The sequence below is a fragment of the Blennius ocellaris genome (assembly GCF_963422515.1).
Source record: "Blennius ocellaris genome assembly, chromosome: 12".
Lineage (NCBI taxonomy): Eukaryota > Metazoa > Chordata > Actinopteri > Blenniiformes > Blenniidae > Blennius > Blennius ocellaris.
The window spans coordinates 19,247,672-19,816,169 of NC_137661.1; the positions used below are offsets into that span (position 1 = coordinate 19,247,672).

At 41.3% G+C, this 568,498-nt stretch overlaps 33 protein-coding genes and 1 pseudogene across 50 annotated transcripts; 21 read left to right on the plus strand and 13 right to left on the minus strand.

The window, feature by feature from the left end:
• Positions 1–61: 61 nt before the first annotated feature.
• On the minus strand, positions 62–8,363 carry hapln4 (hyaluronan and proteoglycan link protein 4; the record flags this gene model as incomplete). Its single annotated transcript, XM_080506283.1, has 7 exons — positions 62–459; positions 2,868–3,054; positions 3,969–4,084; positions 4,210–4,382; positions 4,891–5,080; positions 6,805–6,925; positions 8,265–8,363. The coding sequence occupies 7 exons, from the start codon at positions 8,361–8,363 to the stop codon at positions 62–64; spliced, it is 1,284 nt and encodes a 427-aa protein (XP_080362409.1).
• A 7,834-nt stretch (positions 8,364–16,197) lies between these two features.
• tm6sf2b (transmembrane 6 superfamily member 2b) lies at positions 16,198–29,698 on the minus strand (the record flags this gene model as incomplete). Its single annotated transcript, XM_080506741.1, has 10 exons — positions 16,198–16,434; positions 17,115–17,234; positions 19,025–19,117; positions 19,790–19,891; positions 21,624–21,748; positions 22,244–22,326; positions 22,885–22,988; positions 23,240–23,337; positions 27,623–27,726; positions 29,619–29,698. 10 exons carry the CDS (start codon positions 29,696–29,698, stop codon positions 16,198–16,200), a joined length of 1,146 nt encoding a protein of 381 aa, XP_080362867.1.
• Positions 29,699–53,905: 24,207 nt separating this feature from the next.
• sbno2b (strawberry notch homolog 2b) lies at positions 53,906–99,734 on the plus strand. The gene is made up of 31 exons (XM_080506854.1): positions 53,906–54,040; positions 55,849–55,937; positions 61,817–61,940; positions 80,858–81,034; positions 82,089–82,172; positions 82,837–82,942; positions 83,077–83,237; positions 83,346–83,479; positions 83,694–83,784; positions 83,927–84,070; positions 84,864–84,981; positions 85,066–85,171; positions 85,362–85,515; positions 85,621–85,797; positions 86,125–86,222; positions 86,867–86,949; positions 87,183–87,365; positions 87,572–87,693; positions 87,796–87,927; positions 88,047–88,182; positions 89,762–89,874; positions 91,390–91,461; positions 91,604–91,712; positions 91,824–91,895; positions 92,016–92,159; positions 92,403–92,497; positions 94,086–94,178; positions 94,309–94,440; positions 95,016–95,092; positions 95,315–95,505; positions 96,679–99,734. The coding sequence occupies exons 1-31, from the start codon at positions 53,933–53,935 to the stop codon at positions 97,881–97,883; spliced, it is 4,830 nt and encodes a 1,609-aa protein (XP_080362980.1). The 5' UTR covers positions 53,906–53,932; the 3' UTR covers positions 97,884–99,734.
• Positions 99,735–102,984: 3,250 nt separating this feature from the next.
• On the plus strand, positions 102,985–125,965 carry tjp3 (tight junction protein 3). The gene is made up of 30 exons (XM_080506783.1): positions 102,985–103,117; positions 111,056–111,112; positions 111,670–111,794; positions 111,942–112,044; positions 112,133–112,424; positions 112,546–112,649; positions 112,733–112,922; positions 113,032–113,107; positions 113,216–113,316; positions 113,436–113,526; positions 113,883–114,062; positions 114,285–114,388; positions 114,995–115,079; positions 115,788–115,864; positions 116,754–116,850; positions 117,445–117,530; positions 117,645–117,717; positions 117,850–117,923; positions 118,185–118,248; positions 118,356–118,512; positions 119,725–119,833; positions 119,934–120,153; positions 120,233–120,438; positions 120,524–120,619; positions 120,741–120,817; positions 120,921–121,131; positions 121,290–121,390; positions 122,207–122,731; positions 123,444–123,502; positions 123,860–125,965. The coding sequence occupies exons 2-30, from the start codon at positions 111,065–111,067 to the stop codon at positions 123,987–123,989; spliced, it is 3,861 nt and encodes a 1,286-aa protein (XP_080362909.1). The 5' UTR covers positions 102,985–103,117; positions 111,056–111,064; the 3' UTR covers positions 123,990–125,965.
• Positions 125,966–126,592: 627 nt separating this feature from the next.
• On the plus strand, positions 126,593–144,481 carry arhgap45b (Rho GTPase activating protein 45b). 2 transcript variants are annotated; one of them, XM_080506935.1, is made up of 24 exons: positions 126,593–126,739; positions 127,705–127,948; positions 129,200–129,382; positions 131,658–131,798; positions 131,975–132,059; positions 133,299–133,371; positions 134,161–134,236; positions 135,036–135,167; positions 135,270–135,331; positions 135,427–135,537; positions 135,641–135,721; positions 136,287–136,454; positions 137,760–137,897; positions 137,993–138,189; positions 138,276–138,397; positions 138,542–138,628; positions 139,665–139,766; positions 139,853–140,013; positions 141,086–141,274; positions 141,391–141,528; positions 142,058–142,329; positions 142,414–142,651; positions 143,080–143,164; positions 143,762–144,481. In XM_080506935.1, the coding sequence occupies exons 1-24, from the start codon at positions 126,620–126,622 to the stop codon at positions 144,181–144,183; spliced, it is 3,627 nt and encodes a 1,208-aa protein (XP_080363061.1). In that variant the 5' UTR covers positions 126,593–126,619; the 3' UTR covers positions 144,184–144,481. The 2 variants fall into 2 exon arrangements, with proteins under 2 accessions (XP_080363061.1, XP_080363060.1); XM_080506934.1 differs by lacking the exon at positions 126,593–126,739 and adding an exon at positions 127,132–127,265.
• A 1,188-nt stretch (positions 144,482–145,669) lies between these two features.
• Positions 145,670–149,429, minus strand: polr2eb (RNA polymerase II, I and III subunit E, b). The gene is made up of 8 exons (XM_080506690.1): positions 149,278–149,429; positions 148,443–148,617; positions 148,186–148,301; positions 147,990–148,070; positions 147,824–147,882; positions 147,646–147,724; positions 146,586–146,658; positions 145,670–145,783 (listed from the first exon to the last, which is right to left on the minus strand). The coding sequence occupies exons 1-7, from the start codon at positions 149,332–149,334 to the stop codon at positions 146,593–146,595; spliced, it is 633 nt and encodes a 210-aa protein (XP_080362816.1). The 5' UTR covers positions 149,335–149,429; the 3' UTR covers positions 145,670–145,783; positions 146,586–146,592.
• A 258-nt stretch (positions 149,430–149,687) lies between these two features.
• Positions 149,688–153,905, plus strand: gpx4a (glutathione peroxidase 4a; the record flags this gene model as incomplete). Of its 2 annotated transcripts, none has more annotated exons than XM_080506681.1 (7): positions 149,688–149,816; positions 151,491–151,585; positions 151,679–151,823; positions 152,046–152,197; positions 152,703–152,727; positions 152,897–152,956; positions 153,297–153,905. In XM_080506681.1, 7 exons carry the CDS (start codon positions 149,688–149,690, stop codon positions 153,327–153,329), a joined length of 639 nt encoding a protein of 212 aa, XP_080362807.1. In that variant the 3' UTR covers positions 153,330–153,905. The 2 variants fall into 2 exon arrangements, with proteins under 2 accessions (XP_080362807.1, XP_080362808.1); XM_080506682.1 differs by lacking the exon at positions 149,688–149,816 and adding an exon at positions 150,994–151,129 and having other exon boundaries at positions 153,297–153,904.
• Positions 153,906–155,345: 1,440 nt separating this feature from the next.
• Positions 155,346–202,711, plus strand: pip5k1ca (phosphatidylinositol-4-phosphate 5-kinase, type I, gamma a). Its single transcript, XM_080506139.1, has 17 exons — positions 155,346–155,631; positions 171,516–171,547; positions 172,743–172,829; positions 173,042–173,172; positions 173,299–173,416; positions 177,378–177,530; positions 180,205–180,504; positions 181,259–181,467; positions 183,250–183,333; positions 184,255–184,303; positions 186,230–186,314; positions 187,302–187,463; positions 187,761–187,902; positions 188,289–188,321; positions 188,588–188,707; positions 192,365–192,647; positions 199,332–202,711. The coding sequence occupies exons 1-17, from the start codon at positions 155,499–155,501 to the stop codon at positions 199,332–199,334; spliced, it is 2,124 nt and encodes a 707-aa protein (XP_080362265.1). The 5' UTR covers positions 155,346–155,498; the 3' UTR covers positions 199,335–202,711.
• Positions 202,712–204,994: 2,283 nt separating this feature from the next.
• LOC308137496 (ras-related protein Rab-11B-like) lies at positions 204,995–209,273 on the plus strand. Its single transcript, XM_080506234.1, has 5 exons — positions 204,995–205,135; positions 206,562–206,757; positions 207,036–207,229; positions 207,491–207,571; positions 207,658–209,273. Exons 1-5 carry the CDS (start codon positions 205,096–205,098, stop codon positions 207,801–207,803), a joined length of 657 nt encoding a protein of 218 aa, XP_080362360.1. The 5' UTR covers positions 204,995–205,095; the 3' UTR covers positions 207,804–209,273.
• Positions 209,274–210,939: 1,666 nt separating this feature from the next.
• Positions 210,940–217,841, plus strand: marchf2 (membrane-associated ring finger (C3HC4) 2). Of its 2 annotated transcripts, none has more exons than XM_080506394.1 (5): positions 210,940–211,033; positions 215,258–215,551; positions 215,853–216,048; positions 216,220–216,429; positions 216,515–217,841. In XM_080506394.1, exons 2-5 carry the CDS (start codon positions 215,361–215,363, stop codon positions 216,671–216,673), a joined length of 756 nt encoding a protein of 251 aa, XP_080362520.1. In that variant the 5' UTR covers positions 210,940–211,033; positions 215,258–215,360; the 3' UTR covers positions 216,674–217,841. The 2 variants fall into 2 exon arrangements, with proteins under 2 accessions (XP_080362520.1, XP_080362521.1); XM_080506395.1 differs by having other exon boundaries at positions 216,253–216,429.
• A 3,563-nt stretch (positions 217,842–221,404) lies between these two features.
• On the minus strand, positions 221,405–225,469 carry LOC308137924 (ras-related protein Rab-11B-like). 3 transcript variants are annotated; one of them, XM_080506826.1, is made up of 5 exons: positions 225,329–225,469; positions 223,884–224,079; positions 223,425–223,618; positions 223,262–223,342; positions 221,405–222,121 (listed from the first exon to the last, which is right to left on the minus strand). In XM_080506826.1, the coding sequence occupies exons 1-5, from the start codon at positions 225,366–225,368 to the stop codon at positions 221,976–221,978; spliced, it is 657 nt and encodes a 218-aa protein (XP_080362952.1). In that variant the 5' UTR covers positions 225,369–225,469; the 3' UTR covers positions 221,405–221,975. The 3 variants fall into 3 exon arrangements, 2 of the variants coding, with proteins under 2 accessions (XP_080362952.1, XP_080362953.1); XR_013936867.1 differs by having other exon boundaries at positions 221,985–222,121; positions 223,262–223,337; XM_080506827.1 differs by lacking the exon at positions 223,262–223,342.
• Positions 225,470–229,141: 3,672 nt separating this feature from the next.
• On the plus strand, positions 229,142–239,030 carry LOC308137230 (signal-transducing adaptor protein 1-like). The gene is made up of 13 exons (XM_080505836.1): positions 229,142–229,253; positions 231,101–231,172; positions 231,474–231,593; positions 231,693–231,749; positions 232,022–232,173; positions 232,582–232,710; positions 233,508–233,577; positions 235,538–235,640; positions 235,764–235,853; positions 237,294–237,362; positions 237,475–237,525; positions 237,641–237,763; positions 237,859–239,030. Exons 1-13 carry the CDS (start codon positions 229,167–229,169, stop codon positions 237,921–237,923), a joined length of 1,188 nt encoding a protein of 395 aa, XP_080361962.1. The 5' UTR covers positions 229,142–229,166; the 3' UTR covers positions 237,924–239,030.
• Positions 239,031–240,212: 1,182 nt separating this feature from the next.
• Positions 240,213–250,068, minus strand: fsd1 (fibronectin type III and SPRY domain containing 1; the record flags this gene model as incomplete). The annotated part of the gene is made up of 13 exons (XM_080505849.1): positions 240,213–240,323; positions 240,423–240,511; positions 241,166–241,417; positions 242,146–242,228; positions 242,389–242,536; positions 242,645–242,743; positions 242,845–243,054; positions 245,368–245,489; positions 245,921–245,943; positions 246,691–246,792; positions 247,976–248,107; positions 248,206–248,301; positions 250,054–250,068. The coding sequence occupies 13 exons, from the start codon at positions 250,066–250,068 to the stop codon at positions 240,213–240,215; spliced, it is 1,482 nt and encodes a 493-aa protein (XP_080361975.1).
• Positions 250,069–258,038: 7,970 nt separating this feature from the next.
• On the plus strand, positions 258,039–275,444 carry LOC308137638 (semaphorin-4E). Of its 2 annotated transcripts, XM_080506391.1 has the most exons (14): positions 258,039–258,112; positions 266,889–267,393; positions 267,650–267,792; positions 268,665–268,727; positions 269,120–269,218; positions 270,419–270,518; positions 270,793–270,903; positions 271,062–271,213; positions 271,355–271,527; positions 271,869–272,025; positions 272,361–272,583; positions 272,929–273,044; positions 273,743–273,962; positions 274,076–275,444. In XM_080506391.1, exons 2-14 carry the CDS (start codon positions 267,285–267,287, stop codon positions 274,825–274,827), a joined length of 2,418 nt encoding a protein of 805 aa, XP_080362517.1. In that variant the 5' UTR covers positions 258,039–258,112; positions 266,889–267,284; the 3' UTR covers positions 274,828–275,444. The 2 variants fall into 2 exon arrangements, with proteins under 2 accessions (XP_080362517.1, XP_080362518.1); XM_080506392.1 differs by lacking the exon at positions 258,039–258,112 and having other exon boundaries at positions 266,841–267,393.
• A 1,602-nt stretch (positions 275,445–277,046) lies between these two features.
• scamp4 (secretory carrier membrane protein 4) lies at positions 277,047–284,262 on the minus strand. 2 transcript variants are annotated; one of them, XM_080505772.1, is made up of 7 exons: positions 284,144–284,262; positions 281,556–281,582; positions 281,322–281,450; positions 281,013–281,169; positions 279,685–279,786; positions 278,875–278,992; positions 277,047–278,719 (listed from the first exon to the last, which is right to left on the minus strand). In XM_080505772.1, exons 2-7 carry the CDS (start codon positions 281,560–281,562, stop codon positions 278,531–278,533), a joined length of 702 nt encoding a protein of 233 aa, XP_080361898.1. In that variant the 5' UTR covers positions 281,563–281,582; positions 284,144–284,262; the 3' UTR covers positions 277,047–278,530. The 2 variants fall into 2 exon arrangements, with proteins under 2 accessions (XP_080361898.1, XP_080361897.1); XM_080505771.1 differs by lacking the exon at positions 284,144–284,262 and adding an exon at positions 281,973–282,084.
• Positions 283,506–294,055, plus strand: chaf1a (chromatin assembly factor 1, subunit A (p150)). Of its 2 annotated transcripts, none has more exons than XM_080505769.1 (17): positions 283,506–283,703; positions 284,880–284,927; positions 285,027–285,640; positions 285,909–286,043; positions 287,015–287,074; positions 287,203–287,435; positions 287,529–287,610; positions 287,726–287,794; positions 287,955–288,172; positions 289,454–289,622; positions 289,821–289,901; positions 290,788–290,886; positions 290,969–291,218; positions 292,191–292,347; positions 292,430–292,751; positions 292,826–292,910; positions 293,645–294,055. In XM_080505769.1, the coding sequence occupies exons 1-17, from the start codon at positions 283,640–283,642 to the stop codon at positions 293,740–293,742; spliced, it is 2,784 nt and encodes a 927-aa protein (XP_080361895.1). In that variant the 5' UTR covers positions 283,506–283,639; the 3' UTR covers positions 293,743–294,055. The 2 variants fall into 2 exon arrangements, with proteins under 2 accessions (XP_080361895.1, XP_080361896.1); XM_080505770.1 differs by having other exon boundaries at positions 292,829–292,910.
• A 1,014-nt stretch (positions 294,056–295,069) lies between these two features.
• Positions 295,070–301,006, minus strand: ubxn6 (UBX domain protein 6). Of its 2 annotated transcripts, none has more exons than XM_080505641.1 (11): positions 300,875–301,006; positions 300,286–300,440; positions 299,860–299,924; positions 299,744–299,758; positions 299,405–299,502; positions 299,204–299,279; positions 299,033–299,117; positions 298,694–298,916; positions 297,264–297,394; positions 297,033–297,181; positions 295,070–296,683 (listed from the first exon to the last, which is right to left on the minus strand). In XM_080505641.1, the coding sequence occupies exons 1-11, from the start codon at positions 300,955–300,957 to the stop codon at positions 296,558–296,560; spliced, it is 1,206 nt and encodes a 401-aa protein (XP_080361767.1). In that variant the 5' UTR covers positions 300,958–301,006; the 3' UTR covers positions 295,070–296,557. The 2 variants fall into 2 exon arrangements, with proteins under 2 accessions (XP_080361767.1, XP_080361766.1); XM_080505640.1 differs by having other exon boundaries at positions 299,630–299,758.
• A 902-nt stretch (positions 301,007–301,908) lies between these two features.
• uap1 (UDP-N-acetylglucosamine pyrophosphorylase 1) lies at positions 301,909–316,355 on the plus strand. Of its 2 annotated transcripts, XM_080506034.1 has the most exons (11): positions 301,909–302,006; positions 303,106–303,401; positions 305,112–305,316; positions 305,953–306,128; positions 306,228–306,400; positions 310,907–311,100; positions 311,190–311,330; positions 313,303–313,491; positions 313,728–313,769; positions 315,616–315,682; positions 315,821–316,355. In XM_080506034.1, the coding sequence occupies exons 2-11, from the start codon at positions 303,119–303,121 to the stop codon at positions 315,911–315,913; spliced, it is 1,563 nt and encodes a 520-aa protein (XP_080362160.1). In that variant the 5' UTR covers positions 301,909–302,006; positions 303,106–303,118; the 3' UTR covers positions 315,914–316,355. The 2 variants fall into 2 exon arrangements, with proteins under 2 accessions (XP_080362160.1, XP_080362161.1); XM_080506035.1 differs by lacking the exon at positions 313,728–313,769.
• A 2,247-nt stretch (positions 316,356–318,602) lies between these two features.
• Positions 318,603–354,489, plus strand: ddr2a (discoidin domain receptor tyrosine kinase 2a). Of its 3 annotated transcripts, none has more exons than XM_080506697.1 (17): positions 318,603–318,741; positions 335,780–335,893; positions 344,304–344,406; positions 344,920–345,151; positions 345,756–345,903; positions 347,090–347,192; positions 348,525–348,708; positions 348,796–349,036; positions 349,146–349,211; positions 349,639–349,775; positions 349,876–350,092; positions 350,209–350,444; positions 350,533–350,660; positions 350,747–350,944; positions 351,240–351,474; positions 352,320–352,469; positions 352,555–354,489. In XM_080506697.1, exons 2-17 carry the CDS (start codon positions 335,791–335,793, stop codon positions 352,684–352,686), a joined length of 2,613 nt encoding a protein of 870 aa, XP_080362823.1. In that variant the 5' UTR covers positions 318,603–318,741; positions 335,780–335,790; the 3' UTR covers positions 352,687–354,489. The 3 variants fall into 3 exon arrangements, with proteins under 3 accessions (XP_080362823.1, XP_080362824.1, XP_080362825.1); XM_080506698.1 differs by having other exon boundaries at positions 349,927–350,092; XM_080506699.1 differs by lacking the exon at positions 335,780–335,893 and having other exon boundaries at positions 318,609–318,741.
• Positions 354,490–354,730: 241 nt separating this feature from the next.
• On the plus strand, positions 354,731–357,521 carry hsd17b7 (hydroxysteroid (17-beta) dehydrogenase 7; the record flags this gene model as incomplete). The annotated part of the gene is made up of 8 exons (XM_080506404.1): positions 354,731–354,765; positions 354,989–355,195; positions 355,329–355,421; positions 355,564–355,678; positions 356,573–356,767; positions 356,861–357,028; positions 357,100–357,198; positions 357,280–357,521. 8 exons carry the CDS (start codon positions 354,731–354,733, stop codon positions 357,394–357,396), a joined length of 1,029 nt encoding a protein of 342 aa, XP_080362530.1. The 3' UTR covers positions 357,397–357,521.
• Positions 357,522–362,053: 4,532 nt separating this feature from the next.
• serbp1a (SERPINE1 mRNA binding protein 1a) lies at positions 362,054–370,441 on the plus strand. Of its 4 annotated transcripts, none has more exons than XM_080506910.1 (9): positions 362,054–362,418; positions 363,762–363,936; positions 364,676–364,816; positions 364,984–365,055; positions 366,488–366,562; positions 366,740–366,911; positions 367,689–367,733; positions 367,845–368,078; positions 369,065–370,441. In XM_080506910.1, the coding sequence occupies exons 1-9, from the start codon at positions 362,163–362,165 to the stop codon at positions 369,119–369,121; spliced, it is 1,227 nt and encodes a 408-aa protein (XP_080363036.1). In that variant the 5' UTR covers positions 362,054–362,162; the 3' UTR covers positions 369,122–370,441. The 4 variants fall into 4 exon arrangements, with proteins under 4 accessions (XP_080363036.1, XP_080363038.1, XP_080363037.1 ...); XM_080506912.1 differs by having other exon boundaries at positions 364,987–365,055; XM_080506911.1 differs by having other exon boundaries at positions 362,055–362,418; positions 366,743–366,911.
• Positions 370,442–371,613: 1,172 nt separating this feature from the next.
• Positions 371,614–381,699, minus strand: il12rb2 (interleukin 12 receptor, beta 2a; the record flags this gene model as incomplete). Its single annotated transcript, XM_080506285.1, has 13 exons — positions 371,614–372,385; positions 373,032–373,119; positions 373,270–373,366; positions 374,377–374,511; positions 374,835–374,975; positions 375,109–375,210; positions 375,355–375,537; positions 376,508–376,706; positions 377,491–377,564; positions 379,496–379,640; positions 380,353–380,498; positions 380,810–381,003; positions 381,686–381,699. The coding sequence occupies 13 exons, from the start codon at positions 381,697–381,699 to the stop codon at positions 371,921–371,923; spliced, it is 1,983 nt and encodes a 660-aa protein (XP_080362411.1). The 3' UTR covers positions 371,614–371,920.
• Positions 381,700–384,425: 2,726 nt separating this feature from the next.
• On the minus strand, positions 384,426–397,666 carry il23r (interleukin 23 receptor; the record flags this gene model as incomplete). Its single annotated transcript, XM_080506286.1, has 14 exons — positions 384,426–384,538; positions 384,817–385,093; positions 385,369–385,459; positions 385,976–386,063; positions 386,192–386,332; positions 390,170–390,325; positions 390,434–390,532; positions 392,274–392,477; positions 392,808–393,009; positions 394,898–394,980; positions 395,084–395,320; positions 396,471–396,637; positions 396,738–396,861; positions 397,504–397,666. 14 exons carry the CDS (start codon positions 397,664–397,666, stop codon positions 384,426–384,428), a joined length of 2,145 nt encoding a protein of 714 aa, XP_080362412.1.
• Positions 397,667–403,740: 6,074 nt separating this feature from the next.
• Positions 403,741–418,502, minus strand: LOC308137534 (uncharacterized protein; the record flags this gene model as incomplete). Its single annotated transcript, XM_080506287.1, has 18 exons — positions 403,741–403,916; positions 404,208–404,349; positions 405,878–406,065; positions 406,747–406,885; positions 406,988–407,164; positions 407,589–407,749; positions 408,002–408,151; positions 408,616–408,778; positions 409,799–410,043; positions 413,083–413,241; positions 413,735–413,876; positions 414,555–414,742; positions 414,832–414,970; positions 415,056–415,232; positions 416,124–416,284; positions 416,424–416,573; positions 416,696–416,852; positions 418,302–418,502. 18 exons carry the CDS (start codon positions 418,500–418,502, stop codon positions 403,741–403,743), a joined length of 3,015 nt encoding a protein of 1,004 aa, XP_080362413.1.
• A 1,391-nt stretch (positions 418,503–419,893) lies between these two features.
• LOC308137491 (cytochrome P450 2J2-like) lies at positions 419,894–425,578 on the plus strand (the record flags this gene model as incomplete). Its single annotated transcript, XM_080506228.1, has 9 exons — positions 419,894–420,076; positions 421,909–422,071; positions 422,372–422,525; positions 422,560–422,758; positions 422,847–423,023; positions 423,490–423,631; positions 423,741–423,928; positions 424,193–424,334; positions 424,424–425,578. 9 exons carry the CDS (start codon positions 419,894–419,896, stop codon positions 424,597–424,599), a joined length of 1,524 nt encoding a protein of 507 aa, XP_080362354.1. The 3' UTR covers positions 424,600–425,578.
• A 396-nt stretch (positions 425,579–425,974) lies between these two features.
• Positions 425,975–440,716, plus strand: LOC308137490 (cytochrome P450 2J6-like; the record flags this gene model as incomplete). 2 transcript variants are annotated; one of them, XM_080506226.1, is made up of 9 exons in its annotated part: positions 425,975–426,166; positions 427,075–427,240; positions 427,327–427,479; positions 427,564–427,724; positions 427,798–427,974; positions 428,074–428,212; positions 439,108–439,295; positions 439,380–439,521; positions 440,410–440,716. In XM_080506226.1, the coding sequence occupies 9 exons, from the start codon at positions 425,975–425,977 to the stop codon at positions 440,583–440,585; spliced, it is 1,494 nt and encodes a 497-aa protein (XP_080362352.1). In that variant the 3' UTR covers positions 440,586–440,716. The 2 variants fall into 2 exon arrangements, with proteins under 2 accessions (XP_080362352.1, XP_080362353.1); XM_080506227.1 differs by lacking the exon at positions 425,975–426,166 and having other exon boundaries at positions 427,129–427,240; positions 439,380–439,783; positions 440,410–440,628.
• Positions 440,717–450,858: 10,142 nt separating this feature from the next.
• LOC308137535 (uncharacterized protein) lies at positions 450,859–465,891 on the plus strand (the record flags this gene model as incomplete). The annotated part of the gene is made up of 18 exons (XM_080506288.1): positions 450,859–451,050; positions 453,800–453,965; positions 454,051–454,203; positions 454,288–454,448; positions 454,522–454,698; positions 454,798–454,936; positions 455,704–455,891; positions 455,980–456,121; positions 457,169–457,339; positions 459,468–459,694; positions 460,764–460,929; positions 461,015–461,167; positions 461,252–461,412; positions 461,486–461,662; positions 461,762–461,900; positions 463,688–463,875; positions 463,979–464,120; positions 465,184–465,891. 18 exons carry the CDS (start codon positions 450,859–450,861, stop codon positions 465,357–465,359), a joined length of 3,018 nt encoding a protein of 1,005 aa, XP_080362414.1. The 3' UTR covers positions 465,360–465,891.
• A 1,079-nt stretch (positions 465,892–466,970) lies between these two features.
• On the plus strand, positions 466,971–477,237 carry LOC308137536 (uncharacterized protein; the record flags this gene model as incomplete). The annotated part of the gene is made up of 19 exons (XM_080506289.1): positions 466,971–467,162; positions 468,261–468,426; positions 468,512–468,664; positions 468,749–468,909; positions 468,983–469,159; positions 469,259–469,397; positions 469,905–470,092; positions 470,187–470,328; positions 470,979–471,149; positions 471,742–471,829; positions 472,978–473,239; positions 474,301–474,466; positions 474,552–474,704; positions 474,789–474,949; positions 475,023–475,199; positions 475,299–475,437; positions 476,006–476,193; positions 476,285–476,426; positions 477,062–477,237. The coding sequence occupies 19 exons, from the start codon at positions 466,971–466,973 to the stop codon at positions 477,235–477,237; spliced, it is 3,141 nt and encodes a 1,046-aa protein (XP_080362415.1).
• A 2,663-nt stretch (positions 477,238–479,900) lies between these two features.
• LOC308137537 (uncharacterized protein) lies at positions 479,901–490,343 on the plus strand (the record flags this gene model as incomplete). Its single annotated transcript, XM_080506290.1, has 18 exons — positions 479,901–480,092; positions 481,156–481,321; positions 481,407–481,559; positions 481,644–481,804; positions 481,878–482,054; positions 482,154–482,292; positions 482,861–483,048; positions 483,140–483,281; positions 483,917–484,089; positions 484,329–484,336; positions 485,948–486,209; positions 487,271–487,436; positions 487,522–487,674; positions 487,759–487,919; positions 487,993–488,169; positions 488,269–488,407; positions 488,976–489,398; positions 490,037–490,343. The coding sequence occupies 18 exons, from the start codon at positions 479,901–479,903 to the stop codon at positions 490,210–490,212; spliced, it is 3,156 nt and encodes a 1,051-aa protein (XP_080362416.1). The 3' UTR covers positions 490,213–490,343.
• Positions 490,344–491,647: 1,304 nt separating this feature from the next.
• LOC308137538 lies at positions 491,648–501,287 on the plus strand (annotated as a pseudogene). The gene is made up of 18 exons (XR_013937236.1): positions 491,648–491,923; positions 492,954–493,119; positions 493,205–493,357; positions 493,434–493,594; positions 493,668–493,844; positions 493,944–494,082; positions 494,973–495,395; positions 496,032–496,204; positions 496,660–496,709; positions 497,359–497,458; positions 497,739–497,904; positions 498,002–498,154; positions 498,246–498,406; positions 499,840–500,013; positions 500,098–500,239; positions 500,303–500,490; positions 500,833–500,974; positions 501,112–501,287. The product of XR_013937236.1 is annotated as an uncharacterized misc_RNA (transcript).
• A 1,880-nt stretch (positions 501,288–503,167) lies between these two features.
• hook1 (hook microtubule-tethering protein 1) lies at positions 503,168–518,368 on the minus strand. The gene is made up of 22 exons (XM_080506587.1): positions 518,243–518,368; positions 515,979–516,064; positions 515,091–515,163; positions 514,589–514,639; positions 513,338–513,470; positions 512,194–512,261; positions 511,918–511,980; positions 510,999–511,082; positions 508,853–509,016; positions 507,779–507,919; positions 507,414–507,615; positions 507,177–507,287; positions 506,992–507,079; positions 506,831–506,897; positions 506,611–506,751; positions 506,417–506,504; positions 506,178–506,209; positions 506,003–506,085; positions 505,495–505,595; positions 505,117–505,218; positions 504,950–505,018; positions 503,168–504,268 (listed from the first exon to the last, which is right to left on the minus strand). The coding sequence occupies exons 1-22, from the start codon at positions 518,285–518,287 to the stop codon at positions 504,110–504,112; spliced, it is 2,151 nt and encodes a 716-aa protein (XP_080362713.1). The 5' UTR covers positions 518,288–518,368; the 3' UTR covers positions 503,168–504,109.
• A 2,853-nt stretch (positions 518,369–521,221) lies between these two features.
• Positions 521,222–525,081, plus strand: LOC308137539 (E3 ubiquitin-protein ligase RNF170; the record flags this gene model as incomplete). Its single annotated transcript, XM_080506291.1, has 5 exons — positions 521,222–521,236; positions 522,569–522,677; positions 523,304–523,377; positions 523,452–523,562; positions 524,725–525,081. 5 exons carry the CDS (start codon positions 521,222–521,224, stop codon positions 525,079–525,081), a joined length of 666 nt encoding a protein of 221 aa, XP_080362417.1.
• An 825-nt stretch (positions 525,082–525,906) lies between these two features.
• Positions 525,907–537,289, minus strand: pfas (phosphoribosylformylglycinamidine synthase). The gene is made up of 28 exons (XM_080505890.1): positions 537,186–537,289; positions 535,884–536,006; positions 535,607–535,742; positions 535,046–535,151; positions 534,732–534,930; positions 533,206–533,311; positions 532,956–533,096; positions 532,754–532,878; positions 532,530–532,658; positions 532,277–532,414; positions 531,935–532,063; positions 531,751–531,824; positions 531,512–531,668; positions 531,368–531,429; positions 530,834–530,995; positions 530,435–530,668; positions 530,097–530,327; positions 529,798–529,978; positions 529,227–529,310; positions 528,919–529,074; positions 528,630–528,749; positions 528,398–528,543; positions 528,100–528,307; positions 527,376–527,467; positions 527,171–527,285; positions 526,944–527,087; positions 526,661–526,801; positions 525,907–526,333 (listed from the first exon to the last, which is right to left on the minus strand). The coding sequence occupies exons 2-28, from the start codon at positions 536,002–536,004 to the stop codon at positions 526,020–526,022; spliced, it is 3,951 nt and encodes a 1,316-aa protein (XP_080362016.1). The 5' UTR covers positions 536,005–536,006; positions 537,186–537,289; the 3' UTR covers positions 525,907–526,019.
• A 3,126-nt stretch (positions 537,290–540,415) lies between these two features.
• LOC308137996 (importin-13-like) lies at positions 540,416–565,398 on the minus strand. The gene is made up of 23 exons (XM_080506920.1): positions 565,323–565,398; positions 564,804–564,890; positions 559,052–559,177; positions 558,616–558,972; positions 557,471–557,724; positions 554,320–554,460; positions 553,130–553,271; positions 552,707–552,873; positions 552,274–552,394; positions 551,774–551,921; positions 551,472–551,653; positions 551,270–551,296; positions 550,920–551,054; positions 549,466–549,618; positions 548,971–549,051; positions 548,736–548,873; positions 548,026–548,122; positions 545,822–545,874; positions 544,182–544,248; positions 543,959–544,017; positions 543,770–543,859; positions 543,456–543,637; positions 540,416–542,855 (listed from the first exon to the last, which is right to left on the minus strand). The coding sequence occupies exons 2-23, from the start codon at positions 564,870–564,872 to the stop codon at positions 542,759–542,761; spliced, it is 2,886 nt and encodes a 961-aa protein (XP_080363046.1). The 5' UTR covers positions 564,873–564,890; positions 565,323–565,398; the 3' UTR covers positions 540,416–542,758.
• Positions 565,399–568,498: the final 3,100 nt, after the last annotated feature.

A 568,498-nucleotide genomic window follows, 5' to 3' on the forward strand; every position in this document is an offset into this window, starting at 1 on the left:
TAGGCGACAGTTGCAGTCAAATCTAAAATTGCATCCGCCTCCTGCTCTCAGTAATTCCAGTTTAAATCACCCTGGTGGCATTCATGGGGGTGCTGCTGCTGCTGCTGCTCTTTCTGCTTTTCAAACTATCTGCAGGGCCTTTTGCCATCATAGGACCAGCTGCTATTTCGTCCTTGTTCTTGCGAAAGCAGTAGACCCCATAAAGGCGAAATTTTTTATCAGGAAAGCCCAGGTGTCGAACTCCTGGCTGGGATCCTCCACATCGAGAACGGGGGTTGACTATTGGGTAGCGGATGCTGCCGTCCTCCAGCCAGCCGGCCTCACAGCGGTCCAGCAGCTGAAATTTCCACGCTGCGTACAGCTGACCCACTTTGGCCACCACTGAGCCATCTCGAATGCAGGCCTTCGTCGCCTCTGCGTAGTTCACCTTCTTGAAGCGTTTCAGAAAGTATACTTTGCCTGCGGTGATATACAGAGGGGAGAGGGCAGAGGTTTTAGTTGTTGGTGAAGGAAAAATATAGCGGCTGCATTGCTCAAGAGGGCAAAAGAGAATGAGAGATGAAGCCCCAGAGACCAGCTGATCCCCCAAGGGTAGACTCCAAGTTTCATGGCCTCTGTGTCTAATTGTCTTTAAAATATCTGAACAGCATCACAACATCAAAAGGCAATACTGTGTCAGCTGACATAACCACAAGTCACAATTATTCATAATTGTAACACATCAACATTTGCCTTTATTGGCTCCTGGAGGGATTTTTCGACAGGCGACAGTGAAGAGAATGCCATCCTGATTGGTGAAAGTGTTTGACTGAAGCTGAATCCCAAGCTCGCTTCTCTTAAATATAGAACTATGTAACTACAAGTAAAGAGCTGCTGGTTCTTCTCAACAACTGATTATGAAAATTATGTCAGCAACCTCGGTTTTGCTCCTGCCTCACCTATTGATTTTTTTGCTTGTTTATGTGACCAGTGGCTATTAGAGAAGCAGAATATTGTCTCATATTCCCTCAGGGATCTTTCAGTAAATACCTTCCAGCTGGACGGAGACACAGTACTGGTCATGAACACTGCTGGAACCTCCTGGCCACAACAGACTGTCCATAGTAATTAACACACAAGGGAAGCCGTGAGCAGTCCTTTAACATTTCTATCGTACCACCTTTTTCTCATTGTTGAAAGGCACTGGTTTTTTTCGCCAAGTTCAGTCTATCCCAAAACAGCTTATGATTTAAATGAGGGACCATGTTTATCTAAGAAATAGAAGGTTTTTTTTTAATGCATGACATAATTCCAACTCAATTTCTAAATTTCTGAAAAAGCAAATGTGCTTAAAGCTGTGTTTTCACCAAACTTTGAAAATACAGCATTAAAACAACTGACATTCAATCCCAATCATTACATTATAGAAGTACTTACATAATAATATAATGCTTAATTTAAATCATTTGATAATGAAACATAAATACAGCAAAATGTGTTTTAAGACTCACAATGCAGCGAGATCATGTATTTCAGTGTTTCCCTATCCCTTTGTTTGGGGTGGCAGAGATCACAGGAGTGCAAGCTGAGGTGCTCTACAATCTTGTTCCCAAGGGAAACTACTGTCGCAGCATTCCGCTTCAACTGTGGTAGGATGACTGGCTTCAGTAGAGCGACCTAGATCTTGCTCATGAGAGGTGTTGAGTGTCTTCCAACAACAGTTCGTTCAAATTACCATAACAACACTTACTTGCCTTAGCAGTTAATAGAAATGTGCCAAAGCATGCAAGTTTGAGAACTGCATTGTAGCCACAAGCCAGTTGTGCCATTTCTTTGCAAGGATGTCCACGAGGCCTCTTAACTCTTGTAGAATCTTCTTTGCAGAAACAATGATGACTGCCAGTAATCTTATAGGCTCACAACCTCTTTTGGTTACTGATGTAACTTGGACTTCCTTCTTTTTAGGAATGCTTTTTTCATAGCATGTACTATACCAAAATCTAGAGAGCCTTTCTTAGGGTTAATCTGGAGGTCTCTTACATAAAAGGTTGCAATTTATTGGTCAGTACTCCATTGTTTATCTTTGACTCCAAAAGTTTGGCGATATGCCACCGATTAGCTGCCGTGAGATTGATCCATCCATCAATCTTCTACCACCTCAGCCTGCATGTTTTTGGACTGTATTAAGAAACCAGACTGCATGGAGAAAACTCATTCATTCATTCATTGGAATAAGTTAGATTTTTTTATTTTCTCCAAATAGCAATGTGTTCCCATGATGATCATTTGATAAGACACTTCAATTGTATCTTTCTACAATGACTGAGTGCGTTATGAATTCGAGCCTTGTATCATATCTTTTTCTGGTCGAGTTTTGTAACGTCACGTTTCAACTGCCTTAGGACTGCCAATGACTTCCGTGATGTAAAAACTAAACCAGCCTCCAACTTCCCCAAGTTTGTTTGGGCTTTTGAACCTGAAGGTGTCGTGTACAGACTCTCTGAGGGAATGTGATGTAAATCAAAGAGCAGGGAGATGAAAGGCAATGCTGAGCACCCAGAGGACACTGTGGCCCGAGCAGGGCTGAATCAACATTGCCTGATTTAAATCCAATGGCCTGAGGCCTGTAAGATCACAGGCAGAGATCAGAGACATGGGCTTCATTTCCCCTTGGTCTAACACTCATGATACATCCTCTTTCTATAGCGTAACACAACAATTCAGCTCTGCCAGTGTTTTGTTCTCTAATCATGAACCACAGATGCTGAATACTAGCGTGGATGTTTGTAATCATGTTGATGGACTACAAAGTGCTCCTGATCATCTGATACACACATGCAGGTGCACATATATAAAGCTGCCAGCTTCAATATTGCTTTATTTCTCACCGTTGAGCTTGGAAGTGAAGCAGAAGGCATCGTAATGTTCATCCTCCTTGTGCCGGTAGCCATAGTTACGCACACCAGCAGGATTGTCCTTACGACCACACTGGTCTCTGGGATGAGAGATAGGGTACTGGACTGAGCCGTCCTCAAGCCATCCTGCATTACACCAGTCTAGCCCCTCCAGCCAGGCCTGGGGGTGAAGACAGTGAAGGTTAGTGGGCCATAGTGAAGGAATAAAGATGTTATTTAGAGGAGAAATAATTCAGTTTGTCTTCTCTGACACAACTTCAATAATCTTCACATTAATGTGGTGCATCTCTTGCAATTTAAGGAAATATATCTATATATTTAATTTCATAACTTATCAAAGTGTAAGAATGTAAAAGAAAACATCAACTTAAATTTAAAACCTCTTGCTTCTGATTCGTTCAGTAGCATACATAAACTAACATTGTCACCTGAAACCTGTGCTGAGATATCACTGATGCAGAAGTGATTTATAGCTCCCTTATTGCAAGCACAGTAGCATTAGCGTCAAATCCATATTGTGAAGGAAAATTTGTAAAAACATTCATGTTGAAAGCCGCAGAAAATGTGTTCCCTGAGAGAGACAGACTTTAGCTGATATTAACACTATATATAAAAAAACACTGTGGTAGAGGGGATACCAGATCTGAACTAAAATGAATTTGACATCTACGCTACAAATAATCTAGATCAGATTATTTGATCATCTTTACTACCAAAGAGCTGAATTATGACCCTGTGCTTTCACCACAAATAGGAATATAAATATGTGAGGATAATAGGTTTAATGAAAATAACCATCATCTTAAAATGCTGTAATAACTGTAATTACAGAGCAATTACAAATGATTTCTCCCTCAGATGTGATGATATTGACCTACTTTCTCCAATTTCATACAGGGTCACCAGTATTTTATACATTTTAGGAATTTGACTCAGAGACCACAGACAATGGGGAAGTGGTCTTTTGCTCATCAATGTCCCCTGTCTGTGGCACATAGATCCAATATAATAATACAAGACCCTCTATTAAATACAGGAGACTACAAAAAAAAACAAACTGGAATGTAAATTCACCTTGTGCAGTTGAGAATGGGAGGCCAGGATGGCATCCTGGTGTTTGCAAGTATCTTCCGCTTGGTGGTAGTTGAGTTTATAGCGGCCCTCCCGGGGGTAGTAAGGAAAGACCACTCCTGCAGGAGACAAAAACACATTTTTGAGTTGGAGATTTCAAGTCTTACATTGCCCAATCTTTAAGTGCAACATACTATCTTTGCTTTATCAAAGTTCAGCTCAAGTATGTCTCATATTTCCCCACCTTCCAAATCAAGGTTGACAAATCCTGTATCGTCCTCCATGTCATTGGTCACTTCACACTCATATCGTCCGTAGTCCTCCAATGTGACATTTTGGATGATGACAGAGGCATCCCCTGGTCCTGCCTGCTCCAAAAACACACGTCCTCTGTATGATCCGAACACACGTTGCTGCCTGGAGGGGTTTGATACACAATTGTTATCATTCATCAGTTAGTATTCATTCATGTTTCAAATTAAAAGGCTAATTCTGCACAGCACTCTGTATTTAAGTGTGAAGGACAAATCAAATTCACACACACACACACACACACACACACACACACACACACACACACACACACACACACACACACACACACACACACACACACACACACACACACACACACACACACACACACTAATTTTGAGTGTCAGTGTGTTCAAATGGCAAATATGTGACTTTATGTCAGATTGTTGTGTCTCAAGGCCCCCTCAGAGAACCGTGTTCAGTGCATTTATAAAGTGCCACTATGAATTGCAAATTCTGTGCAAAGCAGAAAAGGTGTTTAGAGATTTGGAGACTTGAGAAGAGACTTTGCTCCCTGTGTGTCATTTTAAATAATTGTGCTTTGCGTGTCATTTTAATGTGTTGACAATTGGAGAAAAAAAACTGTAAAGGATGAAGTAGCAGATTTTACCTCCCAAGAGCCACAAAGACGTCCTCAAACTGCAGAGCATCTGTCACTTTGGTCCATTTAATACGAATGCGAGCAGGATCAGTGTTCTCTGGTTCATGATGGAATCTGCAGGGCAGAGTGATGGCGCCACCACGGTGTGTCACCACTTTACCAGGAGCCGTCTGTACAATCACTGCCCCAGTGTCATCCTCTGAGGGAATAAAGATAGGAGACTGTGGCTTTTCAACTTTCTACTGTTATTCAAAACTTTTATTGTTTAACTACCGAACTGGTGGCCGTGGCTTCGTTGGTAGAGTGGACTCTCTCAATCGGGAGGTTGCAAGTTCACATGTCAAAGTGTCCTTGAGCAAGGCACGAGACACTGAACCTCAAACTGCTAACATGATGGATTAAGTGCCTTCCAGCTGCTTCCAGTGTGTGAGTGTGTGTGTGTGTGTGTGTGTGTGTGTGTGTGTGTTTACCAGTGTAAAGCACTTTGTGGGCTGCTCAAGTGGTGAAAAAGCACTATATAAGTAAAATCCATTTACCTTTTCCATTTTACCACAAGCAAGGAATTTTCTATGACTAAATTGTGCAGTTAAGTGGTTGCACTTGGCAGCATTTGTATCATAATCTTTAATATTCATTTTTCTTTGTAAACATATGACATTGAGAGCGCTGTAAAACTGAATTCCAACAAATTGACTCATATTGAGTTGTTTACTTCTCTTCAACATGTCACAAGGCACCCTTTGTTTTTCCCATCAGCACATCAAGTGTGTAGTATACTCACCCCTCCTCAGGCATCATCATTAAATTAACTGGTGAAAAAAGTTTTACCGCAAACCTCTGTAGAGATAAATTCACGAAAATGCCCAAAAGACGAATGTGAAATCATCTTCGCCCAAATGTGTAATATCAAGGTCCACTTTCCTTTTTTAGGCAGAATTTTTCTCACTCACTGTTTCTATTGTATGCCTCAAAAATCCCTTGGTGTGTTGTAAACATTTAAAACATTTAATAAGCAGCCACAAGAGGTTTTCTGAAATGTTGTGACCAGATAAACGCACCTACAATTATCCATGCCAGGCAGCAATTAGCCCTGTCACTGCTTGTTGCTCTCTGCAAAGTTGTTTATCACTATCAGCCATAAAAGCATCAAGTGGGGTTTATTCCAAACTTCAAACACATTATTTTCCAACACAGAGCATGGCACTGTACGATAATGATATTCGGGCAAATAATGTCATTGAATTTCTTTTTTTTTTTTTTCATTTAGGTGTAGAAACATGCCTGCCAACAAAACCAAATTTAACAAATAGTTGTAAAAGGCAAATTCTTGTGAAGAACGGGAACTAGAGCACAAATCTATGATCCAGATGAGCAATACTTTGAAGCTGGTTAACAACTCCGTAACATACCCGGGCTTTTACAATATGTCTGCATGGATCCATATAAATTGGCAGATTTCGCTTCATATAGAACTGCATATTTTCCTAAAAAGCAGGAATTATTAACAATATTAAAGATTGTTAATATCACAAGGATATTGGCCACAGTCCACAAGTTTAGATAATGTGGTCAAGATAGTTTTGTCTAATAAGATGAATTCATGACTCAAATCCTTGAAATGCTTTTTAAAAAGATCACAAATTGCAGAAAATACAACCCTGAACTTTTCTTACCTTTATGTGGAAATCTGAGAATAGTGAAGCCCATGAAAATGTTACATTTTTATGGTGATAATGCTTATTACATACCAATATGGTACCCTGAAGATGCTATTGAAATGATTCAGCCTTGTCGCAAACGTCATTTTATTCAGGAAAACACAAATAATTCTTTGCGTATTGCAGCTCAGATCAATGAAATTCGAGGCCTTTTATATGTGCATGTGTGATATTGTTAAGACAAGAGAGTAAAAACAATCCTTACCAAGGACGTGCACCACTTTTCTATTTCCTTTCTCTAAGTTGTCAGCCAACAAAGACGTGTAGAGGCCAGAGGTCAGGATGAACACCACAAAGGTGTTGTGAGGCCAAAGCTGTGTGAAGAACTGCAAGGAAAGAAAAATCCCAAGGGGAAGCGTACTCAGGTTTACATGGTGGAGAGGCATGAACAAATGCTAAAGTTATGTTCCAGAGGCACAAAGGCTTGGACCTGGCTTGGTTTTTATCACAAGAACTACCTGTTGGAAATTAAAAGGGGAAAAAAAAAACATTTTGAAAGACAAACCATTCATAAAAGAAATTCCATTGACTGTGGGCAACGTCATGCTAAAACTCCTGCAGAAAACCCATATTTTAGGTGTTTAGGAAACCTGGATAGGAGGCTCAGTGAACTGATTATTTTGGCTTACTCAAAAAAATGTTTGGGAATCATGCTTCAAAACAACTGAGCAGCATAGTCTGCTACACTTTGACGTCTATGCAAACTATTTGCAACAAAACAGTGATAGCCCTCACATGACAGTCCAGACTTCAAGCTGGATTGGAATTTTTTGTTGTTGTTGCTGCTGTGTCTGTAGAGACGAACTAGATACGTTTTTGGGGAAACAGAATTGTTGGGACCAATTTGTCAGCAAAATCTTATTTGACGACATGAGCAGCAACAATATCATCACACTTCCAAAAGAGGTCATGGTGTTTCATCTTCATTTTAGACATAATATGAAGACGGCAAATGTGTAAATACCATGTTTTCTGGCAACAGAAAGAAAAGTTAAGTTTACTTGAATGTTACAGCTACTTTTTTTGGCAAAATGTTCGTATGTGTGCACACAGCCCCACGGGAGTGTTTTGACCCGGCATGTGACACCATTTGTACTACATGCTGAGTAAATAATGGATCATATGAATTCATGATAGGTTACAGAAGAAAGGTCTGTGAAAATCATAACTAAGCTTCCTAGTTTTTGATTTTTTTTTTTTTTTTACTTCCATGCAAATATAATCACATCTTCATCCTAACAAAAGGATGGAGTCATCTGCGTATACTGCTCCTGGATCCCCTGTGCGAGGTATGCACTGTCAACTGTGAATAATCACTTCCCATGAAACAGAGCTGTGGTACATAAAGTCTGAACATGAATCTAGGCCTCATTGAAGCAGAGTCACTAAAGCAGCTATTTTACATGCACATTGCACACTATAAACAGCCCCGCTGCATCATTTCTCTCAAGGTTAGTCCAATAATCATCCCTGCGGTTCTCATGCAGCACATGGAGCTGCAAAGCTGAGACACGCTAAACAAGCACAGAAGTGATTTAAACTTACCATTGCAAATCACAACAGGACTAGTGCCTGGTTGAAGCAGATGTGCCGCTGTGAAGCGTTTGACTTCTCAGCCCAGGCTAAATGCTGTTCTGCAGCAGCAGCAGCACTCGCCTCTCTCACCCCCTCTCTCTCTGTCTCCAGACCCATCGCTGTTCTCTCGCACTGCAGGGGAACCACTGGTGTTTGTGGGACCCGCAGTCCTCCGATGACGCAGCACATATTAGATTGTGCAGTGTGTGGAAAAGTTAATGTCGTGCTCTGCATCGATGAAGCCCATTAGAGTATCACTTACGACATACTGATGCATAGTTTGTTCTACGCAAATCTACGAAACATCAGTCTAAAAATAAAGCTGTTATTAAAAAGGTGGCAAAGCAATTAGCTTTATTACATAATACCAGAGGGAATGGAAAACGATGCATCCGTTTTGACGCAGTCATTATTATCTGCATGTTCTGTTTGTTCTGTTTGGACATAAATAATAATCAGACATGGAGGAGAATATTAAGGGTCTCATTGCCTTCTTGGGTTTGTAAGTAAAGACTGAACTCAAACAGAGATTGTTTGACAATCCCTATTTAGAGATAGTATCTAATAACTGAGGACAGTCACAATATATAATATTTATAATGTTTCTAGGAATGGCCACAAAACTCCTGTGTGAGCAAAAAGATTTTTATGCAGTCCAATGATTGAATATTTAGTCGAGAGTTATTGTATCTCCAACTCCTTTAAATTATTTTTGCTTTTTACCTACCGGTATTCAGAAGTGGAGCAGAAACTTTTAAAACAGCAAACAGTGATGATCCAAAAGTCACTCTTCAGCAACATAATGGCATGTGGTGCACATGCGAGTTTTTCGTGAGCCAGACAGTAGAGAGAGAGGGACCTTTGACATTATTGCAGTGGACAATGAGAAGGCAGGACACTCAGCAAGACGGGGCTGCGCTTTGTGTGGCTTTTAAACGAACAATGAAGCCGCTCTGTTGGGTTTCGTGGTTTCATGCCGTGTTGCCGAGATCCAGGTTGATTATCAGTGTCCTGCAGAGCACCGAACACGACCTGTCAGCTGCTGTGCTACTCCTTGAGTTTCTTCCATCTTGTGCGGTTTCGCTGCAGGACCAGTGACCAGTGTGTACGACATGTGCCCAGACCCTCCCTGCAGTATTTCCTATGAGGCAAAAAGAAAAAAAGAAAAAAACCCAGACAGACAAGGAAGTGATGCTTTGTGGGACTGAGAAATCCGGGGTTGGCGCGGCAGTATTAGAACTGACAGCTTGCTCTCGGAGCTGAGCCAGCAGCTGGCTCCTTCCAATTAATTGGCAATTTAGTGTGCTATTTAACATTATCTTCAATGTGTGTTGGTTACACTCTATAACAAAATAATCCCTGCCTTGCATCTGCAGGATTTAGACAAGGCTTCTTCATGAGTTGCTGAAGTTTTTGGCCCTCAGAGCTGGAAAAAAAAAGAGATCATCCCACAAATCTATTGCAAGTTGAGAAATGGACTTTAGGCAACTGTTTTTCAATACCGTTGAAACACTGAGGATTTCTGTAAGATTACCTGTTACCTGGGAGGGAGGTAATTTTCTCAAAGAAAATGCAAAGAAAATGTACAAAGGATAACCATGAGCCCTCAGAATATGATCAATGGTCCTCCAATTCTACTCCTCTGTTTCAGACTCAATGCTGGTTTGCTCAGTTTTCATCTGCCTCGTATTTCTAGTTTCAGGAGGCCACTTTTGCTTCTAAATCAAACAAGACTTAGCCCATGTTGGACATGTCTGGTGCCGTCTTTACCATAGGATCATACTTAAGAGAGGAATTATTTAAAGATGTTGTACTTGCATTTTAGCATTCCAACAACAGGATCCAAAAGTCCAGCTCTTTTAAAGCATCCTATGCAGGGAAAATGATGAGTGCCAGAACTCCCAGAGGGTCCGATATTGATCTGACAATAGAAAAAAAAAATAACTCTCTCCTTAAGTAGGCTGTCCTGGATGTCCCTGAGAGTCACATTCCACATATTGCTATAATCCAAAAGCTTCTTCAACTGGCAGCATATCTCCATCCAAGTTGAGCTCCTGTAGTTCCGTAGCCCTTTTATCCTCTGGAAATGATAAGACAATGACAACTGAACTGTGGCTTACTAATTTGTCTCTTTTACCACACAAGGCATAAGTTTCATGGCTTTATTCTCATTGACCACAGACTTTAAACAGTCAACAGCAAAGAAAATCCTAAGAACTGCTTTAAAGAGTGGTAAACCATTGATACTTTCAATAGGATAATCACATGCTTGGTGTGATGGTGGAACATCCTAATATCCCCTATAATTTAATTCATTCATTTAATCATGATATTCCAGAGGGGTGCATTTACTTGGAAATTGTGTAACACAATATACAATGTGAAAGTCTGTTGGTGAACTTCACGAGAACAAGGCCTCCAGCCTGTCCACATTCAACGACAGGCTGCAGAGATAATACACACTCAAAAACTCGTGGTTCTGGTCCTGTGAGATAAACCGGTCTGCAGACACTGACACTATTTTTAAGAATTGGCAGAGCCACCTCTTCTATCTCAGCAGGCTCAGATCGTTTAATATCAGCAGTGAGCTGGACTGCTTGTACTTGTGCTCTATTCTACACTGCAGTCTGTTCGGGCGGCATGAACAATAAGCGCCTGGGGAAGCTCGTCAAAAAGGTTGGTTCACTGGTCGGAAACAGGCTGGACAAGGGTCAGGTTAAAAGCTATTAAGGACAATGATAACCATCCCCTGCACAGTACCCTGATTGGACAAAGGAGCAGCTGCAGTGAGAAGCTCATCACAATGTGCTATAGGTCTGAGAGGTTCCAGAGATTCTCTGTCTCCCGTGCTACCTGTGTACATTTAACCAACAAGCAATTTAAAACCAAAGATTAAACTATGTGATCAATACATTTCAGGACCAATTCCTGCCGCCCTTTATAATTGTGTTCATATATCATTAATTCAATTAATAGTCATCTTGTGTTTCAAATGGCCTATATTGACTGATTGAGTTTACAATCAGTGAGTTCATGCTATTTACTGCCACCACCTCAGTGGCAATTCTTCCATCCCTGTCCGGTTTGGTTGTATTTGTCACGGCAGCAGCTCCCAGCTCTCCTGGGTCGTCTACGCAAGGCTGAGCAGACATCCACAGCCACGGTCCTCTGTGTTTCCTATCATGGGATTGCAGAGCTGTTTGGAGCAGCCACATTTGATTTAAAGCTCCCGTCACACATACAGGATACATCAGTAGGACGCACACTGCAGCGTGGATAAAGCTGCTATGGGAAGGTGAATTAAATGAATATAGCTTTCTTCCTATCTGTTGGACAAGCAAAGACGAGGGATAGTTACTTATGACTGGGTTACTATTATTGATGAAGTGGTGTACAGGGAGATGTATATGTCTGTTTTCAAATCTGTTTTCTTGCCGTGTAAATAAGCCCTTTAATCCTAGTCAGGAATACACTCTATCCATTTTGAATGACTAAACTGCAAGAAAGCTATCTTACTACTCCAAATGTTTTTCAGATAGATTGCCACTTGTAATGGAGTTGACAAACACTGAGACACCTGTGGTTCTGATAGTAGAGCTTTTATGGCATTGATGTTTTATATTTTGTCTTGTTTCTTTGATTATTTCTTTATCTCTTTTCCTTCTGATTCCCTGTTTTAATGTGATGTTCAAATTTATGTTCCTTATCTGTCCTGTCACACCCATCTGTTGTTTTCCTCTCATTCCTTGGTGCACATATGTGGTCTCTTGCTCGTCCCTCATGTTGATATGTTCCGGCTCAGATTTGTTCATTTTTCCATTTTTTTCTCTGCTCCAAACTTGGTAAAAAAAATTATTTTATCATCACCAGTAAATAATCAGTTTTCTTGCCTGTTCAGCCACTGTTGGAGTCCTGCCTTGTTTCTTGTCTCTTTCCTATCTTGATTTTCCAAGTCTTTCTTTGGGTTAGTTTGGACTTTGGTTTTGTTTCCTCTTTTTGATAGTTTTTGTTGTTGTTGTTGTTTTTTTTATTATTACCTGCAAAAATTATCTGCATTTTGGATTCTGTGTCTGCACCTTGGGTCCTTTATCCACAATCCAACCAAAAGCAGGTTCTCTTCCAATTCCAAGGTTGGCAGCTAAAGCCCCCATATCACACTAACCATGGGTTGAAGTTCCATTTTAGGCAAGACACTGAACCCTAATGGTGTCCGTGCACCTCACACCGTGGCCTCGGACCTTGAAATGTGAGTGGTAAAATAAGTCTGGAGCATATCGGTGAATGCCACGGATCATGTGAAGTGTACATTAAGACTGCTGCAAACAGTAAAATGTGCTATATACTGGTTAGTGCACTTTATTTACTTTGAGAAGTCATCATTTCTTTCTCATTTTTTGTATTTTATACATATGTAAAAATCTACATCCTTATCTTACGGTGGACTTAACAGAGGCCTTTTTTCTTAGTAAAAGAGAGCCATACCTTTCTCACTGAGCATGGGGCTCACTTAAAATCTAATAATTGTTCACTTGGTATCTTTGTAAACTATACTGAAAACAGTAGTAATCAATTTATATCACCCAAACCAAGCGTGGACAAAGCATCATCAATCATGAGCAACAACAGAATATCACAAAATATAGGCAAAGTAAGGCTGACAAATTTTGCACCCGAAATCATGTCGTTTTTCTTCAGTTTAAGTGGGAAAAACCAGACATGCATTTGCCATTCTGCATTCTGTCTTTGTAAAAATGAGCTGGTGGCAAGGAGCAGCCATGTATGTTCACTGGAATGACTGAGTGACAAGAGCTGCTGTTGCAGTATACATTATTCGCTGCAGCACATCTTTGCCACTCAGCCCCTGAGTAATGATCTGCGGGGGCTTCTGCAACATTGGGTGAACAAAATGGGCATATTGTGGAGTTCCCCTCAAAATCCTCCTCAAAACTCCACAATGTCACTTTCGCATGTGTTTGTTGACAGTTTCCAGACACTGCAGCGATGCAGCTGACACGAAGATGTGAATGGAACGAGTATGGATCAACCCTGCTCTGTGGATTGAAGGTTCCCAACAAGAAGGCCCATTTTTGACCATTTCGACTCAAGTCCAGACTGGATTTTTAGTAGTACTCTAGAGAGGGGAAAAAAGGGCTTCATTTAACGTTACCTGCACTCGGAAGGAATTTTAGCGCAATTGAGAACATGTATGTGGGTATATGTCCCAAGACATGACAGACTTTTTTTTTTTTAATGATAACTGGTTTCTCATATTTTCCAAAACAACTAACCAAGAAAGCAGAGCCAGTTTTTGCTTCCCTAATAAATGGAAAAATACTTAAAACCACTCAAACCAGTGCTATTGTCAAATATCTGTTGAAATTTTACCAAAGGGGTGTTACTAAAAGTTAGAAATTTTGAACTGCCTGTGTGAGTGGCCCCAGAAGACAGGATATTTTTCGGGAGATGTTCCTCTTTGTACATACATTTTGGACTTAACGTAAATTAGAATAAAACTATTAAATAAGCTACAGCCATGATTCTCAAACTGTGATACTCGCATACCACCACTGGTATGTGAGCTCCTTCAAGTTGCAGGTGGGGACAAATCTGAACTATGTGTTTAAAATAAAAATTTGTTGAAAATATATGAAATTATCAAAACAGTACAAAGCTTCGAATGACAAACTATTTCACATCCAATTTATATTTAAACAATGAGTCCAGAGCTAACTATCCACTGAATCTCCACTACTGTATGCTCAGATAACACATGTGTATACTGTTCCATACAGTATTCTGTATGTGATTTAATAATTGATATTTTAATTTTAAAACATTAATAAAACTATTTGAAAAAAATGGATTTGTCAATTATGCCAGTTTGACTCTCAGTGCATGACTCCAGTTCAGCCTCAGAGTTCAACCGAACTTCAAAATGTATGTGTTTATTCTGTCTTCTGGCAACGAAGCTTTACTCACTATAAGAGCGAATAAAGATTTATACCACCTTTTATAAAGAAAAAAAATCATCTGAGGTGTAGACACATAGACATATGGGAGGAAATAGCTCATTATTCACCCACAGAAAATTTTCATCCATTTGATTGAACCAGTGTGATCTTTCACCCACACAAACTGCTAGAATATATTTCAGAGACAGGAGCAGATACAGTAAACACCAACAACACATTATACATCTTCTTCTATAACCTGACTGATGCACAAGCAATATTCTGATTTGCCCGTTGCAAACAGGACTACCAGTAAGGCGCCTACTAAAACATATAATAAATATCTGCAAATAATTATCTATTAATTATCCTTTTGATCTGGAAAAAAAACTATCCCAGATAAAGAATTTAATGATGAATATTAGTAATTAGTAAAACATTGATCTTAATAAAAGTTCATTCTTCTTTTATAGGCATGTTTTTGGTCTTTTACTCAAAATGTTTTCTGAAGCTTATGATCAACAACATTAAAGAGTGTCTCATGCTCCTGTGTCAGCAGACTGAGCTATGACTTCAAGAGGGTACAGAGTATTTATTTTTACAACTCAAGTTCAGCCCCTCGAATAAAAGTGCCTTCAAATGTCATCTGGAACGGTCAGTTAATTCCCGGAGAAGCACGGTGAATATTTAACTCCCCACCTCCTCTGGCACCTTAAATCCCATCCAAGAGGGGCTTAAGATGGAGCTGTGCTGGGAATTCCATGACATGTACCGAACTCCATGAAGGCCACTTTGGCAGCAGAGCAAGAGAGATGATGATCATCGTGTTTGAACATACCCACTCGGTCCTGAGCGGACGCTGAATCAGCCAGGCACATGAAATCCCCTGTGTGGTCCGTGATATGTCTGGCTTTTCCATGAAACTTCATCAGTAAACAAACTGACTGAAGAGGCTGCATATTGTCAAAGTCAATATTTTATAACTATATCAGAGGAAAATGCAACCCACTCTTCCACTCAGCCAGCAGCCAATAAAGGCTGGAGCAATAAAGGAGCTTGGCTGATGTAAATGGAGTGCAGGATGCAGCATTATTGTTGGCCAATCTTTTTTTTTTTTTTTTTTTTAATGAAATGTAAACTGTCATGTTTACTGTTTAATTAACTAGACAACTACATATTTTATAGACAGGACATGATGCCTATAATCTGTAGCTTTGGGCAGACTTATACAGCTTTATTGTTAAACTATCCAATAATTCCTTCTTATTTCTGCCTCAACACACACACACACACACACACACACACACACACACACACACACACACACACACACACACACACACACACACACACACACACACACACACACACACACACACACAGCCACATTACAATTTGTAAATTTGTTGTGCCACTGACCGGGTGGCACTGAGGTAGTTTTAGTGCCGATACAAAGTTTTATGTCCAATTTCTAATTTCATTTCATGCTCCATGTATTTGTTTACTTCACCAAAGAAAAAGGTGCTACTCCACTTTCACAGTTTCAACAAGGTCAGTCTAATGACATTGAGCCGTTGGATTTGTCTGATTTAATCATGGATGTGAGTCCTCAGTCACTGTCACAGGACAAAGTCCAAACTGAGTCACGCTCATTTTGCTTTTGTTTGAACACAAGGGCGCAGCAAAGTCATATAAAAGGTGAAGAGAACCCGGTCTTCACTAATGATCTATTATAAAATACCTATGATGATGGTTTGAGTGTCAGTTTGAAGTTTTTTGACTTTGTCCACTATAATAAATGAATTGCTTGCAAAAGAGGAAAAAGCCGTGCTTGTCTCGAAGTTCTCAGGTATAAAGGGACTACATCTAAACTTGTTCTTATGATTCTGCTTGTATAGCCAAAAACACAATCACACATGTGTATGACACACAACTTTAAGAAACCAAACAAATGATTACTCCAAAGAGGTTGAGCAAAGCAATGTTGTATTTTGGCATTTTGAAATAAAACAGCTCCTCATGAATCATCAAATAATTAATTATCTCCAACAGCCAGAGAAGATTAAGAAACATCATTTGTCTTTATAAAGGGTATCTTTCTCTTCACTGTTTGGCAATCCTGTCTGCCCAGGAAAGTAGGAGACTTTCAAGAAGAAATAGGGGTTGCTGCGAACCCGCATGGCCACCAGGATGGGAGTGGCTGCATAGAGCAAGTTTGCTGCCAACACCGACCAGAAAACGTCTGTTGGGATACGAAACGGAGCCGTGGTGCGAGAGTGGAGAGACCCTCCGAGATGGGTCCACTGGCACTGCGGAGAGACAAAGAGCAAAAATTATTTTTGACTTCATTACTGTGAATAAATGCTGCATAGATCATTTGCACTTCCACTAATGGCAGGTCATTTTACACCCCAGTGTTTCCATCCACAAACTTTCTAGAAGAATAACTTGTGAGGTTACTCTGAGCCTTTTTTTTTGTCATAGTTATTAGGCTGCTAAGATATAAAGAAAAAAATGGTCTTAACAGGGATGATAAATTACTTCACAGGAGATGTACACACTTAAAGAGGTGGCTATTTAGGAGACGGAGAGGGGGTGTGGTCTGCAACCTCTCATATGCTGTACAACGAGACTTTAATCAAGGAGTTCCTCTCCTTGCCGTTCCAATCGCTCTGCTAGATCAATAGAGAAAGCACCACCAGCTTGTTTATTACAGAGAATATGCTTCAAAGGATAAATGTGGTGCAGGTCATTATTAACCGGATGAAAGCTCACTGCAACGAGTTAATTGCAGTGACACAAGTCGGAGATCTTTTTACTTAAAACGCTGATGAAAACTTTAATCAATCAGAGGCAGTAATTATTGCAGTACCTCAATGCGGCGCTACAAATCTTCAGAGCGACTCACTTCTGTATGCCACAGCTGTAGTCCGAACTATGTATTCAGAGCCAGTTTCACTTTATTGACTGTTTGTATTTGAGGTGTTACCTGGATCATGGCTCCTGCAAAGAACATCGTCCAATCTGACATCCACGTGCACCCAGGCCTGAGCAGACCATAAACAAACGCACCCAGCAAGGGAAGTCCATAAAATAAAAAGTGCAGCATCTGAAAATAAATGAAGACATATTATTAGTTCACATTAATATTACTAATTTTGCGTCATGTTAAACTGAAAATGTTATTTTTCCATGTTTTTCTCTTTCCCCACATAAAAAGAAAAAAAAAAACTTTCTATCCTGGACTTTTGGCCCTAATCCATTCTGTGTTGAGTGTGTAATGGGCGGATCTACCATTCACATCAAATAGGTTAGTTGCGGGTCGATAATTCAGATTATATTCCAGTGTGTGTTTTTTGGATCTAAAGCAGTCATGAAGTGCCAAAGAGGGCTGAAAGACCTCTCCATCACTGTCAGTCGATGTTGTTGTTGAGCCCTGAACAACACTCTAGAAGACAATTAATACACTACATGCTCTCTCTCTCTCTCTCTCCTCTGGCACACACTAAGCTTCACCTACTCAAGCTGAATACTGAAGAGGGCTGCTTTAATCCTCAAATTACAAACACACAGATGCCTTTTTAACATGCTTCATTAAAGAAGCACCACTGGAATGGGAGAAATACCTGAAAATGACCTTATCGGTTCAAATATAACCATAATTAGCTGATGTAAACTCTTTAATTTTATACTGAATTGAACAATTTGACTTTGTCTATTTGACTGATGTAAGAGTAAGAATTTCCCCCTTTAGGGAAATATCACAAAATCGAATGTAAAATGAGGAATGGCAAATGGAAACACCTTTTGCACCTCAGTATTCTGCCGCTTTCCAGCTCTGCAGTTTCTAAAACACAAATTTGCACTCTCAGCACAAATTGCAACTTTCACACAAGGGTCATTACGAAGACTGTCTTGACCTTCAACTTAAAATATTTGGAGCATGAAAGCCATATTCGCACTTTATAAAAGCCTCAAATTATACAAGCGAGCCGTTTCTTTTTATTCTCAGTCTGAGGGCCACAGGAATCTTAATGAGTTGTGGTCAGGGCTTGAAAGTCAATCATATATGTCCTTCAGTCTTTATTTGAAATGTTGTTTTAGTGCTGCCATGGCAATCTGGTACATATCAGTCCTTATCAACACACGCAAATGCAAAAAATAAATATTGCACATGTTTGCACGCACACACACACACACACACACACACACACACACACGCACACACACACACACACACACACACACACACACACACACACACACACACACACACACACACACACACCAATATGCAAACATTACCCAACTAAGACATACTTGTACATGCTGCACACAGCCTCCTCTCACCCAGTGGGATCCTGATGTGGGGGCTTTGGGCGACGGATTAGCTTATCAAGTTCTCAGCATGTGGTTTTTTTTCTGTCTGATCAATGACTCACAATTGTGGCTGGACCACAGCCCCGACAAGGTCTTTGGATAACCTATTGACAAAATCGTCTACACTGAACAAAAAAGGACAAACGCCACTGCAGTGCGGGGTCAGAGGAAGAGCATAAAAAGAACCCACTCCCATTCACACTAATAATCTGTTATCAATTTTAAACAAATGAAAGAGAGAGAGAGACTAAGATGCTCTGGCCTCCGGGCCCCCTCATTGTAGCTGTAATGATGAAAATAGCTCTGAAATTGGCCGTAAGCTCAAAGCGTGGAGGAGATAAGGGCAAGCTTCCAGCATACTCAAAGTGATATCCATGAAAGCCAAAGTCCATCGGGTGGCTTGTTATTTAAAATAGGATGGAGAGGAGCTTTCAGGTGCTTCAACAGCATCAGCCGCAAAGGCTGAGTATTAGGAATGAATGAGGGGAAAGGGGGGGGGGGGGGGGAGAACACACTCACCATGACTCTAGGGAAGCCCACAGGATCCTTCAGGTAGGGTTCATAGTGTTTCAGATATATGGCGCAAGCTTCTAGTGGAGAGTCCAGAGCCACCTACAGAGAGTGTGCAAACATAACGAGTATGACGAGCAAAATAGTGAAAGTACACATAACAGCGCATCAAAATACCTCTGCAAATTGACATGTAACTGAACATCTCTCTGCTCTTGACCTTGCGGTAAAACAAAAAAAAGAGATGCACCTGATTTTAAATATTATATATAGTGATTACAGCAAATCCCTGACATTTTTTACAGGCATTATTTAACCTGTTTGGGAAATATATTTATTTTTCTTTGTTGGTGAGTATTGCATTATAAAACACACTGTCTCTGCATTACTAATAAAGCTGACTTGAATCTATTTGCTTTCTTGTCTTTTACCGTAAAGACATAATCATATTGAGCTTGCAGCAATATGATATTCCTTATCAATTAATGATTTTTTTAGTTATTTCAAGTTGACATCTATGGTATAGTATAGTAATTACATTGGCATTCATATGCATATTCTGTGGCCCTCTACATTAATGAGAGATGAAGGAAAACACATCTACCATTCCCGCATGGCTTGATTAGCTATTGCTCCACCAATTAATGTAACATGACATGTGAATTCTTTTCCAAAGACGACAATGCATAACCCCAACTGGGAGGCTTTTGGAATTACCATTGTAGACCTAATGGAACTTGGTCTTTTACATACTCTTGAATATGGTGTACTTACCAACCCTCTGAGGATGGTGAAGGCCATGGCAGCTAACAGGAGCAGCACCAAGACCAAATCCATGGGGCGCCAGATCAGCTTCATACTCTGAGCCTGCTGTGCCTGTGGAGCGGAATTACCATAATATACACATATTCATACTCCATAGTGTTCTCCCACAAGCATGAGGTTTCATTACACACTCAGGCTCAGAGTGGTACAAGGGAATATGTAAGTACAGCTCCAAATTGCTCAGTCCTTTACAACTGCATAAAACTATATTTAAGGCAATTTGGTTAAACTGGAAACACAATTATATATTTGTAATATTGCCTGACAACTTCAGATAATATGCTCAGATCCTTTTTTCTGTCTGACCTTCAGTTCCTGAGGGACATCTCTGTTTTATTAGGAGCTGAATAATCTGTTATGTTCACACACTAGTTTCTAACTCTTTCTGCTGATAAAACTTATTTTGCTGAGAAAGGGGAAATTGCATCCAAAACTACAGAGCTGGTTTAACCCTGACCTTTACAAGTTCAGGTGAGAAAACCCAAACAGTGAACACAAGAGTGATTCTTTGGGTGGAAATGTCTATTTAAGACCACTAATTCATTAGCCATGGTTGAGAAAAGGGTTTGTGCCAAGGAGCTAGTGCAGGGGTCGGCAACCCGCGGCTCCAGAGCCACATGCGGCTCTTTCGTCACCTCCACTGCGGCTCCTTGAGCCTCTGTCCCACTGCAGTTCATCCCGGAGCGGGACGTAAGGAGGCCAAGCGCACCCAGAGCGCAGTCCCGCTACAAAGAGTGGAGTAAAATGTGGGCGGGTCGTGAACGACGCAGCAATGCAACGTCATTACGCAACAATAATGGCATGAAGAATGTAGAATTGCGGCTGCAGGTCATGACAGCGGCTCAACTGGTATCTGAAGCTGGGAGCTTCCTGTACCTTTCACAGAAAAACTGCTGTGCTGCAGAGCGCCGACGATTCCAGGAGGGTTCATTGCGGACTTGTTGAGAGTGACGACAAATTATAGTGAATTACACAACAACTAAAGGACATTGAAAGCCACACCACTCACTCATGGTTCTAAAAATCCCAGATCTCCCACATATATCTTCCATTTCAATAATGTGTCGTAATAAAGGAGCCGATAGCTGCAATGCGTTACGGGAGTTACTGTTTGTCGTGTTTTAAATGTAATTATTGGGGGTTTTGTTAGGTTTGTAGTGTTGGTAATAATTGTGTTGTGTTGTGTTTTTGTTGTTTAGTTCATGTAGTTTAGTTTATTAGTTGTAAGTTGGCAACCAGCAGTGAAGAAGGTTTTGTGTATAGGCTCCTCCTGGCATGGTCCGCCTGTCAGAGTGTCAAAATAAAATGTGTGCAGCTCTCTGGGTGTTGTGTTCAGTGGGAAACAGGACTAAATGGCTCTTTGAGCATTAAAGGTTGCTGAACCCTGAGCTAGTGCAACAACCAAGTTACACCATCAGCTCCATTGCTGGCTTCATCTCCGACATAAGTAATGTGTATCAAGTTCACCAAAATGTCACAAATTGGAACTGTATTATCAACTTCATAAAATGAGTTATGCAATTCCATAAAATGAGTGGCTTTACATCTACAGTCCTGCAAATACCCAAGTTGGAGAGCTGATAATGTATAGTTTGAATGAACACCACAACCAAATCTAACACTATAACCATGATATTGTGGCTGATTGTTTGATTGTGTGACTATTAGTTATTTGTATTTAATAAAAACACTATATTCTGAACAAAATAACCGAGCAAGTGCTGCCATCCATGAAAGTTTCCATATTTATATCAAGGTCCTCTGATTTATGTGCTGCACTCACATTGTATCCACCGATAAGTGGTCTGTCCTTGGGCCGAGTGAATAGTGAGATGGCTCCCCATACCGGCATGAGAAGAAAGAGAAAATTGAGCCAGAAGGCAGGACGTATCTCCGATCCATATTTACCTGCCGCAACAAAAGACATTTTCAACAGCCTGTACTCCACCATTCAAAGACGCTCTATAAACATGTAACTCAGTTGTTAAACTTCCTATTGACACTGCGAGGTAACAGCTGACACACACACACACACACACACACACACACACACACACACACACACACACACACACACACACACACACACACACACACACACACACACACACACACACACACACACACACACACACACACACCACATCAGAGAGATAACACATTGCCTGGAGATGAGTTTGATCCTGTGACACTTATGTATGCAGTTTGAAATGCCAAGAAAACAGATGCTTTAAGTCTGTTCCCTGCTTTGTTCCCTGGGTTGTGAAAAGCAGACGTGGCGTGCCTTGTGTTTTGTTGGCAGGCCGAACTGTGACACTGATGGTACACGGCGGGGCAGATGTTCACTTGATTAAAGCCTGTCATCGTGGGACCCATGGAAATGGGATTGAAGATGAGTCTCACCTGCCACTATCCCACAAATAAACACACTCATGTTGGCACACAGAGAGCCAGCCCAGACCAGGCCCAGCGAGCGGTAGGCTTTCCTTAAGAGAGAAATCAAGAAAAGATCATGTCATGCACGGACTGTAAAGTATATTCGGGAGACTTGAAAGCCATTTTGGTTCATAAATTAAATATTATTCCAAAAATGTTTTCCAAATATATACATTATACAAAATCCTGTACAGTATCTCTAGTAGTAAAAGGCAGCTATTGTTTAAAAGAGGATTTAATTTCCATAAATAGCTCTGGTCCCAACTCTTGAACTCACTGACTGCTTTGTCAGTCATTCTAGAGGAGGCTCTCTTTCATACACACAACTTAATTTAAGCCATTGTGTGGTTTTAATGTGACTATTGCAAAGATCTCAAGGGTGCAACTTTACATTTGTTTAACTATTTTTCCTTCAAGAAACATTCAAAAACAAAGTTATAAGGCTTGTGAAGCTGTTTACCCACCGGTCACAGTTTTTCATGCTGCTACATTCAGACTGAATACATACAACTTTCACATTGTCCTTCACTGCTGATCAGTGAGCTTGGAAGTGAGGTAATAAGAGAAATTAGTATAATGTGACTTGAACTAACTTCACTCCCACCAACCTGTCTGTGATTTTGCTGATCATCATCAGATACATGACAAAGTGCACTATTCCATCCCAGTAACACATCATTATGGCATATGCTGTACCCAAGTAGGGCTCCCCCTACAAACACAGAAAATATATGAGTATACATTATACATATGACAGATTATTTGCTTAATCTGGATACTTCTGATTTTGTTTTTGTTCGTCCAGTGAGTTTATCCATAGCAATATTTTACAAAATGTTGGATGAGCTAGAACCTACTTTTCTCCCCCCAAATTGAGTCAATATTCAACATTTGAATAGGTAGGTCTACTAATTCATAGTTCACTCATCAGAGGTTCAGATGCAAGAATAAAAAAAAACCTACTGTCTTCTGGTAGAACTCCATATAGCCAGAAATGAGGCCATCGTACTCCAAGGCACTTGTCAGGTCAATGACACAAGTGAAGCAAAATTCTGCAAAAACTTTAAGAAAGAAAGAAAGAAAAAAAGGAAGGAAGGAAGAAAGAAAGAAAGAAAGAAAGAATGAACAATCAGAATACACGTGGTCTTCTCACTTTTGACACATCAGTCCTGTCAAAAGTTGTTTTCTTTCACATCAGAAGACAAAAAACAAACGTATGTCACAGTTTTGTCATCTTTAAACAAACATCATTCAGAAAACACAAAATGTTTGAAAGTTTTCCATCTGTTGTGGTAATAATCTGCCTTTGAAAGCTGAACACAAGCTTCAACGTCAGTCAAATTGGACTGACTGTTGATGTGTCTGATGCAATTTCATCAATTTCAATATAGACAGATATATGCTCACACCTTCGTGAAAATTTGCACATGCATAAGAAATAATGAACCTTTTAAAATGTTATGGTCATTGCTCAAGTGTCCAGCAAAATGGCTCCATAGAGCCCTCTACATTGTGTTCGCATTTGTAACGTTGACTATGAGCAACTCATCTAGCACGTTCCACCTATGTCCGAGAAATTTGGTAGATATATACAGCACGTTGAGCCGCACAAACATGTCTTTGACAACCATACTCTAAACCCAACAGGAAGTCCGCCATGCCTGAGATGTGTGAAACACAATAGGGGTAAGTCCTAGAAGAGCCTGGTAAATATTGAGGATAGTGACCTGTAAACCTGTGTTGGGACACTTATATAAATGAAGTGATGTGTTCTGTTACTCAATTGCATTTCTCCAATTGTCTGTTGATATGGCTTGGATGTTGGTCACATGGTCTGATTTTTAAACATTGTTCCACAATTAAATGTAAAAATGCTTTGGGCCTATGTGGGTCAGTGTGTCACAATGTGCATTGGTAAACATTTACAATATACAATGTATGATTTCTTCAGTATCTTGTTGTAACTATTTCATTTGTTACCCTGATTACTCATATTGTCCACCGCCTTATTTGTCCTCGGTTTTATGAACTGGCCCCACTTCTAAATTAATTGAATAGCCCTGCGCCACAGCATGAAAGCAAAACAAAAAGGCCTTTCAACCTATCAGCCTTTTCCACAACCTTTTTATTCACTATTTTAAGTTGAATTTTTTTTCCCCTTAGCTGGCAAGTCATTGATTTATGGGACAGCGTGGGGAGAAAATTAAGTCTCAAGCAGAGCGATAGACTGGAGGCATACTTAAATCAAGCCCATGGTGAATAGCCCTCTCCTGTCTCCAGGTTAAGAGCCTAGCAAAGCAGAAAGGATGAGTCCACAAGGCAGAATTTAGATGAGGAGCTACACAAACACATAAAACCTGATCAAAATGGTTACGGCGCTGTTACATACTCTTTTAACTATGGTCCACTGCCCGCAAGCTCTTTGGGGGAGGGGGGGGGGGGGTAAAAATGCAAAGGCAGAAAAGTGAGACCTACATTTTAAAAATATCAGATGCAGTGTGTCTCATTTTAATTTGAATACAGACTGTGCAACCACGTAACAGACGTGTACACGTAGCTTGACTTCCAGAGGTCCATATTTCTCTAGGTACCTGAATAGCAACAAAAATTGACTGTATTTTTGATGTTTATTACATGCTGTGTGATTGTGGATGCCACTGACTGCCCAACATAACACAGAAATGGCCCGTCCACTTCACCTAACAAGCATTGCTGTGCAGTAACAACCAACTTCAGTTGAGCTAAGCTGCTTTTGGTGCCGATGGTGATTTGCAAAGTTTATAATTCTGGACTCAATATATTGGTCTATAGTGATTAATTCAACTATCAAGTATACATAACTAATTCATAATGGCAGCCTCTTTAGGTGTGTAAACAACATGGGGTAGTTGACATTTTATAAATAGCTACAACTGAACCAACCAAACATGCAAAAAGCTGTATAATGGCTTGTGTGTCTTTGGGTTTTGAACTAAAAAAAAAAAAAAAAAAAAGTCTAAATCTCAGCAGCTATCGTTAATAATAGCATTTGCATCATATACATAATGCAAATTCTAGTAAAGGAATATTTCATTTAAGCAAATATTTGAATGTATTCACTACATTTTTAATAAATGTTTCAATTCAGGAATTTCATTTCAAATCAATGTGGGTAAGGTTACTGAACATAAGCCCTTTAGCTTTTCTTTTTTGTCTTTTAGTTTGGCAAATAAAAAGTAACAAGTTACTTGATAATGTAACTGACTTTTAATTGCAAATTAGAACAGTTAGTAGGGTTAGAATGTGCTCCATATTCTGGATGTCGGATGATGTCTTGAATGAAATTGATTTATGAATGATCATATAGTGCCATATATGACATACTGTGTTGAGGTTTGGAGAGATGCATACAGAACACATATAGACCCCATCAATACACTCCAGAAAGGAGTTACAAATAGTAACATTACAAATAGTAATTCAGGTGAAAAAAGTCTTCCCACCAGTATTACATTCTTTTTTAATTAAGAGAAAATAATTATAATTTAAGGGGATTGGGTATCTTTGAAAGAGGTGGTGTGAGAACTGATATTAAATATAGATGTGTTTCATTTCTGGGAGTCATATGGAATGGACGTAGTGACAACTTACAATTTTTGTAAATCTCGGTTGTGCTTCAATAAAACATTGCAATGTGAAATAATTAATGGTTACAATGAAAAAGGACTGAAATTTTAAATAATTAAGAACAATAACAGAATACGTTTTAGTTTTTCTCTTCTTTTGTATTACTACTGCTATGTTTTTTTTTTCTGTTTCTTTTTTCACTGGTGTCCTGGTCAACCTTTTGGATTTTTAAGGTATATGCAAAAGGCTTCAGCCTATACCCATTTGAGCTACAAAAATTCTTAACAAAAACATGTTTTTGTTTTTCTTTAAAGTGCGTGTGGACTTTTAAGATGTATAAACTGAATGCCCAACTGTATAACAAATGTATAACCATGAAAAGGACCAAATATAATCAACATCAGTTTGTGATTCTGATATTTTTCTTAAGCCTCCAGAAAAGGCCTTGCAGGCCCTGACTGCCCAATGCTGATAAATACACAAACGTCACACGTGCAGACGGGGCTGTGGTTGGAGACTTTGGTGTCCTGAGTCACTGTTAAATGACACTCTGTGTCTGTGCACCCATATGGAAGCACTATACTGCTGCCGTAACCTGCTTGTCCATGACAATTCATTGATTCAAGCCCTCATGTCGCATCAACGCTTTCCTCTTGAAATCAGTTTTAAAAGGGAATGGCTGTTTGAGATTGTGAGATGATTTAAAGCCTTGTCAATGTAGGATGTTATTACAAAGATCCTTGTCTTGTGACACAGGTGTCCTCATGAAGATATCAAGGCTCAAACAGATGGAGCGCGCCCTCGCTATTTGCCCTTAACACCGTTTTTCACACAGATTCACATTTTGCATGGACGTACGTTGGACACACACACACACACATGCATAGGGTTTGTCTGTCTTGTGCATCTCTGTAATCCTCGGAACCACCACTTTTATCTCTTGACATCTAACAGGTGAGATAGTGCGGGGATTACTGCTCTGTATCATTGAGAGGAGCCTGCTGCAACCTTGCCCCTCATTGTTGTGGTTCTCGTACACAACACTAGCATCGCCCTGAGCGCTAACTGTCGCTATATCACCTCGTTTCTGTCCTACTGGCATCAGCTACTGACATCTGTTTGCAGGGGAAACCCTTGGCCAGAAACAGAGCAAAGTTTGACCGATGGCTACACACAACCCCAGGCCGAAGTAACTCATTCCAGAAAAGCTTAATTATAATTGTATGAAAGTCGCACAAGCTGCAGCAGGCCATATCTCCTATGTAAAAACAGAAGTCTTTAACTTGTTTGGTCTCAATTAGTTGTCAAATCTATAAAAAAAAAAAAAATAAGAGAGAAAGAAAACACTATATTGGAGCAATGAGTGATGCAAAGTTCTGTATTTGCATTTTTTAATGGCTTTGCCAATTAGAGAGTCAGCCTCAAAAGAGTAACGAAAGGTTAAGTAAGTGCAAATACCTTGTAGGTCCTCGGGCTGCTGAAGTCTGGGTCAGTCATGCCTTAGAAAAATCTAGTTAAGCTTTGCTCTAAGCCTGATCAGTCTAAGCAGCTTTAAGCATATCAGTGGAAATCACATTGAATACAATTTATGTTTTCCCTCTGACGCTGCAGTGTAAGGTCTGGAAATCCTGATGCGGGGAGTTAAATTCAGCTCGAGAACAAAACATAGTGGGCATTAACCTCTTATAGTCTTTGTATTTGCAAGTGAATTGGGAAATACAACATAGTTGCGTTGATTACCAAAGAACAAGAGGTCTTTAGGAGGGTTGCCACGAGTGATGAGGAAGTAGAACAGAAACACCACCACCAGCACGGCAACGCCAATTTCCAGAATCACATAAGGCCTGTGAGGACAGAGAAATATAGTTGTTATTCAAGAAAATAACATTTTTGATGTTTTCAAAAAGACTGCCGACAATCTGCACTCTTGCTTCTCAGTCTCTCGCAGATTTTCCGCTCCGTTCCCTTTACTAATTACTGCCCCCCATGGAAGCTGTGCCATTCATGTTCACACTGCTAAATTACTAAATGATGATGAATGGGAGGACAGAGAGAATGAGAATCACACAACACCCATGCTTGGCACCCGGAGAAATAGTACAGAGGTGTGAAGAAAATAATCTGTTGAATGGACGTGTTACATCCTGAAGGAGCGATGGGTATTCTGGTGCGGTCGAGTGTGTGCCTGAAGACTTGTGGTTTGAGGCTGTAATGTCACACTGAACTTGATCTCCTAACTACAATAAAGTACAAGTTTGGCTGCATGTCCCCCCCCCCCCCCAAAAAAAAACCCCTCTCATTAATATTTCGACGAAAGAACTGTTTACTCATGGCATTTGGAAAAATAAATCATGGACTTTGTGGCGAGTAAAACTGGCACAGAGCTGAATTTATGACTCAAAATGTAATGATTTTATTGTTGAGGCGTTGGATCGAATACAGTGCTTTCTTAGCAATATGCAACAGTTAATTTAGGTTTTTTTTGTAATGTCAGATACAGTTTCTGAATGATGAAAACACACTGTATTGTTTATATTCAGAGTATTCCACCACAAATGTTTACATTTCCAACTAAAGAAGAGTGATAACACACTTTTGTAGTATAGTATGTGTAAAGATATAACAGGATAAAGGCACAGATTTGCAAAGCTTTAATCAATCAAAGGCAGAAGAGTGGGAGGCAGCAGGCTAAGGCCGTGTTGGTTCAGCATTGCCCTCCATGTTTACTGGTCAAAGGTACCAATGCCTCACACTCGGAGAGATTAATGTGTCCAAGGTATCTCCTCGTAAACAACATTACATCCTCGGAAAACTCACAATGCGCTTTCACACAAGGAAAACAAATGCTGTGAGAGCAAAGGCAAGCTCCCTTGCTACCTCTCCAATTCAACAGCGCGGGAAGATTTATGCACACAATACTGTTTGTTTGCAGAGTGGAAGAGCACAAGGCATATTGTATGTCAAGAGCAATTCATCAAACTCTACTGTGCAGTCTGTATTGATTGTCAATGTCCACACACTTAGAAGAAAAAAAAGAGAGAGAGAGAAATATTCGCAGAGGAGGCGTATAAAAGTCTGCTGGAAATGAGAAATAACTCATGTGAGGGACAATGGAAACAGGTCCTTGTTGTTTTGTTTTGTTTTGTTTTGTTTTGTTTTGTTTTGTTTTGTTTTGTTTTGTTTTGTTTTTAGCCTAATGTGAGAATCGGTTTACATGCACCCTGGCACCTGTTTGTAATACCTAGAAGTCAGTATACTCAGACGAAAAAAAATCCATATTATAATCATATCCAATATAAAAATCAGATTATACAAATATAAATCCTCCTCAAATTGATGATGGCTCTTTTTCTAATCGTCCATCCAAAAGAGGGAAAACATGGAGGAAAGAAATTGATTTAATTCTTGTAACATCAGCTCTGTTCAACACTGTGCAGGTTTTTATAAGATATGATACTCTTCGTTTTAAGCTTAGAGAGTCCTCTAGTGGTAATAAACGTACGCTGTTTGCTATCTTTCAACAGGGGCACGAGATTTCAAACGACTGATTGTATTTTGTCAAGACTTTGTCAAGATAATGACATATATTCCGAGTTTACAACATAATTGTTTCAAATCTATAACGATGAGTTCACATTCATATGTGACAGCTTTTTCAAAAGCAGACATTCAAAGGATTAAAAGGGTGGACATTTTTTTGACTAAACGCCCTGACTCAATAAGAAATCATACTTACTCTTGAAACTCGGGGATGGTGTTCATGGCATAAAGCACCCCAAGCGCCGAAAATGAAAATAGAAAGACGATCGTCTCCATTTCTTCAAAAACTGCTGTCGTCCCTTCTCTGCAGAATCTGAAAATCAGAAACCAGTTATATTAGAGAGGGGGGGAAGAACCAAGTCGAATCAAACCATAAGCACAATTGACACAAACATAAAAGGTAAGCAATATAATGATCATTAAACTATATGCCAATGGAAATAAAGTGGAAAAAGAGTCAGAGCAGGCTCCTACCGTCTGGCTACCCTTTCTGAGGATTAATCAAATTACAGCTAGCCTTGAGCAGACACGGCCTTTACTGGGAGAATAATGAAGTGGTAACAAAGGAGCTTTTGGGAAAAACAGTTACGCAATTAGGGTTTGTCAGAGATTTACATAAGTCGCATTAGAGAATAGGCCATAATTCCATTTCGATTCGCACCGCACTTTCAAGATATACTGATTGCATGTCGCAATTAATGCTGCATTTTATGAAATAAGTGCATTGTGTGCTGGGGCAGGGGGTAAACAAAGGGCAACATTTGTCAGTGCTGTGGGCTGAATGATGTATTCGTCATATACACAGACTTTGCTTTCCTTTGCAGCCTGGGGATATGAACCCTTTGTGATAAAATTTGTGAAAATTTCCCCATGTAACAAAATAAATTTGCAAGTCTGTTAACCCTAAACAGTATTTCTATTTAGGAGGGTTACCTCCAGACCCTGAAACTTCAACATTTGAGAATTTTGAAACGTCATATAACTGCATATTATACACGCTTGATTCAAGCTTCTTTGATGTACGGAGGCTCAATAAATCTCAATTAATCGCAGCAAAAAATGAGAAAATTGCATAAGATTTGTCTCAGAATGTGAATCTCCCAGAATCCAGAAATGAATGTGTGACCTACAGAGAGAATGGGATTTATTTCAGACCTGCTTTCTCCGCTAATGATCGGACTTGCGCAAGTGAGGAAAATCCTCATTGTGCCCCTGTTTGCACATGTGGGAACTCATGGCCCTGGATTTAAGGAAAATAGATTGACTCACACTTTACCTGACATTTGCAGGGAAATTCCAGTAGGGTTCGCTAGACACCCAAAAATACAGCATCAACATGGGGCCATAGCAGACAGTTGTATATGACAAAAAGATTATTTTATCAAAAATGTATGCATTATTGGCATCACTGCACACAGTTAATAATTAATACTTCACACGATTCTGATGCTTTGCGTGTGAACGAGGTGTGTGTGAATGTGCTGACACTAATGTATTGCTGAGCACTATTGCCTCATTGCAAAAAAAATGTAGCGATCAAAACCTGTCTATATTTTTACTCTGATGTTTAATTTGCAAATTCTATGTGAGCCTGTGTGGGTTTCTTGATACGCTCGAGCTTCCCTCGACAGTTTAACCGAGGGAAGCATATTAGGTGAACTGCCAGTTCTAAATTGGCCTTGAGGTGATTTTGGGTCTCGGCCTGAACATCCTGTTCATGGTTCACCAAGCCTTGAATGAATGAATGAATGAATGAATGAATGAATGAATGAGCTGACCAAACTGAAAAATCATATTTATCATGAGCTATTGTGCATAAAAGTAAAAAATGTGCCAAGACACATTCATCCTGCTCTTTAATACTGTATTATCAACTGCCACCTTCAGATATGGGATAATACCACAATATTATACTATTGGGACAAAGCATCATTCTACCAATATCTTTCACAAATACACACACAGGCGCATGCACGCACACGTACGCACACGTCTTACTGCCTTCCTTTGTTGGGAAAAGGAGGGGGACTGTAATACCAGGAAAGCAGTGGCAGTTTGCGTTTGCTGGAAACAACTGGAGCTCTTCCAGCTCTGTCGCTCAATATTGTTGAATGAATAGACTGATACCAAAATGAGACAGTGACCTGCATGAAGAGAGAAAGCATTATGTTCTCTAAATAACATCTAAAATGAAATATGCTTTAATGTAATGATTGCGGCTAAGTAATCCAATACATTTCCTACAATGAAAAAACAAACAACTAAAACAATAAATAACTGTGTTACATAACCAAGACTACACAAAGTCTGAGTGTAGAATATAGAATATATTCTTTTCAACAAAGACTGAACGAGTTCAAATTAATAAGTAAAATGTCATCATTGTGAGATTTCTTTTAATATTGTTATGTTGCAAAATACAGTCAGATGTCAAAAAAATAGTTTCCTCCATTCACAACTTATATTTTCTTTTTCGATATTGCTGCATTCGAATTTGTAACAATTGGCTTTGAGCTATTTTTCAGGCTAATGTCAGCAAAAGTCTTTTTTTTATTCACGGCGCACAGTTTCTGCAGCCTTCAGAATGCATGTTTCCACCAAACTGATACTTATAATATGCGATGATGATCCTTTTCTACTAGTGATGTAGTTACAGTTTACACTGCTGCATCTTTGGTCTCTTGGCTCCATAAATGAGAGCTTCTTTCATTGAAACACGATTGTTTTCTTGTTAATTATTACACTTTGTTTGGTCGTCCTGCTGGATATAATGAACTGAAAGGTGATTTTGTTTTTTTTTTACAAATGCCATATATTTAATACACATGACTTTAAACATTATCAAAAATGCTATACTATACAATTATCAGTATGTCTCAGAAAAGGACTTTGGTAAATTGTCTTATACAAGGCAGCCTCCCAAGAAAGCAGTCTCAACACGCTTTCAATGATCTTTCACATTGATCTATTCACACAAATATAGACCAAGGGTTACGCTTTCCATGAAAGGTGCTCACAAAGCTTTGGAAGAAATGTGTTTAGTGATTCACTCAACACATGGAATGTATGGCAAGATTTGATCAATTGAACCTCTAAATTTAGATTACAAGATAGGCTCCTTTAATGACTGTACCACTGCTGCTCCTGTGTCATAATGTTACTTCTTGTAGTTAATACTCAAACAGAGTAGCACAAGATTAGAAATAAATTGTTAAGTATTGATAATGATTTTATTCCAACCAAAACAATTCTCATTGTGTTCAGTACACAGGATTTTGGTTTTTCATGTATCTGCTGAATATCTCTCTTTGCTTTATATATGTCAGGTCACAGGACACCGGAGTCTATCCCAGCTGATATTTGACTAAATGTTTCCAGTCCACACAAAGAGACTGTCATGGACAGATATTGACAAGCTAAACGCAGAGACAGATGAGATTTTGTCAGCTTATTGTTGATCGCGGCCATCAGGGCTCTGTCCTCTGAACAGTCAAACAGCAGGCAGAGAGAACACAACTTGGCACAAACATTACAGACAAACTGACTGAGAAAATGCATATATCATCTGGGAGACACGAGTACAGCTGCAGGGACTCGAGTATGATCAGGGAGACAGGGCACATAGGTGCAGGGCATGATGTAATGTCTATATTTAACCCATGTCACACATTGTTAAACTATTAAACCGGAGTTGCAAAACCCAGTAAAAACAAATGATGGATGCGCAAACAACGCCCACAGAAAGATCCTATCCTTGATCACACTCAAATCATCCCACAGTGGACAATAGTAAATATCTCACATTTCTAAATACCACAATATGACTAATTGTTTGTATCATCAAAGAGCTTTACTTTACAGTTAGCAGGGGCCAACATAATGAATTACAAATAGTCACATTAATGTAATTAAGCAGAAGACATGGATATTTTAATGACATTTTTTTTTGTGCCTTAAAGTACCCTGTTATTCTAGTCATATTTGAGTACAATTTAGAGCATGTTGTCTATTTAGCTGCTTTAAAAAATAAGTTTCACCAATATGTGCACCATTTAAATCATTTTTCATTTATTTTGGGGGTAAGCATTGTAGTTGTATAACGGCTTCTTCTTCTTCTTTTTTTTTTTTTTAACTCGAACAAAGGTATTTTCAACCTGTCTATTTGCCCTGACCTTAAAGGCCAGGGCAGACTTAAGAAACAACTTTACTCCAGGGTCATAATCAAACGAAACAGCCCATTACAACTAACTTCTGCTCCTGGTAATGCAATTACATGCAGTTTGATTACACCGTAACTACTTCTTTGAGTATTTTTAGAAGAATGCCTGTATCTCCACTTCAAAAAAATTGATTTTAATGTAACTATAGTACTCGCTCCACCTCTAGCATTATTATATTATCACAAACAAAACACAATACTAATAATAGTACAATATTAGTACTATTCTTTATGTTTGGCTATCTTAACAGATAAGGTTGTCTTATAATAATTACAATCGCATGTGTGCACGTTGTTTATTGTCATTTTACATATACAAACATATGTGGTTTGCTGATGCATTCTTTAAATAATAACTGCTGTGCAATAACGACGAACCCAACCAGTCCTGTTATGTTATAAATGTGACTCGTGAATAGTTCGGAGCGTGTGAGTTAAGTCGACTCTTTTTAATTGTGGACGCACAATCTTGTATGTATGTAATATGTGTAGATATTGAGCGGAGGTGCCGTGATGATGTGTTTCCGCATTGTGGCCGAACTTATTAAACCAGCATGTGTTTGGAGCGGTTGTTATTATCAGGCTGATACTTCTTAATGCGTTGTGGGACAGTCGGATGGGAGCAGGGGGTCTGCTGTCTTATCAAACAGAGTGATTGTGCGCCGAGGTGACGGCTCAGGTGAGCCAAACACTGGCGTTATGAACTATTTATGGTCCGGGAGCTCCTCTCGATCAACAAGCTGCAGGCGCTGCGCGTGACGACAGCGGCGGAAACATTTTTTCGCTTTTCAAGATGGCACCGTCTCAATCAGGAAGTGGAGAAAACAACTACGAAGAATAAGTTGGATAAAAATCCCCATTCCGGCTCGTCGGGCCAGACTCTTCGTTCACAACCGCTCGGTGCGCTCGGGGTTCGGATTGAGGAAAAAGTGACGCCCGGAAGGTGAGTGTTTAGACGGGAGTATTGCGAGAAGGCGAGCGGACACATCGGCAGCTGCTTTCGGAACGAGATGCGTTCACGGCAGCCTCTCCTAGGCGCGCACGTTTCGCACGACGAGCTACGCCGGTCTGCGGCTGGTCGGAGTGAAAACGCCATCAAAAGCGGCGTTATCGGTGTATTTTGAATGACTTAAAACCGGGGGAAGCCCGATTAGATTCAACTAACACGAAAATCGATCGAACGTTTTGTTACCATCAATGAAGGCCAGCCACCACCTAAAGTAGCAGAGTATTTCGCTGCGCATCTGGTATTGCAGATTAACAAAGATAAGCACGATAAAGCTCGTTTTTAAAGGGCGGCCGGCTCCACATTCAACTCGCCACAGACATTAAACTTGTATCACAACGCAGAAAACCGTCCAAGGCTTCGTTTAGATAAGTAGGTCGCGGCGTTATTTTGTCAACATATGCAGGCGATACACAAAACGAACATACCCGAGAGGGCAACGCTAACGCAGCTAGCACAGTTAGCCCAGCTCATGAATACATGGTAGTAAGCGGCTAATACGCTGTTAGTATTGTTGTTTTGGTTGATCTATCACGACGTACACGAGCCGGGAATTGTTTTAAAGTCGAGTTCGCTTGACTTGTGAGACCTTGTTGGGTGTATGGACAGTCGCCGGGGAAAGCTAAGTGTCGGGGCTGTAACACTGTACGAGTCCCTGGCTGCTTTCCTTTGTGCTGCCGAGCAGCGGCCAGTCCGTCTGTGGACTTTTCTGCTGTGAAGGAAACATTTGCTCTCACTTCGATACATTCCTCCAAGTTCTCCGCAACGTCTGTAAAAGATTACGGCGGAAACACACGACGATTTATGAGCTATCGCCTATTGAATTGCAGGACGGGGGATAATAACCCTTTTTTATCACAATCACAGGGCTTCTTGAAATGCAAATTGCTCTGCTCCACGAAGACCGAGAATTGTAAATACAGCTATGTATGCTGAGATCAGACAAATAAAAGCTCCGGAAATGTGGTGTATCTTTATTTTGAAGATTCCTGCTCTGTAGGATAAAATATGCTAAATACTACACTGTGTGTTTGAGCTTCAGTGAATACAGCTGCTGCATTCGTCTTCTATTTCCTTCGTTTTTGCACCGGGCCAGATGTGAATAAACTAACCTACCTAATCTACTTCTACATTTACCAGCTCGTATATGAGCATGAAATACCAGTACCGTTTAATTAGTGCTGCCACCTTTGTCAATTCACCAAGACTGAATGCTGCTAATGTGCAGCACTTTGAGGCCCTCCTTTTAAATACATAGCATTCTTTCAGTACTCATTACAGGTCATTTGCTTTAGGAGTTGTTAATGATTTTTTTTCTTCTTCTTTTATGCTTCAGCGGTCTTAAAGCACCTCACAGTGTTTGTACATTCACCCATTCATATACAATTGGTGACAGCTGCCAGGGAAAGAAGTGCTCAACTTCCACAGGGAGGAATTCAGGGGTATTCAGTCTCTTTTACAGTTTGATACCGAGACGTGTAAAAGTAACCGTGAACACATAATATCATTGAAATGCAAATCACGAAATATTTGGTGTTGCACGGTCATTGTGGCTTTGGAAGGCAGTGGTACCCTTGAGGTTAGAGCGGTGGACTTAGTACTGGAAGTTCGCAGGTTTGATTCTCAAAGCTGACGGGTCACTGCTTTCCTTGACAAGTCCCCCACCAGGTCCTGGGACTGTTGTTATCACAAATGAACCAGATAGAGAGAACTGTTATCAACTTCAAACTTTATACTGAAAACAGTATGCTGTACAACATCTCACAAAGTTATTTTGTATTTCTAAGAATAAAATTGTATGCGTTTGTTGTAAAACAGGTTTCTATATTGTGTGTATTCTGTATCCTGTACACTAATTGGCACTCTACCAACATTGTGTGCCTAAATTGTAGAATTAGTCGCATGTGTATAAAAAAAAATGTTATGGTCATATTTAAAAGTAAGTAAACATACTGGGACATATGGGGCTGACTCGGAATGCTGAAAGAGTGACCAAAGGGAAATCAAAATAGTGCTCACAAAGCTGTCCTCTTCAGTTCTTTTTCTTTCCTGTAATTTTCACTCTTTAGTTTCCACTGTGACTGTTGCCTGCAGCAAAGGCTAGTCAAAGCCTTATGCAGGCCTTGACACAGTAGGTTGCCATGGTTGCTGTCTCTTTTTCTAATTATGTCATTCCCGTCATGCTGATGGATAGTATTTGGTGGATATGAAATGAAAAACACTTCAGGTCCTTGTCTCAGTTGTAGTCGAGTGTTGCCACCCCCTGTTACGTAGCCAATGGCCTTGGTGTCATTTGTTGTCAAATCCCTCTTGCAGCCAGATCTATGTCACCACCCCGGATTTTAATAGCAGCAGTCTGGGTGTTTTTCGTGGCTCATCTAATGTCTGCACAACAACATCTGCATGATCTTCCAGATAACCATACAGACAGGACAATGGCTTTGTTGCATTGTCCTCTTCTTGATGGTCTGTTAGATCTGAAATGCCAGTAATTCACAGCTCCTTTTGGTGAAATGAAGCATGCAATATCTTATGCGTGTGAGCAAATTCCACGTTTGCATGAAAACTAATAGTGAAGGTGAACTGTGAACAGAGCTCCTGTGTGTCCATGTGTGTGCCTATGCTGCACAGCCCCCTTTTTCTAATCTCCCACTGTGTCAGACAATTGATGGCTTGCTCGCCCTGCAGGGTCTCTGAGGGTCACAACACACTAGTCTGTTGGTACTGTGTTCTGAGCCTGGAGGAACTGTAAAGATGATACAAAGAGAACATGGGGATCATTTGCAAACCAGGATTAGCTAGCTACTCGGATAACATTTCAAAAGTTTTCAGGCGCCTGTTAACATTTATTTTGGTATCGATATAAAAGTTTCACACTTTGTGTGATGGAATAAAGTGAATACAGCCATAACCATGAAATAAAAATACTACTGTTCAATTCTACACTGAATGTCCTCTTGGTATGATTAGCTCAAACAGCTGTGATCCATACTCAAGCATGTCTCATGCCCCCTGCTGTTTGTGACTTGGCCCCCATTCTCCCTCTCCCCTTGTCTTCGCTCATTTTCTCCCCTCTCCAATTGGTGCCCGTGATAAATCTCATTTATGGCCTGTGGGTTGATTAGAGTGAGAGTGAAAAATGTGGAGTGGAGGAGGGGAGTCAGGCCTAGGTAATGTGTTTGATTCAGTTCCTGCTTTCCCGGAATTCCTTACTTCACGTGATCATATTTGGTGTATTAAACAAACATGGAGGTTTGGTTCATGAGGACTTGAAGAAGAAAGGACTGGCTGAGAATATGGAGCCATGTTCCTCAATTTTGAACTGTGACAGAAGACAACCAGGTTCTTTATAACGGGCTGTTTTGAGTACCCTGTGTCCCAGCTCATATCCCTGGACCTGGAGGCGATGTGGGCCTCTCCCAAGCCACATAAGAGCTCAGTAAGCGATGAGTGAAATGCAGGGGAACTGGCATGCTTCACTGCTTTGCCTTATGGTTTTCTGTGGAAAAAGTGTGTCAAAATCTTTCTGCAAAAATCAAACACTGGTTTCGAATGGGGACTCATCCAGGAAGGCAATAGGACTGTGTTCAGCATTTGTTAATACAATCACTTTAGATTAATACCTCCTTAAAAGTTTGTGTCTTTATTTATTCTTTATTTTATTATTTAAATATGGGAAATCGCAGTTACATTTTAATGTTTTTGAGCCATCATAGTCTTAGACCTCTGTGTAAAACACTGATTACACATCTATACAGTTCTTTGCATGCTTGTGTGGAATAAATCTTTATCAAGACCATTTTGAATACGGAGTGATGTTTAAGGGAAATTTATACGATAGGAACTATAACGGCTGCACACCTCACAAACAGCAGACTCAACCCGTACCAGTTGCCGTCCATCTCACCACAGCCACCCCAGCTTCTCTCCCACTATGAATATAGGCAAAGTGGCTAACAGTGTTTTGTTTGCAAGTTGTTGCTGGCCAAAGCAACTTATTTGACAGTGCATGAACATGCGGAACACAAAAACACAACAAAGATCTTTCTATAATGGAAGCTTTCCTTGTTAGCCCAACTCACTCTCTGGGGTGTGACAGCATCCTGGAGAACATGAAGCAAAGGTGGGTGAACAGGTTCATGGCAGGTGCATTTTCAGCAAACTCATGTGTCACCCGGCTCTTGGTCCACTTTAAAGTAACTGAGAAACTCCCACACAGGCTGGTTCGTTCATATAGTAAACCTGGAGTTTACTGCTGACTAGAGTGCTGACTACTATTGTGCCTTTCATCCAGCCACTGCTGTTCGATGCACAAACTTAGATTTAATGTTTGTGCGTGTGCAAATGGAAGGGTTAAAGTCAGGTGCATGAGAGGAGGGAGACAATGCAGTGCAGAGGAAATGGAGGGAGGAATATTAGTTCATGAAGGGCTTGGCACACAATGTATTGAAGTTGCCGTGGGGTATTTACTTAATATTTTCATAAGCATATTTCTAAATACAGTCAATTTGTTATATATATATATATATATATCACTCTCTCTCATGACAGCTCTAATATGAAGTGTATACCAAGGACTTGTATGCTTCTCTCTGGCCTTTCTCATCTATTTGTATCTTTGTTCTGATTGAACCCAGCTTCCCTTGTGTGTTTTCCTCATCGTTGACCTGTACTCAGTAGTTATTGAGGTAGTGTTGGAGGGAGGATTTGCGAGGAGATTAAATAGACTTGAGCTAAAGGGGAATGGACTGCAGCAGTCATTGCCACTTACTAGAGTAGGATAATTCAACACGACACACGAATGGTAATGAAGTTAGATTATTACATGCATAACCAAAGTGATAAAGGTTTTTTGGGGGGGAAATGAATAGATAAGAACTTTTTTTTTTAATCTGGTCATGGTTTGTCAGCAGATGCTGTTCTTTCAATAATAGTACTAGGGATGTACTGATAACACTTTTTTAAAGGACGAGTACAAGTACAAGTAGGAGTACTAACCTTTAGCTACTCGATGATATCAAGAACCCATAAGAGCACTTGATAAATGCTTTTAAGCCCAATTCAGGCTCCATATGCAGACAATATGAGAAGGCCATGCGTTGCCGCGAACCACTTCTGCACAGCCTCTGCTTCGACGCTACGTGCACCCCTTACAGTCGACAGTAGACAGAGAGCAACGTGAGGTGTCTCTGCGCACTGTCCTACGCTTACTGTAGACTCTAAGCTGAGGCAACGAGCTTACTGTGTACCACTACACACTTCGGCTCGCTGTAAATGAGCATATCAGCCATCCTTTAACCATGTGTAGCACGTAGCATCACTATTTTACGAGCCCCGAAAGTCTTACTCATGTAGCATCTAGCACAGCTTGAAGTGAATCCCTCCTGCACCACGGAGCAGTTCATCTAATGACCGACTTCAGGCTAACTCCGGCTAACTCTGCAGGGTTGTGTAGAGTTTACCAGGATCTGAGTGAAGTGCCACAAACGTGTTCACCTATAGCAGTGCTTCTCAAATGGTGGGGCGCGCCCCCCTGGGGGGGCGTGGTGGGGTGTCAGGGGGGGCGTGAGGCGGGGGCGACTTTCAGTATTAGTGTCTTTATTCATGCTTGAAGGATTAAAAAAGGGCCTCCAGCCACTAGGTGGCAGCAGTGCTCAAACTAATCAACAGGCTGCCTGCTTAACCCAGTAGAGTAGAAGAAGTACTACACATGAACACCGGTGTACAGAGCTGGTGGAGGAGGAGGGGAGGTGGAGAAGTTTCTGACAGGAGTGAAAAGAAAAAAGGATGAGGCGTCAGAGGAAAAGAAAACAGGTGACAGTAAACATAAAGCTAGTAAGAGCAGAAGGTATGACGATGCTACATCGCCCTTGGGTTTACCGTGAACACGGTCGGAAACGAGGAAACACCCGTTTGTGTTTTATGCCTAAAAACTCTGGCAGCGGAGCATGAAACCAAATAAATGAAGACGGCACCTGGAGACCAGACACTATACACCTGGAGACCATACACCATACACCTGGAGACCATACACCATACACCTGGAGACCATACACCATACACCTGGAGACCATACACCATGCACCTGGAGACCATACACCATACACCTGGAGACCATACACCATACACCTGGAGACCATACACCCGTTATGTCAGTAAGCCACTGGAGTTTTTTCATGGTAAACTCCATGAGTATGGCCAACAAGCCGGTCATTTTGTCAGCGCGGCATCAGTAAACAAAAAAGCCTGTTAGCCTCTTACAAAGTTGCTCACCACATCGCAAGGTGCATAAAACCCTCACACCATAGCAGATTTATTTTGATAATCAGGCGATTGTATGCAGAATGCTGGTGCCAGCAACTCATACAGTGGTTTATACAGATAAATAAATACATATTATCAAGTTCTCAATGGTAGTACAATTCGGGGGGGGGGCTGAAAAAAATTCTGTCCTCTAGGGGGGGGCGTGACAGAAAATAATTGAGAACCACTGACCTATAGCAACCTGAGCAGAGAAAGTTGGTTCCATAAACGGAGACGGTTAGCGCTCGTTCACACCAGCACTGTTGGATCCGGACCAGAGGTTGTTTCAGGGAAACTCCACTTTGTTTCGGCGGGTGTGAAAGCTCCCCCAGACGTTGATCTGGATCAAAGAAGTGAACTCTGGTGCACTTGAAAATGTGGGTCTTGGTTCACTTGCAAGTGAACTGAGGTCCAGTTCAGGGACAGTGAACACGTCAGGGATTATCAGTGGACTTCCTGTGGACAGAGTGAGTGGATGTGACATAGAGCGCAGTGCATTTTGGGTAGTAAACAAACAAAGTCAACAGTGCAAATCCGAAGAAGCAGACACAGAATTTTATTTTTTATTTTTTTAATATCTCAGGGAAAGACATAGAGTAGTGAGGAAGAAGTAGTGAGAAATGCGCTGATTGATATCAGGTCTGAAAACTTTAGAACACAGTTACTTTTGGCTACCCATTAGCCACCAGCTAATTCGCCCTTTTTGCCATCACTGGCTAAAGCGGCGAGATTTCTACTTTTGGTCCGGTCCAATCAATGAGCCAGGTTTCTACTTTGTCATGCTTTTGTTCCTCTCTGGTCAGTGTTTGTTTATGGCCATAGTGCTCCAAAGGCACAGTTGTTGTAATTATATGACATTGTCCTGCAGTTTGTCTGTTCTCAAACATGCAGTGTGACAGCAAACTCAACCAAATTAAGGTGTGAACATTTTTGCTTGACTATCCTGGTGTGAATACGACCCTGGTTATAGTCGGATTTGTTTCTTCAAAGTCAAGTACACACTCACGTACTGCAAGTTGTAAAGTAACACCGTTAGCTACTTGGCACATACCTATGTTTGTTAATATTATGAGTGTCATTTTGTGCCATTTGGCTTCCCATTATTAAACCAGCCCAAGCACAAAATTTTAAATAGGAATATTTAAAACATGACATATTTAAAATATGCATTATCTTTCTTTAAGATTTGATGAAAAACGTCTGTTATTCTGCTGTATTTATGAGAGCTAAAGAGGTGACGCACCTTCGGATGAGTTGACGTGCACATGATAATGCTGTTGCTGTTTTGTACCGGTTTGGCTGTGGCTAGCAACAGTTATAAACAAATAAGGCTCATATTTGGAATAAAGGTGTGTCCTTTTTGCTCTGTCCATAGATAATTTGGTAAGATGCAACTTCTTTGCCCATACCGGTAGTGTTTCGTGAATTTGGTATTCTCTCAGGTGGTACCTTGTGTAAATTGTCCGAGATAAAAGTACTGACAAACCAAAGTTTGTACATAAATAAAACACAAACCGGCTCATATTTCAGCTGCTGCATATCAAGGGGGTTCTCGTTTAGTCAATGAGTTGCTCGCATCTTTAATCGTGATGCATTTGTTGATTTGGGTGGATCGACAGCTATTTAGTTTTTGCATCTCATTTGCTCAGCAAAGATCTCAAGGTGATTTGTTTAATTAAATATGAGTGGCATATAAGTGCACTGCTGCATTTTCAAGTAACTTCATTGAGGTACACTCTGTACTTGTGGTTGCACATACCTGCATACTTATGCGGGTATGTGCAGCCCCGTTCCCGTGTCAGTGCTTGGTGGTGATTTGTTTTTTTTAATTATTTAAACAAAATATCTAACCTTTGTTTAAACACTTTAATGCTACTTTGTACCACAAACAATCTATCGCATGATAAAGACGTCACTGATAAGAGCTTTACCCAAAATCTTCACATTTTCACTGCAAACCCTTTATTCTGTCATTCAGCCATCAAGTGGAAAACTATTATTTCTATTTTTGATTTACACAATGTTAGTCCTCATTACCTTTTGATAAAAAAAATGTTCAGGATGAATTGTACCAATATAGCTGCTTTACTGAGATGTCAATTTTCAGGAGTACAAAACCAGCCACGACTCAGTCAGCCAACCATTAGCTGAGGTCAAACGATGAACTGAACTGAACTTCACGGCAGACAGGCTTCCTGATGCTCTGCATGTGGCGCAATATTCTCACGGCTGCCAGAGACGTGTTGTAAGATAGTTTGGAGTTTGTGGAGTGGAGCACCGTGTGGATTTCAACAATGTGAAAACAACATTTCACAGAGTTCCACAGGTCAGCAGGCAAGACGATTTTCCTTTCCTGTGCCATGCCATTAGCTTGTGAAAAGGGCGTCTTAAAGCTTTTGGTTGATATGACTGACTTGCCGAATAATCACAGTTGAGGTTCACAGATTTTGAGACGTACTGCCTCCTGAAGCTGAATCCCCCTGGGGTTCACACTGGATGTACACCACCAGCTTCCTGTCACAGTAGGGAGAGAAAAGGAATAGATTTATGGAAAATGGGAACTTGGAATGCATTGCCACAAGACCATTACTAGTAAAAAAAAACAAAAAACAAACACAGGATGAAAATGCCAGTGAACCGAGTATGGGATAGGTTCTATAAAGGCTAAAATAGAAAGTGAGGTGGTGAGAAATATTTAATGGTCGTTTTAGTTGCTGGAAGTAGATGATGACTTAAATTCAAATTTAAATAGCTGGCAGCGATTGAAGGCTTATATCCTAATATTAGAAGTAGCACTGTATTTATTATAAATATCTTTCTATTGTAGTATTTCAGTTCCAATACAGATTTAACCAACTCGCATTCAATGGTTGTGAAGAAGAAAGTAGAGAATTTTAGTAGAGCCTCGTCTTTTTACAGCAGCACTGTTTGATCCTCGACAAGTAGATCAGAGTTCACTTCCTTGGATAGACCACCATTTGTGCCGCCCATCTGCACTCGGGTATGGACCAAACAAGTGAAATGTGGTCCTCCGCTTGAGAGCGTGTCTCTTGTAACGCTTGCAAGTGAACCCTGGTGTGGTTTTATACGGTGCAGAAATACTGGTGATCTGTCCAGCGGAACAAATACAGGAAGTGAACTGTGCAACCATGGCAGCATGATGTCCCAGTCCCTCATTCTCCTCCACCATCTTTTTTGATACTAGACAGCTCACTACCTTGCCTGCTGCTTATACCATGCAGCTTCCTGCGAAAAAGCAAATAAGTTTAAATACAAAAGTAAAAACAGAAACCCCAGAATTGCAGAATTTGCCTTTTTTTGGGGGGGGGGGTTGGCGTGTGTGAAGAAACAAGCTAAAGCTGACAGATTTCTGTGTTCGTTCCCATCCAATCAATGAGCCAGGTTTTCTTCCTCCTCAAATCTTTTTTTTTTTTTCTTCCAATGTTTGCCAGTGTGTGTTTGGAGAAAGAACACCCCAAACTAGCAGCTGTGTGAATGTGAACCAAACCAAATGATGGTTTAAATGGTTTAGTTTTTTTGTCTAATTGAGCCAAGAGCCTGTTGTGAAAATACCCTTTGACTTACTTACACAGGACAATGCCAGTTTGCAGAGTTTTGAAAGGAAAAATTCAAATAAAAGGAATGCTGAGACTGATAATTCAGTGACAAAAAAACACACGTTTTCTCTGTGTGATTAAAAAAAACACAAACCACTTCTTAAAACATTGCCTTGTCCACCTTTTATCCTTAGGCACTTTTCCCCCAAAATTTGCTGAGGTAAGACGAGGCGTAGTCTTTTCTCCTGACTTGTTGAACTAGAGTAATAAAAGCTGCATGCTGCGAGTGTGTCATCATGCCTCTCTTCTGAGGAAATTAGATGACAGAGGAAAACGGGGCAAAGAAGCAGCTAAGTGGATCGTCCTCTCTTTGATCAAGTTAACTTTGATCTATTTCTGGTGGGTGCTGGTAGAAATTGGGATTTGCTCCTAAATAATGTCATCAAGCCAATGCTCATCATTGTATTTCAATGTTTTCCCTCCCCACTTTGTGCTCTTCATTGTGAAACGTCTGCCCTGCTCTCACCTGTCTGTCCTCTCCATCTGCCTGTTTATTATTTACCACAACAAAGCCACACTCTGAACCACAAGAGCTCGATTAAGTTCTCACTTTGTGGATAAATTATGTTAATGTGTCATTCAGTTGGTGTCCGTGGTCACAGAGATATTCATCACCACAGCAAAACGGCGCTAAACAGCCACTTGGAGCGGGCTGATGAAGATGCGATTAGGTTTAATCGTTATTCACTTTTAAACGGCAAAATCTGAACTTTGCCTTGGTTTGACCAACAAATCACTGCCCCATTGTTCAACAGTGTCCCATTTCCAAACTACTTTTTGTGAATTACTTGAGCAGTGCAAGTGCACTGACAACAGACAATAAAAACCAAATTTGTTTCCATTTTCCAGCTTTGATAAGAGCGGATTGGGTTACACAGTCTTTGGATCATTATTCTCTGCGCTGTGTCCCACTCTTATTACTGAGCTTTCCACAGCCCCCTTTATGGCAATGGCTGTAGTACTGGATGGAAATTCTGCTCCAGCAAGGAGGGCTGCGAGCAATCTGTAGCAACGTCTGTGTCCCTCCTTGTATGTGCTTAAGGATATGCGTCATGCGCGTGTGTATTTGTGCATGTGCACATATTGGCCAGCATAGGCCCATTGTGTTGATAAAGGTGCTGATTAATAATGTAGGCTGTTTTGAATGATGGGGCTCTGTGTTTCCCTGAGAAGTAACTTGTTCCTTTTATGAATATTTCATCACAGTAGCTAATGAATCCAGCCAGTGGAGGCAATCATAACCAGCTAACAGCCCCCTTGCCGCTCTGGTGTAAAGCAGCCGGGCAACCGATCAGTTCTAACCTGATTACTGCTGATGCTGATGGACTCAGATTGCTGACGAGTGAGTGTCGTGCGTTGGACTGAATGGTTGTTGTCAGGCGGCTCATTAGCTGTACAGGCAGATGCAGAGTGTGACGGGAGGGAGAGTGGCAGATGCCATCAGATGGCTGTCACGTGAAAATAATGGTGCGCTTACACGATCCAAGTGCATCTGTGTTACTGTGATGAGCATTCATGTCATAGTGCACATAAGAAACAGTCATCTCACGTAACTCTACATGAAATAATGATTGAGAATATTCAATTCAATTTGTATAGCGCCAAATGCAACACAGTCATTTCAAGGCACTTTTACAGCGAAAAACCCAACAATTCCACATGAGCAAGCATAAGCAATTGTGGAAAGAACTGTATTTTAACAGGAAAAAAAAAAAACCTTTACAGAACCAAGCTCAGAGGTGGTGGCTTTCTGTTGGTTTTAGGGAATAGGAGGAGAGAAAATGGTAGGACAGACCGACAGATGGTGGCTAGGGATTCAAATCCTGGCGCGGATGGGGGGTGGGGATTCAAACCCTGGTGCGAGTAGGGGTATGAGTGATTCTTGTAGTTTACAACTGCAACAAAACATTTCATTTGGTTTTTGTCTTTGAACCAGGACCTTCTCACTGAGGCGAGAGCACTCACCACTGTGCTTCCGTGAAGCCCAAAGGTCAGTGCGAGCAGCTGCCCTGGGGATAACTGCCAGCACTTTGTGTTAGTTTAATCCTACTTTGTTATGTGTAAGTTGTCAATCCAGTTACTCTTGTTGCTTTGGAGGTCCGTAAAATGATCATCTGTCGTCTTTGCCGAGTTTTATCATTTCAAGTTTCTTTCTTTGATAGTTCACCATGAATGTTCAGCCCTCTCCGTGATAGTACTGGTTCTCTGACCAGGTTTGTGGTATCTTCTTTTTACATTTGTGAAAGAGGCAATTATAAGAAAGACACTTGGTATTTATAAAATTTGTCACACTATAATATCCTGTCTTTTACCCAAACCGCCCTTCAGGAGGGTCTTTAAATTAGTTTTTTTTTTTCTAAATCTATATTCTATATTCTAGATTTTGAAATGAATTATTTACTCAAAAATTGTTTTTGTTAGTTGTGTTTTATTTGTGATTTTAAATTTTTTTATTTGGGAGGGGGTCTTGCGAAATGTCAAACTTTGACAAACAAGATTTACGAATGATTATCATTTCACATATTCCAGTATGTATATTAGTGTGTCATGCTTGTGAAGCGCTTCCTGACAATGTTTAGAAAGTTGACTAATAGGATAGGCAGATGTAGTCATGCTTTTTATAATATAGGTCAATAATCCTACCCAATACATGGCCTTCAGCAATGTTTTGACACTTTTACTGTAAACAAATAACAGTTAAGCTGAATCTTCTAGAGACATACATATACATTATTTGTTATTTGTCACTGTAGCTGTAGAAATGAACTCAGGAAACTTTCCCCAAAAAATGTAATCTTGTACTTTTGTCCATCCACAATGTTTCACACAGTACAACTAAATCCAACTTATTTTTGTTTAGCTTTTTTTGTTGCGAGGTCTGAGAAATCTCCTGCACTGTAATGCTAATGCTAAGTGATGATGCTACATGTACAACTTAATTTGAATAATTGTACTTTAAATACAACAGGTTTTGCCATTTTGGAGATATAGTTTATGCCCCCCTTTTTGTGCAGACTCCATAAAAACTATAAGTTTTATTATATCATCTTTTTCACCTACTTGATTGTTTTGGGATAGTGTTATATAATTTTTTTTTTTATTTAATAGAATCACTACTTTGCTTTATAGATGATCACTGCTAAATTGACCATCCTCACCTGTGTGTTCTGTCTCAGGCAGGCAACAACCTGCAGCATGATGTAGATTTGAGCAACTTCTCAGTTTACTAAACAAAGTCACGTTATTGTCTATGACCTCAGCTTTTTGTAGAACCAAAACCAACGTAAAAGAGGAAAAAAAAAACATGATGGACTGGTTTAACGTCTTGTGGACAACTAAGCACTAAAAGAGACAAACACTGACAGTTTTCCTGAGGGCGGTTACCTAACTACCTTGTCTAACCTTTGAGTTGCGTTTACAATACATATATCATCTGTGTCAAGGCCTTCAACTTCAAATACCTTTGTCAGAAATATTTGGTTATGAAAATCCGTTAGTGTTAAAAGTATAGTTAACCTTCTCTCCTCTTGTGGTTATTTTGTTTTGTGCTCCGTATCAGATGTGTATACGAATTTATTTATTTGTGTTTTGAGACAGGTTCATATACTAATAGATCTGCCATGCGATTTAACCAGGGATGGGGCCGATCCGATCCAGTATCGGCATCGGGGTCGGGTATGAACGTAATTCACGAATCGGAAATTTCCGATACGTGAAGCCTCGTCTGTGCTTCTGCTGAAATACGTCCACGTGTGTTTCCCTGCCGGCTGCTCTGCTCGCTGGCTACACAACGTGGAATGGATGGTTAAGGGACACAAACCAAAGCTAACACCAAAAATATGCATCACTTGCATTATTTGTAGTCGTGTAGGGTCTTGTTCTATCTGGGTGCTATGGGTCGGAGGCAGGTTTTAGGTGTCACTGCCAAGTGATTGGTTGTGTTACTTTGTCAGCATTGGCGCTTCTGCTGTCTACACTCAACTGTCATTGTAGTATTTGATACTCAAATATTTAGCCACAAAGGAAAATGATATGAACTTGATGAGCTCAGAATCTCCCAGAAAGCAGAACGAAAATGTAAGTGGAGAACGTTGCTAAAATGTGTCCGCGATGGAAACCCTCTGAGGCTCGGTTTACATGACAACGGTGCTCGGCTCCACTGCAACTGTCACTTTTTGAAACCGACTCCCACGGTGGAACAATCAAAATGGCGGCTTCCGGAGTTGCATGAGTCCCTGTCCGGATTATGTTTTTCAAGATAATATTGGCAGTTTTTTGTTTGAGATTCACCCCTAATAGCATTCAGTTTTGTCACCTGTCCACAAAATTGTTGGGTAGTCTCGGTTGTGTTGATAGTTGCGTTTAGAGTGTATTGTTGTTGGCACGCATATACATGCTATGTGTGGTTTCGTTACAAAAAATAACCCCCCAAAAAAACCAGTACCTCTCTGTGGCCTGGCATGTTAACTACATTGTTTTCTGTGTATCTGCAATTGGCATGTAAACACATGTGTTTTCTGAAACGAATGAGGCATCGGAACGTCATTGTGTAAACGGCTGATGCACCCAGGCGAGGTCATGGCAGGTTGCATATTCTCCTCTGTACCTTAAGGATTTTCCACTGCTCTACTGAAAGTGCCTTAGAAAAAGGAATACAAATGAGAGGTAATGAAAACCTGGTTTTATGGCCCTGGATTTTTAGGATGAAGTGAAACAATAATCCAAATGATGCAGACTGAAATGAATGATAACTAATGTCTAATGTTTGTTGTTTCATATCTATAAAGGTTTTTGATCATGTGGTGAGTTATGATTGTATACACACCCCCCCCACCCAACATACACACACACGCGCGAGGCAGGGTGGTGGTTCTCCTCGTGAGAGTTAATCGTGACTTAGCAGCTTAAGGAAGTCACACTTCCCAGGATGATCGCCATGTGTTCGGGCAGTTACTGACAACAAAAGCTCTCAACCAAGTATCGTAGTATTCGTCCACGCCACTCGCTGTCTTCTACCTCTCACCTGCTTTAAATGCATGCTTGTGTGCTCTGATAAACAGTGCATGGCTTGTATTTTTTTTTCAAATTGACAGACGCAAAGTGGCATCAAATCTGTCTGTCTGTCTGGCAGGAGGACACTGTGACTCACACTGCTGAAGGGAGTCTGTTGGCCTATAATGTGTTCACAACACTTGCAATAGTGGTTCAAAAATATGAAATAGCTTGACATATATTTGTTACTGACATGATTGCGGAACAGTTTCTGGGTTTTTGACATTTTTTTTTAATAGATTTTACAAACACCATTTATGGATTGACCTAATCTCCCAGTACTGAGCTCTTGCATCAGGCCACCCAGAGAGAGGGAGAGATGGAGACGGAGACAGACTTGGCAGGGGGTTGTACAAAAACCAGCAGTAACCTTTGACGTAATTACCAGATTTAAGAGATTATACTGCAGAGACTCTATTTTTCTTTCTCTTCCTCTCTATAGGGTATTCATGTTTTTGTTTAGTAGCCTTCACACGGACCACAAACCCAAATTTTCAGTCACATTTGCACACAGCTTTTCTTGTTTTTAATCTACAGATGAATTAATTAACTCCTTTGGCTTTAGTATGCCATTATGTTTTGTTTTGTTTTTCCTCACTTTTTGCCAGCTTTTTTCTTCCCCCAGAAAGATTTCCTCATCACCTCTGTCTTCCTCTCTGCGGGAGTAAGAAGTAGTAGGGGGGCTTTGCCGTTTTTCCGGTAATGAGAGGCCTTACAGGAAGGGGATATCTGGGACCACACTCACAATGATCAGTATCGATTATCCTCAGAGGCTCGCTGTTGGGGTGGGGGTTGGGGAAGAGGGGACAGTAAACGATATTTTTCTGTTGCTAAGAGACCGAATCTGGCGTGATAATGGTGGGGTGAGGTGGTTGTGGGTGGTTTGGAATCAGTGGGATAGGGCATAATGAGATGACGTGTTTCTTATTAATCACCACACTTAACAAGAGACCATTGCTTCTTTTGAAACAACAACAAGATGTGATGTTGGAAGCTGAGGTTTGAGAGAGACAAAGGTGTTGAGGTGATAATGCATCCGCCTGTTAAGGCTAATCTGGGGGGGGGGGTGTTTTACACTGTTACACTTCTTGGATAAAATCTTTTTCATCAGCTGAGGAATAACAATATTCCAAATACTCAACTGCAATCCTGGTTATTACATTCTCTAGCATGTCCCAAATAGTCATTTTGTATCAGAAACTTCAGAGAGAAAATGGTCAAATGTAAAATGTAGCCCAGTTACATTGCAAAGCAACATAGTCCATTAGCATTAGTTCCAGTATGTTTGCTTTTGTGTAGGTTCATTTTTTCCCCTTGTTTTTGCATAATGGTTTGTCCATTATGTAAATGCCATTGGGTACCTCAGTCTCAGGTTGTTTGACAAATGTTCCAACCAAGCCGATCTGCTGGAGTTCACCCTCAAGACGATTCAGACAACCTGACAATGCAAGAGAGTTTCCTTCTTGAATGAATAAAGTATTTCTATTCTATTCTAGTCCATTCTATTCTATTCTATTCTATTCTATTCTATTCTATTCTATTCTATTCTATTCTACTAAAGGAAAGCACAGCTAATGTGGCCATGAATTCTGATGTGCCAATGGTTTTCTGGTTGTTTCGAGTCTGTTTGATATCTGTAGATGCAGATCTGTCTGTTCAGCAGCCCAGTTATACCTGCATACACAGAACTGCCCTTTTATTATAACACACTTCCACCCTGCCTGAGCCCAACTTGGGAGGTCGGTCAAAAGGTCAATTCGGACAATAGAAGCTGACCCTTTTCAGACTCGAAACTAGCACACATCTAACCCTGTTTACACTTTGATTTGAAAGAAGTTAAGTAGTAAGCGAAAGCCGTGTTGGGGTCAAGTAGTTAGAACGTAATGAACTATGGGTGAATACCACAAAGTAACTCATTTTAGGCTTCTAGAAAACTTGTAAGTATACTCAAAGGCCACCATAAACTAGCACAAGGTCTTGCAGTGCTTCAAAGTCAGCGGTGCACTGCAAAAAAAACCAAAAGTTTCTCTTCTGACTCTCCCTGTCTTGCTTCACTGTCCCTGCCTTCATGTGGACATTGTGGACTTGAGATCAGCCATGCATATTTTAAATAAATTATGTCTTTTTTTTTTTTTTTTGTTATTCATACCTACTGAAGAGCAAATCTGCAAGTTGGTTCTTTGCAGTAGGCTTCCCTACATTTGTTTCTGTCTCATCCAGACAGTATCACACTGGCAGCCTGAGGGGGAAATGGGCTTCCCTTGTGTGTATTGGCTTTGCAAGTTAGTTTCTCTCTCTCTCTCTCGCTCTCTCTCTCTCTCTCTCTCTCTCTCCCTCTCTCCCTCACACTCACACTCATACTCAAATGAACACATCCAGACATACAAAGGCCCTCTTATTTAGACCCTCATGAACTCTATTGGGATTTATGGCTGCAGCTTTGTCCCCACTGAACATGTCTGGCCTGTGCTTAGATTGGGGGCTAACTGAAGGAATGAATGAAGGGCAAGAGGACGGAGGGTAAGTTTGATTAGTTTGCAGAAAGGGAGTGTTCGTGATGTTACACAGATGTCGTAAAGCACTGAAACAGTGGATTGCTTCAGTGTTCAGATTATTTGGACATTTTGTGGACATTTATTTCGACATTTCTGTGGAAGTGCTTTTGGATCATTTACTCTGGAACCAGTTTTCCAAGTTGTATTAAAAAACATCAAAGTGAGAAATATATTTTCTCCACAGAAAATAAGCTAAAGCAGGATTCATACTCCACTTTTCACTTTGATTGAACCTAATTTTTAGCGAGTCGAAATATAGGCCGTTAGCTTCAGACTGAGTTATTTGGTCTATACAAGCCTTCGAGTCTATGGCACATTCATCTATAGAATGGTCTGATGCTTATTTCTTTATGAACATCCACACATATTGATGAATATTGCTCCAAAAGCAAAAGCCATGTGAAATATGTGAACATGAAATATTCGCGATGCCATGTTAAGGCGGAGGCTATTAAATAAGCATAGACCCAAAACAGATGTATTATATGTGTCTGTGCTCAAGTGAGATTGAGTGAGGAAGAGTGGGTACTTCCATGTCATTGCTGAATGTCCTCTGGCGGTGTCCTCATGCTGATCCTGCTAATCAGATGTGATATGATGACACAAACTGGAAAAGATGTACAGCGGTTTGAGACAGAAAGGACCTTGTGAATGTACGCGATGGTAGCTGTCTAAAGTGTCTTTTATTTACAAGCAAATTAAGTGGATCCATGTGGTATACATTTCCAGCATATATTTGTCCCCCGTGGTTCACACTGCTGTTGACGTCCCATCATGATTTTGATCGGTTCTCTAATGAATGTGGTACCGTCAATGATGCCAGATGACAGCCTGCTAATGAAGCCTGTCAGTCAATAACCGTAAACTGAAGCTCTGCATTATGAATAACGTCTGTTTTCACTTCAAGTGGTGGTAAATGCAGCGAGAGCCAGTTCGTCAGCCTGTTGATTTGATATGGACTTGATTACTTTTTATTATAATTGAATATATTAACTGTGAATCAGATTTATGGATGTGTGTTGCATACATGTTGTACCATTTTCTGCTTCTTCACAACATTGTTTTATTTGTGCGAGTATGTTTGTGTATGTGGATGTGTGTGTGTGTGTGTGTGTGTGTGTGTGTGTGTTGAATTAAGTATCCTCTTGGATGAGCATTAATTTGCAAGAAAGGTACCTTCCATTGTGAGAGTTATTGCTTTGTGTTCACATATCAGGTTATTCATTCAACTTCAATTCAACTTTATTTATATAGCACCAAATACAACACACTCATTTCTAGGTGCTTTTTGACAGAGGAAAAACCCAACGAATCATCCATACCATTTGTCAAAAACTCTCAACAGTCTCTATTACAAAATAAGCGAGAATAACTACATTTTGAAATTAATTCAAATGTTTCAATAGCAGTTTCATTTTTGGTCATTCATTAAAATAGGTAACTGATATGTGGTTTTTTTTGTTTTTTTTTTACTCTTTTCACGTGGTTCCTTAATGTTTTTTTTGTGTTATTAATGGACATTTTTTTTTGCCATAAGACATTCTCAGTATTCTTTTTATTAATGTTTGTTTTTTTCCTCTTTTCTATTCCCCCTTTGTCCCGTGCACCTCTGCTTTTTTTTTTTTTTCTTTCCTTTAGGTCATGGAGATTAATTGCCCCTATTGAAAGTGCCATCTCATACTCAGCCAGCACGTGAGTGGTAGTCGGAGGGCGAACAGTTTTCAGTCAGCTGGTGGTCATGTGTGAAGTTGTGGTCTGATGCCCACCCTCCACTCAGCGCTGGCCATGGACGGGGAGAACTACCTGCATCCAGAAGGCCCTCAGCTGGACAGCAGCTTGTTCTCTGTGGCCCCCACAAACATGGAGGTGTGTTGCGACAGTTTTCCTTTTGTTATAATACATTTGCATCCACCCGTTGCACATTTACCGTGTACCGTTTCCAAAAAGTGTTTTGATATTACTTTTGTTTCAAAAATAGTGTAAAGTGTATGTTTTGTAAACTATTAAAAATAAAGGCACAGTTCCTTTAAAGCATCATCATGATATTATAACTTGCACACTTCTCTTAGCAGTCCTTCCTCATTTTTTTTAACTTTATGAATCATTGTATGCATAGTTCAGTTTCTTTTACAACAAAATGTAATAATTACTATAATTCATAAATAATATTTTTTTTCCTTTTCTTTTATTTCCCCTCATGTCATCCAGGGAGTTTGATTCTGTAGGTCTAGGTTTTAAGATCCTTGCTTTTTGAAAGTTGATTCCTTTATTAAACCCCATAAGAACAATAGTTAAGAGCTTTATTTTTAAAAGTTACATTTGTACGAAGTCAGTTTCAGTTTTTAGTGATTTTACCCTTGGTGTCATGAGTGAATGATCAAAATTCCTCAGAATTTGTTCCTCAGAAACTCAAAAGTTCAACATGTTGAACTGAAACTGTGCAGTATTTTTTTGTACTTTGGCTGCTGTGACTATATGCAGGTTGAGTAACTTACACAGGTCGGGCATCAACAGCTGCTCATCGTTCAGTATGTGTAATGGCACCATTGCAATTATTTTCTTTCGCACTATTTTTGTTGTTGATTTGCCCAAAATCTTCTAAATTAGTTTAAATATAGTCTTATATTGACACCAGAAAGATTGAAGGAAGGGTTACAAATCCTGTTGTTACTAGTCTCTGATGTCTCAGGGATAGATACTTAAAAGTTTATATTACACTTCCTCAAACTGTCATCAAATCAGTCACATTATCCCTTGGACTTTGCTATCAACCTCAGCACATACACAGCATTGAGACATAGGATACATGTCATTTCTGTCCTTGTAGATATACCCAAAATAGCATTAATAGTTAATTTTGTGGAAATGTCAATATCTTACTGGTTTGAATATAAAACAGGTTTTATCCTTGGAGTTATTTCTGCAAAAAATCTAATTTCTGCATCTTGGTCACACCAAGATGATAAGTCACTTGTTAACAAGCTGTTCGAAGTTATCAAAACGCTACTTCTCTTAATGCTTTGGATACCAGAGCGGACGGCGTGTTGCAGGAAGGAGCAGGTGAAATGTGAGCATGAAAGTGGCGGTCGATCAATCAACCAAACTTTATTCATATAGCACTTTTAGTGTGGTAAAATCCAGCACAAATTACTCTACAGAGCAAAAACAAAGCGATACTCTTCCACCCTCTGCCAGTTTGTGTGTGTGTGTCTAAAAGATAAGATAAATAAATGAATAAATAAGATTCCTAAAATCCGACAAGTAAAAAGAGGACGTTAGTTAAGAGCCTTATTAAGATTAAAGGTCTCGAGGCTGCCGTTAAAAACATGAACATTATCTCCAACCCTCAGGTTCCTGGGCGCGCTGTTCCGTAAACATGGTGTGTCATGATGGAAAGCAGCATCAATGTAGATTCTAGTATTAACAGTGGGAATGACAAAACCCAGCGAGATAGGAGCGCTGCTTGAGGAATATTCTGAGGACACTGGATGTGCACACTTAAGCTCATGTGTGCATCTGCGCGTGTGGCCGCTCCCATCAAAGATATTTGAAAATGTTAACAGGTTTTTAATTCCATATACCTTTATCATGTTTTCTGGTAAAAGTGGCTTTCAATGCCATTTATATGCATTTTGTTTGAGAATGAAATGTTTTTTTCTCTTTGTGTGTTTTAGAGCCCATTATATGCCTCCTCTGGTTCCTGGGGATCCTTCGCTCAGCAGGCTGGATGCAGCGTACACTGCCCTATGCAATCTGGAAACCAGTAAGTTTATACAAACACAGTTTATAAAAGCGTGTCCTGGGGTGAAACTCGATTCTGCAGCAGCAGGAAAAAATTCAAAAGTTGAGAAGACACAGGAAAAGAAACTATGCACACGACAAATCGACAGATAGTACACTTATTTTGCTGTTTAGTTATTTGAATTGCTTAATTCATGTGTGATCTGAACTGACGTAATATATGATATAATGACGTTTTTGGATGAAGTAGCATTCAGAAATCCTCAACAATGAATAATAATTCCAGCAAAAAGTTTCACTTGAAACACTGTGGATGCTGCTTTACTGTGAAGTGATTACATTTAGTAAAAAAAACTTAAAGATAAATGTAGGCACACTGGTCCATTATGATTCAACTGACATGCCTGCTTCAACCGATAAAGCAAAACTTTGCTATGAAGCCCTGAATCTAACACTTACACCTGTGTACGTCTGCAGTGATCATTTGAAACCAGGCTGATTCGCCGTCTCTTATCAGAGACTACAGAACGGTTCGTGGATCGAATCTCCCTTCACAGACACCATGCTCTTGTTCCAGCAACATCTGGCACCAGTATGGGCAGGTTGCTCCCAATTACCAACAGTTACTGTATGTGCCCATGTTATATAGGCCTTAACTCGATTTGCTGGATCCATTTTATTAGCGGGTGGGCATTGATATTTGAGAAGCTCGAGTTTCACTTCCTGTTTTATCGTCATGCCCAGTTATGCTCCCACTGTTTTCAGAAAGTTTATGGATTTCAAACTTTTTTTTTTTTTTTTTTTTTTCCTTAATTGGTGGTATTTTTAACACATTTACAGATTTTGGTTTGTTGTTGTTGTTTTTTTTTATATTTTCCACAGACTTGAACTCATTGTGTGATTGAAGTGCATCAAACTTAAAGCTGGCACAAAGGAAGCTCTCCTTTTTGAAATCTAAGGTTCATTGGATTTGTACAGCTGATTCCATTAATGCCTCACTGACCTCTGAAGTGACCTAATCAAATTAAGACAATACATCACTTCTTCTTCTTGACACCAAACCACCTCCTTACATGTATAGGGATGGGTTTCTTTTTTTCAGACTGCTTTCATTTCCTGTAGTGGGTGGCCTGGCGTCAGCTTTATTTGAGTGGGGGGGGGGGGTTAAACTTAACATCTTGAAACCTGCCTCTAATTTTATGACCTCATGGGTGAATGGGAAGTGTTTGTCTCTTCAAACACGAGGAGGATGTGATTCAAAGTCTGTGAAAACATCTTGTTTACGTTAGCTTTAGCAGCATTTCAGGAGGGCAGAAGCAAGTACAGTTTTTGACATTGTCTACATCACGCTCATATTAAAATACCTTCTGACAGCATTCACAGCCGAGTACATATTCATTAGAGTAGAAAATACAGAGGGGCCCACCTAACATCTCGCTGACACGCTTTTCTATCCAGCATCATTGAGTGCAACGCTTCCGAGACAAACTTTAGTTCGGGTTTGGTGAGGAGGCATTTCTATCAGGAGTGGAAGTTTAATTCAATGTCACTGATTGTTAAATGCTCAATCTGATTGGTAATTCAGGGGCTCCATGAGATAAGAGTAAAAGTGGTGGTTCATGCTCCTGGCACATAAATAATCTGAAAGTTGTGTCATTATAAAAAATAATAACACTGTGTACTTTGTACATGTAGTGATCTTTCACACCGTGATTGGTCCCCGAGCAGCGTCTTTGGAAAGTTCACGTTTCAGATGACGTGAAAGCAATCTGTGGTTTTAAAGTTCACGCAAAGTGAAATTCTCTGACGTCTTTTTTTGTCTGTAATTTCTCTCTCTCTCTCTCTCTCTCTCTCTCTCTCTCTCTCTCTCTCTCTCTCTCTCTCTCGCTCTCGCTCTCGCTCTCGCTCTCGCTCTCTCTCTCTCTCACACACATTGTAAAAACACGATCAAAATCATGACCTGTCATGCCGGTTTACTGCAAGATTATTATCTGGTACCCTGATTTTCTTTACTGTTGTTGAGATGAAGGTTTTGTTTGGTTTGAGGATTGGGATATTTTCACATGTAAGAAAACTCTCTACTGTACCATCAGGACAGTGGGAGGGATCTCTCCGCCGAGTCATGTCTGATATTAAGTCTGGATCTTCACATGACCCTGTTCGGTTTTTTTTTTGTTGTCTTTTTTTTTCTGGATTTCTATGCTGCCGAGGAGACTGCTGCTTCAGATGACTGCCTTGCACTGTACAGTCAGCATGTAATTGATTGGACTTGAAAGCCCTCAGTTGTCTGCTCCCATGACTGTTAACAACAAGCAGAGAGGAGTATACAGATCACATGATAGTAGTGAGGAAATATGCCAATGGGCAAGGGCTGTGCTTATACAATTTATGTTTTGTTCACCGACACTGGTCAACTTTAACTTTCCCTGCATGCAGAGATTAAAACATCTCCGATACTATGACTTTGCAGCGTTTGATCACATTTGCGTCTGTTGTATATTATAACACTAGGGGTCATGAGAGTGTAGATCTCATAACTACCACATGAATAAAAACTGTTGTGAATTTAAAACTATCAAAGCTGTGTCAGACACTTAGTCTATATTTGTATACATTGATTTACTTTGTCTTTTCCTGTTTATTTTTGTATTTATTGATTCTTTTAATTCAACTTCAAAAAACATGTGTTTTACCTCGGACATTATTTCTCAGGCTGAGTGTACTGCAGCTAAACATGATGCATGTTGCAATCAGAGATCGAGATGCCTCGGGGTGTGTGCTGTTTGATACAGCTTGAATGCTCAGCTGTAGTTCATTCAAATAAAACTGCACTCTGTAGAAACGCTTAATTACAAGCAGAAGGGACCAGGCAGGACCGGCACACTACGACAGAGCGTCTGTGTCACAAGCCAACTTCTACTCCTTACTGTTAGCCCTCTCCTCCACTAGACAAACCACACACACACACACACTCACACACAAACACACACACATGGTACAGCAACGATACAGCAACAAAAAGTAGTACACTTTTTGCTCTCATCTTTGACTAAATATAGAATTGAACCACTTTAATAACTCCAACTGAGAGTGTTGTCCAGTGTTTCTGACCATCGTGTTCATAATTTCATTTTCTGCTCGTGTATTGGCCTTGAGTTCATCTTAGAGCGGTCTTGTCGCACTAAGACGTGACTCATTGAGCATCCATTGTCCAGAAGTGGTGTTCTAAAACCTCCACCTTGAGAGCAGGTATTTTGTTCTTTCCTCTCTCTTTGCAAAAAAAAACACAAGCACCCAAGAGACGTAAACACACATACTGCATCTAAACATGTGATTAAATGTTGTATGTTACAACAGTTCTCCAACCACAGATTACACCCTTTATAACAAAACATTTGACATAATTCCATCTTTAAAGTGGTACTTAAACTTCTCTGTGTCAATGTGCTTCTGCTCATTCTGCATTCCTCAACAACACAGTCCCCTCGCAAGAGTATTTTCACTGTGATTGTCACATACCTGCTCTCGAAGAGTACACCTTGTGTGATATGGACTAATGGTCATCCATCCAATTACAGCCAATAGTCTAGAATCTCCTTTACTTCAGAGTTTTGTATTTCCAGCCATCAACTTGCAACAGATATTTGTAACTTCAAAGTGATCAGAAGTGGTACACGTTTGGGTGTCGACGGCCGGTCCCATCAGTCTAGCAAAAAATACAACTGAACTGGACGAAGTTACGGGTCGTGTTGAATGGGACGTCAGGATGCAGACAAACGGGAGTCTGTCAGCTGCTTTGGCCAGCAGCCGTAATCAGCTTTGTGTTGTTGGAAAGCAGCTGATGTAGTCCTGCCAAGACTTCTGCTGTAATATTATCACTGTCATATCGCTGATGGCCAACGGGCCAGTAGGGGGATTTCCAGGATGAATGGCTGTAACCAGTCGCTATTCCTCAGTAGTACTTTCTGAGAATTACACAGAAGCTCTCTCTCCCCCGCCCTGTTTACATTCATCACTCATGATTAATTTTAACCTTTCTTTTATCCTTTTTTTTCTTTCACTTCTTGTTTCGATTTAGAGAAGAACCAGAACCACAATAATCATAATTAAAAGGGTTGTGATGTTAAAGGATCGCCTTCCAACCTTTCAGTGATTGCTGTTGTTGAGAGTAAATCCACAGTGAGAATATAAAATCCCTATTGTGCTGCATATACATGAATGAATGTTGAACTTTGCTGCTCAATGAAAATCATAGGGTCCATAATCTGATGCCTATACACCAGGGCACGGTTGTTTCATCCCCCCGGTGTGTTTTGAACTTAAATCAATCAATTGCACTGAGCTCTGGCTCACGGTTTAGGTTGCAGAGCCAAATCCTTTGAATAGATTTGGCCAAGCTCATTCCCTCTGAGCCTGAACCTCGGCACATGATTGGATATGCACTACATGGGAGGGAGTGACTTAAGTTCCACCTTTTCAAAAGGTTTAGTTTTGCTTTCATTTTGAGTCCGTGTCCAACGCGTGTCAGTATAGCAGGCAGTTGTGTTGTGACGACTTGTAGTCAGCAAGAAACTGAAAATAGCTCATGTTGACAGGGCGAGGTCTGTCGACCTGTGCCAGATACGAACACCAGTCAGCAGGAGATGGGTGGTGTTCAGGAGAGGTGGACATTCAGATCAGGTCGGTGTGCTCCAGTGCTTGTGTTGTTGTTGTTGTTGCCTGGCTTTCATTCTTATATTCTCCCTTTCATTCGGTTTGAACTGAGACGCGTTCTTTCTTTCTTTTGTCTGTTTTTGTACAGTTATTCAGTCACTTACAGTTTGAGTCCAGTGGCTTTATGAGACTGTAGCTTCACCTGGGCGATATGCTACTCCTTAACTAAACCGTTATCAAGTCATGAAACTGAAAGAGTCTCATGAGTATAAATTGTATTTAGACCATAAGTAATGTTATATTGTTTAATTAATTATCAGAGGACATTCGCTGCCCTTCCTGTGATGTTGGACGTTTGACCTGACAAACCACGTTTTCTGCATTTAATGGCAGTGAAACTGTTTTGGTCCTTGGTTTTTTTTCGGTTTTAGTTTTCTAAAAAACAATTGGTAATCCGGTTACATTATGTGTTTTACATGAGAATTGAAGGTCACTGACTAACAATATAACAATGTATTTTTACAATTTCTTAAATTGGTTTTGAACCATCCGACTCCTATTTTGGTTGGATATATACATAATTCCACTTTTTGTAGTATTGTTCTCCCTTCAATTTTTTGCAATCTGAGGACAAAAGTAATTGGTCTCATACTATATACATTTTTAACAAGTGTGGTCCGGTCACTGTGAAGATTTCCTTCTTACATGTCACCAATAAGGTCTGCCTTGGTTTGGCCACTGACCACATCATTGTTTCTGGTTGCCAGTCAGTGTTTGAAGTGATGATAAAATTGCTTTCAGCCAAAGTTGTTGCTGTGTTGTGAATTTGTAGTTGTTATTCAAGCATGAACCAAAAAGAGTCAAGTGAGATTTTAATTTCAACTCTGTCTCCCACCTGTTTCAGGAAGTCTGTTGAATTCCATTAAACCATTAAAAGTAGCTGTTGGTTTAACCTCTCGTTTTTTTTTGTTTTATTTTATTTTTTGCAATAAACATTTGAATCAAACCAGCAAGTTGTTAAACCTTCTGGTCTTTTTAACACATTTTTCATAAATGTGTCAGATTTGCAAATGTCTCCAAATATCACATTTGACTTAATAGTATTTCTATGTACTGCTTTTTGTTGGTGAAAGATAGTTGATCTTCACTTGATCACAACAATGGATACCTTTTTGTATCCATCTTCCCAATTCTTTAATCACGAGCGCTGACGTGTTGACTTTTTTTCTTTCTTCTTCTTCCATTTAGGCAATACCACTTGAACAGCAGCACCTCAGCCACCACTCCAGATGTGCACATGGACATGTACACAGGATTCCCTGACATGGACTTTTCCAGCCTCGCCCTCCCTCGGAATGGTGATTTCTCCCAGGTGAGTCCCTTGTTGCCGTACGCGTCGACGTGTGTGACTTTGTAGCAACACGGGTTGCCGTGTGTTCCAGAGTCGGGAGCGAAGTACGCTCAAAGGCAGCTTGTGCTCACCTCGGTCGCTGTTTTTTTTTCCTGTCTCGAACTTGGTCTCGTTCACTTTGTCTAATGGCGGGAAGAGCCATCCCTCCCACCCACCTCTTTCATCCCGCCTTTCATGTGTATTCAGCTCGGGCTTAATTTACCATGGAGCAACCTTATTAAAGCCTAGTGTTGTCTAGACAACCGCAGGAGCACCTGCCCCGTTCCTGTCAAGGCATGTCATTAATGAGACACTGTAATTTAGCACCTTTCTACACCTCCTCACTGCGCCTGCAAAAACCACAGGCAGGTAAACCCAGTTTCCTTTTGATTTATAATCTTGCCTCAAAAATGTATCCACAAGGCGGGCGACATTTCTGCAATGTTCTCGGTGTAAAAGAGAGTTCTTGACAGGGTTGTGAGTTTTGGTGGATCGTTTGTCTGTTACTGTTGTTTATCTTTAATTTGGAGGCACACAGGACTGTTTAGCCAGGGGCAGTGAACATACAGCCGCCTCACTCACCGATCTACCCCTTTGTTCCACGTGGTTTCTATACATCATTTGCATGTTCTGTTTCTGTGTGCTTTTGTGTTCATCCATCCAAATCCTTATTGTTAGCATCGCATTAACAGGAGCCGGCATAATGACATAGACCAGTGATTTTCTAATACGCAGCCATTTTTGCCCGACTTGATGAGGGTCATTATTTGACCGCATTAAAACACAACGTGCCATGATGGTGAAAGGGGAGTCATGAGTTATTAGGTCAACAGGCAGCATCTCCTTGATTATTAGCCTGTCTGACACGAGATGAGGAATACCGTTTCTATTGTTTTTTTTTTTTTGTTTGTTTTTTGGGGGGGGGTGCATCTCATAATAAGCTGAAAGCAGTATGTTAAAAACATTGGATTTAATGTGAAGCATTTTTGAAATGTGTTTTACCAATGTGCATATTGATTGTAAGCACACTTGGAAGCTGACCCACTCACTGGATTGCATCTGATGGATGAATGAAATAACCCATAATTCGTTGCATTTGCCTTAATGAATATGCAATACTGAGCCTTTCCGCCAGAATATGCAAAATACATGGAGGGTTTTATGCTAATGGTATATTTTAACACAAGCACTGTGATTTACAACATCTGAAAGCAATTGCATTGTTTATGACCGTGCCTGCATTTCTCACAGAAGGTGCTCACCCTTGGCGTGGAGATGCTCGCGGTTGTTTTTGCTGTATTTTTGTTTATTGAGATGAGAGGCATTTTACAGAATACTTTATCTTAGTTCTAATCTTAGTTCTTCTTCTTAGTTAATTGTTCTTCTTAGGATTTGGAATCCTTGCTTAATTTGTTTCTCTTATTGTTAACACATTGTCAACAAATCACAAACGGGCCCTATGTGTGTGTGTGTGTGTGTGTGTGTGTGTGACTGGAAAGGCTGTCCAAGTGGTGTTTGCTGGAATAGGTTTGAATTGTCTGTGACCCTGACTTGAACGAAGTGTGTATATGAGATGAATAGACCATTGTACGATTGTGTAATTTTCCCTCTATCATAATGAGTTGATAGAGGGACTACATAAAATGTTATTAAAAGTGCTAGAATGCATGCAAAGAACAGGTACAAATTTTGAAGAGACACAGCCTTGAAATTATCATGAAAAAGAAGGGGGGGTTCATACATTTTTAATGTTTTCGGTCAATGGGAAGGACTCCACATGAGTGTTGTCATATGCACGAAAGTGATGCGTCATTGCATGAATTGTCACGCTGACATGGCAGGCGTGATTCATGTGGGATTTCTCTTGTTTTCCATCCATGTGGATTAAAGCTTGTTTTCCTTCATGCGAATGTGAGAATTCTTCAATATGTGATACATATCAAGACTCGATCTAACGAGTTGTATGTTCATAATTACAAAACGGTTTGCTGTGTGATTTACTTCACTTTTTTTTTTAATCGGCACTCTCACAATGAATTCATTGAAGAGCAGCAGACTTGGTGTGTGTGTCAGACTGAGAGAGATGTTTTTATTCTTGTGTTGTGCTTTCTCAGCTGTTCTCTGGTTTGGGACACACCCTGCCATGTGAGGCATGGAGTGAAATTGTAAGTCACGGGGTCATAGTGACTAATGCACCACCTCAGACTCAACCCCCCTCCTTCATCCCTAATTTAGTCTTCTCCTCTCATCCTGGCCTTTTTTGTTTTCTTCCTGCATATATTTTGAAGATTTCTGTCGGGTGTTTTGTGCTTTGTTTTTTTCCGCTCCCTGTTGAACCTCGACAGCTTTTATTCTGTGTTTACCTCACGAGTTACGCTGGTTCAATTACAGCTGTAGACTTACGCGGGAGATTCTTTTAGTTCGTTCTGGTTTTTGCAGGTTTTATGTTCGTTTATACAATTCATCTGTACTACAGTCATTGTAAGGCAAACACTGTGGTGCAACATGCGAACAGGAAGTATATCTCCAGGATGCCAGTAAACAGGAGCTGAATATTTGCTTTTATTAGAGTTAATAGACTCCCCTTTGAGATTTGCTATCCCTCGCTCATTATCTGTCATCTGCAGTCCATCACTAACCAACAAACAAAATAAGAAAACGTGACCGCTGCTCCATGATGTGGCTAAGATTTATGATCTTTGTCAAATTTGATTGAATTGTGCTGCACTGGCATCACAAATTGACCAGTTCAGTCATGATGTATGAAATATGAAAAATATTCTATTTTTGCAAATTTTTTGTGCAATACACATCATAATTAGGATTTTAGAGAATAGTCCTCCCGAGTGGGCTTCTGGTGTGAAATGTGACTATAGAACAATTTTCAATGACTTTTTGGGTAAACCCAGTTAAACACTGCCTCACATCATTTTTTTGTGAATTTAATAGTACTGTGGTTCATTCTCTCTTGCTCGCTCTCTCTCTCTCTCTCTCTCTCTCTCTCTCTCTCTCTCTCTCTCTCTCTCTCTCTCGCTCTCTCTCTTTTAAACCAGTTCCCAAGAAGACTGTTTACATTCTTGGTTCATTTGATATCTCTTGACCAAATTGCGAAAATTCAAGTGGGAAATTAACTCTTTCTTTGACGTTACAGAGCAGCTGCTGTACCTCTAAGATGAAGCATACCTCTTCAATAAAACTGATAAACAGTAGAAACCTTGACAAACTAATATTGAAGTTGAATTTTATTTTCATTCATTTGAAGGAGTGTGAGTATCAGTAAGATGACAAGCGATACCCACCAGTAGAATATTAATAGAATTAAAGTAAATAGTATTATTCTACGGATAGAATAATAAGATGGAGTTTTAACTCTGCTGATTGTGCAGACCAGTCTGTGGTTTGAAGTCAAAGTGCTGCCACAGTAAAACAAATATGCCAGGGTTTGCAAACTTTGAATACCGATATCTTTATGCATGAAAACAGAATAACAACAAAGTTTACCGTAAGAACAAAAAACACTCTGGCTAACCTCAAGGAAAAAGAAAAAAAAGCTTGACGTAAGCACACGCACACGCACACGCACACGCGCACGCACCCACACTACACCCGTCATAATGTCCACACATGGCACGTGCTGTGTACACATTAAATCATGCTTAGGTTTATATGTTTATATGTTAGTTTTATCTGTGTGGTTCCTCTCACTGTTCCACAGATTCTCGTGCACATGTTTGCGTTACGTTTGCTTGTGCAACTTTTTCAGTTTTGCTTTTTCTTTTTTTTTAAGAATTGAAAGCTCGAGTGTGAACGTGGGTTTACCCTTTAACCTAATTCGAGAGTGAAGAGCAAAGGCCCCCACAGATGAAGCCATACTGTGGTACTCGAGGTGTTCTTGTTGCTTAACCAGCAAACATGCTGCCCATTTATTTAAAATAAACTTAGGGCAGTTGCACAGATAGTCATATTTCAGTGACCTCCATGTTCTAAAAAGAAACTGAATAAGAAAAAGATTTTTTTAAAATTCATAAATAAAATTGACTTTCACACCACATGAAACAAAAAGTAGCTTGATTTAACCAGAGATCATCTTTTTTACTTGCTTGTTTCATAAAAAAAAAAAGCCTGTCATTATGTAAATAATGTTGCAATCACTTCCCCGTGAGAAGTTCAAACAAGCTCATTCAAAGGAGGAAATGAAATGTGTATTTAAAAGTGTATTAGGTGGATTGTTCCCTTGGAAGGTATGTTCTCCAACCTGTTATGGTTACGTTTATGACTTTTCCCGGTAACTTAATTTCTCCATTGACTACACAAGGTGAGCCTAAAAAAAAGAAAGACACTCCGAAAACACTCAGAACTTTCAAATAGGTATTTTTCACATTGTCCATAAGAAGTTAGCAAAGCTTTCAGAGACCATTGAGCGGCACCTTTATCCTCAAACTTTTAACAACCACGTTGGATTATAAACTTTGTGTCCCGCCATGGTGCATTAAAGTGGAAGCATACCTTGTGAGGTCATTGTCACGATGCGCTCCGGGATCACAGCGTCTCCTGTGTCGTGCAGGATAACTGCCTTGCATGACACTGGGTAAACATGTGGTTGAGCACTGCTCCAGTGGATCGATTACACACCAGTTTTCCCCCCCTCGACACAGTCTACACGCTATTTTTTTTTTTTTTTTTTTCATATTCTAAATGAACATACTGGCCATATACTTGGGCACTGCTGTGCAAAGTAAAGCTGCTCTCAAAGTGCTGTCGCTCTGACTGGTGCTTGTGTTTAAGAAGCCTTGGACATGAATGAAACACTAATTGACTAACATTTCTGGTTTTTCCAACTCGCGCTCAGTCATTTTAGCCCACTCGTCGTGCACATGGCTAACTCTGTATTTTATAGATACAACTCGCAGTTCCTAATGCAAAATCAATTATTAAACCTGCCGGGCACACCAGACACCTGCAATATTTGAGGTAATGGCGTGCTAAAGTGTGAGTACTCCAGCAGCCGTCTTTGTCTTTATTTCTTCTTCTAGAGGCTGTGATGCAATAAGGTGAGCTTATTTGGATGTTGGCGTTTTCTAGATAAACTCATAAATGATTCATCCCTCCTGATGGCCCTTCATCCCTCATGGTTTGACACACCGATACACAGACACACACACACACACGGTCACAAATACACAAATTATTCAGAGGATTCCCACTCATCAGACGATGACATCGTGGACAGGCGCCACTCCGTCTCTGGGAGTCTGACTCCACTTCGGTCCAGCAGAGATGGACATTACAGTACCTCGCCATGCTAGCTTGATATCATGTATTCCTGTAAGCTGACGTGGTGGGGGTGGGGGCGTAGAAATAGCCCTCCGTTCCACATGCAAAGGAGACAAATCGTATTATGTACGTTTTTAAATGTCACAATCTTCATGTATTAGTAGCCTTAAAATGGTTAAATGGTGGTACTACGCTGTCTTTGGGTCAGATTGTTTTTAAAAGATGCATTTCTAATCATATTCCCAGAATCTTCTTTTTCTTTTCTTTTTTGTGCAGTGGCACACTAGTTCCAGGAAGCAGGACTGACTTTTTACGGAGAGGTTTTTGCCTGTAATTGTACTAAAAAGAAACCCTAACCCTGACACAAGCTGCCTCACTGTCATCGTTCAGATGACCATGCAAACGTTCAGGGCAAGTTTATAGGACTATAAATGTATTTATTAGATATATTTTCTGTTCATCAGAACAACATACCCAGGCTGAGCCGATGAGATGAGGAGCTGTCTGCTTTTAATTTGGTTATAAATACATATAAATAAGCCCCTGATTCAGGAAGCTGTGTAATTGAGCTTTCTTAGATAAATGTAGGGACAAAAAAAAAAAAAAAAAAAAAATTTGGTACGAAGTAAGACAGGCAGCCAGGCAGGGATTCAGTCTCTAAATATAATAATCATTAAATAGTGGCCCAGGCCCATTAAACATAGCGGTAAGCAGCGGGGTGTGAGGAGCGGCCAGGTCCAGAGCGCAATACTGTTTACACTACAAATGCGGTTGAGTTACACCATGTACAGTAAAATGGGCCTGACTGCCAGTAACTCTAGTCACTTACCAACAAAAGCATCATTTCCTGAAAGCTCCTCCCCTCCTCCCTCCCTCTTCTCCCCACCTCTCCCCTCCCTTCTGCGCTCTCACTCGCTCTCCAACCACCTTTCTGCGCTCAGAGGAACTAGTCCACAATCACTATGACTAAGCCCTCTATGCAAATACCTGGCTGTATTGGTGAAGCTGGAAGCATGTTTTAGACCTGCCCGTGTCCTGGCAGAGTTTGTGTGTGTGTGTGCGTGTCAGCTCAGTGTCCAGATCGTACCTGTGGCTGAGACCCATGTGTGTGTTGAGCCAGGGAGGGACTGTGAAAGGGCCGGCCGGAATCCAGTGGCTGGAAGCGCAGCAGTTGTAAGGTGACCAACCCATGGAAGAAACGGTGGAATTCAGGGACTCGAGGTGAAGCAGTGGCACATGTGTGTGTGTATTTAGCCCCCACCTCCCCTCCCCCTCACACACACACACTCACTTGCAGCGGTTGGACCCATGTCGCTCATGCAATTTTGGACTAAACTGTATTCTCAGCTGGGACGACCTCTTCCCAAGGTATTGGAACTGTTTGCTTCTTTTTACCGTGTTTGAAGATGTGTATTGCAATCTTGATGTTATTCCTTTTAATGGTAGGAAACAACATGTGTGTGGCCGTCAGCAACTGTTGTGAAAAGTGTCTATTGCTTTCATCACAAACTTTCTGATGCGATTAGCCAGCAGCCTCTGGCTAATAATTGACATGTTTTCATTTTGGTTTCCTGGAAGGAATCTTTTTTCAAACGTCCTTGTGATCACAATGCTGAAACCAGCACTTCTGGATCTCAGTCGGTCCGTGAGTTACTCGGCTTTCAACCATAATGCCACGGGTGTCACGTTATCCTAAACCTCGTCAAAACATCTTTTTACAACACAATTGAACTAGTTACTCACAATGTCATCTATGTGTCAGTTAGTCATTATTATAAAAAGCAGACCAGTCGGTCGTCTACGCAAGTCTCCTTTGTCAGCCAGGAACTGAGGGTTGTGAGTTCACACTGTCTTCCCGTAAGTGCTTGAACCTGATATCTTGTCAGCTTAAACAGCACTCTTATCGGTTCTGTGGAGAACTATTACACATGTCCATTGTGGTGCTTCTCATTGTTGTTGAATGGTTGTACATGACACTGCAGCGTGAGGATTTTAATGGAGGACAGCTCGCTGAGCCCTTTTCCTTACAATTTCTGATAAAGTTGATAAGCTAATCTCCCCATATCTGTAGTTTTTCCCTTCACATACTTTTCAGACTTTGTGTCATTGGTTTCACCTTGACACCTTTTGCTCTGAATTCAAAAAGGAGCCCGATTTTGAACGTACTTCATTTACATTTTTCAACTGTTCTTAATATTGCTTTCAGTTGTCAACTGTAAAATTCATGTCTTTAGTTTTGTCTAAGATTAGTTTCAGAATTGAATCAAACGCTTCTTGGAGGTTTCAGCCGACAAACCGGGTTGAATTAAGTTGGTTTCTACCACAGTGTAAAGAATGAACCTATCCTCTCAGGGCAAGACAGCCTGTATTAGAGATATCATCCAGTTCCTGGCATTACACTAAACATCAAGCATGACCCTCGGCGTGCAGCTTACAGGAAGTGAAAGAAGTAGCGGTAAGGACGAGTGAGAGCTTTGACGGGAGTGATAATAGAAGATCGGGGACGAGGTGCCACGCATGCATGTTTAGTATTGCACATGCTGTCTTTACCAAAATTTAGCAGTGTCTCTTTGAAGACCAGTACATTAAACACATCCCGACAGAGGGTTATTTTAACCCAAGATATAATACTGCGTGATGCCAGGTGATAAGCCAACATGGAGGCATATGCCAACCTGCTAGTCAAAAGCTCTTCATGTCAACAAAATAACCGGTTACGCTCAATCGTAAATATTTGACTGTAGACACAAATAGATAGGCGCTGCAATAATATACTGTCAAGACTCTCGATCCACTGTTTGTTTTGTTTCTGTGTATTCTAATCCCTTAATTGTTGTCCCCCTGTTAGATAAGTGTTGTTCCCAAAACACTTTGTAATTTTTCACGTTCAAGTAATTGAGCACACTCGATTAAAGGGCTTTGGGATGAACCTGCTCTTCCCCGGTACACAAGAAGAAAAGAAAAGAAAACTAAAATCAGACCAAAAAATAAAAGCCTGTTAAATCTTCTCACGCTGAATGTTTTGTTATGCTTATTATTAACTTTAAAGCTGTCAACCGCATCCAGACTTTTCTTGATTATTGCTGCACAGTAAATGTCTGCAATGATCTAAGGTCTGTGCTACTTACAAGTTTGATGGCGAGATTAAAAATAAGGGAGTTGAATTGGATTGGGTTCTTTGAAGTGCTCTAGTAGAAAACACAGCAATATTGTGAATTCTTATCGGCCGGACTGATGTGGAGTTGGGTTTTTTTCAAATGTCCACATGTTGTTGCTCCATCCAGCTGTTATTTTTTTTTTTTTTAAACGGGTTCAAATACGTCCATTAATCTGGCTTTCACACTCATATTCTGCTGTTAAATGCCTTCGTTCTGTGGAGGGAGCCATGCAAAGGATCAGGCACATTTAAATAAGCCGTTTACCCCGGCGTGACAATAAATTAAAATTTAGCCAAGGTCTTTTGGTCCTTGTCGTCCCCTATCTCTGCCCGCACCCATCTCTGTGTATTGTTATGAGTCATTGCAGTGTTATAGTGTGTATTGTTGGTGAATGAAGATACACGCAAATATGCAAACAAATGATAAAAATTCAAAACATGACTATCAAAAAGCTCCTTTTGTTTGATCGTAGTTAAAAGGAAGAGTATTTAAAGTAGTCTTAAACCGTCATAGCCTTCGATGGAGTTTGAGCAATACAGACAAGCAGTCTCCCATTTCTCTGACGTCGACATTTCTGAAGAAACAAACTTGCGGCTTCAGATTGGAACACGACTTTCTTTGCTTGCGTTGGTTGCATGATAAGAATATCATGCACGTATCCTACACATGTATGAGATTGGATGAATGTGGAAGCGCCCGAGTGTTTCAAGAGTGTAAAACATTCAGTACATACTGTTTGTGGTTTTAGACACTCCGTTCTCCTCAAGACACTTTCTGAAATAAGCCTCAGCAAAATGTTGTGAGTTTGTCTGTCAGCCAGCAGGAAATGGGTTATAAAAGTGCAGCAGGAGGATCCTTGGCTTATAGCCAAATCAGCAACTTACGGGCAATGAGCCCACCATTCTGAGTCACTGTGTGATAGTAGTTCATTGGCCACAAGTGTGTGTGTGTGTGTGTGTGTGTGTGTGTGTGTGTGTGTGTGTGTGTGTGTGTGTGTGTGTGTGTGTGTGTGTGTGCGCGTCAGTCATGCATAGATTTCTCTGTGGCAAAATAGAAAGCTTTCAGGAATAGTTTTCTCGTGTTTGTCCAAGAAGTACAAGGCTCATTCATTATTTAGCACGGCTTTCCTTGATAGATGAAAGAAGAAGAAAAAAGTTGAATATCATAAAAGCACCCCTGATCGTTCAGATTGTTCTGTTTGAGAACAAAACACCTTGTCTGTGCTAACAATGGAGTTCAAAATTCACTGACGTTTACATTTTTATAGTGATAGATAAAACAGTTTCAGTCCCGCGCATGTTGTATGCGACTGCTACGATCTACAGGGTTTGCCCGTATTGCGAGTGATGTGTGATGCACTGTGTTGAAATTTCTGTTGAACTGAGACGTCATCGTGCGCCACAAGTCCCTCATTACCCATTTTTTTTCTCACGGTGTCAGCTGACACGCATGCTTGGTCTTTTCCTTTTAACTGATTTACTTGTATTTTCCGAAGTTGACTGCTTTACATTTTCAGGACGGTGGAGTGAAACTGTCAGAGGCATTTTAACAGCTTTTATTGTCATCTATCACAGTACTGTGTAATAGGGAATCTCATTAATGGCTCATTCACTGTGGAGCATGACGGTAACACCAAACATACGAAAGCCTTGTTGAGCTGTTCTCAGTTGCATCAAGTATAGAAAAGTTCAACAACAAATGTTATTTGTAAAGATAATAATAATAATACATTTTATTTATCAATGCCCGTCAAAACACGCAAGGACAATGTACAAAACACATTTAAAAAATGCAGTTAAAAACATATTTGTACCAGTGAGTCTGGTGTTTCTGGGTCACGATAGAGTGAGTGTAAAATAACTCAAACTCACACTGGTTACTGAAATAGGCCACATATGCAGAAGCCATCTTATAAAGATGCACCTAAAGCAACTTTATTGTTTAGTGGTGCTACTTCACTTATATACACGTATAAATGATGAGGTTTGATTTGTTTTATTTCCTTTTCTTTCCTCCCAGATACACAGTAATACTGTGTTTACTCAAATAAATAAAATGATTCCTTGGGGTAAGCTCAGTGTTGTATATCCGTCATTTACTTTTTTAAGACTTGTCCTTTCTAGTGTCTGTCAGTATTCTAGTCTCCTTTCTTCTCCTCAGTCGAAGACGAGGTTCAAACTGTTTCCATGTCTCAGAGAATAGCAATGTACTGTCATGTTATCCTTCTGTTTGTAACATATTATTACAGCCCCAAAATTCATCACATGACATAAATCGTGTTTTTATTCCCTCTGTTCCTAACTACCGCTACTCATAAATCATAAAAGTTTGTATGAGCCCTAGTATTGATTGGCAGTAACATGAGATTGTGGAGCTTTGTCTCCCTGGTTTGACTCTAGCAGACAGTTTGGTGAAAGCTTTATGATCCCCTTCACACACACAGCCTGAAAAAATGTTCTTTGAAGCAGTTCCATCATTGGGCTGCGAGCTGGGACACTGACATGGCATCCCTTTATTTTCCCGAACATATGAAAACATTGGAAAATTCCAGGAGCCTTGTAAGCAGCAAGCTGTCCTTGGCTTGCTTTAGTCAGACTTGGCACAACATGTCGGCCCGCCTGTCGGGAGGCTGTTGGACTGGATAGACCACTTTGATTGGCCCAGGGTAGTTTTCTGGGAATGGATAGACTGGACCGACTGTGAGCTAGACAAGGACCACGTACTTACAACCTTCAATTTTATTTATTTACAATGCAAACCAATAAACATCGGTGATTACATTTTGAAAATGGATACATGTAAATATAAGTCTAGTGGTGTCATTGAGATTCTGTGAGGATCTTCCCTGAAATGTAATTACGTTGACTTTTTATTCAATTGAATTGAGTGAGGAAAGGTCTGAAATGGATCTTCTTGTGATCCTGGAGGCTGATCGTTCGTAGCTGAAATGCAAATGTTTTGCTGTAAAATTTTCACCCTAGACACCCAAAAATATATAAAGCTTACCTTATGTACAAAGGCATTGTTTGTTTTTTTAATTTACTTTGTTTAAACAAATACAAATCTTAGCCAATATCTGGATAAGCTCATTTCTGTCTGTATGTCAAAGACAAATGCTCTTAAGTCTAGAACTGTTGGGCTTAACGATTGCACACTACATCTTAATAAATACTAAAGCGACATCACAAGATTTAGTGTCAACTTAGCCTAAGTGAGCATATGCACACACAAAAAAGTGAATATTTGCTTCAAGCCTGTGGGAAGGTCAAGGAAAAGGAAAAGCTATGTAGTGTTGTGCTATTAAAGTCGTAGGCCAAAAGATATTTCAGAGACGTGGGACATGCAGACAGCATGGCACAACATAATCCAGACAGAAGGAGAGACACCAGCAGTAGTGGCTTCTCAGTTCCTGGACTGAGAGCCGCCTTGCGCACGCACACACACACACACACACACACACACCATCTGTTAACTACGTGGACGAGGTCAACAGCTGACCCCAGAGGAGAGAGCCTGAGGTGAGGGGTTGTTTCGGTCAGATGGATAATTTAATAACCCGGCACCCCCGACTAAACACAGATTCCGCAAGACTGACAGATACGCTTTCAATGTTCCTACTTGGCCTATTGACAGGACCACTCCAGGTTACACTGTTAAACTTTGACATTTGATCACCATTTACAACACGTCGGGCTGGCGATTTGCCCGTGATTCACACGCCCATGACCCAGTTACTGAAGTCAAGCAGGATTTATCAATAACTGTGATACAGCAGGACTTTCAGAGAAGTGAAAACAGCTCAGTGGTCACACACTGCTACACACTGGTTGTGTGAAGTGTTGTTGTTGATATTATATCTAAATATATATTTGTCTTGTGGTGATATTCCGTGGTCTGATAACAAAACGAGGCGAAACACTCAAAGGGATCTTGAATGTACAAACAGACACAAAGTGCCAGTTATGGGAACAAACAGTGGGATGGAGCCCAACAGGATCGAGAGAATAAGCAAGAAGTGACAGCAACACACTGTTAAGATGGTGAGGTCATTTGAGGTGTGTGCTTGTGCGTGTATGTGGGGTGAGTGGGAGGCCAGCGTGACTTGCTTCCTGGTCTTAGACAAGCAGCCAAGCTGGCAGTGTGTGGGAGGGGAAAGCCCTGGGCCGGGCCCGGCTGAGGCTTTAGGTCGTGCACAGAGCCAGGTTATTGAGTTTAACAGGATGTGGCCTGAGATTGTGTACTCAATTCCTCACCCAACGTTTTTTTTTCCTGACGGCCAGTGAAAGTTCTGCATAATTTTTTAGGTTTAATATAAAGCAGTTCTGAAAGAAATGGTGTGAGGAGTGCTGATTTGAAGGGAGAGGATGGTCACTGCATATATTCTTTCAAGTTAATATTTTTCTCACAGTCACTTACTTTGAAGTTTGGGTTTTTTTTATTATTATTGATAAAACAGAGATATCACGTCTGCTCCATTTTCCATACCTGTGGAATCCGTTTCGCAGTACTTTAAAAATATAGACAAAAGTTTAAAAAAAAGGTCTTAATCCCAGCAGTCCACAAGCAAAATAGATTTGATTTGATTTATTAACCTGGAGCCAAAATGCTTTGAAAATATTGAATTGATTATCCAGATTGTTATTTATTCATATATTACACAAAGAATACACCCGTAATTTGTAACTTTATGTAATTTATCTCTTCAAAAAATGTTCTGATTAAAAAAGAAATGGCACCAAGCATACGAAAGCCTGTTTCAAGTGTTTTCCAGCCTCAAAAATGACTCCGACTTCGAGGTGCAGGCATTTGTTGGCACAATGCTGGCAGTGTAATTCCACGTTACGCTTCAGTTCAGTGCATTCTGATAGGGAGTTGAAAAAGAAAGACAATAAACCTTTTACTGATAGTGGCACAGGTTGGTTGCTCTGGTAAGCAGGTCAGCTGTATAATTCATTGGAATAGTGACCCTCCTGTCCACCGTGACTGATCAAATTCACTGGCATGGAAACGGGTAAAATAGGCAATGTTGCTCATTTCTCACCGTGGAGCGGGACTGCTGTCTGATGGCACCATAGCCCTAACTAGTGGCAGTTGGTTGCATCACAATTAAACAACAACACATACGAAAAAAAGACTTAAAATTATATTCGGCTCACGAAATCGATACTGACAACAGAGTGCATGTCATTGCAGGCAGGTAGCAGTCAGCATATGACCGGGAATTACCTCAAAGTCAGCACTGACAATAGCCATTGATTTAATCTTATAAACTGAAAACCAAACCGGGGTTTACGTGCTGGTGTCAATAGAGAAGAGACAAGAGTCTTTAAAAATAGATTCAGTCAATCACAATTACATTTTTACTGCATCTTTCATGCAGGTGTGTTCTGCTCTGATGTCAGTGTTTCACTTATAATTTAAAAGTTAATAAGGCAAAACAAGTTCGGACAAGAAAATAGTCAAATCACAGGGTTTTGAGAGGGGGGGAAAAATGTATTTTATGAAGACTAATTTTTTCAAATTGAGTGAAAAAAGAACTGGCAGGCAAACGATGGTGACCAGATCAGGCTGAATTTCAAGCACAAATATCAGACACCACAGCATGGAGGTTATGTGGAACAACTGCTGTCACACACCCCTTAACTTTACTGTAATAAAGAAAAAACAGCATTTAAAACCAAGGCGGGCCATGAAAATCATTGTTGATAAAGACAACACAAAGAAAAGACTGCTGGACTCCCTGCACATGGAGTCGGCATCATCACCAGTAACACTGTAGTCATTATTTGAAACGGCTGTTCTTCAGTTCTCCATGGCAACGACGGTGAGGCTGCATGGAGTGGTCAGGTCTGTTTACAGTTTGCTAATATTTATTTTAGCCTGTCATGATCGTGGAATCACTCGGGGTTTTTATGTTGAATTGGGGTTTTTTGTGTTGCAATGAGAGCTGTTTTTGTGTCTGTATTTAAGATTACTCATCACACACATGCACCAATCTGTTGAATACACCAACAGGCTATGCTGATGATGAAGTTGAGCTGTTTGTGAGTTGTCTTTATTTTTTTTGTGGTTAGTCGGTACATTTTTCAATTTTTGATCGTATGAACTGATAACCACCAGCTTCAACTAAAACCACTGAGCGTCCCCCGGCGTTCTGCAGGCATCTCGTGAACTGGAGGGGGCTTGTGGGAGCCATTTTTCAACCGTGTGCCTGCATTAATCATCAGCAGTCAGACAGCGGTCATTATCTACACACTCAAACACAATTTCCCGCTTCTGTGGATGCTTGATGTTCATTATGTGTGAATGCATTTGGTTTATGTTTCAAAGACTTGCATGCCATGGGCTGGGGACCAAAAGGATGCAAGCATTTGCACATCTTACATGTGAAAGAGGAACACGTGAAAAGCAGTAAAAGAAAAAAACCATGAGGTTGGATAAATGACAGGAGAAACCTAAGCATAGGCTTCACATGCTCATCTGTATACAGCACAGTCAAATTTTATTATTTAAAACGGGTTCCAAGGAAATACTATAAAGATTCCAATCTGATTTATTTCCCTCAAAGCAATAGAGAATGATCCATTTGCACCGACAGAAAGGCACGTACACATTGAGATATTTTATTTATTGCACGGCAGAGAAATGGAGCACGAGGGGAGGAGACAGAGAAAGAGACAGGGGCAGGATTAGTAGTTATATGGTTGTGAGGCTGTGTGCTGTGGAAGGAGCCAGATTACCATCAGACCAGTTGGAATTCAAGCCTTATCTCTGCTTGGCAGGGCCGTGTGCTCTCAGGAGCCGCAGAAGAAGAAGTAGCCCTGGGTACAGGCCTGCCGGGGGACAAAACACTGCTGCCTCTGTTACGCTCTGCTTAACAACTCGATTAGCATGGTACTGAGGTTGGACACATCTTGGTTTGCGCCAACCAAGCTGCAGCACTTTTTCTGCATTTTTTTTTTTTCCCCCTCCTCCCTTTTCTGTGTCAGGTTGATTAGTTTTGTAACACTGCATGTGTAGCACTGTTGTTGGCACAGTACGTTCTATTACATGTGTTTACATGAGGTGGAAAATCTAGACGTCACGTCATAATGTAACTTAGAGGAATGACTGGCAGGTCTAAATACAACTCCCTTATTTATAGGATAAAGTAGTGGAGGGGTGTTTTCATATTTGGTTTGAATGGATCCATTGTGATGCAGCACTTTAAAATAATCAAGATTTTTTTTGGGGGGGGTATAAAGGAAGCTATGGTGTGAGGTTTTTTTGTGAGTTTGAGCTGTACTTCAATATTAAATCACAGCGGCTTTCTAGCTAAATTAAATTAAGTTGGTACACTGTGTTTGAGGTTAACTGGTGAGAGAACAAGCGGTTCTTTTTTTGGTACGTGGTAAAATACATTTGTCTGTGTGTGTTTGTGAGCACATTGCTTGATGGAAGGATGCCTTTGTGCCCTTTTTTAAGCTTCATTGTTTACCTATTTACTTTCTGTGAAAAGTGCCAAGAAAGGAAGGAGCAACAACAAAGAAGCGGGACAGTATAAAGTAGGGGGGGGAAAAGGTGTTTTATTTAGTAGCAGATTATGTGTTTGCAGAAGTTTGCTGGTATTTAATAAGGACCCATTCTGAGCCTTCTCTGTCACCACTCAAAACCCGGGTTGTTCCTCTTAACTGTTTGTAGGCTCGAACAACTTTACAGTGCCTTCTTGCAGAGCTCGCACGCGTTCGTGTCCCCAGGAAGTGAGCACATGTACATACAAACAGAAGGAGAAAGAGAAAGGTAGGCAGGTTAAAAAGCAAGCCACAATCATCGACCGAGCAGCAAACGAAAATGACTGCATTGCAAAGCGCTCTTCCCAGTACACAAACAGCGACCTGCTTTGTTACTCTTAACGTCACACGTATGTGTAAGCAAACACTGGGCTGAGCCGGTTTTTTTTTTTTTTTTTTTTTATCTGTTGGCCATTTCCCATCCTCGCAGCGCTCCATTACCACATGATGTAGTCGTGTTTACACTTGGAGCTCCACATCTCGTCCTCGCATGCCTGTGAAACATTTTCAGCTGAACTGTGAGTAAAGGCTAACAGGCAGCCATGACAGAGGTCAGCTCAGCTTCTCAGAATTAATTAGCAGCGGCATATTGTTGGATTGGCATCGTCTTCACAGCCAATCTTTTCTGCTTCTGGCCTGTTTCGTCTTGTTATTGTGTGAATACCACAAGGCATTCACATAAAAAGCATCTTTATTATTATTATTCTGACTATAACGCCTGCAATCTTCAACTGATCTAAACCGTTCAAATATCAAAACATGTGGCTCGCTCATGCGATATGTGCTACGTTTGGTGTTTTGTTTTAAATATATATATATATATATATCGTTAACCGTTTTTGAATAAATCACAAAAACTGTAAAAGATGAAAGTGACAAAATGTCCCATTCAAAACGGATGGGAACCTCCTGGAGATCATTGCTTTTGTCTTCTTTTGCTCTTTTTTATCCAATTTGGATCTTTTCCAGTTCTTTTGTGACCAGTTATGACATTACAAAACAAAGTTGGCAGACAGAACCCAGATGGGCCTTTCACTTTCCATGACAACCACAGAGACTCGGCTTGAACCAAACCCATCCAATCTGCAAATGAAGGCGTTATAATTCAAAAGGATTGCAACTGGTCATTGTAAGTTGTAGTATAAGTTGCACATGTTTGTCCCGGCGGCTAAGAAACGCCGGCTGTGAGCCCCTGCGGCCCGGGAGCATTACAGTCTACAGCATTACAGTTCCGCTTCATTCAGCTGCGGCATTCACATATGGCATATGCATTTTCTTCCGGAAATGCAAACCTGTAGTTTCGTTTTATTTTGTTTTCCCCTGCATAAGTCATCTGAAGTCTCAACTGCATGTTGCCCTTCATTTTAAAGAATAAAATCATGATGAAAAGAAATATGTCAAACATAAGTCTGTTAAATATTTTATCAGAAGAAACATTTCTACATCAATTACGATTTGTGTAATCAGTTGTGCTGTGAATGAATAAATGTTGATTTAGTCAATAAATGCAGAGCTTGATAATTAGTTAATGTACACAGTTAATGTATGGATGTACCAATATCCCTGCAGCTCTAGTGAATGTAGACCCACTCATGCCACTCTTCCACATAAATGGTAATCAAGTCAGAAAAGCGGTAGAAAGGAGCAAAGCTTATTTAATCCCACCACTTCTATATTCTAATTTGATATATTTTTCTGCAGCATGTCTCCTTCACTCCTTACAGTATTGGTTCAGCAGTTACATATTCCAAACTTCAGTTTGTTGTTTACCTATTATGCATGCATACATACAAACAAGACGTACACATTCATATTTCATATGCATGTACAACTCACCGTATTCATACATACACATTGTGTATGTATATATTGAACAATTCCATATTTTTTGCTTCCTCGCTGTGACCTGGAGGAGATGGTGGAAAAGATGTGTGTGACGCCATCCATTCACTAAATATACATCTTTTGAATAAATACGTCAATCCCTAGCCTAAAAAGGTACACAGCTGAGTAATAAATATTCCGTCTGCAACATCATGCGAAGGAGAGGGATTACGTGCATAACGGTCGGGGGTGGGGGGGGGGGTGTTCAGAGGTCAGTTAGTCATGAACTGAATATAGATGCTTATATACAATGTAGGGTACAGTAGGTGAGAATGATGGTCTTTGAATTGAAGTCTAGTTTCTGAGATGGGTGGCTATTTTTTTGGAAAGTGGAACAAACTGTGATGTTGCTGAAAGAACAGGTCACATTGTTTGTATTGTAATCAGGGTTGTTTCCGCGGTCCTCTGGAGGTTGTAGCTGGAACATGGGGCTGTGGGAATCTCTGCACATGGCCCGGAGTGGATAAATATATGTGCGTGGTGTCACATTGATGACACACACACACACACACACACACAAACATGGCACGCAAATGGCTTGGAAAGGAAATAAAGGGGCGGCTGGAAGGCAGCCATAGCTGAAATGACATACATACACTAGCAGTTTCATTATGCCTTTTCCTTGCATGGCGCTCACCCTTCACACATCTGCGTGTGATTAGGTTTTGTTCAGGCTACTCCTGCTAATTCCCAAAAGAGCACAGTACTGGCTGAAATCTAGAACGAATATGGCACCTTTATTCTCCGAGGTTCACCACCATCCATACTCATTTCACACCTTTTTTTCCTGCGTGCCATATGCTGTGTCTGATAAAGGATGTGTAATTAGGATTTATAGTCCCAGTTCATTATTTCCATAAAGTAGATTGCTTTTCTTCTGAGGATGTGAGTGTGTACGTCTTTCTTGGAATCTCTCTGTCAATTTTATTATGTTGAAATCGGAAGGAAAAAAAAAAATCCTCTGTGCCCAAGCTTGTTTTTTTTTTATTTTCAAAAATCACACTTAAAGAACTTCTCTCTGTCTCGCCTACAGGACCTGTCCTGCATTGATGACCTCTCTACGAACTCTCTGTTCTCCTCTCCGGCCGACTCGCTGTCGGAGTATGCTGACGCCCAGTCCTTCATCACCACAGATAACCTGGACACAGTGCCCACTCTTTGGGATGTCAACACTAGTACCACCACCACACCAGCACAGAGCCAGTTACAGGTCAGTGGAAGGCACTCGATCGCCTGCCGTCTTCAGAGACACTATTTACCGTATCACTAAAAACTGTTGCAGGTGTTATGTGTTGCGGACTTGTTTGAATCCGGTATGTCCATAGTGTGGGTTAAACACCCAACAGAATAAACACTGACCCCCGAAAAGCGCAACATCTCACCTGGCACTCATACGGCCAATCAGAACATGTGGTGATTCATCTGCGACCATCGTCTTCCAGGTTTTTGTGCAATCTACTCCTTAAACATTTATTTTTCTTTATTATCCGACAACGCTGAAGGAGCAGGAGTCCTTAACCAAGAAAGTTTTCTCCTTGTTAACATGTGAATTGTTCATGACCCCCCCAAGGATGAGTTAGGTTGGTCTTTATCGATTTGGGAAGCATTTATTAGTTGTCATATTGTTCACGTGTTTAGCTATTTGCCATGAAAAATGATCGAAGAAGAAAACAATTGTCTCCAAGATAGTAAGACTTCATAGGCTTTACAGATGTGATTGTATTTGAATTAATTCCCTGTCTTTCCATAATTTGATTTAGTTGACATGAGTCTCACTTCAAAACAAATAAAGAATATTGTCTGCATTTTTTTATTTTATTTTTTTTGGTCGATGAATGGTAAATTCTTCCGTGTTGATCCTCGGCCTCCGCTGTCAGCGTTGTTTTCATGACATAAGTCAGGGGATATACTTTCGATAAGATCGCAATACATTAATTTCTCTCCTGCTTTCTGAAAGCTCTTTTATGTTTTCCATTTCATTCTGTACCCATTTTATCCATTACGTTTCTCAGACAGGCAGGTTTATCTGATTTTATGTTATTGATGTTTTTACTGGGTTTTCACAGACATCAAATGACACTTTGTGGCGTTCTGTGAGACATTCATGCTGCACCCACATGTTATCATGCTCACACACACACACACACAAAAAAGAAGAGTCACACAGAAAACACTCTGGTCTTTTTTATGTTTCTTCCTTCATTTGCATTTCACCATGCTTGTTTGAGTTTGTTTTTCTTCATGTTATGTTTTGTTGACAGCAGAATGGCACCAGCAGGTTTCAAGGCTTGGCCAGTTTGGATGATATAACTGCTATTATCAGCACCCCACCTTTAGGAGGATTCCAGGTAGCGACACCAACCTTTCCAATCTGAAGCTAAAACTAAACCAAAGCTCTTTAACTATTCGCACCTACTCATCTGCAAGTCTCAGTAAGACATAGATTACGATTTATGTCTCCGACGAAGCTGCTAATGAATTTTGGGTTTGCAATATAGAATAATGCTGGGAATGCCACTAATCTGGAGATTGCCTTCAAGAGCAGCAAATAAACCAGTCGATAACTGAAATTGTGGAGCTTTTGTCCTTTTGGGCAACTCCGTTATCACAGATGATGAAACCATTGCTGCACATGTACGTTCTCCGGGGAATACATGATACCACACACAGTGGCTGTGTTTTTAAATTTCCTCTATGACAATAGGAGAAGTAGTGTAGCTGCTACTTGTCGGTCAAAAAGAGACCTTCTGCATCTTTGTTTTCTCGGATGTAATCGAGCTGACATTGCCTGAATACGTAAAAGACCGTTTCATGCTTCACATATTTCAATGCTCTCATTCATTCTGCTTTGACTGGTTGGTTAACATTTCCCTGTAACGTCTTCATACTAACTGGGTCATCTGCCGCTAATCTTGGGCTGGCTTTTCTTTAACCAGTCTGTTATCACCTCAGTTGAAACAACTTTTATTACTTTATTTTAGGTACATTATTGAATCATTGTTGTATTTTCAGGCTCAGAGAACCCAATCACCCCCAGAGGAGGAAGAGGAGGCTGAGGAAGAGGAGACAGAGGAACTGGGACATGTAGACACATATGCCGAGTACAGACCTTCTAAATGTAGGTCACCAGACTGAATGTCGACATGCATTTATTGGCTAATTCATCCACATCTATAATAAATTTGACATGACATCCAGTTTACAGGATTGACTTTTTCTTATTCTTATTTTTGTTTTTTCTCTGTTTTTCAGCCACTATAGGAATTTCTCATCCTGACATAGTGGTGGAAACGAACACGCTCTCCAGTGTTCCTCCTCCTGACATCACATACACTCTTTCCATCCCTGAGCCAACCATTAACAGTGGACTGCTGTCTGCTCTGCAGCTAGAGGCCATCATCTACGCCTGCCAGGTACGTGCACAATACATAAAGGACTTACAAGTTTTCAAAGTGTGACAGATTAGTGCCGCAATCGTGCCGGTCATTTGGTCCACGCGTGTGTTCTCTGTGCTCCCTCAGCAACATGAAGTAATCCTTCAAAACAACCAGCGGGCAGGCTTCCTGATCGGAGATGGAGCCGGCGTCGGAAAGGGGCGCACCGTGGCAGGAATCATCCTGGAGAACTACCTTAAGGGAAGAAAGAAATCTCTATGGTGAGCGAGATTTACTACTCACAGACATGCCATAAAACAAAGTTTGAAGCCCGAATAGCAACTGTAATAAACTGCCACGTTTATATAATTGAAAATAATTGATTTTCATGATTATGATTCGTCACCAGTTGGATGCCAGGCTACACCTAGCATGCAGAAACTGGTTTGTGCAAGAGCTGAATTAGTGACTGATGATTCCCGTTTGTGCCCCCAGGTTCAGCATATCCAATGACCTGAAATTTGATGCAGAGAGAGATCTCAAAGACATAGATGCTCCCATTATTCCTGTGCATGCCTTAAACAAGGTGAGTCCTTGTGGAAACCAGTGGGGCGGTCTGAGAAAATGACTCCGTGAACCTCCGCTCCTGTGGTGAAATCCTATGTGCACCAGAGCAGAAGATGAAACTGAACAAGATGTCTTTTTGAATTGTTGATGTTTTGTGGCAGATAAAGTATGGAGACACAGCTACCTCAGAAGGAGTCCTGTTTGCAACTTACTCTGCGCTGATCGGTGAGAGCCAGGCGGGAGGGCAGCACCGGACGAGAATTAAGCAGATCCTGGACTGGTGCAAGCCAGATTTCGATGGAGTTGTATCCTTTAATTTTGTGTCGCGTGTACTACAAAGAGGCTTAAAAGATGTGATGATGTCCGAGTGTTGTTTGATTTCTGTATTTTCACTTATTTCTAAAGTAGCGCAGTGTTGTGGTTAGTAGTTTCAAGTCACAGTGAAAATTTCCCCTGTTGAAATCTGGGCTTGCCACTATTTCTATTTACTCCGGTTTCTGCCCATACCCCCCCCAAAAAACATGTTTGAGGTTATTTGGTGATTCTAGATTGCTTAACGGTCTGAATACGAGTGTTTGTCTGCCTCTCTGTGTTTCCTCTGTACAAGGTGTATTCTGCAGGCTCCAGGCACCTAAACCTTTAAATTAGTTAAAGTGGAGTCGAAGATGGATGGATGGATTCCTGTGTTGAATAAAAGCACTTCAAAGTTGAGGGTTGTCATCCAAAATAGATTGACATTTTCAATAACCAATCGCTCTGAACATTTGTTCCATATCCTTGTCATTCTGAAGCTGACATTGAAGTCTGCAGGGCGCAGAGGAGACTGAATAAAGCTCCATATACGTTTATATTGAACGCAGAGTTACGTCCAGATTTTCTGGTTGAGGATGTCAAACTGTTTTTTAACAAAGACTAACGGAAGTTTAAATGAATAACCCATTGCCATACCATTAAAATGGTTTGAATATGATGTAGTTTTTAGTCTTTAATGTAATGACTCAAGTTTGTTGTTTTTTTGAAGAATTGTCACTCCAACCGTTACATCTGTGCATGATGTGCATGCTTCTGTTGTTTTCCCTTGACCATTCACCACTAAAGATTATTTTTGATGAATGCCACAAAGCCAAGAATGCCACATCTACAAAGATGGGCAAGGCAGTGCTTGACCTGCAAAACAAGCTGCCACGGGCGAGAGTGGTATACGCCAGTGCCACAGGTAGACTAACGCATAAACACAGCACACCCTCAGATGATCTGCATCTCGGCATTTCCTTAGATTCCAGTGTCATTTGTTTTACAGGTGCCTCTGAGCCAAAGAACATGATCTATATGAGCCGCCTGGGAATCTGGGGTGAGGGCACACCCTTCAGAGCCTTTGATGACTTCCTGCACGCCATTGAGAAAAGGTTTGTTGTCTCAAATCCATGCCGAGGAATTTCGGTTTTTGTTTTCAGAGCTTTTTTTTTTTTTGTGATGTGGAATTGCATCTTCAAATCACTGAGCTCGCGTTGAAATTCTCGACAATCAGCACGCCGTTATGGATGGCTGATTTATGATTAAATTATGTCAAATGATAAATGTTCTATTTGTATGCAGAGGTGTCGGGGCCATGGAGATTGTTGCCATGGACATGAAAGTGAGCGGGATGTACATCGCCAGGCAGCTCAGCTTCTCAGGGGTGTCTTTCCGCATTGAAGAGATTGGACTGGACAGTGACTTCAAACTGGTCTACAACAAAGCTGCCAAACTGGTAATTTGTCTGCATGATATTATGTACCTTTTATGCAAGTTTATAAGAAGAACAAACATTTTAACATATGGCTATTAACAAATGGCATCTGGAATCCGTTTCCAGTGGGCGGAGGCGTTGCAAGTGTTCATGCGTGCAGCGGACGAGTTGGGTCTGGTCAGCAGGAAGTCTCTGTGGGGGCAGTTCTGGTCGTCTCACCAGCGCTTCTTCAAATATCTCTGTATCGCTGCCAAGGTCCGCTGCCTGGTGGAGCTGGCCCAAAAAGAGCTGCAGGCTGGAAAGGTCAGCACGACACCGAGTCGCACACTGTGTCCAATTGAGAAATTATTCAACAAAAGAACCGGAATGCTAATATGTGATGCATAAACAGAGAGTCTGGGGAATGCCTAGTAGATTCACTATAGTTTTCTCATTTCTTAAATGTAGTTGCAGGAGAAATGAAGTTGTATATAAATAAGAGTTCTGTTTTGTTCAACAGCATTAATGATATTTTCAAATGGGCTTGTGTTCGTTTTGTAAATAAACATCTCAAGAATTTTCAGAAATTTACTTTGCAATATGTGCCATTCTGAGTCGTTAATGTGTTTTTGGTGTTTGTTTACGTCGCAGTGCATTGTTATCGGGCTGCAGTCTACTGGAGAATCTCGCACCAGAGAGGTGTTGGATGAGAATGACGGGCATCTGGACAGATTTGTCTCTGCAGCAGAGTGAGTGAAAAGAGCTGCTTTATTTGTTGTATCGGTGTCTTCATAGCAATAGTTGCAATTGAACGTACTATTATATAAACTATTTCTCAGTATGGTCAAAAACACACATCAGTGTTATACATCAAATTAAATATTAAAGAAACGTAAACAAGATTAGCAAAATGCAATTGTTTTTGAAAGAAAACTTTTTTTTTTTTTTTGGTTGCCACTTTGCTGGTAATTCAATTACACCTACTTTTGGGACTTTGCCTTTTTTTTGAGCAGCGCATGCCTTATCCTCCTCTTTTGTGCATTGTTAGAAATATATACATGGTGTGGTCCAATCTCATGCCATTCATCTAGAATCCAAACTTTTTCAGTTATTTATTAGTGTCAGTTTATTTGACCAGTGAATCCTCCGTGAGAACAAAAGAAAGTTGCTGTGAGCTTTAAACTTGGCTGCCTTTAAGCACAGCCTTCACAGCAATGTCTGAAAGCCTACACTTAATAGATCACACTATACATGTTGAGATTGCCTGTCAACACCTGAAAGAGATATCGAGGCCAGGGATCAGGAATGCACAGCGTCTACTGCACCCAGATATGATTGCTTTTCTGTCAGAATCGGTCTTTCGTTCTCATTCTTTGCTCTTCTTTTGCTCCAGGGGAGTTTTCCAGTCTCTCGTAGCGAAGCATTTCCCGTCAGAAAAACAGCGGAGAGAGAAGGCACCAGGAATTAAGAGAAAACGTAAGACGACGAGATGTCTTCAGAGCCATCAAAGCTGTGAAGCAGATTTGATTTATTGTTTTTCATAAAGATTGCAGCTGACATTTCTGGCATTTTTGCTGCGGTCTGACCAGGCTCTAAAAGTATTGTTTATCTTTATTCAAAGTGTGCTCTACTGAATGCAAAATTAAACTCATACTGTTATTGTTGTTATTTTTTTTTTTTTTTTACATGAATTTATTAATTGCATATAGGGAAGCCTCGAGGTCGTCAGGCCAAGATACCCAAGCACACAGTAGATAGCAGCGGCGCAATCACCATCACCGATGACAGTAGCAGTGACTCCGATGGTATGGACACCGACTCCAACTCGTCACCGGACTCCCTGCTGGACAATGACGACGTCATCTTCGTGAACCACACGAGCTGTCAGACAGGTGGGCCGGGCTTTTTTACCGCTTTAGTTCATGTTGTGAGAAGGTAACGCGTGAGAGAGCTGCTCTGAGGAGATCTTTCAGGAGGCATGTCTAGACAATGGAATGGCTTTTCATTCTGCTGGTTCTTAAGCCTTGCATGTTCTGTTACATAACAAACTGATGTGTGAAGGTAAAGTTTTTTTTTTCTCCCTTTGTTGTGTTCACAGCCCGAATAGAAGAGATGAAGCAGGGCCTCCTCAATAAAATATCAGTACTGGGAAAAGAACTACCTCTTAATACATTGGATGAGCTGATTGATAAGTTCGGAGGACCAGATAAAGTCTCTGAGGTACGAGTCTCAAACCCTCTGCTTGTTGTGCTTTGTCTGGCTTTGTTTTTCTTCAGAACATGTTTTCAGTATCTTTTTTTTCTTTTTTTTTCGTGTGAGCAGATGACTGGTCGCAAAGGTCGCGTGGTGCGCCGTCCTGATGGCAGCGTGCGTTACGAGTCTCGGGCTGAGCAGGGTCTTACAATCGATCACATCAACATCAAGGAGAAAGACCGCTTCATGAGTGGAGAGAAGGTCAGAAATCAAAATTGTTGCTGTCCTTCTCATAAAACACGGTTAAGCTTCACACAATGTTTTGAAGAGAAAAAAAAATAAAAATCTCCGTCAATAATCCAAACCCTGTTTCTTGCCAGTTGGTGGCCATTATCTCTGAGGCAGCCAGTTCTGGGATTTCCCTGCAGGCCGACAAGCGAGTGAAAAACCAGAGGCGAAGGGTCCACATGACCCTGGAGCTGCCGTGGAGTGCAGACAGAGCTATTCAGCAGTTTGGTGAGTCATAAAATGTCACCTCACAATCAGCCTTTTCAATGTGAAAGTTAATGATTGCTTAAAAATCAAATTATCACAAAGCATCAACCTTTGCGAAAGAAAAGGCAACTTTTCACAATAAACGGGGGAATTCTTTGTGGATTCAAACGTTGGCTAATAAATCGTTGTTCGTGTTCATAGGAGGCTTCATGTCAGTCAGTGTTGTTTTCTTTATTAATATCTGTTTTACTGCTGCAGAAATGGTTAACAAGCCTCATATTTTGTTATTTAATGTATTGCCTGTTACAATTTCAGCTCGGGAGAGGTTAATCAGTTAGTTTTTTCTTTTGCGCTTGACGTTGTTGAGAAATACATTTTAAAAAAAGGGATAAATTCGATAGTTCTGTTGCTGATCATGGTCATGTTGCATTCCTACTCTTTAATCAATCCTTTACATATTAATATTCAAGATCATGTGCAATCAAGAGTGCAGAAGATGCTTTAGACTGGATAGTTGTGAGCAGCGCCTGTATAGATTTATATTTTACTTCCATGTAATGATGTGATATTAAATTATTTAATCAAATGCTTATTTGAAATACTTTAGTCATTAAAAGTTGTGGTTTCTTCTGTGGTGTGGCCTAAATATTTGACCTTCTCTTTGTAACCTTTACGCAGTTGTTTGAGGTCTTATGAATAGTGAGAATTAACATCACATTTTGAGAAGTAAAATAGTTTGTTCTCTTCCATCTTGTCAATTTGTGTGCCAGAAGCATACATCATAGTGTTTCATAGCATTAAAATGCACATGATCAAGATCAAACTATATATATCCCATTAGAGACTTTCCACAAAGGTTTTCTGTGTACGACTGAGTGTGAAGTTGTTTTTATTGGTGAATAACAACCTGCTCAAGCTGGATGACCTCAAGAGGTTTATTTATCACATGCATGTACAGCCTGAGCAAAATGTGGTTGCAGCTGTTCCAACAGCTGTGCGAGTACAATAAAAACTGAAAATATTATATAGTAACTTACTCTGTACTTTACTAACAGTTTTATACAGGGAGGGAGAGTTGTAAACATGAAATATAGCGAAATGAAAAGGATAACCACACAAACCTCTATAAATGAGAAGTCATGGCATATTTACAGTCGTCCCGTTACTTTTATTGTACTTTTCTTTTCCTGATTATGCAGTTGTTTCTCTCCGGCTCCAGCTTCCGTCAAACTCAAATCAATAACTTATTTGTGTCATATTTATTTTAAGTTTCACTATTTGTGAAGTGAGGTCTGTTGAAAAAACAGCTACCACAGAGTCGATGTGGAACAGTTGTCATCAGTAAATCTGCTCTGGTTTCTTCCACTGGTTGACTGATTTCACATCTTAGGAAATTGTTGTTTTTGCTTGCCAAGCATTATTTTTGTCACTTTGATTCATCGGACTCAATCCTCAAATGGTGCCGCGTCCCCTCCGCATGTCGGTCACTGTTTACACAGTATTGTGAAGTTAGTGTAATGAGCGTAGTACATTGTTTTATCTCTCTGAATATTTCAGCGGTACAGATTGTCTTACCACTATCCTTTCCTTGTTGTTCCAGGTCGAACCCATCGGTCCAATCAGGTCACAGCCCCGGAGTACATCTTCCTTATCTCAGAGCTCGCTGGAGAGAGACGTTTTGCCTCGATTGTGGCTAAAAGACTAGAGAGTCTGGTAAATGTCAAAACTCCTACATACACATTTGTGTGGATGTTAATTTCTATCAGTTCTTCTAAACTGTCTTGTGGACCAACAGTGAGGACTTGTGTTTTGTGTGGATTGGTTTTTTTTTTGTGGTTTTTGTTGTCATAGACTGCCTTGTGTTCCTCTCACCCTCTGTCCTTCCTGTTCCCCGGGATAGTCCCTCGTTTTCAGGCACGCCATAGACTTTCTTTTTACTGTTAGTACCCTTGAAGTTGCATCAAATTTTCTCCATAAACCTCAGTTCTGCCCCCTCCTCCCCAATCTCCAGCTCAAAAATGGAAACCCGAATAAGCAGAAAGCGTGAAAGTGCTTATGGGGATAATTTAGAACTGTCCTGTTATTTTCCATCATTATCGATGCATTTCTGCACCAGCAGTCATTTATTTCCATAGTGACACAGCATGACAGTTCTTTTGGGAAGTGGGTGAGGGGGGGGTGGCAGTTCCAGGAAGTAATTTTTTGCATTTGCCAGCTGCATGTGGTAAATCTAGATCAAGAATAGGTCATATCTTGTCTGCCTGGCTGCTTGAACCTGATACAACATGAGCGCGCACAGACAGTCCCTCCAAATAAGCGGCTCAATAATTTTGCAACCAGCTGACTGCGGATTAGCAGTGAAGTCATATTTGGCTGAGACGTCCCATTGTTTTTGTGGTATCTCGAGGCATTTTTCCTCTGTGGGCAGAGCCAGCGACTGGCCACAAGGCTGGTCCCCGAGTCATCGGCATTTGTTTAAAACCCCTTTCAGTTTGCCCTCCAGTTTTGTTTTGAAAATTCACTTTTGTCATTCACAAAATGTTGCTTCGAGTGCTACTGAGGAGCAAAACGGTGTTTGCAGGTTGTTGGGAGAATAGAGGCTTCTTTTCACACCTGAACCGCAGAGGATTTCCTCTGAAAATTGCAGGGGCAACAATCAGGCTGCATCTTCACACATGCATGTGTGTTTTCAACTGTGCTGAAATCACTAACACAAACACTAGTAGATATTACATAATTGCTGCTATATCACACGTCTTAAACAGTTCATCTAAATGGATGAAGTACCTCCTAAATTCATCTGCACGTTTTATAGAGTGTTGTAAGAATAGACCTGCTTTGTAAAGATGTCTGAGTGTGTTGCATGTAAGTCTATGTATGTTTCTGTGGGAGTGATTTGTGGGGTTCCTGGAGGTTTGGACTCCCTCGATGTGGCTCATGGCTTTTGGCCTATTTTAGCCAGAAATCAGAAAGGGGGTCGGCAGCCTTTCTGAGAAACGGTCTGGAAAGAGACAAGTGGAATCACTGAGTCAGGGGTCTTGAAATGTACAACAGTCTCTTCTGTGCCCTAAGTACCACTCTGAGCTGGGGAAGCCTTGTTGGAAACTATGCTATGAAAGTTTCAGATAAAAGAACGCAATTTTGTCAGATTGTATTACTGTCTCTGCTGCCGTGACGATGGAGTACCCACTGTGCCAACAATGATACATTTGTGTTTCCACTGTGTAGGGAGCGTTAACCCATGGTGACAGAAGAGCCACTGAATCCAGAGACCTGAGCAAGTACAATTTTGAGAACAAGGTATGGAGATGAAAGCAGCTCTTCAAGTCAGAATTTCCACATGTAACTGTTAAAATCAACATTACCATTGTTGATCTAACTGAGTAGGGCTTTTCAAATATACATCTGTACCAATCACAACTGCTCTTTTTTTTTTTCACAGTATGGCACCAAGGCGCTTGATAAAATCACCAAAGCGATTCTTGGCCACATAGAGAACAAAGTGCCGCCTCCTAAAAGCTACCCTGGTGGTGAGGCCATGTTCTTCAGAGGTATGTGGCAAGATTATCATACTATCAGCTTTTGGGCACCCGAAACATCTTCGTCAACCAGAAGTTAATTTTTCCAGATTAACAGAATAATGTTTTCTCCTTCCATTCCAGATATGAAGATGGGAATGATGGACGTCGGCATCTTTTGTAGAGAGTCTCGCTTTGGGATCAGTACTGAGAAAGGTGAGCGCCACAAGCCTAGCAGACGAATGCGTGCACGTCATGATGTCACTGATCAATATTCAGTGATTCATGTTCATCACTCAGCTGCTTCACGTGCTACGTGTTGTGATTCTGTCTCAGACTGCAGCATCACCAAGTTCCTGAATCGCATCCTTGGCCTGGAGGTCCACAAGCAGAATCATCTCTTCCAGTACTTCACTGACAACTTTGACTACCTAATCGAGAAAGACAAGAAGGAGGGCAAATATGACATGGGAATCCTCGGTAAAAACTTCAATCGCAATTCAGAGATACAAGCACGGCTCAATGTTTAAATATAAAACTAAATTTAAAGTTTCTCCTTCCAACAAAAGTACAAAAATAGACAATCTGATAGATTTTAATATGCTCCAAACACCTGGTGTTATTAGCCAGGTCTGTCAGCTCCTGTGGTCGTATGCAGTTTGATTGAAACTGGCCTTGATTATAAAAAATGGAGGTGATCATCTTGTTTATTGTCTCCATCAGATCTCGCACCAGGTAACGATGAGATTTATGAGGAGAAGCAGGAAACTTTCCTGACAGTTGGAAATCCTCAGGACGGGCAAGTTGTTCTTTATAAGGTAGGCAACACTCAATTTCACTGTGTATCAATATATATATAGTCATATACTTTATATATCGTATTACATTTCCTGACAGTATTGCTTTATTAACCCAGAATCTTCACAGTGTCAGAAAAATATGATTTACAACCAAGTTTTGTTTTATGCATTTGTGTTCATGTTTTTTTATTTTACCAGTGGGAGAAGTATTTCGTGTGGCAAGTGTAGTTAGAAAATGAGTGTGTTTCTCCACACTGTTATAACATCCCGTGTGTTGTGAAGAATGATGTTGATTGTATAAAACAGACCTCAAAACTAAAAGCCCACTTTTATTTAACAATTCCAAATGGTGGAGCACAAGCTAGGGAAAAAAAGTCAGTGAGGAGACATAACAGGACTAAACCTCTGGAGTAAAGCAATAAATGTATATAAATGTTTATATATGCACACTAACCAGAGTGTAGATTGAAAACACACTTTACCAGACATTAGACACAAGGCATCGGGACCATCATGAAAACCATATAAACACCAAACAAGACAAAATAATAACACATTGGAACAATCTGAATAATGTTTAATGGAGCCAGAATACAATTTTTGCTATTCTCAGAATATCTAAAACTATTAGAGCCACTTTCATTAATTACTGCATCTAAAAGGATGCCATTTTTTTTAAAGGGCTCATGATAGAGCAGATTTATATAATATTAGCCTTTAAGTTTGAAAAGACAGACTGAATCGTACTGAGGAGAACAAACATCAGGATAACTTTATAGGCAGACCACTGAGAATATTTTAACAGGAACAGCATCCATTTATTCACTAATAGTGCTAAATACTTATGACATCATACTTTTATTCTCAAAATAAAAAAAAGTGCATCATATTGTTTTTCTGGGCGAGAATTGAGTGCAACCAGATGGAGCATAGAATAGAAAATAAAAGGTATTTATATTGTCCAGCGGCTTGCCAGTGCAAAATGAAAGATTGTATCTACAACAGATGCTCAGCTTGTTTTCTGCTTTGTGTGAAATCAAGGAGGATGTTCAAGTCCCCGATTAACACTGTCTTCAATTACAGCTAAGCCATCTTGATGGATAACTTAATAGATCGCGCGTGCCTATCAATTCATTACAATTCTTTTGAAGAAACATTCTGTTTTTGTCACAGATATGTACATAACCTGAACTCCTGTAAGGTTTTTCAGGCAGCAACATCTGCTCCAATACGGACTTGTGATTGATGTCACTTTTATCGACTATGATCATACACGCTTGGCCCGGGGCCGTGTGGCCTATGTAGATGCCAGTGGGAGGTGTTAGGAGGATAATTACGGGTATTTTCTGTTTTTAGCTGTAGTTTGCATGCTAACAGGCACTCAACGTTTCAGCGTTGGAAGGCTCACTATGTTGTACTGTAGAACCAGTCCAGGCAGTATAGAGCGCATGACTGAATAAAGCCTCTTTATATTTTTGTTGTATGTCTGACAGGGCTTGGGTTTCTACAAAGCAGCCATGTGACTTAATGCGAGCCATGTGTCGGGATACTCTGCTTTGTTTCTTTTACTTACATCTCTGATCTCCTTCCCTGTTTGCCCCTGCAGATCAGTGTGGACAGAGGAATGCCCTGGGATGAGGCCTATAACAGGTCACTGAAGCTCAGTGGGCCTGAGGAAGGATTCTACTTGTCCCAAAAGGTGAGTCTTTAAGTTAGACGGAGCCGTATGATCTCAGACTGTGCAATAACAGTCCTTCTTTGTGAAGATGATGTTCATTTTCTGTAAGATTGCACTAAAAACCACTGCTCTGTTTGTGGCATCTGCACAGCTGCGAGGCAACCACCCCTGCGTGCTGCTCGCCGAACAAGGACGAGGGAAGAACTTCATCGTCTACAAGCCCAACATTGGCAAGCAAACGCACCCGGAGAGCCTCGACAACCTGCAGCAACGATACCGGAAGGTAATGTCGAACTCTTATTGCCTTCCTTTCCTGTTTTGTTTTTCCAAAGCGGCAATAAAACAAATATTTTAAAAATCTTGACTATGAGAGGGTTTGACCTAATGCAGACCGACTTGTTCCTCTGGCATTGCTGATTGAAGTACTTTATTGTGGAGTATGCTGCCCCCTTGTGGATATTTAGGTGTGCTGAAGGTTCAAGTCACACCAGAGTCGAAAAATATCACGAACTCTATGATTGACATTATAGATTCACCACATTGGTATTAATTGTGTAGCTTCAGTGGGATGCTTTTGTTTGCATTCATGTTGTTTATTTAAACCCTAAACAATGGGCTGATGAGAAATACTTGATAATGATTGTACTTTATGTGGCCTTTTACCACTTCGGCTCCACGTCTCCAAACATCTCAGAGTTCCGAAGATCAGAACACACTGAAAGTTACCGTTCACTGTAAAACAGTTTTATTTTGGTCACATAAACAGTGATCATGAATAGCTTTTGGTCACAAATTGAAAAATAATCACGTTCGTTTGTTTCCAAGTAAAACGTTTATGTGTGTGAATGCATTTTCCAGGTGACCCCTGAGGAAGCCAGAGACTGCTGGGAGATGCAGTTCACCTTCTCCTTCAAGAAGTGCAGCCACGCCAACTGGTAACCGCAGCGTCTTTTCGGTTTTTCCCAATTATTTGTAGATCACCTGCGAAGTAGCTATGTAGAGACCACTTGGTTAGAACTTGCCACCAGATGACCAGTAAACTGTTTAGAATTCAAAACTTTGTTAAAGAGAACCCAGCAAATAAGTTGGGGGGGGGGGGGGGGGGCGTTCACTGTGTGCATAAATGATTGATTGGTTCTCCTCCGTTTCGTCCGTAGGAATGGGAAGTGTAAGAAAATCGAGGAGGGTCAGGAATGTCTTGCGGGCATGCGTCTCCGTCAGTACCACATGCTGTGCGGCGCCTTGTTGCGGGTGTGGAAGCGCGTCTCCGACGTCGTGTCCGACATCACCAACACCAGCATCCTGCAGATCGTGCGCCTTAAAACCAAGCAGCATAACAAGCAAGTCGGTCAGTACATCAGATCTCAAACCCATCGGAATATTTGCATTTAATTCCATTGGTGTCGGCGGGTTGTGTTGACGGTATCAAAACGTATCATAAGGGAAGGTTATAAGGAAACATCTGTAGCTTGTTTTCCTCCAGATCTATACAATTTGCAAAGGAAACAGCTAATGGCCATGTTCTTTGAGCTGTAGTGACATACCTGCAAGGTTTCTGTGCCCAATTTTGTGAACTCTCAACGCACTAGCGCTTGCAGAAATTCAGAGACGTGTGAGAAAATGTGACTTAATGCCATTCTCACATGAGGTCACATTTTCCATACTCACTGTAATAAACCGGAGCATTTACCAATTGTTAATAGCACATGTAAGGGGTATGTCACGATAAAAGAACTCAATGGAGCTTAAATCACAATGTTGACTCTTCTGTTTTGACAGTGAATCATTGGCGTTGTGGTTTTATTCTCGTAGCCACAGTTCTTGAGTTCTTCTTGGAAAAAAATCAATAAGATAATAATATATCTGGAAACTGAGTCTAAATACTTGGAAAACATAAAAAAATAAAATGTGTAAAGACGTGTCAAAACACGTCCCCTTAGTGGCCAAAAGGAGAACTACGTGAAGTTTTCTGGAACTGAAGCGGCTTATGAAAATGTTTAACGTTTGAGTTAAACATTTATACACTCATTAAACATTAATGAGTGTCTCAAAATGAGATTGTGTTCAATCGTATCACCTTGATTCCACTGGTGTGATCCATTTCCATTTTAACACACAGATCATATTTAAGGGTCCCTTAACTCATCCTGCTCTTAAAGACGACACGTTTTACTGCTCTTTTTGTTCATTTCACTCTGAACATTCATATCCTTGCTATCAAGCATCTGCTCTTGTGAAATATTTGGCAATATCGTGTACTTAATTTGAATGATGTCTAAGCAACAGTGATAAAGAACAACACAAAATATTCTTGAAATATGTTCATTAAATCGAAACAATTTTAGAAGTTTCATTGTTTTAATTCAATTACTGGTTGAATTGTGTTTTTTTTTTATTGTGTTCATTTAGTGAGAACCTGACTTGGTTTCGTAACATCACGTGTTTGGACGGCGCTCCTGGCCTATTTGATTAAAGGCTTAGCCTCACATGGTGTGACTGTGCGTCCGTCTCTCTCTCTCAGGTATCAAGATCCCAGAGAACTGCGTGGCCCGTGTGCGCGAGGAGCTGCTGCTGATGGACGAGGAGGTGAAGAGGAGGCGGAAGGAGAAGGAGCAGCAGGCCGCCGAGCAGCGGCTGGTCGAGGAGCGCATGCGCAAGATGGAGCAGGATAACAAGCACCTCCTGGCCAATCTGTTCAGCCAGAAGCCGATGCTGAACCAGTCGCTGGTTCAGAATCACATCCTCAAGCAGAAACTGAACCAAAGCGCTCTGCCCAGGACTCAGGCGGGGAGCCTCTCTCAGCTGCAGAGACTGCAGGCCCAGAGCCCGTCCGCTCTACCGCGCCCGCGCCACAACATGGCCCTGCTGTCCTTGCAGAGGAACCCCAACCAGGCCCACCAAAGGACCCACAACAACTGGCCCAACAGCTCCACCTCGTCATCCGCCGCCACCCAGGGCCCGCTGGCCAACTCGGTCAGCCTGAACTTCCCTCAGTTTTACCCCCAGCCCTTCCTCTCGCCGTTTCAGCAGCCCAAGACGCCGGCGCTCCACCAGGCCACGCCGTCTCCCGGCATGTCTTCCAAGGATCCCCTGGATGAGATTCTCGACCTGACCGTCGGCTCGCCGTCCCCGTCCCCCGACAGCACGGAGGCCGGTCTGAGCCTGGACAATCTGACGGCCAACTCCGCGGCGTTCGCTGACGACTTTAACCTGGAGTCCCTGATTTCTCAGAGTGCGACGAATGCTCAGCGCGTCGCGCAAATCCAGCAGCCGCTTTTGCTCCCGCAGCAGCAGCAGCAGCAGCAGCAGCAGCAGCAGCAGCAGCATCTACAGGCGTCCCAGCAGCAGCCGAGCCACAGCCTGCTGGCCACCAACCACCACCACCATGACTTACTAGATTTGTTTGACCTGCCCCAGTCGCCCCAGGTGCAGACACAGAAAGCCAGCCCCTCATCCTCTACCTCCTCAGGCTCTTCCTCCACGTCCTCCGCCTCATCTCTGTCAAACAACATGGTTTCTATTTTCTCCGGCCCGTCCTCGTCCTCTCTGTTCCCCAACCCTTCCTCTTGCTTCCCCTCCACCTTCCTCATGCCCCAGTCGGACTCGGTCTCGTTGCCCAACGGCCACTGCAGTTCGGGCGCCCTCGACGTGCGCGAGGCCCTGAACAGCATGCTCCAGGCCGGCCCGGACCGCAAGTCCGTCATTCAATACCGGCAACAAGACTGAGAGCCGCGGCGGAGGCGGCTCGTCTGGACTCCCTTTCATCTTTCGAGTATTTCTATTGTCTTTTCGAAGCAGATCATGTCTTGTTTTGCTGCTGTCTACGATGGCGCCCTTTGGACCTACTCCCTCCCTCCTCAGGGCCTTTAGTCAAAGTCACTGCCTGTCCTGCGCTGGGATCCCCCCCCCCCTCCCCCCTTCTCTCTCTCTTTTAACCTGTAGCGCTCAATTGCTTGAAGCTGTCGAGAATGGCGGGCTCGATCAATATCAGATTTCTGCACCAAAGTGTGTCCTCCATGAAAAAAGGCAGCTGTAAAAAAACTAAAAAACAAAACAAAAACAAACAAACAAAAAAACTTAAAATAAAAAAAGAAGTGAAAAACAAACTGTATTTTATGGAACCGATGAGCTGTGGAAACACAGGCTCTTTCAGTGAGGTGTGGAAATCTTTACTGGACCTCCCGCTGCTGATTTTTTAACGAGGTAAGATTGGTGAAGTTGCTGGAAGCTCTAAAATGCCATTCGCCAGTTGGAACGCCACGTGGTTAAGACTTTGCTTTTACTGTTACTTCGCTTCATGGCCATTTTGTCTTGATACAAAGAAGGAGGGAGAAAAAAGGAAAGAAAGGAAAGAAGACTGTATGAAGACGTAATTTGAGAGAAACATGCGTGGAACTGGAAAGACGAGAGAAAAGATGTGAAATCTTTGAGCTGATTCGCCATGAAATGCCTCAGTTTTTTTGTTTTCCCTCTCCGCGCTCCCTCGTGTTTCTCTCCATGCGCATACGAACACTAGCGTGAGTCGAAGGGGGGGGTGGGGGGGGAGGGAAGAGCGGTCTGCTGTTGCAAACAGTGCCTTTGGAGAAAACCTATAAATGCAGTCTTTAAAAATCCATGTAGCCTAATGTATAGATTTGTACTCTTGAGCATTGGTTTTAACTTAATGGTATATTTGTATTTAACTTTTAGCGCCCCCCGCCTCCCCCCCCCCAGCCCCCTCTCCCTCCTGTCACTTGTTGTTTGTGCTACACTATGCTGGTGTTGGGTTTCAGGAAAGCGCCTCCCGTTCGGCCCGATAAAGGTCGCTCGCGCGATTCTCCGTGCCGCCGCTCCGAGGTGACGGAGCGGCGGACTCGTCCTTTTATCCGTCGTCTTTGCGTCCCGGGTGAAACGGAAGCGGGATCACGTGACGAATCAGTGAGCAGCATGGACGGTAATGGCGTTCAAATATGTTATGTACACACACACACACACACCTTTTTTAATCTGACAACAAAAGGAAGAAAAAAAAAGATTTGGTGACGTGACGCTTATTTTTGGAATTCCTCAGGAAATCTTGAGTATTTTTTTCTTGTTTTTTGTTTGTTTTTTTTCTTTAATGTACGTGTGACCAACACAGATATTACAATTTGTTCTATAGTTTTCGACTCGAAATGACAATTAATTTCAATATCGACTCAAAAGTTTAGGCCCCGTCATTCATAGGAAAGCGTCGCTTTGTTAGTAGCGGTGATTTTTTTTTTTTTTATATTATTTTATTTTTCTCTGTCTTTTCAGTAGATTTCTGACTACATGTGCGTCCGTTTGAGGCGTTCAGGCTGTAAAAGAATAAACCCTTTGAAAGACTTGTGATGCTCACTGTGTATGATAGTGCATATTTAAAAAAAACCTGTGAGACGTGGCCTCCTTCGTGTGAAACAAAACAAAACAAACAAAACAAAAAAAAAAACGTGCACTGTAGTTGGTTTGTGACAAAAAAACAAAACAAAAAAACGCCGGGAGAAGTTCAACTGATCAAAAAGCAATAAACCATAATCGTGTGTTTGTTATCAAACAGAGATGCCGAAAGTGCTGCGTTTGCTCGACAGGCTTTGTGGTTACCTTTGCATGGTATGATTATTTTTATATATATATATATATATATATATATATATATATATATATATATATATTTCTGTTGTGCTTCGTACTTTTTTCTTTTGTTTTAGTTGAACACGTTCAAAAATGCATACAACCTTTGTAAAGTACGTTTCCACAGGAAGAGCGCAACGCGCTCCGGATGTTTTAGTCATTATGGTAAAAGTTGTTATTTATATTTAAGGGATATTTAGATTTTAGAAAACGTTTATCTTGCTTATTATAATAGTCAACGACATGTTTGGTCAGGGAAGTTACGAGTTTTCAAAAATGGCTATAAAGACAAATTCTATTATCACCTGCCACCAAATAAGATTGCACTGTCCTGTACTGCTGTACAGCATCTGGATTTATTTCTGCTCTGTTCATTTCTTCGCGTTTTGTTCTTTTTGGGGTTTTTGTTTTTTTTGTTTGTTGGCTTTTTCGTCGAGGCGATTTCATTTCTCCAGCTTGTAGACCTTTCAGTCGGGCCTTCAGTTTGCAGAGAGAGATACCAAAGTATTCCACACACACCCCTAAAGTTACTGGCTCTCAGATATCAGACCTTTTATCAATCTCAGGAAGAAAACCTACCAGAGGTGTAACAGCGGGGCGTCGGCAGAAATATATCATTTCCCATTATAACTGCGGTGAAACTAATGAATACATGTGCTTTTTTTTTTTCCTTTTTATTTTTTTTTTTTCTTTCTTAACTGTGCTGTGACTCTTTGCTGTATTTATGTTTTGGACTCAATGTGATGGGTTTGTCGTTTGTCTGTGTGAAAATGTCAGTGATTTTACATGTTTATGCCTTCTTAGGGCAAAGATAAAAGGCTGTTTCTCTTTGGAAAACTTTTTTTTTTCTCTTCTTTTTCTGCGGACAGATTTTCTTTGCGTTGTCGCTGTTGGACATTTAATTCACATTCACGTTGACGTTTTTGTTTTTAAAAAGTCGCACCTGAGTTACACCGTAATGTGCAATTGATCAAGTCCAGGCCTTCATCCTTCTCTCATCTTAAACAGATTCTCATTAATACTCTTTTTTTTTTTTTTTTATTTAGTGCAGATTTTCCACCACTGCTTGTTTTGCTTCATATATTCCTCATCAGGCACATTCCAGGACGTTCAGTCTGCAAAGGGTTCACCTTTCGTTTTGTGTTTTTCCGTCACAATTAAAAGCTTTATGCAACTGAGGAATATGGACAGCATTGCTTCTTTTTTTTTTCCCCACTCTTTCTTTATGTTGTCAGGCCTTTAATCATTTTATTATTTTGCACTAAGAATGGCATAATCGAGTTACTGTTCTCTTGTTGGTTATGATTGAGCGTCACGAGCTTGTTGTGTTTCTGTTCTTTGATGGATTTTGATGGCTCTATGTATACTGTAACCATCTCTCTCGTTTCTCCACCATTTGCATATTATATAAATGTTATCACTCTCAAATAATTTATTGCTAACAAAAAAAAAATATTGAAACAAAAAACATGCTACTGATTGTATGTATTTTTAAACAAAGCCTATTTTTTCTGTAAAAAGATGTGTTCAGCACTTTTATTCTGGGTTATGCTTTTGTTTTCTATATATTTATAATTTAGATCCAAATGTATATATTGTAAAATTTGTGCCTTTCAACTAATTCTTTAAAAAGGTTTTCTACTCATTAAAGGAAGGACTATATGAAAATGCAATCTTAACTTTGTAAACAAATAAAAACTTGAAGATTGCAGAAACTGAGACTCATTTTTTTTTTTTTTTTTTTTTTTTTTGCTTGTTTGTTTGTGGTAAAGGACATCAACTAGAAGAACTCACTCGTCTGTCTTCTTTACTTCAATATCAAACTCAGAGTTGTGGGCGGCGATCGTCGATGCCAGCTGACCATTGATGAAGGCAGAGAACATTTTGAGACCCTCGAGAAGGAGTCACATAAACTGAAGTCGATCCTTCATATTGATTCTAAACCACTTTTAGACTTTGGTCACAGGAGAGATAATAAAGCACAGACACATGGTCACACCTATGATTTTAAAGTCACCTACTATTTAGTCTTTTGACAGGAAACTCCAAACTCAAGCAAATATTGCCAGTACAAACACTTTTTTTCCCCAATACTATTAAGATGAAGGCTTTTTAAAAGGTACAAGGATTTTACTTACATATAACATCAGAACATTTATGACATTGTTAATTAGAGGTTGTTTATGACCAGACCAGTTAATGTAATCGTATTTCCTTAAGTAAGAGTACAAAGTTCTTTTGTTTTACTGTATCTCACAAGCATTTAATTCTATTTATCTTTATAAAATATAGATAATCTATACAATAATCTGCATATAATGCACAATGACATTTGTTAAAAGAAGTGTAGACATTTCATAAAAATACTGATTTTCATGTTTAGAGTTTCACATGTGGGTGTACTCCGTAGTGAGATATTGTACTTCCAGTATATGTGAACAAATACTAAAGTTGCCATACGGGTTTGGATGTAGGTCACATACATGTACACACCTCAAAACTAGTGTCATTGTAATGTTTGTCACTTTCATTTTCCTGAACAACGGCACAAATAATCACTGAATTGTCATACAGTTTCTTGTTAGAGACTAAATCTTGATATGGTCAAACATCGCATGTTGATGAAGACCAAAAGTAGAATTATTTGGACTATTGTAATAGAATAAACGTATCGGTAATCATTTGTCATGTTTTGAATAATATCCTTCCATAATCATATATTGTACATAATTCTATTTATTCTCATTAATTATTAAAAATATGTATGCTGTATGTAATTTATAAGATAATTTATCTCAATATAATAGTTCTAACATGTTGAAATTGATTGATTATTTCATAAATTAAGCTAAAATAAATTACAGATTATTTATAGTGACATTGTGGGATTTTAAAACTTGATTATATACATACTTACAACGTAAATAAATAAAAAGAAAAGAAAAGTAATGTGATCAGAGGTCGTGAGTAAAAGCCTTCTGGGAAATAAAGAATCAGAAAAGTGAGAAATCAAATGTCCACGTGAGAGTTTGATTTCTTCTGTTAAAACTGGGAGAAGCATGGAGAGAAGGACGTCTTTAATAGAAGGAGCGCAGGTCCGTGACGTCACCACGTCACGCTGGCGTGCCGACGTCACGAAACTCACCTGTACGGCAGCCGCCGCGCCTTGCCACCTGCTTTCCTCAGGAAGATTCGGGAGAAACTTCTCAAAGTAAAGAAACAGTCGCGAGGAGCGAGTGAATTTCCGCGGAACAGGAGAGAAGCGCGTGTCTGGAAGAGCCGGGGAGAAAAGCGCGAGCTGTTCGGCCGCAGGGGGAAACGTCACACAGGTATGTTTGTTTGTTTCTGCCACAGCTTCCTGGTCACAGGTAGAATCCACCTCATCAGGCTGTGGAGACGAACTGAAGCCGGACGCAGGGACAAAATTAATCATTCACTGGGGTAAACACGAGAAAGTGTGGTTATTTGTAAAAACCCACGTAACCTCTTTTTTTTAATGACTTAAAAGGTGTTTAGCCAGGACGCATTCATGTTCAGCATTTTGAAATCGGCGAGGTTCAGACGTTGACAAGTCAGAAAGCTTATCGGGGAATAACAGAGCTGCTGTTTGTGGCTGTTTTCATGCTGTGCAGGATGATAAAGGAATTATTCCTCTGAAGTTGACTTAATTAACTGTGTGTGTGTGTGTGTGTGTGTGTGTGTGTGTGTGTGTGTGTGTGTGTGTGTGTGTGTGTGTGTGTGTGTGTGTGTGTGTGTCAGCTGCGAGAGCCTCACTTTCTCTCTCCTGGCTTTACTGGTTCTGCCACACATGCAGGTTTCTACCTGCCTGCCACCTGAGTTTCACAGTAGTTTCGACTACATTCCCCAACCGCCTCCTCATCTTCTCCTTTGACCCCCCCCAGTCGCTGTATTTACTGATAAGCCGCTTGATTAAAGACTTTATCAGGTATTTTGTCTCATCGGACTGGAGCCTTGTTGATCTGGAGGATTCCAGCGTCTCATGAAGTCTTGGATTAAGTTGAAATGTCTCGACTATCGTTTTCTTTTTATCAACATCCAGCTGAGCCCTTCAGCTGCAGGCCAGTGGATGGAGTTCATCATGTGGTTGTACATTTACACATCCTCAAACAAATGCATTAACCAGACTGGTGCAGAGAAGCAATGAAACGTACTGCTTTTCAATAAGAGATGTTTTCATGTAGAGTTCTTCATTGTAGTTTTTCATGTGGACGTCCTTGCAGAGCTGCATGAAGCTGTTCTCGGCGTAAAACGTTTTGTACAGTTTTATACTATACTGGATTTAATGAGTCATTTCACATCACTAACCAGTTGTTCTGTCGTAAATGTATTTTATAATCTTTGACCATTTGTGCAATGCCAAGCGCATTGTTAGGTAATGACATATGTCAACTGGGATTATTAGGATCAAGTGAAGTAACTATTGAATTAAAAAATTACATTTAGGAAATACTGAAAAGGATGATTGAAGTCTAACATGACAGAGAAGATGAAACTGGTACCTTGATTTCAGAACAGAGTTTTAAAACTGAAAAATCGTCCTCTTTCTCCGGTACAAGTCCAGTTTTCACGGCCAGTTTTATGAACGTCAAAAATATCCAGTTGTGATTGTTTTTCATGGGACTATTGAGCTTGTTTTTAAATTGACTGGTGCTTTTCTACGGTTCCTCGTTGCGTGTGACTTGATCCCAGGAGTGTTTCCTGAGCAGATGAAGGGGCAGCACTGCTTTTAATCTTTTAAGCAGTTTGTTCTGTGAGGCTCGAGAAGAACACTTTTATGTTTCATTCTCGATACAGAACAGACTTTATATGTCATTTTAGAGATTTTTCGGTTAATATGGATGGAGCGATTGTGGAAGAGGGATTATTTTCAGACATCATAAAGGTCGTTGAGCAGCTCTGAGATATTTGTTTTTGTATAGAGGAGACTTGACCTTTGATTAAATGTTCAGAAATCGGTAAAAAGAAGCAAAGCGCTGACCCCGGCCTTGTCGTTTATATGCTTGCTGATTGGCTGCTGAGATGTGGCGGCTCTGTCCGGGCCGCTATACATCCAGATGACGGGACAACGCCTCGCAGTACAGGAACCAGAGAACTGTGACACACTGAGGTGGTTCAGGTGACAGTTTCTTCTATGAATCCATTAATTATTTGAATAATTCTCAACTTCCTCTTTTTGATGTTTTTTTTTTGTTTTTTTACACTTCTAACAATCATATAAACCGATATAATGAAATAAAACGTTGTTGAAAGTGTTCAAGGTGTTGAATATTATACTTGGGATTGTTGCACTATTACATTTCACTGTTAAAATGTATTTATCTCGAGCACCAGCCTCTTTTATGGCGTCAGTTAATCCGTGTTTGTGTCCCCGGCCCGCCACCCAAACTACATAAATTAGTAGGTGAACTGAACAGCTGTTGACGTCCATTGTTTTTTTACAAAGCTGTGGCTTCTGGTGCTCGTTGGATGCTTTTAGTTTCAAATCTCAATAAAAAGTCTTCAGGTAACATATTATCACAGTTTGTTTTGTGATTTCCATTGGTTTCTATTACACCTATAATACATTCAGATGGAAAAATAGGTGTTTTAATACTAAGACAAAAAAAAAAGGCCGACCCCTTAGCCCCAGATTTTATTTTATTGTGAAATTCTTAAGCGTCCCAGCCGTCGGAAGCCCGACTCGCACTGGTTTCATTCAGAAAAACGTCCAAACAAGAAAACTTGAATTGTGTAACCGCAGACAAGGAATGTGTAGAGAAATCCTCCAGGTCACCATCCAGCCTCTATGTGTGTGTGTGTGGTTGTGCGTGTGTGCGTGCTACATAAACACTGCTGACAAGTTGCCGTGAGCGGAAGCTACAAACCTCTGATCTTTGTAATTACAGCCTCTGGAGTATTTGTCCTGCAGAGCTCCCGTGTTTACGCTCAGAAGCTTCGCTATTCCTCATTACCCCCTAAATGCTGCGTTTTGAAATCCGTCCAAGGCTCCTCCAGTCATTAATATTTATTAGAGCTGCTTATTTAAATGATGTACTGTTGAAACAAGGAGCTCTGGAGGGGAGAGCCGGGAGTTTGCATGGGAGGCAGCCAATAGGAGGAACTGAGCGAGGTGGGGGGGGGGGGGGTCTTCCTCATCTTCCAGGAATGAGTGACTATTTACCTACACAGAAGGGACACACCTCAGCTGAGTGCTTGAACCTTGTAAGTGTAGTAGTCGGTGGCCATGTTTTCTCCGGAACAATGAATAATGCACTGCCTGGCTGTTGCCCGCGGCTGAACCGAGGCCAGGACCTGATGTGTACGTTTATATATTTAGTAATTAAAATGGATCTTGTTTATGTCATGTCTTTTGTTTCGTCGTGACATTTGACACGGCTTGGAGGCTTTTCTTTGTGGCATTTTCACATTTAGTTTTTTCTTCTGCGTTTTTTTTTACTCCCCGTCTGCTTCTACGTCGTCGTCGTACTCCTGTGGCACGGTCACAGCGCCACCTAAAGGCCTGGCATATGTACGACATCGTTTTGAACCTCGTTCATAGCGACGTGTGGACAGAATTGTTTTTAAGCAGGACGGGAAGAAAAAAAAAAGATTATTTTGGCTCATTTGGATGAAGCGAGATCGATGGTTTCACACCTCAAACTCCAGAACTCTGCCTTTTTGAAAGATTTTTTTTTTTGCTTGAATCTGTTCATTGTTGATGTAATTTAGTGGCGGGGATGGAGTCAGACTGGGCTCCAGTCGGTGTTTGCAGACCCCCCGGTGTTGGCTCGTAAACAGTCGTAGGTCCTGCGGTACAGGGAGAGAACAGTTCAGCTCCTGTCCACTCTCTCGGTACACAAACTGCCCCTCCCAGTGAATCGTCTGGCTTCCAGGTCACCGTGACTGCTGTCTTGAGGAAGCAGGGCACCAACGGTCAGACCGGCTCGCCCACACTCCGGGGGCGAGTCTCGGGGATGACCGCGAAGCGGCGGTGGCACGGAACCTCCTGGGTTTTGCTGATCCTCGGACTCGGCGGGGCCTCGGCTGGAGCCCGGGGAACTTTACTCAGGGCGAGAGGAGCTGTAGTGTAGCAAACACCCCATCAATTATTAACAGCCCGGCGCTCTCATTCCTCCGTCGTAACCATAGCACCCAGCAGACTGAAACTCAGCCAGCGGCCCGCCGCTGCCTTGTGGGAAAGTTAACCACGCATACCACTGACAGTGGCAGCAAGTGGATCTGCTGGACTCCCTCTATAACTGAAGATACAGACCAGAGTGGCAGACGCACGGCTTATCTGCTCGAGGCGAAGGAGTGACCTTTAGCTTTTCTGGACTTTCATCCAATACTCTTTTTTTTTTTTTTTTTTTTTTTTAGGTTGTTTTTGTTGTGGCAGCTTTATTTTTTTTCTTCTTTGGGAATTTGCAGGTGTGCTCTAGTGCTGATGACTGTCTGAGACACAAACAAAAGGTCCAGCAGGACTTTTTACTTTTGGAGACGGAGGCCGCAGAACCGTTACCGTCATGAACCTGACGCAGCGGATTAAACTGCTGAAGCATTTTGGCTCGATGCCCCCCGAGCCTCCTCCACCTCTGCTCGTGGTGCCTGTAAGTGGAAGGCTTCCTGCATAGCGAGACGTTATCATTGTATTTTATTTGGTTTGCACACGATCATCTTGTAGTTCCTGTTTTCCCCACTCACAGAAAACAAGCGGTTATCTTAATGTGTTTTTTGTTTTATAAATGGTTACGTATAAAAGTCAATGGTTTCTGTTGATGCACTCTGGTGACCATGAATGAGTCATTTGGGTGAGACACAAATGAAGTAATCGCTAAACCTTAGTGCTTTATGAAAGGTAAATATCAGACTGCTGCAATATTCAGATATTGTTGCTTGTGTCGGCAGTGTGCTAATGAAGTGTATTGGTGTGTAGTCAACCAGTAGAGGGTTGCACGTTGTATTTCACTGATTTATAGATTTTCACACCACTTTTTCTCAGCCACAAGGATTCTGAACCGCAACAAGACAACATACTTAAATCCTGTGGCTCTTTTTCTCGTGTGTTTAATGTTTTTAAATGCAACAGTCCATTATTGTTGTTCTGGGAAAAGCTCACTAATGTCTGTCACCGTCTTGTATGGACAGTATCGTTCATACGATTTAATTATTTGCTATTATAATGACTAATGTCAGTGTTTTATTTCATTAGGTGGGGAAACATAACACATAAACACACCAATTGTGGCCTGTTAGGAAGCTTATGCATGTGTTTAACATCCAGTTTTAATATGCTGGTGTAGAATACTTATAGAATGTTTCTAATTTTCAACTTTTGTCAGTGAGCAACACCTGATGACTCTTTTCTGACTTTACATACACAATGCAATGAGTAATGTATTCAGTCTGCAGCTGGATGATATTTACATGTACATTGAAACATGTGAATACATTTGAATTGAAATAGTTGAAACTTCAATGTATTCTAGATGTACTAAACAAAACTTATTTCAAACATTGTTTAATTGTTTTTCATTGGGAATTCCCGACAATAAAAACACAGCAGCTGAAAATTTTAAAGTATCTCATAAGACCAAAAAGTGAGGAGTCCATTATCATAAAACATCAACTAAAAGGATTTTTTTGACTTTGAGTGTCGAAATAACCTGATAAAACAACCCACTTTCCACTAATATTCAGTTTTTGGGGATGTATTGCTGACTACTACATGTCTGCATCCCGTCTCGTTTAAGGCACTTTGCTGGTCTCAGATCAGTGGCTTTTCAAAACAAGAGAGCAGCTCCACCTTAAATCCACCTTCCGTTAGGGGCACTGGAGACTGACTGAGTGGGCAAAGGTTGATGGGGGAGGAGTAATCTCCAGGTGAGGTGCTTTTCCTCCCCTCGTCTTCCTGCTGAGAGAGAAACACCCCAGATGGTCAAATTACAAATAATTTCAGCAGCGAGATCGAGTTTCTGCTGGACAGCAGCCGCCGTCCACACAGCCGGCCGGAGCAGGGAGTAACTTGAGTCCGATAACTGCGGGTCTGTGATTGTTCGCTGCTGCTGCTGCCGGTGTCGTATGGAATATAAAGAGCTGACTGTTCACTTGGCGCTGTAGTCCACAGGTGTTTGGTTCAGGGTAGAAATCCCAGTGGGGAAAATGGAAGTGAGATTCAAAGACCAAATGGTGAGTGGAGAGGCAGAAACACAACAGAGTCCCAGCTATGGGATCTGAGCAGCATATCTGTAAATACAGCTGTATGAAGTGAACAAAGGATGTGAAGCAAACTGCTGTTTTGGGGGTGTTGAAGCTGCAGGAGGGTCAGAAGGACCTGCAGACTTCTGGATTTTTATTTCTTGTAATATTTGATTATCATTTTAACTGTTGCTGTGCCGCTGCAGTGTGGCTTCACTGGATTTGTTACTGAGATAAAGAAAACATTTCAGGCTTTAAGAGAACATGAGGCGCTTTTGCAAATAGTCTTGATGCATTGTTGATGTGAGAAACAATTTGACGCTTACTTTTTGCTCATCCTGGCTTGTTCTCCACGTCGAACTCGTATCAAAAGATTGTTTAAATAAGCCTCTGCATGATCACGTTCATCCTTTCAGCAAACCGTTTGTAAACGGATGCATCTAAACCAGTCAGTCGTGCTCCTACTCTTTTCACAGTGGCCTGCAGCAGCTCAGACTAAACATTCGGAAGCGACATTACAGAACACTGAACAGCCTGAGGTGTCGGTGTCGGGTCAGATCAGAGCTTTCGGTTCAAATCGGTGCTTTTGCACAAAGAGCGAAAAACCCCCAGCAAGCTGTTATTTGAACACCCAGGTCAGCGTCTTTGGGTTTATGATTAACTTAGTCAAACGCACTCGTTACAGGCTTCCTACTGTACACCTCCACTCTGAGCTACCGTCACCTGTAAGAGTTTTTTTTCCCGTCTTGTGTGTACATTGCTGGCTGATGTTGGTCGATGTGGCTGCAGGGGAGACCTGGGGGCAGCTGCTCCAGTGCACAGGGTCACCGGGGGTCACTGGGGGTCTGAGTTCAGCAATCCCACACATGATGAGTGGCATAACTGATATTGTTTATTAGACCTAAATGTGTTGTTCTCGCCATTTTCAGACTTGACTTGCAATATGAAATAGAAAATTTAAAAAAAAATAAAGGTTGACACACCTCATTATTTGTAGTGTGTTCATATGAAATGGGTTTTACACTTATGCCGTTTGAACTGGCCGCCACAGGAGGACCACGTAGAATGAATTTGGAGACATTTGTGCTGTTTGAACAGGTTTTGCGAGGGAGTGACATAATTGCCGTCAGTGGGTAAAATATGATCCTGTGTGTTTCACTGACATCGTTGTGTGGCCTTCACGGGCTTCGGTAGGTTTCAAACAAGTGACCTGTTTGTGACGCTGATGTAAGCTCCGATGCCTCCCTGTCACAAGACTATCTGGCTTTACTTGTTCCTTCTGTACTTCGCCAAGTGTCCTCTCTCTGGAGGACGCTGTCCGCACTCTTGTTTTGGATCCTGTTGAGAGCGAGTATGTGGAAAATGGAAATCACGAGAGGCATGCGGCCTCGTAGGTGCAGCGAGTAGCGATGGGGCGTGTCCTTGACTCGTCTATGTAAATCTTTTCACAACAGAAAGAGCTGGATTGGAATGTAGAACTGTGCTGAATAAAACCAGACGTAAAAAAAATGGAACGATTTCTGAGAAGCTGACAGTCAATAAATGCTTTATGATTTCAACAACTTCCCCCATCGGTCAACTGACTTCACTGTGGCTGTTTCCATTTTCCCGTCAACAAATGATGAAGTATGCTGTGTTACCGGACACGCTGCTGTCATTAAAATATCTTGGTTAAGTCAAACTGGACTGTATACAGTGTAGTTTTTTTGTTGTTGTTGGGGTTTTTTGGTTTGTTTTTTTTAAACAATCCCACATCTCACAGACCTATATACTGTTGTTCTGTGTGTACGCTCAGCGAACCATCTCCAGATGTGCTGTGTTGTCAGCAGCTTGAAGCTATAGGAGCGTGTAGCCACAGAACAGGTGGCCCCTCCTCCATACCGGTCCAGCAGGCTCCAGTACGCTGACATCACGTCCAACACTACACACATACACTTTACCTGCTGGGCGCCGGCTCAGCTGTTGTCCTTGTAAGGACCGAGAGGATATGACTGGACTGATTATAATTACTTTTTTTTTACCTAAATCTTTAATTTCTAAATAATTCAATTATTATTATTTTTTCCTTCCAGAAACCAGGTATGGAGGAGCTAATGATATGGGAGCAACACACAATTACTCTATCCAAAGTAAGTGATCACTGTCTTTGTTTGCCCCCCCCCCCCCCCCCCCCGCCTTTTTTTTTTTCCATTGAAAGGAAATTTAAAAACAAACTAAGATGCAGTCAATTTTCCGAACTGGGTGTCTTTGGTGGGTTTCTCTGGCGGTTGCATGAGTGCAGGCTGAGCCTCGGGTTTATGGTTTATGGGGAGTTTCACCGTAGCGTCTGGAGGAGTTGTGAAGACCTCTCCAGCGCCGAGCTGGACCATGCTTTAGGCCTTTTAGTTTCACGGCCCAGACGGTGACAGGAATTCGGAGTGACACACCCTGCTGCACCCCTCAGCTCCAGCCGGCACTTCGTCTCCAGCCTCGTAGTGAATACCAGTGGAATGTGCTCCGTCTTCCTCTATCTGTCCTCCGTATCTCCCCGCGTATGCTCATACCTTCCTCTGCCCACCTTCTTTCCTGCATTCTTTCCCTCCCAGTAGCACACAGCTTATCATTTTCTCTGTCTGATCTCTCTCCCTCCCTCCCCCTCTCCCTCTCTCTCTCTCCCTCTTCTTTTTTTTTAATCTCAACCTCTCAGGATCCCAAATATGGGTTTGGTTTTGCCTTATCTGGAGGTAAGGACAAGCCGAACCCGGACAATGGGGACACGGCCGTGGTGGTGTTGGACGTTCTGCCAAGTGGACCAGCCATGGGACGCCTGTTGTAAGCTCAATACCTGTGGTAGACGTGCACATAGGGACTTTTTTCTACTGTTTAAATAAAAAGACACATGAGCACCTGTCTGTTTATTTACCCTGAAGGTGTATTAGTCCACTTATTGAGTTACATGTTTACCTATTTGCCTTGCAGCACCAAAGACCAAATTGTCATGGTCAATGGAGTGACTATGGACAATGTCCACTCCAATTACACCATTCAGACCCTCAAGACATGTGGCAAGACTGCAAACATAGTAAGTGGAACGCTGCAGCTAAAATTGTCTCCGTTTCTGTTTGCGAGCTGTTCTCTTTGAATCTCATGGCCTGTTTTGCCTCCTGCAGACAGTAAAACGCCCTCGAAAGATCCAGATCCCAGCCACAACCAACAGGCCATCCCGGGCAGCGTCTCACTCCAACTTGCTGGATCACGACCCTCCCAGACGAACACGACGCTACTCTGATGGCAGCGACAACCGAGACCGGTACCGGTACCGCGCCCGCAGCGTCTCGCCTGACCGCAACGGCCACGGAAACACACTGCCGCTGTTGTCATCGGGTTACAAGCGGCTACCACACAACAACTTTGCAGACAAACCTTTGAAGACTACTCTGGTTAAAAAGAAAATCAACGACGGTAAGACTTCTGACACTAGAAAAAGTGCTTTTCTAGGACTTTTTCAAAGGACTAAAGATCAGAGTTTAGCAGCTTTTATACAAAAAGGAATATGAAGCTACTATTGTCTTTCTCTTTCTAGAGTATGGATTGAAGCTCGGCAGTCAGATCTTCATCAAACACATGACAGAAACGGGCCTCGCCGCTAAAGAGAGCACGCTGCAAGAGGGAGACCTCATCCTCAAGGTGACGGCTTCCACCTCTTCAGTTACGGAGGCACGAAAGGAAACCGGAGTTCGTGTGTTGAACGATTTCTTCCCTGTGAACAGATCAACGGCATGACGACGGAGAACCTGTCCCTGCTGGAGACCAAGCACCTGGTGGAGAAAAGCAGGGGCAAGCTGACAATGACCGTCCTGAGAGACGAACGCAAGTTCCTGGTCAGCATCCCAGAGGTGGAGGACAGTCCTCGCCAGAGTGAGGACGACCGCCGCCGGGACAGCAGCTCGGCGCTGGAGGGTGAGGGCTTCACCTTCACTGAGGGGGGGGGGTGAATATAGAGACACGAAGGAAAGAAAATCACCCATGTTGAAGGGTTATCGAATCAATACTTTCTTTGTCTCGACAGACATTTCGGACATTGATGATGACATTCCCACTCACAGGACATCGCGTCAGCCCACCAGAGAAAAACGTACTCGCAGGTACAGGCCTGCTGAAACTCATACGATATAATACAATACGCCTCTCTCAATTTGATTTTTTGTTTTTTTTCTTAATACAAAACACCAAAAAAATGTCTTCTCACCTAGAACGAGAGCTGATCCTCCACCACCCAAGTCTCGGGATCCTTCACCTGTGCGCTCCACTTTGCCTCGGCCGCTCACCACCAGAACCTATGCGTCCCGCAGGGGTCAGTATGAAGTCTAAGACATACACCACAACTCCATTAATATATATATATATATATATATATATATAACTATAACTATATAAGCTTCTGTTTGTGACTCTTGCTTCTTGTTTCTTCAGCTCCATCTGATTCAGAGTCTGACCGCAGTGCCTCGCCTGTCCGCAGAGAGAGAGTCAGTTCAGACTCCAGAGATCATTCCAGCAAATACAAGTGAGCTCTGCTGGATGCTTCTGAAGCCTTCTTGAATATTTCTGATAACAAATCAGAAATATAGAAGTATGAGTGAAAACTGTATTAAGCTTTGATATATAATTAAAACAGTCACATTTAAAAAACTTTTTTTACGTAGTAATAACTGGATAATTCACAAATGTTTTGCCATATAGGATGAAATTGTAATTCATTTCTAATACATGTCGCCCCATTATTGGTACTTTAATATCCCTGCCTTCTTTGTTAATGTGCTCTTTCTCATAAAATCCTCCCCAAAAAAGTCTAACGACATAAAATCAAAAAATATCGTATAAGAAAGCATTAATTTCAAAAAAAAAAATTTTTCAATGCAGACCTCTGCCAGGCTTGTCCGCCCTGCCCAACCCCAGGTCCTCTCCAGTCCACCAGAACTGGACGGCGCCTCGCTCCTCCTCCTCCGCCTCACGGCCCCGCAAGCCCGTGTCGGAATCGGACTCGGACCGTAGCGCCTCCCCGCCTCCGCGCAGAGAAAGCCCCCGGCCCGACCGATACCGGTACGCACATCGCCTCACTGACCGTGGAGATTAAATTCTTTATCACAGAGGATGTCATTTAGATTTTATACAATAAAAATGTTCTGATTGTCAGCTTCTATGTGGAGATACTGGGAAAAAAAAAAAAAAAGCTCAATCTTTTCAGGATTTTCACCAATGTCCGTGACCTTTGACCCCATCACATTGTTTCTGACTGACGTGTGACGATGTTTCTCTCTGCAGAGTTCTTCCTGATCTTTCCCACTCGGGGCTGAGATCCTCCCCCATCCCTGTTCGCCAGGACTTACCCAGGAGGGTGAACTCGCCTGTCAGAGTCGTACGCCAAGGTCCGTCCACACACACGCACGCACGCACGCACGCACGCTTCACTTTGTATTTGGCCTCTTTGACAATATTTACTTGATCTTCAAATGTTTGCTGACGAGCCAGTGTCAAAACTCAAATAAGACAGCGGCGACAAGAAAACATGTTTGACCATTCTTAAAAGGATCATCTAAGGAACACTTGTACAAGAAAAACCTATTACTGTTTATTCACAAGGGACTTTGTGTGTCTGTGACTATGCTTTTCATTCTTACTACATTTAAAGTTTGCCTTGACTTTAAAGAATGTTTTTAAGTTTCCGACTCACTGACGAGTAGTTTCACAATCGTGCGCGAGACAGAAAAACCTCTCGTGTAAATAAATGTGATTTAACTTCAGGAAAAAGATTAAAGCTTTTTTAATTCAGCATTTTATAGTTTTATATTCAGACATAAGTTACCTTAACAATGGAAACCCTTGTGGACTGGAGACCTTCAGGTGTCCTTTAGCTTTTGTGTTTTGAAATGTGGAGTAACAATAATAAAGATTTTAAAAAAAACCAAACAACTATATTTCTGTATTTTTAAAGCCAAAGTGTGTAACATTAGAAACTTTGTGTAACTCCTCAGATTCTGATTCGGAGTCGGACAGCGTCACTTCGCCTCCCCCGAGGCAAAGCACCACGTACAGTCAGGACTCCCTCAGCAGATACAGGTACAGATGAAGGTCCACCCCCATCTCTACACCCCCACCCCCCCTACCTGAAACTCGACGAGATCTCATGGACGGGACTGTGAGCTGACCACACGCCGCTCTTTCTTAACCATAGCTAATCATGTGGTGTTTTTTTTGCCTGCTTTTAAAACAGAAACTTAGCCCTTAATGATTTGTGGCTTTTTGTTGATTTTACTCTTCTTTTGTGCCTTAAGTATGCATTTTTATTAAGTCTTTTGTTTTCGCTTGATTTGTGTTGACTGTACATCGAGTGTGCTGACATTGTTGACCGATGAAATAAAAGCGACTTTCATTGAACACGTCCCTGTAAGTGTTGATTAAACCGATGCTACTTCTCGACAAAGCAGCGGCAGAATTGTTCATCAGTCATTTTAAAATATGCATGTTTAATAGAGCAAATATATATAAACTCTGGAACATGACGAAGTAACCGCAAACTCGCCTATTAAAATAGGTAGTTTGAGTCGATCACAATGCAGTTTATTCATCAGAGAGAGAGAGAGAGAGAGAGAGAGAGAGAGAGAGAGAGCGCGTCCCTCAGATAATAAGGTGAATATTGAATATTTCAATTTCATCCTCTCATTAATCATCATCATATCAGCCACTGGTCCCCCCCCTCGCCAAACGTAACTGAAGATTTGTTGTCTTCCTCCTCCCTCACTCCCGCCTCCCTCTCGTCTCTTCCAGAGTCCTGCCAGCTGTTTCCCTCCAGCCACAGCTGGACCCGCCACGGCGGAGCGCCACCAGCAACCCCCCTCCGAAAGGTGTGTGTTTGTGTGTGTGCGTACACGCAATAAATCTGTTAGAATCCAATCTTATTGCTCAATAGACTATTTGGTAACATCTGTATTTCTTCCCATTTCCTCTTAAATATGGATTGTGAATCATTCTGTCACATAAAACATGATTAAGTAGTTGATAAACATTGATTTAAGTGTTTGCCCATGTAAGAATTGTCATATTTGTAAAGCAATTATTCACACTTCACACTTGTAAAAACACCATTAAACCCTCATCTCACACTTTTAATCTCTCCACGCAGAGTACATACTGCATAAAACAAGTCCATCAGACAATAATTCTACTGTCAAACATACTTCTAATTGTTATTTTCAATGTATTTTTTTCTACAAAAGGTATATAATATTACATTTGATGTAGCAACAGGATTATATAATCTTGTCATGTTTGTGATTCTATAAATCATTAAATATGTTTGATTTTAGCATTTTTAACTTTCCAACGTATTTGCTATTTATAAATTGCAAACATTTGTGTTTATTTGTCGTGATTACTAAAAAATAAATCACAAAAGTGAGAAACTGAGGGTTTTAAAAATTCCCAACACCTTCAGGAGATAAGGAAGACGATAACTGAAAGCTCATATTGAAGAAAAAAGTTCTGGAGAATACCTTTAATATCATTTTATACATACTATCAACATTTAAAGGATTTTCTTTAAAGCAGTGTACCAAGTCAAAACTCTTAATCGAGACACAAAAAACTGAGTTATGTTTAAAAAAAATTCCATTCATTCATCGTATTTGAATAACAAAAGGAGTGTAGTATTAATATAAACTGTAATTTGTGTGTAGTTGTACTATTGTATGAGGTTGATTTAAAATGACAGCTTCTATTCACTGGCTTCCACAGCTCGATCTGGATCTGAGTCGGAGGACAGTTATGCTTCTGTCCCCCGCAGAAAGTCCACTGACAGCTTACCGTCCAACACCTCCAGAACCAGATACAGGTGAGACACATAAAGTTTACTCACTTTACTGCAAGTAATATAACAATTGACATTAATGCGCATTATGAGACAAGGTTAATCTCTCATCAAAATAATAGAAACATGAAACATAAATAACTCCGCAGTTTTCTTATAGATGTGACCCGTGAGGCAGAGAGGGCTAAAAAGTGAAAGTGACATGTGTGAATGTGCACCGAAGTTACAACTGCACTCTGGAGGTTCGACTGGTTTGTCTGCTTGACAAACACGTTGTGCGCTCTGGTGCACATGATTGGACTTCCTGTAACAGTTGCTTCACATCACATTTGAACTGCTGACAGACACATTTCATAGTAACCCATTGAGACTTTATGGCAAATTGTGAACCGACGTATCAAGTGCAGACAAAAGCAGCAGGTTAATGTTTTAGAATATGTTGCATATTCTCAAATAATTCATCACATTTAAAATGTGAAAGCATATTTTTTTTACATATATTTACGGATTAGTTGGCAGTGTTTTTAAAAATGTTTATTATTATTATTAATAGGTCTTATAAGGCTCTCTTTAAATGTATTGTATATGTATATATATATAATTCTGTGCTCCCTGCAGAGTCCTGCCTGAGAAACTTCCTTCAGTCGGCGTGAAGCAGGAGGCTCCTCACCGCGCACCGCCTCCCATCAAGCCGCCTCCTGAAGGTCAGTTTGTTTCTCTGTCGCTCACACACTCATCCTCATTCTGCAGTTGTCGGTGATTAAAAAGACGACAGTAGGTTCTAACCTCAGTCTCCGTCGTGTCGTTATTTCACTCAGACTCCTCCGAGTCGGACGAGCTTTCACATCTCAGGAGATCCGGGAGCTCAGAGCGCGGGGACACTCGTCGCAGGTACAGCAGGAGGAAATTATTTACCTTATTTTATATATATATATTTGGTTTTGTTATTTTTAATTCAGGCAAATTATTCAACTGGTCCTGACATGTTCTGCAAAGGATAATCTTGATCTCTCGCCTTTACAGAGTTCCCCGTCCTGTGAATGGAACCGGCACCGGCAGGTCGGGCATTTCAGTGGTCAACAACCCACCCGTCCACAGTAAGACCCCCCCCCAAGGAGCCCCCAGGGGCAGAATATAAGTGTTGACTTACAGCAATGTTTGTGTCTTTTGTGGTTCCCAATTGGATTGATGGAGCAGAAATGACAAACCTTTCTTTTAGACTTTCTCACACTTCAAAGTAGAAAAAAATGACGGATTCAATTTCTTTTGCTTTTCTTACCGTTTTGATGCTCGTCTTTTCAAACCGTTAATTATAGTCACGCCAAGTCTTCCTCTCACTGTTCCTCTGTGTCCCTCAGCCAAGCCCAAAGAAGAGCCCATCTATTCCCTCCCTCCGGACTCTTATCCATCACCAAATCCAGGGTGAGTAGCGTCCTCTTTATTTAGGTGGAATGTTTCCGAGCTGGTTAACGCCCTGCAGAGCTGATTTTCAACCACTTTGACACTTGTCCTTTTTCGGTGGTTCACAGGTACAGCTCTGATCTGCGCACGGTGTCATTTATAAAAGAGCGTAACCTGGGACTGAGGCTGGTGGGAGGCAACGATGTCGGTATCTTTGTGGGTGGAGTTCAGCCCAACAGCCCCGCGTACGAACAGAGAATGAAAGAGGGAGACCAGATCATGCAGGTGACCTGATGTTGCATGTATTTTTAACGATTGAGATTAGAGGTAGTGAAAAGGTCCTGCAGATGTTGAGCTCCGTATATAGAAGCAGGTCATAGTGCACCAATGAAAGCTCTTTTTTTTTTGTTCCGGAAAAAGTGCGAGAAGTCATTTTTTTCCGTATTTTGGTTCTGTTTACCACCACAATGGGTTTTTAGATGAAACGAGTGCAGATGCTCGGCTTCATTTTGAGTGTTTACATGCGAATCAGATGAACAGTGTCAGAATTACAGCACGTTTATTTGTGCCCACCACTTCCTTTAAACAACTGAATAAAGTAATGTGTTTATTATAAACAAAGTGTCTCTTGTAATGGTTCCAAAATCCTCCACACTAAACTAATAAAACATTGTCTCTGTTTTAGACACACATGAACACAGTGTCCAGAACTGCTTTATCAAAAAAAACACACAACAAAAACTAACCCCTCACTCTTTAAATCTGATCAGAATTTAAAATTTTATCAGGTAAGTAATAATAGTTGGTAACTTTGTCATTTTTTTTTCTTCCTTTTTATTCCAAACTAACAATTTGTTTGCCAGCAGCACGTCATTAATGCACCAGATCACCCAAAGAAACTAAAAGTGATGGTATATAATCACACTGCTGATAAAATAAGTGATATTAGCCTGATATTTTCAATCATTGTTGCAAACAATACATTATATCGTAGGATTGAATAAGACATGTCGAGAGCAGGGGTGTTAAACCGCCCAAAAAGAGATTCCAATCCAGCCAAACCACCAAGCAAAATGTAAAAACTTCAAAGAAATTAAGAGTAGAGCTGAAAGCCAAGCTGAGATATCAAACTAGAATTACCCTCAAAGCCATGCTGTCAGGGCGATTTTGTAAGAACATCCATAAGGAAACGGTTATTGGACAAGTTTTTTTTGGGACATTTCACTATATTTTGCAACATAAAGTTTTATTAAAACTGGCTTTATATTGACATCGTTTTCTGTCAGTTTTGCATAAATATAGAAATTTCCATCATGCATGCTCTGCGCCACCATGCAATTTACAAATGCATGGAAGGTAATTGTGTTAAACAAATTACATTATTGGGTAATATCTGACCCTGTAAATTCTCCACTTTCATTTGGCGCTTTAGTGAGAGCCCTGTAAAGGGTTAATATCTACATCCAAGTGTGGCAAACTTGCTTCTGTTCTGTTTAGGTCAATAATGTTGATTTTGGCCACATCACACGAGAAGAAGCCGCCGAATTCCTCCTCCAGGTGAGGACAGGAGATCCGGTCGAAATCAGCACACAGAACAAGATGGACCGTAAGTGTGTTTTTTTTGGGGGGGTGTGAAGACCGATCGCATGACCGACTGATGCATCTTAACTCGATGATTTAACAAACCTGACTTCACCTCTGTTTAGTTTATAAGAAGATCATCAAGTCCAACCTTGGAGACAACTTCTACATCCGCACCCACTACGACCGCGAGCCGGAGGGCCCCATCGACCTGGGCTTCACGAGAGGGGAGGTGTTCAGGGTGGTGGACACGATGCACCGGGGGAAGATCGGCAACTGGCTGGCCATCCGCATGGCCAATGACCTGCGCGAAAAGGACAAGGGCACCATCCCCAACCAAACCAAGTGAGGGCGGAGGAGGCAGAAGTCGCGTTCAGCCAGCAGCCGCAAGTTCACTTAACCAGTCGGTATCTTTCTCCTGCAGGGCTGAGAAACTGGCCCGCCTGGAGCAGGCGCAGCGGCCCAGCGGAGACAGGCAGGTTTCAGGGCCCAGAGCCGAATTCTGGAAACTCCGGGGGCTCAGAGGGAATAAAAAGACTGAGAAGAATGACCGAAGGTCCCGCGACGACCTGCTGCAGCTCACCATTCAGGGCAAATTCCCGGCCTATGAGAGAGTGCTGCTCAGGGAAGGTAGGAGAGTTTTGTTCACACTTACACGCACATAGTTGTTTATGTGTAACCTGTTTTTAACGCGGTGGGTCGTTTGTTCGTCCAGCTAATTTTAAGCGGCCCATCGTCATCCTGGGGCCTCTCAATGATATCGCCATGGAGAAGCTGGTCAGAGAGATGCCTATGGATTATGAGGTGGCAGGTTGGTTTCCCGTTTTTGATATTTTCTGACCTCCTAATGGGGGAAATTGAACTTTTTTGCATTTCTTACGATCTCCTATACACTCATGCAACCGTATTTTTCCCCTGTTGCATCATCACAGAGATGGTGCCTCGCCGTGGAGGAGACAGTAGCTCCACGGTTATTAAACTGGACACTGTGAGGAAAATAGCAGAGAAGGTGAGCGGTGCAAGAAAAATCCCATTCTCTGCATTCTTGTTTTTTTTATTTATTTATTTATTTTGAAGTCTCACTCTCTCTCTTCCTCCCACCCACCCCTCAGGACAAGCACCCTCTGCTGGACATCACGCCCACTGCAGTGGAGAGGCTCAACTACATCCAGTACCACCCCATGGTGATATTCTTAGATCCGCACAGCCGGAAGGACGTGAAGGCCATGAGACAGGAGTACGACCCCAAATCCACCAAGAGCTCCAGGCGCCTCTACTCGCAGGCCCTCAAGATGAGGAAAGACTGCAGCCACCTGTTCTCAGGTAACACCCGCTTCAGCAAAGTCTGCAGCATCACTGTACACCTCAACACACAATCAACATTTTGCAGTACAGAAAGTCGCCAAGCTGTTTTTGTGTATTTATGTCGTCACGCACTGTAGATTGTATTACAGCACTGTTGATTTTATTGCTGCCTCCAGCTCGTGTCGACCTGCAGCCCGGCTCCAGTGCCTGGTATCAGTCTCTCAAGGATAAGATCCGTCACCAGCAGTCCAAACCGGTCTGGGTGTCTGAAGTCACGGTACGACACAAATAACACACACACACATTTCTATAGAGAAAAAAAACAATTATTTCATTTGGGCAAGCATAGGAGACAATAAGCAGACTCAGAGATTCAGACTAATGGAGACGAGAAAAGAGAATGAAAGACCTTAATCTATGAAAGCTGCTGTCTATAAATAAAAACTGAAACCCTCACAGAACTATAAATAACAGTAATAAACCATTTTATTCCTATACCTCACAGGATTTGATGTTACTGTGTTACTTGTTATGACATAACTCTAGCTGTATGATCTCGGGGGGGAAATTTGAGTTTTGTGATCACTTACTCCTCATTGTGGTCAATCACCGACGAGGTTTATCAGTTAGTACCACACAGACATTTACATACTGTGATTTTGAAGAACTGCCAGAAATAAAATTGTGAGTACAATAAATATTTACAGTACAAACATGTTAAGAGGTGCACGGGCAGGTCCGACCTCCATGCTGTCTATGCTTGAATTCTTCTAGTGAGAACAAATTCTGCCCAGAGTTCAGAGGAAAACTGGAAAACACAGACTTTACCCAGAATGAAATGAAACAACAACAATGCTGCTAAGATGTGAATTACAGAAGATGTTTGCATAAAAGTGCCCGACTTGGCATTACATTTAGAACCAGATTTATTGGGATGAGGGTGGCCGGGCCACATTCCAGGTGTGTTTTATGTGACAGAATTGAAACAACTTACTACTTCTGGTTAGACGTTTAGTTTTAAGTTTGAAAAAGTTCTGAGGATTGTGCGACATCCCTCCAACTAATAAGCCATTTAATTTGTCTCCCGATCCAGTTGGAGAGTGGTGGCGAGCAGGATCTAGATGCCCTGGATCAAACCCAGACGGACTACCTCAGTGCCGCCAGCGACCTGGAGGACACTGACGGAGAGGCCTTCACGGACGGAGAAGCTTACACCGACAACGAGGAGCTGGAGGAGTCCTACCCCGGTCAGCAGTTAGCCCGGCGCTCCGACGAGTCGCGGAGGATGGGAGCCGCTTTGGCCCGATCTTCCGAGCCGGCCATGGAGCCGGACGACCGCGATGAAAGAGAAATCCCACCGCTGATGCACGTACCCGAGCTCAGGTCGGCCCGGCGGGGATCCGACAGCGCCGCAGAGGAGGAAGATCCCAACCAGCGCAGCTTCACAGACTCGGACTTCAGTGCCGGCGATGTCGTCGCGCCCACCACGCCGTCAGACGGACCGCCGGACTTTTGCCCTCCCGATCCCTCCGGCCGGTACGCCGTGAACGAGCCCTCAGACGACGAGGGCAGTTTTCATCCCGCCAGCCTGTCGGTCATCGAGGAGAAGCTACAGCAGGTTAGTGCTCCGGGTTATTTCCGCACATAACTTTTATAATGCTAAGCTAATTTGTAAGCCCATCTGAAACTGTAATGGCCTCTGTTAAAATAGAAACTGTCTGAGCTAGTGTTTGGAGAGCCTGTATTTCATTTTATTATTTCAGCCACCATGAGAAACAGTTATAACGGTAGAACAAAGAAGGCTCAAAATATTACAGTTTGTGTGTAATAAATGTAAAAATATATTGAAGTTTCACTATTTTGACATACAAGAAATATCAAAAAGAACTTTAATTTTGATTTTATTCCAACTTGTTTTGACTTGTGCCCTGCATGTAAGAAAAAGCAAAAGAATTATCTATTCGGTGATCATTCATTTGTTTATTTGCGTTTCCTAAGTAGAAAACATCCAAGAAGGTTTTAAAATTAAATGAAAACTATTGCATCCCTTGCCATGTAATTTATAATGGAAGTATTTTGCATCAAAATTATCAGCATGTTTCATAGAATTTGATCTTGTTTGAGTAAAACGGTAAGCGCATTACCAATATGACGACATTTAATGTATTGATTCATGTTCCGGTCTCCTCAACAAACACTATTTAATCTGTTTTAAGGGGCATTTTTCTAGTTTAGAAAGTTCTGTTTTTTGATATTTTGAACTGAAATCAATGGTGTCTGATGAAGACGGAAGATAATTGATTCCATCGTGTTTTTCTCCTCTGCCCCAGGCTCAGGCAGCAGAGCCTCAGGCCCAGAAGGAGGAAAAGAAAGGCCCTCAGTTCATCGTGTAAGTCTTCTATTGCTCTCTGCAGCTAGACATAATCCAAACTCTTTTTTTTTTCTTAATTTTATTTTCTCGCATATTTGAACAATGTAACAGTTAACATAACAACAGCAATATACTGCATATTCAATGTAAACAATCCAGCAGGCAGACCAGCGTAGAACAAATACTGTCAAAGTCTTGACAAAAGTAGTAACAAACAAAATGAACACACACAGATGAGTAACCTGCATATTAGTCACATCGGTTCATTTTCCACATTTTGACCTCATGTATTCAGCAGTGGGACGAGTGCAGGTTTCATTCCTGCCATCCTTTTCTCAAACCGCCGATTTTAACCCGTCTCTCCTCCTCTCCCAGGCTGGCACATCACCACCAGGCCGTCCAGTTCCGACGCACACAGATTCGAGGTAGCGACAGCTCTGACGATGACGAGGATGAGGAGGAGGACGCTGAGGACTTTGAATGGGGCCCTGCGACTGAACTGTAGACACACGGAGGACTAAAGCTGCTGCCAGCTGATCTAACCAGGACAGATGTATTGTTTGCGGCTCATTCGGTGGTTTTTGTTTCGACGCGTTGGAAGATGTGCGGTGGCCTCCGCTCCGCCGACGGAGCACAACAGCCGAGAGGACGGCGTTCACGATCGTTTTGACTTTCAACGACAAATTGTAACATCACAAACGAGAGGTTGTCAGATGAATGTTATGATCAAAGTGCCTTAAGTTTTTTTTTTTTTTTATTTAAAAACCCTCTGCGGAACAAATCAGTTTGCTTGTTTATATTGTTGCCGTGAAGTACAAGTTGTCATTTCATTGGAGATCATATTTACGGCATTTTCATGGAAGGGTGTGAGATGTTTAGATGCTTTTTTAATGTTGGTTTTTTCTGATCTCAAAATTAGTTTGTTTTGTAAATGTATCTATACCACGTTTTAGCTTTCCTAATCTACACTTTCAATTTACAAACGTTCTCACTGGATAACCACGTCATCACACATTATTGAATCTGATATTTACATCATTATTGCTGCTATAATCATTCAAATATGAACCAAGTACACAAGGAAAGATATTAAAATGAGTAGAAACACTGAGCATCAGTGTAACATGTATGAATTACCTTTTTTTTTTTTAATGCATCCTAATTGTTAGAGGCACTTTGTTGTTGTTTGCTTTGGCCATTTTCTTTACTTTGTTTATTTTTTTAAACATGTTTGGAAAAATGAACTGCAAAAAGGCTTTCTCAACAAAAATGTATTTTGTTGTCACTGTTTTAACAATTATGTACATTTTAATGCATTTTTAATAAATGTAATGAATTAAGGTGTTTACCAGAGGCCTACAACTTACTGCTTGATAAGCTGTTATAAGATAAGCTGTTATCCACATTATACATTATACAATAATACATTTATTCACTGAAATCAGTTTAATAGTGGTGGAAGAGAAAATCAAAAATGCATGGCGGTGGAATAAAACTCAAAAATAGATATATATACATACAGTATAGGGGGGAATTTTTTGTTAATAAAAAATCCACAGATGTTTGATGATGGCCCTCTTGCCTCACAGTGGAAATTTCCCCACTTCAACTCCAGGGTTGGGTCAGGCTTTTGCTTGTTTCCCCTGTGGAACTGTGGCTTTTTTTTTCTTTTTCCTGGATAATCCAATTACATCCCTCAGTCCAAAAACATGCATTCATCAATTGTATTTCTTGTTTGTGGTTTGCATAAAGGATAAACACTTCATGGTCAGATTATTGTACGATTGACCATAGAAAAGCCATAATTTGAAAGATCATTATTCATTTTTCACCAGTCTGCCCAAGAGCTTCTGACTGGATGTAGGCCTATACAGGTAAAAAAAAACTAATTAGTCACGAGGTGACGAGGATATTTTTCTCTTGCAAGTTTTGCATGATGTTGTGTATGGTTGTCTCTGGATACTCAATTTTTGTAACACGGAAGAAAATCCCAATAATTATAAATGAGGGTAAATTATCTACAATGTAAAAATCTGTACGAACTGATTTGCACTTTTGGAAATGGGTCATACATTTCTACAAACAAAGATAATAGTTTCACTTTTCCACTCTTTGTCCCAGAGCGTCATGTTTTGCTTTGTTCTGTTTTGTTTTGTTTTTCTTAACCCTACTTCAATTCAAAGTCTGCATCAGACTAACTCACATTTATGAATCCTGCACTCAGTGGTCTGTGTCAAACTTGCTTCCTGTTTCCAGAGTCAGAACCAAACATACGGAATCTGCATTTAGGAGTTATATAATGGAAAACTTGAAGGCTGAATCCAAGGCGGATGTTTTTTCCCCGTTTGCTTGAGCCCTTTTTCAGTTTTATTATTTTATATTAGTTTCAGTATGTCTGTGTTTTAATATTGTTTTTATTATTTTTATTTTCTCTCATTTCTTTTTGTATTTCTTGTTCTTTTTTTAATATAAATAACTGTGAACTGCCTTGTTAAGCTGTTCTGTACAAATAAAGTAATCTTACTTAACCGAGTTAGATTTCTGTACACCGGAAAGTGAGAAAACGGTTATGTGGTTATGACTTTGGGTGTTTGTTTATTTGTTGTTTATTTGTTTGTTTTCGGTTGGTAGAGGCCGCGTTATAGAAAACACCGACGCCAAGAGGCGTCTCTTAAGTAAGCAACAGGTGCGCACGGTTCACGCGCTTGATTGGAAACACACGTGCGTCAAGGCGCACAGGTATCCCGATTCTTCCACCTGTCGCTTCCACTCAGGCGGGTCTCGGGTCGTAAGTTTCTCGAGGACAAGTTCAGTCGGAGGAATAGCGTTGTATAAACATCGTTTCTCACTGTCCTCGAGCTCCTCCTGAGAAAAAAGCGAACGCTCGGGCACGCAGCGGATGCCGGGTGCGCACGAGCGGTTTGCGGTGATCTTTCTTCGTACGCGTCTTCGTCAGTGAGCCTGCGCGCCTCAATGAGCAACAGGAGGAAGAGACTGAAGGCAAACAGTCCGCAGCAGTGGCTCCAAGTGGGCCCGGATGGCGCAGAGCTCCAGCTGAACGACTGCGTCAAATCTCCCGGGTGGCACATCGGGGGGTGGGTGGGGGGCTTTTACGTGAAACTCAAAGAATGCAGGATGGACGGCAAATCCACGCTGAAGATGTTCACCAGGAAGAAACGGGAGCTCATCAAGACGCCGTCCATCTCGAAGAAGAGCCGAGCAGGAAGCCCCGGGCCACAGAGCAGCGCGCCGTCTGTGAGTGGCGCATCACTTCTGGTTTCTATGAGCGTGTGTGACAGAGTGAGTGAGTGAGTGTGTGTGTGTGTGTGTGTGTGGTGATGACCTTCAGCTGCAGGCAGCAGGCTACAGACCAGAGAGGTCTGTGTGTGTGTGTCTGTGTGTGTGTGGATGCCACTTGAACCAGGATCACATTTTATTTGAGCGTTCCTCACCTCCTGGTTCTCTCCCTGGGATGCAGTGATGGACACCTGATCACACACACTGACTCCTGTGGTGAAGCAGTTTATAGGAAGTATCAACCTCTCTGGGGTTTGTTTTTTTTAGGTCTTGTCATGAAAGCAGCAGTGTTCTGCAGTGTGCATGAGCTTCAGCTTTTATTTGTAATGGAGGTGAAGTGGTAGGGTGAAGGAGCATGCTGAAGCGGGTTGGAAAGGGCAGCTACAACCCTTACGCAACAAGTGAGAGAGTCAGGAGAGCTCGGCCAAAAGGCAAGGACAAACTGGACATACTGCCCAACAAGCACAACATATGGCTGAAACAGGTATGTTTGGAGAAAAGCTTACCGTGCAGGAATGTTCATTCTCTAAAAATATTTGCTCTCTCCGAGTAAATATGCTTTGCTGACCATGCGGCCATCAGTCAAGCAGTGACAAAGTGCAGAGATGTACTAAAAAGAACAACTTTTTCGTTTCTATGGAGAATGTGAGTAGTTGATTGTAACACATTACATTTTCTTAACCATTTTTTGGATTTGCCACACCCGACGTGAGTTCAGAGTCAGGAAGTATTGCACAAGCCGGCACAGGATCTTGTGAAAGTCTTTATATGCGTGTTTACTAAACAATGCCGCAGCCACTGGTGTTTTTCCAAGTCGTGTCGATTCCCTCTCACGAAATTAAAAAAAAAAAAAAAAAAAAAAAAAAAAAGCATAAATCACGGTACACTCTTGACCTCCTCTCTGCCTGGCTGTCCTCCTCCAGCTGTCCATTCTCCAGGAGCAGCCCCGAAGAGATGCGGCTGACGTCGCCTTCTTCTCCTCGCCGTTACTTGCGTCCACCTCGACGCTCGCGCCCACCGCCGCGCTCCTGGATCCCTCCCTGTCCTGCCCGAGCACCCCGAGCGCTCAGCACAGCAAGCTGGCGGCCGTACACGGGATGGGCAGCCAGTCTCCCGTCGCCACCCTGAAGAGGCCCACTGCGCTGAGCAGACACGCCAGCGCCGCAGGTCTGCCTTCCAAACATGCGCAACAAAGTTCATGAAATGTGTTTTGCTTCTGTCAGATGCATGTCCAGGCTTAACACATGGGTGAACTGTCTCTCTATTTTACTGAAATTAAACACTGATGGATTTATATATAAAAATGTTTTTGCATTTTAAAGGTCACTTCAGTGTATGTGGAAAGATGAGGTGTAGATTATTAAATCCTGATTTTAGAAGGGAAAAAAAGTCCTGCTGCTGTGGGAACTTTGTCATTATCAGACTAACAAAAAAATTTTTTTTTTTAAATCGAGTAACTAAATATTGTAGTGTTTTGTTTTTAGTCTGTAGTAACACAATGGCTCTGTGACCCCACCACACCACTGGAAGGTGATTCGCCTTGTTTTGTTGTTACATTGTATAATCTCTGAGCTCTATTACCTTGATCATGATAAATGTTCTGTCTCACAAGAAATATTTTTTTTCTCTTTAGTTTTATTCCCTAAACACCTTTAACCAAGCAGCACGTCCGTACATCTAAAAGCAGGTGTATTTATGTGCATCTGTGCAGCAGGTTGGCAGCTCTAAAGAAGTTCAAATGTACAGTAAAAACATTGCACAGGTACTGGCAAGAAATACTGCTATGTGGGAACTTGTGCATATTTAGCGCCATTGGGTGAATATCTGGATCATGACCTTCTCAAGGGTTCAAAAATGTGTCCAATTGTATCAAGACTCACTGCTGGTTCAAACTGACCCCAGCAATCGAGATGTATAAATAAGCTGAGGGAAGTTATTTACAACCATGTTTGTTTTTGCTCTTAATTATCCAATTAACATAACATGTTGTTTTTTTTTAACATGAATGAATAAATTATTTTAAATCATTAAAGGAAAAAGCAAAGTACGAGTGAAACTTTCACTTTTCTTCCAAGGATGAAATCTTAAATATTTGTATGAAAAGCAAACTTTCTATGTGTGGAATTAATCCTTCCGGTAGAGTTTATAGTGCACTAGTGAGGGAGTACCGAAGGCATTTAGTATCCCATTTATACATGTTCACCAGGGTTTTAAGTATTTCAGCAAAAGACCTGGATTAAAAAAAAAGTGGATTGCAACGTTTGGTATTTGCAACTTTTCTTTTTGACTGTGTGATAAATGTTCAGCCTGTTTTGTTTTAAAAAGGACTCGTGTTCAACGCAGGCTTCGGCAGCTTGGATCGGTCGTGTCGGACTGTATGACGGCTAAATGTCGAGCGATGTCTTGGTCTCCCGTCAGGCCTCCCGCTGCAGTCCTGGGTGTTCACCAGAGGACAGGGGAAGGGGGCCCTGACCCCAACCGCCCCGTGTGACGGTCCCGAGAGCACAGCCATCGAGGTGGAGGACATCCCGGCCCTGCTGAGGGACGTGGCGCGCTTCGGCGAAGCGGTGGAGAAACTGAAGGACGTCGTCCTCGTTGAAGGTAAGAACTGTCGTCGCCTCCACACCATGCGGTGGCGTTCACTAGATCAACATCGGCCTCCTGTCTGCCTCATTAGCCGTTTCATTTTTGCCATTTCTGACTCGCAGAAGCATTTTTAAAGGTCTTTTGTAAGTTATTAGCTTTGTAAATCCTCTTCCTGTGGAACCAAACAGTGATTTGAGCTTGTTTTCGCCAGTTTGGAGACAGAATGGGATTCTGTTTGTGTGAGGTTAGGCATGGTTTCCCCACTTGTCTGCCGACAATTTTTTACACTGTTGTTGTTGTCGTCACTGTTTTACGGCATCGATCAGTTGTGAGTCGTGCAGACTGTCCCATATAGTGAGACTCTTTTTTTTTTCCTCTATGGGCGAACAAAGCGGATCAAGGGGTGTCTTTCATTCAGTCAGACTTGCATCAGCTCCTCTTCGATACACACGTGTGCGCTACATGGGGAAAGGGGCGGAGCCAGTACGGGGGCGGAGCCACAGTGCACAAGCACGCTAACGTGCAGCTCTGAGCCGCCTCTCTCCAAATGAAGGGTTGTGTTTCCGCTACACCCGCCAAGTCAACCGCACACTTTGTTTCCAGCAGGAAACCAGCTTTTTGTTTACAGCTGCAGCGTACGCACACTCTTCTCCTGCATGATGGTGGGGAATGTACAACAGGTGTAACACCTTGGCCGTCTTTTCTGAGTGAAACGACTGGCTTAAGTTAGATCCAACCGCCACAGTCGTTGACCTCTGGAGGTCGGAGGCTGGTTATTTTCAGCAGTACCTTGTGGGTCACATGATAGTTTTTCTTCGTGTGACTTTCTGTTGGCTGCTATCAAGCGAAGTTCTCCACCCACAACGAGCTTTCTAAACAGGAAGCCATGATGGATAGCCTTTGACAGAAAGGCCTCGTTCGTACTTCCTCCTTTGTCAGACCTGCTGCATCACAGTGATGCGTCACCTCCTCCTGTCTGCGTTGGTCTGCTTTGACCAAGACCTCCTCTTTTATCCCTCGTCTCAAAATAGTGAGATGCTTCGTTGTGAACCACCACAGAAAGGAGATGTATCGCAACAATTTCTTCCTAATTGTGCATAACAATGAAAAGGACCACATCCATTCTGGTGCCGTGATCGGGTCACTTTGCTCTCGCTGCTCTCTGCTACACTTTGACACACTTCTTTTTTTGGTTTTGTTTAGGCAGACAGAGGATGGAGGATTGTCTGCCCTCTGGCCTCCTCAGAATGTAGGAGTGTGCTGTTGCTACATCAAGATAAAAAAAAGTTGATGAAACCATTTTTTCTTTTTGTAAGAAAGGAATTATCTCCAGCAGCAATACCGTAAAAAGTGACTCAACCTCATCCATCTGACAGTAAATCTTCTCATCTGTGCCACTATTGCTAAACAGTGAGGACACTAGCCTGCAGAGCCATCACTGGTATATTTTTGGACGTTATACTGCTAATTTATGCAGTTAAATGTTATTCAGCAAGAACAAGTACAGTTTCCATTACCTCTAAATTTCACAAACTCTCATAGTATCTTTGTTCAATCGGTCTAAAAAGTGTTTAAATGTCAGGTCTTGGTAAGAAGCCACAGCTTTAGAGAGGTTTGGCAAAGTTGCTCAATATTGAGACCTCAGTTTGCAGTGATTACTTTTCCTTTGATACAAGCATGTGCACTATATATATATATATATATATATATATATATATATATTCATATTCGACACACACACCTGTCCTGACTGATTGTGACCAGTGGTAACACAACTAACCAGATTAAAAACCTACTCTGAAGCATGACATTTAGAACCAATTATTGCATATCTGGACCAGAGTACAATCTTGTTGTTTTAGAACTTAATACTATTTATATTACTTGTATCAAGAAAAGAGAGCAAGAAAAGTGAGAAAGCAAAGAATGTCTATTACTTTAACCAGCCGAGTTAACTGAATCCACGTTGCGGTGTATTTAGGTGCATCAAAAAAATGAATATGTTGAAATACTATAATTCTTCCTGGAGTCTATTTCAAATGGCAAAACTTTATGTATGTGTATATATTTTACGTTTTGATTTTTTTGGTTAAATTATCTCAAATATTTAAACAAATCCTAATTTAGAATCTCAAAATATATTTTAGAAGTTTTTTGTTTGTACTCAAAGGATTAAATTATAAAAATTTTATTATAGCGTTTTCACACGGCTGATCTAAAACCTTCTGCTTGGTCCTACTGAAACCTGTTCTGATCCTGATTCCTCTCATCGCACGTCTCCACCTCACAGATACAGAGAGCCAGCGTCCCGTGGCCCACGAGTGTTTGGGAGAGGTGCTGCGGGTCCTGCGTCAGGTCATCAACACGTACCCACTGCTCAATACTGTGGAGATCCTCACTGCTGCTGGCAAGCTCATATCCAAGGTCAAAGGTCAGTCAGTAGTAGAACAAATGTAGGTTCTGTCTGTACTAATCAAATATTTTGTATATTACGCACTCCTGTGAGCCTTTATGCAGCATGCAGGGTTACTCCTTGATGGTGATGTGTAGTCGCCGCACATTTTGTTCTAATCATGCTCTAATCTTTACACATTTTGTTTTTTTTAGGCTTCCATTATGAAGCCTGCAATGAAGCAGATAAAATGGACTTTGAGAAGGCAATTGAAACCATTGCAGTTGCTTTTAGTAGCAAGTAAGTGTTTGTTGCCTCTTCATAATGTTTTCCCCTGTCAAAGCAAAGCATTTGTTATTGGTTGTTACTCCAAATATTGAGGTATATTGGCACTCAAAGCAATGGCCGTGGTTGTTGTTACAAATGAGAGTTTTTGGGATTGAGACAAAAGTGCAGTGATGGTGACACATTTGCATGAGGCAAAGCTGAAAACAGGAAGTGGTTTTTCTTCTGCTCTGTGACACAAAACCAGAACTTGAAAATGCTGTTGACTACCTGACATTTACATGAACAGATTGCACAGACTCAGGACACGCTACATGATTTGAAATTAGACGAATAAATATTTAGTGTGATGACCGAAAAGTCATCAAATCCAACTTTTTTGACCAGACTTTAAAGCCTCAAATTAATAATATTTGTTTGGGGTTTTCTTTTAACTATATATATATAAAAAAAACAAAAATGCTGATTTTTTTTCCTGTGTAATTGGAGTAAATTACACAAACAGTGCATCACATGTCTGTCTGGGCATTTCAGGGTTTAGAAAACCATCAGTGGGCTTCAGGAGGAAGTGAGCTGGCAGAAACAGTTGAAATCTGCTTGAAGAGTCTGTTTCCTCATTCTCTCCTCCTCACTTCCTCTGCTTGACTTGTGGCCAACAAAACATATTCAGTGTATTCCTTTGGCTGTATTTCAGCGAAATATCCTCTTGCATAAGAATTGTCGAGGTTTTCAGTGGCTTTTTTCATCAAAAGATGAAAATGGTTGAGCACATATCTTCTATAAGAATGAAGATCTGTCAAACAAAAGTGACTTACTTTATCATTTCATGTCAAATGTACCGTATTGTGGAAACCTGAGTGCCTCAAATTGGTCCGTCCCTTCATGCAATACCAAATGGACTGTTTGCTGTCAATATCAGGAAGCTGTGAAGTGGCCATGATTTCTCTTCTGAGCTTCTAAATTCTTCTTCGTTGCGATACATTAAAACGTACAGAAGGTTCAAGAATAGTGTGCTGTGACTTTTGGTAACTATTCAGCTGACCATTTCTGAATAAGTCGCAAAAAACATGCCGATGGGAGAGGCTGTTGCCATGGTGACACCGATTTCAAAGGAGAGAGGAATGCACACAGAATTTTCAAATTTATCTTCATACCCAAAAGTACTTTTTGTTTTAATATTGTGTTAATATAATCTGCTGCAGAATGAATCTTTGATCGTTGTGATCTAAAAGAGTATTTGTCGTTTCTCTTCAGTGTTTCTGAACTTCTGATGGGTGAGGTGGACAGCAGCACGCTTCTCTCCATGCTGCCCACTGAAAGGAGCAGGGTGAGTTTATCATGGATGTCGGTGAAAGTTTCCAATGTGGAATTAAGTCAGGATGAGTCCGAACCAGTACCGGGTTCCGATATCGACGTAATTCACGGATCAGAAATTTCCGATCCAACCGGCCGAGATTTCCAATCCATGAGCTTCCTCTGGCACCAGGCGTCACCACTTTAAAACGCCAGCTCGCTGAGGAGAACCCGCCTTTGGGGGTGATTCACACCTCCTGCGTCCTCCTCCACGAAAAACTCCCTGAAAATTGTACTAGTCATTTGTGCTGCGTTCGTGCTGGAAAAACTGCTGTTTGTGCTGCGTTTCTAAATAATTTCCCTGTGGATTGATAAAGTGATTCTGAGGTTTTCAAGATGTAACAAGTTTATTATGAGATGATGTCACGCAGACCCCCCCCACATTGTCCAAACTGAACAAAAATAGTTTGTACTGTTTCCTTTTCTGAACTTATACTAACCTCAAGTGGCCTTTTGGGAGAATACATGCATAAATTTGTAGATTTCATACTTTACTGCAGAGAGGAGTTTATTACAGCCTCGTTTAAAATCAACAATAATGATGCTATTAAAGCAAACGGAGCTCTTGTACCGGAATAGTATTTGTATCGGCAGATATCCAAATTCGGGGATCGGTGCATCGCTAGAATTAACCGAGGCAATTATTTGAACAAACATGACTTTGAGTTAAATGATAAATCATGATGCACAAATTAATTTCTAATGCCTGAGCTGCCGAGGGTTGTGGGTGTGTTTTGAAAGAGCAGGTGTTTGTGTTGTGCAGTCGATGGAGAACTTGTACGCTGCGACTGGTCACGGAGCAGAAGGTGGACAGTTTCGGAGTGACCTGCAGGACACAGGTAGGAAAAAAAGCTGTATTCTTTCCCTCGCTCTCTTTCCTTGATGCTTTGTCTGTTTGCTTTCTCTCACAATCTACCTTTTTGTGACATTTGTGTGTTCAGTCGTCTTGCTATTGAACAATAGTCATGTGTGCTTTACTGAGGCCATAGGAGCTTTTCCATATTATTCCACAACGCTATCTTTCCCTGGTGACGTCATCAAGTCACAGTTGTTGTTGAAGTATCAATGAGAAGAAAATAACGATCGTTTCTTTTTATTGCTTTATGACATAACCAACATTTTGAGATTGTAGCTTTCTGCAGAGTAATCGTAAAAACTACAGTTTAAAGTACAGCATCGTAATAATCAATAAATCAGCTGGACAAAAAAAAGTTGACAATGAACTGATTACTCTGGGGCTATTTTTTTTTTCATGGTAGTGGAATTGACAAAAAATGTGCAAAGATTGAGTGCCTCCACCCACTGTTTCATCCTTAAAATCTTGTGTAATGAATGTCTAACTTGCCTCACGCTTTTATTTTACTGGATTGTCACATTGCAGCAGCCTTGGGGGTTGGGGGGGGGGTGATAAATGTAATGACTAGTATATGGATGTAAAGTTTCGTTTCTAAGCTTTCGGGTAGATTTTGAATTCTCTCGGCATCATAAATGGTTGTAGGGGTTTATGAGAAATAAAAATGCCAAATTCTGTCAACTGTGTCAGGATTAGAAAATGAGGGTTAACACTTAAAGCACATTATTACAGTGCAACCCCTGAACAAACAAACAAACGGTCTGTGTATGTGTGTCAACGTGCAGGCAGAGTTGAGGAAGTGGATGTGATCCTCCAGCGCAGTGAGGGAGGAGTGGACTCCGCTCTGCTCTACGCCAAAACCATTTCCAAGTACATGAAGGACCTCATAAACTATGTGGAAAAGAGAACTTCACTAGGTAAGGGGGTGCACCTGAAGTTCACTTTTAGAAGTCTGACAAAAACTTTATTTTTTAATTGTCTGTGATTGTTTGTTGAAATTGTCTTTTCTGTGATAATAGAGACTGAATTCTCCAAAAGCCTTCAGAGATTATACCAGTCCTGCAAACACAGCATATTACATGTGAGCATAATTCATCTCTCCAAAGATTAAGAGCAATAACATTTTATTTATTCTAATATGTATGTTTTTTCTTTTTTTATGTCTTGCTACTCCAGCCCCACATGCCCCTCTTCTCCATCTACTCCCTGGCTCTGGAGCAGGACCAGGAGTACAGTGTGGGGCTGCAGCAAGCAAACACCACCCTCCACAACCAGACCTTCATCCAGGTGCAGATATGTCCACCATCAACGCCCAATCTTGACAAAATGTTGGCATTTGTATGGTTGTTTGGAAGTCCCTTCCAACCTTCTGTCTCTTATGTGTGTGAAGCCTCTCATGCAACGACGACAGGAGCACGAGAAGAGGCGGAAGGAGATCAAGGAACACTGGATTCGAGCTAAGAGGAAGCTGGTACGTTCCTCGTCTTCAACCAAATTATGTGGAATTAAGTTTCTGAATGAGTAGGGCAATGAATTCAATTTTTTCACCATTTTGGGAATTCAAGCATCAGATTTGATGATGCGCAGCTCAAAAGATTCTTCGAAAGCTGTCAGAAACAAAGTGGAGGGGGGGCGGGGGGCGATCTGGAAACCTGGTCAATAAAGTGCAGAGAAATTCAAAAGCCAGTCCAAGAAGAGTGCCAACAATCAAAAAATGTGTCAATCCAAGTCACATTAATCAACTTAGGGGTAAATGTGAATTGCGGTAAAATAAATGAGCATTTCAGTTTATCATGTGTTTTGTGGTCATTGTAGTTAGTTACAATTTATTTTGGTGTGTAATGGACATGAAATGGCTCCAAAAGAGAAATTTACCAGGATTTTATCATTTCAAGTCCTTCTGATCTTGTACGTAAACTTCAGCATTAATGTTAACGTGGTGTGAGAGCTCATCAAATATGATCTTTTAAATATATATATTTTTAAATAACATTGAGTTGTTCATCAGTAAACACTGATAAGCACTCTCTCATCAGATGGAGTGCGAGTCGAACCTGCGGAAGGCCAAACAGGCCTACATGGTCCGCTTTGAGGACTATGAGAAGGCCAAAACGGCAGCCTACCGAGCTGAGGAGGAGAGCGGGGGGTCGACTGCAAAATCTCTGGAGAAGAAGAAACGATTAGAGGAAGAGACTCGCAACAAGGTTTGTGTCAACGGCTTGAATTTAGATGTTGGTATTTGTTTCAGGGCTTAATCTCTGTGGAAGGAAGGACAAATGCTTCAATACGTTTGTTTGTTGTTTGTCCAGCAGGAATGCAATTTGCTGAATTAAGAGTTTAAAATCAGGGTAACACCTGGGTTGTTTTTGATGAGTCCTTATCATTAAATTCATATATAAATATTAGTGGCTCTGTATACTTCCATCTATGAAAGATTAATACTGCATTCCTTGTCCATAACCACATCAGATCCTTCGGATAGAGCTGAATAGGATTTGATAAAGCATTTAACAGATTCCAATGATCCAATAGTGTCTCCCATCATTATAGCCAAGCAAGGCTATTAAACTGTTTGTTAGCACAAAATCTATTGGGCATAAAAGGAAAAGTACAGCTTTGGTATGTATGTTTTTATTTTTTGGACTATGTACAGATATTTGGAGGGAGTTTTGATGGACACTGACTCATTTCTTTATTGTAGCTAAACCCAAATGTTGGTGACGGAAATGTGAGCCTTAATAAGCCAACTGCATTCATGTGAGTTTGCCCTGTACTAAAACTAATTTGGTCAACAAAGTACAGCAAAATTGTAATTGTGACATCACTTTTGTTACGCCCCAGTCTAGGGGGCCGAGGACATAACATGACGGAGCCCCGTCTTCCCCATCTCCCAAGTAGCCACAAACAAAGTTTGGCTCAAAAACCAAGGAAAGATTTATTTACAAAGATAACACAAATTTAACAAAGGTAATTTAGAAGGCTTCAGGATGGACTAAGGCCAAAATAACAAACAAGTTCTACGTTAAAAAAAATAAGAAAGCTTACTAAAGAAAACAAAATGACAACAAAGCTTTCCTCCCTGACTAATCAAAACGGGAGAAAATGACTTAACAAAAATGGCAGTCCAACCTTACCAAATAAACTCTACACATCTCCAAAAATACAGTTTAATGAATACAATTTGTGATGTTGGGAGACGAGGAGAACGAGGAGAAAGCCTGCTGTCTCCTCTCCTCTGGCGGCTGCCATCTTGACTGTTTTTATAACTGGGTGGCCTCAGCTGCAGCTGAATGTAACAGTTGACTGTAAGATGGTTTATTTTTGACTGGACTAACTGTGTTGGATATCTGGACATTTAACTTTATGAAAACTGCATAGTTGAATTTTTGTATTGGTGTCCAGCATCAGTGTTGTCATTTATCAGTGCTGTCACTGTTGCTTGTAGCATATAGAATATTAAAAGGTAAACTTGGAGTGTGTTTGTTTGTGTTGTTTGTGTGTGTGCGCAGTCAGACGAGGCGGAGGCCACCTACAGGACGTGTATAGCAGATGCCACCACTCAGCAGCTGGAGCTGGAGCACACAAAGGTCACGGTGCTGAGGCAGCTGCAGGACATCATCAAGCAGAGCGACCAGACCATCCGCTCGGTCAAAACAACCGCCCGTGCTCAAAATACCCAGACTCCTATAGTGTTGCAGCGCAGTAGTAACCCCTTCCCTCTGAAATTCTCTCTCTCCTGCAGGCGACCATCTCCTACTACCAGCTCATGCACATGCAGACGGTAGCTCTGCCCGTCCACTACCAGACTCTCTGTGAAAGCAGCAAATTGTACGACCCCGGACAGCAGTATGCCGCCCACGTCCACGATCTCCAACTGCCAGAGCAACCGAATGTCCACTACACGTTTGAGTCCTACTCCCCCAGCAGCACATCGTCACAGTAAGCCTCAATCGGTCGTTCAGACATTTTTCCCTTGCGCCTCACTGTCCGTGGGGTTAATCATTGTGTAATTTTTAATGTTGCAGCCATGGACACAGACCTCGGAACGACAGCTTTAACACGGAGGCCCATACCAGTCAGACAGACGGCGCCACCGCTGTGGACGCAACAGCTGGAGACAGCAGAGACGTGGAGTTGAACCGTAAAAGTGAGTGAGGCCTGCATAAGGTTTAATTTTAGATCATTTGTTTTTCAAATGTAGAACATTTATTACAAGTGTAAATCTCATTTGTTTTGTTTTTTGTTTTTTAAATGCGACTTCACGCATTATTTTCCTATTTCTAATCTTCAGAACAAGGCCATAAGTCGTGGGGCTCCACGGTGAGCGACGACAGCGTGGGAGGAGAGGGAGGCCTGGAATCGCCCACCGCCAGCACCAGTCAGTTTTGTTAAAATCAACTCGCTTTCATTGACATTGGTGACTTAACAAGCGACCACTATAATTGGTGTCGTCCAGGGAAGGGTTGAGCAGGAGGCTGTAGTGAAAATACTCCGAAAAGTAAATCCCGTCTTGAATCATGACAGTCCCCGACTCCATATATTAGCTTTTCAGGAAGTGCAGTCGTAACAGCAGACAAGTTTAAGACAAGTTTAAGCAACAAAGTAATTGAAAGTACATCTTTAAACCTGACTGGCAGCAAAGGCAAAATTATGAAATAATGATGAAGTTGAACACATAAAAGCCAAATTAAAAGAAATGTTTTATTAGAATGTAAATAGATTCAAGATGCGATGCATTGCAGCATAAAAGTCAACGGTTTCAGGAAACAATTTTCTGTTGAGGGTTTTTTGGAGCTGCGTAGAAAATAAAAGCAGCTTCTGCATGTTTGATTCTGGAAACGGATGATATGGTTTGATCCTGATGAGCTGAGATGTCTGGATCTTTCATAACCTGACAGGAGATCAGAAATATGAACTGAGCCAGAACCATTCAGACATTTGTAGATAATGCCGTCTACTAAAAACGGATGCATTGACTCTGTAAACTATTCCTGTTGAGGCACCAGCTCTTAATTTTTATGGTTTCTATATTTTTATAGTTTCAGATTGAAGGCCAGCCGTGGCTTTCTATCTTTCCTCTTGGTCTCCAAAAAAAATAATAGTTGTTGTGCCTGCCTAAGTGGCAAGGCGCAAAGATTACTATCCCGATTAAACTATCCTGTTTAATTATTTCTCCTGCAATCTTTTACTGATTCAAACCATTCAAATATCAAAAAGTGCAACTTGTTCATGAGATGAGTACTGTGCTGTCTGCTTTCTATATCTTTAAACATTTCTGACTAAATCGCAAAAAAAAAGCAGATAAAGCAGGTCAGCGTCTGTTGCCATGGAGACGCAGGAGACACACTCTAAACTTGCATCTTCTCAAACATGTCATTTGTGAGAAACTTGACCCAAACTGCAATCCCCTTTAGGTGACATCAATAAAATGGCTCGAACGTCATCAACTGGAACGATGTCGTCTAATGAAGATGCCGACGAGAAAGATGGGACCGTCACCTCATTTGAAACTCAAAGTAAGACTTGCATCTCGCCCGCTTTTAAAGTGGCAGTTAAATCAGTGTTGGCTGTGCGCGTGTGACATCGGGGTCATTCTCTGCAGACATCAATGGCATGGATGCAGACGTGGTGTCCACCAGACCTTTCCGTAACATCGGCCTGTCCAAGGCTGCCCTGACCCACCGACTGAGAAAGCTACGGACTCCTGCCAAGTGCCGCGAATGTGACAGTTACGTTTACTTCCAGGGCGCCGAGTGCGAGGAGGTGAGCTCTTCTTTTCCCCGAACACAAAACGTCTCGTCTGGCAAGAGTATGCGGATTAAATGGCCCTGAAACATCTTTCCTATTTTGATAAGTGCTTTGTGTAACTGTTTGAAAACTAAAGACGACGATTGCAACATGAAAAAAGGGAAAATGAACATTATGCACATTTACAGATATATGATCCCACCCTCTCTCCCTCTAAATTAATTTATTTACTGAGAAAATACCTGCTTTACTTTCCCGAATTTCCAGTTTGCATCTATTGTGCCATTTTCCCACAATTAGCACTATTTGGAGAATTAACATCTATTACTTTTGTATAATCCGGGTCAGAGGAGATGTTAAATTGTTGCCACGTGTTTCTCTTTTTCCACAATTGATCTAAAATGGGGCTTTTTCAAAGTATGAAAGAATGAATGATGCTCTCCCTGAGATGAAACAAACCACCTCTCACACCACTTGCGCTTTGTGTCATAAGTAGTAAATGTGTGGTTGATTGCCAGCTTCAACATTTTTCAGACTGTACAATATTGATTATGGCTGCTGAGACTTATAGACGATAAGTTAAATCTGCAACTATATTGCTTTTATTAAAGGCTTATTCTATAATTCAAATTCATCTCAATGCACTTCTAAAAATATTTCTTGAACTGTATTTTAATGACATTTTCATAACTTTATCCTCTACCTATTTCCTTAAATCAAGATTTTTCTTAAACGTTATAAGGAAAAAGATTCCAGCTGAGTCTTCCCAGAACCCCCAGATTCTTTTTTCATGCTGCTGTCCACCTCTCCTCTGTATCTGAAAACCACTTTTAAAATCACTCTCATAAAAAAACCCACTCTTTTATAGTATTTCTTTGCAATTTTTTTTTTTTTTTTATGTAACCTTGACTGTATGAACGTCAACATTTTTCTTTATGCTTGCGAGAAGTTACACTTTATGGGAGTAATAATCCATGTTTTGACCATCAAAGTGCTGAGAGCTCCCTGCAAGGTTTGTTTTTGCCTATTGATGCCCTGTAATGCAATAAGTAAGCAGTCGATCAATTGGGCTCCATTTCCCGTCCAGTGTTTCCTGGCGTGTCACAAGCGCTGTCTGGAGACCCTGGCCATCCTGTGTGGTCACAAGAAGTTGCGGGGCCGTCTGCAGCTGTTTGGCAGGGAGTTTACTCAGGTGGCCAGCTGTGCCAGCGATGGCATCCCCTTCATCATCACCAAATGCATCTCCGAGATAGAGAGACGTGCACTCAAAGTGAAGGTGAGGAAGCACATTGGCACCGTGTTGCACCATCCACTTTTATTGGCCGACTTACACGGGTATGATTAAACTGTGTGATATGAGCTGCTGCTCCCACCTCCTCCCGTTCCTCACAGGGCATCTACAGGGTGAACGGGGCAAAGACTCGTGTGGAGAAACTGTGTCAGGCCTTTGAAAATGGCAAGGAGCTGGTGGAGTTGTCTCAGTGCTCGCCGCATGACATCAGCAACGTCCTCAAGCTCTATCTCAGACAGGTACACACACACACACACACACACACACACACACACACACACACACACACACACACACACACACGTCAGCTTCAAGTTCTGTTGCTAAAGCATTATCAAAGATCTGTGCCTCATCTTTTTTGGGGGCACCCAAAATTTAATGAACATAAAATATCTTTCTATGATTTAATGCAAAGGAAATATCCATTCATTTTAGATTTATCGCACAAACTGAATAATTTTTTATTTCTCTTTAGTCATTTGACTCATTCAAATTCTGAAATCTCTTTGAGTATATTTCCTGCTCTTTTATCCACAGGTTAAATTATCACAGTTAAAATGTGGAAAAATTGCTTCAAAAATGTCATTTGTGTGCTGAGTTTTGAACTAAATGATTAAACAACTCTCATTTCATTAAAATTATATATTTGTAAAATGCCTCCTATTTATCTTGACGGTTACTTTCCTTGGTAGCACATTTTCTACCTTTAATTTTTGTTAGTTTTTTTTTTTTTTATTCAATTTCTCCATTCTGTCATTTTTCTCGCAGCTCCCAGAGCCCATCATGCCCTTCCATCTGTACAACAGACTCATGGGTTTGGCCAAAGAGAGCCTGCACAGTGACGCAGACGCCACCGAGGGGGACGAGGCCGAGTCGAGCGGCATGAACGCCGCTCTGGTCCGCCCCTCAGAGCTGGTGGATCTGGGCCCAGACACGGACCCAGAGGTGCTGGTCCTGGTGGACAGTCTGAAGGAGCTTGTCAAAGAACTGCCCAAACCAAACATCGCTACCCTCCGCTACATCATCCGCCACCTTCGAAGGTCAGAAATGGTGCCGCTCACACCGAGACGACGGTCCAGGGTGCAGACGTTTGATGAGTTGACCCTTCGTTTTCTCCGTTAAAGGATCGCCGAGCTGCAGGAGGACAACAAGATGAGCCCAAGTAACCTGGGGATTGTGTTGGGGCCCACCCTGATGCGTCCCCGCCCAACGGGGGCCACGACATCTCTGTCCTCTCTGGTTGATTACCCCCATCAGGCTCGCGTCGTGGAGGCCCTCATAGTCTTCTACTCTTCCATCTTTCAGTCTAAAACGTCTCATTCCAACAGAGGCAGCCGCTCCGCTTCCACCTGCACTCAGCAGGTAAGATTCTACCTGCAACGTCGGCAGTTTGATTTCGCAGATAGTGTTTAGAGACTAAAGCATAAATTTGGCATTTCAACATACAGGGTTACATGTACTTTGAGTGACTTCTTGTAAAATGTTATAGTAACACATGTGACTAACCGTTTTGTTTTAATGAGGTGGAGGTTTATGATCATTTCGAGATCTACTTTTCAACGGTCATGTGTAAGGTTTAAGGAACTGCTGTTTCTAAAAAGCTTTCATAGAAATGAGCAGTAACTAAACCAGTGACGCCACCTCCACAAGCCAGAAAAAAGATTAACGGGATTAACTTCACCTTTGTTTTGCATGTTTGGTGTTCTGTTCAGTTTTCTGCAGAACAAAGAGCTTGTTGTCCCAATGCGATGTTTTCTCAAATAACATTTACTTCCTCCTCTGTGGTTCAGGATAGTGTCACAGATGACAAAATGGGGAGTTCAGCTGATTTAGACGAGGAGGGCAGCAGAGAGGAGCAGAGCAAGACTGAGTGTGGTGAGTTTAAAAGAAAAATGTGGTTTGCATTCTACACAGAGAAGAACTTTGGTTCACAACACAAACAAGTTAGGATTTTGATAATTTGATACGATATCTTTTCTGAAAAGGGTCTTTATTAAAGAATTAACAAAGTTTATAGCATCCATTAATCACAGCACATGACAACTGACGCTCATAATACTGCTCGCTTTCCCTTGTATATTGTGCATTTGTCTCATGACCATCTTGGATTTTCTTTGCACAAGATGCATTACTTTTTATCATCCCCGTCCAGGGATTTTAAAGAGAAAATATTTTAGACGATTGTGGATGGGAAACCCAAAAAAGGCCAAATTTTATTAAAAATGTATTTTCAATCCATGGAGCAGAGGAATACTTTTAATATATTAAATTCATAAGGCATCATTGACACAATGACATTGAGACAATTTGATTATAAAGTCCAGTTGTTTTCCTGTTTGAAGACAAAAGTAGGTTCATGTTGCGCTCCCACTATAAAGGTGCTTAATACTTCAATAGAGACAATCCATCTTAAACCTACTCACACATATTTATGCAACCGTGTAAACACATTGAGCACTTTTCTTTATTCAGGGAGTTCTTTGGGATCAAGCGAGCAGCTCCCCGACTCCGACTCTGAGGCGGATGAAGGCAGTCAGAGGAGTTTGCGCTGCCGCAGCAGCCTGATGAAGCAGGAAAGCATTTGTGAAGACGAGCTGAGCAACAGGGACAGCCTGGAGCTGTCCGGTCAGTCTGTGCCTCACATCGACCCCCAACAAGATGAGGATCAGGACACCTCGGAAGACAGGGAGGCCCCGGCGCCGCCAAACAGCGAACCCCCAGACGACGACACGGGAGCGGAGCGGGACCTGAACGTCTCTCTGGCCGAACTCAACATGAATCAGTCCAACAACAACAGCCACCCAGTCACCCTGTCGAGGAATCCGCTGTCTTACCTGAGCGGGAGCAAACTTTGTCTGACGAAGAAGCGGTACAGTCAGCCCGAGTTTGTCTGATGTCATATACGAAAGTTATTAAGTTTTAAGTCGGTGTGGATGCAATGCTGTGTTGTTCTTCCACAGCAGCAACCTGCTATGCTTTATGCTCTGATTCAAATAAATGTTTTTACATCTGTATTTTAAAGTCAGGGTTTACAGATTGGAATCGGTAAGCTCTTTAAGAATATTTCCTTTTTAAGTGCAGCTGGTTTTATTTCATCCCTGAATTAAAAAAAAAAAAAAATTAACTTACTATTTTGAGTGTTGTCTGTATTGCATATTATGGATGTATTTTGTGATCTCAAATAAAAATGCTTTTTACTACGAAATCTTTTTTTTTTTTACTATTTGTTCAGTGTAAATTTAGACAAGTAAATGGTTACGGATGTGTCTACAGCAGTGGTTCTCAATTATGTTCTGTCAGGCCCCCCCTAGAGGACAAAAAGTTTTTCAGCCCCCCCCCCCAAAGTGTACTACCATTGAGAACCTGATAATATTTATTTATTTATCTGTATAAACCACTGTATGATTTGCTGGCACCAGCATTCTGCATACAATCGCCTGATTATCAAAATAAATTAATAAAATGAGCTGGAGGCCCTTTTTTTATCGTTCAAGCATAAATAAAGACACTAATACTGAAAGTTGCACCTGCCTCACGCCCCCCCTGACACCCCACCACGCCCCCCCAGGGGGGCTCGCCCCACCATTTGAAAAGCACTGGTCTACAGGAAGCTATGCCCATGTTTGGAACACATTTTACTTCCTAGTACTGCGGAATGGATGTACGGGAACGTCTGAGTGGCAACATGAAGCACAACGATCAGACCAGTCAAACCCTATAGCTGCAGCAGGATGCCTTTCAAGAAGAAAAAGAAGGTACGGAGAAAGAAAAAAAAAAACCTTTTACATTTCATTCAAACAGGCAAATGTCAATTACTGATAACCTAAAACCTTTATTACTGTAATTCTAGTCATATTTTCTTTCGGCGCAGATGGTGAGTATCACAATTATAATTTTTTTTGGGTGTATTTGGGGGCAAGTTTTCATTGAATGTTGAAGTATACAATTATGTCATTTTCTAAAGTGTACCCTGTATTTATCTGCAGGAGACTCATCAGTTACCTTTATTGGCGGTGTATTTAATATTTATTTGTATAGCACTTTTTAATCATTGTTACAAAGTGCTTTTACATTATTTCCCTTCCTATTATTTTGAAGGTCAAATTCATATTTGTCAGATTTATACCCAATATCTGAAGTTTTAAATAATTATGTGCATCTCTTAAAGGACGTATAGCAAAAGCTTTTTTTAAAAAGGTTTTTCAAAAATAATTTATCCTCTGGAATTTTATGAGAAGAAACATTGAATATTATTAGTCTCTAAAATTTTAAACTGTAAAGCACCTGGCAACAAAAATAAGGTAGCATCTTTAAGAACAGCATTTATAGCAAACTTACAAAATGGGAGTCATGCTGTAAATAACTTCAGGAAGAGATTAATATATTTGAAATCATTTATTTAACAAATCAGTAATATTCAAATGTTAAGCACATGGAGGTGAAAGCGGTGATGAATTTCCTTCACTGGTCTGGAATGCCGATTCAAAACAACTGCTGGAAAAAAAAATACACGATCACTGAGTACGCATGTTATACACCATGACATCAGAATTGGGTAAACATGTAGACAGTGGTAGCAAATGTGTACTTGTTAATCAAGTGAAGTGATAAACTGCACAAGACATTCATGATCGGACAGAACAAAGCATATAAATGAGTTCGTCTCAGGTTTCTAAAGGAGTCTTCATCTGGTATTCTCACACATCCAGTCTCTAAATCATCTTTAAATGAATTCTTAAATCTCAAGACAACATTTTTTTATGTTGAGCTCATTCTGGCCCTTTCTCATAATGCAACTTTGTCTTGTGAGAGTATATGCAAGATTTTGACTGGTATGAATGTTAGACTGGCTGCAGAACTGTCAATCGTGGTGATGGAATAGCATCCCTTTGCTCACATGAAAAATAAAAAACTGTGGAGCCGTCTACAAATATCTGGGTCGTTTGTAAATCACGTGGGGTTCCAGACTTATACAAGTCCTATTAGCCGCTAAATTTACCAGAGGTGGGTTTATATTAGCCTCCCGTGTTGACAGTAATTCAAAATGTCTCGTTTTAAAGAGCCCAAACAAAAAGAAAATCAGCCACTTTTAAACTCGCTTTGAAAGTACATCCTCGTATGTCTTTGCGTTGAGTAAAGACATGAGGATGTAGAGCGAGGACTTTCAGAGAAGTTTCAACTGAGGTCCAACACCAAATTATTAAAAAAAAATTTTAATAAACAAGGAAAAATGTGATTTCTGGCTGATGACTCCTATTTCAAAGAAAACTGCTAACTTGTTCTGAAGAAGGCTTACCCGTCTGTCACTGGACCAGCCTGTATGTGATGTACCTCCCAGCTGTTTCACTGGGTCTGATGATTTTCACTACCTGGAACAGTTGAGGAACAAAATCACTAAACTTTCAGTCTGACCGTCGTAGAGAAGACACGGTTGATGTAATGTTGAAAATCTCATATGGTGAACTAACATTTGTATTGTGGTCTGATCAGTTAATTGGTATGTGATTTTATATCCTTGTTTCCCAAAATCAGAGCAGAAATTAATCCATTGGGCTAAACCTTCAAATTAACTGAAAATACATTATATAGGAATTCCGGCAGGAACATGCTTCACAGTAGTTCTGTGGGAATATGTTATTAATAGATCTTTACCATCTCAGTAAGTCTGTCCCCTGCTTGTCACAGCTGCATGTTTTGGGGATTTTAAGGATTCTTTTTGAAGAACTTTGTCTCAAAGTGGATTGATTTCTTTTTCCAAGTTACTTAGACACCAAAGGTCCGTGCATTCAGTCTACGGGAAACAATGGAAGATTTCAAAAGGGAGGAGATTATTTCTTTTACTCAAATTATTACAATGACATTACTCATTGATTCAGTTCCACACTGTATTTATTTTAGCTCTTCAAAGCATGAATTACTCTACCTCATGGGTTTAGTTTAGTGCTGTCAGAATTAACGCATCTGTTTTGCAGATCAATTCAAAACGTTCAACTCGTTAAAAACATTAATGCAGTTTGGTTTATTTCCTGTTTTTTAACTCCCTATCCTTTGGTAATGTGTGCCACGCCGAGCCGCCCCGGCTCCAGAGCAGCAGAATACTGAAAAAGCGAAAGTCATTTACACACCAAATTTAAATGTCAAAGAAGCAATTCTGCGTAGCTCAACAGCAGGTTGTCATGTTGACTGACCAGCATCTTCCCAAACTGCAAAAGCTAGAGGAAATACTTGAACATTGCAGGTAAATTATTTCTTTCTCCTCCCTCTCGCTCGTTCCCGCTCTCTTTTTTTTAAATTGATTATCAGCCCTAGTTTAAATAAAATGTTCACATATCATGCCAGTCTTCACACTACTTTACCTGTCCTCTTTTCAAGCCGAAGTATCTTGCCACAGGGTCACCAGCCTGGATCCTCGGCAACTGACTCTCCTTCAGTTTACTGAGGTGATGATATTAAGGGTAACAACTGGACAACAATTTCACAAATGCGTCAATGATTTTAAAGCTCACTGCTGGACTGCATTGTCCGTAAAGATACTATCTTGCGAGAAGTTCAGTCACTTCCTCTTTTGTCATAACAATGTGCTCTGGTACAAGCTGGAAGTCAAGGGAATAAATGGTATAAAAAAAGAGAACAAAGTCACATTTGAACATATTTTCCAAAAGAGAAATCATAGTACAGCGTGCTGACAGTATGCTGTTACCTCATGCTCTGTGATGTTTATAAGCAGCTCCTGTTGTAGAAACTGTTCCAGTATGTACTTGGGTGCCATGTCGACCAGAGACTGTGATAAATTTACATAAACTTGTTTACGAGGATCACAGACAGTGTGGCATTATAGTAAGGACAAGATAGTAGTTTTTTCCAGGATATGTTGGAGTAAACATTTAAATACCGACCTGTTTTGCTGAAGGTGTCATGCCCATCTGAACTACAATGATGGCTCGGGTGATGTTCTCCTCTTGCATTCTCTGACAGTACATCTTAATCGTCTTGATCCCTACCTTGGGCTCCTCTGTTAGGGAAACAAGTATCCACACGTTAATATAGCATTACTGCTGTTCCCCATTACTTACAGATGGGCAATATTTGTTTCTATGATGAAATGAAGGTTGTTCAAGTTCATCATACTTGATTGATATTATTCTAAACTCACCAGGAAAGAAAACAAACATTTGGTCAGTGGGGTCATCGTTGTGCGCCACAAGGACAGTAAGGTCTGTGCGTCTCGGACGTCCCTCACTGGGTTTGTCCCCAAACTGACTCTTGAACTCGTCGAGTGTCTGGTCCAACTCATCCTGTGTCACAAGGTAGCCTCGATCATGGCAAAGCTGTGGGTGCAGCAGAGGAGCAATCAAGTGGAAGTGTGTAAAGCTGATTGTAGCATCAAACAGCGTTAGGAATGCAGTGAGCTAAGGCACAGGGATGAACACAGGGCCAACTACACTGAATGGTTACTTTTTATAAATCAGGTAAAATAAGATGAAAATTTTAAGAAGAATAAAGTTCCAATAACATATGTGTGGCTTTGATAGAAAATCGTCCTTTTAAGACAGATCCAGGTGAGCAAAAACACACAAAAAGATAATACGAATGCTGAACGAGGGAGAGAGAAGAGCAGTTCTGAGGAGGTTTGGTACTAGAGATGGTACAGATTTGAGTCACATTTCGGCTTTCTACCATGAAGGAAAGGTCTTTTTCATTCAGTGTGCTCGAACCTGAATCGCAGGTAGATGGGCTCAAACTGCAATCAACATAATTATAGCTAGAGCGCAACAAAACTTCTTTACTATCCACTAAATGTTCTTTTTTTGCGGAAGCGAGAACAGCTCTACCGAAACCGGAATGATAAACCCACAATCGACGACATGCAGATGAAATAAAACATAATACTCCCATCGTAGCCATTACTGGCGAGAGGAAATGCTGTTTTCGCTAAGCTGCATGCTAAGCTAATGAGCTAAAAACATAAACATTTAGAGTTGACTCACCTGCATAATAGTTTTGCGGATTTTCCAGAGCCTGTATGTTTCTTCTTCGTCATCCATGTCGTCTTGATTTTATATACACGCTAAATGTAATAATACAAAGAAGATAATTGTTTTCGTTCAGGCGTCAACTAAACACGCGACACACGTTTCAGCTCTCCGACACAGATTGATGACGTCAGCGAGGGGGCTGGATTGCGTTTGACAAAAATAAATAAATACAATACAATACAATACAAATAATAATAATGATAATAATAATAATATTCATAATAATAATAATAATATTAATAATAATAATAATAATATTCATAATAATAATGATGATGATGTAGTGCGTGTAACTCCGCCCACCTTGTCATTCAGTTTCACAACACGTTGCAGGGCGGAGTCTGGTGCCAAAATGGGCCGTGATGAGTGTTTACAAATGTGGCCTCTTCTATAACAAAATGAGGCCGTTATATGTTATTTTTGCCATAGGCTCTGTTTTGAGTTGTGCAGTATTACTGGCGACCATTTTGTACTTTGTTTTTTCCACAATGGTAATGTAAATCTTTATCATTTTGTGTGCGTGTGTTCTTCAAAGCTTCTTTTAAGCTATCTAACGACTGCCTGCAGCAAACCATTTTCGACTGATGTGTGATGTATTTCTTTTATTTTCAGTGTTACACATTTTCGGTGTTATGTAGTATATCTCTTCACGGCTTTAAATGGCATGTCCGTCCATAAAGCCGCTTTACCTTTGCGATTATACATATTGCATACACAGGCAGTGGGATACTTAGTTGTCCCAATGTGTGCCTGCACGATGTGAGGGAGTGGAAATATGAGTAAAAGGTACAAAAGTCCATTGCGTTTGAGCTTGTGGCAGCGGATGTTTACGACAGAGCTGCAACACAGAAACCGCCTCCAGCTGCTGGCATCAGCTGATAGTCTTATCATCCTGGGACACAGTCTGGTACAGAGTTTTCTGTCATAAGTCATACATATTTATTTTGTGGGAATTAACCTGTCTTAAACACCGGCTTCACATAGCACCGGCATGTGTCTGTGCTGGCAATATCTAAACGTATTAACTTACTAATTTACTGCTCACCTGTACTGTAATGATCCAGCCTTTAAGCTCTCATCAAGTTATAGAGCACATATTTGTTGCAGTCATGCCATAAAGGGTTAACTAATCTGTTGCATATGAGATCACCAAGTTGCCCCAATTACTCATTTTGTTTTACAATGCCTTGCCTAGCATATCCACCCTGGTTCACCACGTCCAGGAAATATGATTTCCAGTTTCCTAATGGGTTGAAACACTAACTCTGTTGTTTGCATGGATTATGATTATTTGAAATAGCTTTTTCTTCTTAAAACTGGTATAGGATTTGTGTTATTCATGCTGGTTTCTGTTTTGTTTTGTTTTATTGGGTTCAAAAATTAATCTCATTACAGAATGAGTTTAAGTGTTGCCTCAGACTGTTGCTCTTTGCCCTGGACACACAGAGCTTACCCTGCCATGGCCCCATTTTTTAAGCGATTATGACAACGTTTTGAACTGTGGACTGTGAATGAGTTTTCTGATCTGGGATCTGCATTCTTTTGTAGTCAGCAGCAAAGAGGGACCTATTGCAGAATCTCAGCCAATCAGTTGTGTTAATGATTACCTGTTCCCTTTACATGACCACTCTGAGGGCAGAGTGCTCTCAGTAGTGGGACTGAGGCCGAGCGGTGAGGGTGTACCTGAAGAGACTGAGGAGTTCAGGGATCTGATCGCTCTCTGTCTTCAGAGGAAGCTGACCAGAGAGCAGTCATGCGCCTGTTAGGGTGCGCAGTGTTTGTCTCTGTATTGCTGCAGGCTATGGTAAGAGGCACTCTGATCAGGATTGATACATTTATTCATTTCGTAGTTTTGGATTTTTCTTCTGGAAATTTCACTCAACAAGTTGTTTTTGTTTTTTTTGCTTTAAATTTACTTTTTTCTGTTTCAAATATGTCAATTATATATTTTTTGTTTATTTTTTTTACACTGAGCACAGGTCAATGCTTACATAAGCTAGGCTGGTATGCTCGGAATAATTAATTTAAATGTATGCTGTTTTGGGTTGTATTCTTACATAACATTTTTGCTTCAAAATGAAAGTGTACATAAAGGCCCATGTCTCATATTGCATTTTACATTGCAATCTCCAGTTACTCATCACTTTTTTCTTCTTCTTTTACAGTCTGTGCCGACAGAGGACTGGCAGAGGGCAACATCCATTTACAACTTCTCTGCGGTGGATATTGATGGCAACTTAATTTCCCTCGAAAAATATAGGTACAATTTCTTTGACGTCGTAACTGTCTTGATTTTACAATCGAATCCTCTCATAAGCCCATTAATTTTTTTATTCTGCTCATGTCGCTTCAGGGGAAATGTTGTCATCATCACCAACGTTGCCTCTAAATGAGGCAAAACCCCAGTAAACTACTCTCAGTTTGCAGTGATGCACGCCAACTACTCTGAGAGAGGTTTACGCATTCTTGCCTTCCCTTCAAACCAGTTTGGGAACCAGGTATATAAAATTTAAAGTCACTGTTAATATGAAATAACAAGAGAGAACTTTTTTCAGAAAATATATTTCTTTGTCTTTGGTTTTTAATCATAATACTTTTTTCTGCTGTTTTTGAATCAAGCTTTCTGTATGTACACATAATTTGTTGTTTGTATCCACAGACCATTCATGGCCACTAATGCTCAATCATTTCTATTATCTCTGACTTGTTTCACTTTGTAGGAGCCAGGCAATGAAACTCAGATCAAACAGTTTGCCCAGTCCTACAATGCTCACTTCGACATGTTCAGTAAGATTGACGTGAACGGTGACAACGCTCTCCCCCTCTGGAAGTGGCTGAAAGACCAGCCCAACGGGAGAGGCTATTTTGGAAAGTGAGTTGGGAGATACATGACACAACAACTGTGTTGGTTTATTGACCCAAGTGAAATTTACATTTGTTTACACAGTCTGGAATGTGTTTGTGATTGAATCACAAGTCCATCTCAAAAGATTTCAATACAAGTGAAAAGTGCATTTTCTCAAGTTATTTTACACATGCACTGAAATCTTTAAAGTAAACCACTATAATTTCAGCTTATAAGTCATAAAAAGCTATTTTATGGGCTCTCAAATTATTATATCATAAGATTGTATGTCTTTCTTTTTTCTTTTTTATCCAGGGTCCATAAGCATCACAGTGAAGAGAAATGAGTGCTTGACATATTTAAGTTGTTCTATTGTGAATGAAGAACTAACCTGCAAAACAACTCCAAAACAATTAACTTTTCAATGATATACTTATTTCTTTATGGTGTACTTGCATATCTAGTATTTAAACAACACATGATAAAATGTCAAATTTTTCTAACACATTTTTTTTATATTTTATTCCTGCAGTAGTATCAAGTGGAACTTCACGAAGGTAAAACATTTTTTTATTTTTTTATGAGCCTTTAGTATATATTCCAAGTTTCAATGCAAATACATGTAATTTAAATATTGGTATGAACAGATCAAACATTTTATTTCTTAATTGAATTGATACAAAGTTTTTGTGTCTTATAGTTTTTCTTGTGTCTTTATCTTTGCAGTTTTTGATCAACAAAGAGGGGCAGGTGGTGAAAAGATATGGACCCCTAGATGATCCGAGTGTAAGTACAGAACATGTCTGTGTGATACAGTGACTGCCGTGAATGGACAATTGTAGAACAATTGCAGGTGTGTAATTATCCCTGTGAATACAACTGATGTATTTATTAGCAAAAGTGGCTTTTGTACACTGTTCTACATTTACAGCAGAAATGTTACCCGATATTACTTTGACATTTCTGAAATCAAATGGTATTAATGCCTTGCTATTCATTAAAATAGACAGAGCAAGATATGCACACTCTCAACGTCTGTGTGCTACAGTGGGTATTATAACAGTTCTTCTACATTTTGATTGGGATCTTGAACTGATGCACTTTCTGTCTCTTGTTTTGTTTTTAGGTGGTGGAGAAAGATCTTCCCAAATATCTTTAAACCCATAACAAAGACCTGATGCCTTACTCATGCTTCCTCTACTTTGTCTCCATCGTCATTCCCCTTCCTCTCTCTGCTGCTCCAAGCACCATTGGATATAGCTTGAGTCCATCCCAGACTAGTGACGGTCTGTCCGTAAACCCGCAAAACGGATAGGACAGACCTGATGAAAATAGCGTGCAAGCCCGCTGGGAAGGATTGTCAAACTTGTATTCAGTTGGTTCTCTGGGGTCAATGAGAGAGGAGTCCTGAACACATCTATAAGTATTGCATCAACCTAAAATGCTACATTGCTCTCACAATAAAATTCACAATATATTTTTTCTGTGGTTATTATTTTCTCACCAAAGTGTGTGTAAATAGCAGGAATGTTTTGTCTCGTGTTCTTTAAACCCTCAACAGTCCAGCCAACAATCAACAAAGTTTCATTCATTATGGTCCAGTTGCTACTAAAGAGTATGTTTACAAGGAAGATTGGTAGTTGAGAAGTATTACAGGTCCTTCATTGATAAAAACATGTTGCAGAGTGCAGAGCTCTGAGAAGAAGAGAACTGTCTGTGAATTTTGAATAAGCTTTCTTTGTGGGAGTTTTTCTGGAAAAAATGTACTTAATAAAAAAATCCGGACTTTGACAATTTGAAAATTATGTAATATTGTAGGTATTTGGTTCGGGATTGTGACTGAGTGACAAACGGTCTGCATGTGCATCACACAGGTGTTTTTAGAGGGTAGCCAGTGCTGGCCAATGCTCTCACATGAAATGTCAGATCCATCTCCGCTTCAGTTGTTTTGGGTGTAAATGCCCCCAGATATTCTTTAACAAATCTGCTTTTTATAGACGGCGGTGTTTACAGTTACACAGTACAAATGCCTTGAAATGAATAGTAAACTGCTTTGAAATAACAACATTTAAAACATGTACAATGATAACATAGTATTGCATATTTCACTGCATGCCTTAAAAAATGGACTTCCATCATAAAACACATTGTATTCAGGCAAAATTAGCAGTTCTTGTGCAAACTTGTCAAAATAGTCAGGTTTTTCTGACATTTCAGACCGAGTGAAGAACTATTTAGAAAATCAGATTTTGAAAAATATAGTAAATCTGCCTATCACCTGATGTGATATGGCTTATATGTATTTATACATTATAAATTAGTGTACTAAATTTGCTAATGAAGGCATTTAAAGTCAATTTGTATAACCCATGCCTTCTTTAATTCATTGGGGGTTTTTTTAAACAGGAGTTGATAAATGTGTCAGAAGGTATTTTTATTCTGTGGCAAATGAGCGATGCAAATGCATTTTAGGTTACCTAATTCAATGTATTGTAGCTATATTTGTCTGGCGTTGGTTTTGTGCTTTGTATTCTCTTCACATTTACATCTAGTGTTGGTCTCTATTAATAAATAGCAAACACCTTATTATCCACAATGTGGAAATTTCCCTAAAACATGCCATTACAAGGCACATTTACAAGAATGGATGAAGGCGCAGTTATATGGTGCTGTCCTCGCTTCAGGACGCTTGGTGTCGCTATTCTTCCATCTTTTTATACTTTTATTCAGCTCAGGTTGTCAACTGTGGTAAACTGGGTACAGAGACAAAAAACACTCATATCCATACCAATTGGAATTTTTTAAAGTCAGTTTGTTTTTTAATACACCGTGAGAAAATAGGAGGATCCAAAGAAAACCTACACACTCCCTGAACCAAGCCGGATTCGAACCGGCGTCGGAAAAGCGGACCACGACCACACAGCCAGGTAAGGGACGGACCTGTTGGTCCGTGAGGAGTCGATGTGAGATGGAGCACCGGACTGCGGTTCCCTTTGCATCCTGCAGGGGGCGCCGCAGCGGTCGCGTCGGCTCAAAAGCCAACCAAGCAAACGGCTCAGCGGCAGCAGCAGCAAGTGCAGCGCGGTGGAGCTGAGAGGAGGAGCGGAGACTCCGAGCCGCCCGTCGCTGAGGACACACCGCACAGATGAAGGCGCCGTCGCGGATAACCATCACCCATTCCTCCGTCTGATTTTTGTACATTTTTTTTTTGTTGCACACCCTGTGACCTCCTCAGTCCCTCCTGCCGAGGTCGCGCCGCCGCCGCGGGTCTTTCACTCGGACGGCTTTTGCCTGTTTGTTTTTTGTTTTTTCCCCTCCGGGAGGCTGAATGGAGCCAGCAGCCGAGGGAGCGGTCGGGCTGTCGGAGGCCAGGGAAGGGAGCCCGCTGTCCGTGGCCGCAGCATCCGATGATGGGGACACGGTGGTGGGAGTCAGCTACGGGATGGACGCGGGGGACATGGGTACTTTGACATTTTACTCACATTAGTCAGCGTTTATTGTCCATTTTTTTTTTGTCATTGCCAACCACAATCGTCCATCTCCGGCAGCGTTTCCGCGGCTGCCGTGACCAGAAAGTCCCGACTCATCCCGGCTAGCAGGGGACCGATCAGCTAAGCTAGTGGCTCAATAAGGCGATACAATGTGAGAAATAATTTCAAGTGGGATTTAAACACATCCTGCATGGGTTTGTAGGTATTTACTGTTTGTGTGCGTTCACGTAAATGCAGCCCAAGCCAAGGAAAAGGGCGATGTGACACATTGCACTATATAACTGGTAATGTCTCAAATTATTTATCAGGATTACTGAAATAATTGTTTTGAATCAAAGAAAAAAAAATCAATGTATTTGACAAATCTTCAGCTTTAAACACCCAGCTATGACCACCTGTCTTCCACAGTCAGTAGTAAAATATGAAAATTTGAGCATAGCCCATCATTTTCATGTTCATACTCTATGATAATATGATAGTATGCTGCCAAATTCACATTTCAGCAATGACAAGGCGAGTTAAATAATCTGCAGCTACTGTGGCCGAAGCACCTGATAGTTAAACGCCACACAATAACATGTTTTATTTATTTATCTTAAATTTGGATGCTGTTTATTTTATAAATGATAGGTAGATGACTGGTCATTGCAGCAATAGCAACGCTGGTTATAGTCACAGTGTCTGCATTCGATTCAATTCAATGTAACTCAGCCTCCACAGCATGAAGATATACTTCCTTGATCCTGCTGTGTCATTTTAACAAGGCACTTGTCTAAAGATTCAAAATGTTGCATGGATTGATTAAATCTGCTGTTTACTTGACATAATTTAATAGCTGTGTTGAAATTGTCTGCTGTAATTTGATGTTTTTAAAATTTCACCACTACATTTAAATGTTTAATATCCATACCTTCATTAGTTCATCCTGTCATGCATCTCCAGTACCTGCTGCATGCTTCATAGGGTTGCGGGAGCTGGAGGCTGTCATCGCTGACATCGGTGGGGGGGGGGGGGCAGGCTGCACCAGTCCATCACTTTCTACCGATTTCAAGTCATAAAGTAGCCGTCGTGTGTTTGACCACTCAGCAAAAACCCAGTGAAAACCCACCCAGGCGGAAATAGATTGTGCAAACCGCAGACAGAAAGGCAGCGGGAAGAAATCAAATCCAGGTCTTGTTGCTGAGAGGCAACAGCGCTAACCCCTGTTAACCAACTGGGCCATGCCTCATCTATTTGTTTATCATCCGATTTTTTTTTTCAAGAGGTTTCGGTCCCGTGTCAGCAATACCCAGAAGCCGTATTGTATTTGAAACTTCACAGGTTGTTTCGTAGCGTTCCGAGTGACCTCGGTGTAGATTTATCATGTCAAATGTAGCTGCAGGGGCCGTCTCACATGGCTGGTGGCGTCTTGTGCTTTCTGGTTGGAGTGGGTCACTCGCTGGAATCGATCAATGCCTATATATAAATGATGGGAGCGGTTTACTGGCTGGGATTTCATGTCGGCTTCAAAGAGTGAGATGTTGATCGTGGCAACCATTTATTTATTTATTTCAAATTGGTCTAATTGAAGAGCGGTAAACGTGAGCCACTGGCATCTGAAAGAATCATGACTGTGTAACAGTTGGAGCATTAACAGTTAAGATATTGAGTCGCCTGTTGAATTTCTGCATTGTGGTTCATTTTAAGAGACTCCATTTGCTTTGTGAGTGTGTGTAAGTGATAAGAGATGAAGGAGTTATACTGAGTGGTTGCCCAAGGGATGGGGCAGTAAATGCAAGCTTTCCCAGATGTCTGTTTAATCTATGTTACTGAAATCACTTGGCAAAACAAGTTAATGGTTCTTCAGATCTCCTGTTTAAAATCAGGCCTCGATAAACTGTTTTCTGTATGAATGAACAAGAAGTCTTGATGCTTTTGTCTTGTGTTGGTGGCTCGTTCTGATCAAATGTCAACATTTACGCCACAGTGAACCGGACATGGAGATATTATAGAAACACAAACACACACTGTGATAAACTCAGGGCAGATTGCCTGCATTAGTTTAAATCTGTGGGATTTATTAAATCGGCCTCTTTTTTCCCATATGAGAATATCAGGCTCACTATATAATCTGTTCTTAACCTGTTAGTCAGCACTGATGTTGTCTTTGAATATGAGTTTGTCACACCCATGTGTTGTAAGCTACTTGCGTTCATTTGTTCATAAAAGATGTCGTTTTATTATAGGAAAAGTAAAGGCCGTTTTTGTTTTGCATGTTTGTTGCACCATTAAAAAATACATACTGTATGTGGACTGGTTTGATATCCAAGCTTAGCAAGCGGTGTAATCCAAATTATTTGACAGTAATCCAAACCGATTAGTATTTCATGGGCTGGAGGTAGAACTATAAATCTCCCAAAAATGGGTGGAAAAAAAGATTAACATTATTGATTTATTCTTTCTTCTCGTCTATTCGCACATGTACTGTACAAGTCACATCTGAATCAGAGCTTTCTCACACATCCTGCTGCACCACTTCTTTTTAGTCTTTCATAATCAATAGATTTGCGTGTGTTTGGATGTATAAAACATGTTAGACAGGTGCCTTCCCGGACCTGGTTTAGCTCCATTGATCTAAATAATAGGACGGCATCATCAGCATAGAGTTGACTGCTTCTTATTATCAACAGTATGTCATTGAGCCAAAAGTTGATAGACCGGTGACCTTGAGTGTTTTGAGAGGTGCTAATAAATACAAATTGTTATTATTATTATTATTATTATTATCTGAATAAAAGATATGAGTGCCTGTAGCTGAGTGGACAGACTCAAAACAACTGTCAGTTATTTTGCATTGACTGCATATCTGCACTGCACATCAGTTTGTGGGATTTTCACTGTCCGTGGTTTACCATGTTTACCAGTCAAGCTTCACTGTATCAAAAGAGGGAAAATGGCAGCCAGTTGCTTTTGGTTGCAGAGGGTTTTTACCTTCATTTTTTTTCCCCTCAAGCTGGCCGTATCTCGTTCACCCCATCGTGTCATTTCACAGGATTGCGCCTGCTCAGTCAGTAGTCGCCTCACATGCAATGAAAAACACGGCCTTTACACGGGCCTCATGCAGCTGACTGGTTTCAAACAAATACATTGCTGAGTGAAGCTCTGCTGTGCCAGATACAGTTTATTCTGGTTAAAATCTTTCGGGCTGTTGCTGATATCCTGACTGATTCACCATAAGCTGAGAAGGTAGTGAGATATGATGCTCTCTAATACGTTGGAGTTGGCTTTAAATGTTACCGAAGCAGGAAAAGCTTGACATCCATGGTTGTGTACCTGTATTTCAATCCAGGTTGACATGGTTATTATTGCATTGCATATCATTGAAGTTGTCATTGCAGTCAGACGTATATGTTGTCCAAAAGGTTTATGAAATTCATGTGACACACAAGCTGATAAACTGATAAGACTGCTGAAAATGTGTTTTAGGAGACTTTAAAAAAAAAAGTGTGTTCTGCTGCTCCCATTTGCTGAGGTCACCAAGGCAAGTAATTGAATCTTGCACTGCCGACTTGGCTTGGTTTAACACCAGATGCCATTTTTGTTACAGCTGAGATTTTGCCCTGGGTCTCCCACACTCAATGTCAAGACATACAACCAAACATATACTGAAAAAAGCTGATATTTCCTTGAAAACCCTGACAGTTAATCAAACATCACTGGGTTGCGTTTTTGTAGATATTTACACCCAGAAATAATAGACAATGGTCGAATTGAACTCGTGTGTCATCTGCATAGGTTTGACTTTCTCCTCCGAAAGAGTGTTCATGTAACATGTCAAAGAAGCCGGTGTGAGAGCGTTGTTAACACTGGATCCTGCCGGTGTGTAATTGCAGGTCTTGCTGTATGGCTGCTCTGAATGTGTGGGTGTCACAGCTGGCTGTTAAATAGCTGTCTGAGCATTTAGTCCCATTCAAAGCCGTCCTCGGGCAGTTGTAATTTGTCCCCTTCGACTTCTGTCAGCACGATGGCAATAATCTCATTTACTTACTCCCCAAACTCCAACTCCACCACTGGCTCCTTTCCTTTCCTTTCCTTTCCTTTCCTTTCCTTTCCTTTCCTTTCCTTCACTTCACTTCCATCCACTTATTATTCTTTAGCTTTTTGCCTTCATGTTCTTATTATTTATTAATTTCTTCTTTTTTTTTTGTCTTTACTCCTCAGAAAGCCACAGCTCATTGTCTTTCCTCCTCTGTGAATGATTCTCTGTGTCAAGTCACTCATTTGTCACAATCCATCAGTCCCCCTCCTCCTCCTCCTCCTCCTCCTCCTGTTTTTCTCTGCACTCTCCTTCAGGCATGGCCCTTCAGAATCGCTGACGAAGGCACAAAGTGTAGTTTGCCTCCGCCTGTGAAATTTACATCCATCTGCCTCCTCCTTATTCTTTCATCAAGGTCTCCCTCCGTCCTTGTGTCTGTCTCTCTTTGTAACCTTGAAATCCGTCTCAATGCTGATGGTTGGTTCAAAGAGCTCCGGTAAGGGTTTGGACCCTCTGCCAGGTGATTTGATGTCATATTTTACACAGTGGGTGACGCAGTTCCGCCGCCTCTTGCGTGCTGCTGATTTCTCAGTGCGAGCGGGGGGGATGTATGCTCCAGTAGCTCTCCTGAAAAGACAGTGAGTAATATCCATTTTGTAGAAGCAAATAGGAAGACAGAAAGGAAAAGGAAGACATGAAAAATTCAGATCGTAGTATTTTCTTTTTTTGTTTGTTGTGGTGGCGAGTGTGCGGTTGTAAAAGCGGATGGATGGAGCTCGGGCTCCGTTTCACAATCACGCGGCTGCAGTGTACTACTGCTGCGGTTTCCCTCTGCGGGGGAATAAGGCAGGGGCCTGCTGTTTTCAATTAGGAGAGTTACTGTGCCCAGTGTGCAGGCTATTATTATTTCATAAGCGGCACCTGGAGCATGTGCATAGAACGAGTGGATCAGGAAGTTGCCGAACCCTATCTGAGTCGCCCACATTGGATTAGTGATGATTATAGAAAAAAAGCACAACCAGTGCTTTTTTTTTTTTGTATCTGTTTATGTGTTCACCCTTTGATAACTGGTCACTTTGTTCAGTTTCTTCTCTACATTTCACCCAGCAGATGCTGAGCTGAATGCCCAAATGAAATTAGCAGTAGCGTTCCCCCCAAAAAAAATATTGTCAAACATATGAAAGAAATGTTTTATTTTCAAATTGTTAGTTATGCAATGCATTTATGAAATAATGAAATGTCAGAGCTGCAGGGAGGTGTAGTGTTCCACACTTAAGCTTCACAGTTAAAGTAGCCCTGGTTTGATTTTTTTTTCTTTTCTTTTTCTTGAGGGCCACCCTGTATAGAGATTGCACATTGTCAATGTGTGTGTGTGGGTTATGTGATGGTACTCTGGTTCTAGTCCTCTTGTGCTGAGGTTGCCAAAGTTATTTACACATGTCAAACTAACCCATAATAAAAGACACCTTTTCGAGAACCTACTGCCGACTTCGGAAACTGCCTAATGGTTTGAATGTTGTTGATAATCGTAGCGGACCTTCGGGGAAATAAAACTGCGAAAGACTTGACCAAAAAGCTATGAAGAAGCACTGTAATGTTAAATTTGTATTCCTGTAAATAGATGGTTTTGTTTAGTTTTTTTTTTTTTTTTATTCTTTACTCACTGTCTTTACAGCACAGGTCATTTGTAATCACCCCGTTTCATTCACGGTAACCTAATTGGGTTGTGTTCTCTCTGTTCTGACCAAATGTGGGAAAATGCGGGCCTTCAATGTGTCAGCTGTGTTATGTAGTCCTCTAAAAGTGAATGGCATGCAGAGCTTTCCTTGTCAAGGAAAAAGACGCTCCGGGGTAAATGCAAGTTTAATAGAGTCTTAGCAGTGAGAAAATGTATTCATTCATTAAACAGCATGAGCCCAGTTGGCAGTTATGGCCTTCGCCTTGCGTGATCAATTGTCTCGCGATGGTAATTTCACCGGGGAAGCCGAGAATGGAAATGACATGAACTCCACTTCTCCTGCGTCGGTTCATGGCTCAGGGTGTCCTGCCACTCGGATTCAACTGAATCTTCGATGTTGAAAAGGCTTCCTCAGATTCATTAACTTTGTCTCGTGGGGGGAACTTGACATAGATTTTTTTCTTCTTCTTCTTTTTTTTTTGTCCCTCGTCCCGGAGGGAATCTGTCCCCCTCTGTAATGATGAGCAGGTAAAAGATCAAACCTCAAGAGGTTTGAAGACTTTTTTTTTTTTTTTTTTTTTTTTTTTAAACCTTTTACAACCAACACATATCTGCCTCAGACCAACCCGGTGATAATCAGGCTATATTGTAGTACAGAAATAGTTCAGTCAGGTTTACTGTGACAGACGTTTCTATAAATCGGCATAAAATTGGCAAGTGTCCGTATAGAGTTTTGATGTCAGGCTGGAGACTGATGGGCTAAGCCATGACCAGCTATGTCCTTTCTTCAGTGAGAGCAGATTACTTCCTACTGAGTCACCACCACCGCCGGTGAAGATGCAGCTCTCAGCAATAATAGTGCAGCTGAGGGAGTCCGTCCGGCCCATTGTTACCTTGTTTATTTGGGTTATTTCTGTACTTGGGGCTGGAATTGATAAGATTTGGTTCAATCCAGTTCTATTGGATTCTGCTTATGTTTGCCTCTGTATTGTGTTTCTGGTTGGCTCAAGATCAGGTTTTTCAGTGTGAAGGGAGAAACTGGTAGGGTTATGAATATTTTTGTTTTCCTGGAGTTTATACATATATAGACTCGTGTAGATGTGAGGCTGCTGCACTCAGAGAAACCTGGACTCCCCGCACATATATTGCAAGTATGCAATCTAGACAAATTAACTAAAAATAATTAACGACTGAACTTACCTTAACGTCAAAAATGAGAATTTTTCTTCACTGCATCCAACATGTGATGAGTAGCAGCATTCGATGCCTCACGAGTGTTTACCAGTCCACTCCTGCACTGTTTTAAGGTACACTTTGTAAATATGTCTTATTTAAAACTTATTTATAAAAAAAAAGGCCTGTAAAATAAATCTGCCTTTTTGTTACAATTCCTTTGATGATTTATGTGTGCTGTTCTCTGAGGAATTCACCTTGATAACTTGGACCCAACAGCTTGAGAGCCCTCAAAGAAAGTTCACAATTCAAAATTAGGTCAAATCCACAGTTTGTATTGTGAACAATGCTCCTGAACAAGTGTGACGACGGCTCAACAGTCAAATAACAGTGTTCACTTGTGCTTTACGCAAATAGAAATGGACAGTTTAAAATTGTTGACTTGTATTTCATTTGGAGGACAAAACTTGCAGCAGGTTCCTGGCTGGGTGTGTTTCTTTTATTTCACAAAGGGTATTTATACTCAAGAGACTACTATTATGAATGGGTGTTTTATTTTGAGCCTCAGAGCAGTGGGAATTGAGAATCCACCTCAGAAACTCAGTTACTCTTAGGGATGTGATTGATGTCGCTCAGGATTAGTTCGTCATTCTTTGAACAAAAAAGGAAATAGCTATTTATTCATTAATCTCCTTTATCTTCACACACAGGATTTTGTGTTTACCGGGGGCGGGGCATTTTCTGACCGTGTTTGTTTGCACTTTATTTCTAAATCTTTATCACTGTTTAAAAAATAAATTGAATTATAAAAGGTTTAGTTGAAGATCAAAAGGTCTCTTCTACTCTCCACTCATCTCCACAAAAGGACCACTTTCCCCGTGCTGACCATTTCCACTATTTTGGGGATCAGCAAGGATCACGAAACTCAGTTCTGATTTGTGAGCTCAGTAATGAAAAACATACTGAAATTGCATAAGAGTGTGTGTGTGTGTGTGTGTGTGTGTATCATTTTGCCGGCAGGACTGAGCTGTTTTTAGCCTTGCCCTGAGAACACGGTGCTACAACTCAACCCTGTCTGCTTCTGTAGGAGCAGCAAGAACTCCCTGCACGAGCACAGTGCACAGAATCTCCTGATCTATCACTGAGATATGCGCCATGTTATTAAAACCCCACAAACGGTTAACACTCGTGAATTTTCCCTCCAAAAATAATTGGATAAATAAAAAAAAAAATACCCATCGAAATTTTACTATAACTTTTGCTTCGCCTTTGTGCTGACTCTGCATGTTGACTCATGCTGTGTGCCGGCATCACACTCCTACAAACAGGCAGGCTGACGTCTACGTAGCTGACTGTGAACATAGCTTGTTGTATTGACTTTGGCTGATGTATGCATGTGTTCGCGTGCGTTTTATACCTGTGATATGTTTAGGAGCGTGCTTCTGTCACTAGACTCAGCCAAGCAGCCCCCGCCAGCTTTCAGTGCTCTCACGAGGAACAAAAATATATTTTAACCAATCCACCTGTTCTATTAGTCAAATTCACAGTATAATTAAGCTGCCGGCTCCTCTGAGTTCGACTGGAGTCAATAGCTGCTGTCAGAAGCAGCTGAGCTCTTTTCATCGTCAGTTTGAGCGTTGAATCAGTCGGTACGGACACGAGCGGTGGGAGGGAATGCTGAATATTTGCTTGTGAATTGTTTTAATGATGTTTGCTTCGTCAACATGTCAGCAGGAGGAAAAAAAACGTGAGAAAAATGTGTGTTTGTGTAATTGCAGCCCACCCGGCAGTAATCACTGATTGATTCAGCAGAGCTTGAATTTCATAGTCCGCGATGTCGAAGGCAGGGCGTATACAGGTCGAGTAACCCAGAAAAAACAGACGGTCTCTTGACTTCCACCTGTCCTTGCATTAGGGCCATTTTATCCTGATAATCCAGACAGTTAGTCCCGTAACCCGGAGGGACTGGGATTAGCAATAGTAAAGTAATAGTGGCCGAGATTTGGCCGGCTGTGCTGCCAGACTGCTGTCTGTCTGCGTGTTGCAAAACCCCACAATAGTACGTGTCACATTAGAATCTAAACACAACGACACTCAGAGGTGTCGGAGTTTATTTTAGCTTCTAAAATTTCTCTCGTTTCCAGATCAGTTTTATTTTAATCACTAAGTGGATTTTTTGTTTCAGTATAATTGACCAACACAACAATGCAAAACAGAGAAATTAAATATTTAAAATGTATCTTGTCAAAATAAAAATCAAATCTGCATTATTGAGCACGGTTGTTCTATACATGTTCTATATTTGACCTTATTAATTGTACTACCTGTGTCTTGCTCTGTCTTGCATTGTTTTTTTTGTGGTTTTTAACTTTTGTAAGGTGACCTTGAGTGTCTATAAGTGTCTATAAATAAAATGCATTATTATTATTTATTATGATTAATTTTGGGACTTTTATGGGTTTCATGGTCCGGTGGACTTGAATCACATGGATGCAAAAAAAAAACAACCCAACAAATCAACTTTAAAAATGCTTTTCATTTACTTTGCCATTGATTAACTGATGAAAATGATTTGATCAAACAATTTTTTTCCCCCAAGCTTTTTTTTCCCCATGGATGCTCTGTATTTAAATTAAATGTATATATTTATATGTGCCTGCATGCAGACTATGTTACACATCGCTCATCATATAGCTTCAAGCCAAGTGTCTCAAAGGGAGTGGTATTTTCTTTTCTCCTCTAAATATCTAGCGGCAGTATGGAGCTTTTTATCAAGCGTGCTGCTGCTGATCATAATGGATGACTTGGTATAGTAAAAAGCCGGTGTCTCCAGCTGCGCGCGCTCTCCGTGCATTCACTGTGCGACACAAAGTGTATGATGAGTTCTGACAACAGAGGACACTGCAGCTTTCCCTTCACTCGACAACACACCACGCCGTTCGTTGAATCAGAGGGATGCTGAGAGGAATATAATGTAAAGGGATGCTTGTGGGTATGTGCTGCCACCATCGTCGCCTGATAATGTATTTAGAGATGAATGCAACTAAATTTCCTCTTCAAGTATGAAAAGTATCCACACGTCTGTGTGTACCCACGAATGTGCGTGTGTGTGTGTGCGTGTTTACATGCAGAAGCAATGGGGATAAGCTCTAAGCATATTATTCAGTCAGAGTGCCGTATTCACGAAGAACGTTTAAAGCCTCTTTGAAAAGCTTAACATGAGCAAGTTAATGACTCCTTTGTCTTCAGGGTCACCCTACAAGTGCCTGATCATGAAGAAACTTAAGATGATTTATCGACATGATTGACATGACGCCAAGCTTAGAGTATTGTGATGAGGTGCATGGTTACACTACAACTTGGATAGAGAATACTTTTCCTGGACGGGGGCATCACAACTGTATTTCATCATCTTCTCTGATATGTCTTTCGCTAAAAAGACATCACGAAGCGAATCAATCTTTGTCACCTCAGATAATTAAGGTTTTGATCATCCAGCCAAATCTTGACGATTTAAACAGTTGGTACATATCGAAACAATAGTGCCCAAAACCGTCAACCAAACTTTGTGATTTTTGTCATTAAAGTCGATGAAAAACGAAGTGAGAGTGCAGCAATGCGAACATAAACAAATGTGCTGGAAATGGATTCACGACTATAAATATAACTTAAACGGTGAGGTGTGATAATTGGTGGGAACAGTCTTGGGAAAGCAAGATGAAGGCTGAGAAGTAAGATCGTTGTTTCAGGCTGATTTACAAAGTATATACACAAATCTCTTTGCTCTGCTTCAGATGGCAGTTTGTTAAACGTCCTCGTTTAAAGTGAAAAGGCAATATAATCTACTTTTTAATTTCTCTTGCGTGGGAAGACTTGTTCACAGGAAAATCAAACCATGAGTTCAAGTTTAGACGAAGAAGATGGAGCGTGTATGTTAACCTTTATTTTCATCTCCTGCTACAGTTAATATGTGTTTGCATGTGTAGTTAAAATAACCGTGACCCCCAAGACAAATTTAGGATGTCAGAAAGCAGAGGAATGGAGTTTTGTGTAAGTCTTCCACAGTAGAACCGTCCATCAGAGTTTGACAGATGTGTTACATTACAAGACATTAAAACACACAGTAATACTGAATAACTCCCTCTTATTCAAAATTGAAGGTATTTCGGAAGAAAATCCGCAGAAACTTACTCATCAGAGATTTTTGACATTCAAAATACATCCAGGTGGCCAGAATATGTTTACAATAATAAAAGAGTTAACTCGCCACGAGATCCATCGTTGTTAACGCCAGCCGCCTTTTTATCAAGAAGACGCTGCATGTGGATTAATCGAGTCACGATTATTTAATTTGAGCGTTCATTTTCTCACAGACTCGGTGATTTCAAAATACAAATATTCAAATTTGCACCACACAAAAAAGTTCAATCGGTCTGCAAAGTTGAGGGAATATTGCAGAGAGAAAGAAAAAAACAGCTGATGATTTAACACCTGAAGTAAATTGAAGAATATTTAATATTTAGGCTGATGCATACTTGCTTCAGTCACCTGCCAAAACAAAACAAATAAAAACAAATAAGAATGTTATTGTTGAATTAGGCACACACTTGATTCTAAACGATGAGCCATGAAGGAGGGTTTGCCTTCGCTTTGACTACAGAGCAACCATCATGGTTGCATAATGGCCCCGTGTTGAGTGAGGATGAAGTTAACTTCACAGGTGCTCCGGAGAGAGAACAAATGGGCGCCGCCTTTGGAAACGACCCTCATGCTTGTTGTGAAAGATAATATTTCAACGCCACAGCTTCGGAGCGCCGACTGTGTTTCACACCCTCTGCAGAGACGCGGAGGCTCCGCTGTTGATCTACCTCCTCCAGAATTGAGCTGATTGACGCATTTCTGATTTCTGGATTTGAAGTCAAGATGCCACTTTGACACAAGTGATCAAACGCTACTTTGTTGTGGCATGAAAAATTAAAGGCCAATCAATAGCTGGACCAGCATCGCTTCGCGTCTGCCAAGATAACAAACGGTCATTTCATAGACTGCCTCTTACTTAAGTTCGTCCTCTGGGAGACCCGGTATTGATCCCATCTGGGTCCTATGGTGAGCTGTCAGTAAGACACATCAATGCTGCCGGCTGTATGTGGTGTGAACAGTCATGATTCTTTTTGTTCGCGGGTTACTGGATAATCTCCGCCCGTATGTGTTCTTATATCTGAACGGGCTTCTTTCATTTACCTTTCACCGAAGGATGTCAAGCTTGTTGTGGTTCAATGTCCAGTGACATTCCAATTTGCACGTTTTCTGACACGAACCCTTGAGATATGGCTTTAATGTTAATACTGTTTCAACAGCAATACGGTAAATAAGCTTACTGTCTATGTGCACGTGTTTTTATAATTGTGTTATAAAAGCAAGAAAGTGAACGGTGATCTCCTTCTGGGCTAATGCCCTATTTAACCACAGCATGAGAGGACATGTGAAAAGCGGCGTCTGTCTGTTGATTCCAGGAACATGTGCGGTTGTCATAAAAATGCTGGCTGACCTCAATATGGGGCGCCATGGAAACAAGAGTTTGAGCGTGCATGCGCGCGTGTGTGTGTACCCTTTTTTCTTTCTTGGCCGGGGTCCGAAAGCCACACACTCTCATCAAGCGACAACACTTTACATGTATTTAAAAGATTAGGTGGTTCAGAGATAAAGAAACTGACAATTTGGTCACGGCTTTAGTACACCTTGCTTGTACTACGACTAAGCTGATGTTGAATGTAAGGGACTCGGGTTCAAATCCCGGTGTGGCAGGAAGAGCACCTGGTGCCAGAAGTACAGTGTAAGTTGTCGTGGTTTGAAAAAACTTGATTTTACAAGGGAGCAGCTGAATAGACTGATCAGTACTATATCATAGTGAGGCGTAACCCTGTACACACCACATCTTAATTCATGTCTACCTGTATTGTCAAGATAATTGGTTTTATTCTATGTTATTAGACTGTGTATTATTTGAGGTGAGCTGTTTGGTAACATGCTTCATGCAAAGTGAACTCAGGGTCTCATACAAGATGAAGCATTTTGACTATTTGATTTAAGTCGTTCCTCGTGTATACAATGTTAGGTCTTTTATTTAAAGGAAGGGGTTTTTTTTTAAATCAAGACTTTGCATACGAGCATGGTCACCTTGTAGTCGTTTTCAACAGGCCGAGAAGAAACTCAACCCAACTGTTAATGGGTGAGTCTCCTAAGTGCTGTGAGTATCCCATAAAACCAACACATTCCACTCCAACCAGGCAACAGACTTCACAAGAAACCATTTATTTGGAAAGAGTCTATTTGTTGTTCCATCTCCTGAAGAGCTCTACAGCTCTCTCGTGCAGCGTCGCGCTGGAGTGGATCCCATTACCTTGCATCCTCACTCTTCCAGCCTTTAGATACCGACTCACAACGGCGCTTTTTTTAAAGATAAATGTAAGGAGGTGACACAGATGGCACATTATCACTGAGGCATTTTTCTGGTTTGTCCAACCTCGATTTCCTTTCTGTGAGTAGTTTTCATATTCCAGCTGGGCATGCGTGGGTTTTCTCTGCATTGTCTGAATTCCTCCCACAGTCTGAAGGTATTCATATTATGTTCACCTCTGGCTCTTAAATTATCCATGGGAGTGAGTGTGTTCCTCTGTGGTGGAAAGTCTTCTCTCGATTACCCTTATGATGAACTGGTGAAATATTCAGGGTGAATGTTGCCTCCGGCAAGATAGATTCCCTTCAAGGCGGCGGCATAATAAGAAATACATTTTCAAAAACAATGGATTGTCTTTGGTGTGGATTTATTGGTACAAGTACTCTGATTTCTTCACCACGGTCTGAAAACACGTATTTGACTTTAATGAGGGTCCTGTTTGATTCGAGGTGTGAATGTGAGTGTGTGACATTGTCAGTCTCTCCTGTCAGGGTTGGGCTAGCTGATGCACCATCACCTTGGATGGATGGATGGATGGGTGGATGGATGAAACAGGCTTTGTGGGTTGGGCTGCTGCTGCTGCTGCTCATCCAGCTCCACTGTGTGGGTCTAAATTCTTCTGTGTTACTTGTTAAACCATCACGGTTGTGGTTTGTTCTGAGCTGAACGGAGAGAGGCTGATTGGAAACCGAACCAGGCTCGCACGTGCTCAGTCACAACACACAGTCATGTCGTCGGTGCGTTCAATCCGCACTCGCATACCTTTTGCATGCAAACATGTTCCCAGGTCTGACTTCACAGGTGCAGGCATGCAGAAAGAAAGACACGTGGAAATAGTGCAGCACATGACGCGTCGTCTTGAATACAAATAGATAGGGAACAGGCACTTTGAAATGACAAGAGATGAAACAAGCTCCACACTGAGCCCCCCCCCCCCCCCCCCATCACAGGCAAGGTGAATATTAACATTCCCTTTAGAGCTGACGGGCTTCCTCTTTAATTTTCCACATCTCGAACATTCCTTCATCCAACGTGCAGCTGGTTGTTTTGTGTTTTCACCCCCCCCCCCCCTTTAAAACATTCCACACTAGATTTTCAGCTTGCGGAGGTCTCTATTGGCACACTTTGGTTTTGCTCGTCTCAGGGCGAATTTGTGTGCAACAGAGGGAGAGGGAGAAGCGGAGCAGGAGGAGGGGCGGCAAACTGGCGACTCCGTGGTTCAGTCACATGGGCGTCCACGAGAGGCCCGGCAGACAAGGAAACGCGAGAGGAAACATAGCGAGTGAAGCTGCGAGGATGCTGCCCCTCTCCTGAGTGACAGTGTTGCACGCGCACATGCTCGGCGGTTGGTGTCTCGGCTGCGTGAAGAGGAGGAGGAAGTCCAGACCGAAAACTGTTGTGTTTTGTTGTTTTTTTTAAACCTGCTAATAATCATTTCCATTTTGTGTCATTGTTGAGTGCTAAGAAATGCTATTTGCAAAACGAGAAATGTCTAAACATGAGCGTTGTCTCATCTCTGATATTTGCAATCTTGATTTTTTTTTTTTTTTTTTTTTGTCGACAGTCCAACCGTGTTGCTGCAGTGTTTTTTTTTTTTTTGTAATAAATTCCACCATCTGGACGTCTGACTGTGATTGTGGTTGTGATGATAAGAGAATTAATCAGTTTCAGACCTCCTCTCTCTCCATCTATCTTTGCTTCATCTACATATTTTGCGTACTCCCCTTCCTTCTTGCCTTCCTCAACCCTCTCTCTTCATTATCATGCCGAGTGGCGTACATCTATAATTACGCGTCTTTTCCAGGCCTTAATAGTGAAAACACTCGCCTGATTGCTTTTCCTTAACTGCCTACATCCTGTTATTAGATCAGAAATGATCATGAAATAAACACACGCAGACTGCCTCTGAGATTTACTTGATTGCGACCTGTAATGCAAGAGGTTTACTTTTTGTCCTTGTTTGATATTTCAACAAGTCAGCCTGCTAAAGCCAGCTCAAAAACCCATAGCTTGTATCCTACGATCACTTCACTACTTCCAAGCTTGTTTATGGAGGCACATTTAATCAGACTGCACCAACATTGTAATGCACCACAGTTCATAGTAATCAGACCACATTTGGCAGATCTGTCAATTTGTATTTTGTCCGAAATGTCTGTGCTCCCGTGAGGCCGATTCTCTGGAGCATCCATTTAGTAAGCTGGAGATATTTTACTATGGCTCTTCTGATCAACTGTCAGTTAGTTGGACGTCAGAAACAAAAATGTTTTCAGTCACACTCCCGGTACATGAGGCTTGTAAAAAGGACTCGGTGCCCTTGTCCCTGATGTTTCTGTTTCCTGCAGTCGCTGTGGCTGACAGGGCCCCGCTTGTGTTTTGACACTGTTATTACATAATGTTGAACTGCCGCGTCCACCCTGTGGGATTCATCCTGTGTCACAGAGATCAGCAATGATGGTGACGAATGAGGCCTCTCTGCCACGGTTGCGACTAACACGGCCACCCCTGTCTCCTTTCTCTCTCCGCTTCAGATGCTGCTGCTAAGAAAGCCTTCATCACAGAGGTGAGCCACACCATCAGCCTCTGTCATTCTCACCCTTTTGTGCCCCTATTTTATTTCCTTCACTTGGATCAAACGACAAAAGTGGAAGCAAGACGACGTGTAAATAACAAGAGCGAAAGGTTTCCTTTGTCTAATGGCAACCGTACCTTGAAAATATCCAAAAAGCAAATCTTCAAAGTCTTTTATTGCATCGAGAAACGCAGCAAATAACTGACTTTGAGCTTTATTTTACTTTGGAGATCTCAAATCCTGTCTGCGGCAGTGTCTCTCTTATAGCTGCTGTTGACAGGAGCTTGTTGCTTCATCGGGCACATCATTTCTGTAGCCTTCAGCATATTTTCACAAACTCACCCTCCCCGTAGACTGGAGCCTTGATGTCATGCTACTTTTCAGGAAATGGGGAAGCTAATTTTCACTGTTTAGTGGTTTTAAGTGCTGTGTTGTGTCTGCAACTCTTAAACAGTACAACCTAAATTTAATTGGGAAATCAAAGTTTTCAGTTCATCTTTCAAGGTCATCCAATGGCCTGTATATTTTTGCACATCAATGTCCTAGAAGTTTATTGTGTTCATACTAGACAATTTAATTGAGTCTCACATAATGTACTGCACATAATTTAGCTTTGATTGATGACCCTGTATCAACACAGTCTGCAAAATGTGAGACAGCACAAAGTATGTGCATGATTTGAATCCTCCTAATTTGTTAAATCTCGCCCATCTGCTACTTCAGATACTGCAATTTACATTAAAGCATATTGCTCAGTGTGTTCAATTTCAGTCTGTTGAGTATTTCATACAAGCCAACAAGCCTCATCAGCATTACTTACAGCAGAAACCAGAAGGTGGACTATGGAAGCATTTTCTGCTAAATGAAATCACAGACTAAGCAGGCAGACGTCATGCTATGCACAGTTGGAGCTTAAGAGGGTAACATTTCACTTACTAAAGACCCTTAAACCATATAAACCGAAGTTCAGACTTCACTTCCAAATGAACTCTTGATGTGGAAAACATCACAGCTGGGAGTTGCTCTGCTTCGTTGATACGTTGTCACTCTGCAGCCTTTAATATCCAAATCGTTGCTAATGAGGAGGTGTGAGAGATCCTGTCTGAGTAACACGTTTGATCTCTCTCTCTCTCTCTCTTCCTCTCCCTCTCTCTCTCTCTCTCTCTCCCTCTCTCTCGTTCATTAGATGCCCTCATCTTCAGGCCAGCCTGGTCAGGGAAAGAAAATTGGCCACAGAGGCGTCGACGCATCAGGAGAAACTACTTATAAGAAGGTACTATAGGAGGCGAATGGTGTTATTGTTGTGGTTTCAATCACAAAGTTTCTTTTGATGGAGACGTCAGTGTTGTCAATAAGGTGACAAGACCTACTGCTGTGAAAGCAAAGAGTGTTTTCTCTTTAGGGTTATCGAAGCGTAAAGTATTTTATTCACCATCTATCCCTTTTTTTTGTTGTTGTTGTTTTTTCTCCCTCCGCCCTCTGCAGACCACATCATCAGCCTTGAAAGGTGCCATCCAGCTGGGCATCGGCTACACCGTGGGTAACCTGAGCTCGAAGCCTGAGAGAGATGTGTTGATGCAGGACTTCTACGTGGTGGAGAGCATATTTTTCCCCAGGTCTCTTACTATTCACACACCCACGCGCTCACGCGCACACAAAACCACACCTACACATACCGTCCTGTAGTTTCTTCTGGTAGTCGGTGTTTTTATTTCACTGCTTCAATTTGTTCTGATTTCCAGTGAAGGGAGCAACCTCACGCCTGCCCACCATTTTCCAGACTTCCGCTTTAAAACGTACGCTCCCGTGGCCTTTCGCTACTTCAGGGAACTGTTTGGCATCAGGCCGGACGACTACCTGGTAAGATGTCGCTCCTCTGTGCTACAGATTAAAGTGAGGTTGTTTTTTTTCAAGTTTTCAAAGAAATGTTATGAACCAGATGGAGCAAAGTAGCAGGAAAGGATGTGTTGAGTTTGTCAGTTATGTTCAACAGTAAACTATTCACCACAGCTTTAGTGCTGTATGTGCCAATAACTGCATTTTCTATATAATCTGAAACTTGTGACTCTGGAACCACATGTAGCTCATTAGCCTCTCAGTAGTGGCTCATTATTGCTTTAATGATTTTACACCTAGAAATTCTATCAGTTTGTTCTTGGTGGTGGTTTTCTGCTCTACAGACGATCTTTTCGATGTAACACAATTCAATATAACGGAAAATAAAATAGAAATGGCAAAAATGGCAGCATTTCATATTTGTATATCTTTCAGTTACTAAGTGCAACATAAACTACAGTTTAGTTATTCAAACCAAACAGAATGTGTTTGTGGTTTTATCCAATTTTTTATTAGTGAGATTAGGAAAAAATGTTTCTTGCTTTTGTAAAGGTGGCACAGCCCTGACATATATATAGATACAATGAGAAGAACAAGGAGGTGTGAGAGTGTGAAAGAGTAACAAAGCAGACAATAAAGGGAAGAGAAACCTAAATTAGAAAAACGATGGGTAGAAATGAGAACAGTGCATTAAGAGGGGGACATTAGCAGCAACCGGAGCAAGGATGACTCAGGACAGGAGTCGATGAGATGACGTCAGAGAGGGCAGAGGAGAAGAACGTGAACCCAGGTCTGCAGCTTGTCTCTTCCCATCAAGATGGAGGAGCTGGAGGCAGAATGATTCACCGCTCTGCTCGGAGCGGTCTGGTTGCATATACATGCACTGCTTTGTCCCGCCGTGTGAAAATGCTGCCGTGTGCCGTCTTTTCTCCCTCCGCCTGCAGCAAGCCTGTGGGCGCTCGTCACCAAATATCGTCCACACAAATCATCCGGCGACACTCCAATCTGAATATTGGATTTTAAATATGGTTAGGCTCCAATTTGTTGGTGTGACTGGCTGTTTTAGGAGGTAGAAACATCAAATTAGAGATCCGACAATCAACCTATTCATCTTACCTTCGAATCGGTCATTTGGTTGCTTGTGATAAATAACACTAGAAATCTGCATCGTCGAGAGAAACGAGAGCACTAATTCTATTCAATGCCTCTGATTCAGAGATAATGTTGTTAATTAGGTGGTTTCTGTGGTCCAGTCAGCCTCACGTTACATTTGTAGTTGTAGCTAACGCTCCAAGGAAGATTCATGCACCTTTCCACAATAGATTGATCAGCCTATAAAAGAGTTTGGTTTATTTTTCCCCCATGGGCAGCTTGAGAGCAGCACTTGACAGCATGATGTTTGGGTGTAACCAGAAATCCAAGGAGCCTCCCCTCCCAGTAGTACTGCCAGACACAACCATTATGAGATGATGTGAATATACAAAAGTAAATTAATGAAATGGGGGAGTAAAGATTTAGATACCGTAGTTGAAGGAGGAGGTGGGTCAATTGTTCTAGATATCTAATATATAATAGTATAAGCAGAAAGATGATTGGATGGTGAGTGGTGATGACAGTGCCATTATTTTGACAGTATGGGAAAAGTGGTAGTGATCTGAGGGTTCTTAACGACTACACTAAAAGTGGAATGCTCAGTCAAGAATCAAGGCAGTTACAAAATGATTGCATGAATCAGTATGGAGGACGAAACATGTAAAAACCAAATACGCCACCAAAATAAGGACCTAAATATGGAATTAATTAACCGAAATAGGATTAAATTACATAAATGTGTCTTTAATACATTAAAATGCCAATTCACTCACTCCATGTTAGAAGCACACCTCACGATTCAGCCAACCATCTCATGGTCTGGTGTTGCAGTTTCTCATGTACCTTCCTCATCTGTCGACCTCAAAATGCGATTAAATCTTTCACATCAATGTTTTATACTGTGCTGTGTAAGTGAATTGGTGTATGCTCTTTGTGTGTATGGTCTTTATTCACAAACGTGTTTGTGAATGTGTGAATCTGCTTTGAGGTCAAATTAACAAGTGGTGAGCCTGTGTATGTGCCATGACATGCACTCATACAATATATATATATACACACACACACACACACACACACACACACACACACACACACACACACACATACATACATACAATAACATACATAATATACACAAACATTTATAAAGAATAAAATGTAAGTTTTGCATTCTATCACATTCATTCAGACAGTGCACCCCTTTCTAATATACATGTTCACACCCAAATTGTATCAATTGTGATTAAACAAAATGCCCACAAGGATTATGTACAGTATTTATTCAACTTTCATTAAATAATAGATTACATGTGGCAGGTGGAGATGTATTTTATGTGATGCATAATTGATTAATTAAAAAAAAAAAAGTGTTTCGACTCGGTTCAAGACCATTAAAGGCCGTTATTCACTGCTGCAATTAGGAGCAGAGCCCCGGCTAAGCGCGCTACACGGTATTAACAATCTGTTGAATTTTGGAGTTCTAAGGTCATTTAATCACCTCAAGTAAAGCACTCACTTGCAACTCGGCTAAATTAAGCTTGTTCTAGTCCGGTGCAGCAGTGTTTTCACATGAAAATGTGTTGGATAATTAAACAGTGGATTCCTCCCATAAGCTTGTGGTGGGTCATGTGCAGAAGTGTGATTGCATCATCTGGTATTAAAGTGATTCTACCTTATGTACTTTCACTACGGTTCTCACAACATTTAATATTAATATTAATAGTGCAATCATCTCCACAGCAGTCTAGGCTTCCACTCACACACAGTTTTTAATCGAAGCCCCTCTGTGTCAGAGTTATGCTCTCCAATAATATGCCGTTAACTTGCGGACATCGGACAAGCCTCGTACTGTAGAGTTGCCTTTTTCTGTGGTTTTTTTGCTGGACTCCAGAAATATAAAAGAGCCTAAGTTGGACTGGAGCCAGTGTGTGAGGGGAAAAAGTGAATGGTGCATCCTGTTAGGTGTTGGTGCTCAACACAGTCTACTGTTGTATCCATGACACACAGCTTATGAAAGCACTTAAGCTGCTTGTTCTCTGAGTCACAACTCAGTCAGCTCTGAACACACAGATAATACACATATTTTTAGCTTCTGTGCATCTTATACTTCTTCTTATTCTATCTTATACTATACCAATGTATCGTCACTGGTTTATAAAATCCTCACCTTCAAATTCCTCTCCGTTTCTTAGAACATATCATGATCCAAGTCGTGGGCACATCTTGTAAATAAGAACTTATGACGGTAAATTTAGCATAATGTTAATAATGTAATGATTGTTGATTTGCTAATTTTGTCCTTCATTTTCAATAAAAACAAGGACAATTGGTTAAGAATTTGCTTCATTTGCCACTCATTTTCAGACACGTAACATGGTTATATGGTTCTGCTGTACTTATTCACCGATTGCTTGGTGGAATATCTTTGGATGATTGGTGTGAACTGTTGACTTTGATATTGAATTTTGAACATGGCAATTACAATTTATATCTGATTTAATACACATTCCACTCCAATTTCTGAAAAGTTGGAACAACGTTTTAAATTTAAATAAAAAGTCTTGCACACCCTGATCATTTATTTCCAGTGGAACATAAATAACATATCAGACGTTGGTATTTAAACAAATTTGGCTCATTCTGAATTTGATGCCAGCAGAAAATTGCAGAACTGTTTGAACAGGATCAAGACGCGGCTGAAAAAGCAATTAGACCAAATCACAAACGACATTTGTCAAGGTGATTCGCCTGACTATTTCTGGTAACAGCACATTTTAACGTGTTGTTATCACTTTCTTTTTTTTCTCACTTTGTTCAAAGTTTGTGCGATCTTTTCACCAAGTGTTTTTTGTGTGTGTGTGTGTGTGTGTGTGTTATCTGTGTAAACTTGCAGTACTCCCTATGTAATGAGCCCCTGATCGAGCTCTCCAACCCTGGGGCGAGTGGTTCGGTGTTCTATCTCACGAGGGACGACGAGTTTATCATCAAGACCGTGATGCACAAGGAGGCCGAGTTCTTACAGAAACTACTGCCTGGGTACTACATGGTAAGCAAATTTTGTGAACTCGTAGTGCATGAGTGGGAGATCCGATTTGACAGCGCATCTACAATGTGAATATTCTAAGGGATGAAAAAAAAAAAAAAAAATCAAAACGGAGAGCAAATATGGTCGGGCCACATGTCAGAGTGTTACATAAACCGTTCAAATAAGGTGCTACTGCGTTTTAGCTCCTGGTTGTGAAGGTTTTTTATCTTTTACTTGTTATGGGTCGTGAGGTTTTACTTTAAGGTTCACGATAGGCATCGCCAATAATAATAATAATAATTGTCTAATGATCACAGCGCACAGATTCTTCAGGGCTATTTAGCACGCCTGGGAAATCTGCCAGTGTGCACACACGCGTCAACATGCATCTCTCACGCTTTCTTCTTCTTGCCGTAATTTATGATATGTCGATTGCAGGTTTATGTAAGACTCTTATGTCTCTCATAAGGGTGACATCCTTTTCATGGATTGCAGACATAACAGTTCTCATTTCTTCATGAAACCTGCAGGCAGTTTCCTAAGAGGCTGGCTGGTGTGTTTCAGTCGCCGGGTGCACTGAGCTTAAGTCCAACAGAGCGTGACTTTCACCAACAGTAACGCCCACCCACCCACACACACACACACACAGACACACACACACACACCTCTTTCACAGTCTGCAGGCTTATTCTGAATGAAGTCAACCAGCAACAGTTCCTTGTATGTCCATGCTACCGGTCCAGTCTCTCAGGTTCAGGGCTTTGGCACTGTGTTTATTCATGTGCCGACAGCCGCAGGCGACGACCACTACGGGAATTCATTTAATCATTTAAGGACGTTAAAGGCTCAGCGCATTCACTGTGACCTTTTCCATGGTTTTTGGTTGTGCTCTGAAGGGCTTTCTCGGGTGTAATTGGTCTAAGAAGGTGGTTTAATGAACGCAGAGAGATTCACTTCCACGTGGAAAGGCCGTAGCTGGAGGCGAGGAAGCAAGTGGACCAAGAAACACAATATTACACGTTGACTGAAACAGGCGCTCAGAACAATGGACGCAACCAGCAATCACTTTGAGCATCTCAAGTGTATATAGCGAAGGCATTGCAGACGGCGTGTAGATGGTCATTGGTATAGCTCTACTTGTCTCCAGCAGCCGACTGGCCGATGGTCGTGGGCTGGCCGAGGAGTCTGGCTCTGGGCAGCGTGCAGATCACTGTGATGTAACCGGCTCCACATTTGGCCTTTCTCTCATATGTCTTGTCTTCGGTTTTTATTATCTTATTGCCCTCCCCTGCTGCCATGACTCCAGCAGTGTAATTCATTTTTTTTTTTTTTTTTTTTATCTTCCCCTCTTCTGTTCTTGAGTTTTAATCCATTTTCCGTCACGTTTTTCTATCACGCTCATGTTGGTGCCTCATCCCTCTCCGCTCCCTCACGTGTCTGCGTTGTTGGCCCTGCCCTCCTCACATTGACGGGAGGGTTGTGTGTGGCTGAGGGCAGAGGATGCTCTTTCTCTCTGTGAACTCTCTCTCTCGCTCTCTCTCTCTCTCTCCCCCCTCTCTCTCTCATATGAAGGTCGTGCTCCTCCCAAGTCTTTTCAGCCATTGTTGTTCTCTTCTTTCTCTTCTCCTATTTATCTTTCCTCTCGTCGCTGGTTTGACTCCTGGATACTTGTGTATTACCGCTCTATGGATCAGCGATTCCAGTTTGCCTCTCATTTCTCTAATGGGGCTGAGCTGGCCCAGGTCCCAAGGTCGGAGCAGGTTGTTCACCCAGCTTGACTAACCTCATTCCTTTGCATTGAAAATAGAGAGGAGAGCTCTGTAAAGGAGGAACAGGCAGAATTATGTGAGAACACGCAAAAGGACTATATAAAGTACCAGTTAAAATATTCATCCATTCATTTTTATTTAAAGTTTTCCCTCTGGTTTCAAGGCCGCGCTGCAGTGTCATGTCCATCACTTTCGCCTCACAGAAGGAATATTCCCGGCTTGGGCTCAGGAGCCTTTCTTTATGGAGTTTGCATGTTGCAACTTTCAGCTCTCCTTCAACAAGTTCCTGCTCTCACAACCGTTTTCAGAAAATCTGAAAATCACCTTTTCTTTTTTTAATTGGGCCAGAAATTCTATATGATTGCCAACCATTTCCCTCTGTAGACAGTAGCTGTGCCCAGCCTGCACAGACCCCCCCCCCCCCCCCCCCCCCATAGCATTGGGGCGAAACTCATGATTTGTGGTTACTCTGTGTTATGTAATGCATCCTGCTGCAATCAGGTGTGAAATGTTTAACTATAACCTGTGTGTGTGTGCCTGCGTGTGTGTGAACACTTGACAGTGGTGTCGTGTTTATCTGTTAACTGTTTGCATAACACATATCACCTATCACATGGCTCATGTATTTTTCACACCTTACAGGAAGAGGTAGAGAAATCGGCTACTTCTTGTTTGTGTTGTTTGAATTCCAGCTCGCATGTTGATGCCTGAGAATCACTTTGATTCTGCAGACATGTTGCAGAATGTGATTTTAGGTATTGTGAGTCATCGACCAGCCTTTCACCACAACAACCGAGTCAAAACCCTCAAATGATTTCACATAAAATTGCGTCTGATCACAGCAGATGAAACAAAGCTCATTTGTGATCCTTTTTTTTTTTTTCCCTTGTTTTTCTCTTCTCTCGCTCTCGCTCTCTCTCTCTCAGAACTTGAACCAGAACCCGCGCACTTTGCTGCCCAAGTTTTTTGGCCTCTACTGCGTCCAGTCGGGCGGAAAGAACATCCGTGTCGTCGTGATGAACAACGTCCTGCCCCGTGTGGTACGCATGCACCTCAAATACGACTTGAAAGGGTCCACCTACAAGAGGCGAGCGTCCAAGAAGGAGAGGGAGAAGGCGAGGCCCACCTTCAAGGACCTGGACTTCATGCAGTACATTCAGGACGGACTGATGCTGGACCAGGACACCTACAACGCTCTGGTCAAGACTCTGCAGAGAGACTGCCTGGTGAGAACGCCGCTATTTAAAGGACTCTTCACTCCCTCGGTTTTCTCTCGAGAGGTACAGGCGAGAGCGACGGCAGGATGGAGGGAGGACAAGCTGAGGGTGGAGACGGTCAGACTGGTTCACTGGTCGTGAAGGAGAATCGAGACAACAACCTCGTAAAGTGTCTCCAGCGAGGAGAAAGCTAAAGAGGGTGGGGAGCCCATGCAGTCATGGTTGGAAGAAAGGATTACGAGCAGAGAGGAAGGAAGGATAAAGAGATGAAATGATTCAGCATCCACAGGATAAGTGATAGATGGAGAGAAATGTAGAAAATCTTCAAAAATAAAAGTGTCAAACTGGATACTTATGGCACTCTGAACAGTAAACGGGGCTCATGCACGAGAGAGGAGGTGGACGGAGAGAAGAAAAGTCTGTTTATGACAGTGCTTGGCGTTCCCAGGATCCCTCACAATAAATCCAAGCTTTGTTATGAGCAAGAGGTTTCACAAGGTGTCTGGTCCGGTGTCAGGCTTGCAGCTGACTTGTAAATCACTGCCTGCCGTTTACATCTACGGAGCGTGTGCTTGGGCGGGAGTGCATATGCTCGCGCTGGCTCCCATATACATTGTTTATTAATGTGTGCGCGCTCGCACGTCACTGGGCCTCATGTGTGGATGCGATTCCTCTCCAAACGAAAGCCACTCTGTCAGATTTATTTATCACATCAGTCAATCAGCGTTACACCTCCAACCGTCCGCCCGTGTTGTGCTCTCAGGTGCTGGAGAGCTTTAAGATCATGGACTACAGCCTGCTGCTTGGGGTTCACAACATCGACCAATCGGAGAGGGAGAGGCAGATGGAGGGCTCCCAGGGCGAAAATGATGAGAAGAGACCCGTGGCCCAGCAGAAGGCTCTATACTCAACTGCCATGGAGTCGATCCAGGGGGGAGCCGCCTGCGGAGGGTCCATCGATACTGACGACACGTGAGTTAAGCCAGACAAACGAGGGGGCTGTCGGCCAAGGAGCAACAAGCGATAAATGTGACCGCTGCGAGGAAAGAGTAATGGCCAGTGCATTAGTCAAGCTTGCCATAATAATAATGACAAAGTGGATGATTAATTATCAATAGTTGCATTTATTTATTAGAGTATATTCAGCTGCTTTCACCTCTTGCACTTAAGATCTGCAGGTTTCAGTTGTTATACTTCAATCTGGATCTGCAGCCTTTCCGATTCACTTGTTTTTAACCAGGAAATGTAAAACTCTCCAATGATACATTGAGACATAAATGTGGCTTAGAAATGACCAATTGCAGCGAACCATTTCAACCATCATGATAAATTGTTGCATGTAAACATGCGTCGTAAATTACGTTTTCAAAGTAAAACTGAAACTCCACTTTGGACAGTAGAGGCAGCGGTAGCCTGGCGAGGTTTGGAGGCTTGAATTATGTAATTTATGTAAACTAAAAGCTGCTGAACCTTTGCTTTCAGCGGCTTTATGAAAGTAGTTCCTCTATGGGAGAATGAGCGGTAATTTTCTGTATCGATCAAGTTAAAAGGAACACTAATGTACTGCCTACGCAGTGAGGCTCACAGAATTCAGGCCACTGGTAGGAACATTGTTAAAGGGTGGGAGAACAAAATCAAATTATATCGGATTGTCTGTCATTACTTCATAAGCTCCTGCAGAGCGTATCAGCACTTCAATCAAAGCAAGAAACACTGTGCGGTTATGAGATTACGGATCGTTGGTTTGAAGGCCAGCAGCTAACATGACAAAAGGATAGAAAGAAGAAGAAATCAGCTCTTGCAGAAGTGCGTGTGGTATGTTTGCTGAGCAGGACAGCGGGCTATCAGAAGGGAGTTTAAAGAGGTATAACACAAAATAATGGAATTACAGCGCCAACTCTAAAGCTATAGTTTCCATCTTAAGTCCCTTAAAACAACTTAGAGGGCTTCTCTGCTGGTAATGCATAACCCTTCATTAGATTAAAGTTGAACATTAGCATCCTTGTTACTAATAAAGTATCATGAACATCAGAGCCAAACTGAGGGTGACTTTGTGAAAAGTTGCTGGCGGCGGCAGAAATGTCCTGCAGAAGCCACAAGCTTTGGTTCACGTCAGCCTGAAGAGAAACCCTGAGTTAGACATCGTTTCACATCTTTCAGCAGATTTAAAGAGACAAATGTATTACAAAAAACTCTAATTTTTTTGGAACACTTTTTCAAATTGTTGTTCAACAGTTCAGTCCTCAAATCATTTCTTTTTGTTTTGTTCTTTTTTATTTGACTCTTTACAGGTTTCGCAAAATGTTGTTGAATTAAACGTTGACAAGCAAGAACATACATGTACGTTTAAATCACAGAGAAATATTTGAAGTTGTGTTATTAATATTATTAATAATGTAACGGGATCAACTAGGGCTGCAGCTCCTGAACTAAAACGAGTTTGACACTCCTGCTATAACAGCTTCATGGTAAATAAATTCTCCATTGGAACTATTTTACTGTGAATGAGCAGGAAACATTACTGCACGGAGGTATTTACTTGTTTTGACAGTTCCGCCAAATGTTTTAATTAAAATCAACATTTTATGTGTTGAAAGTGGCTCCACATGTTTGGCTTTGATTTCACTATTTAGGGTGCAGCTCACACTCCTTTAAGCTCTTTTCTTATTAATCCAGAGTCGATTGGTATGTTTAGCTAGACTGAGAAATGGTGATAAAGGTTTCCTTTTTGTTGTATGACCCTTCTCCTTTCAGGATGGGAGGCATCCCAGCTGTCAACGGGAGAGGAGAGCGACTGCTTCTCTTTATAGGAATCATCGACATCTTGCAATCTTACAGGTGATTATCGCAGATCAGACGTCAATGGCTCAGAATACCGTGCCGTTAAATTACAGCCAATCCTTTCTCTGAGCAAGACAGGGGGACTAACGCACAATTGTCAAGTTAGACTACTGTTGCAAAGGATCCAAAGGAGTACAAATCAATTAAAACGGTCTTCACACCGACGACTTTGATTTGACAAAAGTTTTATTTGAGCTTGCATGACAACTCACATTTTGTTTCCTCACCTTTAGCTGTTTATTAAAGAAGAAAACAAAGCAGGTTAATGGGTGTTGGTTTGTGTGAATGTCTCCCTGCCTTCATCTATAATCAACTCTGACTTTAAGTGAGAGGAACAAAAACACGCACAGGTCTGGGAAAATCCCACAATCTAAATATTTATACCTCTTTAGTTATGCAGCTCTTAGCGATTAATTATCTTATCATTTCAATCCCTGAAATCCTTTCTGTATAACTCATTACTTTTATTTCCTCATTTCTTACTTCATTTTCATCCCATATTTCAATGTACTTTTTCTATTTGAAAAGGCTTTACTATTTTAGTTTTACATGTATTTATACATTTATTTTTTTAATTTTACTCTTCCTTCAGCTGCTTTGCTCGTGTGTGTCTTTTGTGTTTGTGTATTATTTCACTCTTACACACATACTCTATATGTCGGTGTGTGCAGTTACAATTTCTTTTTTTTGACAATCATTTGTGAAGCATTTTGAGTTTCTTTTTGTTTCTTTGTTCTGAAAGGAAATAAAGGGTTAGGGTTAGGGTTTCTCCTGCAGTAGACCGTGTTTACTGCTTCCTCACTTCAGCACAATGAAGACCCTCAGCCTGTGGGCTTGTTGCGCATGCATTTTTACGCTTTACTCCAGCGAAAGAGGAATGTTTAACATCACCTCAAGATGTCTTGTCTGTTTCTGCAGGCTAATCAAGAAACTGGAGCACACGTGGAAGGCTTTGGTTCATGATGGGGTGAGTTTTTTTTTTTTAAAGCTTTCCCGAGGACACACTGGATTCAAAACATATGAACAATTCCGAGTTGAATTTGTTCTCGTTTTTATTGTTTCTTACACCTGAGGGGTAATTCTCTAAAAAACTTTATTTGGTTTAAATAAGAGGCAGTCTGTTCTGTCATGCCACATCTGTACCTCTCATTGTTTTTCCTGTTCATACCTGAACTCATAATATTATTGCCCCTCTTACTTTCGTCTCCAGCGAGTCCATCTGTTGAGACGCATTTGTTTACGTGCGTGTACTTATGTGTGAAAGCTCATTAGAAGCCGGCTTTAGTGGCAGCTATGGATTACTCAAATGTTAATTACATGCATATCAACACCTGCAGTGTTATAATAGATGCAATATTTTAATGTATTTGTTTGTTCAATAAGCACTAATCCCCGTTTTTCTTTCACTGACATGAACATGAGCTTTTACTGAGCTTTACTTCGAGTTCATCCATTTAATGGAGTTTTATGTGAAGCTGAGAAATTATTGTTGTTATTTTCCAGCTTTGTATTCAGATGTTGCCCTTTGATTTTCAGCAAACAAATAAATAAATAAAAAGACTTTGATTCCAGAGACACCTTTATGTAAATTTTACCAATTTAAAACCCTTGCAAACATTTTATCAGTGACCCCGCGTTATCAGAACACAGCGCTCTCTCATAAACAAACGGGACCGAAACCAACATGACTTGTAGCTGGTAGAATAGAAAGTGAGTATTAAAACAAGTCTTCTCTAACACATTCAAAAGAAATAAGGAAGAAATAAGGAAAATATAACATTACGAGCAGCAGACAAAAGTTAATTAAAAAGCGACATATGAATTTTTTGTTAAGTGAAATAAAAATCCTTCATTCTAAGGTCATGGTTGACAATGATAAGACCAGATATTTTGAAACGTCTAACGTCACTTTGTACGCACTCACATCTGATAAAAGCAGGGATTTAATAATTATCCCTTCTTTTTATCTATTATTTATTGTCATGTGAATCGCCTCAGTGTATTAACAGAGGATCTTAAACAGATGAGTTTTGCGTTTGGATACGAGGTGAAGATGGTTGATGCTGCAGATGTGGGATGAGAGTGAGCTCCAGAGTTTGGGAGCAGAGTAACTGAAAGTGTTGCTGGGATTATACTGCACTCTTGTATTTGACAAGCATGACCTTTTGCGCATCTATGATTTTTTAATTTTAATTTTTTTGCCTGTCTGAGATGCTTGGAGAGCTCTCTCTGCCCGTATCCAATCACCCTCCATCCTTCCATCCACTCCGAAGTTTAGGCTGTATATCATCACCTTCCTCCTCTCAAGATAGAAGCAACCTTATCAATCTCCCTCCCCACTCTCCTTACTCACTCCTCCCACTCACGCCGAGACACACTCGTACACAAGATATGTGTGAAGGAGCGAACGTCGTCCCGTGCGTCACCGCTTCTGACGGCCGCGGCCGCTCCACACACTTACCATGTTACACACGGCCGACGGAGGCTTTCGGAGATGCGATTGAGAGACAGCGAGGCAGAGGCAAAGAGCGAAAGACTCAGAGGGTGTCCCTTCACTTCCCCAGTCTCCCCCACCGCTCCTGTCCTCTTGTCATCCCAAACCAAACACCAAGTGTCATCTGTCAGTCTGCTGGCGGTGTTATCTCGCGCTGCTGCAACATGAATAATGAAGAGACTCGTCTGTAGCCTCGTCTGACTGCTTCGGAGCGTCTGTCGCAGCGTTTGCATGTGTTGATCAGCGGAGTGGTCCCACTCGGGCAAAAGTATTACCGAAGTAGGGCACCGGAAGGGGCTGATAGACAGTTTAATATGCCGCAAGCAGGAGTTTAACCATTTTAATCATGCACCATTTGTCTCTTTAATCCATCCGTCTCTCTCTCTCTCCCCCCCTCAGGACACCGTGTCGGTCCACCGGCCGGGCTTCTACGCCGACAGGTTCCTGAAGTTCATGAGCAGCACGGTTTTCAAGAAGAGCTCCTGTGAGTTCATTTGACATCAATGCACTGCCTTACATAGTCAGACAGCGCCGTGTGAGAAGAGACACAGACACTCATGTCAGACGCCAAGCTTCTGTCTCATTTACTGCTGAGCCGCGATGGGGGGGAAAGTCAGATCCTGTCGCTAAATGCCTTATTAGGCTGCGTTTCACGTCAGATGAAAGAAAGCGGCTCGTTATTTCATCGCTTTTCAAAAACCTCACTCATGAACAGATGTATGTTGATTTTGAGGTTTTAAAATATATGTTTGAACTCGGTTTGAATTGTCTCGTTTTAAAGATTCTTTTGTGGACGATGATGCTTGTAAAATTACATAAATACATAAAATTAAATAAACAGATACAATGCACTGAAATACTGCTTCAGCTGACCTTTTAACAACTTCAGAAAAAAGAAATGTTTCACTTCATTTACATTTTACAAAGCTCCAAATTTAGTTTTTTTCGACAATAACCCCAAATAATGAAGTAATACAAATCACTAATGAATACACAGAAAATCTTTTTTAACTGGCAGCTGTTACATTATTGTTTTTTTATTTCTTTTTCTTTCCTGTATGTCAATGAAAACAAAAGAAAGAAAAGGAACAATAAAAGGATTCTTTGTGAATTACCAGCAAACTAATTCAGGGATTGAAAATTCCGTCAACTCAAATCTTTTTTTAAATCATAAAAACAAACACACAAGAAGCAGGTTGGTTTTATCAACAGGTAATACAGCTAATGTGGTGGTGCTTGTTGAACTCATCTGGAACCAGGCCAGCAAGCGTCAAGTCATTTGGAGAGTTTTTTTTTTTTTTTAGTGGCAAGCGCAGATATGTGACTGCTATTTTAACACCACATCATCAACACACTTTGAAAACAGACTAGACTGGCTAAATTATGAAAAAAAGAAAAAGAAAAAAAAAGTCAAAATTATCTTCCGTATTTCCTCACGGTTGATTGATTCATGATGTTTCTTGTCCCTCAGCTCTGAAGTCGTCTCCATCCAAGAAGGGTCGCGTGTCTCTGACGGTGCCTAAATGTGGCGGCCCCGGAGCGGCCTGGTCAGTCAGCCAGCTGCCCTCCGAGCGAGATGAGAACATCTACGACCTGAGAGGAGCTCGCAGCTTCCCGACGCTGGAGGACGAAGGTATTTACATAAGCGCGCGGCGTCGCAGAGCAGTGACACAAACCAAGACAGACGGGCAGAGGCAGATCAGACGGAAACAGCAGCCGTGATTGTTGTTTCGAAGCTTTGTGCTTCTGTTGATCTTCCTTTGAAGTGTTTCTCAGTAAAAAAAAAAAAAAAATGTCCTTCAAACTAGATTTATATGGAAGCAACAAGGAAACATTGTCGTATCCTTCATTCACAGTTGTACCAATGGTGCAACCGGTCTGAAAAAGGAAGTATCTGACAGTAATCCTTGTGTCCCCCCCCCCCCACCAGGACGCCCCGACCTTCTCCCTTGCACTCCGCCATCGTTTGAAGAGGCCACCACCGCATCAATTGCCACCACTCTCTCTTCAACCACCTCTTTGTCCATCCCAGAAAGATCTCCCTCTGACACGGCCGAACACCCCCGCTACAGGTACTGACACACGCACACACACACACACACACACACACACACACACACACACACACACACACACACCATTAAAACACTCAGTCAAGCATACCATTTATTCCTGATGATGGCATCTGAAATAAATCTACTTGTTCTATATAAGCCAACAGATATTATTCAATCATTGATAAAAGTCACATCTGTTTGATTTATCGTCGAGTGTGAAGAGCGACGTGTACCTCGTCCCTCTCTAATGAAATGAAGCGTCATCTCTTGCTGTTTTAATCAAAAGCTTTCGCGTCAAACCTCAGGCTGCACACATTAGCGTCTGTACTTTCTTATTTGTACATGTGTTGGGACCCGCTTTAGTCCCTGTACACGGCTGACAGTGTTTCCTCTGTTTGCAGGAGGCACACCCAGTCGCTCAGCCACGACGGACGGTGAGTGGAGAACATGAATCATAAACCTTCATGAGCTGTTTTTAAAGTTTTCACACTTGCGAGCCCCATGTTTTCGCAGCGTTAAAGCTTTCTGGGTGTGGTGGGTCGGCAGCTGAGGAAAATGTGAAGTCGGTGTGTTTATGAGTCTGCCCCTTCTTCCTGGAGTAAAGCTGTGGGCTGTGTGTTTTTTTTGGTGTTTCATTTCCGCTTTGCCACGTGGGACTGTTTTTTTTTGTTTTTTTTAATGTGTGGTTGTTTGTGTTTAGGACCCAGGAGGAAATGCGTGTGCGCGAGGAGGACCAACAGACCATCACAGTTGAGGTGGAGTTGAAGAGACCAGACAGCGAGCCCACCATCTCTGTTCCACAGCCTTCACTTGAAACCAGGTACTTTTACGGCTCAATATAAAGAAACAATCACTGGCTTAGCAGTTTTCCATTAATGCGATGACTCCAGCGGTGCTGATCAGGCATGATCAGTACTTCAATGAAGTACTTCATTAAAGGTATCCTCTCTAATAGAGCAAAAGACCGAAGTCAGCATGATAAAGACACTTAATAAGGAATGAGTCTAAAAGCAGCTCATAAGAAAAGTCTTGTGCTGTTTAATGCTGTGAAAAAAACTCTTTGTTTGAGGTGCCCAAATAATTAAAGCAACAATTTTTTTTAAGTGGAAAGTACACATTTAGTATGTTTTCCTAAATAACTAGATAATTTACCGAAATTTTCTTAATGGTGAAACCTATAATTGTCTTTGCCACAGTGATTCTGTTCAGACCTATTATTGGTTTTTCAGACTGGCCATCAATAAGTCCTGAGATAAATCTCAGGTGAAAACTTTTGAAAAAAGCAGAAATACATCTCTGGTGGAGTCGGAACACATCAGCAAAACTGTCGCCAATGATTTCAATGATTTTCAATAACTTTATCTGGTGTACAATTTATGTTTAGATTTATTTATTTCATTTCAGCACAAACAAACAAAAGAAAAAAGGACGTAGCATTTCTCAGTCATTTTTATTTACTAAGTAATTTATTTATGCAATGTTTGCTTTTATGTGTGAAGTGATTCTGAATGATGCACAGAAAACGGTGCGATTCTGACCAGCACCATAGATGCTGCAATATATTAAATAAAAAAATATAAAGACGACAAATATAATTCTGTTTACATAAACCAAGCATTGGGTGCGACCCTTGTTTTCACATAAAACTAACTGGGCGAAGTGTCTGCAGAATAAAGGATGATTCAATGGACATGGTGACTAATTTACAGTCACTGGATCAGTTATGTGAAATGTCACCTCATGAGTTCATCGCACAAGTTGAGCTGGACACATTTATTTGGCTCCACTGCCTAAATGTCATTCCATCATACAGTGAAACCACTTTTTTTTTTCTTTTTTTTTTTACCGTAAGTGACCTTTCGAAAATAGTTACACTATTAGGATTAATGTAGAACTGTGTAATTACTGAAAAGGAGAAAAAAAAACCAACTACCAGTAGTATTGTTTTATGTTATCCCTGAATTTAGTGTTTTGACAAATTTGGTTAAGAAACCACGAATATTTATATCTTTCATACTATGAACCAAACACGACTCTTAATGTTGAGAGTTTGTTTATGTAACACCAAATACACCATAAATAATGACAATGACACACACGCATGCACGCACGCACACACACACACACACACACAAACTGCCCTGTGTCCTTTTCACTGTAAACAATGAGAAAAAGAGGCATCTGTTTCATACATGTGACCAGACAGGACAGATAATCTGCAGAGCCGCCGTGAGTCCCTTGTGACCGCAATCATCTACTGACTCACTTTTGACAGTTTACCATAAATAACCAGCTGCCATCATCTCACCTGCACTCAGCCAGTTGTTACGTTCACCCTGTTTCAGAAACACACAAGCGCAGAGCTTTTAGCGGAGCACACGGAGACTGGCTGAAAGCTGCTTAGCCCATTTGTTTATTGGGCTCAGGGTTCCCCTGTTGGAGACAAATAAATGCTTTATGTGCTGCGTGGAGCAGGCGCCTGCAGTAATTAGGTTATGAGAGAGTGCGCACATGCATGCAAATCTGTGCTGTAAAGATGTGCGTGGGTGCTTTTTATAGGAAATGACACTGCAAGGCAGACACTGGGGCCAAAGGCACCCTGACGGGGGGTGGGGGGGAAATAGCCAGTGGAAGTAGGGCAGTGGGCCAGGATGCCTGAAGCCTGGAGACGGCACCCAGAAAGCCAAAGAGACCTGACACTTTGCATCTTCTAACCTGGTTTTTAATTAGAGATATTAGCATGACAGCTTGGTTTCAGTTGGAAGTTCAACCAAGCCCAAGGAGCCACTTAATAGATATTGAAAAAATAAAGCGAAATTAGCCTCCCAATGGACTCAAATGGACGTGAGCATGGCAGCCAGGTCCGAAGCAACACCGTTGTCAGGTCAGTGAAGATCAGGGTGGGGTTGTCAAAGGAAACCAAGTGAATAATTAGGTTTGATGCTAAGACAGCAGTGGCTAGACACATGGCCTGGGGTGTCTGAAAGGAGCTGGGTGGTGGTGGTGGGGGTGAATAGGATGTGTGGGACGGCTGAGGCAATGACAGTGACCTGAATCATCTCAGCCGCCTTCAATTCACTTTCCAGCCGTGAAAACTGGGAGGATGGAAACAATTGGACATAAATGAAGTGAGGAAAGGAGAAGTATGTCGCCTGACTTGGAGGCGAAAAGCATAATGAGAAGAAAACGTGACGTGCGATAGACAGACTGAGACACTCCGAGAGGAAAACAGGCGGAGATAAATGAGACCGAGTGAGAAAGACGAAGGGGTGAAGTGAGGTGAGACGGGAAGAGGCAAAGCCGAGTCTATCTGCACAGCAACCACGATTCTGTCCCCCCCTCGTTTGTTCATCCAATCACGTCGCTTTCTCGAGGTGCCATGTCTGCTTTTTTGCTTCAGTGGCCAACATCCGGGTTTTTTACTTTGGTGGAGCGAAGCCCAAGTACAGAAGCTGAGGAATCAGCGTGGATGCGCCTAAATCCTTCCCTAATAGTTGGTGATCTGGCTCGGAACAATAAAGGATTGTGGCAGCACACAGCCGTCTGGCAAATCGTCCAGCTTAAGCAGCTAAACCACAACCACCCGCCCACTGTCACACAGCTGTTGAATCTCATTGAGGGACAGTTTTCCTCGTGCAGCCCAGTTCCCCACACCTGCCGCCGGATAGTGGCTTAGGCCAAGTGACCCAATTAACGGCGTTGTGTATAGGTGAGAGCGGATGTGTGGCCAGGCTGTGCTCTTTGTCCTGAGACAATGTTCGCAGAGAGGAAGAGATGGGGTGAGGCGAGGAGAGGTGAACTAATGGTGAAATTTATCACTGGGAGAAAAAAAAAAATCCATTTCTATTATAATATGTCCTAGTCATCAGCAAAGTTAATGATTGCAGCTACTTTAATTTCCAGCTCATAGATGCAATTAATTAAAATCCACACAGTCTGATTGCCTTAAAATGATTCTTTCCGCTCCATGTGAACACAGTTGGTGGAGAGGATCGCCTCACCACAAAGTTTGTACTTCATTCCCCCCGTCTCGCTCTTGTCTGTGTGGAAGTGTTTCTGACCCAAACGGGGAACCCCAGGGCAGCCGTCACTTCGTGTGTTGTGAATGAGCAAATAAGGCACATTGAGACTGCGGAAATGGTGAAATGTTCCATATAACTAAAGAGCGTTTACAAATCATGCATCAAGTAGCTTTTTCAATACAGTTTAGTCCAAGACTTGCTCAAATATTTGAAAGATTTTGCAGTGTAATTGAGTATTTAAGTTTTGTGGTGATGTAGGAACGACAACTTTTTCAGAGTTTAAATAATGAAATGTGACATTCAGCAGCACATTGACCTGCAGCCTGGATCCTCCAACCCACAATAAGAGCTGGGGTTGTCCAGATACAGGATAGATCATAGATGGGTGGCAGTTTTGCTTCATGCAGATTATCTCACAATCACATCTTATGGGTTTTTTTTCTTCTTTATTGCAGTGAGGTTCAAGAAGAAGCCGGTGCCGAGGCTCAAGGTGGTGCTGCCGCCGCCGCCGCCGCCACAGCAGCACCTTCCAGCTCCTCATCAGTTCCCGAAGCAGCCTCATCCTCCTCGTCTACTGCCCCAGCTGCCCTTTCCTCCCCCGTACAAGCCGCGGACGCGCCGACCAGCCCTCAGGGCGTGGTGGAGGCAGACAGGGCCAGCCAAGTCTCTGGCTCAGGTTGCAACAGTCAGGCTTCAGTCGATGACGACGACGACGTGCCAATCACAGATATCTACTTTGTAAGTAAAACCGCGGACATGCAAACATGTCCTCGGGCACGAGCACATCAAGGTGGCGCGGAATCAAATTGATGGCTTTCCACCTAGAAGCGGCAGCTTTCATTTCGTTTTGTTGTTTTTTTGTTGGTTCAGTTTGGCTTTTTCATTCAGCCATCACATCGTCACGTGAATTTTATCCGAGTCGGTGTGCCTGAGGTTGTGAGGTTCCTGGATTACAGTGTGTGTTGCTGTCCTACAGAGGCGCTGACACAGTGGAGGCAGTGGAGGCTCAGGCGGGGTATGGGGGTGAGAGTGTGTGCAGGTCTTGCTTGCAGTGTGTGGTGCATTCAGGCCATGGGAATGTTTTGGGAAATATTTTTGGAAAGTTAAGTCGCTTTCATTCTACTGAGTAAATGGGATCAATTAATTGCGTGCTAATTCTTATGCCAAGTTTCACTGGCTGCATGTTGCACAAAAATGAGAGTGGAACCATGTCGCCCTCAAAAAACCCAAGTGCACCATATTGGATGGTTTTTTTGGGGGGGGATTTTTTTAGTACATTATTTTACCTTTCTTGCATCTCGTCTAAAATCTATGATTTTGTAACTTTTTCATAACTGATTTTTCCTGATTAGTCCTACCTGGACAAATACAAGTAGATAAATAGAGATTATTGTGACAGAGTTGGGTTTTGCATCAGAGATGATCAAATGTTTCCAAATACTTCAGAAACAAAATGTCTTCTGGGTCTACTTAATATATTTCCCAAAACATTGAACTATTTTCTCCACACAGTGTGCTGTGGTTTAGAGTGTTTTCAGAGTGACGTAGCACGCACACCTCCACTCTAATGGAACGAGGCCACAGAGTGGATCATGTTAAGAGAATAACAACGTGAGCTTTTTGCAGTTTGCATGTGTTTGGTTTGCCGAATTGTTCCACTAAAAGCAAGTCGCCGCCATTCAATGGAATTGCCTTGACAGGTCTAAATGCTCCCAAAAACCTTCGCTATAAATGAATGCATGAGTGTCAGGTGGAGGATGGAGCGAGGAGCCAATGATCACAGCCACAGATAGAGATGTTCCCACCTGGCTGCGCTCCTGCAGGGTGTCCCCTGTCAGAAATCAAACACCCGCTAATGTGGCACGAGCGGTCCGACTGACCAGCAGGTTAGTCAATGAGCCCCCTCAGTTATTTAACAGCACTCTCATCTAACCGGTGTTGGCCGACACCCAGTCGGTGCTTTCAAAGGCCGGGGGGGAATCGTCCCTCGGTGTGCAGCAGCAGGAGGTTTGTATCTCCGCACGAGGCAAAGTGACAACGTACGCACCCTGACGTGTAACTACACGGAATGCCGCAGGCAGCGTGATCACAAGTGGCTTCTCAGGAGGGGTCGACGGAAAGATCCAAACTCCAGTCTGAAAGCCCCCATGTGTCTCACATACGGCAAACACGTCGATCATGTTGTTCAGTTTGGCAACATCCTCTGGGTTTATTGTTTTTGTTATTTATTTTGAACATGAATTCAGTGTTTAAAATACAAAACTGAACTTGTCGTACAAGAAACACTGAGTTGGTGGAAGTAAGGTCTCTTCTGATCTGTACTTTTCTCAATTTTCCATTTGATTACTTAAATTTGTCCCATCGTGACCAAAAATAAATAGAAATATTGCGATATGAAGTTTAAGCAATCGTGAAATTTGTGCAAGCCACAAAAAAAACCCGAGATTTATTCTTCATAAATTAAAATGTATCTTGTGTGTTTAAGATGCTGCCATTTAGTAATTATTCTTAATCTATTACTCTTGCATCCTATATTTCCCCAAGATTTTAGTTATTAATTTATTTTCATCTTATCAGCGTTTATGCTGCCAGACTGTTTCTACTATCTCTATTACTTCTTTCCCTCTGATTTCCAACACAAATTATCTCTCAACATGACGATTTAACCTGCTGTCTCCCAGGATGAAGGCCTCAGCTGTCACTTGTTTCAGCAGTTTCAGAACAAAATTCTAAATGATCAGTTCTTCCTCCTAGTTTAGTATATTATAATTCATTAATACTGCAGTAAACGGTAGTGCAATCACAGGAAGAGTACAGCTGCTGGCTATGTGCATCCAGTTTGAAGGACTTGTTTTTATAGTTTTAAACTATATATGATCCATATAGATTTAAAGGGACGACTGCATGAATTTGGAAATGGGAGATGGCAGCGGTGTATGTTTGTGTGTGTGTGTTCTTGTTTTACTGGTATAATGGTGTACTTTGAAAGTGGGCGAGCTGTCGGGAGCAGCATCCAGTTTTAAGATGTAATTCCAGGGCTGAGGCAGTTTAAAAAGGAGATGGTTAATGTTTGGATCAGGGTTAAGATTAAGAAGTTGTGATAGTTAAGGTAGGAGTAATAGTGTGGGCGGGTGGGTGGCATTAGTGGGTGGTTTCAATTAGTCAGACTCTTCGAGATGAAAAGGGATTAGGTACACTTGAGAAGATAATTAATTACCAGTAAATTAAATCCAAAAGTAGTCAAGCAAAATATTAACATTAGCTCTTCATATATATAAGAGGAAAAAGGAAACCTTTGACTTTAAAGCACAAATGAATAGCTGTGAATTCATATATGTAAATTTGAAGGCTATGGAAAGATAAAGGTGTGTGTGTGTGTGTGTGTGTGTGTGTGTGTGTGTGTGTGTGTGTGTGTGTGTGTGTGTGTGTGTGTGTGTGTGTGTGTGTGTGTGTGTGTGTGTGTGTGTGTGTGTGTGTGTGTGTGTGGTGTCGCTTCATAGGTTTCTCAGAGCTTACCCCTGAATTATTCAGTCACTACTAACAGTCTCCACATTCACTTTTCATGAATCTTGCTCTGCTCTCGTTCACCTCTATCCTCCATATCTCATTTGGTTTTAGGTTGGGTTTTTTTTTTTTCTTCTTCTTTTGTCTGCTTTCCCTCACTCTCTCTTCCATCTTCCCATCTTATCCTCCACTCACCCTCATCTCACCTATAATTGTCACCTCTGCTGGTTCAGTCTGGTCTGTCTTCTTCTCTCTCGTTCTTTCTTTAACCTTTCCACGCCCTCTGCCTTTCACCGTATGTTTCTCTATGATTGCCCTCCCGAGTCACAGTGAAGGTGGAGACAGCGACGTTTTGTAGACGGGGGGAAATAATAACTTGGCAGCTGCCGAACTTTTGCAATCTTTCCATCACCAATGACTCATCCCGCAGGTCTCTGCTGTGTCTGCGCACATCGGAAACATCCTTTTCCATTTTCACCTCTGCGTGCGTCCTGATTTTCATTCCATTTTTTTACCCCTTTTTTTTGGAAAAATTCTTTAACATCCCTTGTGATTCTCTGTCTCACTTTGATGTTTTTCCATCTGTCTATATTTGTATCTCTGTTGCTGTCAGTTTCCTGACGGGAGGACCTGGGTGGTCTCTCCCATCCGAGAAAGGAGAAAGTGCCATGCCAGTAGGCCAGTAAGTGTGCAGTATAGTATAGAGATGAACCAGTGCTGTGAGTGGTCCCTAACCCCGGTGTTAGACTAGATCAGATAGCTTTATTTCACATAATGGCGACATGACGGTGCTGAGAGGAAACAAAGCTTTGTGGAGTTGTATGGCATCACCAACAACATAGACGTTGCATGTTAATAAAGGGAGAGGGAAACTAAACATCCCGTGAGTGAGAAAGGGTAACGCAAGGAGCTTCCTTTTACCACGAGGAAACCCACAATACAGAAGGGCAGCCGGCTTATAGATGGCTATTTCATTAGAAGTCTATCATCTGTACTTGATGGTCAATTTGATGTCTTGACCGAAACAAAAGTGTCATCCATCTTTTTTATTGTACTTTGGGTTTTGTTTTTTTTTTAATTCAGGCATTGTGACAACCCTCCACAGCCTGTCTTTATGAGTGTGAAATATCCACTCGCTGTGTTTTTTTATGATTTGAGCTGAAACTAAAAGACTGGCATGAAGAGATGGCGGCAGGTAAACAAAACCCAGGAAGCTTATTGTTTTTTTTCAGTTTGCCTTTCATTTTCTATTCATCTTCTTTTCGGCTCTTTGTTTCCTCGCTCACTGACAACACATCCCAACATTTTACACCTCAGTGACCGGCGTGTTGGCATCAGCTGTGTGTGTGTGTGTGCGTGCGTGAAGATCAACCTACACCTCACCCACCTCTGTCACCACTGTACTACTGTGTTGCAGCTGCTTTCCTGTATTAATGGGCCGGTACCCTTCAAAGGACCTTCGCACACTTTTTTTTTCTTTTTTGGGGCGGGGGGGGGTTCTCTTGGGTTCAAACGCAATGCGACAACATGTCACACAGAAGAGTCACTTTTGCTTGTTGGAAAATGAACCTCATCCTTTTGCCTTTGCTGTGTTTTGACTGAGGATGCTTTCTATTGTCTGACTCTCCTAGCATCCTGGCTCCCCCCTCATCCCCATCTCCTCGCTCCTCATACTCCCTGCTTGGCTGATATAGCAACTCATCCCTTGCTCTGATTGCTTGTTAAAAACATTAAAAAAAAAATTTTTTAAAAAGCACGATCCAAACACACATATCGCCAATACCCGTTGTAGTCTTTACATGCACTCCTCTGTACATCTGCAACCAGATATTTTCCAAAACCGACTGTCGTATTCAACTCTGCCAAAACACTCTCAGCGTATGTCAAATTCTCACTCTCCGGTGTGTCTCAGGAACATTTCCTCCTTTATGCATCCCTAATTTTCATTTCCTGTCTTGTCTTTTCTCCTGTGATCTCCTGTGTCTTTCTCTCCTGCCTGCCCCTGCTGCTTGTCTCTGTGCCTCTGGTCTTTCCTCTGTCCCTCTGGCCCCCTCTGCTGTGGTGGGTGTGTAAAAACAGCCTCCAGAGGACAGGACCTGGGTGTACTCTCCGCTACACTATGGCTCAGAGTCTAAGGCCCTGCCAGATGGGGATTGGGAAAGAGAGACAGTAAGTGAGAAGCATTGGACTAAAATGTAAAGCTCAGGAAGATTCCTGTAGAGGAGGGGGTTACATCAGAGTCCAGACAGTGCTGTTGTGGGTATCGTTTATCCGGGATGACAGGGATGGAAAAGATGAGTTGTAACGTTACACTGTGCGAGGAGCTTCCACAATACATGTAGACAAAGCTTCTCAGGTCCCAAAGTCCATTACTATTTTAAGAGTAGGCTTGGTCCGCGTCCAGACGCCTCCCTCTTTCACATTACTGCATCCATTCTCCATTGAAAAGTGGAAATGGTCACTAACTGCCTGCGTGATCATTTGAGTCCACGACCAGCCATCCTGTGTCCCTCCAACAACAAGCTGCTCAGAATCACATATCCATTGGCGGCGTGACGTCACTCATGCATCACCAGACTCCCACCAGGCTCACGCTGCCGGACTTTTAACACCGAAAGACACGTGACCGAGCGCTCTGCTGGCGGCATGTTTTAAAGCCTCCTCAGCGATATGGGAGATTATTAAAACGATTCAGTCATGAGTTAATAAAAGGTGTTTCATTTCTCTCCGTAACCCTTTAAATGGGTAATCAGTGAAATACTTAAAAAGTCTTGAATAATAGTAATAATAATAATAATAATAATAATAGAGCACTTTTCATCATGATTCAGATCAAAGTGCTTTATGAAAAATACATGTTTACACTCGTGTACATATTAAAATGGAGGAAAATGGTCATTTAAAAAAAAGTAAAGGGTGGTAAGTAAAATATAATGAAATACTGTCACTTGATATTTGTTTAATGTGAATGCAATGCATCGATCAAGTGCACGGAGTGGGAGGAAGACAAAACACTGTTTCGTCATCATTTAATAGACTATAAGTCCTGCAAGAACAGTCTCGATATGAAGCACATCTATAAAAGGTTAATTCAAGTGTTTGGGAGTTTTAAGTTTATTCGGAGTGTTAAAATGTGCCATCTCATGCAGTAAAACTGAATTTACAATGACGTAAAAAGCGGGAATACCTGACTTGGCCATATTTGATATTCGTTTATAGGTTTCAAATGAGCTCCTCTTTTCCATGTTGGACTTTGTTTAGGAGCAGGAATTGATTGTAAAGTGCAGTATTGTCTGTCTCACTCTAGCATAAGGTCATCTGGGCTTTTTAGTCAAACTATTTACTTGCAGCTTCTTCCCACACTTTCAGACTGAGACAAGCCAGTGGTTTTCAATGTCATCAATAACAAAAACATAAAGCTGAAATACACAAAATAGCATTCATCCTGACTTACTCTCTAAAATAGTTAAAGACAACTGGAGTTTCGTGATGTAGCTATCATAGATCAGACACTGTATATCATTACTGTATCCAACATATTCCAATTAATCTGAACGAAGTGCGAGAGAAATACAGAATAATAATACCTCCGTCGCCCTCAGGGAGCACAAACTGCAAGAGGTTTAAAAACTCGGTTACATAATTGTATAATACACAAAGATATCTTCTCTGTACTTGCTATTAGGGAACGCTGAGGTGTTTGCTTCTATTAGAATTTCTGCCTGAGCTCCTCGTCCTATTTTCCTCCTTTTCATTTCATAAATGCACTTTGATTTGCTGGCTCAATGCTTCACTATCATAAGCAACTAATGACTAAGCGAATGCAGATTGTACCCCCAGGGGAAATGTTAAAAAAAAAGAAAAAAAAATGTTTACACTCTTCTGAATGCATTAACTTTATCTGTCTGTCTCCCACAGTAAATGCGGTTCTCTGGCAGAGAGGAGTGAACGTCTCAGTGGAGAGGACTCGCCCGTCTGCAGTCCAGACCACAGCGGTAGCAGTGTGATCTCTGTCTCAACCAGGAATTTTAACATACAGAAACTCACTGGGGAAGGAAAAAGAGACTTTAGTACAAAAAAAAATAAAGAGGGGAGGAGAAAAAAAAAAATCACAACAGTGATACGTCGCAGATTTCCAACCATCCCTGCCTTTCACTCTTAACAAATGAAATTTATTATGCCAGTTTAATAACTATGTGTATGTGTGACATAATGGGTATAAGGCTGTCGTCTTATGTGTTTCACATACATGGAAGGGAGAAAAAAAAAAAAAAAACACATAATGAGTTGTTCTGTTTCAGACAAGCAGAGTCCTCCAACACTGGCTTGCCTACTGGATCGTGTATGGCTGCGAGGTGAGCGGAGCTCTTCTGAAACCCCCACTTCATTTTCTAGTCACTCCAGGATCTAGTGGCCTTGAACGGGGCACGTTTTCTTAAATTAATATTATACTACTACCACCTTTGTATGGATACTTCAGAAAATGCTTCATGTACATGCAAAAACAACACAGGGTCCAATTCTCACCGACTATAAATGGGACTTCCTGGGCCAGTGGAGCTTGAAGTAGCTCCTCCCACCTCACAGCTCCATGAAAAGTGTTTGTATGTGAACTTCCACCGATAAGGACGAGCCAACCTACTCACTTTAATATGCAGGTGCTCCACATGCAGGTTTCAGAGGGCTCGGTGACGCAGCCTGTGGCCGGAGGACTCTGCCTGTGCTCACAGAACAGGAGAAAAAAGACATTAAGCCAATCAAAACACAACATCTGGACGCGTCTGTCATCCTCACATTTCTAGTTGAAAATATGCAGCTTAGTTATAAGAGGAAAGAGTCCCGTGCTTTAGTGAGTATATTACAGAGATTTAAGAATTTAAAGCATAATAATTTATAACTTCAATGTTTTTTGCCACGTTTTAATTTTTTAACTCTTCTGCTGTTTTACTTCTGTAAACCTTTATTTATTTAGTTTTTATATTGCCCACTGTTATCTGTACCTTCTCACGTTGAACTGCTTCATTTTTTTTTTTTTTTTTGCATCCAAAGAACTTTAAATAATGTTTTGTTAATTTTTATCACCGCAGCTTTTTAGTAGTCTTACAGGTTCTTTTCAACTTTGAGACTTTGTTGTGTACAGTCAGTATTACCACATTTTTCACCACATCACATCTTGCAGCTCAGGAACAATTCAGCGGTGGCATCCCTCCAACCGTCAAATACAATGACCAAAAAGGCTGTCCCGTGTTTTTTTTGGGTTCCTTGAGGTGCGGCCCACAAGTATTTCTTAAGTTTATAAAACAATAAAGAATCCAACTGCTGTGTCCTTTGCAGCTTTGCATATCTCAAGACTCATTAAGTAAACTTACTGGCATCATCCTAACACTGAGAATTATGATAGTTGCTCATTGTGGAGGGCCTTTTTTCCCAGTTTGCCATATTCATATGACAGGAAATAATTAACAAGGCTGCCTCCAGTAGTGCCGCTTTACCGCGGCTCTCCAAGTACAGAAAAGACAGAGATACAGAAGCCAACATCAATCCTCAGATATATATTTATATACATTTTCTGTGAACATGTTGGCCAGTCAGGGTTGCCATAAAGCTTCTTAGTTACAAACGCAGAGTGTTTCACTGAAGGGTGTCCATGTTTACTGCAAGCACATTGCTGTGGCTTGGTCGGTAGAGTGGGTTGTCTCCCATTTCATAAGTTTCAGGTTCGATCCCCTGTCTGTCCACATGTCGAGTGTCCTTGAGCACTGGACACTGAGCTCCAAATTGCCCCCCTTCTTTACTTTCATATGCGATTGCAAGTGGACAGCGGCTCTCATTTCATCAGCTTCAGTTGCACACCACCAAAAGAGAAGTCTGACAAGGCTGTGTAATTCAAAGGATGCCGCCCCTGAATTGAGACACAGCTATTGTCGTCATGGTGACCTACACATCATTGCAATGTCTTCCAGTGGTGCCCTATTTTTCAACAGATGCACACAAATCACTTGTAAAAAAAAAAAAAGACTTTCTTTGTTCAAGGTGGTAAACAAAGCTGCATATCAGTGATGTTTTCTATATCAGGTCACCTTCATCACCGTAGGAAAACCATCAACGGGACATTTCAGATGTTTGTAGATGTAGAGCATCAGTTGTAGTGTTTGCGGTCAGTATCGTGTCTGTTTTGTGTATATTGGAATGAACACAGTGCGTTGCCGTGTTGACTCGGTGAGACGCAGCAGTTTCTGAGTGGGTTGAATGTTGTTTGCACTTCTAAAGCGGACCTGAAGATGAACTAGTGATAGAGGCCAAATAGAATTGCATCACAAGTCATATTTTTCAGTCTTTAGATAAGAGTATCTCCTCACACATGCTGAGATTTGAACAGCATTTATTTTAAGGTTGTGTGTGCGCCAGCGCGTGTGTGTGTGCGCGTGTTTTAAGGTCAATCGTAGTCATCATAGGGTCAGTGTCTACTGTATTCTCTCTGTGGCTGACATCTTAAGACTGGCAACTAAGACTTCAAGTTTCAACGGGCAGATTTTTGGGGGTTTGAAATCTAAACGTCAGATTCGACAGTTTCTAGGGTTGGTTGGTGCGTTTGTGTGTGCGTCTGTGTCTATGGGAGGACACGTCAATGTCAGACATTGTAAAATATAAATCAGTTTGTTCTCATGATGTGCAGTGGCCAGTTGTAATCAGTTTGCTATTGTTCATCAGATGAAGACCATAGCAGCAATATTTTGTACAGTCTAGCTTTTGGGTTAATTTTAATTGCCTTATTGAGAAATTTTACATGTAGATCTATTGTTTCTATACTTTTTTTTTTTTCAATTGTACTGTTGTATTTATTTTTTTTCTTTCTCATAGTTGTGCTCCTGAGAATGTGTACATAAAACTATAAATACATATATAAAGATATATAAATATATTTTCCATTTGAATCGGAGAATATTATTTTTATTTGGTTTTATTTTTGCTGCTGGGCAAGAAATGATTGCAATCTACATAATTTACTGTACCATATTCCTCAGTGTGTGTATTGAGATGCAGCTGCTGTATATTTATGGTCCGTAAACCACAGCTGTTTCTTTGTAAGATATCCAAAAATTGAAAGATTTGTGGGTTTTCCTTTACATGCAAATCAATTGGGATTCTTCCAAGTGTTCAGCTGTGTTGTGTACGTGTTTTCAAATCGCTGTGTGCCCTCATCCACTAGGGAGAGTCCTTTACAGAGACATAGCATGATTTCAAAATATTCATATCAAAAAAAAAAAGTGTATTTATGTATATCTGTGTACATTCATCTATTTATACATGCAGATAAATAGATGGCTATGTGTGCGTGTGTTTGGACTCAATCAAGAATGAATTCAAAATAAAGCGGTTCTATGAATTGTTGTCCATGGGGATGATGTTTTGTATTTTTATTTTTATTTGGTGTGGAGTCAACAAAAACCTGCACTGTAACAAGTATCTCATCTGAAAGGAAAATGAGACGTTTGTTATTGTGCTCAAACTCTTTCATGTGATGGAGGCCCGAGGCTTCGTCAGCTCCTCTGACATCAAAATTAAATGTCAACAAAAACTAAAATGAGAGACGTAACAGAATCTTGAGTAGAGCTGGAAAACCCAATTAATTAGAATATATGACATTATATAACAAAATCCAAATGAGACATGTAGATGCAGTAATTTAATTCTTTCCAGTTTCCCACTTTAGCTTTTTACAGCAGTGAATTTTAAACTTTGTGCTGAATTCTAACCACCTATAAAGATTTCATGGCTACAAGCGGAACAATCTCAACCATTGTGGAGGATTTGTCATGAAAATGACCTTATGGAGGGGCTTCATGAAAAAATGAACTTATGTCAAGTTTATCAGGAATATTTAGATAAAGTAACAAGGTGCCAAATTCAGGGTTTTCTGAACCTCTTGAAGTAAATTTACTTACCCTCAAACATAACAAGTGTTGTTTCTCAAATCCAGCTCGTCATGACAATTGTGTTGTAGGTTGTTCTGTGGTGCAGTGGAAACCACTGTTGCTTCACAGTATTTACTGACGACTGTGGGACGAGACTGGATTAAACCCAGCAGTGGTTCTTATGCTCATCACTGTTTATCCATACAAGCTGCAAAGGTCTTTTTCGGGTGTTTATGATCTGATTCATCAGTACATGTCTATCCCAAAAAAAAAAAAAACATTTTGGGAGTAGCTCCTTTTTTGTGCATTCACTTGGATTGCAAACTATTTGGCTGCCAATCTGCAGACAGTATTATGCATGTTGGTTATTCCGACAATCAGACCTTAACTTGAAAAGAATTGAAAGGTTAAAATGACAAATTCACAGAATAATTTAGTAATTTCAGCTAAAAAAAATGCATTTCTTCTCCATAACTCTAGTCCCCCACTCGTGGTATCTCGGATTAAATATTAAACCTGAATTGGATTTTTATGCTTGTTTTTGCAAAAAGGGCATCTTGCATAAAAGCCAGCAGTCAACCATGCAAGTTGCGATGACCAACTGTGGTGAACCCTGAAAAAAAGGAGCAGCTGAATAGACTATCGTCATCAAAAGACTTGTGACATCTCTGGTGTCCCATTTATCCACATATAAGTGTTAATCTGTTGTCTGTATGGGAATGTTTTATGTAATGAAGTCTGAATGTTTGAGCCTTTTGTTTGATATTAAATGTCCGTTTGTCACTTGTGTGATCATTGTACTGTGCTTTTGCTTCTGTCATGGTTTGTGCTTCGTTTAAGATATGTGATGGTAATGGGATTTACCTGGGCTCCAAAGTGCAGTAATAGTTTCCCTTCTCTCTCTCTCTCGCTTGCCTCATAGTGGGAATGTACTCAGTTCACCAGTTTCCTCCCACAAAACAAAAACATGGATTTGAGGCTGATTGGTGACTCTAAATTGCCCTTGTGAAATTTGTGGCTGTCTGTGTGTGCCTGTGATGGACTCTCTGGTGTATCCTGCCTTCACATACAGCCTGTGTCTGCTCCAGCATCCTGTAACAATAAGTTGGGTAAAGCGGTTTAGAAGATGGAAGGGATTAAAATTGTACAATTAAAAGAACACACCCAGGAACAACATGACAACTCCACACAGAAAGGCCCACAAGCCTGGGATATCTTCACACTGACGTGGGATTGTAAATCACTGCATCACCCGTGGAGGGCAATATAATCATACTGAAGCCCGGATAAATTATTTCTTAAAATACTTTATTGTAATGGCATGAGTGGATGTGCATGCTTTCCACTTGACAATGCAACTGCTTTTCAAGTATGAAGAAATGTGGAAAAAAAAACAGGGTATGGAGTTTCTTCCCTTCACTAAGTCATTGTGCAACAGTACATATTTTAAAATATAACTCACTGGCATGTTACCCAATCTATAAGTAGAGGAATCCACGTAAGGAGAACAAAGGGTGTAATAGCGTGTCGTGCTGTCTGTTCTGCGCGGCGATTGGTCAATATTTTCACCGAACGTATCTGATTGGCTAGTATATCTGTCAATCATTCAGATTAGCGTTCCCATTGGACCAACTGGACGTTCCTTCACTCACATGCTTGTGGCCTGGTTGGAAGGAAGGCGGTGTCTGCAGAGCTGCCGGTGGTGGACGGGCTGCTTATTTTTGTTTTTCGGGGAAGCTACAAAAGTGTGAAAACTCTCCTCAACGATGGGGAATCGAGACGACGAATACGACTACTTGTTCAAAGGTACGTTCTCTCTGATGGGCGGACGGTTAAACAGTGGCGGCTCGGCTCCCTGTCACGGCGCGAGGGCGGCAGGAGGAACCGATAAAGGAAGTCCATGAAAGTCGGACGTTGGAGCTGAAGTTGGCTCAACTTACAGCAAAAGTAGCGAAACGGTAACAGGAGAGCTGCTTTGAAACGAGCTGCCGGTCGTTGTTCATCTTCTGTCCCCTGCTTGTGTCAGCGTGTCCTCGGCTGTGAACACTTCATCCAGAGGTGGCGGTTAGCGTCGAGCTAGTAGCGTCGCTGCATAAGTAGCTGCATAAGTAGCTAGCTCGCTAATGGCTTAGCTTCTGTTGAGAGATAAACCCCAGAGACCACCTGATCAGTTTCTCTAAAAACTCATAACTCGATAGCTGTCCCGCTATCGATTCTTAATCAAGTTAACCCATTTAAACGAAAAGTCAAGCAGCAGCTGCACTCGAGGACGCCATATCCTGACGAGTTACCTGAAGTTAGCATTAGCTGGCTAGGTAGCTTCATACCTCCAGAGCTTTGCTTTTTAAATTAGTTTACACCCAAAAATCAGACGTGGAGCAAACATATTCACTCTGAAGTGAAGTGTGCTGCTGGATTTCGCTCTCTGACTTATCAGAAAATAGTATGTAGCTTCTAAACGCTGTTTAGTCGTGCAATTGACTATCTCGTTGAATTTCTATTGGATATAAATGTAGACACTGAGGTTGCATTAAACACCAATGTTTTGTGTTTTTACACTGTGTGTGAATGGAAACGTGTTTAAAACATGTGCCTTCAGCAGTTCATCACAAGGCTTGTAAAATGTTGAAGATTGACATACACGTCATATGTTGTAACCTCACATCATTCAATGCTATTCAACATTTTGATAAAAAACAGCATTGATATAATTAATTGCTGTTGTCACTGCATTATTATTGTGTTAATGTCTCTAAGCGGGTAATGTTGGACATGCTAAAAGAAACAAAGATTTTGTCACCTATGATTTGAAGTGGGCCACTGTCAGCTTGAAAGAGGTTTACAAGCACAATGATGGAAATTGTAGGGAAATCCATACAGATTAAGTTTGAAATACTATGTTATCTAAAGTGCTCAATGTGCATTTTTTAATGTTAAATGTCCAATATAATGGACAAAAAACATTGAGCTCTCTGAAGACCTTAGAGAAGATGTAATGGAGGAGGATAGTTGGTGTTACAGTAGAGGCGGAAGGGAAAAGACTGAAGATGGTGGCAGCCGAAAGACATAGAAGATGTACTTGTAGATTACAATAATGCTTATTGTCCTCAAATCTCACAGTAACTGAAAAATAGTGACAAACGCTCCAGCCTCAGCATCACTGCTTATTAAATTCAGCAGAGAGATCATGTTTCTCCTTGTGTTTAGTTTTTTTTTCCCCTATAACTTCTAGTTGTTCTTATTGGCGACTCCGGAGTGGGGAAGAGTAACCTGCTGTCCCGTTTCACAAGAAATGAGTTCAACCTGGAGAGCAAGAGCACCATTGGCGTGGAGTTCGCCACCCGCAGCATCCAGGTGGACGGCAAGACGATAAAAGCTCAGATCTGGGACACGGCCGGACAGGAGCGCTACAGAGCGATCACCTCCGCGTGAGTTTAACGTGTTATGTTCAGTGTTTACTCTCATTATTATTATTATTATTATTATTATTACAGGGTTTTTCTGTAGCCAACTGTCTAAGACTCCCCGGCACACAAATTTCATCTTGAATGTAACTTTTGGGTGACTAAAATACAAACAAAAAGTGTATGTGGATAATATATTCTTTTGTTTGTAATAGGTGTTCAAGCCCTGTCTGATGTTGTCGACATTGCCACAATAATCATTGTGTCACTATTTAAATTTTTCATTGCTTTGTTGTGCTCAGGTATTACCGCGGCGCGGTCGGCGCTCTCCTAGTTTACGACATCGCCAAGCACCTGACGTACGAGAACGTGGAGCGCTGGCTGAAGGAGCTGAGGGACCACGCCGACAACAACATCGTCATCATGCTGGTGGGGAACAAGAGCGACCTCCGCCACCTCAGAGCCGTGCCCACCGACGAGGCCCGGGCGTTCTCAGGTGATTAGGAAAGAATGGAATTTTTAATGTACTCATAAATATTCAGATTAAAGTGATTGATTCATCTGTAATAGACCCCCCCCCCCCCCCCCCCCCCACACACACACACACACACACACACACACACTCTTAAACAGTAAGAACAAAATGCTTGAATGAAGTAAAATGCTTTTAGAGGTTTAAACACGGGTCTTACAAGAGCCAAGTTAAAATGTTTTAATGTAGAACATGTTTTTGTCTTTTTCTAAATACAACCTCCAGAAAAAAACACTCTCTCATTTATTGAAACTTCGGCCTTGGACTCCACGAATGTAGAAGAAGCATTCAAGAATATTCTCACAGGTGAGGGAAAAACGAAATGCACAGTGGCAAAGCTCACTGGGAACGAGCCATTAAATCTGAATAAATTGCCATTTTCTCCATCTCAGAAATCTACCGCATCGTATCTCAGAAACAAATATCGGACCGATCCGGGCACGATGATTCTCCAGGCAACAACGTGGTGGACATCAGCGTCCCTCCCACCATGGACGGGCAGAAGGGCAACAAACTTCCCTGCTGCCAAAGCCTGTGAAGCTGATGTGTTTTGTTTTTTTTTTGTTTTGTTTTTTTCTGTGTGACTTCTTGTCGGTCTTCCTTCTTCTTACTTTACTTCTACTGTCAGCACGCCCCTTGTGGGCTCAGAAGTCCTTGACAACAAGACTCTTATATGTGACATTCCTCTCTGCTGTTTTTTCCCTCCTCTGACTTCAGAATAACTTGGCTAAGCTACATTACAGCCTCGTGGCAGCTTGGGGACAAGAAGCTGTTCAGAGGCCAGTCTTAAAACTGTAGTGAACTCCAATCTCTCTCATCCACTAGCTGATGATCCCATTGACCCATTCCATTCCTTTTGAGGCAATGGTGAGGGATCAGTCAGCCTGCTTTTCATCACTCAACGTTTTCTCTGCTCGCCTCTTTTTGTCCCCCCCCCCCCCCCCCCCCCCCCCCCCCCCCAGCCTGTATTGGAGACTAATGATCCGCCACACTGGAATCTCAGTTTCATGTGTAGTTGACCTGATTCTGCCTGTCTCTCGCAGTACGGGCGTCGAAAAGGAGATGAGTAGAAGCTACAGTTGGAGTACTGACGTGTGGACTGCCTGCAGTTTTTGGCTCCTGCTTTCATTTTAATTATATATTTTTCTCTCTCTTTGAGCCCTGTGCCCACTGTGGCATGAAATTAGCATGAGCCAGGCACCACACTGGTTGTGATTGACTGATTCAATACGGGCAAATGTGAAACTAAATGATGCATTTTTATTTGTGTGTGTGAATCATGGTGCACAGACATACCAAAGGAAACAAATGCAATCAAAATCTTCTGTTTGAGGATTTCTGCTTCAGATTGCAGGCGATTGCCCTCAATGGCAAACCAGTCCAGGCTGTTGGCGAGAAGTGTGTAGTGCTCTGTCGGAGAGATGTTGTTTGAAATTGCTGTTGCGTGTGTTTAATTCTTGTGAAATCAGCCTCTTGTTTCTCTCTCGATGTGTCTCAGGTCACAACTCAAGCCGTTTCACAAGGACCACGTTTGCACTAATGTCCAGTGATTTCAATAAAGTGTGTCACTTTCAAATTTATAAGCAACACATCCTTTCCAGCGACGCTTTACTGTTTGTCGTGAAGGAAACTGTTGATAAAAACAAAACAAAAAAAGTTTTTTTTCTTGTCCTGGACTGATGCACCTCCTGCTGGTGTTGGAAGGAGGAGTCTGTTGAAAAGGAGCCAGGACGAGAACATTTGAATTCACTCCAGAAACCTTCAAGGTTGCTCACTGACAAAATGGACCAGAAAATGTCAAGTAAAAACTTTTTAATGGATGAAATGCCTTCTCTCACCCATCTGGTAGAAACGCTTTCATGAATGATTTATTCCGCTATGTTACCTCTCGTGATATTTCAAATTTCTCTGAATTGTTTGTGTTAATTTGGCAATTACAAACTTGTTTTGCTACTTTTGCATTACAAAATATGTCAAAGCATAAATAAACTTGATCCACATGGTGGTAACATCAGACTGAGTGATCCCATCCTTGGAGGCAGCATTATTCTGTTTATCCGTGGTAAAGGTGGTAGGAGTATTACTGCCACCTACTGGACAAACAAATGCTTACTATATGTAAAAATTAGTAGTTTATAAACTATTCCAAAGATGCAAGTTATTTATTTGTAGAGAAAGTTTATCCAATGTGGAATCGCCTGTATTCCTGTAATGGCTTAAGGTTTTAAACTTGTTCAAGGTTTGTAGTGATTTGTTGGGGTTCTTTTGTCCTAAATGCTTTTCAAAGGTTCCTTATAACATCTCTGTGTTTTTGTATTTTAGATGCTCTTGAAATTTTAAAAGTGATGAATGCAGGTGAAATGGACAGACCACTTTGTTCCCTGTCGTGACCCATTCACTTCCTGTTCCACCATTGGGAACTGACGACTGTGTCACTGCTGAAAAATGTACTCTGACTACACTCAACCACATCAAGCGATCACGTGTAGGCCATATATTCTTTTTTAATAGTTGTAAACTTTATGTAGCACTTTCTAAGAACAGTTACTAAATTCTTTGCACAGTATAGACATGAAATAATTTTAAAGGTAGAAATGATTGCAGTCTGAAGTGTTAAACTTTTTATATGTGACTGTAGAAAACAATTCTCAGGTTTGAAAAACCACAAACCTTTGTGCTAATAATGCTAAAAGGTAAATGTAAAAAAAATGTATATCAAAATAACATTAAAAAATACTTAAAAGTGCACAGTCAGATATACTATTTAATAATAGAGTATATATCTATACCTTCACTGCTCTCTATGATTAAAAGTAAAATCGATTGCATGATGTGCCATTTACTTAATTTCCTGTAAAATCACTAAAATACTCAGAGTTTGCATAAAAGTGCACATATCCCCAAATACTACGCAGATGTTAGAGAATTACACCTGTATCGTGAGTATTTGTGATTATTCATTACAAATACTATAATTTATTAGTTACTTGTCAATGTGTCGATTGAGAGCAAAAATTACATGGCGTGAAAATAACTTAAGATTTTAATTATTACATAATAGAAAAAAATATTTAATATTTTAGTACCCGAAATGCTCAATTAGACTAATGTGAGTATCTCGTTATCTCCTCTGTTAACTGACAGTTATTACAGTAATGAGTATCAATTACAGTAACATGAGTATTTGTTATATCCTCTGCCGTGTGAGTTACAGTAACGTTACATCATCTGATGCGACAGTTATAATAATTAGTATTTGTTACAGTAACTTGAGTATTTGTCTCCTGCTCTGACGTGTGTCGCGAGTGAGTGTAAACAGTTTGAGGGGCGCGCGCGCGGCGGGTGCGCGTGTGCGGCTGTTTGTGGGGGGGGGGGGGGGGGGGGGGGCTCGCTCCTCCCACCCCCGGTTCTCTTTTGTTTTTCCCAGACACAGTCTGAACTGCCCCGGCTTGTGTGTTTTTCTCCCGTCCGGCCGCCCCGTCTCCCTCACAGCGGCGGCAGACGACCGAGGATGAGCCCGCGGGGTGTGTTTGAAGCCCGGGGAGACAGTCCAGAGGCGGGACCGCTGTGTGTTTTAAGCCGGGAGAGCTGAGGCGGCGCTGGGCTACTCGGCATTAGCAGCATTAGCATTAGCGGTCGCTGACACAGCTGGACGGGAGCTCTTTAGTCACACATACGAGGAGGGGGAGGAGGGGGGGCATGGAGGCAGGAGGACTCGTCTTCAGGGTTCAGAGCCCCGCTGCTGGACAGTGACGAGGAGCACAGGAGGTGAGTAAATACTCTTTAGCTGTATCGTTCTTTCCTCCAGACGGACGGCTAGCGGCTCGCCGCTGCTACAGACGGCTAACAACACAGCAGCCTGCAGCGTCTGCAGGACAATGGAACCAGACAGGAAACTAAACGACTCTAATGTGTCTGTCTGGGGGTTCACGTCTTTGAAATACACCAAAGAAGAATATATCCTTCCCCCACAAAAAAAAGGGGGGGGATTTTACACAGTCAGTATCATTCTGTTGGTCTGACACAACTCCCAGACAGTTGTCTGGCTGCAACATCTGTGTGCAGCTGTAAACCCAAGTTCACTGGAAAAGTACCTCAGCAAATGTCCATTTAGTGTCACGTGTTTATATTTATTTGCAGAGGTCGTTACAAAGAATATATTATGCAGGGGTATTTTTAAAAATATGACTGTTTTGAAGTTTAGTATTATGTCAGTTATACACCGTTAATACAACCTAAAACTATTAAACACTCAAAACCACATTTTACTATAGCAACTGTTCAAAAATATGTAATTTACAATTTGACTTATTGTATTGATGATTTTCACGACTGGAAAACTAAAAATATAGAGCTTGGAGATTTCTGCTAATGTGTAATAAATAGATAATGCATGGCATCTCCACCAGTAAATGCGCAGTTTCCACTTTATCTTCATTTTTTGAGGCACATCTGTTTTATTGCACTGACATTCACCTCTTTGTCTCGGAAATTCTGCTCCTTTATGCCTCTACAGACCACATGTGCAACACCATCCCTTTGTTTACGTGCACTCTTTGTTGAGAACACAGTAATGAGTGGATTAGCTGTTGTCTTATTTTAGGGGGGCACTCTTTGTTTATCTGGGTCAGGGATTGTGCTTCTTAATCGAAGCCTGATGCTGTATCAGTGTGCAGTCATAACAACACGGAGTAGTTTGCCTCTGAGCTAAATAGGATGACATCTCCTCTCAACTGGGAAACAAAGTTTATTGTACGGGCCGACAGGACTTCATCAGATAAAGGATTTGCCAAATTAAGGTGTGTGCTGTCGGTAAAGAAGAAATTACAAATGTTCATATTACTATAATTGCTTTTTTTGGGTATTTCTATGGCTGTTTTTATCATTTCAAGTTTCTAATTCAACCCATACTTGACTACGTTTTACACCATGTAGTCTACTTTGCCGATTTTAAAATCATAACCTGTTAACTGAGTACGTGCTCACATTGAATCAATATTTAAACACATTTATCTGCATATTTGGAGCCATTAACTTTATTGTTGTTGAACAGGATAGAATATCACCACTTTAGCAGAGCGTTGAATGTTGAAAATTTAGCTGCATTCACGAGTGACTGTAAAATGGAAAACGTCCCACTTCCAGGACTGAATGTTGTGTAAATATGAAACTTCCCACAGTGAGTTTCCTCGTGCTTCCTGAGTCTCTCAACACAATGGCATGTGCTGCTTAAAAAACATTCACTGTGGCACGATTTGAACTAATAGTCAAATTAATTTCTCTGCTCTTTGCAGGCATACATTTATCATCGTAATCGAGAATATATTCTTGCTTTATCTTTCGATGTGTTCACAATAATGTGCTTGTACTTCATGTGTTTGAGGAAATTTGCTTCAGACAAACATTTTATAACAAACGTCAATTGAATCAAATGTCTTCTGTTGAAAATACAAGATATCCGTACTTTGAGTCGTTTCCCAGAAAGGTGCTTTATACTTGAGTACGGTTTTAACAGCAGTATCTTTGTTTTTATTTGAATACAATTTAAACAATGCAATAATAGTCGTACACAAGTACAAATCTTTATTTTCTTTACATTTAGGACAGAATTTTATTGTGTCACATCACACATTGTTGAAATGGGCTTCAAAACTGCTGAAAGTGTCTTTTATTTTGAAAACCCCCAAAACCAGCTCCACTGCTTGGAGGAAGAAGAAGAAAAAAAAATCACTTAATTTGTCCCTGGGGGCAATTTGAAAGACACACAAGCCACTGACAGACTACTTTACACCCTGGAAAAGAAACTTATAGAGAAACTTTTAAATATATGTTTTCCTTCCATTTATTTGTAACGTTCTCTATTCAAGATTTGACCCCAAACATATAATGATCATGTTAAAGTGACTTGTCAACTATCTCAAAGCTTTTGATTGTGATGTGAGGTCTGTGATTTCTTAGTGAGATGCTTTTGAGAAACATGCTTTGTGCTTTCTCTGGAGTATTTCTTACTAGAACTACATCACTAACGATATTCACTGTAGATTATTTGCTTTAATATTACTTAAACTGGTTTACAGTTAAGTACATTTTTAATATAATTTCTCCAACGTGGTGGTGTGTGAGGAAGATAGTTTACAATGTGACAGAAGTCAGTTTAAAATACCCGACAATTTTTCTTGATACAGTCCAACTTTATTACTGCAGCAGCTTTCGTGTAGGTAAATACGATTCAGTTATGCACAGATAAATGCCAAGATAAAACAAAAAAAGTTATTTTTTCAAACATTAAACAGAGGGGGAAAATTAAGGAGAGATTATTAGGATTGAATATCATAAAACTGTATTAAGAATCCCATCTGGCAAGCTCTAAATATGAAATGAGGAAATTAAGACAAGACAATAAACAGGAAATTGTATTTAAAACATTTTTATTTTATTTTTTAATAGTTGTTTTCATGGAAGTGATTATTGCTTTTGCTGATGCAAAGATTCTGAAAACAACACGATATATACTTAATGACCTCATAATGCCTTTAAGCCATTATATATTTACATAGATTGAATTATAAAGTGCTATGAATTGAAAGCCCTGGTCCCTCTGCACGTTGACTCACTCGTTTATAAACCACAGTGGTGAGTAAATGAGCTTATTCTGGCTTGGTTGTACTTCTGTGGTTTAGCAGTGAACAGGCAGACTTTATCCTTCTGACTCATTACCTACCCGTGACCAATGCACAAGAATGTCAGCGGCTTGTTAATTTATTAAAAAAGGATAATAACTGCATTGTTGTTTTGCAATAGAATTTCCTCTATGTGGGTGGAATTAGTCGCCTCGGAGACAGAATATTGAACTTTTTCTGTTCGGTCACGGATCCCTTTATCCAATGAAATGGCTCCATTCTCCTCAGAAATTTCCATTTGGAATCGATCGGGCTGTTGTGCTCGATAGCACTAATTTACAGACAGCAGGACCACTGTGCTACAGGCTGCGGCACATTTAGCCCGAACGTCTCTTATCGTTAGTTGGCGGGTTATCTGAGGGAGACAGCCGTTTATCAGCCCGCTGCACATCACACTCGCTCCGTCAGTGGATTAAACAGCTGCTCTCAGCAAACTGGCCCTCCGCAACGTCGCTTCCTGGTAAAGGACGGAAAGGCCTTCGAGATCATTTCCACTCCCGTCTCCAACCGCGCAAACAAAACGGCACAGGAAACAGACGAAGTGACTGACAATGCAATGACATGAAATGCAAATGAAAGGCAGGATCTCCTCTTAACTCGGTGAAGCTTGCGAATGTGTGTTTGTCATGCTTTGGTGGAGCAAAGTTTCAAAATGTCCTTTTACAAAGCAAGAAACTTTTGTATTTTGGGGGCTGTAAATGTCATCGAATCCTTTAAAAACATTTGATGTTTCTATTATACACTGTCTACACCGAAGTTTCGCAATGTTTATTTGTTAATGTTTAAGTCTAGGAATATTATAAATACAGTAAACTATTGACAGCTGTGTCACTGGAGTGAAACCAGTTCAACATACTTTCTATCCCTGAAAGGGATATTAATTACTCATGTATGTCCCGGCACTTCATAATTCTACTTACATTCGAGCCTCGATATCTTAATGTGTTGGAAACACAAAAAAACACAACCTAATACGTGAACTAATAACAATTTATGTTTGAAATCACACTGAACCAGTACTTTGCGAGTTTTGCACAAATGCTGCAGCAAAGTCGCCCGAACTTCCGGTGGAGTTCTGGAGGAAGTTTTGTAATGTTGTCACAACACACTTGCTCCAGATTCGTATGACAAATCTTCAGATAAAATTGCCAATTCCTTGTACAACTGCGCAGACAGTTGAGCAACAGTCGTGTGAACTCAAGCCAAAATCCGGCACCTCCCATGAGTGAGAGAAGGAATTTATCGATTCTCATGAAGTACATTTTCTATTCTGGTGGAACTTCATCATTTCCAATTGTCTGTTCCTCCATAGAAACCTCATCGGCCTGTCGAAAGCGGAGGGCGTGTCTGCGGGTTCCCGCCTCCCAATTGTCCCTCGCTGTTTTCCATCTGAACGGCGTCCGGAGCGCGGAACCATGACGACAGGCGGGTGTTGCCACCTGCCTGGCTCTCTGTGTGACTGTGCCAGCACCCCCGGTCTGTGGAAGAGCGTGGAGGAAGGCGGCGGCGGCGGCGGCGAGGGGTGCCCGGCGCTCTACGTCACCCAGGTCACGGCCATAGACGGACGGCTGCTGTCGTCGGTGCTCAAGCCCATGAGCGCCCAGAGGTGAGGCTGGGGCAGACCGCCGCCTGTTTTGACCGTCATTCAGAAGTGTCATTCAGAAGCGTGTTTGTCAAGCGGTGGGTCGCTGCCACGTATTCATATTTTTTGATGTTCCTTGTAAAAAATAAATAGCAGTTTCTCCATATTTAAGCACATAAAGACATACTTTCGATGTCTTTCCTTCACATTGCTGTGTTTCGTTTGAAAACACGTGCATGAACATCCCGTTATTCCTCACGGAAACACACACAAAGAACCTCGTGCTTAATGAATCACCCCCGAAAATCTTTTGATTTCTTCTCAGCGATGGACCGATCTGTCGTATTTGTCATGAGGGAGGCAGCGGCGAGGGCCTCCTCTCGCCGTGCGACTGCACGGGCACACTGGGCGCGGTGCACCAGAGCTGCTTGGAGAAGTGGCTGTCGTCTTCCAACACCAGCTACTGCGAGCTGTGCCACACCGAGTTCAGCATCGAGCGTCGGCCGAGGCCCGTCACTGAGGTAACAAAGGTCAATGCTCTTCGCCTCGTCCGCATCAATCTCTCTTCTCGTCCAGCTGTGTGTGTTTGTTTTTTTTTTCTCCCTCTCTTCCTGCTTGCTTGCTCTCTTGTGTGGCGTTGCAGTGTGTCGCCCGGCTTCACCTCCACCGCCTGCTTTTTCCCCCCCCAACAGTGGCTGCGGGACCCCGGCCCCCGCAACGAGAAGAGGACGCTCTTCTGTGACATGGTGTGCTTCCTGTTCATCACACCCCTGGCGGCCATCTCCGGCTGGCTGTGCCTGAGGGGCGCCCAGGACCACCTCCACCTGGGGAGCTGGCTGCAGGCCGTGGGCCTCATCGCCCTCACCATCGCCCTCTTCACCATCTACGTCCTGTGGACCTTGGTATAAAACGTCAAATCTGATCGTGGTGTCGCCGTGGCTGTGGTGAAGAAGTGTGACATAAACCTCTTCCTCCTCCCTCCCTCAGGTGTCGTTTCGCTACCACTGCCAGCTCTACTCCGAGTGGAGGAGGACGAATCAAAAGGTCCGTCTGCTTATGCCGCAAGCCAAGGAGTCTAACTCTTCCCAGCATCCCTTGCTCTCCACCAAACTGTCGAAGAAGTCGGCCAACGAGAGTATAGTATGAGGCCGTGTGGAGATGGTTGCTGGTGACGACGTTGATGCCCGCTGCAGACACTGAAAAGAAGCGCTCCTGGGCTTTTTTTTTTTTTCTTTGCTTTCTTCCATGTCGTTTTTTTCATTACATCATCATCGCGATTTTTTTTTTTTTTTTCCTCCACCGTACATTTTTTTTTTTTATCTGCAGACCGTCTGTGGGTGCAGAAACAAAAACACATTTGACTGGAGTCTGCATCTCCTGACGGCCTCATTTGACATAAAAGGAGCAGCAGAGTGGACGAAGCGGGAGGACGCGTCCACAGAGAGACAAATACAGGTTCATCGTCTGGTGACCTTGAGGGCAAAATACGAGCTGGTCGACTTCATCAAGGCTTGTGGAATGTCAGGAATCTCCTGCTTCATGCGTCTGGCTGCAGATTGCTGAGTGGAGCAGGTATGTAACGAAAAACAACTGCAGTCATGTAGCATGCGGACGTACGTTCATCTAGGAGCGCTTTGAAAACTGTTGCGTGATCACATATGAATCTGCAAATGGACGTTTGGCCAACGTGTGATGAAGCTTTACCGGCAGTCCTGAGTTTCTCTTTTTATCTCCATGAGTTTTGACGTCTCATTCAAGAGCAGACGTCTGCATAACCGTAATAAAGCCAGAGTGTGGCTGTGGACACGGAGCTCCTCACAGGACAATGAAGAGACCTTTAACAACGCGCACAGTCGAGTGTCATTTTCTGGGATTCTTTTGATTTCATTTTGACTATTTTTAAAACCACTCAGAGTAAGTAAATCTTTTACTATTCCTACCAGAGTAGGGAGTTGACAGTGTCCTCACTGAGGTTCTTGTATTACCAGCACTTACAAGTAGGTCTTTATATTTATATAGATGGATTAAAAAAAAAAACCTCCATTGAAATAGCTTTCCCGGGGAGAATTTTTACAAATATGTTTTTGTGACTGGTGCATTAACTGATGTTGCCTGTTTTGGTTTTTTATTCACATTTATTTACACATTTTCCCCCCCATGTGTGAATTTGTGTCCATTCATCAGTTTTAAGAGAATTCAAATTGTTACTGTCTGATAAAAGTTATTGTCTCGGTCAGGGACCTTTAGTGCTGCTGGTGTGCCGTAAACAGTGGACACGTTGATGTTACTGACCATCGTCGCCGCGGCAACACGCACAAACTGCAGAGTCTGTCTGGTCTCCAGACTCCATCCACTTTTGAACGTGGTTTGTTTCTTCGATCCACTCGGGGGGGGGGGGGGGGGGGGGGGCGACGGTTAATTGCTTCTTCACGCACACTGCTGGTGAACTTGACGATGAAAACAAATATCAGCTTCATCACAGTGGCTATAAACTTCAATCTCTGTGACATTTGTCTGTTTGATAGACTTTTAATTTATTGTTGCTATATTTTAAAAACCAAATAATCTTTTTTCGGGACAATCAGTTGGACCCTGCTTTATTTTTTAGGAATTGATTTTCATCCATTTTTGCAGTAAATTGATTCATTTTTTAATTTCCTGAAGACGTATGTATACAGTGCAGATGCATCTTAAAAAAAATCATCCCAAAAGGTTATTTGTTTTCCTCAATTTAATCAAAACTGTGGAACTTCATAAAACTATGCTAAAGATTTTAATCCTTTTTTTTTGTTGTTCTAATGTTTGCTGCAATTTACAGTTTTGCAAAATATAACATGAAATATAAGATATATATTTTGAGGGGAAAAATCAAAGGCCATAATGATCACAATTGAAATGTAAAATAAATGCTTCAAATCACAACATATGAGTGGAGAAACTCATCTTTCCAATGATGATGTATGTTTTGAGATGCACCTGTGTTGTTTATAGAATTGAAAACATGGTTTCATTTATTATGACTCCTCTTTTTAATCCAGGTATTCCTTTTTTATTTCTTTTACAACAAAGGTTTTTTTTTTTTTTTTACATCTGCCTTGGGTGCAATTTTGACCAAATGACAGCAGCCGCACAGAGCAGCTGCTGGGGAGAACAAGGAAACTCCACATAACCTTGTCTTGAGTCTTTGTTAACATGTACAGTTCAGGTGTGCCTCAAAATGACATCACAATTCAAACAGAAGTTGTTTTTTCACCCTCATAATTTATTACACACAAAGAAACGTCCATATAGTCTGGAGTTATTACGCACAAACTGAAACATTTCATTCCATTTTGTATTTTATTCTTTATCATTTTAGCTTGTAGGTCATAAAATCACAAATGGTATATTAAAAAAATGTACGATCATACAGTATTTATTCCTGCTTTATTTAACCAGACACCTCAATTAACACATTTTCTGAGTTTTTATAGAAGGTAAAGACATTTGTTTGGATGCATCCGTAAAGAGGGAATTAAAAACTGTGGAAACAAAAGCACAGTTAACTGGTTGACTGTGTATTTGCTTGTGACGAATTTAAATCCCAAATCAGTTCTTTTCTTTTTTTGCTTTTTGTTAAACATTTTACAATCAGTTCCACACGTTGACCTTGTTTCTTTGCTTTCATCAGTTTTCTCTTTGTAAATACCGACGGCACATCTCTCATTGGCGTCAAGTGGCTAAAACGTTCCGTCATGACCGTTGCACGTTTAACCGACGCTTTACATTTAAACCACATATTTACTTTAGAACAATCGGACCTGAGCAGTGATGTACCTCAACCCCATATCGAGGTCTCGAGATGCAAAGTGGGGCGACTCGCTCTCATCAGGACAATTTGAATATGAGTTAAGAGTTTCTTTAATGTATGTGCTGCGCTGTTTGGTAGCAGAGGTTTGATAGCTCTCTGTGTTGGAGCTGCAGGGAGAAACGCTGACTCAGGATGTTTTGCTCGGGAGACTTGACAGAGCAGCCTTACCGGGACACCACCACCCCCCCCGGAATGCCGTCGTCTGTCTCTGGCCTCCTGTTTACACACTGTGGTTCCTATAAGTCCTGTAGGGCTGCCCTACATACTGCCCCAGTTCATCATTTGCTTGTTTTTAACCGATCGCAGGACAAAGGATTACATCCTGCGAACGCTGCCATGCAGCTGACGGCTCATCTGCTTTACGGGCTTATGAGTCATTTGATCATCTGCGTGTTTACTGTTTGTCATACGTCAGCCTTTAACTCCAGGAAGTACTGCGATCACAAGTTGGGAGATTAATATTTGTGTCCTGGGCCGTGGTCGACTCTACATTAGTGCTACGAAACATAAAAAAAAAAAAAAACAAACTTTCTCCCCAAAGAACTTTTTTTTTTTGTTTGTTTAAATCCACTGGCAGAGATTTTAAATAATTGTTTTATTTGTCGTTTTCTAAATTAACATTTATCCGCCTCTTATATTGTCCTTTTAACATGTTTGTGATCTTTAAATTCTTCCGTCTGTCGTCACAGGACCACATGTACGTCGATCTGTGTCGTTTGTAATTTATGTTGCTACTCTTCCGTATTCACACGTTTTGAGTACGACGGTGTTTATGGCGTGCTGTGGAAAAAAACAAAAACAAAAAGAAAAGATGTCCTCATCAGAAGTCCTGGTGCCTGCAATCAGCCAAGTATTGTTTGCAAAGCAAATAAAAGAATATAATCATGAGTTGTGAGAGTTGCTTTGTCTGGGATTCCCCTCCAGCGCCGGGCGGGGTTCGGCTCCTTCGGTTTACACATCTTAGAGAAAGCCGAGAACAGAAATCGCAGTAATAAGAAGGATTGGAGTGAGGATCTGACTATTTTGGGGGCCTAAAGGATCAGAGGTTGGAAAGCCTCTGCTCTCCCTCCATGTGTTTGATATGGCTGCTTACAGATCATCCTCTTAGTCCAAATGTTATTACTTTGAGCATGTTTTCGTTCATCAACTCACTAATCCCAATGAAAAACAAACCTTTATTATTATTTTTTTCCTCTAAGGTTTCTCCTGGACAGAGTATCCTCATCTGGTCCTTTGAATTCTGCATAAGCAGCTTAGTTAGTGGGAAAAAAAACACACACAAGTTCAAAATATCCCCTATGCTGTCTATGCAAATAACATCTAGTGTCCAAGAAAGAAAAGTGTCAACATGTTTCATTTAGTAATTCGGGGTGATTTAAATCTAAGCTGACTGCTTCGTAATCTTCAAGGATGATTATGTTGGGAGTCTTTCTATGTGAACACAAAAGGTGGGATTTTACATTCAGCTTAATCAATAACAATAATAAAACAAGAAGCAGCTCATGTTTTCCTTCAAACCAACGTACGAGACATTACTACGGAAGCGTATTGCATTCACGTAAATAAATAAAAATACTCTTGTTTTTCTGAATAAATGACATAATTATCTCATAACACCATCAGCAAACCAAATGGATGTGTAAAAAAAAAAAGCCAAAGTCACTCTAACCAGACTCATCAAACAAAGCTTACCACAAATATTACTTGAACGTTGATAATCTATTACTTCCCCCCTTGGCCGGGGGTACCAGTTCCGTCTGTTACACTTAAGATATATTCAGAATGCTGTAAGGACAAAATAATGTATTTAGCTTTTGAAATCATTGCATCATGTCAATAAATTATATGTATATATCCAACGTCTGACAGGAAATGTGGAATTTATTTGGAGCCGAAAGACAAAGTGAAGCATCCGACAGTGGAGGGATGAACAACCTCTACAGTACTTGAGTAAATGTTCAAACAATCAAAAAAATCCCATTGCAAAAAAAAAAAAGGTAGAGACATGAAAACAGTCAACAAACCAGTTCAGTCAAGAGTTTTATTGTAAATTATTACAGTTATTCAACCGAGAGTAAAACAATGACAAACCTAAGCCAAATCTTCAATAAATACATAATGAGGATATTTTTGGCATGAAATCGTAGCTGACGTAAGAGAGGAGCAAGAACCACAGTGTCAAAACTCATAATACTGCTTCACCGGGCCGGAGTGTCTCGTCTGTGGTTTAGTTACACAGCGCCCTCTAGTGGTGGCTGCTGAAATGTATTTCACTACCCTCCCTGTGCAAGACAGCGTAATGTTGGGGAGGTTTATTTTTTTTTAGAACTCGGTGGGCAGAGAATCCCGGGTCCTTCACACCGACTCCACTGGTCGAACGACATAAAGGCTTGTGGAGGTTTTTTGTTTTTTTTTCTTTTCATGGCAGCGAGAGCAGAGTGACTTCAAATGTACTATATAAAACAGAAAGGTAGAAAAACAAAAAGAGGGGGGGGGGGGGTGCAGTGATGAGGGAGTTGGGCGTGAGCAGAGCTACAGAGGGGAAAGTGCACGGCTGATGTGATGGCGAGGTGAAGGCGGAGCGGAGGACGAGCGCCGTCACAGACTCTGGCAGCACTGCAGTTTGTTGCCCTTCTGCCCGTCGGTGGTTGGAGGGACGCTGATGTCCACCACGTTGTTGCCCGGAGACTCGTCGTGTGCAGATCTGTCCGCTATCTGCTTCTGTGAGACGATGCGGTAGATTTCTGAGGAGGGAGAACGAGAAAAGAAAAAGAAAAAAGAAAAAAAGAGTGAAGACCTTCATACATCTCAACTGGGGCAGATTTGTTGAAGACTTTTTCAATACTTTTTTTTTTGTAACATTTTAAAGTTAAGATAAATAAACATTGTTTTGGAAATTGTGAAATGGGTCAAAGTGACAGAATATTTAATATTTTATGCTAAAAAAAAAAAAAAAAAATCCTAAAACCCCTAAATGTAATATTTGTATGTATATATAGAAATATTCCTCTTAAAAATGTTAATTAAAATAGCACAAAAGGTAAGTCATTTTGTTTTAGGTAGATTATTTATTGGACATCATTCCACTGTTGACAAGCTTCTGTATTTTTCTTTTAAATCTTTCTACATTTTTAACATGCATTTGTTGGATGAGCAGCAGTGTGTTATCTCCACTTAATCCCAAATATTTCCTCTGCTCTTGACTCCGCCTTGATGTTGTGAATTCTGCCTCACAATGAAAAACGTCCCCGTTTCAAATCCAGGATCAGGATCCGTTCTGTGTGGAGGTTTGCATGTTTGCTTTGTCTGGAAAACTGCTGTGAATGAGACCGTCTGTCTCTGTGTTTGTCCTGTGACGTTTAAAGAATTGAGGGATTTATGTTTATTCTATGTTTCATTTGATCCAACATTCAAAAGAGATGACTTTTGTGCACAAAATCACTAGAAGGAGCTCAGCTACAGTTTGAAAATCAAGGAGCGAATAAATGACACATTATGTCTTTGCCAAATTAGAGAAAAAAAAGTTAAGACAGTGTTTGAAGTATCAATATAAATGGAAATTGCTAACGAGGCCCCATCATACAGAAAGCTCAAGGCTTAAACGACGGTGATGTAAAAACACAACAAAACAGGTTTCAAGCCTCGTGACATTTCCTTCACTAGCTTTTCTTTCAGGGATCCAGTCACAGCGGCCATCTTTTACTTCGAGTGCAGAAGAAGAGCTGACTGAACCTTCAACCTGCCGGTTCCCAGTTCAAGTCGCTCGATATTATAACACAGACCTCGTCGACATTTCTCTCTCGTGAAAAACAGAGCTAAAGGTTTCCTGAAAACAAATCCCCACGCTGGGAGCTGCATTCCCCCCCCCCCCCCCCCCCCCCCACCTGATAAAATGTTCTTGAACGCCTCCTCAACATTCGTGGAGTCCAGCGCCGACGTCTCAATGAACGAGAGCGTGTTCTTCTCTGGCGTGGGCAGGAGAACATACGAGTCAGTGTTCAGGCACGTCACGTCGACCCGACGAACAAAAAGCGGAGCGCGACTCACCTGAGAACGCCCGGGCCTCGTCGGTGGGCACGGCTCTGAGGTGGCGGAGGTCGCTCTTGTTCCCCACCAGCATGATGACGATGTTGTTGTCGGCGTGGTCCCTCAGCTCCTTCAGCCAGCGCTCCACGTTCTCGTACGTCAGGTGCTTGGCAATGTCGTACACCAGGAGAGCGCCGACCGCGCCGCGGTAATACCTGAGCGCCGCAAAAGCACATTTTGCCAATGAGACTTTTGAATTTTCTCATCGAGATAAAATGTTGAAGCTTTAAGTGAATTTGACAGATTGTTTATTGGAAAAATCCTGTTTATGGAGCAAAATGATGACACCATGAGTTAAACTACGAGTTTCCTTAAACATGCTTGCTTTGTGTTGTAACACTCTGAAATATATAACCTGAGAAGTTCACAGGGAGTCTTTACGGGAGAATTTGAACATTTAAAACGACGCTTCAGACTCACGCGGAGGTGATCGCTCTGTAGCGCTCCTGCCCGGCCGTGTCCCAGATCTGAGCCTTTATCGTCTTGCCGTCCACCTGGATGCTGCGGGTGGCGAACTCCACGCCGATGGTGCTCTTGCTCTCCAGGTTGAACTCGTTCCTCGTGAAGCGGGACAGCAGGTTACTCTTACCCACGCCGGAGTCGCCGATGAGAACGACTGGGAAGAAAAAGCAGGAAAGGTGACACTCAGGACGCTTACAAGACGGGGAAACGCTCGCCGTCGCATTCCGGCGGTTACTGTGTGACCGGGAGACGCGTCGCGCCTGACTGAAGGTTAATGTAAAGCGACATGGACGACTGTGAGCCGCTCACGTTAATACTTGGGAGTCCTGGCTGCTCTCGGGCCAAAGCGAAAGTGCTGACAAGCCGTTTCCTATCTGCACAAGAGGAATCCTGATCAGAGTTCGCCCCGGTGGGACTCGGGGCAGGAAGGAGCTGCCAATACGCTGCTGTCTGGGAATCTGACTCAACAGTTTCTCAAGGCCTCCGTTCCTGTGACGCTGGTACGAATCATCGCTATCTCGATCCGTGGCAGTCACACTGGCCCAGACCGTGAATCCGTACCAGATTAAAAGATGTTTACTTTACAGTGAGCTCTTCCAAGTGGTGCAAAAACAAATCTTTAAGGACGTGCAAAAGATTTTTAAAAAAACATATATATAAAGTGACCAATTCCTCTGATGTCAAATTACATCTTAAAGAGAGTAGATTTAAAGTCTGGGAATAAAAACATTGCATAACTATAGTGAAGCTGTAATTTGGTGCTTTGAAAAAAAAAAAATGTGACAACAACCAGCTGAGGACCCTGAACTCCTGTCATGTGATCAGAGACTCGGTGATCCTCTCAGGTCAGGTTTGATGCAGAAACTCCCAAACAAAAAGTACTTCCACAGAGAGTTTCCTCTTTTTTTCTTCTCTCACCTACACACAGTTTCCTCCCTCAGGTTTACTCAGCCCCACCACAAAGGGAACTCATCGTATCAATCGCATTAACCTGATTTCATAATAGAAAAAAGAAAAAAAAACTGCCCCCTGAGTAGATGTCAAGACTTTATAAGTGACCACTTCTAATAATTCCCACTTTATTCAGAACTCCCATCTGATCCACGAGCTGCTAGCTCTGGTCCATCTCCACACACAACGCCCTACTTTCTCAAAACATCTGTGAACAAGACTAAAACTTGCGCCGTGGACTCGCAGTTAAAGTGGGGTTGACTACACAAGGTGAGTGAAAGGAGGGGAGGGCGGCTGCGGCTCCACACACCAGCACCCCCCGACTAGCCGCAGCTAGCCGCCACCGCCGCCAGCTGATGTTACGCCGCAGCTAGCAGGCTAACTCCGGCGGAGGCAGACACTCCGCCCCGCTCCGCTCCGCCGCCCCGGCGCCGTGCCGCTCCTCCGCTCACCTTTGAACAAGAAGTCGTACTCGTCGTCTCTGTTCCCCATGGCCTCGCGCGGTCACCTCCTGCCCAGAGATCGCAAGTGACGAGAGGAAATGTGTCCCTGCCCTGCGGACCAGGGTGGTGGTTGAGCCAAGATGACAGGAGACAATGCGCACATTGCGCAGGAGGAGCGCGCGACCACGTGACTTTGTTGCGTGCGCGTGCGTGTGAGTCCAAGACCACTTTTGTACTTTGGATTTCACAACACATGTGCTGGTGTATCACTGCTTTTTGAATGTTTAACGTTAGTAGTTTCTTCAAAATTCAGTTATTCTTGGTTATTATTTACAGCGGCCTTTGTTCACATTGACAATATGTTGCTGGGAGTTAATTGTTTCTTACCTGTATACACTGATCAATATCCATCCATCCATCCATCCATGCATCCATCCATCCATCCATCATTCATACCAGCTTACTATGGGTGAGGGGGAGAGACAACCACACCCTCACATTCACATCAAGGGTTCCAGTTTTGGGCCACGAATTAAATAATAATAATGCATTGGTTTTATATCACACTTTTCTGGACACTCAAAAACACTTTACATCGCTTTATTCATTCACTTCATACTACTACTACTACTTCATACAATATGGTGGTAAACTACATATCTAGCTACATATCTGCCATTTTGCACCATCAGCCTGTCCGACCACCTCCAACCACTCACACTGCATTCACATAGGCAGTTTGGGGTTCAGTACCTTGCCCAAGGACACTTCAGCATGTCGAGATGGGAATCGAACCTGCAACGGTCCGATTGATATTGATAAATATTTTACCGTCTAGTATTAAATTTGTTTTTATTGGTGAATATTTCTGTGCTACTATATACTATGTAATGTGTATGAATTAGTGAATATGTTTGGGATATTTTATCATATTTAATCAGTGTATATTGATAAATATGTTGATGTAATTGGGATTTTTTTGATTGATTGAAGGCAGGACATTATCCCAGTCCATCACAGGAGCAACAGAGGCAGACAAACACGTTCACACCAATTTTAGAGTCACTAACCTGTTATGTATGATTTTGGAATGTAGGAGGAAAGTAGAGTACCTGGAGAAAACATGCAAAGTGCTCTACTTGAATCCACTAATATCTATCTATCTATCTATCTATCTATCTATCTATCTATCTATCTATCTATCTACTGATTCACATTCACACACAGGTGATACAGACAAAAGAGGCGTTGCACCAGGAAGAAGACAGGAACGGGCAATTTCTTTTATTAAAACAATAAATGTTTTTAACCTTTTACTATCCAGAAATGGCGAAACACTTAATGACTGTGTCAAATTGCAAAGACATATCTACCCAACACAAAAAATCCAGAACAAGAAGAATACAAAATTTACTGTTCAGATTCCTAAATGGATCTGAAATAATACAGTTCCACTGTCTTTTTCAGGCTCTTATTTATTTGTACATTTTTTTAACACAGTTTCACACTGCCCCACCCACACCCACACCACCACCACCACTACCCACTCACATACACACACAATTAGAGCTGTCCGTGGTGCTGAATCCAAATTAATTTCTGCAGATACATAATTGGGTTGTTTTTGCCCTTTTTGATGACTGTATTAAAGATATGTTCATGCAGAGGCAGACTGTCTTCAGTGACGCTGGAAAGATGGAATGTTAAGTGTTCACTATTTCCACATTTATACAACCGCTGCTGCAATTGGAAATTGATAACACCCCCCCCCCCCCCCCCACAAACAACTCGGTTAAGCGACATTTCTAATGTCTGAATATTATTTTGAAGATACTTCTTCATTTTTTTACTGGCAGAGATGAAAAGGACAGTGACATCTACTGTCACATTGCTTAAGTTGTGCTCAATTACAAGAAGAAAAACAAGTCTTTGAACACAAGTATTGAAGTCTCCATTGTTCTGTTTTTCAACAACATCCATTCATTGTCAGTACCTGTAATTACATGTATTTTACCTGTATCTATTTTTACAGGGCATTTCTCAGATCATTAGACCCACACCCAAACGCTCAAGCTGCACCTTTTGACTCACACCCAGGAGCACGTTTAGGCTGAAAGGTGGATTCCCTGATCCTTTTTATATCACGAGACATAATTATCACAGCTGTTGGGATCCACGGACGTTGAAAAGGATTAAAAAAGAGAAAACGTGGATTAAAAGTGTTTATATGTTCTGTTTTTATATAACACAAATCCAACCCTAACTAAACAAATTCAGCAATTCAAACATGTTTCTGTTTTGTTTTTGTTTTTTTACATATGAATGGTTGACTAATAGAGCGAATATAACACATGACTTCTTCTCCAAATTTGAATGGAAAAAAATCCTGCTGGTAAAAAGCCTATTCCGTGGAATCCAGATCTCAGATACCCAGTAGTCTTTTCTGATTTTAAAAGTAGTAAATCAAATATCACGGTGGAAAGTATCTTTAAAAATACAAAGAAATGACCTGCCAAACAGCTCGCTCCACTAATGAGTTACTTAAATACTAACAGCAATGTGAGCTCGAGTGACTAATGACTCAAAGGTTGTGAACTTTTATCAACTGATCAGAGGATAAAACAGGTTCTACAACAACCACACTGCAGCTATGACCCAAATGATGTCATTATGTTGTGAATTATTTGAATTAATGCCATAAAAATGCTCATGAAGCTGAACTGTATAGTCATAATACATAAGGAAAGTTGATATTTTTTGGTGTTGTTTATAGGCATTATTCTTGCAGTTTGAAGGAAAGCGGTGGATGTTAAAAAAAACGGCGGCGTACTGTGTCATTTCAGATATGAGGCGCACATTAGTGCTTTCACAGCAGAAGACTGTATGTCAGACAAACAAACACGTATGAGTGCAGCATAAACAATGCGGTCAAACTCATATTGATATTTATCCTGCATATCTGTGATAATTGCAGGCAGGGTGGAGTATCACAGGGTTGTTATATAGGGCAAGAAAAAGCCAATTAATTCCATTGTATAGCCAGCAGGTGGCACTGCCATCTCTTGTCTCGTGTATTTCAAACACCTGCAGCGCCTTCTGAGTCGCCAGCTCTTGAAGTTTGTTAGGATGGTGGTGATACAGATAGTTTAATATTCTTTTGGTCAGTGGACTACAGTCATTAAATGTGCCTCAGCTGGCAGAATTGTACCGACACACTGACGATCAAGCTGTTCTAAAGAACTGATGGACTGACATACACATATGAGGCAAAAACATTTAAGGGTCAAAGAGAAGATATTTTGAGGAAACTTAAGGTTATTTTTGGAACAAATATAAAGAAATTTACAAATATTTGACTGTATAAACTGAGGCACATAATTTAAATAGAGCAATAAACCGTGTACTCAAAGTTTGTGTTTTAAATGTCTTTTTTATTTTATTTTATAGATATATGTTTTGAGAGATATTCTGTGACTATTTGTTATTGCTGTTGTTGTTATTGTTGTTATGGTTTACCAGCAGTGAGCCGATACCTCTGTGGTGAATCGATTTGCTGGTTTTCGATTGTATTACTCATAAAAGTTTCGGACTCAGGAAATGTTGCATTAGTCAAAAAACAGATGACAACAACAACAACATAGTCTACTTTCTGAAGGCCTTGCCCTGTCGGTGGTTTCGTTCGACACTGACGTAGAGCGGAAACCTTTTTGGGGAGTGTTTTTGGTTAGCCACGCCCCATTTCAGCCTCTGCCAATCAGGAGGAGCACAGGTAAATACAGATGCGGCAAAACTCGGCTCAGTTGCACAGACCTGTGTGAAACAGCAAGGAGCGTCTTCTGCACCCGTGATGGCAAAACGCGTTGGGAAACAGAAGACCCAGATGCCGACTTGTTATTATGAAGGATACCTGGAAAAGAGATCCTTCAAAGACAAGGTAGGAATCTAGAGAAATATAGAAAGTTTTGTCTTTATTATACAGCCCATTATTAACCATTTCGTCGAGGTAGCTGTATTTCCATGACAAACAAATCAGAATGTCATTTTGAGCACTAAATGTTGTCTGTAGTTATGCTTTTAGTGTAAATTCAAGAGAAGAAATCAGTTTAAAAATAGGCGGCGTTAGGCTTAGAAAACTTTATTGTCATTCTTGTAACACAACGAAACTTTGGCAGTACAATCAAACTTCTCAAATAAGCAGATTTGAATAGAAAAGCTGTATAATTCCACTCATAAAACTTTTTAAAATCAATTATTTGCTGAAAAAACAGTTTCTACTGATTGTGTGTGTGCTGCTCTCTGATGGAGCCTTGCAGTGTAGAAAATGCCTCAGGTTTCTTATATTGCACCTGCAACCTGCTGATTTATTGCATGTTTTCAGACAAGTGATTTTTCCTTCCCCAATACTTAAACTCACTTGTACTTAGTACTGTGAAACTACCGAGTAATTGTTCACTCATTGGCTCATTAACAACCAGTAAGAAGGCTATGATTGGACAATATCTCATATCTTGACATGGACCCTTACTTTGTTTCTTCTGAAGTATTTTCCAGAGTGTAACTAGTCAGACTGCTTTTCTGCTCTTTGAGCAGTAAAGGCAAGTGCACAGAGCAATAAAAGGGAACAAAAAAACTGGCACAGCAGGTTCTTCTGTCAGGCCCCCTGCTTTAGACACAGCGAATCTAAAATCTTTTTTGTGCCAAATCTGTGTGGCCAAGTTCCTTTGGGTGTTTCTATTCCAGTAACATTTGTTTATTAGTTCCAGAAAGGCAGCCTCACCATTAGGAATGAGGAATAGAATGGCTAAGAAATACAGAGAGAGAGAGAGAGAGAGAGAGATACAGTATTTTGATTTATGGCTCCACCTCAATTATAAATTGTAGTCATCTTATCCTGACTCTGACACATATAAACCATTGTGGCACTGTCCATTTTATGACTCACATTTTATGTTACGTTTCCATGATAACCAGGGACACTTTGACATTCATCATCTGCATAATGGCTCTAAACTCAGCTGGAATCACAGCTTGCATGACTCACCCCAACCTGGATTACATCCTAATGTGCCGTCACCTTAAAAAATGTATAGTTTCCTTCGCGGGGACCTCAGTTTTGGTCGAGGAAGATACCCTGACCTTAAACATCAAACCAGCACATAAGTCAGCCTGAGATTCAGGATAAAACTTTTCAAAAACTAACTTAAAAAAAACACAATTATTGGGCCCTGCATTGTGAGCCAGACCTCCCAAACACAGCACGTAAAAAAGACGACTCCTCTGTGTGCCTTCTCACACTTCTGTTAGGACTTTTGTTAAGGACAGGCATAGAAGATGAAAGGATGTGCTTTGACTGAGAATAGAGTTTTTTCCATTTGTCTTTTGAACAGTGGTAATTGGCCGTGAACACTCCTTTACTTGGAAAGGTGTGCATCTTCACACCGGGACGGAAGATGAGCTCACGATTGCGTGAGAGTGTGACTTCATACTTACATAAGTCTCGCGAGGAATGAGAGTTGGCAGCTCTGAACATTTTGCAGCCCAGTTTTTTTTTTTTCAGAACGTATATGTATGGGCATCCGTTTGTTTTTATAAAACACACAAAGCTGGCTTTGGTCCGAACACAGAACACACAAAGCTCCAGGGCCACAGCTTTTCCAGATCTGCCGGTTCTGCTTGAACCGACTCCAACTATTTGGTGTGGGGATTATCAGAGCCTTGTATATTTAATAGAGACATTCAGTTGACTCAACATCATATGTTTTTGTTTTTCTCTCCGTGCAGGCGTCTCGTAAACTGTGGGCCTGTCTATGTGGAAACACACTCTTCTTCTTCAACGAAAAGAAAGATACAGATGTGAGTTATATCTCCGATTCAGGTTAATAAAAAGGAAATAGTTTGGATACACCAGTTCATTTTGGGACGTCTTGAATCTAACCAACAAGTTTGCTCAATGCAATGAGAGATCCATAACATGGCTGATTCTTTTCATCCAACTGTTTATGCAAAAGTATTTTTAATCCATTTATAAATTTACCAATTGATTTACGAAGTGTCTCTTTGTGTTTATTTTGCAGCTGTATGAACACTTCAATGAAGTCACTTAGTAAATTAGCCTGGTATTTGAGCCAGTGTGTGTGTGTGTGTGTTTCCTCAGTACGCTGAGAAACTGGACCTCTGTGGATTGGTCTCCATCACAGACGACTCCAGTCAAGACAAAAACTTGGACGCAGCCAGGTTCAACCTACTGATGAAGGACGGAAATGTCAAAATCACTGTGAGGGAACAAGTGGAACGTTTTCGAAAATGTGTTTTAGTCTTACCCGTGACAATTTGCCTTTATCTTACAATTTTGTTTTCTTTGATGTTTCTATAGGCGTCGAACGCAGAAGCCCGAGAGCTTTGGAAAGGCTTTATCCTCTCTGTGGCTGAGGTGTGTATTCTCTAATTACCATTTAAAACGTCACTATTAATAGATTTTATTTATTCTGGGAAAAATGTGCCTGTACAGGTGTTTTTAGGTGCTTCCTAAAGGTGTGTCCTCAATAAAAAAGTGGTTTATTGTTTTATTTTTTTCTTATTTATATTCTTGACAGAACAGCAAGTCAGATATCAGATCTGTCCAAGTTGTTTACTATCATGAAGGAGTTTACTGGTTTGTATTTTGAGACTTGTGTACAAAAAACCCCCTGTGTCTCCCTGCAGCTGTACGTGCCATTGTCCCTCAACCTGCTGCCAGGGCAGATCCACATGCTGAGGGATGCCGTGGAAAAGGAGAAAGAAAGGATCAAGAATCTCCCGTCCCCTGCAGCAGAGAAATTCAACCCTTACGTTAGCATCAGACTAGACAGGCCATCGTGAGTATGAACTTTTACTTACGTTTTAAATGCTTCGGCTATGTTGATAATGCTGATTAAAAACAGTGTTTATATCTTTCATTATTATAACTTTATTTGATTTGTTGATTGGAGGTGACATTTTCTTGTGTCCATATCCTCTGCAGTGTTTCTTTAATATCTACGAATTGTATTGAAGTCAACATTTGGACATTTTAAAATTTAAACATAACTGCAGACACATGTGTGTTTTATATCACAACCTACGTAGAACTTCTGCTGTTAAGAACTAAATAGTCTTTATCATTACGATATAGTTGTGATCCTGTCTGGGAGGTTGTGATTTACTGCCACTTACACCAGGACATACGAGGTTGTCTAACAGGCGCCACCGTGTTCTTATCTCACCTCGTTTTGTTCTTCCTGCAGTTGTTTTCATAAAGTGACTCGCCTGGAGGCAGAGTTGCTGCTGGATAGAGAAGCCAAGAGAGGAAACCTGCTGCTGCGGCCGGGGAGTGACGGAAACTTCGCCATCACCACCAGGCAGGACTTTGAAGGGTAAGTGCACAGTCTGAAGCTGCACACACACACACACACACACACACACACACACACACACACACACACACACACACACACACACACACACACACACACACACACACACACACACATACACACTCCATCATAAGCTTCATGCGCACATGATTTTGTCAAAAATAGGTATCTTATCGAATAAACTGTCGGGTTTGGTGTCACATTTGGACAAGCGATTACATGATTATCTGTGAAACAGGCGGAAAATTTTTTTCTTTTAGATCATTTCATTGATTGGTGTGGTGTTGTGACATAAATGTGACATTTCAATAGAATTTCTCTTCCAGATCATGTATAATTGACAACATTTATGTCCCGCTGTTCGTTTTAATCCACCTTCATTCATTTAGTTGGTTTAGATTCATGGAGGGTTTTTTTAAGCCTTCACACAACAGTTTGAATTGTAGTCATTCGAGCCATGTAGAAAATACAGACAAAGGTTTTCCCCTTTAGAATAATGAAGTCTGGACAGAAAATAAGATGTTTGGTCACAGTAGGAGAGGAGGTGCCTATGAAACATAATATTTCAACCATTTGGAACACCTAATGTTGATCATTTAAATTGTAACATTTCATCCTATTATTTTGTTAATGGAACTTGTTCATGGAATAGTGGCTTCAGGGTTGTAATTACTATTTAAACATGGTTACAGTTATCGTGGCCAAGGCTTCATGCTACACGTTTGTTATGCTTAATATATGTGTCATGTATTATACATTCCTGGTTTCTAAATCGTCGTGTCTTTGCTGCTCTGCAGCTCTTTGTTCAGGCATTACCGGGTGACTCGTAAAACCACCGGAGGTTACATCATCGATGTGGACAATCCTGTAAGTATTCAAACTCCGGCCATGTTCAGTGTATTTTAATATGTGCAGCACGGGGCTGTAGCAGCGAACTCTCTCTCCCTACGTCGACTTGGTTGCTTCAACAGTGTGACCAATCAGTGACTCTAAATTGACACAATATGAGTTTGTGATTGTCTCTGTGTTTTTCCTGTGATGATCGGGCAAACTGTCCAGAGCTGCACCTTTCCTTTTGCTTCCAAAACCCCAAGTTGGATGAAGTTGTACAGAACATGGATTTTCACAAAAAAATAATCTTTTCATGGCAATATTCAAATGATCGAAAGCAGACAGGGTCAATTGGCAGCCCGCAGGCTCCATTCTAGTCCTTCTCTATCATTTTTAAGCAATTTCAAAAAATCAATAAAGTATTTGGGAGTTCGCAGGTGATTGTTGCTCAAACCAAACATCTGGTGAAATTACTCTAAGTTACTGTGTTAATTACTTTATTTCTCAGTAAAAGCTAAGTAAATAAGTCCTTTTGCATAGAATGGTCTGCCATAATTCCCATAAGTTCTTTTGCCATTTTTTCAACAGGCACATTATGGCCCTCTGGTTGGCAGGATTAAACTTTTGCGACACTCCCTATACACTACAGTCTGTCAGTTATGATCAAACAACACTTTGAATGGATCTTGTCGTCTTTACCGCTCCTTGACACCTGCCCTGCTCAGATAAGATTAGATAAGAGCACACTTTATTAATACCACATCAATAAATTTGGGAAATTCCAGACATGTGCAGCCCTCACACACACTTTCCAGTAACAGTAACAGTAACAGTAACAATACAGAGACGCACCTACGAGACTGACTCTGTTATTGTTTTTTGGTTTTTTTATAAGTATGAACAAAAACAGATTAACTTTAGTGAATGATCTCCGAGAAAAGGAGGTGGTGGTTGTGGGTAACAGCTGAGCCAGCAGTAAGAATCTCCAACATCACGTTACTTCTTGTGAGCAGAGTGTTATAGAACTTTAATGTGGCTGCTGTTGTTGTGACTCACCTGGGATCTTTGAATTCAGTCACAGTCATTAACTATTGTGCTGCTTGCATGATGAGTCTCATTTAAATTGAATAGTTTACATTGTCCCTGCAAAGACGGCAGTTATACTCACAGTAATGCCTATATTTATATATATATGTATGTTTTATATTTAGATTTTGCATTTTGTAAACAGAACATACAACACAAACATTCCCTCAAATGGTGTCACAATCAGTCAGACAAAGAGATCAAGATGACGATTAATCAATATTAGTAAACGGATTTCAGTGAAGAAACGATTATTCTCTTCAGTCAGTGACCCAAAAAAAGACAAATGAATCCCAAACGTCGACAAATTCTCCATGTGTGTCCCTAATCATTCCTAATCATTTCTCCAGCCCAAGGCTGCTCATTAACTCTTTCTTCCACACTCTAAACAATGGTGGTTCCATATTTTTCCAGCTTCGTTCAATTATTCTCCTTGCATGAAGAGCAAAGTCGATCATTCTTATTTCCTTTGTATTCACTGTTCTTCTAAAATCTTTGGGGTTATATTCCAAGTATATAAATGTTTGGTTTCAGTGGAATATGACTTCAAATCATGCACGATAAACATTTAAGTACTAGAAAATGTGAATCCTGGGACACTCCCATAAACAATGAATGAAAGTTCCCGATTTAAGTTTGTCTCCATGTGTGTCAATTTCTCTCGCTCTTTTTTAAATGGTACACATCAGATATATCCTCCCAGAGGCTGAAAAGTATGTACTTGAAGTTATTTGGCGGGTGATTGTCTCACCAGCTGTTGACTCTAACCTTGTGTGAATATGAGCTTGTGTGTTAGCCCCGGTGACCAGTCCAGGTAGAACTCTGTGTCAGCGGGAAATCAACTCCAGCTCCCCGTGGGTGAAGTGGTTCTGGTAGAATGTTTGTGAGTAAGTGACTGCTGTGTGTGCAGGTGGACTGCCCCACGCTGCACAATGTGATCACCTGTTTGGTCGACAGGACGGATGGAGTTTTGGTCCCCCTCATTGTCGAAGACCAGTACGCCAAGAATATCTGTATGTGCAAAACCTTAAAAAAAAATCCAACCCTCTCTTTACCTCCGGTTTTCTACAACAATTGATCCACGATTCAGGGTTTTTGATTTTAATGACTTGTGTTTACTCTGGACTGTTTCACAGCTTTTATTCGATCTGACAATGAAAACGGAGAGATGAGCTTCCAGCAGGACATCCTGAACACCGTCCCACCAGACGTCCCCCCGAGACCAGGTACAGTGTCACTCAATGCGCACACACACACACACACACACACACACACACACACACACACACACACACACACACACACACACACACACACACACACACACACACACACACACACACACACACACACACACACACACACACACACACACACAGACAACTCATAAGCTCTCCACCCTGTTGGTGACAAGTCAGTAATTTTGAGAGTCTCTTCAGTACAATTGCAAAAGCTAATCTTGTAATTACTCTAAACCGCAGAAACAAACACATTCACTTGGTGTTTTGGTTACTTAACGTGAGAATCTTTTAACAATACGTGGAATTAACAGTTAAACATTGTCTCATAATCTTATTTAGGCCAAGTAATTGTCACTTCCTCAATGAGAAAACCATTTCAAGTGTTTTCATTATTCTAGTATGTCTCTATGAACCTCAAAATTACTGAAACTTTAGAAAGAACATGTTTATACCCCACGGTGAAATGAGACCATCTACCGTTTCAACTATTGTCAACTGGTGATGACGGTTTCAATGTTGTTTTAATCGTCACGAAGTTGAATGACGACAAAGAGGCTACGTTTTCTGAACTTCCCGGAATCTAGCATTTGTCTGTGGCCCTATTACAGCCACATCAGTCACACTCATTTATCAAAAATGAAAAGCGCAAACAGCCATTATCTACAGTGCATTATCAGCGCACGTCACCCGGTCCTGCCTAAAATACTAACATACAAACCAAAAGGCTCTCAAACCACTGGTTTCTTAAGGTGGGGTGACTTTGACTTGAGTCCACTGATCCACACCCTCTCGATTCATCATGATTCGTCAAGCTCACGTTTCGCTCTGGACTCTGGACTTCATTAGAAATGACTCCATGATGACATGCTGACGCACGTAGTCATTAATCGCGGCTCTCAGTGCAATTCAAGCTAGTTTAACTTTCAACTAAGGACATAAATCAATATATCTATTCCAAAATTCTTCACAGCTGGATGTTCCTTTTAGTGATGAGCTATGGGACACATTATTATATTACATATGTAGTCTCTCTTTTTTTTTTTTTTACTGGATCTCTTCCTGTGTGGTAAAAAATGAAAAAAAAAAACCCACACCAAACCATCAAAAAAGAAAATCAATATGTCTATTTTTTTCTTTTACAAAACTGTTTTGTCTTTTTTAATTAATCCTCTCCAGATGTGACAGATTTTCCTCATGTCCATGTGTGTGTTTGTGTCTGAATCTGGATGATTGTCATGAGCTTGCGAGCACAAAAACAACTATCATACCAAAGCTATACATGTTAGACTTTTAATATCAAATTTTTCTTTTTAAAATTAAATGGGAGGCACACTGTTTACACTTTTGCTGCCAGACAGGCATATACAGCAGTGAATAAGTAATTCTTTTTTTAATTTTATATTATATTATATTATATTTTCCCAGATATGCTAAAAGATCCTGAGCCTGAAGAAACACCGGCGAATGAACTGGATTGCAATCTGGATGTGACCTGTGAGTTTCCACCGTCGATCACTCCTGACTTTTAGCCTCTTTCTTGTAAACTGGTGTAACTTCATTTTTCCACAGCCGTAGTTGTTGTTAACCAATGTCTGTGTTCAAACAGTGAAGGAAAAACATACAGCGAAACAAGACTCCTCAGCTATGCAGCCGTCAGGTAATTCCTTCCCTTGTCTCGGCTTTCCAAGTCAGTGGCGCGTAGAAGGACACTCCCTTTACCTACATCATCACTGAAGTCAATGCTCATGTGTGTGTGTGTTGTGTGGCTATAGATAAGAAACCAATAAAGAAGCCCATACTGCCTCCATCTCCGACTCCTCGCAAGTCACAAAACGTGTCCATCTCCACAAACTATGAACCCAGGGTGAAAATCAGCCCAGACTCGAAGAAACAAAGTAAGTCCACATGTGCACATCTTCACCCTCTTTACACAATAATACAGATGATTAATCTCTGCAACGTATGAATGGTTTTATCTGTTGTGTTGCAGTGCCGGCAGCAGCCTTATCAGAACTCAAGCAGAAGCTGGAGCAGAAGGCAAAGTGTCATGAGTGACCTCTACCGGTTGGAGCTTCTCAGAAGTCATAGCTTGGCGTGAAAATGTGTCACTTCAGAATCCTGCAAGACACATCCGCAGAGGGGAGAGGACGAGACAATTACACACAATCACCGTCCGGCTCGGCTCCTCCGTGCCGGTCAGCAGTCAAGTCTCTGTGGAGATTTTACATTCTATCGATTCGCCCGACTTGAATTCATTAATCTTCCCACTGCAGGGCAGAGTGCGCATGGCACATTGTCTTCATCAGTGTTGTTTGTTGTCACCAACTGCCACTTTTAACTTTGCACATTTAAATGGCTGAGCTTGACAGTGAGCTGTGCAGTGGTTAGCGCTGTTGTCTCACAGTGGAAGAAAAGCAGGTTTGACTCCACCGTGGTCATCTTCTCCTCGTGTCTGTGTGGGTTTTCTCTGCTATTCTGGCTTCCTCCCACGAAACAATGACATATCATGGTGCGTGTGCGTGTGCGTGTGTGTGTGAGTGTGAGTAAGAGAGAAATAATCGACTGATGGCCTGTCCAGGGTGAAACATGCCTTTTGCTTAAAGTCAGCTGGAACTGACTCCATCCCTCCACCCTGAAAACTTCAGGCTCTTTATACAATGAAATAAACTTACAATAGAAGAAAACAGACCCAGGTATATAGAAGTATTGTAAATAGTTTTTTCAGTGAACTAAAACTGTTGTCACTTTAAATCAGACACATGTGAACATTTTCTAGTATGTGCTAACGCCGAATGTGATCGGTTACATGAAGTTCGGATTGTCTATTTTACATCATGTTTACTACTACTGCTTTTTTTTTTTTCTTTGTTTTATACTCGCCTTTGACACTTTGTTTTAATACTCCTTGAAACAGACATCCACGAACAGATCGCTCTCAATTGTTTATTACCTCAATGAATGATACGTTATAGTGGAAAAATTGACCTATTTACAATAATCTGTGACATTTTGTCAGCCTTTGAAATAAAGTGAACATAAATCTGAGTTGGACGGGCTTTCTTTTAAAGCAGTGCGGAGCTACAAGTTATTCAGGAAACACACAAAGAGAGAAACGTGGCAAAGCAAGACGGTTACCATGTGTAACGTGGGACACGGATGCTACTCTGAGGTCAGGCAGTTCACACACAAGGATGTCAACAATATAAACTTACTACTTTATTACCATACTTTCTCAATTAAGTGCCTCTCAAAGCTGGCAAACGTTTGTAGTACAATTTGTTAGCTGGAGTTACTGCCTAGCTATTTATTATATTTGGACTGTGGGCAGTCCCACTAACTTATAAAGTCTTTTCTTTGCTGCCGATAAACATGTTATTAGATACAGACGCATAAAAAGAGCAGGGTGCAGTCAGGCAAAACGGAGTACAGAGAATGAGTCATTTCCAAAGTTCTGACAGCCAAATCTGAGCACTTAATCTATTTTCACTACAAGGTGTTAAAAATGGAGTGTTGACATTTCACCACCTTCAACAGTTTACTTGAAACTAATTCTCAGCAGGAAGTTAAGAGGACACTCTTTCTTAAACTTGTGGGCCCAGACTATAAGGTGAAATCCAACCAACACCGTCTGGATTGCATGCCGTGGCAAGAAATCAAATACAACTTATATGTGGTGAACGTCCACTCGTCTGGATTCAGAACTGAACTCAAGTCAGCAGCACTGTCCAGAAGCACATTGTTTTTTTTAGGTTAAATAGGTCAGTTGGCGGGTAGAGACGAGATCGTAACCACCTAACTACATAAATATCAAGTTATACTGACACTGACGGGATACATGAGTGTAAATAGAAACAGGGAGCTATATTCTTGCACTGAACTATTAGTGTCTTGATAAAGACGACTCGATTTGGCCTGTCAGTTTGGAACAGAAGCAGGAAGGCACAGGGAGAAGAGCAGGACGGGACAGATGTGGACCCTGAACCTGCCGCTGGCGGCATGACCGTGAAGGTGATGGTGATGGTGATGAGGGGAGGACAGCGGCCAGCGCTAAGTCGTTGCTCTAGCAGCAGTGGGATCGTGCTGAATGGGTGTGCAGAGAGAGGGAAACTAGAAACACTATGCTTAACGTGTCCCGAGCAAGCGCAACAGCCAGGAGTCACACACTTGAAGAGTTCTGTCACAGAGTAGAGGAGTCACTTATTCCCCGATGCCCTTTTTAAACAAGAGACGCCACTTGTGGAACAGGTAAATCCATCGTACTCCGGTGATGTCACGCTTCTTTAACACGGGGGGGGGGGAATACCACAGCTGGGAGGTTGTTCCCGCTTGTAGCGGCGGGTCGGTTTATGTGAGGCTGGCGTTGGAGCTGCTGGTGCCGCTGTTCTTCCTCTGGCCGCTTTGCACCACGCTGGGCACCTGCAGGCCTGTGACGATGGAGAAACTGCCGTTCCACACCTGCAGGAGGCAGCGCAGGACAGATTAAAAACTCCAACGACACAGAAGAGTGGAGATTATCTGAGATGACAAATGTTCTTGGAAACGGGCTTTTCTCACCATAAAAGCCGGAATAACAGGTTGTTGGAACTTTGTTTTGAAACTGTGCATCAGCTGCTTGGTTTTGGCATTGTAAAAAGACAATGTACCTGGAGAGGAAAAAGAAAAAAAACAAATGTGAGGGAAATTGTGCATGGAAAATTCTTTCTTGACACAATGCTTTACGGCAATGCATCTTACACAACTGTAAAACCTGTTTATTTAGTTTTTTTTAAATGGAAAAAAAATGAAACGGTGCTCCATTTAAACACTAAGGCTACTTATTTTATTTTATTTTGTTAATTAAGTTGAGTGTTTGTTTTTTGTCCTTTGTGACCATCTATTATTATATGATATTAATTGTCTGACACATTCAAGCAAAATCAAACTGTCAACCATATAACAATATATATCAAATATGCTGTAGTAAAGACTTTGGAAACGACACTGCGTTTCATATCTCCAGAGATCTGCCTTCAACCTTTGACCTAGTGATCTGTGCAGTTTTATACTGAAAAAAAAGTCTCCATTTACACAAAAATTTCTAAACACCAACCAATCAGAAATTATCAGCTCAGATTGAATTTAAAGGCATTTCCTAGTTTCCAAACAAAGATAACCACAGAGCACAGAGGAAAGAAGACAAACGTTAATCACTGCAGCTTATTGAGGCTTTCGCTGACTTTTAACTTTATTCAGCAGCAAAGCAAACAACTTCAGGAAACAAACGGTGATTATCCAGAATCCAGGGCTGATCAGCTTACCTTCGTCATAGTTGACATAGACGCCTACACTGCTTGGGATGGGACAGTCGAGGGTACGAGCCTTGTTGTTGTGCTTGGCCGTGAGGCTCTGCTGCAGCCAGTTGTTCAGGTGGATGCACCAGGAGGCGCTGCTTTTACCCAGCTGGTCGAATCGGCCGAGGCTCCGCAGCGCGATGCCGACGGCGAAGGCCTTGCTCTCCTTGTCGAAGCGCACCTCCCAGTACTGCTGACCGGCGTCGATCACGGTGTCGGCTGAACACGAGACATTTCAGGACAAGTTTACAAGTTCTGCTGGTTTCTGGTAACTGGATTCTCAGTTGGGTGAAAGTTGTGCGACCAGTGGTGAGGTGTTCAGTAAACCCATACATACAACAAACACACTCAGACAGAAGGTGTCACACACTGTCACAAGTCTAAGCCAACAGTAACATAACCTTTATTTAGGAGAAACTAAACACTGAACAAGTAGATGGACCGACAGAGACGGGGCGAAGTCTTCAAGCCCACACATCGAGGAACGGTCACATTCGTTTGACGTCAGCGACGTCCACAGTTTGGACAGAGAAGACAGACGGTTTGAGAAAGCAGTAATCTGTGTGAACAGATGATGAGGTTTACATCACAATCTCTCCCTCATTTTGGAATATGTGGTTTGTTTTTTGTTTTTATCTCTGTTCAAGAAATGAATTCTGGGCCCTCTGGCCCAAGAACACAGAAACCATCGGTCACAAGCAGTATTTATTTGGATGACACACCTAAAGATATCCAAGCATGAACAGATGAAGCCACTTGGCTGAAGGGTGAAACTTCTACCGAGATTATTTTGCTTTGAGGCGTCAGTGGTGTCAAACATGTGGGCCAGTGTTGGTTTAAATGACAATAAAACAAGATTACTGAGACTCCCTGGTCACATAATGTCATCTAGTTTTAAAAGTATATCGTTTTGTTTTTTTTGTCTTATTTCATTTGTGTGTTCTTACCCAGCACTGTGTAGGACTCTGCTGTGAACCTGTCTCTGCCAGGCCGGGCTGTTGGCGCTCTCTTTGGAGACATGAGCGCCGACCTGATGACACGGGGGGGGGGGGGCAGAGAGACAAGAGAATCCAGATTATTGAAATCAATCAAAAATTATAGTCAGAGTGAGACCAAAAGCATTAAGGAGGTTTTCTTAAGACTCCAGCTAACGGGGAAAAGAATTTAACACAATGTACATTTGTGCAAACCTGGCTGGGGAGTGCATTGGGGAGTTGGTTCGGTTCTTATCCTTGCGGATGTCCTGTATCTTTCCTCCACTGCTGTCCCACTCCACACTCAGGTCCTCTATCTTCAGGTTTTGGTGGGCTGAGCCAGAGTCCAGCTTGAAGGTGAAAGCTGAAATTTTGTTTTTTTTTTTAAATCAATCCAGTCAGAACTGACACAAAAAACAATATTTGCATTTCAATGAAGGAGAAAAAAAAATCCAGTGTTTGAGCTTCTTACCGTGCGTTTCAAGTGTAACTGGGTCAGAAAAGTCCCCGGCCACAGCCTTGTTGCATGCCTTCACTCTGAACGTCATGTACCGGGTGTCAAAGCGCAGACCTGAGAATTTAAAAAAAAAGAGAGAGCGAGAGAACGTGATCTCTCTTTGATAAGACTTCTATCACAAAATCCAGACATCTGTTGACAGTTTCCCTTCCCACCAGTGAGTGTGTGCTCCATCTCCTTGATCCCCTCCACCACCATCCAGGGGTAGTCCTCCCTGATGCGTGGCGGACCCTCGTGGTTGGTGCGTCGATGTTCAAGTATGTAGTGGTCTATCTTGCTGTCGGGCTCGGATAAGGTCCAAACTATGGCCACCGTGTTGTCGCATACCTGGCACTCCGACACCTGGATCTCTGGAGTGGCAGGAACTGGAACGACAAAGAGCACTCATTACAGATATCAACGATAATCCACTTTCTGGACTGTTACAGTCTCTTTTTACCACAGAAACATGTGATTGAATCAGCCAGTAAAGAAACTGGAGAATTTTACTTAAACTCTTGCTTACCATTACTACAAACAATTTACAAGCTTGGAAGTGATAAAAAATTTAGTTGTTTTAGGTATTTGTAGTTTTCAGTATGTTATTTTACTCAGACTTTAAACCATGTGATGTATTTTGTTACCCGTAGTCAGTAACCATCATTAGATTAAAGCTGTCTAGAAGATGGATGAACTGTCTGATAAATGTTAAAGTTGTATTCATAGATGTCCGCCACTAGGGGGCAAACTCCCCCAGAAAAAAAACAAACAAAAAACCTGAGCTCTATAATGAATCCAAATACTAACTTGAATATAAAGTGGACTGACTCACTGCTTATTGTACACGAGACAACAAACATCACTATTTGTATCAAATCACATTAATTTAGCCGCCGCTGGATGTTCAGTGTTGAACAGATGGCACGCGGTGGCTTCGTGTGAACTATTTAGCTCAGGAAAGGAGTGTGAGAGGAGGCTGAGCTCTCCACCAAAAGCGGAGGCTGTAAAACCACACACACGACGAAAAGAAGTAAGTAAGAAGTATCTGTGGTTTCCCTGCCATGTGTGGCCCCTTTCACCTTGCATCTGAGTCATTAATATGTACAGTAAATAGCAGGAAGTGGAACAATTCAAGGCGACTGAAGCTCGTTTGACACAGAGATTCAGGTCTCATGGGATTGAATTCAACCTAAATGGTGTAGAAAGAATCCTACTTTGTGTGTCTACGTGTTGGTTTTTTTATTTCAGGAGGAAAATCCTACATATCGGTGAATCTTTTCCACATGCATGTTTTTTTTTCAGTAGGTATGAACGTGAACATTGATTGACAAACTATTCCATTGTATTTCTCTTTTTAATTGAGTAAAAATGCAATTTTTTTTACCATCAAATGTGAAGTACTCAGTGGCAGATTGATTTTATGACTGTGAAAAGGTTTTTATATGGTAAAAAAAAAAATCTTCACTCAGTGTTCATTCCTTTTTGAACTGGGATTAAATTGTTAGTTATTAAAGTCAAAACTCATTACAAGTGTGTGCATCACTTCCCTTAACTAGTTTTTGCAAAACTGACACATTATCAGATTTAAGTTGTAACTCTGCATGTTAAAAAGATCACATATTCAAAATACAAAACTTTTACATTTGTAAAGACAACTCCTGGAAAGTTGAGCTCACTTAAAACTCACAGAGTTTCTCAGGAAAGTCTGAGTAACAGCCGAATGGCGCAAAACGGTTCCTGTTGTGCGTGAGAGACCTCTGACCATATATATCTTGAGGTTAACGGATGTTTTTCAACCTTCATTAATCTATAGACATAAGCCTTGAATTCAACCCACTTTTTTTGGTGCGTTTTTTGTTGCACCACTCGCGAGGACAATCTGATACCAAAATATGCAGCTTTGCCTCACATCTCTTTGGGCTAGACCTGCAAAACGATTCAAATAGTTAAACTAAAATACAACTAACCCAATCCACTCTAATCACAATGCTGTTTATTTTTGTATTTTTTCCCCCAAAGTTTCCATAAATGACAACTATAAATCACTTGAATGGCTTATCGTTTACCACTTTAGGACAGTATTCTAAAATACAGTCTATTCAGCCACTCTGTTTTCATAGAGGAAGTCATTACAACTTGCACTGCAGTCCAGGCCAGTTTTTATGCCAAATGTCCTTCCTATTGCAACCGAGACTCAAATACGAGTATCCTACATTCCAGGTCAAGACTTAACCTGAGTCACCGCCTTCAGATCACAGTAAACAAAGGTAAACATATGACTTGTAGGATATGTTTAATAAATTTTTTGCTGAGGACCAAACCTTGTCATGACATTGTATCTGCAGGTCTGCTGTAATTTTGAAACCCTCTTAAAATAGCTATTGAAATTCCAAGACAACAGTCATTCCCAAAGACATGATTTGATTTCATCAGAAAATATGATGAACATGTTGATTATTAGCAGTGAAATTATGTAAAACAATTATATTATTATGAGTAATTGTTAGGATATTTATGTAATGTGATTATCGGGGAAAGTGGTAGGATGAAATAAGTTTTACTTTTTCCTACAAATTTTCAGACATGTTGAATTAGATATATGTGACTGAAGCGACCGATCCAAAATGAGCTGCACCGGTGTAACAGAATACGGGTGAGCACTTGTTTGCCGAGTGTCTTTGTAAGAAAATGGAGCAGACCTGGCAGAAACTTGAGAGCCTGCAACATCTCCCTCTCCTGACTGAAATCCACCATCAAGTGACTCATGTTGTCGCTGGCGTTAGCCTTCAGGGAGAGGCGAAAGGCCGGCGCCATAGTCACGCTGCGGACAAAGAGACACAAAAGAGAAAAGAAGCACACAAACACATGGGCTCGTAACAAATGTGGTCTATTATTCAAGTGAAACAGAGAAGGAGGGCGGGAAAGAAGCACACGGATGATTGCAGTACGTCTCACTAAGGGAACAAGCTACCGACGACTTTTCTGTAGCTGCCGCTGGTCTCATCGCCCTGATCAACAATTAAAATCCAGAGCCGGGGAGGGAGCAGCATTCGTCAACAGGAGGGGCTCACACAGGATGGCACAGACTCACAAACAGCACAGAGTAGAGGTTTCCACAGTGCTTATCATCTATAAAAAAAAATGGGTGTGGAGGCTACATGTGTGAACGCATGCATGCTACAGTACGAGATGGCTCTCTGGTTACAGGACGCTATGGCAAAGGGGAAAGCAATGGATGGCTGAGTACTATACCTATCCTTAATGTCTTTGGCCGCCTGGAGAGGAGAAGCAGAGAGCGACAGCAACAAGGAGAGAGAGAGAGAGAGGAGATACGGAGCGAAGAAAAATCTGAGTTCAAGCTCATCATGTTGTCATTGTACACACAAAAATGTCGCTGATGGTTGTGATCAAACAAGTGCTAGTACGACACCACAAGGAGGAGAGATTAACCCAGAATCATTGCTGTGGTAAAGTTTCAGGCAGGTGGAACTCACTGCTCCTGTCCGTCACGAAATACCAGCAGGAAGGCAATTGATTGGCAGGAAATAACAGCCTCAAATTTACAGTCAGTGTTTGGAACCGGAAATGATGGTGCGGCTCCCCACAGAGCTCTGATTTGAACACAATTAAATCTGTCCACATAATCTGAACCAGAATACATCCAGAGATGATCTGCGCTTATTTCTCAGAGGAGTTTTAAAAGAACCTGCCTGTGCCTGTCTTTAAAGATGCTGAATCGATCTTGCTTTGTAGCAGGAAGTAAAATGGCGGTAGCACCAAATACCAATTTCTCTAATGATGATTCAATTTCCATTAGGTGTAGAAAATAATCCAATAATGCATCATTTAAAAAATAAAAAAAAACACTCACCCTAACCCAAACCCTACACACCAGCCTAAAACTTTAGCGCAGCACTGTATATGCACAGAGAAATTCACCATTAGTCCCCAACAGCTGTTAACAGTGAGCAGGAGGAACAGTGTGGCAGCAGTGCAGCAAAGCTGGGAGCTCCTTCAGATACCTGGGTGAAGCTGTCCGTCTCGGAGGAGCAGAGGGTGTGGTTGGCCAGCTCCAGCAGCTCCTCGGAGCTCTCCAGGGCTTTGGAGCAGGAGCTCAGCTGACTCTGGGAGAGAAACACCAACACACCAGTGAAACTGAAGGCAGCTGCAAACTCTCACACGTTCACCCCGAGCATAATGGCGCCGTTGTGTTCCCCGCGGAACGCTGTGGAGTGAGCGGCATCATTTGAGAGTCATGGTCGGGTCCTGAGGCTGAGTGCGGCACGGCTGTTGACCTGAGATTAATTCCACAGCAGAACATGTTATGCAAGTGTACCTCGGTGTGAACCAATGCTAAAAAAAATGAAGTAAAAAAAAAAAAAGGGGGGGGGGGGGGTTACTTATGATGAGATGTTTAACGACACAAAGCAGGAAATTGGAACAGAAAAATATAAAGGAGATGAAGTCATTGAATAAACCGATTAAATACCATACCAACTTTCAGAGATTTATGTTATGCCTTAAAGACAGTATTCTATGGCATTGCACATTCAAAAACACTAATTGACTTAATGATGGTTACCTTATTTTGTGTGGTAAAAGCTTGTAAATTAATCATATTTTAGTTTCTTATCCTGTATTTATCCTTTGCAAGTCAGTGGTTTTAACCACTTCTATTTAACAATCATTTTTCCACAACGTCCAGAAATGCAGCAATAAAATGACAAGTTACTCACATAAAACCAAATTCTAATATTTTACCTTTTAGCTTTCTTGAAAAAAAAAAAAAAGCTATATCACTCATTTTAATGTGAAAATACATAGAAAAGAAAATCACACTTGCCTCTTAAAGCCTGTGTAAATAAAAGCGTATAAATGTAGAGTCACACTGATTCTGTAGAGCTATTCCTATTTACTTGATATTCTTCAACATGACAACATCTGACTTGTTAATCTTCGAAGTTGTCCACTGCTGAGTACATGATAAGCCTTAATAACTCTGGTGATTTTAACTAGGAGCTACAATGACACCACATTTTTTTCCATTTTCACAAAGGTTGATCCTATGTAAACTGTAAATAAGACCACAATGTGTTGCTGCCATAAAACGCAAAATGAGCTGATCATTTTGATGAAACATTTTCACTTTCAACATCTGATAGTTTTTTCTTTCCATTGTGTTTAAAATACAGTCATGAAATTTGAAAGTTTGTACTTGAGTTTGATATACCATCCAAACTTTTAGAGCTGGGGATTGTACTATAAAAAATTTTTTTGCAGTGATCCAGACACGGCAGAAGCCTTTACCTGCAGCTCATATGTGCGGCTGGCTCGCTCCTGTTTGATACGCGTCACCATGTTGTCCTTCATCTCATCCAGGATGGAGTGCAGCGAGCTGAACTCAGACTCCATGTCCTCCTGCACTCGGTTCGAGTTTGCCTGGAGTCAAAAACACACAAAGTTAAAAAAAAAAAAAAAAAAAAAGACAAAATCTGTGAAGTCTGGATCAAACTCAAGCTCGCCGTGTGAATTTATACCTCCAAGTTCTCCAGGCTCTGTTTGAGGGTGCAGATGAAGTTTGAGATCTCCTCATTTTTGGTGGCCAGTGTGTGGGTGATTTTACGTAGGGACTCCTGACGGAAGAAAAACGACACGTATGACACAAAGATATTCCTTCCCTCCTCGACCCCCTAGACTAAAAAAACCATTGTGTTTAGTTCCCCAGACATCAACCTCATTAATAGGGTTCTCTGTCCCGTCTTCACATGACAAATCCACAGGCGGAATACTGCAGAGGGTTACCAGAACTGCAGTGAAGGTCATCCGTTGGCCCGTCTCAGAGAACACTGCCAGCTCCTGTTGCCTGAGCAAGGCCGCAAAAACATCTCAACCGATCCCTCCCGTCCTGGACAGCAGCTGCCCCAGCCTGATGCCTCTCAGCGAGCAGTTCAAGTCATTACGATGGAGGACCGACAGAGCTACTAACAGCTTTTTATTTGTTGGCCATTGCAAGCCTGAAATTGGAGCAATTACCAATCCAAAAGCAGTGAAATATATGTCGACTGTGAATACGGAAGTTATCATTCCCATTGTTTCATAGCAAATGTAGCATATTCGTTTGTTTTACCTGCAAGTTTGGAGGATATACGTTCAACATGCATGAGCCAATCAGAAGTAACAATCATGTTTAATGTCAGGCAACCTATGCATGACACAATACATGAATTCTTAACCAATTCTTCATTTTGAACACGAGATAATACGAATGACACCAGCATTCTTGCCTCACAGAGAGAATCTTGAAGACTTAATTTAACAAACACACATAACCCAAATAGTTATTAGACAGGTTTTTTCTGATAATTACTTGACCTTAAATCATAGAAAAATCTTGCTAATTAATTTACCCAGCTAGTTGACTAGTCAAGTACTAGTCATAGGAAACTGTTGTGACTTTTTGTCCAAACTGTAATGGAGGTTAAAGACATGTTGGAAGTAAGGACCAAACCCGGCAGGATATTTATCAATAAGTCTAAAGCAGAACAGTTATAAATTGTCACATTTTACACAAATTGAAGAAATCCTACACTGACAAAACAAACCTCAATGTTTAGAATGCCTATTAAATCATGTATTCGCTGCTGGCCATGATTCAGCATGTCTCATTTGGTAAAATGATGATGTAGCCAATATGATCATGTCTGATGGAAGTGTTAGAAATGCTATATAAATTCAAATTAATTACAGCAGAGGCAACTCCCTATGCGTTGCTGTTTTTTCCCCACAGTTTCCTCTGCTTGCTCAAGTGTGATTAATTTTCTCTCCCTAAACACAATATGAATTAAAAGAAGCCCTGTGAAGTGGGAACCTTCAAGCCTCAGATGTGTCACAGATCTGAGAGGAACACGGAGGACACTTCACGGGCGGAAGGATGCGCATGTAGTAATTTAATAATGCAGCACCGCATTCATTAAGCAGCCGGCTTCAAACGGACTGGACACACACTATTGTCCCCGGCCAGACCTCGGGTGGGTCCCCGTCGCTCCACACTGCTCTCATGAGGACCCACAATGAAAAAGCCCCATTCATACCGAGAGGCTGTGTAATGTTTGTTGATGCGAGAGGAGAGCTGCGCCAGGGCCCGCCGTCCGTGACTGTTACACATGACCGCCGTCCATGAAGCGGAGCCGTCGACAAAAACCCCCACGTCCAACTGGACAGAAACTTAATAATTGCAACACCACGACCGAGATGGACACAAGCACCAACCGCATGCACAAACTCCCTGATTACACAGCCGTGCACCCCCCCTCCTTCCTTTGTACGCTACGCCCTGAAACGGCTTCCCCCATCAGAAACACCTGTTCCCCGGCTCCGGCTCATACCTTCTGGTCTTCCATCGTCCCGCAACCGACGCGCCTGCGACGCTACAGCCGTGAACCAACCGCCGCGTCTCCTCCGTCCCCCCGGGTGCTCTCTGGAAAGTTTACTAGTAGGGCAGAGCTGGTGCTGATGCTGCCGGGGTGCAACGCATCTTCGGACGGACACCAACCACCAACGCCTCTGGGCCGGAGAGCGGAGAGCGCAGGCGCCCGAGGAGGATTCTGGGAAATGAAGTCCGTGTAGTGTAAGGCAGCTCATGGTGCATTCAAAGCAGTCGGAGAAAAGATAGCTCTGCGACAATAAAGCATGTTCTTACTTCTTAAATTCCCTCCTCCTTCTTCTTCTTCTTCTTCTTCTTCTTCTTCTTCTTCTTCTTCTTCTTCTTCTTCTTCAGAACAACAGAGCACAGCAGAGAGAGCTCAGACTAATAGAAGAGAGAAACCAGACTACAAGAGAGGGGCACATGAAAAAGCAGATAGCAAAGCCCAATCACAAAGGTCTCCCAGGAGTTTAAATCTATGGCAGATTGACGAGGAAAGTTGCCTAGGGTGGCCTGAGCAAGCAGTAACTAATAAGCTTTTACCAATTGGGAAGATTTTAAGTCTTATCAAAATAGTTGAGACAGTGGAGTTTCTCTCACTGAAACTGGGAGCCGGTTCCACATATTAATTGCCTGCTTGCTGTTATAATTCTGCCCCCACTTCTACTGCTATAAACTCTATAATCCCTAAGTAAGCAATACTTTGAACTAACTGATGCAGGGAACAAACAGTTCTGATGGAAAACATGGGACTATAGTCCTTCAAAATATGATGAAGCATAGTTCTTACGGACTTTGTGTGTTCAGAGATGACATTTAAATTTTACTTCTAAAGTTTACAGGAAACCTGTAGAGAAAATCTAATATAGAAGAATTTAACTCTATTCTGCTCATTCCTGTCAGCACTCTCATTGCAGCATGTTCAATCAACTTTTTAAAAGGTTATTTATACACCCTGGCAATAGATAATTAAATATTCTAGTCTCGAGCTAACAAATGCAAGGATACATTTTTTTTAGGTCACTCTGAGCCAACATGTTTATGATCTTAATACTCTTACTTAATAAAGAATTAATTATTAGCAATTTCAATACAAGGATATTTTGAATCTACATGTTCTGGCAATCTGGTTCAGATTGCTTGATAGCATTTATGAGGAGAAACAACATTAACATGGTGGAACATTTTCAATGTCTACTTCAGCAATGACTTTCCTCAGTTTGCACTCTGTCACCACACGAATGCTTTTAAGTGCATCGGTCTGTCCTTTAAGACGAGGCCTACTTTCAGTCTGTGCAAAAGCGCCTGAGAGCTTCAGATGTTTCTTCTTGTGGTCTTTTGTTTTTTTTAGCTGTCATAGAAAATACATATACACTTGTTATGCCACTTTTCTAGACTCAAAGACACATTTCTGTTTAAGACGAAATCAATGCAACATGGATTTCAGATTTAAAATAACTGAGATGAGATGTCATCGATTCAGTTGTGTCTTTTTGTAAATTTTCTGTCCATCACTTGGGTTGAATCAAAGACAATATGTAAAGTCAAAGTAGTTGATTTATCAGCTGTGCTGTCTCTCCTGGAGCTTTTCAGTGAATTGTGGTTGGCGACTGATTTAGAGAGTTCATAAGTCTTAGTTGTGTTTGTCGCAGGAAGTTGAACGTTCCTCTTCTGGTAAAAGTGTGAGGATGAACTGAAATACATTTTAGCACCCTTCACCCAAACCCACAGGGGTTTCCTTTATCACCAGCCTTGCCTTTTATTTCATCACCTGCATTAAGTCGGCATTTACACTTTTATTTGACTGAAAAATCTATGTCTCCAGGATATGTATATTTAGCATCAGAGTTTCAGAAGGACTAACAGCGATAGCGGCAGCAGGCCACTTTTTTTTATGATTTGTGTAAAGGTTTGTGAAACACAACTGAGTTTGCTTTTGATCAACAACCTCTCCTTTTTCTTGACTTTTCTGGGGACCCCTACATTGTTTTCCATTTTCAGTTGATGCTTATGCATCCACTACAGGTTGTTGCCTCGGAGGAAGCCACAGTTTCTCACTGTGTAGTAACAGAGAAGCACTCCTTCCTCCCACCAAACCCACCCACGCGCAGCCTTTTGCATGTGACCTATGTCTGATGTGCAGACGAGGAGGCAGCAGAGACAGGATGAGACTCAGAAGAAGACCACCGCTTATTTTATAAAATAGAAATGTGGCTGAAAATGTTGACTCTGATGTTCCTGACAGGTAAGACTTCTGACTTGATATTTAACAGATGATGCATTGACAACAGCTATACAGAAATATAAGCTAGAAAATCCAAAAGAACAGAGGAATGAACAAATTTAACTTAACTCAAAGCTGAGTTGCAGGAGATTTACACAGATATGTGGATGGGGTTTTTTTTGTGACTAATGAACTGAATGCTCAGATTCACTAATTTGTGCTTTTTATTACAATCTAGGAACAGTGACTCCAGCAAGTGTGAGGCGGCAAAATCACACTGAAGTATTTCTGGGTCAACAACAGAACAACTCATTGAAAGTTTCCTATGGATCCACTCTGACTTTGTTCTGCTGCTTGAACGAAACAAAATCAGATAAATTTTTTATAAAATGGCATTTCAAAAAGTCTCGGATGATAAATGACTCCAACAAGATACTTGGCCAGGATCTGAAGGAATGCCCGGACAAGGAGAGAACATGCAATTTGACGAATGTAAACGAATCACACAGCGGATGGTACTCTTGTCACATCACAATAGATATTCCGACCTTAATAGAAAAGCAGAGCCATCAAACAGAAATCATTGTATGTAAGTATTGACTGCAACTAACAAAGCTGATAACGTTTTACTTTTCGCTCCTTTGTTTAGAAAAGATGAGCAACATTAAAATGGTTGGTAACATATTTTATTCTGATGCAAGCAAAGGTAGAGACACAATGATACGACACAAACTACTAAAACAGAGTGTTATAAACCATTTCTGATGAGATCAATCAATAATTAATTGTAAAGTTGTACTGTGAGGTACGGGAGTTTCTTTGCCTAAATGACTTGTTTTCACATAATTTTGTTTTCCTCCACAACAGCAAAGAACGTAAGGGAAAGTACAACATATCCATCACTAGTAACAAGCCGACAAGGTGTGTTTGAATGTGTGAGTGTGTGAGTGTGTGTGCACGGTGATGCAGAAAAAGTCGTAACTGCATTGGATTTCCAATTTCGTTTGCTTTGTTTCGATGTAATCTGGATACCAACAGAAGACGAGAGACCTTTGGGGGGAAAGTCAGAACCATTCCAAAGTGTTCTCATGTTGCTTGTAGAGTCTCAACTCCTCAGCGGACCGAATCAAAACTAGCCATCTTGAAATAGATGCATAAAATACAGTACATAATGAACCACGGTATTCATTTCATGCGCGCTTGTGTGCAGGAGCCCCGAGGAAACTGTTTGTACACAGTCTTCCTAATAGATATCTGCATGTTCTGAGAATTATGCAGTGCAAAGTGGCCTCTTGTAATGCTCACTTTATCAGACACCATTTTCCTCTTACAGCTCCTCCTGACTCAGGCTGGAGTGTGCCCTGGTGGATATGGATCATTGTGGGGGTGTCGTCCTTCATTCTGCTCACCCTTCTGGTCATGTGTCTATTAAAGAGAAGAAAATGCTCCAGAAAAAGAGGTAACTTCCTTCTTTTCTCATTTCAAGAGTTAGTCATCAAGACCTAATGACACAACTGTAAAGGTTTTTTTTGAAGAATGAATACTGTGTCATGTTAAAGCAAGGGAAACTACAGAACTGTGCTGAAAGTAGTTAAACTAAGGTGGGGGTTTGACACAAAGCTTTACAAACCCTTGATTGTGATGGCAATTGTTCATTTGATAGGATTCACTTCCATTTGCATTTGAAAGGAGATATTAGGAGAGCAAAGGCTGTTTCAGTGCCTGTTTCTTGTCATAAAGTGCAGCACAACCTTCCAGGAGAGTGGCTAACTCATGTCCACTGGATGCAAAGTGAGTGAGCGACGGCTTTTGTGGTTTAACTTCAGACAAAGTCTAATGTGGTTCCAGAACAAACCTATAGCTGAATGTTTTCTGTGCAGTGAAAGTGGACGTGGAGTACAGGTCAACTCTGGGATGCGATTGGAAGCTGAAGTGATTAGAATCACATTTTATAGGGTTAGAGGCACAAGTTGGTTTTAGTGTAATGTCAAGGTGAAGAATAAGTGTATGCCTGAAACTTTGTTAGGGAACCTTGACCTCATTAACAAATCATTCAACACACGTCACACGACAATGAGGAGAATAAATCAGCTGCCAGGAGGCTGAACCACGTGATAACAGAAATACAAGATTGAAGAAAAATTCACAATTAGCACAGAGAAACCCATAAATCCGTGAGCTGTCCCACCTGACAGCGTCATGAGCATTTGATTTGTAATAATACTTTAGATGTTGAGATATTTCTAGAGTAGAGAGGAAAAGGCGCGGGCAACAATTGTGTAGCTCCAGCCTGTCATGCCAAACAATCACTGTGAACACCAGGGAAATACACTGGCTCAAATACCAGGCTAATTCACAACGTGACTTCAGTGAAGTGTTCATACAATTTAAGATAAATACATCTTTGTTTTAGTAGTATTTGAAGATTACAAAGGCTTTATTTATTCTGAAGAGGCAATTACGACCACGCACAGCTGCAAAATATACACAAAGAGACACTTGGAAAATCAATTGGTAAATTTATAAATAGATTAAAAACATTTTTGCAAAAATCATCCATGTTACTGATCTCATGTTACATTGAGCAAACGTCTTGACAATGAAATTCTCACTTTGCTGCCCACACTGAACGCCACATAAATAATTAAAACAAAAACAATAAAAACTAATAATTTAACAGTGGCATCCAAACACTAAGCAATAGAAATACCAACCTATACATTAAACCAAGCAAAAATACAAGTGATATATACAAGTGATTTAAGATAGAAATAAACTTATTATTGTATGAATTATATGCTCTGCATCATTGCAGATGCAATAAATATTCCCAATGGTGGAAATCTAAGTAAACTACTGAGGCATTGGTCAAAAACGGACTCTGAAACTGTTCCTATCAAAGATCAGTCGTTCTGATTCTGTTGAACCATGTTGTTTAATTCATCACTACCATGTCTTCCAAACTTGAGCGAAAAAAACAGACCTTCATGTCGATACACTTTGCATCAGACACCTTGGAGGGGCCAACAGGCTGCCGGAACAGAAAGACGAAATGTGTGTGAGCGATGTGCCGTGGTTTTGGCCACAGCAGATGAAGCAGAAGCAAAAGTAGGGCTCAAGCTACCACGATGTACAAAATGACTGTCGTGGTGTGTGTGTGTGTGTGTGTGTGTGTGTGTGTGTGTGTGTGTGTGTGTGTGTGTGTGTGTGTGTGTTTCAGTCACTGGCGAGTTGGTTCCAAGTGAATGTAAAATTCATGCTCAGATGTTTTTTGATATTGAGGAGAGTGTTTGCATTGAGTGTTTCTTGGTAAGAGCTGATGGGGTGATTCAGTCCCTTTGATGTTCCTTTATCAGATTGTCAATCTGTGATGGATTTGAAGGCTTTCTTGAGAAACTGATAAGGTTCCAAGATGATTGATCTGAGTGTGTTTGTGATCAAACACTGTCAATCTCTCAGGACACAGTTTTAACAGGTGTGAAAGTGGCATATTTTGTCAACTTTGTAATCAATTAAATGAGGAAAACAATTGGTAAATGTCACAAAACCACTCTTTAGTTGTGACTTATAATATATTCAGTTCCCGATAGACTTACAATTGGAAAGAGGCTTCCTCACTTGTGTGTCACTGCTCTTACTCTGCTGATAACTGGTGTATTGGAAGTCTTTGTTGTCCCTCCACAATGCATTGTGTATGTTCAACAATATACTAAAATTAATTCCATTTTCTAACAGTGGTTGTCAATTAATGCAGCAACACAAGCCTTGTAAGCAAATTTCCCGAAATACATTGGAGCAAAAAGTCCCCGCTATGACGGTGGATGAAGTAACTGCTGAGGTGCAACCAAGCTGGCACTCAACCTGCTTTATTTTTATTTCTAATGCAGCAGTGGAGCCAATCTATGCAAACACCCACAACCGCCAGCCTTCACCACGGCCCAGGATGCCTGCGGACAGCCTGAAAACAGGCTCGACGTACCAAAACCTCCGGACCCCAACATCTTCCAGGAAGACAAACACAGAGAAACGAGGTCACAAATAACGAGGACATCTCTGACCTTATGAGCCAAAACATCAAGTGCCATCGTGCCACAGCTTTCACTGTGCTTTTATTCTGAGGTTTAGTTGTTTATAATAATGAGACATATGCCAAAATGCATATTTCTGGGATTTTGCTTGAGCTATACATTAAATCGCCTACACTTCCTCAGGGTGGGGTTTTTGTTGTTGTTTTTTTTCAGAACATGTAGCAATTATTGCCCACTAGATGTCGTTTTGCGGCTGCACAGAGAAGATACATCCAAACGTTTATTTCCCCTTTTATTTTGTAGTTTTTCAGCTCTTGATTCGAGATATGAAATTATGAAATAAGTATTATATATTTAATTGTGTCATTAACTGATCAGAACTGATATTTTTTTTCTCATTTGTATTGAAAACATGTCAAGTTTATACTGTATCATGTATAAATGTATGAATTATGTTTAATGTGTATGTGAAATATAGTGTTTGCTGTAAAACTTGGAGGGCTCTTATGATAATATTTCTTAATGTAATTTAGCACATTCGAAAATAAAATTATATATTTTTTGCGTTTTCAGGTAATTTAGTAATTATAGGCTACTATTGGTTGTATGCATTCCATGGATAAATGTATTATCTTTTCTTTGTTTTCTGATTTTTTTTTTAAAGACCTGCTGGTAATGAACGAAGACGTTGTCAACGTTTCTTTGACTAATATGCAAACTTCCGCTTATTATATATTTTTTAGGGGGAAAAAATCATTATATGGTCATTTCTGTTTAATTTCCTGATGTCAGAATCTACTTCTTTTTGCTGAACACTTGATGGCCTCGTACGATAGCAGTTAATAATTTACTTTAGCACAATAAACATGATGACCAATAAAAACAAGTAAAAAAGTGACGAAATTTTTTTTTCTCTCACCACTGATTAGATAGATTAGATTAGAAGTTTTTTTTTTGTTGTTGTTTTTTTTTGGGTAGGTAAGACCAAAAGTCACACCATTGCTGAATGTACCGGTATCCATGTTCATCCTTTGTTTTCAGTCTTCAGAATCCAATGGAGTTTTATCCCAGTAATGTTGGAGAATAAGAGCCACTAGATGGCAGCTCGGTGTTAGTGGATACATCTAGATTTATTGATTTGCCTTTAAATTTCTGCATTTTAGCTCTTCCACATAAAAACATCACCAACAATCAACAACAGTGAATGAGAAATATACCAACACATATTTTGATTGTTTTTGTGAGCCAGCCTGTTGTACGGTTTAGTGGCCTCTTATGATCACACTACCTAACGAACGATAAAATCAATATTAAACACGAGATTGACTCATTAAAGCAAAAGAAAAGAAAAGTTCAACTTGACTATTCATGGCTATTTATCCCTCATAGAAAATTAGCTCTGTTTATACATAGGGGGGGGGGGGGGGGGGACACTACAACTAAAATGTTTAATGTTGGACAACACATTCAAAACATGTAAGCTTTATTAATGATGAATCAGTGGATTCGCCTTTTTTGTTTTTGTCTGTCTGCTTTACATTGGTGACTTACGTTTTCTCCCTGCCACACCTGATTGGCTGCAAAGTAGGTGAGTGTTTTTTAAAGAAAGGTAGGACCACGGGTCACGTGACCGGGCTGCCTGCCGCTGAGAGCCGCTGGATTATCGCTCCTTCCCTACAGGAATTAGACGTGGAGCCTCGCAGGTGAAGCGCGGATCCTGGACCGGAGACACCCGCTGCAAACCCGGGAGCTTTCTCATACGGATACCGGTACGTGCACGGCTGTCATCGACTTACTGTGACTTCTTGATTGTGTCCGGTATTGTTTTTTGAGGGATTTTTTTCTTTTTCTTCTTCTTCTAGAGGTTGTTGTGTTTTTGTTTTTCTTGACGCTCCGCGCGCGCGCTGGTGCCGGTCGTCGCCGCCGGAATTGGATTGGCAACCTGTGGGGACGCGAGCGACAGCGCACTGTGAATTCACTGACTTATCTAAAGATTATAGGATATACAAATCTAATAATAGCAGCTGGGAGCGACACTAAGCAGGAGTGGGTTGCGCGTGCGAACCCTTTGCAGGGCAGCGGGTGGCGTTTCACTGAGAGACGCGTAAAGTTGGAAGGGTCGCTGGTTCAGTGGCGCACAGGAGTCAACGTGTTGCTGGAGCAGGACGGGAAAACACTCGTTATCACACTGATTTTTCACACACACACACACACACACACACACACACACACACACACACACACACACACACACACACACACACACACACACACACACACACACACACACACACACACACACACACACACACACAAATAATACATTTAGATTACAATCTAGATTGGGTTGACATGATTGTTTCTGAGGTTGAACAGATTCACGGAGGGCTTCTGAGCTGTTGTTGGTGTGTGGATATAATACGTATCCGTATGTATGTATGCCTGGCTGAGCGTGCGGACATGTACTCAGTGCTGTCAGTGCACTGACTCAGGGGGTTGCCCAATGTTCGCTGTCATTCTGCAGCTCAGTGGGGTCATGGGGCGTGGAGGGAGGCTGCACACGCCAACACAAAATACACTTATGCTTAGTGGTCTTAAGATTTGAGCAAAGTAGAAGTGCATCTAAAAAAAATAGAAGTTAATTCTTCGGATAACTTAACTTGAGACAGATGTTTTTGATATATTATTGCAGGTGAACTAAAATCTCTCAGTTTAAAAGTCATGGTAAAATACAGTTCTCTAAAATATTAGAATATTTAATAAGACCAAGTGGGGTTTTTTTATGTGCATGTTTATCACATTTAAAATGTTAATCATGTGTTAAACCTTTCAATTTGGGCGTAGACATATCTGAATTACCGTGTTTCTTTTAGTGTGCAGCTCCTCAGAGAGGGAATTGTTTGTGTTATACCCTTCGTCTATGAATGAAGACTCACTTTGACACTGACTGATTGCAAATTTGATCAAGACCAACATCGAAAAGTAAATATAGTACACTCGCTCTCTCTGAGATAAGTTAACTCATGAAAACCACTGCAGGAAAAACAAGACGGTGTCATGGTTTTGTTTGTGACGTGATAGGCTGGTCAGATTTTAAGTGCATCTGTTTAAAATCAAACTTAAGGAATTTAGAATGCATGTTTTACTGAGATAAATGTGGTTTTATATATATTTATTTTGAGGTAGAGCCATCTTTTATTACCATCTTATCAAATGTATTGTCATGGGGAGCTGATCTAACTTGACTGTGTGAACTGTGAAGGCAGGGTTACACTCTGGACAGGTCTTACAGAGACACACACGTTCACACTTAACAGAAACTTAAAGTCAATATTTAGATTGAAATGCATGTTTATTTTGGACTATGGGAGGAAACCAAAGTACTCAGAGAAAATCATGCACACGACACATGACCCGATCACAGGAAATGTATCTCCTTTTCAAAATGAGACAATGACAAGTACAATAGTTCCAAGAAGTACAGAGAAATGGCTTCAGGCAACACTACAGTAGACGTTTGTCAATGGATTGACTCCCAGGAAGATAAGATTATTGATAGAGTATATCTTATCACACTCTGTCTGACATCCATTAACGGAGACGGCCTGTCTGCCACCTTCTTCATTATTGTGCCAGATTTCTTCAAAAAACACCTGCAGTTTTTACTGCTGAAGTCATTATTTGATTGATATTTCCTGTCTTATTTTTGCAGCCAAAAAATTTATTTCCATTGCTGCTTTTCCAGTATGAGAATGTATTGATTTCTCTCAGTATTCATCATTATAACGTGCAGTGAAGTTTCTTTGTGCTTTCTCTCAGGGAATCTTATCTAGTGTCTTTTTTTCCCCTCCTGCTTCACTCCCCTGAAGAGAAAGAACTACTGTGAATGATAAAAACATGATCAATAAGGTGGCCATTAATGCTGGCTGCTGGATTTTATTTAAAAAAAAACAAAAACGTTTTTTGTTGTTGTCTCACTTTGGATAAAAATAGAAAAGAGGACAAGAGCCAGACTGGGTCTGTATTTTCAAAGCTGTCCTTCGTCACGTGTTTTGAAGACATTAAATGTTCGTCATTGAATGAAGTTATGCCCCAGTGTTGATTCAGATGATCCCTTTTCAACAAAAACCTTTAGGTATGGTGTTACAGCCCTCTTTGTAACCGCTGTCCCTTTTTGTAGTGTTAATTATTGTTTGCGTCTTTTGTTGTGAATCATAGATTTCTTTGACTTCATTGGCTGATTGTAGCTTTTGTTGTAACAGGAATTGGTATTATAGCTGCTGTGTGTTGTGAATGTAATGTCAGATCCTGGAAGTATTTGGTGGTCATTCTGGGGTTGTTGATTTTTTTTTATTATTATTGGAAAGCATAATTGTGACTTATGGAAAAATGTAGCATATTTGGGGGGGCATTTTTTTTATACCTTGTTCACCATCTTCTTCATTTTTTAGAATAACCTTTCAATTCATGCTTTGGCATTTTTTTTCCATTTAAGGTTGCATTATCGTCTACTTTTTCCTCACACCGGTCCTTCGTGTCCTTCTTCACTGGATCCATGAACCTACTTCCTCTTCTCTCGCCTGGCAGCCCCGCCTGCAGCGTCGTTTCCCCGACACAGGCGTTATTTCTCCAAGCCCTCTCAGCCTCATCACTCCCTCACTGTCCCACCAAACTGTCCAACATGAGCTGAGCCTCTGTATGAACCTACTGAAACATGAACTTGAGCAGGAAGTGCGAGGATAAATTCCAGGTCTGGTTTCACTTTGAGGATATTTGTTTTTTGTTGATTTAAAAAAAATTAAACGATGTCATTATAAATGTTACAAAAATGTACCTTACCACATAGTGGTAGTAGTTTTTCTTGTACTGTACTTTTTTTTTTTTTTTTTTTTTTTTTTTTTTTTTACAGCTGAGCTGCTCAGTGTTTTCTTACAATAAAAACAAGGGAACACGTCCAACCTGATATCAATGCTCATGGTGGAAAGTGACGAAATCATGTGCACCAAAAATGCTACTGAACAACTAAAAAGTCTATTTCCACTTACCTAAATATTAAAAATAGAGATGTCAAATTCTGGGTTTTATTGTATTTTGGGTCGATGAGTCCATGAGTTCAAAACTGTCATAACTCAGACTTCTGCTTTTAATTAGATTTTATGATTGTAGAACTGTGTTCAAATTTGTTCTGGGGTTCATATAGTAAGATATATGGACATAAAACCCTATTTTTTACTTTCTAGTACTTTGTTTTTAAGATATCCCAAATGGTTGATAAGTTCTGGTTATGAGAAGTACACACACCTAATCCTGATGGTGGCAAGGGGTAGTTTATGATTGTTTACCTCTGGGTACCCCTGATGTCCACCCCTTAAAAATTCCATGGATCCGCCCCTGCTCTGACTCTGTAAACAAACATCCTTTGTTTTGTTTTGTTTTGTTTTTTGTTTCAATATCTTCCAACATTTTCTTTTCTGGGATGTTCCCGTCTGTCAGTGAACTTGTCACACAACACAGGTAGAGTGCGGGGCACAGATGTGAGGGTGTTGATATTTTCCTTCTGTGCCTCAGGTCTTGCAGAGACTTGCCCGGGTGTGCCTGTGAGTTTCTCTGTGTGTACACGCACATTGAAGTGTGCAAGTACACTTAAGCAGAGTTGTCCCATTGATGATGTGTAATTTTGTCAGTGCAGAGGATTTTACTCAATAGCCGGTCACGTTTTCACGTCGTTCTGTGCTTGTTGTTGATGTTGGTTGTCTGATGACTAATGGTGCATGTTTTAACAGGCTGAAAATTGATATAGAGATATTGTTCATTTTTAATTCACCTGCATATCAAAGAGGTGGCAAGGTGCTGTCATCACCCCTGATTTATTATTATTTTGGAGTAAATGTGAGCTTGCAAAAATATCACCCAGCGCTGAACTGGGGTTGTTTTGTTTTCCAGTCAGATGTTTCAAAACACGGTGTGTGACACACTGGGTGTCAAATGTGAACACCCTCCCACAACCGGTTTCCTGTTTAGGCGGCTGGGATGGAAGAGTGTATCACAGCCAGCTCACCAGCTGGCTTGCCAGTCGACGGCTCGGCTTACGTGACAGTGGCAGGCCGGACAGACAAAGAGCCAAGCAGAAAAGCAAGCAGGCAGTAAACCGGCCAGCCTGGGACTCAAAAAAAAAAAAAAAAAACAGGCCTATCAAACCTGAAGGACGGTTAGTCATCCACACAGGTAAATCAGTTACAGCTGGAGGACGCCTCGCCCATTCACCACAAGGTAGTTCCATAACAAAATGGAGCGCTACCTGCACTACCCATGCTCACTCCAATTGTGACCCCTCGGCCAGTTTTTTTTTTTTTTTTTTTGGGAGGCGTTATGACTCATTGGGACGACAACAGCATGCGTGTCTCCGCACGTTTCTAGAAACAGCTTTGTAGCTACACACTCAGAACCCCTGGCATTGCAGTGCAGATACGGTGGATGCTCCCAAACAGTCTATAAATATTCTCGTGCTTCAAGTGGTTGGAGTGTCTGGAGATACTGCCGCAGGGCTTCTTCAGCATATTTAACCAGTTCAGGTGTGGATCTTGAACCCCCAGTTGTTCATACCACAAGGTTTGATGAGCGAACATGAGTGGTACTTACTGTACCTATATTTATATAATATATAGTCACACCGCGATATTGAAGAACGTGCATCTTCGGCACACATACTTTATGGATCCTGTTTTCACCGAGGAAATGCTTCAAGCGTCAGGCTGTCTTTGAAGACGAGCAGTAAAAAGAAGAGTGTTTGAACGTTTCATAAATGTATGTAAATGCATGCAGAGTTTTTATGCCTGCATAAACAATGGCGATCAATAATCCTCCAAAAAAGTGCTGGGGATGGCAGTCAACTGCAAGGATAGCGAATCGGTTATAAATTAGACAACACAGTTGTGCTTTTAATGACGAGGCCGGGAGCAGGTTTTACTGGCTGTACTGGAATCGCCGTCAAACCCCTATAAATACAAGACAACTGGAGTCCACACCAGTCTTTCAAAACATTTGTAATGCATGCAGTGTGATGCCAGCGTGTGTTCAAACTTGAAACCCGCCTCTTTAGTCCAGCTTTTATGCAGTGCTTTGTAATATATTCTCTTATAGTCCATAAGTGTAGAACTCTCATACGGCCCAATTTGATCTCTAATGAACAGGACCAATGAAATGATTAACATTTTTAACTTTAACTTTGTTAACTTTCTCCAAAAATAAAAAAATAAGTGAGTAGATTTTGTGATAAAATCTTCATAGGAATCATACTGGAAGTTCCTGCAGCACGTATGTTTTAGAGCACTATTCTTCTAGTTTTATGTATTTCTATACACACGTGTTTTTAGAAATGCATGGAGTGTATGTATTTATTACTTTTTAATCAATTTTATCTTAATCATTTCTGTTATTTTGTTTACTATGTAATCCAGGGCTTTAGTTTATTCAACTGTTTGAGGCCTTCCCATTTCTCCACGTTTAATTTTATAGCAAATATCATAACTTTCAATGTTTTTGTCAAACCCTTGGGGAAACACATTTGTTGTTGGAAAAGTCCAGAACAAATAGTGATTGATTGACTGATATTACGATTTTTGTTCACTGAGGCACCAAAAAAGAAGAAAGGAGAGATTACGTCACTCCATAATTCTCCATCAAGTCAGTATATTCTATTATATAATGATGTTGTGTAGCCTTCTGTCACGAGGTAAAAAGGTCAAACGGTGCATAGGAGGGTCCTTCTTGGTGAATTACAAAGCAGATTGGAGCAAACGGCAGAGGAAGTCAAATTAAACCATCCGACGACAAGCCCATATGAATGTACCCTCAATGTATAGCAGGAGAAATCGTAATAGAACAACATAATTCTCACTATATTGACAAGGCAGACTTCAGGTTCTCCTATTAGAGTTGTGTACACTCCCTGTTCGGCCAGAACTGCCTTTCAAAGCTCTTGTAATGTCACCAGTTTTGCTTACAGGTAAGTACTTTCAGTAAAACCTCAGGAAAACTCGGCATATTGGTTTGAAAAAAGCCTGTCGGTGTTAAACTCTTCAGATATATCACTCTACACAGTTAAAGTCAAACATCCAAAACACATTTTCAACAGGAGAGGGATTTTTATTCAAGCATATAACTGGATTATTGCCCATGTGGATGTATTAGAGCTGCACTAATGGTGAACTCGGAAATAGTTGCAACTCTTGCAACTTTTCTCGTCTCTTCTAAAAACTGCAGATTGTTTTCCTTTTTCTTCAACTCTGGCTGTTTTCTGCCGTCATATCTTAAAACATGAACGTCATAGAAAAGGCCCCAGGGCCAAAAAAACGTAAAACCACATAGGTGACTAGTAAGTGGGAAACAAAACGCTTTTAGGTGCAAGAGAAGCGTCTTCTGATTCAGGTAGTAAATACATTATTTGTGATCAATTGTTATTTCTTTTTCCCCTCACAAACGTTCATTAAACTTTCAGACCTATTGGTGGAGAATTTCAGCCGTATGAGTGTTACGCTGTTAAAACCTCAGCTGTGCATAATTCCCTTCAACATGAGCACATGTCAGCATGTGAGCCTGACCCTGAATAAACAAAGCAGGTAAAAAGAGGGACAACTGCCGCATGCTTGTCTATTATCATAGCCATACCTGCATGTCTTCACTTCTTGGAACTATCTATCAGGGGTTGTGAAAAACAACCGGCAGTCACTCCATTTAGCTGTAGTCCCTCAAATGCCCCCCCACCGACCCAAACAGCCGGAGGGGAAAAGGTATGCGAGGCATAGCCATTCTGACAACAGAAGAGCAGTCGCATACACGCAGCAGCTCGTCCCACTGTGTTCAAGTAACAACAAGGTGGGAGCGTGGCAGTTAGCTGCAAAACGCACATTCAAAAGCCGGGCTGTTCAGATGCACAGGGGAGTGAGAGCCCTGCAGCCTCTCGAGGAAGATTTGGATGTTGTCATTTTGGTTTCTGTACAAAGGCAGGCACTCGATGGCGTGTTTCAAAGCATGCGTCTCTCTGAAATCGGCTGTATTTTTATTCCTCGGCGAGCTCAAATCTAAACAGCGGTTGCAAAGCAGCTGTGTGGTGCTGCTCCTTCTGTGCACTGTGCATAAAAAAAGAAAAGAAAAACATTTTTCTTTAACCCTGTGAGCATACTCTCAAGTATGTTTTGTGTGTTATTCTGAGATAAAATGCCTTGATGAATTTTGAATGAGGCTGCGTCGCTCAGTTAGTCAAAACAGAAAGAAATGCGTCAGAAAAAAAAAGAAAGAAGTGTCAAGTCTCAATTCTGCATGAATCCCAGGGTGGGGATTGAGCACCGAGGCAATGAATTCTCGCGATCTGCATGCATGTCCAAACCTGAAGTGATACCCCTCTGCTGCTTGAACCCCACTGAGCCCAGAGGAAGCAGGTTCTTATCAGGGAGGAGGACAGGAAGATGCAGAGGAGGAAGAGAGAGTGGGGGCTGGTGGGGAAACATGGCAGATTTTCACTGAACATCGGTTTCCTTTGTCAACTATGCCGTTATGACTCGCCCTGGCCAAAGCAGTAAGTCGTACATGCGTGAATCTCAGTTGGACAAACTTCTCCGCTTTTCACTAAACTTTTAAACTCGGCGAGCAGAACAGTTTAATTAGTGGCACTGCCCATTTCTCAGACTTGGACCACTATCAGAGCATCTGCTTCTTCAGCTTTGGTTATTCTGGCTTTAATGTGTTAGAAGTTGTTGGTACCCCCAATGAATAAAAGTACAAAAACATAACTATTGCAGTTCCCTTTGGAGACACATTTTTCCTCTCATTGCACCAAAAAGAAAAAATCTCCAAAAACAAACCCTAAAAATCGCATATATTTATAAAAAATTCTCATTTAAAGTTTTTGTTACACTTGCTTTATTACCGTAGTTTTCAAAGTGTGGGGCAGACCTCTCGGGATGCCAGAAATCTTAAGGAGGCATCCAGGAGCAGGTGAAATGTAGGATTTTTAGGGGACATTTTAGCTGGTATTAATATATAGTTTGTGCAGAGACTGTACACACTTTAAACCTCCTGCTTTTTAACCATTAACCATGAGTCGGATTTCAAAACTTTTATTCAAATAGGCATTTATTCCTTTTGTACAGTTATCATGACAAAGTTCCAAATGTTACTTTTAAGTTGTCAATTTCACTTTCATTTCGCTTTTGAAGGTTCACAGAAAGGCGGTAGATATATAATCATATGAGGTTTTTACAAAGTGAGGGAACCAGTTGGGAGCAGTGCTTGACACCTTCACATCCACATTTTCCTTATTAAAAAGCCTCGCTGCATTCAGTCCCACATCATAATTATAGTGGAATTCTCAAGCACACCACAGAAAAGGTGGAAATAAATTAGGGGTAGGAGGCATCTGTAGCAGCCATTTCCACTTTTTCAAAGGGATGCTTTCAAATTTTAATTTTCAAATTTTTCATATTCTTAAATCTTTCTATTTCACGGATGTCTTTGATTATCTCATAGATGCTTTCATTTTCTTTCCAGGGGTTTTCTACCATGAAAATGATCTTCTCCAGTAATCCTCAGCACTAGGCAGGCAGCATGGCTCCTGTTCCTCCTTCCAGAGAGGAGACCGGCAGCTCATTAGCTCTGCGCTGGAGGCTCACGCCGACATAGATATCCAACACGCGGGACGCCGACTTCAAACTGCGCCCAAGCAAGCTGAGCTGAACTCCACAGTCAACGTCAGACACCTGAATGAGTCTCCCAAAATAATCACGACCCGTGCCAGAGCGGCACATGTTGAGGACAGTGAACTCGCCACGGTGTACTAACATCTGGACGGAGGCCTTGGACCATGTTCTGTCTCTGATTGGTGCTTTGGTGGCGGAGCTGAACTGCGCAGCTCTTCCACACTTGTACGAACTCGGACTCTGAGCCATGTCTCTTTTCCCGGCCCTGAGCATCGTCTGTGGATTGATGCTTTATGTTTGCTTGAGCACGGGCGATACTCGCTACTGTGTCCCACGAAACACCGTCCCCTACCAGAGTAAGTCGCCACTCCTCCCCACTCATACATTCAAGTGCTGTATATATGTATTTAAATATTTGAGCAACGGTATATGATTAAATGGTGCAACTTCACCAACTTGTTTATTGAGTTTCAATGAATTTGCATTTGGCTTTTATTTTTGCTGTGGCAGCATGTTCCAACTTTCAAGTATTTGAAGCAGCTGAAACGTAGAAGGAAAATAAAGCAAAGCGCAGTTTTTGAAATGCAGATTAATTTTTTTCTTTCTGTGCAGACGAACTAAAGTTGTTCAGAGAAGAAGGGATCTTCAACTACTCCACTATGCTGATGAGCGATGACCTGGGGGTGTTGCTGCTCGGAGCAAGAGAGGCCATCTATGCTCTGGATATCAACAACATCTCTGTTAGAAAAGCTGCAGTAAGATGATGAAAATATATTTTTTTTATATAATTTATACAAATTGTGCAGGTTTGACACTTCATCAGTTGGATAACGGTACCACACAACCGATATTACAAAACAATGCGCAAAATACATAAACTAGTGTCACTTTGATTACGTTGAAACAATATTTATTAACTTTTAATGATTGCAAAATAAATGGGTCTCATCCTATCACTGAAATATTAATATATTGTACAGGACACTCAGGTTTATCTGCTCACAGGCAGAGAACAACTGGTGGTGAGGAGGTGATGCTGCTACTTGTTTGTATTGGATATATTAATATACGATTATGTTGGTGAATGTTTAATTCATTAAGTGGAGTACAATTATATGGAATTAATTAATGGAACACTATCTCGGTTCTAATAAAAGAAATACAAAAACAACCATTAACAAAGAAACAACATTAATATTAGTTTTTATTTGCGCTTGATTCAATAAAATATAATACACCGTCTAACAAAACGTGATTTTGATTTCAATATCTTTAATCTGGCAGCTGGCCCGACATCACACTGCAGTATGGACGGTAGCTTCCTTCACATCATCTGCCTGTTCAAGCATTTCTCTCCTCTCCCCTCGTGGACATTTGCATGCAAAATTTGAATGAATAATGGTTCTCTTCTAATCAGCGGTCAGTCAGCAGTGCCTCACTCGCAGTCGTCGTCACCTATCTAACGGTCATAAAAGTGAGGACGTGCCCTGGATAAGAGACGCCGCCTTTTTCAAATACACCATCCCACATAAACAATAAAGCGTGGGAGAGTAAACGTGCCACCGCTGTGAGATTGCAACACCATCTCTGCATGCTTTGACAAGACACTTTCCTCCTGTTGCTGCAGGTGTATTGGCGAGTCACTGAGGAGAAGCAGAGGGAGTGCACGTACAAGGGAAAACACTCCGAGGTTTGTTTATTGTCTCTGAAAACGGCCTGTGCATGTGCTAACGTCTACTTGTGCAGCCTCAAAGGATGACCGCCGATTTAAAGCGGTTTAACTCCCTCCGTGCACTTTATCTCTCACGTTTGTAAATCATTTATATGGAAGTGTTTTTCTTCCTTTCAAGTCTTTACGAAGACTTCCCTTTGAAGCGCTTCGGGCTGTGCTATATATCCAAATAAAGGCATGAGCAGAAAGTGTTTGTACACAGCCTTGACCTTTTGGCCATCAGCTCCGCTCTGGGCAGCCGGTGCGGCCACCGTATGTATGTGGCATGTTTGTGTTTTTGCGGCTGAACTAACACAGCTCTGACCTTGGCGCTCTCTCTCGCTCTCTCTCTCTGCTGGGTCCTATTACAGGTGGAATGCCGCAACTACATCCGAACCCTGCACAGAGTGAACGACACGACAATGTATGTGTGTGGCACCAATGCGTTTAGCCCGAGCTGTGACTATATGGTGAGTAAATGTTCAATTTCTCAAATCACTTGAATCGTATGACGTTCTGTCCGAATGCTTCTAATGAAAGGAAAAGGGGCTGATGTTGTCTTTGTCCCTTATAACCTTCCAACTTCCTTCATTTTCTTCAGCCTCTTAACCCCAAGACCTTTGGTTTCTGCTGAAACCATAAATCCTTGTATAGCTGTCAGAGATGAGTTACATTTTGTGATTGACTGAAAAAGCTCAGACTGCACTTCGTTGCTCATTTCACAAGGACTCCATGGATTCTAGGACCACATTAGTGTGGTTTTCATGTTTTACTTGAGACTTTAGTACATCAGAGTTCTTCCTCAATGGATACGCTACAGGCACATTTTGACATTCTTAAAAATAAGCATCGGAAGCCTTAAAAATAAAGTGTAATTTAGCAGGTTTGCTTAGAGTCTATTTATGCTTGCCATTATCCGTCAGCAACACCTCGACACCCCTGTGATTTCTAGTGTTCCACCCAAGAGGGTTCTGGACCTCAGGTTGGGAATTAAGGTTTTTTTTCTTTCAGCGGGTTAAAAAAAGATTTTCCACATAGGCATCATTTTTCTTGTACTACGAAGAACATATTTTCTCCACAAGCATCTCATCAGTAACATTTTCTTACTCAAATAGTTTTAAAATATCACCTCATAAAGAACCTGACAATGTGTAGAGACACACATTTGCTCAAAAAGCAGTGGTGCTTTGTTTGTGCAGCAGTTTGTGGATCAGACCAACCCGCTCAAATCCTCGCATGCGACAGTCTTTCCTTCCTCTATCCATCAACTGTGTGGACAAAATGTTCACTTGCTTCTTCATGTTTCCCATCCTGGTGCCACGATACAGAGATAATCAGTGGTACTCACGTCAGTTAGTAGTCATAATGTGGCTCAGTGATGTATATAAATCTGTAGATGAATATATGACAGTAATGTTCACATTAAAGGATGTATTTCATCTGAGTTACGAGCTTCTGAAAGATAGTTTGGATTTACATGTAAACCCCCCGTTTCGTCCATCTGTTGAAAACTGTTCTGTATCTTTTGTACACAGTGAGTTATTAAACAAATTCCAATTTTGGTTTAACTAAGTGTGATATCTAAATGAATAAAATCTCCAGTTTCCTGTTCCCTCCCTTCTTAACCAGTTCTTCTTTCCACCGTCACTTTTTTTGTGTGTTTCCAACAGACATTTTCAAACGGACAGCTGAGGCTGCAGGGAAAGCCAGAGGAGGGAAAAGGGAAGTGTCCTTTTGATCCCTTTCAGAGATACTCCTCCCTCATGGTTGGTGAGTGTTTCAGTCAATGCTGTTATATGTTCACAGTGAGCAGATAGAGAGAACCCCCCCCCTCCCTGATAACTGTGTGCTGAGTTGACTTACTCGAAGATCCAAACAATAAATATCTCGCAAATGTCGGCTGATATTGTTGTTAATGCCGCCTGACCACTAATGAGCCAGTGACTTTTATTTCATTAGGCTCATTAATGCCATGTTGTTCCAAACTCCCGGTGAATAATGGATCTCCAGGAATTTATTTTTATTTTGTGTTCCTGTCCAACAGGAAATGACCTGTATTCTGCTACATCCATCAACTTCTTGGGCTCGGAGCCCGTGGTTCTGCGCAGCTCGAAGTTGGCTCTCCGCACAGAGTTCAAAAGCTCCTGGCTCAGCGGTGAGATTCCCTCCTGCCAAAACCACACTTTTGAAGATCCACATTATGTAATGCCCAGTGCAACGATTAATACATGACACTTTTGTAGATGCCTTTCAAACCTCTTTTTTTTTTTTTTTTCTTCCCTCCCCCTGTGCTTATTTCCATCATGATTTCAGAGCCCAACTTCGTCTACATGGACTTTGTTGATGAGAGTTTTGACAGTCTGGATGGCGATGACGATAAGGTGTACTTGTTCTTCAGTGAAAATGCCATGGAGTACGACTTCTACAGCAAAGTTGCTGTATCACGAGTGGCCCGTGTCTGCAAAGTATGTCTGATTTAAATAAATAGAGATAAAAAAAAATAAAAAAAACAGGTTGACAAAGACGTTTATCCTGTATTACGTCGGTAATCACTTCTGCTGGTTTCAAAGGAAAATGTGCACATCACACCGTCTCCCTGTGTTTAGGGGGATATGGGCGGGCAGCGGACCCTGCAGAGGAAGTGGACGTCGTTCCTGAAAGCACGTCTGGATTGTCCACTCCCTGAACCCAGCCTGCCCCCCATTGTCCAGGATGTCTTCCTGCTGAAGCACAAGGACTGGAGGAAGAGCGTCTTCTACGCTGTCTTCACTCCGCAGTCGTAAGTGTTTACTACCAATTCCTGTGGTGCGTTGGCTCGTGGTTTGGGAGTGACTCTCGAAAATGCGGTCAGTATCCTGAGTATTCGGCTTTGGCAAGTAACCGAAGAATCTAAATATCCCCCCAAAACCACCAAGTTTGTGTATTACAAATATATTGAACAAAAAATACATTTCTATAAATGTTTGATTAAAAAAAATAAATATATAGAATAAACAATTCCCTGTCATCTTGTATTACATATTGTTTCACCGATGAATTATGCCAGACTTATCCTATCTTATAAACAAAGTAATCAAGCAATGGAGTGATTGATGCAGTATGTTTGTTTTATTTTTCCAGGAGCTTGTCCCAGGCGTCTGCAGTGTGTGCTTACAGTGTGTCTGCCATCAGAGACGTTTTCAACGAGGGGAAGTTTAAAACGCCAGTCGCCGTGGAGACGTCCCATGTGAAGTGGGTGATGTACACTGGTGAGGTTCCAGTCCCCAGACCAGGAGCGGTGAGTTTAAAGAGTCGAAGTGAACCTGATGAATATAATTAACTTATACAATGGCAAAAAAAAAAAAAGAACAGTTTTAAATTAATTACTTTTTTTTTCATTGATATTTAAGGTTATATAAGGTTTGGTAAGCATTAATAGACCAGACAAAATATGAGGATGATGATGATTTTTCACTCTTCCTCTGGAGCCATTTTAATCTCGGAGACGTCTATACGGTTAATTAAAAAAATAGAACCGTTACATATGTGCGTAATATACCCGTTTGTTTGACTTCAGCGCAGCAGTCTGTACTACTGACTTACATGAATACATAAATTGCTGTGTACTTCCAGTGCATCAATAATGTGGCACGTAAAATGGGGATGAATCGTTCGTTGGACCTCCCAGACAAAACCCTGCAGTTCATCAGAGACCGCCCTCTGATGGACGAGGCTGTTCGTCCACTGACCGACGGGCCGCTGCTGGTGAAGAAAGGAGCCTTGCTGACTCGGATTGTGGTGGACAGCGTACTGGCTCTGGATGGACAGAAATACAGTGTCATGTTTATTGGCACTGGTAAGTCTTACGATAAATACAATAGACATTGAACCAGATCAATGTTTGGTCTATTAAAACTTGAACTGAGGATGGCTTAAACCCTGCACACTGCACCTTTTTTAAAGGAGCGGCAGACAAATATGAAAATACAGATGAAATGTGTTAACATCAATCTCCCGTACGTACTGAGACTGTGGGTGAGAGTTGTCAGGGCCTGGGATTGAAATCCTTTCAACACCATTGATAAATGTGTTGTTTTTTTTTCCCATGAGATGACCGACATATATTTCATACGAGTGATGGCAGGTTTATCCAAGGCTATAAACTGATATACGTCTGTGTTTTCTTTAATCTCCGTAACAGAAAATGGCTTTATTCAGAAAGCTGTTAACTACGACGGACAAATGTTCATCATTGAAGAGCTTCAGGCTTTCGAAAACCCAGTGGCAGTCCGTATCCTACGACTCTCTACCAGCAAGGTTGGTCATAAAAACAGGCTCATTGTAAGACTGGCTGGCTCAGTGTCACCTCGGATCAAGGAAATATTTTTTTGTTGTCATTGATTGACATTTGGTTTGACAACTTTCCTTGGCACAGCAGCATATTTATAAAAACAACAGGATTGAAAATGTGAAATGAAAAGTACAACATACTATTATAGTTCCTTGTTATTAAATGATAATTTAAGATTTCCTCCCTTGAACGATGTTGTATAATCGAGGGATAGTTTGTTCAGTTTTATCTCTTGACTGGCTTCCTTTATTTCCACAATAACGTATATTGTTAAATGTCTTTTAAAACTTAAGTCGAGACTCCTGGAGATTTTCTGTGTTGACAATGTTGGAATTTGTAGAAAATACTGGAGGAAGCATATTGGATTGAAATGTCAGGTCTTATTAGTGAACCTGTTGAACTTAACACATGTGTAGATTTACACTGGAGTTTGTTTGATCATTTTACTTTTCCTCATTGCTTCTAAATTGTATTCAACTTGAGATGTTTTTATGCAATAACTTCTACCTTTTAAATACCATTATATTATGATTTCCTTTTGGAAAAAACAAACAAAAACAAACTCCTCTGCTTTCATCACGAATCACACCAGTGTGTGATATTATTCCATTGGATGTGTCATTTAAAGAGACCAGTGATGTTTTCATTCCTTGTGCCATCACAGGGTCAACTGTACGCCGGTTCACAGTTTGGTGCAGTCCAAATGGCGGTCGCTAACTGCAGCCGCCACGAGACTTGTGCGGACTGCATCCTGGCCAGGGATCCTTACTGTGCCTGGGACTTGTCCGGCGAGCAGTGCTCAACTGTCAGCAGCTTGTCTCCCTCTCCGAACAAGGCAATACAGAGCCTGAAGGAGGGTGATGTGGCGCAGTGTCCGTCTGCAGGTGTGTTGATTTGCACTCTGCCCACTACATTACAAGGAGACTTAATTATCACAAATTAAGTCAGTTCAATAAGCATGCGGTTGGATTAACTTTGTATTTCTTTGTCTTTGTAGCTCCAGTCGCAGCTGTCGACTTCACACTGGTTCCGAAAAACAATATCCAGTTGCCTTGCCAACCTCACTCCAACTTGGCACAAGTCTCCTGGCGCTTCTCCGACCAGACGCTGCACTCCGACGACAAATACTACATCTACAGCGGCGGCCTCCTCATCATGAGGGCCTCTGAATCGGACGCGGGCCTGTACGTGTGTGTCTCCGCCGAGCAGATCAACGGCGGAGCCTACAACAGGACTGTGGCAGCCTATCATTTACAGCTCTACTCCGGAGGCAGCCCCACTCCCGGCACCAAGGTGACAAATTCCCCCGACTCTGTTGACAATCTGAATACAGCTGGGCCGGGGCTGAAGCCAGGGCCGGAGATTGCAGACCCGCCGTCCCCCGAGAATCAAAGCGACGCTGGCAGGGCAACGCGCCTGGAGGTGGCCGTGGCTCTGCTGTCGCTCCTCTGCCTCGCTCTGACGGGGGTGATTTTCTGGAACTTGTATCGGGGGCGCTTTGAGTGTTTCAAGTTCGCGCAGAGCTCCGGCTCGGGCGAGTCGAAAAGGCAGTCGGCCGAGTACACTCACATCCCAAACAGGACTTCACAGATAAAGCTCCTGGGGCCCGAGTCCGGGAGACCTTGCAGTGCCAATAATAATCACACTGCCGTTGACTTCAAAGGGAACGGGGAGCACCACTTCACACCAATGGCCAACATTTCAAGTCTGGACGGTCTGGGATACATAAATGATGAGTCAGAGATTTGACTCTCGCTGAGGTATACAATTCAATCCGGGGCCAATGTCGGTGCACTCATAATCTTCCTGTAGGTGTACTTCTGCTGGGATTTCGCTCAAAAACTGTTTTCACATTTAAAATGGTTCGATTGCTGTCCTAGTCCTCCTTGACAATTTTCTACACAGTCTATAATTTCCATACACTTACCTGGCAGCTCGTGTTCTCAAGGAAATGGTTAAAAAGTCGTTTTTGTAGAAATATATATATTTTTTTGTATGAATTGTGAATACGATTAGTGTAAATTGTGTACAGCCAGTATGTTTTTTGTTTTATATTTATTTTTCACATTTTTTTCACTTGATATTCATGATGTTGTGTTGTAACATTTGTAAATATCACCAACAATGAACAAGTAGTATTTTGATCTGATTTCCAAGCACATTTCATTTTAATTCAACAGCCTTCCAGTATTTACGATGCATTAATGATTCATTAATAAATTGTATTGCTCCTTTACATCGCGGTGGCTCTGGAATAAATAAGCTACAGGCATAATAATTTTTTTTTTAAATACATTTATATTGTTTGGTCAGTTGTTTCTACAGTCATGACCTGTATCCTAAAAAGAATCAATGTTAAACTTTAATTGTGATGCTCTTTGGTTTGGAAATAAAACTATTCTAATTTTCATGATTTATGCAAGTCCATGTAAATAAATCTAAAACGTGCTTCTCCATTTTAATTAAATTATGGGAAATAAGTTTATTTTTTGTATTGTATTCAGTCTTTATCAATCCCACTCATAACAAAGAGAAGCATCATAATTTCATGTGATCTAGTAATCACTACAATTTCTCAGTGTACGGCTCGACGTGATGTTTTCATTACGAAGAAGACAGAAATATCATGGAAATGTTGGTGTGACTTTACCTATCGGGCAGTCAACCGGCTCGGAGAACGATTCAAACTTTCGAAAATGCGTATTTGTTGTGATCGTGAAGGAAAAACTGAGGTTTTTTTTTCTGTTGAGAGGAAGTAACTTGAGGTGCATCGAGCTGTCAGCCGTGATGAGCTGCTCTTTCTCACACATCACCAGGAAACATGTCTGACAGCGAGGCTGGTGACTTTTTTCGTCATCCACAGATACGCTTGTGGTTTAGAAGTAGTGATAACGAGACTCTCTGGCCTTGCAGATATTTCAGACCAGATTATTATAGTTGGGGGGGGGGGGGGGGGGGGGAGGAGAGAGGGAAAAAAAAAAGCAATTTGATGAATTGCTTTTCTTTTCTATACTGTGATAAACTAGTGCGCAGAGTTGTCATGTTTCATCTCAAAATTCTGTTGAAATTAAAGGGTCCAAGCAGGTCTGCTCAATTATTCATCGGTGCAGAGTTAAAAAAAAAAAAAAGTCAGGAACTGAATTACATTTATACATTTGCCTGGTGAGCCTGGTCTTGCTTTAATGCCATGTGCTGACTGTTTCTAAAAATATACAGAAAGCATTAGAGTTGTAACTTTCAAAAATCGCTGTCTTAGATTCTGTAGCAGCCTTCTCTCCCGTTAGTCAGCGTGGTTGTTCCTCCCAGGATTTAATGAGGCTTCTCCTCTTAGTATCGTCTGTCTCATGCTCACAGGCTTGGGGTTTTTGTTTTTTTTTATATTCTGTTTTTGTGTCCAACACCAAGATTCTTCAAACATTTCTGAATAAATCAATATGACAGCGGCACGTCTTTGCTTATGTGAAATACACTCCGCTGAAACGGAGGCAGGGGGGAAAAAAAATAAAAGGCTTTTTTCTTTTGCAAGGCAGAAAACAAAAAAAGCAGGCAGCTGGACCACACGTAGGCTGAATGGTGGACAGGTCTCCAAGTGGTTGTTAGGGCAACTTTAAATGTTGAAACGTGTTTGAAAAGCTGATGGATCAAAGTATTGTATAAAGCAGTGGTTTTTCTGAAGTGTGGGAGGATGTGCCCCCTCTCGCAGAGCTTGAACCACACCGTGCCCCTCGACTCTCCGGCAGCTATCGCATGCCAACTTCTAATTATTACATAACACCTGTCCTACCATGACTTCTTCTCAAAACATGAAAACACAACAGCATCCCATCGTCCAATGGCAATAACGTATGGAACTCTTCGACATTTACCCATGTTCTGATAGAGCTGCTGTGCTGACAAACGATTCCTCGGAAACGCCCACGTGTTATATGATAAATTGTAAAAAACTGAACAAAGGAATTGGACAGATGTGTGAAGAAGGATATTTATTGAAATGTTGCAATATATCAACGTGACTTTTAACATATCCATTTGTTTCTGTCAAGTCAAACAGCAGAAGTAATATAATTGGCAGTTAGCCACGAAGGACACTTTTATAAAGGAGAAAAGAAAGAAAACTCAATCTACGAGGCAGGCAACTCTTTTTCTTTTTTTTTTTCTTAGCCGAGGCTTTCACTTCACACAGGCTTTGAAAGGATCACCACATCTACTACATTGCCTGCATAAAAAGCCACTAAGCCTGCTTTTAAATAAGACCGCTTCGAGCAAGTTTGCTGGAATGACAAGAAATCAGTAATATCTTATATCAACTGGATTCAAACGCCTCTTTGGCACGTCGATGTGCAGGGTATGAACTAGAGCCTGCTTCCACCCGTCACATTGGGTGAGCTCGTGTGAAACAAGAGAACCTCATTAAGTGCCACTTCGACAGTAGAGTGCATGCATTAGGCAAAATGTTATTAGTTCGTAAATTCATTATATCTGGAGGAACATAAAAGCAACTGCAGCATTGGCATCGCAGGCAGACAAGGTGTTTTCACAGCAACGTGCTGAAGACTATTCGCAAACAGTGTCACTTAAGAGAAACAGAAACTGTGAAATACCCAAAGAAAGTACAACGTAATGTCTGCTTTGGTGTGACTTCACCGTTATCGAAATAATGGAAATACATTTTGGCACATTAGTGCTTTGTGAGGATCCACACAGCAAAGTTGCTTCACTGAAGCATTAGTCCAGTTTTACCAAGGAGAAAAAAAATTAAATGCAGCATTTGTTAAGGCAAAAGTGAAGCAAGACACTCCTCATGCAATATCTGCACACTGCAGTAACGCACATTTCCAGGGAATCACACAAAAGCGTGAAGCTATTGAGTATAAAGTATAAAAAAAAAAAAAAAAAAGACCTTCCAGGACACATAATATACACAGAAAGAATTGAACCAGCTACAAAAACGTGCAGGTGGTGTATTCTGGTATTGCATAAGACCAAAAAACGAAAAACCCAGTTTGTTTGGGTTTTTTTTTCCCCAGCATAGTCCAACTCATTTCATGCAGCTCTGGCAACACACATTGTAAAGGGTCCATAAGGCACACGTCCTTCACACTCTAATCTTCTACACTGGTTCTCACTCTTGTTTGTTTGTGACCTGACTTTCAGGAAGAAATGAATCATGTTGGCGCCTAAACTGTTTTCATCTTTAACTTTAACCATAGCTATGTAAACAAAATGTTATGTGGAATGGCATATGTACTTGTAGGATGACCCTCCACCAGTGGTGAAGGACATTATTGAGCTTTGGTGATAAAACTATTCAATAAAATGCTTTGTGTTTTCAATCACTATTTTTCTCCTCTTCTCAAAAAAAAAGGAAAATACACACCAACTCCCATGTAAAGCTGAACGTGTGTTTCTCAAGCCAGTCACCCGTCGCCCTCTACAGGCGAGTCTTGGCAATTCACCACTGACTGTTGTCCGGGTAGCTTGGCACAGCGGCGGGGTACTGGGGCAAACTGGGGCCTTGGGCCGTCTGGGAGACGGCGTTGAACCCCGCTTCCCTCACCGGCGCACTCTTCCACAACCCGGTGCTCCACTCCTCCTGGGCACGCTGCATGCTACCCCCACCGCCCCGGTACAGTCTGTGCACCTGGCAACGAGGAAGCGGACGTGAAGCATAACGTGCTTGTCAGGTATGTTGGTGAAAATGCAAAGTTAAAAAAAATTTTTTAAAGAAAAAAAAGAAAAAAACAATGAAATGAATAAATCGTTAGTGCCGTGTTGTCTGCTGGAGTGTTCACTCACCTGAAGGAGGACGAGCGCCATTAAAGCGGTCACCAGTGTGAAGAGCAGAGTGGTGATAAGCATCACTATGGCGGAGCCCAGATTTACGGAGAACATGCCCACTGTGGCAATCCAGCCGCTTGCATGTGTCGGTGAGAGTGAGATGGGAGTAGTACGGGTTAGTGGATCAGACAAGATGCGGGTGGGTTCAGGACTGATGCAATCTGAATTTACTCGTGAGCCATTAAGCAGTGAGAAATCAAATGCAGTGTGGAAAAACAGCAAAACTGAATCATTATCACACGTTGTACAACGCTGATGCTGGAAAAGCCAGAACATTCATGGAATACGATGTTTAATACCCAGTCGCAGTTCTGCCCTACTGCCAAATAATGAAACGGGCATTAGTTAAACGATTTCCAAACATTTTTTTTCAGTCTTTTAAGCCAATATTGCAATGCGTCACTTGAATTAAATTTTTTTTTAAATCCAAATTTCCAAGCTTCAACTTGTAATATGAATCCCAGAACAATTGACTGTGAGGTTTAAGGATTTGGTGATGATTCGAAATGTTTATGCTTTTTGAGATCGGGGTTGTACCGCAGGTGAACAGTCATATTGTCACAACGAGCCCATTTTTTAAAAAATTCAACACTTCACCAACTCAGCGGTTTTACGTTACTATGGCATCTATCTCCTGTTTATCAGTTGATCATTTAAATGAGTCGAAAGCATGTTTTGTTTTCCGACATCATTTGACAAGAGACCTTTTCAGAACCAGTTTGGATAAAAGTGAAAATAGCACTCAAATCCGATTTTCGTTCCACTTACCATGTTCCCCAACCATTGATGCCCAAAGCTTGGATAAAGCAAATGATACACTGGACGAAGAAAATGAAGAAGAAAGCCATGAAGTTGAACGAGCTGTCAGCCCTACGAACAAAACAAGCAGGGAAAGAAACAAACAAACACAAAGAGTCTTAGAGTTGAGAGGAAACAAGCCTGGTGTTGTTCTATTTTCGTTCTACATCTTATCATCCTCCTCATTGTCAAGATCCGAATGAAACATGATGCACTCCTCACTAAAAATATTCTCAGCAAACATTAGAGGTACAAGTTCAAATAAAGAAAGAGAGACAGCAATAATTTCAGTGCTAATGAAATGTTATATACTCCCCCCCCCCCCCCCCCCCCCACACACACACACACACACAACTGTAAGTCCTATTAAAGTCCCATTAAAATGACAACTATTACATGTAATGACAAATATAAACTTTAAATAAGCAGCTATACAATACAGGGTCAAAGCTTACATGGAGATAAATGAAAGCTAGACCACAGTTCAGTGCTTATTTTCTTTATGAATATTAATGAGTGCAGAATTTCTGACACTTACAACTATGAGTGTGACAATATGATTTTACAGCCTTGTGATGGACTGGCAACCTGTGCTGGGTGTATTTAACATACGCCGGAATAAAACATAAACGTAAGAATGAAACTGGGAAGTTTCATTTCCTCGGAAATGTCAAAATTGTTTGCATTTTATTCCTAGTTTCGACACAGGAATCCTCTGTTCATGGTTTTCAGACAACCATCAACCAGGAGGTTCCTTTCTTCTACCCACGAGAACACGGGACAACTGTATGATCCAGAACACTGCCGACGGTATCACATAACACCTGTACTGATTTCTTTGTGGAGCTCACAATACTATTGAGGTTAGGCTTTAAAATCCTCCTTCTGACTCACATAACCTTAAACGATTACATTGGATACCCACGAGTAAGGATGCGTATTGCGAAACACCCGTTTAATTCTCATATCAAATTCATTGTCAGCTTTTTAATCATTCCAATATTTGTTTGTTATGAATCTTTGATAAAAACGTTTCCAAAAGCCACAGCAGGAGAAAAGCTTTCCACTCTATCGATCACAACTTCACTGGGATGACAAAACACATGATTGTGTAAACAGTTCGGCATGGATGAACGCATGCATCTCTACATGTTGTCACATGTTGAATTGTTGTGCATCACATATAAAAAAAAAACCCGAACCCAACAGTGGGTCTGTAGATGTTTCGTACATTCTAAATCATCAGATGTGATTAGTGAATGAACGGGTTCATGGGATGGAGCAGATGCATCACAAACCTGAAAGCTTTGTAGAGCGGTCGAAACCAGCAGGTGTAACTGGCAGGCGTGAAGAGAATAAGCCACAGCAAGGAGAAGCCAAAGTTTATGACATTACCGCCTCCAGCCCACCAAGCGATACAGGAGATGACATTTGCTAATAGTGTTCCTGCATACACTGTAGATGAGAGGAAAGGGAGGAGGGGGATGCAAAGACAGGAAGTGAGTCATTTTCTCTGGTAGTGAGTTAAGAATCTGTGTTCCTCATCCTCAAGAAAACTGAAATAAATCACGTAGGAGAAAGCCTGAACATTTAGAAAGTGATCCTACTCATCCAAAGGGTGTAAACTCGGCGCATCAGCTGCTGATGGGGTGCGGGAATTTCTTCTTCGATGTTCTGGTAAAAGCACGGCTTTACTTTCAGAAACTGGGGCAGGGGAGGGAAGTTGTTGACACGGGCTGTCACAGAAAACAAAATGTCATCATCACTCTTTAATATCACACTGAAGAGAGAGAGAGAGAGAGAAAGGTGGAGAGAAGTGAATATTTGTTTTGGTGACAAACCTGCCATCTTGAAACCACAGCTCTTTCCTGGCAATATAAGAAAGAAAAAAAAAACAGTTATTTCACATTCGTCGTCCTTAATTACTTCGCCAACCAGTAATTTTAGTTACAGCTGAAGTAGCAGTACTCAACAGACATTCCACTATTTATTAATTCGCACGCCTGTTATGAAGACAGTCCCGTTTTTCTAAGTAATTCGTAAACACAATGTTTACACTTTCCTTTTCGGTGGAGCTGTGTGGAGTTGTGGAGTGTCACACACTGATAGCGGCTAAAGCGTGTCGTGGAGCAGTTTTACTAGTCCTACGCCGGGAGCCTGTCTCACGCCTGCAGCTTCATTCCATTTAACCCATAGATACGCGACCATCGGAGCGAACGAGTAGCTATTGAACCGTAACGCGAGGACGAATCCATTACCTGGATAATGTTTATCTCCTCACGCTTCCGTCGACAAACCAGGGGGCCAACAGTCACTCGGGATGCGCCTTTTCGCCCCTCATCGTGTGCTTACTGCGGCTGCGCAAAGCCGTGATGGAGGTGTAGTTCAAACCCGCTCCCGCTGCATCTTGTACCGCCACGAGTAGGACTACAAGTCCCAGAGCTCATTTGGGCGGTAAACGGAAAACGCGTGACTCCAACACGACGCCCGTTTTCATGGATCCCACCCAATCTACCACAAGTTTGGAATTAACATTTTATAATACTCCATAAAACAGAAAATCGGTTACGTAATTATATATATGTTATCTATAATATGTATTATAGAATTGTACCATTTTTAGTAATTCATTTAATTTTCAGTAATAATAGTTGTTGTGTTGGACACACAGGACAATGTTTCTTATGTTTCTTCTTACGTTAAAACAATACTACAACTAGTACTACTGTAGCTGAAATTAATTCTTAAAAAATATGGTAGGCTTATGGTAGTTAAAAAATACATATATTTACCAATATCTTCATATTAAACATATATTTGTCACTCATAACTACCAATAACAGAATCATAAGACTGAAAAAGCACCCAATATATTGTTTTAGTTAGGGAGGCCAACACTGTCAACTTTCAAGGTTAGACTTAAAAGCTTTCTCTTTCGCTTACACAAAGCGCTGGATCAGGCCATGTTCTTCCTGCGCATGTGTAGCTTTTCCCTCGGACAAAGTCCAACAAACATACAATTGATGCTAAATTACCACTCGGAGTGAAAGTGTGCATGTGTAATTGCCTGTCTCTTTGTGATTGCCCTACAATTGATGGACAACCTGTCCAGCCTGTGCTGGGCCTTCACCCATAGAAGAGAAGAAGAGAACAACACTGGGCCACAAGTCCAAGGCATAAACATCAATTAAGAATATTTATGAATAAATTAATAAGAAATACATTCCAGTTATATACATATCGAATAGAGCAGCACATGCATCCTGGTTATATTTATTACGTTTTTTATGCAAGTTTCACGACCTCCTTCCTGTAAAAAACACTTTGGTAAATCTGACTTTTATAAGTCAAACTCCGCGGCCAATCAAAGAACCGGAAACAGGAGCCACGGGGGGCGAGCGATACATTTGTTTTTCTCCCATTCGTACCGTGCAGTGTTCCTTGCGGTGGCGGTGACTGTTTTAAGGGAGGACTATTACATGTTCAAAATCATTCTGCTCGGAGACAAAAGATAGCGAGCCATCGCTTTACCAAGATACGTCTTAACAACACACAGCATCTTCCATTAAATACTTATTTAAATCACTTTTACGTCAAAGAGACCTGAAACGCGCAGCACGCTGAAAAAAACCCAACGCACCCCGGGCAGCCGGCTTCCTGGCTGTGGCCAATCAGAGACAGACGATGGAGGAAATAAGAGACTCCCGCCAATTCCGACCGACGAGCGCGAGGCAGGCAGCGGGGTAAAAGTAGGGGGGCAAGTTGGAGCAACTGGGGGACGTGTCTGCGCTATGGTGGCGTGAATGAATCCTTCAGTTCATGCAGTTTGGACAGCAGTACAGTAGCCGCTCGTTACAGGGGGATATTGTTCACCGTGTGGCTGAACTTCGGCAGGAGTATATCGCACTTTGCGCTGTTGGCTATTATGTCTGCGGTCGACGGCGAAGCGATTGACGGGCACTTGGCAGCATCGACTCCCCGCAGAAAAGGTGAGGACAACGGCTTGTGTAGCGCGCTATACCCGTTTTCTTTTTAGTTCTAGCCTGATACAAACCACCCAGAAAACTATTTTTGCGTTTGAAATTATCCGAGTAACATCAAAGGTAAACCGAGTGTCTCGTTACAAATCCCTTGTAAAGACGATAAAAAAAAAATAGAGCTGTATTTGTCAACATGTTACTGCCACTATTTAGACGCAGACCCATTTTACCAACGAGGCCTGCTGCTGACTTACAATATCAAAGTCTGATATATTTACAGTTCACTGCTTCCTTCATGTGAAGCCGACGTCTGGAAATAAACATTCACCCTGCCCGTCAACGTTTTACGTCCTACATCTCTGACAGCCATAAAGATTAACGAAAAGATTCCGCAACGTTAGAAAAAAAATGGCTTAAACTTTGCAACTTCGTTGGTTAAAAGTTGTTACCTCGTACTTTGCCACCGGTCTTGGGCTAGTAGCTACTGGTGTTGGATTAGCACTCGTGCTAGTCGGCGTTAGCCTCACAGTCGGGTCGGTAGTACTAAATAATAAAGCTGTCTCCACCGCTCATTCGTTAACCAGTATTATTGATACGTGCGCAGGTGCCGTCGCTGTTGTACAACTGCTGAACCAGTTCTGTGCAGTTGTTTAAGAAGTTTTTGAGCTGATGGGTCATGGGCGACATTTCAAATGACACCCCCCTGTAAAGGTGTCTGGTCCCCGCAGACTCCACCGGGCCTGCAGCCCGCACTGACCGACCCAGGCACTGGGTTGGCGGGAGAGCAAACTCCTAATACGACCATCTGCGACTTTCACTGCAGCACATTTTGACCAGCTCCTCGATCGGTTTCAAGGACCTAACTCTGTGTGTGTGAAGTAGTGGACAGATGTTGAGCCCCTGTATGGGGACTAAGAACAATAAAAAAAGAGGCCCAGTGGCTTTAATGTGTCCACCATCACTGCACTGAAGTGAAGTAATTTAACCTCTTGTAATCATCCTCTGTTTCTTCACATCATTGACATGCTTCACAGCTGCCGAACCTGTCATTGTATAATATTCAGAGTCGTCATCTAATTGTTGAGGAACTGAGGGTTTTGTTGATTAATCTTTGGCCTCATGGTTGATTTAACATGATTGTTTTGCAGTCAAATCATTTTTACAACACCTTTTCTCCCCCCCTAGGAATGGCCTGCAAATCGAGCAAAAATGCCAGCAAGAAATTTGTTCAAGGTGAAAAAACAACAATACAATTGTCAACTATCAAACATGGTTTACAGTAGGACAGCCTTTTGTGACACCCCCCCCTTTTTTTTTTTCTTTCCTCTTCAGCTCGTCTCCCATTCAAGCGCTTAAACCCTGAACCTAAAGGCAACCAGCTTGCGAAGCGTCCCTGTGCTCTTGCTTGCCCTGAACTTGAAGTTTCAGACCCGGACAGTGAGACCTCACCGTTCTCTGTCCGCAGTGGACCTCCATTGATTAATGGTCGGGGACCCCTTGATGACTTCCTGAGCTGTAGGCGTCCTGCATCCTCAAATAAAGGCATTATTATTGATCTGACTGATGACAACACTTCATCTCCTGTAAAGAGCGCTGTTGCTGCCTCTCCCGCCTCTCCCTGCCTTCCAACAAAAGACAAGCATCCCCACAAGGACAAAAGGGCCAAATCCAGCAGCGGTGACAGCACTCCTGAGACGTCCACTTTAGATTCTTTAGGCTGTGACGTAATTGATGATGAAGTAGAAAAGGTGGTCGAAAATGATTCCACGGCGTCTGCCTTGGAGCTCAACACGACACAGGATTCGGCGAGCGAGCCAGAGGAGCAAACCAAACCCCAAGATACGTCGAGCCTGAAAACCTCGTCCATGCTGTCGGATACATCACCCTGCTCCATATCTAAAAGCTCCTCCAAGATTGATGACCCTTCATTCCCTTCTACACCTGTAGTATGTACATTAATTATTACCAACTTTATTTCTAAGCCAAAACAGGGCTGAGTATTAGCTACCATATAGTAACATCAGAAGTTACCTGATCAGTTTGAGTAGGTAGCCAGTTGTAGATTGTGATGCTTATCTAGTATCTAGAAGCATTTACTTGCAACACTATTATAGAAATGATAACAAGCACAAACCTTAATCTTTGTGAGTTTAGAATGTGATTGAAAACACAATCTCGTTTGTCATATGTTGTGTTTATCGTACACTTTTAAAGGGACAAGGGGAGAGGCTCCAGTTGCAGCAGGAGAAGGAACATCGGGAGGGAGACTCCAAATCTGCAAGCAAGAAAAATAAAGAAGAGGAAATAAAAGAGAACAAGATTGACGATTCTGCCACGTCTACTCCTACAGTATGTACAGCAGCCATTACTAACGTTTTCTTTAATTTCTTTTAAACCATCCAGGGCTGCACAATATCTATCCTTTTATAAGGGATACCTAATTAATTTCACATTTGTCACCAGCAACCAAGTTGCATTTTGACTGCAGTGATGTCAAATAAACATTTCTAATTTCAGTCAGGCCATTGTTGCTTTTAACCACCCCCGCAAAAGAGGTATTGGGATTTGTTCTTGCTGAAGGTTCTGAAATTTTGGAGGTGGAGTCTGCAATTCAAAATCTACAAGAGCAAGAATTTCAACTGCAATATTTTACACACACAAAAAAAAACACTTTACAGTGTTGCATCATTTACGGACTGTCTTAATTTCTTGCCCTTGTGGAGCACATGAGCATTTCTGGTGCCATGGATCCATTTGGCTTTTAGGGCTCATTTATTGTGTTATAGTGTTGTCTCACTGAAACTTTACGTTTGACTTATTTTTTAAATTACATATCACATATTTACTCCTTTGGCAGTTTTAAAGCAATCTACATTGTTTCATACATTCAACCTAATGACAACTATGGCCATTGGCGCTAACCTTGCATTCTCAACCTTCTGAGCATTTCAGGATTTACTGTCTTCATGTGGTGAATCAAACCTACAACCTTGTCCATGCAAGATAAACTGAGCCGTAGCATTGCAAAGAGGAACGCCAGTTGAACTTCCTCCATGTTTAGTTAATGCTGTCGTTGCAAAAATATAAGACTACAGTGGAAACTTAGGCAGCAGTAGGCACAGGAACCTCTTTAGTTCCTTGAAGAGAAGTACCTGGAAATAAAGATCCCAGGTACCTCTGGTTGAAATTCATATTTGAAAAAGTACCCCTATTAGCAGGGACTTGTTTAATGGTATTGTAAATATATTTACACATCATTACAATCAGGCAGAATGAGTATTATAAGGCTGATGTCATTTCTTTTGTTCTTTCTTTCACAGGAACCAAGGACTACCCCCAAGAGGTCATCGGATCAAAAAATTAAAAGAAACTTGATAAAGGTGAGAATTTCCAGCAAACAATACAACAGTGTGAGTTTATAATGTTGCTGAATCAAACACTAGATTGCCATGTATCGTGTTTCTCATCCAAATCTGAAAATTTACTTATTTTTGTGTTGAATTTAAAGGAACAGGAAAGGCTTCAGCTGCAGCAGGAGAAAGAACGGCAGAGGGAAGAGGCCAAGGCTGTAAAAGAGAAAAAGAAAGATGAGGCACGCAAGCTGAAGGAGGAACGAGAAAAGGAAAAACGTGACAAAAAAGAAAAAGATGAGCTTGAGAAGAGAGAGAAAAAGGAGAAGGAGGAGAAAGAAAAAGCTGAGCGGTTAAAGGCGAAAGAAGAGCTGCGGAAATCCAAGATAGAGTGAGTAATCCGAGGTCACAACCTGTGCTGTGAATCGGCGTTAGATTTAGGTTGTGTATTAATATTTCAACTATTAACTTTAATTATACTCAGAGCCAAGCTTGGGGAAAAACGCAAGAAGGAGGAAGAGAAGCGCATGAAGGAAGAGGAGAAACGTTTGAAAGAAGAGAAGGATGTAAGTTCATCTCGGTGTCTCAGTATGGACCGGATACATACTGCAATATTGCTGAATGCTTTAAATATACAGTTTTATTGAGTAATCTGTTCACTAACATCGATTCTGTTCACAGCGCCTCAAAGCAGAGAAAGCCGAAATTACCAGATTTCTGCAAAAACCCAAAACGCAACAGGTTCCAAAGGTTTGTAGAGTTTAAACTTCATAACATTTGGTTTTTGGTTGCATTCAATCACTGCATTTTTATCTAAATGCTGGTTTTAACATCTGGTCTTGATTAGTACAAAGCAAGGTACAGTTTTAGTGTTGACATTACTTCAACCTGTTCAATGCCTTTGTTTCAGAAACTGGCAGCTGCCTGTGGGAAGTTTGCTCCATTTGAGATAAAGGAACACATGTCGCTGGCGCCTTTAACTCGGGTTCAGTGTGAGGAATCTGTTCTTGAGGAGCTGGACCAATTTCTGTTGGAACCTGCTGATCATCTGGATGGCCTGAAAGAATGGATCGGGAAAAAACCCCGGCGGTCGGGTCCGACCAAACCCAGACGGACTGAGTCACTCGGGTGAGGCACCGGTTTCTCTTTATGGTTGCTCATAACAATGCTATTGTAGACTTTCACTGAAGTTCAAGTTATTGAAACTAACTTTACCATTCAGGTTGAATTACGATGCCAGTAACTAGGAAGGTTGGCGCATTATCTAAAAATTACATAAACTAACTTCCAAGATGTGTACATGTTTTGTACAACCTTTTATTTTCTTAAATTAATGTTTGAGGTGGAGAGATGTTGCTGTATTTGATGTCGGCAGCAGCAAGTCACTAATCACACTCTCTGAAGAGAACGGGGAGGGTTTGAATTTAATGATCCATAATTCCCTGGGATTTGCCACAGCTCCCGCTGACCCTGAACAATAGGGATGCGCCATTAGTGGCTATCGGGTCCGATTCGCGGAAAAACATCCCCAATACAACCAGTCGAATGCTCCGTGACGTGTCAACACAGTCGTACGCAAGAAAGCAAGAGCAACCTCCACCATGACATGCTACAGACTTTCGGGGCTCATACTCCAGCGATGCAACATGTTACCCATGATTAAAGTATGACTGATGCACTCATTAACAGCAAGGAGCATCATTGTACGTGTTACACAGCGAGCTCGCGTTACGCACTGCATTATGCGTTCTGCAGATGCAGTCGTGTACTGGAGCCTCCAAGGCTGCTGGAGAGACGCGTAGCGTTGGTGCAGAAGCTGTGCAGCGGTGGTTTGTGGTGATTGCATTGCCTTTGCATACCGTTTGCATATTGGGCATTATCGCATTGTAAAATTAGTATTGGCATGTTAGTACTGGTACTTGTACTCGTCGGTTCACAGGGTGGAAATGGTGTATTTCCACTGTATAGGGTATAGCGGCTGAGAAGATTTAAGATGTAACCATAGAATTGGATTTTTCAGTTACATTTTATTTGCATCGCCGTTTACACAATTCATCAAACGACACCAAATTCCGAAGGTCGGATGACGACCAAATTAAATAAAAAGACTCAGTATATTGATATTCAAGAGGTTCTTAGAACACAGAAGAGACATGCAAAGTTATGATGTATATCACGTGGAGGGTGAAAGACTCCCGATGGCATAACAGTAAACTAAACTCAATGGTATGAAGGAGCATTGCCGTGTTTTTAAGTAACATTGTAGTGTACATAATTAATTTTAACATGGAGATACCACCATGAAGCTTTTCATTGGCAATATTCAACTGTCTACAGTCACTTTGGACCTTTGGCTTTGTGACTTTTTGACATTGATTCCTTCTCTTCACTTTTCACTGTTTTTTGCAGCGATTGCATAGCCGTGGAAGGCCCAAAGCCAGATGATGCACCTGACCGCAAACGCCACGGACCAATGAAGCTGCTTCAATTCCACCTGAACCACCGCCCAGCGTATTGGGGCACGTGTAGTAAAAAGAGCGCCCACATCTCACCGCGCTGCCCCTTCAGGCAGGACAAGGTACAGCTGTTTTGTCCTCACCCAAATATATCTAAATAGGCAAATATTACACAGTTGTTTGATATGTATACAGATGTTTATGTCCAATTTCTTTTTCACTTAAATTTTCTGCATTGATTCAATGGGATCTCTTCATTCAAGACAATAGGATGTTTGGCTTTGACACTTGTCGCTTTTTGGTTTTTCTTGCCACCACAGGACTTGCTTGACTATGAGGTCGATAGTGATGATGAATGGGAGGAGGAAGAACCAGGAGAGTCCCTGTCTCATAGTGAAGGGGTGAGTTTCACTCAGAGATGAAAAATGAAATGTTTTGTTTATGGGCCGGAAGACACAGTCACTGTGTTCAGCTTAAAGCACTGCACTCCTGTAAAGAGAATGAATAAAAGAAGAGCACAGTGGCATGTATGAGCCAATTTGGGAGTATATTTCTCAAAGTTTCACTCTTGCACTTCTTCAACATCACATTTGCTGCCTTCTCTCCAAATTAAACTACAGATGAGACGGCACGAACAGCAGTGAAAACCTGTCCACGTTGACTCAAACCTTGTTTTCACCTCTAAGGTTCTTTATTTGATCCATGGTTTTCCGGAAATGTGGTTGTGACATTTTTGATTATATTCAACTTTGCATAACATCCTTCTAAGTGGTGCATTTCACAAATCCATTTTCAAAATGCAGTCTCATATAATGTGATTCAGCTGGGCTTAAAATATGTGTGCCGATTGCCCACCTCCCTTTTATGTGAAGTAACTATATTCCATCTGAAATGACACCGGGATAAATTCTTCTTTGCTTGAACAAAAAAACATTTTCTTTTAAGTATGGGTGCTGAAAGTATAACTTAATCATTAAACTCAACACAAAGCCTTGTTTTCAATCTTGGACCTTAAAGTTGGTGGCAGGTGGTGACGTTTCCATGCACATACAAGAGTGAACAGGTTGTAAAACTGTATTTGCTTCATCATTAGAAATGACCCAGCATCTTAAATTTGGCATCGAGTGAATATGGAGGTCAAACTATATGACACAGAAAGTATGAAGTCCTCGAGGAGAATCTTGAACTTGGAATAGCTACGGTGTCAAGAGTCAGGCTCAACCACAGAGCAAAAAGTAAACAAGGAAGATAAACAAAGGAAAAACTAAAAACCTGTTTTGCTTTCAGGAAGATGAAGAGGAAGGAGGCGAAGATGACGACGATGATGATGGCTTCTTTGTTCCTCATGGCTACCTCTCAGAAGATGAGGGAGCACCTGAAGAAGAGGTATGTAGACCGGTGCATTATTGTCTGTCCTATGAAGTGCCAACATGCGGCGCAGTGTGTTGACGTACATACAACCTGCCAGGAGGGCGGCGACCTGGAAAAGCAGAAACTGCGACAGACGCTGAAAGCGAGGGAGTGGGACGAGCTGATGTCCAACAAGAAGAAGATGAAGGTGCTGGAGCCGGTGGTGAAGGGCTGCATTTGGGAGGCTGACGGGTCGAGCTTGGAACAATTCCAGCCCTACGCCATGTGCCTGGTGGAGCCTTTACCCAAGGCCGACACCAGTCCGAGCCCAGAGGAGCTGTCCGAAAAGACTCAGAAAGAAACTCAACGTGAGTGTGAATACGTCACCTGAATATACTTCTTCTTTATGTGGACGTTTAAACTGTATTGTATAGCATTGTCTTTCTAAAGTACAGTACTACAAGAACGTGCATGTAACAGGCAATTAATTCACAATTTAGTTTTGTCAACACTGGTGATCTGTTTATTTCACTTTTCCAAATATTGTTCATTCTAACTTTGTGTTGACAAGGATCATTTCATTATACTGAATTTCCATGTGCTCCATTTATTACATGCACACATGCAGTTTTGTTATATTTTATGTCTTTATTAAAAATTGACATATTTCAAAGTACTGGTGAAATATTGTGCCTCAAATCAAGTTGGTTAAACATCAACCAATCTCCTCTTATAGCTGTCCGTCAAATCTTCACAAAATCAAGAGAAATGTTATTTCTATTTTATAAACTGCTTCAGCTCCCTTATATTGTTAATGTGTCTACTGGGAGGATATCTTCCTTGAGCATGGCATCATATTGGAATAATGCCCTGTTATTGTATAGTTTGTTATTTCTTCATGTGATGTTGTGCTTCATGCTCTTTCCTGAACAATTCGCCTTTTTCTCCATTAGTGTGGAAAAATGGAATATTGAGTGCTTTTTGGTTAATGAGCTGAATGCCGTGGTTTATGAAGCTTCCACTGTGGCATTGTGGTATTACTAGAAACATTACACTGGCCAATAAAATTATTTCTGCATTCACTATATTCATCTAAATATCTGCATTCTGTGTTTGACTTTTAAAGTTGTATTGACCAGCAGGCTTTAACCTTAAATTTCCCACAAACGATTCCAGCAACCCTCTGAAATATTGTTGTGATTTTTGGTTTAATGAATTGCGGTGCAAGCATTTTAAGTGCCACTGTTTGAATTTTAGAATGAACTACTTGAAATGTGTATGACCAGTACTAATACGAAGCTCTTTGGCTTGTTTGTTTGTTGTTTGTTTTTCTTTTCCAGTACTTGGTCAGCTGCTGCCTCTCCTGCATGGTAACATCAACAGCTGTAAACTGATCATCAATGAGTTTCAGGAGTTTTGCCGCCAGCAGGCCTGCTCCTCGCCGCCACCCTCAGACCTGTCCAGCCCTCAGAGCTCGGCCGAAAACGTTCCCACCAGGTGAAGAACCGATTCATGTACAACTTTTAACACCGGTAAAAAGGTTTTCGAGACGATAACTACCCGTCTTTTCTTTCATCAGAATCTTGATCAGGCGTCTGGTCAAGGACAACGCCGTCTACGAGAAGCGCTCCTCCTACAGACGCTGCTGCTGGTTCGTGCACGCTGAGGTCCTGGCCCGTTTCGGCCAGGAGGCTCTCCCCGTGCCCTGCCAGTGGAGTTACCGCCTCACGGGGGCTCGGGAGGAATCCCGCGAGGAGCCGCAGGCAGCCACGGGCTCTCAGGGAAACTCCCCCACCACGCCACAGACGTCCTCCGCCACGCCCTCGTCCACCAGCAAAAGGAAAAGCACCGGCTGCATGTCCATCAAAAAGTTTATGAAGCGGTGTTCCGACATGGAGGAGGTAATCTCACACTTTCTTTGCACGCAATGTGGAGGTGTACGGTTCTCAAACTGACTTCTGATCCGTCTCGTCAGAAGGTAGGAATAGAGGCCGAGGGTTTTCAAGCCGACACCGAGGAAGACGATGAGGAGGACTGTGTCATTATCTCCACGCAAGCTGGTGAGTTGTCAAGGGAGGAGAAACGCAGGGGTTCATCTGAACTGTTCATGGTTACATGACTTCCTTCGTAAGAATAAAGAAGAGGGACACAACCACACAGATGTTACTTAAAAAAAAAAAATCTGCAAATATTTATTTGATTTGGCATTTGTAACCATTTTCACAGAAATTGTCGTAAAGGAATAAAAACGAGTTAAGAGTGAAAACAATCCAGAATATCAAATAAAATATGTAAACATAACGGGGGGGATTTAGGAAGCAGACTCCTTTTCATATAGAAGTTTAAATTGATGGGATTTTCTTTAGGACTGGACAAGTTGACATGCATTTACATTCATATAGTGATTAAACCGGTTTTTAGACCAATGTAAACGTGATGCTTGGGATCAACTTCATGCTGCAGCTTAATGAATGCAAGTGTTTGGGTTGAGGCTGAGAGTGCAGCAAATCTGAGTACGACTCTGGACTCTTGTACTCTTTTGGCCCAAATATATTACTTGAAAAGGTTTTCAGCTCAAATCATATTTTTAGGAAGACGAGTTTTACATTTTCTAGAATGAGCACTCGGTAGAACGCAAACCGCGAAACACTCCTGAGTTAAAGACTGAATTAACTGGAATTAGTTCTTTTTTTTAAAGAACGATCAAGCAAGACCTGAGATTTTCAGGCCTTGCTTGATCGAAGAACCTTAAATCTTCACTTGACTCACGAGTCTGTATGTGTGGTCTTTTCAGGTCCTTCCAGTAATGAAGACTGCCTCATGGAAGTCACCCCCTCCATCTCAGCTGCTCTGCCTTTAGCCAGCTCCGCCACCACACTTGCCACTGAGTAATCGAAATGCACGTGTACACCATCTGTAGTTCCTCCTCCTGATTCTGGTTTCCAAACAGCACCTCACTAGTGCTGGTGTCGTACAGCAGGTAGCTCCTGTACAGTATTAAAAATCAACATTACTACGACCCCAATTCCTTTCCTTCTTTTTCTCTCAACAAACGAGTTGACAAAAATAAGCCAGTTTTTATTGACAAGCATCCAAGGAATCATCATTCCATTATTTACATATTTTGAATGTTGAATGCTTGAAAGTCTTCTATTTCACATGTAAATATTAACAGTTATTGGAGGAGAGAGCTGAGAGGTTGAAAGTCTGTACATTTACCTGATGGGTCTTTGGGTACTTTTATTCAGCAGGTTCTAATTCTGACAACTCTTTGGACTAGTGGCTAGATCTGTTCTTGTACAGTTAGTCAGCGTCATGGTGGTTTATAAATATGTATTTTCTGTATTTTTTAAGAATACTTGAACAGAATTCATTAAACATGAATAGAAGCACTGCACTTAGACGATGTGCTCATTGTTCCAACTCCCTTCGGACAGCCACTGGTATTTCTCAATCGGGGAAACGATACTGTCAATGCTGAAGTTCACGAGGCACGCTGCTGACCACAAACGAAACGCGCTGATAAAAAGCCTCTAACTCGACAGTATTATATCCCAAAATCACCACACAGCTGGCATCATTCATGTAGGTCTTGATTTGCTTTTGAATTTTAGAAGCGACATGTTTTACAATCAAGTTTCTACATTGACTGCAAACAATTTTTTCACTTGCTGGTATTTGAAGATAATTATACCAAATAATTCCTTGGTTTTGTCATCTACACTAAAGTCAAATTGTCAGTTTTAGCACAACCTGACTTCCGGAGCAGCCAAAACATTAATCATACTTTATTAATCCCTTCTTTCTGCATTAAGCCTATTGGTGCTGCGACACGGCCACATTAGAGGTTAAGGTGTGTACAGTGGTGAATTGTGCTGTGTGACATCCAACATCTCTGGAATATTAAGGTCTCTCGACTATCAGAGGACTTTCAAAACGGGTACTAAACCAATATGAATTTAAACTGGAGAGCTAAACATGTGACTTGAGGTCATGCAGTTATTTGTGTAGATGTTGAAGAATGATGGTGAGTCTTGGGTTATTAAATGAAGTGACAGACGTCTGACTCCATGACTCCAGAGATGCTAATCTAAGAAAAGTAGGGGGGGTAAAAAAAAATGCATTTGAAATTCCAGACATACTTTAGTGTTTTATTTACCACGTCACATTGCAATCGCAGTACTCGACATTATCGCAAGTTCAACTAATTTCATGCAGCCCGACACACATCCTGCTTATTAAAAGTTGAGACACAGTACAAGCCTTTTTTTTTTTTTTCCATTACAGGCAAGTTAAAAAGCAATAAAACATTTGGATTGATCACAACTGCCCACTGATCTGTGCAAAAAAGAAACATGAAGGTTAGTATGTGACACCAAAAAAAAAAAAATATCTATGATCGACTCCTGTTTGTGTACAACTCTTCTAGGATGAATACATGAGGTAGGTTGTTGTCATCCTAACCAAACAAAAGAGAAAATAAACTATTTGTTTTTACCAATTCACCTCGTTGAGATTCGTCTCAGAACAAAAAACCTTCAATGGTGCGTTCTGCTGACTCGAAATCTAAATGTTTAATGAGCTGAAATTACTGGAATCACTTTATCCAATGTTGTGAGGGAGATTTAAAAAAAAAAATTTTTATCTTCTGGTGTGGTTGAAACAAAACGCTTTCACAAAGAAACAACACGTGAATAAATAAGCCAGCATCATCAACAGGACAACAGAAATCTCAACTTGTGATTATCTGCAGGCTGGAGCAATATGAGAAAAAACTTCCATTTGTGAATTAAGCTTCACAATTCATTTTTATTTGAGAAGTAGACCAGGTAATTCTGAACAACTTTATACATCAGGGCACTCGGTGGCTGAATTCATTTTATATGTTACATTTTATGTGATCCTTCAAAGTGCTTGAAACCAATACAGGAAGCTAGTTTTGGTATTAGACATCAGGTTGTTGACGCGCGTCGAAACCCTTTTACATTAGAAAGCGTCACGGCAGACAAGATTAATGTCTTTTGATTGCTGAATCAGGCTTGTGCTCATATGGTAGCAAACACGGAAGTCTGTTGTACAACACTGAGGAGCGTGAGAGCGCTGCAGAGCAGATGACACGGACACTCAAAACATAAGCCTGTTTATAGTAGCGGAGTCAAATCAGAGCGGACGCTCCCATCAGCCAACAGACGACACGCTCCGTTTACCTTTTAACACTGAAACTAGACAGAAAGCACAAAAAGTCTGTGTGCTGAAACACTCAGGAGCTACAGTCGGTGCTGAGATACTCTGGTTTAAAATAAAGTTTGTTTTTTTTACTTGTTTATTTTCCAAAGGAAAGAGAAGAACGTGGCGACACAGTTAAACGAGGTCTCAACATGCCGTGGAAGGTTTACCTGACTGGTTAACGATTGGCTCGAGCACGGAGTTCTGCTGCCACAGAGTTCGGGGCTCGACACAAACAAATTGCGTGTAAAACTGCGTTGTTATTCCTTCTTGTCAGTAGTACTTCTTGCACTATGACACCGCCTCCCACAAGGGGGCGACGTATCAACAAACGCATCAAGGTGAAGTCGCCTCCGGGGCCTTGAACCTCTGCTACTGGTTAGAATTTGTAAAAAAATTAATTTATCACTAGTTGGGGGATTTCACCCCACGCAGTGCGAGGGAGGCAGCGGAGGAGCGTTCAGGGACCGAGTCTGTGTGCTCAGCTCAAGGTTTTAATCTTTTCCAGCAGCTCCGGTTTCAGGATGTTCGGGCTCTTCCCTCCTGCGGCGGCGATGTCGGCCTGCACTGCTGCGTCCCAGGAAAACGTGAGCAGAGCTGCAGGGACCTGAGACGAAGACACAACCTCATATTAACAGGAAAATAATACAAAACACACAATATATACACAGTGTCAGATTATCAATCTTCAGTGTTAAAACATCCAGACCGAACAGGTCGACTGGATCAAACCTGTTTCCCGTTTGCAGATTCACACTTTATATTTTGTGCTTAAAAGATCAAAGTTGCCTCGATCTCTGTTGTTTACCGGCACAAAAACATGACATGATGGGGAAAACCAACGCATCAACAACCACCATGGTTAAAAATGCCTCCATGAGGAATGCAGAGTGACAGCAGGTGCTCCGATGCATCCAGTGACGGATCAGAAGATTTTTTTTTTGGCTTAAGCTCACCAAGTTGCACTCGGCGAGAGCGACCTCCTCGGACTCTTGGAGTTTTTGACCTCCTGGAGCGATGAGGTCAAATGGCTGCCAGCCGTCTACCAACGACTCTCGCACGAAGCCGAACAGCACCGGCAGCCGGTCCCAGGCATAGAAAGTCCCTGGGGGACAAGAGGATGAGCAAAATTGCGCTTTCCCATAAAAGTACGAGGACAATTTGATTTCCAAAAGAGAGAAACTGACCCTGGAGCAGGCTTCCATCGGGGAGTCTGACCCTCAGCAGGGTGTAGTTGTATTTCCTCCTTTCCCTCTGCTCCTCTCGCTCCCTCATGGCTTTAGTACGCAGCATGGCATTCTTCTCCACCAAATCACTCCTGAGAAACACAAAATGACAAAATCCCGTTCAGTCCACTCACTCATGGACAGACATTGACATTTATGCTGCATATCCAAGCAGCACAAACAGGGGAAGTCAATAAACATGTTTACAAACATATTATCCATCATTAGTGGGTTAGGGTTAAGCAGCTTAAGTGCAATTTGATTATTTTTATTTTTACATTTCACTTTAAAATTGATGAAAATACCATTTTACATTTATTACAGAATAAAAATTGTATCTTTCCTCAAGCAGCACTACTATGAGAAGTAATGATTCAACACCAACATGCGGCCCCCTGCAGCCTCCTCTACCTCACACCTCCAACAGATGGTCACCGTTTCTCTCCAGACTTTACCGAGTAACACAGCCAGTTACTACCAATACTTACCCAGAAGGATTGGCTGAATTATTACACTTTGGAATTGATTTAAAATGTGTTATATATCACTTTGCTTATTAGCACATTTATATACAGCACTGTATTTGGTTTAAGAGCCACTTCAATATCAAGTAATGCAATCTGGAAGGCCTCTGACAGGCACTGAATATATTCTATAGCAAACGACACAAACCCCAAACATACAGCCAATGTCATCATGAACTATGTTTACTGTAAAGCAGAGCGGTGAGCCGTGGCGCCCACAGATATCTCAAAAAGATTTAATCTGTCTGGAGTTACAGGAAGAGACAGGGATTTCTTAAAGCTGGGGAAAAAAAAGACCACGGATTCTTTTTCTCAGATTTTAGAAACAACATCCCTGCAGAGCTCTTTATAAACATCTGGTGAGAAGGAGAAGATTCCCAAATGCTGTTTGAAATACAAAGGTTCGCCAAATACTGATCTTCCTTGTTCACTTTGCAATTCTTCTTAAGAATAAGATCATTTGCTGAGATAACGTGAAGCCAAAGGCTTTAAGCCAAAACAAATGATTTGCATCACATGATCCCCTGAAGAGGAGCAGTCCGAACAAGCTCTATCAAGTGTTTTAATCTCTGATGACAGATTATAGAAATTAAGTTATTATTACTGTATTTCAGTAAAGGGCGTAAAAATACAAACTGTTGATGATAGTAACCATAAACTAATAATTCCATCACTAATTGTATGACAAGAAAAAGTGGTTCTGTGCAATCTAAGCCTAAACCACTCTAATCTGAAATTAAAATCCAGTTTTGAGGAGGCATACCTTCACCAAATTATAAACCCATTTTCACTCGGGTTTCATTAGACCCTGTATGTATCCACTTACAGCTTCCATAACTTATATCACCAATAAAATTGCAATCGTACTTCTGTTGTTGCTCCTTCTTGAGCTCCTCCGCTGTCAAGTTGTAGAACTCCGGCGGCAGCTCGAAGCGCTGGGCGTTGGAAGAGGGTCTGAAAGCTTGAAGTTGCCTGTCCAGCTGAGCTCTGACCGGCTCTGCACCCTGAAGACGATCCCTCCTCTCCTTCATCAGCTCCAAGGCGTCAGGGCCTTGCTCTGGCAGCACCAAGAACTCCTCCTCTTCCTCGTCTGATCTCCCATGAAAGGTGAACATAAATTTACAGTTGTGAAGAGTTATAAATATATACCGTATATAAAAAAAAGAGTTACAAAACAATCGTTCAGACAAATCGGGATTAATTTACCTTGGCCGTCTACAGGAAACATAACGCTGATGAAGCCCAGAGCCTGCAGGAACTCTCTGCTGCCCTCCACACAACGCACTTTCTCCTGCAACAGACAAGGTGTAAAATGTATATGCAAATGTTATGAAGTTGTCCCCAAGAAGCTAATTCTCCTACAACGTACGGTTGTACCTGGAACACCTTGTTGCTGAGTTTAATCCTTCTGAATTTTTCCTCTGAGGGGTTCTTGCATATATTTTCAATATACCTGTTGACAAAACAAACATGAGAAGAGTTAAATGAAATGCTAATTAACCGTACTAAATAATAGGGAAACCGTTTAGTAGAGCAGGAACAAGCCTTTGTCATATAAGCTCTTAAGGAGTGACTTACTTGCTTATGATGTCAACAGCAGCCTTCACTTTGTCCTTGTCTTTGTTAAACGTGTGAACCATCATTACCGACGCCTCCACTGCGTCCTCCTCAAATCGCTATGGGTGGAAAAAAAAAAATTTAACAACAAAAGTGTCACTCAAATCGCATTATTGCCGTTATGAACGCCACACAAACTGAGGCTCAAGCAGAACTAGAATTTAAAAAACATGTCTTTAGACAAACCATAAAAATGGCCTCCTTGATGCGCACGTCCCTCTCACTCTTTGTAAATTTCGCTCCGGTTAACGGACAGATGAAATAAACACCAGACACAGACAGGCAGGAGAGATCTCTCACTGGTACAGAAGAACCCTGGACATAAAAAACAAGAACAAGAATTTATAAAAAAAAATTCAGAACGAACAAACTGGAAGGCAAATAATTGATAAAATAGTACACTTGTGCACCCATACCTCTGCTGAAGGTGCCTTTTCTTTTTCAACCAGTGATGCCGCCTCTGCCTCCAGCTCTCGTTTGACTTTGGAAAAAAAAAACATGCAATTCATTCCCAATAGATAGCGCCTCTGCCTCATACATTTCAGCAGATCATAGAGGAAAGCCATCAGATAGATAGATAGATAGATAGATAGATAGATATATGGGTCAAGTCAAAACAACACATTGAAGAAACGCATCTTGCACTGGTTATGTCAATACAATACGAATTTGGGACACAAAACCTAAAAAAAGACATACAAATGGACTAAAAAGCGACTCAAACCAAAAACGAGGATGTAAAATATTATACAGCAGATAGATTAAAAAATACAAGACAACTTGTAGTGTGTGTGATGTCCTGGTCCTCTGGAGGAGGAAGGACTGTGCACAGGGAGTCTCACCTTGGTTCCTGATGATATCCTGCGAGGTGTACACCTTGGGCCGCGGCTGCTGTTCAATCCTGGCCAGGGCTGCAGCTCCAGCCCTCTGGGCTCCTTCACTGGGAGCATGGCGGTCCTGCTTAGCACCGGAGCTGCTCTGCACCACCGCGGACTTACTATTTATTATCAGGAGAGAAACGCGGAGTGATGACACCTCCTGTGTTACAGCCACATCCCAAACACCCCCCCGGTGTTTGAGAGTGCAATAAAAACACGTCAGTGAGCCAATAGAAACTCCAGGGTCTGACTTAAACTATTAGCTAAATAAGATTGTTGAGGGATTAGTGAGAGGTGAGTTTACAATAGAGGGACGCCTCCCACTGTTTCTGCTGTTATATAACTCTGTAAAAATACATCAATAAATCAATAAAGTGCAGCACTTGCCCCGATTGAGACAGCGGTGAGATGACAAATATATTCCGATCAGCATCAAGACGAGTTAAAAGCCAATAATCCTTCTCATCACTTAGCAGTCGTAACCGTTTACCAGGCAGTTAGCATCGCGGCTAGCTTGCACTTACTGGCGCTGCAGGGGCGAGGAAAACTTTACCTGGATTCCTCGGTCAGTTTCTTCCCAGGGCCCGCGGATTTGAATTTCATGTCTTTTTTGATGTCTTCGAAAAACTTCTTCATGGTCTTCAGCCGTGTCGGTGGAAGCCTGGAACCAGAAAATAGGAAAGCAGGTCCAGCTCGCTGGTCGGAGTGGAGAGGAGGAGGACCAAAACAAGCTGTCACACCGAGCGACTTCCGCCGTGACACGTGAACGGCGCCCTCTGCGGCCGACAGCAGAACTGCACTATTAACAGCAAAAAAGACCGGAATAGATTAAAGATTGTAGGAGAAATAGTGCGGCATGGAAGTAGGGAAACCCACACACACGGGAAGAACATGCAATCTCTGCACAGAAAGGCCCTGGGCTGTATATGAACCCATGAGCTGCGGCCACATTGCAGCCCTGATTTTCACAATTTGAAATAATGTGAAATAATAAGAATCTATGATTGTCAATGAAAAGCTAAATGGTACTCAAGCAAGTGAGATGGTTTGAAGCAAACTTAATTGAAAACCCAACCGGTCAAAGTTACCTTTTATTCATGCGGTGTCTGGAGATGGGCTCCGAAAAAACAACAGTTTTGTTTCACAAGAGTCTCATTTGATTTTGTAAAGTAAATATTCACGTTTAGTTGTTATACATCAGTTTGTTTTTTTTATCGTTCCAAGCGGTGCATGTGTTTTAAAAGTGTTTGTCTTTTATTTTTGCAGAGAGAAGCCTTTTTTTTTAGAACATAGCATGCAAACGCTGCATGTTGAGGACATTCTAAGATTCTTAAGACATGATGCATATCTCATTTCTTAAATTGACCTATATATTATTGTGTGAATGCTGACATTAGTGATCCAAGTCTTTATTATATTATTATTCTGACTTCTGGGTATTCTTGTCTCTACCCACAGTCTAAAAAAACAAAACATGCATGTGATTTGAATTTCGATTTATGTTGGATTTACGAGTAGACTTGAACGCACCACTCACGCACGTTCCTCCCGACGCCGTCGCTGTTGCCACGTCAGTCGTGACGTATCAGGAGGTGTAGTCCGGTTGGGCGGAGACACACGCGAGAGAAAAAGAGACAGAGTGGCATTTATGTCCCTACAACAACCCAGAGGAGACCTCCGGAGAGGTAAGACTTTCACACTTTACGTGTTTTATCGATGGTGTTTTCACGCAGCTTCCAGCTTCTTCCTCCTTTGACTGCACAGCTGATCAATCTGAGCCCGGCTGCTGTCACCCGCTGCTGCTTCTGCTACTGAGCACCGAGGCTGAACACTGGGGCTCAGAGATGAAGCCCAATACAACACATGTGCTTATGTCTACTATCAATAGCTGGTTTCATCGCATGGTGGTAAATACTGGCTTGGTCTTTGTGCTAAATGAGCCGGACCTTGTTTTTTGGGGTTTATCCTCAAACTTCCCATCTGAGCAGAAGACTTGGACATCAAATCTGTTGGTTGTACGAATAAATTAACTCATCACAGCATCATGGTTATGTCTGACAGTCATGGTTACTGTAAGTTAGACCTCAAGAAACCTCACATTCCTCCCCCTGTAATGTGTGGATTTCCTCATTCACTCTGCTCCATTTCTGGGTGTGGGGTATTTGACAAAGATTCTTTAAACATGGCAGTACACTTACCTCAGGTAAGTGTTTATCTACACTTGGCAAGGATGAATAAGCCTGCTGGGTGTAGCCACCAGTCTTGCCAGCTATTGACAAGAAGACTGGAACTATAATCACAATATACTTGCAACAACAATATCTTCGGCTATATTACACAATAAACACACATTCATCTCAATAACTTTGTAAATATTTATATTTTTATAAACAGTTCCTCAGTCTATTTCTAGTTCAAATACTCTATTCAATAAACTAACTTTTAAGCATTGTTTATAAACCAACTTCACACACACACAATGCCAACAAGTGAAATTATTACAATTATCAGACATTTAGTTTTTATGTTTTATATATATATATATATATTTACAAAATAAGTCACTTGTGTATTGGCAAAGCTGTTGAAAATCCTGTGTCAGTGTATTTTTTACTGGACAAGGTCCACCTATCAATAAACAAACCATAAAAGTCCTCCTCTAAATTCCAGGTGTGTATCTACAAAATCTCTTAGACTTTGGTTTTGTCAGCCACAGCTCTACACCCTAAATACAACTAGCCGTCCGTCCCCTTCTCCTTTGTGTCCATTCATTTGTGTCACCAGAGCACCAGCTATCATGGACCCGAGCACCAGTGGACTTGCACAGAAGTTGGCTGAAGCTGGCCAGTCGCACCTCCTGCAGTTCTGGGGCGAGCTGAGTCCCGAGGCCCAGACTGACCTGAGCCTCGCCCTGCAGGGGATGGACTTTCAGGAGATCAATGGGTTCTTTAAGAGCGCCATGGAGACGTCCAGTAGCAGCAAGCACGAAAAGATGGACGCCCGCATGGAGCCGGTACCCAGGGAGGTGCTGGGGAGCGTGACAAGAGACAGGGAAAGCCTCGGTGACTGGGAGCTGACAGGTGAGCTTCATCCAAAGGTGTCATCGCACACTTAATTGTTAACCTGCAATTGCTACGAGTATAACCTGTTACAAGGAAATGAAATGGCTGTTTGCAGTCGTATGTGGTTTTATTGTATTTTGTGCTCCACGGTTGTTTAGACTGCGCGATCTATTATCAGTTGTTTCACAAGACGTCCTTCTCAAGAGCCAGAGACTCAAAGACCCCTGAAAATATGTTCACCAGTCAAACTGTTGCTTATATGGGATTCAATTCCATGTAAAAGTACATGGGATTACATTGTGGATAGCAAGTATTTTATTCAGCTCACTTGTAAAAAAATTTTTTAATTCAAAGCCCAAGACAAACAATAAGGTCTATGAGACTTCCACTGCAGCTCAAAATGTTTTTTTTATATAAACCCTAATTGTTAGTGCAATCAATACAGTAGTGAAGTATAGTCCATGATGTAATTGCTTAAATAAAAAAAAAAAACACATATTCATTAAAGTACAACTATGCCTCATAGATGGCAATGTATTTCATTTAGTAGTTATATTTCTGGAACAAAAGCATCGTATATTTGACAAATAAACACTTCTGCGTCGGGGTACAAGTGGCATCTCAGCATCATAGTAATAATTATTAGTATTTATTTGCTTCCTCCGCCTTCACTGTCTGCACAGCGTTGTATGGAGCGACTGCAGCATGCAGGTCTTCACATTGCCTAATTTTCAAGAGATGAGAGAGAAGGAGAGATTTACTGGTATCAGACTGGGCAGCTTTGGGGGATTAAAACATCACATGTTGGGCCTCATGCGGTGATGGGTCAGTAACATTTAACATAATTGATTTACTGATGTTTTCTCCTTTTTTTTTCTTCTTTTTTTTTTTTTAAGAGTCCAGAGCTTCAACAGCAGTGTTTCCAATCAAAACTTGAATATTCACTTATCCTAAAGTTCTAGTTGGGGTGACGTCAGAAGATCCCCACATGCCCTCTGTGTTCCTGTAAAAACTCACTTAACTACTCCCAGACTCATTCTTCTGCGTACATTTTGACATTTGAGAAAGTGTTTTTTTTGCGACGCTCACTCCAGTTTTGCGCAATTCCCTGTGCTGGCTGATGGGGGTCGGACTATTTGACAAGTTACTCTGGACTCTTTAGCCCCTGTGGGGTGGGTGACAGTGGAGGTGGGCTGCAGAGAACATCTGGTGTAGATTTCGGAGCTGACGTAATTAGAGCTGCTTCTTGACCCCTATGCATGAGGTCATTATGGGTGTGTGTGTATGTGTGTGTGTGTGTGTGTGTGTGTGTGTGTGTGTGTGTGTTAGTCAGAGTCGAGCAGGCCCGCCCACCACATGGATATAAAACTCGTCATTTGGTACTGGCAAGTTAAACCCCCCCCCAAAAAAGGACTCTTTTGAGTCACGTAGCAGCATGTAAAATGTATATATGTAAAATACATAACCTGGATGCATTATGAACTGTGAAAATCAATGAAAGGCTCTCATGGATTGTTAGATTTTAGTTTACTGTATTAATTAATTACATTATTATTTATTTAAAACGTCTTCTCGGCTGGCGAGAGCCGTGCACTCCTGGCCTGCAGTTTAGATGTCGGAGTTGTTCGCCATCATATCAGTACGGTGCATGTCACGGCCATAAACACACTATAGGACACATCTAGTGTTTCTCCTGTTTATGTCTATTCAAACTGTTCTGCTCCTCAGGCCTCCAGTGCATCTCCCAGAGTAAAGTGGGAGCCTTGCTGCTGGCAGGAGGCCAAGGAACCAGACTGGGGGTCTCCTACCCCAAAGGCATGTATGACGTGGGCCTGCCGTCCCACAAGACCCTGTTTCAGATCCAAGCAGAACGCATTCTGAAGCTGCAACAACTGGCCGAGCAGAAGCACGGGACCAAGTGCTGTATTCCCTGGTGAGGCCTTGTGCTTTTTTGTTTCTGTGTGGTCCCTCCAAAGCGCCCGCTTCACTTGAGAAAGTTAAACGGAACACCTTCACGTAAGTGATAACTGAGAGAACTGCCCCAGTAACTTTTGGACCAAGTTTAATTAGGTCACACAGCTGTGAGGATCAAAGGAAAGTCAGTCAAGGAAACTGTTCCCGGTAAATAATCACTTCCCTTTAGAGCAAATTCAAACTTGAGGAGATAAGAAGAAGTTGAAGGCTTTCATAATGGTCTCCTAACCCGGTATTAAAACGACAGTGAATGTTATATTCAGCATAAAAATTTCAGGTTCAGCACGTTTCATACTTTATTGTCATTCATAAACTGTTTTTGGTTTAGCCATGAGGTGACATCAGAGATTTTCATGAAAGGAACGCAAGTAAATTTTTCTAGCATCATTCACACATGAATCCATTCAAGCTGCTCTCCAAAAACAGGGAATACGTTTTTTTTTTTTTTTTAAACCCCAAAAAACCATCAAAGGAATGTTTCAATTCATGTTGTGATTGTTCAAAACAAGATAATAATAAATGCAAAAACTACATCAACTGAAATATGGAGGATTTTTCTGTCCTGATCACGCGTCTCCCTCCGTGTAACCTTCAGGTACATCATGACCAGTGGCAGGACGATGGAATCTACGAAAGATTTCTTTGCGCGACACAACTACTTTGGCCTGGAGGAGAACAACGTCATCTTCTTTCAGCAGGGCATGCTGCCCGCCATGGACTACAACGGCAAGATCATCCTGGAGAGCAAAGGGAAGCTGTCCATGGCCCCTGGTACGAACACACAGCTACGGACTGAACACTTCATTCAGACTGTTGATTGTTGTTCAGGTCTCATTCAGTTTTGCTCCGTTTCTGATCATGTCTGTCCAGATGGTAACGGAGGCCTGTACAGGGCTCTGGGGAATGACGGCATCACGGAAGACATGGAGCGCAGGGGGATTGAGTTCATCCATGTTTATTGCGTTGATAACATCCTGGTCAAAGTGGCTGACCCCGCCTTTGTCGGCTTCTGCGTGCAGAAAGGAGCAGACTGTGGCGCCAAGGTTGGTCAGATATCTCCTCTTCTTTAAACATATCTTAACTGGGTATAAAAGTAAATTAGGATTTCATCTCATTTGTTACAAGTTTGAAAATCTGAATTTTGTGGCCTCTTGGTATCAGGATGTCATCTCATCAGTCAAAAGGCAAGCGTGTCACATTTTCTGTTTATTTTCTATCTTTTGCGTCAGGTCTTGAACGCTGAATTGCAGTCAAGATCTTTGTTAACTTCTCATAAACTCAATACGACACCTACATTATTGACCATCTGTTACACTCGTATAGCAATTTTTTTTTTTTTTTTTTTAAAGAATAGGAAGTATAAGTGTGTCGCAACACACACCCAGACACAGATATTACTGTTTGAATTGAACTGTGAGTTCATGATTGTCTGTTTCCATGTCAACTATGTAAAGAGAAATTTGTGTAATAGGAAACTGACAAGTGAACTGTGTACGTCATCAGTTGAATCAGGATGAGTGTGTGACCCTTTCAGATTTATCACTGTCTTTTTAGTAAAGGGGCTCGCGAAGGGTTGAAGAAACTGAGTCATATATATATATATATATAAATATATATATATATATATATATATATATATATATATATATATATATATGAAGCATGTGTCGGTTGACGTGTTTAAAGGTGTGGTCAGTTTAACAGTCAGGTTTTCAGACAGCTGCCGTTTCCACCACTCACCACTGGGTGGCAGTGTAAGACACTCAGCCGTCTTCCTGCTGTCTCCTGGAGAATTAAATCAATCACAGCTTTCAAGGAAATTTGAGGTTTGAGGCCAGAAACTGTCTCCACTTTTCATCATGTTCTCAGATAACACGAATGAGACGTTAAGATGACATTTTTTTTTTTTTTCCAAAAAGTTATTTTCCACTGAAAAATACACGGCTTCACAGATTTTTCAGAGGGGGTTGGTGAAAGGGCTACACAGTGTGCAGCGGTTAGAAAGGTCCCCGGGTTTGAGTCCAGGTTTTCGGCATTTCTATATATGCCGAAATATATATATATATGTATATACATTATATACAGTCTAAAAAGATGTGTTGGACCTTACTATTATATCTATGTTTTCATGTAAGTTTAATGTGTGTCGACTGACTTTCAGCCCACTTCTACAGCTGTTATACGATTGTGGGGCCTATAATATGTTTTCAATTAGGTTTATTAAAGGACAATTTATCACAAGTCTAACACAGAAAGACACGCAATCATGGAAAATGGCAGATAGTTTTTAATTTCAGGCGCCCCATGTGATTTAGTAAATATTTAACGAGAGGTGAGTGTCTGTGCCATATTTGCTGTTTGCCTCACAATAGTAAAGATTGAGTCACTTATCTGCTGCTCTACCAGCAAACTTCTCACAGACGGACTCCGTGACTGAAATAAGCCTGCTTTGCTTAATGCTAACCACCATACAGCTGTGCCAACCATGCAAATACTATAATTAGCTCATCAATACTTTAAAAAGGGTTTGGCACTTCACTTGTTTTGTTTTTCATAACATGAAAATAAAACTACATTTTATTGAAATGGCTTATATTATATTATTGGATTTGTAGAGGGACAACACTTGTATCTCCAGGTCACCCCACAGATATACAACACTGCATGGTTTTCTTTGCGGGGTGGTCCAGTATGTCAATTTCTGGTGTGAGTGCTGTGCTACTTTCAAAACGGCAATAGTTATATGTTCCATAGCACACAGTAGCCAGTTCCCTCCATGTGGAGGTTGTTCCAGACATCAACTTTACATTTACATCTTGTGTGGATGTTGGCTGGCTCTCATCCTTCTGTCTCCTCATGTTATCCCAGACACACACCACGACGTTCAGGTCAAGGCTCTGGTGGATTCAGATCGTTTCCTTGATTTACTGCTAAAAAAAACCCCACTCCCCTGCTAAAGTGTTGGAGCAGTGAGGCCATTTGCTATATCTTTATTCCAAAAAACATTTGGATGTGACGCCAAAAAATCCAAATGAGACAAGAGATCTACATCTCAGCTTTTGTTCCCAGGTTTTCAGCCACTGACGGCTCACTCTGAATACTGTTTTCTACAAATCTAAAAGTCAGTATAGGCATTCACAACTATTTATTGTTCGAATATTCAAAACGCACCTAATAATTTTTACTCACAAGAAAAATGGGTGGAGTGATACAAAAGGTGCAATGTTCTGGCCTGTGTGGCAGATCCAGATGTAAATACCTGGAAATAAAAGCTGAGGTGTTGGATCTTTTGTCCCATATTGATTGATTTTGACGTCAAACCCATATAACTTTAGGCTTCAGTCAATATATAACCATCTCTGTTGCAATACTTTTTGAGTAGAGCGACGCTCTGATTGACACTGTCTATATGTGTCTCTTATGATACAGAATTTAAAGCCAATCACGTGCATCTCTGACGGGACGGCATTGTGCACCCGCAGCATCGTTTCATGTCTGCCTCCAAAGTTTTCACACAACTGTGAGTTTTAATTTTGGAGTAACTTCTTCTCGTTTTTCCAAGTTTATATCAGCATCTGATGGAGGTCAGCGCCAACGTATTCCCTCAGATTCAAGAACAGTTGAGATTTTATATATACGCGTTAAAGAGGCCAACGCCAACTTGTAAGAAAATGAATGAGGCCAGTATAAATCAAGTCTTTGTAATAATGAGTAACGGGCTCGGACGATCAACTTTGAAGTGGACGAGAAAGAGTGGAGCTATGTTTTTGTTAACTGGTAACTAAATGAATATTAGTGGTACAAAGGCAACAGATGTCCTTCTTGGGCAATATCACATGATTAATGCTTTTGTGGCGAACCGCTGCTGCCCGGCCTTCCCAATTAGATTGATGGAAAAATAACACATACCATGGTAACTAATACAAAGTCAAGAGTGTCTGTCTTGTTAATGTTTTGACAGTTTGGCCTAAAGTCCCAACATAATTCACTTGAGGTAATGTGTTTCTTAGATATCCAATATGTCTGAATTTCCCGTCGTCTGATTGGCTGTGTCTAAGACCCCTCACTTCTGCGTCATATCACTTTAAGTACGTACGCGCTGCGTATATTTCCTGACGCTGTCAGAGTTAAAAATCTTCACTGAAGACCATCCAGACCCTGCTCCCGTTTGACATTATGAGATGTGCGGTGGAGCGGAGCTGGAGGCATCAGATCAGAGCCGAGTCCCACCCTCTGTCCTCGTAAATTACTAAGCACTGCGAACGGTTCATGTGGCTTCGCCAGCCCCCGCCTCCGAGCCCCCACCCCGTTCACCAAACCCCTCATCAGGACTCCACTCTGTCATTAGCAGGCAGGCAGATGGGCAGAGAGGGGGGAGTTTAGTGCAGCCTTTAACTTGCTGCCGTTATAAAGTAGAATGCACTCATAGTTTCACGGCAGCTTTTCAGTGTTTTTGAACTCCGTTTTGCTTCCTCGTCCACAGACCCACTCTGCAAATATCCCCAAAAATATTGCCATGTATATCTGACGAGTTGATTTTGTTCTGGTCCCTTCTTCACCACAATAGTTTGCAGTGGGATACCATCCCTGAAAAAGAATAAAGTGAGATTCACTTGGTCGATTGCTACAAAACTCCCCACTGATATCCATTAAGTATTTCTATTATAATAAGGAAGATTTTCACCTTCCTCTTCTTCTTGATTCTTCCTAGTCTCCTCTCTGTTTCTCGTAGAGCTTTTTCCCCTTTCTCTCACACAGGTGGGCCTCATATTGGCTCCTCTCTCACCACGTTTCTCCTCATTCCTTCCTTTCAGCAGGTAAAGGGTGAGGTTGCTGTGTTTTGCTGCCAAACAGACTTATTTTTCAATGTGTTTTGAATTTTTCCCTTCTTGTTCATTGTCAGAAGAGTCGATATCTCACTGAACTGCTGCTTGTTGGGTCTTTTTTTTTTATCTGAAATAAATCGTGATGAGATTAAAAAATACATATATATTAATATTTGAAACCAGACCTACATACATGGATCCCAAATCTGTTGCGATGAAGGATTGGAAGATGTAAAGCACTTGATGAAAAACTATATATTTTGTTTTTACAAGTGTGAGTCAACACGTGCATCAGATAGAATTATCTATGAAACACCAGAGGGTATTTACCGTGAAAGTAGGGCTATTAATTTGAAACAGTTACAGGAAGTTGAGATATTTATCCACTTGACTGTGTGACATTTTGACATCAGTTTACCGAAGAAGGGTTTGATACCATTTAGTACTGACGTGTAAAACTCTTATCAAAGATCTTGCATGTGTGGTGATGATGTAATGACCCTACCAGGCTCCTGTAGAAACCTATTAACATGACTAGTTCACAGTACGAGTGCATATTTTGATTATCTAATAGAGACTCTGGGGGTATTATTGCTTGGCACACAATCAATTTCTGTCAATCATCTTTGATGCATTGGTGCTTTTTAGTGTGATAATTGAGATTGTCCTTATTGTGATTTTATGTTTTTTTTCACCAAGTGCTTTTGTAACCAAATCTTGCAGGTGGTGGAGAAAACCAACCCGACGGAGGCAGTGGGCGTGGTTTGTAAGGTGGACGGGCTTTACCAGGTGGTAGAGTACAGCGAGATCACCCTGGCCACCGCTGAGAAACGCAGCGCCGACGGTCGACTGATGTTCAACGCGGGAAACGTGGCCAATCACTTCTTCAGCTTCTCCTTCCTCAAAGACGTAGTACAGTAAGTTCAGAAAGTTTGTGCGCTTCTGTCTTAAGTGTGGCAAACACAATGATACACATTTTGTTTTTTTCCTTCTTTGTCTATATCAGGAAATACGAGCCAAAGCTGCAGCACCATGTGGCCCAGAAGAAGATCCCATTTGTGGACACTCGGGGTCAGCTGATCAAACCAGATAAACCAAATGGGATTAAAATGGAAAAGTTTGTCTTTGACATCTTCCAGTTTTCTAAGTGAGTTACCAAGTGTTCTTTTCTACAGAGTGTGCGTCTGTGTGCGTGTTCATACGTGCCACCATCAGTTGGCAACACGTTACCTCAAGCTGAAACTTTAAAAAAAAACAAGAGCACAATGATTTCTTTACATTCCTCTGGAGATGTGGGTTGGTTGCATATGGCCCTCATGCAGATTTCCGGGTTTACAGTTTCACTGGTCCATAGTGTGTGTCCTTCTCTGCAAGAGCAACCCCTTTTTCCGTGCCTGATGCTGATCCTCCAACCCCTGTCGGGTCATTTCTCCAGAGTCTGGTCCAGCTGATGGAGCCTGCCAAATCTTTCTGCAGAAGGACAGAGGTTTATGAGCTGCTCACTCATTCCACGTTTTCCAGTGTTACATGACATCAGCTCTGAGTCACGCCACTGCTAATAGAACTTTACATTTAATGAAAGGATTCCTGTAATGATTCACTAATGGGGGGGGGGGGGGAAATCAACAAAAAATAAATTAAAAAACACAGTGGACATGGCCAGCTCCCTTCAAAGTTTCAGCACAGATTTTCAGATTAATAAATGGGTTGAGAGATATTTTCTGGTGATGGATATTTGAGTTGGTAGACTGACTTCTTTAGTAGATTCCAGATGGGTTGATTCATGATGCAGTCAGATTTCTTCAGAAAAATGCATCTGCAGAGATGCCAGATCCTGGTTCTGGAAGGCCAGACGTGTGTGTGTGTGTGTTTAGTGTTTTCCTTCTCCAACACATCTGAATCTGATCGATATGTCAGCATAAAGCCAGATTGTGCACCGCTCATTTCTGTCAAGTGTGTTGGTGCAGGCAGTTTTTGAAAACATACAAACCTACAGCCGTCCAATACCAGGATCCGACACGTCAGTGTTTACTACTTCTTAGTCTCGTAGTCTGCTGCACATTCATTTATCACACATTATATAGCATAACTTTATTATGGTCAGTAGCTGTTGCACATTGGTACAAAGGTTGGGTTGTTTTGGAACCTCGTCCTCCAGTTTTCTTAATCCATGAAGACATGGAGCAACGTGTCTAAACAGTCCTCTGATGTTTGTCCATGCTCATAAGATGCCAGGCCAGTAAGGAAATTAAATATTTCGTAATCTTCAGGATTTCAAAGTGAGGAAAATGTGAAATCATGTTGTAGTTGGCTTTTTAAAGGAGACAAACACTTAAAACAGTCCCAAAGGGACAAACATAAATGTTGCCTCAGGTCGTAATGAACCAGCACAGTAATGTTCGTTCCTTTGGAAACAGAGGGAAGTTGCCTAATTTGATCAAGTTGTGTTTGCAATGAAAATCTGTTTTTGTTCGTCTCGTCCTCTCAAAATCTTTAATTTTTCAAATCTGCGAAGTGAAGTTACCTCAAGCCTCAGCTTCATTTTAAAGGCTTTGATTACTTTCCTTTGAAGACTTGGCCAATGGGCACCAGCAGAAATTGACTTGTACTCTGGACTGCATTGCATTTATTTACACTCGTGTCTTGCTTTGTATTGCTTTTGGTTGGTGTATATATGAGTTTTGTTTATTGATGTAAAACACATTGAATGATGTATGCCATACGTACAAAATGTCCTTTCTTTGTCTTGCATATACAAATCAACTTCAAATCAATGTGCCTACTGAAATGACTCCTTCACAGACCACTTATCTCATCCGTTTGTATATTTTATCAACATCAGTAAGTGCAGAGCACAATTCTTTAGTCCTTTCTTCAAACCATTAGTTTTTGATCAACCGATTGCACTTAATTTACAATATTATCTATAGTTTCCAGAGGCATTGAGTTAAGTTTTGATCTTAAATTATTTACTTTTTATTCATGTGTCACTTCTCTTGGTGGTACTTTGTCTTTCTCCAGCTATTTACCAGTGTTTCTTCCCAGTTTTGCCTGCTGTTAGATTTCCCTCTGATAATTTTCGGCCTGTGTGCTGATGCGACGCCGTGTCCTTCCAACAGGACATTCGTGGTGTACGAGGTGCTGCGGGAGGACGAGTTCTCCCCGCTGAAGAACGCGGACACTCAGGACGGGAAGGACACGCCCACCACGGCGAGACACGCCCTCACGTCCCTCCACCATCGCTGGGTTCTCAATGCCGGGGGCCACTTCATCGATGAGAACGGCAGACGGGTGCCAGCCATCCCCAGGTGACCGCAGCACATCACGTTAGCCAGCAACACACACACACACAAAAAAAAAAGACGTGTGTCGTCTGAGTCGTCACCTACTTTCCACACTGTGTACGGATTGTATGCATTTCTGTGTTTTTTGTTATTGTTATGCACATTGTGTTGTTTTAGCCTCACACTCTCACCCCCACCCCCACCCCCTCCACCCTCTCATGCTCGGTCTTGCTCCTGTGTGTCCCGTGCAATGTTTCCAGAGACGGAGCAGCAGGCAGTGTCACAGATGATGGCAGAAGAAAGTAATTATCCCCCTGCAGTACTGAGTGCATGGTGATGGGGTTTTGGCTTTCCTGCCCTCTCTCGCTCAGACTTGTTAACACCATATAACATTACTTCTGATCCTCGACATCCCTTTCCTTCTTCCCCACTGAAAAAGAGGAGTCTGTATGGACATTTTTCTGTCTCTCTGCACTTAGTTGTGATGAAGGAAATGACAGCGAGGATCAGTTTAGTCGAGAGAAAACGCATTCCTCTCTAGCCCTCTGCTCAGATGGCGTACTTTCATAATGACCTGCTGACAGATCATTTTTCCGTCTGGTGGTTTCTACTAATTCACCTACTGTATTGCATGCTGGGTGAAGGGAACCCGTCACTACACTTCAATGGTTGTTTGAGCCTGTTGATTTGTTTGCCGGATAGTCACGAGGTAAACCGGTCACTGCTTGCTCATTCACTGTTGCAAAAATCAAACTGCTTGTTTTTATGACAGAAATAAATGGGCATGTGCTTCACTAACATTCAAGATATCCATGAATGTTAGTAAAGAGATGGTTTGGATTATTTAAGCGAGACTGTATGAGGTACTTATCAGCATTGGGACTGCAGTAGTTCAACACATCCTCCGTTTCAAGAAGCAGACCGCTGCATCATTAAATCAAGCATTTAAAAGGTTAGTTATGACATAAAACATTCTCTTTCTCAGCAAAGAGTTTGCTAAAAAAAAAAAACACAATCTTTTTCATGCAGACTAGGTAACTAATATTAAAACATTGTTCCACCTCGAAGAGGGACAAACTAAAAATGGAAAAAAAAAAAAAAGCCAACAGAAAATTAAGTGCATGCTGCATTCAGAATATTTCCTCTGCTTTACTTCCCAGCCGCTAAAAGTCCATCGATAATGACAATAATTTTGCAGAGATCTTAGATTGTTAGTCTGCTGTGTGACTCTGGTCGTTCAACCGGCTCCCATGTTCTGCCACATGAAATTACTGCTGTTGTCGAAGGGCTTAAATGACTGAACTTGAGGTTCCCAGTGGCTCCGTAAAGCAGCAAAAATGTTCTTAATATAGTGCATAATGAAACCTGATGTGGAGGAAATGTATCGACTTCAGTGAAGAACAGTCAGACATCAGCTGTATTACCCAGAGATGTTTTATTTTGAGAAGTAATATGTCATGTAGAAAATATTCTGAGCCATTAGTTTGCTCTTAGTTCTATTTATGCAAGAATTAAACTTGCAAAGTACTCCAGGTCATTATGGATATCTTTTTTTTTTTTTAATTTACTTTCTTTTAGACATTGCATTTTCTCTGCATTATGTAGGATAGGCATACGATATAAAAGAGGAGTAATTGTATGAACTCAACTCCTCCACTCATGATAAATACCTCATACGTCCTATTCTTGGATGATCTCAACGATCCCTTTAAACCTCTATAATGGCGTGCTTCTTTCCTAATTATTCAGCTTCTCCTTCAGGCAGCTGCTCCGCAAAACATCCGAAACACCTGATGTGTGAAGTAATTGCTGTCTAGAAAGGAACATGCTGGGCGACGGCAATGTGGCACCGCAGTCCTCCACCTTGTGAACAGCTCATGGTGGACGGGTGAACATTACCTGTCACTCATCGGGGTTTTTTTTCTAGAGGAAGTCTCTTTTTTGGTTCAGGGGACTAATCACTGGTCGCGGCGAAGCTCTGATTCTCTACGTTTCTCTAATCACAAAGCCCCGAGTGGAAGAACAGCTGTGTCGGGGCTTCACAGCTGCTTCTCTCGGCTTCAGTCCGTCCGGCCCCGTCGCGACGCCATCACTCATTCTGTTGTCTTACCCCCCTGTTCCTCTCTGGATTTGTTCTTTCCAACATAGCCTCAAGGATGGAACAGACCTTCCAATCAAGTGTGAGATCTCTCCACTGGTGTCCTACGGGGGAGAGGTAAGGGGCCAAGGCCTCGTCTTTTAATAGAGACTCCAGATGCTGTTGTGCTCCTGGTTTTCATGTTTGAGCTGTTGGCCTGAACAAACCTGTGCGCCCGTCTCACGAATTCCCTCTGTCATCTGCACCTGTTTGAAGGGTCTGGAGGAATTGGTGAGGGGACGGGAGTTTCATCCCACTCTGATGATCGACGAGCAGGGAGTCCACGAGCTGGTGAAGAACGGGGTTTAGTCGGTGGAGGAGAAACGGAGAGCGAAATAAGGGGGGGGAACCCAAAGACCAACCTCCCTTTATCTGTCAGTGTCTGCTGGGACAAAACTGTGATGTCATCGCTGTGCAATAATAAATGTAATGTGCATGTGTTCATGAAGGAAGCTGTCCCGTTACAATGAACAAGTGTAACGTTGACCTTTTCAAAGGTTTCTTTACATTACGTCTCAATGTCTTACATAGGTTATTGGTATTCTTGTTTTCAAGAGCACTTGAACGCAACCTGAAATGAAGTAGGAAATCGCTGTCATACTGACTGGATGAAGCAGGTGCATCTATTTATTTTGCTTATGAGACTTATTTTTATATGTACTTGGAGATCCATCGATCCATTTTATCGACAGTTGATTAAGATAAAATGATCAGACTTGTTTCTTACTAACATGTAATCAGGGTACATGGCCCGGGGTGGGGGGGTGGGGGGGGTTATTTAAAACATCTGCTTCTTTCCTGCTTGTACTTGTTGCAGACTTTGGAATATTCAGCTTTAAATGATACCATGAATTCAATCACATTTATTAAAGAACGTTTTCTCCTAAGAAAACCTGCGTAACGCATCGCCTTTGTGTTTTTGTCGTTTGCCCAGACCGTGCATGCTTTTTGACAAATCACCGTACAAAATGTGAATGTGTGAGTTTTACTGGAGCCTGTGTCTGCAGGATGTGTTTTTTACATTTCGCTCCTGCTGTCATGAATCAGAGTTTCCAGCACATGGTTTGTGTTCAGGATGGGCCAGAGCATGCAACTCTGCAGCAGCTATTCAGGAAATACTCTGTGGCTCCTTTGACTCATTTCTTTCTTACTGACTCTCAAGCTGCAATAACTGCATAATTGTTTGGGACACTGAACTGTGGGTACTTAAGCGGGGAAAACACTAACTTCTACAATATCACACTCTTGACTACTTGCATTACCGTTGGCTAAAGATGTTTTCTATAATGCCACTACTTTGGAACTGACAACAATTGAGTCAGCAACACAGTGAGGTTTCTTTGAGCTCATTAGTTGTGTTGTATAAAGGTTAAAGAGTTGAATTCTGGACTTCATACAAGCCGACTGGTAATTATATTATCAGCATCCGTTGTTTTAACAGTAACTATTTGATTTCAATAATCCTGAACTAACTCAGTCCTCCCAGTTTAATTGAAATTAATATTGGATTATATCCGCTCTACCTTTATTGCCAGCAGTAAATAAACAGAACCTTTATAAGACCTGTTTTACATGTGTGTAGTTAATCTAAGTTGTATATCAACGTTGTGTGGGTTAATTTAATCTCTGATTCTGCGATTACGTTCGGCAGAGGTTGGATCAGTTAATTGTAAAGTGACTCTTCAAATTATGCATCATCTGTTTCTGGAAGAAACATTCATGAACTCATGACAACAACAAATATTAATGTGGCAGCAGAGAAAAACGGTGAATACCCAGGTTGCAGCCGACATCTAGTATAAAGGTATGTTGATGTTTATGTAGATGCTGCAAGCTTAATGCAGAATGAAACTAACAGCCGCCACAAACAGCAGGGCAGAGAAACAGCAGCTCCACATCTGTGTCATCTGCAAAACCGGTAACTAGCTCAAAGAAATGTCGATAACTATAATTTGCTGATATAATTTACTGCCAAATGTAGTGACATTACAATCATGCTCTATAAAGTTGTTTTTTTTAATAAAATGCTTATAGTTGATACAATTACTGAATCCTGCTAAAAATGTCCTCAACACGCATTACGAAAAACGCCTCAAATAACTGAAAAATTTTCATTCTTAAACATTTTCTAAATATATACTCAACAATAATAATACAGATGTGCTGTGAACTCGCACAAAAAAAACACTCAGTTTTTTTTAATGGATGCCCGGAAATAGCTAAATATTTGCTAAAAACTATGAAAAGCAGAAGTGACTGCCAGTCCAGGCAGTGGAGTCACGTCACTACGTTACAATGTGGATTTGTCATTAGACGTGCAGGCAGGTTTGCCCATCAAAGCTCAGAAAAAAAAAAAAAAAAAAACCTGAGGTCACAATGTCTTATGAATCAAATCCTGTTATTTCCCAATAGTGTTGAATTTCTGTCTTCTGGTCAAAGAGTTCGGGGCGCATAAATTCCCTGCATAACATCATCTCCAACACTCTTTTGGTGGACTTGAAAAGTTGGGATGGAAGCACTTTGAATTTGCAAACAGTATTTCTTTTTCCTATATGTGTATTTTTAACAAAGTTGTTTGTTTTTTCTTAACCTAATGGGCGTGTTTGTTGACTTTGCAGAAGCAATTTAATAGTCTTTATACTTCCTATGAACGTTTGTTATGATACAAATAAATGGCCCCTGAAGGCAGAGACACGAACATCACCTTCAATCACAGTTGCTTCGGCCTCTAGTTGTCAAAAGAAAAGGCTCTTTTCAGGAGGAAGAAAGTTTTTTGATTGAGCCTTGGATTCGGCCTTAATTGAAACCTTATGTGTGGCATGTGGAATTCTGGGACTTTTGGCTTGCTCCCAAAAATCCACAGAATGTGAAGGTTTTTTTTTTTCCCCTGTTCCCCCCCTCCTCTCTCTCCTTCTCTCTCTCTCTCTCTCTCTCTGCTACCTCTCTTTTTTTCCTTCTTGCAGGGTTTTCTTACATCAGCCCATTGAGTCCCGGTGAAGGCGATTGTGGGACTGAGAGCGAGCGAGAGAAAGAAGGGCTGGGATTTGAACATCCAGCCGTCTCCGTCTCTCTGGAATAATCTAAAATCATCTGTCAACAAATGGTCTGAGAGGATAAAAACAAACAACATCTTACAAGTAAGTCCTCTTTTACTTTGACACTTTTCAACTTTTTCTCCTGTCTTGACTTGCTTCTCTTTGTTGGGACTCTTGAGTCTTAAAACTCTCTGTCTCTCTCTCTCTCTCCTGAAGGGAAAGAAGACAACCTCGAATATTTCCTGAGGTTTTTTCACTTTGTGATTTGCTCTTTGCATATCTGAACTCTGTGTTCTTTTTTTCTTTTGTGTGTGTGAAGTAGCTGCTGTTTGCACGGCAGACGGGACGAGTGGACAGGAGAGTCCCGCAGTGTCAGATTCAGACTCGTCTCTGCTCCGCTGCAGATGCAGCTGTTTTCAAGAGAAACCATTACAAACTCTTTACTTACAGTGGTTGACTGCAAATTTTGGGAAGGCTCATTCCTTCTTCTGAACACTGTTTAAAACAACAACAAATTTCAATTATAATCACTTGGAAAACCAAGTGTAAATGAAGGAAAGTTATTCTATTTAGTTTCTGAACAACCCATTTTGATGCCTACGTACAAAAATGTCGTTCACCTATTTAGGATGCAAATAACAAAATGCACGGGTTAAATCTTAATTTGTTTAACTTTGTTTAAAGCAGGAATCATTGCACCTTATATGCCTCCGCTGGGCACAGTGGCACCCTCACTTCTCTTATCTGTCTTAACTTATCTGATTTAAGAACAATGTGTTTCGACGACCTCGCATCAAGCTCATATTCTTGTTTTCTTTCTTGTGGCCTGGTAGTTTCCAGGACTCTTTTGGAGGAGTTTAACAAATGACTCACTTATGGCCACTCAGATTCTCTCATGCCGAAAAAACAACCCCCCCCAAAAAACAAAACCTGAAATATTGTCGTTTCCAGATTTTGAGAAAAATTCCCATCCCTTGAGTGCTTGTGCTCCTTTTGTGTGTGTGTGTGTGTGTGTGTGTGTGTGTGTGTGTGTGTGTGTGTGTGTGTGTGTGTGTGTGTGTGTGTGTGTGTGTGTGTGTGTGTGTGTGTGTGTGTGTGTGTGTGTGTTCTCCTGTGGTACGTAGGTGTTATGTAGGTGGTATGCAGGTATACTCCTGTGGCATGCGGCTGATAGGCGTTTCACACAGAGGATTCTCTTCTGCCTCACTGGAGTGTTGAAGATATCCATGAGCTCACGGCTCTGACATTTGAACCGTGTTGCTCCACGACCTGAACGGTCAACTGTGAGCTCTGGAAAAGTGTCTCAGATCAATGGAATAACTGTTACAGGAAGGTCAAGCCGGTCCTTCACGACTCTGGGCTGTGGGAGTGATTCTATTGAAACGCGTCATCAGCAGTGTGCAGCGAAACTTTCACATGATTATTCATATTGGACCGTTGGTTTTAGTTATTCAGCCGTAATTGGAATAAAAACCGATGTGCACCTGATGTATATCAGACAGTTTATCATCCTGCAGGCACCAGCAACACCAACACACCAAAGGTCTTATTTCAGGGACTCTCATATAATGAATCACTCTGCGAGATATCCAATTTTGGTTTTTAATTTACGAATTAAACAATCAAATGCTTGTCTACTACAAGTTACACTTCTCTTAGCAAGGCTACATATTGAATGACAAAATGTCATTTCCACTTGGCATTGTGTGGTAGTTTCAATTTGGGGAAATTGTCCTGAAAGCCTATCGAAAAAGAGACTTTTAAAAGTTGCAGTCAATTGTTTTGGGTGAACGCCACAGCTCTAATCACTGCTGTGTGAGACTTTAATGTTCATTCTCTTTTTCTTCTGGGCAAGTGTGGGCTTATTCAAGTTATTAAAAAAAAAACTTGCATCACTCTACAGGCTGAAGCAGGAGATCTCAGTAGATTGTCGACTCGTGTGTGATTTTCAATTTAATCTGATGGAGATTACAGGTGAGGACGATGTCTTTTCTCGTCCTCAGAGGGTCGAAATCACTGCTGGTGGAATCTTTGCACCAGTGTCCACCAGTATCTGTTGGGAGACTACATTTGAAACTGAGACTAAGTAGCTCAGGCTGGGGAGTTTGAAATGTAGTTTTGTGTCAGCTTTGGAAATGTGGTATTGATTAGTCTCTTGATATGTTGATCCATGTTGCTTGACATGTAGTATCTACATTCATACACTAAGATAAATGCTTCAGCCTACAGATGCAGTGAGTTAAAGGTATGTGCATGTGCATGTGCTTCTTGATATTGCTCAGATTTTAGAGTTTGCGTTGAATGCAGGCAAGCTGAGGCTCACTTGGTTTCTTCCAGTCGCATGGTCGATGGTTTGATACTCCCTTTTACTCTGTCCAAGTGTGGAAGTGTCCCGGTGCAAGACGCCAAGGCCTTGAATTGCTGTCAGTGGACATTGAGCAACTTGCTTGTTCGCTGTCACCAGTGTGTGTGCACATGTGTGTGTTTGTGAATGAGGGAAACCTGAATTGTGAAATTGAAATGGCTGTCAAGAAACAGTTCCATAAAACCCTCTGATTTGGGCAGCTGTGGCTCAGTTGGTAGTGTTGGTCATCTTCCAATCCAGACAGTGGTTCAATCCTCTATCTTGCTCTTTCCGTAAATTGAAGTCTGTAGAGACTAGATCTCTGTCTGCTGAAGTGAATAGAGAATGTTTGCCCCCTGCCCACACCCGGGTTTGAATCCCTCACCAAACACCAAACAGAAATAACTGTTCCATTTGGCCTTTGACAAATATAATTGAATTGAAATGTCAATGGAATTGCTCCAAATGAAGGTTGAGAATTACAGCCAACACCACTAATATGAGATAATTGAATATATTCAAGACTGTGAAGACGGCTGAAGCAGTGAAATCTTGCTTTGACACAAGATGTTGCTCCCACTTGAAAGTGAACCTTCGATTCAGAGTAAAGTCACTTTCCAAAGCTCATTGCTGGTATCCAACAGTACACATCTGGCTGCAACACACAAATCACGCTGCTTTGGCCAAATGACAGCAACCAAACACAAAACTGGTATCAACACATGAGCAGCATGCCCAGAGTTCTAGGCCTATGAAGACCTTCACATCTTTTTGTTTTCTAAAGACAGAACCGTTCAGTCTGACTTTCAAAATAAAGCCTCATATTGGCACACATTTGAGAATGATTTTTATTGCTTAATCCCGATTGTCATCATCGATTGACAAGTGAGCTTTATTGTGTAGGTTTATAACCATGTGTGCTGGTGGAGGGATAAATCCTCACACCCCAAGCATTTTACACAGAGCTGTTGATGTAAAGGTATAGAAACCATTTATCCAAAATAATAAAGGACCTGCACACTTTTGACCTGCTCAGGAGTCCCATCTCTGTTGACACATGTTTAATTTAATTAAAGCCAGCTATTTAAGCAAGGCAAATTTATTTATAGAGTGCCATTCAAACGCATGGCAATTCACAGCGCTTTACAAAGAAATACAATAAAGCTTTACAAAGAAATAAGAAATATATTATTAAAAGAAATACATTAAATGAAAGAAATACATTAAAACAAATAATGAAGCTTTGCCATGAGCACAAATCTATAGCCAGAGGACTTCGAACAATTTTAGAACTTGATGTACTGGAAATGTAATGAAGACAAATTGACATTATATAAGAAGCCACACTGAACAAAGATGAGTGTAACAGGTATGCTAGTTGCTACAGAGTTGTAACCCACTTTAGTGTTGTGATTGACCTTATTTTATAAACAGGAGACAGTTGACACTGTGTTTTGTTAAGTGTGATCATCATAAACAATAATGAGTAAACTGCTTAATCTGTCTAATAAGCCCTCGGGTAAAATGTGATTTTATGTAGGTAATCTGGAACCATACTGTCATTCAACATTCTAATGACAATCCCAGATTAAAACTTCATCTGCAGCACAGGGTTGTCACATGTTGTGATTCTTCTGAGTAGGCGTTTTAGGAACTTGCTCTTGTCTTGTGATCTTGTCACCCCTCTCCATCCAACTCCACATGCTTTTTGTTCTTATAATTGTGCTGCAAGGAACAAAGAAGACTTATAAGTACAAGTCAACCACATAAATTGCGTAACGCATTAAATGAAAATTCACGGGTTTACCACACGATTGAAGTCAAGGAATGCACTGGTGACTGCACAATGAGCGGTTATGACAGTGTAAGAGTGTGTGGGTGTGGATTTTTCAGTGAAGTTTTCTTTGTTGTCTCCTGGTTGGGATGAATTTCTGTAAAGAGGAAACTGTCTTTATGGTACTCTTTCTCGAAGCAGAGTGAATCCTTGCTTCAGGGTTTTGCTTAAGGGGTTTTATTGCACAGCAGATTCTGTACTCATATTTCCTTTGTTCAATTTGACCAGATGCCCCGCAGTCATTTACTATTTGATGCGCGCATGCGCTGCTATATGGGTAAATGGGGAGTATTACAAGTGTCTCACCACTACATCTTTGTGACATGTCTTTTCAATTAACAACAGTTCCTTCAGGATCATGGAGGCCGACAAAACAAAACCTCACAAACAGACCCCAATCACACACCACAGCAAGGACTGTAATTTCACCCCCCTCATTCAAAACACTGCAGAAGAAGAGGCACCCGGTACTTAAGTAGCTTTAGCTGTAACCCGACGCCGACGTTGTTTGATTGGAAGTGTGTTCAAATCAATGCTTCTGGCAGGAGAGAAGCAGCTGCACGCTCACTCGCCGAGGTGCACACTGTAATTTGGTATAAATAGTGCCATTTCAGGGAACATCGTGCCTAAAATACCACGCTGTTGACTTTGTATCCCCACACGTGCGTGAACTTCGACCCTGGCCGAACCAGAGCCCCACTCGTCAACTAACATTTGACAGTGATTAGGTTACATGCAGCCTGATTAAACCTGCCGGCGAGGTTTGTCCCTCTTCTTCCTCTCTTTCTTTTCTTTCTCTGGCTTCAGGTTCACTTCTGAGAAAATACAGTGATTTACAAAAAAAAAAAATATTATTATTTTGAACAACCAGATATTTAGCTTTTGCTGAGATATTTTCCATTGTGGAGTGGTGACTAAACTTTGAAAGGAGATAGATTGTATTAAAAAAAAAAGGAATATGAAGCATATAAAACACAAGTGCTCGTTGTCGCTCAGCAGTCACAAACTCGAGGCTTGACTCGGTTTGCAAATGTGGCATTGGTGTTTCTGATTCCTTGTCATACTTCAACTGTTTACACGAGGCACTCTTTATGTTTATCTGTTTGTCTGATGCTTATTATCTCTTCCCCCAAGTTGTGGTCACTCAGATCTCTCCTAAATTATGGGCTGCCAGGGCGGATCTGAGGTAATATTTCAGCATCAAAAGGACCTCATGACTTGCTGCAGGGCAAAAATGACAATCTGTGCGGTGAAAGAGACGTCACAGCTGATTTATCAGACTGTAGACTAACTTATGACAGCCACGCTATTTATGTGTCCTTTCAGTTGATTATTTGTGCTGTCATCTTTTGTGTTAACAAAGGTGGATAGCAACTGGCTACGTTTACTCAAGTGCTGTACAACCTCTCTTGGAGGGTACGTTTTGTTCATCTTTTGATAGTAATTCTCTTGTGATACATTTATGTATCACTATGGGAATAGGAGTAGGAAAATAAATGAAGATATATCTATTAGGTTTGCACTTAGCAATAAATGTTGATGTTCTGAATGTTATTACATCCTTTGAGACAGCCGCCTTTCGTTCGATGGTTTGAGTGGGATTCTGCAGTGTGCAGCAGATGGGCCGCTGCTTTAACTGCGGAGCCGGAAAAGGAAAAAGTTTCTAGGCGTGGGCTGCTACATTTTCCATTCTGACAGTGTACCAGTAAAGTTCAAGTCCTGGATATTCAATCAAAACCGTTCTCCAGTCAGATTTCAGGCTGCTCTCCTTACATAACAAACACAGCCCCGGTCACTGCAGGATGCTCACAATGAACAGCCTGAACCTCTGTTGGTAGATTTCTGCAAGTAAAAAGCTGTGATCAATTTGTAGACTTGTTGTTTTTCTTAATTTCCCCCGTGTGGCTCTTAAATATGAGCTGATGGTTGTTGTTGTTTTTTTTTTTTTTTACAAGCATCTTGATGGACACATGTCACAAAGTTCTCCAGAGGCCCAACTGCAGGTTTGAACCAGTCAAACCTCACATAAAGCAGTGACTGTGGCCCAGTGAGAAAAGGCAAATGTCATAGTGTGACTCAGTTGGTACAGTAGATCATCTTCCAATCTATAATTTGATGATTCGACGCCTAAGAGATTTAACCTCAAATAGGTGCCAATGTTCAGCCAACACGTTACATGGCAGCCGTCACCACTGGTAAGTCTGATCGACTGAATATGACTGAAGACACTTTCAGGAGGTACTTATTTTTCTTTTGTTTTGGTGAACCTGGATGTGTCCACTGGTGTTTGGATTCACTGTAATCTGTGATAGATTGGATAAAGGGTCCACAGCTTTTCTTTCTTTTTTGCTTTTCTTTCTTATTTGTTTATTGGATTTTCTCAAACGGACCAGTCGGTTAGATATAATCAAACAGCAAAACTGAAAAATAATCAAACAAAACATACACACATAGAACCCACACCCCTATCCAAAACAAAACAAAAAGACACATCAGTCATTAAAAAACAGAGAAAACTGTCCACATCTTTCACTTTCAAATGTCCAGCAGGTCATCCTGAGAGAACTTAATCAATTTAACCTGTTGAAGGCAAGGCCCCAAAATATTGTAGAATTTTTTTGGATAAATAATTGACCTCAGCTTTATTAGAGACACTCTGGGGATGCAACTATGTTATAAAATTGTATTTTTCAGAAGAAAATACAGGCTGTCTCATAGTCTGTTGCACAATTTGACCCCTGAACTTCCTTTAGGAGCGGAATTACAGCAGGACATGATGTAAAAGAAGAGAATATGTGACAATACTGGGCAGGGCCGGCTATTTCCACTCTCGCATGTGAAGCAGTGCAGCACCATAGACTTTCAGCTTTGGCTTCATGTTACTTAAAAACTTTTGCTAACAAAGCAAAATCATGTTTTTATTCGCAGTGTCATGGAATCAAAACCTGCCCTCTCCTCTGTATATCATTACATGTGCACATGTGGAGAAAACTATTCAACAATTCAGCATGTGGCCCGAAGCAAAATGCTCCTCTCAGTGTCGTGTTTACCCAATAGGAGATGGTTTTCTGTGGAGATTTCTTCGTGAATTGCGTGTGTGCGTGCGCATGTATGGGGTTTTTTGTTTTTTTGCACCTCATTTTCTGATTTACTGATGTATATTTACATGGCTATATTTACATGGCTCCACCAGCGTTCGACTGGGAAATGTGATTTGGACTATGAGTCTTCTCATAAAAATAAAATATCTGTGCTCCTATATTATCGCCTGGAGGGGAATGCAAGAGGAAGTAATAGAAAGCACATGTGGATGTTATTGCGCATAGCATATGGGTACTCTGGATACCAATCACAATCTGTTCTAACTGTACACACACACGCACACACACACACACACACACACACACACACACACACACACACACATGCAGACACACACACACACACACACACACACACACATGCAGACACACACACACACACACACACACACACTACATTATAGAAGTAAACTTTATTGTAGCTTACTGGCAGTGGATGCCTATAGCATTACACTGAATAGTTTACCGTACTACTATAATGAACTTTCTAGTATTATTGGTGTATTTACATTTACTAGTCTATGTCTGCTTCACATTTAGATTAAGATGAGATCAAATGGGATCAACTCATTAGAGACTTGGTGGTGAGATCATTGACAGCAACTTTACAATTTTACATTTTGAGGTTGGACTGGAGATGAGTGGACCAGGTTGTATTTCACAGTGGTGAAGTGGTGAGCACGGTCACGGTTCAAGTCTGAGCCTTTTTGTGTGGGGTTTTTGCGTGTTTCTCCTATGCGTGTGTTCACTTCGTACTATATTGGTGACGCTGAACTGGCGTGGATTTGACCGTATCCTGATGCATCTCCTTAATTCAATCATTTGATTACAACAGCATTTACAAAGAATCAAATGTGTGTTTTTGGCTGTAGTACCTGGAGAAAAGTCTCCCACGACCCATGCGTACACGCGTTTTATCTTTTATGAGGCCGTATTTGCTAACGGTCATTTTTTTTCTTCCAATTGTAAAATTGAATGAACAGACACCTAACAAGTCATATCTACAATATTTCACAGTAATTCAGACATTTTGAATGATTTTAAATGTGTAAAGTGGTACAAAAGTGGTTTATTCACACTGATTTCGAAGTATTTTCAAATAATTTCCCCCCCCCCCCCGACATTTTTATAAATTTCCTACTGGTTTGGCCTCTAAATGTTTAACCAGGACAATAAAATGTTACTGATCAGCTAAGTGTTGAGCTTGAAATTATTTCCCTTGGGTCAGTGCTGTGATTATTAAAGCAATGCCCTTCTTCTTCTCCGGCCTTTGTGCTTTTCTCCCCATTGCTTTCAGTTGGGATCCGACATCAAACATCAGTTTTTGGTGGCTGAAACGAGAAGTTTTCAGTCTCTCTCTCAAGCCTGGGAGTCTATACTGCTCTTCTCTCGCAGAGGTTTTTGTAAAAGCCACATATGTTGACACTGGTGTGTGTGTGTGTGTGTGTGTGTGTGTGTGTGTGTGTGTGTGTGTGTGTGTGTGTGTGTGTGTGTGTGTGTGTGTGTGTGTGTGTGTGTGTGTGTGTGTGTGTGTGTGTGTGTGTGTGTGTGTGTGTGTGTGTGTGTGTGAGAGAGAGAGAGAGAGAGAGTGAGAAAGAGAGACAGAGACAGGGAAAAGTGCCAAGTAAACCTGTGTGTTGACTTTACAGGCTTTCCCAGGCTGCAGGACCTGGTGGTTCACCAATGTTGCTCTGTGTGCACGGCCCATCACTCGGATTATTTACACAAACAAGAATGACCGGGAAAACGACATCAAATTACCATCCGGCAGCGATCTGCAGGATCACTTGGGACCGAGCTCTTACTGAAATGCACAAGTATGTTTCAAGGCATGTGAGGCCAGCAACCACAAAGGTGAACGTCGGTCCGCAGAGGCTTGGTTTTCTGATTCGAATGCTTCACTTTTCCTGTGGGTTAAATTGAATTCAGACAATCATGGATGTATCTCGTGTTTTCAATCCAACCAACTGTTTGCTGTGTGTGTGTGCGCGTACATGAGAGAGAGAGTGGGTTCCTCAGCGGAGTATCTGTCCTTCACCACTTCCTCAACTAGCCAGGAGGGATTTGACATTTATGGGGTACAGACTCTCTCTTGTACACCAGAAAGAGACACTCATGTCGTTTTGCTCCAAGTGGATACAATAAAATCTGCCTGCTGCATATCAGCATTGGGTGTTTATAATATCCTGTCCGATTCTGAACAAAGGTCCAGTCAGCTTGATTAAAGGTTATTCTGTCTCGGCTACGTAACGTCTGTGCAGTGTGTGTGTGTGTGGTGCTGGGATGACGTGCATTAGTCCAGCATATCAGTAAATATATCTGAACCCAGACGCCATATATATGGAAACCTGACATGTGAGGTATTGTGTTAAATGTAAAGCGACATACCGTAACTCCCTCTGGTACAGTAGATACAGTAATTTCTCACCACACTCGGGACCATTTACCACAAGTTTTTTTGTTTTTATATGGGATCCCTGGTGAGAAAGCAACACCGTAAATGAATGTTATGCTGTGATGTTGTTCGTTGAGAATGTGAAGGTTCAGAACAGTAACACTTTGTTGCTGATGGGAAAAGTAATACAATTTACACCATATAAGAAGGTAAAGGCAGAAACTAAAAGGCTCAGTTTGACACAGATCTGAAAATTCAAAGTACTCAGACCTCGAGATACTTTTATCCATTGGGTGTTTCTATGAAATACTTTCCCTCCATTCACATGAAGGGGGTCGTGACTCGGCCGAGCCAGTGCAGATAATTTGGGCCTTTTATTTGATCTGCGTGTTTGCTTTGTTGTCTGTCTGTCATTGTGACTCGTTCGTTTGCTTAAATTGTAATGAATGTCTGTTTTTTAGTTGTCTATTTTGTGAGTGTGTGTGTGCGTGTGTGCGTATGTGTGTGGGGGGGTTCTGATACGCGTTGACACATTTCTGACACACTAGAATAAACATAAACATAAACAAAAGCCAGCAGTGTCTCTTATAAAGTAATAAACATTTAATATACAGAAATGCAGCTCCAAAGGTGAAATCTAATCGACATAGTGGGTGTACGCAGTAGCAACTCCTGTTTCTCATAAGTAGATTATATGGTGTAAATTGTACTTAAGTATATGTCAAATTGCGTACTTTAGAAGTCATAAAAGTACAATTACCCCAAATTACAACACAATTACAGTGATATCAGAGGGTTATTTGTAAATACTGATTTACTGCTGCCAGGCTTTTAGCAGAGCTGAGCTGACGAGCTGCTGGCTATATACTGTATGTTTTCAAAACTGCTGTCAGTCTCACCAAGGTTGTAGCAGGAATGTAACAGAGCACAATACAGCAAACTATTACTTTGACCACAAGTTATATACTGCTTTAGGTTTTTATTTTTTTGACTGGAATAAGATGAACTGCATAAAGACATGATACTACAATTGTATAAAAAGAAATGTTAACTGGCTCCACTTCATAGCAGTTTAATGTTAATGGGGATTTTTTTTTTAATAATAATAATCTCATTTACTAAGTCAAATGCAAAAGCAAAATAACACCAACAAAATGAAAGCTCTCTTCCCATGTCTTTCTGCACAACAAATAAAGAGGTACAGGTGGTAAATGTGGATTGATTTTTCCAGCACTTGTCAGTTAAATAGATGCTTTTAGTCCCTTGAAATACAGTAAAGATCTGATTTTTTTCAGGATGTAACACTGTAGTTGACTGTGTTGTTTTTGGAATGAACATAAATAATTAACAAGAAACCTCATGGAATGATTACGCTAACTGTCGTACTGATCCTTGATATGTTTGATGAGGAGTTTCTTTACCCCCACATGTAGTTCATGATATTTCGCTTGGAAATCGAGAAGGTATTCTGGAGTTGTGCATCTAGTTGTCTATTCTTTGTGCATTATTACTTGGTTATTTATGACTTCTAGGTAGATTTCAACATAGGAGGGACTTGATGCAAAATTCAACTCTGTTATGTCAGTTTTCTTCCTCTACAGGTAAAGTCGCGCTTTGTCCATGTAATCTTATTTTTGCTCCCATCTTATCATCTCACTGTGTGCTAAATTAATTTTGGATGCTTTATAGATTTATATATGATGAAAAATGTTCCCCAAGGCACATTGAAATGTGTCAGACATGCGAGTGTGTGTTAGAAGGCCTTGTTTCGAGTTCTTTATACTCTTTCTGCTCTGGTTTATTTTTTTTATTCCTGTTTTGAAAGCTCATGGAAGTGCCCGTGGTTTATTTTGATAAACGTGAGCATGGAGTACATGGACTGTGTGCCGGTATAGACTTTCATGAAAGTTGGCTTCCTTTAAAGATAGGAGATCAGACTCGGCTAATATCTTTTTTTTTCCACCTGAAGTTGAATTTTAATCTTCACAGTTGTATTAGTCACTATTTGAGGGTTAAATCAGGTACTTTGAGCTAAAGTGCTCTCACCTGGAAGTTAATATTAACAAAATACCCATGTAGTCCTGTAATAGCAGTCACGTTGGTGGATGTTCACACCATTAAACATTTCCTAATTATTTCCCATCAAGAGCTTATTATTGAACAAAACAAAAACGAATGAATAATTAGCTCAGACAGGCTTATTTTGGCTCCGAAGGTGTTATTGCAGAAAATTTGCAGAGTCTTTGTGGATTTATACACCTTGACATTAACTGCAGGGTGCAATTTTCCAGAGGAGAGAAGAGAGGTCCCCCCTCTGGTAGACACATCATCTCTCCTGCTCAATTATTTTCACTATAAACACCAAGTGAAGCAGGGATGCCACCTCACAGGCATGAAGAGTGAAAGTTGGGATTACCTTGAGGATTACTCACAGTATGTAGGCTAGTTAGTCTAATAGTCTAATAGTAACACATTTTAGTCGATGCTGGACTTCCTAGAGAAAGTCCAATTACATGCTTCACAAGTGGAACATGTTTCTTCTTTTTAATTATTTGTCTGTAAAAGTGCTTTGAGATGACTGAGTTGTTTTTGGTGATATTAAAATAAAATACAATGTAATTTAAAAAATATTTTAACTGCGCCCCAGATGCTGCACAGTGCCTACGCACTCGGTTAAATGTCAAGAACAAATTTCACTGTACATATGTTGTATATGTGTGAATATAAAGCGTTGTCTTCCTGAAAGTAGAAATAAGATAAATGGGTAGGCCTTGCGTTTTGTGAAATCCTTGTACTACAGCTCAGTTTTCATTTAAAGTTGAATTAATTCTATTTCTATTGCATGTAGTTCTACAAAAAAAAAAAAAAAAAAAAAAAAAAGTGTTTGAATAAAATAATTATTGCTTCACTTAACCTTTTTTAAGTCAAGATTTATTGTGAAATCCTGGTTATTTATTGTTCAAGAAATGATGCTCACACAGAAAAGAAACACAGCATCTCATCTTATAACAAATAGCTGCAAATGCTGTAAATTGTCAGATTCCTAAGAATTCTTTTTTTTGCAGACAGTGAAATGTTTTATCAGAAACATTAATTTACACTCCAACTGCATATAACAAAGTTATATCTGTAGATAACACTTCGTGCAGAAGAAAAGTGACTTTTCCTTCAGTTACCTATATTTACTGCTTATTTAATGGTCGGAAGCACTCACTGCATGCCAGCGGCTCAAAAACAACATGACGTGAAACTTGGGAGTATAAGTGAGGTCCTCTGGGAAACATACGGTAATCTTTCTAAACTCAAGGAAAATCCTCAGCCTGAAGCCCCTTTGACTCCTTCTTAGAGCCCACATCATGACCGCCTTTTATTCATCCCCTCATCGTCTTGTTTTCCTCCTGCGACTCTCAGTTTTTCACTCTCCGGAGCGTGTCAGTTGACAGACGGTGAGCTGAAGGTGACTCTCGGTTTACCTTGGTGCCATGGTGACACGAGAGAGGAGGCCTCACCTCAGACCAGCCGCATCCAAACCAAACTCTGCCTGCTGAACGATTGTTTAATGAAAAATGCAGACAGACTGTACCTGGAAGCAGACGTTGTTTCCATGATTTATTCTCAGATTTTTTTGAAAACATTTTTTGACAGTACTTGCTCACCAGCCTGTAACGTTTGCTGCAGCACACCGGAAAAACAAAGACTCGCGCCTTTAGGTTTTCATACGTCTGTGTCTGATTTGCTGATGTGTCAGTGGGGGAGTACGTACAGTCCATCCCCCTTTCTTCATAGTTTTTGTCTCTTTGGAGCTGTGAGAAAAAAATTGTTGTTTGGGGGTTTGTGTAGCTGCTCCTCGTGTACGTTTTTATCTTTGTTACACCACTGCTGCTTCTGTTTCCAGGTCAGAACGGTGTTTTATCGAATGTGACAGCTCATGGCGTTTACCCAGAAGACCTACATTTGATTAAAAAAGATGCCTTTTTTTTCAAATAAACTCAAATTAAGTTACAACCTAAACTATTAAACAAATTCAAAATTTTATGAACTTATTTCTGTTTCTTATTACGTCTCCCCCCCCCCCCCTCCAAATGTTTCAGATTTGTCTCTGAAATTGGAAAGAGGAAAAAAAAAAAAAAAGAAACTGCGACACATGAATAAACTTTTCCTGGTGTGTTTCTGTGAGAGGAGAGCGGAGTGAACTTTCCAGAGTGGTGAACCTGTGCCTGCAGGCCCATCACTGCTGAGCGATCTGACGCTACTGCAGCCACAGGCCAGAGGTGGAATAACAGCTGTTCCCTTCACTCAGGTATTGAGAACACATCTGGAGTCGGGGCAGACGGCAGAAAGTGACACACAGGAAATCCGTTTCCTCATTTAAAGTCAGTCAGATGGATAACTGCAACATCAACAACAGAATTGCCTTTTGGCAGCAGTAATCTAAGGAAGAACACAAAGTTTTAAACGGCTTCAGAGGGGCTTTTAAAGTTTTGTTGTTGTTTTCTCAAGATTTATTTTCTCTTTTTTTCCCCTCATCATTGAATTTTTGACTCTCTAAACTCAGATATACACATCATTAACACTCTGAGTGGGCCACACAGCAGTCCTTTCCTTCATGCGTTATCTATAGTTGTTAATTTTAGACCCATATGTGGGAAGGATCTGAGCTTCTTTAAAACATTTAGTCCTGATAACTTTGCATGGTAGTTATCTGCCATCAAATTCAATGTTTTTTTTGTATTAAAGCATCTATTTGTGCGGCATCACTTTTTCCTGTTGTTCTCAAAAATACAAAATACAATAGCGATGTGTTATTCACCAATAAGTCTTAACAGCAAAATTATTTCAAACCGGCAGATGGTTCGGAAAATTGTGGAACTTTGTGTATAGTCTTTGTTAGTTTCTGTAAATGAGCTAAACCACACAAACGCCCCCATAGGCTCCTTTCAGGGTCTCCAAATGTTGAAAGGTGAATTTTCCCTCCTCCTCCATATAACACAGGCAGCTCTTAGATAGAAATGTTCTGCTGTTCATAGTAAATATATTTACCAATTTCATCAGGTGTTTGCATTTCATTAGCGATGGAAAGCCAGGCGGGATTAAGTTCAGTCAACGCATCTCAGTGGGAAACGGTGGTAACCTGACGCTGCAGGAAATGGCAGCAAGAAAAGCAGTGCGATGACACGTGAAGGTACAAAGAAAGAGGCAAGTCAGGTCATGATTTCTGTTTCAAAACGCTGCGCATGGCCTGAGAATGCTTGTTGTGTGAGACAAGTTTGAGGTTAGACTTGGGACAGCGGCGCAGGTACATTTATAAGGCTTTTGGTTTGGTTCTCAGTTCATTTTTTTATTTTTTGCATCCAGACTGTTGCTTCTGGCAGAACAACATAACAATTACCGGATAGTGTGGAAAGATGAGAAAAAATTTTATACTATCAAATGTCATTATGAGTTTGACACACTGAGTGTACTTTTTGTACTGCTTTGCATAAGTTAGAGGCTTATAATGAAGCTGAATATCAGTCTACTTTTCACGATAATATTATCTTAACGTATCTCATAATTTCGGATGGATCGTTTCATTAAGTCTTCACTTTCAGTGTAGAGGATGTCAATTTTGATCCCATTTATATTCGATAGATCTTAACAGTATCATCGATAATGAGAAAAATGTGGAATCCTGCATTTCGTCATAAATTACTTCTTCACAGGGGATAAAAGAAGCAGAATGAGGGTTTGCAGGGACACTACATAGATTTAGACCCCTGTCTTTATGTTGTGTGAGATTTCAGATTCTATAGATTCTTGGCACATTACAGTAATTATACATGTTAGAAAAAAATGGCCTAAATTTAGGCAAAAAGTTTCAAATGAACCTGTATATGTTTGCCCTCCATAGATCAGCAAAGTCTATACATCAAGCACGAATTAGAGATAAGATAAAGAATCAAGGAGATGATGACAAAGATACACTTTGCTGAAGAGTCGCCGACGACAGAGGAAATGAATGGTGGCCTGTCCGACTGCAGCATGACACGCCACTGGTCCTACGTCTGGTATTTCAACGGGCAAATGTCAAGAAAATGTTGTTTTTGGCCTGTGATGAAGAACAGGAAATGTCTGATACATGCACATACACACACACGCACGCACCCACACATACGTATTCATTATTTTCAGAGGACATAACATTGACGAACATATTTCCTTGTTCCTAATCCTAATCCTTACATCAACCTAACTCCACCCTCACCATCGTCAACCTCGATGGCATTTCTTTACCTCAAAATCTTTTCATCATGGGGGACTTCATTTCGCCCTCACAAGGATTCCAAATTCCAGTAATGTTAGAGTGTGAACACATGTAATCCCCAACAGCAGTAAAAAAAACAAACGTACAATGCAGTCTCGTCTCTCCATATAAATTCCCACAGTGCTTTGATTTGATTTGGTATCATGTGACTTTGGGTTCATTAACTTTGTGATCTCTTTATTTCCATTGGAGCCTGTCTCCTGCACCACATCACAGAGTGAAAACCAATATATAGGAGCAGTTTTCATCACTGCAAAAGAGGAGTTTGCGTATTAAACGCCAGCCTTCATTTAAAGTGTCAATTTGCTCTTATATAAGACGCAGCTAACATGGTGCGAACAATGAAACACCAAGCTGATTTAAAGTCATAAATGTGCAGATACTGGTTCAAGCAGGTTTGCATTTAAGTTAAGTGGAGACTCTTGCTGGTGCTTTTTAATACAAATAGTGTTGAAACATCAACAGCGGAATTTGTTGGATCTTTTTGTTTTTCACTCCGAAATCTAGGCAGTCAAGATATAAATTCAACATCGGCTCAAACGCACTGAAACGAGCTTCTCCTCTCGACGGTTGGACTGAGCGGTCAGTCGGAGGCGGCTGGTTGGCGCTGCGTCTGTCCTGCTGAAGTCATGTCTGTGACTCAGAGTCTCAACGGCTTTTATTTTTACTCCCTTTTGTGCCGTCATTCATGCATTCATCACTTGTTCCTACAATTAGTGTGCATTATGTAAAATAAAAAAAATAAAAAAATTTTTTTTAATTGCATGTGGCTCGGGACCATCCTGTTGATACTGAGCCCTCGCCACATTTAGGATTTTATGGAGCTTTTCTCATAGAGCGATAAAACAAAACAAAACAAAAAACAACAGAAAAAAAACAAATGGAAATTCCACTGTTAGGTGGCAATTATTGTGTTTCTTTTTTTTTTTTTCTTCTTTTTTTTTTATTGAGTGAAATAAAAACTTGCTTCCAATTAAACTCCTATTTTTCCTCTCTAAATATCCAAACAAATGTTTGGTTCCCATGAATACAGAAGAGTAAAATACAGAATAAAAAAGTGTTAATGTGCAGGCGGCACACTGAGCTTGTGGTCAAACAACACATGGAGCGCTTTGTACGACGTTACATAACCTGTTGTTTTCCCCTCCTCCTTCCCTTACAGGTTGGGAGTCTATGTCTTTGCATGTGTTTGGGATGAAGCACCTGTGGGACATCCACTTCCTCCGGCTGACCCTCCTCCACCTGTTGGGAGCCGTCACGTCACAGGTCAATCCAGGTGTGTGCCGCCACAAAAAAACCACAAATGTGAGGATTTGGATCTCAGTTCTGAAATCTGGTGTTATCAAGAGATCACAAGAATGAGTGTTTGGAAACGAGTGAGTTTTGGGTAGTAGTTTTTCAGTTCGGTGCTCTGGCCCTGCAGCCGATGCAGGTTTTTGGATAAGTGCTGCTTTGTGGTCCCCTCTCTCTGGTTTGGCCTCTTTGATCCCAGCATGCACGTCTTTCTCCAGCTCTCCCTCCAACGTACGGGTGGTTTTTCTGATGTCAATGAAAAGGAGCCTTTTCCTTTCCTTTTCTTTTCTTTTCTTTCTTTTTACAAGGAAATAGAGTAAAGCAACATTCGGTGGGCAGAGACGGAGTCAAACAGGAACCGAAGAGAACTTCTGAGTTATTGTTGAAATTGTTGAAACATTGTCGACATTTGCCAGTAAAAACCCAGAACTGGCTCATCATTTCAGACTTAAGGCTTCTGTCATCAGGCTGAGTTTTCCTTTTCGTCGACAGAATAATAAATGGCATCTCGTTGGATCCCAGCAGTAAGTAATGATGTTCTTTTGTTAGAAGAGTTCAGCACAGGTCACATTGAACTAACGCTGTCAAGCATAGCTGAGAACGAAGTGGAAAATAATCTTGGGCGAAAGAAAAAAGCCTAATCACTGGTATTCAACCACACGTCCATTTTCAAAATAAAACTTTTGACATGCTTTTCGGAGCTTTTTTTGTTGTTGTTTTATTTTGAGAAAGTATGAAAATAAAAGCAAACATGAGGTCATGATGACAGGCCCGGGGATTTTCTTCTCTCTCAAACAGAAATCCGTCAAGAAAAACTACAAATCTTACATTTTTCAAACCAACCAAACCAAAGTAACCCCCCCATTTGTTTCTTTTTATGCTGATTCATTTTCATGTAAATACCCACACTTGAACCTGACTTACTCTGTTTGTCACTCTCTTTATCTTTTGTGCCAAAGCTAATAGTGAGTTTCATAAGAGAGTGATGAATAAATAAAGAGTGGAAAAGATAGAGATCATGTGTGTTTTTACAGGCAGTTTTCAAGCAAAAACCCTATAAGTTTGCCGTGGTTGCTTTCATGTATGCAGGTATCTGCTTACACATATTTATTATTAGCTATATTTCTGACCCATTAATTCATCTGCGAGATGTTTATCTTTTAGGATTCAGCATAAAAATGATCAATCACAAGACTTCCTCTCTTGACTACACTCAAGGAAATGAGGGATTTCCACCCCCCCCCCCCCTTCATGTTTCTCTTTTTCTCTTGTTTTTCTGAGTGTGTGTTCATGATTGTGTGTGTTTGTGCTCCTGCTAGCATGCATATACCCGCATGCACATGCATGCTGTGGATCGAGCTATCCCACTGGAGTCTGTGGCTAATGCATACCAGACATTCTGACAGCAGGAAAGTCCATTGAAATAAGCTCTGTCGTTCTCACCACTAGTTCGTGTGCGTGCGCGTGTGCATGTGTGCGTGCATGTGTAATGGAAAGGACCGTTTGTTTATTTGAACATGGTCAAAGTTCAACAAGTTCACCATTTGAAACTATAATGTTGTGAATTATTAATGTGCCCCATGGAGAGTTTTTTTTTCTACTCTTAAACTTGTTTTTAAATCAGCTACAGTGTCGCAAAAAGATCAAATCTCAACCTGCTCGAATATATGGAAGCAGAGTATGACTGCAATTCGGTCTGAAGCTTTAGTTCTGCTGCATTGAGAAGAGGGTCATTTTTCCACAGTCTGGAAATATTCGTGACTGAATTTAGTAGAGCTGAGACATTGAGTGATGCCAACTTTCCCCTGTTTAAAATTCCCAAGCAATGGAGTTATACCATCCCTGTCTTTCCCATTTTACTCGTGAGTGGGCGAGCTTCACTTCACTGTGAAGAGGGAGGAGATGTGGACACGAGGACCCACATATCATGTAGCACTATTATTGTGTTGTGGACTTTTCCATGTGCAAGAATTTGAAAAATACTTGAATACATCTAGTAGTAGTAGTAACAACAACAACAACAACAACAACAACTACAACAACAACAACAACAACAACAACAACAACAATAATAATAATAATAATAAAATAAGGAAGACATTAATCAAAGAAGACACAAATAACATAATGATGGAAAGTCATTTAAAGGTTATCAATAAAGTTAAGATTGATACAGAGGAGAGCAAAAAAAACAAATATAAATTAGAATTATTCCTTTAAAATTGTGATATTAAAACAAGCGTTGCATATCAAACTTGAAACGAAGAGGTTAATGAAAAGCCAGGGCAGAATCTCTCTCATACGACTCCACAGTTTGTTCAACGCCACAGGAGAAGAAGAAAAAAACTAGTGATTCGCCCGACGTTTACATTGCAAAAGCAGCTCCAGGAGGCCTGAGAGTTGTTGTGAGACTTCTGTGAACAATTAAAGTGTTATTTCACAAAGCTATGTAATGTTTCAAAGCACATCAATCAATCTGTATTTTTTTTTTTAGCCAGTTTAAAAAAAAAAAAATGTTTTAATTGACATTAAAACCTCTTTTTGAGGAGTGAACTAGTCAAGTGACATTGTTACATTAATACACTCCAACAATAAAATGCCATTTGTAAGGACCTACTGGAGAACAATGGTAACATTTAGTAACATGGAAAATGCAGCAGTGAGGAGAACTCATTTCTCAAGTATTAAATCTGTATTGAATTAACTCAAAGTTAGTTTTTCACTCTTTCTGCAGCTCCTGGAGAGAGGGGGCAGAAAATGTTAAAGGTTCTTTACCCAACTCAACTCAGTCTGTATGATATCCTGAGAGCACAGATCACGGTGATCCAGATTTCTATATATGCTTAAAGGCATATTTGTAGAAAGAAGCCCAAAAATATATTTATAGATGTCAGTGAGTTTATGGACAGATAAAAATGGATGAGGTTGAAGAAACAGCAGTGGTGTGCACGATAGATGTTAATATTAAAACACAAAGCACAGTGTTATATTATTACTCTCAGTACTGGTTAGGAGCATTCATAAAAAAACAGATCATAAGCTAACAAGTGTAGAAAAGTTGTCATCATCTTGATTTGTTACAAGAAACACAAGTTATTTTTCAAAAAGACAAAAACAAATTAAACAATTTGTGATTAAAAAGGCAAGACACATAATGTAGAACTCAATAAAATACATGTTTGCCATTTTACTGCTGTGACTGCATCTGAGGTTATATCAGAATCACAAAGTTTGAGTACCGGTAGTTAATGTGTAAGGAAGTTGTCACCTTGCTTGAAAGCATGGTGAGCTGAAACAGAAAGGCTGTAAATTCAAAACAAAATGTTCATACATGCATCAATGCAGTGACTCACTGTAATTAGTGAGATTATTTAATTTCAAATGCATTTTTTTTTTTATTATTTACTGATTAAAAAAAAATGTGATTGGTGGAGCTTCAAAATGTCCACAGAGGGTCTTGTGCCGTAAACTTGTAATTCCCACAAGTCGCCACAGGGGTCAGTGTTCGCGAGTTGTAGTAACATCAAGTATAGCCACATTTATTGGGAATTTAATTCAAACTGCTCCAACCAGTATATAAGGTGTGTGTGTGTGTGTGTGTGTGTGTGTGTGTGTGTGTGTGTGTGTGTGTGTGTGTGTGTGTGTGTGTGTGTGTGTGTGTGTGTGTGTGTGTGTGTGTGTGTGTGTGTGTGTGTGTGTGTGTGTGTGTGTGTGTGTGTGTGTGTGTGTGAAGTATGTGAACATAAGCTTCCGTGACTCCACAGTGTGCATGTGTGTGATTGTTTTTGCAGTCGGCGGTTGAACTGTAAACTCTACAGAACAAGTCGGGCTTTCAGTCGTCAGGGTGCGTTAAAAATCAAGACGTGAGCGACAGATTTGGCCCACTACTCCTTCATCTCTCTCTCCTCTCTCTTTATTCTTCCACCACACAAGGCTGCTATTTTTCCACCTTTTGCTGAGGGGATATTTTTAGATGGTGTGGCTGATGGGTGGTGGCGGTGTACATGCAGGGGTTTACGTCTGGGTGTGTGTGTGTGTGCGTGCGCGCATGTATGTGTGTGTGTCTGAAGGCACATGATCAACTGCCCCCACATCTCACCCCAGGGCTCACCTCTGAGTGGGTTGGGTAGATAAATAAACACAGCAAAAACTAACATTTTGAAGAGCGGTCACACATCCGGTACGACACACTGAAGCCAGTCTCTCTCTCTCCATGACTTTCTCGAGGATGTGGTGAAAAACTCTGATAATGACTCGTATTTTCACCAATTATATCCTGAGCACAAATCCTGAATTCCAACTGATGTTCCTCTATCTTCATGTGCATTAAAATCTGTTGCAGGAATTTTAATCAGTTTTACCTTAGAAGTATTTGCAGTCACTAAATATACTTTGGTGACCTTAGTTTCTTCCAAGAAAAATATGTTATGTTCATTTCTGCATGGCTGCTTAGAAATGCACCTTCCCCTTGCAGGAACAGTCAAGCACTTACAAAATATTGGACATATTATGTCTGGATTACCACCTCAATCAGACCAAAACAAAGTGTGTGCACAACCATGTGACTACCAATTAACTGATATAACTTCAACTGAATCAGTCATTAGACTGACCCATGTGTGACAAGTGGATTGGCATAACCAGAATATCCACAGCAATCATGTATTTTGTGATAAGAGCAACACATTTGACAGAGAGGTACTTTAATGTGTAACACATTCAGATAGAAGGAGCCAAAACCTGCCCTGAACTCATGATATTCAAATGGTTGCATGAAAACATGTTGTACAAACAGGCTTCACTTTAACCTCCTGGTCAGAGAATGGAAATGTAGTATATGTACTTATTGGTAACACATTGACCTTGACAATGACCAATACCTCATCCTCATTCTCATATTGTAATAGAGACAAAATTTGAATGAATATGCATATACTTGTTGTAATATTACTACAATGTTAGTTATTTATCTGATGATTTAGGTTATTTTTATGACAATATAACACGTTGTGTTTCCGATACTAATCTTTATAGTGTTAAGCCTAATAACGTGTTGAACTTTCTGTTTATTGCCAATTTAATAAACTGCACATTGTGTGCATAAATATGTGTCTTTATCTTGAACTTATCCATCAAAAGTATCAAGGGTTGTCAATAACCCCTGCCAATCACTTTAAATAACCTCCTCGTATATTTTATATCAACTATCCCTGTAAGAAATTACCCAGGTGATCTATGGTTGGCAGTTCTGAAAATGGATCAACTCTCCTTGTGGCCATTTTGACCCGATCAATTTTGAAGTGGCTCGCGATCTGAATTTGTTTATTACATATTAAGGTACATCTGTGCCAAATTTGGAGCTTTTATTCCAAAAGGCACAGTAGTTTTGCTGTGCTACTCTAGTAGTAACTAACTCTACAAGTGTATTGCTCAACACTGCTTTTAATGTTTACACTTGATATAATTTCTGTGTAACACATCTTTTCTATGCCTTCATGTATGTGAGTGTGGTTGAACGTATGCATGGTTTCGTGTGTACGCTGTGTTGGTCGACGTGCATCAGGCCATCAGCCCCAGCCTCGAGGCTTCAGGCGTTTCCACATCTGGACTTTTAAGCAAATATTTGGAGGAGATCAAGAAAAGAGGAAGAGAGAATCACAGGGAGAGGAAAAAGAAGGAAAGAAAGAGTGAGAGAGGGACAGAGGAGGCCTTAAACCTGGAGCGAGCTGTTGCTGGCATCTTATCAAATGTTTTTTTTTTTCTTCTTTTCTGTGGGACAAGCGGCCAAACTAACAGGGTCGTCCTCGCTTTACCTTCTACCTCGATTTGAACGGAGAGCTACAAATCAATACTATCACCTACACAAAAATCCTAGTTTTCGTGCAGCGCTTCCTTCCATACACTAAATTCTATAGATACCTTCTCCTATTTTGAGGAATAATCACAATTACAAATAGAAAATATGAAGCCAACACACGAGAGTTATCCTTTCACTGCTACCCTCTGAAATGCCCATAAATTAGTAAAGCCTTGTAAAAGTTAATGGCTGCCATGTTGGCTCTGTCACGCTCAGCTCCCCAGTAGCCCACCGAGGCTTTACTAGATGAAGATTTTGTAAATCACGTCGGTAATCTCCTTTCACCGCTGCGTGGGACCGAGGAGAGAGGGGAGAGACCACACAGGAGGATGGGTCAGGGAGGAGACAGGAAAAAAAAAAGAGAGAGGATGAGGGGGTGGAAGGGTATGCAGGAAACCCAGGGCATATTGCTTCTATTGACCACACTGTGGGGGCGCGATCGGCTCCTTCTACCCACTTTTTACCGTACACACTAACTCCTCTACATGTGTTTGATACCATCACTGTTTGCACTGGCACGGCTGCTCACCGGGCCCAGCTCAGTATTTCAATACAGCAACCACAATTTGAGGGCAATGGGTGTGTAGTTGTGTGTATTTCTGTGGAGTCCTCTGACAGCGCCATCCCTCCTCTTCACCCAGCACGATCCATCATGTTATTCAGGTTTCTTGACAGAAGCGGAGAATTAAGCAGCTCTGACTTAGAAATGTCTTAAAGCATCTGGTGAATGTTTGAATATGGTTTCGAATTTTCAACGCCAACCAGCACTGTGGTTGGTCTGACAGGAGTCGGGGGAGTCGAGTGTTTTACAATGGTATAACCTATACAAGAAAAATCCAGCTGAGAAAGGGAGTTGCTTATTTTTTGAGAAGAAGAAGCCGTGCTACTATATTATGAATGTGGCAGCTTCTTGAGATCAATTTGACTTACGTATATGCCATTTGTAGGAGGTCCAGTTTCATTGGGAGACTGTTCTTTATGTGTTTCAACATCAGCTGCTCAAGACAGTTTGTCACAATGGGTGGTGAGAGCGGTTGTTTTGGCATATCCTCTGGGAAGTTGGGCTTCTAGTTATTGATGCACTGGAAATCCTGCCTCAGTCGCTGTCGATTGTTCAGTTTTGTTCAGTTTTTGTGCATGAAGTATCTTCCCCTTTCTAACTCTCTGTGACAGGCTTTTCCTCGCCAGACTGTATGCCGCAGTACACCGTGTGTTTTTCCGGCTCTCAACAGGAAGCAAACTTCCCCAGTGAGCCATGGTTTGTGGTTGACTCACCTTCTGATTCTTTTAACCACCGTCACATCACCTCTGCATTTATTGACGGAGCCAATAACAGACACACGATGCTCCTGTATGTCACTTACCATTGCCGTAAGTTGCTCCCTCTCTCAAGATGTCCCACTGAGTAGTTCAGAACGATCCTTCAGCACCGGCGTCTTGTGGCAATATTCATGTTATAATGATCACATGTTGGTAGAATTTAGACAGAACAGATGTCAGACTTTCCTGGTTGAAATCAGCTGATGTGTAAAAGGTGTCTGGATGATCCTTCTGCAGCTCATCAATGTGGTCGAAAAGCACTGCCAGGGGCTCCATCACAGAGCCTTTCTGTCCATTCTGTGTAGCGTTAGCCCCTGGAGCCATGTCAGGAGGTTGAATCTGTGTACTGTATTGTGAACCACAGGTGAACCGCTGATGTTTTTCTCTCTGTCACAGAGTGCAAACCCTATAGATTTGACGGGTATATTGTAACAAGTCCATAGTAATCTCTCTGGATCTGACACCGATGTAACTTTTCCCATATCTGGTCATCACTGGGAGACATTAGAAGAAGTAGAAAGTCATTATTGAGAAAGTATGTTGGGAAAAGTACAGATATTCCTATTTAAAAGCTGTTTGTAAAAGAAATATGTTAGAAAAAAGTAAAAGACAAATTATGGAAAATATAGATGTTGTTAGTGCCCACCTCTCCCAGTTTGTCATGAGAAAGCCATGAAATGTTACGTAAAACTTCACACATATTTCGGTGAGTAGTATAAAAGGTCCTTAGTAGAAACTCTTGAGTCAACCTCTGAAGACAGAAACAAGGTTGATTGTTGTCGAGTGATTTCAGGGATATGGCAAGAAAACGCCATCTGAAAATCAAAGAGAAACTGTTGAAAAAGGTGAAGCCTCAATTTCAGAGACACAAAGTACGAAGCAAGCTGTCTTTCCTTCACGGGGAAAAAAAAACAACCCTTTTTGAATTGTCTTGTGAAGGAAAAAGAAATCCAAACAAATGTCCATTGTTTTCCTGACTGTATAATAAGCTAAAGGCTGCTGTGTAATTCTCAAACAACATAATCACCACTCGTAGAAAGCTAAAGGAGATGAATACTTTACAGAGTGACGGCAATCAAAACAACGGAAAGGCAGACCTTCAATCAGCCAGTCGAACACCAAACAGACAACAGGGCACTGAATGGATGTCCATCCAGCTGTTTTCAATGAAATACTCTTCTATGTTTGCCTGTTCATGAGTTCATTTATGTGGTAGGTGTGTGCCGGTATCCTCTGGGCATGTCGGGAGGGCAGATACAGGATGAGGACATCTCTGCTTCCAGCCAGTGGTCTGAATCCACCGCTGCACGATATGGCAGGTATGTTTCACGCGCGCACACACACGCACACACACACAGAGCGAGAGAGAGAGAAAGAGAGAGAGAGAGACAGAGACAGAGAGAGACAGAGAGAGACAGAGAGAGACAGAGAGAGAGAGAGAGAGAGAGAGAGAGAGCCTCAGAGCTTGGGTGGCCCTCAATATGTATCAGGATAGTGAAGCAATAGGATTACAATTACACTTTCCCCATCCATCGTGGCTGTGTTTTCAGTCTCACCGGGCTTCCCCCCCCCTGCCAGCCTCTTACCCCAAATGAACATTTCAAGATGAATTTACGATGCAGTCTTTCCTCAAGTGTTTTCATAACTGGCTGTAAGGAGTGCATTGTGCGGCTGCTGCACACACTTTCACTTTCCTCTCACCTTTTCCTCTCCATCCTGTCCTTATTTTCCCCCATTATTTCTCTTTTCCCTTTCCTGCTGTAACTCTAATTAGAACATTTGCCCACCAATATCTCATCCCTTCTTTTCTGTCTGTCCATCCCTCTGTCCAGGTTGGACTTTGAGGAGGGAGATGGAGCGTGGTGTCCGGAGATTATAGTCGAGCCAGACAGCCTGAAGGAGTTCCTCCAGATTGATCTGCGCTCGCTCCACTTCATCACACTTGTCGGCACCCAGGGTCGTCACGCGGGGGGCATCGGCAATGAGTTCGCCCAGATGTACAAGATCAAGTACAGTCGTGATGGCAGCCGCTGGATCTCGTGGAGAAACAGACAGGGCAAACAGGTAAATCAAATTATTGATCGGTGCTTTTGGTGTGTGGAGATTAAATTTTCTTGCTCAGGTGTCACAGGGATACCTTCCTTCATTTTTATTTTCACAGAGAAAACATCTTATTCAATGTCTGATAGCTTGTGATTTTATTTTTATTTACTTTATTTAACATATGACATATTGGTCTAAAGCCTTAGATGTCCTTGATAATATATATGGTAGGAGGAAAGGCTTCCAGTGGAAACAAATTCCAGTTTCAAGCAGTGAATATCATACCATAACAAGATTCATTCAAGAATCTTGAAGGTGGTTTGGTATATTTAAAAAAAATTATCTATTTTGCACGTATCATAGATAAAGATCATAAAGTGCTTTACATGGATAAAAGCAGAAAATACATTAAAGGAAAGACACAGAGGCCTACCATCCTGTGCACCTGTGAGTGTAAACACTTTTGGAACCATTCCAAATAATTCAGTTCTTGGATCTGGGATGTTTGTGATCGTAGAGATTCTGCGGAGGCCACGACTTTCTTAACATGCAAAAGTGCAAACTTAGTCATTCCGGCTTCTCCTCGTGTCTCCACAAGGTCAAAATGTGTTTGTTTCACATGTAGGTGATCGAAGGAAACAGGAATGCCTACGACATTGTACTAAAGGACCTGGAGCCGCCCATAATTGCTCGCTTTGTCCGCTTCATGCCTGTAACCGACCACTCCATGAACGTCTGTATGAGAGTGGAGCTCTACGGCTGTGAATGGCTTGGTAAGTGGTGTTTCAATGGATGGAAGGGGGGAAAAATATCAGAAGTGAGAGTATGATTGTTCTTCTTGATAAAGCAGTGGTTAAAGAACAATAGAGGGGACAATGATCATCCCGCAAACCAAATCTAGACCGACTTCTTTATATTTTTGTGTTTTACTCTTTCCTTCAAAAGAAACCACTTTGTAACTTCATACAATGAGAGACTGTGAGACTACTCATGCCATCGACCAGACAATGTCTCTCAGAGGACTTTAGCCAAAACCAGCTGACAATGACTGAATGCAGAGTTCACAGTGGACAGGCTGTCACTCCATCACAAAGAGAAACACAAAACCCATGTCTCAAGATGATGATTCTAGTCACAATTTTCCTCCAAATATATGTTTTTGGACAGTTTGAGAAAACCTGAGTATGTTGAGAAGACCCATGCATGCACAGGAAGAACATGGAAAACTTGTGCCCTTGGTACAGAATCAAACAGCGGGTAACCTAGCTGTGAGTTAAGAATTGAACTAATTTTTATTGATCTATTTATTTGACAGAGAATATTGCTTATCAATGAAAATAATAAAGCCAGACATAATACCCAAACTGGATGGTTTCCATCGGTGTACCATGGCCTGATCTTAAAACTGGCGATCTGAAACAAAAGAGGAGTCTTATACAAACATTACATAAACAAATTTAAAACAAACATGTCTGGGGCCTACCCAGTTGCAGTGTTGATTTGTAATTGCAGTTTTCTTTATATTTTCCTCATTGTTCCCTTCAATTATTGAAGTTCTCCATTCATTTCTCAGCACTGGCTCCACATTTTGTGTAACTGTTTGGAAATAGATTGTCATTCTGAGGTGGGCTTTGAGGCGCTGAGTGTAAACCAAATTGTCTCCTCGTAGTCAACTCATTGACATAATCGAATTGTCTGGTTGTTATGTTGTCTCATTAAGGTGATCCAGTGTCGGGAAATTTCTATTTTGAATCTCACAGAATGGAAAATGTCCACCCAAACTTTTGAGCAACTTGGCTTTACCGTGGTTTGAAAAAAAAAAAAAAAAAAGTTTCTCAGATACCATTTCAAACTTAACGTTGTGGTTTCAAACAATGACTTTCTACCATAAATTGAAAAACTAACCCACAAAGAGTCTACAGATGAGTTTAATCATGAAATCGTTTCTTTGGTTCACAGATGGTCTGGTTTCATACAATGCTCCTGCAGGAGAACAGATGAACCTACCAGCCAACCCGGTCTACCTCAATGACTCCGTCTATGATGGAGCGATCATCCACAGGTGTGTGAGCTATCTGATCTGGGACTCCTTCCTTACCTTCCTCCTCCTCCTCCTCATCTCTCTCTCTCTCACACACACTCTCACACGCACGCACACACACTGCAGTGCTCCATCATTGCTCCCATTCCTCCCACTACCTTGTTGTGGCCTGGTCACCATGGTGAAGGCAAAGAGACAGATGTGGTGAGTGGGTCATGGTGGTTTACTGTTAGGCAATACCTCATGGGAATGATTGAGTCAAGCAGACTCACAGAGCTTCAAAACCGGAATGAACCAATCACGGTCTGTTGTTGACATTTGTGTTTGGATTATGGTGGGGTGAATAATGTCCTCCATGACACTGAAAGTCTTTCTCTCAAGGAAACTGTCTTCAGGGAAAATAAAATGGCCCATAAAACAATATCACAGCCAAAAAGCACAAGTGAAGCTTTTCTTTTGTTAATGCCGCCACCTAGTGTTCTATATTTCCCATTTCATGCCACATATAGACAAACTTGAACTTTGCTTTGGGGCTTTGTGACATTAAAGAAATATTTTGGCCTTCCACCACTGCTTCAAACAATTTTTAAAAGGTACAAAAAAACAACAACAAAAAAACAAAAACTAAACATTTTCAGGGGTGACTAAAAATGCAGTCGTGATGAAAATCCAACTTGGAGTAATGTTAGTATTTGTAATTTCTTATTATATTCCTGCTGTCAATGACCATGGCAGCAATATGACAAATCTTTGTTCATTTATTTTGGCAAACGCCTAAACTATTCCTTTAGTTACTGAAGTAACTGACATTAAACACATAATTATACTGTTGAAAACTGTCCATCTTGAAATTGCAGAAGGAGATATGTCAACAGTGTATGCGTAAACTGTACACTTGCCAGTTTTATGTTGAGACATACAGCAGTAGATCCTCTTCTTCCAAGTGAGTAACCTCCAACAACTTCCTTCTGAGGAATGTGGTTGAGTACGAGCTTGCACAGCCGAATACACACTGACAGCCCATTCTCAGTAGTTTCATTAGTTCAACATTCCTGTCAATACTTAAAGGGAGGCAGGGCATCGGAAAATGTGGAAAACAACCCTGTTTGCTGGTAAATAACTAATGGTGCAAATGCATGAAAATGCATATTTGGTAACGATCAATCTGAAAAGGATCCATAACTCAATAGAAAATTATTAAAAGTAAATGTTTCAGTTCACAGAGACTTCAGGCAGCATAAACTGCTTGTACACTATCTTCTATTTTTTTTAAAAGACAGTGCTCCGGGTATAGGGTTGTATTCATAGTATCTGTCTTTCCTGCTTCTGAAGTTATGTCTCTCTGTCTCTCAGTATGACTGAAGGCTTGGGCCAGCTGACAGACGGCGTGTTTGGTCTGGACGATTTCATGATGAGCCACGTCTACAACGTGTGGCCCGGTTATGACTATGTGGGTTGGACCAATGAGAGCTTCCCTGGTGGATTTGTTGAAATAATGTTTGAGTTCGATCGCACCAGAAACTTCACCACCATGAAGGTACGTTCACATGTGCGATCAACCTGCAGTCATAGACGTGTTTTCGCTGATTCCCTACTAAAGGTCCTCTCTTGTGTCTGTGCTCAGGTCCACTGCAACAACATGTTCTTCCATCACATCAAGGCCTTCCGTCAGGTGGTCTGTTATTTCCGCTCCGAATCAGACTGGGAGGCCACGCCGCTCTCCTTCAGCCCCGTGGTGGACGAGAAGAATCCCAGCGCCCGCTTTGTCACCGTCAACCTGGCCAATCACATGGCCAGTGCCATCAAGTGCCAGTTCTACTTTGCAGATGCCTGGATGCTGTTCAGTGAAATCACCTTCCAGTCAGGTACAGACCGAAGAACTGAGTGATCTGACTGTAGTAAGACGCTGAGATTCTTGTCGTCAGACTGCATCCAGCAGGTACCTCACCAGCTGTGTGTGATCCACTCTTTCAGATACAGCAATGTACAACACAACGCGGGCTCCACCCAAGACAGGACTACCACCAAACACACCACCAGGTCAGTGATCAAAACAAACACACACCCACACTTGTGTAACATTCCAGAGAGACACGTACACAACATATGCACAAACAGTGCTGTATGGGTCACGCCTCAGAGGAAATTTATAATGGAAAAGGCAGAGCCTTGTAATAATAACATTATCTGTATTTCATTCAGTTGTCTTAGTGTTATGATAGCGTCAGATGCATATCAGGGGTACTTCTGCCATTAAAACAAGGCGAACCACCCTGGGCTGGGTAAAGCTGTATAGGAGATGGATGAATGGATGTATGTAGGCATTGTCTAAAAAAACAAACAAGTTTTTTTACAACAAGTGTAGTTAATGTAAAGATCTTATCAATGACAATTATCTTTGTTGATATGGGAAATCACTGCAAGTGCAGTCCTGTCAAAATGAAGTGTCTTCCTGTTCCCTCTCCAGAAGAAGACCCGACTCACAAAGTAGATGACAGTAACACCCGGATCCTGATTGGTTGTTTGGTGGCCATCATTTTCATCCTTGTGGCCATCATTGTCATCATCCTGTGGAGGCAGGTGTGGCAGAAGATGCTGGAGAAGGTGAGGCGATTACGATGCATGATGAAATTGCCATGCCACTGAAGTATTTCTTTGGGAGGCGGTCAGATCTGTTCCTTCACCCCAGCCTCCTTTATTCTAGGCCTCTCGTCGGATGCTGGATGATGAACTAACTGCTAGTTTGTCAATACAGAGTGAGACGTTCGTCTACAATCACAACCACAACCAGTCAAGTACAACCAGTGAGCAAGAGTCTAATTCCACGTATGAGCGCATCTTCCCTCTCGGTCCAGACTACCAGGAGCCATCGCGCTTCATATGTAAGCTGCCGGAGTTTGCACAGAGCTCAGAGGAACCTGGTAAACACACATCAGATGCTTGTGCTTTAAAATTGAAACATCCCCTCAAACTAGTTTGCAGAGAAGAGTTCAGTTCATGGAGATATCCACTGACCGAGTGTCGTGTTGTATTCCAGCTTCAAGCAGTACAGTGGCCTCTAAATCCACCACCGCCACCACAGTGGGCCCAGACGGTGTCCCTCACTATGCAGAGGCAGACATTGTGAACCTGCAGGGCGTGACTGGAAGCAACACATATGCAATCCCTGCCGTAACCATGGACCTGCTGTCGGGGAAAGATGTGGCAGTGGAGGAGTTTCCACGGAAGCTGCTCACGTTTAAGGAGAAGCTGGGAGAGGGCCAGTTTGGAGAAGTACGTGCCCTTGACCACAGAGCAGCAATGCTGTAAATCAATTGCATTATCTAACTTTTTTTTTTTGTAATCTTAACATATGTTTAAGGTACACTTGTGTGAAGCGGAGGGAATGCAGGAGTTTATGAACAAAGAGTTTCTGTTTGACATTCCCGAGGACCAACCGGTCTTAGTGGCGGTGAAGATGCTCCGTTCAGACGCCAACAAAAACGCAAGGTGTGACTTTCCCCTGAACAAGACACACAAGTCAAAATGGCTACCTCGCGTAAGGTGTTGAAATAAATAATTTCCTCTCTTCACAGGAATGACTTTTTGAAGGAGATAAAGATCATGTCACGTTTGAAGGACCCCAACATCATCCGCCTGCTTGCTGTGTGCATCTGCAGCGACCCCCTCTGTATGATCACAGAGTACATGGAGAATGGAGACCTCAACCAGTTTCTGTCCCGTCACGAACCCGAGGGGCAACTTGCTCTGCTCAGCAATGCTCCTACAGTCAGGTGAGTCACATGCTGATGGCTGTATTAATTCACCCCCTATATGTCCTATATCCACCTACTTGTATATCCAAGGGTCTTCAGGGGTTTTGGTCGATGCTAAGACAGGTCACCAGTTCAACACAAGGCAAATGGAGAAAGGCAATGCCTCACATGCACACAGTCACCAATATGTGTATTTGGACTCCAAAAGAAACCAAAGTGTCAGCATAAAATCCACAGAGATGGTTGTATATATTGTATTGTTCTGTCCTCCTTCCCAGCCTGTGACACAATTTCTCTCCTCTCTCCTCTCCAGCTTCAACAATCTGTGCTACATGGCCACTCAGATAGCCTCGGGGATGAAATACCTCTCGTCTCTAAACTTTGTTCATCGAGACTTGGCCACAAGGAACTGCTTGGTGGGCAAAAACTACACGATAAAGATAGCTGACTTTGGAATGAGCAGGAACCTTTACAGCGGGGACTACTACCGCATCCAGGGCAGAGCGGTGCTGCCCATACGCTGGATGTCCTGGGAAAGCATCCTGCTGGTGAGGAGTGCCGCTCAAATCTAGGTTTAAGATAAGAAATGATATATGGTTAAAAAAATAAATAAATAAATAAAAAGACCAAGATGTAATCTCAGTACTATTTGCACGTGGTGCATCCCAATGAACGTGATCATCAATGCAATGTTAGCTGTATATTAAACATTTCTGTTCTGATGATTATGGCCAGGCAAAAAGTCTGGAAAACAGGAAAATTATTTCGTGACAAAACATATTGAGAGACTGTAGTTTTGACGTTAATGATTTATCAAGGAAAGCTTGAAATACTACACTTTATGACTATTAAATGTTACATATCAGCAATTTTCTATTGAATTATTGGCAAACATGACATTTTCATTAGAACTGAAATTTTCTGAGGTGTACCTGTTGTGTCAGGTTGTTTTATTAAAGCTTCTGTGTCTCAGAGCATTGATTCTCAAACTGCAGTGTGCGAGCTTCCTCTCATGTTGTGTGCAGGAAATTTCTATGTCTTTGGGAAAATTAAATCAGTTTGAGAATATGTCATATTACCAATATGGAACTTGAATAAGGGTAGATATGGAAAACATAATTATAACTATTATTCCTCTATTATTGGATGAGAAGCGACTGTTAATCCCTATGTTCGGGCTTGCTGTATTTATGAGCGCTGAAGCACCTTGTTCAGATGCATTAAAGTGCCTGTTATAATATAATTGCTCTCTCCTTTGTGAAATAGCCGTCGGTAATTGTGTAAGACTCTGCGACTGTTTGTTCGGATTGGCCATATTTGCACAAGGTTCAATAACCACTGTCATAAAGTTCAGCCATCCTACGCCACCTGCTGACCATCTCTTCTTGTGCAGGGTAAGTTCACCACCGCCAGTGACGTGTGGGCCTTCGCAGTGACCCTGTGGGAGATACTGAACTTCTGCAAGGAGCAGCCATACTCTCAGCTCACCGACGAGCAGGTGATAGAAAACACAGGGGAGTTTTTCAGGGACCAGAAACGACAGGTGAGGGTTAACGCAAACATGTCTCCCGCTTGTTTTACCCCGTTGAATTCCCTCAGCTAATTGTTTTTGTTTCCCCGCGGTGCAGATCTACCTGCCTCAGCCCGTGCTGTGTCCAGACTCTCTCTACAAGATCATGCTGAGCTGCTGGAGGAGGAATACGAAGGAACGGCCCTCCTTCCAGGAAATACACAGAGCTCTCCTGGATATGCAGCCATAAGCCAGTGCAATGTTTCAAGACAGTGATTCCCGGTCTGCTCGTCTCTGGAGAAAAGTGATGCAATGACAAGATGCGCAGACGCGTTCCAGGTTTAAGCTATCTTGTTTCGGTACTGAAACCGGTTGGAGGTGGGATTCCTGTTGTCTCCAAGCTTTGATTTGGGGGTACATTGTCTCATGGACTTAAGTCAGTCCAAAGATGGACTGCCGCAGACACTTGGTGCGTTACAGTTCAACTTTATTGACCACAAACATGTTTTTCTGGACAAGGAGGTTTTCTTTGAATAAAACTACTCTGTTTTATAGTCAACATCATTTAAAGACTGTCAAAAAAACATGTTTAGAACCGCAACTTAGTTGTGATGTGTTTTGAGGAAGCCCCCCCCAAAAAATTATGTAGCAAGTGACATTCGGCACTTTTGAAATGTAGTTCAGTTTCATTTGTTAATATTGTTTTACAATGTCCAACATTTAAATGTTAATAAAAAAAAAGTAATGCATCATTGTTAAAGAACTTTTTAGTGTTTTCTTTAGGAGGACTGCTTGAATGTAGAAAGGGGAAGTGCAGCAAACCATTACTGTTACGTTTCATCATATTTCAAGTATGTTATTTGTTTTTCCGAGAAACACCACACAGAGTAACAATAAAATACAAAGTAACTTAGCATTTTTTAATCTCTTTGCAGTTTGAACCTGAATTGTATATGACTGTGTATTTTCAATCGACATGTCTAAATATCAAATATCAATATTTTGTAATCTTATTTATATGTCAATATGTGTTTGTTTTTTGTGTTTTGTTGATACATTTGTGTATTCATTTCTTTTTTCTTTTGCATTATCATGTTGGATTTAATGCATTCAATCATACTTGTTACATTTTGAATTTCCATATTAATTTTTCCCTGCTGAAAACTCATAAATCTCTTATAATTTGATGGTGAACTGCAGTAAGCTCTACAACAGCAATGATGAGTTTTCTGCTGTGTTGGCTCAGTATATATGCATGTGTTTGTTTTCAGTAATGTTGGAAAGATATTACTGGATCTGTTGTGGGTGTTCGATGAGAAAAACAAACTCCCAGTAATATTGTTTTTGTTACCAACTCAAATGAGATGATTCCATTCATTGTGTTTGATTTTATGAAGACAGTTGACAAGTCGAATTTTTAACACTTCAACAGACATTTTCATCAAAACTCAAAATGTTCTACTTACCAAAAACCTTTATCCTACTTTGCTTCTACTTTGACTTCTACTTTTAGGAGATTCTGCAGATTTTCCAGGACTTTTTCAATATGAAATCATTCCAGGCTCCCTGTTTTTGCCTCCAATAGCTCAAAGGTCATAGTGCACAGCATCATTTTAGACAATAGTTGACAGACTGGGCTCCTCTTTACAGACCTCTGACTGCCAATTCAATCCAATCTTTCAGTCATGAATAAGCAGTATTCCCATATTTACAAAAAAGGAAAACTTATCAGAACTGAAACAAACGTATAGATTATTGGTTAAAAGATACATTTGAGAAACGAGATTTTCTTTTTTTTTAAACAGTTGTAGTTTTATGCAATTTTCGATCCTTTTGGTCTCACAAATGGGCCGATACTCCGATTGTGTAATGGCACCACACAAAGTTTGTTTTTTGTTTTTGTTTCTTTTGAGGGGGTTCTTTTTGTTGTTGTTTGTTTTTATAATTACATCTGTGTACTCAAATCTGTTTTTCACTGAGAAAGTTTTATACATGTTGTAAAAAAAAAGTTGTAAATTGATAGACAAAAGACAAATAAATTTTAAATAGGACTTCCTATCTAATTGGAGTTCTTCTCTTATTCATGAATCCTGCATATTTCATGGTGTCTGTGTGTGCTGTCTATTAAGCACAGCTGGGTTGAGCTGAGCATGGATTTCATTGGTTGATTCTCATCTCATGGAAACATGGAGGAGGGATAATAAATAGCAGGACGGAAGAGAAGAATCAGAAAACCACCACACAGACTTGTTGCTGTGGTGGTTGTTTTTTGTCCTCCTATTTATATTGATAAGATGAATCGGGTGGTTTTGGTGACGGGGGCGAATAGGTCAAAACTGTTTTTTCATTGACTGACTCTTTATTTGGCCGTGAAGTGTTGATAATACGAAACCTGGTAAATTCAAGAATGTCATCTTTTAATTTATTGTTTAGAACAGGAAATGGTTAGCAGCTCAAGAATAAGACAATGAATTGGTGTGCAATTCAAAAACGATGGACTTTGACGAGTGTAATAATGATAACAGCAGGGCCTTGTATGGATTTCCCTTCAGTGGCATTGGCCTGGCTCTGTGTGATCGCCTCCTCTCACAGAGCTCGAGGAGTCTCCGGCTGTGTCTGGCTTGCAGGAACACGGGCCGTGCCGAGGCGGCTCGGTCTGTCCTGCTGACCTCTCACCCCGCAGCCCAGGTGGATCTGCTGCAAATGGACACCAGCAGCATCTCTTCTGTTATTAGAGCAGCGCAGGAGTTCAGGCTCAGGTGAGGAAATAGACTCGTTGACATCAATGTTAAAATGTGATGAGTCGCGAAAGTGTTTGCTTTAACACTTTGCATATGTAGTAGAGTTAATGTTAAAACTGTTTTTGTGTGTGTCTTTGACTGCCATATGTAGGTACGATAGGTTAGACTACCTCTACCTGAATGCAGGCATCATGCCAAACCCACAGTTCGATGTCCGAGCCTTTTTCAAAGGCATCTTCTCAAGGTACACAGACCATTTTAGATGCTCCTGTTTGCTGAAGGACAATTATAGTGCATCGGATGACTCTTCATAATGATTCATGTGTAGAAGCATGATATTCATGTTTCCCACAATGGCTCAGATTTCTATAACCTCTCCACTGCAGCAAAATCATCACTATGTTTGCCACCGGTGAGGGAATTCTGACCCAGAAGGATGGTGTCACCTCTGATGGCCTGCAGGAAGTGTTTGCAACTAACCTCTTTGGTCACTTTCTCTTAGTAAGTCACTGCTGATTTTCTCCTTTATAATACAACATAGATTCCTCTAGATTTCTTAGTGGATTGTAATTCTTCTCAGGTGTTTGTCCTTCATGGAACAATGTAGGTGTTACTGGATCTGCCTGCCACTTTACCGCTAGGCTCATCAAACATTAATAGCGTGTACTGTTCTAGGCATAAGGTCACTGCAGAAAATATTCTGCTTACAGTGCATCTGTTGCCAAATTCTGACTGATATTGTATTGCTCTCTGAGTGACTTCCTCTAATGACCTTTTTGAGCTTTTACATCTGAAAATGATCTGCAGGAATGACAAGTGTATGTGTATACCACAGAAGTGAATTTATTTTCTGAAATTGAGTTGGACTATAATTTAATTTGTGCAAAAGACCTTTAACACTTTAATGGCCACATTTTGTAATTTCATTTAAAATCAAATCTATAAAACTTGTATGGGGAAAAAATCCTTAAATTTTAGGCACCTTGATTTGACCTGATTTGTTGTGCAAAAATGTAAAACTCTACTGTATAAACAAGCATTATTCCATCAGGCAAGCAATCAAAAAAGACATGCCATGGTGTCAGTTGTCTTCACTGCTGTTTATAAATAAATATGCGCCTCTTTTTCTCCACCTGAATACTCCTACATAAAGGTCCAACAGTAAACCTGAGCTGCCTTGTGATTCTGAAACAAAAAAATATGAATTGCGCAATACATTTGAAATGGAAGCAAAAATTAAATGCAGAAGAAAAGACTAGTGTATATTATTTACACAAAAAAAACTATTTACTTATTCAGAGATTGAATAAATTGCTTAAAGTCTGTGGATAAAAGAACAAAATGTGTTATTCGGTATGAAGGGATGTGTTCTAATGCTGTTCTGCTGTGGCACAGATCCGAGAGCTGGAGCCTCTCCTCTGCCATGCCGGCCAGACCTCCCTGCTCATCTGGACCTCCTCAAGTAACGCTCACCGCTCAGCTTTCAACCTTGAAGACGTACAACACGAGAGAGGCACCCAGCCTTACAGCTCCTCCAAATATGCCTCAGACCTGCTCAGCCTGGCGCTCAATACACACTACAACAAACAGGTCCGCTCTCACACATATCATGGCAAAGACATGGATATTGACCTTTTCTCCCTTGATATGTTGATGTCTGTTGCTCTGTGTTTTGATGTCCAGGGTTTGTACTCGTCTGTCGTTTGTCCTGGATTTGTGATGACCAATCTGACCCACAACATCCTGCCCTCCTTCCTCTGGACTCTGCTTAGGCCCGTCTTTTTTCTTGTGAGTTCAACTACGATGGATGCAACTACTGACGGATGCATTATTGACAATTCAACATCGAGTGTATGAAACCTGAAAATATGTATAACATTTTGGTCAAACTTCAAGTAAATTATGTCTTCTGTATTATTCAGTTCTGGCTGTTCACGCAAAAGCCTGAATCACTGGACCCATATGCCAAGTATCACAGCTTAACATCAGTACGAGGAAACAACTACATACAACCTCGAAAGGTATGACTGATGAAATTGTCCTTGATCAGCAGTGATTGGCTTTTGTGCAGCAACCTTTGTGTCTTCCCATTTTCTTTGCAGATGGATATAGATTTGGAAACATCAGAGTTCTTGTATGAGGGATTACTTCAGCTTGAAAGTGAAGTCAGGCAAAAACTGAAGGAGCAGCCAAAGGAGGATCAGGATGACATTGATTAGATGTCACACAATTCTGCATGGAGCGTATTCCATTTCCATCTCATTGATCATCTGTGAGCAGAGTGAGGTCTGGCTGTCAGACCTCAGAAGAAATAAAACATTGCTTTGCCAGATGCTGACACATGAAAGCCGAATTCAAGTTGTGAAAGAAGCAGTGACAAAAACTTTTGTTTAATGGGTGTATATTGTTTGTTTACTTTTGGTTCAAGAATAAAAAAAATCCATAATTCTGTCTGAGATGGTTATCACTGGTTACAATAAAACATTGCAGTGGTCAACAGTTAAACCCAGTCCTCTCGGGTCACAATAGATGACCGGGTACCAAAGGGTGGATGCAGTCTTTTAACCTCATTCAAAGCATTGCCACTTCTTCAGATTATGCAATCCAATGAGGTACCTTCCTTGACAAGGTTGTTAATGCCCTGAATCCCATGGTTGTCGCGGCAAAACGCAGTGCAGTCAGATAACAGACTATCTGTATCATCCCAAAAGTTTATATAAGTGGTCTGTGTGAGCCCCTCTTCGCCGTGCGTCGGGAACGCACGATGTGCACAGACGTGCCTGTTATCCTGCCCCGGTAGACTTGGAGCACAGAGCCAGCACTCGTCCCCGCCTGCCGAGGATTGTTTCCCAGAGACGCACTCCTCCTCCTCATCCTCTTCTCCGCTCAGTTTTGGGTTGCAAAAAGCCCAAACCATGCCGCAGAAATAGACGAAAAAGGTACCCATGACCATAATCATCAGTGCGTAAGACTCAATCATGGCTTTGGTGACCGGGGATGTCATGTCTGGAGGTGCGCGAGTATTCCCAGGACCTCCGAGAGTGAGAGCAGCTTCAGAGGGGGCTGAGAGAAAGAGGGGGGGGGGGGGGGGGGGGGCGAGAGAGAGGCAGTGAGAGAGTCCGAATCTTTTGTTTATCATCCATTCAACATGACTAAAATCGAATACGTATAGTCTAGTATACCACTATTCTTCACATTCCTTTCCATCCCAGAGGCTGACTGACACCTGATCAGTTTTACAAGTGCATGTATTCTTGTGTTTCCATGTATTCATCTTTATTGCAGACATAGGAGTCCATAAAATAAAAATTAAATACATAAAACATTCATCCAAATACATAAAACTGAGAATAAATTATATAGATATCATAAATGGAACAATCACAGACACGTAAAATATCACCCTATGTATAAAAGACACCCATACCAATGCGTCCACAAGGATGACTGGTATTTTACAGTACCTTGCCTGGGGTTAGTCAGCAGCATTATAATGTATAATATATTATTCTCATGCATAGGAAATTATGTAAATTTGTCAAATAGTGTGGAAAACACACAGATTTAAGCTCAGGTGTAATGCACTTCACACTCTTTGTGTTGGTAAAGACTGGCTGCAGCCTTCTGGATGAGCTGCGTATGTTTGGTTGTTTTATTTACTCTGAGGACTGTAAACACACAGATACAATCCAATAATAAGCCTACTTATAATAAATGTGTGAACAAGTTTCTCTGGATCTGATTTACCAAGAAATCATTTAATTCTTTCAATATTTTTGAGATGGTAGCATTATTTTGGTATTGCCTGAACGTGGTTGATGAATTTCAGATTCCATATATGTATACACTCAAATTTATTAAATAAAAGAGGCCCAAGGATGAAGCCTGGAGGAACCCCAAAAGTGATTTTCATACACTCAGATTCAGAATTACCTACTGACACAGAATATCTTGCAAGCAAAATTTAAACTAACTTAATTTGGTTCCGGAAATTCCTGACCATTTTTCCAAGTCTGCCAAGCAGTATGTTGTGGTCAAATGTGTCAAAAGCAACACTAACATCCAGTAATACTAAAACCGAAGCAGTGGATGTGTCACTGCTCACATAAATGTCAAGCACCACTTTGATAAGTGCAGTTTCAGTGTTGCGGTTTCCCCTAAATCCACACTGAAAATCATTGAAATAATTGTTTTCTGCCATAAAAGCATTTAATAATCCACATAAGAAAGGCAGGTTTGATATGAGCTTGTATTAATTAATTACTGATCCAGATAACTCTTTTTATGGGGGGGGTTGATTACTACTGTCTACTGTCTGAAGAGAGCTGTTGACTATCTGCAGTAAATCCGCAGCAAAACAGTTAAAAACATATTTTTTTAAGTGTGGGCAGAGCGTCACGGCACTAAGTTGTGGGCTTGAGATGCTAAACAATGTAATTTAATGGTGAAAATAGTGCAAAAAAGTGCAAAAAAAAATTGCGAGAAAAAAACCCAAACCCAATTTGTGTGGAGACACTGTGTTACAATCATAACGCCTGAGGTAGACTGGCTGACTGTCGTTCTTTTTGGGTCAAATTAATGCATGCCGCAACAGATAACAGTTCAGGGGGAAGTGATGATGGGGGATTCTGTCGATGACACAAAAGAAACAATGTGCATTGTTGCTGTGTTTCCTGATCATCTAAAAAGAAAAAAAAAAGACTGTCTGGCCCTGTTTAATTCTAAGTTGTATATTTGAAATACATATTCTTTATAGATGTCATCATGAACGTGGAGTTTAGATTTTAGCCACCTGCGTTCTGTCTGTCTGCGTAGAAGTTTGCGTAGTATTTGGTGGCTGGTAGATTGATACTAATAATATCAGACGTAACGATATTAGTTGTTGCTATCAAAACCAGTATGTCAAGAAAAAGTTGTCTTTCTAGAACCAAGCAAAGAGCTAAGAATACATGTTTGCACAATAGTTAGACTGGAAGTCAATTTCTGTCTGACATTGCAAAAAACTGAAGCCGCAACTATCCCTGTTGAAGCATTACCTTTAGGTTAGAAATAAAGTAACTCTGCTATTATCTAAAGCTGTAACTGTAACTGTACGGAAGCACTAACTTTCAGATATTCGTAAAGTACCTCCACTGTCATTCAAATTGTGAAGTAGGGAGCTTTCACACCAGCACTGTTTGATATGGACCAGAGTTTATTTCAGGACAAGTCTGCTTTGTTTGAGCAGGTGTGAAAAGGGGGCGAGATTTCCACTTTTGGTCAAGATCAACCAGTGGCAGGCTTGGCTGGTTATGTAGAGCACAGATTAATAACTAATAATAAACCTCTCACTCAGTAATTTGCAAAGTACCTCTACTGGTGGGGAAGGGGACTTCTAATTTCCTTTTTCTTAGGGCCTCCATTTTGCCAGGTGTGGCCCTGCTGAAATCACACCAGTCCATGTGGATGATATGTGTTTTTCTACACATACTGCACAAACATCTATTAAAGGATTTTTCCTTTCGTATTTTGCGGAGACAACAAAGTAAACAGGCTTGCAGAGTGATGTGAGGTTGGTAATCCCACCGCACTGAAAGAATATCCATGGTTTGAGTTTGGGAATCTTTCTGTGTAGAAATGGCATGTTCTTGCCAAAAAGAAGCAGATTAAATTAAATGGTGACACTAAATTGCCCATAGGTGTGAATGTGACTGTATGTGGTTGTCTGTCTCTCTGTGTTTGACCCCTGAAGGACTGGTGTACTTCCCAACTTGTACCCTGCCTTTGACTGGCTTTTGTGCCCTGTGACCCTCAGTTAGATAAAGTGGTATGAGCAGACGTATACCAGAGGGCCATTAAAAGTGGAGAAGGCATAATGCAGCTAAAATTACTTGCCAATATGCAGCTCGCAAAATACACACACAAAACAAACGGTTTTATCATCCTTCTATATGTCTGCTAAATGAAAAATAAATCAAACACAAGATAAAGAAAAGACAGAAAATCTGATGTGTGATTAGTTTTGTTTGAATAGTGCTGTGCTGGCTTTTGTTTGTTGGGGTGGGTCAGGTCGGTTCAGTTTGCCTCAGGCATGAAATTTGGAAGACATTCTGCACCCATCAATTTCTTTTCAATCATTATTACCAACTTTAAAGTGAGCTACCATTGAAAAGTAATGTTTCCTCAGACACCATGTGAGGTTTTCTCAAGAGTGGTTGGGAGTCCTGTGCTCCTTAAATCCACACCCAGTCCCAAGCACACACGAAGATACAGCTTGATGAAAGGAGCATCTGTGTCTTTAGGCGATCCTCTGAAAAGCCGACCGTTATCTCACTTGCGTATCGGAGATCGTGTTTTATTACATTGCGTGTTAACCCAGTAAACGAGCAGGAGCGTCACAAGCTGTTTACACTTACACTCGCCTTCAGATGCGCGGCTTTAAAGAGGACGGAGGCTCGGGGCGGTGTGAATATTTCTTCTGAGCCAGATTTAAATGTCAGCCCAGCTTGTCTTGAACCTTATGTAAGATCACAAACTTATACATCATATTTTCCGTACTCGCTCTGTTCACAATGTCACCCGTTGATTTGCAGTAGGGGCGTAGTAAAGTTCGCTTGATTTGACTTTTTGGAGTCCACTTTTAGTCTTAAAACCTTCCCAAAGGGTCTACAACTGTTCCGTTGATTGGTTGCATTTCTTTTAAGAGCAGAATCAAGGACACGGCTTGTAAATGTGCGCGGCCACGCTTTACTTTGCTTATCAGACGCTTGTGAGCTCACGACCGAGCGGGGCATTGTGGGTAAGGTAGTTTTGAAGAACAGGTTCTTCCGTGAATGAGCCGCCAGGAAAACTACACGCCCCACCCGCGCTAACCGAAGAGTCCCGGATGTATATCGCGCCGGAAGAGAAGAAGGTCCTTTCCTAGCCATCTTGTGGCTTCATCTAGCGAAGTGCTCGCACCAAGCCTCGTAGAATCGGAGGAAAATCCTGCTGAAGGGGCGCCATCATGCCCGTACAAATGCAAGAAGGTTTTGGCTGTGCCATAGCCAATCGGTTCGACCAGTTATTTGACGACGAGTCGGATCCCTTTGAGCTGCTTAAGCAGGCAGAAGTGAAGAAGAAGGAGGCTCCAGCTCCTGGTGCCGCCAAGACTGCAGCTCAGGCTACCAAGCAGCCCAAAAAGGAGTCGCAGAAAGACAGAAAGGTCCCGTTGACCGACAAGAAAGAGGAGGTCCAGGCACCCGTACCACTCAAGAAAGATGGTAAAGCCATATTTACACTTTTTTAATGCGCGCCGTGGTGGAGGAGTGACCGTAATTTTTATGCTAAACGCTTTAGGCTGCTGGAACACTAGCTAACATTGATCCACCAGCCCGGTGACATGAGGTCTCTGCATTTTTGTGCCTCACTCGGCTGTCGCCTAACGGAAAACACGGGATTTTTAACAGGCGTGATTTTCAGTGATATGTGTGCGTCTCATGCGGCCCGCCGATAAAAGCAGTTTGCAGAAGGACTTGTTTTGGCTCGCCCGCCCCTCATTGGGCCTGGTTGAACTAGCGGAACCTGAAAGCCTGGCTAACGACAGACCGAGGAGCTGCGTGTCTGAATCCCACCTCCACCACCGTCCCAACACGATTCACCCCACCCGCAGCTCACTTTTTACCCCAAAACCCAGTCGGTCCAGCTCATTTTCTCCCATTATTGGCCATTATGCGAATATTTCTGTATTTTTTTAGTAATACTGTACACGTGCTAAAACACGTGACTGAAAATATAAATAATTTTGGTTGCTTTTTTTTTTTTTTTTTTAGGGAGGGTGGTGGGGTTTTATTGGACGCGTATTAAGAACCGTGTTCGGTTGTTGCAGAGCCGAGTCGAGTCGCTCGTGCACCTCGTGGTGTGAAAGCACAATCTCCAGACTTGCGCTTTCCATTGGCGCACAATAACGACGCGCGTCTGAGCAACTTCACTCCATTTCCTCGATTAATGTTTCACATGTGTAGCACGTATAAATGTGCTTACCAGCGTGCAATAATGTTTGCACTTAAGTGTTGCGGCCCGTCGTAAGTGAAAGCGAATGTACGACATGAGATTTCCAGTTCAGACCGAGATGCAGACCTACCTCCAGGCCATTATTATGATATCCCTCTGCCAAGTGGGCTCATATCTGTTCAGTTGGGAGAAGATTAGACAGGTGTGCCATCTTTGGTGCACCCAGCTGCTGTGGTGTAGTGGATGAGGTCTATTTTGGTAGCTCTGGATTGAGCAATAGGGTGGGACTAGTCGTGTCAGATTGGGCCTGTGGCTGCCAGCCATGTGCTCTACAGGGTTAAGCACCATGAATAAACTGTACTGCACGTTTTTGAATTGTCCTGATTGAAGAATAATGAATGATCACGCAGAAGACTTGTTTGTTCCATTTTGAGGTTATATTTTTGTTGATCAAATTGTGAAAGTAACAAAGTGATCAAGTAAGTGGCAGATGCCTTTCTTTGTTCACTAGTTTGATTCATTTGCTATCGCAATCACCTCTTCACCCCCTGGTCTCTGTCCTGATCTGTCAGTGTTGTGAGTCACCTAATATCTTTGTTTTGGTTCATTGTAGGTGCCGGTATGAGGAGAATGGGCCGGAGGCCAGAGGGTGATGGCCCCAGACCTCAGGGAGATGGGCGTCCCCCCACAGACAGGCGGCCTGTGGACAGGCGGCCACCCCGTCGCTTCGAAAGGCCTGCTGGTGAAGCTGGCGAGAAGCCTGAGGGCAGCGAATTCTCTGTGGAGAAGTGAGTTCACCTCTCATTCTTACTTTTCTTTATTGCCGAGTAACTAGTCAACAGAGGATGGGCATTGATTAACTGACCTCCGAGTGTATTTTACCGGCTTATTTCTTTTCTTCTAAAGACTAAAAGTGTTTACATTGCAGGGTGGGACAACAACTGTTTGAGGCGTTTCTCATAGTGATAAGAGTAACTTGTTTTGGGCCAACTACTGCAAGCACATAGCCCAGTTTGTCTCAGTCTTTTTGTTTTTAAGTAAAACTCGAACAACAAATTAAATGAAAGTGTTGGCCACATTGAAATTGGCTACAAGCATCAACAGTATTGGTATTTAAATTGGATGAATAAATACATTATAAATGGTGTCCTAATGAATGACATACAAGTAAGATGAGCATTCATACCCGTTAATGTGGTTTCAAATTGCTTTTATGGGGAAGCGCACGTATTTTTGCCATTTGTTACTCATATTTTTAGACCTAAATTAGTGCAAAACAGGTTAAATATTGCATTCACAGTTGTATTCACAGCTTATATCTCAAAAAGGCCCCAAAAAGTGACATTTTTAGTTTTTTTCCATTTATGTCTTTTTTAAGCCCATGTCTTGCAAATAATTAGGTGTTATTTGCTTATTTGGCCTTTTCTTTTATAAAAGTAAGTTATTGGGAGTGAAATTCTGAAGGACTTTAGGATTCGTAATGAATACACTTCAGTTGTTAATGTCTGTCTGAATGACTGTCTTTAGGCCCGTTGGTGATCGGCCAATGAGAGGCCGTGGCGGCGGCAGAGGAGGACGTGGCGGCAGAGGACGCGGCATGGGTCGCAGCGATGGCTTTGACTCTCGAGGAAAACGTGAATTTGACAGACACAGTGGCAGCGACCGATCGTGAGTGATTTTAATTTGGTGGGGGTTTTTTTTTTGTTTTTGGGTTTTTTTTTTGCCATCTGGAAAAATCCTCAAATGAGAAATTGACTGCGAGTCTTTTCACATCTAATGACTGTGATTTAATGGACTGCGTGTTGAGATCGTGGCTAAAGCAAATGTTGTTTCAGTAGTCTGAAAGGTGAGGAGAAGCGTGGAGGAAGCGGATCTCACAACTGGGGAACCGTCAAGGATGAACTGAAGTACGTTTTTAATTAGTTGCATCGTGCACTAATGATGGGTCTCGGTATTTCTTCTAATGTTGATGAGCTTTAACTTCTGATTCTACTTATGGAGATTGTTGTAATAATGTTCTACTTAGTTGAAAAAGCTGTTAATTATTAGCAGAAACTAAAACCACTTCAAGTTACTAATTAAACTCAATATTCTGGGGGGGAAATTCAGGTAGAACAGTGAGGGACTGCTACGGTCCATGGGACTTTAGACGCATCGCACCTGTAGACATTGATTGCCACAATGAAAGAAAATGCGCTGCGTTTTGTGTTTCTTTTGTTCTAGTGAACAGGAAGCTCTTCTGTCTAACCTTTAGGGATGTTTATTCTGAACTATTCCTCTTTTGACTAAGCAAACTAGTCAAGTAGTTTAAATGCTCAACAAACCAAAAATTTAGAACAGTTTCTAGTTGGACTGCACAATATTGGATATGTTCTGACCTTTTTAAAACAAAATGTTGCAGATTGTGATGCAGTACTTTACACCGACAACATTAAGTTATGATGATTTTTGTCAACCCGGTGATGCGACTTGCATGTAAACCACATTAATTTTTCAAAACATTTTTAAAGAAAAAACTGTTAACTCTAACATTTCGACAATAACTAATGCATGCTTTGTAATTAACCATTTCTGTTGCAGGAATAATGAAAGTGTGCTCCACAAAACATAAAATAGTCCCTATACTCTAAATGTGTCTTCGAAACCCTTTAAAAGCCTTTAATTACAGATATGTCCCATATCCTACTACGTGTTGCTCAAGTACTAGTCCGTTTTTGCTGTGGTAGCTTGAATATGATGGATGTACCCTTGACAAGTCAAGTAGAAACAGATATTGTGCCGCTGCTGTCAAGATGGGCTGTTGTCTTCTCAGATTTGTTGTAATAAAACATTAAATGAAAAACTAGCCTCAGCTTGACTAACTGGCACTGCAAGCAGCAGCTGTCGTTAAGTGCAAGTTACTACACAAATGCTTGGATTGAATGCTGATGTGCAATGTGCATTGCTTAATTAAGTGGCATCCATTTTTTTCCTCCGGCACGGCCTACATGTTGCCGTTGTTTTTCGTTTCCTTGGAACATTCTGTCAAAAGTGTGCTTATTCATTTTTTATTAAGAAAAATCCATGCATCCTATCGGGCTGTTTTAAAAAAAACTAAAAAACTACTCCTGCACTTCTGCAGGAAGACGAACTACAGTCTAATGGTTCTGTAGCTCCAACTAATGGCAAGATGGTAATATTTGTAGTTTAGACAAAAAAAGAGAGGGTGTTAACTGTTTAAACAACAATTAGTATTATTTGTACTAACAATTTCATTCTTTGAACCCTTTAATCACCATATTCAACAATTACGTTGGATTTTTAAATTCTGCTAGAATAATATTTTTTTTTTGTCTGCAGTGAGCTTGACCAGTCAAACGCCACTGAAGAGAACGCCGAAGGAGAAGAGCACCCGCCTGCTGACTCCGAGAACAAGTACGCTCCTGTTGGCTTTTATTCATTAGATTTTCTGTTTCTTGCATAGCTTTTAATGATAAACATGTAACTAGAATATAACCTGGGAATTCTGTCTTGGTGCTTGAGCCCATGGTTGTTTAAATGCTGCCTTCGAGATAATGGTGCTGATTGTGGTGTATTTGTGTGCGTGTGTTGAAGGGAGAATGAGGTTGAGGAAGTGAAGGAGGAAGGCCCCAAGGAGATGACTCTGGATGAATGGAAAGCCATGCAGGATAAGGAACGTGCCAAGGTGGAGTTCAACATCCGTAAGGCCAACGAGGGCGCAGACTGGAACAAAGGATTTGTGCTGCACAAGTCCAAGGCAGATGTAAGTACAAACTGCAATTATGTGAAAAGTGGAGATATCTTAGTCATTATGTTCTTATTCTTTACAAAAAATTAGGCGCTTGGAACACAGTTTGTCATGAACAGCTGAACATGCACATAGGAAAATGTGCTGCATGTGAATTTAATAGATGGAATCAGTTACTAAATTACTTACTTTGAATGTATTGCTATCAGTGTTTTGCTACTGAGATGCTGTATTTCCTCGGTCTATATTAAAACATGTACTAAGATGTTAGTTCTCCTTTATTTAAACAGTTTACATTAAGTGTTTGACAGACCACAGTATTATTTAATTCAATATTGGTCTGTAAGTGGTATAAAATATGTCTGGCCAGTAGTTGTGGCGTTTTCTGTAATGAAGCCAGGCTAATGCTTATTGTTTACACTCATGTGCCTTTTAGCTCTCCATCGTGTATTGGTAGAGACCTCATCAGTGTATCGCATACTTAGGAAGTGCTACTCCACTTATCCAAATGATTATGTGGTAAATTGTGTAGCTCTGTTTAGATCACTCTGAAATCCACAACTGAATAGTTGGGTAACTAATCAAGAGCGTTTCACTAATGTTGCATGTAGCAAGCAAAAAAACAAAACAATTTGCAAACGACGCCCTGAAATCTTGATACTCTGTCTAGGTTTTCTTGCATACATCGTAAAGTCCTCATTGAGGCATTTTCATACATCGTTGGGGGGCCACTGCTTTCATAGACTGAAAATTTGTTGATATTTTGTTAATGTTGGCATGTTCTCATCACAGGATAAGAAAACTGAACTGATTGAACCCGAGGCTGAAGAGCACAAGGTGAGATTCTGTTATGCTGCTCTTGTATCAAAACTCAAATCACTGAAGTTGACGGCTCGTCAAAGTTGCTACGGAAAAACAAACCCTACTTCAATCTTCTGTCCGATTCAGGGAGATGATGAGCACCACTTCCGCAAGCCAGCCAATGACATTACGTCCCAGCTGGAGATCAACTTTGGAGATCTTGGACGTCCAGGCCGCGGACGCGGTGGACCTCGCGGTGGCCGGGGAGGCCGCGGCCGTGGTGGCGGTCGTGGTGATAGTCGTGGAGACGGCGGTGGTGTTAGCGGCAGCAGTGGTGCCGACGTCGCACCCAGGCCAACCCGTGGTGGAAGGACTGACAAGGTATGCGATGTATATTTTAATTATTTTATCTTGATTTCTCTGTGGTCCGGGTTGAGTTTGGTGGGTGAATGGTGGCAGCTGTGTTTACATGAACACAACTAATTCATATCAGTCTTATTGGACTAAATGCTTCATCTAAACACGTTTTGGAAGATTCCAAGTTGCTTTGGTTTTGTTCTGAGCAAATAGGGTAGTTCTAGCCTCTTCTGATCACACCTTCCTAGTTGGGGATGAAATTATCTTTATTGTGCATCTCTTAAGTACTGTAAACATCTCGTGCTTCTTTGATCCAGTTTGGTGGAAAATGGCTTTGGCGTGATTGGTTAAGTAAGAAAACAACACTGCTCTCCTACATAGTTGTCTTTTCCTGGTCAAACCTTGAACACAGAGTTTCTTTGGTGTTGCAGCTTTGGTAAGAAAGTTCCATTAGCTGAGCTTAAAAAAAATTCCATCTGTAAAGCTGGCCGACTATGGTGAAGCTGGATGAGGGAAATAAAGCGACCCTTACAAATGTCCAGTGTTGCTATGCAACACATTGTCAAAGTGATCCACTCTCTGAATCCAATGATACTCTGGGTGCTTGTTAAAAAAAAAAAAAATGCTCATCAGTCTGATCACTTCTTTCAGTGTTCATTTTGTTAGAAAGAGTTGACAAGTCATCCATCTGTCAATGCAGATGGATTTTGAAGCGTTTCAACCATTGTCGCGTTAAGTTTCTCCTGCTCCTTGTTTGTCACTCAGTGCGCCATTTTGTGGCATAAATTTGTATTGGAACAAGCTCAATAACCTCATGTTGGTTGATTTCACAAGAATCACAATCAAATTTCAGATGACATTGTTTTGTCATGTTAGACATTTAATTTAAAAGGTGAATATCTGTCTGCGTTTGAAATCTTAATGAAAATGGTGTTAACGTATATTTCTGTCGATGAAACTTATTACAATGTTCAGCCTTTCTGAATTGTACTTGTCATTTTTTCCTGCAGTCGTCTGCATCGGTGCCAAACGTGGACGACCCGGAGGCCTTCCCAGCCCTGGCCTGAGCCCCGGCTGTTGACCCTCAGGCCTACAGGAGCCTCCTGAGCACCTCCACTACGAGGCTTGCATGTTCCTGGATCCTTCAGCAAAGTGAAATGGAGAAGACTGTCATTAACTATGACACTCGATGTGAGGACTGAGTTTTGCCCATTAAAAAGAAAACGAGGATTTAAAAAAAAAAAAAAACAAATTAACAAAAAAAACAAAAAAAAGGACTTCTTGCTACTCTGAAGCAACTTATTGGTAGAGGTTTTGTACTTGGAACAAAGTAGCAGGGATGTTTTCATACAGTATTTTTTTCAGAGGTTATGCATTGTCCATTGATAAATTTTTTGTAATTGCTGCTTGAGAATATGCATTTTGAGTTATAAGCATAGGAGTCTTTAGCTTGGTGTGTGCCATTGCTTGCTTATTTTTAAATAGGCACTGTGGAGTTTCAATCCAAGCTCATTAGCTCCGCCACAGCAGGTATTTCTGAAGACGTTAGAGTTTCATTCAATGAGATTAAAGGAGTGGGTTCCTTCAGCACTGGGGTATTGTTTTATATTTTATACAAGAGGTTTATTCTTGTATGATTTTAAGTAACTATATTCAAGAATTCTTTCAGTGGCTGTATTTCTCGTGGTGCAAATTGGACATCTCTTGATCTCCAATTGAGGAATGGGGCTTACATTTGAAAGCTTTGGTGAAATTATGCCTAAATCTGGATTTATGCTTTTAATGTAATTGAATGAGTGGATCAACATTGGGTTCTTTCATTGGGGGAAGTTATTGGTTTACTCTTCCTCTAAATTTGTAATGATTCTCAGACATTTAGTGGAGCTGAAAGTTATTACATGTGTTATGATTTACTTGTATTTGGGGTGCTATTTACCAGCTAACGTATCTTCCGCATCAATACTCAATACTCATTTCATCCTCTTGAGCCATGTTCTTGTCAGCCGTTGCCTCACTTCTTGCGTTTGAGTGAAAAGGAGGCAGGGAACTGTTGTTACACAGTCGTGATGTGGCTGCAGTCCTCTGAAAGCCCTCAGCCAGCCCCCCCCCCCCCCCCCCCCAGCTCCTGGTCTTTGTTTACACACTCCACTGGAGCGTCCCTCCACAGATGTAACTTGAGCTCAACTTCAGTTTGCCTCTGCAGTCTGTCCTCCGCTGGTATTTGTCTCCTCTGTTGCCCTGCAGCCTCCACAGTGGCACCACTGCATAATTGCTCTGAAAGAAATACAGTTGTCCATTGTGTGGAACAACTGAAGTTATTTACAAATGTGTGAATTCCAGCCCTGCTATTAGAGACCTCTGTCGGTAAAATAAAGATGGTCGGTAAATTTTTTGCATTGTCGCATTTTTTTGTCCTGCCTGCACAGAAACTTTCAGGCTCGTTCTGTTCGCACCCTCTTTGGTAAAACTTCCTCTTGTCTGTGTGCAGGTGCAACTAACAAAAAGTAAATTTTCAACATAATTAAAATGTAAGACATACATGATTAACTATAAAAATGGGTAACTGAATTTGGTACAGCCACTTTAGATCATAAAGGCAGGTGAGAAGGATGAACTTTGGTTTAGAACCAAGATACGCAGCACAACCTGTTGGACAACATTGAGACATGCTTTCTCCGAATTGTTTACGAAGCTGGCTCCACACTGCACCGTGTATTAACCAGTAATTAATCGTGGAGTGGTTGAACTTGACCTCATAAGCATGAAGTCAAAAGTACACCACCTCTTGAGGATTAGGAACAAACATTCCCTCGTCCCAAACATATTTCCAGATGCTGATCACTCTGAAACCTGTGGGTGGGGACAACCACTGTAATACATGCTTTGTGATTAGTACTCAGGACAACCCCTCCCTGTGGGACCATGAAGAGAATAGGGTGAAAACATAAAATGGTTAACTTTGTCTCTGCTGTTCTCCCATATGTGCATAACAAGTCTGCTTCCTGCAGTGATGCTGTGGCCTCACACTTTTATAAATGCAACACTGAAGTAAAAATAGAAAAGTCAGTCACAAACCTATTGACAGAGGAACCACATTTTTATTTAGTCCGTTTTTATCATAGATAAGGTATATATTTGACCATGAGAGAAGAGGGACTTACGGCTGGAATAGTCGTGCTTTTCTCTTCAAAAGTACCTTAACTCCTCATTCTAATGTCTATCTTGACAGAATGATCAACAAAAATTGGACAATTAGTGCTCTTTAGGAAACACATAATGGGAGTAGCAGAGCCTCAGCTCGCTAACAAAATCATGCTCATGATTCCGAGTTGACCTAAACATTTTCAGAGCAGATTTTTACCAAGAATTAAACATTCATGCATGGAACACAATATTTAAAGGAAAAACAAGATGGAAGGTATCTGAAGTCACTTTAAAGTAAATACAAACAACAGTCTACATGTCGAGAAAACCTATCTGGGAATGAAATAATAATGAAGCCTTCATTAAGTACATAATTTAACCTCGGCTGAGAGAATATCAGCTGTGCTGTCATTAGTTTAGCTGTGCCATTAGTGTGTTCAGTGATGAAAACACTTGTAATGCGTAAATGGAAAATGTACATTTCAGGTATGTGTTGATAACTGTAACTGAAGCTGAAACGTGAGCAAGAAACCTTTTTTTTTTATTTATCCATCCTGGTTTCAGTAAGTAAAGAGGTAGTTCATTCATGCACATCACATCTAACTGCTTCTTCAAAAATGTCCTTCAACCTAAATCCAGTCGCCGCCTGCAGTCACTGTCACCGCGGCTCGGTGAGTCAGTGGCGCTCATCTTGGAATTGAATTTGCAGAGAAGCTCAGACTTCAGATGTCCAAGTTTTGAAAGAAGTCACTGCAGTCGATTTTCACTGCATCCAGAGTCAACTTCCCTCCGAACTGCAGCGTCTCCATGAAGATGTTCTGGCTGGGGAAGAAATCCATGTCGACAAACTCTTCCTCCCTCTCCTCATCTTCGTCCTCCTCGTCCAGATTTCCATGTGACGAGATGTAGTCGGCGGTCGTGCTCGTGTCCATGGAGGTGTGCGTTTGTTCAGAGCTGTCGGAGTCCTGGGAAAAGCTCTTGATGTACGTGGTCAGAGGGTAGAGCAGCGCGGCGGGCTCGGTGTCGTGGCTCGGCCTCGTCTGATGAAGGAGCTGCGAGGAGGTGAGTTTAACTGCTGGGGTGTCGCCGCTCGGCCGGGGCAGCTCCTCCACATCCACCAGGATGGGCTCCTGCTCCTCCTCAGTTTCAGTGGAGCTGCTGAGCTGGAGCTGGAGGTTAAGTTCACCCTGTTGGGAAGGAAGACACTTGATGAGCTGAAGGTCAACGGGGATTACAGAGGTTACAGAGACCATGCTAATCCTTTATTTAGACAACAAAAAACACTGAAATTTAAAGATTTAGTAGAGTATAACCTTCTAAAAACCATGTTTAAAGCTCATCTGGAAATTTTACCGAACAAATTGCAAAACAGATTCGCCAAGAGAAAAAGTAGATATGAAGTTTTTTACAAAACCCAGGTTTCAATCGGCCGTAATGGAAAAATGCATCTTAATCGAAGGAGTCAGTCTGTGGAACAGTCTTGATTGTAAAATTAAAACTTCTAAATCCATTGATGTATTTAAGAAACTTGTTAAATGATCAATGTTACAGAAATACGACACTGCGGAGTAGCAGATCTACCTTATTTATTTATTTTGTGTTTGATGTTTTGGAAAAAAAAACAGCTGCATGTGACAGCTCGAATGAAATGAACTGGAACTGTAAACGATTTTTGTGTTGATAAGGGGCAGACATTATAAGTTTTACTTCTTTCTGCTCCTTTTCATTCATATGAAATGCTGTTGTTGCATTGTTTTAAATGAATGAAATAAATAATGAAATGAAATGAAATTACGCGGCAGCTGTGTTTGTGTATTGCTTTTACATAATCACCTTTTCTTGGGAACACTCCTTTGCCCATTTGCTGTTTGCAGGATCAGGCACAACATCGAGCAGGATACACTGGAAAAGCTCCCAGAACCTGAGCAGAAAGGTGGAAAATGACCACACGATAATCTGCAGCACAAGCAGTCTTTGACGACTTTGTGGTTTTTCATCTGCACAACTAGAGACATGAAGTGGTATGAATAACTTTGGTCTGTATAAATCTATAGGGTTGTTACTTGCATACCTTTGCTTTACCGTTGAACTCTGGTATAAACACAGGAGTAACAGGCCAACGACGGCGACAACTACACACCCCAGCAGAGTGGACAGGGGCGTCTCCTCTGCAACAATAAACATGATGATTTAAGATGGCAGTGTAGAAACACAACTATTTTTAGAAAATAACATTTACACAGCGGACTAGAATACTGAAAGTTTACACCTGTAATTCTTCAGATTGAAGTGATTCTGATATGGCTAATACGAGACAAAAGGTTTCACTCATAACAGCAGCTTCTTTGTAAGAGCTCTAAATGGCTGTTCAATTTAAAACCGCTGCTAACATGTAATAAGATATCTGCAACCACACAAGACATGAAGAATAAACATGCTTCCCAATGACGACTGGATCTATTCCTCGCTGACATTTCACAGTGTACCATGAAAACATGGCAGCAACAACAGCTTCAAATGAAACCTAATAACAATTAAACCCACAAATGCCTTAAAATCTACATTTCCTCATTTCCAGATTTACAACTTCACAACTCTAAGAGCTAAAAGTGTTTTTTGAGCTCCAATAAGATTTTTATTTTGCAGAACTGAATGAGCGAACGTGATTAATAGTGTGAAGCGCATTGGGGACTGCTGAAGCAGTGGGGGGAAAAAACTATATATACGTGAAAATCCATTTAACATTCATGATTATCCTACATTCACCACTTGTACTGGTTTAGCAAACTTACAGGGAGCTGATTGCAGCTGACTAGGGGTGAACGCTGGATACACCCTGGCCAGGACATCACAGCTCAAATGCAAAGACCCATACAACTGAACACACTTAGTTGAAGCAATTCATGACACCCTGTCAAACTCAAACATACAGGCTTTTGTATAGGTTAATGCATGACCATCTAACATGAGCCATCCACTTTATCTATAAAGAATCATGAGCTGGGTTATTTTCAAACGGTAGTTTTTCAACCACTGACTTCCTATTTAACCAATAAACACGAGAGTTTAATTGATCTTCTAAGATGAATCTTTCACAGAGAGCAAATGAGTGTATCTGGTCCCCGAGGTACAGTGTGAGTGTTCCAGTATAGAAGAATACCCTTGAAAAGATGCTTACGTAGCACAATGAAGAGCTTGGCTTTCCGACTTCTCGGCCCCTCCCCTTTTGCAGTTGAAGCGGTCATCCATAGGTTGTAGTCACCTGTGGACAGGTCGCGGATTATGGCCGTCCTTTGTGATGCAGGCTGAGACACTAAAAAGAGGTTAAAAATGTACATTTCAGAAAATGTTTCTTTTCTGCAAGTGACAAACGACTCACAAACATCAGTCCAGTATAAATATTTCAATCAAATTTGGAACCATAAGAACATGGCTTGTGTTTATATACATTTATAATGTGTTTCAAATTTTCAAGTTTTCAAAGTGATAAATGGAATTGTCAGGTCAGTAGTTTTCAGGTCGTGTCACATCCTGTGCACACAGTGCTCACAAATAAAATCCTTTTTAATCATTTCAAAGGTGTCTCTTTCTTGGTGTCTGACATATAAACACTTAAATTGGTTTTACTGTTCTTACACTTCTGGATTCTTCTTTCGACCTCTAAATACAAGGTATAGTTGGTGATACAACCGCCACGCTGACGCCTCGGAAGCTCCCAGGTCACTTTCACCTTGTTTCCATCGACCGTGTCATTGAACTTTGGGCCAGATGCTGGAGCTGTAAACAACCAACATTTAATTGCAATACAAAAGTATAAGCAACTTAGAAATTCACTTGTATAACATTAATTTAAAAGTAATTGGTATATTTGTAGGGTTAAGAACAATTATTAATGTCTTTTAGGGCTTACCTTCCTCTGAAATGGCAACAGCTTTGAACCTGGTCCCACTCCCTGAGCTGTCCTTATGTAAATCATACACTGCTCCCTCATAGCACTCAAACGGCCTCATATCTGTGGAACCGACACAGCGGAGAATTTTTTCCCCCAGAAATCAGTGATAATGAAAAGGGGAACACACACAAAAAAAAGCAATCAAACTATTGATCTCTGTTGTGCATGCTATCCCGTTTAACGTTATTTACTTTAGATTCCCACCTGAAATGAGAGCGTGGTTGTCATTGTTGCTCAGTCTGACCCATCTGATCTCCTCCAGCCTGCGGCCCTGAGGATACCACTCCACCACATAGCCAGTGGGAAATGGTGCAGTTCCAGGCGTCCTCCAGGAGATGGCGACACTGTTGTTGCTTTGTGCTACGCGCACATCTTGAGGGGGGTTACCTGAGCATGTTTTTAAGACTGTGGGTGAAAACCGAAGTAGCAACACAAAACATTCGTGCTGTGTTTGCAAACCGCTTCAGCACTGTATGAGCTCGATTTGAAAAAGTCCTGTATTGCAAAATGCAAAAAAAAAAACATGGCTTCTCTTGGAGGTTAACAGCTTTGCACGTGTCACCCACAGTGGTGGTGGTGGTGGGGGGGATTCTAACCAGCAGTTTCTCTAGTTTACTCCTTAATGTTCAATCAACTTATAATCTACAATAAACAGATACAAAATCAGGCAAAATTCAAATGGTGGAAAACAAGAGAAAGTCACTTAATCGTGCCACTTTTCCTATTTCAGTAGTTTTATCTGCTGCTACTGTGTTTCTTTTACCTGTATAGTGTCTTCACAATAAAAAAAAATCCTTACAAAACAAGTGAGTGGTAGGTATGACTACACCAAGATAAGTGAAACTGTATTCATTGTTCAGTACCAGTAACTCAATGTCTGCAACAACAAATGGAAAAAGTTGTAAGATGAACATCTGAAACTAGTGACAATTTGGAGATTAAAAATGTGATTTCCAAACTATTGTTTGAACTTTGCAGAGTAGTATTTAAGCTTATAAATAAGTTTTATCCTAATAACCAGTCAGATGGTCCAATAAACCATGCAACATCAAAACGTAGAGGAAAAGCAACAGAATGAAATACAAATGTATGAATGAAAACTTTGTTTTGTGTCGTTTTTCTTCTTCTTAGGGAACGCCACAGAAGATTTGGTGTTATTTTTAGATTTTAAGAAAATCACTTCCACTGAAGTATTTGCCACATTTTTATATTGGTATTTTTCCATGAAAAAACGTATTTCTCTACAGGGGGACTGGCTCTCTTGGTAATCAAAGGTCATAAAAGCTCACAGTGACTATTTCATAATGGTCTAATAACAATCAGTCAAAGGAATAGCTTTTTTGAAATTCTCATTTACCTGGGATGCGTCGTGTCCTTATTTTAGCAGGAGGGGACGACCCTTTGGAGTTGCGCGCCCAAACTGTCACTTCACAGTCGGTACAGTGAGAGAACGAATAATTACTGACATCTGCGCTGAGCTTGGTGGGGCTCAACTTTGGGTCGATGCTGACTCCGTACTCTATGATCTTCCCTCTGGAGATGGAAATGTTCGCCTCCTGAAATTAGACGGATCTTTGAAAGTAAATCATCGATTGAAGACTTAAACTCACGGTTACACTGTAAATTAAAGAGTTGCAGAGCAGAGGGAAAAGGAAAAGATCAAATGAGCTCTGTAGTCACATATCACTAAAAATCAACATCACGTGAAGACGAGTACGTGAGACTCATCACTTCTGTTCAGCTCCTCTTTTTCTTGTAAACTGAAACTGCGGTGTCTATTCTCAGGTTTCACATACCTCTTACTGTCTTCATACCCACACCGTGTGTGTGTGCGTGTGTGTGTACATCCTCATATGTATACGTATATGAGGATGTCACACCTCAGAAGTGGTCAATGGTTGACCTTTACTTTATGCAGAACATAGTCTTGAAGCAGGGAGATCAGAAAGTATTACTATAGTTACAACACCGCACACACACACACACAGAGTGAAAAAGAGGAGCGGGTGCACATGGAGCATAAACCCTCTGTCTGACTCACAAAGTGATGAGCTGTCAAGAGCTGTTCTAAGTTTTAAAAGTGAAGTTGGATCGCACATCTTACCCTGTTCACACGTCAAAGTGTCTTTGAGAAAGACACTGAATCCCAAGTCGCTCCCAATGGTTTGTGAGCACCTTACATCGCCATTTGTGCATGAGTGTGAGAGTGACGGCATGCACGGAATGCGCGAATGGTGGAAAGCAACATGTGTGGAAATGCACTATATAGGTAAAGTCCATTTCTAAATTACAGACACTGGATCAGATTATTATCTCGTCTTGCAATGGTTTAAAACTTACCTTCCAATAAACTTGCATGGATTTAATGTCAGACTCAGATTCAGTGAACCACACGTCCAACTCTTTAGCAGGAGCTAAAATGAAGGAACAAAACGAAATCAACAAATCAATTGAGAATGCTGATAATGAAGAGTGGTTTGGCTATGTAGAATTGAAATGGTTTTCCAAAGAATATATGTGCGGGTATCACAAGTATTAAGATTTCCTCATCAGTCATCGGTTGTACATGAAAATGACAAACATTCAGAATGCAGCCCTACAAACTCTGACAGCAATGAGTCACAATTCCTTGAAATTGCAGGCCAACTGGATCAGTCTGAAAAGTACGTCTGCTTCAAAATATGTGGTTTGCAGCAGTTTGTTTATTTTAAACAAATTCTTCATATATCCTGAAAGTAAACTAGCTGACATCTTGGAGAGTACAAGATCTGCAGCTTTAGCAGCTGAGGGGACTTTTCCTTTATGACAGTAATATGAGGACCTGCTTGCAGAAGTACGGAAAGGAAAAGGTCAAGTTGCTTTGTAATCTGTGTACAGACTGGAGGAAGAGCTTCTTAAATGTGAACACTCCATGTTTTTGCACCGTTGTGTTGATCTGTGCTTGCAGATGAGCCAAGGAGGCACAAAATGAATAGAGTGACTTTAATGTTCTTCTCCCCCAAACTCAACGGTGAATTCTCTAGTCAGCCATAACAACAGTGGAATCTACCCAAGTGTCCATCCATGCATAATCTACTCAGGTTTACAGTGACAATGAGAACAATTGTCCATATATTGTAGTGCCAGCTTCTTGTTGATTGTTAACCACTCAAGGCAAATACTTTTTGATTACTTCAAATGATGTGTGAAAATTGAGATTATTTAGTCAGTTCTCCACCTTCTCTTTGGCAAATGTGAAAAAAAAAAATTGTTATCTCTGAAATCTGCACGCACACCTAAACCTTGTAAATGAGCTCAAATATACTACGTGCTACCTCTGTTTAAAGTAATGGAGGAAAGAATCACGAGCACTTCATCATAACTGTTTGTCTCCTGATGTCTCGGCTCTGTTTGTGAATGACCAGGAATTGGTCTTCGCTTCAGTTTTCAAATTACTACATTAAAGCTGCACTTGTACACATGTGACTCTTTTCACAAGAAGAGGTCAAACATAGCTCGCTGTGGTTGATTATATTATTGAAGAGTTTCATATGTCTATCAGTGACTCGCAGCAAAGTCTGTGCTACGAGTTTAACTGTGATTAAAGGAGCAGTGACATTTACTTCAACATGTGAACATAGAGATGAAAAGCGTCTCGTATTTTTTTTTTTTTTTACGGTCAAAATGTAATAATAATTAAAAAAAAAAGCATAAACAAAAACTCTAGTCCTAATCTAAAAGGATTACCTAACAGAATTTGTTGCAGCGAAGGCCTTTCAGAAAACGTCACTTGAGCCCCTCCCTCCTTGACTTCTGCTATTGCATCTGGTTTATGAGAAATGATCATCTCTCACTGCTGCACACTCACAGCTTGCATATATCTTCACACCATCAACATGCAGACGTATTTTCCATAAAGCTTTCATGTCTCCTTTCTAACTTCATCTTTACTGGTTTGTTCAACTGAGCTTTGTTCCATGTTCTTTTTTTTTGGAATGCTGATCTTCTTTGCTGCTTTGTACAGACGCAACTGAAATCAATTAAACTAACCTAAAAAACTATGACTAAACAAATCATCAGCTGCTTGCCTACGTACCGATCATGATCTTATCGAGACAATTTGTTTACATTGTGGCTCAGTTGGTGGTGAACTAGTAAGTGTTCAAAACCCCAGAGGAAAACGGATATTACTGCGTGTGCTGATACTCTAGATAGATAAAGAGCCGTGCGGATACTGTAAAAGCCTCTCTCGATCTGATTGACTGGAGGCAGCCAGCCACTGATTTAAAAACAAAACAAACAAACAAACAAACAGTAAACAGAAGCAGCAGTTTGCAGAGCTGCAGGTGACCATGTGGTTGCTTACCCTCTTCTTCAGTCCAGCTGTCAGTGTTCACGCTCCACTCACTCCACAGCCCGGTGCTGAATTTGGATCGGGCTCTGAAATGGTACAACTTGAAAGGCTCCAGAGAACGGATGGTCCAGCTTCGAGAGGACTTCATCTGCATAACCTGTAAATGAAGAATTTATCTTCCATGGATTTTTTTTTTATTCTGACAGGCACAGCAGTGTGGTCCCTACTTCTGAGATCTGTCGTAAAACTTTGCTATTTAATAAAGCTTATCGTTTGGACTGACTCAAGTCAACAAGCAGCTTTTATTAGTTCAGTTTTTAAAGGTTTTGACTGCCGGGGGAAGTTCCACAATGCACTGAGCAAGGCTCCCTCCTTCCTCTCTGTACTTTCCTGCAGGACCTCTGATAGTGTAACTGAAGGTTTATGACCTATGACTCACACCTGCATCCATTCTGCAGCAGGTGTATTAGCCTGCAGACAAATTTGTTACTACTAGTTTCTTGTCCTCTGGTTTATTACTAGTAAAATGGTGATTTCTACCTCTCTATTGTCTGTGTCTGCTCTGTATTAGTGCCATGAGATGGCTGTGTTTTGATTGAAGATATATAAACAAGACTGACTTAACGTCAAATGTTCCATGTTTCACACAGAGTTTGCTTTAGGTTATCAGCCTGCATTAAAAACTCCTGTTGGGGATAAAAAGTTAAAACTTGTGTTTGTTTTCAAACTGTGCACATCATTGTGGGTTCAGTGCGTCACACCACAACAGTGCCACTCATATCTGTATTCAGCTTTGAGTAGTCAGGGGACCTATGAGATCCTCCAGCAACTGTTTAGTCACAAGGGTTTTAATAAGTTCTTTAACATACTGAGTTTGGTTGATGAGTTTTCCACGTCTCCTGGTCGGGTTGGTATTGGATCTCCACGTATTCGGTTCTCACAGACTGCTCCACTTTGATGATGCACATCCGGGAAGAGCAAGCCGGCTGGCCAAGAACAGGAGAGGATGGCATAGCTGCTGACCAACACATGAGTGTAATCAGACAATTTCTAAACATCAATTCTGTGCAGATTTGAACACCAGCCTCGATTGACTTTTTCAGCTTTTGATGGCTACAGGACCGGGTTTTCTTTGCATCCTTGGGGAGGAGGATAGGAACCAATAATTATCCTGAACTTTAAGATTCTAATAAAAAAAAAAAAAGTGTCTCGTCTGCAAAGATAGTGAGTAATCCTGGTCACAGTCTAGTCGTTATGATCACATGACTTGAAACATAATTGAAACTATACCATTCTTGAGGGATGAAGCTCAACTGTGAGTCTTACCAATGTCGCTGAGGGTGTAGTTAAAGATGGAGGAATTCACACTGGCCAGCTTGTTTTCGGCATGGACCCACACTGAGATACGCTGCACAGATCTGGGCACAGTGAAACTGGCTGATAGGGACTCAGTTCCCTTAGTCGCCCTCGCACTGCACGGCACTGGCCCATTTGAGTTCTCCCCGGCTGAGGTTGTTGCCCTAAAACACACAAAGCCAAGTTTCATCTGACAGTACACACTAGTACACTTTATAATTTGTTATCATTGAGTAGATTATTTGGAAAATGGAAAGTCCCTTAAGTCGCTCACCACAGCACAGAGGTGGATAGAAGAAAGGTGTTGCGTCCTTTGTCCCAAGTACAAACAACATCTCCACTTTGATTTGTATTGATTTTGTAGATGCATGAAATGAAATGTGGTTTTTGTGGTGGATCTGGTGGCCCAAACAACAACAACAAAGACAATAATTTAAATATTTTGCTTAAAATGCTCCTCATTTAAAGACAGAATTATCATAACGTGTTTGTATTCAATAAACCCAAAACACACACTCAAATCTTATGGGTCCATATTTGGTAATTCATTCTTTTGAAAAGTAAAGTCTTTACCATATGTTTCATACTCACATCCTGTGGAGATGTCCAGTCCACAGGAGTCCAATGAGGAATGTTGACACTCGCAGATGAAAGTTTTGTTTATTGTTATGTTTGACACATTAAAATAAAAAGTCGTGGAATTAAATTTGTGGGGGTTCTTCTCAATGGTAGAATGTTCTTTCATGGAGATCTTGCACTTGTACTTGAAAACACAAAACACCTGAAAACTGTGACCTCGTTGAATCACAGGTCCAACACTGGACCAGATGATACAGGATTTTTCACCTAAAGGCAGACATAAGTCGTTATATACACTGGACTAATGCATATTCATTAAATTACAATTTATTATTTATTTTTTAAAGATATTTGTTTGAATCAGATATGATAAAAACGTGCAAAAAATAAAAACATAAGACACATGAGATTTAAAAGACATTTTTCTGATTTGTTTTCAAATTGCTTTAACAAGCTTAAAGGGACATTTTGCAAATTAGAAATTAGACAAATGTCCAGAGTATCTTCAAGATTAATTGTGACTGGATTATCATGATGTGCATGCACACATAGACACAGAGTTGTGTTCAAACTGCATAATAGCTGCATAAACTTGCATTAATTTAACATCACAATGTTGTTGGATAAGATACCACCTTAAAAGAGGATTAGCATTTCATTCAGTGTTGTAGTTAAATCTTTAATAATCAAAACTGACTTTATGGTATTGAAACATTAACTACTAAAAAGCCCATTTAGGTTTGTCCTCTGTGTTTGGTAAAAAAAATCATCAGTCTCAAATAAATAAAAAGCAATGCTACAAACATAGCACATCAAAATAAAAGTAAATTGAAGGAATGGAAAGGTGTTAGTGTGAATCCACACATATTTACCCATGCAAATCTCCATGGCCAGCACTGTCAGGAGGATTACAATGGACCATAACATTGTGGCCAAGCGGCATCAGTCAGTGGGTGTCTGTGACGTTACAGCTGCAACCTCTTGGTCACCCTATAAACACACAGAAACACACACTATATTGGACCAGTTCAATTCATAAGGAAGCATAACTAAACAAAAATAGAAATCATGTGAATTTCATTCATGGGAAGTTCAATTATCTAGAACAGTCAATTTTTGAACTACTAATGTTATTCAGTTCATAGGATATTACCTCAAAATGTACAACTCATCTGAAGACATAAAGCAAAGAGCCACACTGGTGCGTGAAGTCAGTACACCACGGTAGCAAAAACAGCAGAACTAAACTCACCAAAACATAAAATCCCAGCATTTCATGAGCGTTTAATAGCCTCCTGAAGTTGTATCCGTCACCGTGTCAGCTCACGTTGAGCAGATAATCCAGACTGTGGGGTGGCGACAGACTGCGTGCTGAATGCTGTCTGTCTGCCCCTGCTGGGACTGAACAAACTGCAGCTCTGTCACAGCTCACCACAACACCTACACACACCTTTCAATAGCAGCCCATTCATCAAACATCATTTACCGAATCCACAGACATATTTACATTATTTTTCCATGCATGCATACAACAATAAAAAGAAAAAAGACTGTGTCCATTTTGAATTTATAATTGTATAGTCTGTTCTTTAAAAAAAAAAAAAGTTTACTGCCCCTCCTTGATTATCAGTGGGTGTTTCTGTCCTTTCTACTACTTTTGGGCAGAGCCTCTCACATTGTGGGAGGAACAGCCCCCACTCAGTTTAAACCACATTGCACCTCCTGATCTTCACACACCCCACCTCACATCTTTCTTTTTTTTTCTTTTGTCAAATGTTGTTAAATGCAGAATTCTTCACAGCTATTTAGATTCATAAGAAATAAATAGCTTAACTCTTGTGGTTGGTCTTTATACATAACCTATAAGTGCCTATTAGTATATACTTTCATCTGGGATTTTTGTTTTTTTGAAAGAAAAAGGAAGAAAAAAGAAAACGAAACGGCTGTTCGAGTTGTCAGAATGTTGAAATGTATTGAAAAGTTCATGTTACAAATATGCGACACACTGGTGAACCTGCGATTAGACAGTCATACTCAGACGTTCCAGGGGCCACTGGGGGCCAACTACAGTATGGTCTAATTTTTCTGCTTTCTATCTTTTTGCTTTTTAATTGTTATTTTGCCGAGAAATTATCGTGATGAGAAGTCTGCATTCCAAATCTTGTTGGCAGTGACAGTATCAGAGTAAAAGTGCTCAACACAGACCCACAGGTGCATATCTAAAGTGGATGATATATATTCTCATTTTGCTTTATAGAAAATGTGGCTTGATTGTGCTGTGATGGAGAGTTTAGAAAATGCTCAATTGTTGATTTACTCAGATAAATCTACAACATCACATTTTCCACACATGGCTTAAGACTCTGACTCCCTCCACCTTATCCATGTGCACCCATGTGGTGTCGGGCTGGGACTTTCCCACGCAGCTGCGTCACCGTCATCACACACAGAGGAGGACAACGCTGGGATGCAAAACTCAATCTGCAACACTGGCAACGAGGAGCTCACACTTTCTTCACAAATTCATTTCTCTCTGAGGAGTACAGACCCTGAAGAAATTTTGGTTGTGACTGAGGAAGTGAGACAAGCCTCAGGAAGCGATAAAAACGTTCAGAGGAGGTGACGCATATCTGAGTAGAAGTGAGGGGTTTGGTACCACAGGACTATAACAACACTGAGCTGCAGCAGGGAGAGCCCCCTTAGACTTGTGTTTTAGTGTCTTTTTGGAATAAATATATGATTTATGATATATATACACATACATATCTGCTGCTCAGTCTTAATAAAAGCATCATGTAAAGTTTCAAACTGAGGTAGTGGTTTGCATATATAAATCTTAGAAAGAGAGCACATGATTCAGCCTTTAGACATATTCTACTATTGGACCACATCAGAATGAACTTTAATCAAAGATTATACACAACAATTCATCAACGATGGGGTTGGTGGCACTGATTCAAAGTTCATAAAAGTAAATATCTTTATTCAGAAGTCGATTGTCTTCTGATCACACAAAGTCAGAGAGATCGTCACAGTTAATGCTTCCGTGAACAATAGCTGAGCAGCTTATACTGTTCGATCGGTTCCTCCTCAGCGTGTGGTGGTGCAGGCAGCAGCTACCTGAGGAAAATAACCACCGTTCAACGTTGCCTCACATGTGCACTGAAACCAACTAGTGGCTGTTGTGTCTGGAGTCGTGATGTCCTCCTGTTTAAAGTCCAGAGAGAGAGAGTCAGCCCCCAGGCCCTGCTCAGTCAGGACCGTTGTTTCAGCAGGTGTTGGACAGACAAGAGAAGTGACAGAGGTATGAGGCAGTCCATGAAAGGAATCAGAGAAATCCATTTCTCCATCGAACACAAATCCATCTGGTAATCCAACAAAAACACATGCACATCCACCTTCTTCTCCGTATGCTGGGTTATCACTCTGCTTGTCTTCTTTATTGTTCATCTCTTTGTCTTGATGACTGAATGCAGCAGTCTGGGGTTTGTAGCCGCAAGGTTCTTGCCGACTGTCTGCAAGCGTCTCCACTCTGGGCCGTTCTGGTTCTATCTGAGTTACTTCAGTGTGGATGGTGGGGTACATGTCATCCCCGCCCTCCTGGGAGACCACAGTGATGGGAGACAATGGAGTTTCACTATAGCTGGATGAGAATAATGATTCACTTTCATCATGCTGGGGAGAAGAAGAAATAATATTCATTGTAAATTTGTTTTTAAAATAAAATAAAAAAACAACACCACCAAAACAAAACAATATACAGAGTCTTCACATTTTTATTTATTCTACGGGCAACAAATCAAAGAAGTGAAATCAGATGTCACTGTGGTTCACCGTAGACCTGTTGTTGCTGCACTTGTATATTTGTTAATATGGTGGATAATATGACAGTTCACACAGCAAGAGGCAAATATGAGTTGAAATATAGGTGACTTCAATAGCTTATTTACCTTCAGTAGTCTGATGGCATTACTGTGTCCTAGATTTGGCATGTTGTCAACAAACCATTCAGGTCCCCAAGATATACATTTCTGTTTGACCCTAGGAAAAACAAAGTATATATATATATACATGTAAAAAGATTTATCCTCAGTTTATCCTCAGGGTTGCAAAAAAACAACAAAGAAATCTTATTCTGCCACCAGGATGTCTGGCACCCTATTTAATGTATGCATGCAGTACTGATAGCACTGAATTCAAAGCTGAAACCACCAGATTCATAAAGGGGCGCTCTGACCACATTTAGTACAAGTGTTTCTAGAGTGTTTGGGTTTCTATTCATGGTTTTGTGCATCCATTTATGTGTGTGGTGACATTTCATGAAATTAACCACACTGGCATCCACCCTAGTTACTGATAAAACAAAACTTAAGCGCATTTAAAATCCGCTGCAGGAGATGTGATGTGGGGTCAGAGGTGGTGGTGGGCGAGGGTTGCTTTGACTATCTCCACAAATACTTTCTACTACTACTATGAGTTTATGTCCGGCGTCTGTTAGGATGGTTCTTAATGACCAAAATAACGGCAGATTTGAACATAAGGGGTGTTTAGCATTACTTTTCCCTGATACAGCTCCAGCACATCAGGTTGGCTGTGATCGCTATCAGGACTGCAACGATGAAAATCACCACAATGACCACGTCAACTGTAGGAGATAAGGAGATTACATCACAGTCAAACAGTTGCCTCTTAATCAAATAGGAGAAAAATCACATTGGTGATAAGCTTGCGCTTATAGTTGGAATGTAGGAGAAAATGCACGTGTAGACTGACCTGCATAAACTGCAGGCTGAGAAGAGATTGGTTTTCCTGGAGGTCCTTCGCCCGCTGAGGTCGAGGCAGTCATCCACAGGACCAGAGCTCCTGTGGGACAATCCAGCCACATCTGTCTCGGGTCAGATGCTGGCGCTGTCACTGGAGATAAGCAGAGTTGGGCTGGGTTTGTTAAAACAGCACAGTTTTCACATATTTTAGAAACTTCAACACTGAAAAGCGTCATGGAGTTGGGGAGTTGTTGGTTGACACTGGCCTGTGCACTAAATCTGCCCCAAACCTGGCAGAAGAGAAAAGCATTCCCTCAACCCTGCCTGACAGGACGTGGAAGAAACTGAGAATCTGCTAAACAGACTGTGGATTTGAAAGCAACCTAAATGTGTTGACAGTGGAAACAGAAAACAAATAAGTGACCAACGTGAGGCAGCTGCTGAGACGCTTCACAAACACAAATGAGATGAGAAGAACAAAATATGGTTGCAACCCACAGACACCTCTATTAAAAGAGGAAGCTGCATAAACATACTTCCCGAAAATTAAACAACAGGAAGAAGACTTCACAGCTGAAAAGAAGGCCAAGGCCGGACAGTTCAGGTGGAGAAAACAACCAGAGTTCAGGCCACATTTGTTAAAGTGAAAGTAAAAACATACAAAAGAAGCAAAAACGTTGGGGTGAAGATTACATTTTTAGTTCACCTGCGAAACAGCAAATGATAATGTAACACAACAATTATAGCATAAAAAGAGCTGAAAAATCCAAATAAGTTAAAAGCTGTTGTTGTTTCATTCTGTCTTCTGCATGAAGAACACGGAGGCAACATGAAGGGCTGTTGTTTCACCTCAGGTAGGAACAGAAAAATATAAAAGTGAGATCAGAAGCGTGTGGAGACTGGGTCTATGTCGAGATTCACTGGATGTTTCCAGTCCAACTGGATAACATCAATGTTAACGTTAAAAACACTTGAATCCTGTCTCACAGCTGTCAGCTTATCAGTGAAGGTCTCTACATGTGTCTGTAGACACAGCTGATGGGAGCGTTTTTAGTTTTTTTTTTTTTTTTTAATTCCAGCGTGACGGTTTCCATTGTATTGTCAACAGTTGTCACTAACAACCTTACATTTCAAAATTGAGTTTTATACAGAGCTATTCCTCAGCCTTTTTTATTACTTCTATTGATATATTACAACTCAGATCCATCCATCTATCTCAAATTGCTTCCAATAGCCATTTTAGTCACATTTCTGTCACTGCAATCGTACAAAAACTTTTCAAAAGTGAGCTTTTATTTCTGCAAAGTTGTAGCTCATATTTGTACTATTAAAGTAAATAATAGACAGTGTATGATCTATTATCATAGCATTAAATGGCTTCTCTATATAATAATCACACAAGTTAAACAAGACTTAAGTTTGTACACGTGTCGATATTTCAGTGTATATATATATATATATGAAACCATTTATGTCAGTCATGCTTCATTATTGTCCTCTGAGATTCTGAAGCTCTTTTACATCCCTCATCATCCTGGTATTGAATCGATCGCATGATGCTGTGATTTTCTTCAGTTTTCTTAACATCCTTGCCTCTCGATCAGTGTCAGCAGTTCTTCCGGTGGGGCATCTTCTGTTGCCTCCGAGAAGGATCCGTGACAGGTGTGGCTCTACGTGGCTGCAGAGAGGAGCCCAACTGTCTTTGCTGGAGGTCTTCAGAGACGCCGTTGGCATGAGATTTATTTGACTATTTGAGTATTCTGTGGCAAATGCATGAAAGGCCTAAGATTTATGGTGAGGTGATTCAAAGCTTTTTGCTCATTTAAGTTTGGGTTTAGTATGACTCGTATGTGGTGGGCAAACATTGTGCACGATCTGAACTGATTTTCTGATTTTAAAATGTTTCCTCACATTTTGGAGTTGTCTTGACAGGAGAGGATTGACGTTTGATTTGTTTTACTAAGGTGTTTATCTTTTCATTTAAGGTCTACAACTAATGGAGCACTCATCATTCAACAACAATATAAATAAAAAAAACCAGTGCAGTTGGTGAGCGTCCTCGATTGTCCTTCAAGCTGATTCAAGTTTAAGTGGCCATTGATGCAAAAACACAAAAAGAACTCGACACAAACTAAAAGATCAAGCACAGCAAGAACCGCTGAAACCCCAAAAAGAAATTCCCCAAGACAAGATTCCTCATCTCTTTAAAAGAAATGTAGACCTCAGACCTCTGCTGTAGCCATAAGCTTAAAAACCACACCCCTATTTCTGGCTGGGATTACTGCATTCTGAAAAAACGACTGTTCAAACGCTGAAAACCGCTTGACAACACATTTTTTTTTTTGCATGCAACTCATTTGTACAGATCATTTTCTGCTGAAATGTTTAAGAAAAATTTACAATTTTAAGTCAGATGCTTGGAATTGACACACAGTCGACAGTTTGCGCAGCACTCACTTTTCATTTGTGAAGACTTCAACTTGCAATGAAGCTTATGAGCAAGAAAGAAACCCTCGTTGAGTGTGCATGTTAGGTATTTGTTGGTTCAGTTTTCCTGCAACTGTTACTCACACTTTTAATCTTGGTCTGGAAGTAAGATGCGCTTTTTATAAGTCTGTTTACAGCAAATGATTAACATTGACATATTCTAATACTTCTGAGTATAACTGCAATTGGAATCCTCAAGAATGTGCACTACTATTCAGAGAGCAAACAGAGAACAAGAGAAAGAGATGAGTTTTCATGCTCTTTGGCCCAGACTTTTCTAGAAATAGTGTGAACAGTGGGGCTGGCTGGTTGGTTGGTAGCAGCCTTTACAGATGCAAGTGGATAAGTAGCCACATGGCTTCCTGCTTGTGGTCAAAGGCAGTTCCAGAGAACTCTAAAGACAGTGTGAACATGATGAAACAAAACGTCTGAAACATTACTTTGCCCCTACCAAATTTCTCTTCAGTGACTTGTAACACATGAAATCAATCACTCAGATATAAAAAGATAAAAGAAAGAAAGATGACTTTATAAGACAAAATGTAAAATAAATGAATAAATAAATAAAATAATAGGGTAATACCAACACGTCTACGGGCTCCGTTGTCCAGTTGGGGCTATGTCCTCTTTTTAAATACTCAAAAAATACTGAACTCTCAGTGTAATGTTAGAATTTCACATTTCGCTCACCTTACGGTAACTGAGAGCAGAAAAACCCTGATGGTGCACAGAGGCTTTGTGGGAGGGAAAGCATCAATGAACTGCTGAGTGTACACTTTCCACTAGGTAAGTGTGGCGTTTGAATATGCATGCGACTCCGTTTCAAATTTCCCCGCATATGTGCACCCAGACGCATAATAAGAAGCGGCTGTTGGATGACCACAGTAAAGTTTATGCGCCAAGTGAGATTATATACACATCAAACCTGTGATGCACTAGAACAGGAAACGTACTGCAAACCTGTTTCCTCCAAAAGTTCAGTTGACATCTCAGTATATTGTGAATAATGAATTAAACCCATATAACATTGTACTTAAATAACAAGGTCTTTGATGCTATTTCTACCTTTAAATACTGTTTATATTAACAAACCGAAGAAGGGTTGAAACCAGAGTAAACTGTGCTAACTACTGAGTTGTAAAGAGCTTTGATGATTAATAAGCCCCTTGATATTTGCTATCAATCAACAACGTCTTGCCTTATAGCATCCATTTATTTTCTACCGCATTGTTAACCTCTTGGCGGCTGGGTGCAGGAGCCAATCCTAGCTGACTATGGGTGAAAGCAGCAGACACCCTGGACAGGTCCCGGGTCCATCTCAGAGCAAAACACAGAGACAGACAGCCACACATTCACATTCACCCCTTCAATCCGATCTGTCACCAAGCTTTTTCTGTTATTGTTGACTGAAACTGTAATCCTCAAGTCATCAAGACATAAAGGACCAAAAGGACCATAAAATGTCTGGATGGCACATTCATATTTATGTGGAGGTACTCACCATTGAGCACTGTTTTGGTAGAGTCCATTCTCTGGATATAGATAGTATGCTTGGTAATGTGCCCCCTCTGCTGGTCCACAGACAGCTCATCCCACTGAAGCTGGATCTGTCTGTTGTCATGAGACAGCACAGATAAGCTGGGACCAGAAAATGGCGCTGGAAAAAAACCCAAAAACATTAACAAAAGTCTGCTTGAATCCTTTATGTGCTGAAGGACTTGGGCTGAAAGATGTGTTCAGCATCAGAGTCTCCGGGGAATCTTACTCTTTTCTCTTGAGTAGGCCAGCCTGGTTGACGGAGCACCGACACCTCTGCTGGTCACAGCATGCAAAGTGATACGATACCTCACGCCAGCAGTCAAACCTGAAAAAGTACGAAGCACTTCATTTTAACAAAATTATATTTTTTCATCAAGACAAGCATCTCATTTATCAACATGTATCCATCCATCCATCCATCCATCCATAGTGCTTATCCTGTTGAGGGTCGTGGGATGCTGGAGCCAATCCCAGCTCAATCTGCGAGGACAGAATGCATCTGGAAAGGTCTCCAGTCCCTCATAGGACAAACAACCACACACACACTTCAGTAAGGCCAATAAACCTCACATGCATGTTTTTTGGAATGTAGGAGGAAAGTGGCGTATCAAGAGGACACCCTGCCCCTACGGTGGCCCAGAAGGGCCAACAACACAACACACCAACAACAGCCAAAACACAACACACCAACAACAGCCACAACACAACACACCAACAAAAGCCACAACACAACACAACACAACACAACAAAAGCCGTAACACAACACACCAACAAAAGCCGTAACACAACACACCAACAAAAGCCATAACACAACACAACAAAACGCCACAATGTAAAGGTGCAGCGCTCAGAGAGCAGTCACTGTATCCGGGGGACCATAATTTCATATTTACGACATTAATCATGCAATAGTACTAGTACTAGTACTTTATGGGCAATGAAAGTAATGTAGTTGAAGTATTTGGTTATAATGTAAAGTGAGAGAGCCTTGATCCTGAATAATTATTTAAATCATTATGTTGGAATACAAATACTTTTAATATGGACTATATTTTAACAGTGACAAATAAAATATTTCATTTCAAATCAATTTACTTACGCTTCTCCCAATACTCCGTCCTGAAGAACAGGCTTTGTTTCCGGGGGACCATATTTTCTGACGGACTTGGGACCGGAGGGGGACAACAGTTTCTGACATTAAGGAGGTTGTAATGAGACGTAAGTAAAGTACTGTTGCATGATTAATGTCATTATGTGTTTTCAGATATCAGCAATGTTGATCACTATGTTGAAATTGTCATAACGTTGTGTGTGCGCTCTTTCGTTCCATCATTTGGTTCCGTCAAAAAATATTGTCCTCCAGAAACAAGGTCTGTCCTTCCGGACGGAGTATTAGGAGAATTTAATCAAGCGTAAGAAAATTGATTTGAATTGAAATATTTTATTTGTCACTGTTAGAAAAACAGTCCATATTAAAAGCCTTTAATTCCAACATAATGATTTAAATAATTATTCAGCAGCAATGCTCTCTCACTTTACATTATACTTCCTCCAGGAAGAACAGGCCTTGTTTCCGGGGGACCATATTTTCTGACGAAAACAAAGCGGAACCAAATGATGGACGAAAGAGCACACACACAACGTTATGACAATTTCAAAATAGTGATCAACAGTGCTGATATCTGAAAACACATAGTGACATTAATCATGCAACAGTACTTTACTTACGTCTCATTAAACTCTCCTTAATGTCAGAAATTGTTGTCCCCTCCGGTCCTAAGTCCGTCAGAAAATATGGTCCCCCGGAAACAGCGACTGCTCTACGACTGCTGCGCCTTTACATTGTGGCTTTTGTTGTGTTGTGTCGTGGCTTTTGTTGGTGTGTTGTGGCTTTTGTTGATGTGTTGTGTTTTTGGCCTTCCTGGGCCACTGTACCCTGCAGATGTGAATGCATCAAATGGCCACAAGAGGTCAGACTTTGTTCTCAGTTTTATCCTTGAGCACTTCGACACTGTTGTGTTCTGCTGCTGATTGTGATTTACCAGATTGAGGTCGGTGGGCGTACCTGAGATAGATGTGCTCTGTAGGTCTTTGCTCAGCTTTTGCCACTGCAGCTCTGCTGCCGGGACACTTGTCCACTCTAACACGTAGTACAGCAGCTCCGCTTCCAGAGTTGACCGTCGATTGTCCACCAGCCACGACCAGGAGACAAGCAGACCTCTGCCACTGGGTGCAGGAGTCAACTCCCCCAGAACAGGCCCCAGAATGTCTGAGTGATAGAAGACACCAGGTATGGGGGCTCATTAAAACTTTTGACAATGAGGGCAGCATCAGGGGCTCCAAATAAGACGAATTGCTCCCCTATTAAGTAGATTAGACTTCACCCTCAATTACAATAACTAATCATACATGTGACAAGGCCCAAACAGTTAAAAACATGATATACCAAAGAAATTTGAACATTCAATTCGGAAATTTTAAAATGTAACTGAGCTGATTTTATTGGTTTATACTGTCGTTTAGATCTTTATTTGTCCACAAGATGGGAGAATGTAATGTGACGCATGCGGTTATTCCTCTGTGTGGGATGCGGCAGTACCTGACTGTGTGAGTGTCACATGAGCCGGCGGAGAGTTCCCATACGAGGTGACAGCAGCGACGCTCAGTGTCTGAACCTCCGCTGATACCTGACCTGTCCACTGGACCGCGGCTGCAGAGCAGTTCACTTCACGTTTCAGGACTGTCGCCCAGAAGATTTTGTACTGTTGCACCTCGCCGCTGTAATCCTCCGGATGTGGGGGCTGGGAGAGGAGGTCCACTCATCAATACGTCTTTCACATAATTCAGTGGGTATGTTTCAAAGGAAATGCTGGCATGTCATGCGGGTGAAACGACACGACTAATATATCATCTGAAAAACACTGACTCTACTCAAGGGAAAATACCATTACTTGCGAGCACATTTAAAGCTTATTAGTTCATTAGTAAGCTTCTGTGATGTTAAAGGGTCCCTGAAATAATTCTATTAAAATACACCAGTATTTAGCATTATTTTTCCCCCTTTCGAATGATATATGACACACCAATGACAATCACACCACTATCTTGCTCTTGAGCGCCGAACGTCTAAAAATGCCTTTAAATCTCCCGCCCTGTGAATCTGACCTAGTTTTCCCAACTTGCCGTAGTTTTGCGCTGTGACGTATGAGGAGTTATTTACTTCCGCCCACAACAGCTGATCGTAGTGTCTTGTTTACATGTGCTCTGCATTATCGCGTTATTTAGCAGTTTTTTAGAGTCATGCCTAAGCGTTGTGTTGCGGCTGGGTGTTCCCAAATGCCCAGTCCGTCTGTAAGTGTCCATAAATTCCCAAAAGATGAAACTTTGAGGAGATTATGGACAAAACAAGTGCAGCGCACTCACTCCAACTGGACACCAACAGAGGCCTCCTATCTCTGCAGTCAACATTTCACGGATGATTGTTACGAAACAGCACCCGCAATCCGAGAGTCACTTGGTTTTGATGTGAAGAGGAAACGTATCCTGAAACCTGGTTCTGTCCCCACCATTTTTAAACGGCTTTTTAACGGATTTTTAAACCCAACTTTCAGTAAGTCTTTTTAAAACCTGCTAAAACTTAAGACAAATAGACCAATAAACTTTGCAAAACACCCACTCTGACACAAGGGTAAATACCCGGTCACACACAATATGTGCACACGGGTTAATACCCGGTCACACACAATATGTGCACACGGGTAAATACCCGGTCACGCACAATATGTGCACACGGGTTAATACCCGGTCACGCACAATATGTGCACACGGGTTAATACCCGGTCACACACAATATGTACTCACGGGTTAATACCCGGTCACACACAATATGTACTCACGGGTAAATACCCGGTCACACACAATATGTGCACACGGGTTAATACCCGGTCACACACAATATGTACTCACGGGTTAATACCCGGTCACACACAATATGTGCTCACGGGTAAATACCCGGTCACACACAATATGTACTCACGGGTTAATACCCGGTCACACACAATATGTACTCACGGGTAAATACCCGGTCACACACAATATGTACTCACGGCTCAAACATGTATGGTTGAACGCCTTGATTTTCTTCTAATTCTTCCTCCGATGATTCCTCTCCTTCATCTTCGTCCAAAACCAACGATACGTCACTTAAATCTTCGCTAACATCGCTCCTAGGTGCTTCTGTATCGCCAAACCCCTCCATTCTTCAATCAGCTGATGTTGTTTTGGCTGGGACATATAACCCCTCGTACGTCATATCCGGTCTAACTCAGGCGGCTCACATTTATGGCCCGCAAATATACCGTCGTCTCCTGCATCATGTAAAGTCAATTAAAAGGGTCGGAATTCGGACTTTTATCTGGGAATGTTATATACCTTTCGAAAGCATATTTATTCTTCTTTCTAAAGATGAAATCTGAAAAACATTTCAGTTACCCTTTAAAGTGTTTTGTCAGGATTTGTCAAAGTTATTTCAATAAGCACACACATACTTATACCTTCAACTGAATAAGATGATTAGCATTGCAAAAGTGACAGGATCCCAATCAGAGTAATAAATCTGTTCGTCACCTTTTGCAAATTAGGGACTCTGCAGCTCTACTCAGAGTCAATGTTAATTAAAATGACACATACCTTCCACAAAACAGTCACCATTCGCATCCCATGTGTCCTCGGACTATGTAAGGTCCTCCACACATCCAGCTGCTGAGATGGAGCTGAGTAACACCAACAATTTATGAAACTGGAACGAGTGACGACAAACTTCAACATACTCAACTGGCCTTGATAACACGGTTTGCATGAAATGTGAGCTTGTGCCTTTTCCAGGACTTGTCCTCCTCACAGACGAGCTCCATTTGCTGCATTTAGTGGAGGTGGACTTGGTGTGTGTCAGTTCTTCGGCTGACCGACATGTTCTCATCTGGAACTCATATTCAGTCAGAGGCTTCAAGTTGTCCACTTGTATCAGACTCTCACTGAGCGCTCGTCCCTCTTTCACTGCCTGAAAACATAAAGGCAACATGTTGCCTGCATTCAGACTGATAACGGCCGATTCTGCAAATGGCCACAAATCCATTGTTTTACCCAGGTAGTGTTATTTGCGCGCAGTCTGACAAAGAGTCTGAGGTTTGCTGACGATTCAGAGGTTTCCCAGCACAAAGTGGCGACTGCAGAGGTGTTCCTAAATGCTGCCCACCTTATATGAGGGGTCTCCGGAATCACTGCCAAAACAAACAGTGAAATAACTACAACTTCACTGAAAGACACAAAGTCACGACTGCAGAAGGCAATGGGATCATCAGGACGGTATTACATAAACAGAAAAATAAATGTTTGCAGATCCAGATCGAATTAATCAAACTGTGAAAATAAAAACACAACACTTCACATATGGACTCATTTCTTAAGACTCATGATAATTGTCATGGAACAATTTATAAAGTCATTCATAAAGATCCTATCTGATACTATCATAATATCTGTGTGCTGATTTCATGTGTAAGTTTAGAATTTTCATGTGTTATTATATATATATATATATATATATATATATATATATATATATATATATATATATATATATATATATATATATATATATATATATATATATATATATATATATATATTTATATATATATATATATATATATATATATATATATATATATATATATATTTATATATATTTATATATTATGTCTTATTTTACATCTCATTCAGATTCTGGAGCACTTTTTTTTTTAAATATATCTTTTGTTGGACTGAACCTAATAAGTCTAGATATAATATATTTCCCAAGTCACAATTCTAACAGTTTAATAACTAAAAATAAAGCAAAAGATGACATTAATATCTGTTTAGTACTAAAAAATAAATGTAACAAATGAAGTAAGTGGATGCACATTGATGCAGGATTTATTGCTCTTGCACTGCAGCAACAAGTTTAATAATTAATAAATAATATAATTATGGCACTGAATTAAATTATTATTAATTAATAATAATTAATAAATCATCCTAGCAAAATGTCACAAAAAGTAATGTATGTTTTGGCCCTCCAAAAATGAAGAAAGTAAAATAATAATAACAATAACAATAATAATGACAACAACTACTGTAATAGTAGAATTTTTGTGTGATGTTTGATGAATATAATGCCGCTAAAACATACAACATGTGTATAAGAGAAGTGAAAGGTTACCTGTGTCCCTGACACAGAGGGTGAATGGATCAGACTCCGACACTCCAAAGTAGTTGTAGGCAGTGATGAGCACTAAGTATTTAGTGTTTGTATCCAGCATCCATCTGGGTAGGGTAGTTTTCTCAGCAGCCTTGATTCTATCCAAATGTATCTTGGTTCCATTTTCTCTGATTATAAAACGTTGACCCAAAAAAAGAGGTGTGTTGTTGTAAAAAGTTCATCAGCAGAAATTGGAAAGCTTAATAAATGAGCGACATCACGGCTTACCGATAGACTGTGATGTTGTAGTACGTAGGAAAGTATGTTTCCCATCCTTTCTTCCAGGAGCAGTCGATTATCTCAGAGCTCTTTGTTGTTTCACATGTAATGTTTCTAGGTTTTTCTGGAGGAACTGCAAGAGGGGAGAACAGAAGATGTCAGACTTTTTTATCTATTCATCTGATTGATCTATTACAGTCTAAACAGAGTTACAGACATAGACACTTCGGAGTGACTTACAGTCACTACGTAGCCTGTCATTGGCAAATTCTGCTGAGAAAGTCTTGAACCTCAGGATCAAACTGGGTTATTCTCACTGTGGTGAAGGAGTACTCACCACTACGGCACTGTGTGGGCTCACATAATTGAAAATCAACACAAACTGATTGTGTTGCTTCCATGGGCACAAATGGTAACAACTATTTAATTACTTTTACAAATAAAGTTTGCCTGATAACTCTTGATTTGGTCTCAAATATTTAATCTGAATTCCACTTTCTGTACATACATTTCAACACTTTCACTTTAAATCCAGCTCCACTTGCTATGTCTGATGCTGGACTGGCACATTTTCTTCTTGCAAACTTTTTCCATATACCAAAACATTTAACGGTATTCAACAAATTGGCCTGTGCCATCCTGATTTCAGTGTCTGCTAGTCATACCACCAGAACCCAGGACGTCTTAAAGGAGTAATATCATGTTTCTTCAATGTTTTTTTTGGGGGGGGGGGAAGTGTATAAAACTGTAGCTGTTAGAGGAAACATGTACATACATCCCGCATGGAGATCAAGTCCATTGACAATCACAGACAGGTTATCCTCCTTGCAGATCACTGTCGAATTTGGTGTCTCCACCTTGGGCAGACTGAACATCATGGTGTTGCGGTTCACTCTCCTCCGGGAAAGTACAGCCTCGCCATTTAGCTCCAACGACATGTCAAACCTTTTGATTCAAACCAATTGTGAAAGAAATTAATTCTCAAGAGAAAGAAAAACAAAAGAAAAATAGTACATGTAGAATGAATAATTGCACCAGAATGGATGAGATTTCATTGTATTTTATTATTACCAGTTCTGCCTTTCTGGATATTTTGTGATGTGGCACCAAACAGTCAGGTTTGATCCCATACGGAAACGAGTACCCGGAATGACTGTCAGGTAACCATATGGGATGATGTCCAGACGGACTGGATCTATTCAGAAATTTAAAACACAGATATTCTTTAAGGCCAGTGAAATGTATTCGGTTTAAAATGTGTAATTAAACAGACATATAAACACTTGCAGCAGAGTGAATATGTTTACAATCAAGCCAAAGTGCAGCAGTAGTGGTGTGGGATATGGCAAAATCAGTTTAGACATAGTCATCAAACTATGCAGTGAAGTATCCCAAAACTTTCCAATAGATCTGTGTTAACAGTGGAAGCTACAACACTGTGACAATATTCACATTGAGTCAGCGACTGAACAACCCCAGAGAAGACAAGCTAAAGCATGGGGATGCGCAAACCATTGTCCTATTCATAATTTTAAATTGAACATCATGACATGACATCGCATAAAAAAAACACCAAGTTAAACTGTATATATAAAAACTAACAACACAGGCAAGATAAATTGACTTAAATGGACTTTGCTTACTAAATGTGTAAAAACCTGCCACTTTAGTTGGCAACAGAAATATTGTTCAGTGTTTTAAACATGTATTTAAGCAGCGCACAAGGTGAGTGCGGTATTGAAACAGCAGGGGGGGATGAAGAGTTTAAGTTTGTCAAGATGTTCATGTAGCACCCAGGCTGTGTGAGGCTGTGTGCACCCACCAGGCCTACCCACGAGGCGTAAGCCAAACCCGCCACCAGAGGGACTAAGAAGGACCATCCTTCAATCCCTTCTGCCATTTCTATCCAGGAGTCGAGCGTCACAGCTTATTTAACTACCTTCTTCAAGGGTTTATCAATGTTTTGCTTTTATCTGTTGTTTCATTGTTTTATTCCTCGTCTTGTTCAGTATCCTTGGGTGTTTTTAAAGATGCTTTCAATCATAATCATTCATTCATAACATTCATGAGACACACACACACAAAAAAAGCCAATCTCTTAGTCTTGTTATGAAATGTTGACACCCCCACGCATGTATACGGCTACACAATAAGTACACAAATTACTTACAGGGGGCTACAGAGGAACATTCAAGATGGATAAATACTCACGGATGACGGAAAATGTCAGAAGTACCATCGTGCAAATCCTTATTGTTGAGTGATTCATGTCAGCTCAGCTTATCTTTCTTCATCTCAAAAGAAAGCAACTGAAAGCATGCGTATAAAAAGAAAAAAAAGACAGATTATTTCTCACGAAAAACTAATTGGGAATCCCCGCGCCTAATGTCACCTTAAAAACCCACAGCAGCCATGATGAACACAATAGGCAGTTAATTTATAATCAATCTGATTAGGAGATGTGACATTTAGTTAGACTACTGAACCTTTTCAGCATATGACTCTTGCAATAACGTTTATAGAAGTATAACAAGCTTCAAACATATTAATTCTGTGACATGGCAGATAAGAGAAAATACATTTCTGCCAGTGTCTTTTCAAAGAACTGAGGAACTTAAGTCAAATATAACTCCATGAAGTCCTAAAAACTTCATCACTTTTTTTTTTGCATACATAACAGACAACATAAACATTTGACAGACACTAATAGATCAATTGAGTTAAAACTCACCACAAATTGTGCCATTCAGAGTTTTCTGATCAATATAAAGTGACACGAATCCCCCAGCAAAGTTGTTCCTTACACAGACGACATGCCTTGTGAGGCGTCTGCGACTCATCTCATCACTGTCATGCATGTGAAACACTTAAAAGAGGACAGTGACCTAGTTTGGTGGTATTCTGGCAAATGCAGAAACTTTGAACATTACTTTGAGAACGTTGGCGTCCTACTTAGTCGCTTGTTTTTCATCACCACAAAAATTTGGTGGAGTTGAAATGTCAGCTTGCTGAGCACCTGCACTCATTAATCTACAACATAAAGTAACTTCAGTTGTACTTTTGACAAATATGCTCATGATGATTCACGCGGCCGCACAGCAACTGGGTTATTTAAGTTTCCACTTGTTCTTATTCTCTTACAGTGATTCTGAATGTGCTGAAGAAGCATATAGACTTAGAGTTTTTGTGTTTTGAATGATACCTGACTCAATTGTTTGCTTTCTTCTGGGTTCAGCTGTTCTGTCTCTCATTCTCAGGTGTGTGTCTTGAACACTCAGCACAATCGTCCCTCCATACTGTTTCCACGTCTCCCATTTATTACCAATCACCTCTCCTCTGTGTCAATGTTCAACATTCACATGCGTCCACTGGCTCAAATCTTGTGGAAGAAAGTATGCAGAGGATAAAGACCAACAATGCAACCTGCTTCAATCATGACATCCAACACAGGACGTCTATGACATGTAAAGAAAAAAATTTGTTTTCAACTCAACTGAGGATATTTGAACTTACAGAAAAATCTAAATGACATTTAAGATGGCAGATTATGTTTACCTTGGTTGTTCAATGCTGGGGAAAAAGCAGAAAGTGCTTGTGCTCCTCTTCACTTCACTTCAGCTCAACGAGGATTAAACTGGAATAATACCAGTGCCAGAGAAGAAAGACAACAAGGTCATGCTCACCTCCGATCTGTGGGTTTAAAAAGCAGTGGAAAAGCCCAAAACCTTGATGTTGTCATGAACTATTGACCTGAGACTGACCAGCCGTGCAGCCAGTTATTAGAAATGAGGAACAAGCTTTAAAAAAAAAGGGCTGTCACTAATAGCTTAAAAACAAAACACCATTCGATTGAAAATATAGCAAAAGAAATATTGAAAAGATTCAAATAGAAGGACTGGCTTAAAGAATATATGAAAATATCATCAAAGCGTTAATACTGCTCAATCACCAAATCATCCCTGTATCATAAGTTCCTCAGTCCACTTGCCAAATATCACACAAAGACAAGAGTCGAAGGGATCATGTCTCAGCAGGACTCATGAAACTAATTCGTATACTTATCTTTAATAAACTAAAATACGCTAATACAGTCATCCCGAGACTCCTCAAACATCTATCAGGCAGCGACAGCAGAATCACTGTGGATTCAAAATCCTACTACTGGACTCTAAAGCCTCTGATTTGAGTTTTTTATGCACTAAATGTTTCAAACTCCAAGAAACATTTAGGGATTCTTCAGCTATGACATTTTAGTTTCATGCTGCATGTAAATTTCACTTATATGTCAAATTCACTTTACCATTTTGTTTTTATCTTGCAGCAACCAATAATCCAGTTTTAACCAATATAAATAAAATTAAATCAATAGTGTGATAATAATTCTTGGCTTTATTACATTTAAAATAGCCAATGAATATTCAGTTGTATTATTTCATTGCATTATAGTTATCTTTCCTGTTTTAATTCACCTCCTTGTCATTCTTTTCTATTTCTTACTTTTCTTGTTGCCTTGCCTGTGTTTCCTTTTATATTTTGTGAGTCTTTTTGATCTAGTTTCTTCTTGTTTCTCAGTGTATTGAATACCATCTGAGTGTTCAACTGTGGATTTGTTTGTTTACTTTCACAGTAAAAAGACAAAATATATTAATCTCATCGAAAAGAAATTGTGGACTGAGAACAAATACCAGCATTCTGTCTTTAAGATATTGTTTGATGGTGTTAATGCTTCACTTCAAAGTGCACCTTATTGTCTGTGAGCGAGTTTAGAGTTGTTTTGACTCATGAAAATAAAGGAGACACGGTTCACAATTTACCAAAGTGAGCCTTTCACAAAGTTATTTTCCTCCACTAACCCCAAAGGCTGTTGAGGGAAAACCCAAAAGCTTCAACTTGCTCTGAGAATATAAAGGAAACCTCAATGTTGAGGTGTGACTGTTTTCATGATTACTATTTCCTGATAGAAAAAAAGGTCACAAAGGTAGAAAACTCAAAACATTGTGCTTAATGGAGCGTCACTGTCATCGTATTTAGTGCTTGATGCCTACAGACAGTTTTAATTCTCAACTTAGCCTCATAAGAATCGTACAAATTGAAGAGCTGACAGCAACAGACAGCTTCACGATTGTCAAGCTGAGAATCAACAAAGAGAACGTTCTACTTTGAGCTTCTCACAAGTTAAACCTGGAAACCCAGAATGAACTGAAACACAAATACAGCAGTCCGAATGAGAAGTATAGACGGAATTTCAGTTTATTATACATAAATATCAATTCTAAGACACTAGAAGGACTGCAGGAACAAGGTTTGTCATGATTTATATAAACAATTGCAATGCACCATGAAAACTTTCATTTATCCTTTTTCTATATTGCTTTATCCAACTTATTCTCATAGTTTGCTTGAGTACATAGTGTTTCTGTCAATTTGTATATAAAGTTGTATGAGAGAACTGCAATTCATTGTGATTTTCTGACAAATATTAAAAACAAACTGATAAAAAGTAGAAAAACCGTGAGTAAGGAGTGTCCTACTTTACAACATATCCTAATGGAAGGAGGGTGTTCTGTGTAGGCTGGTTCATGGTGTCAACAAAAATACCCCTGACAACAATTGTTTATGCAATAATTTAACGGAAAAACAAATGGACAGAAAATGGACTTGACCCGGTGGGAGAAATGCTCATATGGGAAAACTCCTCTTCACATGTACATTTTTTTTTTACTTTTGGCATCATAACTTCCAAACTCTCTCAATCTCATTGTTTACAGACTCGTGGCAAATTTTGTCATCAGTGCTGTCACTTCAACCAACTATCTCAACCTGGACCAGATGTGTACGTGCTAAACACAAGGAGCGATGTGAGTCTGAGCGAAGTGACAGACGGGGAAATCACCTCTAAACTCACACGAATCAATCCCCACTACAGTATTGACCTGTGAGAGACCCCTGACACATCTTATTGACGGGAGACACAGACATGGTGAATATTAGTCACACACTTAACTTGGATAGTAAATCAGAGTGACACAGCTAGGAGACCCCTGTGTAACATGGTGGTAGAGTAGTTTCACTTCCTGTTCCAATCAGGTCTATCAAGCAGAAATTCAAAGTGTAAGAGACACCCCCCTCTTCGGCCACCGAGATCAGTGAGAGATGAGGTACTGAAAAGAGAACATGGTCTCACTCACTTTTACTATGAGAAAACTGACAGTAAGGTATTTTATTGGTGAGATGTCAAGGGTGTTTTTCTTTTTCTTTTTTCTGTGCTCCTCACTCCTGAATTTTATCAAGTGAAATAGCTTCTGTACCAGAGTGAATATACACTCTAGTCCATGCTGCCAGTGTTGGACTGTGTTGTCAATCTACAATTCTTGAAATGTTTCCAGGATTTGCACATCAGTCAACAGAAAAAAAGAAGAATGAGAATAAGACTCCTCAGTGTGTAAAATAGTCTGCTTTCAATACTTCAAACTGTGCTCCACAACCAGGCAACAATCTAATGAGGTGTATCTTTTCTGAGGTCGTCAGAGCGAGCTGATCTAATCCCTCCAAAAAACATGCATGAGGCTGTTGTTGCATGGAAATGAGATGAGATTGCCTCATAAAATGGCGGACTGAGTCACTCAAACCCAAGCTGGAGGATTAGGGAACAAAACAAAATGGCTCCAGCTCTTGGCAACTAAACACTGGTGTGCTCTGACAATGTTTAGCTGGTTGTAACCACGAACAGGTTTGGTGCAAGACATTACTTCATAGTGATCAAATTAATAAATCATAAATCTAGGATGCGGGTTCAAGCCCTAAAATCATCAAATACTTTCAGAATTTGTTTCCCGAACGTTTACTCAGGCTCAAGGAAAATCATAGAATGGTAGATAGAAGACTGATCTGACACAACAGAGGTGTTCAATCCTGATCCAAAACATGCAGAAAGGTGGCCTTTGTGACTGGATTCATGTAGTGACTTGTTGGTGCAGGAAACGGGTGTGTTCAGTTCAGGATATGGAGAGATCTAACGGGGTCGTGCACACAGACGGTATGGTTTGGGACAGCGGGTGACTCCCAAAGTAAACTCCAGACTGGGCTCCTCTCCAGGAGGGGAAGAGAAAGTAAACCTCTGAAGGAGGGAGGTGAAGAAGAGGAACAACTCCATCTTGGCCAGCGGTTCCCCAAGACACATTCGCTTACCTGGAAACACAAACAAAACAGAACCAATAATTCCTATTCAGTTTTACGCACACGATGGGAAAGTTTCTTTCAACAGAGAAAAATCAGGCCTTAATAAAGACAAATGAATCCCAACCAACTCGTATAATAACGCATGAAATGTTACAGAAATTACTTAAGTTTAAAGCATATTTTGGATGATAATACATGTCATATGAGCTGAAGATATTGTATTTCTCATTTGGTATTTTTGAACATCTCAACTAAAATGGCACAAGTCTGAGCATTTCAGGTCTTTATCCAGTGACTCACCTGTAGAAAACGGGAGGAATGCCACTCTCTTCATGAATTTACCGTCGTCATCCAGAAAGTGTTGAGGGTTGAAGGAGTGTGCAGTTTCCCACAATGAGTCGTTCTGTAGGATTGAGTTCAGTATGGGCATAACCATTGTACCCTGCAGAGATAAGACCGAGACGCTATGAAGGTAAATTGCCTATAAATCTCAGGTACTCAATTTGTTCAACATATGTGCCTCAATCAATGATAACAGCCTTTAGAAATATTTTCAAAGATATTCCATAACATTCAACAAGTTAATCAGAATTGCTAAAATACAAAAAAAAAATATAGAACTATTATGATTTTTCAGGTTAATTACATTCACTATGGTTTCCAATGCAAGGTCTGGAGGAGGAGGAGGATCTTTAATATCATTAGAAACTTCAAATAGAATATTGGTAAAGTGCACAAAGTCCCTCGGGGTAGTTATTTCACTATATACCACATGATAACTGATTTTTATGAATAAACCTTATTGGTGTATTTTAATTAACATTTACAACTAAACAACTTCTTCATTCGTCTTCTTTTGAGAGTGAAATCACAAGAGCATAAAACCCAGTTTGCGAAAATACCAACGTAGAAAGTTGCAGAATATTAAGGCGGCAGGTCCGAGTTCAGATTGTATTATTTTTTTTTTTTAGTGCAGTAAATTGGAACATTTTGATAATATATGCAAAGGTATTACACTAAAAACAAGAAAATACTTTGAGTTATCGTTTATCAATATTTATAGGTTTTTATGCTGGATTTTTACAAGTGTGGCAGAAATCAGTGATGTAAACAAACACATCATTTTTTTTTTTTTAGCTTTTAAGATCGACGACCATTTTTACTTTGGGAACTCAGTACATGTTAGTTCTTTGCTTTACTTTTCATTGTGAGCGATATCAGTACTTCCACTTTTAACAGAGTTTCGCTGACAGACTTCATTCACCCATTTCAGGTTTTGTTTGCTCACAGTTGACCCATATCCGACCTGTGAAAGCTCCAACTCCGGTTTTTTTTTCTTCCACACCGCACTCAGGCCTCGTTCAAATGTTCTACCAATTCGGATATTTCTCTACTAGGGAGCAGCTCCTCTCTGCTGTTTTTTCTCTCGTCATTCTCATTCTTCTTTCCCTCATCATTTTGTCGGCTCGTATTTAACGGCTACTTGAAAATGGATTGACATGTGATGACCCGTGTTTCCAGATATGGTCGGTATCCCCTAATTGGGGAGCCAAATTCTCTTAGCTTTTAACTTTGGCTATTTCGTGGATTTGTGTGTTTATAGTGGCTTCTATATTACACATTTAATAGTTTTACGGTTTTAACATGATTCCTGCACGTTGTTTCGGCTGGAAACAGCGAGTCACATCTGGCAACCCTGGTGCTGACCGGCGTGCCATGCGTAAAATTAGGGTGCTTCACGTCATCTTCTGCGCTCTGGGAGCCGGAAAGCGTCGGGTTTGATCACGTTCACACGGCAGTCTGATAGAGCTCGGGTTTATAAAGTGAATAATCACTCAAGCAAATCAGCCGCCAGAAAAGGATCTTGAATAACCCGAACCCCATCAAGACCTGCAGCGTGAAACGTCGGCTGACTTTTACTCGGGTGAAGATCATGAGTACTTTCTCCACATCAGCCTTCTGAATCTTACCTTTGGAATTGTGTACGTATCCAGCGTTGTGTCTCTATTCGTCACGTGAATCACGTTGAGAGGAAGGATATTCGCCATCCTCTGCACCTCGTGTATGACCGCGTCAGTGAAAGGCAGGTTTTCTCTGTCAGTCACGTCAGGTGGTCTGGATGAACCGACCACAGCGTCGATCTCAGCCTGGACTTTTTCTGTGCACAGTGAAAACTATGGTAAACTATGTAGGGTAAACTATGTAGAGGACTTTGAACACCTCACACACTATTTCCTATCATTCACAACAACAGGAAAGCCACAGCTTTCAATAGACATGGGTGGGAGTATGCATGGGCTCAGGAATACTTACAAAAAGAACTATGTCTGTGAACACAGTTGCAGTAAAGATCTGTATGTAAACATAAGAAATATCACGGTCGACTGTGGAGGTCGGCTTGATCTCAATGATTTGTTTTACAGCCCCAAAAAATTTGAAAGTGAAGAATATTGTAGTGTGCTCCAGTTCTACAGGCTGTGTGTTATAAAATAAACAGACCGTGTCTTTTGAACACTCACGGCAAGCACACAAGTACGCACTTTCTGAAACATTTCATGCTTTGATGTCGTTTATTCCGCGACCACATCTAAACCCACGTTCGCTGCACTGAAAAAATCACAGGATGAAAGATAAAAACATGTTCGACGAGGCCGAGCTCTACTTTTCCAAGGCAAATGCTTAGAACTGCACTTTTCAAGTTAGTTGTGTAATGAAATACTTATAGACACTACCACATCAACTTAAGTAGTCCTAAATAGAAAAAACAAAAACACAGTTGAAAAGAAAAATGTTTTGTCCGGCTGCTTAACAGTCTGATGTTAAATACTCCAAAGCTCACTTTGTATGTCAGGATGGTAGACCATGTACAGCAGCCCCCAGTTTAACGTGGTGGCCGTGGTCTCCGTTCCAGCACCAAACAGGTCCAGGACACAAGAACACAAATTGCCAATTTCAAAACCCGACTCTTTGTCGTCCGTCTGATCAGGGAGGAAGAAGAAGGCGGAGGCAGGCACACGTTATCACAGTTAATTAGAGATTACAAAAGAATAAACGTAACAGAGATTAACCACATGACTCACCCGGTCCATTTCTATAAGGAAGGCGTCAATGTAGTCTCTTGGTGACAAGGGGTCGAGGTTTTCTTTGTGCTCTTTAATCCTGACTTCTACGAAGTTATTGAGCTTCCGTATCAGAGTGAATATCTTCTGATGAGGTCCAGGCAGCCACTTCATCAACCAGGGCATAGTGTTGTACATCTGCAGGGGAATAAAGTCATTTATCAGATCACTTGACACTCGAGACTTTGTATTTCTTTTTTATTTTAATTGAAATATATTGATAAACAATCATCCTGCAAGAAGAAAATATTATTAAGTGTTTATCGCCTCTGAATCAGTGGAGTGACATGTCGCGCAGTCAGACAAACCCAACGTTATGAAAACCAGGAGTGGAGGAGGTGACAAACTAAGAAGACTGCTAAAATATCAGTTTAGAGATCCAATCACAAATCAATAATGAGGCCTCCATACAGACGAAGGTCACCCAGTTAAAGTAGGGTTGGATTACCTGAGAAGGTTCAGATTGCGTGCCATGCTTACTAAGTAGGTGGATTTGTTTCTGAAACAATGACTTGACTAGAATTCTATTCTATTGTGAAAAAAAATAGAAATAAAACCTCACCTGTGCCCACGCACCTCCCTGCAAGTACATCACCTCGGTCATATTGTGAAGAATATTCTGGTACTGCTCGTCTGTGTACTCAAATCGGTTCCCAAACACCAAACAGCAGATGATGTTGGACACGGCGTTGGTCAGCACTAACTGTGCACTGAAAGGTTTGCCTGTGAAATAAGAATAGAAATGTGAATTATATTAAACAAAAATGTTTGATAAAAGTCTGTTGCAAATCAACAGAAATAAATGATGTACCAACAATGACGGTTGTTCAACATGTTTCTTGTTCTATTTAAAGAGTTGGAAAATTAAAGCCAAAATACAAGGCGATAGACAAATGCCATATATGTGCCTCATAATAAACACAAAAAGAATTCATCGTGAGAGTTGGCGTAATGTGTGATATTTATTTTTTTTGCCTTGTTGATCTGCAAACACCTCCGCGAGGTATCGGCACTCCTGCTGGATGGACAGCTCCAATGTCTTCTTTCCCAGACCAAAGTTTCTGAGCGTATGGAGAGCAAATCTTCTCTGCTGCCGCCACTGGTGACCATTTGACAGCACGAGACCTGTCAGAAACAACAAAAAACACTGTTCACCAACAGACAAGTGGGGTTTATTGACAATGGTGGCTGGTGATAAATCACATTACAACAATCTTGGCTTTTTTTTTTTTTTTTTGATAAAAAGAGGCCTTAAGCGATGAAAACTATAGTACTTTTAAACACATGGTGAAAGGTAAAAGGTGGAGGGGGAAATTTTCATTTTTGTAAAAACTAAAGGTATATCAGGTATATTTTCAAACAACACATCAATTCATCCTTCAAAGCATTTTCAAATTGTGCCTCAACTTGAAATATAAAGCTCTTGGGAGTTCTTCGTGAGAGAAAAATCCAGAACCCTGGCGCCCTCTAGTGGCCAGCCGCCTCTGTTCATTTGTGTGACACCCTTAAACATGAAACCATGATTGTGTCAGTTAAGTGCTTACAAGAAACCCCACGAACTTCTTGACACTAAACGTAACAAACTTTACCATTATTTCCAGCTAAATCCTCAAACAATGGGATGGTTGGTCGATCTGCGAAGCTTTCTCCTTGCTGGACCAGGGCTTCTTTCACCAGCTTGAGGTCATGAAGGACCACGACCCTCCCGCCAAAGAGACGGAGGCTGAAAATGTTCCCGTACTTCTCTGCTAACTGAGCACAGACAGCACATGTTGCGGTTCAGTTCAAGGTGACAAACCTATTGGGGCCAAAGAAAAACAAACTACAGAAACTAACACATCAAAGTAATGACAACACAGCATGAATATGAAATAACTACAAAACTGGAATTCAAAAAAGGCTTCTACAATAGTTAGTTACTTAGTATTTAATCTTCCAAAATCTTAATTTTATGTAGTTTATTCATCCTTCTTTTTAACAGATATTTTAGTTCAGTTTTACTTAATTAGATTTTTTTTTTAAAGCTATTTCTTTCATTTTTGTCTTGCATTTCCTTCTGTTAGTACGTTAACATTGTATTAAACTGCGTTAAAATAATTGACGCAAACCAGTGCATTAGTATTACTTTGGAGTGTCTCAATAGTTCAAAATATTTTTTTTAGGAAGTTTAATAATAAGAAAATCTCACTGTGTGTCTGTGTGTGTGTGTGTGTGTGTGTGTGTGTGTGTGTGGGGGGGGGGGGGTTCTTGGTCCTCTGACTTTAAAGAAAACATTACATAAATAAATAAATGGTGGCTAATATTTCTCTGTGGGTGTAAATCAAATGATAGTTTATTGATATTTATGTGCATGCTCATATTTTAAGTCGACAATTTGTTACAATTTACACATTAGAACTCTTTAAATCCAATCAACTGAATCAATCAATCAATCTAAAAGGTAAAACACCAGTTGTTTTATTCAAACACACCTTTATTAAATCTAAAGTCATTTTAAATTTAATGTGAACAACATAAAAGACTTACAAGATGGTTCAAATTAAAAGTACAAAAGTTTATGCCAATGATAGCATATTGATGCGTGAACAGTACACACACACACACACACACACACGCTGTATACAATATATATTATTCATTAATTCTGTGTAAAAAAAAACATGACCTCTGTATATTGCCAATCAATATTATAATAATAATAATAATAATTAACCAGCTGTGTAAACCAGATTAATGTTGAAACAGCAGCATGTTCCCGGTTGTGTCTGTTACCTCGGCGAGCTGCAGGTGGATCCTTCCCGGCTTTATGCGGTGCAGGTCTCCGATCAGAGGCAGAGCCCAGGGGCCGGGGGGGAAGTTTCTCGGCGCTCTGTGCTTCAAAACATCCGCCAGCAGCAGGAAGACGCAGAGAAACAGTAGAATGCTCCTTCCCTCGATCCACTCCAAGCCGAGAGCACCGAAGAGCGTCCCTGCACCTTCAGCCATGAGACAAGGCGACGTTACGGCCTCGGCAGCAACTAGATCACGATAAGTCGATTTAGTATAATAAGGGTCCTTTAATCGAACACCAGGATATGAAACGCACAACGCTGGCGTTCAGAATAAGAGCGCATCAATCCCTGTATCATGCGGTTGTGTTGTTGTTTTTTCAAAATAAAAGTAACAATTTCATTATTTTAAAATAAAATCGGATTTTGGGAGTAAAAGTGCAAATCAACACAACGATTTAATGGAGATTAAAGAGGTGCACCAGTTGGTCGGGAGTCAGGTTCAGGCCTCGTTCAACTTTCTCCATTATAGTTATTTTTAAATGCACACAAACAGAAATGTGTTTAGGCTTTTTTGTGTATTTGTTTGGTAATGTTTATAAATGTTTAGATATGCTCAGCATAAATGACCATACAGTTTATTTGAGGCACAATTCTAAAATGCTTTGAAAGATGGATTAATGTGTTGGAGAAAACTTACCTGAGGTTGACTTTAGTTTTCACTAAACTCAGAATAAATGGCAGATCAAGTAAACCAGCCCCAAAAACACATTCATTTTCTAAAAATGGGCTGATCAAGCATCTACTTGTTTTTGTTTACATGTATGTAAATAAAAGAGTCTTAAAAAGTGCTCTCTGTTAACTAGCTGTTTAAAAGAACTATCGTTTCCATCACCTCTCTCAATAAAAAAAAAAGGCAAGATTGCTGTAATGTGCTTTATGAATGCACTATTCAAACTAAGTTAACACTGGCTTGAAAGTTACGGTATGAAAAAGGGTCAGAACAAGCTCTATGTTTTCTTAATTTGTTCTGAATTTGAATTATTTTATCCATTATTATTACTTAAAGCGTTTCACTGCACATTATATTGTGTATAGTTGTTGTGTATAATAAAGGACTTCAAACAAAGGCATTTAACTATTTGGAGTATTCTTCAAATTAACAGTGATTCAGCATTCATTAAATTTCTTAATTTCATTGTGTAACGTTTTGCTCTGAGTGCCTCGATCTATTTGAAGGATTCTTCAAATTATTACCAATGATTCAACACTGACTTTTGTAACATGTCACTATGATTTCATGAAGTCACAGTTGATCTGGAAGCTTATCGAGAACAAAACTCTTGCCCCACATTAATCATGTAACAGTTCAAATCGATGGAACTGTTAAATATTAACACCCAAAACTGGCACAGAGGCCATATAACACACAACAGCCAATAGGAGGGCAGCTTATCTTTTATTTTATTTTTTTAATTTCACTCAGGACAGGGTTCAAGGGAGACCTTATCAACTATAAGATTAGACGGCTGGAACTCATAGAGAATGATTTGATATGTGAATGTGAATGACTGTAGTCTAATTAAAATCTAAACTTTATTGTAGTGTGTTAATCTACAAACAATGTTGCGTCGACATATTGTCCAAGATGTGCGTGATCAACTTACCTTCACCTCCTTGTACAGAAGCCAGATTCGTTGCTGATTCTTACAGATACAGATTGTCCTGTGAACTTGTTTGTGAAACGCCTGAGTGAGCTGCTACATACTGCCGAGAGCACGTCTTTGATAAACAATGGTTTGTGGACATGGTTTAAAAAAATCCCTTTGAGAATAGAGAGAACCTGAAACTATATGTAATCTTTTATTTTATCATGTTGTCTTAATTTTAGTCAACAGTTTATATTTGTATTACTTCATCTATTTGGCACTGTTTTATATGTATAGTTGTGATTTGTATATTGTGTAGTTATTATATTCCTTTTAGTTCTACTTTAGATTTTTGTTTTTGTCTTGTTTGAATTTTGTTTGGGTGTGGCATGTGTTATGGTAGCCTACATTTTAATTTGTATTTATGTATATTTGTTGTTGTTGTTGTTTTTTTTTTTTAAATGTATTTGTTCACTAATCTCAGTTTAATTTTAGGTTGCTCATTTTAAGAACAGTCCAAGGGGGGGAAATTAAAACTACTCAGTTTGGGGTGACTCGACCTCATTTGTTTTTTTGTTTTTGTTTTTTACTTCTGATGATTGAATGAATTTGCAGCAATGGAAAAAGTAACCAATACGAATGTACCCAGTGAGACTAAGATCTACAGTACGTAAATGAGACCTTTGTGTGAACTTTAAACAAGTGCTGGCAGTCGACCAGCCAGAAGAATGAGTTCAAATTCCATGCTTGTTTTGCACTGTGTAAGTCGCATGAGGCCAGCAGTTATATAACATTGTTTGGGCTTCTCCCCTCCCTTTCCATCCAGATATGAGCCACTCCTCAGATCTGTTTATAAGGCGAGGCCATGAGAGTTGGCAAAGAAGCTTTCACTGAAAGACCATTCTGAGAACTGGAAGAGGAGTTTGGAATGAAAAACGGCAACAATTGCACAACAATCTTATCCAGTATGAGGTTTTATTGCTTTTTCATTTGAATGCTTTTACAGATGTTGGGAGTATGAAAACAGTATGAAACAAAAACTAAAGGTTTGGCAGCAATTTATTGTTTTGTACGTCAAACTAAATAGTTTGACAACCACTGCTGATTGATGCTATAAGACAACAAAATATGATGCAAATCATTGGATGTAAAATGAGTAATTGACAGACATTAAGAGTGTACAAAGCTGGACACTTTGAAAGGCAAAACACTTCAGAAATGGGTTTCCTTTTGATTTTTAATTACAACTGCATATTTGATAATATTAAAATATGTGTTGTTTATTATTATAGCAAAAATAATAATAATAATAATAATACATTTTATTTGGCAGTACCTTTCAAGTCACCCAAGGTCACCTTACAGAGAATAAAAGCATAAAAGATCAAGACATAATTAAAAAAAAAAATAGTATAAACATTTTTTAATGTTTATACAATTTTTTTTACAAATAGTTTTTAATGTGTGTGTGCATGTGAGGACATCCAGAAATGCCCTATTAGCAAATGGAGAACAAAAAACCTAAATCCAGTGTCATTTACAACAAGAGCAGAACAATATAGCAGACAAGTTTGGTGCATTAAAGGACAGCATCAAGTATGCATCATTTCATTGTTGGCAATTTAACGCTGCACGGCACAGAGGCGGTAAGATTTGGGAGCGCGGATGCCTCCCAACGTGTAGTCTAGGGTGACTTTTTCTCCAGGAACAGCTGAGAATGAAAACCTCTGAAGAAGGGAGGTGAAAAACAGGAATAACTCCATCCTGGCCAGCTGTTCCCCAAGACACACACGTTTACCTGGAAGCAGAAAAAAATACACTGTTTGAGATATGACGGCTTCATTAAATATGTGTTTTTCCACGACAAAAGTGGGTTGCTTTCACACAAGAAAAACAACTGTTATGTTTCTGATAGGAAAACATCTTAATCAGTAAACAGAGATGAAAGGTCGATAAAAATATCAATAATTTCAGGTATTTTTTCAACTGAATTAAGGTTTTACAAAGGAAAAAAAAAAGGGCGATGGTAACATTTGAGTGCAAAACTGTGTCACAGCAGCTACAACAGGTTAAAACTACATCATGCTATTGATCCCGACAGCTTTTTATCCTAAAACATGAAAAGCGTTATGAGGTCTGACATTCAATTAAAATTGGCGACTTGGTGGGAGACAAACCATTTTCAAACAAGACAACAACAAACTGATGTTTCAGTGTTGTGTGACCTATTTGCAGTTACGCTGGAAAAACAGTAAAAACAGTTATCAGCCGAATCCAAACAACGAACCGACCTGCAGAGAAAGGAAGGAAGGCCTCTCTCTTCCAGAATATCCCGTCTTCATCCACAAAGTGCTGAGGGTTGAAGGATTCTGGGGTTTCCCACTTGTCCTTATCATTTAACACTGAATGTAGTGTCGGCATCACCATGGTGCCCTGGCGAGATAAGTTGTGTTAAAAGGGTTGATTTGGAATATTTATTTTCTATGTATCCATCCATCCATCCTTTGAACCTTTTAATCTGATTCAGGGTCTTTACAGGTTTCCTGTCCATCACACAGATGGATAGAAACTTGATTGCGCATGGGTTGCACAGCACACTGTGATCACATATTTGGTACAGTTTGATGCTCATTTTCTTGCAGTGTCTTCACTGCAAAGATCACCTAAATGCAGTTCTGATCTTGTCTGATCTTCAAAGGCTTTGCAATGTTTCATTGAGGAAGAGTTTTCTGAAATAATACCACAACTGTTAGATACTGTCACTGATTGATTGGTGTTCCTCTGTGATAGCAAATTTTATTTCCAGTTGCGTTAATGCCACGTTGACACTTATCCCAACTAGTTGTGGAATTCGCCCACTATTGTTTTGGATTTGGTTGCATTATATACCTTTTCAATGTTTTGTTGCACCTGTTGCTGGCAGTGTTGCCACCGTCAACATTGAAAATGATTATGTGGTAAAATCACATTTTTATTCTAAGTGGAATAAAATATGGGTGAAAGGGAATTCCAAATTATTGGTATTTTCTTATTATTTACATTTGTGCCCCAAAGTTTTTGCAATCGACATTGTACACTCATTTTCTGGAATGTTGCCTGTATGCCGTTTACCTTGGGAATTGCGTAGTTGCCCAGTGTGGTGTTCTTGCTGGCCATGTGAACCAAATTGAAAGGGACGATGTTGGCCATCCTCTGAGTTTCATGAATGACTGCATTAGTGTAGGGCATGTGGTCTCTGTCAGTCACAGCAGGCTGTCTGGACGAGCCGATCACAGCATCGATCTCAGCCTGGACCTTCCCTGTTCACAGGGAAAACAGAAAACATTAGAAATCTGCAGAGAGCCAAATCATCTAGACGGTGTCCTGAAACTCATTAATCTACATTTACTTTGTATGTGTGGATAGTTGATCATGTACAGCAGCCCCCAGTTTAAAGTAGTGGTAGTAGTTTCAGTTCCAGCACCAAACAGGTCAAGGGTACAAGCGGATAAGTTCTGGAGATAAAACCCTGACTCCATGTCCTCCTTCTGCAGAAGCAAATAATAGTGATACATTTCATATGTAATACATAACAAATAAACAAACATAATGTAGACCCATGTAATTACTCACGTCGCCCATCTCAATGAGGAAGGAGTCAATGTAGTCCCTGGGTGATGAGGGGTCGATGTCTTTCTGGTGTTCTTTGACCTTGATTTCTATAAAATCAGCAATCTCCTTTATCATAGTGATTACCGTATGATGAGGTCCAGGCAGCCACTTCATCAGCCATGGGAATGTGTTGTAGGCCTACAAACGAGGACAACCATTACCAAATCCTCTCACAGTCATGAAATGCTATTTCATTATAATGAAAAATCTCCTGTTCAAGTGTCCATATTTGGTAACTACCACTTTGATTATTTTTCTTCTATAGTAATAATAGTAGTAACAATAACCGCATGGTAATCACAGAAAACACACATATAAAAAATACAATTAAAATAGAATGGCAGATGGGGTTTTGGTGAAAAAGACACCAAAAAAATGCTTTCTCCCTCTTGCAGCTGTTCTCTGATCAGCTGCCTGGAAGCTGCACCTCGTCTCCATGACACAACACCATCACCTGGAGTGCTACTGATACTTTAATTATACTTTTCCATTATCAAATCGACTTTATTGATGCTGTTTCACCATCACTGGTACTTTGTTGATACGCTTAATTTATTACTGGTACTTTATTATTATTATATTTACTTATTATTCTCTCCCAGACACACAATGATGAAGTTATTGCTACTTGAACTTACGTAGTAGTGGCAGTAATGATGAGATACTAGTCGGCAGTGACCGGCAGTCACGCACACAATTACATCTAAAATGTTGTAGTATTCACATTAAATTCTTGAAAATCTTTTAATGCGAGACCAGGATGAAGCGTTCCATTCAACAGTAAATATAACTACATAAAACCTGATCAGCAACTAATTTACAATTTCTGATCTAATAAGTTTGAGCGAAACAGAAATGCATGGTCACCTGGCTTTTCTAAGCAGTCGTAGTAAAACGTCAACAAAAAAAATTTAAACAAAAATTAATATGCAATGTAAAAATAAAATGAAGTGCTGCACATAAAAGCTAATAATGGTTGTAGCAATGTAGTAAATTAAAAAACAAAAAACAAAAAAAAACTCGGCTCACCTGTACCGCGAAACCTTCCTGTATGCGTATTGCATCATTGAATTTCTGAAGAACTGACTGGTGATTAGTGTCCGTGTACTCAAATCGATTCCCAAACACCAAACAGCAGATGATGTTGGATACTGCCCTGCCCAGCAGGGGCTGTACAACGAAGGGCTTGCCTGTGGGAGGAAGAGGAAAACATGACAAAGCTATTCACACAAGTTCATGTTTTCCAGAGTTGAGACGAAGAGGGAAATAAAAAACAACAGTTGTGTTGTTTGTTTGTTTGTTTGCTTGCTTGCTTGCTTGCTTGCTTGCCTTGCTGATCTGCAACAATCTCTGCGAGGTACTGGCTCTCCTGCTGGATGAACTGCTCCATTGACTTCTTGCCCAGACCAAAGTTTCTGAGTGTGTGAAGAGCAAATCTTCTCTGCCGCTTCCACAAATAACCATTTGACATCACGAGCCCTTTTGGAAAGAACCACACAGCATTAGGCCAGAGGTTTGGGGCAAATTATGTCGTTTTACTGAAGGAACTCCAACCAATAACTACTGTCAAACAAAAAAGAAAAAACAAAACAAAACACCACCTTCATTTGAAAACACTGCCTCAAACAATGGTATGGAGGGGCGATCTATGAAGTCTTCTGAGTTTAAGGCCTCCTTCACCAGATCGAAACCATTGATTATCACGATCCTTCCACCAAAGAGACGAAGGCTGAAAATGTTCCCGTATTTCTGTGCAAACTGAACACAGACAGCCGATTGGTGTAATCGCACAACATTGGCAATAAAAAACAAAAACAAAACATAGACATAGATTTAGACAAATAATTACAACCACAGTTTGTGTTTTTTGTTCTATGCTTGGATTTGACATGGAGGACTTTTCACTTGTTTGACATTTGAAGCCGAGGTGCTCTTTGACTGCCCTACGTGATTGACAGCTGGTTGAGAGGTGTCAGCAGAAAGTTGAGCAAACTGTCAGTAAAGGGTAAAGTTGAACTCAAGAACATCCAAACCACATTTTTGACCACATTTTTTCCATGTCAATCACTTCAACGTGATTAGAATATGTCATGACGTGTAGGCCCCCACTCATTGAGACCCTACTCAGAATAAATAATACTCAGACAAAAGGATGTAATGGGAAATGCCTGGAGGTGTGTCTCAAAACAACTACATTTCAACACCAAACCAGTACACCAAATTGCATATACAACGACTTTTATTGGGGCAAATGCATGAGACATTAGTACTAAGCATGAGCTTCCCTTTAACAATTGTAAAAGAGCAAAAATATTCATAGGATTTTGCGTTTGCCCTGGTGCATGGCAGCGATAGCCACTGGTGTGGGAGGAAGGATGCCAATGTGTGACTGTAACATGCAAGCACTTTGGGATGCCAAAAGATGTCAGTTAAATACATCGTATGAAATAGTCTGTATTTTTGATTTTCATGACTTATCCGATTAAAAAAACAACAATAAAACTTAAATCTTAAATATATGGATATCACACTGTTCACTGATGTAATAAATTATCTGGAAAACATTTATATTTTATATTTTGGGATGCACCACTAGTGTGCAGACTGGGTGGTTTAGTGATCAGTCTAAATGAAGAGCACTAAAACTAATAAATATGATGTGTATATATATATATGTCATATTTTCCTTCACAAACGTATTTTACAAAAAGAAACCCAAAACTTTGTGAGAATGATTCTAATTATTCATCTGCTTGTCAACCACCCAAAGACATTAAATAACCCACTACTGAGGACTAAGAACACAAAGTGATTACCTCCAAGCAATTTAAAAAAAACTGTAGTAAACAAAGAACATCTGTTAACATTTTTATTTTTGTTTCTGACCCTTCAGGTGCTTTAAAAAAAAAGTTATATAAACAACAGACATGTAATAACGAGTTAATTACGGTGATTACAGTTAAAGTGACTACAGTTTTCAAGTCTAGCAACACCCCATTGAGTTAATTATTTCCAGTGTTCCTGGAGGGATGACTGAACTGTTTGCAAGGTTGCACAAGTTTCCATGTTTACATTTATCTCGCGACAATATATCATCCGTGCTTGTAGATAGATATAGACACACACATACCAAGTGCGCTCAATGTATTTGAATGAAACCGAATATCTAAAAATATAATAAAGAATGAATTACAAAAACAATAATACTTCTGCGAACTGCAGGTGGAGTCTGGTCGGTTGGATTCGAAGGAGGTCACCAATCAGAGGGAAAGCCCAGGGTCCAGGAGGGAAGTTTGTCGGGCGTCTGTATTTCAAATAATCAGCCAGCAGCAAGAAAATAATGAAAAATAACAAAACACTTCTTGCATCTATCCACTCCAAGCCAAGAGCATCAAATATGGTCTCCATTTCTCCACTGTGAACTGTGCTACGACTGCCAAACAGGAAAGGACAACCAGGGATTAGAACGACACCGACAGGCTGTATGAGCGGACCAGTAAGACAAGACTGGGAGTGACTTGACAGTGAACCATATTTTCTAAGCGCCAGAGCTCATGTGACTCCACCTATGAACTTTGCTTTCAAATTACTTCCCTTTAATGATTATCTGTGTGCTGTGAGGTGTGCAGAGGTGGAGAGGGTACAGATGTCTGAGGTCTGGGAACTTTCCTCCACTTCCTCAATGGTACAAACAATGGTCAGCCCTCTCAACTCATCACATTTTTGACCGCGGGAATGGCTGTCGAGAGAAGTGCTTTTCAACATGTGGGCTGGGCCTCATCTGAGTTTCAGGGGCTGGAGCAGCAGAGAACATTGGGGGGGGGGGGGGGGGGGGGTTGCTTTTTACACATTAACATTATGTAAATTCTGGTGAAAAAATGTTGACAAAAATACACACTTTGATGGTAAGATTGGAATATTTAAGTGAATCACACATTTTAGAATTGAATTTACCAAGTGTATAGAAATAAACAAATGTGGCAGTCACAGGCTATAGAGTAAGTCTTAACATCAAACTAACACTTAACCTCAATTCATGGGCCCAAACTGTGTCTTGTGTGGAGACACATCTTTTGTTTACTTACTGATTATCTGCCCCATTGACAAGGATGTGGTCAGGCTCAGATTTCTATGCTACGCTAGAACAAAGTAAACATTTGTCCGGGGGGGCCTCACATTCCTCACAACAAATTCCCAGGAGTCACTGATGATGATAGATCACCACGGGAACTCCTATTTGAACAAATATGTAAAGGGAGCAGGAGTCTGTTTGCATCTTGAGAGGAGTGTATTCACAGTGATTGAAAAATAAGTGAGCTGTTTAGAGGCTTTCAAGCATTACCATTGACTGAAAAGTTGCACATTTTTTTTTGCATCAAGTCATCTTTGTGTCCTTTGAGTTACTTTTTCAATTATGGCATAACAAGTGGCTCTTCCATGAACTATGTTCATTGTGTTATAAAACCCACGCAAGGTCGAGTCATGTTATCATTAACTGATCCAAGATTAGAAAAAAAAAAAATAATCCTAATATTTATGAAAGGATTGTGTTGTTAATGTGATTAAAAAAAAAATAATAGACTGATAAGAACTTGTTCCTTTTAACTTCTATATGTTTCCTTTGTGGTTAAACTGTTCCTCACATCAGTCAAGTTGAGTTCAAACTCCTTTCCTGTTGAGCAGTGTGGGGCTGCATGAAGTCAGGGTGGTGTTATATAACATGTTGCTCAAGCCAAACACCACCACCATTGCCTGCCGAGTGAACTGAGGCTGGTCAGAGTAATTTCTGAAACTTCATCATGATTTTTAAGACTCTTTTTGACTGCATGGACTTTTCAAGTTGGCTGTTGCTTGGTTTTGCTTTGCTCCTGTTGATGGACTTGATAAAAAACAGAAGACCTCATAAATTCCCCCCTGGACCCTGGGCTATGCCTTTTCTGGGAAATGTCTTCACTGAAATCAACTCCAAAACATTAGAGAAGGTGAGTTGAATGTGCTTTCTTTTACAGGAAGGGAGTGTTTCTGTGAGGCACAGTGGAAGAAAGAAGCTAATTTGTAAAACCCACACTGTATTCTTATGCACATCACTGGGAAAAATAAACATTTGCAGCATACAAACGATTTGAAGGAAAGAGTTATTAATCTACAATAATGCAAAGACAACACATCCAATGCTGAAACTGAGATTATATTATTCATAAATGATGTTTTACAGTGTGACAGCTTTTCAGATGTTGATGTTTTAGTTCCCCCCCAAAAAGAAACAAAATGTGTCATGAGAGCAATAATAATTATATTTTAATAGTAAACAACTGAGGCTGAGTGTTTGCAAATCTGTCTGTGTGTGGTGTGTGTAAGAAACCTTAAACTGATTACTGGCTTGGAAATAGTAATTTTAAATTGTGTCCAGGCAGCTCCTGTTGTGAATCAGGTGCTGCCTCATTTCTCTGCCACATACTTACATTTACCACTTTACTGTATTCATTGATTTATTTGGATTTAATGCCTGCTGAATTGTTAACAATGAGCAATGAGAGAGTGCTTCTGTCCATCTTTCCAAGATGAATGTAATTGTCTAATATCTGGCAGCTATTCAATATTACTGTATATTTTGAAGGGCATGCCAAGCTCATGCTAAAAATGTGAGAAGTCCATTTACCATGCCCATTTACCATACACACAAAAACAACAATCACAATAACCTCAGACTTGTTCATTATGAGTTTCTGAAGGTTTTAACCTTTTTTGAATCATTCTTGTTGTTCAGAGCAGAAATGATCAAAATAGGTGCAAAGCTTTTAAGTGATTTCAGTCATGAAGTTATTGAGGGAAATGTGAAAATACTGTAACGTAAGGCTCCTTACTGTGGAAGCCTTGTTTTATTGTATTTCCCAACGTCAGTTGATTCAAACGTTCCTAAATTCCTTTCCTCAGTAAATGTATTTCTGAGCCCACTGAGCAAAAAGTGGTCCAAAACACATCTAAAAGACATTCAGGACCAGAAGACATCCAGAAGACATCCTCAGAAGAGCCAGAATGAAAGTTTTTTTTTTTTAATAAGTCGTTGCGGAACGTTGTATTAACGTCTTGTCTGGATGTCACATGGACGTCAATGAAAATACGTTGTAAAAGAATAAGTACAGGTCATCAGTCTTATCACAGGAAACAGAGGATTAATTTAGCATTACCATTTACCATCACATGGATGTTTTTAGAATGTGGAAGAAGCCAGAGGAAACCAGAGGAAACCCAGGCACTCACATGCAAATGGCCACAAACACCTCCAGCTGGATTTGAACCCACAAACTTCTAACTATGAGACAAGAGCACTAACCAGTTTGAGACAACTGACAATGCTAATTGACAGTGCTGATAAAACATTTACTCATGTACATAATTGTATTCACAAGATGAAAGGTTATCAAAGTGGCGAGGTTCTCCATGGAGATGCTTTGCGACCAAAACAATTATAGCTCAGACACTGTGCATTAAACTTCACATGCTGTCTCCTCTTGCCTGTCATGATCTACTTCCTCGTTATTTTAATGACAAATCAATCATCATACAGATAGTTGGACTTAACCAACAGCTTGTGACCTATCTCTTTCAACTGATTCTGGGTGTCTTAGATGTCCATCATTTTTATGATGTTCATCAGTTTTATGTCATTTGTCAACTAGTTCTGGCTGTCAGATGGACATCCAGATTATGGCCTGGATGGATGGACGTGTTTCGGACGTGTTTTGCATGTCTATGGATGTTGCTTGCTCTCTGGGAAGTGTATTGAAACGATGTGTTTTTTTTTTCAATACAGCTGGCTGAAGAATACGGCCCTGTGTTCAGCCTGAGGAGAGGCAGCGATAGAATAGTGCTTGTTTCAGGATACAAGATGGTCAAAGAGGCTCTTGTCAACCAGTTGGACAGTTTTACTGGAAGGCCAATCATCCCTCTTTTCCACGTTATCTTCAAGGGAATCGGTGAGTGCGCAAGAGCATGAGGGTATTCCACAACAAAAATATCTTGAAATTCATAATTTCTTCTTCTTCAGGGCAGAACTATATATTTAAAATATATTCTATTGTGTTTGAGCATGCATCGCAGGAGGTGCTGTATAATTTTTATGTTTGCATCGAGTCTCAAGGACACAACAAAAGAAAAGTGGGAATAAACATTAAAGTTTAAACAAGTGAAGAAGAAGAATAGGTTCCACTTGTTTTGATACTTCTGACATTGTTGTAGAAATCGCTTTATTAATGTTTCATTTCACCCTCATACAGGTATAGCAATGAGTAATGGTTACATGTGGAAGATGCAAAGGAAGTTTGCAAACATTCACCTGCGTCACTTCGGAGAGGGCCAATGGTCTCTGGAAAATTACATCAAAGTCGAGAGCAACTACCTTTGTGAAGCCTTCAAGGAAGAGCAAGGAAAGTACATGACATTGGATCAGTCCCTTCAAGTTTAGGATTTTTCTAGCAATATTATTCTTCAATATGTCTTCAGGAGGACCATTCAACCCTCACTACACAATAACAAACGCGGTGGGTAACATCATCGCCTCGGTCGTCTTTGGACATCGTTTTGAATACAATGATAACAGCTTCCGCAAGATTCTCGAGTTGGACAATGAGGCCGTCATGCTGGCTGGGTCAGCTCTTACTCAGGTAGTTTCTCTGAAAGCTAAAAGGTTTGTGATTATCAAACAAAATGTTGCTGCTTTGTTTCTGACCGGGCAGTTTATCCCATCTCCAGTTGTATGACGTCTTCCCTCGACTGATGGATTATCTACCGGGGCCTCACCAGACGGTCCACAGCAACTACAGAGGGATTGTCAAGTTCTTGACGAAGGAAATAGAAAAACACCAGGAGGATTGGGACCCCGACAACCCACGAGATTATATTGACGTATATCTGGCAGAGATGGAGAAGGTAAATATAGAGTAGTTCAATTTTTTTTTTCTTTCTTTCTGGGTACTCTCTTTTTCTCCTGCAGTCCAGAAACAGGCCTTTAACTTTAACTGGTGACTATAAATTGTCCGTAGGTGGAATCATGAGTGTGGTTGGTTATAATGGCCATGTTATGTACCAGGTACCCGTCCAGGGTATCCATGTTTGTGCTTGATGTCACTCATGATGGAACTCTTTGTGAATCACCCATAAAACATAGAGCAAAGTGAAAGTGTAATAAATTTGTGTGAGCTTGCAGCCGAGCTCTCTTCATGCAGGATCTGTGTTAAATCGGAACCAATGCTTCTTAATCTGCCTGTGCGTAAAGATGTGGACGACGTTGTAACGATACATTATTTTTGTCCAACATTTATGACTTGATGATATTTAAAAGCCTTCCTTTACAGTTCACAATGAAGTTGACAAAAAGTGTGTTTGGTTCTTGTAGAAAAAGGATGATCCCCAGGCTGGCTTCAACCCTGAGGTGCTGGTGGTTTGCACCCTCGACCTGATCGAGGCTGGAACAGAGACAGTTGCCACCACACTGCGCTGGAGTCTCCTATACATGATGCATTACCCAGACATCCAGAGTCAGTAGCACTTCAGTCACATTCAACTCTAGTCACTTCAGGTCACAGATGGCATCAAGGGGTTTAATGTTGATGATTGATGTGGTTCTCGCTGTGTTTTCTCTCCCAGAGAAGGTCCAGGCAGAGATAGACAGAGAGATTGGACAGTCTCGTCAGCCTGCCTTGGGGGACAGGCCAAACCTGCCCTACACTGACGCCGTCATCCATGAAATCCAAAGGCATGGGAATATTGTTCCTTTAGGATTCCCCAGGATGGCCCAGAAGGACACAACACTTGGAGGATACCTTATACCCAAAGTAAGATACAATCCACAGACTTCAACAGGCATCATCAACCTGGGAAATTCTAACTTATCTTCAGCAACAATATTGTTAGACAAATATACACAATTTAAAAAAAAAGAATTTCCCTCTGGGATTAATAGTTTTTCTTTTCCATTCAATTCTATTATTAAATGTCTACCTGAAAGCTTAGGATGTTGTGTCAGTAGCCAGTGCATATCTAAAATTTTATAAATTATTTATGTACAGGTCAACAGTGTCTTGTAACTTGTATTTCAGGGAACAGTTGTTGCTACGTCGCTTGGATCGGTGCTTCATGACAAGAACGAGTGGGCAACTCCAGGCATTTTCAATCCTGAGCATTTCCTGGATTCAGAGGGCAACTTCCTCAAAAGAGATGCCTTCTTCCCATTTTCAGCAGGTCTTTTATCTTTGTTTGACGATATTAACACTTTATTTAATAAGGAACTGGATGAAGGGAACATTAATATTACTGATGTTTTCCAACAGGTAAACGTGTGTGTTTGGGCGAGCACCTGGCCAAACTGGAGCTGTTTCTTTTCTTTGCCACTCTCCTCCAACGATTCTCTTTCTCTGCTGTTCCTGGAGAACTGCCCAGCTTAGAGGCTGTGATGGGCTTCACCTATTCCCCACAAGAGTTCAGGATGCTGGCTGTGCCTCGTTAATGTCACGACCACACACCTGGTCAAAGAGCGAGCAATATTGCTATGTCATCTTGCATAATTAATCACCGAATAGACTGCAGAAATGGGGTTCCTTGAAGTTTCTTTTAAAAACTAGAACTGTCAGTGAAAACAGAAAGCTGGATATCGCAACCTCAAACCGAGGCCGCAGGTCGTTTAAATGGCGAGGAAGGACCTCGACAGGAAGAATTTCATCAATGTGCATCACGTGGTTCATCACTCTTCTTTGAAATCTTCCATTTTTACTGCTAATAACACATCAGCAAAAAAATGCTTGCCGGCTACCTAATTTATCCCACACATTAACAAGTGCCAATATAAAACAATGTTTGCCGTATCTGTCATTTGGTTATATTGTTATGGCTGATTGATATATATTTCATGCTTTAGCAATCTTTCACATTTGTCAGACTTCCAGGTTTTCCAGCTGGAGGAGCTCACAGGTTTAATCATATTTTAAATAAAGATATGTTACAACGTTCTGATGTCATGAGTTAAAAAAAAAAAAAAGAGTTTTACCAGAAAACCTGAAAAACGTATTCATGTATACGTCAGAAGACGAAAATCACAGAAGATTTGACTTGAAACATGAAGTTGCTTGGACAAGTTTGAAACAAACGTGTATTTCAGTTGTTGGTGTAAAAATATGGAATTCCCCCTGACAGGATTTTAAAGGTTGTATGATGTTCTTCGATTTAAAAAGATGACTGTACAGAAAACATCGTCATGTACTTGAAGTGCAAATCAATTGATTCTGAGCTTGTAAACTTGTTTCAACTGTGTGAGCAGTCCGAGTCGCCATTGTTAATCACATTCACACACTAATGGACGCTGTGGCCATGCAAGGCGCTGTCAAGCCATTGGAAGAAATTTGAAGTTCAATGTGCTGCTCAAGGACATGACAGCGTGTGGAGATGGTGTTCTTGTAAGATACGTGTTGTTTTACTATTATTGTATAAAAGTCAATGGATTTCAAGCTTTGTTGTTTTTTTTTTGCCTGAATCACAAGAAGATAATGATGTTAAATATCATACATTTTATATTGTTTGAGATTTTGGGGGGAAAAAATAATTGATAGTATTGGTTTCTGAGGGGACACCGAACACACACAGTCACCTTGTCGTCAGGGTGAGTATCAGCAGTAACCGGAGTAACCGGAGTAACCGGAGTGAAGGGAATAAAGGGAATAAAGGAGGCGTGGCTCGGTGCCAGTTATGAAAACACCTGTGTGCAGAAGTGGACTCTGTCTGAACTACAAAGAGTAAGAATTAAAAGTCAACCTGCTGCAGAAAAGTCACGTCGAGCAAGAAGGAAACGAACAGCTGCAGTCTCTCTCTTCATTTGTCTTCCTTCAATCATGTGGCTTTCTGACATCCTGCTGAGTTTCGGCCTGAAGAGCCTGCTGCTGTTTGTTGTGCTTTTCCTGCTGATCGCAGATTATCTGAAAAACAAGAAGCCACCGAACTTCCCCCCAGGACCTCTGGCTCTCCCCGTTGTGGGGAACACACTGAGTGTGGACCGCAAACATCCACACGTTTACTTTACCAAGGTACATCTGGGTTTAATTTTCACAATAACATGTTTAAGGTTGAATGCGCTGTTATTCAGTCATAAAATGAATGCTGCTATTGGACTCTCTTTATTTTAATTAGTCTGTTCCTAAATCTTTTGTGTGTAAAGATGATGCATATGAGCGAACTGGTGATATTATGATGTTCTTATGGTTGCGTTGTCCTCTTCAACATCTGCCTCTTTCAGTATACCCACCACCAAAGCTCCACTGTATTAGACGTGCTGTTTTAATGACAAATCTGAGATAAATTATTTCGTTCTTGCTTTATACATTTAATAGATTTGAGCATACCAAGCTTCTTTAATACAGCTTATGCTCTTAAATCAAAAGACCATTAAACAATAATGTTTGTACTACTACTACTAAAAATAATACAAGAAAAAAAAGTTTTAAAATAATTAAATGTCTCTATTAAAACTTAAGGCCAAAAGGGAAAGTGGAAAACACTGAAGCTGAGCCAAGGTCGTCCAGGTAAGGGTTAAAAATCAGATGAAAGTCAGAGGAGTGTTGGACTGGAATCTTGGTCGGACAGAATATAGATAAAACCTGGTGCAGTCATCAGGTGAAGACAATCACACACTCAGGCACAGGTGAAAGACATCCGAGCAGTGAACAGCAATCAGACATGAGGAGGGGAATTCAAGGAGCCCGAAACGAGAGACAGCACTCAATATCACCCTTCTGTGCATTAAATGTATCTTTTTATGCCTTGTGGTAATATCATCTTTATATAACTTTTTATAATACTTAATATTTTTGCTATGTTTAATCTTTTCTCATAGTTTAAACTATTTCTATTCATGGTTGTGCTGTGGTAACAGAAGTTCTTGTTGACCAAGCTGATTGTGCTTCTCAAGATATTGTTTATGTCATATTGTCCACAGTTGGCCAAGGAGTATGGGAATGTCTTCAGTGTCCGTTTTGGTAGCGAAAAGGTGGTGTTTGTGTGCGGGTACAAGATGGTGCAGGAAGCCATCGTGTCCCAAGCAGAGAACTTTGCTGACCGGCCGCACAGCTCTATGTATGAGAGGATTCACAATGGACGCTTAGGTGAGAAAATCTCTACATTCATCCTCCTGCAGCACACAGAAAATCATGGTCTTCAGCGATTAACCTCTTTCATGCTTTCTGTCTAGATGGTCTGTTCAATAGCAATGGTGAGAAATGGAAGAGACAACGACGCTTTGCCTTGTCCACCCTGTGCTCCTTCGGCCTGGGCAAAAACACGATGGAGCAGAGCATCTGTGAGGAGCTGCGGTTCCTGCGGGAAGAGATGGAGAAGGAGAAAGGTGTTTTAAATTGATCAGCTCATACTCCTGTACAAGCAGGAGAATCCTCTCAGGTTTCTCAAACAGTGGTTTCTTCTCCTTTAGGTGGTCTTTTCACACCAGCAGGCCTCTTTAACAACGCTGTAGCCAACATTGTTTGCCAGCTGGTGATGGGGAAAAGGTTTGACTACTGTGACCACAACTTCCAGCTCATGCTGAAGTATATGTCTGAGGCCATTCAGCTTCAGGGAAGCATCTGGGGTCTGGTATGTTCACATTGACACTGGAGTTTAGTGATACTCAAATGCTTCTCTCATCATTTTTATTTAATTTTGGCAGCTCTATGATTCATTGCCTGGACTAATGAAACACCTGCCAGGTCCTCACAACAGAATGTTCAGCCAATTCAAAAGTCTGCATAAATTTGTTAATGATGAAGTGAAGCGGCACAAGCAAGACCTGGACCACAACAATCCCCAAGACTACATTGATGCTTTCCTCATTGAGATGAAGGAGGTATGACAATAACGTCTTTGAACTCAACATTTGTTTTCCTTCAAGCTGCCAGTTTGGTCACTAATCATCTAATGTGTCCACTCTGTATCTTCTTTATAGCACAAAGAGTCGGACCAGGGTTTTTATGAAACCAACCTGGTTCGGTGCTCTCTGGATCTCTTCCTGGCTGGAACAGAAACGACCTCCACTACTTTGCTGTGGGCTTTGGTTTACCTCATCAGAAACCCTGATGTCCAGGGTGGGTGGCATGTCAGAGAGTAACAATATCTGTAGTGTGAACAAAATAACTCCAGTGCTCAGAAAGAAAAGTGTAGCAGGAACCGACTCTCCTGAGTGCAGACTGAAAGGTGCTGAGGGCAGTTACTCTTCACACTGAACTTTGAATGTCATGATAGAGAGAAAATATCAGTTTATCATTGGAAAACCTCAAAGATTATCTTTATCCAAAAGTTCATTATTCATTCATGTAAAGATTTCTTACCTCATATGGTTCAGCAGTAATGTTGGGTTTTAGCTATTGATAAAGAAAATATAATGATCAAAGATAGTTCATATTTAATTTATTACAAATGGAATCTGATGTGCATCAGATAAAATGGGGCACCACCTGTTTAACATGAAATTATGCTGTCAATCCACACCTTGCTAACTGTTGTCTAACTTTAGTAATTTCAGAAATGGATATGTATCATACATTGTGAATGTATGTCACTGTTGGGATTTATGGTTGGTAATTAGCATAAATAATTACTGTAAGTAATGGATTACTGAAAGTAATAGATTACTGAAAGTAATTTAGGAAAAATTGGAATTACTAATGAAGTAAACGGTTAGTTACTCATCAGCAACTCCTAGAGTAATTGAGTAATTACTCAAAAGTTAATAAATTATCAAAAATAATTTATTAATAAAAATTATTAATTTGCATAAATTGGTTATTTATCAAATAATAATTAAATCGGGGCACCACCAGCTAAGCTGGAAATAGCTAATACCAAATTTCAGTCTCGTTTGTCAAAAAGGGTTATTTAAGTAAAGTTAATATTTCTGTGTAAATATAACAATATTAAATAACAAGGAAGGTGTGAGATTCGAGCACAGACTGTTACAAACCAGTGAATTGTCAACAATAAATACACAATGATAACCAAGAATCGATCAATTCAGTTAAAATGCGTTTATTAACAAAAAGTATTTATTCAAAAATAATTCATAAATCATTTATTAAAACACAATTAAGTAATAAACAATCAAACACGAAGATCTAATCTATTAAACAGCAAACACTATGTACAACGAAAGAGGGTGTGTGTGTGTGTGTGAGAGTGTGTATGAGTGAGTGTGTGGAAGCCTGAGTGGGGTGTAATGACCACGAACGTCCACCAGGTGGCGGCAGGCGTTGGAGGGTCAATGTGTGTGGGTGTAATGACCTCGAACGGACACTAGATGGCGGCAGGCGTCTAGTTCGAGGTAGTAACCGGAACGACCACTAGGGGCGCGGCGGCGCACGGAGGGAGAATGCAATGACTCGACTTGTCCACCGAGTGGCGGTCTTTCAAGAGATTGCAATCACCAACGCGGCCACCAGAGGCGCTTAGTGCACTCTTTCTGGACAGCGTGACGTCACTGTGCTCGTGCACGGCTCGTGAGCCTGCTCGGAGCGCGCCTGGGGGCTCGTGGCTGAGAAATCCCAGGGACAGTGAACTACACACGGTCACAGAAGCGGGTGCAGCAGCGCGCGGCTGCTTTTACGCGATCGTTTATGAGGAGGAGAGGAAAAATGAAAAGGAGGGAGGGAGAAGGGCAGTGGACAGAATATGTTCAGCTCTGCACACTGTCTTGGACTCCACAGTCTGGGAATGGTCTGTGCAAGTTGAGAGAGCGAGCGAGAGAGAGAGAGAGAGAGAGAGAGGAGGTTCGCGTGGATGTAAATCCAACGCGCAGACACAGATTGTTTGGAAACAGGGATCGGCGTCCCTGACTTCAACACAATAATAAACACACAGCAATATTACAGTCACGTTATTCTCATTGCCTGCCCAGACTCTAAGCCTTACTCAGTTTGATGAGGGTGAACGTGCTGCCGGCGGCCGGGGAAGTGCGTTGATTTCCCGGCTGGAAATTGTTTTTCTCTCTGGCGTCCCAGGTAAAACAAGCTAAAACTGGTCTGTGGACAAGGAAAAAGTCCACAGGATGATCAAGCGCTTCTTTTGAGGAGGGGGAGAAGAAGCGGCTTCAGGTCTGCATGCGGGAGGAGGGTGCGCTGGCAGCTGCACACTCGGACTCCGGTGAAGAAGAAAAAAAGGAAAAAGGGAAAAGTAGAAGTAGTTCCACGGTGGTTGTCGGCTCGTCCGGCCGGGTGTGGAACTCCGGCCCGGTCAGCGGGCACACGTGGCACTTCGTCTCCGTGCGAAACGGATGCGTCCGTCTTTACGCAGGTTTCAACATTGGAGAGGCAGAAATCACCCCGGCGGGGGTGTTTTATACCTCTTGTTGTGGTTTCGTGTTACCGGTCGGCTCTGGGTCATGTGGACCAATCCTGACGGAGGGCCCGCCCTGGACCTTCCAGCTGGTGAGGGAGCTCTCAGGCTCCCCCTGCCGTTGGCCTCTAGTATTGCACCTTGGACGGGGGGGTCCAGGGGGTGATCACGTGACCAATGGCAGACTTTTTCAGTTGTAGGCATGTGGTCCTTTGTTCTCAAAACGTGGCCCCCCCCCTCCCCCTTCCATGAGGTTGAGTGGCTCCAACATCCCCCCTTTGGTCCGAAGAGTGGGATGCGGATCTCAGGCTTTGGAGCAAACCTGGGCCGAAACGTCTATGAGTCTGTGAATGTCCCAATGTCCTGTGGAACACAAGGTCATTTTCTGTCCAACAGTTCATACATGAGGTTATTGTCCGAGCAGGGCAAGGCTAGTCTGGGCAGGGTAAGGCTAGTCTGGGCAGACCTACTATTCCTGTTCTAACTATCTAAGCCTTCATACATTTCATTTCTTACAAGTGCATCACCAGTGAAAATGAAAGAGGTAGGAAAGGGCAGGAAAGTTGAAGAACAGGAGGGAGATGGGTTAGTAGGCAGCTCGAGGACAAGTTTACAAAAGCGGAGGTACCGGATACAAGGAGTAGAGTCTGATCTGTAAACTGTGGATGTGGTTGCACCAGTGAGCAAGTGTCCAAAAGCCACCAGCCGTCTGGGGGTTTTGGTGCACCTGCTCCGGTGAGGAGTGAGAGTGAAGTGTGGTGTGTGGAGGTGCACGTGTGTGTTCCCTTCCAAAACCCAACTTTCACTACAGAGGCTTAAAACTGTACACATTATTTCTGTTAATAATGGCTAAGTTTTGAAGAAATCACAACTCTTGGCTCTGTGGTTTCACAGAGGTTAAAATAGCACTGCTGAGACTGTCAGATGTATCTGTGAAGGTTGTATAACCGTGGTGGTGTTAGTCTTGAGAAATTGCTCAACCCGGGTTAGTGGAGCTAAGTAAGGTGGTTCTACCTGTACTGAAGCTGCTAACGGAGGAGCTAATCTCCCTTCGATCTCGTGTGAGATTTCTGACTATACACAGGGGTTATTTCTCCTAAACAATACTTGACTGAGTCTAAGGCATGCTAAGTGGTGTTAACAGAGCTGGATATGAGTTTACAGTGACTATATTTCCCTGAATGGTTCAACTCGAGCTTTGTAACTGCTCACGTTGTCTAAGGAGGCAGGGTTAGATTTCTGATGGTGGCAGGGGTTAGTACATGCATCTGATGGGAATTGAGCATGCTGGCACTAAACCCTACTGATTAAAATCTGTTATGCTCCTGGAATGGAGGTTCTCCCCCCTCGCTAGGGGAGGAGTTGACCTTACTCCGAGGGAGTAAATTGATTGAGTGGCTCTGCAATGCAGGCCGTGACAACCCTGACCTCTTCTGGCTGGTCCAGAAGGTGCAGTGTAAGGTCATTTCTCTACCAGTCATTCTTTGGAGGGAGTGGAACCTGTGGAGTGGTGTATGGTGGACCGATTGGTCACCAACACCCGTTGGAGGCTCACGTCTCCATCTGCACCACCGCTGTTGCCATACCGGAGTATGTGGGTGGTGCTGTGGTTGACTCGGTCAACCTGGGAAAATGACTAGGAGTGGTATGGTGAATGGAGGTTGGCCTCCATTACCAAAATGTCGTACAGGGCAACCATGACACTGCATGTGGCATGTGTGCCTGTCTGAGTCGACCAAAGATGGGAAGCTCCAGTGGCTGAACGCTTGGTTCAGAAGGAGGGCAGCAGCCGGAATGGCTGTGTCAAGATGGAGGCTCCCAAGTTATGACACGTTAGTCGGGCTCTGAGGTTTTGACTGGCGTGAACTCTCCCTGCTGGGGGTTCAGTCCCATCAGCGCCACCTATGAGCCCAATGAATTCAGCTTTGGTGCGGCCTCCCAAACTATGCTGAGAGCAAGTTTGGTTCACGCTACCAGAAGTTGATAAAGGACGTGTCGTGTCTCGGCTAAATGTTCCTCACAGGTGCAGTGACGCATGAGGAAGTCATCCACATAGATGAGGGTTGCCGTGAGCAGCAATGTTACTCATCATGGTGTGGAGAAGGATGGTAGACACCGATGGTGGGTCTAAGTAGCCGAAGTGGCACCGGTTCCAGGCGAACTGGCGGTTGCCAAAGAAAGAAACTAGCTGCTACTGGTTAGCGGGGACCACCTTCGTGGTCCAGCACCGCTTTACCGCGTATACGGCTAGAAAGAGTATGTACTGGTGTACACAAGATGGCGGTGCCTCGAGGTCAGTGGGGACGCACGCCAGAGGGAGGTCTGTGACCCCCCTTTCGTGCGAGACCCGCGCGAAGATCGTGTGATAATCGCGGAAGACCTCAATGAATGCATCTCCTCGTTTCTGCTGTGTAAAGCGCTAGCTTTAGCAGGGTGTGGCTCGGTCTTTGACTCGAAACCTGAATAAGGTTCTTCTGGTACAGACGCGGTCTGTTTACCTGAAGTGTCTGTATTCTCTGGTTGAGTCATCGGAGCGTGCACAACCAGGTCACCTTCAGTGCTCGGTTTTGTTCCATGGAGAACCTGGTCAAGGTTAACGTGGTGAGCGCTGGTGATGGTTTTGGTTGTGGGAATGAGGAGAGCGGTGTCATGCGTGTCGTCACTGGTGGGGGACGACCGCAGGTTGTCAGTGAGAGGCACCATCAGTTCAAGATTGTGAAATGAACTGTCAGTTGACATCTCTAAAGGTGGGAATGCGGTCACTTTAATCTGACCGTGTGTCAGATTGTGGACCCGCGGGTTGGCTGAACGATTGTTCAGCTCCAGAAGAGATGTGTCACAGATCACCGGGTCGGGATCTGGACAGCGAGTCAAGGAGGCACATGAACCAGGGACCTTGGTTAAGGTCTGAAGTGACCATGCTGAAAGTGAGCGGTGGCTCGGAACTTTGAGCAGGCCGGCGTCGGTGGCCGATCTCTCGGACCAGCGCGCCAAAGGTGCCTCCGGAACCGAGGTTCCATCCATGTGTGCACCCCCCACGGTGTGGTGGGCGTGCAAAGAAGTACTCATGTAGAAAGAAGAACTCACGTCCTTCAGTGACAAGAGTAAAGAGTGGTGTGCTTGAACTGGGTCTTGGCTCGTCACCTGCGGCGGATGCTGACTGTCAGGGAGCCCTGAAGTGGATTGGCTGGGGTCAAACTCTGGGAGAGACCCAAGGATTGGTAGGGGACCTCTAGACTGGATGGCATCGACTCTGCTGTTGAAAGCTTGGTGGCCTGGTTCAGGGCCAAGGGGAGTCGGGCTGGTGACTTGAGACCAAAGGCGCCATTGGTTGCAGTCCATCAGCACGGCCAGTCGGTTTAAGAGGTCCTGACCAATAAGAAGTTCCTCTGTGTTCAGGTCAGTGACATAGATGGGATGTGTCACCGACATGTCCTGGAAAGTTATGTCGACCCAGACACGTTTAGTGATGGGAGACACGTCCTGAGTGAAGCTTCTGATGTTTATGCTACACTCTTCCACCTGAAGTGGCTTTCCTAGGGCACGCATGGTTCTAGCAACCTGCGTGAAGGTGGCTGAACACATGAGGGTGATTTCTGACCCAGAATCAAGCAGGGCGAGGGTGTCTACACCCCCTGCCATCACTGAAGTGTATACGCAGTTGGCATTGCCATTGCGTACAAGATCACCCAAGAATGTCAAAGGGGGCTCCTCTGTTGGTTCTGAGGGCCTCTTTGACCTCCTGGATCTCCTCCTCCTCCTCCTGACAAAGCAAACTTTGTGTGCGGAGGGGAGAGGCGACCGGCCTAGTCATGTGGTCAGGGGCCGGGAGTCCGGTTCCTCAGGGGAGTCGGGTCCCTTCTGACCAGGCGGGTCCAGGTCCCGCATCACCTCCTTGAGGCAGGATTTAACCCACTGTGGGACGTCTGCGTCCCAGTGGTTTTGGGTCTGACCTCGGCCTCGGTTGTGAGACTTACCTCTCCGCTGGGAGTGGTGAGGTCTCGGTCTGCCTGATCTCTTACCTCTGTGCCGTTGTCCACCTCGTGGTCGAGGTTGTGGACACCTAACGGGTCCCCCATCCACAGCAAGTGCGGGGGAGGGGACCTCGTGACCTACAGGTGCCAGGTTCGTGTTTCCAGTCGCCTGCGTTCTCAGGACGCCTGCGTCACCATCATGGTTTTCACCTGAACTGTGACGCAGCTCCCACACCATCTGCGCGTGTTTGCGGAGGTCTTTCATGGTGGGGTTTGTAGTCCTGCAGAACAGAGCGACATCGAACCGCACACTGTTGTGGAGGTTGTTAATGAAGAGCGACTTTAAAGTCTGGTCTTCATCCAACCCCGGTGCACTGCGGCCTTGGAAGTAGGCGGCCCTAAGGCGCCTATAGTACTCTCTGGGAGGCTCCGCCTCCTTCTGAGTAATGGCAAGTGCACCAAAGGTTGCAGAGGCAGGATCATTATACAGAGAATACTCTTCCCTAAGTGCATGACAGAGGGATGAGTAATGGTCTCTGACGGCAAGTGGGAGGGATTCCATGTAAACATGGACGCTCCTGGACGTCGTCTTCCAGAGAAGCTTCAGCTTCTCACGTGACGAAGGATGAGGCAGGTCGAGGAGGCAGCGTTCAACCTCCCGGAGGTAGTCCTCTATACTAACCTCCCGGTTGTTTGGGTTGAACTGCTCTATGTCCTCTGCAAGGGACTCAAGCTGGCGGGTCCGAAGACCACGTTCCCTTGGGGGACCGGAATGGTCCGAGTCATCTGGGCTGGACCCCCCTGGTTCTCTCCGGTGGAGAGAGTGAGGGTCATGATGACCAAGAGGGTCTCCAGTGAGTGGAGGACCAAAGCTGATAGCACGGTGAGGTGCTGCAGAATAACTCCTTTCATTCTCCTGAAAAGGAGTGAAAGAGCTGTGAGAGCGCATTGAGGTGCGGCTAAGCACCGATGGATGTGTGTCGTAACACACCGGGACCCTGCGGTCCTTAAAGTGAAAAGCTGGGGGGACTGGGTGTCGGTTCAGTGGGATGCAGTCAACTCCCACAACACTGGGCAGGTGTCTTATGCCACGCCCCCCTGGCTGTGTGTCAAGCCCCCCCCTCGCCATGGCTGCGGGGAAGCTTGATGCAGTCTGTCCCCCTGACGGGACAGCTCCAAGTCTACACTCACCTGTGGTGGGCGGTCCACCTGACTGGACCACCTCAGGATTGTAGAGACCTGGAGGAGGCTGTCCACCTGACTGGACAGCTTCAAGAATGCGCATAACTGGGGTAATTTGTCCATCTGACTGGACATTTTCCAGACTGCGGAGATGTGCTGCGTCTCTGCTGAGAGCTGCACCAGGTTTTACCCCAATGTGGTTTGGCTCATTGTTCTGAGAGCCATAACCTGACTCATCTTCTGATGAATCATCAGATGATGTGTCTGTTTTGACTTCTTTCACAGAAGTTCGGGTTAGTAACCCAATAGGTTCCGTATAAGGAGCCTGATCGTCCCTGGCCTGGATCTCCTGTCGCAGGCGGGAGTTCTCCAGCTTCAGCTGGGCATGGTTAATCCTCAGCTGCGAACTGTAAAGTTGCAGCTGGGAGAGCTGCTCTTGAGCTTCGAGAGCTTGCAGCTCGGCCTTGCGCTGGTAGAGCAGTGCAATGTGGCCTAACACATCCGGAATGGTAAGCTCTACCTGACCAACCGGGTTTCTCACATAGCTTAACAGCTGCCTGATCTCTGCTTCACAGGTCTCTAAGCTGTAGCTGTTGAGGTTTCTTCTCTCCTGTGTGGAGAGGCATAGGAGACCAGCGACCACAGTCTGCAGGGCTGGGTCATGTGGCTCCCGAGGAGTCTCTGCTCCGAGCACGCAGTGTCTCTGACTACTCATGGTAGGAGTCACGCGAAAGCTGTGTTTTGAAAAGTGCCAAAATGTTGTTAATGCACAGGTGATGGTTACACCTGTAGCTTACAACTCTAAAGGTTGCTAATTGCTCTAACTGTAACCTCTCTCAAGTTACCAGGGTGGTGTTAGCACCTTGGGTGAGCAATAGCGGGTTAGTGTACATTTATCTCTATGCTAGAAATAAAAGAATGCATGAAAATGCAAGACAAAGAAGGCTTTACCACTTCACAAACACAATTGACTTTGCTTAGCAGTGCTGTAACGTGTTCTTCGAAAAACTAAGTTCTGAGAAAAACAAAGTTATCGGTTGTAAAACTAAACAGACAATTCTGGATAAATTATGCAGATATTGTGACAATACTGGTTTTAAAACAGCCTCACACGGGGCACCATTATGTTGGGATTTATGGTTGGTAATTAGCATAAATAATTACTGTAAGTAATGGATTACTGAAAGTAATAGATTACTGAAAGTAATTTAGGAAAAATTGGAATTACTAATGAAGTAAACGGTTAGTTACTCATCAGCAACTCCTAGAGTAATTGAGTAATTACTCAAAAGTTAATAAATTATCAAAAATAATTTATTAATAAAAATTATTAATTTGCATAAATTGGTTATTTATCAAATAATAATTAAATCGGGGCACCACCAGCTAAGCTGGAAATAGCTAATACCAAATTTCAGTCTCGTTTGTCAAAAAGGGTTATTTAAGTAAAGTTAATATTTCTGTGTAAATATAACAATATTAAATAACAAGGAAGGTGTGAGATTCGAGCACAGACTGTTACAAACCAGTGAATTGTCAACAATAAATACACAATGATAACCAAGAATCGATCAATTCAGTTAAAATGCGTTTATTAACAAAAAGTATTTATTCAAAAATAATTCATAAATCATTTATTAAAACACAATTAAGTAATAAACAATCAAACACGAAGATCTAATCTATTAAACAGCAAACACTATGTACAACGAAAGAGGGTGTGTGTGTGTGTGTGTGTGTGTGAGAGTGTGTATGAGTGAGTGTGTGGAAGCCTGAGTGGGGTGTAATGACCACGAACGTCCACCAGGTGGCGGCAGGCGTTGGAGGGTCAATGTGTGTGGGTGTAATGACCTCGAACGGACACTAGATGGCGGCAGGCGTCTAGTTCGAGGTAGTAACCGGAACGACCACTAGGGGCGCGGCGGCGCACGGAGGGAGAATGCAATGACTCGACTTGTCCACCGAGTGGCGGTCTTTCAAGAGATTGCAATCACCAACGCGGCCACCAGAGGCGCTTAGTGCACTCTTTCTGGACAGCGTGACGTCACTGTGCTCGTGCACGGCTCGTGAGCCTGCTCGGAGCGCGCCTGGGGGCTCGTGGCTGAGAAATCCCAGGGACAGTGAACTACACACGGTCACAGAAGCGGGTGCAGCAGCGCGCGGCTGCTTTTACGCGATCGTTTATGAGGAGGAGAGGAAAAATGAAAAGGAGGGAGGGAGAAGGGCAGTGGACAGAATATGTTCAGCTCTGCACACTGTCTTGGACTCCACAGTCTGGGAATGGTCTGTGCAAGTTGAGAGAGCGAGCGAGCGAGAGAGAGAGAGAGAGAGGAGGTTCGCGTGGATGTAAATCCAACGCGCAGACACAGATTGGTTGGAAACAGGGATCGGCGTCCCTGACTTCAACACAATAATAAACACACAGCAATATTACAGTCACGTTATTCTCATTGCCTGCCCAGACTCTAAGCCTTACTCAGTTTGATGAGGGTGAACGTGCTGCCGGCGGCCGGGGAAGTGCGTTGATTTCCCGGCTGGAAATTGTTTTTCTCTCTGGCGTCCCAGGTAAAACAAGCTAAAACTGGTCTGTGGACAAGGAAAAAGTCCACAGGATGATCAAGCGCTTCTTTTGAGGAGGGGGAGAAGAAGCGGCTTCAGGTCTGCATGCGGGAGGAGGGTGCGCTGGCAGCTGCACACTCGGACTCCGGTGAAGAAGAAAAAAAGGAAAAAGGGAAAAGTAGAAGTAGTTCCACGGTGGTTGTCGGCTCGTCCGGCCGGGTGTGGAACTCCGGCCCGGTCAGCGGGCACACGTGGCACTTCGTCTCCGTGCGAAACGGATGCGTCCGTCTTTACGCAGGTTTCAACATTGGAGAGGCAGAAATCACCCCGGCGGGGGTGTTTTATACCTCTTGTTGTGGTTTCGTGTTACCGGTCGGCTCTGGGTCATGTGGACCAATCCTGACGGAGGGCCCGCCCTGGACCTTCCAGCTGGTGAGGGAGCTCTCAGGCTCCCCCTGCCGTTGGCCTCTAGTATTGCACCTTGGACGGGGGGGTCCAGGGGGTGATCACGTGACCAATGGCAGACTTTTTCAGTTGTAGGCATGTGGTCCTTTGTTCTCAAAACGTGGCCCCCCCCCTCCCCCTTCCATGAGGTTGAGTGGCTCCAACATCACTTTATGTCATTTCGTGTGTGTGTGTGTGTGTGTGTGCGTGTGTGCGTGCGTGTGTGTGTGTGTGTGAGTGAGAAACGGAGTTTACTTGTCAGCTGGACTTGTATGATGTGGCTCTTCGTAGTACTACTGTATTTTTTGTGGTTCTTGGTCTCTGACTGGTTGGCTACCCCTGTACTAAATAATTAATCTAGAATTTTAATGACATTTTGAACACTTTCTGTTTCTTTGGTTCAATGTTATTCCTTGAAGTGTGTGTAATGTTGGAACAACTCTGTACCCATGAAGTAGCTCTCAGTTTTAAGAAAATCCTTTAACACTGTTCAGAGAAAGTCCAGGAGGAGATACATCGAGTGGTCGGCCAGACCAGACAGCCCACCATGGCGGACAGACCCAACATGCCCTACACTGACGCGGTCATCCACGAGATCCAGAGACTAGGAAACATTGTTCCTTTGAATGGGATGAGGAAAGCAGCTCAGGACACCATGCTGGGCGGCTACTACATACCAAAGGTCCCTTCAATGTACAGCTATTTGAAGTAGGGGTGTTTAGTTGGATGTGGTAGTTCCTTGTCATCGTGTTGTTGTTTTTTTCAGGGTACATCCTTGATGCCCATGCTGACCTCGGTGCTGTTTGATGAGACTGAATGGGAGACTCCACACTCCTTTAACCCCGGGCACTTCCTGGATGCTGAGGGAAAGTTTGTGAAGCGAGAAGCATTTCTGCCTTTTTCTGCAGGTACAGTGCTTCAACACCACACTCACACTGAAAGCAGGACTACAGGTGGCAAGCAAATAAGTATCTGTACTATTTGTACAAATAGTACACATTTTTATTTGTATTCCTCAGACAACATTTTACTTTTGCTCCCTTTAATTGAATACAAACATCTACTTTTAAAACTGGACACTTGGGTGAAGAGAGGTGCAGAACTGTCAACTTATCCAACTCAACATCTGGTGGTAAGGAAGACTGTGGGCCAGACCCGGCAAGGCCAAAGGTATAGTGAGAGTATCCTGGAAATGGCGAGCAGAGTACTCCATCCGAAATTATTTCACTTCTCATCTCATATCAGTTTTTAAAGTTAATCAATTAATCAAAATACAACTGCAAACTTAAAGCTCTCATTTCAGGTGTGACAGCACAATAGATCTAAAAAAAATATTAATCATAGTCGGAAAAACAACTAGAACATCCCTCACCAATTTTCCAATGTGATATAAACTACCAAACCTTGCTATATCACAATATATTGTCAAGGTTCCACTGAAAAGGAAAACATAGAATATAGTACACTGTGGCGTGCTTTGACATCATTTCCCTGTTTATGAGTGTCGTAAAATACCTTCCCTTGATGATCATATGCCACAAAGAAACATATTATTCTGTGGAAACTGCCAGTCGAATAAATGTAGACTAAATGCATGCTTGATAGTCCCCTGAAAAACACTTGGAGGAAATTTTGCTGGTTATGTACAGTATGTTTGGTTATTCACTCGAAGATATGATGCTCACAAATTAACTTAAAAAAAAAACAACACATTTCTAACTCTGTCTGTGAGGTGTCTGCATAGTGATCACTATCTCTTAAACCTGAGTGTGTTTGTGTATTTGTGGCTCTTTCAGGGAAACGGATGTGTCTAGGAGAGGGCCTCGCCAAGATGGAGCTGTTCCTGTTTTTGGTGGGATTGCTGCAGAATTTCTCTTTCAGTGTTCCTGATGGAGTCGAACTGAGTACAGAAGGGGTGACTGGAACCACACGTGTACCTCACCCCTTCAAGGTTCACGCCAAGATTCGCTGAATGACAAAACATCTAACCAAACAACCATCGATATAAACCAAGGAGAGCTTATAATAATTATAATTTGAAAAAAACACATTTATGTAATCTGAGTAGAAATACTTCTGTCCGGTCACCATGACACATCATTTTTTCACCATCCTGTATGTAGTTAAAACATGTGAGCACAATTGTTGTTGTTTTTGTCAATTTTTTCAAAATGAATGTGGTTTAGCTATGTTGCTGCTGCACACAGATGCAGAGGTGAGAGCTTTTTGTCTCCATTCATCATTGGTTTACTTTGGTTTATACAATAAGCATGTAATCATTTTAATGGTCAATTAAAAAATTGGGTTGGTGCATCCTGTAACACACCTGGTCGTGGGTCGTCAAACTGCTGAGCAATGGCTTTTGTTGCCAGCAAGCCTGCCTATGCAGATACACAGATAATGCATTCTACAGATCGGGCCTCATTCTATTAACAGTTGCAGCACAATAGGTTTCGCTGCGATCCTCCATGAGCAGATCACACAACTTTTATTTTAATTCCAACAAACTGAAATACCATTAACTCAGCTTACGTGTTAAGAGACATCGACTGACCCCCACAGTGCTGACAGCACCATGAATGAGTAACAACAACACAATGCTGCAGCTATGAGTGAAGCGTGAGGAACAAAAGGCTTCATCAAGTAACTACTTATGTTTTACATTCAGTAATGAGAAACTAATTTACTTCTTAAAGCAGCTACGAGCCACTTGAACTGTAGCATATACTGTATATTTTCAATACCTATGGATATATAAATTACTATATACAGCAGTAACTTGATACTGCACAAGTAAAATTAAGTATTACATTTCGGCTGCAAGTAAAGTAACTCCTATTTTATTTTGAAGCAGTAACTTTAAATAGCAAAGGAATTATTTTTTTCACTTGATTTTGAAAATTACTTAAAGTCATAATTACCAGTTATTGCTTTGAATAGTGAAAGGGTCAACACATGATTCCCTTTTTTAGTCTTAGCTCTGTCCTTTCATATCCTCAGGTACTTTCGGTTTCGGTTGTACTCGCCGTCTTAAGAATCGGCTCAAACCAGTTCTTGTTCATGAAAAAACTTTGCTGCCCAAATGACGTACGCAATGACCTATGTAGCGGCCACTATATGACTGTAACAAATCACAAGCATGAAATACCTTCTGATACCAAATACGGGGTCCGCGTGAAGTCAACGGTCAATGCCTAGCTGTATAAATCGGCTGCCCCGTCAAAGCACGAGGCTTCTATTCTGTACTCTTGTAGTGCATGTATGGTTGCCCTGAATGCATTCAGTACAATAAAGACTCCTGCAATTCATCCAGACAACGGTTCGACTCTTCTTCATAACCAAACGGACGCGCGGAATTGATGCCAATTCCAACAATTTGGTGACCCCGACGTGATGAAGAAGTAAATACTTCGGATGAAAATCTTCTTCACACTGACAGACGATTTTGGGCCGGCCACCTAAATAAAAGGTAAGAAGGTATTATCCTTCAAAAATTCAAGGTCCTCTTCCAGTGTGTTGAGATAAGTAATCTGTAATTTTGATAAAATACTGTTGTCTGTTTGAATGGGAAATTGGGAAAAGTTGTATTATGGGTCGCCCAGCAGTGGGCAGGAATATAATTACTGCAGATCTTGACCAGATTATTGTGTGAAATAATTTGTATTATGGGTCGCCCAGCAGTGGGCAGGAATATAATTACTGCAGATCTTGACCAGATTATTGTGTGAAATAATTTGTATTGTGGTCGCCCAGCAGTGGGCAGGAAAAATAACTGCAGATCCTGACCAGATTATTGTATGACCGGCCCGTACGCGGAGGGCAGGAAAAGATATCCGTGTTGCGAGTCACGGTCAGACTCAAAGTAATTGTATTCGTGTAGAAATTTGGGCTTGAAGTTACGTGACGGCTGGGTCACGTGGAAAAAAAAAAAAAAAAAAAAAAAAGGATCCGCCGAGGTCCATGTACTCGATAATATCAGTGGCATCGAGTAAACCTGATCGGCATGTGATTATTCATGTGCGTCAAAAAAGGTGAAATTTATCACTGAGTCGTGCATAAAACTGTCGGTTGAGAATTGTATGTATGGGTGTGGTCTTGCGGAAGTAAATCGGGACTTCTGTAATAAATCGTAACTGTGGTGAAGTCAGAAGAAGAGAGATAAGATGGAAGGTGAATTTGACAGGGAAGAGGACTGGTTTGACATATATGATGTCGTAGATAATAAAAATGGACAGAATCTTGAAAAACAATTCAAGAATGCGGTGAATATGTATGTGGGTAATTACACCAAGAGAGAACGAGACAAGGTTAGAAAGAAAGCAGAAGATTGGTTTGAGGAGATGGGTAAAGGGGGTTGGATACCTCGGAAAGGTTCAAGTAAATGTTTGATGGGAATATGCGGTAAAGCTGAACAATGTTACTTGAAAAAGCTGAAATCTTTGGAAGAAAAGGGACTGGTCGGATTCTCTCGGGGTGCGAGAAAAAGGAGAGTATCGCATAGTAAGATCAATGAGTGGAAAGGCATTGTGAGGAATTTATACATGACTGCACTGGTGTGTGAAAAAAAAAAATAATAAGGGACAGTCAGATGCAGAAGTAAAAAAAAACAGATGACTTAGAGGAAGAAGAAAAGAGACGGAGTGAGAAGGGAGGGGGAGCTCCCCTCAGCGCGCCGGCTGTCTGTCTCAGCGAGCTTCCTGTTTTTGATGTTGATGCAATGCCTCCCTCCTCTGAACTGTACCCCACATTACCTGCACCACACGTCAACACTGATCCTCCACCTCAGTACGAACCACCACAGTCAGACATTCCACCCAATCCGTTCAATCCATTCCGAACCACGTGCATGCCCACATTTGAAATTACGAGTGGTGTGTTAAAAGGAGAACTTCATGACAAAGGGGCTCCCACGGGTAGATACGTGATTGAAAAGCCACCACTTCAGCCAAGGTCAAAGCTTTCAGCCGATCCAATTTACCCATACCTACTGGCACCCACCCCAGATGCCAAACCCAAAACACAAGACAGACAACCATCAACCCTGACTCCTCCCCAAACCTCCTACCCTCTTGACCACCTTTTGGCCCCGACAGCATCCTTTGACAGCATTCCTGACCTCTCACCGTGCCCCCTCCCCGCTCATTCCTCCCGTCCCCTGACTCCTTCTGACAACCCCCGCCGACCACAACCACCTCTGACTCCAGCGCTCACACCATCACAATCCCAGACTGAGACTCCACGTAATCGACCAGACTCACAGGAACTCCTTGCTTCATTACAGCAGACATTGCGGCAACGACGGGTTAGGATGAAGCAGCCAGAGACTGACGCAGATAGCGACAACGACGAACAAAGCACAGAATGGGGAGACGATTCCCAATCTACAACACGCACACCACGGCGACATGACATGAGTCTCAGAAAAAAACAACCTGCAGGCGACAAAGGTAGTCAATTTCCGCTGTTCACAAAAATGGGACCCAATGGTCAGGTGAGCACGTACAAGGCCTGGACTTTCTTAGAAGTACAGGGCATAGTGGATGCCTTGCCTCCCATCGTGGAGGGGGGCCTCCGCTGGCTGAATGGGGTACTGAAACATTGCACCGGCATGACACTTGCATGGGGGGATATGAAAGGAGCTATAGGCAGAGCTTGCACTCAGACACAGTTTGAAGCAGTGGTTAGCCGCTCAGGCTTAGGAAGTCTGTCTCTCGATACTCAGTTGACCACAACATTCTTCACTTCCCTTACAGCAGCCCTCGAGGACGTCTTCCCTGTTCCTCCCTGTTCAGTGGAGGATCTCACTTTTGAACTAAAAAACAATGAGTCCGCTGATGAGTTTATGCAACGAACAGAGAGTGAATTTATTATTAAAACAGGTTCACACCCCTCAAAGGATGCGACCACCGGACTCATGTATAAACTAGGAGTAGAGAAGGGACTCCCGTCACAGGTTCTTACTAAACTACAAGACGACCCCGAACACAACGCCCGTCCGTTGAAAATATGGAAGTTGCACGTCACACATCACTTAAAAAGATATGTAGATCAAAACCGCAAGGAAGGCAAGGAAACTGAAATCCTTCAGAAAAAATTGCTTCACATGCAGCTAAAAAAGGAACAGAAAGTACAGGCTCCAGTCAGGCCCAAAGAAACCCCTCCGACCCAAATTGACGATTTGAGTGCTCCAATAATACCTGTGATGGCTAGTGTGATGTTTCAGGGTCGTGGAGGTTTTGGTGGACGGGGAGGAGGTCGTTATCCGGCGCCACAACGACAGATGACACCTGGAGGTGTTGATTACAGCACCGCCGCCTGCTGGGTATGTGGTCAGGTTGGCCACATCTCCCGGAACTGCCCGCAAAACAACCAGCAAAGGGGGAGAGGCCGTGCATCTGGCTGGAGAGGTCCTCCACGGATGCCGCCACCTGCTGGTCATAATCAGGTGATGCAACCTCATTTCATGCCACCACAACCGTCATGGCCGACGGACACATGGGAGGCTCCTGCCCAGCAACACATGCCCCCGCAGCAACAGCAACCGCCGCGAGGAGGCAGCTATCCACAATGAAGGGGCCCGGAACCAGTTCCGGAACTTGGGTTGCAGGAACCCAGAGTTCTTATGACAGTCGGTGAACAACAATTTTCTTTTATGGTGGACACAGGTGCTGGAACATCCACTCTGAACGAACTGCCACGCCAGGCTGCTCTCTCCAAAAGATCTATTGAACTCACTGGTTTTGAGGGTCAATCAACTTCCTGCAAATTCACAAAACCCCTTCTCACACAGCTGGGTGCACAGACACACTCTTGTTCTTTTGTATATGCTCCTCAGTGTCCAGTAAATCTCCTGGGAAGAGACCTACTGGCTGTATTCACACCTTTGCTGAAATGCCATTCTGCCGGCATTCAAATGACATTGCCTGATGGAACTGTATTGAACTGCTCAGATGACGAGGCTGCGCTTATGCTCCCGTTGTGGGAAACCAGCAACTCGACTCAAGTTGCCGACATCTACTGGGCTGCTGTGCAAATCACCGCACCTAACTGGAGGTCTGTCACTGATTTTGTCAACAGCTGGACGCCATGGATGATGACCCTCTCTCCCCTGAGACCTCCTCCTGACCCTCTACATTGCACTATGTACTATGACAGATGTGATGACACTTGTTATTTGGATGCATTTGACAAATTTCTTGCAGACTCGATGGACTCCATGACCCCGACCTACCTGGTAGTAGGTCCGCCGGGTGCATGTTTATCCATCTCGCTCACAACAGAACAACAGGAGTGGTATATGATGCGGACACCACCCCCACCCATGGTACCCTGTGCACCACACATCACACTGCTAATCAGCCCCAAACACACCGCCAAAGATCTAGGGCCTTTTGCAGCAGACTGTGAAAAGGCCACAGACTGGTGTACAACCACCAGATTGGACCTTATGTATTCCAAATCCTTGCAGGCTTATCGCATCCCCGTTCCCCCACATCTCACAACATTCTCTGTAATTTATGAACATCATCTTCTCCCACGATCACATGGCCGTGAAACCACTGACTCCGAACACACTGCAACGTTGTTGTCTTCCGTGCCCGAATCTGTTTGGTCCACAGGAAAAGACGATGTCGGCCATGTCCAGACTACTCCGGTGACCTGGAAACACGACCCCACCCCGGTGTGGGAACGTCAGTATCCGATCCCAAATGAAGCCAGGTTAGCAATTCAAAGTACCATCGATAACCTTTTGATGGCTGGCGTACTCCAACCAACGACGGAGCCTTCTCCATGGAACACGCCATTGCTCCCGGTAAAGAAAGGCCCAGGAAAGTACAGGATGGTCCATGACCTTCGAGCTGTAAATGCGCACGTAACTACGCCTGTTCTCCCAACCCCTAACCCATTTGCTGCCCTGTCTCAACTGACCCCTGAACACAGATTTTTCACTGTCATTGATCTTGCTAATGCTTTCTTTTCGGTCCCTATCTCCTCGCAGGTTCAGCCCATGGTGGCATTCACGTGGGAAGGAGTTCAGTACACCTACACGCGTCTGCCCCAAGGGTTTGTTCTGTCTCCTGGCATTTTCAATGCGGTTCTCCGTGAGGTTCTATCTCCCTTGTCACTCCCGGAGAGTGTCCTCCTCATCCAATATGTGGACGACATCCTTCTGGCGGCACCGACTGAAGAATCTGCTCTCACTGCAACTCACAATCTCCTACTTCATCTTAACGCTTCAGGTCTGAAATGTTCCCGTGACAAAATGCAATGTGCTCGCTCACGCGTGACTTTTCTTGGACGAGAAGTCTCCTGTAACGGCTCTGGCATGCTGTCATCTCACCGCTGTGCTGTTCTTTCCCATCCTAAACCTGAAAATGTCAAACAAATGCTTTCTTTCTTGGGTTTGTGCAACTTCTCCAGATTCCATGTCCCAGACTATGCGGAACGCACACATATCTTGCGGCGCCTGGTAAACGAAAAAGGCATGAGAAACCTCACTGCTAAGCTGGACTGGGACATACATACTGAACGAGCATTTGTCTCGCTTAAACAACTTCTTTCTTCTGCTGCTGATGCTGCTCTCCCTGACTATACACTTCCTTTTCACCTTGATGTTTCAGCAAAAACAAACAGTGCTTCTGGTGTGTTGCACCAGAAGCAAGGGGGAGAGAGAAAGGTCTTAATGTACATCTCCACACCATATGAACAATATGAGGCACGACACGCCCTGTGTGAAGCTCTGGCATCAGCAACAACTCGATTACTACAAAAAACAGCACATGTTGTTATGCAACATCCACTGACTATACACTGCTCACATGAGCTAGTTCAGTTAGTGGACAGCAAAGCTTTCACAATGACATCAAAACGACAAACAGACATTGACAAAGCGCTGACACAACCACACATCACATGGACACATGAAGGAATCAATATGGCCGACGCTGTGTTGGAAGGAAAACCACATAACTGTACAGAACTGACTCTACGAGAAAACAAACTCAGAGACGGACTGCACACGACACCTATCCCAAACCCTGACCTCACACTCTACACCGACGGGTGCTGTCACAGAGATCTTACAGTAAACGAACTAGTTTCAGCATGTGCAGTGGTAGAACAGGAACAAGACACTGGCTATTTGTACATAAAAGTGAGCAAAAAGATTGAAGGGAAACAATCGGCTCAAAGAGCAGAAGTAGTTGCAATGTGTGAAGCATTGGAGCTGGCTGAAGGTTGCACTGTAAATATTTTCACGGACTCAGCCTACGTTTGTACAATAATACATGTAACTCTGACAGAATGGATCAGAAATGATTTTGTTACAGCTGGAGGAGAACAGGTGAGACATCTTCCAGACATACACCGACTTCTACAAGCAATAAATCTACCAAAAGAAGTGGCTGTTGTCAAATGTAAAGCACACACAAATGGGACAGATCCCATTACCCGAGGAAATCGCGCAGCTGATGGGGCAGCCAAAATGGCCGCCGGGTACCAACCAGCTGACACCCAGATGGTTCTAAGAACCTCAGAAACACTTCCTGAATTAGAACCAGAACAGGAACAGCACCAGGTTTCCCCGGAGGAACTATCCGGCTGGATATCAAAAGGTGCAAGGAAAGATGAAAAAGGCATTTGGAGAAAAGACGGAAAAATTGCAGTCCCACAATCCACATTGATAACACTGATACATGAAGCACACAGCCCATCACATTCACACCTGAAAGAAGTCCGGAGGAGGCTGGAAAAATGTTGGTGGCATCCCTACATGTTGCAAGTATGTCAAAATGTGTTGTCTGAATGTGTGACGTGTGCACTGTACAATTCCAAACCAACGACTAAACCAGAGCCCGGTAAAGGAGCTCAGACCCAGGTAACAGAACCAGGACAACTTGTTGTAATGGATTACACCGACATGCTCATTCCAGTTAATGGACAAAGGTACCTTCTGGTACTAACAGATGCCTGGTCAGGGTGGCCAGAGGCATATCCGGCTCGGCGTGAAGACGCCAACACAGTGGTCAAGTGTTTGGTGAACTATTACATCCCGCAACACGGGTTCCCCAGAGTGATACAATCAGACAATGGAACTCATTTCAAAAACAAACATCTTCAATTAGTGGAGAAAATGTTGGGACTCAAACATAGGTTCGGATCGGTTTATCATCCCCAGTCTCAGGGACTGGTGGAACGGATGAACCGCACTCTGAAGGACAAACTGGGAAAGATTGTTCACTCCACCTCTATGAACTGGCTGCAGGCTTTACCACTGGCACTTATGTCAGTCAGAATGTCCCTAAGTGGGACAAGGACACAGACGCCTTTTGAGGCATGCACGGGTAGACCTTTTCCAGGTCCCCAGACTCGACTGGTAACGTACACAAATGAAAAAATCAATGCACAAGCGAGAGAAGTTGCTAATCAATTCTGCAGACTCTCTGATCTTCCAGGTGACCCGAAACCAGACGAGGCTGCAGTCGCTGACGTCACAGGACAACCAGCCCTGCCCAAAGGACAGGTGTACCTGAAATCCCTGAAACGAAAGTGGTCTGAACCTCGCTGGACCGGACCATTCGCCGTCACCGAAAGAACCTCCCATGCAGTCCGACTCCAAGGAAAGGGAGACACCTGGTACCATCTATCCCACACGACAACGGCGCTTCCCTCTTCGGCTGAAGAGACCGGACGCCGTGAAACACCTGCTGACCAGCAGGACCGGACCTCCTCAGCTGAGGAACCAAAGACCACCTCAACAGAGGAGGCAGAATAATCCTCTGGTGGCTCATCAAGGATCAGGTAGTCCACCCTGATCCTCGGCGGGACGAGAAGTCGGAAGACGCCCCAGGAAGGAAAAGGTGCAAGACCTCCCTTCACCAAGAGAGCGAGAAGGAGTGCTCCTCTCCAACAAGTGGTGTGCCAAACCACCTCCATAGTGTTCTCTCTCTCTCTCTCTCTCTCTCTCTCTCTCTCTCTCTCTCTCTCTCTCTCTCTCTCTCTCTCTCTCTCTCTCTCTCTCTCTCTCTCTCTCTCTCTCTCTCTCTCTCTCGTTTCTGATTACCAATAATAAGGAATCATGATTGAAGTAATTACCTGAATATAAGGTCTCAGAATGATGTTTTGACAAGTTGTGATTGTTACACTTTTTGACAAAGCCCAAAAGGGATATATATATATATATATCTTTCGTGTCTTTATTTTTCAGGAACATTTCCTTGTGTTGAGCTTTGACAAGCTCAAAAGGGGGATTGAAAGGGTCAACACATGATTCCCTTTTTTAGTCTTAGCTCTGTCCTTTCATATCCTCAGGTACTTTCGGTTTCGGTTGTACTCGCCGTCTTAAGAATCGGCTCAAACCAGTTCTTGTTCATGAAAAAACTTTGCTGCCCAAATGACGTACGCAATGACCTATGTAGCGGCCACTATATGACTGTAACAAATCACAAGCATGAAATACCTTCTGATACCAAATACGGGGTCCGCGTGAAGTCAACGGTCAATGCCTAGCTGTATAAATCGGCTGCCCCGTCAAAGCACGAGGCTTCTATTCTGTACTCTTGTAGTGCATGTATGGTTGCCCTGAATGCATTCAGTACAATAAAGACTCCTGCAATTCATCCAGACAACGGTTCGACTCTTCTTCATAACCAAACGGACGCGCGGAATTGATGCCAATTCCAACAATAGTAAAGGATTTATTTATGAGTCATTTGAAACTGCTAATTGAAACAATAAAGCACATACACTGCTAGTTACTACAAGGTAATAATGGATGGCTATCAAAGCAGTAAATGGCTACTATAACTAACAGATTCATTTAAAGTAACTGAAAAAGTAGCTAATTTAGTATTTAAATCAGTTACTATTATTAATGGCAATAATTTAGTACTGATTTTCAGTAACAAGTTAAGCAATCATTTTACTGTGTAAACAGATTTTTGGAGAGAAAAAAAAGATAAAATCCGGAGCATTGGTTTCTGAGCGGACACCGAACCTGTACAGTTGCCTTGTTGTTGGAGTGTGGGGGCATCAGGGGTAACCGGAGTAACCGGGGTGAAGGGAATAAAAGGAATAAAGGAGGTGTGGCTTGGCACCAGTTGCGTAAACACCTGTGTGCAGATGTGGACTCTGTCTGGACTACAAAGAGTAAGAATTAAAAGTCAATCTGCTGCAGAAAAGTCACGTTGAGCAAGAAGGAAACACGAACAGCTGCAGTCTCTCTCTTCATTTGTCTTCCTTCAATCATGTGGCTTTCTGACATCCTGCTGAGTTTCGGCCTGAAGAGCCTGCTGCTGTTTGTTGTGCTTTTCCTGCTGATCGCAGATTACCTGAAAAACAAGAAGCCACAGAACTTCCCCCCAGGACCTCTGGCTCTCCCCGTTGTGGGGAACACACTGAGTGTGGACAGCAAACATCCACACGTTTACTTTACCAAGGTACGTGTGGTTTCATTTTCACAATAACATGTTTAAGGTTGAATGTTCTGTTATTCTGTCCAGTGGTTAAATGAACGTTGCTGCTGGACTCTCTTTATTTAAACTTGTGACTGAGACTATTGTAACCCGCCTGGTTAAAAGGCTTAATATTATTAATATTCGTGTTGAAACGTAAATTTTTTTGGAAAACCAGAAGTTTATTTTGTTTGCGATACCGGAAGTAGCGTGCAATAACGCGATTAGTTTTACTTTGCTCATTGACGCACGGAGCACTGTTTCTTCTCTCACGTGCTGGTTGAAAAATACTTTAAAAGAGGTTGGAGAAACGTTGAGGACACACTTTATTGTCCCGAATCTCATGATGAGAATCTTGGTCAGGTGTTTTTCTTGTTTGAGACCGTGATACCGAGAAGTCTCAACTTTGGAGTCCACCAAGGTTGAGGAGTGGAGTCGAAATGTCGATGGCGAGCCTCTCAGTAGGCACTTGGACATTTTTTTCAAAATGGGTTAAAGGCATTGATATGGGCATGACTGAATAAAGCGTTCTGAAATGAAAAAAATGACACCTCATTTGTTGAAATCGGACAATCCAAACCAGAGTTGTGGTATTTTCAAGGACGCAATTATCGCTAATTAGTGGTCAGTAAAACAAAAGGAAAATGCATTAGAAAACTGTGATTTGAGCGAAAAAAAAAAAAAAAGTAATTTCCATTTTGAGCCCTTCATTTTACTAAATTTTAATTCATTTTATTAATATTTTATACATATCTGCCCGAAAAACATGAGCTACTGCCCGAAAAACAACTTGGCGATTGCTGTTGAACGGAAATTCCATGAAAACTTTCAGCTGGCGGAGGTTGCTGTACATTTGTACGCATCATGTACACGTACTGCCGCAGCTTGAATGGGGATGAAAACTTCAGAGAATGAAGTTTATTCACCATATAACGTGCCAAAACATAACTTAAGGTTGCACTTTGATGAGCAGATGCAGTATTTTGAACCTGAAACTCACCTATATTTTCGAAAATCCCAAACTTTGGCAGTCTGCGGTGTATTTACATAAAGTAAACACCGGGAGATTCGGTATCAAGTGGCGAATCAAACATGGCGGAAAGTGATGAAGATAATGCAGAGCTATCCGCTGCATCCACATTTTCGTAGACCGAATCGAGCGCAGCTTTCACAAAATGATGACGTCATCGTGACGCTGGAAAATGACACGACGTTACGCGAAGATTTCCAAGTGCCTACTCTCAGTCGAATTCTGAGCTCTACCGCCATTCCTACTAATGCTGTGGTAGGATTCTGTCAGTCCCACTGACCGACATCAACAAGATTCTTCAACATTCAAGAGTTACATTCCCCGACTTGACTATTTCCCCTGACTATATTTGACTTGAACCTTGAATGGACACAACAAGCTCCGGAAAGAACTTTTCTTCTGCCAGAGACACTTTTATTTTCTTAGTTTGGGCCCATATGTTGTGATTTAAAGATGTATGTACACTTTTTTTTTTCAGTTTTTGAACAAAAATTTCATGTTTAGCTAAATTACTTGTGTGCTGTGGTTATTGCTATATTCTTAGCTCCTACGAACCTAGAGGTCCAGACGTGTACATACCTTGAAGTGGGTTACACTATGTTCATATATATGAGCAAGTGGTGATATCATAATGAACATGTCCTCACGGTTCTGTTGTTCTCTTCAACATCTTCATCATTCCAATGTAATCAGTACACCCACCATCAAAGCTCTGCCCTACCAGACATGATAAAACAATATTCTTTGCTCTGTTATTAACAGATCTGAGATTATTAATTTATTTACTTCGATTTTTTTAAATTAAAAGACAATGAAACAATAATGCTAGTACCACTACTACTACTAATAATAATAATAATATGATCAAAAGTTTAAAAAAAATAATAATATTACATATTATATAGAATATTATTAACAAATAAATAATACTACTAATCCAATTTTTGATGGCACCCGATCAGTGCCATCAATATCAACCATATCGTACTGTGCTTTACATTTATCTTTGTTATATCTTGTGATAACATCTTTATATAGCTTTTTATAATGCTTAATATATATGCTGTGTTTAATCTTTTCACACAGTTTATACTATTTCTATTCAGAGTTGTTGAGCAAACTGTCCCAACAGTCACAACGCCACGAGTTATGACGTTACTAAGTAAAAGTGTGATTCGATTGCCGCACCAACCTGATCACCTTTCACTAACTACTTTAGGAAGCCTTCTAACACCTTTCCTTAACCCCGTGACATCAGTGAAAGTCGATATACAAGGAGAAAGGAGGGACTGTTCAGACATACCCCTGGTCTCCTGATGGTTTATCTTTGTACCTAAACAATAGAACAATATTCACATTTATGCTGTGTTTAATCTTTTCACACAGTTTATGCTATTTCTATTCAGAGTTGTGTTGTGGAAACAGAGGTTGTTGCTGACCAAAATGTCCCAACAGTCACTAGAAAATTAACCTCAAAAAGCATTTTCACACACAAATGTAGATAAATATTGAAAATTCAGGATAAATCAGACTCAGTGAAGACTCATCATCCCTCCGGTTGAACAATAATGCCTGAAAATCACATTGGGGAAATAGTTTCACAACATGTTAAAAGCACATCTCACATAAGTGTTTTACTTTTACTACTTTATGTTACAATGCATTGCGCTTGTCAAGATATTGTTTATGTCATATTGCCCACAGTTGGCCAAGGAGTATGGGAATGTCTTCAGTGTCCGTCTTGGTAGCGAAAAGGTGGTGTTTGTGTGCGGGTACAAGATGGTGAAGGAAGCCATCGTGTCCCAAGCAGAGAACTTTGTTGACCGGCCGCGTAGCGCTGTGGCTGACAGGCTTTACAACGGAAGCTCAGGTGTGAAAATCTCCACATTTCTTCTCCTGCTGCACACAGAAAATTGTGGTCTTCAGTGATTAAACCCTTCATGCTCTCTGTATAGATGGTCTGTTCGCGAGCAGTGGTGAGAAATGGAAGAGACAACGACGCTTTGCCTGGTCCACCCTGCGCTCCTTCGGCCTGGGCAAAAACACGATGGAGCAGAGCATCTGTGAGGAGCTGCGGTTCCTGCGGGAAGAGATGGAGAAGGAGAAAGGTGTTTTACATTGATCAGCTCATACTCCTGTACAAGCAGGAGAATCATCTCAGGTTTCTCAAACAGTGGTTTCTTCTCCTTTAGGTGGTCTTTTCACACCAGCAGGCCTCTTTACCAACGCTGTATCCAACATTGTTTGCCAGCTGGTGATGGGGAAAAGGTTTGACTACTGTGACCACAACTTCCAGCTCATGCTGAAGTGTATGTCTGAGGCACTTCAGCTTGAGGGAACCATCTGGGGTCTGGTATGTTCACAATGACACAGGAATTTAGTGACATTCAAATGCTTCTCTCATCATTTTTATTTCATTCCGGCAGCTCTATGAATCAACACCTGGACTACTGAAACACCTGCCAGGTCCTCACAACAGAATGTTCAGCCACTACGAAAATGTGATCAAATTTGTTAATGAGGAAGTGAAGCGGCACAAGCAGCACCTGGACCACAACAATCCCCAAGACTACATTGATGCTTTCCTCATTGAGATGAAGAATGTATGATTATAACGTCTTTGAACTCGACATTTGTTTTCCTTCAAGCTGCCAGTTTGTTCACTAATCATCTAATGTGTCCACTCTGTATCTTCTTTATAGCACAAAGAGTCGGACCAGGGTTTTTATGAAACCAACCTGGTTCTGTGCTCTCTGGATCTCTTCATGGCTGGAACAGAAACGACCTCCACTACTTTGCTGTGGGCTTTGGTTTACCTCATCAGAAACCCTGATGTCCAGGGTGGGTGGCATGTCAGAGAGTAACAATCTCTGTAGTGTGAACAAAATAACTCCAGTGCTCAGAAAGAAAAGTGTAGCAGGAACCGACTCTGCTGAGTGCAGACTGAAAGGTGCTGAGGGGAGTTACTCTTCACACTGAACTTTGAATGTCATGATAGAGAGGAAATATCAGTTTATCATTGGAAAACCACAAAGATTATCTTTGTACCAAAGTTCATTATTCATTCTTGTAAAGATTTCTTACCTCATATGGTTCAGCAGTAATGTTGGTTTTTGGCTATTGATAAAGATGAATAATGATCAAAAATAGTTCATATTTCTTTGATTACAAATGGAATCTGATGTGCATCAGATAAAATGGGGCAACACCTGTTTAACATGAAATTATGCCATAAATCCACACCTTGCCAACTGTTGTCTAACTTTTATAATTTCAGAAATGGATATGTATCATACATTGTGAATGTATGTCACTTTATGTCATTTCGTGTCTGTGTGAGAAAGGGAGTTTATTTGTCAGCTGGACTTGTATGATGTCGCTCTTCGTAGTACTGCTGTATTTTTTGTGGCTCATGGTCTCTGACTGTTTAGCTACCCCTGTACTAAATAATTAATCTAGAATGCAAATGATATTTAAACACTTTTTGCTTCTGATGTTCAATTTTTTTCATTAAAGTGTGTGTAAAATGTGTTCTAAGTAGCACCTAGTACCACTCTGCACCCATGAAGTAGCTCTCAGTTTTGAGAAAATCCTTTAACCCTCTTCAGACAAAGTCCAGGAGGAGATAGATGCAGTGATCGGCCAGACCAGACAGCCCACCACGGCGGACAGACCCAACATGCCATACACTGACGCGGTCATCCACGAGATCCAGAGACTAGGAAACATTGTTCCTTTGAATGGGATGAGGAAAGCAGCTCAGGACACCACGCTGGGCGGCTACTACATACCAGAGGTCCCTTCAGTGTACAGCTATTTGAAGTAGGGGTGTTTAGTTGGATGTGGTAGTTCCTTGTTGTCATCGTGTTTTTTTTTTTTTTCAGGGTACATCCTTGATGCCCATGCTGACCTCGGTGCTGTTTGATGAGACTGAATGGGAGACTCCAGACTCCTTTAACCCCGGGCACTTCCTGGATGCTGAGGGAAAGTTTGTGAAGCGAGAAGCATTTCTGCCTTTCTCTGCAGGTACAGTGCTTCAACACCACACTCACACTGAAAGCAGGACTACAGGTGGCAAGCAAATCAGCATTTGTACTTTCTTTCTGTATTTTCAGGTATCTGTCCTTAAATACACCTTAGACAGCATTTTACTCTCCCTTTATTTGAATACAAACATCTCCTCGATCCCTATTTCACAGTTACAGTGAAAACAGCTAAAACACAATTTCCCTCACTGATTTTCCAATGTGATATAAACTACCAAACCTTGCTATATCACAATATCTTTCTGGGTTTCTCTGAGGAGAAAAATGGAGTATGTTGGAATTTTGTGGGTTGCTTTGACATTGTTTCCCTGTTTATGAGCGTAGTAAAATATCTCCCCTTGTCAGGGTTAGTGGAACTCAATTGCACGGCAGACAAGAAGCTCAGTTCAAAAGTGTTTATTATTAAAATCACAGCAGAAGCGAAGTCAAGCAGTCCAAGGTCAAAACCAGTTCAGGCGATTGAGGAGGAAATCCAGGAGGCACAGTCGGGCAGGCAGAAGGTCAAAACATAAAGGCAACACGAGGAAATATGGCGGGTACGAATGGTGTGAGAACGCAGACGAACTGGCAACCAGAGCTACAAGAGAGGGGAACTAAATACAAACACTAATGGAAATTACAAACAGCTGTGACCAGGAGGAGGAAGTGGGAGAGCACGGGGCGGAGCAAAGGGGAACACAGGAGGGGAGGAGTGAAAACTCTCAGGAAGGGAGGGTTGAGTGAGAGCAGGATCATCCGTCATATCATTTGCAACAAAGAAAAATGTTTCTGTGGAGCCTGCCGGTCAAATAATTGCAGATTAAATGCATGCTTGACTTTTCCTTGAAAATATTTGTATAAATTAATATTGCTGGGCCTGTACAGTATGTTTGGTCACTCTAAAATATGATGCTCACATTTGAAGTAAAGAACGTTTTATTTATTTATTTATTCATTTTTATAATTTCCGACTTTGCCTGTGAGGTGTCTGCATAGTGATCTCTATCTCTTAAACCTGAGTGTGTTTGTGTATTTGTGGCTCTTTCAGGGAAACGGGTGTGTCTAGGAGAGGGCCTCGCCAAGATGGAGCTGTTCCTGTTTTTGGTGGGATTGCTACAGAATTTCTCTTTCAGTGTTCCTGAGGGAGTCGAACTGAGTACAGAAGGGGTGACTGGAACCACACGTGTACCTCACCCCTTCAAGGTTCACGCCAAGATTCGCTGAATGACAGAACATCTAACCGAACCTTTAAATGGCTAGGAAGGACCTCGATAGGAATAAGTTCATCAATGTGCATCACGTGGTTCATCACTCTTCTTTGAAATCTTCCATTGTTCCTGCTGATAACACATCAGTAAAATATTATTCCTGGCTACCGAAGTTATCACTGTTGTTTGCCTCACCTGTCATTGGTCATATTGTTATGGCTGATTGGTATATATTTTTCGTTCCTTAGCAATCTTTCACATTTGTCAGACTTACAGGTTTTCCAGCCGGAGGAGCTCACTGGTTTAATCATATTTTAAATAAAGATCTGTTACAATGTTCTGATGTGGTGATTCCCCATTGTTTATCACATTCGCCCATTCACACACTAATGGATGCTGCAGCGATACAAGGCACTGTCAAGCCTTTGGAAGAAATTTGGGGTTCAATATCTTGCCCAAGGACACAACGGCATGTGGAGATGGGAATCAAATGTGCAACCCTTCTGATTGGGAGATGAGATTACCACTCTGCTGCTCCTTTGTGATCAGGGAGGTGTTGATATGAAAATGTAAAGTCTATCAATGCAACAATTCTCCCTCCACTTTCATAAAAAGAACAAAATAAATATAATAACATGTAAAAAAAAATATTATTCTTATAATTATTTTTGTTGTTGTTATTGTTATTTACTGAAAGACATATTTACCAGTTATTGCTTTAAATAGTAAAGGTTTTATTTACTAGCAGTTTGAAATTGCTAATGCAAATAATAAACCATGTACTCTGCAAGTTACTATAAGGTAATAATGGATACCTGTCAAAGTAATAATTAGTTACATAATCAAAATTAAGGAACTGGAAAAGTAGCTAATTTAGTATCAGTTACTATTACCTATGACAATAATTGAGTACTGATTTTCAGGAACAAGTAATCATTTTACTGTGTAAACCAGTAACTATAATTGTAATAAAGGACTGATAGCAAATAAAGTAATGGTTTGATCATTTAAAAGTATCTTTAAACCATAACCGCAATCAAGTGCTGATTTTCAACTAGTAAAGTAACTCCAGGACTATTTTGAAGCAGTGACTAGTGACTATATCTGTAGTGTATCTATGATAAAGTTTAGATTTTCAGTTCTTAGTAAAGTGGATAGTCAAACTGTCACGGACTCAAAACTGAATCTAAGTGATCTAAAGTTTCATGTTCTTATTTGTAAGATATTTTGTTTTACTATTATTGTATAAAGGTCAATGGCTTTGAAGTTTGAGATTTTCTTTAGCCTGAATCACAAGAAGATGATGATGTGAAATATCATATATTTTGTATTTGTTTGAGATTTTTGACAAAATAAAATTGATAAAACCTGTAGCATTGGTTTCTGAGGGGACACTGAACATGCAGTCGCCTTGTCGTCAGGGTGTGGGAGTATCAGGAGTATCAGGAGTAACCGGAGTAACCGGAGTAAACTGAATAAAAGGAATAAAGGGGGTGTGGCTTGTGTCCTGTGTTTCACTCCCCAGCACAGAAGAGAGGACAGAGCTCTTGTCAAGGGAAGCAGCGGCGAACTTTAAATATAGTTCAACAAACCTTGAGATTGGATTAACACAGTAATTTATTACAAAAGACAGAAATACTGGCCTAACAAAGATTAGTCTTATACTTAGCCGATAAACGCGAAGGAAAACAGCCAAGGATGAAACAGTTGAGCTCAGTACGAGGAGGAAAAAGACAGAGAGTGAGCCAACAGGACCTTCCGCCAGATAAAACACGCGCTGCTGTAAATCCCCTCTTCCCATTGGCCACCGCTGGAAGGAGGCGTAAGCAACGTGCTCTCCTATTGGCGGACCTTCACATAGACAGAACAAACTACGGTACCCATGATGCATTTCGGTATTTGTCCATCATCTACAGCTCAATAACAAAACAGTCCGCCGCCATTTTAACAGTTTGAATAAGTCCATGCAGGAAGCGTCACAGTTCGGAGGTCAAAGAAAACGTCATAACTCTAACACTTGATCCCAGTTACGCAAACACCTGTGTGCAGATGTGGACTCTGTCCGGACAACAAAGATTAAGAATTAAAAGTCAACCTGCTGCAGAAAAGTCACGTCGAGCAAGACGGAAACACGAACAGCTGCAGTCTCTCTCTTCATTTGTCTTCCTTCAATCATGTGGCTTTCTGACATCCTGCTGAGTTTCGACCTGAAGAGCCTGCTGCTGTTTGTTGTGCTTTTCCTGCTGATCGCAGATTGCCTGAAAAACAAGAAGCCACAGAACTTCCCCCCAGGACCTCTGGCTCTCCCCGTTGTGGGGAACACACTGAGAGTGGACAGCAAACATCCACATGTTTACTTTACCAAGGTACGTGTGGGCAGAGCTGTAAAACGTAGTTGAAAGTCATATTTGAGTAAAAGTACAGATACTTTTCTTGAAATCTATTTAGATAAAAGCAAAAGTCACCCATGAAATAATCACTTAAAAGTCTTAAAGTAGGTCATATGAAACGTACTTAAGTATCAAAAGTAAAATCACAAAGAAGCAAAACAGCGAGAAATATTTTTTTTCTCTCACAGACTTTATTAAGCTCAATTCTCCCTCCATCAACTTGCTCCCTCTCTCCCTCCTTTCTTGAATTAAAGTCCACAAATTTGCTGTTCATCTTCAGCAGAAGTTGATTTTCAAAATAGCGAGGGTTCAGGCTTGCTTATTACTGCAATTGGTTAGTTCACTTACCGCAATGTGTTTCTTTAGGTTTGATGGTGAGTTTTGGAATGCCATTATTTCTGTGTTTTTTGACAAACACAAGAGGCACTTCATCCTGTATGAGGAATCGTTCATCCCGACAAAAGCAAACATTTTTTAGATATAGCCGCGGGTGTTCCTCTACTTCTAAAGCACAACCAGCAAGTGCTGGTGTGGCGGTATCTCCACTGTCGCCAATGGACGAGGCTGCTTCCATCATGCTAAATATTTGCAACCGTGGAAGATTTGCCTCAACTTGTTTTGAGAGCGCCAGGTGTTCGCGCGAGAATGCCCTAACTTGCACCACCATCACATTATTATGACATCACTACATGAACGTGTGATTCGATTGCCGCACCAACCTAATTGCCTTTCACTAACTACTTTAGGAAGCCTTCTAATACCTTTCCTTAACCCCGGGACATCATCCACGGGGTTAAGTGAAAGTCGACAGATAAGGAGAAAGGAGGGACTGTTCAGACACACCCCTGGTCTCCTGATGATTTATCTTTGTACCAAAACAATAGAACAATATTCACATTTATGCTGTGCTTATTCTTTTCACACAGTTTCACAACTGTTTCACAACATGTTAAAAGCACATCTCATAAAAGTGTTTTACTTTTACTACTTTATGTTACAATGCATTGTGCTTGTCAAGATATTGTTTATGTCATACTGTCCACAGTTGGCCAAGGAGTATGGGAATGTCTTCAGTGTCCGTCTTGGTAGCGAAAAGGTGGTGTTTGTGTGCGGGTACAAGATGGTGAAGGAAGCCATCGTGTCCCAAGCAGAGAACTTTGTTGACCGGCCGCACAGCTCTATGTTTGAGAGGATTCACAACGGAAGCTTGGGTGAGAAAATCTCCGCATTCCGTCTCCTGCTGCACACAGAAAATTGTGGTCTTCAGCTATTAACCTCTTCATGATCTCTGTCTAGATGGTCTGTTGAATAGCAGTGGTGAGAAATGGAAGAGACAACGACGCTTTGCCTTGTCCACCCTGCGCTCCTTTGGCCTGGGCAAAAACACGATGGAGCAGAGCATCTGTGAGGAGCTGCGGTTCCTGCGGGAAGAGATGGAGAAGGAGAAAGGTGTTTTACATTGATCAGCTCATACTCCTGTACAAGCAGGAGAATCCTCTCAGGTTTCTCAAACAGTGGTTTCTTCTCCTTTAGGTGGTCTTTTCACACCAGCAGGCCTCTTTAACAACGCTGTATCCAACATTGTTTGCCAGCTGGTGATGGGGAAAAGGTTTGACTACTGTGACCACAACTTCCAGCTCATGCTGAAGTATTTGTCTGAGGCCATTCAGCTTGAGGGAACCATCTGGGGTCTGGTATGTTCACAATGACACTGGAGTTTAGTGACATTCAAATGCTTCTCTCGTCATTTTTATTTAATTCCGGCAGCTCTATGATTCATTACCTGGACTAATGAAACACCTGCCAGGTCCTCACAACAGAATGTTCAGCCACTTTGAAAGTCTGCAAAGATTTATTAACGATGAAGTGAAGCGGCACAAGCAGGACCTGGACCACAACAATCCCCGAGACTACATTGATGCTTTCCTCATTGAGATGAAGAATGTATGATTATGATGTCTTTGAACTTGACATTTGTTTTCCTTCAAGCTGCCAGTTTATTCACTAATAATCTAATGTGTCCACTCTGCATCTTCTTTGTAGCACAAAGAGTCGGACCAGGGATTTTATGAAACCAACCTGGTTCAGTGCTCTCTGGATCTCTTCATGGCTGGAACAGAAACGACCTCCACTACTTTGCTGTGGGCTTTGGTTTACCTCATCAGAAACCCTAATGTCCAGGGTGGGTGGCATGTCAGAGAAAAACAATCTTTGTAGTGTGAACAAAATAACTCCAGTGCTCAGAAAGAAAAGTGCAGCAGGAACCAACTCTCCTGAGTGCAGACTGAAAGGTGCTGAGGGCAGTTACTCTTCACACTGAACTTTGAATGTCATGATAGAGAGAAAATATCAGTTTATCATTGGAAAACCTCAAAGATTATCTTTATCCAAAAGTTCATTATTCATTCATGTAAAGATTTCTTACCTCATATGGTTCAGCAGTAATGTTGGGTTTTAGCTATTGATAAAGAAAATATAATGATCAAAGATAGTTCATATTTAATTTATTACAAATGGAATCTGATGTCCTTGTATTCCTGGAGCCGGAGTTTGGTTCGCATTGCCGGCAGTAAGTCGGACCTGTTTCCAGTGCACGTTGGCCTCCGGCAGGGCTGTCCTTTATCACCGATTCTGTTCCTCATATATATGGACAGATTTTCTAGGCACAGCCAGGGACCAGAGGGAGTCCAGTTTGGGGACCACAGGATCTCATCTCTGCTATTTGCTGATGATGTGGTTCTGTTGGCTCCATCCAGCCTGGATCTTCAGCGTGCACTGACGCGGTTCACAGCCGAGTGTGAAGCAGCTGGGATGAGGATCAGCACCTCTTAATCCGAGGCCATGGTTCTCGACCGGAAAAAGGTGGCTTGCCCCCTCCAGGTCAGTGGAGTGCCTTTGTCACAGGTGGAGGAGTTCAAGAATCTTGGGGTCTTGTTCACGAGTGGGGGAAAGATGGAGCGTGAGATCGACAGGCGGATCGGTGCAGCGTCTGCAGTTATGCAGACGTTGTATCGGTCCATCGTGGTGAAGAAGGAGCTGAGCCAAAAAGCGAAGCTCTCGATTTACCGGTCGATCTTCGTTCCTACCCTCACCTATGGTCATGAACTATGGGTCATGACCGAAAGAATGAGATGCCGGATACAAGCGGCTGAAATGAGCTTCCTCCGTAGGGTGGCTGGGTGTACCCTTAGAGATAGGGTGAGGAGCTCAGTCACCAGGGAGGAGCTCGGAGTAGAGCCGCTGCTTCTCCACATCGAGAGGAACCAGCTGAGGTAGCTCGGGCACCTGTTTCGGATGCCCCCCGGACGCCTCCCCAGGGAGGTGTTCCGGGCATGTCCCTCCGGTAGGAGGCCACAGGGCAGACCCAGGAGACGCTGGAGGGACTATGTCTCTTGGCCTGGGAACTCCTTGGGGTGCCACTGGAAGAGCTGGAGGAAGTGTCTGGGGTGAGGGAAGTCTGGGCAACTCTGCTCGGACTGCTGCCCCCGCGAACCGGCCCCGGATAAGCGGCAGAAAATGGATGGATGGATGGATGGAATCTGATGTGCATCATATAAAATGGGGCAACACCTGTTTAACATGAAATTATGCCATAAAGCCACACCTTGCCAACTGTTGTCTAACTTTAGTAATTTCAGAAATGGATATGTATCATACATTGTGAATGTATGTCACTTTATGTCATTTCGTGTCTGTGTGAGAAAGGGAGTTTATTTGTCAGCTGGACTTGTATGATGTGGCTCTTCGTAGTACTGCTGTATTTTTTGTGGCTCTTGGTCTCTGACTGGTTGGCTACCCCTGTCCTAAATAATTAATCTAGAATTCAAATGATATTTAAACACTTTTTGCTTCTGATGTTCAATTTTATTCATTAAGGTGTGTGCAAAATGTATTCTAAGTAGCACCTAGTACCACTCTGTACCCATGAAGTAGCTCTCAGTTATGAGAAAATCTTTTAACCCTCTTCAGAGAAAGTCCAGGAGGAGATAGATGCAGTGATCGGCCAGACCAGACAGCCCACCATGGCGGACAGGCCCAACATGCCATACACTGACGCGGTCATCCACGAGATTCAGAGGCTCGGAAACATTGTTCCTTTGAATGCGATGAGGAAAGCAGCTCAGGACACCACGCTGGGCGGCTACTACATACCAAAGGTCCCTTCAGTGTACAGCTATTTGAAGTAGGGGTGTTTAGTTGGATGTGGTTGCAACAGGTTGGACCCTGTTGTCATGTGTTTTTTTTTTGTTTTTTTTTCAGGGTACATCCTTGATCCCCATGTTGACCTCGGTGCTGTTTGATGAGACTGAATGGGAGACTCCAGACTCCTTTAACCCCGGGCACTTCCTGGATGCTGAGGGAAAGTTTGTGAAGCGAGAAGCATTTCTGCCTTTCTCTGCAGGTACAGCGCTTCAACACCACACTCACACTGAAAGCAGGACTACAGGTGGCAAGCAAATAAGTATTTGTACTTTCTTTCTGTAGTTTCAGGTATCTGCCCTTATAAATATTCTTCAGGCAGCATTTTACTTTAACTCGCTTTATTTGAATACAAACATCTACTCGTTCCCTATTTCACAATTATAGTGAAAACAGCTAAAACCCAATTGCCCTCACTGATTTTCCAACGTGATATAAACTACCAAAACCTTGCTATATCACAATAACCTTCTAAGTTTCTCTGAAGAGAAAAATGGAGTATATTGGAATTTTGTGGGTTGCTTTGACATTGTTTCCCTGTTTATGAGCGTAGTAAAATATCTCCCCTTGTCAGGGTTAGTGGAACTCAATTGCACGGCAGACAAGAAGCTCAGTTCAAAAGTGTTTATTATTAAAACCACAGCAGAAGCGAAGTCAGGCAGTCCAAGGTCAAAACCAGTTCAGGCGATTGAGGAGGAAATCCAGGAGGCAAAGTCGGGCAGGCAGAAAGTCAAAACATAAAGGCAACACGAGGAAATATGGCGGGTACGAATGGTGTGAGAACGCAGACGAACTGGCAACCAGAGCTACAAGAGAGGGGAACTAAATACATACACTAATGGAAATTACAAACAGCTGTGACCAGGAGGAGGAAGTGGGAGAGCACGGGTCGGAGCAAAGGGGAGCACAGGAGGGGAGGAGTGAAAACTCTCAGGAAGGGAGGGTTGAGTGAGAGCAGGATCATGACACCCCTCATATCATATGCAACAAAGAAACATTATACTGTGGAACCTGACAGTCAAATAATTGCAGATTAAATGCATGATTCATAGTTCCTTGAAAATATTTGTATACATTCATATTGCTGGGCCTGTACAGTATGTTTGGTCACCCTAAAATATGATGCTCACATTTGAAGTAAAGAACGTTTTATTTATTTATTTATTTATTCATTTTTATAATTTCCGACTTTGCCTGTGAGGTGTCTGCATAGTGATCTCTATCTCTTAAACCTGAGTGTGTTTGTGTATTTGTGGCTCTTTCAGGGAAACGGGTGTGTCTTGGAGAGGGCCTCGCCAAGATGGAGCTGTTCCTGTTTTTGGTGGGATTGCTGCAGAATTTCTCTTTCAGTGTTCCTGAGGGAGTCGAACTGAGTACAGAAGGGGTGACTGGAACCACACGTGTACCTCACCCCTTCAAGGTTCACGCCAAGATTCGCTGAATGACAGAACATCTAACCAAACCTTTAAATGGCGAGGAAGGACCTAGATAGGAACAAGTTCATCAATGTGCATCACGTGGTTCATCACTCTTCTTTGAAATCTTCCATTGTTCCTGCTGATAACACATCAGTAAAATATTATTTCTGGCTACCGAAGTTATCACTGTTGTTTGCCTCACCTGTCATTGGTCATATTGTTATGGCTGATTGGTATATATTTTTCGTGCCTTAGCAATCTTTCACATTTGTCAGACTTACAGGTTTTCCAGCCGGAGGAGCTCACTGGTTTAATCATATTTTAAATGAAGATATGTTGCAATTTTCTGATGTGGTGATTCCCCATTGTTTATCACATTCACCCATTCACACACTAATGGATGCTGCAGCCATACAAGGCACTGTCAAGCCATTGGAACAAATTTGGGGTTCAATACCTTGCCCAAGGAAACAACTGCATGTGGAGATGGGAATCAAACCTGCAACCCTTCTGATTGAGAGATGAGATGACTACTCTGCTGCTCCTTTCTGATCAGGGAGGTGTTAATTTGAAAATGTAAAGTCTATTAATGCAACAATTCTCCCTCCACCTTCATAAAAAGAACCAAATAAATATAACATGTAAAAAAAAAAAATAGCAATATTGTTGTTTTTTACTTGAAGACATAATTGCCAGTTATTGCTTTAAATAGTAAAGGTTTTATTTGCTAGCAGTTTGAAATTGCTAATGCAAATAATAAGCCATGTACTCTGCTAGTTACTACAAGGTAATAATGGATGGCTGTCAACGCAGTAATTAGTTATTTTAACTAAAGTTAAGTAACTGGAAAAGTAGTAAATTTAGTATCAGTTACTATTACCTATGACAATAATTGAGTACTGATTTTCAATAACAATCATTTTACTGTGTAAACCAGTAACTATAATTGTAATAAAGGAGTGATAGCAAATAAAGTAATGGTTTGATCATTTAAAAGTATCTTTAAACCATAACTGCAATCAAGTGCTGATTTTCAACTAGTAAAGTAACTCCAGGACTATTTTAAAGCAGTGACTAGTGACTATATCTGTAGTGTATCTATGATAAAGTTTAGATTTTCAGTTCTTAGTCAAGTGGATAGTCAAATTGTCACTGACTCAAAACTGAATCTAAGTGATCTAAAGTTTCATGTTCTTAATAGTAAGATACATGTTGTTTTACTATTATTGTATAAAGGTTAATGTCTGAAAAGCTTGAGATTTTGTTTAGCCAGAATCATAAGATGATGATGTTAAATATCATATATTTTGTATTTGTTTCAGATTTTTGGAAAAAAAAAAAAAAATTATAAAACCCGGACCATTGGTTTCTGAGGGGATATTGAACATGCAGTCGCCTTGTCGTCAGGGTGTGGGAGTATCAGGAGTATCAGGAGTAACCACGGTGAAGGGAATGAAAGGAATAAAGTAGGCGTGGCTCGGTGCCAGTTACATAAACACCTGTGTGCAGATGTGGACTCTGTCTGGACTACAAAGAGTAAGAATTAAAAGTCAACTTGCTGAAGAAAAGTCACGTCGAGCAAGAAGGAAACACGAACAGCTGCAGTCTCTCTCTTCATTTGTCTTCCTTCAATCATGTGGCTTTCTGACATCCTGCTGAGTTTCGACCTGAAGAGCCTGCTGCTGTTTGTTGTGCTTTTCCTGCTGATCGCAGATTATCTGAAAAACAAGAAGCCACCGAACTTCCCCCCAGGACCTCTGGCTCTCCCCGTTGTGGGGAACACACTGAGTGTGGACAGCAAACATCCATACGTTTACTTTACCAAGGTACGTGTGGGTTTAATTTTCACAATATCATGTTTAAGGTTGAATGCTGTTATTCTGTCCAGTGGTTAAATGAACGCTGCTGCTGGACTCTCTTTATTTAAACTAGTGACTGAGACTGTTCATATATATGAGCAAGTGGTGATATCATAATGAACATGTCCTCATGGTTCTGTTGTTCTCTTCAACATCTTCATCATTTCAATGTAATCAGTCCACCCACCATCAAAGCTCTGCCCTATCAGATATAATAAAAAAATGTTCTTTGCTCTTTTATTGACATATCTGAGATTATTTATTTATTTATTTATTTAGATTTTTTTAATTAAAAGACAGTGAAACAATCATGCTAGTACCACTACTACTACTAATAATAATAATATGATAATATGATAAAGCGTTAAAAAAAAACCAATAATAATATTACATATAAAATATTATTAACCAATCAATTATACTACTACTACTACTACTACTACTACTACTACTACTAATAATAATAATAATTATTATTATTATTATTATTATAATAATGTTTTTTATTATTAAAAAAACAGTAGTGCATATTTGCAGTGTAAAATTGAGTAGGAAGAAGCAACTTTCTTATCCAGCAATATACCCCATAGAAACGATCTATTCTAATTAATTAAACATCCAATCCCTAAAACCTTCCCTCAAGCACTCTATCAGTGCCATCAATATCAATCATATCGTACTGTGCTTTACATTTATCTTTGTTATATCTTGTGATAACATCTTTATATAGCTTTTTATAATGCTTAATATATATGCTGTGTTTAGAGTTGTATTGTGGTAACAGGTTGTTGCTGACCAAACTGTCCCAACAGTCACTAGAAAATTAACCTCAAAAAGTTTTTTCACACTTACACAAATGTCAATAAATATTGAAAAATCAGGATAAATTAGACTCAGTGAAGACTCATCATCACTCCGGTTGAACAATTATGCATAAAAATCACATTCGGGCAATAATTTCACAACATGTTAAAAGCACATCTCATAAAAGTCTTTTACTTTTACTACTTTATGTTACAGTGCATTGTGCTTCTCAAGATATTGTTTATGTCATATTGTCCACAGTTGGCCAAGGAGTATGGGAATGTCTTCAGTGTCCGTCTTGGTAGTGAAAAGGTGGTGTTTGTCTGCGGGTACAAGATGGTGAAGGAAGCCATCGTGTCCCAAGCAGAGAACTTTGTTGACCGGCCGCGTAGCGCTGTGGCTGACAGGTTTTACAACGGAAGCTCAGGTGTGAAAATCTCCACGTTGCTTCTCCTGCTGCACACAGAAAATCATGGTCTTCAGCTATTAAACCCTTCATGCTTTCTGTCTAGATGGTTTGTTCATGAGCAGCGGTGAGAAATGGAAGAGACAACGACGCTTTGCCTTGTCCACCCTGCGCTCCTTCGGCCTGGGCAAAAACACGATGGAGCAGAGCATCTGTGAGGAGCTGCAGTTCCTGTGGGAAGAGATGGAGAAGGAGAAAGGTGTTTTACATTGATCAGCTCATACTCCTGTACAAGCAGGAGAATCCTCTCAGGTTTCTCAAACAGTGGTTTCTTCTCCTTTAGGTGGTCTTTTCACACCAGCAGGCCTCTTTAACAACGCTGTATCCAACATTGTTTGCCAGCTGGTGATGGGGAAAAGGTTTGACTACTGTGACCACAACTTCCAGCTCATGCTGAAGTATTTGTCTGAGGCACTTCAGCTTGAGGGAACCATCTGGGGTCTGGTATGTTCACAATGTCACTGGAGTTTAGTGACATTCAAATGCTTCTCTCATCATTTTTCTTTCATTCCGGCAGCTCTATGAGTCAATACCTGGACTAATGAAACACCTGCCCGGTCCTCACAACAGAATGTTCAGCCACTACGAAAATGTGATGAAATTTGTTAATGATGAAGTGAAGAGGCACAAGAAGGACCTGGACCACAACAATCCCCGAGACTACATTGATGCTTTCCTCATTGAGATGAAGAATGTATGATTACAACGTCTTTGAACTCGACATTTGTTTTCATTCAAGCTGCCAGTTTGTTCACTAATCATCTAATGTGTCCACTCTGTATCTTCTTTATAGCACAAAGAGTCGGACCAGGGTTTTTGTGAAATCAACCTGGTTCTGTGCTCTCTGGATCTCTTCCTGGCTGGAACAGAAACGACCTCCACTACTTTGCTGTGGGCTTTGGTTTACCTCATCAGAAACCCTAATGTCCAGGGTGGGTGGCATGTCAGAGAGTAACAATCTCTGTAGTGTGAACAAAATAACTCCAGTGCTCAGAAAGAAAAGTGTAGCAGGAACCGACTCTCCTGAGTGCAGACTGAAATGTGCTGAGGCCAGTTACTCTTCACACTGAACTTTGAATGTCATGATAGAGAGAAAATATCAGTTTATCATTGGAAAACCACAAAGATTATCTTTGTACCAAAGTTCATTATTCCTTCTTGTAAATATTTCTTACCTCATATGGTTCAGCAGTAATGTTGGGTTTTGGCTATTGATAAAGATTAATAATTATCAAAGATAGTTCATATTTATTTGATTACAAATGGAATCTGATGTGCATCAGATTATGGGGCACCACCTGTTTAACAGGAAATTATAGCCATATTTGGTCATATGTCCCATAAGAAACACAAAACAATTAATTTGGAATTTGAATGACATTTTAAACATAAAAGGGAAGTTGCTCTCCCTTTTGAGAAAATCCTTTAACCCTCTTCAGAGAAAGTCCAGGAGGAGATAGATGCAGTGATCGGCCAGACCAGACAGCCCACCATGGCGGACAGACCCAACATGCCCTACACTGACGCGGTCATCCACGAGATCCAGAGGCTCGGAAACATTGTTCCTTTGAATGTGATGAGGAAAGCGGCTCAGGACACCATGCTGGGCGGCTACTACATACCAAAGGTCCCTTCAGTGTTCAGCTATTTGAAGTAGAGGTGTTTAGTTGGATGCGGCAGTTCCTTGTTGTCATCATGTGTTGTTTTTTTTCTATTTTCAGGGTACATCCTTGATGCCCATGTTGACCTCGGTGCTGTTTGATGAGACTGAATGGGAGACTCCAGACTCCTTTAACCCCGGGCACTTCCTGGATTCTGAGGGAAAGTTTGTGAAGCGAGAAGCATTTCTGCCTTTCTCTGCAGGTACAGTGCTTCAACACCACACTAACACTGAAAGCAGGACTACAGGTGGCAAGCAAATAAGTATTTATACTTTCTTTCTATATTTTCCGGTATCTGTCCTTAAATATTCCTCTGACAGCATTTTACTTGAACTCCCTTTATTTGAATACAAAGATCTCCTCATTCCCTATTTCACAGTTACAGTGAAAACAGGTAAAACACAACATCCCTCACTGATTTTCCAATGTGATATAAACTACCAAACCTTGCTATATCACAATATCTTTCTCGGTTTCTCTGAAGAGAAAAATGGAGTATATTGGAATTTTGTGGGTTGCTTTGACATTGTTTCCTTGTTTATGAGCATAGTAAAATATCTCCCTTCATATCATGTGCAACAAAGAAACATATTATTCTGTGGAAACTGCCAGTCAAACTCCAGATTAAATACATACTTCATAGTTCCTTGAAAATATTTGTGTAAATTCATATTGCTGGGCCTGTACAGTATGATTGGTCACTCTAAAATATGATGCTCACAATTGAATTAAAGAACGTTTTATTTATTTATTTATTTATTTTTATCATTTCCAACTCTGTCTGTGAGGTGTCTGCATAGTGTTCACTATCTCTTAAACCTGAGTGTGTTTGTGTATTTGTGGCTCTTTCAGGGAAACGGGTGTGTCTTGGAGAGGGCCTCGCCAAGATGGAGCTGTTCCTGTTTTTGGTGGGATTGCTGCAGAGTTTCTCTTTCAGTGTTCCTGAGGGAGTCGAACTGAGTACAGAAGGCGTGACTGGAACCACACGTGTACCTCACCCCTTCAAAGTTCACGCCAAGATTCGCTGAATGACAAAACATCTAACCAAATACCCTTCGACATAAACCAAGGAGAGCTTATAATAATAATAATTTGTAAAAAACACATTGGTGTAATCTGAGTAGAAATACTTCTGTCCGGTCACCATGACATAATTTTTTCACCATCCTGCATTTAGTTATAAAACATGTGAGCATCATTGTTGTTATTGTAATTTTTTTCCAAATGAATGTGGTTTAGCTATGTTGCTGCTGCACACAGATGCAGAGGTGAGAGCTTCTTGTCTCCATTCATCATTGGTTTACTTTGGTTTACACAATAAACATGTACTCATTTTAATGGTCAATGAAAAAACTGGGTTGGTGCATCATGTAACACACCTGGTTGTGAGTCGTCAAACTGCTGAGCAATGGCTTTTGTTGCCAGCAGGCCTGCCTATGCAGACATACAGATAATGCATTGTGCATATCGGGCCTCATTCTATTAACAGTTGCAGCACAATAGGTTTCGCTGCGATCCTCCATGAGCAGATCACACAACTTTTATTTTAATTCCAACAAACTGAAATACCATTAACTCAGTTTAAGTGTTAAGAGACATCGACTGACCCCCACAGTGACAGCACCACAAATGAGTAACAACAACACTGTGATGATCCACACCTCGCTCCAGCACCGCATCTGCCCTCACGGACACTCCTGCAGGTAATCAACTAATTGATTGCTCCCACATGTTAAGCCCTGCAGTGAGGCGGGTCTGGTGCCAGAAGATTGTGTCTCTTGTATGAGTAACATCTGTGAATGCACTCTACGGCTTCCCTCTACAAGCGTCCTCGGCCAGCCTCCTCGCCGTGCAGCTCTCCCTGCTGCTGTCCTTCCGTCTGCGTACTCTGCATCCCGGAGTCTCTGTTTCCTCGTCTCCCAGGTCCTGGTTCACAATAAAATCACTGCCAATTGCACCTGTTCTGCCTCCTGGTCTGCTTCTGGGTTTCAGGACTACACGCACCGGCTCTCAGCCGAAACAAACACAATGCTGCAGCTATGAGTGAAGCTTAAAGAGCAACATACTTTACCAAGTAACTACTTACGTTTTACATTCAGTAATGAGTAACTAGTTTACTTTTTAAAGCAGCAACTAGCCACTTCAAATGTAGCATATACTGTATATTTTCAATATCTATGGATGTATAAATTACTATATACAGCAGTAACTTGATACTGCATAAGTCTAATTAAGTATTACATTTCGGCTGCAAGTAGAGTAACTCCTCTTTTATTTTGAACCAGTAACTTTAGATAGCAAGGATCTATTTTTTTCACTCGTTTTTGAAAATTACTTGACATCATAATTACCAGTTATTTCTTTGAATAGTTAAGGATTTATTTACGAGTCATTTGAAATTGCTAATTGAAATAATAAAGAACATACACTGCTAGTTGCTACAAGGTAATAATGGATGGCTGTTAAAGCAGTAAATGGCTACTATAACAGATTCATTTTAAGTACCGGTAACTGAAAAAGTAACTAGTTTAGTATTTAAATCAGTTACTATTATTAATGGCAATAATTTAGTACTGATTTTCAGTAACAAGTTAAAGCAATCATTTTACTGTGTAAACAGATTTTTGGAGGAAAAAAAAGATAAAACCCGGAGCATTGGTTTCAGAGGGGACACCGAACATGTACAGTCGCCTTGTCATTGCAATGTGGGAGCATCAGGAGTAACCGGAGTAAAGGGAATAAAGGAAATAAAAGGAGGTGTGGCTTGGCACCAGTTACGTAAACACCTGTGTGCAGATGTGGACTCTGTCTGGACTACAAAGAGTAAGAATTAAAAGTCAACCTGCTGCAGAAAAGTCACGTTGAGCAAGAAGGAAGCACGAACTGCTGCAGTCTCTCTCTTCATTTGTCTTCCTTCAACCATGTGGCTTTCTGACATCCTGCTGAGTTTCGACCTGAAGAGCCTGCTGCTGTTTGTTGTGCTTTTCCTGCTGATCGCAGATTATCTGAAAAACAAGAAGCCACCGAACTTCCCCCCAGGACCTCTGGCTCTCCCCGTTGTGGGGAACACACTGAGTGTGGACAGCAAACATCCATACGTTTACTTTACCAAGGTACGTGTGGGTTTAATTTTCACAATAACATGTTTAAGGTTGAATGCTGTTATTCTGTCCAGTGGTTAAATGAACGCTGCTGCTGGACTCTCTTTATTTAAACTAGTGACTGAGACTCTGTTCATATATATGAGCAAGTGGTGATATCATAATGAACATGTCCTCATGGTTCTGTTGTTCTCTTCAACATCTTCATCATTCCAATGTAATCAGTACACCCACCATCAAAGCTCTGCCCTATCAGACATAATAAAAAAATATGTTCTTTGCTCTGTCATTGACAGATCTGAGATTATTTATTTAATTAATTAGATTTCTTTTAATTAAAAGACAATGAAACAATAATGCTAGTACCACTACTACTACTAATAATAATATGATAAAAAGCAAAACAAATAAATAAATATTATTACATGTAATATATAATAAACCAATCAATACTACTACTACTACTACTACTACTACTACTACTACGAATAATAATAATAATAATAATAATAAACAGTAGTGTATATATGCAGTCTAAAAATGAGTTGGAAGAAGCAACTTTCTCATCCAGCAATATACCCCATAGAAACGATCTAGTCTAATTAATTAAACATCCAATCCCTAACACCTTCCCTCTAGCACCCTATCAGTGCCATCAATATCAATCATATCATACTGTGCTTTACAGTAATCTTTGTTATATCTTGTGATAACATCTTTATATAGCTTTTTATAATGCTTAATATATATGCTGTGTTTAATCTTTTCACACAGTTTATACTATTTCTATTCAGAGTTGTTTAGCAAACTGTCCCAACAGTCACTAGAAAATTAACCTCAAAAAGCATTTTCACACTTACACAAATGTCAATAAATATTGAAAAATCAGGATCAATCAGACTCAGTGAAGAGTCATCATCCCTCCGGTGGAACAATTATGCCTGAAAATCACATTCAGGAAATATTTTCACAACATGTTTAAAGCACATCTCATTAAATTGTTTTACTTTTACTACTTTATGTTACAATGCATTGTGCTTGTCAAGATATTGTTTATGTCATATTGCCCACAGTTGGCCAAGGAGTATGGGAATGTCTTCAGTGTCCGTCTTGGTAGCGAAAAGGTGGTGTTTGTGTGCGGGTACAAGATGGTGCAGGAAGCCATCGTGTCCCAAGCAGAGAACTTTGTTGACCGGCCGCACACCGCTGTGGCTGACAGGCTTTACAACGGAAGCTCAGGTATGAAAATCTCCACATTCCTTCTCCTGCTGCACACAGAAAATCATGGTCTTCAGCGATTAAACCCTTCATGCTTTCTGTATAGATGGTCTGTTCGCGAGCAATGGTGAGAAATGGAAGAGACAACGACGCTTTACCTTGTCCACCCTGCGCTCCTTCGGCCTGGGCAAAAACACGATGGAGCAGAGCATCTGTGAGGAGCTGCGGTTCCTGCGGGAAGAGATGGAGAAGGAGAAAGGTGTTTTACATTGATCAGCTCATACTCCTGTACAAGCAGGAGAATCCTCTCAGGTTTCTCAAACAGTGGTTTCTTCTCCTTTAGGTGGTCTTTTCACACCAGCAGGCCTCTTTACCAACGCTGTATCCAACATTGTTTGCCAGCTGGTGATGGGGAAAAGGTTTGACTACTGTGACCACAACTTCCAGCTCATGCTGAAGTGTATGTCTGAGGCCATTCAGCTTGAGGGAACCATCTGGGGTCTGGTATGTTCACAATGTCACTGGAGTTTAGTGACATTCAAATACTTCTCTCATCATTTTTATTTCATTCCGGCAGCTCTATGAATCAATACCTGGACTAATGAAACACCTGCCAGGTCCTCACAACAGAATGTTCAGCCACTACGAAAATGTGATCAAATTTGTTAATGAGGAAGTGAAGCGGCACAAGCAAGACCTGGACCACAACAATCCCCGAGACTACATTGATGCTTTCCTCATTGAGATGAAGAATGTATGATTATAACGTCTTTGAACTCAACATTTGTTTTTCTTTAAGCTGCCAGTTTGTTTACTAATCATCTATTGTGTCCACTCTGCATCTTCTTTATAGCACAAAGAGTCGGACCAGGGTTTTTATGAAACCAACCTGGTTCTGTGCTCTCTGGATCTCTTCCTGGCTGGAACAGAAACGACCTCCACTACTTTGCTGTGGGCTTTGGTTTACCTCATCAGAAACCCTGATGTCCAGGGTGGGTGGCATGTCAGAGAGTAACAATCTCTGTAGTGTGAACAAAATAACTCCAGTGCTCAGAAAGAAAAGTGTAGCAGGAACCGACTCTCCTGAGTGCAGACTGAAAGGTGCTGAGGCCAGTTACTCTTCACACTGAACTTTGAATGTCATGACAGAGAGGAAATATCAGTTTATCATTGGAAAACCACAAAGATTATCTTTGTACCAAAGTTCATTATTCATTCTTTTAATGATTTCTTACCTCATATGGTTCAGCAGTAATGTTGGGTTTTGGCTATTGATCACATTTAATAATTATCAAAGATATTTATTATTTATTTTATTACAAATGGAATCTGATGTGCATCAGATTATGGGGCACCACCTGTTTAACATGAAATTACAGCCAAATTTGGTCATTTGTCCCATAAGAAACACAAAACAATTACTTTGGAATTTGAATGACATTTTAAACACTTTCTGTTTCTTTGGTTCAGTTTTATTCGTTCAAGTGTGTGTAACATTGTAACAACTCTGTACCCATGAAGTAACTCTCAGTTTTGAGAAAATCCTTTAACCCTCTTCAGAGAAAGTCCAGGAGGAGATAGATGCAGTGATCGGCCAGACCAGACAGCCCACCATGGCGGACAGACCCAACATGCCCTACACTGACGCGGTCATCCACGAGATTCAGAGACTAGGAAACGTTGTTCCTTTGAATGCGATGAGGAAAGCGGCTCAGGACACCATGCTGGGCGGCTACTACATACCAAAGGTCCCTTCAGTGTTCAGCTATTTGAAGTAGGGGTGTTTAGTTGGATGTGGTAGTTCCCTGTTGTCATCATGTGTTTATTTTCTATTTTCAGGGTACATCATTGATGCCCATGTTGACCTCGGTGATGTTTGATGAGACTGAATGGGAGACTCCAGACTCCTTTAACCCCGGGCACTTCCTGGATGCTGAAGGAAAGTTTGTGAAGCGAGAAGCATTTCTGCCTTTCTCTGCAGGTACAGTGCTTCAACACCACACTCACACTGAAAGCAGGACTACAGGTGGCAAGCAAATAAGTATTTGTACTTTCTTTCTGTATTTTCATGTATCTGTCCTTAAATATTCCTCAGACAGCATTTTACTTTAACTCCCTATATTTGAATACAAACATCTCCTAATTCCCTATTACACAGTTACAGTTAAAACAGCTATAATACAATATCCCTCAATATGATATAAACTACCAAACCTTGCTATATCACAATATCCTTCTGGGTTTCTCTGGAGAAAAAAATGGAGGATATTGGAATTTTGTGGGTTGCTTTGACATTGTTTCCTTGTTTATGAGCATAGTAAAATATCTCCCCTCATATCATATGCAACAAAGAAACATATTATTCTGTGGAAACTGCCAGTCAAACTCCAGATTAAATACATGCTTTATAGTTCCTTGAAAATATTTGTATAAATTCATATTGCTGGGCCTGTACAGTATGTTTGGTCACTCTAAAATATAATGCTCACAATTGAAGTTAAGAACTTTTTATATATTTATTTATTTTTATCATTTCCAACTCTGCCTGTGAGGTGTCTGCATAGTGATCAATATCTCTTAAACCTGAGTGTGTTTGTGTATTTGTGGCTCTTTCAGGGAAACGGGTGTGTCTTGGAGAGGGCCTCGCCAAGATGGAGCTGTTCCTGTTTTTGGTGGGATTGCTGCAGAGTTTCTCTTTCAGTGTTCCTGATGGAGTCGAACTGAGTACAGAAGGGGTGTCTGGATTCACACGTGTACCTCACCCCTTCAAAGTTCATGCCAAGATTCGCTGAATGACAGAACATCTAACCAAACACCCTTCGCTCTAAACCAAGGAGAGCTTATAATAATAATAATTTGAAAAAAACCCATTCATGTAATCTGAGTAGAAATACTTCTGTCCGGTCACCATGACATATAATTTTTTCACCATCCTGTATGTAGTTATAAAACATGTGAGCACAATTGTTGTTGTTATTGTCAATTTTTTCTAAATGAATGTGGTTTAGCTATGTTGCTGCTGCACGCAGATGCAGAGGTGAGAGCTTTTTGTCTCCATTCATCATTGGTTTACTTTGGTTTACACAATAAGCATGTAATCATTTTAATGGTCAATGAAAAAACTGGGTTGGTGCATCATGTGACACACCTGGTCGTGGGTCGTCAAAGTGCTGAGCAATGGCTTTTGTTGACAGCAGGCCTGCCTATGCAGACACACAGATAATGCATTATGCATATCGGGCCTCATTCTATTAACAGTTGCAGCACAATAGGTTTCGCTGCGATCCTCCATGAGCAGATCACGCAACTTTTATTTTAATTTCAACAAACTGAAATACCATTAACTCAGCTTAAGTGTTAAGAGACATCGACTAACCCCACAGTGCTGACAGCACCACGAATGAGTAACAACAACACAATGCTGCAGCTATGAGTGAAGCGTGAGGAGTAAAAGACTTTACCAAGTAACTACTTATGTTTTACATTCAGTAATGAGTAACTCATTTACTTCTTAAAACAGCAACGAGCCACTTCAACTGTAGCATATTCTGTATATTTTCAATACCTATGGATATATAAATTACTATATACTGCAGTAACTTGATACTGCATCAGTCTAATTAAGTGTTACATTTCAGCTGCAAGTAAAGTAACTCCTATTTTATTTTGAAGCAGTAACTTTAAATAGCAAAGGACCTATTTCTTTCACTTGTTTTTGAAAATTACTTGACGTCATAATTACCAGTTATTGCTTTGAATAGTAAAGGATTTATTTACTAGCAATTTGAAATTGCTAAGTGAAATATTAAAGCACATACACTGCTAGTTACTACAAGGTAATAATGGATGGCTGTTAAAGATGTAAATAATTACTATAACTAACAGATTAATTTTAATTAACTGAAAAAGTAGCTAATTTAGTATTTAAATCAGTTACTATTATTGATGACAATAATTGAGTGCTGATTTTCAAAAACAAGTTAAGAAATCATTTTACTGTGTAAACCAGTAACTATAATTGGAAAAACAGACTGATAACAAATAAAGTAATGGTTTGCTAATTTAAAAGGATTTTAAGCCAAAACTGCAATCAAGTGCTGTTGTTCAACTAGTAAAGTAACTCCAGAACTGTTTTTAAGCAGTGACTAGTGACTATATCTGTAGTGTATATATGATAAAGTTTAGATTTTAAGTTCTTAGTAAAGTGGATAGTCAAACTGTCACTGACTCAAAACTGAATCTAAGTGATCTAAAGTTTCATGTTCTTATTTGTAAGATACATGTTGTTTTACTATTATTGTATAAAGGTCAATGGCTTTGAAGCTTGAGATTTTGTTTAGCCTGAATCATAAGAAGATGATGATGTTAAATATCATATATTTTGTATTTGTTTGAGATTAAAAAAATAATAATAAATAAATTATAAAACCTGGAGCATTGGTTTCTGAGGGGATACTGAACATGCAGTCGCCTTGTCGTCAGGGTGTGGCAGTATCAGAAGCATCAGGAGTAACCGGAGAAACCGGATTAAAGGGAATAAAAGGAATAAAGGAAACACAACAAACACAATGCTGCAGCTATGAGTGAAGCTTAAGGAGCAAAAGACTTTACCAAGTAACTACTTACGTTTTACATTCAGTAATGAGTAACTAGTTTACTTTTTAAAGCAGCAACTAGCCACTTCAACTGTAGCATATACTGTATATTTTCAATATCTATGGATGTATAAATTACTATATACAGCAGTAACTTGATACTGCATAGGTCTAATTAAGTATTACATTTCGGCTGCAAGTAGAGTACCCCGGTAACTCCTCTTTTATTTTGAAGCAGTAACTTTAAATAGCAAAGGATCTATTTTTTTCACTCGTTTTTGAAAATTACTTGACATCATAATTACCAGTTATTGCTTTGAATAGTTAAGGATTTATTTACGAGTCATTTGAAATTGCTAATTGAAACAATAAAGCACATACACTGCTAGTTACTACAAGGTAATAATGGATGGCTGTTAAAGCAGTAAATGGCTACTATAACAGATTCATTTTAAGTAACTGAAAAAGTAACTAGTTTAGTATTTAAATCAGTTACTATTATTAATGGCAATAATTTAGTACTGATTTTCAGTAACAAGTTAAAGCAATCATTTTACTGTGTAAACAGATTTTTGGAGGAAAAAAAAGATAAAACCCGGAGCATTGGTTTCTGAGGGGACACCGAACATGTACAGTTGCCTTGTCATTGGAATGTGGGAGCATCAGGAGTAACCGGAGTAAAGGGAATAAAAGGAGGTGTGGCTTGATCCCAGTTATGTAAACACCTGTGTGCAGATGTGGACTCTGTCTGGACTACAAAGAGTAAGAATTAAAAGTCAACCTGCTGCAGAAAAGTCACGTTGAGCAAGAAGGAAACACGAACAGCTGCAGTCTCTCTCTTCATTTGTCTTCCTTCAATCATGTGGCTTTCTGACATCCTGCTGAGTTTCGACCTGAAGAGCCTGCTGCTGTTTGTTGTGCTTTTCCTGCTGATCGCAGATTATCTGAAAAACAAGAAGCCACAGAACTTCCCCCCAGGACCTTTGGCTCTCCCCGTTGTGGGGAACACACTGAGTGTGGACCGCAAACATCCATACGTTTACTTTACCAAGGTACGTGTGGGTTTAATTTTCACAATAACATGTTTAAGGTTGAATGCTGTTATTCTGTCCAGTGGTTAAATGAACGCTGCTGCTGGACTCTCTTTATTTAAACTAGTGACTGAGACTCTGTTCATATATATGAGCAAGTGGTGATATCACAATGAACATGTCCTCATGGTTCTGTTGTTCTCTTCAACATCTTCATCATTCCAATGTAATCAGTACACCCACCATCAAAGCTCTGCACTATCAGACATAATAAAGAAAAATGTTCTTTGCTCTGTCATTGACAGATCTGAGAATATTTATTTAATTAATTAGATTTTTTTTATTAAAAGACAATGAAACAATAATGCTAGTACCACTACTACTAATAATAATAATATGATAAAAAGCAAAACAAATAAATAAATATTCTTACATGTAATATATAATAAACCAATCAATACTACTACTACTACTACTACTACTACTACTACTACTACGAATAATAATAATAATAATAATAATAAACAGTAGTGTATATATGCAGTCTAAAAATGAGTTGGAAGAAGCAACTTGCTTATCCAGCAATATACCCCATAGAAACGATCTAGTCTAATTAATTAAACATCCAATCCCTAACACCTTCCCTCTAGCACCCTATCAGTGCCATCAATATCAATCATATCATACTGTGCTTTACAGTAATCTTTGTTATATCTTGTGATAACATCTTTATATAGCTTTTTATAATGCTTAATATATATGCTGTGTTTAATCTTTTCACACAGTTTATACTATTTCTATTCAGAGTTGTTTAGCAAACTGTCCCAACAGTCACTAGAAAATTAACCTCAAAAAGCATTTTCACACTTACACAAATGTCAATAAATATTGAAAAATCAGGATCAATCAGACTCAGTGAAGAGTCATCATCCCTCCGGTGGAACAATTATGCCTGAAAATCACATTCAGGAAATATTTTCACAACATGTTTAAAGCACATCTCATTAAATTGTTTTACTTTTACTACTTTATGTTACAATGCATTGTGCTTGTCAAGATATTGTTTATGTCATATTGCCCACAGTTGGCCAAGGAGTATGGGAATGTCTTCAGTGTCCGTCTTGGTAGCGAAAAGGTGGTGTTTGTGTGCGGGTACAAGATGGTGCAGGAAGCCATCGTGTCCCAAGCAGAGAACTTTGTTGACCGGCCGCACACCGCTGTGGCTGACAGGCTTTACAACGGAAGCTCAGGTATGAAAATCTCCACATTCCTTCTCCTGCTGCACACAGAAAATCATGGTCTTCAGCGATTAAACCCTTCATGCTTTCTGTATAGATGGTCTGTTCGCGAGCAATGGTGAGAAATGGAAGAGACAACGACGCTTTACCTTGTCCACCCTGCGCTCCTTCGGCCTGGGCAAAAACACGATGGAGCAGAGCATCTGTGAGGAGCTGCGGTTCCTGCGGGAAGAGATGGAGAAGGAGAAAGGTGTTTTACATTGATCAGCTCATACTCCTGTACAAGCAGGAGAATCCTCTCAGGTTTCTCAAACAGTGGTTTCTTCTCCTTTAGGTGGTCTTTTCACACCAGCAGGCCTCTTTACCAACGCTGTATCCAACATTGTTTGCCAGCTGGTGATGGGGAAAAGGTTTGACTACTGTGACCACAACTTCCAGCTCATGCTGAAGTGTATGTCTGAGGCCATTCAGCTTGAGGGAACCATCTGGGGTCTGGTATGTTCACAATGTCACTGGAGTTTAGTGACATTCAAATACTTCTCTCATCATTTTTATTTCATTCCGGCAGCTCTATGAATCAATACCTGGACTAATGAAACACCTGCCAGGTCCTCACAACAGAATGTTCAGCCACTACGAAAATGTGATCAAATTTGTTAATGAGGAAGTGAAGCGGCACAAGCAAGACCTGGACCACAACAATCCCCGAGACTACATTGATGCTTTCCTCATTGAGATGAAGAATGTATGATTATAACGTCTTTGAACTCAACATTTGTTTTTCTTTAAGCTGCCAGTTTGTTTACTAATCATCTATTGTGTCCACTCTGCATCTTCTTTATAGCACAAAGAGTCGGACCAGGGTTTTTATGAAACCAACCTGGTTCTGTGCTCTCTGGATCTCTTCCTGGCTGGAACAGAAACGACCTCCACTACTTTGCTGTGGGCTTTGGTTTACCTCATCAGAAACCCTGATGTCCAGGGTGGGTGGCATGTCAGAGAGTAACAATCTCTGTAGTGTGAACAAAATAACTCCAGTGCTCAGAAAGAAAAGTGTAGCAGGAACCGACTCTCCTGAGTGCAGACTGAAAGGTGCTGAGGCCAGTTACTCTTCACACTGAACTTTGAATGTCATGACAGAGAGGAAATATCAGTTTATCATTGGAAAACCACAAAGATTATCTTTGTACCAAAGTTCATTATTCATTCTTTTAATGATTTCTTACCTCATATGGTTCAGCAGTAATGTTGGGTTTTGGCTATTGATCACATTTAATAATTATCAAAGATATTTATTATTTATTTTATTACAAATGGAATCTGATGTGCATCAGATTATGGGGCACCACCTGTTTAACATGAAATTACAGCCAAATTTGGTCATTTGTCCCATAAGAAACACAAAACAATTACTTTGGAATTTGAATGACATTTTAAACACTTTCTGTTTCTTTGGTTCAGTTTTATTCGTTCAAGTGTGTGTAACATTGTAACAACTCTGTACCCATGAAGTAACTCTCAGTTTTGAGAAAATCCTTTAACCCTCTTCAGAGAAAGTCCAGGAGGAGATAGATGCAGTGATCGGCCAGACCAGACAGCCCACCATGGCGGACAGACCCAACATGCCCTACACTGACGCGGTCATCCACGAGATTCAGAGACTAGGAAACGTTGTTCCTTTGAATGCGATGAGGAAAGCGGCTCAGGACACCATGCTGGGCGGCTACTACATACCAAAGGTCCCTTCAGTGTTCAGCTATTTGAAGTAGGGGTGTTTAGTTGGATGTGGTAGTTCCCTGTTGTCATCATGTGTTTTTTTTCTATTTTCAGGGTACATCATTGATGCCCATGTTGACCTCGGTGATGTTTGATGAGACTGAATGGGAGACTCCAGACTCCTTTAACCCCGGGCACTTCCTGGATGCTGAAGGAAAGTTTGTGAAGCGAGAAGCATTTCTGCCTTTCTCTGCAGGTACAGTGCTTCAACACCACACTCACACTGAAAGCAGGACTACAGGTGGCAAGCAAATAAGTATTTGTACTTTCTTTCTGTATTTTCATGTATCTGTCCTTAAATATTCCTCAGACAGCATTTTACTTTAACTCCCTATATTTGAATACAAACATCTCCTAATTCCCTATTACACAGTTACAGTTAAAACAGCTATAATACAATATCCCTCAATATGATATAAACTACCAAACCTTGCTATATCACAATATCCTTCTGGGTTTCTCTGGAGAAAAAAATGGAGGATATTGGAATTTTGTGGGTTGCTTTGACATTGTTTCCTTGTTTATGAGCATAGTAAAATATCTCCCCTCATATCATATGCAACAAAGAAACATATTATTCTGTGGAAACTGCCAGTCAAACTCCAGATTAAATACATGCTTTATAGTTCCTTGAAAATATTTGTATAAATTCATATTGCTGGGCCTGTACAGTATGTTTGGTCACTCTAAAATATAATGCTCACAATTGAAGTTAAGAACTTTTTATATATTTATTTATTTTTATCATTTCCAACTCTGTCTGTGAGGTGTCTGCATAGTGATCACTATCTCTTAAACCTGAGTGTGTTTGTGTATTTGTGGCTCTTTCAGGGAAACGGGTGTGTCTTGGAGAGGGCCTCGCCAAGATGGAGCTGTTCCTGTTTTTGGTGGGATTGCTGCAGAGTTTCTCTTTCAGTGTTCCTGAGGGAGTCGAACTGAGTACAGAAGGGGTGTCTGGATTCACACGTGTACCTCACCCCTTCAAGGTTCACGCCAAGATTCACTGAATGACAGAACATCTATCCAAACACCCTTCGCTCTAAACCAAGGAGAGCTTATAATAATAATAATTAGAAAAAAACCCATTCATGTAATCTGAGTAGAAATAATTCTCTCCGGTCACCATGACATATAATTTTTTCACCATCCTGTATGTAGTTATAAAACATGTGAGCACAATTGTTGTTGTTATTGTCAATTTTTCAAAATGAATGTGGTTTAGCTATGTTGCTGCTGCACACAGATGCAGAGGTGAGAGCTTTTTGTCTCCATTCATCATTGGTTTACTTTGGTTTACACAATAAGCATGTAATCATTTTAATGGTCAATGAAAAAATTGGGTTGGTGCATCCTGTAACACACCTGGTCGTGGGTCGTCAAAGTGCTGAGCAATGGCTTTTGTTGCCAGCAGGCCTGCCTACGCAGACACACAGATAATGCGTTGTGCATATCGGGCCTCATTCTATTAACAGTTGCAGCACAATAGGTTTCGCTGCGATCCTCCATGAGCAGATCACACAACTTTTATTTTAATTTCAGCAAACTGAAATACCATTAACTCAGCTTAAGTGTTAAGAGACATCGACTGACCCCCACAGTGCTGACAGCACCACGAATGAGTAACGACAATATAATGCTGCAGCTATGAGTGAAGCTTAAGGAGCAAAAGACTTTGCCAAGTAACTACTTGTGTTTTTCATTCAGTAATGAGTAACTAGTTTACTTTTTAAAGCAGCAACGAGCCACTTCAACTGTAGCATATACTGTAGTTTTTTCAATACCTATGGATATATAAATTACTATATACTGCAGTAACTTGATACTGCATAAGTCTAATTAAGTATTACATTTCAGCTGCAAGTAAAGTAACTCCTATTTTATTTTGAAGCAGTAACTTTAAATAGCAAAGGAATTATTTCTTTCACTTGTTTTTGAAAATTACTTGACGTCATAATTACCAGTTATTGCTTTGAATAGTACAGGATTTATTTACTAGCCATTTGAAATTGCTAATTGAAATATTAAATAACATACACTGCTAGTTACTACAAGGTAATAATGGATGGCTGTTAAAGCTGTAAATAGTTACTATAACTAACAGATTAATTTTAATTAACTGAAAAAGTAGCTAATTTAGTATTTAAATCAGTTACTATTATTGATGACAATAATTGAGTACTGATTTTCAAAAACAAGTTAAGCAATCATTTTACTGTGTAAACCAGTAACTATAATTGGAAAAACAGACTGATAACAAATAAAGTAATGGTTTGCTAATTTAAAAGGATTTTAAGCCATAACTGCAATCAAGTGCTGTTGTTCAACTAGTAAAGTAACTCCAGAACTGTTTTTAAGCAGTGACTAGTGACTATATATGTAGTGTATATATGATAAAGTTTAGATTTTAAGTTCTTAGTAAAGTGGATAGTCAAACTGTCACTGACTCAAAACTGAATCTAAGTGATCTAAAGTTTCATGTTCTTATTTGTAAGATACATGTTGTTTTACTATTATTGTATAAAGGTCAATGGCTTTGAAGCTTGAGATTTTGTTTAGCCTGAATCATAAGAAGATGATGATGTTAAATATCATATATTTTGTATTTGTTTGAGATATAAAAAAAAGATTAAAATATTATAAAACCTGGAGCATTGGTTTCTGAGGGGATACCGAACATGCAGTCGCCTTGTCGTCAGGGTGTGGCAGTATCAGAAGCATCAGGAGTAACCGGAGTAACCGGATTAAAGGGAATAAAAGGAATAAAGGAGGTGTGGCTTGATCCCAGTTACGTAAACACCTGTGTGCAGATGTGGACTCTGTCTGGACTACAAAGAGTAAGAATTAAAAGTCAACCTGCTGCAGAAAAGTCACGTTGAGCAAGAAGGAAGCACGAACTGCTGCAGTCTCTCTCTTCATTTGTCTTCCTTCAACCATGTGGCTTTCTGACATCCTGCTGAGTTTCGACCTGAAGAGCCTGCTGCTGTTTGTTGTGCTTTTCCTGCTGATCGCAGATTATCTGAAAAACAAGAAGCCACCGAACTTCCCCCCAGGACCTCTGGCTCTCCCCGTTGTGGGGAACACACTGAGTGTGGACAGCAAACATCCATACGTTTACTTTACCAAGGTACGTGTGGGTTTAATTTTCACAATAACATGTTTAAGGTTGAATGCTGTTATTCTGTCCAGTGGTTAAATGAACGCTGCTGCTGGACTCTCTTTATTTAAACTAGTGACTGAGACTCTGTTCATATATATGAGCAAGTGGTGATATCATAATGAACATGTCCTCATGGTTCTGTTGTTCTCTTCAACATCTTCATCATTCCAATGTAATCAGTACACCCACCATCAAAGCTCTGCCCTATCAGACATAATAAAAAAAAAAGTTATTTGCTCTGTCATTGACAGATCTGAGATTATTTATTTAATTAATTAGATTACTTTTAATTAAAAGACAATGAAACAATAATGCTAGTACCACTACTACTAATAATAATAATATGATAAAAAGCAAAACAAATAAATAAATATTATTACATGTAATATATAATAAACCAATCAATACTACTACTACTACTACTACTACTACTACTACTACGAATAATAATAATAATAATAATAATAAACAGTAGTGTATATATGCAGTCTAAAAATGAGTTGGAAGAAGCAACTTTCTCATCCAGCAATATACCCCATAGAAACGATCTAGTCTAATTAATTAAACATCCATTCCCTAACACCTTCCCTCTAGCACCCTATCAGTGCCATCAATATCAATCATATCGTACTGTGCTTTACAGTAATCTTTGTTATATCTTGTGATAACATCTTTATATAGCTTTTTATAATGCTTAATATATATGCTGTGTTTAATCTTTTCACACAGTTTATACTATTTCTATTCAGAGTTGTTTAGCAAACTGTCCCAACAGTCACTAGAAAATTAACCTCAAAAAGCATTTTCACACTTACACAAATGTCAATAAATATTGAAAAATCAGGATCAATCAGACTCAGTGAAGACTCATCATCCCTCCGGTGGAACAATTATGCCTGAAAATCACATTCAGGCAATAGTTTCACAACATGTTTAAAGCACATCTCATTAAATTGTTTTACTTTTACTACTTTATGTTACAATGCATTGTGCTTGTCAAGATATTGTTTATGTCATATTGCCCACAGTTGGCCAAGGAGTATGGGAATGTCTTCAGTGTCCGTCTTGGTAGTGAAAAGGTGGTGTTTGTGTGCGGGTACAAGATGGTGAAGGAAGCCATCGTGTCCCAAGCAGAGAACTTTGTTGACCGGCCGCGTAGCGCTGTGGCTGACAGGCTTTACAACGGAAACTCAGGTATGAAAATCTCCACATTCCTTCTCCTGCTGCGCACAGAAAATCATGGTCTTCAGCGATTAAACCCTTCATGCTTTCTGTCTAGATGGTCTGTTCGCGAGCAATGGTGAGAAATGGAAGAGACAACGACGCTTTGCCTTGTCCACCCTGCGCTCCTTCGGCCTGGGCAAAAACACGATGGAGCAGAGCATCTGTGAGGAGCTGCAGTTCCTGCGGGAAGAGATGGAGAAGGAGAAAGGTGTTTTACATTGATCAGCTCATACTCCTGTACAAGCAGGAGAATCCTCTCAGGTTTCTCAAACAGTGGTTTCTTCTCCTTTAGGTGGTCTTTTCACACCAGCAGGCCTCTTTAACAACGCTGTATCCAACATTGTTTGCCAGCTGGTGATGGGGAAAAGGTTTGACTACTGTGACCACAACTTCCAGCTCATGCTGAAGTATTTGTCTGAGGCACTTCAGCTTGAGGGAACCATCTGGGGTCTGGTATGTTCACAATGTCACTGGAGTTTAGTGACATTCAAATACTTCTCTCATCATTTTTATTTCATTCCGGCAGCTCTATGAATCAATACCTGGACTAATGAAACACCTGCCAGGTCCTCACAACAGAATGTTCAGCCACTACGAAAATGTGATCAAATTTGTTAATGAGGAAGTGAAGCGGCACAAGCAGGACCTGGACCACAACAATCCCCGAGACTACATTGATGCTTTCCTCATTGAGATGAAGAATGTATGATTACAACGTCTTTGAACTCGACATTTGTTTTCCTTCAAGCTGCCAGTTTGGTCACTAATCATCTAATGTGTCCACTCTGTATCTTCTTTATAGCACAAAGAGTCGGACCAGGGTTTTTATGAAACCAACCTGGTTCTGTGCTCTCTGGATCTCTTCCTGGCTGGAACAGAAACGACCTCCACTACTTTGCTGTGGGCTTTGGTTTACCTCATCAGAAACCCTGATGTCCAGGGTGGGTGGCATGTCAGAGAGTAACAATCTCTGTAGTGTGAACAAAATAACTCCAGTGCTCAGAAAGAAAAGTGTAGCAGGAACCAACTCTCCTGAGTGCAGACTGAAAGGTGCTGAGGCCAGTTATTCTTCACACTGAGCTTTGAATGTCATGATAGAGAGAAAATATCAGTTTATCATTGGAAAACCACAAAGATTATCTTTATACAAAAGTTCATTATTCATTCTTGTAAAGATTTCTTACCTCATATGGTTCAGCAGTAATGTTGGGTTTTGGCTATTGATCAAATTTAATAATTATCAAAGATATTTATTATTTATTTTACTACAAATGGAATCTGATGTGCATCAGATTATGGGGCACCACCTGTTTAACAGGAAATTACAGCCAAATTTGGTCATTTGTCCCATAAGAAACACTGAACAATTACTTTGGAATTTGAATGACATTTTAAACACTTTCTGTTTCTTTGGTTCAGTTTTATTCGTTCAAGTGTGTGTAACATTGTAACAACTCTGTACCCATGAAGTAACTCTCAGTTTTGAGAAAATCCTTTAACCCTCTTCAGAGAAAGTCCAGGAGGAGATAGATGCAGTGATCGGCCAGACCAGACAGCCCACCATGGCGGACAGACCAAACATGCCCTACACTGACGCGGTCATCCATGAGATCCAGAGACTAGGAAACATTGTTCCTTTGAATGGGATGAGGAAAGCAGCTCAGGACACCATGCTGGGCGGCTACTACATACCAAAGGTCCCTTCAGTGTTCAGCTATTTGAAGTTGAGGTGTTTAGTTGGATGTGGTAGTTCCCTGTTGTCATCATGTGTTTTTTTTTTCTTTTTTCAGGGTACATCCTTGATGCCCATGTTGACCTCGGTGATGTTTGATGAGACTGAATGGGAGACTCCAGACTCCTTTAACCCCGGGCACTTCCTGGATGCTGAAGGAAAGTTTGTGAAGCGAGAAGCATTTCTGCCTTTCTCTGCAGGTACAGCGCTTCAACACCACACTCACACTGAAAGCAGGACTACAGGTGGCAAGCAAATAAGTATTTGTACTTTCTTTCTGTATTTTCATGTATCTGTCCTTAAATATTCCTCAGACAGCATTTTACTTTAACTCCCTATATTTGAATACAAACATCTCATAATTCCCTATTACACAGTTACAGTTAAAACAGCTATAACACAATATCCCTCAACATGATATAAACTACCAAACCTTGCTATATCACAATATCTTACTCAGTTTCTCTGACGAGAAAAATGGAGTATATTGGAATTTTGTGGGTTGCTTTGACATTGTTTCCTTGTTTATGAGCGTAGTAAAATATCTCCCTTCATATCACATGCAACAAAGAAACATATTATTCTGTGGAACCTGCCAGTCAAATAATTGCAGATTAAATACATACTTCATAGTTCCTAGAAAATATTTGTGTAAATTCATATTGCTGGGCCTGTACAGTATGTTTGGTCACTCTAAAATATAATGCTCACAATTGAAGTAAAGAACGTTTTATTTATTTATTTATTTTTATCATTTCCAACTCTGTCTGTGAGGTGTCTGCATAGTGATCACTATCTCTTAAACCTGAGTGTGTTTGTGTATTTGTGGCTCTTTCAGGGAAACGGGTGTGTCTTGGAGAGGGCCTCGCCAAGATGGAGCTGTTCCTGTTTTTGGTGGGATTGCTGCAGAGTTTCTCTTTCAGTGTTCCTGAGGGAGTCGAACTGAGTACAGAAGGGGTGTCTGGATTCACACGTGTACCTCACCCCTTCAAGGTTCACGCCAAGATTCACTGAATGACAGAACATCTATCCAAACACCCTTCGCTCTAAACCAAGGAGAGCTTATAATAATAATAATTAGAAAAAAACCCATTCATGTAATCTGAGTAGAAATAATTCTCTCCGGTCACCATGACATATAATTTTTTCACCATCCTGTATGTAGTTATAAAACATGTGAGCACAATTGTTGTTGTTATTGTCAATTTTTCTAAATGAATGTGGTTTAGCTATGTTGCTGCTGCACGCAGATGCAGAGGTGAGAGCTTTTTGTCTCCATTCATCATTGGTTTACTTTGGTTTACACAATAAGCATGTAATCATTTTAATGGTCAATGAAAAAATTGGGTTGGTGCATCCTGTAACACACCTGGTCGTGGGTCGTCAAAGTGCTGAGCAATGGCTTTTGTTGCCAGCAGGCCTGCCTACGCAGACACACAGATAATGCGTTGTGCATATCGGGCCTCATTCTATTAACAGTTGCAGCACAATAGGTTTCGCTGCGATCCTCCATGAGCAGATCACACAACTTTTATTTTAATTTCAGCAAACTGAAATACCATTAACTCAGCTTAAGTGTTAAGAGACATCGACTGACCCCCACAGTGCTGACAGCACCATGGATGAGTAATGACAATATAATGCTGCAGCTATGAGTGAAGCTTAAGGAGCAAAAGACTTTGCCAAGTAACTACTTGTGTTTTTCATTCAGTAATGAGTAACTAGTTTACTTTTTAAAGCAGCAACGAGCCACTTCAACTGTAGCATATACTGTAGTTTTTTCAATACCCATGGATATATAAATTACTATATACAGCAGTAACGTGATACTGCATAAGTCTAATTAAGTATTACATTTCAGCTGCAAGTAAAGTAACTCCTATTTTATTTTGAAGCAGTAACTTTAAATAGCAAAGGAATTATTTCTTTCACTTGTTTTTGAAAATTACTTGACGTCATAATTACCAGTTATTGCTTTGAATAGTACAGGATTTATTTACTAGCCATTTGAAATTGCTAATTGAAATATTAAAGAACATACACTGCTACTTACTACAAGGTAATAATGGATGGCTGTTAAAGCTGTAAATAATTACTATAACTAACAGATTAATTTTAATTAACTGAAAAAGTAGCTAGTTTAGTATTTAAATCAGTTACTATTATCAATGGCAATAACTGAGTACTGATTTTCAGTAATAAGTTAAGCAATCATTTTACTGTATAAACAGATTTTTGGAGGAAAAAAAAAAGCTAAAACCCAAAGCATTGGTTTCTGAGCAGACACCGAACATGTACAGTCGCCTTGTTGTTGGAGTGTGGGAGTAACCGGAGTAACCGGACTAAAGGGAATAAAGGGAATAAAGGAGGTGTGGCTTGATCCCAGTTACGTAAACACTTGTGTGCAGATGTGGACTCTGTCTGGACTATAAAGGGTAAGAATTAAAAGTCAACCTGCTGCAGAAAAGTCACGTTGAGCAAGAAGGAAACACGAACAGCTGCAGTCTCTCTCTTCATTTGTCTTCCTTCAACCATGTGGCTTTCTGACATCCTGCTGAGTTTCGACCTGAAGAGCCTGCTGCTGTTTGTTGTGCTTTTCCTGCTGATCGCAGATTATCTGAAAAACAAGAAGCCACCGAACTTCCCCCCAGGACCTCTGGCTCTCCCCGTTGTGGGGAACACACTGAGTGTGGACAGCAAACATCCACACGATTACTTTACCAAGGTACGTGTGGGTTTAATTTTCACAATAACATGTTTAAGGTTGAATGCTGTTATTCTGTCCAGTGGTTAAATGAACGCTGCTGCTGGACTCTCTTTATTTAAACTAGTGACTGAGACTCTGTTCATATATATGAGCAAGTGGTGATATCATAATGAACATGTCCTCATGGTTCTGTTGTTCTCTTCAACATCTTCATCATTCCAGTGTAATCAGTACACCCACCATCAAAGCTCTGCCCTATCAGACATAATAAAAAAAATGTTCTTTGCTCTGTCATTGACAGATCTGAAATTATGTATTTAATTAATTTGATTTTTTTTAATTAAAAGACAATGAAACAATAATGCTAGTACCACTACTAATAATAATAATAATATGATAAAAAGTAAAAAAAACAATATTACATATAATATAAAATATTATTAACCAATCAATACTACAACTACTACTAAAAATAATGAGAATAATAATGAGAATAAAACAGTAGTCTATTTTTGCAGTGTAAAAATGAATTGGACGAAGCAACTTTCTCATCCAGCAATATACCCCATAGAAGCAATCTATTCTAATTAATTAAACATCCAATCCCTAAAACCTTCCCTCTAGCACCCTATCAGTGCCATCAATATCAATCATATCATACTGTGCTTTACAGTAATCTTTGTTATATCTTGTGATAACATTTTTATATAGCTTTTTTTAATGCTTAATATATATGCTGTGTTTAGAGTTGTGTTGTGGTAACAGAGGTTCTTGCTGACCAAACTGTCCCAACAGTCACTAGAAAATAAACCTCATAAAGCATTTTCACACTTACACAAATGTCAATAAATATTGAAAAATCAGGATAAATCAGACTCAGTGAAGACTCATCATCCCTCCGGTTGAACAATAATGCCTCAAAATCACATTGGGGAAATAGTTTCACAACATGTTAAAAGCACATCTCATAAAAGTCTTTTACTTTTACTACTTTATGTTACAATGCATTGTGCTTGTCAAGATATTGTTTATGTCATATTGTCCACAGTTGGCCAAGGAGTATGGGAATGTCTTCAGTGTCCGTCTTGGTAGCGAAAAGGTGGTGTTTGTGTGCGGGTACAAGATGGTGAAGGAAGCCATCGTGTCCCAAGCAGAGAACTTTGCTGACCGGCCGCACAGCGCTGTGGCTGACAGGCTTTACAACGGAAGATCAGGTGTGAAAATCTCCACGTTCCTTCTCCTGCTGCACACAGAAAATTGTGGTCTTCAGCTATTAAACCCTTCATGCTTTCTGTCTAGATGGTCTGTTCGTAAGCAATGGTGAGAATTGGAAGAGACAACGACGCTTTGCCTTGTCCACCCTGCGCTCCTTCGGCCTGGGCAAAAACACGATGGAGCAGAGCATCTGTGAGGAGCTGCGGTTCCTGCGGGAAGAGATGGAGAAGGAGAAAGGTGTTTTACATTGATCAGCTCATACTCCTTTACAAGCAGTACAAGGTTTCTCAAACAGTGGTTTCTTCTCCTTTAGGTGGTCTTTTCACACCAGCAGGCCTCTTTACCAACGCTGTATCCAACATTGTTTGCCAGCTGGTGATGGGGAAAAGGTTTGACTACTGTGACCACAACTTCCAGCTCATGCTGAAGTATTTGTCTGAGGCACTTCAGCTTGAGGGAACCATCTGGGGTCTGGTATGTTCACAATGACACAGGAATTTAGTGACATTCAAATGCTTCTCTCATCATTTTCATTTCATTCCGGCAGCTCTATGATTCATTGCCTGGACTAATGAAACACCTGCCAGGTCCTCACAACAGAATGTTCAGCCACTACGAAAATGTGATAAAATTTGTTAATGAGGAAGTGAAGCGGCACAAGCAGGACCTGGACCACAACAATCCCCGAGACTACATTGACGCTTTCCTCATTGAGATGAAGAATGTATGATTACAACGTCTTTGAACTCGACATATGTTTTCCTTCAAGCTGCCAGTTTGTTTACTAATCATCTAATGTGTCCACTCTGTATCTTCTTTATAGCACAAAGAGTTGGACCAGGGTTTTTATGAAACCAACCTGGTTCTGTGCTCTCTGGATCTCTTCATTGCTGGAACAGAAACGACCTCCACTACTTTGCTGTGGGCTTTGGTTTACCTCATCAGAAACCCTGATGTCCAGGGTGGGTGGCATGTCAGAGAGTAACAATCTCTGTAGTGTGAACAAAATAACTCCAGTGCTCAGAAAGAAAAGTGTAGCAGGAACCGACTCTCCTGAGTGCAGACTGAAAGGTGCTGAGGGCAGTTACTCTTCACACTGAACTTTTAATGCCATGATAGAGAGAAAATATCAGTTTATCATTGGAAAACCACAAAGATTGTTTTTATACCAAAGTTCATTATTCATTCTTGTAAAGATTTCTTACCTCATATGGTTCAGCAGTAATCTTGGGTTTTGGCTATTGATAAAGATTAATAATAATCAAAGATAGCTCAGATTTATTTGATTATAAATGGAATTTGATGTGCATCAGATTATGGGGCACCACCTGTTTAACAGGAAATTATGGCCATATTTGGTCAATGTCCCATAAGAAACACTGAACAATTAATTTGAAATTTGAATGACATTTTAAACACTTTCTGTTTCTTTGGTTCAATTTTATTCGTTCAAGTGTGTGACGTTGTAACAACTCTGTACCCATGAAGTAGCTCTCAGTTTTGAGAAAATCCTTTAACACTCTTCAGTGTTCAAGATTATCTTTGTACCAAAGTTCATTATTCATTCTTGTAATGATTTATTACCTCATATGTTCAGCAGTAATGTTGGGTCTTGGCAGTTTGGCTAGTGATAACAATTGGTTAAAGATAATTATTCATTATTTTACTACAAATAGAATCTGATGTGCATAAGAAAAAAATGGGGCACCACCGGTTTAACAGGAAATTCTATCATAATTTAGTCATATGTCCCATAAGAAACACAAAACAATTAATTTGGAATTTGAATGAGATTTTAAACACAAAAGGGAAGTTGCTCTCCCTTTTGAGAAAATCCTATAACTCTCTTCAGAGAAAGTCCAGGAGGAGATAGATGCAGTGATCGGCCAGACCAGACAGCCCACCATGGCGGACAGACCCAACATGCCCTACACTGACGCGGTCATCCACGAGATCCAGAGACTAGGAAACATTGTTCCTTTGAATGGGATGAGGAAAGCAGCTCAGGACACCACGCTGGGCGGCTACAACATACCACAGGTCCCTTCAGTGTTCAGCTATTTGAAGTAGGGGTGTTTAGTTGGATGTGGTAGTTCCCTGTTGTCATCATGTGTTTTTTTTGTTTTTTTTCAGGGTACATCCTTGATGCCCATGCTGACCTCGGTGTTGTTTGATGAGACTGAATGGGAGACTCCAGACTCCTTTAACCCCGGGCACTTCCTGGATGCTGAGGGAAAGTTTGTGAAGCGAGAAGCATTTCTGCCTTTCTCTGCAGGTACAGTGCTTCAACACCACACTCACACTGAAAGCAGGACTACAGGTGGCAAGCAAATCAGTATTTGTACTTTCTTTCTGTATTTTCAGGTATCTGTCTTTAAATATTCCTCAACAACATTTAACTTTTACTCCCTTTATTTAAATATAAATATCTCCTCATTCCCTATTTCACAGTTAAAGTGAAAACAGTTATAACACAATATCCCTCACTGATTTTCCAATGTGATATAAACTACCAAACCTTGCTATATCACAATAACCTCCTGGGTTTCTCTGGAGAGAAAAATGGAGTATATTGGAATTTTGTTGGTTGCTTTGACATTGTTTCCTTGTTTCTGAGCATATTAAAATATCTCCCCTCATATAATGTAACAAAGAAACATTATTCTGCGTAACCTGCCAGTCAAATAATTGCCGATTAAATGCATACTTCATAGTTCCTTGAAAATATTTGTATACATTTATATTGCTGGGCCTGTACAGTATGTTTGGTTACTCTAAAATATGATGCTCACATTTGAAGTAAAGAACATTTGATTTATTTTTATCATTTCCAACTCTGTCTGTGAGGTGTCTGCATTGTGATCACTATCTCTTAAACCTGAGTGTGTTTGTGTATTTGTGGCTCTTTCAGGGAAACGGGTGTGTCTTGGAGAGGGCCTCGCCAAGATGGAGCTGTTCCTGTTTTTGGTGGGATTGCTGCAGAGTTTCTCTTTCAGTGTTCCTGAGGGAGTCGAACTGAGTACAGAAGGGGTGTCTGGAAGCACACGTGTACCTCACCCCTTCAAAGTTCACGCCAAGATTCGCTGAATGACAGAACATCTAACCAAACAGCCTTCCATATGAACCAAGCAGAGCCATAATATGCATCTGGAATCATACAGTTGTGTTATATTTTTCCATGTAGACACAAGTTGTCCACTCTGAGCCAAGATAGTAAACAAGCTATGGGAACATGCTGAATATCTAATAAACAATTTGTTGAACTGCAACAGAAACCTGAGTTTGTTTTGTTTTTCAAACCCATCATACAATAGGTCCGAGATATAGGTTATAGGTTAAAGGTATACTACTATGTAAATAAAATAGCCTGCAGCCTTTAACCAAGGTATTTGGATTATAATACAATATAAATTAATATAATGGAATATTTAATGACTCCATAAAATCACCTTGGTAGCACAGGGCAATAGCAGAATGTCACACAGGACAATAACAACCAAGTCAAAAACAGTTTACCTCTTTCCCTTATGCATGTGTAGACACAAGGCCGAGGTGCAGCTTCTTCATCCAGAGGCACTGAGACTCAGAGGTAGAGAAATCTGGAATGCTGTCCTGTGACAGCTTACTCAACTCTTATGTTTGCTTGCCGGTTTTAAATTTCTGTCGATGCAGTCCAATTTGCTGCTTGTTTTACCAATTTTATTTCGGAGTAACCAGATTTATTTTAACCTCAAATGCGTCTTTTGGGGAAGCTGTATTAGCTGGAGAAAACACACACACACACACACACACACACACACACACACACACACACACACACACACACACACACACACACACACACACACACACACACACACACACACACACACACACACACACACACACACACAGACAGACAGACAGACAGACAGACAGACAGACAGACAGACAGGCACGCACGCACGCACACACACACACACACACACACACACACACACACACACACACACACACACACACACACACACACACACACACACACACACAGCTTCTTTTTACATGTCTACCATGTGAGTCAGCAGAGTGCCAGCCCATCTCTAACTGGAGGATGGATGATGGTCCTGCTCATTTCTTTGTTTTCCTTCTCTCCTACTCTGCTACACAATGTGGCACTGGGATTTGTTTCTGTGGATGAACCTGAGAGGGATCCTACTTTTGATTCTTGCTGGTCTACTCTCAATATGTTTTCTTCTCAGAAAGGATCCTCCACACTTTCCTCCGGGACCACCAGCACTCCCTATTTTGGGAAACATCTTCAACATAGAATCTGAGCAGCCTCACATTTATCTCACCAAGGTAAACAGGCATCATCAGTGCATGTCCGCCGTATGCAACAGTGAGTAGCTATTTAACTTTAAAATGTCTATTTCAGTTTATAGTCACATCTTCATGTAAGATAGAATAGGGCCTAATAGTGTTTATCAGATAAAAATGTCCCTGTTTACTATTTACAGTCTAAGTGTATGCCTCAAATCTGTAGAATTCCAGTTTTAATAGTGCATTGTATTGAATGCAGGTCTTATTTCAGTCACACGGGAGACAACAGGCCATGTATTGTCTGCTTTTGCACCCTCAGCTTGCTGATGTTTATGGGAATGTGTTCTGCATACGTCTGGGACGACACAAAACAGTGTTTGTGTCTGGGTGGAAGATGGTGAAAGAAGCCATAGTCACACAGGCCGAGAACTTTGTGGACCGGCCATACAGTCCCATGGTGACCAGGATTTATTCGGGGAACTCAGGTGACCAAGGCTAATGTACAACACAAGCATGATCAGTCGTGAGAACAAGCTCCTGCCTTTAGCACTATGAGTGATGTTTGCTTTCAATATGCATCAGCTGGGCTTTTCTTCAGCAATGGGAAGGTGTGGAGGAGACAGCGACGTTTCGCCATGGCCATGTTACGCACCTTCGGACTGGCCAAAAGCTCCATGGAGCAAAGCATCTGTGATGAGAGTCGACGCCTGCAAGAGGCAATGACAAAGGAGGAAGGTTATCTGCAGAAAATAGATCAAAATGTAAAGAAATTTATGTGAAATCTTCCCACCGCTATGCTGTGACCGAAGGCCTTTACTCTGCTCAGGTGAGTCATTTGACCCCGTCCCGCTATTGAACAACGCTGTGGCCAACATCATCTGCCAGATAGTGTTCGGGAGACGGTTCCACTACAGCGACTACAACTTCCAGAGAATGCTGGAGAATCTGACTGAGATGGCCTACCTGGAAGGCTCCATATGGGCTTTGGTAAGCTGCAAAGCACAGCTCAGATACACTGTTACTTCTGAATGCCTATTCAAACATTAAAAATCAATGTTTTGTTAAAATTGTAGCAATTAGAAATAATGTTCCCAAATCAGGATGTACTTGTAAGTAACTCTAGCTGTCCTCAGTCCAATCAATATAGCAAAAAGCAGCAAGAGGCGGGACTTTGGTGCAAGTAGAAATCATAGTCTGAAGCTGTTGGAAGCTAAATTTCAAATGCATTTGCAATACAAATAAATGTTCTCTCCAGTAAAATCACAACCCTGCATGTGCATAAAGTTGCTTTATGCGTGGCTGCTAGAGTGTTTGGTAGCTATTAGGTGCAAATGTATGAGTGAATACGTGTACATTTCAGCATATTTGTGTAAGATTACAGATTTTAAAGAGAAATTAAAAAGAAATTAAAGATTAGTAACCTCAATGGAACAAATAGGGATAAATAAAACAAAGAGACATACAGGTGCAAATTGGCTATTGCATTACAGAGAGTAAAATAGCAGAGTTCACAGTCGGTTCAGCACTGTGTGGCACAAAGGTAGTCCTTCTCCTCTGTGTCAGTACACATCAGCCAGTACACTGTGACCTGCACAGAGAACAGCAGACCAAGTACAGAGTAAGTCATCTGCTATTCATAAAGCACCAATAAAAATAAAATACATGTTGAATACATTAAAATACAATGAATAAGAAAAATAAACAACAGAACACACAGATTCACATAAAATCCTCTAGTAAACCATAAGCCTTCATAAATTCAAAAATATAAATTAAAGGCTTCACCTGCTTCTTGAAAATATCAATATAGATCCAGATGTTGAGCTGAGCTGTTTTATTCTTATTGTCGAGAAATCTATTTTATATTTTAGTTTAATAATTGTCAATAATATTCTTATTATTGATCGTTATCATTGACATTCTTCTTATCATTGGTATTATTATTATTATGTTCTCACTGTGTATATGTAAAATTGCCTAAATTGTCCATACTTGTGGATGTGAGTGCTTGAGTTTTCCCCATGAGGGGTGGTGAGGATGGTGCACCTTGCTTACCCATTTTCTTCACTGGGATCTACTCCAGTGGCCAAAACCCTGCACTTAATAAACCAGTACAGAAGATAGTTAGGTACAGTACATGTCACTCTATTACTTATTTTGCTTTGTCTTTTTCAAAGAAAAATATAACTATGGGAGCAAACTCGGAGCAGACTGGATGACAAAGTGAATTGGCCCCAACGTCACTTTACAAACTGCACCTAATGTGGAAAAAAAGCTGATTTTTTTTTATCAAACTAAGGGATGTGCTTGTGTTGGTGTGTCAATCAGAAGAAGGAAATAAAGCAAAATTAAACAATGCAGTAGTCGACCATCAAAAGTAGACCATCGTTAAACAAGCTCATTGTCTTGTCTGCTAACAGCTGTATGATGCCTTCCCTACACTGATGAAACACCTGCCTGGACCTCACAATGGCATCTTCAGCAGCTCCAAGTCTTTGGAGGCTTCTATCAGGACGGAGATTGAGAGACACAAGTTGGATCTGGACCCCAGCAACCCGCGGGATTACATCGACAACTTCCTCATAGAAGAGAAGGTGTTCAGGCGGAGAGTATTGTTGAAACGAGAACAAATGTCTTAACAAAGCGAGTGTAAGTCGGTGCCTCCTTTCTGCTCACAGCACAACAAGAACAGCGAGTTGGGATTTGAGGACGAAAACCTGGTTCTGTGCTGCCTGGATCTGTTTCTGGCTGGTAGTGAAACCACCTCCAAGACTCTGCAGTGGGGACTGATCTACCTCATCCAAAACCAACACATCCAGGGTGAGTTCTCTGAAACACGACAAGCAGACGTCACATGATAAATCAACGAGTTTGACTTTGTAGAGAAGGTCCAGGCGGAGATCGACCGGGTGATTGGACAGACCCAGCAGCCCACCATGGCTGACAGACCCAACATGCCCTACACTGACGCCGTCATCCACGAGATCCAGAGGATGGGAAACATTGTTCCATTGAATGGACTCCGGATGGCCGCGAAGGACACAAACCTGGGGGGTTACTTCATCCCAAAGGTGCATCTGTGCATCTGCAATCTACCTCTGTGTACATTATGTGTTTATTTGGTTCAGGAACCAGAACAAAAAACCCAAAATATGTATTGCACATTTCAATATCAAGGTTAGATACTTGTTGTTCTATTCTAGTCGTACATCTGTAGTCTCATTTCTTGCTCACCCCTACTTTAAACAGTAGCTCCCCATAGAATCATTCAGAATTTCTCTCGCACGTGTATATCCACAAAAACCATAATCTCAAAACTAAAGCTGCTGTACAGTGATGGAAGAACCACATTTTCATCATCACTTCGTGTTGACTCCGGGTTTTTGGGTGAGTTTGTGTGTGTTTGTGTGCAGGGGACGTCTGTGATGCCGAACCTGACCTCTGTGCTATTTGACAAGAACGAGTGGGAAACCCCTCAAACCTTTAACCCCCAACACTTCCTGGATGCTGAGGGAAAGTTTGTGAGGAGGGATGCATTTCTGCCTTTCTCTGCAGGTAACTCGGATCACTAATTAGGTTCACGACTGTTCATGGAGGAAAGGTGACTGTGAACGACTCCTCAAGCAGCAGCATTCATAATTGATGCTGCTTAATGATTCGTTCACAGCCATGTTGTGTTGTTGACTCCACAGGGAAGCGAGCGTGTCTCGGCGAGGGCCTGGCGAGGATGGAGCTTTTCTTGTTCTTTGTCACTTTGTTTCAGAGGTTCTGCTTCTCCACTCCGGATGGTGCTGAGCTGAGAACTGAAGGAATAACTGGAGCTACACGCACTCCGCATCCCTTCAAGATTCATGCAAAGAGCCGCTGAGCCCTGCAATCCACAAACAAGGATCAAGCTCTCACTGTGATTAAAGCTACTGACCCAGCACAACAGAAAAAAAACGTAAAATAAGCATCTTTAAAAAGATCGAAGAAAAACAGCCGTGCTCCTGAATTGAAGTGAAATGTGTGCAATTAACTCTAAACTCACCCCATTTGTCTCTCAAGTACTAAATCTTGATTGAATTAAAGCTGCCTTTGTCGATGGGATGACCAAGGACAATAATCACATTTATATGTATTGTCTGGAATTCTGTTTTGTCTGCATTAAGCCATGATATTTGTTCCACTTTTTCTTTTTCATTTTAATAAAATCTATATTGCTTTAATGTTTTAGTTATTGCTTTTTTGGGAAGTGTTTTGTTAAGAGATACCATGGAGCCCAATATTGGCCAGTCTAATGAAAATGGGAAGATAATTACCTAAAGATTATTTATAAATCCACGTTTCCTTTAGTTAAGTGTAATAGAAGGCAAGTATCTCCTGAAAATGATCACTTTTAACATGCTTCGTACACAATGACGCACCCACTGAGATTTTTAAATGTTCCATCAACAATCCTACATCATTTTCTATTCATCTTCACACTGATCTGGGTAAATGCTTTCAGCGTTCTGTAGCCTTGAGCAGGTACTCTGAAAGATGACCAGAATATCTGTAAAATTCCTTATTTCAATTCTTTTTTTTTTCTTCATATTCCCATTTGAGGTTTCTGTTGCCTTTTTTCTGTCTAGATTGCTTAGAATGTGTTGTATCTAATATAACTACTAAGTATTCGTATATAGTTGAATGACTTCAGTTTGAGAATAATTTAAGCTGTGGTTCACCAATGGTGATGATTGATGCGCATGGTGCTCAACGTCCATTGGGAGCAGTATAAAAAGTAAGATGGGGGCGTTGAACCAACAACCGGGAGACCTGAGACCTAAAAATATCTGAGCCTCTCACCAGATACCGGTAATCAATTTTACAAGTAAAAACTGTTTTCTTTGTCAGAAAATTGTCCATTACAAGAATTTAAACCTTCAGTTGAGACTTGCAGGCTCAATTTTTCAATTGAGGCCCAATCAGTAAAGAATTATTCTGTTTATTTTCTATTCTATCCAGGTTTGTGTTTCTGATCACTGATCTCCGCTACTGTGCCATTACGCCTTGCGAAGTTGTGCAACAGTTGAGGGTGAGAAGCCCAACTGACAGTGTGCGCCCCACAGTGGTTGAATTAGGAATAGCAGCTACTTTTCATGTCTTCTCATGTGAATGAGCTGAATTGTTTTCAACTACAGTACGTGTGCTCATTTACCAAAAAATCTTGTAATATTCACCCATCTTCAACACACTTCAGTGTCGCTGGGGCAGATTTCAGCTGAGAGAGGGTGAAGACGGGGTTCACTCTGGTCAGGTCAACGGTCCATCACAGAGCATAGGAACTTCTAAAGGTTTTCAATATAGGACTTACATTTACATCAACTATGATTCACAACCATTTACAGGAGTACACAATGTCACAAATAGTATAATAGTTTTAAAGGTTTATTATCTACCAACATAAAAACCAAAGACTTTAATTGAATAGTTCCAGTGCTAGATTTGATTATAATATGCACGTACGAATGACACTGAAGTTAAATGAGCTGTCGACAAGAATCATCCACTGCAAAGGAAAAACAAGCAAAGCACTTTAAATACATCTAAAGATCACTTAGTGAGGGCATGATCAATGCCTCTGTAGTGTTGCTGCACATGAAGGTAATCTACAGCCCGTTTATGCTGCGATTCTAGTGCAGATTAACTTAAATCTGCAGCATCCGAACCCCCCCCCCCCCCCCCAAAAAAAAAACTAAAACTAAACAAAAATCAATGATAGCGCCTTACTTTCACTAAAGTGCCTGACTGCACTCACTGACATAAAACAGTCTGAAAACATTGGATTGGAAACAGACAATTATAATTCTCCAGTTACAATATACAGGTACTGAATGAATGTTTCACCTGACTGTGACATTTGGATTAAGAGCTGGTGTTGAAATCAAGCTGTACAAAACCTCATTGATTAAAATCTTGATTTTTTTTTTATATTAAAGATCTGTTGCGGCCATTAAAAATATCTCCGTTTTCACTGAGCGCAGGCTCAGTGCAGAGGTCAAACATGTCCCTGGGAGTTCAGAAAATAATTCATCTTCCTGATTTTGGTTGGCAAGAGCTGTGTTGGTGGCTCCACACAGCTTGATTGTGAATAGGATTTTCACAGCTTCACACAACAAGGTTAAATATTTTTGTTTTTGACGACACTTGATCTACTTGGTTGCCAGCACCAAATATCAGCACCTCTGCCTTGAAACAGGTTTTCATCAGTTAGGACCCCTCCCACTGCATAGAATAGTGGTACAGTTTATAACTCAACAATCATCTTTAAGTTACATTTAGTCGGCGTCGGCCCTTTTCAACGATCACATTCGCGACTGAAATGACCTTCAATTGTAAATGAAATCATTCTGTAGTCTTTTACATTTCTGTCATTCCTGACTGAATATAGCTGGAGAGCCGAGGCAAAGCAGAGAATGAACACACACACAGGCTCGGGTTCGAATAGAAATGAGCGTGTGTTAATTTAGCTAATGGCGTGAGCGTATCGCACGGGTTCGGCTGCTGTGACCGACACGATACAGTATGCCACGAAGTCAGGGTTCGGGGAGGTTTTGGTGAACCACATCAGCTCATCCTCGACCCCTCCCACAGAGCCGAGAGCAGATGTGTTTAAGGTCACTTGAGGGCTGACTTGTGCGAGGGGTTGAGAAGAAGGTCAGAGGTGATCTACTTGGAGGTAGTGGTTGCAGGCACGCTGATGGGGAGCGCTTGGCGCGGCGCGTTCGACACTTGACGCTGCTGCGACAAGAAAGACTGGCCGCTGGACAACATGGAGGCGCGACCCCCGAGACGCGATTCAATGGCCAGTTTCTGAAAGTTGAGACTCTAAGGAGCAGAGAAAGAGAGACCATCAGTTATTTATGAAGTAATAAAAGGCAGGGTGTGAATACAAGTGCATCTTAAAAAAAAAAAAAAAAAAACAATAGCCCAGAATGCAATAAAAAAAAGTTTCTTTTACCAACAGTTCAGTCATTTATAATAAATAAATTGAAGCTGTGTCTCTTCATTTATAAAGTTATTCCACTGGAATAAATGAAACATTTAGAAGCCAGTTTTAGTTGATGTGTTCTCAATACTTTTCTGAGAATGAAATCCGTCATTACACTTAAACTGCACGTAATTCCAGCATATATATTTTGCGAAAGACCTCCGGGGGTTTGTTGACATCTTAGTGTCACGGAAATACCCAACGATTCCCGGAGCAAGATCGACCTCGAGTCACGTTTAAGAAACAATTAACAGTTTCAACACATTCATTGAACTCTGGGTTGCAAATTAGTGTCTTGATTTTGTATTTTGGTTTATTCTCTGTGCAGAAGTGATACTTTTGATGGGAGTTATGTTTTAAATGTTTTTGGGGGTTTTTTTGTGGTAGAGTAACTTTAAAACTGGAAGTTACATTTTATGATTCTCCATTTAATATTATTTAATTAATGAAGAAGTGAAATTTCTACACAGTTTCCAATGAGTTCTGGATTGTTCTGAGGTGTGACTGTGAGGTTCTACCTTGTTATACCACGCTGTGACGATGAGCTTCTCCTCGCACTCTCTCAGCCGGGCTTGCTCACACTGCCGCTGCAAAGCAAATTGAGACATTAACATTGGAAAAGCTTTGTGTATGGACACTGCCAGTGCTTGGGGGGGGGGTGATGAAAGAATGATGGGGTATTTACTTCCAGATTGAGAATCTGTGTGTCCCGGTCGGTAATCTGCACCCGCAGAGCATGAATCTCTGCAGTGGCAGGATTCAGTTTGGGGTCCAGCGCTCGAATCACCTGCGAGCAGGAGATATTGAATGAAAACAAATTAACTTTAGATCACAATGAACAAAACGTTGCGCGCGCGCACACACACACACACACACACACACACACACACACACACACACACACACACACACACACACACACACACACACACACACACACACACACACACACACACACACACACACACACACACACACACACACACACACACACACACACACACACACACACACACACACACACACACAAAAAGGACAATTACTATTTGAAAAGATTACTTACATTACGAGCCTTTTCCAGGTACATTTTGTATCGCTCCTCCATGGCCCGCATGTCATCGTCTTTCTTCTTCAGCGCAGCCGTCAGCTCGTCCAGCTTCAGGGCTGAAAACGTGAATTCACGACACGTCATTTCTGGACGACTGGATAGCGCAGCAAATCTGCATTTGTTCAAGGAGAAATTCAATTACAAGGCACAACTAATATAATAAGATGAGCACAGCAGTAAGCGCCATCAAGAAACTACAGTAGGTACAGTAATGGAGTTTGTGCCAAACTAAAACCTTGAAAGATAAAAAGCACAGTTAAAGAAGTATTGGTTGTAACGACGACACCAGCATCCACCTAGTTCATATAAACTACTTCTCTGCCTCCAGTCAAATTTAAGGGCTGTTTATGCTCACTGACATTTTAAAACCTAGACAAAATAGAGGACATTTTCAGTTTCTGGCTTTGGGTATTAATGAGGATCCAAACAGCAGTGAAGAAAAAAGAAAATCACAAAGACCTACAGGTTTGAGTGTTATCGGGCTGAAGGTCCTCAAGGAGCTCTTTCTTCTTCATGATTTCATCCTGGGCCTCGTTCAGCTGAACCCTGAAGAGAGAAAACGTTTCATTACCTCCCTCTACTGGAGAACAAGACGGATCATTTTTATTTCCCAGCGTTGTCAGAGCAGACTCACTTACATGTGTGCATCAAGTTTCCTCTTCAAGTTTGACTAAAAATCAAAGTACGAGATCAAACGTGATTAAATCAATCAATCAGGAACAAGTCACAAAATTAGATAATCAAGAGGAACTTTTAGCTTCCCAACACAGTCTGATGAAGCTTTTCCTGTAATCTCTACCAGCACAAGGTCAAAGAGCCTCAGATTAACTCTGTTGGCCATTTCTTGGGTATTGGTGCCAGTGCGTGGCAAACTTACATCATCAGGTTTGGCTGCCTGACTCTGCAGAGCTTTCTGAAGGTCCTCTACTTGCTGCTGCAGCTCACGGATCCGCTCCTGATTCAATCTGAGGATCAACAATTGAAGGGGAAGAGAACAGAACATTTACCAAATAGGGGAAAAAAAAAAAAAAAAACAGTTTCACATGTGTGAGCGACATCAACTCCGCTCACCTGTTGTCAGTATCCAGTTCACTGCGCGTCTTATGGGCTTCCTCCAGTTGGGCCTGCAGAGCTGCAATCTTCTCCCTCTCATGCTCCTCCTGCTGCACTCGCAGCATCTTATTCTCATATTGCAGCGTGATGAACTTTTCTCTAAACATGCAGAGGAAGTTGATGCCAACATACCACACCACAGCAATAAGGATTTATATGTGAAGAAAAAGTAGATCACCTGTACTTGATGGGCACCAACTCGGCTGCCAGATTGTCGTGGCTGTCGCTCTCAGAAGGCTGCATCTCTACATAGGAGGGAATAGGAATTTTAAGACGTATTAGAAAAGTGGCTCTGCAGTATCATGGTGCCCGTACGATAAGACTTTACAATTAGATTACCTGCTTGGGAGAGTTGGTGCTGCTGAGCCTGAGTGCAACGCAGCTCTTCATTGATTTCCTTCAAGGAATCTCTCTCAATGATGATCCTCTGGCAAAAGATTGGAAACAAAGTGCCGTTTGTCAGTTTAGTGTTTTGATCAAAACACTAAAAACTGCTGCTCACAATACTCAAAAAGCTTCTTTACCTCTTTCTCCTTCATTACGGTTTCGTGCCTCTCTTCCAGCCTCTCCAGCTCAAAGGCCAGATGATCTGCTCGCCGTGTCTCCTCAGACAACTTCTTGTGAAGCTCCACCACCTCAAATGGAGAAAGCAAGCATAAACATAGCACAGAGCTCTGAATACATCCATTCTGTTCTAAAGCAGAGAGAGATGCAGCAAACGATTCATCTTTCATCGTGTCACACTTTCCACGTCACCCCACCTGTCTCTTGTATGTCTCCAGCTGTGCACGGGCAGCATTGGCCTTGAGGAGCTCCTTCTCCAGGCTCACAGTGTTTTGCATGTACGTCATGTTATTTTCCTCCAAAAGCTTCATCTGGCGCTTCAGATCACCCAGATTCTCAAGTTTACGCTTGTAGGTTTCCACTGATGCCTCCATCATCACCACCCGGTCTGAGCAGTTTCTGGAAGGAATAAAAACAAAGCTCAGTGAACCTCAGTGACTGCGTTAAAAAAAATAAATAAAAAGAACTGGACTCAAAGAAACAAAACTCAAGGCAAAGAGGAGGAAGAGTTGGGATGCAGCTGTGACATATATGATACATCTACAACATGCATTTCACAGACCTCAGGACATCCAGCTCGTCCTTGAGAGCCCGCGATTCCTCTGCCAGGCTGGTGAGCTCGTCGTTGCGGTGCTGGACCTCGATCAGCTGCTTCTCCAGCTCCTCACAGTGGATCCGGTAGTCGTCCTTAGCAGCCTCCAGTCTGTCGGCACAAACGCACAATATTCAGTGAGAAATACATAAGGTACATCAATTGTATACAAATATAAAACTTCCACCTCAGTTCCTCTTTCAAAGTATACAAGTTTGCTTACAACAACCTTTTTCCCCGCCGTTAAAGAAATTCAAAATTCCTTAAAAAAAAAAAAATTTTTAAATCTCACAACAAAATGTTTGAGTTTCTGACTCGAGCTTCACCTTCAATCCAATTCATTATTCTGCTTGATGATAATTTAAAGCCCTGGCAGACCAAATAAATAAAGAGCTTCTAAATTTAAACTGACTATACATCTTTTGTCCACTATGTCTTGTTCTAGGAATCATTTTATACACACACACAAACACACACACACACAACCTTTGATCTTCAGAGTCATCATTTATCAAGGGTATATTAAGCATGTATCTAATCTAATGACTGTGCCTGACATATTCCTGAAGAGACATCCTTGTGGGTGGCTTTATTACACAACAAAGAGAAGAAGCAGGCATCGGGGCAGCAATGTGCTCAACCAATGAAAAGCACAAGAGAAAGAAAAAAACATTCCTAATTGCAGATAAAGTGATGGCGGATTCAGAGAATTTACTTGCAGCGAATCACAGTGGGTGCAGTGTTCGCGGTGATGTCTCTAAATATGCGTTTGCTCGCACAGGAAGCGCCACAAGACAAGGAATTATCTGCATACTGATTAAGTCACGACTTCCATCCTCCTTGATATTAACTGGGAAACCAAAAGTCTTTTGCACACAGCTGCCATGACGATGGGAGGGTGTGATCGGGCTTGAAAGGAGTTCCAGGAAGACAGAATTAGTTTGTATACAAAACTACTCTAAGCTGATGTTTTCCCCTTCTGTTCAAAACTGCCACGCCCATAAGCGAGGAAGCAGGAGCCCACATGAGGAGGGAGAGACGAACCTGAAGTTTTCCTCCTGCAGTGTCTCCAGCTGTTGCTGCAACTGGCTGTGTTTCCTTCCTGAGAGCGTGGACGGGTCGTCGAACGTGCCGAGCTGGTTGGCTCGGTCCGTTAGGACATCGTTCTCAGCCAACAAGCTGTTTCGTTCCTCTTGAAGTACAGTGACCTGTCCAGAAACGACAACATGAGAGCCTCTCCCACAAAATAGCACTTGACTATGAGTCTGCAGGAAAAAGTAGAGACACTGTTGGTTAAATTATTGCATGCAAAGTAGAAAAGTGGTATAGAAGCATTACCACCCCCCCCCCACCCCCACCCCCACCCCCATTTTAAAGACAAGTCTGGTCCTCTCCCAGCTGGTAAAGCAAACAGCGCAGTTAATCCATGCTGGAAGCGCTTCAAGCCAACATGTTAATAGCACAGGGTTAGTTTTCATTTCTTCCCCCCTCCGGCCTTAACAGTAAACAAACACCAATGTATCTCAAAACAAACTCAAAGGGGACAGTGTCGAAAATGTAAATAAAAAGAGGAAGCAATGAACTGCAAGTCTCGGATAAAGGCAGGAGGATCTTTAAAGTATTTCTATCTTCACATCGAGGCACCGATGTTAAACTGTTGAGCAGAAATTATAGACAAACATTTCTTTTGTTACAAAATACTGGCTCGTGTGCGTGTATTTTTTCACAGTTTACTAAACTGAATGTCTGAGTAATAGATTATTTCTTCATTGTGACAATGCTGGTGATGAATCTTAAAACTAAATAAGCTGATCATTTCCCTTTCAAACGGTGCCACGTGTGTCGAAGTGGAAGTTCATGGGATGAGCAGCAGAGCTGAGGATGTGGGTTACATAATGAAAACTTCCTCCATGAAAAGTTCCTGCTAATGAATATGACCAAATGCAACTCTTTACTTTTTGTGCGACGTCTGTTAATGAAGCTTGATTGCTTATTTTTCAATTCGTGAAACCCTTTTAAATCTTCTTCATAGAGACTTTGTCTCTCTTGAAATTTCTATTATATCTCCAGTCATTTCCCGAAGTTCCTCTTCAAATGCTTTCAACACTGCTGCTGTGTTTTATTGTGGATGAAATAGAGGTTTGCTAAAATTATAAATCACTGCATCCTGTTTTCATTTACAACTTAAGTGTCCCAAAATTTCTAGAACTAGGGTTGTCGACTGTTACTTAAAATCTGTCTGACAATATTCTTAGAAAGTGCACAGAAACAACTAGGAATATACCATACATAAATAGTTTTCACTTTCTCAGGCTTGTCTACATGACCGAAAATGTTTTTATAACATCTATAATTACAAAATTACCAACTTGTTTTCAGTTTATATTCTGTAAGTAAAACAGTGACTCAAACGGATCTCAGCTGTATTATATCTGTTCATTTTAATGACACCTAATCACCATCATAATCATAACAGAATTATAGCAAATGCTGCCTTGCCTTAAGTTCAGCTCCAAATTAACCGTCTCATGAGCAATCCTTCAACAAACCAAAGACACAATTCAATGTTTTTTTCCCCCCAAAGAGAAGACAAAATGACAAATTGTTCAGACAGACACCACAAAGTAAATTACGGAGTTAAAACCAGCAGTTAATGAACCAACACTGCAGGACTTGTCCTCGCCGAGCCGTCTGTTAGCGGAGTCAAACTTTGAAGCAGCTGGTTTAGAGAGGTTAAGTTTTGCCGGACGGACCGCTGCGTTGGACTTACCTCGCTGCCACGGGGGACGAACAAGACTGCGGAAAGAACAAATCGATCTGTCGAGTGTCCGGTGGGAGACGAGTGCCTGTGCTAACTGGAGCTGTGCAGCGCTGACCGAGGCCTTCTGGTCGAGGCAGAGGATGGGCCGCCTGCCACGGTGGGACCAGGCACAGCCCCGACTGTCAGCCCACAGTCTTTCTGCCACAACAGCTCCAGACAATGGGCCCAAGCATTGCAGCAAATCACACAACTGATGTTTTTACTGTACCAAAGGCATCCGTGCGAGCGCCGGGTTGTGTGTGCAGACACGAGAGAGCTTAACATGTGCAAACCTGCGAGGCGGCACCGGTTTCGACAGCTCTAAGTTAATACAGTGTGTTCCTTTGCAGAAAGTGTGTGTGTGTGTGTTTGTATAAGCTCTCCAATCACCTGAATGTCCAGTTCTTGGCAGCGCTGGACGAGAGCCTCCTTCTCAGCTTGAAGGTCAGAAAGGTCCTCCAGGGATTTTTTTAGCTGGACACGTGGATGATAAGATGAATTTACCAACATGCTCATCCAGGGGTCTCAAACTCGCATCCTGGAGTGCCGCAGTCCTGTACGTTTTCCACGTCTCCCTCCTTCAACACAGCTGATCGCAATGAGCAGGCTCGTTATCTGGCTCTGCGCTGAACGTGGTGATGAACCATCAGGACATTCAGGTGTGTCAAAGAAGGGAGGCACGGAAAACGTGCAAGGCTGAGGCCCTCCAGGATCGGAGTTTAGGACCTCTGAGGACAGCTCATCTATCCGAGGCTCACATGGATTAAGAAAGAATTGACTCTATATTCAGATCACAAGACTCAAAAATAAAACAAATCATCTTATGTTCTTGTAGATCTTAAATCTCCTCTGGAGCCGAAGCCACACAAACCTTTAATCCCAGACTCACACACCAACACATGCTTATTCTAACACAAAAGGCTCGTTTTTGGTTGAATGTAAATGTTGGTCAACGGAGGAGTAAATTCACTATTGATTAATCCCTTATCACAATTTATAAACTAAACACATTTACAATACACATCACAGGCTCATTGAAAATTAGAGTTGATGCCTGCGTACACTAGTTATCTTTCCTTTTGCTATAAGTCAGGGGTTTTCAGAGCATTTAAAGATTAGCCCAGATTAATCAACCAAATCTTTCTCATGCCCCTCAATCAAGATCGTCACAAAAATATGAAAACTAATGTTCTCAATAACTTATCCAACCATTGTTTTTGTAAAATCTTTCTGTTGTAGAATTTTATGGGATAAAGTACCAACATTAAAAGACCCATTTTACAGGGATCCCTGCAGAATTAGCACTGACCTGCTGTTCCACGTCCCCCGACGGCTCTGCGCCAAATGGGGCCACAGTCTCTTTGCTCATAAGCTGGAGAAGAAAGCGTCATGGTTTAGTTACAGAGACTCAAATAAATGAGCTGCCAAACGTCAACATTTGATAACAATGTGAAGGAATGCACCCTGCCCTCGTTCAACAACGACAGCTGCTCCTGCTGGTGTCCTGCCGACAACCTGATTTGACAAATCGTATCTGGATGTTTTTAATACCATTGCTTTCATAGAGGGAGAAAGATGAACTGACCTCTTGAATGGCTGTCATGACAACATGCTGCACGGACTCCTCCAAGGTCATGATTATCTGGATGTATTCTGCCAGAGTAATGACACACACACACACACACACACACACACACACACACACACACACACACACACACACACACACACACACACACACACACACACACACACACACACACACACACACACACACACACACACACACACACACACACACACACACACACACACACACACACTATTAGAATCTGTGTCGAGAGAAATACAGAGTTGTCGTCACTGGTTTTCTTTGCAGGCTGCCTGGTAATATCCAGCTCAACTGGTAACTGTAATAATTCTTGTTTGGTTGCTCATCTTGTATTTTGTATAAAGCAGTTGGACATTTGCACTCCAGCATAAACATGACATCAAAATAAAACTATGCAACTTTGCCTTTTTCCAATCTTTCATATTTGACAAATTCATAACAATTAGTCAGCTTATCAGTTGGACAACAATTTTAAGAGAGTTGGGGCATTTCACATATATACATTATGCCCAAAATGTACAATATAGCATTACATTTAAACCATACAAAATAAACCATGGAACTGAGTTAGAAGCATTATCATGAATGCATGCAATAATTTACAGTCATCTGTTTATACCTGCAGACAATCCATGATGCCCTGTTCCCTCTCAAAGTTTGTACGACTAATTGCTGTAAAATGGTCAATTGAGAAGCTGGATTAGCTGCGGAAAGTTAGCTTGTAATGTAAATAATACAGTTTTCAAGATGATGTCGTGAGCTTTTGTACAATGACGAAGACAATGATAGAGAGTTATTGGTGTCACAGGTAATGTAGGATTATAGTCATTTTGAGCACGAACTGAGCGGGCGTCCATTGACAGTTCTCCAAATTACTGTATTAATGAGTTTCTTTCAAGGTTTGTTTATATATACGGTATATAAATCAAAAAGGTACATTCAAACTCGCTCTTTTCATAATCCTCAAAAATTCTCATGGTGGATGTGCTCCGCCACAACTTGGCAAAGGTTGTGATTTTTTTTTTTTTTTCTTCTTTGCTTATAATGATAAAAGTCGCCCGCCCCAGTACTGTGCTTGAGTGTAGAAATTGTCTGCAACAAATCAGCGATGACGCACCTTGTTTGCGCTCACATCTGACAGCGCAGCCCAGGATGAGCTGCAGCAGCCTGCCCAGCTCCACTGGGTCTGAATGCTCTGCCACAACAGAAAGGTTTGGCAAAGGAAAATCTGAGATTTCCTGGGAAAGGACCTGAGAATACAGACACAAATGAATATAAATACATGGCCTTCAACGCAAATCTACCACAAGGGTGAATGTCTAAATTTTCTCCCATGCACAAAGGAAATTGATTGTCAAAAGCTAAAACAGAATCTCTGTATTGAGAACAAACTTATATGAAATCTTACAAACACAAAGGTCACAAAGGTTAAATTTCATATTAGTTAAAATAATGGCGCTTCAAATTCTGGACTATTGTTCTTCGTCATACAGGACTTCCACTCACGACTGCTGCCCGCATTCTGTGCAGAACAAGGCGTTTTTCTGTCTTAAAGACAAAGTTACTAGTTTCGGTCCTTTAAAAACATCGGATTGGGCAAACTTGTATCTACAGTCACTTTTGAATAGTTGCAACATAACCATGAGCCTGAAGATCATTTGCTTGCTCCTTTGTCCAGTTCAAGACCCAAAGTCTCAACTTTTCTACTTTCATCTGTTAAAAATTCAATATAATCAGTGCAAAATCATTAGCACGAGCTTGAGTCTATACTGTACATGTCACTGGCTTCTATAACTGGTTTGACATCATGTGTATTCTTTATACATCCTCTTATTAAGGACACCTGGATCCCAATTGACCATACTTGGTTCAACAAGTATGCTGAGCATATTAATAAAAACAGAATCAATCTCCCCAAACTGACCTAAATTTGTCATGGAAGACATTACCTGGATGTGGTTTGTGCCTGGATTTCACAATAGCTGAAAATAAATAAGATGCTGGATATGATAAAATGGGTAGACACAATGCAGGGCTTCTGTATATAATATACATATGCATTATGTATAGATAATAATATAGATATATTATAGAATATAATTGAGGTGGATCGTGTACAAGGTTTGCACTGCTTCCAATCTGCTGATCACACTATATTTGCCTTTATAAAAAACCTCCTGAGGCCTCACTCCATGTCAACAGTTCAGATTACAACTCCCAACAGCATCGACTGAACAGAGTTCAGCCCTCATATGAAGCACGAGTTGTACCACACCACAAGAGAGATTATTCTGCTCTACACCACACAGATGTGACGTATCGCTGTCAAGCAAAAACAACACACTACCACCAAACTGTAGACAATTACCTCATTGTAATAATCCAACACCATCTGCAGGATTTTCTTCAGGTTGTTCATCTGAGGAGAGACATTAAAAGAAATGAATGACAAAAGAAAATTAACATCAGCACAATATTTATGCAAAAAATAAATAAATAAATAATTACATGCATATGATGACATTATGAGCCGTCAGAGAAAACTCAAAGGAAATATTGTTCTCGTATTCTGAAATGCACCATTGATTTCACACTTGTGCTACTTTAATTTTCACCACATTTAATCTTAATATTTTTTGCCATTTATCTGCACTTTTTCCTGACAAACCATACAAGCACATGTCACCAGAGGAGCCACAGTACAGGTCAGAGGGCTGGGTGAGCCACCAGTAATGCCCTGGAGCAGGTGGGCAGTCAAGGACATTCAGACAGGTTTGTAGCAAACAGGATTTATTGCATGTGGAGGAGCTTCATATATATAAAATGAGGAGCACAGTGAGGTAAGACAGACTGGGAACCTTGCACGGTACCTTTAATCTCCAGTTGTCCTCAACATCTGTTTTGATGCGACCGAGCCATCCATCACTGAACCAGGCAGGGTCTCTGCAGAGGACAACGAAGGTTAACCAGCACGAGACTTCACATTTACCGAGAAGAATCATCAACTATTTATTCAGTAAATATCGTTAACGCTCTGAAAGCAGCAGGTGTTAAATAGGACTGTTCAGGACAACTCATTTTGATGGAACAGCAATTTTAATTAGGTCAACTCGTCTAAAAGAGAGAAAATAATACTCATAAGACTACCAACCTAGTACCATCTATTCAGGCTTTATACCAATACCATGCATAGCTATCATTGTGAAGAGCTGCATCATCTTCTCAGGTCAGAAAGGGTCACAGTGTTTCTTTTTTTTCCCAATTCAGCTATTTATTTTGAGAGTTTAACAGAATAGACCAATAATGTCAAAGTCTTCTGAAGTGTTCAGTACTGCACGTGCACACAAACGTCTCAGTCAATAGACTTTCTGCACTCGGTGCAAGAAGAACAGAACTAGAACAGTGGAGGGATGCAGTGTTTTGGTTGTATTACAAAATACGCAGCACCAACTACTGGCCCGGCATGCAAATTATAACACTTTCAGTGTTACAGTGATCGTTTCACATTAATGCTCCACATTGGATTATGAAAAAAGCATAAAAAATTAAAAACAAAAACACCCAGAAAACCTCATCAAAGTCATTAAATTATTAACATTAGCCCGCTCTATGTGTGCTGAAAAAAAAAAAGGAACATTCATTCCTTCTAAGATGCCTTTTCAACCGTCTTTGACTTGATACGCTGCAGTTGTGTGTGATGTGAACCACTCAAGCCTGACAGAACCGCTTGTAGGTAAATGATGCATGTGGTCCCTCACATCTGATGCAGTGCCTGCGACATTGCCGCTCCAGTGGTCAGCTCCTCCACCGTTCTGCAGGGTGCAGGAGTGTCGAAGGTCTGCAGCTGAGGGGGGCAGGAAACACAGCATCATTATGAGCACCGCTGAGCCATATATATATATATACATATATATATATATATTCACAGAAAAAATGTTAGCTGTAAGCACTTTATTTAACAAGCTACGACCTCGGAGTTTATCCAAGCTGCTGCAAATTTTCCGAAGCGGTGTAAAGACCCATGTGGAAAATATAAGTCAAAGTGAGAGGAGAGATCACAGCTACACTGATGAAAAGATTTTTGCAAGATACAAAAAAAATTTGAAACTCCAAGTGAAAAAAAGTAACTAAAACAGAATTCAAGTCATGGACATATGTTGACTCTCATATATCACGACTGCTTTTCCTCAAGCAAGTATTTCCTGTAGCTGTTTGGGTGTTTAACATGAACACTTAACTTGAGATGAAACACATTTCTGACAAAACATCAGTGACCATCAGTGACACACTGAAGAAACTGGCTATGATTTCCATTAACTACCATTTCCGTTTCAATGTTACATCTGCATCCATTTGAGAAATGAAATGACAACATATGAATTCCATTACAGATTAAAATGTTTTCCCCAGCTAATGCAAGACAGTAAATACACAGATGTCAGTACCTGCATCAACAAATTAGCCAGATTGATCAAACATAGCATCATGGAAATTAAGGGTTTTCCATCAAAAGAAACTTCAAAAAAAAGTTGAATGGTCTTTATTTTAAGATTATAAACTGATCAATCATTACAACTATATGATCAAAAAAATCAAGATTATTATTGCATAAGTTATTGATAATTACAAGAGCTCCAGTTATCAAATCGGATGAATTAATTAATTGCTATAACAAACCCATTTAAAAGAAACTCGGCTTAGGTTGATTACAAACAAGTGAACGGCTTTACTCTAAAACGAGATGGGAACCGTTGGCATTAATGAAGAGTCAACTTTACAGTTAGAAATCTCTCCCTTAAATCACAGTTTTACCGCCGAAGACGAACCAAATGTGTTTTGACTCAACTGACATATATCTGGTAAGACTGTGTCAGGGATATTGTTGCTCAGCAAAGTAAAGCGATGCCTTTTATACATCCAGCAGCAGGATTCCAGATCAGCTTGATACCAGATCTCATTAAGAAACCGCTCATCCTCTTACTGAACCACAACAAACCCAGAGCCACCAACACCTCGCTGTTATGCCAAGTTCTGTCTGACTATCGAGATTCACATCACCTCGTATCCACCACGGGGCCTCACATTCAAACCTATGGGGACGTTTTAGATTAACCAATTACCACAAACTTTTGTTTTAGGATTGTGGGAGGAAGCCAGAGTACCAGAGAAAACCCATTCACATGCACAGAAAGCCTGCAACCCACACATCAGCCTTCAAAAGTGAATTCAAACACAAAACATTTATTTCAGTTGCTATCCATTTGCGTTTGTCAGAGGAAAGTTCTATGCTTTTGACTGAATAAACAGAGCGTGCAAATTGTTCATTGGCTTCCAACATGGGCCTGATGACTAACTATTAAGAGGCCTATCTGAAATAGTGTGCATTATTATACTTTCTGTCCAGACAAAAGAGGCATACTTTAAATGTAAAGGCAACTCTGAGTGACATTTACGACAGACAAGAGGGGAAATCAAAATATGTTCAGCCTCGACGCAGGCTGAATATTTGACATCAGTGTTTGGGAGCCAAATTGTGACGTAATACCTCATTTAGGTCATTTTGAGGGCACACAGTTCAGGAGCTCCCTCCAGGGGAGGGGTGGGGGACACCATTCTCTGAGGGCTGCAGAACTCTGCATAACACCTCATCAAACAGAGCTGTGCTTAACTGGTGCCAGCTCAATTTAACCACTTGCATAATGTTAATGAAACAACCCAAGGAGTTTCATTCCACAAATCCCCCCCTCCCCGGGGTAATTGGATTTGCGAATCAAACTGCAGCCAACCATTAAATATATTTTTGCCACCGTTACCGGAGCAACTTTATATTCAACAGCCTGCAGGATGCACATCCATTGCTTCTCCTCTTATTACCGGCGGACCGGCAGCAGTGAAACGACCCGCAGCAGCTCCAACTCGTGCTGGTCTCTCCAAGAGATCTTTCCTTTTGGCTTTATTCTTCCCTTTAGCAGCCGACCGGCGACCGACAGGTACGTGACACCTCCGAGCACGTAAAACTCACCCATATTATCAGGCTCTCGACCAGCGCCGTTTTGCCGTCGTCCATTTGTCCCCTTTTAGCTTAACGGTATAATGTTTTCCTCCAACTGTCAGCAAAGCCCTTCCGCTCCGCTCCTCTGCATTTGACCTCACCTGCTGCCAAAGGTGGTTCGCGATTCGCCAATGGCAGATGCGTAAGTTGGGGACAAGTCGCGTCCTCTGCGTCGTGAAACAACGTAAAGCGTACGAGAATGGCGCAGCTTCTTACTGGATTGACGTCGACTCGCCGACAGGCTTGGCTCGTGAGGAGGATATAAAAGGCGTCCAATCAGAAACGAGATCCCTTGAGATTGACAGCTAAAAAACACAGTGCCTTGACCAATCAGAGAGCGAAATCTGCAGCGGGCGTACACGCCTCCGTTTTCCATCGATGTGACGCTAGATGGCCTCTCAACTCATTATTCCGTTTATAAACACAAGTATATAAACACAAGAATAAATAAAATGTGATGTATCCTTTGTTTTCTTTTCTCAGTCTGTTTAACTCCTATCTAATTATCTATTCATCTCCTTTGGACGCTCTTTATCAGACTTCGGTTCACAGATTTTAGACTGCTTTACAACATGAACACAAAAATTACAATAACAAGGATAAAAGTGAAACCAGCTGGTAAGTTATTATACATTAACAACACAACGTCCTAAAATATGTTTTTAACTTGCTTGCTTCTTTCGGCCACTTTAAGTTGTTCCAAGTTCTGACTGCTGACAAGTGATTAAATCGCAATACTGCAACAATCTATCTATCTATCTATCTATCTATATGTATTTATTTGTTTGTTTCTTTGTTTAGTTTATTGTTAGGTAAACAACAAACATACATTCTATTCTATTCTGCAAGCTCAGCGAAAGCAAGGCCCTTTTGTCGTATGTAAGAAACATCTTTAAAAAATCTATGAGAAGAAGAAGAAGAAGAAGAAGAAGAAGAAGAATTGTGGAATAAATGAACATCCCTACTTCTAATAACTCCGTGAAGACGTCAGAGCAATACAGACATCTCCAGTTAAAATCAGATGAATGACTGTAAAAAATTTTTTATTGTGTGGTGAACAGAGATATTTGCAAAAAAAAAAGGGCCCAAAAAGCTAGACATAGTATAAATGCCAGCAGGAAAACTGTAATGCCATTTGTTTCTAACCACATTCTAAAAAAAAACAAAAACTGCATAACTGTATACAATAAACCAGCAACTGAACTTCTACAGGTCACGTGTTCCGCCAATAGTGTTTTCCAGCAGACCGTGTGAGCAGCACACCCACTTTTCTCTTCCTCGAGGGTAAATCATTTTTCATGAGTGCAATAAACATTTTCCTCGTCATCTATTTGGATAGCTCACGTGACGGTGTGATTGCCAAACACTGGGTTTGAGATTTGAAATCTTCCATGTGTGGCTGCTCCTCTGATTCACTGTATGGAAACTTACAAAAACGCAACAAGAGATCCTGCAACCTATTCTTGTAGTGAGAGCTAAAAAAAAAAAAAAGAAAAAAAGAAGAAGAAGCTCCACCACAAGAAGAAGCTGGACTTTATTCAAATGGCCTGAAGCAGCTGTGGATGTGCCATGTCAGTAAGAGGACACCATTATCTTACCTCCTGAGACTCTGACTGGGAGCAGTATCTATTTTTAGATGACCTGAGCTACACAGACTGACACTTTTAAATGTTTATCTGAGGTGGGTAAAGAGCAAGTGCAAATATTTGCTGAGATATTCTTGCAGCGGTCGCTTCAAAGAAGTACGTGACGGCTGTCACATAATTTATTCCCATAGCTGCAATAAGTGATCGTTTTACTTTTTTTCCCCCAGTTGTTGACAATTGTTGCTGTAAAATAAGTCGCACATTGAAAAATGTGGTAAAAAAAAAAAAAAAAAAAAAAAAAAACCAACGCATTATGTGAAGAAGAAAGAAAGTTTTGGCAGCCTGAAGGTCTTGGTGAATGATTGTTGGGTTGAGATCCAACCAAATTAAACAGAGCGTGGGAGTGATCCTGTGATCTTCTCTGGCTTAAATCTGGTCATTTGACCCAAATATATGTAATGTGATTACAGTGAAGAGATGAATGGCCATTATGGCTTCCTTTATTAAAAAATGCTAAAGATGATCACAGTTACAATAAACAAATGATGAAATTGAAGCCGTGTTGTGGAGTCATTCCAGTGTTGCACAAAACTTTGTTCTATTGATCTGATGACTGCATTACTGCTCCCTTCAGGTGGGAAGACTCGTAGACCTGCTGATATGGGGAGAGGAGTTGATCATTAACAAGTGGCTCCAATTTATTTTGTCCAGTGATGCTGTCGGTCCGCGTTTCACTTCCTTCTTGGAGACGGTGGCTCCGTGTTTGTTTTAGAAGCAGCTTGTCTTCACTTGCGCTCCCCAGCGTCACCGCAGATCTCAGACCAGGTCAGTCAAGGTTTTCTTCTGTATGCGTCTGTACGGTTTAAATAACGTTGTGTTGTGATTCTTAGAGGTCTGTTTGAAATTCCTTTAAATTTAAAAAGCATTTCTATATTAAAACAATCAAATTGATGTTTCTATAATTGAATCCCAGAGTTACAATAGTTACAATCTGTACATTCCTACTTTGATAAGTGAGATATTTTTAACAGTTCAAAATTGGGAAATCACAGAGTTGAATTCTGCATTAATTTGACTTTTTTTTTTTTTTATTCCCTTATACTTCTCTTTCACATTATGGTGTTGAGCAATGGCTAATATCCCTTAAGCTAAATCTAGAGCATCCGTATCTTCACCCCTCCAATAGAGAAGAGCTGAGTTCAGTCACTTTTATCATACACTTTGTCTCTCCACTCAGCTGTGAGCCTCCATGAGTATTAAAGGCGTCTTTATCACCTCATCAGGTCACGTTGCAGACCAGTGGGTCAGAGTCACCTGAGGCCATCCACATCTCTACAAGCCCAAACTCTCCACATCAAGATATATGAGTTGCTACAAGGTGAGAGCTTTGCTCGCACACGTTTCTCGCGTGTAACACTTCAGAGCTGAATTTTCAAAGTTTCTCACCTTCTGAAAGACACGTCACCTGCATGTCAACTTTTAAGATTATGGAAAATTAAGATGCATGATTAAATCCATGTATGAAAAAGGAACTCAACTAACAAATGTTGCAAATTGGAGTCATTGGAGTTGGAAATACCGTCTTTATGTGAACCACTGACCCTGAATTATCTTATTTGTTGTCAAGGTTTTATTCATTCTTAGCCTTTTATAGTTGAATGGTTTGCTGCAATTGTAATTAATACAATGTCTAAATATAAACAGCCTTCAGGTTTCCATTTGACAGTTTCATTTTCAAGACGCTGTGAATTAGAATAGTTGTACAACCTATTTTGACCTTTGTCAAAATATGGAAAATCCTATCCACCACTGTCAGATTAATGATTATTTGATGACAAGCTGCTCGGTGATAAGAGGTCAAATCTTGCTGATGCAATTATCACATGTGACATTGAGCATGACAACCTGATAAACAGCTTTCAACCTGCAATCAAAGACAATTTTGACCGCTTCCGATAAAATCCTGGCCTGAGCCACTCTGCCGGTCAACACATTAACAGATCGTTTTGCTGATGAACAATCTCATGCACAAACAATCACGTTTTAAATTAGGTTTGATTTGACCGATACTTTACAAGAAGGTGACAATTTGACAGATCTTCATTTGTAAAATTCGTAAACTTCGGCAATAATACAGTTTTTATTTAAATTTTTATAAAAAGAATACATCTCCTTATGCTAGTTAGAGACTTTAGATATCAAATTGTTCTTTATATGACGTTTCAGCTGCTGTTGTTATATTCATGATTTAGCTCTGAAGTTAATTTCGTCATTTAAATGTGTCTCCATTCCACTAAAACAAATTTACTGATTAAATACCACCCATCTTCTTCAAAAGGTAAAAACCCCTGCTAGGAAAAGCTTCCCGTTAATGACCAGATTTTCCTGCTTCACATTGAATACAGTACAGAAGCCCAGGATGATTTTCTGTTACGTACATTTTTGCCAAAAACCAAGAAGAAATCGGGTAAAACTTAGGATTTTTTTTCTAAAAAAAACATTTTTTTACCAGTGAATTTGATGTCAGCGTGACGAAAATGAAGTGGAAAAGTAAACCAGATTTACAGCTAAGCTTTGAAAAAAAAACGATTTACATCTCAAATATACATCATAAATGAAGAATGTTGATTGAGATTTTTTTTTTCTTTCATTTCATTTCCCTTATTAAGGTTTTCTCATCTCTGTCTCTTTTTGTTTCTCATCACATCAGGAATCCACGCAGCCATGTCCGTCCACCAGCAGACTCGACTCGCATTGTCCCGTCTGCCTCCAGACGGCCAGTTTCCCAGTTCAGACAAACTGCGGACACTTGTTTTGTGGTACGAGGCCACACAGACTCACAAACCGAACATTACTCGGGGCTCTGCGGGAGTATCTTATCAGACTACAGCTGTTACTTCTCATGGCCCAGTTTCCTGGACATTCTTCATTCATTCTCACAACCAGTTACCTCATGTGTTTATGTTACTCATTTCATTGGCCAGTGTACCATCAGTGTACATAAAGGGCCCATCTAGTTTTTTCATTTTTAATAATTAACTTTTGCCATAGTATGCAAGCTTGGCTTGTAAATTGTGAAGCAAATGACCAAACCCTATGTGCCCTTGCTTGGTATATAAATACATATTTATTTACTTACATCATTGTTTCGAATTCTGTTCAAACTTTATTACCTTTGCCATGAATTACAATCAAACCCAGAGCCATGCTGTTCCTGTGGTAAATCAAACATGCTGATCACATGATCTGCTGTCGGAAGCAGCTTGAACACAATAATAAAGAAGATATATTGTACTGATGCAACTTTGCACTGATCTCACCTGCCGCAGATAACACACCCTCACACTACCCGGAAGGCCTTCATTTGTTATCATCAACATTTACACAACACGGAATCTTCTCCAGTGCTTCCAGTGTGGTTGAATTTGAGTGTTTCTTCCTGCAGCTCGCTGTCTGATCGCATACTGGAGACATGGCTCATGGCTGGATGCGATCAGCTGCCCTCTCTGCAGACAGAAGGTAACGTGGCGCGCTGATTTCTCCGTGTGCCGCCGTCAGGGGTCGACACATTTAATGACATTGTGATTTTGCAGGTCAGTCTGATGTGTCACCAATTTAACGAGAGCAGATTGGATAAACAGTCCAAGGAGGTTCTTTCGGAAATCACAGACTACAACAAGCGTTACTCTGGAGCTCCACGAAGGGTCAGTGATCATAATAACCCATACATCAGCACATTGATTTTATTATTGCAACCCAACATCTGTGTTTAGTTGCATGGACGTAGCAGATTGTCTGTTATTTAGTCTTTACGTAACATCAGATAAGATTTCTTTTCCCGTTTCTTCTAATAATGGGTCTAGCAACAGGAACACTTCTTATGCAAGCTTGAGAACTTGTCCCGTTTCAGTCACCAGCAACACGCAAGGTGTCAGGTGAACTCCTCACAATGGATGACACACCCACATGGCCTACCTGAGGCGTACGTTTCCTTCTCTTTGAATTAAGAAAATGCAATATTATGGACATGGTCCAAAACTGGCTCCCAAAAGAATTGCAGGTTTTTGTTTACTTGGGATTAAATAGTTTCAGTAAGAATAGTTTTCTTCCAACTCTTGGACTCAAAACTGGATAGTCGACGGCAGCTATGCTTAAAAGCACAGAGATAAGTTATACTCCAGTGACAGTTCATTCTTTGCTTGCAAAATTCCATCAGTACCAAAGCCATACTATGAAACTCTGGCAGGTCTGAGAGCTGATGTTTTGGATTTTTTTTTTTTACATTATTGATCAGAAATAGGATCCACGTGTTTTGATTTTGTAAAAAAGCATAAAAAAGTGAATTCTTTCATTAGGGACTTGTATTTCTAGAGCTAAAACTTGTGAAAAAATGTGGAATCAATTATAAATACCATCACCTCCAGTACGGTGCTGTTGAGATCAAAATGGGCCATAAGTGACTTCTGAACTAAAAGGGATTTTGATTCCTTTGGAATGGAGTATTTAACCATATTTCACGAGAAAGAGATCACTTTTATCTGCCCTTTCCATTTATGTCAGGGTCATAAGTGTCAAGAGGATACCCCAGCAAACAAGGGTCGATACACACTTGACAGGCCAGACTCCAAAAAACAGAATTATACATGCACATCTATGGGTAATTAACATTCCCCCAGTTGACTTAAAATACACATTTAAACTGTAGAACAACTTGGCACTTTGGGCACAGAAAGAACATTGCAAACTTTACAAAAAGCATTGTTCTCTCAGGTTTGAATCCAGACTGCCCTGTGTGCATTTGTATGTATGTGCATGTGTTCTTCTTTTCTCTTACTCATCCTCTCTCTTGCATTATGTTCCTTACAGGTGATCGATTACCTCTGCGACGCCCCACTTTTTCTGCGGTTACTGGTCCGGAGCCTGGCCACCATAGGCGGACTTGTGTGGCTGTTTCTCTTCAGGGTGGCTCTGTGCTGCGTGGGGACCGTGGTGTCCGTCTCCTCCCCTCTTCTGGACACTGTGTCCTCCCCATCAGATCCCCAGGACACAAGCTCCTCCCTCTGTGGGCTACTGGGGGTCTTGGATGATCTGGTGGTGGTCGTTCTCCTAATCATCTGTGTTATTAACATCAACCAGCACATGGAGACAGAAAGAGGACGCCCCGATGACGCTACGACCTCACATGGAGTAATAGGAGATTCACTATTGATGGAAGGAGCTTGACTGTGTGGTACAAGCTGTTTGACGCAGCCTTTTATTGGATTTCTTCCCTGTGGCTCTCGCTGGTTGGATCAGTGGAAGCAGGAGTATTAACAACTGCACAGCATGAACAAGTGAACATGTCAGAAGATGTTGGAGCCTCTCAGACTGAAGACAATACAATACAATGTACAGTGTGTTTGTTCAGCTATGGTCTTTTGTAAAAGCTACTGTAAAGGAAAAGTCTTCCAGGGACTTGGAATTCAAGTCCAAATTGTAAATTGATCCTTTTTTCTTTTTTTTTAAACTCTGTATAGGACACTAAGGTTGCACTATAAAAAAAAGGGATTTGTTTTCATACAATCCAGACTGTTGAATGTAAAACTGACCAGAAATCATGTTTTCGCTCATTGGGATTGCTTTAAGGGTTCAAACATCCGGTTTGTATTTGTATTTTCCATCATCAACTTAAAGTGACCAAAAGTGAAAATTCTCTCATATTGTACCAATACCTCCTCTGCCTTCTCAACCTTTGCTGTAGTGAGCTAAATCAAAGTTGTCTGTAAGATATCACTGTAAATACTTGGTTGTCTTAAATAAAACATATTTATTGTCTAAAGTGGCTGTTTTTATTACACTGAACAAACGCTTCAATTCATCTTTGTTCGACATTCTCCACTTTGGAGGTCGAGAATTTATTATTATATCAATTGTGTTTGATTAGGCAAGCCGATGGAGTGGCCGCAATTCTAAGAAGTTGGTTGTCATTGCAAACTGTTGTAATGTTTCAGCACATCTTCAGCCCTTGATAAACTTGGTTTATTTACAATTCATCTTGACCAGCTACACATACAGTCAGAAGGTCTAATTTGCATTCATAGAATGTAAGAATGTAAACAGACCAACCCGTTACAGATGATACAACCCAACAAAGACAACAACAGAAACATGTATCGAAAACCTTATTTTTCTTGGTTGCTGCACCAGGCTGCTGCGTTCTTGAACATGCGCAGCCAGGGTGAAGGAGTAAGGGAGGCTCTGAAATCCCTCGGGGCCCAAGGCCACTGCCAGGACAGGGTGCAGCGCTCTGGGTGGGGCATCATGGCCAGATGCCGTCCATCTTTGGAGCAGAGCCCTGCGATGCCCTCTGGGGAGCCGTTAGGATTCAGAGGGTACGTTTCAGTGGGATGACCCTCATCATCAATGTAACGCAGAGGGGCCAGTCCACTGGAAATCATCAATCTCTGAGCCTCGGAGCTACGGAATTGCACCAGACCTGCAGAGGAAGGGGGGAATTAAAAATATTAAAAACAAAGACACGGCATCTGAATAAGAGCTCTGCAAACACTGTGCTCAAGAGGTCCTGGATTATTTACATGATATTATATGTGCACACCAAAGTAAAAACTTTAAGTATTTTATATTCTGATTATTATTCATACAGCCCTCCGACATACTATGAACTCAAGGGTGTGCAATGAAAAACATTTGATTGTGGAATGATCGCACATCCTAATTGAGAGCAGAAACCTATTTTTTGCTGCTATTGACCGAGTTCACATGGTAACTGCTATCCAGTTCACTCAAGTGGTCTCCACTTCACCTTCTCCGTGTGCAACCCAGACTCCCAGAGCAGAGCCCTCCATGCCGCTAAGCCACACGGAGGGAGATTTCGAGATGCCGACACTGACGAACCGAGACTCAAACCTTCCAGACTTATTGTGTGTCAGCACCACTTCAGTTTCTGGGGAATAGAAAAAAAGAAAGAAAAAAAAAAACCAGGATTACGCAGGTTTAACCTACATTAATGTAACTAATTTCGTTGACTGTCTTCATTTTCTTTTCAAGGGAACATTTCTATCAATTCCTACGTCTTAACGCCTTACGTGATCCATTTGGACCGACCCAGCCCAGCAGCGCCAGCAGCTGGCAACCGTTACACACTCCCAGACTCAGCGTGTCGAGACGCTGCTGGAAACGCTTGAATTCAGCTTTGGCTGTGTCATTGTAGGAAATGGCAGCAGCCCATCCTTTGAAAGTAAAATACAGTCGTATGAGGAAAACATCCGCCTGTCAAAGTGGTCCTTTAGTGTTTATACGGGTGTTTACTCACCTTTAGCAGATCCCAGGACATCGCCGTAGCTGAATCCACCAACAAATACAACCGCCTTGAAAGGCTCCAGGTTTACAGAGCCAGCACAAATGTCCTGCATGGTGACGTCCCACACCTAGACGCCCCACGGTGACAGGGTGAAATACTCAACATGCTCCACACAGATTAGATCAACAGACACCTGGTCGGTAAAATGTATAATTACCTCAAAGCCTGCCATATACAGAGAGACGGACATCTCTCGGTCTCCGTTGCTGCCCTCCTCTCTGATCACAGCCACACGTGGCGGCACTTCAGCTGAAAGAACATCAAAGATTAATCAGCAATAACTGGTGCAAGCTTTTCATGGGCAAAACTAAAAATGTAGTGGCAGAAACTGAAACATTTTTTCTAAACTGTACTATCCCAGTAGAGGTAGTCCAACATTTGCCTGATGTCTTGATGGAAAAAACTAACCCTTGGCTACAACATGAATGTGTCCGATCTCACAGAAGGGAAGGGAGAGCCACTCTTGATGATAAAATGCAATGAAGGCGATTGTACACACAAAAATCTGATGTTATTCACAGGTTTGTTTGGCATTTTGTGACCCGTCAACTTTCTTTACTATCCTGTGTACTCTGGAGTGGTGAGAGGGACGATAACAATCAATGGCCATTGTGTTCACACTGTTTTGATAGAGGTGGAGGAGTGACGGCTGGTACACATGGTTTCAGCCAACATATGAGCTCCTGTATCTCAAACTGTTGCACAAGTTAATGTTGGGCAGAAAAGTCTCAGAATACACAGTAGATTACCGTTTGTTGCAGCTGGGGACCAAAAAGGGCAAGTAAACAATACAGGGTAGATTGATATTTCACAAGCAAAACAAACAAAAACAGATACAATCTATCTTTATAGATTGGTCCATATTGATATGTAGGTCTTACGTTGTTTTTGGAGAGTGGGCATTTCAGAGGGGTCATAGGTCAGTTTGAAGTACGGCTGCGTTCTGCAGCGAAGCCCCTCCTCTTCCTCAGCGACACATTGTTCGTTTGCTTGGAGACGTTCCAGCTGGAAGCTCGTGTCCTCCCACATTGATCTGAGTTCGGGCAGTGGCTCGTTCAAAACCTGCTGTCCGTCCACGTTTACGGTTACCTTGACGTGAAGGAGGCACGAGATTCCAGTCAGTCGACACAAAACCAAAGACTTGCAGTGCAGTTCATTGCCCGGGTCAACAAATCTCACCATAGCCTCTGGTCCAAAACCGCAGGTTCTGCCAATCCTCAGACACTCCACGCCCGCAGTGCTGTATGCCTCGTGCACGTTTTTGAAATCGGACTCAGAAACTTCCAGAAGCAGACCCAGCTCCTCATTGAACAGCAGCTCTATGACTGTACAGACAAGAGTATACCAAGAATGTACTCTAAATATTACAGGTAAAAGTGGATTACACAGTAATAATGGCACATGGCTCCACCTCCAGTTCCTTGTGAAGGCAAATGAACTTCAATCCCACGATTTCCTGCAAACGCCATCTCCAGCAAAGCCGAAATCAAGCCCCCATCGCTGATGTCGTGCCCCGCACTCAGCAAGCCATCTGTAACAAGAGGAATTTTTCTTTATTAACATCTTTCTAAAGTTTTCAAATACAACTTTAACCAGTGTGTGGCTATTGCACTACAGCACAAAGCAAAATAAAATGTCTGGATCACAGTAAATTATGTTTAAGTTTTTCCACTTTATTTGGAGGTAAAGTGCAAACACACCGTTGATGAGTTTCTGAGTGGTATTGAAGCAGGCGACCAATAGCTTGGGCTGGTCCAGGTCAGGAACGCAGTCTCCCAGCTGGTTGTAGCACTGAGCCAGAGCCGAGCCTCCCAGACGATGATGGCCGGGACTGAGAGGGACCCACAACAACACTCCTGCAGAACGGGGGGGGAGACAAAGGCAGGCTGTGTAAGTGTTTTTCTTTTAGAGTAATGAGTGTGTGCAGTCTGGGTTGGAGACAAGAACTTTCTCCTTAATCTAAAATCTTAATTCATAGGATATCTTTAAAACCTCAAAGGAACTGTACCTTTGCCATCTGGATCCTCAAGATCAGGCGTTACGGTGGCAGTGATGTCAGGACAAACAGCGTATGTAGAAATGACCAGAGAACCTAAAATGGAAACAAACGTAACTAAGATTAATCCAAATTTCTAAGAAACAGGTGACACACTTACTGTTCAGTCTATGAGGGCAGTATCTGAGAGTGGTACACAATCGTATCCCTGAGGTGCACAATATCCAGTCATTTTGCAGATGTTTATGTAAACACATTGATGAAACGCTAGAAGCCCCACCCCCCCCCAAAAAAAAAAGCAGTACTGTGGCCCTCCAGGAATACGATTCAACGCTTCTACCTCAACCATAAGTGAGAATTTAACATCAAAATTTGGTAAATAACCCCAAACTAAACCTCATTCTAATATAAATCTTAGGATTTTAAAGCTGCCAGCGAGAGCCCTTTTAAATATCCCAAAAATTCGAGGGCAAACTATAAATGTCTCAGTATGCAGCTCTATACCCCATCTATGAAAACCTCACACCGTCATCAAAATATAAAAAAAGATACAGTTGTGGACTCGTGCACATAGTGAGCGTACCTGGAGCTTTCACCGTCTCTTTCCCCACCCTCGCTGCCATGCTCAGGGAGTCCTTCCCACCATCGATGGCCACTCCCACTTGAGCCAAGACCTCACACAGCGCTTTGCAGGCGTCATACAGGCGTGGCCCCTCGCCTGGCAGCTTCGCAGCCCACATCCAGTTTCCACTACACTTCACATCCTGAAGACCGAAGAAGCAGAAAAAGACATCGACTAACCGAAAGCAAAATATTCAGATTTGATGACGTGGGAGAGTTTGTCATGGTTTTCCTCACTACACTCCACTCAGCTCAGCTCACCTTCAGCGCGGTGACTCTTGCGAACACCAGATTGGTTAGCGCCTCCCCCACAGTCAGGCGAGCTCCAGCTGAAGGACACACCAGCCCTTTAATTGGCTGCTCCCCGATGGACGTCGCTGCTCCCTGGATGCCGAGCGGCGAGAGGGCGACAACGGCGACGTCGGCCAGCGGGGTGTGAAGGGGGCCAACGCACTGTTGCTGGGCAACCAACCCAGTCACCGAGCGGTCCACCTGAAGTGGGGGGGGGGGGGGGGGGGGGGGGGTACATATGGGAGTCAACAGTCTGCACACATTGTTTTCACTGAGGGTAGACAAAGTTAGGTGGGAGGGAGACGCACCTTGTTGGTCAGGTAGCGCTTGGATCCCACAGAGGGCAGGCGAAGAACTCGCTGCAGAGCGTCTTTGACCGTGAGCCCATCAGGCAGAGTCAGAGGGAGGAGGGCCGGAGTCTGTCGCTCCATTTGAAACTCCTTCTGCGGCATTTTACCGAGAACCCAGCTCAGCTGCAGGTCCACAGGATGACGTCCATTTGTCTGCGGGTCTGGGCGGTCGCCATCATCCACCAGCACGATCTATGTCAGAGATCACACTGCGGGTCAACACAACGACGCTGGCCTGACACCTTGGAAAGACATTTCTGGAGGTGGTTGAGCAGGACAGGTCAGCCAACAGCTGCTCATCAGGTGGATTGACGAAAACACTGCTGTACTTTTATCTGGAGCATAGCTGAAACTCGCCTTGCCATCCCCTGTGACGTCTCCCACCACATCGAAAGGGCATCTTTCTCTGTGACACACACTCTCCAGGAAGGGCAGGTCTGACGGCTGCAGCAGAAGAGCATTGCTCTCCTGGTATTCTGCCCCCCAAAGCTCCATCACACTCAGTGTGGGGTCTCCTTTCTGCATAACAAACAGAAAGAGAGAGAAATACTGTTCGTGGCCACACAAAATTATATTTTTCAATGTTTTATTGTTCCAACATGTCGATCATGAAGAAAAAAAAAATCAAAAACTTTAATGACGAGAGACATATTAAAACATTTCTTTTACCATGGCGTTTCATTCAAATATATTTGTCCTGTCACTCCTGTACATTCTCTATACCATCACTATTTGGAGAAAAAAATAGTAGGCGGCATTCCTTTATGATTTATATGTCAAAATGAAGGCCATGGAAATGCTTTTCACAATGTTAAAGATTCAAGGACAACACAGACACACAAAAACTAAAGTACAATAAATGTGTTTGTACTTCCAGTCTCTGAGCGCTACCTTGAATTTACTGCAGTAGATGACGGCTCCTGCTGGTTCACTCAGCTCCTTCAGCACATTACCTACGACATGAGGGTACCACTCAGTGTAAACTTTGTTTACAGGATTTAGATAAACCATATACATCGGGGGGGTTTTTTGTACCGTTTCCTCCGGCACCCTGATCATGTATACTGCAGATTGGGTTTCCGCCACCATTTTCCAGACAAGCCCGCAGGGCGCGATTCATTTTCTGCTCCATCTCGGCGTCGCCTCTCTGCACCGCGCCCATGTCTCTTTCACTGGAGTTGTCACCCTGGACCTACAAAAGGTAAACATTTTGAAATGTTCTCAAAAGGGCCCACAGCTGGTCTCCATGGGATTTTTTTTTTTTTTTGCTGTACTTGAACAGATGAGGCGGCTCCTCCTCCAACACCGATCCTGTACACCGGCCCTCCAATCTTCACCACCATCATCCCTGAGTGAAACGTAGAGGAAAAATGAGTGGAGAGACACCATCAGCCACCATTTCATTTATGCAACAATGTGGCTGCAGAGTTGGTTAAACTTGGTGTGGACGTGCATTACCAGTCTCAGGGTCTAGTTTTTTGATATCCTTGTCTTCAATGGTGCCGAGCCCTCCGCTGAACATGATTGGCTTAATCCACTCCCTCCGCTCCCCACCGGGCAGCCGCATGCCAAAAGAGCGAGCAAACCCTGAAAGGAATGAACTGAATTTTATCACTGAAGGTTGTTGAACATGTTCAATATGCAAAACTCAAAAAAAAATATTTTTGTCATTAATATCTGATGGTGTCCATCTGGGGTTTTCTACCATTTTACTACCAACTGGAGTGATTTTATTATAAGAATTTTGATTATAATTTAATCCGACAATGGTTCAGGAGACAATGTCCTATGCTTTCTAACCCGTTAAAACTGGTTCTCCAAACTTGTTGCCGTAGTCTGATGCTCCGTCGCTGGCCTCCAGAGCAACCTGCAGAGCAGAGGCGAAGCTGGAAGGATGGTCCCATTGTTTCAATGCGGACTCCCAAGGAAGGATAAAACCTGGAGCAAAGCAAAAACAAGGCAGCCAAAGATATTTCCTTATTGAATAATCTTACTTCCCTTTATCTAATGTTCTGCAAGTTGTGCCCCAGCCTTTCATTTTATTTTAACTAACCAGGTATGAAGAGATTTCCAAAACAGTATCCAGCAGTGCCAGCAATCACATGACCTCCTCGACCAGCACTCTGAACGTCTCTGATCCGGCCTCCTGTCCCTGTGGTGGCACCACTGAAAGGAGCAACACCTAAAAAGGTCAATACAGAACTGAAATTAGTGTTTTGTGGGGGATAAAACATGACAGAACAAGTCATTTAATCAGATATGGATTTATATTCTGACCGGTTGGGAAGTTGTGAGTCTCTGCAGTAAAGATGACGTGCCGCAGTGACGGCTTCGTCCCATACGGACTGGCCTTAGATGGGTCTTCTGGGTAAATGCAGTTGATCTCCGTGCCTCTGATGCCACTGAACACACATTTTAGGTTGAGTCGGTATAAACACAAGAGCGATTTTAACATTTGTGGCTGCCGCGCTCTTCCTACCTGCTGTTATCGCAAAACTTGATGATATTGTTCTGGTTGCTGTGTTGCTGGGTGTCCATTATGAGGCTGAAAAGTGTGTCCTCCTGCGCCTCTCCGTCAATCACCATCCGACCACGGAAGAACCAGTGACGGCTGTGCTCACTGGGACGCCGAGGCACAAAGCATCAGAGAATCAAATTCCCCCAAATGGAAGTCAAACAACAAAAGCTCCCTGCAGAGTGAGATGCTTGTTGTAGAGAAGCACACCCACCTGTTTGACTGAGCCAGATCGAAACACTCTACGCTGGTGGGGTTTTTACCAATTTCCCGAAACATCGATGTGTAGTAGTTCAGATCCCAGGAATCAAAGCCAAGTCCTGCGCAAAGTTAGACAAACACATGCAAAATGAAAAACTTGTTCACCTTATATCTATGCATGTACGGTGTAGTATGTATACATAATTTAAAAAAAAAAAATTTTTTAATAGAGGTATATAGGTCATCAATCATTCAAACTGCTTTAGTCGTGAGAACTCAACAATTAAAACGTATTTAACACTGATGCATACGCACACACGAACACGTGAGAAAAACAGAAATTTCGCTTAACCTACATGGTCTGTTTTATATTTTTTAATAGTAACTGCTCATTCTTCTTTGTTCACTGGAGGGTAAAAAGTACAGGACCCACCACTGAGGCTCTGAGCCGACCAGCACAAGTCAGATCAACCATGCAGCAGAGAAAACTACACTAAGTAGCATTAGCTTCATATTGGACTTTGAGGACGAGTTTATGCTGTGAGGTGCAAGAACCAATCACTTTGAAAAGCAACAATCCTGTACTGACATTCCTCTGAACAGAAATAATATAACATATACAGTTTGAAATATTTCTGTAGATGAAGGCCAAATGAACCAAGTCAATTTAACTACTTTAACAAAATGCAGCTGGGAAATAAAATGGTGTCAAAAACAAAGACGGTACACATTTTAGTACAAGTCTTTTTCGGCACAAGTAGAATTATATAGTTTATAAAGAGACAATTAGGAATTTCTTCTTTTTACTCGTCTCCTTCTGAGCCTGCTATGGCCAGTTCATGCACTTAACACACATATTAGATAAGATAAGAGACATAAGAGACAGCAGCATTAGAACAAGTGACTGCAACTCTGCATCCAAGAAAAGGGATCAATAAAGTATGATAAAAAAAATTATAATAATCTACTCAGAGACATGGCATTTTTCAAATTCATATCACGTTCACTCCATTTTTGGCTTTACATGTATCCAACGTCCACCTCTACAATATCCTGAACGTTAACTTTCAGACGAACCACTAATTCATGTAATAATCCGTGATCAATATCGCTCCTGATTAAATTATTAAGACAGTGCAGTATCATTTGGGGGAGAACTAGAAAGATACAACATGCTGAGTTTATAGAGATGCAGACAATTCACAAGGTCAATTTCTACTTGTTTTCAGTTTTTAAAGAGTCAGACTTCCAGTCAACAGACTGAGCCACATTCTCATCACATTAGCCACATCAGATGCACGTGCTAATCGGCAGCATCACCGCCATCCTGTGACTTCAACCAGCTAAACAGTCAAGTCATGCATCATGTGACATTAGCGCCACCACTGGCACACACACACACAGTGTACTCACAGAGAGCTGCAAGACTGAAGTGAGGCAGGAATACAAAAAGAGAGGTCACAGTACATTAATGCAAAAAAGACTAAAAGTCAAAATCCAGGAAGATTCCTTCATGTTCAAACACTAAAACGTTCTCACCCAGATCATTGTTTACTGCCTCTAAGGCTGCGAGGCCTTTCCCCATGATGTCCACCTCAAACACTGCCTGCGGTCTGACGTCCACGCTGAAGGTGGTGATGGGCTGCTGATAAATGCACTCCGTCATGCTGTCATACAGAGACTCTGTCAGCGTCTTTACATCGTCTTCAAATTTGGACAAATCGAGTCCAGACGCGGGCTGAAAAGGACACAGATGGATGGCGTCAGGACACATCTGACTGAGGAAGGTTTGTCACCTTGGTTTTTTTTTAGCCTTGAAGTGATATTCAGGGTGTTTGAGCACATGTTGCCACCTTGATGCAAAACCTGCGAGACATTTCCACTCGAGAGACGTTGATGAGCCCGGCGTGCTTGCAGATGGACACGGCGTTAGTCGACCAGGCAGTGGAGAAGTTCAACCTGGAAATTTCACATTAAAGAGAAGTTTCTTTTTTTTTTTTTTTATCGGATTATTAGGAAAAAAAAATTTTTGGTGTGTGTGTTGGCCTGCACACGCCAACAGGAAATGTTGTAGAACCTCGTATCAACACAAACTGTTACACTTTGTGCAGTGGGGGAATCGATGCTGTCAAACTAAACACCGTCATTGTGGCCTTATCAGAAATAATCACATCATTTAAATGGAATCAACTGACATGTGTTTGTCTTGTTAGTTTGAAGGCGTTTCAGTTCAGCTGGTGACGAGTGTCCAGACACTAAAGGCCATCAGTAAGAGCCTCTGTCATTTACAAAGATATGGAAATATTTTAAACTTAAGTGACAGTGGAACAGGGCAGGATGTGTTTCAACACTTGGGATGCTGCACTTCCAATTAAAAAGAATAAACATGAATATTTGTAAACTTCCAGTGGTACCTGGGTCCAATCTCCACTATTTTCCCTCCGTTGCACTCTGTGAGGTTGGACTGTTCAGACAGTGGATCATCCTGCAGAGGAGATCGAAACAGCCAGAAGAAGATCTCTTTCTCATGGACGGTGAGCTGATGATCATCTGCAGCACAGATCAGGAGCAAACAGCGACAAAATGGGAAATTACACCATAGGTTTTGATATTCCCCCCCCACAGTATTCTTCAAGATGACAACAACTGTGTAACGATTGGTGTTTCTCCCAGCAGCTGGGTCACACTCACTGATCAGCTCCATGTTGTAGCACAGCTCCGTGGTGATTGTCAGATGAGGGTAGAGCTGGACGGCCCTCTTTAACGCCCACCCCCTCGGAGCCTCGTCGCTGTAGAACCTCACGACCCTCATACCTCATGATGGAGAGACACAACAAAGTTTACTTTAGAAGCCGTTCACTAAAACTGATTTGCATAGTTCGATTTCTTGAGGAATGGATCATTAAACCACAGGCAAAAGGTCAGGGTGGATGATCCTAAACAAACAATGGCATTTTTACTCAGAGGCTGACCTATGGTACTTGTCCTTAATTGTTATTATTATGATTGTTTTGCCCCCCTTCAAAAGTGTTGTGTTTTTGGATATGCATACATGTTGACATTTAAGGTCTACTACATTTTCTAAAGTGTAAATTATTCATACAAGTAAAACATTAATAACCACTCTTGTGTTTTTTCAGACGCAGCCTATATGACATGACGCTGCAGTGAAAAAGTGTAGTTGTAAAAAAAATATATTCTGAAATGAACACAGTAATAACCCATGAAACTGCAGATCAAAACGTTTAAAATAATACTTGAAATTGAATGTGAACTCCCAGGACATGTGAAACCAATTAAATAAATGGTTTCTCGTGCACTGGAGGCCTTTTGGGTTATTTTAAACACGTGATTAATGATGTAGGTGGAGAAAACATTAACATTAAGTCAATTATGAGGCATTAAAGATGTTATTCTATTCAAGGATTCTGCCACAACTTAGAATATTAAATACTTCACAGAGGTAAAGGCTTCCTATGATGATCTTCTGGTAGTGAAGCTAAAACTTTTGAAAGTTTGGATTTCAAAAAAGAAATCAAGACAACGTGAAAACGAACTGCTCTGCTTCTGAAATGTTGCTTTAAATAAACTTCAATTAACACTGGGTGGAAGAAATGGAAAGACCACTGCTCCACCACAAGAGTTGTTTTTTGTTGTTGTTGTAAATAACACTAATACACAGTAAACAATACTGACAAGGCCGCATGTTGAAACAATGGAAGCACAAACACAGTCAGTATAACTAGTCTGTTACATCGACTCCTGATCTGCAAACTCACTGTGACTAAAATGTGAAAAAATCATTCAAACGCACGCGCCTCGTTACTTTTACTGTAAATTTCCATGGTGTTGATTTAGTAGGAAGCTCAATGCAACTTTTCAATTCAAGTCAACTTTATTTATAAAGCACCATAAACAACACAGTCATTTCTAGGTGCTTTTGACAGAGAGAAACACAACAGATTCCGGCTGAAAGCTCGCGAGAGGACTCACCTGCAGCAGCCTGTTGGGGACGATAGATTCACCTCCTCCTGTTTGTGTTTGACCGCAGAAAACCTCGCAGCTCTGGAGTTGGCTGAGATCTGCGAAGTGACCTGCTAGAACCACGTGCGAGGCACAACCATGGCACTACGCATGCGCCACAGGAGCCTGGTGGAGTGTTTTCAAAGCCCTGGTCCGGATTCTACAGCGGACCTGGATGCACCGAGGAGGCTGGCAACTGGGAAAACATGTACCGGTACACATGCCTGGCCCTCAATACAAATATAACCAACAATAAAATATATCTGAGAACTAACCTTTTTCGGGGTAAATAAGATTTTGATTATAGGGAGGGAAAAAAAAGGTCTATGTAAATCCAAAACAGGTGACATTTACAATAGTGGAAATTGTGAATGCAAATATACTTCTCAGTATTGTAGAGGAATATAATTTGGATGAAAGGCCTTTACATTTTTTTTTTAATGAGAACCAGTACATATTACATACGTTATGGTGGCTTGTGGTTACAGGGCTGCATGAATACCAGGTGGATTGTCACTCTGCAGATCTCAGAAAAGACAAGTTCATACTCTCAAATTCATATTTCTGACATTTTCTCCAGAGTAGTAATTTTATCCAGACAGATCCTGCAAAAAAAAAAAAAAAGCAATACAATATGGCGTGGTGGGGGTTAAAAAAAACAACTCATTGGAAACCTGGATATGCCTTCTTCCATGACCTGGTTGGCAGGAATTTAAAACTTGTTACACATGCAGGTGAGTGAGGTACAGTGTGTCTCTCAGCTCTGTAATCTTTAAAAAAAAAACATGACAACCATCCATAACATATTTATCAAAAATGGCAAATGATATTTGTTCATAATAGGTGTGACAAACAATTGCTGTGCTTAACTTCGGTACCGAAGAGTCTTTTTTTCTCCCACTAGTTTTTATGTCTTTATTATTTATTTATTTATTTCTGTACTGTCTATGTGTGGCAGTGGGGGTTGGTGGGTTACATGTTTCCATGCTCTGTGCATTAATGCTCTGCAAATTCAAAATGAGAAGTGCACACACTGTGTGATTATTAACAAAGTGAACAATGTTCAATGTTGACCCTAATTGTTCTTTTCTTATTGTTTCTGCTGGTGTGAGCTGTAGACACACCTGTGATGAGGAAAAACAAACAAACAAACAAAAAAGGTGCAGAGTGAATGATTTAGAATGAGAAGGTCAGCCTCTGATTAAAAATGGCAGTATTTGATTGGAATCATCCACCCTGCCCTTTTGTCTCTGATTTAATAATCCATTCCTCAAGAAATCGCACCAAGCAAATCAGTTTTAGTGAACGGCTTCTAAAGTTAATCTTATGTTAGTATAAAGTAAACTTTGTTGCAGGATGATCCACTGTCTGAACAGTCCAACCTCACAGAGTGCTACGGAGGGGAAATAGTGGAGATTGGACCCAGGTACCACTGGAATTTTACAAATATTCATGTTTATTCTTTTTAATTGGAAGTGCAGCATCCCAAGTGTTGAAACACATCCTGCCCTGTTCCACTGTCACATAAGTTTAAAATATTTCCATATCTTTGTAAATGACAGAGGCTCTTACTGATGGCCTTTAGTGTCTGGACACTCGTCACCAGCTGAACTGAAACACCTTCAAACTAACAAGACAAACACATGTTGTCAGTTGATTCCATTTGAATGATGTGATTATTTCTGATAAGGCCACAATGATAGTATTTAGTTTGACAGCATCGATTCCCCCACTGCACAGTGTAACAGTTTGTGTTGATACGAGATTCTACAACATTTCCTGTTGGCGTGTGCAGGCCAACACTCACACACAAAAAAAAAAATGTTCCTAATAATCCGATAAAAAAAAAGAAGCTTGTCTTTAATGTGAAATTTCCAGGTTGAACTTCTCCACTGCCTGGTCGACTAACGCCGTGTCCATCTGCAAGCACGCCGGGCTCATCAACGTCTCTCGAGTGGAAATGTCTCGCAGGTTTTGCATCAAGGTGGCAACATGTGCTCAAACACCCTGAATATCACTTCCAGGCTAAAAAAAAACCAAGGTGACAAACCTTCCTCAGTCAGATGTGTCCTGACGCCATCCATCTGTGTCCTTTTCAGCCCGCGTCTGGACTCGATTTGTCCAAATTTGAAGACGATGTAAAGACGCTGACAGAGTCTCTGTATGACAGCATGACGGAGTGCATTTATCAGCAGCCCATCACCACCTTCAGCGTGGACGTCAGACCGCAGGCAGTGTTTGAGGTGGACATCATGGGGAAAGGCCTCGCAGCCTTAGAGGCAGTAAACAATGATCTGGGTGAGAACGTTTTAGTCTTTGAACATGAAAGAATCTTTCTGGATTTTGACTTTTAGTCTTATTTGTATTAACGTACTGTGACCTCTCTTTTTGTATTGCTGCCTCACTTCAGTCTTGCAGCTCTCTGTGAGTACACTGTGTGTGTGTGCCAGTGGTGGCGCTAATGTCACATGATGCATGACTTGACTGTTTAGCTGGTTGAAGTCACAGGATGGCGGCGATGCTGCCGATTAGCACGTGCATCTGATGTGTCTAATGTGATGACAGTGCGGCTCAGTCTGTTGACTGGAAGTCTGGCTCTTTAAAAACTGAAAACAAGTAGAAATTCACCTTGTGAATTGTCTGCATCTCTATAAACTCAGCATGTTGTATCTTTCTCGTTCTCCCCCAAACGTTCCCAATAATTTAATTAGGAGAAATACTGACCACAGAGTACATAAATTAGTAATTTGTCTAAAATCTGGGAATGTGTAGGGATGGATGTTGTATTCATGGGCAAACATTTTCAGTTGTGCAAAGTGTTCTGACTAGATTTAGAATATACGTATACTTATGACTCGGAACTACCAGAGCAGTACTTCCCACCAAATGCTGGTGCAACCTGGTCATAGCAGGCTCAGAAAAATAAACGAAAATGTATCACATTTATAATGTTTTTTTTATTCTAAAGATGGGGGACTTGTAATAATTAATTTTTCTGAGGGCCTACTTGTTTTGTACTTCCTATAGCTTCCAGAAAATTGCACCCCGTTACTGGATGATAGTATTTCTCAGTTGCATGACTAGTTGCAGATGCTTATGTTGTTTACTGCATAATGAAAAATTATCTGCTGGATGTTACACTCTTTGATGTCAAATGAAGACAACACAATTATTCACACACACAGATGTTGCAATCTTAGATATATTTAATAAATTACAACCAAGGTAAAAAAAAAAGATTTACATTTCAAACTCCCTCCCCTCCTTCTACAACTCGTTCATTAAATTGTAACAATGTTCATTTTCACACCTCAGGGGGGGAAGAGAGACCACAATAAAGACCAGGGATCAGTGTCTGAACATCAAGTTATTCACAGTTCACCACAGAGTCCAAAAGCAGAACGGCTTGCTTCCCTCCAGAGCAGATTCCCACCTCGGCTCTCGCTCCAACGCCACATCGTTCTGCAGTCTATCACACACTGAAAGTGTTTGTCCCCTGAACCCCAAACCACAAAACACATACATGCTACATGTCTGCAGGCACCTTGGATAAGACAGAAGGATTAGACTGAGACCAAGTTTTTTTTTTTTTCTTCTTCTTTTTTTTTTACATCAGAAACCAAAAAGTACATTTCTTTGCCGAGTGTTATTAGATGCCAGCTGGTGCTGCTGTTTCACGAGACAGCGTACGTCACAGCCGTCGCATCACTTCACCACGAGTACCCGAGGCGTGATGGGTAAGCACAGAATGTCGGTGTCAAAAAATACATTAAAAAAAAAAAAAAAAAAAACTTTCTCAGGAGGTTTTTACATTTTGGTACTGAACTCTCTAATCCTTCTCAGTCCTCTCCAAATCAGTGACCCAGATGAGGTGAAAGGACTCCGGGTGGCTTGTTAACAAGCATTTCGTTAAGAGCAGTAGTTGGCAACGATAACAGAGAGATGACGGATGAGCCTAAAGAGTGATTATCCAAAACATGAGGAGGCATAACGGAGTGATGGATATGTTTGCTGGTGAGCAGCAGAGGTGACAGAGTGAAGAAATGAACGGGTCCTTTGAAAGACAGAAGTAAATAATGCGTGTGTACTGTAGGTCCAATATAAGTGCACTGAACAAGTGGAAAAAGATACATCTGTGCTCTAACACGACTTCTCATACATACACACAGTTAGGAACACACTCAACTACACAGAAGTGTTCGGCAATAACTGTTAATATGCACAATTCGATTAATATTTCTGCATGATTACAGTGACTAAGCAGCCCACCGTCATGATTATAAATTCCTCCAATCGCTCAGTTACCGTCTCAATTTCCATCTTGTGCCTTTATCTTGCTGCGAGCTACTAAGATCTACGTTTCCCTCCTGCCTTCGCTCCCGACAGTCCTGCTTTTTAAAAGGGGACCACTGCATGAACGCCTCTCTCCACGAGCCCAGGAGACAGCAGTGTGACTGGATGGGATTGTATGTACATGAGGTACAGCTCTATAAATCAAGAACTGAGCTGTGTCTAGTTTACTGTCTCCACTCAAGACCCCCTAAAGGCATTTAAACAAAAACAAAATATCCGAACAATTAGTGATAATTTGGCAAATGCAGAAATCGCAGGGGCACGAGTAGGAGATTTAAAAACAAAACAAAACATTGTATTCATCCTTTCATTGGTCCTTTTCTCTTCCATTTAGCAGCAACAGGACTGACAACCACTATATATGTGTATACATATACATTTATATATTTTCGATTTATTTTGGAAAAAAATAGTGTCAAGTAGCTACGTACGATACCACTACCATTTCATATGGATGCTAATCACCAGGAAACTACGAAGTCAGATCTCTATCAAAAAGAATGAATGCCCACAGAATGATGAGGATTTTGTACATGGACGCTTTTCTCCACAAAAATATTTCTCAATGCACAAATATTTATGACCATATAAGTGCAAAAAATGCATATAAATAACGTGGTTAAAAATTGAACAGCTGTGCTAACCAGAGGCTAATGAGCATGCTGGCAAAAATAAACAAAACAAAGCAACTGCTAAATAGTCAAAGCCTGTTAAAAATGTTCAGTGAATATAAACATCTCGGCATTGATTGACATTTTTCATAGAGCTCTGACTCCATAGGAAACAACCTAGCTAGGAACCACAGGAAGATCTAGAAAGGCAGAACAAGACAGAGAGAGAAGACCTGAGGCAGCATGCTGGGAGTGCTGCTCAAACCTCTTCCGAGTAAGAGACCTTCAAATAGGAGGAGGAGGAATTGGGGGGAGGGAAGCGATCTTAAAACAGCAAAGTAAAAACAGTGGGGCGGAGAAGTTGGGCATCTCGAAAGTTACCGGGGAGTTCACGTTTCGTCCTTTAATCCATTGGCAGGTCTGCGCTGGAATGGTTCCATGTCTTGTCCTGCGGCAGGGTGGGTTATCTTTACAATCATTTCATGATATTTTCACTGGAGTCAGAGAGAACTTTGTCGTTGTGGCGACCAGCTGTTTGCCACTGAGGACAGAGTTATGGTACCGGTAGAGGGCAGAGTTTCAGTATTCAGCAGCGTACTCTGTACCATGGAGACCTCTGCACAAGAGGGTGAACTCTTTCACGATCTCCTTTACCCTCCTCTTGTTCACGCGTTCTCTGCACAAACACACATGAGAAAGGAGACAACAGAGACGAGAGAGAACAATTATGGGGTCAATGTTGCATTTACTGAGTGAAGGGGGGAAAAAAATTGCAACATTCAATGCAAATTCCAAATCTGCAGGATTTCTTTTCAAAGACTCCTGCAATCTCTTGTAAATCCATTAACGCGCCATGTTTGAGATCACCACACAGTCATTATTACATAAAACATCACTGTATCACAGCAAACGCAAATAAATGAGTATGACGACGACAACAACAACCAAGGAAAGGCTACAACAAACAAATTACAAATGTGGTGGCACACAAGTGGAAACTCTCTTTGAATGGATACTTATCCAGCAACCGACACTGATCCTACGATAAGTGATGTTGACAAAAGACATTATCTCAGAGCTCAGAGGGTGATTGAAGCAAGACGCTGGTTATTGCAGAATGCACTTCGAAAACTAATTTTGCCTGGCAGCAGTAGCTGTGATGGATGATTCATATAAATTCTCACAAATGAAAACCGACATTATAATACCTCAAAGGCAGCTAAAAAAATATTGAGCCCGACGCACTTCAAAGGTCCTTGAGGGATGGAGGACTTACCTGAGTATCTGCTGTGAGAAGTTGTCCTTCTGGTCGGCCGTGACTCGTGTTGACGGGAACCCCGGCGGCTGCAGCGCTTCTTTCAGCCACACGACGAACACGGAGAAGCAGTGCTTGTTCAGATAAAACAGCACCTCTGCAAAGTAGTCCATCAGACTTCGAGACGCCCCGCCGCCAATTCCCTGGGGAGGGGCAGAGGAGGCGTTTACAAAAGGGTACCATGTCGGAGATGACAGAGCAAACTGCAGTGAGATTATTCTGAAGTGTGACTCATGGTATGGTGGGCACTGTGGCATAAACATGTTGCTTCTCACCTCCAAGACCGCTTGAACCAACAGCTTGCCGTCCTGCTGCATCACCTGGGCCAGTGGAGGCACATCGGAGCAGCGAGGCAACAGTTCAGCCTGAGAAAGAAAGGAAAGGAGAAAGAGCACTCAGCAAATGTAAACGCAAATGCATCATTCAAATGAATATGTGCAAGAAGACAAAATTCGCAGGCTTACAAAGAACAGACACGTTGACTTGACTGTTGGAGCCTCTGGAAATTTGAGCGACAGAAGTCCTACAAGTGCGAGAGTGAGACAGAAACTACTGAGGCTGATGTCAAACAACAAGAGTTCCAGCGCAGGGGTGTCAAGTAATAAAAAAACCAGACAGTTCGCAGTGCAAAGGCATGTGTGTGGGGGGGGGGGGGTGTACGTTTGTATGAATTATGAGCAAACTTACCACAATGGAACACCGCTTTCACATCAAGACTCTCTGACAAGTACAAATCGGGCTTCCGTTTGAGGGCCTAAGAGGCAGATAAAGGGATTAAACGGGAGTATGTTTCTGTCAGCCCGACCCAACCGGCAATGCATCACCACATTCCACTGCATAAGCGCCTTCAAAATACTGCTATAAACAATACCCGCCAAGCCTGGTAGTCGGATCTGACAGCAACACAGGACTGGGACCAGATCTGCCTACCAGGCTTTAGTGCTCTCTCCGTCTGTTTAGAAAAAAAAAAAAAAACTATATCCAAACTCATACAGAGATCCTCCAATGCAGAACTCAGCAGGTATAACAAACAAATTGCAAAAAATCAAACTTTGAAATCATTTGAAACTTAAGTCAAACTAAAGGCAATGGTGGGTTTTTGCTTTGTTTCTTGAAAATCAATAATATTCGACACATTACTTTTCCTTGTTTTTAAGCTGACCGGATTGGATATGCAACAGAAGTGCGTAACTAATTAACATGTGCAGATAAAGAGAAAGACAACTCATCTCATAATAATGAACTCATTCAGGATGGAGGAGAGGAGAGGGAGAGAGGGAAAGGGAGGAAGAGAGATGGAGGTCAGATCTATCCAAAGATAGAAAAACAAAAAAAAGGAAGGAGAATGAAGACGAAAGACAAAAAAAATTAAACAGGAGAGCCATCAGCCAATTTGTCTGAACTGATTAATATTAGTTGAATATTAATTCATTTGGGCTTTGATTGGCTCTGGGCTGGAATGACTTCAGAGGAGGATCGGGCTTCGAGACTAGCCAGTCACCTGGGACCACAGCGCTCATACTCTGTTGCATCATCTTCCCGAAAGCACCGCGTCAAGTGAAATATTCATTGAGGGCTTGTGAGAGTGTTGATGTTTTTTCAGAGGCGCAAACGTGCCCCGATGTTGACTTTACAGGAGAAAAAAAAAAAAAAAGGAAAAAGATTTAAGTGCTCAGACTTAAGTGCTTCTGATAGTGGATTCTTATGCTAAATATGTCCACTTCACACGAGTGCTCATTTTCGCTTTTCTCGGCAGCCTGCACGGCCATGTAATACATTTAAATAGTAATCAATTGAAAGATTAGACGGCTTTCTGTGAGTCAGGAGTGTTAGCTTCACGTTGAAGGTTATGAAATCTATCTAGTCATCCTGCCACAGGGAGGCTTTGTGTGACGAGAGCACAAGCGACAAACCAGACCATTAAAGAGCTCTGCAGGTTTGGATTACTCAATTCTGAAAACGGTGCAAGTAGGAATACTAACTCTACAAGTGTGTTGCGTTATCTGTACTTCGCACCGCCTGCTGAACATCGAACACTGATTAGACTGTTCGGAGGCTAACGCAAGATCCCTTAACGAGTTGATGATCGTTTGCATGATGAGATGACTGCTAGGATCAAAAGCGTTTGAAAAAGAGACATTTGTCCCTCCTCAAACGTCCTTCCTCGTGTGCGTCATTCCACTGCCTCGCCTATGTGATGGGACACCCAAGGGCCCAGTAACAAAGAACAGGAGGTATAGAGAGAGAGAGAAGAAGACAGAGAAACAGTGAGTAAGTAGAAAGAGAGAGAAACCCAAAGTGAATGAAATAAGAAACCAAAAACACACCTGAGCTTGGAGTTGCATAAATGAATCAACAATATCAGGATGATCCCTGGGTCCTAAAATATAATAAAGATGAAACTTAAGAAATCATAAGAGAATAAGAATAATATACAAACAGCAACTTAATAGATTCAACAGTCATGTGGAAATAAAAGAGAACTAAAAATATTTCATTGAAATAATTCACATGTGAGTAAGGAACGAAGGGGGAAAAAGGGGGGCTTATGAAGCTTTGGCAGAGTCTTGGAGGAAGAGACCAACCAAAAACACAAAACAGGCATAAGACAAAGACATGGGTCCATTTGGAGAGAAGAAAACAGAAAGAAGTAACGAGAGAAAAAGAACAAACCTAAAACAAATAAAAGTGGGTTTGGAGTGGGAACCCAGGAGGCACCTCTGTTACTGTTACAGTTTGGAGAAAAAGAGGCACCAAACCTGAATGAACCCTCTTTTACCTCCGTCCCACGAGGCACTGCCGGGCAATATTGCGATCAGCTCGCGTGCAGACGTTTTCCTCGCAGGGTTAACGGCGTGCCTCGGAGGAGGAGGTTACTGCGAAGGGTCCATTCAGCCCCGGTCAATGAAATCCCCTTTGCTTCAAAGGTGAACTCAATAGCATCGGTAAGAATCAACACGCGTCATAATAAGCTCTGGTATCATTTCCTCCCTTGTGCTGGACACAAACTACAAGACTTGCTCGAGCATTGCAATACAGGCTGCAAGTGATTGCACAAATAAAAACACACACGTTCTGTGAAAGCGTCTGAGCTGAAAAATCCACAAAGAAGTTCTTGTCTTCCTGGGTTTTTCCAGTGATTGGTGTTGGAGGAGCTCCAACAGCAAACTTGGAAGGAGACAGAACAAAACGTCTGTAGTGAGCGCCCAGCTTTGGCTGTTCCCAGACTCCAAACAAGTCTCCCGCTCAATCCGCCACCCCCCCCGGCCCTCATGCACATACAACCACTCAAGAGAATAAGGAGCTTATATAAAAAGGGCTGTGATGGAAGAGCCCGACTCGAATCCTGCAGCAGTGGCTGCATTCCTATTGAGCTGGCCCTCTCTGCATTTTTTTTTTTTTTACATGTGAGCCAACTCAATATGCTATAGTGGCCTTTGTACTGTGACTGTATCCTGTACTGATACTGTCTACTGAAGAGCACCTGCTCAGAAAAAAAAAAAGTTAAGAAGCAGGAAGACAGGCAGCCATTACTTAATCAGTTTGAAGCAGGAAAAGAAGAAAGGGAACAAGGGACAACACAAAGGGATGGAAAGCATCAGACAGACCTGGTACAGAAATTCAGGACCACGTTCAATGAATGACGATGCGCAGTCTCATTAATGATTAGTATGGCCTCAAGGTTGCACACAAACAACACGTTGAAAACTACTTGCATTTTGGAAAAATGGTCAAAAGGCCTTGAACACAGCAAACTGTACAACTTGAACATTTTTTTTGGGGGGTGGAATGCAAAAAACTAAGGATTTAATTAAGAAATTGAATACGCAGACTACAGTTAAACAGAACACAAGGGAACACAGTCATTTCATAGGTTTAAATTATATCATGACGTTGTGAAAATGATTAAATAGTTAGTAGGTGGGGGAAAATGGTTTTTATTCACAAAAGTCATTGTTTTAACACTTTGCCTTCTCGCTAAGCAGACAGAACACTTTGAAGATCCAGATCTATCAATGAATGATGAAAGTCAATGTTAAAAGGTCAGCTGTGAGAGCCGGGACCTCTGAGTGTATGAGGCCCTGGTTGAAGCACTATAATGATGTCTGGGGGAGAATCATGTATCAGTAATCATGGAAGTGTTTTTTTTTTTTGTTTCAAGATAACACTACACTGTTCTTGCAAAACCTGACGGCAGTTGGTTGGTGTACCTGTATGTCGTATCATAAGGAGGGCGAGCCATGAATACATTTTCTGCAATCTGTTTCACAACAATGGATGTCTAATAGTGTCACAGCAAATTCAGAATGTACAATTAGGGTGAGAAGTGACGGATAAATCACCATGATATAAATGCAGTGTACTTTTTCCCCCCATACATTTATTTGAAAATCTTTCCTCTGCTGTACCAGAATGTGTGTGTGTGTGTGTGTATGTGTGAAAATATGATCAATATATGAATCTTTCCACGGCTTATTTAAAGAGGAACAGTTCACACCATTGACACTCCCGCCTCTGCTGGACCCCCTACCTTGCTGGAAGATGGACAGAGTTACCGAGGTAACCAGCTCAAACAGAGCCTTGATGGGTGGGAAGTGGTCCGTCTCACTGGCAAAGATATGCACCATCTGAAACAGCAAGCCGTCCAATCAGACACCTGCTATTTTAACTTGTACCCAACACAACCAAGGGGCGGGGGGGGGGAGAAACCCACAGAGGAAATCCTTACATGCACCATACTAACCCCCTAAAAATTAATTAGTTTTCTGAAATTCTTCATTTGAACAATTATACACAAAAATCTGTCTCCAGTTGCAATCTTTGTTGTAAAAATATAATATTGTGTCTATATCAAATCCGCGTGGAACAATATTCCTTTCATATGTTACGACATGTAATACACGCTGTAGTGAAGAAACTTGTTGCATTCACTGGCCAAGCAGCCAGTTAATGCAGAAAAACAATGTGGTTTCTGAGATAATCACTGTCAGTTTGGACAATAAACAAGAAAAGATCATGATTAATTATCATTACTGAACTGATACTAAATTGCTATATTCTTTTTTCAGTAAATTAAAGTCTTACAGATATAAGTTGAGGGCTCATTATGATTACACTCAATGCTGTGAAGCTCATTATCTTGTTCACCCTTTCTGACAAGGCTCTAAATATTTTTTGCATTTAAGAATAGGACTGAAAAAAATAAGTGAGTTAGTGCTTGTTGGGCCGATGAGTGTGTACCTGTCGCGTGAGGTCAAGGGCTGAGGCCTGGGGAATTGTACTGTACATCTGCCCGAGCATCTCACTGAGCTGGGAAACCATGGGTGCAAAGTCATGGAGAAGAGTCTTCACTGACTTTTCAAATATGGCACACACCGCCTGAGGGACATCATGCAGAAATGTCATATCTCATTATGTGGGCCAATTGCAACAAGGTCATAGTCTGACGGCGTGTGGCCGCACGTTCACAACCCACCTCGACAACCTGCGAATCGTTGAGCCACTTGCCGAGTACCGTCTGTATGAGAGCAAACACTTGCTGCAAAACCACCACCACCTACAACACAACAGACTTCATGAAACTCATGCAAAAATACCCCCAAAAAAGCCATGGACAAGAAAAAAAAAAAAGTTGTACTCAAACATTTATACATCACTGCATGCCTATCAGCAGAATCACCAATGATTACGGTTGAGCAACATGGCAAAACTTCCCTGCTGGCCATTGTAATGCATCCAACGAGAGGAAGTTGATAGAGTGAGAGGGGGAGGCGGAGGGGATTGTGGGTAATGAAGCCAACATGGCTGCAGAGAACAACTGCTTCACTGATTTTCATGTATTTTAATCTACAGTGTAGTACATCACAAAGTCCTTAGGTTGTGCATAAGTTATGACTGCGCCTTTTCAGAACAGCCAAATGAACAATTGTACTGAATCCACACAGTCCTGAGAAGAATGCTGGCGACTGACCGGGTTTGGTCCAGGTGTGGGTGGGACTGTTTTGACAGGTGGTGCTGAGCCGTCCGCTGACTCATCATCCTGCTTGGTGATGTCAAGCGTGGTGAACAGGTTGGACAGCAGTCCCAGGATGTGGATGATTGCTAACTTGTTGGAGGGATTAGGCTAAAGGGGAGGAAAAGAAAAAAAGAAAAAAAAAAGCAAGCTCAAACAACAATTAAATAATTAAACAGAACAAACCCATTTGCATCTTACATGATCTACTCATTTATAAATAGTGTTTAATAGATATACGGACTTGTTTACAGTTTATTGGAATCTTCCAAGCAAACATTTCTTGTATATTATTAAGGATGTTTTTTTTTTTTTTTTTTTATCAGCTACTAACAACACAAAAAACCCTGTATGTCTTGTCTCAGACATTTTTTCAGATCCGATATGTAAAATTGTATTTCCTGTCTCATACAAGTCAATGGGTCTGTATTCGACAAGAAGATGAAGGAAGGAAAAGACCTTCTCACTGAGAACAGCACCTCCCTTAGTCAAAAAACATGAATTCAGGTTTCACTGGCAGTATTAAAATGAAGATCTGCATCCATGGCGTTGCATCACATACCAAGGACGAAAAAGAGGACTGGAACTGCTGCACCCACAAAAAGCAGGCTCTTCGACAATGTCAATACAACAACACCATATTTGCGCATTTCCTGCTCATCAACCATAACAGAATAATTTGACAACTTTATTTCTGATCCAACCCCACATAGTGCTTATTCACCCATCGTGTAACGTAACCCTAAGGTCTCCCCACTAGGTGACAGTATTTGTGCTGCTGGACACTCAGCAGCTGATTTCCTAGTCTGATGTAATGCCTATATTAAAAAGCCAGCCAGAAAACAATAAGTGAACTGGGGGTGAGGTGTGGATAAGAGGGTGAAACGAGACCGCATAAGACAGAGAAATGAAAATCTTTATCTGACCTGACATTTCTAATCAAGGGAAGGGAAATTTAACTCCCCACTGCAAAAAGTAAATATCAGACTATGTTTTTAGATGAGACCAGTTCCATATTTGCTATATCAAGCATGAGAATCTCAAACACAGCCTCCTGTAGATGTGACATTCAAACCGGAGTGATGAATTTCCCTTTGGATGACTGTGTGCTCACATACTAGTAAAAGCACGACCTACTGTACCATCGTTGGTTCGGGCACTTTCATTCCCTCGACTCTGTATTTATCGTACTGTCATATGTGTTATCGCATGAGTGAGAGAAAGTGTGTCTTTGCCGCTTCCATGTGAGTCACCAGCCCATGGTGCAGGGTCAAATCCAATCTGGTCCCGCAGAGAAATGTTCCACTGCGGTGACACCACACAGACACACGGCCTGCTCATATTGGCCGTAGTCCAGCTGAGGCTGCTCTGTGTGTGTGCCCATGTGTGTGTGTGACCATGTGTGCATGTACCGTCTCATCCGCGAGCTTCTCCAGTTGCTGAATGTAGGGAGTGATCAGGGAGTGAAGGTTTCTCAAGATGTCTTCCACAGGGAGAGCGGAGAGCAGGAAGCCAAGCGCCTGCATCAGCCACATACACTGACTTGTCTGCAAGAGGACACGACCACGGGTTTGGTTTCAGTTTAAGTCAGCAGAAAGCACCGATTTCCTACAGACACGGCAAACGCATTGTTCATGACACGTCCACCCCAGACTATAAGCTGCAGACGTGTTACATATTTTCCTTCTTGGTATTTCTTATTTAATGACGCATTAGTGCAGAGATATAAACTGAGTGCGAATGTAATACAGCATACACTGACCTTGTGGATCTGCTTTATGAGCACCTCCTGGAAAAGAAAGAAACGAGAGCAAGCACAACAATTCATTCTCAAAATAGCAATAAAAGGACATTCTAAAATAATACAATGGCAGTTATATCAAAAGCAAATATTTCTGGAACTCAGGACGATTAAAAAATCCCAAAACAAAACACATTTCAGCTGTATTTAAATGAGCAAGCACCTGAGAGACAGCGACGATGTTTGTTGCGAATGGTGGCAGGTCATATTTGCATTCTCTACAGATTTTCTTGAGCGTGGAGACAGAGGAAACCGAAAGGTCTGGATTTCCTAAAGCCTGTAGGACCAAGGGCAGGACACTGCTGAGCATCACCGGGTGGTCTGCCAGCCATTCAGCCAGAGCGCCTGGGGGAAAGATCGACAGTTCAGATAGTGCGGAAGAAACAATTTATGTTGTGCCCCCCCCTCAAACAACATTTTGTAGATTTAATGGTTTGTTCCTGACACAGCTGCAAATGTACTCACCTATTGTGAACATCACAGTGTCTGCTAACTGGACGTTATTGATGTTTATTCTGGGGATGAGTCCTATCAATCCGGGGATGACGTCAGAATAATTCACATCTATCGTCTCTGCTATGGACTGGAAGCCGTACAGCAAAGCTTCTGTGTGCTGGAGGAAGAGGGTAAAGTCAAGGAATTGGTGAGTTGGAGCGACATTGTCTCGTTTTAAGAAGGGAAAAAAAAATTAACAGCTGTGGAAAGCAATGAAAAGAAAAAGTACTGTGAGAAGATACTTCAACTGTTTAGTTCTGCGAGGATGCATTTTACTCTATTCTGAGGAAGATTAGTCTTCATTTTGATTTAATGAATATTTGGAGTCAATATGAACACAAGTGCTAGTCTTAAAAAAAAAAATGGTTTCTTAAATCTCGCATTGGCCATGTTCTGTTAAGACTTCTGTGCAACGCTGAAAGAAACACAAAAATAGCTCTCATTGGTATGTGTGTGTGTGTCTCACCAACCTGCCATGATGTGGGCTGATCAGCATTAGTCAACAGTCTCCCTAGTTTATCATACAGGTTACTCAGCAGCTCCGATCCCAGCATTTCATACACATACATGAGTGTGTCTGAAATATCCACCCTAAAGGACAAATGTGCAGAAAAGATTTAGAGGCAAGTAATTTCAAAACCTCCTCTTTTTTTTTTTTGATTTATCTATTTGCCATTCAGGTTTCGCTTGCTCAGGCATCACTTCAGTTGGAGTCTATTAGAGAAAAACACTCTCATTTGCTGACCAATCATCCAGTCAGCAAGTGTCGACAGAAACTCTCAGACCATCGCTGAAACACTTCCACACAACAACAAATAGCAGAAAAAGGCATGAGCAATATCTCAAAACAGAATTTCTCTCACACATACACAAACAACACAATAAAAAAAAAATTCTAAGCACCTGTAGATCCTGAATTGCTCTTTCTCATCTGAGGACCACGACGCATACTCCTGGTCTGAGGGGAACTGGGCTTTGTGAAGTAGAACATCTACCAACTGGAAATAAACTGGCCGGTAGACCTGCAGGTACACCGACCGCTTGTCCAACTCAAACCTCATGATTTCGTCCTGAGATGGGGAAAATGGCAATGTAAGAGAATGATTAGTTAAATCTTCCTACAGATTGACACACACTGCACAATATTTAAGATTCTAAATAAGTTACCAAAGTCACCGCGTTGTTGGAGATGACTCATTTAATGAAAAAGCCAAAATGACACAAACAAAACCATCTCAATAATTAAAATGTAGTCATTACACATGGTGACTTTTTTAATATACACTAGTCAGTGACAATCAAAGGTTTGATTCTCGCATTTCTTACTTGAAGTGTGTACCAGAATGTCAGTGTAAGGGAGCTGGTGGTCTCATTGACCGGGTAGTGGCCGGGGATGCCTGTACAAAACATGATCATGTTGACTAACGCCAAGAAGCTCTGCCAGTGATCCACCTGCTCCAACAGAATCCTAGAGAGCGTGTCAAATAGAGATGGAGCGATGGATGAAAAGAGAGAAAGAGGGAAAGTGTGATATGGCAGATAAACAGTGCAGCTGGTAAACATGTATGCTATCACTACAAAATCCTGCTCTTATAAAGGCTCCAACAAGCAGTGCTGTTTTAGCAGTCGCATGCAACCTTTTGATACTTGGATCACATAAATTTGGGTATGACAGCAATGTCGTTTTCTACTGAATCTGATCATCGCTACATTATCTGGTGCTTCATCTATGTACACAACACCTTCGGGAATTAAACAAGGTGAACCATGAAGCCACAATTCAAAATATCACCACAGCTGCCAGATTTTATTATGAAACCTCCAGCACAAGGTAGTCTTTAAGACATGGAATGCAAATCGAGTGGTGGGACTGCTGGTTGTAGATGTTTGGTGCATGAGAACAGAGAAGCTGGGGCCATACTTTTGGTACTTCATCTGTGAACATGTAATTCACAGAACAATTGATCTTGAATTATGGAGATATTTATATCAGATATGCAAGTCATAATCTATATACTGATTTCTAAAGGGATTAACTTTATTTTGTTGAGTGAAATTCGAATATTTTATTCTTTACAATTAGAATTCACTATAAAATAGTTACAAAAGTGTGAGATGGTATCTGGTGTCTAATGAGATATTGACCAAGTGAAAGAATGCCGGAACATTATGACCTAAATGTAAAAGTTTAGTTGGAGGCTATAATTACGCCAAGATTTCGAGAGGAATCAGAGTTTCTAAAAAACCAATTTTTTAGCTACTTAACTATATAATAATACATTTTCCTTTAATACAAATATCTATTGGAGCGCACAGAATGTAACTGAATTAAAGACTAATATTCAGTCCTACAGATGTACATACTGGTGCTTCATTTAAATAACTTATTATGTGAGCAAACTGAGGCAGGTATAAAGACTGCTAATTCTCTCTGCAATACCAGATTAAGAATTTAATTTCATTTATTCATTATAGTGCTAATATCATTACACAGACGCACACACACAAAAGCGCACCTGGAGTGGTTCTCTCCCAGTGTGACAACGATACGGCAGATACCATGGCAAGTCTCCATATCTCCATTCTGAACAGCCTCCTGGAGCTGCTCCTGGAGAGCCAGCACTTGAGGAACCAGCTTCAGCACAGTGTTCACATATCTGTAAAGACACAAACAGACATGGAAATAACGGGATAAACATTTAGGGATTCGGTTTCCTTTGGAGAAATTAGATTGAAAAAGTGTCGTGCATAAGAATACAGGTTACGAGGGCAGGAGGCCTCGAGTGGTGGATATGGAATTGGCTCACACTGCTCGCAGCCAGGTTGGTGTATTTATTGTCGTTTCCCCAAGACAAGTGTTTGTTGCAAAATCAAATCTCAGTTCACGTCAGTCCAACCTCTGATCCAGCACACCCACCCTAAAAATCCCACACATCTACTAGGGAACCAGAAAATCTATTCAAAGCTGCTTCTCACAGCTTCGCTGCTGTCAGTTGTTGTTCCGTCTTCTTCCTGCTGTCTAAGCCGTTTATAGTTCCCTCACTCTGGCTAAAACACATGGCTGAGCTGATCCACTCACAAGCACACTCTACTCAGATGGGCTGAAGTGACAATATCAGACAACATCCCCCCCCCCCCCCCCCCCCCCCCCCCCCCCGCCATCCTTGATGACACCAAGAAAGACTGACATTTAGAGATGACGGGCGAGTGTACAGGGAAATAAATCGCCCGCATTATAAATTGTGAATGCGCCACAAGCCAAACAATATTATGGGCGTCCCAAAGGGGTTTTGTTGTATGTTGGCTGTGTTGCATCTTTCATGAGAATGTCAATAAATAAGTCTGTCCAGGTCAATGAATATTTATCATGACATAACAAGGTTGTATAATGTCGCTCACATTTGAAGAAAATGAAAATAAATATATACAACTTACCAGCAGCTAATATTGCACGACCATCCTTTTATGAGATGATCACATTTTAATTAAGCATTTGTTAAAACATTCAACTCGCAAACTGTAGAAGAATGTATTTGAAATACTCTTAATACTATTTACTAAAACTGAATAAAAGTCACACCTTCAGATGGCCTTTTTGTGTGATTATAGTCCAGTCCTTAAGAAAACAAAACAAGCCAAACCAGCAAATCATCAACGATAATGTCCCTTGGCCTTTCGAAAAGAGTATAGATAAAGGAGAGGATGTTGAAAAAGAAACTGACAATAAAAGGCACCTTTTGCTCAGGAGGTTCAATGCATCTTGCACTGTCGTCCTGGGAAACATTCATTATTCTTATTTCCCCTCCGCCCCTTTTATGAGCTCGGGTACCTGGTTCCATGGTTCTGAGTTATGAAGCCAAGTTCCCTCGTCAGCATCCCATGCCGATTCAGCTTTTTCCAGAGAGCGCTCATCCCTGCTGAGATGTAATGTGTATGAACCTGGCCTTCAATATACCCTATACCTGTGTGTCTACTGGCCTACATCCTCCGTGTTTAGTCTGCCTAAGTAAATCTGTGAAAGCAGCACCGGGAACTGCACTTAACTCAGTGAGTAACTATGTGTATGCTTGTGCATGGCAGACTGCACTCAGAAAGATCATTCATATTTAATAAGGTGCTTTTGTGGATGCAGGTCATGCACTCTTCGCTGAGGAGAGAGGGGCTTGGCACGTGTGTGACGCGATTAAAAGAGCAAAATCCATTTGTATGTATTCACTCGTTTCCCTCATACACTCATCGGAGAGATTCCTCTGAGATGGCAACAACATCTCCTCTTTTGCTCCCGTCCTCCCGTTATACACTCTGCCTCCTTCCTGACTCCTCCTTTCTTCTCTCCGCTCACTCCACCTCCTCCCACCCACCCCCACATCCCTCTCCCCACCTCTGATCCCCTCTGCAATTACTGCAACACTCTGAGACAGGGGAAATGGGTTGCCTGGCAACAGGATGCAGCTGGACCAATAGCATCCCCCCAAATGAGTTGACTGTAATGTGTTTAAACAGAGAGAGAACAAGAGACGGAGGAGGGCTTAGTACTGACGGTGAGATATGAGAAAAGGGGAAAGGAAGCGCACAAGAAAGATGTACACTGGGGGAAATAAAGCTCAAATAGAGATTAAAAATGACAAGGGAAGACACAGGATGGGGAAGCTGAACCTCTAGTGACTTTCAGGGGCATGATAAGAAAAAAAAAAAATTGCATGGCTGGACTACACACACAACATGGTCCTCAAAGCGATGCCATAAATCATACAATGCAATGACAAAAATAATGGCCAGACGTATCTCAAGGGTGCTACTGATGAGTGTGAGGACTTCTGGGAGGATGTGATGGATACTTAACAGCAAACATGCCACATGACGCAAGGCCATAGCAGAAGTCACCGAAAATAAGTAATGGACTCGTCGCGGACGGTCTCGGGAAGTGAAATTGAAAGAAAAGAAAACACTTTCGCTGTGTTGGGACTGAGGATTCTACCTGCTCCTCATCGGCCATTATTCACATTCACCATCTGTTCCATACGGTAGTGTGTTTAAACTGACTTTTCCGCAGTAGCATAGGTCCAACCCCCCCCCCCACACCCCCACCCACTCGGTGTATCAACACAGAGGTATGGAGTCTTTTATTCTTGCACACTTTCACACCTTCCTCTGCCCTCCTCCTTCTCTTTGCATCATCCCGTCACCCCTCTCTCTCCCTCCCACTCCCCCTCTCTCTCTCTAGGGGAGGGGCAATGGGTGCTTGCGGTGTCTGAATCAACCAGGGCATGATGACATCTCTCCCCAGCACTGTAGCCATAGCAACGCCAGCCAACCGAAAAATGCTGCTCTCCTCCCCCTGGCTGTCAAGTTGCCCTGTATCAATCCCTCCCTCCTTCCTTCCCTCCCTCCCCCCCCCCCCCCCCCCCCCCCCCCTCTCCCTGATGACCTTCTAGTGCCCACCCTGTCTGTTTCCTGGCTTTGGCTAATGCATCTTTCCCCCGCTTTGCTCTCATTCTTTCAGATTCTACCTTTCGCTCCATTTTTGCCACAAGGTAATGTCCCAGGTTAATAACAAAGACCAGCTTACAAGCAACAACCTTACTATTTCTTGCAAGTTCCTTTTTTTCTGGGGGTGGGGGTGGGGGTGTTGGCATGAGTAACACCCTGGCAAACACTTGCACATACCTTTGGGAGTCGGGTTGTGAGAGGGCATTGACTATTGCCTCCACTGCTGTGTCAAAGAGCTCTGGGTCGGGCAGGGCACTGAAGCAGTCGTGCACCAGGCCTTCGCTCTCGTTGAGGGGCACGTCCAGCAGCACCCATGATGACAAGCAACGCATCACGCGAGCTTTCACTGCCCCCGGGCTGTCCGTCCTCTGTAGCAGTTGTTGCAGCAAGGGATATACTGACCCCCACTCGCGACCCAGGGCACCCCGAACCTAGAAGGATGACGATAACAAGCGTTACCAGGAGAATATTGCTCATGCAGGCTGTGTTTGTCTACTTGATGGCTGTGGGTTGGAATTGTTCCAAGTGTTTCTATATTTATTCATAACAGATTGTACTTTAGTCGGATCATTCTCAACATCTTTCTCTCTCTGTCGCCTCCCAGCTTGACTCATTTTTGATTGGTTACAAGACAGATCTAATTAGCTCACTGTTGTTCTATATTTGCTACATTTTTCTTATCCATGCAAATAGTATACTAGTGATTAGCGGTTGCAGAGTTATTTATGTTTTGACAACACTGGTTAAAGAATTATTTCTTTATTTAAATAATTTTGACATATGTGGTATACCTTGTCAATTATGTTGATTATTTATACACTATACGGCTGTTTTTAATGTGAAAAATGCATGTATTTAAATGTATTTTGCAATCACAGGGGGCTTTATTAACTTATTTACATAGAAAATGCATCATGTTTACTCAGCAGTTTTGTGCACCGATACAAATTAGGTCTATTTGAGAAGTACGATACATTTTGATGAAAAGAATTTTCCAAAATGAGACCTGTGATAATTGAATAGTTGATTGTAGAGGGGGAAGACAACTCAATTCAATTTTATTTATACGGCACCAAATACAACATGGTCATTGCTCGGTGCTTTTAAAAGAGAAAAACCCAACGAATCCACATGAGCAAGCAGACTTATTGCAACTGTGGAAAGGAAAAACTCCCTCCAACAGGAGGAAACCTTTTCAGAAACCAGAGTCAGAGGTGGCGACTTTCTGCTGGCCGGTTGGGGTGACGGGATAGAGGAGAGGAAAGGATAGGTATACGACAGAGAGATCGATTCAGGAGGGACGGTGGTGCATGTAGACATACCTGTCCTTTTTGATACTGCTGCAGGCGACTGGTCTGGAACTCCTCGGGCAGCACAGTGAGTAGCTCGAGCAGTGCCAGGCAGCGTGCCCGCCCATCCACCCCTCCGCCCTCCTCCTGAAACACCCGCACCATCTCCGATACAGCACCGGGCCAGGCCTCGGGCATTGTGTTAAGAGCCAGAGAGGCCAGTGCCACACACAGCCGGGTGAGCACCATCTTGGAGCCGGAGGAGAAGCACGCAATCTGCGAGAACAGCTGGCTCTTCAGAGACTCGTACTGATCCGTGGGGATGTCGGACCAGTACCGCGAAATCTTGGTGTGAAGTGCGCTGGCGCCAAAGTATTGAATCTCTGGCACCTGCGAGACACAACGATACGAATGCAAATGACTCAAAGTGACTTGGATTTCTGTGTCTTGATGCAAGTGTGTTCTGTACCTTATCCGGGCTCAGTAAAGCCCAGCAAAACTGCCAAGCTTGAGGCGAGACCTGTGCCTGCATTAGCCATTTCTGTGCCAGGTTCTTGTTTTCTATATTTGGATCATAGTACAGCTGGTGAAGGGCCTAGGAATACAGAGAGGGACAACACAGTTATCAAACTGACAGAGTCACAAAGCCTGTTACAGACGGGTTGAACATGAAAAAGAGCGAACAACTTTCCTCTGACAAAGTAACTGTACGTTTGCAACTGCAGTGTGCTTAATCACAATAGTGAACAAAACAAAACAAAACACGAGCTGACAGAATACACAGAAGCTGTTGTTTACTGAAAAGAGATGGTTACTTTAAGTAAAGAGTGTTTGTTTCCACATGGAAACACAAAAACACGTAGTAAACAAGCTGCCTGAACAGTCGAGAAAGCGTTGACCTGAAAGCAGTACTCTTGAGTAGTGTGATTACTTGAGTGCAGGAAAAACAGGAATGAACCAAAAAAAAAAGACAAAAATGGATGACAGTGTCAGGGCAAGAGAAGAAAGGGAAGGAGGAACATTAAAGAAACATACACCGCAAATCAAAGTAGAAATAATGTTCAAGCGTTTCTATTTATTTCCTTCCATCTCTCATATAACCACACTGAACTAAAAACCACTGGCTGCCAGCAGTGTTTTCCAAGCAACGTAGAAAAAAAAAAAAAATCTATTGACTGAGCTTCTGATGCTTCCCCCCCCCCCCCCCCACCAAAGCCTGCTCACATCAATTCCTCTACCAGTCATTCTCCCGTTTCTTCTCTCCATCCATCCCACTCTAACCTAAACAACCTGTCTACTTCAATCCCATCCCTCAACACTTAATCTTCATCTTTGTCCTCCTCTATATTGGACACCAACACTCTTCCCATTATTAATTATTGTCTTTTTTTTTTTTTTTTTTTTTTTTTTTTTAGAAACGATGTATACCATTTACCAAGAGAAGATTAAAAAAATCCATTGCACAGCAGCTCTAATAGGCAATGTGCAATGGTACAATTACACCTGGAACAAACATCAATACAGCGTCTGTGCCTCCTGGAGGTAAGGTCTTTGGTGGCGTTCTCTCCACGTCTGCCATCCCCCAAAGCAATTACTCGTCTCCCCTTACTGTATGAGACTGTAAATATGGCTGGTTTGATATTAACAAGCCCGTGTTCACAGAAAGCCGGGTACCATTTCTATAGCTCAGTCTGAAAGGGAGCTATAGGTCCATGTTCAGAATATAGAACAGATACGATACATGAATAATAATAAAAGAAGCGAGGCTTTGACTTTTTCTTTGGCAGGCAGATCTCTGTGCTCACCTATCTAGCAATGTACAAAACAATAACAAAAGAAAAGACAAAAATAACCCTGCAGGGCATTTTCCAACAGCAACGATTCCTGTAGAAAACCTGCTCCACAGAGCTTCTGAAACATAAATGTGTTGTGTTGCGATTTGGCACCACCCTCCAATGGATCATCGCGATGCCTCAATTGTGAAAAGCATTAGCAGGGTTTTTGTTAGTCAGCGCCACACTGGCCCATCTGCAAACCAGGCTGTGATATCAGAGTTCAAAGCGGCAGCGGATCATTACTGCAGTCCACTGTGTGATTGCAGACCTCTCCTTATCCAATCCCGAACAGTCGCTGCGTTCTGAGCGTATCTGCACGTCGGAGGGTTTATTATCAAAGCACAAGACACTAAACAGTCTGTTCAGTTTGCAGCTTTAATCTTCTCACAAAGAACCGTCGCCTGTCATTTCATACGAGTCACACCAGACATCTCAGCAGTTGTCTTGACGAACTGTTTTTGTCGATTGATTGTCAACTATGGCCATCCTCAGAAACTGTGTTTAGATGGATACAACTAATTAGAATGAAAGTCTGATTAGAATGAAAAGGCTTCATTTAAACAAGTCTTTTGTTCGGATTCGATCCGATTTGATCACTTTCATTCAAGTGGGGTTATTTACATCGAAATTCCTAACGGAGTCCATGCTAATCAAGTCTCCCAAACTTGGGTTCAATTATCCTTACATCAGCATGTAATGCGTTTTAAGAGAAATGGCCAAGAAAAGCCAATGTCCCAGCACAAAACATTATTGGAATAATCTACTGACTGAATTGAATAGTTTTGTTGCATGTGAACCCACACATCAAACTGATTATTTAGTCTTCATGTAAATCGGATGATCCAATTTTACAATGAGAATTGATTCAAATTGACAAAAAAATGGCCACGTAAACACACATGGAATTGGAACATTTTGATTGTACTTGCAGCTGAAGCAACTATCGGAAATCACAGATGGTGGCAAAGAGCCTGAACCACCTGGCTACACCTGAGGTATGACATTCTTATGGCAGATGCTGTCAAAAGGTCATTAGCTTCCCTTACAGTTGCTTTTCAATATTACAAAGGAGGAAAGGGAAAGAAGGGGGGGAAAAAAGCATTGCTTAGTTAAATGTCTTCACCATCTGCTCTCACCTATAACCACTCAATTTGCTGAAAATGTTTAGATGCTCACAAGTAAACTATGGTGAATAACTGGAGCGCACTTCATCAACTGTGTAGCCAAAAAAAACCACAAAAACATGATACCTCAACGATGCAAATCTATGATGCATCATTGAAAAAAGTCAGGGTGTGAGGAGGATAATGAATTCAGAAATTGAATGCATGCAATGTCACGTACAAAACGGATTTATATTAACAGCTGGACCTAAAAAGCAGCTGCAGCATCTTGCTGTGTGATAAGAGAGCATGCAAATCCTTTTAAGAAGCAAGCATGCACGAGTATACTGTACACACACCTTTTCTGCACTTGTGTGTTTATATTAAGCAGATGAAGACCACAATATTTTGATACGTTTTAGGAATAAATACCACTCATAGGCATATTGCAACGATGGGACGGGAGTGCAAGGGGCTGTGATGGAAAAACCATCCTCACACAACTGACCCATCATGACATTGTGCAATAACTGTGAGAATCAAAGGCATACCGGGGAATGATGATTAATGAGGGAACAAAGAACAATAGTCTGTGTGAGAGAGTGCGCGGGTGGTTGTTGACAGCTCGCAGCCAAGACAGAAATTAAGAAAACCACGTTGCCAATAGTGATGAAATCCCGGCATAAGAACAGAAAATAATCCCTCACACCAAGTGTCTTAATGTGCACACTTGTTACAGAACCAATTTCCTTTTTCAACATGAAAAACAACAACAATTCCTGTTGTAACTGTAAATTAAATATACATATGTGACCAACATAAATGTAAATGTTCATTGATAAATTGGAGGGAATCAAATTTCACTGATCACCAAAACTGATGGAGTCATCAACTGACCAAGTCGGTATACTGAGCTCGAGTGTGTCCTGCGGTGTTTGAGAGTTGCCAGATGATTGACCTGCATGTTTAAATTCTTTAAAATTACTATAGGTTAAGTCTTGCAGTCACACATTTTTTTACATTAAAAGAGCCAAAATAGCAGCAATACATCGTAAACTGGGAATCTAAAGTTGGAATGGATACCGATAGGCCTCTGTGAACAGCATCCTGTGTAGCTAATGTCCTGACTCCATAGAGTAATGGTAACAGAAGTCACCCCTGTCTGAGTGCCCTTGAGTAAAACGCCGATCTGGCCTGACCACAGTACTGCGTTTTGGATCTTTCTGTAATCATGATGGCTATGGGCCTCAGAGGAGAGATGCAATATGACCGCAAATCCGAAAATCCCACTGTTCAAAATAACAATATTTGAATTCTCACTAAAAAAAATGCCCTTTGCTTGGCAGACAGTGACTCTCAATCGACTGATCATAGGGCGGAAATGTGAAGCAGTGTACGAAGTCCCTCATTACACAGAAAGATTCTGACAATGTGGTACTTTGTTGCATCGGCCAGAGGCTGGACAAAGAGCTTTCTATTGGATACATACACATACTGGGCCAGGAACCATCATCTCCACCACCATATACAACAACTGCACACTCCTCACCCACTATACCAAAGCGACAACTCTGCACTCCCAATCTTTTTTTTTATTTCATTCTTTTAGCAGCTGTGGTTGCTTCCAGTAATCTTATAGAGAAGCACTACTTGCCTCTTTTCACTGAAATGTTAAATTACCAGTGAGAGCAACAACACGTGCAATAAGCTAGAGGTCTGATGGAGATGCAGAGGCGATGCTTCATGTAGAACATCGATTCAAAAGGAATCTTTTGTCTTCCAACATCTCACTGAACCTATTGAAGAATCATCCTCTGTAAATTATGCACCGTGAAAAATTACACACGTTGAACAAGAAGATTCTTTGAAGGAAAAAGTTTCATAAACCTTGTAAACAAAGTCCATCTGCAGAACAGTATCTCATCACCAAATCAAAGAAAGCTATAAATATTAAAGTGCCCAAATTCATCAGGGTGAATGATACTTAGGATGCCGGTTGCCTTGTTGTGTCAGTTAATACGATTAGCACAATATCACTTGGAACAGACCGAATGCTGATGCAAGCTGTCGCGGTCTGAAAAAAGCATTATAAACTCCACAAAACCCCCCACGCACCCTTATTTGCAATGACATCACAGATGATGCTCCTAAATACAGTACTTTAAAAATAGCTTGATTTGTTGGCTAACTACAGCAATGGCAGTGAATCAGGAGGTTTCTAATTTGGCTAAGAGCATTTTACCTAAATAATAAATACAGTTTCCGCAATCTTAGGGTATTATAGCAGGTTAGGTTGCACTTTCACTGTCACCTACAGGTAATTTCACCACCTGCCAACTTGAGTTGAATAAAGCAAGTATAAAAGATGGATGGCTGTAGCCTAGACATCTCAATGGAGTGCAGAAATGAAAATGTTTAAACCTACAAGCTTAGCTGTTTGATATTTCCAGACATAAATAGCAAACTATTTGCGGTTCTCCCAGGTTTCAATGATTATGCAGCAATATCTCCATCATTCCAAATAAAAACAATGCGTACTGTGTAATATCGTTGTTCTTTTTTTTTTTTTAGTCCACCAGATGATCCAGACCTTTAGCTGACAGCAATGTGCTTTGCTCCCTCCAATATTTTCTGTCGCATCGCCAACCTCCTCTCACCCTCTCCGCTTTCTTTACTTGCACTGTCACAGACGTCGACCCCTCCCTCTCTTACCTCACCCCCAATCAATCTCATCACATCAGCAGTGCTGCTCCTCCACCGGTTCCACCTTTCTCACTCCTCCATCCTCTCCATTGTTTCCCCACCCAGCCTCCTCTGTGTCCGAGTCATCGGCCACCCAGCAGGGATTCTCAGCACAACAACATTGGAGCCAACATAGCCATGCATCCGCACAGAGCTCAATATACACGAGAGAAGACGAAAGGGAAAAACAACAACAACAACAACAAAAAAACAAAACAAACCAGGCCAAATAAAATAGAATCAAAATAAGCAGGCAATACGAAATCGAGGCGGGGTGCAACCTGCTATGTTGATCTTTAACAGATCCCCATTTTCTTATTTCCTTAACATTAGAGATAAATCTGTAATTATAACATCATTGCTTCACCATCCAAAATACATGCTGCGATCGGTGTTGACGGAATAACGAGTGGGTGAGAGGAAAGTGACGATGACCCCGTTATCCCCTCTCAAGCACCGCCGCTTGGTGGACAGTCCGTCTGGTGATGTGGAAATGGACATTGATCGATTTAATAAATAAACAAAATACATAAAGCCTCACCTTTTCTACGTTCTCCACCGTAAAGTCCAGGTCGTCCGGAGTGGCTGCTATTCTCCCCGGCGTCTCCATACCTCCGCGGACACGGAGCTGTCAAACGATCAAATAAGGGGCAACACATTCATAAGCAGCCACGGTTAAAAATCCACCTCATCAACAGTGTCTCCCCACGTCGTAATTCCGCGGTCCTGATCGATACTGTGAACGTTTTTTTTTCTTTTTTTTTTTTAAACAAAAAACCCAATTTCACAGTTTAAAGGTTTATGTATGACACGGGAGGCTAACCGGCAAGCTAACGCTGAGTTGCGGGCAGGCTAACCTCCACCGTAGAGAAATGCTATAGCAACGGCTAATTACACGGTGCTAACGACGGCTAACGTAGCAGTGTAACTTGACGCTGCCCGATGCACTGAATATACCCGACAGCTGCACGGTCCTGCTAGTATTTTCAGAGCGTGACAGCACTATCAACAGCTGAGTTCCCGTGACGAGCTAGAAGACGCAGAAGACGTATTTCCACACCTTTCTGTCCTGCGACGGTAAAAGACGATGCTGCCAGCTCTCCGCCGCTTTTATGCCTTTGCGCCGCCGTCACTGCGAGCCCTGTGAGGTGTTCGCGTGCTGTGGGAAATACCGCAATCACAGCGTAGCCGGTCACGGCCCGCATATTATCACGTTCACAGTCTAAAATCTCTGAGGTTGAGCTGATATGATATATACGACTATTATAGGAAAATGTCGTATTTTGTAATGTTATATTTATCGATAAATCCTTTACCCTAACAAGTTGACATCTCAACATTAAAACATCCTATTAAAGCGCTCACAATTGAATGTATCACCTCGCAGCCTGAATTAAATATAGATAGATAGATAGATAGATAGATAGATAGATAGATAGATAGATAGATAGATAGATAGATAGATAGATAGATAGATAGATAGATAGAAAGATAGATAGATAGATAGATAGATAGATAGATAGATAGATAGATAGATAGATAGATAGATAGATAGATAGTCATTCAAAATATGCACCACTGCCGCACAAATGAACGAATTTTTCGAAAAATGGCTCAGATAGCAACTCTTGAGGCACAAGCACTTAAAAAAACAAATGGAAGTGTCTAAAACAAAACAGCAAAAAAGGTTAACTCATCATAAAAGTTTTAAATTGAACACATATTCATGATGCTTGAATATTCACTACACAACTACACAAGCGAGTTGATTAGAAACACATTTAAATAAACGTCTGTCCATCTTCATTGTGTTATTAATCACAACATTACACACAAAAGTCCAACCAACGAGAACAGAACCCTTGTATCTTATTCAATTGCCTTAAGTGATCTCGTTTCTACAATTTCCCCATGAATATACATTAATCCATCACCATGCTAAAATAAAATAACAACACTGCAGAGACACCATTATATTGTGACTGTGCCAACAAAAAGGACTTTTTATGAGGCATAAATCATAATAAAAGAAATATATATTGTTTCACTGATAATAAATTCACAGCTGAGGGAAGCCATAATCACATGTATGTAAACAAGTGTGCTATTAAAACTGAATTTGACAGCTGGGAGGAGTACATAAAACAAATCCTGTTAGTAAGATCCACAGCAGTGAGTAAGCAGAACTATGGGGACACCATTACTGCAGAAAAGGAAGGACAGAACAAGTGTGAGCCACTGTAAATGCTTAATATTCTCCTTTTCACCTTCAAGTTTGGATTCAAGCCAAAAGAAAAAGCCTTTATTTAACTGCAGTCCCCACTTGGATAATTAGAATTTAAAAAGAAGCCCCGATTTTCCATGTACCCTGTCATTACACAAACGTTCATCATGGTTGAATTAAAATTTTTGGTTTAAGTATTAATCTAAAGAGGGACCAAGGAGGAATGTATCAGATGTTAGAATGGTGGCCACATACAGCCACACTCATTCTGAACCAGTCAAATAGTTGCATAACAGTCCTATAAACAATAACAACTCCAAATCTTCCCTTTGTATTACAAAGAGGTATGAGTACATCATGAAAGTCTACAATGACTGATTTTTTGACTAAACCTGAATAAAATGTGAAGTTTAAGGAAAAATGGGTGTGAATCTGATATAATTCCATTAAAAATAAATAAATCTTATGGCAGAATACAGAGAAATGCCTCAAAAAACCACGTCCACCAATTGTGGCCCATATGGTCTATTTTCACGTTGTTCAAAACTTCAATAAACAACCAACTCTGTGCTTTGTTCGGCTAATCTACTAAAAGACCCTAAATCCTGTCTCAGTGCCATATTGATTCTCTTAAGATGTTGGTAAAAGGCTTTTCAGAGCACAGATTTTCTGCACCCTTCAGCCGAGATCAGAGAGTCCTGCAATACTGGGCCAGGACTTGATATCAAAAGCATGGGCTAATGCAATTTGATGTCAAAAATATAATGCAATTTTGTTTTTGTTTTTTTTGCTTCATCAATTTGTTTCTTTGCTAATTCATTAAAATTCTTCAAGTAGTTGCTTGATTTTCATGAAAAGATGTGCACCTACTGTTGGCCGTTTTGTATTATTGTACAATATTAGAAATAAAAAAGGCACGTTTTTGGAATTATTGTGTGTTTTGTATGTACTCTAAGTCTGAACTTGCCCCCCCCCCCCCCCCAATGAAATGAGAGTTGCAGCAGTGGCCCCTTATTTGAGCTTGAGACATTTGGCCTATACGGTCTGTCACAAAATTACATTGACAGTTTGGCTAAAGCTGCTCTATGCAAACGCCCTCATTCACCCACATCATTCACTCCAACGGGTGTTCTTGCAGAATAAGTGCGGGTCAACAGCGCTCTCATGTGGTGAAATGAAAAGACATCACGTCATTTTTAAAAAGCGGCAGTGACATAAGACAGTGTTGTCAGCGGTGAACAGTCTGACAACCAAAATATTAATCAACTTATACATGACTGTTAAATCACCATCACAAACCAAATACAACTCACTTTACGTAATTCCAAAATCTGACTTTTTGAGGAATAGGCCGTTGATATAAACCACTTGTTGCTGGTTAGTTGCCTCCTTTCAAGTTATGATAAAAAATTTATGAAACTCAAATCCTCCCAAATGTAGATTATGTTGTTGATCTAACATTGGGTGATAAGTCATCATAAAAAAAGAAAAAGATATAAAAGACCCAAAAAGGCTAAACTAGGGTTGTTCTTGCTTTACACCGTTAAAGCTGTTTGGGATTCTGTTACACTGACTGCACTGAGGAAGCAGACATTGAAAGGAACAATGTCACCAAGGAGAAATGTCCAACCTATTATAATAACGTGAACACTGGGAATGAAAAAGTCCCACCATATTCATGACGAAGAGAATTAACCTGACCAACAACAGTAGTGCTATAGTCAGCAGTCTTCAAACGTCATACCAATATAGTGATTGGACAGAATCATAAAAAAGCGAAAAAATAAAATAAAAGATCAGTGGGAAACACACATTCTCGCTTTTTTTTTTTTTTTTTTTTTTTTTGCTTTATAATTGCTGAAATAAAGAAAAAAGAGTAAACATTAACCACCATTACCAAAATTACAAAATAAAAGATATTTCACTGATCTGTCAATTCACACTCACCCTGACATGGCTATCCAATTCAGTTGTGGGGTTCATAAAAAATACTTTTTTTAAAAGTTTGTTGT

What these genes read in the sequence shown, in the direction of transcription:
- sbno2b (XM_080506854.1), top strand. Translation starts at nt 53,933, where the DNA reads ATGCCCACCCTCCACTCAGCGCTGGCCATGGACGGGGAGAACTACCTG. An exon ending in GGCAAGTTGTTCTTTATAAG is followed by an intron (nt 92,498 to 94,085) that starts GTAGGCAACACT and finishes TTGCCCCTGCAG; the next exon opens with ATCAGTGTGGACAGAGGAAT. An exon ending in TGCAGCAACGATACCGGAAG is followed by an intron (nt 94,441 to 95,015) that starts GTAATGTCGAAC and finishes TGCATTTTCCAG; the next exon opens with GTGACCCCTGAGGAAGCCAG.
- tjp3 (XM_080506783.1), top strand. Translation starts at nt 111,065, where the DNA reads ATGGAGGAGCTAATGATATGGGAGCAACACACAATTACTCTATCCAAA. An exon ending in TCTGGGTGTCTGAAGTCACG is followed by an intron (nt 121,391 to 122,206) that starts GTACGACACAAA and finishes CTCCCGATCCAG; the next exon opens with TTGGAGAGTGGTGGCGAGCA. An exon ending in TCGAGGAGAAGCTACAGCAG is followed by an intron (nt 122,732 to 123,443) that starts GTTAGTGCTCCG and finishes CCTCTGCCCCAG; the next exon opens with GCTCAGGCAGCAGAGCCTCA.
- arhgap45b (XM_080506934.1), top strand. Translation starts at nt 127,137, where the DNA reads ATGCTGAAGCGGGTTGGAAAGGGCAGCTACAACCCTTACGCAACAAGT. An exon ending in ACAACCAGACCTTCATCCAG is followed by an intron (nt 135,538 to 135,640) that starts GTGCAGATATGT and finishes ATGTGTGTGAAG; the next exon opens with CCTCTCATGCAACGACGACA. An exon ending in CACCTCATTTGAAACTCAAA is followed by an intron (nt 139,767 to 139,852) that starts GTAAGACTTGCA and finishes CATTCTCTGCAG; the next exon opens with ACATCAATGGCATGGATGCA.
- polr2eb (XM_080506690.1), bottom strand. Translation starts at nt 149,334, where the DNA reads ATGGATGACGAAGAAGAAACATACAGGCTCTGGAAAATCCGCAAAACT. An exon ending in AATGTTTGTTTTCTTTCCTG is followed by an intron (nt 148,302 to 148,442) that starts GTGAGTTTAGAA and finishes TTTCCCTAACAG; the next exon opens with AGGAGCCCAAGGTAGGGATC. An exon ending in TGACACCTTCAGCAAAACAG is followed by an intron (nt 148,071 to 148,185) that starts GTCGGTATTTAA and finishes AATTTATCACAG; the next exon opens with TCTCTGGTCGACATGGCACC.
- pip5k1ca (XM_080506139.1), top strand. Translation starts at nt 155,499, where the DNA reads ATGGAGCCAGCAGCCGAGGGAGCGGTCGGGCTGTCGGAGGCCAGGGAA. An exon ending in TCCATCGATACTGACGACAC is followed by an intron (nt 181,468 to 183,249) that starts GTGAGTTAAGCC and finishes TTCTCCTTTCAG; the next exon opens with GATGGGAGGCATCCCAGCTG. An exon ending in GGTTTTCAAGAAGAGCTCCT is followed by an intron (nt 186,315 to 187,301) that starts GTGAGTTCATTT and finishes CTTGTCCCTCAG; the next exon opens with CTCTGAAGTCGTCTCCATCC.
- LOC308137496 (XM_080506234.1), top strand. Translation starts at nt 205,096, where the DNA reads ATGGGGAATCGAGACGACGAATACGACTACTTGTTCAAAG. An exon ending in CGAGGCCCGGGCGTTCTCAG is followed by an intron (nt 207,230 to 207,490) that starts GTGATTAGGAAA and finishes TACAACCTCCAG; the next exon opens with AAAAAAACACTCTCTCATTT. An exon ending in ATTCAAGAATATTCTCACAG is followed by an intron (nt 207,572 to 207,657) that starts GTGAGGGAAAAA and finishes TCTCCATCTCAG; the next exon opens with AAATCTACCGCATCGTATCT.
- marchf2 (XM_080506394.1), top strand. Translation starts at nt 215,361, where the DNA reads ATGACGACAGGCGGGTGTTGCCACCTGCCTGGCTCTCTGTGTGACTGT. An exon ending in AAGCCCATGAGCGCCCAGAG is followed by an intron (nt 215,552 to 215,852) that starts GTGAGGCTGGGG and finishes ATTTCTTCTCAG; the next exon opens with CGATGGACCGATCTGTCGTA. An exon ending in GGCCGAGGCCCGTCACTGAG is followed by an intron (nt 216,049 to 216,219) that starts GTAACAAAGGTC and finishes CCCCCCCAACAG; the next exon opens with TGGCTGCGGGACCCCGGCCC.
- LOC308137924 (XM_080506826.1), bottom strand. Translation starts at nt 225,368, where the DNA reads ATGGGGAACAGAGACGACGAGTACGACTTCTTGTTCAAAG. An exon ending in CGAGGCCCGGGCGTTCTCAG is followed by an intron (nt 223,343 to 223,424) that starts GTGAGTCGCGCT and finishes TGCCCACGCCAG; the next exon opens with AGAAGAACACGCTCTCGTTC. An exon ending in GTTCAAGAACATTTTATCAG is followed by an intron (nt 222,122 to 223,261) that starts GTGGGGGGGGGG and finishes CTCCCTCCTCAG; the next exon opens with AAATCTACCGCATCGTCTCA.
- LOC308137230 (XM_080505836.1), top strand. Translation starts at nt 229,167, where the DNA reads ATGGCAAAACGCGTTGGGAAACAGAAGACCCAGATGCCGACTTGTTAT. An exon ending in ACGGAAATGTCAAAATCACT is followed by an intron (nt 231,594 to 231,692) that starts GTGAGGGAACAA and finishes ATGTTTCTATAG; the next exon opens with GCGTCGAACGCAGAAGCCCG. An exon ending in CCAGTACGCCAAGAATATCT is followed by an intron (nt 235,641 to 235,763) that starts GTATGTGCAAAA and finishes ACTGTTTCACAG; the next exon opens with CTTTTATTCGATCTGACAAT.
- LOC308137638 (XM_080506391.1), top strand. Translation starts at nt 267,285, where the DNA reads ATGTCTCTTTTCCCGGCCCTGAGCATCGTCTGTGGATTGATGCTTTAT. An exon ending in TCTCTGTTAGAAAAGCTGCA is followed by an intron (nt 267,793 to 268,664) that starts GTAAGATGATGA and finishes CTGTTGCTGCAG; the next exon opens with GTGTATTGGCGAGTCACTGA. An exon ending in GAGTGGCCCGTGTCTGCAAA is followed by an intron (nt 271,214 to 271,354) that starts GTATGTCTGATT and finishes CCCTGTGTTTAG; the next exon opens with GGGGATATGGGCGGGCAGCG.
- scamp4 (XM_080505772.1), bottom strand. An exon ending in AGTTTACACCCTTTGGATGA is followed by an intron (nt 281,170 to 281,321) that starts GTAGGATCACTT and finishes TCTCATCTACAG; the next exon opens with TGTATGCAGGAACACTATTA. An exon ending in CCGCTCTACAAAGCTTTCAG is followed by an intron (nt 279,787 to 281,012) that starts GTTTGTGATGCA and finishes TTTTGTTCGTAG; the next exon opens with GGCTGACAGCTCGTTCAACT.
- chaf1a (XM_080505769.1), top strand. Translation starts at nt 283,640, where the DNA reads ATGTCTGCGGTCGACGGCGAAGCGATTGACGGGCACTTGGCAGCATCG. An exon ending in CAGCAAGAAATTTGTTCAAG is followed by an intron (nt 284,928 to 285,026) that starts GTGAAAAAACAA and finishes TTTCCTCTTCAG; the next exon opens with CTCGTCTCCCATTCAAGCGC. An exon ending in CATTCCCTTCTACACCTGTA is followed by an intron (nt 285,641 to 285,908) that starts GTATGTACATTA and finishes ACACTTTTAAAG; the next exon opens with GGACAAGGGGAGAGGCTCCA.
- ubxn6 (XM_080505640.1), bottom strand. Translation starts at nt 300,957, where the DNA reads ATGAAGAAGTTTTTCGAAGACATCAAAAAAGACATGAAATTCAAATCC. An exon ending in AAACTGACCGAGGAATCCAG is followed by an intron (nt 300,441 to 300,874) that starts GTAAAGTTTTCC and finishes GATAATAAATAG; the next exon opens with TAAGTCCGCGGTGGTGCAGA. An exon ending in CTCTCGCCGAGTGCAACTTG is followed by an intron (nt 296,684 to 297,032) that starts GTGAGCTTAAGC and finishes TCTTCGTCTCAG; the next exon opens with GTCCCTGCAGCTCTGCTCAC.
- uap1 (XM_080506034.1), top strand. Translation starts at nt 303,119, where the DNA reads ATGGACCCGAGCACCAGTGGACTTGCACAGAAGTTGGCTGAAGCTGGC. An exon ending in ACCAAGTGCTGTATTCCCTG is followed by an intron (nt 305,317 to 305,952) that starts GTGAGGCCTTGT and finishes TGTAACCTTCAG; the next exon opens with GTACATCATGACCAGTGGCA. An exon ending in CGGGTGCCAGCCATCCCCAG is followed by an intron (nt 313,492 to 313,727) that starts GTGACCGCAGCA and finishes CAATGTTTCCAG; the next exon opens with AGACGGAGCAGCAGGCAGTG.
- ddr2a (XM_080506697.1), top strand. Translation starts at nt 335,791, where the DNA reads ATGTCTTTGCATGTGTTTGGGATGAAGCACCTGTGGGACATCCACTTC. An exon ending in GAAACTTCACCACCATGAAG is followed by an intron (nt 348,709 to 348,795) that starts GTACGTTCACAT and finishes GTCTGTGCTCAG; the next exon opens with GTCCACTGCAACAACATGTT. An exon ending in GAGAGGGCCAGTTTGGAGAA is followed by an intron (nt 350,445 to 350,532) that starts GTACGTGCCCTT and finishes CATATGTTTAAG; the next exon opens with GTACACTTGTGTGAAGCGGA.
- serbp1a (XM_080506910.1), top strand. Translation starts at nt 362,163, where the DNA reads ATGCCCGTACAAATGCAAGAAGGTTTTGGCTGTGCCATAGCCAATCGG. An exon ending in CGTACCACTCAAGAAAGATG is followed by an intron (nt 362,419 to 363,761) that starts GTAAAGCCATAT and finishes GGTTCATTGTAG; the next exon opens with GTGCCGGTATGAGGAGAATG. An exon ending in GTGGTGGAAGGACTGACAAG is followed by an intron (nt 368,079 to 369,064) that starts GTATGCGATGTA and finishes TTTTTCCTGCAG; the next exon opens with TCGTCTGCATCGGTGCCAAA.
- hook1 (XM_080506587.1), bottom strand. Translation starts at nt 518,287, where the DNA reads ATGGACGACGGCAAAACGGCGCTGGTCGAGAGCCTGATAATATGG. An exon ending in TCGAGAGCCTGATAATATGG is followed by an intron (nt 516,065 to 518,242) that starts GTGAGTTTTACG and finishes TGCCCCCCTCAG; the next exon opens with CTGCAGACCTTCGACACTCC. An exon ending in TCACAGCGTGGTATAACAAG is followed by an intron (nt 504,269 to 504,949) that starts GTAGAACCTCAC and finishes TCTGCTCCTTAG; the next exon opens with AGTCTCAACTTTCAGAAACT.
- pfas (XM_080505890.1), bottom strand. Translation starts at nt 536,004, where the DNA reads ATGAGGGTCGTGAGGTTCTACAGCGACGAGGCTCCGAGGGGGTGGGCG. An exon ending in CTACAACATGGAGCTGATCA is followed by an intron (nt 535,743 to 535,883) that starts GTGAGTGTGACC and finishes TCTGTGCTGCAG; the next exon opens with ATGATCATCAGCTCACCGTC. An exon ending in ACGTCACAGGGGATGGCAAG is followed by an intron (nt 530,669 to 530,833) that starts GCGAGTTTCAGC and finishes TCTCTGACATAG; the next exon opens with ATCGTGCTGGTGGATGATGG.
- LOC308137996 (XM_080506920.1), bottom strand. Translation starts at nt 564,872, where the DNA reads ATGGAGACGCCGGGGAGAATAGCAGCCACTCCGGACGACCTGGACTTT. An exon ending in TCATAAAGCAGATCCACAAG is followed by an intron (nt 551,055 to 551,269) that starts GTCAGTGTATGC and finishes GTCCTCTTGCAG; the next exon opens with ACAAGTCAGTGTATGTGGCT. An exon ending in AGAAGCTCGCGGATGAGACG is followed by an intron (nt 549,619 to 550,919) that starts GTACATGCACAC and finishes CCTCCCCTTTAG; the next exon opens with CCTAATCCCTCCAACAAGTT.